The 576,716-nt window shown below is 42.6% G+C and overlaps 1 protein-coding gene and 1 non-coding gene across 2 annotated transcripts; one reads left to right on the forward strand and one right to left on the reverse strand.

The window, feature by feature from the left end:
* The first annotated feature begins 14,183 nt into the window (after positions 1-14,183).
* Trnaa-cgc (transfer RNA alanine (anticodon CGC)) lies at positions 14,184-14,256 on the forward strand. Its single transcript has one exon. It is a non-coding gene; the product is annotated as a tRNA-Ala (tRNA).
* A 28,864-nt stretch (positions 14,257-43,120) lies between these two features.
* Positions 43,121-455,787, reverse strand: LOC126235164 (G-protein coupled receptor GRL101-like). Its single transcript, XM_049943896.1, has 27 exons — positions 455,784-455,787; positions 454,754-454,858; positions 421,330-421,446; positions 408,940-409,062; positions 376,002-376,100; positions 360,661-360,819; positions 330,179-330,325; positions 293,323-293,445; positions 292,923-293,039; positions 288,818-288,937; positions 275,351-275,485; positions 260,695-260,814; positions 257,251-257,362; positions 257,018-257,092; positions 256,707-256,850; positions 256,540-256,611; positions 247,921-247,992; positions 245,307-245,378; positions 208,462-208,533; positions 169,336-169,534; positions 156,247-156,445; positions 134,444-134,591; positions 129,219-129,310; positions 108,275-108,495; positions 87,078-87,255; positions 60,601-60,772; positions 43,121-43,349 (listed from the first exon to the last, which is right to left on the reverse strand). The coding sequence occupies exons 1-27, from the start codon at positions 455,785-455,787 to the stop codon at positions 43,121-43,123; spliced, it is 3,426 nt and encodes a 1,141-aa protein (XP_049799853.1).
* Positions 455,788-576,716: the final 120,929 nt, after the last annotated feature.

Consider the following 576,716-nt stretch of genomic DNA (forward strand, 5'->3'; position numbering starts at 1 on the left):
GTACAAATCGTGGACGTATGGTTGATGACATCTTGATGTTTGGATCTGTCCTTGAGTCCTGCACCGATAGCCAAATGGTAAGGCGACCGCTCGCGATAAGTGGTAAATCAGGGTTCGAGTCCCGGTTCCGGCAGAAGTTTCCCTTGTTGCCATTCAGTTCTAAAGCTGACGGTTGTCCATATTCGCAACTGCGAATACATTTAATGTAGTAAGACGTTAAGAGACCACGTGCTTCTCAAGAAACGCATAGCTTAAATACACACAGAAACGGCGAGGCATGGTCTGGTGTGGCGAGACGCGGTAATGGTTGAGTAAGATTAAAGTGGAACTGAAGTCAGAGCCAGATGTTCATTCTCAGATCTCGTGCTATAAATGGGTGCCTATGTTCTGGTACATGTCGCTAGACTTGGCATAGTGGTATTTACAATATTTTCTAAACTTAGCTAACACGTTGTTTGGTTAGGCGACTAAGTACAGAATCAGATTGAGATTAGCGCATACGAGTACTAGGCCATTTGAATTCATCACATTCCTGCTTTATGAACTTCTTTCAGTATCTTCTGACCCGTACAGAATTCTTTCCTTTTAAATATTTCACCTGTGATTCACATCTTTACGGCCGAGTTTCACTTTGCAGCCGGCCTCAAGCTTTCTGAAGTAACGATGTGAATTTTCTGTCCTCAGCATAGATACCGGATTTTCTGAACTGTTATTACGATCAACATTCTCATTTCAATACCGTAATGACCTCATGGGCGACAGCAAAAAATGTATCCATGAGGGGATAAAATTCTATTACTGCCATTTCTCATAATATACTCCAAATACAACCATACTAAGAATTTCATTATTTTTAGAGGACATGCATCTTTCATACCGAACGTGTGTTTTAATTTCTTTGCAGGAGTATAATGTCCCAAAGCGTTTCCATATTTGATTCATTACTTGTACCAGTTTGACAAAGTAATTAATCAAAACGAACTTTATAATTTCGAATCCGTTCTGGGTTTTAGGTTCTGTGCTATTTCTGGGTGGCGTTTTGGAAGCACTTCCATCCAATGGCGTCCTACTTGGTTTGTATATCCATTGAGTTGGTTTGACGGTTGGGGTCTGGGATTTTGCTCTTTACACAGAAGGTGTGTACAGAACGTTTCGGAATATTGTTTGTGGCAGAAGTTCCTGCATCTCTCATACGAAACTTCTACGACTTCATTCCTTTCTTACTCTATACTTAAAGAGTACAATATTGCCTAATTTTATTTCAGCTATTTCGCAAATAATGTGGTTGCGAAGTGTCGGTCAGGGAATATGAACCGTTCTCGATGCTTCCATCACTGACGTAACATCTGATGCTTTGTTCACTGTTATATTCCATCAATTAAGTTCAATTTACATACTCCACGAAGATTACAATTTATCAAAAAAGCAGTGCTAAGGCTGTTTGGATTCAAACTATAGACAATTTAACCGGAAGCCAGCAATGGAGACTCGCTAAGTGATATCCTCTCCAGTCACTTTAATGCGATTACCTGTCAAAAGCCGGCTTAACCACCTGCTACGGGATGCGTAAGAACAGAGCCAGTAAGGTTCTGGAAGGTACTGATGGGGATGTGGAGCCTTCTCGACTCCAGTGCAATGAACAGCTAAGCTAGGTTTCTCGGTTGAGGATCCCTGGCATGAACAGCCCTGTCGACGTTGTCCCACAGATTCTGTAGTGGGTTTATATTCGAATAATTTCATGGTCAGGAGAGAACGGTTAATTCATTCTGGTCTCTTCAAACGAAGCACTGCTCGCTCTGTGACACGTTGTACTGTCCTGCTGTAACCTCCCCCTCACTTATCGACCTTAATGACAGTGAAAAATTAAACCGCGTGTACCTAATGGAAATTTGGGAAAAGTAATCGTCACCGAAGTTAATTTGTCGGTAAAGAGGGAGGAAAGGGTTACATCTAAATGAAAGGAAAAATGCAAATGAAATTGGTGGAAATTAATTTTGAAAAGGGTAAAGTTAATAAAGAAAGTAAATGTGCGGTCGTTACGTTAACAATTCATTGGCGTTAATTAGATATTTTAGATTTAGGGAAAATTACAGTTGCCAGTCCCATGGACAACTACTATAATAACTGAAAGTGAAAGATTAATGCACATATATTTAGCACTAAAAGCGTGGCAACTGAAGGTTGACACGTGTTGTGTGAAAACTGAGAGTTTGTCAGAAGTAATAAATTTCGCTACACTCTGCCTTAATTTCGAAAAAAATTAATAAAACCGGAAAACTTAAAGTTAATTTAGTGACTGAAATTAATAGCGAACTTTGTTTCTGAAGCACCACGAAATTCAGTAAAATAAGGTTAGTCTTGGGCTACCTCAACAATCATTTCAAAAGCTACTTGAATCTACGCAATTTAGAAATATGAGATTTAACTGTGAACTTGAATTAAACGATTCTGAACAATTAACAATAGTAAAATTTAGTACATACCAAGCTGAGCTGCAGTCACAGCTAAGCTAAAATGTGGTAACAAAACTTGCACTCTTAATTTGTGCTTGTGTAATCTAAATACTGTAGCCAGCTATGAATACCTTAACTGAATTTTGAAATTAAAGCAGTGAAATCGAATGATATTACTTTAATGCTGGCGTTTGGAATATCAACGACACTCGGATTCATTCCGGAAAAGGAAGGGACCCTGCTTGGTAATGCTATTGGCACAATGAGCAACAAAAGTTAATGCTACGTTGCTGTAATTTAGTGAGAAAAATTTAACAGTTTGAAAAGCTGAGGTCTGCCATACAGTTGTAAAGCTTTACGTGCTTCCAGTCTTCCTTGTTGGTTGATTGAAGATTTGAAGTCGTCGATCGAGGAGGTGGCGACAGTCACTCAATGTCGGCCGTCGCTGTTGCAGAAGCTGGATGTTGGCGCGCCTTCTTCTCGACACGGTCACCAGGCGAAACGGGCTCTTGATGTGCGCCAGCTAATGCTTCCTGTCCGTGACACCGTGTCAGAAACTATCATAGCAAGTCGAGCGCAACTACATGCTGCCAAACCCCGAAAGCGCGGCAACTCGAGGGAGCGTCACACAACACACCTGCTCCACCGCCCTACTCCAGCCATACTCCCCTCTGCCCGCGCTCCACGCGGCAGAGTTAACACTACCAAAGATCCTAAACACTTTGGTTCTCCACAAGACCTATCGATGTAATCGTTCGATAGCATAGTTTTCCCTAGGCAAGTCCCAGCGTAAAAATACAAATAATATTTACAAAACAATCCAATTATACATCGACATAAAGGCATAAATATATATATATATATATATATATATATATATATATATACAATTACAATATATAATGACACAGAAATGTCATATCTTAAGGTAACAAAATAAGGAAAAATGTATAGTGCAATAGATGGAAATAAGAGGATAGGCATTTCCAGCGTTACACGTGCCCCACATTGTCTGAGGATGTTCGTGTATCCTAAACAGACTCAGAAAATATCCCAAAAAAGGAGAAAACAACGGAAATGCATATGCTCAAAACATCAAGAAATTTTAGCATAAGGCTAATTAACTATAAACCAATTTTTAGACCATAATAATTGAGTGGAGACACTCCTAACGTTATTCCACTCTGTCATCTTACACAAAAGAAAACAGGCTGACAAAATATTTAAATTCACAGAAAACATAGAAAATGGTTTAGCTATTCTAAAATCAGCCAAATTCCTAACAGTATCAAGAAATGGAATACTATTTACAAAATTAATCAGAGTACATGGTCATGAAACCCAGGTACATCAAAATACGCAAATTAGTAGTTAATTACATAGAATACACATTGTTATATAACCTTTTCGTAATTAATATTCTCGTCATGAGAGTCCACTTAATGCTAAACAAGAAAATAATATACAGCAGATCGAAAAAAAACATAAATATTGACAGCAGAATTCTTTCACGTCAGCTGTCCGGGAATAAAAACAACTCCGCCTTCCGTACTCACAAGTACAAAGAATGCCGATAGTGGCACAAGAGCCGACAGCGGCTCCGCCTCGCCAGTATTGTTGCGCCCGCCTGTGCGGCACGCTTGATCCCACTCGCCTGTCTAACGGCATTTCCAGAACGCCCGTTTCTCTGAATTCTTTCGGAAAACCTCACTTCCGTGTAATCTGAAGGAGTCCATTAATACTAACACAGTGGATAACTCAACACTGTCCATCATCACACGCATGTACTAGCCTGAAACTTAAAACAGCGTCTAAGTACATCGGTAATGACTAGTAAAACACATGTTTATGAAATCTTACAGATAGTTACAAAATCATATTTACATTCCTTAATCTACTGTGACTCAGCTGAAAACTTAAACTAGCAGCTTGGATTTTTCAATTGATTAATAATCAGTTACTCTTAAATCATTTAATCAAAATTAATTCTTGTTAATTACAACTTCCTTAATGACATCTTGGTCAGGCAAATCCATGGCAACATGGCAAAACCTTAAATCTTACACTCTATATTTACATACTGTACAAATTACCCATTCTGTGGTATTAATCAATTATAGGTTGGTACAATTTCAAGTCTACAATGTTCCGTATACCTAATAGTTTTCCAGAGCTTGGATACTCTAAGCAACAAGCATTTGTGTGAGGTATACAAACGACTTTGTATGGTCCACTATAAACAAACTTAAATTTAGAGATTTCATTGTCTATCTCGCTCGATTTCTCATGAGCTTTTACAAGTACTAAGTCTCCGATTGCAAACTTAGCAAAACGCGCTTTAGCGTCATGACGGCGTATGCGAGTATCGGCTTTTAGCTTCAATATTTCTCGCAAACGATCTTTTTTCACACCAATACTAACGTCAATCCGAGGAGGGAATTTGATTATCTCTTCCACAAGTCCCAGTTTGTCTGAAAACACACTCTTATTCTTCATTATTGCTTCATGCAGGCCTCGTCTTTGTTCGTGTGTTACGTTTGACACCGTCTACAATACTTCCCAATTCACTTTCTACACTACTGCCAAGGCCGAGATTCCTCACGTTACAGTAGTTCAAACTCATGCCTACGTCAATGTCATCCAGCCAGTTAACAATGTGTATAGGTTGGTACTGCCTATGCACACCGTCTCCTGCCTCGTCAAAACTAACTACTATTGTTTTATCTTGTGTCGTACATGTCAAAGTTTTGCTTTCGCTATTGATCACTGCACGGTACTTTCAAAAATGGTTCAAATGGCTCTGAGCACTATGGGACTTAACATCTATGGTCATCAGTCCCCTAGAACTTAGAACTACTTAAACCTAACTAACCTAAGGACATCACACAACACCCAGACATCACGAGGCAGAGAAAATCCCTGACCCCGCCGGGAATCGAACCCGGGAACCCGGGCGCGGGAAGCGAGAAAGCTACCGCACGACCACGAGCTGCGGACGCACGGTACTTTAATACCCAATCTAGCCCGATAATTACTTCCATAGTTAAGTCTGGCACGACGACAAACTCTTGTTCAAATCGTGCCCCACATATCTCGAAGTTGACAAAAATCTGTTTTGTGACCGGTTTACTGGCCTTCCCAGTAGCACCGATTATTTTCACTCCTCTTACTGGCATAACTACGATACCAGGGCTGTCTTTCAGTAACTCAAATATTTTCCCAGATATAGCACTCAATTCTGCACCGGTGTCAATCAACACATTTAGTTGTAGGCCGTGCATATTAACAGACACTACTATCTGTCTACACTTATCCTCGACTGTTTCTTTATTTTCCCACAGTAAATCCTCGTCTATATCCAGGTCATTCCAGAAAAAACCATCCAGCTTTGATCGTAAATCCGGCTTATCTGGCGGCTTTTTCAGCCTCTGTTCACATACAGTTTTAATTTCAACACGGTTGTCCTGAGGCTTAGTCTACAGCTTCGCCTCCAATACCGAAACCTTTTCCTGTAACTCGTCAACTAGTAAGTGTTGTTTTGCTATCACTTCACTAATTGTCACCTTCGTTGATTCCCCTTTGGCCAGATTGATCTCATCTGCCAATATACTTGGAGGAATGTGCCCAGTAGTATCTGCAATTACTTCCTCTGGATCCGCGCAACCCACACTGCTATCGTCCGACAGTATAGCGTCACCTCTAACCTCATACACGCTATAATCTGCGTGATTTTCTACCAATCGTGTCCGGCTATCACTAAAATTCTCTTAATCTTTCTCCTTAATACTTTCGCAATGTTTAAACTTGAATTTTGCGTCGGATGGCTCGGCTACTTCTACCACTACAACTTTCGGTAAGGTCTGCCGGTTAGGGCCAGAGCTTTCCGTTACTACTTCAACATCCAACTTCTGCGAGACGAAATACGACGAATCTTGCTCGTTCGCCCCATTAACATCAACTATTTCTGGTAATGTCTGCCGGTTAGGGCCACAACTTTCTATCACTTCACAATTACTGTCCTCCTGCGGGACGAGACGCGGCAAATCCTGCCAGCGCTCCCCATAAACACTTCTCCCGTACAGGCCCCTATAATCTCTTAGTTCGTCGTATAAGCGACCGAACTGCCTTAACCAGACCTCATCCCTCTCTGCATCCCCTCGCTGGAGGACGGACGTGTTATCGGACTTCTGATCTTCTCTTAACAATGGCGAATCATTCTTAAACTCAATCTCCAGTTCCGCTGTGGGTGTTACAGCTGCCACTTTATAACCGATTTCAGGAACACTACTTAAATTGTTCTCACTGACAGTGAATGTATTTTCTACAGCCGTGTATACAGTTGATCTACTACTTGTGGGCGCACTCCTTTCTCTTAACACTGGCACACTCTCCCGCCGTTGATTATTCCATACGGAATTTTCATAACGACGACACCTAGGTTTTCTTCTGTTATTGGGCCGCCAAAATTTCTCCACGACCGGTCGGCCCTCACCGGCGCGGCTAATGGTTTCTCTGTCTCGTCACAGCAGATCTGCTCCCCGGATGCTGCTGAGACGGCTTATCACAACCTCTGGCTTTAATACTATTCTGTGAAGCCCGTATCACGTTATTATGATATTGGTTTCCGTCATTCCTGTTATTATTTGCATTGTACCGAATGTTATTACGGTCCGAACCGTTATTGTTATTGCTGCCATGGTTGCGGTATGCATTATTCCCGTGGTTATCGTTCTTGTGGTTGTTGTGGTACCAGTTGTTACCACGGCCTCTACCACTGTCGCGATTATTGCGCCAATTGTCCTCGTCCTCAACTTTTTCCAGGAAATCATTGATTGTCTTGTAATTGCTTCCTACGTAGCGTTTTGTATCATCTGGAAGCTTCTTGTAGAGTTCCCAAACTATTTCGGATTCCGTGCGGCGATCACGCAAACATTCCAACTTGTGGATCCAGCCCTCACAAAACTCCTTCATCGAGTCGCGCGAATTCGCATCGAAAGGCCTCGATACGACAAATTCGCGCCAGACACTTTGTTGTTTTTGCTCTGACCAGTATTCAGCCAGAAACAAATTTTTAAACTCGTCAAAAGTCCGGTCCGTGATGTTGAGGTTTAAGCCCCAACGCTTGGCATCACCAGCCAACACTTCAATAACCGCATTAATTTTTCTCTCATTAGTCCATGAGCTGGGTAAAACTCTTTCACAATTTTTAATGAAATCCGTCGCGTGTATACGGCCGTTTTTCAAGGGGTCGAACCGCTACTCTTTCGTCAACAATTCCGAACTATGTGCACAGATTGGCACATAGCTCTGTTTTTCGTCACGTTTCTTTTACAATTCCGACACTCTCGTAATTACTTGGTAAGTGGTTGTCGCAAGCGTTTCCACTTCCCTCTTCTTCTCTTCGCAGGTATTAGCCTGCTTCCTCGCTTTAGTATCTACTTCGGATAGTAAAGCCTTTAAAGTTTCCACCTTCTCTTGATCCTCTTTTTTCGGTAGTTGAATTTGTTCCGTCACCTTATTCTCGATTATCGGAGCAACTGCTTCTCCTACACTTATCTCGATTCTGCTAATTTTGGAATCAAAACGAGTATTTATGCTCGCAATTTCCGCCTGCACGCCTATCATTTCCTGTTTAAGATTACCGATTTTGGTATTAATTGTTGTGTCTAGACCATACAGCCCAGACACAATGCTGTAGCCGATAGGGCACGCAAGGCTAACGCAGACGGGCGTGAAGTCTGGAACATGAGACTTATAAATGCACTAAAGAAAAATACGTAGCTTTTTTAATACTTAACTTTATTCTCTTGTTGGAATACATCTCTCCTGCATACTCGTAAGCTATTGGCACTGATACAAATGGCGCCTTGCTAGGTGGTCGCCATTTAACTTAGCAGAGGGCTATTCTACTGTCTATCTCTCGGCAAATGAGAGCAAGGCTTAGCACGTCCAATCGCTAGCTATGTTGTCCGTACAACTGGGGACGAGGTCTCCTCAGTCTCTCGAGACCTGCCTTGTGGTGGCGCTAGGTTTGCGATCCCACAGTGGCGACACGCGGGTTCGACATGTACTACAGGACCGCGGCCGATTTAAGTTACCACCTAGCAAGTGTGGTGTCTAGCGGTGACACCACATTAATCACAACAATATCTTCTTTGATTTTATCAACTTTTGTGTTAACAACTCCAACATTGTTGTTAACAACATTAATAGTTTTTCTTTCTGACTGTCTAGCTTCCTGTCAATTTTTTCAGACAGAGCTTCTCGCTTGGCAGACTGAGCTTTAATTTCTGCCGATTGACTCTTGATTTCGTTAATCAAAACATTCAATAAATCAGTAAAATTCCCGGAATCTACCGGTTTTACTTCTGTAGCGGCTTCCACATTAATTGTCCTCCCGTATTCGTCATCAAGGGGTTCACATTTGATTTTCACTTCCGATTCCGAAACATTTTCTAAAGTTTGGAATTCCATTTCTGCTCTTTGTTGCGTTCAGCGGTCGCGTTTTTCATGCTAGCCGCCTGCCCCTGAACAATGGGTTCCGCGGTACGCGTTTCCCACCGTTCGACCTATTGTTCCGTACCCAAGTCTACCAAATTCTGGTAATTGTTGCCTTCACTCATTTTACAAATTTTCAATATAAATGACAAATCTCATCTCTAATTAGGATTCCTCCCACTACTTATTCTCGCTGACGTAACGACCTGTTCGTAACCAGTACTTTGTTACGAGATTTGCACAATGTAAAATTCGTGTCCAGAACAACCTCAGATCCGAAGATTGACCTGTCACCAGGTCGCCACATGTAACCTCCCCCTCACTTATCGACCTTAATGACAGTGAAAAATTAAACCGCGTGTACCTAATGAAAATTTGGGAAAAGCAATCGTCACCGAAGTTAATTTGTCGGTAAAGAGGGAGGAAAGGGTTACATCTAAATAAAAGGAAATATGCAAATGAAATTGGTGGAAATTAATTTTAATAAAGAAAGTAAATGTGCGGTCGTTACGTTAACAATTCATTGGCGTTAATTAGATATTTTAGATTTGGGGAAAATTACGGTTGCCAGTCCCATGGACAACTACTATAATAACTGAAAGTGAAAGATTAATGCACATATATTTAGGACTAAAAGCGTGGCAACTGAAGGTTGACTCGTGTTGTGTGAAAACTGAATGTTAGTCAGAAGTAATAAATTTCGCTACTCTCTGACTTAATTGAGCAAAAAAATTAATAAAACCGGAAAATTGAAAGTTAATTTAGTGACTGAAATTAATAGCGAACTTTGTTTCTGATTCACTACGAAATTCAATAAAATACGGTTAGTCTCGGGCTACCTCAACAATCATTTCAAAAGCTACTTGAATCTACGCAATTTAGAAACATGAGATTTAACTTTGAACTTGAATTAAATGATTCTGAATAATTAACAATAGTAAAATTTAGTATGTACCAAGCTGAGCTGGAGTCACAGGTAAGCTAAGATGTGGTAACAAAACTTGCACTCTTAATTTGTGCTTGTGTAATCTAAATATTGTAGCCAGCTATGAATACCTTAACTGAACTTTGAAATTGAAACAGTGAAATCGAATGATATTACTTTAATGCTGGCGTTTGAATATCAACGACACTCCGGTTCATTCCACAAAAGGAAGGGACCCTGCTTGGTAATGCAATTGGGACAATGAGCAACAAAGGTTAATGCTACGTTGCTGTAATTTAGTGAGAAAAATTTAACAGTTTGAAAATCTGAGGTCTGCCATACAGTTGTAAAGCTTTATGTGCTTCCAGTCTTCCTTGTTGGTTGATGGAAGGTTTGAAGTCGTCGATCGAGGAGGTGGCGACAGTCACTTATTGTCGGCCGTCGCTGTTGCAGAAGCTGGATGTTGGCGCGCCTTCTTCTCGACACGGTCACCAGGCGAAACGGGCTCTTGATTTGTGCCAGCTAATGCTTCCCGTCCGCGACACCCTATCAGAAACTATCATAGCAAGTCGAGCGCAACTACATGCTGCCAAACCCCGAAAGCGCGGCAACTCGCAGGAGCATCACACAACACACCTGCTCCACCGCCCTACTCCAGCCAGACTCCCCTCTGCCCGCGCTCCACGCGGCAGAGTTAACACTACCAAAGATCCTAAACACTTTGGTTCTCCACACGCCCTATCGATGTAATCGTTCGATAGCACAGTTTTCCCTAGGCAAGTCACAGCGTAAAAATGCAAATAATATTTACAAAACAATCCAATTATACATCGACATCAATGCATATATATATATATATATATATATATATATATATATATATATATATATATATATATGCATTGATTTCTCCATATCCAGGAATATATATATATATATATATATATATATATATATATATATATATATATATATATATATTCCTGGAAATGGAAAAAAGAACACATTGACACCGGTGTGTCAGACCCACCATACTTGCTCCGGACACTGCGAGAGGGCTGTACAAGCAATGATCACACGCACGGCACAGCGGACACACCAGGAACCGCGGTGTTCGCCGTCGAATGGCGCTAGCTGCGCAGCATTTGTGCACCGCCGCCGTCAGTGTCAGCCAGTTTGCCGTGGCATACGGAGCTCCATCGCAGTCTTTAACACTGGTAGCATGCCGCGACAGCGTGGACGTGAACCGTATGTGCAGTTGACGGACTTTGAACGAGGGCGTATAGTGGGCATGCGGGAGGCCGGGTGGACGTACCGCCGAATTGCTCAACACGTGGGGCGGGAGGTCTCCACAGTACATCGATGTTGTCGCCTGTGGTCGGCGGAAGGTGCACGTGCCCGTCGACCTGGGACCGGACCGCAGCGACGCACGGATGCACGCCAAGACCGTAGGATCCTACGCAGTGCCGTAGGGGACCGCACCGCCACTTCCCAGCAAATTAGGGACACTGTTGCTCCTGGGGTATCGGCGAGGACCATTCGCAACCGTCTCCATGAAGCTGGGCTACGGTCCCGCACACCGTTAGGCCGTCTTCCGCTCACGCCCCAACATCGTGCAGCCAGCCTCCAGTGGTGTCGCGACAGGCGTGAATTGAGGGACGAATGGAGACGTGTCGTCTTCAGCGATGAGAGTCGCTTCTGCCTTGGTGCCAATGATGGTCGTATGCGTGTTTGGCGCCGTGCAGGTGAGCGCCACAATCAGGACTGCATACGACCGAGGCACACAGGGCCAACACCCGGCATGATGGTGTGGGGAGCGATCTCCTACATTGGCCGTACACCACTGGTGATCGTCGAGGGGACACTGAATAGTGCACGGTACATCCAAACCGTCATCGAACCCATCGTTCTACCATTCCTAGACCGGCAAGGGAACTTGCTGTTCCAACAGGACAATGCACGTCCGCATGTATCCCGTGCCACCCAACGTGCTCTAGAAGGTGTAAGTCAACTACCCTGGTCAGCAAGATCTCCGGATCTGTCCCCCATTGAGCATGTTTGGGACTGGATGAAGCGTCGTCTCACGCGGTCTGCACGTCCAGCACGAACGCTGGTCCAACTGAGGCGGCAGGTGGAAATGGCATGGCAAGCCGTTCCACAGGACTACATCCAGCATCTCTACGATCGTCTCCATGGGAGAATAGCAGCCTGCATTGCTGCGAAAGGTGGATATACACTGTACTAGTGCCGACATTGTGCATGCTCTGTTGCCTGTGTCTATGTGCCTGTGATTCTGTCATTGTGATCATGTGATGTATCTGACCCCAGGAATGTGTCAATAAAGTTTCCCCTTCCTGGGACAATGAATTCACGGTGTTCTTATTTCAATTTCCAGGAGTGTGTGTGTATATATATATATATATATATATATATATATATATATATAGTAAAACAATTAAAATATATAAAGACACAGAAATGTCATATCTTCAGGCAACAAAATAAGGAAAAAATGTATAGTGCAATAGATGGAAATAGGAGGATAGGCATTTCCGGCGTTACACTGCTCGTAGATGTCATCGTGCCGAGGAAAAACAAACTTCATGTAAGTGTTGACCTGCTCCCCAAGGATAGATGCATACTTGAGAAGATCCACTGTGTCTTCCAGAATGGGGAGATGACTCAGGGAATGCCACGATAACATTCCCCAGAACATAAGGCTTCCTACTCACGCCTAGAACCTTTCTGAGATTGTTGCAGCTTGTTTTCTTTCTGTTCGCTGGAGCTTAAGACGCCTTTCATCTGAAAAGACTACCTTTAACCATTCGCTGAGCGTCCAGTTGCTGTATTGGTGAGCAAATATCAGCCTTCGTTACCAATGAACAGCATTCCGCATGGGTGCATGGACCAGGCCGCTGCTGCGAGGACCCATAGGCAGCAACGTTCGCTGAACGGGCATTAAGTAGACATTGTTGATAGCCCCTTGGTTCATCTGGGTGGTCAGTAGCTCAATAGTTGCACGTCTATTCACCCGTTCATATTACTGTCGCCATCGTTCATACGTATCATCTACGGACTGTGGTCCACCACAGTTACATCAGCACCAGTTTTCGATGGCGCCATTTTGCCATACGTGGTATACTTTAACCATGGCAGCACGCAGACAGTTTACAAACGTAACCGTTTTGGAAATATTTCCACCCCCGGCCCAATTGCCTGTCATCATACACTTTCGAGCGTAAGATAAATCAGTCTGTTTCCACATTACGACAACGACTGCACTGTTTTCCGCATACCCAGACACTCTCTATATACCCACCACTGCTAGTGCGTCTACCGGCAGTCTGTGGGTGGTTGTTGTACGATGGCGTCGAACAAAGACGTCCTATGCGTCAGAGAACAGTTGAAAAATTTTGAAATTGTATGCACATCAAAAAAGTTTTGCATCACCTTGGTTGCGAGAGTTCCGGAACCTATACAGAAAATTGGAATAGAGATCAACATAAACATCATTGCCGCCCTTTTCATTGCTCATGAAAACCACGCATTGCATGTTGTACCACCATAAATCGAGACCTTCAGATGTGGTGGTCCAGATTGCTGTACACACCGGTACCTCTAATAGCCAGTAGCACATCGTCTTGCATTTATGGACACCTGTATTTGTCGTGGCATTCTATGCATGAGTTCATCAAGGCAATGGTGGTCCAGATTGTCCCACTCCTCAATGGCGATTCGACGTTCATCCGTCGGAGTGGTTAGTGGGACACGTCGTCCATAAACATTCCTTTTCAATCTGTACCAGGCATCTTCGATAGGGTTCATCTCTGGATAACATGCTGGTTGCTCCAGTCGAGCAATGTCGTTATCCTGAAGGAAGTCATTCACAAGATGTACACTATGGGGGCGCAGATTGTCGCCCACAAAGACGAATACCTCGCCAATATGCTGTCGATATGTTTGCACTATCGGTCGGAGGATGGCATTCACGTATCATACAGCCTTTACGGCGCCTTTAATGACCACCAGTGCGTACGTCAGCCCCACATAACGCCACCCCAAAACAACAGTGAACCTCCACCTCTATGCACTCGCTCGATAGTGTGTCTAAGACGTTCAGCCTTACCGAATTGCCTCTAAACACGTCCCCAACGACCGTCTGGTTGAAGGCATATACAACACTCATCGGTGAAGAGAACGTGATGTCAATCCTGCGCAGTCCATTTGTCATGTTTTTGGGCCCATCTGTACCACGTTGCATGGTGTTATGGTTGCAAAGATGGATCTCGCTATGGTCATTGGGACCGAGCGAGGTGGTGCAGTGGTTAGCACACTTGACTCGCATTCGGGAGGACGATGGTTCAATCCCGTCTCCGGCCATCCTGATTTAGGTTTTCCATGATTTCCCTAAATCGCTTCAGGCAAATGCCGGGATGGTTCCTTTGAAAGGGCACGGCCGATTTCCTTCCCCATCCTTCCCTCACCCGAGCTTGCGATCCGTCTCTAATGACCTCGTTGTCGACGGGACGTTAAACACTACTATCCTCCTCCTCCTATGGTCATTGGGAGTGAAGTTGCGCATCATGCAACCTGTTACACACAGTTTGAGTCGTGACACGACGTCCTGTGGCAGCACGAAAAACATTATTCAACATGGTGCCTTTGCTGTCAGGGTTCCTCCGAGCACTAATCCGTAGGTAGCGATGATTCACTGCAGTAGTAGCCCTTGGGCGTCCTGAGCGTTACATGTCATCGACAATTCCTGCCTCTTTGTATCTCCTCCATGTCTGAACAACATCGCTTTCGTTCACTGCGAGACGTCTGGACACTTTCCTCATTAAGTGCCCTTCCTGGCACAAAGTAACAATGCCGACGCATTGACCGTCTAGGCATGGCTGAACAACAGACAACACGAGCTGTTTACCTCCTTCCTGGTGGAATGACTGGAACTGATCGACTGTCGGACCCCCTCCATCTAGTAGGCGCTGCTCATGCATGGTTGATCAACATCTTTGGGCGGGTTTAGTGACATCTAAATGGTTCAAATGGCTCTGAGCACTATGGGACTCAACTGCTGAGGTCATTAGTCCCCTAGAACTTAGAACTAGTTAAACCTAACTAACCTAAGGACATCACAAACATCCATGCCCGAGGCAGGATTCGAACCTGCGACCGTAGCGGTCTTGCGGTTCCAGACTGCAGTTAGTGACATCTCTGAACAGTCAAAGGGACTATGTCTGTGATACAATATCCTCAGTTAACGTCTATCGTCAGGAGTTCTGGGAACCGGGGTGATTCAAAACATTTTTTGATGTGTGTATAATTGCTACACATACAACCGCAATTAAATTGTGAAGAAGCTGAAATTGACACAAAAGTAATGCTTTAGACTACGTATCTAAATGCGTGAATAATAATGCATTACACTAAATACTAAACCAGCATCAATTAAGCTTTGAAATATTAGGTAAAAAATTTAAGGTAGACAACTATTACATGTGCTTGATTCAAAAAACTTTGCCATGCAAATTACAACGAACTGCATACCAAACTAGCGAGTCAACCTGTGGGTGCTAGAAGAAACAACCTCGTATCAGGTGAACAGGGTTAATTCATAATCACGCAGGTGATAAGATCTATAAGTTCTCTAGCGTATTTCTTCCACAGATGACCATTGGCCTTATTACGAGTGCGTGTTGAAAATTAATATCTTCTTTCTTTTATATGACAATTCTTAAAACTTTCTAAACAAAACAAACTTTATTAACATTCGACTTATTTATTGTTCATGCCTACATATCTGCAGGCAGCTGCCGCTAAAGGGTCTGAATAGCGCTTAATGTGACGGTGAGTAACGTGACAATGTCGACGCGTGAGGAACAGCGTGCTGTGATCGAGTTTCGAATCTGAAGATTTCTTCCATTGATGGAGCACCCTTTCCTTCTGCATGACCATGTGAAACCACACACGACCGCTGCCACATCTGTAGTAATCCTGGTTCACTGATATTGCTCATACTCCATACATTATCGACTTGGACCCATCCGATTTTCATCTGTTTCCAAAACTTAATGGACAGCTTCGAGGACTTTGCTTTAATAGGGATGAAGCGGTGAAGCAGAGATAAGTTTGTGTCTCTGTCAACAAAGACATTCATTTGACGGTGACAGTAACAACAAACAGGTCTCTCATTGGAAGAAATATGTTCGTCACCAGGGTAACTATGTTGAGAAATAAATATACAGACACGGAAGACACAGAGAATAAAGGAGTAGAATGTTGATAAGTATTGTTTCCTTTACTAATCTTTAAGAGATTTCATATAAAAATTTCGGAGGCATTACTTTTCAGCAAACTGTTGTATGTACTCTTGACAGCAAAAAAAAGTGGGTCACTGCCGAATACAACCAACATAATGTAGCTGTGTTGCAGGTCCTCTAAACACCAAAACTACGTGGGGCACAGTCGTTTGACTACACACGATGGGTACCGCAAGAGACTACTAGAGATGAAACGTCTTTATGGCAGTCAGTCTAAGCGTCAACTAAGATCGTCATACAAAACATATTACAGAACACGTTCTTAGCGATGAGACACCCCATAACATAAACTAACCTTAATTATAACAAGTGACATTCCAAAGGTTCTGAGAAAACAGATTATTTTACATATATCGTACAGTAATCCTTACTCAAAATTAAATACTTGAAACAATATATGAAGTTACAAAGCTGTACGGCGGAGGAGGAGATTAGTGTTTAACGTCCCGTCGACAACGAGGTCATTAGAGACGGAGCGCAAGCTCGGGTGAGGGAAGGATGGGGAAGGAAATCGGCCGTGCCCTTTCAAAGGAACCATCTCGGCATTTGCCTGAAGCGATTTAGGGAAATCACGGAAAACTTAAATCAGGATGGCCGGAGACGGGATTGAACCGTCGTCCTCCCGAATGCGAGTCCAGTGTGCGGCAATTGAAAAAAAGTTTTTCGCTCTCTCAAAGGTTTTCCATCCACGTGCTGAAGGTCGCTTAAAGGCGAGTGGCTCTGGAAACTGGATATTGGACGAACCAGTAGAAAAACGCGATTAACGGCAGCAAGCACTCTAAGGAAATCTCAACATTAACAGCGAATCACCAGTAATATCATTGTTCTCGTAACACATCAACAGCTATGTGTACATAAATTTGAACTTTAAATGACATGACCATCGTCGTAGTACTGGACCTGGATTCAAACCCAGCACCTATAGCCGTGGCTAACTAAGCTAAGCTTTGTTTGTGACTTATTGAGACCCGATCACTAGGCAAAAGAGACGTGAAGTATAGACGTTTGCTCCAGTATCAGTTATCAATTCAGATCCTGAAAATAAATGTCGAAAATGTTTGTACTGAACTGGGAATCCTGTCATAACAGTTATCTTCCTGGAAACTACCCCCAACGACGTTTAATATGGTGTCATTCACAAGGAAAAAGGTATGCTCATGTTTAAAATTGAAATGCCATCATATGAAGTTTGTGACAGGGATGCGAACCCAGCACCTAAGCGGATTGTTAAGGAAGTACAGTCATGATCAAAAGTATCCGTACGACCTGAATTGCATTTCGCCTGATTCCCATGCAACCCACATAACGCAGCTGTCTAGCAGGTCCTCTAATCGCTGCTTGGTATAGTCGTTTGACTATTGAAAACGGTTCCAACAAGCCACCACTAGAAAACACTGCTCTGTATCGCAATAATTCAAGATGTAAAGTAATACCACGATACTACAAATGTCAGGGAACACCTTATCACAGATAAGACTGTCCTTAAGGCTTGTAAGCTCACATTTATTACAATAAATGACATACCTGAAATGTTACCACTCTCATTATTACGTCAGATAGGTAATGCATGTAGTAAGTCCGTCGTATTCATGATTTCCTCTTCAAAGTAACATACCATACTTGTTATTTAACACAAAATGTCATTAAAAATTTACGTTATTCACGAACAGCTAGTTGAGAATATGTATGAACTTCAAATGACACAACGAAGCGCCTCGTTCTGCAAATGAATTCAAACCCAGGTCATGCAAACTAAGATTTCGTGACTGACGGAAATTAACAGTCATTCCTGACTAGGCATAAAGAAAGTGATATACCTCGATTTTAGACAGTATCAGTTACCAAATATCAACTTTAAATTAAATAACGTAAACATTTTTATCAGACGCGAATTCCTACCCAGCATGTATTGTTTCTGTTACCGAACTATGAGAGATGTTAAATACTGCATCTTCACGAGTAACTTACCTGAAATGCAGTGAGGTATAGCTTTGTGTTGGACAGGGATTCGAACCCAGAACCTAATCAGATTGTTATCGAAGCACAATCACCTTTGACATATCGGATTTTCTCGCCAGTAGCTAGATGTATTAACTGAACTGACGAGACGAAACATTAATTTTTTCCTTCCCAGGACTCCAACCCGGCACCCATCGCTGTTATATTCTAGAGAAATGGAACGTTATGTATGGGTTTGTTACAACAGCAGCGACATGTGAGCATGTTCAAACTAGAAATAATATGACGAAGAGTTCAGTGCTGACTGGGAATAGAGCCCCACACATATCGTTGTTGACTACACGCAAAGAGATGTCAGCTACCGAATTTTTCTCCACCAGCAGCTCGGAATAACATCCTTGAACTTACAGTGATCTCGCAAATAGTTCTGTGTCTCACTGGGAGTCAAAAACGTCAAATATCGTTAGTGTTGACAACGAATGAAAATACATTAAAATTCTAAATTATTATCCACCAGCTGATAGGTGTTATCATGCTAGATCTTGATAATACATAATGAAATCCTTAGTGCCGGACCAGGATTCGAACCCAGTCACGCGCAATATGTGGAGATGTTGAGTAATCTGCAGTTTTGAAGAAACAACAATTTGCAGTCGAGCTGTATTGTCACGAAGGGATCAAATTCCGCGTTAAGGGCGGTCTGAGTTGCATTCCCAGTTCAGAACCAATTTTATCGACATACAGAAGCTCAAATAAAAGATGGAATAAGTGTCCTGTGACCATACACAGGGTTTGTTTCGTCACTAGAAATAAATAACTAGTATAAGAAAGGTTACTGGTGATAGAGTTTCTACATGTCGCCACTCCTTACTTTATTGTGGTTCCACCTAACGTCTCCTTGGTCTTAAGGACACCCATGGTCTGTGAACCTTAGTGCATCGGGCGCACTGTAAATCCGATAAAGACAATTTGCAAGGAGAGCTAACATACCTCAAGAGCATTTTTAAAACGAATGGATATTCTCCGCAACAAATTCGTAGAGCATTCGATGAAAAACCTAAAAAGCTGGTATGTAATGGGGAAGAAGATAGTAATTTCTTCAGATCTAATGCGTTCTTGCCCTCTGTGGGTGCTCTTTCTTCAAAGATAGGCCGTATTCTTGAGAAACACTGTGTTAAGGTGATCTTCCGGCCCACCCACGAAGATTGCAGCTTTACTCGGCTCTGTGAAGGACGATTTACTGCTTCGTAAAGCGGGTGTGTACCAGATTCCTTGCAGAAATTGTGAGCGGTCATAAATAGATCAAACAACACGCACCGTTCATGAGAGGTGTGTGGAGCACCGAAGTTAGCTGTGGCCGAACATTGTATTGAAATGGGTCATTACATGAATTACAGTGATGTGAAGATTTCAACATCCACCTTATCTTTTTGGGAATCTGTATTCAAGGAATCTATAGAAATTCGATCAGCCAACAATTTAATAAACAAAGATAATGGTTTTAATTTAGACTAATCATGGAATCCGGCTGTTGGAGTAATTAAACTGCAGAGAAGTCGTCATCGTGTCACCGCCGCCGATCAGACATCGATAAGCGAATCTAATGTCTGTACGCCTTCGCCATAGGCGGTGCATGTGTAAGCGTATGTCTCTGCCGCCGACCAGCATCTGTGACCAGCATGCGCAGTACCGCCGCGGTGGAGCATATAAGGCCACGCTTGGCACCTTGTCGTCTTCTCCACCTCGTCTATCGCATCCGTCTCCCCTCCCCCACGCGGATCCTGTACGACCTAATTCCGTTCCCACACCTCCTCCTTTTCCTTGAACGGATATGGATCCTGTACGCCTCCCGAAAACTCTATCCTCCTCACCTGCTTGTCTCCACTATCCTCTCCCACCCCCATCCATTGCCACGCCCCACCTGGTCTCTATCTCTCCACCCTCCTTACCCTCTCCCAAGGTGGCTTCCACCAGCTCCCTCTCCCTGATGATGCCCTCCTCCCCTCCATCTACCCCTCCTACCAACTTTGATCCTCCCTCCCTCTTCCTGTGTTTGCTCCTTTGGACACCCTCCCTCCCTGCTCTCCCCCTTTCCTCCCTCCTCCATTTCTCCCCACTCCTCCCCCGGGCTTCCCATCCCCTGTCCCTCTACTCCTCCTCCCATCTCCTCAGCCATTGGCATCTTTGTTCTCCCCTCTCCCCCCCCTCACCCTTCTTCCCTCTTGGCAGGTCCCCGGTCTCGCACACGCTACGTGGACATTCGCGCGCCGGAGATCGTCGCCATCAGTGTCTCGTGTGTGCCATCGTGTTTAGTGTTCAGTGTTCCCCGTCGCACTCCATCGTTCACTTGTGACATCGACAACTTCAGTGTTTGTGCGTTGTGTCAACAGTTTGTGGTGTGGATTAGCGTCGAGTGTGAACGGCTCCGTGTTTGTCTTTATGTGTCTATTGTTTCATCACCAACCGTTTTGTAACTTATGTGTATTCTTTCTGTTGTTTATTTGTCTATTCTATGGCTGAAGAGCGGCGTAACATCCTGCTGACAGCCTGCCTGTTTGTACGGGTTTGAAAATAACCATAAAGAAAAAAGCCCTTGTCGTCAGTCTTGTGACTCACTCTGAAGATGGCTGGACGATACGCGGCCGAAATATCAGTAGAGGAAATTTTATTTGCACGGCTGCATGCCCAAAATTTAATGGATTAAGCAATATCATGTTTAATGTGATTTTCAGACCACAGTACCATTATACCTTCTTCACTTGGCGTAGCCAGAAGAGAATAGAATCTGCCTCTCCCCATCGAAAAACAGCGGCAAAAGTTGTAATCGAACCCAAACTATCATCAGTCCAACAGACCACCAAACCCTCATCTCTACGACTCATTTCTCTATCATAACACTGTTGCGGCACACAAGATGAGAATTCTGACACACACGCTCCCTGTAGTGGTATGCAGGATGTTCAGTAAATTCATTTACTTGGTTGACCGAATCGCCATGAACTAGCTGCCTTGGCTACCAGTGCATACATTCGACTCTATTTTGTAATCACCGAAATAAAATAACGTAACTGCCACCTACACGGAACTCCCAACAGTGAAGGATGCAGAAATTTAAATAGGTAGTTTTCCGTTCCATTTGAGCTACTCTATTGCGCTATCTGTTTGTTGAAACTGTCGTGCAGTGTAAAAGAAATGCTGTAACTGTCTGTCTCCCAGAAGTCTAGATCCGGCCACACGCATTATCTCACAGCACTGTGGAATGCGGAAGTTCTGAAGGAACTGTTGTTCACTTCCAGAGCTGCTGTAGCTACGTCACAGCTAGTAGCATAACGGTAAGCGTCGCGCAATGTTGATAAGACATCGCGTGTTCTATTACATTTGCTGCTACATTTTTTTTAAACGCAATTCTGCTGTCTGAGTCTGCTGAAGTTATCAATTTACTGGAACTTTGAACATAATTCTCTTCACTTCTCAACCCAAAACAGTCGCATGTGGAAAAAAGGCTAACTTCTGCGTCATTTTGTTGTTTTCAGCTTTAATAGACGGGCAGGCAGCAGATGCGTCTCGAAGCTTTTGTATTATGTATGGGGAGAGCGCATCGCGCCAAAATAGTCAGAAAAGTATTTTCTACATTAGCTCTCGTCTGGTAGTGGCATTTTATTCTTCTTCAAACCTTGTTTGACAGGTTAAACTCAGAACAAGTTTTCTACATGCATGTAATCAATAAACTGCATGTGCATTGTCAGACTGTTATAGATAACATCAGAGAATTCGCATGTATCGTTGATGATTAATTTCTCTCTCATGTTTAGTATTTTTTTAACAACACTGAAAAAACCTTACGAAAACTGTGCTCTGTATTATAAGAAACGAAATAAAATTACCCACGATAACCTTACGACGAATGCCTGTTTTAACAAAACTGAGTATCTGCACACAAGCGTGCCTCTACCTGCACGAATTAGTAAAATACTACTCACTTAGATTTCGAGTGGGTCTGTGTTTAAATGGTATGCTGTGTCATACTCAACAGGTATGCAAATGTGGCATTTCGTAAATAAAGTTACGTATTCCTAGAAACCCAAAATTTGCTAGTCAGCAGCGAAAAGAGGCGTTACTTGTTGTGCAGCATTGTAAGTTTTTCACCATTGCACTACGAGCTGAAAGTATTTTCTTACGATTTTCTTATCGATGTTTGATATGACTGCTTGCAGCTCTTACACAGAAGGGTTAAAAACGTTACATTCAGCGAGTCTGGAACCGCGAACCATAATAGTCGTTTTTCCACAGGTCAGCACGTCAACACAGAGCTAGGGGATGGATATGGTTTGCGCCTTCCTCTTACGAGGCGAATAGTGGCTAGAACTCGTAAACCGCTATTTACAGGACGACATTAGTTGCGATTGCCACGTTCAATGACTTTGCTGGGCTGAAAACCGTAAATTTACAATCTTCTGTTACACCTCAAGCGATAACAACTCAGATTATTCAATGGAAATGACAGGAGAAATCAAGTGAACTTCGAGGCTTAATTCCGTGCACACAAGGAAGTAACTCGTCGATCACAGAGTTGCCAAAAATACCTTGCGTTGTTGCCAAATCTCTGTTACATTACCAGCAGGAAGAAGACGAACCGATGTGATCCTGCAGCGGGCTGGGAAGTGGCCATAGCTGGCGCCTCAAAGACGCGGCTGCTACGGCCTGGAATACGTAATGCGTCTGATTCGCATTTCTGTAACTAGGTTTAGGGACTGGAGCTTAGTTACTAATAATACTCAGAACTGACTCTTACTAAGCATCATAAATCAGTAACTCTCAGCCGGCCGGAGTCGCCGAGTGGTTCTAGGCACTACAGTCTGTAACTGCGCGACCGCTACGGTCGCGGGTTCGTATCCTGCCTCGGGCATGGATGTGTGTGATGTCCTTAGGTTAGTTAAGTTTAAGTAGTTCTACATTCTAGGGGACTGATGACCTCAGCAGTTAAGTCCCATATTGCTCAGAGCCATTTGAATCATTTGAAGTAACTCTCATAGTTGTTTTTATATTTCTTTCGTAACTGTACTCAAAACTAAGAAACTCATTCACGGACGTTTTCGTGCCTCGCTGATAGTCGAGCATAACAAACAAATAAAAATAAAAAGAGAATGTGAGAGAGAGAGAGATAAACGACGACAGTTTTTGTAATAAACCGAGACTGCTATCAAGACCCTTTCATCCCTGTTAACTAACCACGAAAGATGTCAGATATACCTCCATTCAGAAGTAACAAAGTGTGTATGCATTTAAAGATGAAGCGCATGATGTGAAGTTCTGTGACGGAGATACGAATACAAGGCGTAATCGGATTGTTAACTAAGTAAAATCAAATGTTACGTATCGGTTTTTCTTGCCAGCTGCTAGGTGTTTGAATCTAAAATAAGGACACAAATTTCTGTGCCTGAGCGACAATCGAACCGCACTCCTATCGTTCTTCTTTATTGTCCACGCATATTGCTTAGGTATCAATTGCTTACTCACCAACAGTAAGATGTGTGCGTGTTTGTCCAGAAATTGTTGGCGACATTGAACAGACATTAAAAATGCACGTTAATTTTCACTAGCAGGCCGGTGTGCACGTGATAGGGCTTGAAATGAAATTATGAATATTTTTGTACTTGATCAGGTTCGGACCCACATATTTACCTTTGGAGGAGTTCAAATGGCTCTGAGCACTATGGGACTCAACATCTTAGGTCATAAGTCCCCTAGAACTTAGAACTACTTAAACCTAACTAACCTAAGGACATCACACACACCCATGCCCGAGGCAGGATCCGAACCTGCGACCGTAGCAGCCCCACGGTTCCGTACTGCAGCGCCAGAACCGCACGGCCACCGCGGCTGGCCTTTGGAGGAGACCTAGAGAAGACTGCAGTCTTGGGAAAAGGAACGAAATGATTGAACTATACTGTTCCGAGAGATTCAGATCCTCGAAAGAGGAGATACGAATGCGAATCACAGTCCAGCACCAAATTTTTCAACGTCTCTAGTTCAATCAAGTACAAGCAAAATAAGAGCCCTGTTCCTTTAGACGGCTATCAGTTCATCAAATATAATAAAATTTTCTATTGTATCAGTTTGGAATGAAGGGACGTGACGGTTAATGCGGATTCTAGATTATAATAGCTTTCTCTTGAGGTTACCAGAGGTAAAGGAAATCTGTTTGTGCCTCTTAAAAGTAAATGCCTGAACCCACGCATTGCACTTGTGATAGTTCGTTGCACCAGACCATTGTGGCCACATTTCCCAGACCCAGGAGTGTGCTGTAATGGATGATGTGCTTAGCTTACAAAGCTAGTCACAGTGGAAAAAAACGCAGGTCTATTAAATGGTTAAGTAGAAACAAGCTTCTGACGTGGAGATTATGCTATTCTCATGTCAGTAGGATGTAAATAATCTTCTAGGCGTCATAGCCTCGATTTGAAGCCATTTTGAAATTTTCACTAATTCAGGAAATTTCTTAGTTCGAGAAAATCCACTGTGAAGTGTGAAGTTACCGGATAATTCGATTATCACCGTCATTATTACTATCATTTTCTTCATACCGCTGCTGGAACACATGTGCTTGAAGATCATTAAAGGCCTTTTGGTCATTATAGAAGTAGTTGCCCAAGAACAAGTTCTTACCCTGTCTACGGAATCCTTTACGTGTTAATATCAAACATCAGCAATTACTCGTAGATCACATTAAAACTAAAGTAATTTATGAAGACGTTACTTGATAACGAAAACGCGCTGCCTTTCTTCATTTACTTGCGCCTAGAAATGGCTGTCGAATACTGGCAAACCAAAAGCCAAGGGATCTTACTGCCTTCCGATATACGTCGCTGTCGGTTCTTCCATATGATTTGGTCGACGTGACCTGTTTCAAGTTTTGTATGACACAGAATGTTTTAGAAAATCAATTGTTTTCCTTTGCAATATACAGAAAGATTTTAATTCTAAGCTATCCAAGTCCCAAATTTTCGCAATATTACTTCAAATTTAATATTCGCTTCCATAATGTAAGGAAAGTATTTCACAGTTGCAAACCCGCATCCGACTCACTATCCTTACACTTAGTCTCTGACCATAAATTCTAGCTCAGTGTGACGCCAGTTTAAGTAACCCAATGTAGCGAAGACTGTTTGCCAGTGCTCTTTCTCACCGGAAAATATGCAATTCACTCATTGGGCTCCATAAGTACACTGTAATAGTAATTTCTGTGTGTATGCAATGTATATGGATTGTAGAATTTAGTGGTGCTCTCTCTTCCACTTCTGTGTACAATATGCCTGACCTAAACGGGCCCTTTATCAGTACAGGCCCTGGCCGGTGCAACAGCATATTGACAACAGTAATGTGCTTATACTGACAACCTCATTTTTCGTTTTATCCGATTTTGTAATCATTTAAGTAAAACGACATGACCTTCGAGTGGGACACATTTCGTCCCCCTTTTCCTTCTGTGGAATTTGTCAGTAAGCTTTTTGCCTTAGAACCAGCGAAATGCGGAAGAGTACGGCTGGTAAACGATTTACAAACCACTATTTAGTGCCGTTAACACGATTTCTTTAAACATTGGCGTAGCTGAAGGAATTTAGTTTCTTCTTAAATCGTCTTATGCAGCAACGTTCACAGATATCTCAAATAGGAAAAGCTCTTTATCCAGGTACGAAGGTTGTAAACCAAACTTCCCACAATTTGTGTCAGGTTGATCTTTTTCGTCTGACAGCACTGCGTAAGTATTTTGTCTAAGAGGTATTAAAGTAGTGTTCCTGTAGCTGTGGGACTCATTGGTTGAAAACGAGTTTCACGCCAGTGGGTACAGTACTGATAAATATTCAAAATGATTATCAACCTAAGTCTGCGTTCATCCACAAACAGAGGCGTATTTGTAATATTGAAGCTAGACTATGTATCCTTGTCTTCCTTGAGTGGACATTGTGTTTAGACACACGTATACGAGGGTAAGCCCAAAGGTAAGGTCTCCTAAGGGACACGCAAGTGCCAACGTAGGCACGAACGAGAGACCCTTAATTTTACTGACAAGCAGGAACTACAGTGTTGGCTGCATGATGGCAAGGTGATAAAGAGCAAGAGTATGGATACGAAGGTGTCAGGTTCGATCCCTCACCAGTCACACGATTTTTATGTGCCGTTTTACACATATTTCCCCTCGGGCAGTGTTCGTTGACGTGAAAAATGCCGAGTTACACTGTGGTCCGAAAGCCACGTAAAACTGTAGGTTCCCCTATTAACTGGCTAGGTAAGTCAACTCAAAGGTCGGATAAAAGCAACAGCATACCACCTCCAACAAGACCGTGCCTATTAAAGCACTGTGGTGTTCAAACCACTCTTACGACTGATGACTGCTTTACTTTCTATGGGTTCCAAAACTAATGATCTTCGGGTTATTAACATTTTTGTGTTTTCATGCTGTAGCTTTGATACCAGTAAACGTAAGTAACCGGCCGAGCACTGTCACCGTTCGGGTTGTCAAGGTGGTAGACGACGATGCTGTCGACCCCAGTTACAATTTTGGTCATGGCTATGTTTCAGTCGAATACCTCTATGGGCCTTTCTGCGTATTTCAAGGTATACTTTTATACACTTGGTACGCTTCCAAATTGATATCTGATAGAGCTGTATTTAGCAACATGAATCAGATATGTTTTCCGTGCAATAAATCGGACAGCCGGCCGGGGTGGCCGTGCGGTTCTGGGCGCTACAGTCTGGAACCGAGCGACCGCTACGGTCGCAGGTTCGAATCCTGCCTCGGGCATGGATGTGTGTGATGTCCTTAGGTTAGTTAGGTTTAATTAGTTCTAAGTTCTAGGCGACTAATGACCTCAGAAGTTGAGTCGCATAGTGCTCAGAGCCATTTGCACCATTTGCAATAAATCGGACAACACGTCAGTGCAGCGAGATTTCGTTTATGTGTTGCGCATGGTGCAAGAAATATTTGTGTTTTTCTTGCTTCTGCGATAGGTTTCACCCCACTGAATGCGAGCAAGCTCACGAATAGACTGTCAATAACTGGAGTTACGCAATAACACACTTAAAAGCTGTATTTTTGCATTATGTATCCCGATGGAAATAACTGTAAACAGGTTATATGCCTACTTGCTTGTTGTCGCTCTTCTCGATGCTTTCCTCAAAAAATTAAAATAAAAATAAAAAAAGAGAGAGAGACAGAGAGAGAAAACAGAAATGTATTTCAAATATCAGCTCAGTGACGCCATGTTCGTCTCGTGATGTAAAGCAAGGATAGTTGATAGGTAATATCTCGTTGTACTAGCGATATGTATGGCTACGGGGTTCTTTGTTTTCTCTCTGCAAACAACTAGAACAGAATTCAGTAACAAAGTGCTAAGAATACCTACTCAGTGCGCCAATTAAACACTAGGGGACCGATGACCTCAGATGTTAAGTCCTACAGTGCTCAGAGCCATTTGAACCATTTTTTGACTCTACCTCGAATAGACCTATCCCAGCGAGCCATTATGGCAGACGGCCTGATGTGTATTTCTGCTTGCCGGTCTTATACTGATTCCAGGAGAGGAGGTAAACATATTTACGTCAAACGGAGCGGCAGAGGCAGAGGCATGCGGCGCAGCCGTGCTGGCTCGTCCCGGGCTGTTGGCCCACCAACGCCACCGTCAGCTCGCTCACTTCAGTCTCGCCTCGGCCAGCCTGGCTGGCCCGTAGCTCGCGAGCCGCGGCTACTACAGACTCGGGCCGCAAGGACACGATCACCCCTTGAAGGATCAAAAGTTACACCTAACCTACCCAAGCCTGTAGTATAAACTAACGCAGCTACAGCTATTATGCTATAAAATGTGCAGGCACACCTACAGTTGACGATTCATTCAAATATTTGACGAACAATACTTCCAAAAATACATTCATTTTAAACATAGCTACCACAAAAAATTTCACCTAGCTAGCAGCAGCATGACGCAGGAAACTGTACTTTCTTGTAAGCGCTGTGCATTAGATGTAGCCTTAAGAAAACCTGTATTCAACCACGACATCTAAGCGGAATGTAAAAGTAATCAGGTTTGGCGGCAGCTTCTCCAAATAATAGTATATACGTAGTATGTAATACACGTTTTGTGCACTTATAACATGTACTCAGTGTCTCTGAAACAATACATGCTGCACGACGGAAATTACTTTCTGCTGACGCACTTCATTTACATCTCAATGATACACGACTACTAGAGAACATTGCTCTTTACGGCAGTCAATCCACTTGTAATTAACATCATGATACCGCAGATATTAGGCAACACGTTACTAGGGATGAGGGAGGTCTTAACGTTTGCAACTAAACATGCTACTCCCAGCTACTACTGAATATGAAGCTGATTACTAACGTGTCTCCAGTCAGCATAGACGTTTTTGTCACCTTATTTGTAGTTAAACGGGTGCACATCTCGCTGATGGTGGACCAACATTGGACATTTGTCGTCTGTTCCTGGTTAGACAACGACGGCGGTAGGCGCCAGGTTCGAATCCCGATCACGCAATACAACTTCAGTCGTCATTTAAGGTTCCAACCTCACTACTGGTGACGTACTGTGATATCTACATTCTGATTTTACGTACTTATTCAACAATCCGATTAGGTGCTGGGTTCGCATCCTTGTTCCTAGAATTACATGATGGCATTTCAATTTTAAACATGTGCATCCTTTGTTCCTTAACAATGCAACACTATACAACGTCTTTCGAGGTTAGTTAGCAAGAAGGTAATTGTCATGTTAGGGTTCCTGCTTTCATACAAACATTATCGTCATTTACGTACAAGTTGAGAATTGATAACTGATACTGGTGCAAACGTCCATATTTGACGTCTCTTTCTGCCTAGTGATCGTGTCTCGATAAGGCACAAAGCTTTACTTGGTTAACAATGGCTTTACGTTCTGGGTTTGCATCCGGATCCAGAACGAAGACGTTGGTCATGTCATTTAAAGTACAACTTCGTGTACAAGTAACTGTTGATGAGTAATGTGAACAATGATATTAGTTGTGATCCGCTGTTAATGTTGGGATTTCCGTAGAGTGGTTGCCGCCGTTAATCACGTTTTCTTTTAACTGCTTAGTATTACATAAAGTTGATGCGAAACCACTCCCCGTTGAACGTTGAACGACGTTCAGCATGTGTTGGGTAATCCTTTCAAACAGCAAAGAACTTGTTTCCAATTGCCATACAACTTTATAAATCCATATACTGTCTCAAATATTTAATTGTGCCTAAGGATTACTGAACGATTTATGTGACAAAACTAGTTGTCCCATAACATTTGAAATGTCACTTATTGTAATTAAGTTTAGTTAACAAACGTTTAGGACTGTCTGATCTCTTCTCTACTATTGCGGTGTTACTTTACATCTGGACGGACTGTCATAAAGACCGGTGTTCTCTAGTAGTCTCTAGCGGTACCCATTGTGTATCTTACAACGACTGTACTGTGGAGGGTTGCGACGATGTGCAACACAGATATGCTAATATGCTATGTTGGTTGCATACATTCAGGTGCAGCCTACACGTTGGAATTCAGGCGTGATCACCTTTTTTTGCTGTCGAGTGTACGTGGCTTTATGTGGCCCACCTACCTTACAAGAGTCTCACTGAATTTTAAAGTGTGTGGTGTTGCTAGCACTAATTTTGACAGGAAGTGTGCTGGCGGCCAAGATGTAGCGCAAAGGCTGATAAGCACGGCTATCACGAGAGAGGACTGCGTCAGACTCGCAAACAACACGCCGCAAACGCCCTTTCGACCTCAAGTATTTAGGCCGCCGCAGTCGCTGCTGACCGGAGGGTCTCAGCCATTCAGTCACTGACCCACTAACTCGCACTCCAGTTTGGCGTCTGTCATTCATTGCAAGAGTGGGCTTAGGCTATGACAGTATATGGTGGGACCAGATTAGAGTAATAGTAAGATTATCGATATTGTCTGCAAGAGGACAATGATTGAAGAGCTTGTACCATAACACATGGGCTCTATTCTAGTCAAGTAAAAACTTCATGAAAACAAAGAACGTGTTAATCCACATGTGTGTTTGTGTTGTAGAAAGGGGATACCGGCCACGTGTTACAACATCCTCTCGCTTGATCCCTTGCTACAACACTCTACATGAAGCACACAAAACTAATTTATCTCAAACGATTTACAACTATCCCCATAGTTTTTAAGGTCGATTAATTTGCTACCTAAATGATATACATATATTATGATTGAAATTAAATGATGATTACGTCAAGCATTCCTAATGATGTATGAAGTATAAGCAGAAATTATCCACATAATTTTTTTTTTTACATTCCAGTGGTGTTGACACTGAAATTATAAAACCGGAAACAGAAAAATTCGGAAAACCTGAAAAAATCCTTTCGGATGTCAAGAAATGTAACCAACAAATAGTCCAAACTGATGTTCCATAAGTTGAAAAAACAGGGAATAATCCTTAAAAGACACTTATTCAACTGTGATGTTTATAACAAATTGTTTGCTTACGAAACGTCGCATCTGACCACCTTAATGGATTTATTACGTTAAATATTGGCTTCCTATTTTTGGTGTTGCTAACATTAGTTAAGTTGAATGAAATGTATTTTGAAAGTTACATTTCTTTATTGGTTGGTACAAGCATAGCCCAGAAGCTGTATTCGACTGGATGAATTTGGGAAATCTTCCAAAACCACCCTCAAATTGGCTAGTAGAACTTATTTTAACAGCTCCTCAATTTGACTCATTATTGTGCATTGAGATTCGCTGATAATCGTTGGTAGAAATCTGCGAGAATTACGTACCCAGCTTGCAAAAGGGGCAAGTACATAGACATGATGAGCCCTTCTATAAGTTCAGGCTAGGGACATATCACTGCCGACTGCGTGCTGTAGGAAACAATAATAGCCATATAGTCAGCAGTTGCTAACGCTGTTTCTGTGTGGGTAGACAACAGGGAAAATGCTGGCATTACTCCATTCTGACTGCAACGTGCCATCACGTGTCCAATGAAGGAACCATAACATCTACCTTACTTAAATGTGAGCAGAATAATGAAATTAGCTTCAGTACACGTTGAAGTCAATCAATAGTATCCAATGAACATGACAGCAATAGAAGTGAAAGTCAGCAGAGAGACTCGCCAGAAACCGAGGTATTGAACGAAGATGAATGAGTTCAAGCGGTAAAAGTACATCATAAATCGTAGCGCTACCCTTAATTCAAAATTCGAAATAGGCAGCCATTATAAATCGAAGAGAACAACTCATTTACAACAACCAGAGGTGCTCACCAAGACTAAGAAAAGCTCATTTGCCATCAGATCTGTCCATTAGAGCCAGACTCTTTGTGTTCCTTTGGCATTAATACCTGTTACATTCGACAAGGAGATGCTGTGACATCGAATAATCGTTGAAAAAGGTAGCTTCGTTTATGGTTCCCAGAAAACTGCATTTAATCGTGTCATTAGTTACTGCGTTGTGTCACGGTATGGCAAGAATATTATGAACTACAGCTGACAGACATGGTACAAGGAGATTTCCAGTCGCTACGTCATGAGATGAAGCGTCTTCTTCGCATTACTACACTCGTTATCGATACAGGAGCTTTGCAGTATGATGTACAGATATTCTGCCACGGTGCAAAAGATGATAGACTCCGAGGATTAGCTCTGCAAAGAGACGAAATGTCGTCAGCAAATAACCGAATACCATCTGTTTTAAATTACCCTGTAAAATAATGCCGCTGGTTTCCTGTGCGACACGTCTGTGATTTACCGTGACAGGACACCTGGAAATTACTAAGCAACGACCATTAATAAGCGTAGTGGAGCCCAGTCATTAGGAAACAACAACCAGGCGGTATCCATGTATCAACAACGGGGGAGAGTTTATTGTCCACTGACTGCCTGTGCTGATGAGCTATCCCTGGCCAGCCGATTAGTTTCTTATCACTGTTCATAAAGAGGCCCAGACAAAAGCAACGGTAGTCATATCTCAGCGCAGTGCGACAGCGACGCTGCTATTTGCGACATATATATATACTGAGGAGACAAAAGTAATGGGTTAGCGATATGCACATATACAGGTGGCGGTAGTACCGCGCTCACTAGGTGTTACAGGGCACTGCACTGGCGGAGTTGTCATTTCTACTCAAGTGATTCATTTGAATAGGTTTTCAATGTAATTGTGTCCGCACGATGCGAATTATCAGTCTTGGAACGTGGAACGATACTTGGAGATAGACGCATTAACTATTCCGGGATCCACAGTGTCAAGAGTTCGCCGAGAATAACAGATTTCGGACATTATCGCTCTCCATTGACAACTCAGTAGGCGACGGCATTCACTTAACTGCCGGGAAGAGACAAGCAGCAAAGCGTGAAATAACAGCAGAACTCATGGTGGGACGTACGACGAACATATCCGTTAATACGGTGCGGAGAAATGTGGCGTTAATGGGATGTGACAGCAGACGACCAAGGCGAGTGGCTTTGCTAACTCCATGACATCACCTGGATCCTAGAAAACTGGAAAACCATGGCCTGTCAGATGGGTCCCGAGCCGGCCAGAGTGGCGGAGCGGTTCTAGGCGCTACAGTCTGGAACCGCGCGACCGCTATGGTCGCAGGTCCGAATCCTGCCTCGGGTATGGATGTGTGTGGTGTCCTTAGGTTAGTTAGGTTTAAGTAGTTCTAAGTTCTAGGGGACTGATGACCTCAGATGTTAAGTCCCATAGTGCTCAGAGCCATTTGAAACATTTAGATGGGTCCCAAGTTCAGTTGGTAAGAGCTAATGATAGGGTTCAAGTGTGGCGCAGACACACAGAGCCATGGACCCAAGTTGTCAACGAGGCACTGTGCAAAGTGGTGGTGGCTTCATGATGATGTGGCCTGCGTTTACATGTATCACCGACTCCAAATTGTTATGTTCAGCTTCTTGGAGACCATTTGCAGGCAATCATGAACTTCATGCTTACAAGAAACGAAGGAATTTTACGGATGAAAGTGCGCCATAATATCGGGCCACTATAGTTCACGCTTGCTTTGAAGAAGAATCTCGACAATTCAAGCGAATGATCTGACCGCCTTAATTGCTCGACACGAATCCCTTCGAAAATTTATGAGATATAATCTAGAGATCAGTTAGTGCACCGGCACCGGCAACACTTTCGCAATTATGGACGGCTATAGAGGCAGCACGTCTTAAAATTTCTTCATTGGACTTCCAACGACTTTTTGAGCCCATGTCAAGTCAAGTTGTGCACTACGCCGGGAAAAATGACGCCTGACATGATACTAGAAGGTATCAATGTATGATCTTGGTTCTCACAAATATTTGACTATGTTTTCCCTGAAGATGTCACGATTTCCAAGTTAAACGCAGTCGGGCTGGGCCAGCACTTGGATGGGTGACCATCCGGTCTGCCGAGCGCTGTTGGCAAGCCGGGTGCACTCAGCCCTTGTGAGGCAAACTGAGGAGCCACTTGATTGAGAAGTAGCGGCTCCGGTCTCGGAAACTGACATACGGCCGGGAGAGCGGTCAGCTGTCCACATGACCCTCCATATCCGCATCCCGTGACGCCTGTGGGCTGATGATGACACGGCGGTCGATTGGTACCGTTGGGCCTTCGGCAAGAGTTTGTAATCGACAAGTAGATTTGCATTTTTGCAGTACGGGTCTGCAGTGCTTTTTTTCGGCATTTCTACTTTTATTGTGTTGCTGCCTGAACTACTGGGAACAATAACGAAGCAAGCATCAGCAAGCAAACTGATTTGCATAGGTCAGTTTCAGTTGTCGATTATGAAGTTTGTTGTTTATCAATTTTCTGCAGTAGTATAGACAGCAATACTCTATATGGAAATTCGAAAGGAATGCGCAGCATGCACCTACTGCAACAACTGTGGTACATAGAGCAACACCAAAAATAAAAATCCTGTAACAAAGAATAGTACACAAGTCCGGAGAGAAATAGCTAAAATAGAAATGCTACAGCAGCCAACTGCACACAGCTATTGCAAAAACGGTAAAAATGGTGAACTTTGGAAGCAACTACTGGAATTTATCTATATAGGTGATTCTGTTTACCAATTCCAAGATTTGATATTTTTCGATTTTTTTGTAGTAGAATTGCACCGTACATTCTTTCAGAAATTTCGCATGTGGTATCGTTCTAATTGTCGATTCCATGTTCCGTTGTTAGGTCAGTTTATGTAGGTGTCGTCAGCTAAACCGTTAAGGATTTAACTGTATTGTATCGCTCACCGTACTGCTGCAAAGAACCCGATAAATAACGAACGTTGGAGTCGACAAATGGTTACCGATTCCAAATTTGTTATTTATCGCAACAGTATTGAAAGCAATACCAAAAACAGAAACGCAAACATTCCAATAACTGAAGACAGTTACTTAAAAAACGCTGAAAAAAATGAAGCGAAGAATCGGTAACTGGAATTAATCCATAAAGCTGAATTCTAGTTATTACCTTCCATATGTGTTATTTTTTTTTAATTTTAATTACCTGTGTGGTGTCTATTCTGTTAGGATTTCTGTGAAGTTTCTCCCAACTTCCTGTTTGTCCCTTTTAAGTTTCCATATGTTACTCTTCATTTGTTTCAAATGGTTCAAATGGCTCTGAGCAATATGGGGCTTAACTTCTGATGTCATCAGTTCCCTAGAACTTACAACTACTTAAACCTAACTAACCTAAGGACATCACAGACATCCATGCCCTAAGCAGGATTCTCAATCAAGTGGCTCCTCAGTTTGCCTCACAAGGGCTGAGTGCACCCCGCTTGCCAACAGCGCTCGGCAGACCGGATGGTCACCCATCCAAGTGCTGGCCCAGCCCGACAGCGTTTAACTTGGAAATCGTGACATCTTCAGGGAAAACATAGTCAAATATTTGTGAGAACCAAGATCATACATTGAGGTGACACGGGATACCTTCTAGTATCATGTCGCACGGTTCCATTTTGAAGCGCCTAGAACCGCTCAGCCACTCCGGCCGGCTTTACTCTTCATTTCATTATGTGGTTGTTGTGTTATATTTTAGTTCGTCCCCGCCCAAACCCCCACTTTCCGTTTTATTCAAATATCCCTACTACGTAGAGTTGTTGGTCAAAAGCGACATTTGGAATCGGATACTAGAATTTATCCAAGGATCGAGTATGGCCTCCCTTGACAAAACATGAGATGGCCTTTAACATACAACATGACAGCTTTATTCAACGCCTACAGGGCTAAAAATTTCAACCATCGATTTGCCGGATGCTCATCGCTGATTAGATCGATTTCTACGTCGCAGCCGCAAGCTTAATCGCCACAGTAATACATCTACTATCCTCTCAAAGGCAAAACAGTAACTGCGCAAGGTGTTTGAACGATCCTATGTCATGGATGTGACAGACGGGAATCAAGATTCCTCTCGACATGTTCCACTATTGCCGATGAAAGTTACAACCATCGAGGATTCAAGCCACGAAATCCTGATACTTGTCCTGGCTGCGACCAGTGTCGCTCAAGAATGCTTCAAGCTGCCATGGGACGACCCACAAGGGAACGGGTCAGTGGAAGGATGTCCTAATCATCGTGTTAGCTAGAATTAATGTGAAGACCGTATCCGTTTGTTTTTGAATGCCTCATATGCTGGTAAAATATGTCATTGGCATGAGTACTAAGAACTTTCTAGCATATAAACTGTTCTATCTTACCGCTTTTATTTACTGCCTTTGAATTGAATCAACATCTAGCAAGAAATTACTCAAAATGACGCAGTTGTGGGTTAGCTTTTTTTTCTGCCAATGCTTTTCGTAGTAAGACGCGATGATGAACACCGCTTCGGTCACAAAAATTGGTTCAAGCTCCACAACGCTAGGAATCTAAAACACTGACTTATGTAGATAATTGTTTCAATGAGCAGTATTTTGGAAGTTAAAAGTGATGAAGCATGACATAACTCGGTGATGGAAACGATGTTCTTAAACAGTACTTCTCTAGGAATGGGAATAGAGGTAAGCAGTATAGTTCTTGATCACCGTATAGCGTTCCAAAGCGCCGAGTTACTTTTCACTATTTTACATACGAAAGACATGAGATACTTACTGATCTGTTGTTCTGACGAATCTTTAAGATAAGCAGCTCGTTTGATGGCACCGCAGAGGTTGTGTGCCGGCGCAGAATTGACTGTGACTGTTTAACGTCACACGACGCCGCGTAGCAGTATTTCCACACACCAGGCACAAGATAGGCCCTGCCGAACTCAACTGTGTGGGTCGTGTCGTAACATCGTGTCAGCCTACAGCGAGATGATGGTGAAGATGGTCTGACGAGCTGTTACTCAGGAACATGTCACACTCAACGAAACAAATGCACGCCGTGCGTTGCATGGCAACGTGACGCCGTCGTATCCGAGACAGCTTACCGCCGGTGTTTGTTGACTGAGGCGTGTCGCCTAGCAATGTGACGCCAACATAGCCGCTATAAGTTTGTATCTCTACAGACTACATCTTAAAATTGGCCGTGATAATGTAGTATATGGCGCCACATACCAGTCTATTATTTCCATCTGGTCAAGCGTCCTATCCGATTTCGCCATTCTGCTTGCATCCATGACGTCTGTGTGACGTCATGCGATTACGTTACGAAGGATGTAAGTGCTCTATTATTAAATATTATCAGCGTTTGTTTTGTTATTAGTGTAACCTTTGATGCTTGTGTACCATGGGAACATGTTGTTTATCCCAAATGTATCGGGGCGTACGATGGAGTGATTCGGGTGGACTCTGAAAGCACAGCCTAAATTGTCGGCAAAAAAGCTAATAGCGATTACATTTTTATTTTTCATTGTCACTAGTATTTGTTTCTTTCTTTCTATGTGGTTAGGCAGGAATTTAGTAGAGCAAGTAAAGTTGTCGGGAGTGAAACGATTAGTGAATATAATTATCATGTTGTTTCTTACAATTATTCGGTTGTTTTTGTAATGTGCAGATTTGTTGAGGATGAGGTTGGTCAAGAGCCTGAGTGCACATCTCAAATGATCGCGTGTGTAACGAATAGTAACGTTATTTTTAATTTCTGGTTTTAGAGATGTCTGGCTGTTTCTTCAAATGTGAGGTCGTTGAGGCACTGCGTATACATGAAATCGGTCTTTCTTATATGGGTCGAGTAGCTACCGGTGGCACACACTCTTGTCGGATGTTTCTTTTAGTGTTGTAGTTTGTAGTAATGGTTTACCTGAACGGTATTTGTTGGTTATTTATTCGCTTTCGATTTTGACCTGTTAAATTTCGTTTGTAGTGCGATTCTAATATTTAAATACACTTTTTTTCTTTTGGTTTATTGTGGAGGAATTTTTGTGTGTTATTTTTCGTTTAAGTCGTCGTTTTGTAGGGATGTGTCTGATATCGCTATCTTTGTTTGAGCTACACAGATAAAGCGTATGCTTGCAATCCCATGTGTGTTGTTTTGCATTTTTTGTTTGGCTTACTTTAAAGGAAATGGTGTGTGCTATTTCTCGATTATGTGGTTGTTTTTTCGAGGGGTGTCTTGTGTCTCAGACTTCTTTTGAGCTATACAGGTCCAACGTACACTGAGATGCCAGTTGAGATTTTTAGAGTTTATTACCGTTTATTCTGGAAGCATTTTGTGTGTTATTTTTCGATTTAGTCGTTGTTTTGTGCGGGAGTGTCTTGTTTAGCTGTTTTCATTTGAGCTATACAGGGCGAGTGAATTATTCGATTCCAATTTTGTGTTTTATGTTTATTTTCGTTCCGTTTATGCAATAGGAATTAGTAGTTTCTCGGTTCTTTGGTTGCTTTGGAATTATTTCAAATTTATTAAAATTTTTTAGTTTGGTTCTGCCCAGAACTCCCTCACTCCGGTGGTTATCCCGTTTATTTAATTTTATTAGCTTATTAAAATATTTCTCATATTTTTGTGTTTGTTTTTGACCGTATTGGTCTATCTTGTAGTCACCATCTTGAAGAATGTAAACGGCATTTTACTAAGCTTTGTCTGTGTTTGTCTTAATCACTTGTGTAAACTATGCTCTTTACTCGAAGTATGACGTCATGGGCCAAAACTGATGGTTTGAAGCGGACCTTTCTGTATTCCCTTTTTACCTTACACAGATACTATATTTAAACCTGAATTTTAACTTCTATGTTTACAAATACTGTCGTACAGGTATGTATGATCTTTGTAAGTATTTTCTTAATAGTGGTACATGTTGAAGAAAGTTATGGAGAGCATTAAAGCGCCATTACTCACCTATGTGAAACATAGCATGTAGATGAGCTGATGTGAACCATATAGAACGTGACTTTGTCTAACACTGGAAAAGAGGCTCCTACTTGAGCCGATACACATCAGTCGGTGCAGTCCTACAGTTTTACAGAATGCGACTACGTGGCAGTCGGCGATTATCTTTCCTGCCGAATCTCTTTCCAAAACCCTTAATGGACAATTTATTTTTACTGTTGTCTCATGTAAGTGATGCATAAGTATTTGTTTGGGTTGAACTATTAGCACCTTACGTTTGATAGTGCAGTAAAATATGACTGTTTAGAAGCACAAACCGGTCGTAGCCGCGCATATGTTGTGTGAGAGTTTCACTGTAACAAACGAAACATTAGTATACGTACCTTGCTGTTGTTGGTAGACTACTATGTCTAACGCGATCATGACCGTAAACATAGCAGAACGTGAAGCGGAAATGGTGTTCTGTCAGGCTGATAAGCAATTAGTTAGTTTTGTGTTGTACTTCCTATGATGTTGTCAGTAGGTATCAACGAAGAAACACACACAAATAATACCATCTTAAAGTGTAGTACTCTATCAATTTACCTTTTAGTGTTTCGTACATTAAACAGTAACTTTTACTTCGTTTTAAACAGTTGGTATAGCTTTTCACTTCTTAAATATTCAATTCACTGTACATGCGTATATCAAAGTTGATAAAGAGACGGTCACTGACAAACGAATGCCATTAACTAATTATACTGAAATTGTTAAACATATTGTAAAACAAAGTGGTGAGTGGATGGTGCTTCGTGTGTTAAACTGTAGGAAGGAAATCACTTCAACGTGAAATGAGCTCGATATGGCATTCGGAGGAGAACAGTGAAAGTTGAGACGGATCCGTCAGAAACATCTCACATAATCTACTGCTGTATTCGCTCCCTACCTGTAGGCGAAGACAATAAGCCTTTAGGAGAGAAGTGAATGGTTTTACTCTCAGCTTTTGCATTGATATTTGTGTACTTGAGTTCTTCCTACATCCTTTCCCTATAATTTAATACAGTATGCGTAACAGATGTGAGTGAATGTGAGTTTCATAAGGTTGACCGGAACTGTAGCCTGCCAGAGCATTTTTGTCAGCTATTAGTAGCATAGACGGAAAGCCATAGAGATTTAACTGATGAGCGGATGGTGGAAGTGGGGGGCGGGACGGGAGAGGAAGGTGCCTGGCCAGGTACTCACAGTTCACACTTAGATTGGCAGGGATGCCGTGGTACGCTTGGTGGCTAACTCCTCTTCTATTGAAAGGCGAGGGCAGTTATGGTACATCTGGTGTGGGACAGTCTGAAGTTGAGACCTGTAATACCAAATACCAGATTACGTATAGCGCCGCCACCATGGTAACTTCGTAAAACTATAGGGATGAAATAGGAATACTCGAAGATGTCTCATAATCCGCATTTTTCAACCGACGCTGCCCGCAAAAAAAAAAAAAAGATAAAATAGAAGTCACATTACTTGATGAACGCCTCGTGTATTATTAGGGCTGCCAAAGGATATCTGATCTAGTAAATTCAATAAGAACTTCAAGAAAAGTAGAGAAATTGCAATAGCAATTTTTATATGTCGACCCATCCTGGTTCAGACAATCCAGACAGAACCAGTTAAGAGAGAGAGCTGGAATATTGGATGTTTTATAGTAAAGTATAAATAAATTGAGAAATAAACCACGGTGTTAATGACATTTTATTTTGTTTGGATCCGTAACCGTCACGTATTTATAGCAGTCATCAGCGACTATCTAGTTTTATAAGGCGGCGACAGGGTGGAAGTTTTTTCGTTTATCTTGGTTGTTGAGCAATGACTACGTGCCTTGCTTTGCTGCTTTATAACATGGCTCTAAATACGAAACTTTTAAATATGCAAATAGAATAAAAAGTTACCAAGGTTTTGAGGTCTAAAATTATCTAAATTACTCGAAAATGTGAAGAAAAGTGTACTTCAGTCAGTGTGCACTGTTTGGTTAACGAATGTCACACAGATAGTTTCTCTGTGTTCCTGGTAATCAGTGTAAACATTAAAGCACCATTAACCATAATCGCAATCAAAGTCAACATTTTCCTTGAATATCGGAACGGTGATTAGTATTAGCTACAGAAATTTCAGACTTTTAAACTGGATGAAAGTCGACGACAGGCAGCAATTGCATATTTCAATAACAAATGTTACTCATAGCATTTTGCTCATAATCCGCTTCATTGTCAAAGATTACCTATATCTATTACTGTGTTTTCTGAGTTGTTGTTAGATGTGACCTTCTATTTCAACGCGAATTTTTATATTCAATGTTTACAAATTTGTGCCTGAGGCGTGTCAGGCAGGAAGAGTCCATAACATTAATCGCAGACGCTCATATCAATGTTATGGTTTATAGTTATGAGTTTTCTTTGTGTATTCCGTGTATCAATATCAATTTTATGATAGTATCTGATTTCTCCTCTGAATGATTTTGTCAATCAGTCTGTCTTATCCAACTAAAAATCACTGAAAAACCACAGGGAAAGTGCAGTGAGTACCATGATAAGAAAGAGGCTAGTGAGTAAGCTCTGTTGGTACTTAAATGAAAATGGCTAGTACAGCCTGTGCAAATCAGTATAACTGTCGCACTGAGATCTGCCGATAACAAGTTACCATATGTTTTACCGGGAGGCTGTAGTGGTGCAGTCTGTTAAGTCGTGCCATTTCGAAAAGGTGAAATAAAAATGTGATACCTGCAACATACTACAAGAAAGATAAAAACTCAATCTTAATATAAACCACATTTTATTTAAGAAACATTCAATATTTCAGTATCACAAAAGTCAGAGATTCCACGAAAATATCACGTAAATCGATTTTTCGTAAATGTAAATCACAGGTACTTTACTTCATTAAAATTAACTAAATCAAAAGGAATGTGTATTAAGAGAGAATAATTCATATCTCATAACAATAAAATAGGTATGTGCAAGACGGAATTCGGATGATCTTAATATCTAACGATTGAGCACCCAGACTCCCATTCAGATAGGTTTCGGGCGTCTGCTCCGGTTATACCACGCACTCTGATTGTTGTCATGTGTGAGTGTTCGCTTTACCACAAATGTTAAAAAATGTTCTTGGTCTAGCAGAGGTTATGCGTCTTTGAAAGTCAGTTAGCCTCAGATTATATTTACTCCAACAGACAGCATATTGTGGTATATGGATTACATAAATTCACTTAAATGGATTAGACATTAGCCAGCCCGCATGACACTGCATGACGCAACATTAACGCATATGTTATGTCAATTTGAACTTTTAAAGTAAATGATAGTGCGGGGATAGTATCACACCGATACACTGATTAGTGATAATGAGCACATCTTGTGCGCTCGGGAGATGTTTACTCAATTTCATTTACACAATTTGTATCTTTCTTCTGTAAAATTCATGTTTCCTCACCATGAACAATTCGTTTTCTAATCTTCATCATATCTCAAGAAATTAAATTTCTTCAAGAATGTGTCAAACTAGGTACTGTCTGCATTTCAGTTTTAGCAAATACTGTAGCTGTGTTGTACTTTATGCAGTCGGTGGTATGTGTAAACAGCTTTTCGATGGTGGCACCGAAGTTATTCCATCACCACTGACGAAGACGTATAAGAGCGCCGGTAAGAACTTCTGCTTGGGTATACAACGTGTTGCAATTTGCGTCCTTTATTAATACCGCCAGTTAATGGTCGAGAATGTTTTTAAATCAGATTTGGAGTCAATTGTCACTTAGGCAGCTGTTGCAGTAGCCCCAGTTTCCCCTCGACTGATATGGTGATAGACTGCAAGCTACGTCTCTGAAGCTGAATTTTGTCGAGAGTAGAAAAAAGTTTCATTTTCTTCTCTGTCGCTGGTTACGTGAGTGATGTTTATGTCTGATTGCAGGAGTCAGAACAAGCTTATGTCGTGGGTCCAACTGTGCTCTACCGTCGAATACTTTCCGCTGAGCCCTCTCATATGTTCGTTAATCTAGAGCGTTTTACGTTCCGTCAGTAATACCACCAACCATCCAGAACTGCAGTAAATGTACTTGTCACCCTAGTTTAGATGAAATGCAAGCAATCGACTGCAGTGGTGATCGACTTCATGATTCTAATTCCTGACAGTTATTACCCCCCGTAGTTTTTTTTAGGTTAGCACACACACGCCGCAGCACATTTTTCATTGAGAACTCAGTCTCTGCACGTCCAGAAGAAACACTTGCTAAGAATTCAAATAACCACTCCTTCAGTATTTGTCCGTTCGTATTCCTGAGTCTTATACCAATATCAACGTTAGCTTTTTGCTATTTATTGTCTCTGATACTTGTATTTTGGTCTTTTGTAAATCTAAGCGCCGAACTGAAACCTGTTTCATTCATTTATCATTACATTTTCGCTATCTCCACTTGCTCTGTAACCCTACACTACACGTAGGCTTTATTTGAACTTTTATAGAAACCGAACAAAACGTCGTAGTCTTCGAAATTATGACCTTCAGCTCCTCGGACGTAAAGAAACGAATCGTCACGAGTCTGCAGCCCTTATTGCAGCGTGAGCCTATCGCTGCCCGGGAACTTCCCCCGAACAACGCCTCCAGCATCGTTAGACAGTGGGCGGATGGTGCTCTAGAGGCGCGCCTCAGTCGTACAGCTCGCGGAGGCGGCGGCGGCGGGAGTCAGCAGCGGGGGCGGGCCCAGCCACCTGCCGCAGGGGGATGACCTCGCCGCGAGCAGAGACAGCTGTGTCGACCGACGCCAGCGCCTGCTGCTGGAGGCGCCCCCGCCATCGGCCGGAACGCCAGTCGCCGCTAGCGCGCTGCTGGGATGACCGAGAGCACCAGCGGTGATCGTGTGCCGCCTGCGGCTGGCTGCAAACCACACTGTGCATCTTATCGACGGGTTCTCGGAAAACAACCTGCATATACACTACTGGCCATTAAAATTGCTACGCCACGAAGATGACGTGCTACAGACGCGAAATTTATCCGGCAGGAAAAAGATGCTGTGATATGCAAATGATTAGCTTTTCAGAGCATTCACACAAGGTTGGCGCCGGTGGCGGCACCTACAACGTGCTGACATGAGGAAAGTTTCCAACCGATTTCTCAAACACAAACAGCAGTTGACCGGCGTTGCCTGGTGAAACGTTGTTGTGATGCCTCGTGTAAGGAGGAGAAATGCGTAGCATCACATAGCAGACTTTGATAAAAGTCGGATTGTATCCTATCGCGATTGCGGTTTATCGTATCGCGCCATTGCTGCTAGTGTTGGTCGAGATCCAATAACTGTTAACAGAATATGGAGTCGGTGGGTTCAGGAGGGTAATACGGAATGCCGTGCGGGATCCCAACGGCCCCATATCACTAGAAGTCGAGATGACAAGCATCTATCCGCATGGCTGTAACGGATCGTTCAGCCACGTCTCGATCCCTGAGTCAACAGATGGGGACGTTTGCAAGACAACAACCATCTGCACGAACATTTCGACGATGTTTGCAGCAGCATGGACTATCAGCTCGGAGACCATTGCTGCGCTTACCCTTGACGCTGCATCACAGACAGGAGCACCTGCAATGATTTACTCAACGACGAACCTGGGTGCACGAATGGCAAAACGTCATTTTTTCGAATGAATCCAGATTCTGTTTTCAGCATCATGATGGTCGCATCCGTGTTTGGCGACATCGCGGTGAACGCACATTGGAAGCGTGTATTTGTCATCGCCATACTGGCGTATCACCCGGCGTGATGGTATAGGGTGCCACTGATTACACGTCTCGGTCACCTCGTGTTCGCATTGACGGCACTTTGAACAGTGGACGTTACATATCAGATGCGTTACAACTCGTGACTCTACCCTTCATTCGAGCCCTGCAAAATCCTACATTTCAACAGGATAATGTACGACCGCATGTTGTAGGTCCTCTACGGGCCTTTCTGGATACAGAAAATGTTCGACTGCTGCCCTGGCCAGCACATTCTCCAGATCTCTCACCAATTTAAAACGTCTGGTCAATGGTGGCCGAGCAACTGGCTCGTCATAGTACGCCAGTTACTACTGTTGATGAACTGTGGTATCGTGTTGAAGCCGCATGGGCAGCTGTACCTGTACACGCCATCCAAGTTCTGTTTCACTCAATGCCCAGGCGTATCAAGGCCGTTATTACGGCCAGAGGTGGTTGTTCTGGGTACTGATTTCTCAGGATCTATGCACCCGAATTGCGTGAAAATATAATCACATGTCTGTTCTAGTATAATATATTTGTTCAATGAATACCCGTTAATCATCTGCATTTCTTCGTGGTGTAGGAATTTTAATGGCCTGTCGAGTAACTAGAAGAGTAATACCGTCACACTACATAACGAGTCCCTCGTTGATTGTTTACTATGGTGTGCAAAACATAAAATCGGGAACTAATTTTTGCATGATGTTGCACTACCAAGGTACATAGCCCTACGAAGCTTGGACTACACATAGAACGAAGTGCCATAGTACAGTACAGAACACAGCTGAAAGAAATTCGCAACAAGATGAACAGAAGTGACACTTTCATTCAAAGACAATAATTATACTAAAGGTACCGCGAATTATGATGGCGCTGGACACTGAAACGTATCACGTAAAAGAGGTTTTTGTTTTTGCCTTTTACTTTATGATGTAACAAATACTCTGCATGGAAACCATGTTGAGGAAAATGAATATTGTAGCACATGTGACAGAACTAATATTGCTTGGTACCCACAGACTGTGTTCACGAGAAATGTCAAGGGTAATTTTTAAATCCCTTTCAAAATTTTTTCTTAAACAAAAGTTGGCAAGTTTCTCTTCTTGTAGGCACTTCAGTTCTCTTTTGCAAACTGATATATGTGTATCAGGCTGTATGTGCTTGCGTTAAATGGTTAAATATGGGAGAGATGGAACATAACTTCAGAAGCGCATGTGTAAAGTCTCATGGTACATAACAGTAATTTTTTTGTATAACTGAACACATCAGCTGTCTATGCTATACAGTTTCTTTTATTGCTTTGATGTTGCACTACAACATACTATTTGTCGATGAAAACATCTTTACATCCATCCCGCATGGTAAAAAACCGCAAAATTACCCTCTTTATTAACTCACACTCTCTCTCTCTCTCACACACACACACACTATATATATATATATATATATATATATATATATATATATATATATATATATATATATATATATATATATATGGTGTTACAAGAAGGTACGGCCAAACTTTCAGGAAACATTCCTGACACACAAAGAAAAGAAAATATGTTATGTGGACATGTGTCTGGAAACGCTTACTTTCCATGTTAGAGCTCATTTTATTACTTCTCTTCAAATCACATTAATCATGGAATGGAAACACACAGCAACAGAACGTACCAGCGTGACTTCAAAACACTTTGTTACAGGAAATGTTCAAAATGTCCTCCGTTAGCGAGGATACATGCATCCACTCTCCGTCGCATGGAATCCCTGATGCGCTGATGTAGCCCTCGAGAATGGCGTATTGTATCACAGCCGTCCACAATACGAGCAAGAAGAGTCTCTACATTTGGTACTGGGGTTGCGTAGACAAGAGCTTTCAAATGCTCCCATAAATGAAAGTCAAGAGGGTTGAGGTCAGGAGAGTGTGGAGGCCATGAAATTGGTCCGGCTCTACCAATCCATCGGTCACCGAATCTGTTGTTGAGAAGCGTACGAACACTTCGACCGAAATGTGCAGGAGCTCCATCGTGCATAACCACATGTTGTGTCGTACTTGTCCCACTTACAAAGATTGTTTGAAGACAATGGGTACTCTCCACAACAAATACAGAGGGCACTGAAAAAGAAACCGAAAGAGGCCACAAAGAAAGCAGAAGAAGATGAAGAAACCTTTAAATCGATGGCCTTCCTGCCATATGTGGGTAGTCTCTCATCAAAAATAGGACGCATTCTCGACAGACACAAAATAAAAGTGATTTTTCGTCCTCCACCTAAGACAGCTGCACTCGTGGGCTCCGTCAAAGATGATTTGCTGCTCCGAAAATCTGGAGTTTACAAAATTCCATGTGAATGTGGCCTCTCTTACATCGGACAAACAACTCGTACTGTCCAAGAAAGATGTACAGAACACCAGAGGTACATACGACTTTTACAACCTAACAAGTCGGTCGTGGCAGAGCACTGTATTGATAATGGTCACAGTATGTTGTATGACAACGTCGAAATTTTGGCAACTACATCGTCATTTTGGGACTCGATAGAGGCAATTGAAATTCGCTTGACGACGAACTTAATTAATAGAGACAGTGGTTTCAATCTGGATAAATCCTGGAATCCGGCACTTGCTGTAATAAACTCGCAAAGACGTCGTCACAGAGCAGCTCACAATGATATATCGATATGCCAACAAAGGTCAACTGCGGAGTCATAGATACAACTCGCGCATTATGCACGTCTCTGCCGCCGACCAACGTCTCTGGCGCATTTGCATTTGCATATTAGAAGAAGAAGGAAATTTCTTGCGGCTGCACACCCGAAACTTAATGGAACAGTCTTTGCGCCGCCAAAACCTGAAGATTCACAAAACAGGAATGTTTTCACTTATTTAAGGCTGTCACTTGGTTTGTGTGGCAAGTATACCAAACGATAAAATAGGCAGCATATGTACAGGATTCTATCGCGGCATGTATCGCTATCTGTAAGGGACAAACGCCGTAACTTATGAATTCATGATCTTGATAGCCAAGACTGCCGCACTAGAATCAAAACACGCCCAACAGAACAGACTATTAATACAACTACTCAAACATCTGGAAATATATAACTGTTTAGTATACACTAAGAACTAATCGCGATCCTGTAAAAGGTTTTGAACGGACATTTACAGAGTTACCTCAGTTTTTCTCCCAGAGCTTATAGAAAACTTCCTGCGTCCAAACGTAAACACATTTATTATGGTCTGGCGTCCATTGAGCCACTGGAGAACCGGTATTTGCATACGGTGTCGGTGTTTTCCGAAACTAAGTGGAGTGCGCAGTATATGGCACGCGACGCCTCTCCCGGATTTACGCTCTTATTTATGGATTAACAACTATTACTTTCCTCCTAAATATGTCTGTAATCTTTGGTACAATTTCTTTGGCGTCAATACATTAATCGTGTTGTACGAGTGTTGCGTTTCTCAAAGATATATCAGGATTGTACACTCATTTTTTGAGAGCAGAATAACCTTTTGCTTATCACGTCGTGTCGTTTGAGTAATACGTACATATAATATCTAACTCTGTTTTTTTTCTACGAAGTTCGATTCAGTATTCATTACCACTTTGAATGTGGAAATGATAGTAGTATTTTCATGGCTAAGATGCTTCCCGACAATGGCGATGTGCAATAGTCACCACGACCTGAGACATCAAAAAGCAAAGGAAAAGAGCGTTGGCACACGATCGGTGATGAAGTTGATGAAATAAAATTTGATGATAATTCACATTTGATGGTTGTTTAAGCAGTAACAGGTTCGTGCCGTCGCATTTGTGACGCGTCCACCTCGGCGCAAAGCTTCCTGTATGCATTACATATTCTTACCATACTTAAATATCTCTTTCATTTTTTTATTCCGCCAGTAGGAAGGTTAGGTTACTCTACAACATTGCTAAAGACGAGACATGGGTCTTAGCACGGTGTATGGTCACTATTGGCTGCAATACATGCTCTGCGACGTGTTTCCATGTTGACCACAAAGTTGATAAGGGGTTCTTGTGGTAGGGTGTTCCATTCATTCACCAGCGGTAGTTGGCGATTGTGGTTGTGCTGCAGTACATCTCTCCAACGCATTCCCCACGTTCGCGATGGGGTTGCAGTCGGAGAAACAGGCAGCGCAGTCTATTCGCGGAATATTCTCCCGTTCGAGGATCTCCTCAACCTGTGCTGTTCGATTGCGGACACACATCTTCCTCCATGAAAATGACCTCAGGGTCGAATGCACTCCTAAAAAGCTGGACGTGGGAAGCACGTACAGTCAATAATGTTGACTGGTGAATAAACTGTGTTCAAACATTTCGAGGTCAGTATGTCCGTGCAACACGACGCCTCCTCACATCATAAGACCTGGACCACCAAAACCATCAAATCAGGCAATGTACGTGGGTGCATTACGTGTTCCCCCCTCTCACCATGTAAGGATATGTCCATAATAGCTACTCTATCGGAATATGATCTCACCTGCGAAGAGAAAATGACCACCACCGCTCGCTGGTCCAGCCCCTATGCTCTTGGCACCAACGCAAACAGTATAGACAATGTGCAGGTATCAACGCAACATTACGTACTGGTTGCGCCCAAACGTAGTTACGTAGCATTCATTCTCGCGTAGGCAGTGGTCATAATGTTTCTACCCATCAGTGTTCATGTAAGAACAAATATACTATGTGCTACGAACTAACTCACACTGAAGTGACAAAGGCAATGGAATAGCGGTATGCACGTAGGCAGATGGCGACAGTAGCACGTAACCGGAATATAAAAGGGAAGTGCTTTGGCGGAGCTGTCATTTGTTCTCCAGTGATTCATCTAAAACGACTGCCAACGTGATTATGGCAGCAAGATGGGAATTAACAAACTGTGAACGCGAAATGGTAGTTGGAGATTCTGCTTAAGGAATAGTTAGAGAATTCAGTATTCCGAGATCCACAGCGTCAAGAGTATGTTGAGAATACCATATTTCAGGTATTACGTATCACCATGGCCACAGCAGTGGCGGACGGATCCGTTAGCACAATGCAGCGAAATCTGGCGTTAAAAGGCTATGGCAGCTGGCGACCGACACGAGTGCCTTTGGTAACGGCCGACATCGACTGCAGTGCATCTCCTGGGCTCGTAACCATGGACCCTAGACGATTGGAAAGCTGTGGCCTGGTCAGATGAGTCACGATTTCTGTTGATGACAGCTGATGGTGGGGTTCGAGAGTGGTGCACAGTCCCCGAAGCCATGGACCCACGTTGTAAACAAACCACTGTGCAAGCTTGTGGTGGCTCCTTAACAGCGTTGGGTGTGCTTACATGGAATGGACTGGGTCCTCTGGTCTAACTGAACCGATCTCTGACTAATAATGGTTACATTCGGCTACTTGCAGACCATTTTTAGCCAATGTTAGACTTTATGTCCCCAAACAACGATGAATTTATTATGGATGACAATGCATCAAGTCACCGGGCCACAATTGTTTTTGACTGATTTGAAGAACATTCTGGACAGTTCGAACGAATGGTTTGGCCACCCAGATCTCCCGACGTGAATCCCATCGAACATTTATGAGACGTAATGGAGAGGTCAGTTCGTACACAACATCCGGTATCGCCAACAGTTTCGGAATTATGGACGTCTATAGAGGGAGCATGGCTCAAAATGTCAGCAGGAGACCCCTAACGACTTTTTGAGTCCTTGTCACGTGGAGTTACTGCACTGCGCAGAGAAAATGGGGTCCGACAATTTGTTGCAAGGTATCCCACGACCTTTGTCGTCTCCGTGAACTGATCCTCAAATACATTCAAGACGTTACCGAACGAAATCATTCTAGGGAACCTTTCATTTCTATTGTGCATCAGGAATATAAGAAACATGTTCTCGCCGAAAGTTTCAATTGTTTCCGGCACAGAATACTGGTGCATGTTATGCACCCAACAGGAATCTGAAATTTATAGCATAATTAGTAAATTAACATGTAGTAACTTTCATAGTTTGCTTGAATCTTGTTAGCAGATGACAAGTGTTTTATTAGGAGGACCAAAGCTGATAATTACTGAAACGATTTTTGAAATCTTCTCTAGTATTATAAAAAAAACATAAACTGCGTAAATTTCGCCAGACGAAAGTGGTGGAATACTGACTCTTACATTCCTTTCACTTTACACAAGACCACTGACCCATCAGTTATAGATTTTGTACGTGTTTCTTATATCACAATGCTCTCAGCCGTGGGCTGTCTTGGGGCGGTGAGATCTCGACAGACACAACACATGCCATTAGAAGTGTACATTATTTGATGGAAAGTAGCTGAGCACCGCTATGTGACGCGGAACTGACCACTAGACGTCACGGGAGGCAGACCCACCACTTGGAAAGGGAACGGAGTCTATTGTACTCACAGTATAGAAGCATTAACAACAGAATGGATCGGCCAGGAGAGTTCAGTGACTAGTCATTTGATGTTCCCTGAGTGAGAGATGCATCAGAAACATTTAAACTCATCAAAAGTCACCCACGTCGACTGTTACTAATGTGACTGTGAAATGGAAATGAGAACGAACAACTACAGCTCAACTCAGACGACGCATACCGCATATACTGACTAACAGGGATCGCGGAGCACTGAAGAGTTCTAGAAATCGCTTGAAACCAGCTGTAGAAATCACTCATGACTGCCAAAGTGTTACTAGCATTCAGCTAACACAAGTATTGTGCGTAGGGAGCTAAAAAGCATGGGGTACTCTCGACGAGCACCTCCTCATAAATCTTAAATTTTTGTAGTCAGTGCTAAGTGAAACTCGCAATAGTGTGTAAAGACCGACGCCATTTGACACCTGGACGACTGGAAACGAGTGATTTGGAGTGATGAATATCGCTGTAGCCTGTACCAACACAACAGAACGGACTGTGTGATTCTTTAGTTTCTCCGGGGGAATTTTTTGATTGAACAGTCCACGATTGTACTGCCGGTTCGTAGTGTCCGTTGGACAGTATATGCTTGGACTGTTCGATCAGAAAGGACTGTGTTAGACGAATGTCTAGGGAACTTTACCTGCTATTATGTGTAGTGAAACGGAGAAAGTATCGGGGTATTTTCCTTGATTAGCGTGGGGCCCACTTAATGCGCTTAAGAAAACTAAATGTGGAAGACTATGAACACATTACAACATTATGTCCTGCATATAGTACTGGAAAAGTTCGTAGACGATGATTGTTTATATCAACATGACAATTCTCCCTGTTACAACGTTACATTTTTGAGGCGATGGTTTGTGGACGATAACATTACTGAAATGGACTGGCCTGTCCGGATTCCCGATCTGAACCCAACGGAACATCTTTGGGATTAGTTGGAACACCCAGAGAACCGTACAGCATTACTACCTTTTCTGGTTTTCTCTTGAGGAAGATCTGCCATTCACCCACAGACATTCACACGCCTGATTAAAACTGCACCCCGCAGAGATGAAGCCGTTATAAAGAAGAGGGGACATACCACATACTAATGTCCACTAACAGGTGTCCAAATTCCGTTGATCAGATTGTCTATGAATAAACCACTGCATCTTCGTCGGTTTCGGATTGTAAATTTGTTTCAAGATCCAGTTCTTTTACGAGATACCAGGCAGGTAAAACAACATCTTTACGGAATCTTTGAGCTATATTTGTGTCTGCTGTACGCTCCACGCAAAATCTTAGCTGTTGCATTTAATCGGATTCTTACGGCCTTCTTGTTTCTGTGTAGCAGATCGGTAGGTTCGTAGTTCACTACTGAGTGTAAAGTGAGATAGCTTAGGCTATAACAATTCATGCACTGGTATCAGTTCATTTTTTTAATCATCAAGTTGAGATTGATCCCAAATATGTCAAGTATTGCAGATGGCTTCCGGCATATAAGGTCATCAGCATAATTTTATTGCCAAACGTAGATATCGTGAGTAAATCTATGTGTTATGAGAGTACTGCATGTGCACTACGGAAACGTCTCTGGGCTGTAACAGCCATACCCCTGTTTCATTGTATTTAAAGATATGATTTAGCACAATGAAGTACTGATAAATTGATAATGGAGTGACAGCAATTAATATGTCACAACGGGCAATATTCTGCTGCAATTCGATCTGGATCATAAACCCCTTTCGTTCAGTTTTTTAAGGTGAGAAGCGTGATCATAGCAATGGAATACGCTAGAACCGCGAATGCTTTCCTATATATGTAAAACGGTCGTCAATGATTTTACTCTCTATGACTATCATAAGAACGAGGTAGGAGATGTAGCTGAGATCTTTCATCCAACGAAACTTTCTCAAAAAGCATCTATCTTTGTTATTAGTAAAACCACAGATAAATTCGCCTTTCTGACCAGAGTTCCAATTCTTCTTTCTAAATGAAGTACTACGACCCGGAGAGCTAGCGTCGCACTGTGTGCAGGAGGCTAGGCACGGAGTTTGGGTGATTGGCCCTGTTTACTCTCGGAGACATCAGTTACTCACTGGTATCTGACATTTATTTCTTGTGCTGAGTTTAGAGAGTTATAAAGTGTCTTCATGGCGACGGGCAGCAGCGAGACAAAATGTCTATCCGCAGTTCAGTGACCCACCGTAGTGGCAGCATGGGAAGTAGTAGGCGTTGCCCCCCAGACGTTGTGCGGTACAGTGCGGCTCCCATCTCAGCACTCTCGAAGACCGCCCGTCGCGCGCTCAGGTCAGCACAGCTGACTGTGGTCCTTGTCGTTGGTTGTCGTTATGCACTGGTCATCCACTATGGATCGTCGAAGACTGCAGCAGATGTTTAAAGAGTTGGCAGGGGGCTGCGCGAACGTTCCAAGCATATTCGGTGTGGAGGTAACAAATTGCAGATTCCCTGCGAGGATCTGTAGTGGAGGAGTGGTGGCTACGCGCCAGTCTTCTTCTCGTCCACGATGTCCCATTTGAGAGAAGCAGCAGACCATTACTGTGATAGTACCAGGTTGGCTGTGTCTCGGTGTCGAAGTAAACAAACAGGTAGCAGGCAGATTATCATCGATCAATTTGTCTCAGTTTCACTGAAATTCGGTAGACTATCATTGTCTTTGGTTCTAGCAACACAGACAGAACGGAAGCACGGCAGAATGTATCTTTGAGCTCCGAAACCTTTATTATTTAAAGGGCGGAACCTGTGTCTCTAACGTGGTAGCTCGGGATGCATGAATAGATTAGCCGTCGTTTACCAGTGAGATCAGCATTCCCCGTTGTGGCACATCAGTAACTATTCTCGGTCACCGGACTCGTGTCTTTATGCCTACGTTTGACTCTGCGTTGACTCTCTAGCACTGAAGCTACGAGGTATTACTTTACACTACCGTGTTATGTACCGGTGCTGCGTTTACATCTCCTCTCTCCTGGCTCGGAGGTTGTGTGCTAATGCTCGCTTCATGCCCTGACGTCCGTTTCATCGGCGGTACATCTTTTTGATATTCGATTTGGCCTACAGGCCCATAGGTAGCCACATATTTTCTGAGCTCAGCTGGCAGAACTTTAAAAAAATTGATCTTGTACATATACCGCTGCACAACACTCCTCCCTTGCTTCAAAACATTCGTCCCGAATATTTCCTTTGGTTATCCTCTGTAACAGTCTCAAACTCTTACATACAGAATTGTAAATTGTGGCCATTGCACTAACTTATGAGCTCGCGAAAACTGACTCACGTAAATTTTTTCTATGTTTCCTAATACGGTACCTTATGTCTCCGTTTTCTGAACTCTTTTCAAGTAATGCTACATTATTCTTAATAATTTTACAGTTTTTCTAGTCAACGTTTCCTGGATTACGCCATTAACTGCTAGACAGGTATCTAATGCGTTGGTAGGTCTGGAGAACAGATAAACACCAAAGTACGCAAACAGCTCTCGGAAACATGGTAATCCTCACATACCATATTTCAGCGTCGGTTGTCTTGATATTGCTGAGTAAGTTGAAACATTTGCCGCAGGGAAAGTTTGCCTTGCTGAGATGCTATTAGTGTGTCTGAACAGTGTAGGATTTCAGGATTTAGGATTTTGTTAAACTAGGTTACATTTAGTGGAGACAGTGCTTCCACAGGTCTCTGGCCAAATCAGACCAGGATGTGTTGGTTGGATTACAGTTGTACCCATGAGGGTAGCTGGGAAGCGAAAGTTCACCCCAGCTATCTCACAAGTATTGTCATTTATCAAAATACTACTATCACGTAACTCTAACTTTACTATTCCCTTTGGTTTCCCAGTCTCGTGGGATTCATTATCACGGTTTCTGGTGCAATATCTGAGTGGATCCAATGTACTCCTACCTCCTAAAAATGAGGCTGCGGTGGAAACATTTGTTTCTCGCATTCCATTGCTTCTGCTTTCCGAAGAAACAGTTACACTTTGCATGGCTCTGCGTCATTCTGCATTTCTCTGCCTGAACAAATGGTGATACTTTCATTCAAACACTCTTGTAGCTCCCTTAGTGAACTTCTCCATGCTCAGAAATTATTTACATCTGTTGCTTCTTTACTTGTAGCCATTTACCCGTATTTAGCATATTACTGGATAAGACTGGACTGTATAAGATCAATACTGCACGTTCATTCCTACCACAAGCAGTCAGACCACTTCGTACAACTTCACTCTGTGGGCATACTCTTCCATGGTTGCTATATAGTGAACATAGATACGTTCTATTCAGATGCCTCTGTCACGTGTCATACCTGGGATGGAACTTTTTGTGCGTTGTAGTGATAGTAATACTGAACTCAACTGTCTGTTGACTGTATGGTAGTCTACAAAATTGTTAAGGCTTTCGTGGCCACTTGTTGACAAACTGCCTATTGGCTTCTGTCTCGGGTTCTTCGACCGACGTTCATCTAATAATTTTTCTGACGTTTCGCCAGCACGAGTGGCTGGCATTGTCAAAGCTTCACCCTCCATTGCCGGTGGTGAACTGGAGCCGAGCTCGCGGGCGCAGACTATATGTACCCGGCGCGCCAACGTCCGAGGGCTTCTCCGCGGTCATTTACGGTGCGGTTCTCCTCTTGCTACCTGCGACGGTCGTTCCCTGCAGTACGGGAAGCCAGGACCCGTTTACCTTAAGGCTTTCCTCTTTCTTGTTCAAACTGTTTGCGTGGTTTTGTATTTCTACAGCTTCTCTGAACAAGCGCGTGTGATAGTGCTTCTCTACAGCCAGAACTTCCGTGTCGGCGAATTTTATTACGTGGTCGGTCTCATGCAGTGCGTGTTCTGCCACGACCGATTTCTCCACCTGCCCCAACCTGCAATGTCGCTTATGCTCTTTGATCCTGGTGTTGATGGATCGTCCAGTCATTCTGACATAAACTTTTCCGCATGTGCATGGTATACGGTATATTCCCGACATTGCAAGTGGGTCTCTTTTCTCCTTCGCCGATCTAAGACACTCTTTGATCTTCCTTGTCGGTTTGAAAATCGTCTTTACGCCATGTTTGCGCAATATACGGCCGATTCTGTGCGTCACTCTGGGAATGTATGGCAGAAAGGCCGTACCCGACATTTCTTTTTCTGGTTCCTTACTTCGCCGAGTGTTTGGCTCTGTTACACTTCTAATATAATTTGTGGAGTACCCATTGCTCCTCAGGACAGTTTCCAGGTGTTGCATTTCTCGTTTGAGGTGTTGCGGCTCACGTATTCGTCCTGCTCTCGTTACGAGCGTACTAATCATGCCTCTTTTCTGGCTCGGGTGGTGGTTTGACAGTTTGTGCAGGTATCGGTCCGTGTGTGTCGGTTTTCGATACACGCTGTGTCCCAGGTTTTCGCCGTCCCTTGTGACCAGCACATCTAGAAATGGCAGTTTCTTGTCCTTTTTTACTTCCATGGTAAATGTTATGTTGGCATGGAGGCTGTTCAAGTGTCTTAGGAAGTCACCGAGCTGCTCTTCACCATGGCTCCACACCACGAAAGTATCATCGACGTACCTGTACCACACCTTAGGTTTGCAAGTCGCCGAGTCCAGTGCCCGTGCTTCGAATTGTTCCATGAAGAAGTTGGCCACCACTGGACTGAGAGGACTACCCATGGCGACGCCTTCCAGCTGTTCGTAGAAATCGCCATTCCACGTGAAATAGCTCGTGGTGAGACATGCATGGAAGAGCTTTCTGATGTCCTGCGGGAAAATGGAACCGATGTGCTCCAGAGCATCACTGAGTGTCACTTTCGTAAATAACGAAACAACATGAAAGCTGACCAAGATGTCGCTTGGTGCAAGTTTCAGTTTCTTCAGCTTCTCAATGAAATGTCCTGAGTCCTCAATGTATGTGTCGGTCTTCCCCACGTGTGGCTGGAGCAGAGAGGCCAAGTGTTTTGCCAGTTTATATGTCGGTGATCCAGGAGCGCTAACGATCGGTCTCAGTAAAAAGTTGTTCTTATGGATCTTGGGTAATCCATACAGCCGAGGTGGTAGGGCTTCTGTGTTGCGGAGGTTTCTCTGTATGTCCGCCGGCAGAGAAGACGCCTTGATCAATCGATTCGTATTCCGTGTGATACGCTGCGTCGGATCTGCGCTTAGTTTTCGGTACGTCGTCGGATCTAATAGGTCTCGGATCTTTTGCTCATAATCTTCGGTCTTCATTACGACGGTCGCATTCCCCTTATCGGCAGGCAGTACCAATATACTCTTGTCGGCGTTGAGATTCTTAATGGTTTGTACCTCTTCTTTCTTCAGGTTGCAAGCTGGTGGTTTTGCTCGGCGCAGTATCCTGGCTGTTTCCGTGCGTATTTCCTCTGCCCTTTCACAAGGAAGGGTCCGAATGGCTGCTTCGGTGTTGGCAACGATATCCTCCATAGGTATAGTTCTCGGGGTGATAGCGAAATTCCCTCCTTTTTGAAGAACAGACACTTCCTCTTCGGTCAATTGTCGTTCAGTGAGGTTGACCACTCTGTGTGACATGTCGGGAATCGCCTTGTCGGTCTGCTTCCGGCATCTTTCAAACTTTTTCTTCTGTCGCTCGGTACAGCGCTCGAGTTCGTTCTGCATGCTCCTGTGAGTGATGCTGTCGATCTTGTCCCAGTCGTCTCTATGCATTCTGCTACTTAGTTGATAGAAAATGTCCAGAAGCTCCTGATCCGTTCTTGCCAAGTCTCTCTGTGTTGTATGTATTCGCTCACGAAGAAAAGCTCGTTCCATTCTGTCGTAGATACGATGTGCTTTGGCGGTGGTGAATAGGCGCTTACATCTCAAGAACTTCGGTGTAGCACATTCATCTCGGCACCGTGACAGAAAGGCGAGAGACGACACCAGTCGCGCTTTCTTCTTCCGTCGTTGGTCAAGGCGTCGGTACAATCTGCAAATCTCCTCCCTGTAGAGGCGAAATACAAAATTGTTAAGGCTTTCGTGGCCATTTGTTGACAAACTGCCTATTGGCTTCTGTCTCGGGTTCTTCGGCCGACTTTCATCTAATGATTTTTCTGATGTTTCGCCAGCACGAGTGGCTGGCATTGTCAACACCACATTTCATTGTTCTCCAGGAGAACCTTTGCACTGTTCATCTTCCCATTGTTTGGTGTCCTTCATGACCTGACAACACATGCTCATCCACTTGTCTAACACTTCATCCTTTAATGCCACCAGAACCACTAAGCATCGTCTGCATTTCGTTGTTCTGCAGAGCAAGCCCTCATGTGTTAGTAACTGTGGTTGTGATTTAAATGCCTGACAGTCTTTGTCAACCATCTGTGCTCTCTGCCCTACTGTTAGACTTTTGCCTAGTGCATTCAGCACTGCAACCTTCCTGCTCAGAGTATATGCATTCGTGTGCTTCCTACCTGGTTTCTGGATCACATCCCTTGCTACCATATTCAATGAGCCTTTCAGCCCCAACATATATTTTAATGATGTGTGGTCATCCATGACTTCTAGATACGGTAGTGTTTACTTCAATGAAAATTGTATTTCCTTTTCTGTCCTAGGTCGTCAGCTTTTATATATGTATACATTAAAAGATTAAGACAAAACAGTTATCGCTTTTTACATATCAGCACTGTATTTCGCGTCCATGTTTAGAGTAACTTTTGATTAGTGTACAGTATATAACTTATTATCACCTCCCTTGATTGACTTCTTCACATTACTGACAATGATGATACAATGCCGTTGTGTGTATTGAAGATTGGAGATATTGCTTAGGCCGACAAAGTATTGTTTCGAGTTAATCACTGAACACCAGTTATCCAGTCAGTCAGTGGGAGCGGAGATACAACAATTATGTTCTGTTTGTACGAGTTAATAAGTTGAATTTTAGAAGTAAGATGTCTGAAGAAAGATTTGCTCAAACACTTACTTGTATTTAATAACAAGCACTAAATAAGCTTCTTAAGTGATTTTCTGCTGCTTAACATCAACTTTCATAAAAATGTTAAGAGGAAATCTCCTAACTATGGCAGAACAGTATTTGTTGAAAGAAATTACAATTAGGAACATATGTTGATATATGTTCTGCTATAAATTGCAACGTAATAGCATGCCAGACAGGGGATAATATGATTTCTACGATAGTTCACGTAGACTACAGAAATTACATATCTTAGTACATTTTATCACCAGCTTCTTACACATACATCACATTTTGATGATATTGAAACTGCGTCGAAGATCAATGTTTAGTCTATACCACTTGATTGTCGACATCATAGTTTGGCAAATTTGTAAAAGTGATACTTCTGTAGTCTAAGAAATAAAGTAACTTGAGTTCCAGTCAACAAAATAACTCATAAACGCCGTCATGAGAAATACATTCAGAGTCACTGGATATATGAATGGGAATAGTGGAGCAGTGATTTGAACATTATTTCTTCCCAGTAGGAGTAAAATGACGTTCGGTATACCAAGTGAAATGTTGACAAATTTCGCCTCTACAATCTATTTTAAAAACGATTATTGTTTACGGAGGAGCACAGACCGTGCAGCAGTTTCTTTTTGTGTGCAATTCATTCTAGAATCCCATACATGCATATTTTAAAACTCCATCAGTGTTTTGGTTGGTCTGAAGCCATTCCTCAACACTTCCTGGCTTTAGGCTTTTTTTCTACATAACGGCAATACTGCCCATACTCCATAATTTTGTTTTGGTTTTGTAGTCTTCGACACCTAAATTTGTGTTATACCTTATAGACAAGAATTGTCGAGGTACCATTTTAGCCATTTTAAAGGTTCGGTTGTTACAGGTGTCATATGCATTGTTATTTTTTATGCAATTAATTTACTTATCTCATGTAATTCATGACTTTAAATATCGTAAAAGACGTAAAAAATTCTTCGCTTTATCTCCTTCCTTATTATAGAGCAAAGGTAGCCTGCAAAACTGCCATTGTCTACGACCCAGCTTTAAATAAAAGGCATACTCTCCATTGTCTTACTACGAAGTACTTTGTTATCCCTTTATTAATCAGCACAGGTTGTTATTTCAACTCAGAAGCTGCTGATGTTAGGCTACTGAGACACCACTTAAATTTCTTCTTACTTGGCTAAAATCTCGACATATCTTTGTTATTAACGCAAAACCTAGTTTCAGAAATGAACAGATATATTAATTAGTACAATCAATAATTGTACCTTCTATCATTCAGCACTTAGTTGGTCAGTTTATTCAATAATTTCTTAAGACTTTTGAGACTAGACAGATATTATATGATATGAGCATTTGTGAAGAAGAGAAATGTGTAAGCATGGAATGTATCTTGAAGTATTCGGAAATCATTCGTGAAGCTATTTGTCTGAAGAGTAACCTTCCAAGCATGAAACGTCGATGATAAAATGATCAGGGAAGAATAGAATACACGCTTTAGAAATGTGGTTCTACAGAATGATGCTGAAGATTAGATCGTTGAGTGTGATGATTAATGAAGAGGTACTGAATGGAATTAGGGAGAAATTTATGCCATAACAGTACTAATTAAACGGAGAGGCAAACAGGACACATCCCGAGACATCAAGGAGTCACCCATTTCTTAATGATTGGAACTAGGTGAGGTTAAACTTGTAGTGAAGATCAAGGAGGTATGTTCCAAACAGATTTAGGCTGCTTTAACTTAGCAGTGATGTAGAGGCTTGCACTGGATTGTTTTGCATGGAGACGCACATCACACTTTTCTCCGGACTAAAGATCCCAGCAACTATACTGATGCTAACGGTTTCCATCACACAGTAAGTGAATGTCCCTCAAATTTTGGGTCATCCTTTTCGCGCTAATATGTAGTGTCTTCTGGTTCCATAAGTAGTTGTGGGTACATTAGCTACTACTCCGTCCTTAGCAAGCAGTACCCGGTGGCTGCCAGTTTAACTGCATATTTCAGCACGACAACTATCGGCAGATGTAGAAAATGCATTGGCAAGTTACCGTCTGGTGAGCGAGAAGAGGGCGAAGTGCTGCGAGTCGTTATTGTCGTCCCCGCCAGCGAGATCACTATGCTCCGGAGCGGTTGCAACGCCCCCGCCGTTCTCCATGAAGATGTTGACGTCAAGCGGGCAGTTTACGTCGCACAGGTTGCAGTTGTGGACGTGGGTCGAACCTGGGAATGAGGAACGTCGCCAAATATCAGCTGATCCCTGATAGAAGTAGCCTCACCTAGGGATAGTTGCAAACATGCTAAGATTCAGGAAGCTGCACGAGTAACTCCATAATTGTTTTAAAGGTTAGTAAATGCAAGAATTTTCCTCGATTCTCTCAAGATTTTTCAGTATGTGATTCAAATAACTCAACACGATAAAAGATAACAGAAGGAAGAATGAAATCCCTTCTGGTAATGCAAGGTAGTTCAAACAAGTGCTTGTTCATTATTGGTCATCATTTCTATTGTGTGGGTGAGGTATTATTCACGAGAATGGTAATAAGATCTGTTTTTCATCTAGAGTCCTGAACTGTTTTCATTTGCAGAAAAATACTACATAAAATTAGAAGTAAATGTACCAGAAAATAGGCAAGAAGGAATCGCTTGACTAAAGCCGATCTAAGACACCCAAGATATGTTAATTTTGTGTCGGAGAAGTAACTACAACCGGTAGTAAATCTTATCGACGGTATGCTTGCAGTGAAACTGTGTAAGGCGGAAAAAGCTGATGACGTTATCTTCATGTCGTAAGCTAAGTGGTCTACAAAAAAGAATATCAAATAACAAGATAGATCATCTTTTTTATGCAGCAGCGGTTGTTACATATGAACAAAAGGCAGAGAATTTCGATTTTTTTTGGAATACGAGACCACGATTCTCATAATGTATACAGGGAACCACAGGTAAGCTACGACATTATCCTGTCTCATACGAATACTGATGTCTCAAAACCTGAAGATTTTGAGGTCAGTTTTCTTGACATTATAATTTATTGCCATGATATTATTGAACATGGGAAGAAGCCTTTGAACTGTTATTTTCTGGTAGTATTACTAAATTTTGCTGTGTTGTACATTACCTTGTCTCCTTGACACCTGCTGCATTAATAAATACTGTGGATGGTTTTTAATTCTTCAAGTGCTTGTTTTGCTTCAAACTGAGCACACATTTCTCGATTTTCTAAGACGGTAGACAGCAACTGCCTATGAAAGATATGAAACTGTGCCTTAGCAGGTAACAGATACTCAGTTACTTCTCAGTTTTATACTCGTACTGAAATGAACTAGCAACATGTGTAGAATATTTGACGTATGCAACTACTCAATAAATTGCATTATTATGGTAATTCGCCAGTACAATGCATAACATTCATTCTTCTCGTATGCCCATACCATTAATTACTGTCTTTCGCTCTCCAGTACTATATTTCCCACTCTTCTCCGATTTTAGCCTCTAATTTCAAAATTGATACAAATAAAGGAATAGATGTTTTTAACAAATCCTTAGCAACTTTGCACTTATTTCCTTTGGTAATAAACCATTAGATACAAATTTTGTGAGTGCACAGTAATTCAGTTTACCCATATTTCTCCGCCGAAATGAAATACACAAGAAACCAATTACTTATGGTGGGGGTAAGGGAGATGGATACAAATAAAACTATTCTATGTTAGTACAACACGTACGATCGTCAAACAATGTAATTAATGTCAACGCCACCTCTCTAACGTTTTGAGGTATTCTACCGTGGCATCATACACGTGGTACTGTGATGTGTAGCATTCATGTTGATTAGAGTGGCTTTAACTATTTTCTCAATGAAAAAAGGTGAAATGTAGTGTTGAGGGAGTTTTTGCGCCCCGGAATGATAATTGGGCTGGATGTGAATTTTTTTAACTAAAAATTTTCCTGGCCTTCACAGCGTCTGAGCTGAAGCCAAGGCAGTCTCGTACTCAACGTCTTGATTAGAATGTTAGCTATAAACAACTTCCCTTATTGTATTCAGCATGGCCACAACGCCAATTAATTTCCACACACTGCCCGAGCTGGAGGACAAAGGTGCCGATGCAGCAGAGTGATGTATCGGAGAACGAGCATTACGTCATTCTGTCGACTACTCACAGTGATGTGACAAGGCGTAAGTAGTATGCACAAGTGACCTTAGAGCGTACAGACACTGAAGAAATAACAAAACTGAAATCCAGAAGAGAAGAGTTGTGACACCCCACCGTGGTGCAGAGAGCTGACAGGTTCAGAAAACTAGGACACACTCGGCAATACTTCCCACATGATAACGTCATTGGGATACATCGAACGGAAGAAATACTCTGACTTCTAAGGCCCAGCTCTCAGCTTGTGGCTGGCCAGTGCCGAGGTAGCGTCTGTGACGATCCATCGACAGTCCGTCTAGATGAGTTCGATGTAACAACCAGACTGGGCTGAAGGATTTGGCTGCCACGGGATGCTGCCGCTTCGTCTTAAGAGTTTGGTTACTTTGGTGCGTCCTACGATCAGGTCCCTGGAGACCTAACTGAATATATCTGATGAAATGCCAAACTACAATAATACCTGGGGAGTGCAACAGCTGCCGCCTCTCGACCTACATCTACAAGGAACACCAGCGTCGCTGGCCGTTCTCTCGCTGAGAGATATGACGCAGCTCTCCACGACTACAGCCACATTGTGCACAGCTGTTGGGTGCCTGTCCTAAGGAGTCGTCTACGATATCAGCGAGAGCGCCCTAACAACCTGGTCACCGGAACCATGCAGGCCCTGTTCAAAGCGCGTTCCGTCAGCAAATTCCTGTGAGTAGCTGCGCACAGTACAGCCGTCGCAACAGCCGACACTGCGAGGCTCTCAGGCGTCAGTGCATACCGGCCTTGTGTGAGCTTCACTTGCTTGCCCGACTGTCAGTAACCTCCGTGTCCATGTGCAGTAAATGTATATTCCGTTAGTAAGGAGTTTTAAAGGCGCCTTCGGGCATCCGACAAATCCTCGACTCTGCACTCCACATCACCATCACGCTATCCTGACAACCGTAGAGGCCACGGTTCCTGCCCTCTGTGGAATAGCGTTTTTGATTTTTATTTTTTATTTTCTTTTTTTTTATTTTTTATTAATATTATTTTTAGATTTCAATGTTCTGGCTGGGTTGATGCAACCTGTCAGATACTCTTCTCCTGTTCAAATCTCCTCTTCTCAAAGAAGCACTTGCAACCTACATGTTAAATTACTTACGGTACGTATTTCAATCTACACTCCTGGAAATGGAAAAAAGAACACATTGACACCGGTGTGTCAGACCCACCATACTTGCTCCGGACACTGCGAGAGGGCTGTACAAGCAATGATCACACGCACGGCACAGCGGACACACCAGGAACCGCGGTGTTGGCCGTCGAATGGCGCTAGCTGCGCAACATTTGTGCACCGCCGCCGTCAGTGTCAGCCAGTTTGCCGTGGCATACGGAGCTCCATCGCAGTCTTTAACACTGGTAGCATGCCGCGACAGCGTGGACGTGAACAGTATGTGCAGCTGACGGACTTTGAGCGAGGGCGTATAGTGGGCATGCGGGAGGCCGGGTGGACGTACCGCCGACTTGCTCAACACGTGGGGCGTGAGGTCTCCACAGTACATCGATGTTGTCGCCAGTGGTCGGCGGAAGGTGCACGTGCCCGTCGACCTGGGACCGGACCGCAGCGACGCACGGATGCGCGCCAAGACCGTAGGATCCTACGCAGTGCCGTAGGGGACCGCACCGCCACTTCCCAGCAAATTAGGGACACTGTTGCTCCTGGGGTATCGGCGAGGACCATTCGCAACCGTCTCCATGAAGCTGGGCTACGGTCCCGCACACCGTTAGGCCGTCTTCCGCTCACGCCCCAACATCGTGCAGCCCGCCTCCAGTGGTGTCGCGACAGGCGTGAATGGAGGGACGAATGGAGACGTGTCGTCTTCAGCGATGAGAGTCGCTTCTGCCTTGGTGCCAATGATGGTCGTATGCGTGTTTGGCGCCGTGCAGGTGAGCGCCACAATCAGGACTGCATACGACCGAGGCACACAGGGCCAACACCCGGCATCATGGTGTGGGGAGCGATCTCCTACACTGGCCGTACACCACTGGTGATCGTCGAGGGGACACTGAATAGTGCACGGTACATCCAAACCGTCATCGAACCCATCGTTCTACCATTCCTAGACCGGCAAGGGAACTTGCTGTTCCAACAGGACAATGCACGTCCGCATGTATCCCGTGCCACCCAACGTGCTCTAGAAGGTGCAAGTCAACTACCCTGGCCAGCAAGATCTCCGGATCTGTCCCCCATTGAGCATGTTTGGGACTGGATGAAGCGTCGTCTCACGCGGTCTGCACGTCCAGCACGAACGCTGGTCCAACTGAGGCGCCAGGTGGAAATGGCATGGCAAGCCGTTCCACAGGACTACATCCAGCATCTCTACGATCGTCTCCATGGGAGAATAGCAGCCTGCATTGCTGCGAAAGGTGGATATACACTGTACTAGTGCCGACATTGTGCATGCTCTGTTGCCTGTGTCTATGTGCCTGTGGTTCTGTCAGTGTGATCATGTGATGTATCTGACCCCAGGAATGTGTCAATAAAGTTTCCCCTTCCTGGGACAATGAATTCACGGTGTTCTTATTTCAATTTCCAGGAGTGTATGTCCTTTCTTCTTGTCAGAATTTTCCGTACATACCTTTCCTCGCCGATTCGGTGGAGAATCTCCTCAGTCCTAAGCTTATCAGTCCACCTATTTGCAACATTCTTTTGTAACACCACATCTCAGATGCTTCGTTTGACTACCACTAACGCTGTGCACCAAAGACACATTCTCAGGAATTTCTTCCTCAAAGTAAGGCCTATTTTGAGACTAGGAGACTTCTCATAGCCAGGAATACCCTTTCTGCCAGTGCTAGCCTGCTTTTGATGTCCTTCTTCCTCCGTCCGTCATTGGTTATTTTGCTGCCTAGGTAGCAGAATTCCTTAAATTCATCTGCTTTGTGATCACTGGCGCGTCGCAAAAGCCGTCAAGCGCCAATGCCACACGGCAACGCACCACAGTCGGGTTGGTTGCCAGCTCAGCCCCTGCGAGTACACGAAGTTTCGACTCCGCCATTTGCACCGCGACCTGCAGAGGGCCTTCACGTACACTGGACGACAGTACAGAGGGCATGTCAATCAGCAGGAGATATCGCTCATATAACGAACCTTCTGCTGCATCCGCCATTGTCGCGGGCAGCCAATCAGAAATAATTATATTTCCGCCGTGCGGATATTTAGGCCAGCGTCCGCGACAATCATGGTAGTTACGACGCAACCAGCCGAGAGAGGAGGCCTGCTCCGGATCCAACATGGCCGCCCGCACTCGCCGTCACCGCCAAGGGACCTCGCAACCGGCTGGCAAGCCTGTTCGTATTCTGTCAGACTCACTTGGCAAGACTATAGAAACTGTGAATTCATACAGACTGTAACTTAAGTGTTAATTTGTTCCAGTGTGCTCCGCTCAAGGAGACCGAGGACTTAAACTTCCTCGTTGTTCTCATTTTGTTACTTCTCATTACCTTCGTCTTCGATTTACTCTCAAGTATATGTTCTATGCTTATTACACTGATCATTCCATTCATCAGACCCTGCAATTGTTTTTCACTTTCACTGAGGATAGCAATGCCTTCAGCGAATCTTACCATTGGTGTCGTTCCACCTTGAATTTTAGTTCCACTCTTTGACCTTTCGTTTATTTCTGTAACTGCTTCTTCGATGAATAAACTGAACATGTGAGCGTGTCGCCAAAATTCTGGAATGCGCTCCGCATCACATAATCGTCGAAGACACATGAATTTAACACTGAACTGAAAGCCCCGACCATTTAGTCGTTCTGGGTGTTGGAACCTGTGGTCTCGTCGGTCGTAGCCCATGAATGATGTAACGTCAGACAGATTCTCTGCCGAAGTGGCCCCCTGACTGACCATAATGTTGAGCTGCTTTTGACATCGTGCAATATTAATGGCCGCCTGTGGAAAAGATTGAAAGCTGTGGCAATATACAGAGTGGTTCTTATTAACTTTCAAAAACACCCGAAGCGACGTAGATGACTCTGAGACAAGTAATTTAATACGCGAGACGTGGGTTTGTAAATACCCTGAGAGTGGGTGACAAATATTGAACATGTGACGCAACCAGATGACTACCTCGTCACACGTGCAGCGGTTGGGTTAGTCAGTACTACGCTCACCGGTACGGGGCAGTGCTACACATCGCTCCGCTAGGCTATTCTGTCTTCTTTCTTGCATTATCCGACGGGTTACGATAGTACTCGCGGTAGTGGCAATACAGGACTAAAAAGGTTTACATTTAAGGATCTTGTAGGCATGCATCTCTCTTATGGTGCTGCCATTTCCTTAGTTCTTGCAGCAAGACGTATTTACGCAAAACGTTTCCCACGGCGTGTTTCACCCTCTAACGCATCATTTGCGACTGTGGATCGTCGGATGCGTGAAAGAGGGAACCTGCGAGAAAGTATACATTGAAGGAAAAAAGGGCAATAAGGGAACGAGACACAGTAGTTTGGAAAGCTGTGTTTTGAAACCAAACGTCATTTACCAAAGAAAACAAAGGTCATTTACTGACAGCGACGCGTTTCCGTACGTTATACTCATTTAGTTGTGATGCAATATGTTACTGTACATTGGTAGAAACCAGCAGAGTTCACGAGACCGGTAAATAAAATAATAAAACTTACCTCAATGTAAACGCGTAAGGGTTCAACGAAATGCAACATAAAATAAAATAAAAATATAAAAAATTCTGCCTGTCAGATGCAAGAATCGAACCCTGAGCTCCACTCGCGCTAGTCGCGCACTTGCGCCCATAGCCGCACCGGCGTGACTTGCGTTGGGATGATGAGGTGTGACAGACCGACAGGCCGAACAGTTGCACCTGCGGAGAGGTATTTCCGACATTTGCGACCACATGTGTCCTATATTAAATCGCTTGTCTCAGCGTTATCTGTGTCGCTACGGGGGTATTTAAACGTCAACAAAAATTACACTGTATTACGCAGTATGTTGACAAATGTGCGGAAATTATATTTTTATTGCGCCTATTGGCTGTAATCAAAACTCTACGATTAACGGCTTATGTCTTTGTCAGTTGAGCCCGCGTGTCCAACAGTTTATTTTGCCCGATTTTCCTGTATCGTGGAAGCAGAACTGTGGAAATGTCATTGAAATTTTCGGAATGCACATTCATTTAAAAGTGTTCGAAGCCTATAGCGCTTTCCCATCCATATGGTTTGTGCCGGCCGGAGTGGCCGAGCGGTTCTAGGCGCTACAGTCTGGAACCGCGCGACCGCTACGGTCGCAGGTTCGAATCCTGCCTCGGGCATGGATGTGTGTGATGTCCTTAGGTTAGTTAGATTTAAGTAGTTCTAGGTTCTAGGGGAATTATGACCTCAGAAGTTAAGTCCCATAGTGCTCAGAGCCATTTGAACCATTTTTTTTACTGTGTGTAAAATCAAATGAGTAATGTAAGCACCAGAAGAAAACCGAGCAACACTATTGTTCAGGAAATAGAGGAAAATGTACTACGAAACAGATAACCTACAATTAGTAAAGGAATCAAGTTTATTGCTGACTGATTCTGGGAAGGGCAACGGAAATTGGAGCTGTAGCTAACGAACCACTGGAGCCAGTACTATAGCACATTTGATTCCATGAACTTTTCGCAACGAAAATAAATCGCTTGCAACTCAAATATAACCACATTCATATATATACATTCTCCTTCTCTTATATAATGGTTGAATCATTCTTAATAGCTATGCACGTTTCCACAAAATCGGGCTTATTGATTTTTGTGATATTGCATTATTGAATGTTAGGTCTTCAAACGAATTTCCTCTAAGTAAATAATGTAAGGCAATTGACAGGTGCTGTGCTGTATTAACAGAACGTTGCAAATGACTGTCCTTTTCCTTAACTATAGATGTAACCAAGTTGCAAAAGTACATTAAGTGAGCGACCAGCCACCCTGAGGAAGTTCCACTAATCATTGGGCTCACTTATCCTCAAATGACGTAGTAAATTTTTATTTGTCAGTCCGGCTCTCCTCTTATACCACTCCTTCTTCTATCTATGCTTCCTCTTTTCTTTGGTTCAGGTGGCTCTGAGCACTATGGGACTTAACTTCTGAGGTCATCAGTCCTCTAGAATTTAGAACTATTTAATCCTAATTAACCAAAGGACATAACACACATCCATGCCCGAGGCAGGATTCGAACCTGCGACCGTAGTGGTGGCGCGGTTCCAGACTGTAGTGCCTAGAACCGCTCGTCCACCCCGGCGGGCCGATCTTTTCTTTCCGCGAGCGTAAAGTAAGCTCAAGAGCCAAATAACTGCTGGCGACAGTATCCACCATGGTTACACCTCCTAGATTTGACATGAACTTCACGCAACATCATTTCACTGTTTGGATCCAAACGTTAATAACTGTGCAATATTACTGCCCAACATTATTGTCAGTCAGGTGGTCGCGAATAGCAGGAATATACACACATTTCTCTGCGCAAGACATATGGTATGTGACTAAAAGACTACGTACACAGCACTGAAAGCCCTTTCTACAGCATGATGAAATAGAAGTACCGACGTCAGCCGCAAGAGGATATTGAAACAGTTCAATGGCGACAAGTGAAGATTTGTATACGACAGAGTCTCGAACCGGATTTCCCACTTCATGCCCTACAGCTTCGGTGTTCTGAGCACGCTTCCCGCCAAACTCAAATTCCTAACGTGTGATACATTACTTGTGTAGCGCCCCCTGACCATTTTCACCATCTGTCGTAGTATCTCGCATGATTTCCACAAAAGGTCGGACCTAGGGTACATCCACACCGAATATATCATGAAATGTCGTCAGAGCGTAGATATTACTATTATATGTGTATGTCCGAAAAAACAGTCACTAATGATTTCCTGTAAAGACAGGCAACACATTAGAACTAAAGAACAGAAGCCACCATGTGTCGCCACTTTTGCATTATTGGAAGATCACAAGTTTAGTAATTCTTTCATAGAGATTTCATATGTATAACATATGCCCTGTCCACCGTTATTGATATTATTCTGAGATGGAAACGTTAGGGAAACAATAAATCTAAAAATTAGTTCATTTTGTATCAAGGCATAGCGCTGTTTTTCCTTCGTTCTCTCGGATCATGAAGGACAATAGCAATGAATACACATTATTACATGGCTTTTGTGGAACGAATAACAAGTGGTGTTAGGATATATTATAACAAAGAAAATTTATACTTAACTACGATTTCTATCAATTGTACAAATGTCATTAAGAGATAATGTACCCGCATGTAATTATCAAAAGGGCAGAGAGTCACGAAAGCGCTTTGCTGATTACCTTGTAACACATCTGAGGCTCGTTGCGGAACGGGTGCGGACTTATAAATTGTTTTCGGAGAAATGTTATTTTACTCTCGGTAAAATACCACACATATTTCAGCTATCGATATCAGCGAAGGAATTCTACCCAAGTTACTAACACTCACCGCTGAGCTTCAAAACTATGCAAGTGGGCTGACTAAGGCATGAGCTTGAATTGCTGTCTTTTAGTTAGTTAGTTTCGTGTTATATGGATAATCTGCACGAAATCGGAAGTAAGCACCAAATACAATATTATTCTTACACCACGTTTTGCCTCATTGAAGACTTTCTTTCTTAAAGATGATTTATCCCCGCACATTATTTCACATGACATTATTTCATGAAAATACGCAAAACATGTCAGCTTCCTAATTGGTCTCTCGCCAAGATTTGCTGTGATTCTAAGTACAAATGTGGCTGAACCAATCTATTTTAGGAGATCCTAAATTAGATTTTTCCAATTTCAATTCTCGTCAGTATGGACACCTAATATGTATTCCACTTATCATTGGTGTAGTACGCCTAGATATGCATAATTGAAAAATTCTGTCTCCTTTCAAAATTGAGTATGAGACCATTAGCAGAAAACCATTCAATAAACATTGTTTACTATTTGTTCTGTTCCTGTATGTATGCTTCGATTGATTACAATGCTAGTGTCACCTGCCAAAAGAACTAATTCTGCTTGTTGTATATCAGACAGAAGAACGTAAACGTATATGATGAACATTAGTGGTCCTAAGACCGAGTCTTGGCGAACCTTCTATTACATTTCTCTCCAGGAAGAATAATGTCCCCGTACTACATTGCTTAAATTTCTAGGTACAACTTCTGCACTGTTTTGATCAGATATGACATTATTCATTGTTTGTCTGTACCATCAATCTCATAAGCATTTTTTTGTAAAACATCAATTTCTCAAGGATAATACTGTGATTTACATTGTAAAATGTCTTAGACAGGTCGCAGGAAATACCAACCGGCGCTATTATTTAATGCTTGTAAAATTTGGGGGATGAACATGTAAAGGGCATTCTCTGTAAAAGCAACTCTTCTAAAATGCAAACTGTGATTTGCTGAGGATATTACTGTTGCTCAGGTGAGATACTGTTTTAGAGTACATCACCTTCTCAAAAATTTTGGAAAACAATTTCAACAATGAAACTGGTCGGTAGGTTTTGAGATTTATTCTATCACCTTCTTGGAAGACGATGTTTGTGGTAGAGAATGCTAGTTAGATGCTTATCGCCTAACACGTTCACACAATTGTTAGCCAAAATATTTCCTCCAGGATTAACAACTACTATGATGGAACAATGGTTTTCTGTGGTCCCTGCCGGTGGCAAGGTGAAGCTTCGAGTCGGTGTCTTATGAGTGCTTAATGATTAAACGGTAGCGCTCTGCTCGTCGAAGAAAAGTATGCACTTACCGGGGCAGTTATAGTTTCTCACATTCGGCCAGTACAGCGCACACTTCACAGAAAGTAGAAGTTTGCTATCTCACGAATACTGTAGGTGACAACGACGCGCAGAGGTCATTAGGTCGATTGAGTGCCTAGTGGAAGAAAGAAGTACCAACTACAGCACAAATGCCAGAACGTGGTTTTCAGACAAACAGGCAGTGATGTAATGCTCTGGCATTCAAAAACTGGCGTCATTTTTATTGATCTGTATAGGGTGAATGGAGATTAATTGGTAAGAGAATGGACTCACATTCGTGAGAGTAGCTTTACATATTCCCTTTCAGTGATGCAGGTTTAGGTTCCCGTAGTTTTCCTAAATCGCTAAAGGCAGCTACTGAAATGATTCCTTTGAGAAGGGGACAGTCAATTTCCTTCAACACACCTCCCCAAATCCGACCTTGTCTTCCAACTATAAATACCGCTTTGTGGACGGGTCGTTATAACCTAATCCTTCTTCCTTATGGGTAGTTATTGGCACAACGAAGTAACTGTGCTATTTCCCACGGGAATCTCGAGTTTGGTCCATGAAAATATGAAAAAATACTTTTTCTGGTAATTGTCGATTCCCTTTCCTTCATGCTTTTGCATCCTGTTACATCACTGTATTATCTACCATATTACGACCCATACAAAGGAAAACCAACCTGAAGATTCAATACTTGTCAGCGTTCTTTTGTGCCAAGTGCGGACCACCTGGGTACAACACGAAGTTGTCCTTCCTATTAGTCTCGAACGTGTAAGAGTCGTTTCAGTAAGATGACGATCAAATTTATTGAGATCTAGGCTGCCACATTCTGAGTGTGAACCTTAACTAAAACATCTACGTGTGTTATCGAGACAGCCGGAAGTTCACGTTTACCAATACTTAATCAATAGCACATATATTTTATGTGCCGGATTGTGTTGTGCCATCTAGTTTTGACCCCTCATCAAGATTATGCAGAATTTGTTGTTTCGCGCACTAATCGTAATGATGTTTGAAAGGGCACGGCCGATTTCCTTCCCAATCCTTCCCTAACCCGAGCTTGCGCTCCGTCTCTAATGACCTCGTTGTCGACGGGACGTTAAACACTAACCACCACCACCACCACCGTAATGGTGTTCTAACGATTGTATCCATTTCTCACGTAGTGGCTATACTATTCATTTCAGAATAATAGGAGCATTGCATACCACAGACCGTCTGCCTTAAATAGTAAAATCTGATATTCTGATAAACAGGTTGCACTGAAGGTGGACATACGAGAAGGCTCAATTTTAACTCTTCCAGAGGTGATGAATCTTGCTATGTTGGAAGCATGATATATGAAGGAAAAGACAAGAAAGGCATAGTAGCGTTAGAAGATTCTATAAAACGAAACAGCCACTAACATCCAAATGTATAAACCTCCATGCTAGAGAAACACTGAAGAAACCTTGTGGTAGGAGGAAATCTTTTTGTGGGTGGGAAACAGGAATAATGGTTAAGACAGCAGTGGAATGACGATGATCCTTTGGAACTTGGTGTTACTTGCAACTCTTAAAGAACCGATGTACTCATAGAATTAGGGATGAAGAATTCTCATAATTCGTTAAAGGGAAGAAATTTCGTCTATGGAACGTAATGAATCGAAAGGGAAGCATAGTTAAAGGGAAGAATTAAAATTGAGCCTTCTCATATGTCCACCTTCAGTCCAACCTGTTTATCAGAATATTAGATTTTACATTCAGAAAGCATGCCTTACTGCTTCAATAATGTATCAATCTGCGTATATTGTTTACTCTATTCTGCTTGCTTCGGATTATGAGGACAGATTATTCTTTTATCCCTGAACTCGAAACAATACTAGCAAATAATGGAACTCATTTTTATTAACCAACGTTGTTAAACTCCTTATTCACATCTGTGAATGCAATTTGAGGTTCCTTTATTTACCCAAATCTACCCTCTATTATTTACTGCTGTGCTAAAATTGATTCTCCAGTGCCCCTGCTTCTTCGATAAAGAACACTTCTGAGTATTTTTATGTATGAGACGGCAGACACTGAGCGGTAATTTTCACATCTATCCACTGTTTCTTTTCCAGAAAAGTAACAACTAGTTACGTAAATTTCAATCATAAACTTGCATAGTTCTTGCTCCCCCCATCGCTCTGATGCATGCACCGCGAAAATGTTCGCTGGTATTTTACCATTACCTGGGCATTCGTTCCATCCGAGTTCCTGCAAAGCATTCTGTTGAGCGACAAATTATGAAGGAAATGGAAGAATAAGGATTTCTAAAATCCGACATTACTGAATCACGTAGAAGTACGAGCAGCTGCCAGCCGGAAAGCGTAAATATTTCGACATCGATACCCGGTCAGGAAGACAGCAAACTCGGCACTCTTGGGTGCAACCGCAAGCGGGCTCAGACGTTGGACGAGCACAGATTAAACTGCCTTCATTACTCTCATAATATTACACTGATGCGCCGAAGAATCTGGTACAGGCGTGTGAATTCAAATACGGAGACATGTAAACAGGCAGAATACGGAGCTGCGGTCGGCAAAGCCTGTATAACACAACAAACGTCCGGTGCATTTGTTAGATCGGTTACTGCTGTAACAACGGCAGCTTATGAAGATTTAAGTAAGTTTGAACGTATGTTACAGTCGGCGCACGAGCGATGGGACGCAGCATCTCCGAGGTAACGATAAAATGGGGATTTTCCCGTACAACCATTTCACAAGTGTCCCGTGAATATCAGGAATCGGTTAAAACGTCCAATCTCCGACATCGCTATGGCCGGGAAAAGATCCTGCAAGAACGGACCCAACGACGACTGAAGAGAATCGTTCAGCGCGAGAGAAGTCAAACCCTTCCGCAAATTGCTGCAGATTTCAATACTGCGCCATCAACAAGTGTCAGCATGTGAGCCAGTCAACGAAAATCATCGATATAGGCTTTCGGAGCCGAAGGACCACTCGCATACCCTTGGATGACTGCACGACACAAAGCTTTACTCCACCCGTGGGCCCTTCAACATTGAACGTCTAATGACTGGAAACATGTTGCCTGCTCGGACGCATGTCTTTTCAAATTGTATCGAGCGGATGGACGTGTACGGGTAGGGAGACAACCTCATGAATCCATTGGCCCTACATGTCAGCAGTGGACTGTTCAAGCTGGTTGGGGCTCTGGAATGGTGTGGGGCGTGTGCAGTTGGAGTGATATGGGACCCCTGATATGTCTAGATACGACACGTACGTAAACATCCCGTCTGATCACCTGCATCCATTTATGTCCACTGCGCATTCCGACCGATTTGGGCAATTCCAGCAGTATAATGCGACGCCCCACACGTCTATAATTGCTACAGAGTGGCTCGAGAAACACTGTTCTCAATTTAAACACTTCCGATATTGTGGATATCTGGGATGGTCTGCAACGTGCTTTTCAGAAGAGATCTCCACCCCTCGTACTCTTACGGATTGATGGACAGCCCTGCAGGATTCACGGTATCAGTTCCCTAAAGCACTACTTCATACATTAGTCGAGTCCCTGCCACGTCGTGTTGTGGTACTTCTACATGCTCGCGAGGGCCCTACACGATATTAGGCCGCTGTACCAGTTTGTTTGACTCTTCAGTTTGTGTAAGAGGCACTAGGTAGCACGCTACATCTCCTAGCAGGAGGTTTGAATAAGCAGTAAAGACACTGTAGTAAATCCTTCAAGCAAATGTAGTGTAACTGAAAACCGTTGGCAACTAGAGAAGAGCAGAACTAATAGGTCGTTAAGAATGACGCCGTAGAGCGAAGCCTCTCCTCGACGACTTAAACGCTCCACTCCTGCTAGCTTAGGGCACTCGATCAGTAAAACTGATGGTGTTCACTGCGTTTGCACTCGTTCCCTGGTTATGGTGTGACCCACTCGCTTATCCTTGTATGAGATTGTTCTAGCGTTGGCCTCACACTTGCAGCCTCATAGGAAGGCCAGGGATCCGTAGCCTTGATAATGATGTCCAGCAACCAGCAATGAAGTTGGGCTGTTGATAATTCGAAACATTTCCAAAAGATATCGATATATACTGGCGATGCTATTGCTCGGTATATCGATACTTAAATAGCAATATCGAGTGCTGACATTTTCATTTTGCTTTTTTTTTTCGCAATCATCGGTAAATATTCGAAGTTGCTCTTTTGAAATTGTAGTAGAACATAATGTTACTTTCACTGTGTTTGAGCTGTCATCCCTGGGGGCTGGCAGTATGAATGAAACAACAAGTTGTCGCAAACGTGAATGTGCATCGTTTTCCTTTCAGTTCTTGCACTAAGGGGGATAGGCAGCCTGCTAGCTTTTTGATGTACAGAATGGCTAACGACAAATCAGTACTTAAATATACACCTCTAATAACGGTAGAATATTTTTCATGTGCCGCCGATAATTTTATAGGCCAGTACTTCGATAATTTTTCCGTCGATATATCGATACACTTTATCGATGTATCCGACGCTCGATGTTTTTAAAAATATCAACAGTCCTATACTGAAGTCAGCCTACCAACCAGCACTGCTGGGTAGTCCTAAGGCCCTACCACCATGGCTCCGACCCAGGGCAGAAGCTGCCCTAAAACTCCAGCGACACACAGGTGTGATTGCCTCTCATGCCGGATGGCCATGTTCAGCATTTAGTGTGACATCGCGGCACCAGACATCGCAGTCCACCTGATGGGCAACACGGACTGTGATCTGAGAGGAACTGGGTACTCCCCGAAACGACGTTTGAATAAAAGAATACGACATGGTCACCACCATCTCCTAGCTGGGCTACCGGCGGAGAGTGCCTACATCGCCAGCGGGGAGCAAACCGCAGCAACAGGGTGTCATCATCGACTTCCGCTCCGAAATGATTCAACGTCCTTGTTAGCTGTAAGTCCACTGGTGGGTTCAGCGGATTCCTCTACGGATTATTTAGTCACCAGCCATCGCAGAAGACACAACAACGACATACATTTGCAGAAATAAATGGAATAATAGCGAATACTGTTTTGTGGCCTCTAACGGTATCACACAGGTCCTCGTTCTGCACCCAGACAAAACAATAGGGGTTTCCATCCTGGCAGTGGGCAAGTCCTACAAATGTTTGGTCAGAAATGCTCCAGCTCAGCACCAGAAGTAGTTGGGGGCAACGATACGGCAGCAGTCACAGAGAGTGAGTGAAAGAAGAAATATTGTAATTTGTTTTCAGAAAAAAATTGTATTCTTTGCTATGTTCAGTTTAGGACTGAAAGACTTTGATGTTATCTTGTTTACACCCAGAAACTCAACAGGTTTATCGCTGTTCAGGGTTAACAGTCAGCAAGAGTATCTTGTTCAGACACTTTGTAATTTAACGGGACATAGTGTATCACGTGACTTTTGTGAGCATGTACTTCATGTAGAAAATACACTGAAGAGCCAAAGAAACTGGTACACCCGCCTAATATCGTGTAGGACCCCCGCGAGCACACATAAGTGCCGCAACATGAAATGGCATGGACTCGACTAATATCTGAAGTAATGCTGGAGGGAATTGACTCCTTGAATCTAGCAGGGCTGTCCATAAAACCGTAAGAGTACGAGAGGGTGGAGATCTCTTCTGAACAATACGTTGCAAGCCATCCCAGATATGCTCAGTAATGTTCATGTCTGGGGAGTTCGGTGGCCAGCGGTAGTGTTTAAAGTCAGAAGAGCGGTCGTGGAGCCACTCTGCAGGAATTATGGACGTGTGGGGTGTCGCATTGTCCCGCTGGAACTGTCCAAGTCCGTTGAATGCACAATGGACGTGAATGGATGCGAGTGATCAGAAAGGACGCTTACGTACGTGTCACGTATCGGAGTCGTATCTTGATGTTTCAGGGGGCCAATAAGACTGCAACTGCATACGCCTCATACCATTCCAGAGCCTCCACCAGCTTGAACAATCCCCAGCTGACATGCACGTCCATGGATTCACGAGATTGTCTCCATACCCGTATACGTCCATCCGCTCTATACAATTAGAAACGAGACTCGACCGACCAGGAAACATGTTTCCAGTTATCAACAGTCCAATGTCGGTGCTGAAGGGCCCAGGCGAGGCGTAAAGCTTTGTATCGTGCAGTCATCAAGAGTACACGAGTGAGCCTTCGGCTCCAAGAGCTCACATCGATGATGTTTCGTTGAATGGTTCGCATGCTAACACTTGTTGATGGTCCAGCATTGAAATCTGCACTTCTGTCACGGTAAACGATTCTCTTCAGTCGTCGTTGGCCCTGTTCTTGCAGGATTTCTTTTCGGCCGCTGCGATGTTGGAGATTTATGTTTTACCGGATTCCTGATATTCACGGTACACTCATGAGTTGGTAGTTTGGAGGAGGAGATCAGACAGTCAGGTCATCGGTCTCATCGGATTAGGGAAGAACGGGAAAGGAAGTCGGCCGTGCCCTTTCAAAGGAACTTTTCCGTCATTTGCCTGGAGCGACTATGGGAAATCACGGAAAACCTAAATCAGGATGGCCGGATGCGGAATTGAACCGTCGTCCTCCCGAATGCGAGTCCAGTGTGTTAGCCACTGCGCAACCTCTCTAGGTACACTCGTGAAATGGCCGTACGGGAAAATCCTCACTTCATCGCTACCTCGGAGATGCTGTGTCGCATCGCTCGTGCACCGACTATAATACGACGTTCAAACTCACGTAAATCTAGATAACCTGCCTTTGTAACAGCAGTAACCGATCTAACAACTGCGCCACACACTTTTTGTCTTATATAGGCGTTGCCGACCGCTGCGCCGCATTCTGCCTGTTTAGATATGTCTGTATCTGAATACGCATACCTACACCAGTTTCTCTTGGCGCTTCAGAGTATGGTCACAAGGCAGATGATTGCGCGGAATGTTGTTGGTAACCGATTAGACATAGGAATTAGATATAGTTGTTCTATTTCTGCAACTGTGGCTTTTAACTTATAGTCGGTTGTAGTAATAGTTTGATTCGTGTTTAAGAGAATTAGGTAAATTGTACGAAATTGCAGAGTCAGCCGTTCTAACGAGGCGATAGACACTCTTTTAGAGTAAGTTTCCAAATACCGAAAGAATAATGAACAACAGCTAAGACATCAGTTTCAAGTTCTGTTGGCTGAACAGGAGTGAAAACCAGGTTTTAATGAAGTTAAAAGTCCTTCAACCGCGAACCTCTTAACTCCCTTTTCCAGGAAAGCAACAGGGGTATTACAGTATTTATAGATAATGTATTTCCCACGGCCGCGTTAAGTAATTGGTCGGATGAAACAAGCTTGCGGATGGCCAAGTTAAGTGTAACATGCGAGGCTAAAACCTTTATCAAGTAACATGACATATTTAATAAAGTACCCACAGTCAGTGAGTCAGAGGAGTGTTTGCGTCGTAGAAAACAGAACAGTGCACTGTTACTTAGGGAAAACTCAGTAATTTAACACAGAAGACGAATGAAATAATGCAGCTATTTTCTTATAGAATACACAATATTAATGTACAGACTCGACGAGCTGACGTACAAGCCAGATGCGGATAGAGTCTTGCTCAAAGAATTGGAAAATAAAGAGCTGGACGTGTTTTTCAGAGGGAACCTCCCACATTTTTCATGACGGATGAATGGAAGTCCCTGAGTATTTAGCTGCAGAACTTTGTGTCGCTACGGATTTACAAGCAGCAGTTACTGCAACTGGAATGCGTAGTAAATGGATGATATTCAGCTCTGGTAAAGAACCGTGCCGTTGAGGTCAGGAGGGGCAGTTAAAAGCGCTGTAACTGCCAGTAGTTTGGACATAGGGCTCCGGGTTTGTGAATCTAGCAAGTAGGACAGGTACAATGCGAAAAAAGTAGTTAAACGTCGACAGTGATGTTACTCCCTTCGGGAAGTGCTCCCAGTCTTTGGCAGAACGGTAAAAACGTACGCAAAGATGGATAGTTGCTTTATAGCCTCGATATATAAGAAGAAGTATACGTTTTTAGTAGATACTGGAGCACACGTACTGGTTGTGACTCTGGACATCGCGGACAAGAGGAGATTGAAAACGCCCAGATACAGATTGCCCACAATAGGAAATAACAAAACAGATTCAGTGAGGACAACACAGCCCAAGTTCCGCATAGAAATCCATTAAATGCGTTCCCAGTTGTGAATACAGACAACCATCAGATGTACAGTGGAATGATGACACTGAAAATATGAGCCGGACCAGGAATCGAACCCGGACTTCCAGCTTATCAAATGGTTCAAATGGCTCTGAGCACTATGGGACTTAACATCTGTGGTCATCAGTCCCCTAGAACTTAAAACTACTTAAACCTAACTAACCTAAGAACATCACACACATCCATGCCCGAGGCAGGATTCGAACCTGCGACAGTAGCAGTCGCGCGGTTCCGGACTGCGCGCCTAGAACCGCTAGACCACCGCGGCCGGCTCCAGCTTATCGGGACCGGTCACCTTACCACTAGGCTATCAGAGCACGACTCACAGTCAAACACAGAATTCCATGTATTGTCAACAGTTTGCCTAAAACTTGAACTCCTACATTTATTACGTGTATTCCCGTACAGGGGATACATTTTAACTGAAAGTCGCTTGCACGGTGACGGCGTATAAATGCTACACTGGTGCGCCTGCGTTTTTCAGAAGAGCGATGCAGAGTTCGTTTAGACATGCATGCATGTTCGAATGAACATTGTGTCGTACTTCTGGAAAAAAAAAAAAAACAGGCACTGCAATGTCGTTCAAATTACATTTCTTCTGGAGTAAACGAAAATGTTGCCATCTCTGGGGCAAGGATTTTCTGTAATGCTCAGATATGACTTTCTGGTTGGTCATAATGCTAATATCGACCTTCGGCAACAGTTGAACGCAATGGAGATTCGTTTTCGATTGATGCAACAGTTACAAATTTTTCTGTGTAACACATTGCGCCCATTGATAAAGTAGTATCAACTAAACTATGTACAGTGACATTAAAAGTTGTTTCGTATGACCGAGTACCAGCAGCTGCAGAAAGTTAATTTGGGTTACGATAGACGTAGATGATTCACAACAAGCTTGATGTTTAATAGAACCTCTCTTGAGTAGTGACATTTTGCTGATTAGTGTTGCTTTAACGAAGAAGTACAGTACATGCTATGGCAATAAACAGCCAGCTTACAGTGCCAGTAGTCCTGGATGATTTCGGAATGAAAGAAGTAAGTCCTCTGAACTGGTTAATAGAAGCTACACTACAGGTACTCAGTGAAACAGATGTAGAGCATATTTCAAGAAAACTGTCAGCACGTAAGCGTTACAGTGCCAATTACATCCATAACACAGTATCCTATTCCTGTGGGTAGTCATGCACCAGTGCACTGCAAGCATTATAGGCAAGAAAAGCATATCCACCCATTAATGGAACAGTTCTTAGATCAACAACCTAAAGAAGGCAAAACCGAACTCAGAGACCGTCCTTCGTAAGCAAGTATAGCAATCGTGCCAAAAATGTCACCTGACAGAACAATAAAATATAAATTCTTTTGTGATTATAGGCTTTTAAAATGTGCAGTAACCAACGTACGTCCAATTCCAAATATAACTGAAAGTTTGAATAACCTGGGACAGTACAAACTATTTTCTACGATAGATTTAACGAGCGGGAATCACGAGATTGAAGTGTGTGCGGAAGATAGTCCGAAAACAGCTTTTGCAACATAATTCCGTCACTGTCACTATCGTAGAATGCTTTTCGGGTTAATAAAAGCGACTGCAATATGTCAACACTTGTTAAATGGAGTCCTTTGAGGGTTAAAATCGAAAAAATACATGGTCTATTTGTATGACATCATTTTTTCAAAACATCTGGATGAACACGCAGAGTGCCTAAGCCAAATATTTGACAGATCGAAAACAGCTCTCATATTAAGCATTGACAATTGCAATTTTATACAGACTCTAATTATTTCTGTTTTGAGTCATCAATTTTCTGAATCGTTTGATGCAGCCTCCCACTGTGGCAAACATTTTCATTTTAGAGTAGCACTTGAAACCTACAACCTCAGTTATGTGCTGAATGTATTCCTATCTCTGTCTTCCTCTACAAATCTTGCCGTATACAGCTCCCTCTAGTGCCATGTCTTGACAGGTGTCCTACCATCCCGTCCCTTCTTCTTGTCACTGTTTCCCATACATTCCTTTCCTCGCCGATTCTGTGGAGAATCTCCTCTTTGCGTACCTATCAATCCACCAAATTTTCAACAATCCTCTGTACCACCACATCTCAAATGATTCGATTCTCTTTTGTTCCGGTTCTCCCGCAGGCCATGTTTCACTGCTGTACAATGCTGTGTTCCAGACGTACATTCCTTGAAATTCCTTCTTCAATTTAAGACCTATTTTTGATAGTAGTAGATTTCTCTAGGCCAGGACTGTACTTCTTTCCAGTATTAGTCAACTTTGTGTGTCCTCCTTACTCTATCCATCGTCAGTTATTTTGCTGCTTAGCCCGCACATTTTCTTAACTTCATCTACTTCGTGATCACCAGTCCTGATGTTGAATTTCTCAATTCTGCTATTTATCACTACTCTCGTCTTTCTTTGATTTACTCTGTCATATTCTGAACTCATTACACCGTTTATTCCTTTCAGCATATCCTGCAGTTCTTGTTAACTGCAATTTCATCAGGCAATCTTATCACTGATATCTTTCCGCCTTGTAATTTAATTCCACTCTTGAACCTGTCCATTATTGACATCATGTTTTACCGAAATTGAGACTGAACAGTAACGATAAGGACTGCATCCCTGCCTTATACCCTTTTTAATCCTAGCACTTCTTGCTGGTCTTCCACTCTTATTGTTCCTTCTTGGCTCTTGTGAATATTGTATATTAGCTGTTTCCCTCAGATTTTCGACATTTCGTACCATTAGATACAGTCGAAAACTTTTTGCATGTCGACAGATCCTAAGTACGTGTCTTGATTTTTCCTTACTCTTGCTTCCATTATCAATCGCAACGCCACAATTGCCGTTCTGATGCCTTCAGCTTTCCTAAAGCCAAGCTGATCGTCGTCTGAAGCATCCACAGATTTATTTTCCGTTCTTCTGTGCATTATTCTTGTCAACATCTTGGATGAATGAGACATCTTTCCCAAAGTCAGATGGTATGTCGCCAGACGTAAACATTCTACACATCAACGCGAACAGTGTTTTCTTTTTTTTTTTTTTTTTGACCCATCGCCCACGATTTTAGAAATTCTGATGGAATGTTATCCATCCCTTCTGCCTTATTTAATCTGAAATCTTCCAAAGTTCTTTGAAAGTCTGATTCCAACACTAGATAGGCTATTCCTCTATATCGATTCCTGTCTCTACTTCTAACACATCACAGACAAGTCTTCTCCCCCATAGAGGCCTTCAATGTACTCTTTCCACCTATCCGCTGTCTTCTCTGCGTGTAACAGCGAAATTGCTATTGCACTCTTAATGTTACCACCCTTGTTTTTAATTTCAAAGGTTGTTTGGCTTTTCTGTAGGCTGAGCCAGTTCTTTCCTTTTGACGTTTTTCATGCAGCCATTTCGTCTTAGCTTCCCTGCGCTTCTGACATATTTCATTCCTAAGGGACTTTTATTTCTCTCCTCCCTCCGGAGGTTCGAGTCCTCCCTCGGGCATGGGTGTGTGTGTTGTTCTTAGCCTACGTTAGTTTAAGTAGTGTGTAGGACCAGGGACCGATGACCTCAGCAGTTTGGTATCTTAGAAATTCACACACATTTGAACTTTTTTTTTTTTTGTATTTCTGTATTCCAGAATTTCCCTGACCATTTTCGTAATTGCTTCTTTCATCGTTCAACTGAAATTGTTTTTGGAGTCGTATTACATGGCATCAAGCTTAGTAATGGGCTCAGTTCAAATCAAGTAAGTCAAGAGTTATACTTTGGGAATAAGATCGGGTGATTCAGAAGACAAATCGAAGTGCAAAAGGTTGCCTGAATATTTGTCAGAATAGGAAAGTTCGCGATCAGCCATCTGAATCCGGCTGTAGTCATGCTGGAAAACAGATATGCCCACAGCATAGTCATCTTGAAGAAGTAGAGGAAAGGTAATACTTGGTAACCGAGATTGTTGAAATGAAAGAGTGGATTCGAGTCGAGGTACAAAAAGCACTACCAAAACGTCACAGAATCATCCCCGGCCTCAACTGCACCTTACACGCACTTTTAAATGCAGCACTGGGCCGACAAACACTCGACTCCTATCGCCATTTCAAGAAGAGGCAAAACTGCGACTCCTCTGACCACGCCACACGCCTCGAGTCAGCAACTGAGCATTACCTACTTTATTTGGCCCATTTAAGACAGAGCGATTTGTGCTGCTGTTAGTAATGCCCTAAGCGAGGTATCCTGTCGTACTGCATGCACCTTCCTTCGTATTGTTTGTTCGGAAATCTGAGATGAACGTTCACCCCCTGGCAACAGCAATTCCTGTTTGGCGCGAAATCGATAGTCATTAACATGGCGTGACACTCATCTCTGGTCACTGTAGGTTAAGATCTTTTTATAGCCCCCGTCCTGACGCCTCGTTACCTACATGTGTACGAGTAGCACACCATTCCTTCGAGGCAAGATGGACAGCCTGTGCTGATGCAGAAACAGGTCAGAATGTACCATACTTACCCGATTATAATACGTACTTTTTTATCATATTCAGTATTCAAGATAGGGGTGCGCATAAGATTCGGCGATGCATTATATTCGAGTACAAACCTGAATCCGTCTTTAATCGGCAACATTACTGAAATGTAGGTATTGTTCTCTACGTCACATTGCTGTAATTCTCAACCTCGTTACATTATTGTTGCCCTATTACTGCGTAGTGTGTTTGAATTAGGTAATGGAGAAATGAAAGGCAAGTAGAGAAGATCATCCTATGATGCTACTTGCCTAAAGCAATTCTTTATGCTGAAAAATACGGTAACAAGACTGCGGTGCGAGTGTTCAGTGTAGCTGAAACTAACGTTCGCCTACGGTTCAAACAGAAATTGGCGTTATTTCGAACTAACCCTAGTAGAGAGAGAAAAAAAAATCCTGATGTTGAAGTAAAAGTTTTGGGCTTCTTCCGTGAAAAGAGGAAGAATGAGCAACCTCTGACAACTGACACCATAAGAAACAAAATAAAAGAGGTGGCGGCAGTTCTTAGAATACCGAGACACGAGCTTAAGGCTAGCTGTAGATGAGTTATTCGCTTTACGAGACGGGTGGGCTTATCTCTACGTCGCCGTACAAAACAATGTCAAAAGCTTCCACGCGACTTTGAGAAAAAACTTCAAGAGCATCAGCGATGTATCAACACACTTCGGAAACAGAAATTGTTCGATGCGCCAAGTAGGCAACGCTGATGAGATGCCAATTTCTATTGATCACGTAATTGCACGACTAATGAGAAGGTGAAAAAAGGAAGTTACCATCAAAACACCAGTGTATAAAAGACAGCGCGTAACTGGCAATTACAGCAATCGGGCGCAAACTTCCCTCTTTCTTAATCATAAAGCGGAGAGCAAGCCACAAAACCCCTAAAAATGAAAAAAAAATTATTCCCTGATTCCTGGTCCGAAATCAGAAGAAGGCATGGGCGACCAAGTTTAAGGTTTGACTGGCTCCGTCACGAATAGGAATTCCTTCCTGGTGGGCTTCCCAAACTACCATTAATGCTTTGTCTAGCTGTGTTTCATGATCATCTCTGTGACGATGAAGAAAGAAGATACGCAGCCTAGCCAGTGACCTTGTTATTATTTCTGGAGGAATGACTTCTGTTTTGCACCCTCTGGTCGTTAGTATAAATACATCTTTCATAGGTTGCGTTCAGGAACAGTAGGAAAAATGATTTTGCTAAGCAAATGTGAACTGACTCCGACAGGAAAAATTAACCGTCTGCATCACAAATTATTGCACACTGCGTTTAGGATGACTGCAAAAGCATCGAAACAATAATTATTTTAAAATCATTGATATATACGTTCATTGGTGTGTAAAATAAATTTAACCTATGACTATTCCCGGCCGGGTTGGGGATTCTCTCCGCAAGGGGACTCGGTGTTTGTGTTGTCCTCCTCATCTCATCATCATTCAGTAAAATGGCAGGACTGGGCAGTATAGAGATTGGGAATTTTTGCGGGCGCTAGTGATCACACCGCTGAGTGCCCCCCAAAAACCAAAACCATCATCAAACTACGGTGGTACGCTCACAAACTGTTTTATGGTTTTCATTTTTAAAATTGCTGTTCCCATTACGTTTGTTGGAACATTACATTCGAGTAAATTCGGTAAGGAGGCGTGAACAGTGTCGTATCTTGAGTAATCACTGCGTTGTAGCGTACCCACATGTGACAGCGTTATCAGCACCTGATAGAGTTTGAAAGAGGCCTCATTGTGGGTCCCGGTTTGTCCAGCTGAAGGAATCGTGGATAACCAGACTTGTGGAGCATGCCACTGCAACAATGGCCCGATGTCGGACTCAGCGGAACCTGAAGCCAGACATATTGGTCGTCTAGCTCTCGGTAGACCATGTCTGAGCAGCACAACGGAGGATGACCATATTGTGCACCCAGCACATGTTAACTCATTCAGATCTGCACCTGCCGTCCGAGAACACGAAATGGATTCTATGAAACATTCTGTGTTATCCCGCACCATTGGTCGCAGACTAGCAGCACCAGGATTAGGGCATTAGCGTCCTACCACTAGTAGGTGGCGACCTGTTTTCATCAATGAAAGATAATTGTGAACTATCACAAGTGACCATCATCGTCGAGTATGGCAGCGACCTGGGGAGAGTTCTCATTTTTCCGATGTTTCGGAGAGGCAAAGAGGTGTCACTCCCGGGATCATGGTGTGGGGAATATCGGGTATAATTTCAGGTCACGACTCGTAGCGATTAGGGAACTCTGACGCACAACGATAGACCACAAGCATGCTGCAGGCTCGTCAGTTTTCTACCTTCTATGCAACAATGCCGTAGTGCCTTTTTTATCACTACAGCGCTCTGAACAGGTGCACGCGTGTCTATAAACTTTCCGCGTGATGTTGAGATACTCCCGTGGCCAACAGGAACACAAATCTCTCCCCTATAGAACATGTCTGGTACCAGCTATGACGTCAGCTCCTTTCCAGTGTCAGTATGCGGAATGTGAAGGACAGTTTACAAGATTTGTGGACCATTTAGCCTCTGAACGGGATACAAGGACTTTATGGCACTCTTCTCAACTGCATCACTGCATGCATCCACGCCAGGGGCGGTGAAACGTCTTTATAAGTGGGCTCGTACTGCAATTTTCAATGTAAATCTGACTCAAGTTTTTGATCACTGAAATAAAGTCACGCAGCCTCTCAAGCCATGAAGCTTCATTTCGTTGCATCCTCCCCTCATGGGCGCTTCACCTTTTTTTTGAAGGCTGTGTATTTTATTCAGTAAGCTTATAATTTACCTTTTGATTTAGTTCTCTTTATTGGAAATGTTGCTTGTCACTGACTTGCTGCGTTTTTCATGGAGTTCCAGTCTGTTAGTCAAAAGAAGTGAGCAACAGTTTGGTGACTCACCCAGTGAAGAAGAGAAGGTCCTCCTCTGGTCTGCGGTGAGCGACAGCTTCCAGGAGCGCTTGAAGGCTCGCAGGCCGCGCCGGGCCGGCGTCAGGAAGGGCGCCGTCGAGATGGTGTACAGCACCGGGTTGACCGCCGCGTTCAGCGGCAGCACGAACACCGCCACCCAGGCGAACACCTGCCGCCCCCACCACACACCTCACTCAACCACGACCCAGCACTGGAAAACCTCAACATCCTGGTACACACTCCTCACCCCTAGAGCTTATTTTGTGTAATATATTCTTTGCGGGACATCCACAACTGTTTCTAATTTTTTTCTTGACGAATAAATCTACTCCGATTGTACTTGACAGATCCGTTATTTAGATAAAATCGAACACACGAACTGGATTTCCGGATGTAAATCCTGCCGTCAGGCGGTACAAAAAAACAAAGAAAACTAAGAGGGATCCTTCATAAAATCAGTTAACCATTAAAAGGACCCATACAGATGTGAACATCTGGTAAAATCCTGATTTCGTACGAGAAAGTAGTATCAGTCATGTGAAAAATCCAGGAAATTTATAGAGTAGCATGCGAGATCGCGTACGAGTGAGGCATGAAGAAGTTCTCTGAGTCAACAAGTATCTTATCGGGTGAACGGAGCCTAGCTGAAAAAAAACCATGTATGTAACATCAAATAGGCACTCTTACCAACCTAATGTAACATACGAACCAACTGTGAACAACTAGACATGCCGTATGGGCTTAAGAAATTAAAATTAATCCATAAAAGTCGTAGAATGCCAATTTGTCAAGCTCAAAAGTACATTGAAGCGCCCAAGAAACTGGTATAGGCATCCGTATTCAAATACCGAGATATGTAAACAGGCAGAATACGGCGTTGAGGTCGGGAATTCCTATATAAGACAAAAAGTGTCTGTCGCAGTTGTTAGATAGGTTACTCCTGCTACAGTGGAGGATTATCAACAGTTAACTGAGTTTGAACGTGGTGTTATATCCGGCGCACGAGCGATGGGACACAGCATCTCAGAGGTTGCGATCAAGTGGTGATTTTCCCGTACGACCATATCACGAGTGGCCGTGAATATCAGAAATCCGATAAAACATCAATATCTGACATCGATGCGGCCGGAAAATGGTCTTGCAAGAACAGGGCCAACGACGACCGAAGAGCATCGTTCAGCGTGACAGAAGGGCTACCCCTCCGCAGATTGCTGCACATTTCAATGCTGGACCATCAGCAAGTGTCAGCTTGCGAACCATTCATCGAAACGTCATCGATATGTGCTCTCGGAGCTGAAGGCCCAGTCGTGTACTCTTGATGACTGCTTTACGCGTCGCCTGGGTCCATCAAAACCGACGTCAGACTGTTGATGGGTCAAATGGCTCTGAGCACTATGCGACTTAACTTCTAAGGTCATCAGTCGCCTAGAACTTAGATCTAATTAAACCCAACTATCCTAAGGACATCACACACATCCATGCCTGAGGAAAGATTGGAACCTGCGACCGTAGCGGTCACTCGGGTCCAGAACCGCACGGAGCCTGTTGATGACTGGAAACATTTTGCCTGGTCGGACGAGCCTCGTTTCAAATTGTATCGAGCGGATGGACGTATCGGGTATGAAGACAACCTCATGGATCCATAGACCCTGCATGTCAGCAGCGGACTGTTCAAACTGGTGCCGAGGTTCTGTAATAGTGTGGGATGTGTATAGCTGGAGTGATATACGTCTAGATACGGCTCTGACAGGTGAGACATATGTAAGCATCCTGTCTGATCACATGCATCCGTCCATGTACATTGTGCAGTCAGACGACCTTGGACAATTCCAGCAGGACAATGTGACACCCAACACGTCCGGAATTGCTACAGAGTGGCTCCAGTAACACTGCTGGCCACCAAACTCCCCAGAAAGAATATTATTGACCACATCTGGGATGCCTTGCAACGTGCTGTTCAGAAGAGATCTCAAACCCTTCGTACTCTTACGGATTCATGGACAGCCCTACAGGTTCCTACACGATATTAGACAGTTGTAATACTTTCTTTGCCTCTTCAGTGCAGCTTCCCTTGTAAGTGCCCACCGTGCCGCATGTCGTGGAGGTCCAGCAAGACTAGTCAACAAAATGCCGAGGGAAGCGCAGTGAGACGCCTTGTTCACACATACGTCGAAGAGTGGGCGACATTGGAACTAATACCGAGGGTGGAAGGATCCACCGAATAAATCATAGCTAACAACACAGCCGCAATCCGACGTTTACTCCCAGACGCCAGCCACAGCTGATATCGCTAAAACCACATTACTTATGCATGGTACCAGACAATATAGGCGTAGTGCAGCGCGAACAACAATAGCAAGGCATGCGATGTATAACGCAAGAGTCAAGAAATAAAAATAATAAAAAGGGTTAAAGAAATCGTCAAGAAATAAAATTATTAAAACTGTATTACGAAATATAAAATTAATAAAACTACAGTACAGAATTAAAAGGGTCCAAATTATACATAATAGTGCAAGAAATGGCAATATACAGAGAACGTCAATTAAGACTGCAAGCTTAAGGAGTCATAATAGTGTTAAAGAAGGTAATAGGGTAACATTCACAATGAGGTCGAATAAAACATCCAATAACGGAGAAGAAAGCGTGATTAGTAAACTCCAAAAGATACTAAATGTACATATAGCTGCAGAGGTACTAAGCTGAGGAACAATATATTACCTAAAAAACATTAAAAGAACACTTGGTCCTACGTTTGAAAACACGTCAACTGTTTGGTTTGGTTTGGTGATCGTCTTTCATCTGTAATATCACCAACATTGAGGGACAAACGGAGGCCGTTTGGGGAAGGAGTAAAGTGAAGAGTGGGGGAGGTGGGCACATTGAGGAATTAACGCAATCTGTCTAGTTCTTTGTTAGTAATATCTTTGTACTTCATTTTACTGTTTCAGTGTATAAGGTAACTCTGCTGAGTTTCATTTCTGTACCCAACTCATAATTCCAATAACAAACCTATTCTCGCAATTCTACCTTTCAAGTGGGTTAATGGCTTCTAATTTTATGATTTGATGAAACATACGCTAATAGCAATTGAATGTTATCGTTCCCGTGCTACATTATTTAGTCACTGATTTATTTATTTTACATAACTGATGTTAAACAATAAGTCGACAGGCAAAATTTAGGAGATATTCGTTGCGTTCGTAAGAAGATGCATAAACATACAACTCCCACCGTCATGTCTTAACGGAAGGTCTTGTCGAGAACCCGAAAAAATTGTAGTCATACGCAAAGTCACTAAGCGGGTCGAAGGCTTCGAACCAGTCACTCGTTGCCCAGCCTGGTAAGCTAATAGAAGACAGAAAAAGAAAAAAAACACACAAGTTCTTATTTCCCGTTTAAGATATCATTCATACAAGAGGACCGTAAAAACATACCGTCGTTTGACTATCGCACAGACCTCGCGCGGAGGACACATAAGAAATAGGAACCTCTGGCGTAGAGAAGCATCACAAAGGGTTGAAAACAAATAAGTCTTAATGGAATCCCAATTCCGTTTTATATAGAGGGCAATATCGGCACTGGTCCCTTACTTAGGCTGCATTTATCGCGATTCTCTCATCCAGGGCAAAGTCTTAAGCAACTAGAAAAGAGCGCCGGTAGCTCCTGTATATAAGAAAGGTAAACGAACAGATCCGCCTAACTACAGACCAGTATGTTTAACAGCGGGTTGCTGCAGACTTCTTCAAAACATTCTGAGTTCAAACACAACAAATTCCCTTGAGCTCTGTCCACAAATCAGCACGGAATCAGAAAGCAGTGCTCATGTGAAACTCAGCTTGTTCTTTTCTCGCATGATGTCCTACATACCACGGTTAGAGGGCAAAAGATGGATTTCGTGTTTCTATATTTCCGGAAGCGCTTTACACGGTGTCTCACAGCAAACTGTTGAGCAAGGTCCGAGCATGCAGAACAGTTTCCCAAGTACATGATTGGGTCGAAGAATTTTCAAGTACAAGAACCCAGCACGTTGTCTTCGACGGCGAATGTTCACCAAAGACAAGGGTATCGTCAGGAATGTCCCATAAATGTGTGTCAGGATCGCTCTTGTTCCCTGTATACATAAAAGATCTGGCGGACTGCGTGAACACCAATTTACGGATGTTTTCTGACGAAGCCGTCGTTTACGGCAAGGTGTCGTGCTTGAGTGACTGTAGAGGGATACAAGACGACTTAAATGGAATTTCTAGTTGTGATGAATTGCACGCTGCTGTAAAGGTAGAAAAATGTAAGTTAATGCAAAAAAATGGTTCAAATGGCTCTGAGCACTATGGGACTCAACTGCTGTGGTCATAAGTCCCCTAGAACTTAGAACTAATTAAACCTAACTAACCTAAGGACATCACACACATCCATGCCCGAGGCAGGATTCGAACCTGCGACCGTAGCAGTCGCACGGTTCCGGACTGCGCGCCTAGAACCGCGAGACCACCGCGGCCGGCAAGTTAATGCAAATGAGTAGGAATAACTATACTGTAATGTTCGAACAGAGCATTAACAATGTGGAGCTTGAAGCAGTCTGGGGGTGACGCAAAGCGATGTTAAATGGAATGAGCATGTCAAGCTGATAGACTTGAAGGTGAATGCTCGACTTCGTTTTGTGGGGAGATTGAAGGGAATGTGTAGCTCATCTGTAAAGGAGACGGCGTATGCAACGCTAGTGCGACTCATTATTGAATGCTCCTTGACTGTTTGGGATTCCCACCAAGTTAGACTAAAGGAGAACATAGAAGCAATTCAGTGGCATGCTTCTAGATTTGTTACCAGAAGGTTTGATCAACACGCAAGTATTACGAAGACGCTGCGTGAGCTCATATGGGAATCTCTGGAGGTAAGACAACAGTCTTTTCGCGAGGAGCTATTGAGGAAGTTTGGAGAGCCATCAGTTGAGGCTGACTGCAGGTCTTCTGCGGCCAATGTACATTTCGCGTGGAGTCCGCAAAAGTAAAACCAGAGAAATTATGGCTCGTACGGAGTCTTACAGATAGTCGTTTTTTCATCGCTCTGTTCGCGTGTGGAATAGGAAGGGAAGTGTCTAGTAGCGGTACAGGGTCTCCCCGGTGTTCATCACACGGTGGCTTACGCAATATGTATGTAGGTGTAGATGTAGGTGTACATGGACTTCAATAACTGTTGACATGTCACATATGTATCTACCGCCACAAGCATTTTGATACTGTGAGCAACGCCGCATAGTGCCGAGATTGTTTACCTTACAACATGTAATACTGCCTGAGACAGTTTTGCCAATGAAGTTGCAATGGAATGACTGTAAATGACAAGATACTATGTATCGATGTTACAGGAATGTTAGTCTGCTTCACTGCTTCATTCTTATGCACGCTTTCCACATCGTCTTATAATGTGTCATTATGCCATAGGTCTGATGATGCGATAACACGAAAGGCGTCATAAAGAGTTAAATAAAAAGAAACAAAAATTTTGGTGTCTAAGACAAATGTAAAATCACTGATTACATTTATAACAGGAACTGTTTAAGTATCAAAGGAAACCGTGGATTTTACTCCCACTGAAAAAGGTAAAAGGTCTTCTTCGTTGCGGTAAACACGGTCTATGTGTCCAAAATTCCATGCGACAGTTTCATGTCTTATGCGGTGCAGACAAGTAGAATAATCGAGGAGAAGGGCGAGGGAAGTCAGTGACACATTCGACTAAAACAATAAAGCATTTAAACAGCCGCCCAGAATTGCCTCAGTTATAATCATGAAATTAAATGCGATGAAAGAAGTACTGAAGTCCAAAACGCGAAATTCGGAGAACAGCAGATGTATGCAGTACATGCAAATAAATATTGTATGTCGGAAAACCTAGAAAGATAGAAAGGAAGTTTCACATTAAACAAATTGCATTTCCTGAGGAACCGTTGTGTTCAGCTACTGTGAAACGTTTATAATCATGGATGAACATAGCAATCAGTCGCATGTAAATCTGTATTTTATTGCAGGTCAAGCTATATTTCAGCTGCAGTATAGCCGTCATCAATGCATTAAGTAGATAGTCATATAGACCCAGAAAGCTTGTATAAGAACATGTCGTTAAAACGGCTTTAAACTGTCCATAACTCAATTCACTCCGTAGATAGTTACAGGTTATTTTAACAAAATTTCCTGATACGTACTTTCTGGGTCTCTATGACTCGCTACTAAACGCACTGATGAGGACTGTACCGTAGAGCTGCAATAAAATAGGGACTGATACGCCATTGACTGCTGTGCTCATCCCTCATTACACACGTTGTAAGTAGGCTGTTTATGTTTTCTTATTGGCAACGTTACGTAGCGCTCTGTACGAAAATCACTGGCTGTGCTGTGTGCAGTCTGTTGCTAGTTTGCATTGTTGTCTGCCATTGTAGTGTTGGGCAGCGGCAGCTGGATGTTAACAGCGCGTAGCGTTGCGCAGTTGGAGGTGAGCAGCCAGCAGTGGTGGATGTGGGGAGAGAAATGGCGGAGTTTTGATATTTGTAAGAATGGATGTTATGAACTCCTATATATATTATGACTTTTGATGACTATTAAGGTAAATACATTGTTTGTTCTCTATCAAAATCTTTCATTTGCTAACTATGCCTATCAGTAGTTAGTGCCTTCCGTAGTTTGAATCTTTTATTTAGCTGGCAGTAGTGGCGCTCGCTGTATTGCAGTAGTTCGAGTAACGAAGATTTTTGTGAGGTAAGTGATTTGTGAAACGTATAGGTTAATGTTAGTCACGGCCATTCGTTTGTAGGAATTATTGAAAGTCAGATTGCTGTTCATCGCCAACAAAGGCTGGAATTTGCACTTCACTACCGCAACTGAAAGTCCAATGATGGGTGACAGATCGCCTTTTCAAATAAACCACTTTTTATATTTCATTGGACAGATGGCGGTTGGCGTGTACCGCCCTGCAACAACCTTTGGAAGGATGTAGGCCAGGTGAAGAAGCGTTGGGTTCTGTGGAATGTATTTGTGGCATTTCTTGGGTGATTTCGTCACTGAAGAAGGCACAACGGACCAACGAAAGTGTGCGTGTGTTCTCAGGGACCATCTGACCCGCTACATGCAGCTTGAATTTCCTCGGGACTATGGAATCTGCCAACAGGTCAGTTCAACATACCACGCAGGTCGCAGTGTACGCGCGTTGTTCAGAGGACACCAGGACGAGTTTACCGTACTCCCCTGTCCACCAGACTCCCCGGTTTTAATCCAATTGAGAATCTGTGGGACCACTCCGATGTGGCTGTTCTTCCCATGGATACTCTGCCGCGAAAGCTAGCGCAGTTGGCAACGGCACATGGAGTGGGCATCGCTTTGCATCCTCTTCGCTACGTTTCAGAACCTCCTGACTCTCTTTCTGCACGTCCACACTGTAAATGATGGATATTCAGGATTCTAACAGGTGATCACATTAATGTGACTGGACCGTGTGGTTCCATTTTAAGCAAAAGTTGTGAGCCTACACACAGTTTATTATTCTCACGGTGTATTTCGTTCACCAGAGCTGGAGACGTTAGGAGAATGTGCGTTTCACGGAATAATGAAGCGAGCTCCGCAAAAAATGAGAGCCATCTGAGCATGAAAGGGCGTAGCGGACGTGAAGGTCTACCTCAGCTATGAAAAGCGGCGCGATTCCATGGATACTTCAAGTGTGCTTGTATTACAGGCCGTGAGCAGACATAACAACAAAGCTCACAGCTTCTGAAAAAGACTGTTGTGTTGGGCGTCAAAGTATTGTGCACAAAAATGGAATCAACAGTTCGGGTGAGCACAATCACTGCACCATTCCGAGAAAACCTGAGAAAACACAGTTCTTAGACTTCCAAAGAGGAGAAACTGTCGTACGCCTGTCCTGAATGAATTTAAATTTTTAATCTCTAGAAAAAAAGAGCTTACAGCTCATTTTCAATGATGGTTTCAACCTTTCATGGGGTAATTAAATTCGGAGACGATCAGTCATAAGCACTAAGTAAAACTTTCACCTTCTTCACAAGTATAAACGTAAAGGATATACAAAATAGAAATGCGTCACATATTCTTACAGGAGATAGTACTGGTATAGTAAGAAGCCCTATAAAAATACGCTGATGAGCTAAAACCTTATGACCGCATCGCTAATAACGTGTTGGTTCGCCTTTGGAACCTAATACTCCAGCGATCGTGATTTACGTATCTTTGGTCTGTTTCTTACTTAAATGATAATTATTAATGGCCTGTTTTTCGAATTATTACTGAATGTGTAATGATACACTACTCTTCGTTTTAAACTGAAGCATTAAGCATTTTTTATGTAGAGAATCACTGATGCACGCTCTGTTACCAATGCAGCTGATGCCCGATGAAATGTCGTAAGCACTAATTACGAATAGTAAAAAGAATTTTACACAGTACTTTTCGGCTCTGAGGATAATTTCTCAACGACATTGATCACACTGCTCCTCAGTTTTCGACTTACAAAGCAAAGATGGACTGAATATGACAAAATTATGTTACATAGATCTGTTATACTACGAATACGCCTTTCTTGTTGATGGGTTTGCATTAGTACATCTGTGATGCTGAACTGTTGATATTCATCTGATCTACCGCTGTGTTCGCAACTTGCAGTTACAGCCAAACAAAACATGAACGATAAATAGTGTGGATAAGAAAAGAACATAAGCTTTTGAAATGTGGTGCCACAGAAGAATGCTGAAGTTTGGGTGAATAGATCAGGTAACTAAAGAGCAGGAGAGCAGGTAGTGAATAGAGCTGTGCAGAAAAGAAATTTGTGGCACAATATGACTAGAAGAAGGGATCGGGTAATGGAAATATTCTAAGACATCGAGATATCGCCGATTTAGTACTAGAGGGAAGTGTGTAGAGGGAGACCAAGTGATGAATACAGAAAGGACATTCAGAAGAATGTAAGTTGCAGTAGTTATTCGGATATGAAGACATATGGAGAGTTGCATCAAACTAGTCTTCAGAGAAAAGACCATTACAACTGGAGAAGCCGTAAATACAAACGTCAGATCCTCTAAAAACGACTGTGTCGCCTTGTTTCCTCTCGTTAGCTACTAACACGACCGTTAACACTGATTCCTTAGCTGTGGTGTTTAGGCGCACAAGGCTGCAGCAAGGGCTGTTACGACAGTATCACGATTCAGCAGAGACGCGATTCCGTGTCCACTGCAGTCTTAATTGACGAGGTTGTTGGGTCAGTCGCCGCGCGGAATGGCCGCGTGGTTTGAGGCTCCATTCACGAATTGCTTGACCCCTCCCGCCGGAGGTTCGAGTCCTCCCTCGGGCATGGGTATATGTGTGTGTGTTGTTCTCAACATAAGTTAGTTTGAGTAGTGTGTAAGTCCAGGGACCGATGACCTCAGCAGTTTGGTCCCCTAGGAATTCACACATTTTTTGTTGGGTCAGCACGGACACACGTAGGGGTTGTCTGCTGCGGGGCTGCATGTTCAACAACGTGCGCTGAAAGGTGTGCTACGGAACATCTGTGCTGCACCAGCACTGTACTCTGACGTTTAATCTGCCACAAACTACCGTTTATTCTGCTTTACAGAAATGGCATGCCTCCGACCTCCACTTTCTACGATCAGGAATGGATATCCAACACCTTGTGTCATTGTGGTTTGACCGTCTGTGACGGGTCAAAGGATATTTTAATTCTAGTGTCGTCCTGGTAGTCTTGTCGTCTTAACCTATTGGTATGGCACCGGAAATTTACGATGATATGCGTTCAATATTAGTCCTTATTTACTGTAGTGTTACTTATATGTATGTGTTCAATACGTTGTCAAACACCAGGCATAAAAATACTTGTACTGACGCTTGGAGCGTAATTACATGGGTAGCGCACGGCAGTAGTAGTTCCAGCGTCAAAGATAGAGGCAGCCGGCCGAGAGAAGAATAGTCAACAGCCATCTGAAACAATGACTTAATTGTTAAAAGAAATGTTATCGCTTTACGTTTTTTTTTGTGTGTGTGAATGGTTCCAAAAAATTTGACATGGATGTTATACTCGGTCCAGACAGGGAATTAACGTGGAGAAGTCGTGTTGAAAAGTCAACTTCACACTGGAACATTCGCTGACCTGAAGCAGTTTCCTTGTTTAGCTGTGCGAGTTCCGCCAGTGAAATACTACCTAGCGGGTCCCATGGATGAATCATGGAATTACTATTGACACAGATAAGGTTTATGTAATAGGGAGGGCTTGAAGATTTTATTGGCGGGAGTAATATTTTACTGTGGAGGCTGTCCGGAAATCAAGTATTTATTATGGAGTCGTAACTGAATTTGAGAACACATGCCGACCTAGGTTGTTGTGCAAATTCGAACTAGTAATCCAGTGCTGGAAAGCCAGAAGCCGGCCTCAGTGGCCAAGCGGTTCTAGGCGCTTCAGTCTGAAACCGCGCGACCGCTACGGTCGCAGGTTCGAATCCTGCCTCGGGCATGGATGTTTGTGATGTCCTTAGGTTAGTTAGGTTTAAGTAGTTCTAAGTTCTAGGGGACTGATGACCTCAGATGTTAAGTCCCATAGTGCTCAGAGCCATTGAAAGCCACAATTGAGTGTGGCAGTGATTGTTTTGGTTTATGTGGATTGTACACTGTAATAGAATCGAGTGCTCGTTGTGCTGATCTGTGGGATTTCCATACATTATGATGATATAGAAGTGCTTTGTTGGTATAAAGCAATGGAATGTTATTTCGCTTTGAGCCATAGTGACACAGTTTACGATATTTGATACTGAAGTGGCACTGGAGAAATTCGGAACGTGATCATTTATTGGTCGTACAGTGGTCATTGACCGTAAACTGTCTAGATCTTTCCCGTAACTAAAAATAGTAATCCCTTGGAGCCATTAACATTGAAACATTAATGCACTGTAATTACTTTCGTTTGCTTAAGTGGCAAGTAACCGTTCACTTCGGTACAGATAATGGGTCACGATTTGCCAACAATGAAGAGGTTTAAATTTTGCTTTGATTGTATAACTTCAGGTCTTAAAGTGGAGGTGGCACATGGGTTTTCTCTTTGTATTTTTTGTGAATGTTATATTGCTTCACTGGGGGATAGATTTTTACTGGCACTCGACCATTACCGTCAACTTATTATGTATGAACAATCTTAAATGAAGCTACCGTGCGTATAAAGAAAATGAAGAAGTTCCGACTTTTACTTACAGAAAAAGAAAGGTTGTTCCCAAACTAAACTACACTCCTGGAAATGGAAAAAAGAACACATTGACACCGGTGTGTCAGACCCACCATACTTGCTCCGGACACTGCGAGAGGGCTGTACAAGCAATGATCACACGCACGGCATAGCGGACACACCAGGAACCGCGGTGTTGGCCGTCGAATGGCGCTAGCTGCGCAGCATTTGTGCACCGCCGCCGTCAGTGTCAGCCAGTTTGCCGTGGCATACGGAGCTCCATCGCAGTCTTTAACACTGGTAGCATGCCGCGACAGCGTGGACGTGAACCGTATGTGCAGTTGACGGACTTTGAGCGAGGGCATATAGTGGGCATGCGGGAGGCCGGGTGGACGTACCGCCGAATTGCTCAACACGTGGGGCGTGAGGTCTCCACAGTACATCGATGTTGTCGCCAGTGGTCGGCGGAAGGTGCACGTGCCCGTCGACCTGGGACCGGACCGCAGCGACGCACGGATGCACGCCAAGACCGTAGGATCCTACGCAGTGCCGTAGGGGACCGCACCGCCACTTCCCAGCAAATTAGGGACACTGTTGCTCCTGGGGTATCGGCGAGGACCATTCGCAACCGTCTCCATGAAGCTGGGCTACGGTCCCGCACACCGTTAGGCCGTCTTCCGCTCACGCCCCAACATCGTGCAGCCCGCCTCCAGTGGTGTCGCGACAGGCGTGAATGGAGGGACGAATGGAGACGTGTCGTCTTCAGCGATGAGAGTCGCTTCTGCCTTGGTGCCAATGATGGTCGTATGCGTGTTTGGCGCCGTGCAGGTGAGCGCCACAATCAGGACTGCATACGACCGAGGCACACAGGGCCAACACCCGGCATCATGGTGTGGGGAGCGATCTCCTACACTGGCCGTACACCACTGGTGATCGTCGAGGGGACACTGAATAGTGCACGGTACATCCAAACCGTCATCGAACCCATCGTTCTACCATTCCTAGACCGGCAAGGGAACTTGCTGTTCCAACAGGACAATGCACGTCCGCATGTATCCCGTGCCACCCAACGTGCTCTAGAAGGTGTAAGTCAACTACCCTGGCCAGCAAGATCTCCGGATCTGTCCCCCATTGAGCATGTTTGGGACTGGATGAAGCGTCGTCTCACGCGGTCTGCACGTCCAACACGAACGCTGGTCCAACTGAGGCGCCAGGTGGAAATGGCATGGCAAGCCGTTCCACAGGACTACATCCAGCATCTCTACGATCGTCTCCATGGGAGAATAGCAGCCTGCATTGCTGCGAAAGGTGGATATACACTGTACTAGTGCCGACATTGTGCATGCTCTGTTGCCCGTGTCTATGTGCCTGTTGTTCTGTCAGTGTGATCATGTGATGTATCTGACCCCAGGAATGTGTCAATAAAGTTTCCCCTTCCTTGGACAATGAATTCATGGTGTTCTTATTTCAATTTCCAGGAGTGTATTTTAATGGCTAAGGAATGAAAAATAGAATTATACGAAATTAAATGAAAGTATATTAAAGTCTTAAAATAGTTTGCGAGGGAAACAATATTAAGACAAAGTTATTATTGGTCTACAAATAGTTAAGTGAACAGTGCCACAGTAAGTTTGAATTACTACTAGCTTGTGGTTTTACCTGGGCAGAATTTCAAATGAGAAGGATAAACAATATTTAAAAGAAAGGACGTTTAATCTAGTAGACGATTAATATCAAAATATATACTTCATGCTAAAATATTTTTGGAAAGAAAAATAAAATTTAATCCAAAATAAAACACTTATTTCATACCGAAATAAAACGGAGCGAAAAGTTGTCGAGAAAAATTGCATAGTTGACTAAGGGTTTAGTTATATTTTAGGTATGAAATGCCTGGAGTTTATTAATAATCTGAGGAGAACCTGCACCATTACGTGATACAATTTACTGTTAAGTGGACGAAATTGACTAAGCGGTTGTTCTGCTTTGAATCAATTAACTTTGAGTGATAGGCGATGTCGTGATAAAACCGTATAGACCTCATTCATTAAACATTTAGTTGAGTACAACTGGTAGATAATACGTAGTAACTAATCAGTGGACAGTTCAGATACTATAAGGCGCAGTTGCTAGGTTGAAATAATTTAAATTAAATAATAGTAGATTTGTGCAGGAACAAGGTAACATCAAATGCATACAGGGGGCATGTATACGTAGTTACATTTCGTCACATTCATAAGGACGATGTAAGAGTTGTTTACTTATTTAGTACAAGAAGTGTGGACCACTGATAACATCCCCTTATTGCAACATACAGCATGCAGTGGTAATCCTGAGCTGAGAGTGTGTACACAGTAGCGACTATTTGTTTACGTAAACACGAATGTGTCTTCTGTTAAGTGCAAAGGAGTGATTAGTCTGCCAAGTTATTGCTGCTTGTGAATGAAAGAAGGGCGACCTTGGGTTTTCAGAAAGTGGTAAGCAAATCATGAAGCTAGAATTATGTATTCGAAATAGAGAATATTTGGTGCAGTTCATAACTCAGTAACGAGATAACTTCTCTCCAGCACAATTTAAAGACTTTTATGTAAAATAAATACTGTGCAATGGATTGCTGGAACATCGCACGATTCTCAACAAAAGTACAGTGACCCCTAATTCGTCTAGTATTTTCATCTGCACATGCTCCTCCCATCTGCACAGGCTCCTTTTAGTTTTGTCCATTACGAATTCCTATAGGAGCATGGGAAACGTTCTATTCAGGAAACTGCATGTATCGTGGCGTTGCGAATCGTCATGGAACTACACGCCCAGCGTTGTCACGAAATATGATGAGTCTAGGCCGTATCGAGTGTGGCATATTCGACAGCCATCTGTCGGGAGAGCATGTCCCTCCCGGGAATTAATGCAATGCAGGATGTCTTCTGTAGCAACAAATTATTTGCACTTGAACAAAAAGCTGTTCATTTTCCCGTCGGAGTGCGTACAGGCACGGTATTATTTTGAAGCACTGAAATAGATCTCGCTGTTACATTCACTAACAGCAAATATAAGATTTACGGGGTGGTTATAATAAAGTGCAACTGTTTACAGAGGTGCTGTGTGAACTGCAGTTATCGTAGGGAGCAAACCTTGGTGGATATTCTAATGTGTTAACTCAGAATCGGTGTACTACGCAATTATTTTATGAGTACCAAACATGATAGATATTGTAATATGTTAAAGTACAACCGGTTTACGCTGGAGAAAATTAGTTTCAATTTTGGCCACCGGGTACAAATCAGGCGCTGTGAAAGTAAGAAAGACGTATAGAAATGTTTCCATATGTAATGGATTAGGAACGGGACGTTAGGAACGGGACGTGTGCAGAGAAGGTCAAACAACTGAGAAAGGCATAATGTTGTGGCTCCGTAAACCTTCCTGGTGCCGTAGTTGATGATTTTCATATCGGGTCTCCAGCCGGAACGTAACGTCATCTTGCCGAAATATTTCGGCGGTCCATCTGGCCGTAAGCCGTCGCACTAACTCGTCGGAACTGTAATCAAACCGCAGCGGCGGCTCCGTTATACACCGCCTGTGGGTACACCGCACGTGCGCGAACGTGAACTGAACCTCTAGCGCGAAGTACGACAGCGCTCCGGTAGCGAAAAATCGCAGAAACCAAAAATCGATGCCAAACACTGTTGACACCTTTTGATGACCGTAGCAAAGACCGTTGTTTTTATGTCAAACAAGACAGGGTTCCAGGTTCTACTTAAAGAATTCCCCTTTATCCCTGCTTATAATATTGTCAGAGAGCCTGATCTAGGTAACGATTCAGAGCATCTCTCCCATGTGGGCAAGCCATAAACTTAAGGTTTCAATTGTCTGCATCCCAATATGAAGTTCACGATGCAAAACTTCCATTTTTAGATGTCTTGGTCTACAGGAGGGATGATGGAACGTTAGGACATAATGCTTATCGTAATCTCGCCCATACGGACCGATATCTTCATGCATCAAGTTGTCATCCATCGTTGTCAAAGCAAAGGGGCTACGTAGATTGGTAAAAAGAGCTCATGCTGTCTCAGATGCAGATAGTTTGACACAAGAACTGGATCATCTAAAAGCAGTGTTCAAGCAGAATGCTTGTCGCGCCAATCAGATCCGCCGTGCTCTGCAGACGGGACCTTCGCGGGAAAAAAATATAGGACACAATCTAATCGGTAGCGCTCCTACCTTTCGCTGTAAGTAAATCTTCAAAAATAGGAAGAATTTTAAAGATATTTGACATTAAAAGTGTATTCCGTCCGCCAGCTAAGACTAGGGCGCTGCTTGGTTCGGTGAAGAATGATTTCGATTTGAGAAAGCCCGATGTCTACAGAATTCCCTGCCATTGCGGGAAAGCCTATAGTGAACAGACGATTCGTTCTGTCCAATAACGATGCGTGGGGCACCACGGTATGCGCGTTTATTACAGCCAGGAAAATCTGCAGTTGCGGAACCTTGTCTTACTGAAGGACATAAAATGTTGTATCATGAGACACAAGTGGTTGGCCCTGCGTCGCATTATTGGGACTGTGTAGTGAAAGGAGCCACTGAAACCTGGCTATCTGAAAATATTATAAACGGAGATAAGGAGTATCCTTTAAGTAAAAGTAATAACCCTCTTTTGTTTGACATTAAAAAACGACGGTCTTTGTTTCGGTCATCAAAAGGGGACGAAAAAATGTTTGATATCGATTTATAGTTTCCGCTAGTTTTCACCACCGGTGCGCTGCCATGCTTTGCGCTAGAGTGCAATTACAGTTGTATACACGCGCTGGACCTACAGACGGTGTATTAAAGAAGCGGCCGCCACGATTTGATTTCAATTACGAGTAGTTAGTGTGACGCCTTACGCACCTGAAGATGGCGGCCAGTTGAGCAGCCGAAATATTGTGTTAAGATGATGTTATGTTCCGTCTGAAGACCTGTTACGAATATCAAGGCATAATATTGATTTTATCATTAACCACAGTTTACACAATTGTTTCAGTATGAGCACCGGAGACGTGGAGCAGATGCTGCATCCATAAGATGACGTGATCAACAGTTGCTCACAGTAGTTGCTGTGGAATATGATCGACGTGTTCGTAGTCTTCAGATCAGGTAGAGGCTGAACGTGTCCTTGGTTAACGCGTTCTTTTAGATATTCGCAGAGCCAAAAGTCACATGGGTACAGATTAGGCATGGCATTAGACAGGTCTTCCATTGGGCGAACGACATGGGGTTTTGCCCTGTCTTGCATGAAAACAGTGGTTTACACACAGTTTCTCTAATTCACAGCAGCAATCACATGCTATATAGGAAAGTCTCGATAAAGTGCAGACGGCATGGTACACAAGACAGGCCCCCTGAGTGTATTCTCTTCTAAAAGAACGAACCGAGAATAAAGGTGATCGTGAATCCACAACACAGAGTCACATACGGTGTGTGCAATCACTCTGTAATGAAAATGAACCTCGTCACTCTACAGAATATTGCACGGCCACAAATTATCAATTTTGACCCATGACAGAAAAAAAAGAGCAAATTCAAAATGTTGCTGCGGATAAAGAGGTATCATTTACAGCGCCGTCAGGGTCTTGTATGGGTACCAGTATAATATAGACCGCAAAACGTTTCTTACTATTGACCATGAGATCGACAGTTCTCTTGGCACTCCGAGAGCACTAGTACTAGCAACAGCAACGTCGTTAAACAATTTACAACGAGATAGCATGCCTTCGTCTTCTGGGTGCCACACCAAGTTCACCCGTGTTTTAGAATTTCATTATTATCTTCCTTAATGAGAAGAGCCTCCCCTCAGATCTTCCAGTCGGCGATGCTCTCTCAGTGCAGCACCATAATTGCTGCCGTTCACAGAAAACAGTTTCACTAACAGCGCGAGGCCCCTCTTCTCGACATCCATACTGTTCACTCACATTATGGCTTGTCCAATGAAAGCGTGGATGAGATACCGTCACTGTACAGCGCCAGATTTGCGCCTGATGCCCAAAATGGGAATTAATTTGTTTCCAGCGTAAATAGGTTGCGCCTTAACGTATTATCATATCTACCAAGATTCACAGCCTTACGATAATTACAACACGCACTGCACCTGAGTGAATAGCTAGCATCCGATAATATCAGCATTAGTAAGCAAGAATAAAGCTGTCTCTGACTATTTTACATGAGCTTGAATTGTTCAAAGATGCCTAAGCTCTGATGTAATATTACACGAAATTTTACGAAGGACAAAAAGAGAGAAACGTTTTGCTGATTACACTGCCAGAAAAAAACATTAGTACACCGATTTAGTGGTTTTCAGTACATTCACGATTTATTATTGCAGCTGTCCACATGGAGTACATGTAATGATTTCACTCACAGACCAATAACACAAGCGGTTCTGCGGTACCAGGTAGCCTACCCAAGCCATCCTGAAACACCCATATTAGTCCGTGATGTAGCCTCCATGCGCAGTAGTGCATGCGCTGACCCTCGAATCCAGTCGACCGGACAGTTAGCGAATACTGTCCTGTGGTACGTAATACCACACATGTTCGACCTGTTCACGTAGTTCTGTAAGGGCTGCTGGTTGGCGAGTCAAACAAGTCAGTTACCGCCCATTATATCCCACACATGCTCAACTGGTGGCAAGTCCGGAGATCACCCTGGACAGAGAACTTGCTGCACGTCTCGCACAGCACGTTGACTTTCACACGCAGTGTGTGGGTGAGCATTATCCTGTTGGAGCAACACATCACGTCACTGTTGCAAGAACGGCAAAAGAATGGGTCTAACTACATCCTGCATTTAGCGAGCGCTGGTTAGCGACCGTTCGAGAAACACCAAAGGTGAACGAGAGTTATAGCTTATAGCACCCCAGACCATAAGGCCTGGGAAGGAGCCAGTGTATCTTGGACAAACGAACACTACGAGATAGCGCTCATCAGGCCTACGCCGTACGCGCAAGCGACCATCACTCGCGTGCAGGCAGAGTCTGCTTTCATTTCTGAAGACCAAGTCGAGCCATTCAGTCTTCCAAGTGATCCTCTGGCGGTACCCGCCGTGCACATCGATACTGTGGCTTGAGTGGAAGTCGGACTAGAGGTGTGCGTACTTTTAGTCTGACTGCTAAAAACCGGTTTGCAACAGTTCGAGTTTACCCGTCTGGGCTCACGCGACCTCTTATCTGTGCTGTGGTTGCTGTATGATCTGCCACTTCTGCCCTTACAATACAACGACCCTGGTGGGCGTTATCCACAGACTCTTCAACGGATACGAGAATGTTCAGTTGAGCACTGATACCAGCACTGCTGCACAACAGATGCAGCTCGTCGACTTTGTGTGGAATTTCTGAGAAAGGATAATTCCGCCACTCATAAGGTCACAATTTGGCCCCTTTCCAACTTGTCTCAGTTAGCTGTAGGAAGTTAAGGTGCATCTCCTTGGTATGGTCGCCTGCTTATTTCAGAATTTTGTATCACACCGAGCTTTCCCTATTAAAAGGTAGACACAGCTGGCGCTCTGGTAGCTATGTCACTATGCTATCTGTTAGCGGACGACGTTGAAACCATTATCATCACATCTACCATCGTCCATCTACATCTACATCTGCATGGTTACTCTGCCATTCACACTTAAGTGCCTGGCAGGGGGTTCATCGAACCATTTTCATACTACTTCTCTATCACTCCACTGTCGAATGGCGTGTGGGAAAAAGGAACACCTAAATCTTCCGGTTCGAGCTCTGATTTCCCTTATTTTATTATGATGATTATTTCTCCCTACGTAGGTGGGTGTCAACAAAATATTTTCTCATTCGGAAGAGATAGTTGGTGATTGAAATTTCGTAAATAGATTTCGCCGCAAAGAAAACCGCCTTTGTTTCAGTGAATGCCACCACAACTCGCGTATCATATCTGTGACTCTCTCACCCTTATTGCAGATAACACGAAACGACGTGCCCTTCTTTGCACTTTTTCGATGTCCTCTGTCAATCCTACCTGGTAAGTATCCCACACCGCTTAAGAATATTCCAGCAGAGGACGGACAAGTGTAATGTAGGCCGTCTCTTTAGTGGGTTTTTCGCAACTTCTAAGTCTTCTGCCAACAAAGCGCAGTCTTTGTTTCGCCTTCTCTACAATATTATCTATGTCGTCTTTCCAATTTCAGTTGCTCGTAATTGTAATTCCTGGGTATTTATTCGAATTGACAGACGTTAGGTTTGTGAGATTTATTATATACCCAAAACTTGTCGGATTTCTTTGAGTACCCATGTGGATGACCTCGCACTTTTCTTTGTTAAGCGCCAACTGCCACTTTTCGCATCATACAGAAAGTCCCTCTAGATCATTTTGTAATTGGAATTGATTGTCTGATGATTTAACTAGACACTAAATTACAGCGTCTCTCCAAACAATGTAAGGGAGTTGCTCAAATTACCACCTAGATCATTTATGCCTATCAGGAACAGCAGAGGGCCTATGACACTACCTTGAGAAACGCGAGATGTCACTTCTGTTCTACTCGATGATTTACCGTCTATCACTACGAACTATGACCTCTTTGAGAGGAGATGACGAATCCAGTCACACAACTCAGACGATACTCCATATGTATCAATTTGATTAATAGTCGCTTATGAGGAACGGTATCAAAAGCCTTCTGGAAATCTAGGAATATGGAATCGATCTCAGATGCCTTGTCGACAGCACTCAATACTTCCTAGGAATAAAGAGCTACCTGTGTAGCACAAGAACGATATTTTCCGAATCCGTGTTGGTTATGTATCAATGAGTCATTTTCTTCAAGGTGATTCATAATGTTCGAGTACAGTATATGCTCCAAAATCCCACTGAAAATTGAGGTTACTGATATTGGTCTGTAATTAAATGCACAGACTCCGTCTTCAGGCCAAAAGTGGCCCATCGGGACCCTCCGACCGCCGTGTCATCCTCAGCTAAGGATGCGGACAGAAGGGGCGTGTGGTCAGCACACCACTCTCCCAGTCGTTACGATGGTTTTCTTTGACCGGAGCCGCTACTATCCGGTCGAGTAGCACCTCAACTGGCATCACGAGGCTGAGTGCACCCCGAAAACTGGCAACAGCGGATGGCGGCCGAGATGGTCACCCATCTAAGTGCCGGCCGCGCCCGACATCGCCCAACTTTGGTGATCTGACGGGAACCGGTGTATCCACTGCGGCGAGGCTGTTGCTTTAATGAAATGGCTTACTCATATTTCCTTTCTTGAATATTGGTGTGACGTGTGCTACTTTCCAGTCATTAGGAACAGATCTTCGGTCAAGTGAGCGGTTGTATATGATTGCTAAGAAAGGCCGTATTGTGTCTGCATACTCTGAAAGGAATGTGGCTGGTATACCATCTGCACCGGAAGACTTAACTTTTTTAAGTGATTAGAGTTGTTTCGCAACACCCAAGATATATACTTTTATGTCACTCATGGTAACAGCTGTTCTGGTTTCCAATTCTGTAATAATTGCTTCGTCTTCTTTCGCGAAGGAATAACGGAAAACTGTATTTGGTAACGCCGCTTTAGTGACACCATCATCGGTAACATTTCCATCGCTATCGCGCAGTGATGGTATTGACTGTCTTTGCCACTGGTGTACTTTACATACGATCAGAATCTCTTTGGATTTTCTACTATATTTTGAGACGATGTTTTATTGTGGAAACTATTAAAAGCATGTGGCGTCATCGGATCAAAATCGACGTCGTCTTTCCTAGTATATTAACATTTTTCCAGGAAGTGTACAATTTCGGTCTTCATAAGACGTGAACTGGAAAAATAACCAAACTACAATAAGGTAATTCCACTAATAGATGAGAAAAAGATTTATTAAACGGTTGACTTGCGAAACCGAACTGCAAGTTCATGTGAGACCAGAAAATGTCAAGAGAGAGTGCAGTGAATGCAGTACATGGCAGAGAGACGAGAGAAGGGCAGAGACTCGCCTGCGGTGGGACGGTGATGCCCGCGAGCGAGAGCAGGCCCAGCAGGATGATGGGCATCCAGCAGACGGCGTCGGTGGCCACGATGAGCGTCATGCGGCGCGCCATGGTGGCCGAGTCTGGCCGCTTGTGCTGCTGCTGGACGGCGCGCTGCGTGGTGCGCGCCACCGCGTACATCCACACGTAGCCCAGCGCGATCACCGAGAACGACGCCAGGTTCAGGACTGCAACAGCGCCGACACGTCACGCTCTCCTCCAGCACTCCGTCCTCCACTGTGCGTCTGATACCTGCACATACACTGATCAGCCACAACATTACCACCACCGACCTATCAACGATACAAACCCGCACAGACGATAGCAACATCACCTGGAGACTAAAGACTGATAATCAGATACATGCAAGATGCGTGTACACTTATTCTCATACATTAAGGATAATGCAGATACCTGGTGAAACAACGCTCTGGTCGGCGGTTTGCGGGATTAAATCACCTCGGGGTATGACCATGCGGTGCATTTGACCTGCGATCGTCGCACGGTGGCGCTGGCAGCAGTCCACATACGCAGAGGTGTGTTGGTGCGTGTCAGAGTACGGTGCAGCGAGTAAGTGTGCAGACGTTTTCAGACGTGCTAATGGTGACTGTGTGTTGAAAATGGCTCAAAGAACACATATTGATGACGCTATGAGGGGTAGAATACTAGGGCGACTGGAGGCTGGACAAACACAGCAGGTCATAGCACGGGTCCTGCGTGTGCCACAAAGTGTGATGTCACGATTATGGCAACGATTCCAGCACACAGGAAACGTGCCCAGGTGCTACAGTACCTGACTCCCACAGTGTACAACACTACAACAAGACCGATATCTCACCATCAGTGCCCGCAGAAGGCCACGGAGTACTGCAGGTAGCCTTGCTCGGGACCTTACCGCAGCCACTGGAACAGCTGTCTCCAAACACACAGTCTACAGGCCAACTGAACAGACATGGTGTATTCGTCCGGAGACCTGCAAGGTGCATTCCACTGACCCCTTGTTACATTTGAGTCCGTAAAGCTTGGTGTCAAGAACACAGTACATGGTCATTGGAACAGTGGTCCCAGGTTATGTTCACAGACGAGTCCAGGTATAGTGTGAACAGTGATTCTCGCCGAGTTTTCATCTGGCGTGATCCAGGAACCAGAACAACCCCTTAATGTCCTTGAAAGGGACCTGTATGGAGGTCGTGGTTTGATGGTGAGGGGTGGAACTACGATTGGTGCACGTACACCCCTCCATGTCTTTGACAGAGTAACCGTAACAGGTCAAGTGTATCGGGACGTAATTTTGCACCAGTATGCCCGCCGTTTCAGGGGTGCAGTGGGTCCCACCTTCCTCCTAATGGATGATAACGCACGGCCCCAAAGACTTGCGATCGTGTAGGAGTACCTTGAAACAGAAGATGTCAGTGGAATGGAGTGGCTTGCCTGTTCTCCAGACCTAAATCCCATCGAGCACGTCTGGGATGCTCTCGGTCGACGTATCGCTGCACGTCTTCAAAAGCCCCGGGGACACTTCAGGAGCCCCGACCGGCACTGGTGCAAGATTGGGAGGCTATACCCCCGCAGCTGCTCGACCACCTGATCCAGAGTATGCCAACCCGTTGTGCAGCCTGTTTAGGTGTGCACGTTGATCATATCCCATATAATGGGCAGGAAACAGTGGAGTTCTGTTGCACATGTGTCGCGGGACGGTTTCCTCAACATATAACCAATACCGTAGACTGATCTGGGTCGTGTGTGTTCACTATGTGCCTATGCTATTAGCGTCGGTTTTGTATAGTGCCACGTTGTGTGGCACCACATTCTGCACTTACCCTTAATTTATGAGCATGAGTGTAGTATCAGTGAGCGTGCTGTCCTTGTGCAGAACGAGGAACGAGCGAGATCTATCTGAGTCTGACAGAGGGTGGGTTGTGATGGCCTGGAGATCTGAGACGAGCATTTCGGAAACTGCACGACTGGTCGGGTGTTTGTGGGGTGCTGTGGCAAGTATCAGCAACAAGCGGTGAAACCAAGGTGAAACCATGGGCAGACGTGGTATGGACGTCTATCCCTCATTACAGATGTCGGGCTTCGTAGGCTGAGCAGTCTCGTAGAACAGGATAGGCAGCGAATTGTGGTGGAGCAAACATCAGACTTTAATGCTGGGTATAGAACAAATGTGTCAGTACACACAGTGCCCCAAATACTCCTAATGATAGTCATCTGCAGCCGACGACCCATGCATGTGCCAATGTTACCACCACGACATCGGCAACTACGACTGAAATGGGTACGTGACCATCGGCACTGGACGTTGGCGCAGTGGCAGAGCGTTGCATGGTGTAATGAATCCCGATATCTTCTTCATCATTTCCATGGGAGAGCAGGAATCCGTCGTCTTCCAGGAGAACAGCTCCTTAACACACGTTCTGCGGGACGCAGACAAGCTGATAGTAGCTCCATATGCTCTGGGGAACATTCACGTGGCCATACACCAGTCCAGTAGACTTCATGCATTGAACCATGACGGCCAAGGAGTTGCAGACTTACGTACAGCCCTTCTGGCGATTATGTTTCCCGACGGCAGTGGCACTTTTCTCCAAGATAATGCGCAATGTCTCAAGGCCAGGAGTGTGATGGAGTGATTCGAGGAACACAATGGCGAGTTGTCGTCCTGCCCCCGCCAACTCGCCAGATCTGGACCCAATGGGACAGACCTGGGATGTGAATGAACGAGCATCATAGCAGCCTCCCTGGAATTTATGGGTATTAGGTGAATTGTTTGCATATATGTGGTGCCAGCTCCCTACAGCAACCTATCAAGACCTCATTTCTTCTATGCCAAGACGCATCCCGCTGTTATCCCTCCCTACATTGGACATAACGGCTAATAGGATGTTGGTCATAATGGTCTGGCTGATCATTGCACATTACCTCATCAAGACTATCAAGACACTCCTACGTAATGTGGTACTGACTACTAAACCTCACACAAGGTGGACTCGCCATTGCCGTGCGGTTAAAGGCGCTGCAGTCTGGAACCGCAAGACCGTTACGGTCACAGGTTCGAATCCTGCCTCGGGCATGGATGTTTGTGATGTCCTTAGGTTAGTTAGGTTTAACTAGTTCTAAGTTCTAGGGGACTAATGACCTCAGCAGTTGAGTCCCATAGTGCTCAGAGCCATTTGAACCATTTTTGACTCGCCATTATAAAAGGAAATGGCGAGTGTTGTGTTGTCAATTGAGATAAAACAACAGGAAAGTGGGTCACTCAGGAGAGATCAGTTACATTAAACGTGGCGTAGTCATATGATGTCACCTGAGTAACAGATCCCTCAGGCTCAATTCCATCCTTCCAAAGTTGCTGAAGGTGACTGTTGTTGATGTGATTGTGAAGTAGAAACTCGAACGAGCAACTACATCTAAACCAAAATCGGAGACAGTAGAGCATTCCGGACGGTGGTTGTAAAAAATTCATTTGAAATCAGCTACAAGAATCATTCATCAGTTCCAAAGTGTCACCAACATCCGTGCTAGCACAGTCACTATGCTTGGAGAGTTAAAAATAATGGGGTACTAAGGTCGACTAGCTCCTCATGGCTCATACATTTTAGGAGCTTACGCTAAACGTTGCTTGAGATGATCTAAAGAGCGACGCTGGTAGACCGGAAACAACTGATTTGGGGTGATGAAGGGTTTTTTGGCATTGCCCCATGAGGTTCAGAGAAATTGGTGTTTCCGGATATGGGTGTTTCTCGTAACTAGGATGTGGACCCTTATTCTACTTAAGAAAATATGAAATGATGAGACAACTGTACTCATATAGATTTTATACATTGTGTACTCTGTAGAACAGACGAACACTTCAGAGTCTATCACTGAATCCGTCAACATGAGAATGCACCCTGTAATATAGTAGCATCTGTGACGCAATGCTTTGCAGACAACAACATTTCTGAAATAGACTGACCTGCGCATATTCCTGACCTGAACCAATGGAACACTTTTGGGGTGAGTCAGTGCATCAACTTCATTCCAGGCCCCAGCATGCAACATTACTACCTCCTCTCATTTCGGTTCTTAAGGTCGAATGCTCTGCCATTCCTCCACAGACATTCAGTCACCGCATAGAAAGAGGACCCAGTAGCTTTCATTCCGTCATAAAGACGCGGATTGGAAACGTTCCATATTAATGTCTGGTAAATTGTGTCGGGATACTTTTGATCAGCTACGACGACTACTTTTACATGTATCTCATCTGGCTGTCCACTGCACCATCAAACATTTCCACTTTGCCTTGTAATCAAAACATTTATGCTCTCCAACGTGGGTCCTGTACACGAGCACCACATACATTGAAACGACCAATGAAGTGCCTACCACTTCATACCAACAATCCCTCCATCCATCCCTATCTCTGATTTTGATTGGAGTCATGAGGCTTACCATGAACTCCTCATCTGTCCTAAAATTTTCACCTCAGACTAGCACTTGCAACCTACGTCCAAATTATTTGCTGGATGTATTCCAAACTCTGTACTACTCTACAGTGTTTTCTTTCTGCAGGTCTCTCAACAAGTACCAGGAATGTTATTCGCAGATGTCTTAACAGAAGTCCTATTATACTGTACCTATTCTTGTCAGAGTTTTCTATACAATCCTTTACCCGCCGACTCTGCAGAAAACATTCAAATTCCTTACTTAAGTATCCACCTAATTTTCAACGTTCTTCTACAGCACCGCATCTCAAATGCTTCCTTTCTCTTCTGTTCCGGTTTTCCCGCAGTCCATGTTTCAGCACCATACAATGTTGTGCTCCAAATGTACATTCTCATAAATTTAAGGCTTATGTTAGGTATTCGTAGACTTCTCTTGAAAAGGAATACCCTCTTTGCTAGTACTAGTCTGTTTTTTATCTCCTCCTTGCTCTGTCCATCATGCGTTATTTTGCTGCCTACGTATCAAATGGTTCAAATGGCTCTGAGCACTATGGGACTTAATTGCTGAGGCCATCAATCCCCTAGAACTTAGAACTACTTAAAACTAACTAGCATAAGGACATCACACACATCCATGCCCGAGGCAGGATTCGAACCTGCGACCGTAGCGGTCGCGCGGCTTCAGACTGTAGCGCCTAGAACCGCTCGGCCACCCCGGCCGGCCCTAGGTAGCAGAATTCCTTAACATCGTCTACTTCGTGACTGTCAAATCCGCTATTAAGTTTCTCGCGTTTCTCATTTCTACTAATTCTCATTACTTCTTCTTCGATTTACTGTCAATCCATGTTCGCTACTCATTACATCGTTTCTTCCTATCAGCAGATTGTGTAGTTCTTCTTCACTTTCAATGATGATAGCAATGTCATCAACGAATCTCATAATTTATAGCCGTTTACCCTCAATTTTTGTCTCACTCTTAAACCGGTTCTTTATTTTCGTTTTTGCTTCTTCAGTTTGTACACTAAATAGCAGTGGCAAAAGACTATGTCCGTACCTTACACACTTTCTAATCTAAGCGCTTCGTTCTTGGTCTTCAAGCCCAATTGTTGCACCTTGTTTGTTATACATATTGTACATTAAACGTCTCTCGCTATAGCTTATCCTTTTTCTTTCAGAATTTAGAACATTTTACACCATTTTACATTGTCGAACGGTTTTCCAGGTCGACAGATGCTGTGAACGTATCTTCATTTTTATTTAGTCTTGCTTTCATTATCAACCGCCACGTCAGAACTGCCTCTCTGCTGCCTTTACCTTTTCTAAAGACACATTGATCATCATCTAAGGAATGCTCAGTTTTCTTTTCATTCTTTTGTATATTATTCTTGTATGCATGAGCTGTTAAGCTGATTGTCGGGAAGTTATCGCACTTGTCGACACTTCATATCTTCGGGACTGTGTGGATGATGTTTCTCCGAAAGTCAGATGGTATATCGCCAGTCTCATACATTCTACATACCGACGTGAACACTCGTTTTTTTGTCACTTCCCACAATGATTTCGATGGAATGTTATTTATCCCTTCTGCTCTTCTATCACATCATGAGACATGTACCCCCCCCCCCCCCTTACAGACGCTTTAAATGTATGCTTTCCACATATCCGCTCTCTCCTCTGCATTTAACAGTTCAATTTCAATTAAACGCTTAATGTTACCGCCCTTGCTTTTAGTTTCACGGAAGTTGTTTTGATTTTACTATATACTGAGTCAATCTTTCCGACATCATTCTTTCTATCTATTTCTTCACACATTTCCTGCAGCTATTTCGACTTAGCTTCCGTGCACTTTCTGTTTATTTCGTTACTAAGAGACTTTTATTTCTGCAATCTTGAATTTCCCTGCACATTTTTGAACTTTATTCTTTCGCCGGTCAGCTGAAGTACTACTTTTGTTACCCCTAGTATCTTCGCAGTTACCTTCCTTCTATCCAGTTACAGTGGCTGCCTTTTTTAGAGATGTCCATTCGCCTTCAACTGAATTTCCAACTGAAACTGTTGCGTCGGCTATTGTGGCAGTCAGCATTGACACAAACAGAGGAGAAGAGCAGCGATGTCCAATGGCGGGAATCCAAAATCATCTGTACAGCACACTTTTTAATTAGAACACTTTGTTTCTAATAAGAAAATAAACATAACTTATCTTTATGAAGTGCCTGCCTGTGCTTCCTGCTGGAAAATACTTTATCCTCTATTACCACTCGCAGAACGCAGGCCGTGTATCATCTTCCCGTTACTCAGTACTGATGCTCTCGAAGAAAGTCTGCGACAGAACTGGGCCGGCCAGCGATGGGCAGCTAGTTATATCATCGTTGACAGGGGGCACTGAATTCGGTCTTCCTGGAAGTGTGGCGCCGACCGCTCTTTCCACTGGCGCGAGGGTCATCTCCTTCTTGATGCCGTTTCGTGGAGCTGCGCTGATCGGTGTGCAGTCGACCATTAAGACTACTCAGAGGTATTTCTTATCGCAGTATCTACAGCCTTAAAGAACTTCAGGCTTAGTACTTCCGTAACTCAATTCTTGACGCATTTATTGTTATTGGCTTTTCTCTTAACTTGAGCCTACTATTTATGATTACTAAATTGTGATCTGCGTCTTTATTCGCCCATGGGTACGCCTTACAATCCAATATCTCGTTTCGGAATCCCAGCCTGACCATGATGTAATCTAACTAGAATATTGCTATATTTTCCTGCTTTTTTCGAGTGTATCTCCTCCTCTGGTTATTCTTGAACAGAGTGTTCTCTAGTAATGACTGATATTTATTGTAGAGCTCAGTCAGTCGTAATCTCCTCAAGTTCCTACTACCAACCCCTTTTCTCTCATAACTCTTTCTTATAATCTCTGCCCAATAATCTGAGAAATCTACCTGAGAAGCTACTCTGCACCAGTGTGTTGGTGGCTTAGCGGTAATGTTCTCCGCTTCGAGTACGCTGATGAATTTGCATATCGGTGTGGATCTCGATGGAAATACGTTGTGTTTTGTAAGTCCTTTTCTAGTTTTCTTTATTCGATCTGCCAAAGGCCAGAACGAAGTTCGGTAAAGAAATCTTAAGGAAAGCTCTTCATCCCGAGCCATATCACAGCCTTGATTCAATACAGTGAAGTAACCAGAAGTATCTGATTTGGAAATACTTCAAAAGCCAGGCTCTGGAAAGACTTAAAGTGACCATTAATGACAGTAATTTACGAGTTGTTCACCATTTAGGGAACTATCATCCAAAATAAAAGTTATGAAAGCAATGAACACACTCAGGTAAACTTGGAGATGAGAAACGTATGGAGTAGCAGAGTTATACGCTTGTTCATACCTTTATATTAGTATTTGCGTCAGAAGTGTTAAATTTTCCTTGTGGGTATGCATTTTGATTAGTGTGTAATACACTTCAATCATTTCACAACTGTAACTGTCAAAAACACTTTACAACAACAAACTTTCCTAGTAATACAGATGTGGTAAAGGTATAATTCAACTCCATTTTGTGATACTGTTGGCACAAAGATTCTCAGGCCGTACGCTGCACGAGACATTTCCACACGAGTAACTTTGTTATACCTATGTCGAAATTGTGTAACATTTGCGGTAACAGGCATTAAGTTCCCACACCCTCCGACACTCGGCATCTCCAAGCAGGTCTCATGGATTGTAGCAGAATACCAACTGTGTCACTTTCAATGAGATTATGTTCTTCATAGCTTCTGTCACAGAATTCAGAGTCAGAAGGCCCGTCTGTGTTTCCATCAAAGACATCTGTTTCACTTTGACTCGGTATATCATATTCTTTTTTCTACTATCAAAAGTGTTGTACTGACCAAAAGGAGGGAATCAGCATTGCCATCGCTCGCAGGCAGTCACTGCGACATGCAGCGGACACTTGCGTGCCTAGGCAGCTGTAGCTCTATTGGCAACGTACTCAGAAGCACGAAAGCTTTCAGAAGTTTGGCGCCTCTCTGTCACGAAAACATTTTGCAATATACTAGCATCAAAAACGTTCCGAAAAGGGGGAACTATGTTCTGCTTTCGTTAGACTTATAATTTCAGTATACAGCCGAAATGCAATATAATGAATTGACATCAACGCGCTTCTTAGCGCCGTTTACCACAAGACCTCTAGTAGACGCGGCATTGGATGGCTATAGCAGACGAAAAAATTTACTCTTCTAACTTCCCCATCTAGCAATGTGGTCAGTATTGCAGATTTCCAGACGTAGAATTCGGAGGGTGCCGCCTAATGAATAGGTTCTATCTTAGCCACTGAGGAGGCTGCAGACAGCCTTATTTTTTTCTTTTTTGTAAAGGACTGAGCTATTTCGAAAGCTTCAGAAGTCGCCTACTTCAGAGGTGAAATTTAGATTCACATAATGAATGATACGGATCATGTTGTTTCGCTGTCGTATGTTTTCAGTCAAATATTACACCAAACAAATATTTCTAAATTTTATTCTTTTGGGAGTACAGAGCATCATTGTATTTTGAGGATGAAAATATAGATGATCTTCGTAGGCTGTGGACGTATGGATGGTCTACGTAGGCTGTTATCAGTTTATTACATGAGCAGTGAGCCAATATAAACCACGGGTCATTTTCTAGCACATATTTTAAGCTTCACGCTTCATCTCACATTTTACTACTTGACTGCTACATGAGGACAGTTATACATCGTATTTCTGTGCGTATGTGGCATAAAAACAATACAGTAGTGTACATGATTACTTCTATTAGTGGACACATACAGAAAGCTGCCATATGGTAGAACACGCACAGCTGTTACGTTATAACTTCAGTTTAGGAGGTCTACGTCAGTTATAGCGTTTTATAAATACACCTTAGTTTGAAGACAAACTTAGCCTTCGGTTGATAGTTTCGTATTTTTAGATTCCGTAGGCATCGATATTTAACTCGTTTCAACACCTCTCGCCGTAGACGGAAAGTTATTTACATCCGAGAACAGTGCCGCTTGCCTCATTCTCTGTTAATCAGCAATGGAAGGTTACCATCGTTAATTAATTTCCATGTCAGAAGCTTGCTCGTAATTTACCAGTTAATAGACAGTCAGATTTTCTTCGTTGTGGCAAATTTTTAGGCGAAGTGCATCTTCCGTTACAGCGCAGTCATATGCTTTCCAACTGCGGGATGCAGTCGTTTGTCACATTGATCTTATTTTGCTGGCTACAACGTACAGATTCGATTCCTACTTCGCCGGCCGCGGTGGTCTCGCGGTTCTAGGCGCACAGTCCGGAACCGTGCGACTGCTACGGTCGCAGGTTCGAATCCTGCCTCGGGCATGGATGTGTGTGATGTCCTTAGGTTAGTTAGGTTTAAGTAGTTCTAAGTTCTAGGGGACTGATAACCACAGCAGTTGAGTCCCATAGTGCTCAGAGCCATTTGAACCATTTGATTCCTACTTCAGGCGGACATTTTCAACACACACGAACAGATCTTCACCTCTGGTAAAGACAAGGAAATAATATCGGGTTGCACAGTAATTCAGAATCCGAAATGTAAACATCATATCCCTTCGCCATCAATTGAGGCAGGGCTGGTTTAGGTTGGCCCATAACAAAGGAGGAAGTTGCAAAAAGCAGATACTGTCACCAGCAACCTTTCTTGCACTAGAAATTTTACTTGAACTTGAGATATTGAAAATTTTGGTGGTTCTGGAATGCGTTTACAATTCGAATCTCCCATTCCACAGTATTTTACCCTCTCTGAAATATATAGTTTGATCTTTTCGTTGTGTTCTCCAAGGCTAAAAACTCTTCTCTGTCTCTGGTCCGAATCCTGGTCAAGCACAAAGGTATTCACTATTTTATTTCAAGTCTTTGTATGTGCACTACGAACTACCAACGGAAAAGAATTTTCGTTTTCAATGTCTGTTCATGTGTTGTCAACAATAACGATGCTGGTGTTATTTCCACTCAGTCATTCAAATATATCACTACTCGCGAGCAAACAATTGATGCTTAACGTCTGTTCGTTGGTAGAAAACAACAGCGTTAGGTACAGGGTTCGACTCAAGATCAGGTAAAAAAGAATTGTATCCACATTTCAGATTGAAAGATTTCGACGATTTGAAGAAATTCTGTGTCTAACATCTGATTTTTCTTAGTTAACCATCCGAATACTTACTAGGTATGAACCCATGAAACATAATTTTCCATCAAGGCACTTCAATTTTAACCACGAGCAGACTAGTTACTCGTAAATGAAAGTTCTGTCTATTAAGAGTTTCGTGCTTAGCTATCAGTGAGATGAGGGTGTTGATAGAATTACTGATTCAGGACGAAAATTAGCGTCATTTAGTTTCCTTTCAGATTTTCTAACTTCTACTGGTGAAGATTTCGATATTTCACGTCTGTTTACGCCTACTTAACAATGACGATCGTTGCCGTGATCGAGTTCCGGTCAGGCACATAAAATTTTGTTAGTTAATAACAGCTATACTTGCTTGGTTTCAATCCAGATCCAGAACAAAAAGTTCCGTTTGTCACTTAAATTTGAAACTTATGCACAAATAATTGTTCATGATTCATGAGTACAATGACTTTAGTGATGATACTCTGTCAATGTTGAAGATTCCATAGACTTATTTCTGCTCTTACTAGCGTTATTTTAACTCGTTAGTTCACAAGCAGTTTATTAAAAATCAATGGTAAGAGGAACGACATTTAGTAGGCGTGGTAAAAACTTCTACAGGGCTGAAATAGTCCAATTGTCGTAGAACTTTAGGAGTCCAAATGTTGTTTCGATATCTCTTGTTCATAAAAATATTTAATGTTGCCTTAGAATTACTAAGTGATTTATGTGTCAGCGTTAGTTGTCTCCGATTGTAGTGAGTGTGGTAATACCTTTCAAACATCAGATATTGTCATAAAATTTAGCCGAAATATACATGAAAATGCCGTAAGACGAAGCGGCCTTTTGGATGCACTTTAATACGAATAACGTTCAAATGTCTGAAGCACACTTTTTATTATTTCCAAAATCGCCTTACGTGTTTCGATATTGCGCCATTTTCACAGGCTACAAAATGCAATACAAAACTAGTATTGAAATATGTGAAAATATGTTACATTTCTCCATTAATTAGAGACATACCGTAATGAGTGGAATATGGTTTTATAGCTTACCAATGTTATGTCAATCATATAAAATAGTTTCCTAGATACACTTTATCTCGTCAACACTCTCGTTCACGAGAGAAGTGCGAACAGCTACCAAAGAATAAAATTATATTGTTGACATAAAATTGGTAAACTAGAAAACCATCTTCTACTCATTAAACCATGCCTCTAATCAATTAAGAAATGTAACATATTCTCCTGTCTTTTGATACCAGTTTTGTGTTTATTTTGTAGCCTTTGAATATCATGGACTGTCGAAACGCGTAAGACGATTGTCAACTGTGCCCCAGACGGCTCTAAGTCATTAAAGTAATAGAGTTGAGTTTACAAGCGTTAAGGATTGTCTCATCTCTGATTATATGTTTCCTTGTATTTTCATGGTGTGGTGTTACTTTACATTTAGACTGATTACCATAAATAACAGTGTTCTCTAGTGGTCTCAAGTGGTACCCATTTGTATAGTCAAACGACTCTACCGCAGGGGGATTAGAGGATTTGCAGGGAGACTGTTATGTGGGCTGTATGCAAATCAAGCGGAACGGAATTCAGGTCGCTCGGACTCTTTTGAGCGCGATAGTAGATCGTTGCACGAGCGACATGAAAGTTCATTTTACGTTTTGCATTACATTATTGTGTGGAGCTCCTTTCACTGTAAGATCAATATAGAAGTTAATCCACAAATAAAAATGTTTTTGCTGTCATGCGTACACAATTACAGACTATTGGGATAATTCTCAAAACAAGACATATATTTTAGTTAGAAATGAAGTATCCTATACAAAGAAAAAAAGTTTATTAATGTAACTACATGAAAGCACTTACGATGTTCTCTCAGTTACAATTTCCTGTTCTATGCTGCTTCAAAGTATGATTTTTTTATCATCTGATACCAAAAAATGCCGTAATCTACAAGTTAAAGAACGTCGATGAGAATTATTAGAGGCCGCTACTGATATTAACATAAAAAAGATGTATAATTCTGTGAATACTATGTACCTGGAAATTTAATTACTTTTATAAATCTAGACACTAAATTTGTATCACAATGGGTTGCGTGTTTAAACTGGACCTCTCAGAAGGACTAAACGATTACAAAATTGTAGGGTTGTTAGATTGACTGACGAACAGGCGTATGTAAACTGCTGAAATGTGACAGAGATTGTAGTCATGACGCATAGTTACCTATAATACCACGACACAGACAACAGAGACTTGCATGTTGTCGAGACAAAGTCAACTGGGACACCGAGCGGCAACCGAGGTGTTCAGCGACGCGTCTCGTTTATGTTTGTGGAGATCGGATCGACGCTAAAGTGTCCGTAAACGACCCAGTTCAAGGTTCAAAGTAAGCAGAGCCTCGAGATCCAAATCTCTCCAGCGCCTATAATTATAGTGTAGGGAACTGCTGGTTGTGTCATCAAGACTGATTTGATAAGTCTTGAATGGATGTTGAATGATTATCAGTAGTTGATGAGAATAGTAAATGCTCTTGTGAGACGTTTCATGCTGCTTCTGTGTAGGTGTTAAAGGAGACCATTAGCGAAGATCATCAGTCTCCTATTCGACTCTTCTCCCCCTCCCTCGGGACGGAATAAGTGTACCCAGTCTGTATACGTATAGAGTAAATTCTGTGTGAAAATGTGAGAAAATGTTCTAAACGTGTGGATAGCGTGTATCTGAGGTATTCACCTGGTGCGATTTGGGAAACCGCCTAAAAGCCTCATTCAGGATGACCTGCACAAGGAGCGCTCGTCGTTAACTCGGCGGGCTGATTCGATCTGGGGCTGGCTAGTACCTCATCCCGTAACTTGTCGCGTTAACGCGCGCGGCTACGTGGGCATGTCTGCCTTTTATGACTAGGGCTCCAAATAACGTGGACCAGTAGGATGTGAAAGATCTCCACACTGCGATTCGCACCACAGATGTTTTGAGCAAGGAGTGGGTCCTTGACTGCCCTGCCCGGCTCCATGGAGCATACCTGAAAAGCGGTGGGAATGTGTACTCGCGTAGTAGCACTAGAGGCGTACAAATTCCCCTTGCAGCCTGCTTGCCCCTATCTCCTCTGCAACCATTCATACAGGTCGGCCTGCCGCGACGTAAACACAAGAGTGCGCGTGTACTGAGGCATAGCGGGTAATGCGGCCGACTTGGGCTCCCGCAAGCGCGGCCTACCTGGGTTCCCGCAGGCCTGCCAAGCTTCACGGGACCCGCTCAGCTTGCTGCGCCTGACAACAGGTTGCGCTATCAAGCTACCGTGACTACAGTAGCCAGGTAGTTAGGCCGCAGTTCATTTATCGCAACGGTGGGGGCAGCACAACGAACAGATCGAACTTACGTGAGATTGAAAAAAAATTGACAACTGGCAAATACATGCTGGTAACGAAACAGAGCACAAGTGCCGCATGGGAAACGTTTTCGTGTGTTTACGAAGCCGCTTCAAATAAATCGGTAGGTGTGTCTCAATGAAAACTATGTAAAAATCTCTTAAGTACTTATTCGGGAACCTCGAGTATGTTACGACATGTGCGCAAATTTGACAAGCAGTCCCCTCACTCCGTAAATATCTTGAAAGAGGACAAAGATTTAGTGGCCGAAAAGTGCGTCGAAATGTGTGCTAAGGACCTGAGACCATTTAGTAGTATAGAGGGAGAAGGATTTCTTAATTTAGGGCAGACACTGATCGACATATTTAAAAAATATGGCTCAGTTGATATTAAAAATATTATGCCTTCCCGAGTGACAGTGGCTAGGAAAGTTCAAACCTTAGCTGATAAAGTGCGCAGCAAAATGCTGCCAGATATAGTGCATGCGATTCGTTCTGGTATATGTGCCAGTACAATTGATCTATGGACAGACAGTTACAATGGGGTGCATTACATGTCCGTGACAATGCATTCCATAAATTCAGACTGGCGTTTGAATAAATATGTACTGATGTGCTCTGCGTTTCCTGACTGCCCAAAAACTGGCTCGAATATTCGAAACGAGTTGGAATATCGCTTAGAAACTATGGGTGTTTCTCGTGAAGACATTGCCAAAATTACGTTTGTCACAGACCAGGGCAGTAACATTGTCAAAGCTCTCGAATAATGTCAGCGTCTTCCATGCATGGCTCATAGTATAAACACAGTCTTGAAACATGTTCTAAACGAACAGTTTTTGAAAGAAAATGTTCCAAATATATTAGCCGTTCTTAATACATTGCGGGCTACGGTTTCCTACTTCAAGAGAAGAGGTCTCTGTGTGAGACTGAACTCATCTTTAAAGCAGTGGGTTTCAACTCGTTGGAATAGTTATTTTGGCATGCTTGTATCAGTCCATTCTCAGATTGATTCAGTGAAGGCTGTCTTACATAACGAAGGTGCCTCTGATAAGATGCTGGGTTATGACCACCATATAACTGGCCAGCTCATAGCATTTCTTGAACCGTTTAAAGAGGCCACAGTTGATCTAGAGGGTGACAAGGAGCCAACCCTACATTTAGTTCTACCGTGGTCTTATGCCTTAAAAGCTCACTGTACTGTACAGGATAACGATGAAGAAGTTTGTAATTTTATTCCATCTGAATATTATAGAACCACTTGTGAAATATGTATATTGATAGAATGTATTTTAAGGACATGAAACCTATGAAACAAGCCCCCGATGCCTTCCTAGAACAGAAAATGTGCGTTAGTATGTTGCATAAAATTGCAACGTTTATGGTGCCTAACTACCGCACATTAAGAAAGTTAACCGAGGATGAAAAAAATTGATGTTTACCAAGCAGCACAACAGATGTGTGCTGAAGGTAAGCTCCTAAGATAATGCATATATTATTAATCTACATGTACCTGGGTACTCTGCAAGTCACACGCAAGTGCTTGGTTGAGGGTTCATGGAACCACTTTCAACTTATTTGTCTCCTATTCTCGAATTTCGCGCGGGATAAAACACCTACATCTCTCCGTCTGAGCGCTGCTTTTTTGTATTTTATTCTGATGATCATTTCTTCCAATGTAGATGGGACTCAACAATATATCTTCAAATTCGGAGGTGTAAGTTGGTGATCGAAATTTCATATATAGATCGCGCCACGTCAAAAAACGCCATTGTTGTAATGATTCCTACCCCAACTCCTGTATAATTTCTGCGGCACTCTTTCCCCTGTTTCACGATAATACCAAACGAACTGCCCTTCTTTAGACTCTTTCGACCTCCTCCATCAATCGTACCAGGAAAGGTTCTCCAGCTGCGTAAGCAATGCTCCAAAAGAGTGTTTTGTGATTAAAACGCCTACAACATTTTCTGTGTGTCCATTCCTTTTTAAGTAGGTCGTAATTGTAATCAGAGGTATTAAGTAGAATCTACAGCCTTTAGATTTGACTGGTTGATCTTGTAAACGACGTTTAACGGACTTAGTTTAGTACACACACGGATAACCTCGCTCTTTTCATTATTTATTGCCAACTGCTAATTTTCACACCAAATATGTATATCTCATTTAAATCGTCCTGCTGTTAGTTTTGATCTTCTGGTGACGTTACTGGACGATAAATGATAGCATCATCTAAAAACAATTATAATTTCAACTATGTGTAGTAGGATCTTCACATTATTCCGGAAATATTAATTGGAACCTGTATAGTTTCAGTACAAGTGCCAATCACAGCACCCAAGAAACAAATCCAGGACTGTACAAAATGGCGAAATTTGAGGACTGGGCAGAAGAGTCTCCTCTCCTATATGATGATTAGCAGATACTTACAAGAACACTGTGTGAACGAGGGAGATATTCTACAGTGGTGGAAAAATAACTCCCAGCGTCTTCGTCGACTTGCGTGTGTGGTAAGAAAAATATTAAGTATACCAGCCACTAGTGCCTCTAGTGAGGGAATTTTTAGTTGGGGTGGAAACCCAATTAGCGAAAAACGATCACGTCTTAATGCAGACAGACTTAACGATCTCGTCATAATTAATTCAAACACTAATCAGCAGACACATTATGAATACAGTAGAACATAAAACAGGAAACTATGAGTTTGAGTGCAAATTTAGTAATTGAGAGTGCAGTTTTCTTTTTTGTGCTTTGTAATGCATACAGTTCATTTTTATTTTAGACTAAACTTTTTGATTTCAGTCCTCCCACGTGACATTTATTATTGTTTGTAAACCATTTTCTGTTACTTGTGTTTGCAAAAGTAGCCAAATATTTTTAGGAGTATCTGGTTTGGCCTAAATAATACTTTCAGGGGAACTGAAGAAAAATTTGTAAATATTTTATATTGAAAAGTGTTCTGCAAAATAAAATATTCATTTGTGGATTAAGGCAATACACATTATGAGTTTAAATTACAATTTATTCCTGTATTTCTATATTAAGGGGAATCCCACAAGAAGGGTCAAGATGCTGAAGACCTAGACACTACAAATGCTTTTAATATGAAGAGTTTCTTTTTCCACAAATGTATTGTAGTAGGAATATAATGGACACTCTGAGCCACTCTCCACAGCGTCTACGTCTGTGTCATGAGGGTTCAGACTCTTCGTTTAGGTCTGTGTTATGAGGGTCTACAGTCGTCGTTCAGGTTTGCATCATGCAAGTACGCACTCGTCGTCTAAGTCCGTATCATGAGGGTCCGAACTATGGTCCCTCATGACGCAGACCTAGACTACAAGTGTGGACTCTCATGACGCAAACGTAGATGCCGCGAAAAATGGCTCAGAGTCGCCATTGTATTCCCAGTACTACAGTTTTTAGACGAACTGGATACGAAACAAGTGCTTCGATTTAGTTAAAATGCATTTTGGCAATTTAGAATGATTTTGCCAACTTCGAATGAATTCACAGAACCAGTAAAATACATCCTGGAAAAGTAGTTAAATATTTCTATAACTAGTGTCATACTTGGCTGAAGCATACTAAAGTTAAAGAATTCAGACTTCCAAAATCTTAATTTGGTTCTCATTTCAGTACAGTTATTCTTCTGGGGAGGGGACCAATCTTCTTTTTGGGGGTTTGAGGTTCACTTCTTTAGTACAAATATCCATCCATTTCAGTGTTTAAAACTGCAACACAGACTGCATTGCGTTCCACTAAAACAAAAAAACACTATGTTCATATGCTCGGGGGTGGGGTGGGGTGGGGGCAACCCTGCCCCCCTCTCCCCCGTTATCTACGCCACTGGTAGTTATCTGTAGCTTTTACTGTACAAAGGAGCTCCATTTTCAGTGATTGTTCTGCTTGCTACACAAACCTGTTTGAGATGTGATCTGAATGTGGTTCGAATTGAGAATATTCAGTATTGAGATATTGTGAAGTCTGCCGGCCGAAGTGGCCGTGCGGTTAAAGGCGCTGCAGTCTGGAACCGCGAGACCGCTACGGTCGCAGGTTCGAATCCTGCCTCGGGCATGGATGTTTGTGATGTCCTTAGGTTAGTTAGGTTTAACTCGTTCTAAGTTCTAGGGGACTAATGACCTCAGCAGTTGAGTCCCATAGTGCTCAGAGCCATTTGAACCATTTTGTGAAGTCTCGAAGAAATCGTTTTATATTTGACAACTAGCTGAAAACCCGGCGTTGCCTGGGCATTTATTTATTCCATACTCTCGTAGTCCATCTTCCCTTCCCTATTTTCTCTCTATCCATTTATTCCTCTCCCACTATCTCTCTGTTCAGCGCCCCCCCTCCCCATCCCTTGGCCCATCTCCCCCCACCCTCTATCCTTCTCCTCGTCCTCTCTCTGTTGGACTCGGCCACCTCAGTGCATCTCCTCTTCACCTATCTATGAAAACTCATATATATATCTGTCAACTTTTGTGGTGATCAGTGAAGAAGTGTCAAAGTTTATTGCTAGGTAGCATTTATTGTAATAGTTTTTGATACGTAGCATTGATAGTTTTGTTTTCTGTTGCGTAAACAAATGATGTTGAAGGTGTCCCAACAGGGAAATATGCGACATACAATTGGCCATGTGAAAAACATGATTTTCAAGATTGATGTCACAAACATATAACGACTGCTCCTGCGATTTATCTATCGACATGGCAAATGCACGCTGCACTGGAAATTATCACCGTTTAAAGTCGAATGGCATGTCGGTCGGAATCATAGTGATACGTGGAATCAAACTGTCTTCACCTTGGTACCTTCCTTTTAAAATTGTTGCTTCGATTACGTCGATCTTTAATTTCTTCACCGCAAGCCGGGTTCCATTACAAAGACGTGGCTGGTTTACCTTTCGCAACGTAATGATTGCCGATCCGACTTAATTGCAGATTGGGAGGCGGTAATGCGGGCAAATCCAGCGAAATTCAAAATTACGTAGGATAGTTGACTACATAATCTTGGTTAGAAACGGAATAAACCGACTTGTACGTCATCAAGTCGCCAGGTATCATATTTTCAGTCTGAAAATTCATTTCCTTAACATCAAGGTTTTCTGCAGACAATATAACACGTTTGCTCAACCAAAAATGTTTTGCAACAGTTAAACGACATTTGCTGTGTTCAAATTGTCAAACACGATGACTTTGAATGTGTCAGACATCTCTCAAATTTCAAAAAGGTCATAGACATTTCGTTTAATATATACAAAGATGCACATGGAAATATTCAAATACCTTCTCCATGGAACCATGCGTACATGAGCCAACTTTCATGGTAACCTGGAAACGATGTCAAAATCTTTTGTAAGGTACTCTATTCCATGCACTGTCCGAAATATTATGTAGACAGTGATGTTCCTCTTGATGGTCAGGTGTGCAAAATTTGTTCAAGATCGGAATAAAACTGTAGGTTGGTGTAGAAGTGTGTAAGTAAAGTACCCTCCGCCATGCACCATTCAGAATTTTAAGCAGACAGCACCCTTCATCCTGCTTTGAATATCAAGTGCGCCAAATTACATCAAGATCGGAATTAAAACTTACAATTTGTCGAATTCAGTTAGATAAAGTAACCTCTGCCATGCACCCTACGAAATTTTATGTAGACTGTGACCTTCCTCTTGGATTCAAGGTATAGTGTGCAAAATTTCATCAAGATTGTATGCAATAGAAACACGCGGGCACAATGAAAACGCTCTTTCAGTTTTTCTCAAATTTCCAATTTTTCTGTCGATTTTCCAAAAATTTTATTTCATAAAAATCTTGTCCTGAGAATTACGAACACAGCAAAAATGAAAAATAAAAAAAATTGTCGAATTGGTCCAGCCGTTCTCGAGTTTTACGCTTGTCAACACATTTGGCAATTCATTTTTATTTATATAGACAATAAGCCCGAAATATACGCGTAAAGGAAGAATGTACAAATAAAACCCAATATTTTTTGACCCGAAAAAAAAATATATATATATATAATGTTCGGGTTTGTCTTTTGGTGCTCAGGTAAAATAAAACTTTTAACTAACGTTCATAATACGAGAATGACGAGCGCAGACTAAACGGCTGCGTAGCGCAGCTCAGCAGCAATATGGGCAGGCAAGCAAGTTTCCCGCAGCCTGCCCGGGTCTGGTTCTGCTTGGCTTGGCTGGGAGTGACGCAGCCTGTCCGTTCTGTTGACAACGCGCGGCGGCCTGCCCGCCTGGCCACCGGGCAGGCATGGGCGGGTTAAAAGCGGAACATGTACACCACTGAGTAGCACACAAGCCTCCAGCCAGCATGCTACTGGGTCGGAAATAGCATGTGTAACAGGCGTGACAAGATATTCCTCAAGTTGACGTTAAGAGACATTTTAGTTACGTGTCACATCAAAACCAAGAGTGAATTCGTGGCTATTCGGTAACAACTCATACTCATTTTGATGATGGGCATTTGTTCCGAATGAAATGAAGCCGTGATTATGTGACGAACATCTTGTCAAAATTTCATGTAATACTTTCCATTCCACTCATAATATCAGCTGTGGTATCTACAATGCCAAAAAAAAAAAAAAAGGAAAAAACTAACCTTCTAAGGAAGTGAAAAACGAAAGTGTTGCATATAAAGTGAAATGATTATTTATGGCGATCTGTCCAAGACTCCAATATTTTTTATATTCCTACAAATAACTCCTATTTTTCGATGCAGGTTTTCTACAGTACTGGGATTATACTTCTGTGTATCGAGGACGGTGCTGATTCTCAGTCACAGACAACATTACCAAAATTTGAGAAATTTTGCTTAACAGCCGGGGTAATGATCACCATTTGATTTCCTGCAAGTAAGAGCATTATTTCTTTACAATATTCTTTATAGTCGTAGAATATACGGTTGAAGAAACGTTTACTGGTTTCATGTTGTAAAACTAGTTAATCATAAATACATGAATTTTTAATTGTGTACTTACATAGGAATACAAATACGGAGTACTCCCATCCGCTTGGCTTGTCTGGAGTTATGTGCAGGGCTAGGCAAACACCGGATCTCCCGTAGAAATTTCTTGTATGAAGGAAAACAGAATCATTGTTAATATGATAGCAAAGTAAGTCACAGACTTTTCAGTGATTTAAACTATCATGAAATGGAAAGAAATGAACGCTGGAAACATGACTCGTTTAAAAATTAGTCGTATCGAGAGCAACGTGGATGCAATCTTTACCAGTTGCGTGGCTTTGACAAGGCAGTGCGGTTTTGACGATATCTGTCGCGGACAGCTTGTCTGTGTTAAAACCGGGCTGCCAACCTATCTGGCGGGATAATTTCGAGATTGCAACCGTCTGTTTCTATTTTCCGCACTGAAAATGATGTGTAGCAAGTAAAAATATGTAACTAAAAGCTCGGAATTTCATATATCATGTTAGAAGATATATCGGTAAATGTGTTACTACAGCTTTCTAGTTGAGATTTACAATGACTTCTTTTAGTTACCATAGTTCTTGACATGAGTAATTTCCTTTAAAAAAAATTAGTTATTTCTCATCGCTGGTCAAATATTGAATGTATCTCCATAAATCTTTGCAGATTTGAAACATTTTTTCGCATGAATCAAATTACAATGAAAAATTAAATAAGTTCCACAGATGAAAATCAATTGATTTTAACCTGAAGTATTACACGGTAAAGTAGTATACTGTAATTGGCGGACAGATGATGATACATCCACTGTTTGTTGGACACGGTGTAGCCACTCGAGCTTAAAGCAGACGCCTCAGAGAGACAAAAATCTATCTTGTCCTCCATACATCCATCAAAAGCAAGAATTATGGATTACAGGTTACGAGACATAATAAATAAATAACGAAACTTTAAAATAAGGTATAGCCATGCGATTAGTAACATCGTGAAACATCCAACGCTATCCTTGAGATCAGCATGTAGTTAAAGACATTTCGCTAAATATAATGTATTCTTACATCTAATAGAATTAGGTCACAAAATTTTAAGTTAGAATATAAGTGCACTTATATTTGCTTTCTATGCTAAACATTCTAGTAACAAAAGAAAGAAATTAAGTTGCATTGTACCTCTGAAGGTATTTTACAATGAAACACTTTTTCACTGATAGCATAAATTCTTGGTACAAAGAACAAAGTAAAGAAATGAGTTCTCCCTCTTACTGAAAGGTAAAGATTAACATATTATCTTGGAAGGAACTGCGTCTATCATACTAAAGCCTAGGAACCTAATTGCTGGACAATAATAGAATAAGTTCGTGGTGGCTTTCGCCTAATTTTCCCAGCTGCAACTACATAGCGATAACTGACAATCTTCAGACATTAAGAACCAATGTAAACTGTGCCCTGTTAGCCACTGCTTCTACAATTTATCGAAATATTTCAAGTCGAGGATTTAGATTCCAGTTAAGAATAACTGAACAGTAAACTGACACCTTGTAGTGTAGAAACAAAAAGTGACGCCAGATCAAGCCCAGAGAGCAATATGTAGTCGACCGGCCCCTGTGACATCCTCCAGCTGCTGTCGTTATTTTGGTACGGTACTGAGGGCTACGGGGTCAGCACACCACTCTCCCAACAGTGTCAGCTTTCCGAAGTTTAGGCCCGGCACTTCTCAGTTGGTGTAATGAGGATGAGAGTGCTCCCACCAAGGAAAAGCCCTGGCAGTACCAGTAACTGAATACGTTTCCACGATGTGGAAAGCAGACAAGCTGACATCCCAGTACCTTGTAATGGAGCTAGTGTTGCACACGGCGTTACGTAAATGGTTTCAAGTGTTGAATAAAAGCATCAAGTGAGTAGTGCCTTTTTTCAGATTGGGGGCCTATATGAGAGACAGTGTGAGTAAATTGACATTAGTGGGTATTGCCTGTGCATATTATCTACGTAAATAACTTGCAGCGATTTCTCTTACCTGTTGTCATACACTTTCACTCGTTCCGCGTCTCTAAATACTCTCCTGTTTTATGGGATTTATTGAATGCGACTTACGAACGAATGAATGGCTGTATGGCACGTTCATTCGTCATAAGTTTCAGTTGTCCCACTTTTTTATCATTAAGTTATTTTAGTTTGAATTTTCTCATTGTTTTCTAACTGTCATAGAATTCATTAATTATGGTGCAAAGTACGTCTTTTAATTCTGCGGTTGGGTACACTTCGTGCTGCTGTAATCGTCATTTACCTTTATGGAGGTAGAGTATACATTCCACCTGTCAGTACGTAAAGCACTCCGTCTTCAGGCCACAAGTGGTCCATCGGGACCATCCGACCTCCGTGTCATCCTCAGATGAGGATGCGGATAGGAGGGGCGTGTGCGGTCAGCGCACCTCTCTCCCGGTAGTTACATAAACAGTTTGTCTGTTTCTGTTTTACCGGTTAGTGCGTATTATTTTTGAGACCTAACCAAAGAATCAGCCCTACGTAAGCATAGACAGTTGTGGCAAACTACTTGAAGCATGTACTCACACTGGGATCTTTACCGAAATTTGGTGAGAATATTCTATTCACTTTATGGTTACCTCTCTATCTCGTGAATTAAGGCCTTACACGCTAACCTGTGCATACAGGTAGCTTGTCTCTCTCCTTAATTTTATCTTTCACGAGTGAATCTTCTTTCAAATTTTCTTCGTTGTGATGGTCTCTTGCCTAAGATCAATAACTTTTTAATAGAGTCCTCTCTGTATGAATTTAACTTCATCTGATGTTATAAATCACTTCAGTTTCTTCCATTTTGCTCACAAACAAGTATTGTAAACCTGCATGTTATTACTTTATTTGTAGACTGTTATTCCTAGTGTGATGGGCATACACGGATATCACAACTTTTAACAGTGGTTTTATTTAAACATGTTGGTTGAATATTTCCTTCGCTATTAACGTTTCCTTTTTGTGAGCCGACAATGTGATCTTTCGGAATTAGCAAGAACTTGTATTTCAACATACTGTATCATGAGGGATACGAGTATGTCTCACTTTTTAATTTGATGTTGTTTGGTATGTAACTCATGAAACTATAAGAACATTCCATTCTATTATTCTATTCATCCTACGGTAAAATTTTGTCTTTTGCTGTCGAGTATCGTTACGGCATTCTTGACTATTTTTTCCCTTCGCATAATAACCTTTCATAGAAATTAGCCGATTTGCCAAAGAGTTAACTGCTCTCCGTCCCAAATAATTAATTTTCGATGCCATGTATTCTAAGCAACATTTGAACATTGCTTAATATATTAAGTCGGCTTTATCTCTTTCAATTTATGCATTTATCACTCTACGTTGGTGAAAGTAGGGAATTGTATAAATTAACTACAATAAACATGTTTATGATACCGTTACAACATAAACAACCGCGAGGGAATTAATTACAAACCTTCAACTCTATAGCGTACTACCCATACCCACGGTTACTTTCACAGTGTGGTATCCCATGTCCTGTTACCAAAATACAATAATCGTGTGAGAAGGACGTGCATTCCCATTTTAATTCTTGGGCAGCTGAGAAAAACTGATAAGGATTAGAGCCACAAAACGTTGCGGAAGGAGGAAAGTCCTACGTATTCCGAGAACTAGAAACCGTTCTGGTCTTTAAAAGCGAGGTATCTATACTTCCAGTCTCGAATCACAAGAACTTTGGTACTGGATTGTTGATAATGCCATCCCGTCATTGACTAAAAGTGATCTCAGATATCACTTTAAATATCAAACAGCACGAAAGGAAGAATCATTAAACACGAGTGTACCAGAATTCGAACCCGACACTAGGTCTATCAAGATGCCCATTCCCAATAAACAGTTATGATGTATTTCTTTCCAATATCGTTTCGATGATGATCGAGTTTTAACAAAACCACCGTGTCAGAGTAAATGAAAAGTCAGAAATGCATCGGCATTGCTAAAGACTCAAAATATTTTTATCGTAACAACACCATTAGGCTTCCGGTGCCTCGGCGGGCTTGCACTTGGTGCTACGAGGACGCTGCCGGAGTGTGCAAACATAAACGCACACACAGTGCCACCTGTTCCTCGCCTCCAGCCATTACTATACCAGAAAACGCTTCCATCAATCACGTGAACCTCATACAATACCCACTGGTCAATATATGTGGCGATACGCGTGGGAAATACTGTCCTTCTATCCCCTCCCTTCTTCCCACCCACTTCCGGCAATACGCTCACGACTCTACATACGTACCTACTCACCACATCCTCCAGCTCTTCCAGGCTTCCCTCCAACGTCACATGAATCTCCCGGTCGAGTGGTGGTACCTATGAGAATTTCTAGCAAATCCACAGAAAAGCCTAGTCACCATATTCGGTTGAACCACTCGTCGTTTCCGCTGTCCAGATTTCCACCTCTCCATCTACAATCAACCCATATGTCTGTCTTGGGCGGTGAAGTATTTAGGACTAACACTCGACCTCCTTACAATCCAACACACAGCTCGAACGCTGCATTAATGGCAAAACCCACTCCAGGCACCAAATACTTCGGCCTCTGGAGACCAATTCAAGTATCCAGCTGCGCCACTATATCAATATCCGACCTACCACGCACCTTCACTCGTTGTCCATCCTCTCCTGCCGCATTTTAACCAACTACTTCATAAAACCATACTCAACATTCAGTGATGAAATCCGTCCTAACACACACCATTCTTTCCAGCTCTAGTTATGACGCTCCATCTCATACCATTTTTCCAATTTCCTTTCTCTCCCTCTCACCATCTAACTGACATCACTACCCGCGGCTCCGCGAGGCCCCATAGTCATACTTAGCTTTTTACATCCATTATGAAATTATTATCATCATTATCATTAAACCACAGCATCCTTCTCATTGTAATCAGTGATTATAATGTAACTGTAATATAAAACCGTTCAAAACGTTTTAAGGCCATAAATATTGTCACAGAAGTGCTTCTAAGAAAAGCATGCATTGGATTTTTACGTGTTCCATATTACTGTAACTTTTGGCTGAAGATCGGTTCTACCTGCCACCAGTCCAGCACTTCGATTGAAAGAGAAATAACAATTTTTTTCAAAAAGAGTGCACTTGAGTGTGTGGCCAGTTCTCAGAAGGAAACCGAAACTACACGAATGATGGCCAAGATCTTTTCACATCCCAGCTACACTACGCTTACCCACACGCGGTGCGCCGCCAACGCCGTGGACTCACCTGAAGTAGTCTATCCTGGAGAGCGGCAGCCCGGACAGGAACGCTGCAACCGCCCAGCCCGCCGCCATCAGCATGCGGGTCTTGGACATTTCCAGCCTCCGGATCCGGAACGGAAATATTATCACCAGAAAACGGTCCAGCGTAATCACTGTTCCATACAAATTTACGTTTTGTTACCGATTGTGATTCCACAAAACTACAAGCATAGGGCAGAATATACAAGGTTATTGAAGAACTTTTATTAAGTGAATTGTTATTTAGAATGAGTAATCTATATATAGACGGAGGCAGGAAGTTTTATAATATGAATATAGATTATGTATTTGCACTGTGGCCTCCTTATTCCGCACGTATAATATCTAAGGTCTACCAGATAGCCGAATAAGTCCCACTCATGAAGAGACCATTTTTGTGTTACCGTCGTTGTCACAACTGTCATATGCTTCCTCAATCGGCCAGATCTCTTGGTAGAGGTGGAAAATCAACTCTCTCTTTTATATAGACCGACAGTAAAATGTCACATGGCTGGAAATAAGGAAATGTAGGTCCTCTTGATCTAAAACCTACCCATCGTTGAGGAAACGTATGATTCAAAAATGATTTGTCATCGAAATAGAAAAATTAGCCAGGTGCGTGCAGGACTCACGCACTGAATCTTCTGTACAAACTTAATTATGTATAAAGACAGTTTATCCTTTCCAGGGAACAGGGATATTTATGATTTTTGCTTTTTCTCGACCGTGATACCGGTAAGATATCGGTCTCAGGGAGTCCAGGAGTTTGTAGTATATTTTAATTTCAAGGTCGAAGTCGGATAACGAAATGCAAAAAATACATTTTTCGTGTGATATAATTACAAAGTAGCAATTTCGGGGTTTTTCCTTCAGTTGTACTGTGAAACCTTGCTTCTTACCAACTTTCATGGTCGTAGGTTAACGGGAAGTACCCAAATTACCGTGACTTTTGATTGAATTGACTAATAAGCTTAAACATTTTACACCGACAACGACCATTTACCTTAGTATATGGCACAAGTTGCAACTGATGTGCTACACTGTCCGCGGTAAAAGGGTGTTCACAGACGGACAGATAGACAGACGGAGAAAAATGAAAAAAAAAAAAAAATTTTTTTTTCGTGTTGTATAATCACAAATTAACAATTATCGGATTTTTTCCAATTATCGGATTTTTTCCTTTCCTTTTAGTGTGAAGCCTTGCTTCTTCCCAAATTTCAACGGGAAGCATATTATAGAATAATCATCTTGTGGTGCAGCTCTTCTTGTTGTCTCCGCGCTTGCTAAGAAAATGGGATGAGAAGTTCCGCCTTATGCAAGACACCTTTTTCTTTTGTTTCACCCATACAGGTTTCAGCACTTTTGTGCTATCGTCAGTGGGTTCTATTTTTATTTTTAACTGTAAATTTGTTGTTAACATATTAACATTTGCGTCGTTTACAACATTATGTAAATGTTGCATTTATAACTTAATTGGCGAAAAGTAACATACCTTACTTTACGTTATTGTGTTCTTGTTTTGGTAGCTGTTATGTTACACAATATACAACTTGTCATCTGCAAACAGCAAAACGTAATTTATTTTCTGTTTGTTATGCATTTACGAACGGAAATAAGACTGTATCACGTTTTCTTTCTGTAACTTACAGTTTTTAAGTTGTATGTTTTCCTGTGTTGTTGGCGAAGTAAATAGGCTTACTTCTTTGCCTGTGTTCGCGTGGCAAGGCATTTTTTCGATTACTCAAAATATAGGCGGAGTTTTCGCTGCCATTACGTGTTGTTGTGGCTGTTTGGCGTTCATTTGTTTCGTAGCGTGTTCTGCTGGGTGAGGCGCGCGAGTTTGAATTCTATTTGGTGTTAGTGGTGTGTGGTTTATGTGGGTTTTTCGCTGCCCATTTTCTTAGCAAGCACGGAGACAACAAGAAGAACTGCACCACAATATGATTATTTCTACACCAAGCCAGGTATTTCCATCGCAGCTCTTCAACAAATATCAGAACACAACCATCAGACTTCATAAAACCATACTCAACATTAAGTTCAATAAACTATGTTTGGCTTATAAAATTGTACCTAACTATGTAACAATAACTGTAAAAACAGCAGACAAAACGTAAGGCAGAAGTCATGTGGATAAAGCAAGAAATCCGGTCTTTGTATTCCAAAAAACAGACTCTGAATATTGAATTATACAGATTGCATTTAGAATTAGCTAATCACATAACATACCCACCATTTTTTGATGAACTAATATACAGGGTTAGAACATACACTGAGACCATAATAGGCGGAAAACAGACAATCCAACATAAGAAACTCACAAAAATGTTAAATCACACAAACACCCACCAGTCCCACCAACAATACAACAAACACACCTTTCACAAAAGAGTGATTAATCTAACAGACATAAAATTTTCTGAACAAGAAAGCAGCCTACTTGAAAAGGGTCCCAAACATAACATTAACACAATGGTGTCACATAGGACAGTAGAAAATATCATAACAGAAACTGAAAACATCATAAAGCAACAAGAAAAACTAAACACACCTGAATTTAATGCAAACCTAACAAGAGAACAAGTCACTGAAGAAATAAGAAATATAATCAAAGAGAACAAAACCACCATAAAGGATACACTAGGACTCCTGAAGAAAAAACCTACAGAAAACTACAGAATAAATTAACACAAGAAAATGCCATCATCACAAAATCTGACAAAGGTAACTCAATAGTAGTCATAAACAAACAGGAATACATTCACAAAACATTAGAATTCATCCAAATCAACAACATCACAGAATTAACAAGTGACCCAACAAACCAATACCAAAGTAAGTTACAGATAACCCTGAGAAACATAGAAACAATTTTCACAGAAACACAGATTTAAAAAATGATACAGAAAAATCCCAAGGCCTCCACCCTAAAATCATTGCCTAAAGTTCACAAACCCAGAATACCCATACATCCATTAATTAACTTGACCAAAGCACCAACATACCACTTAGCCAAACACACAAACACTCTGCTACAGACAATATACAAATAAACTCACAACAGAAGTCTAAAGAACACAAGTGACTTAATAGAAAAGTAAAAAATGAAAGCATACCAAACACAGCAACATTGGTTTCATTTGATATAATTTCAATGTACACACACACCCCAACAGAAGAAACCATCAACATAATAGAAATAAACCTCCAACTGCAAGGAAACATACCCACAACAAACATACAAGAAATATTAGCCATACTCAGGCTCATCACAGAACAGAACTACCTCACATTCAACAACAGATTTTACTCTCAACAAGATGGACTACCAATGGGATCCCTAATCTTTGGCCTCCTAGCTGACATTTTCCTCAACCAGATAGAAAAACAAATGTTTGACAAAATAGTAAGACCAAAACAGTACAAAATAATATATTGGTACAGATACGTAGGTGACATAATTTGCTTAATAGATGAACCACTGTCCCACATAAAAGAACTTCATGATAAGATAAACTCCATCCACCCACAAATACAATTCACCATAGAAACACAAACAGATGAAAAACTTAATTTCTTGGATCTCACTATACAAAAGAGAAACAACAAACATGAATTCACAATCTACAGAAAACCCACACTCACCAGCACCATTATTCATAACCAATCCAATCACCCCATAACCCACAAAGAAGCCAGCTTCAGATATTTACTTCACAGGCTGAACAAAATACCCATGAATAAGCATGACTACACACAAGAACTGAACACAATAAAACAAATTGCACAGGAGAATGGATATGACGCAATGAGAGTAGACAAAATAAACCACAAAATACAAAAACAAACAGCACATGACCATGAAACACACACACATACAAACACAATTCATCACACAACAAATCAGCAGACAGTAAGCAACAAATGGCACATAATGACTTACAACAACAAAGTCACACACAGGGTGGGTAATATACTAAAGAAACAAGGACTCAACATAGCATACAGAACCAACAACACAATACAGAGCTGACCCGGAAGAATTACCACCAATGCTGACAAATACAGACAGTCTGGCATCTACCAACTTACTTGCAACTGCTTTCAATCTGTATATGTGGGCCAAACATGCAGGACCTTCAGAACCAGATATAATGAACACTTCAGAGCACTAAAAAGCAATAGCACACACTCAACATTTGCAGACCACCTGGTAGCACACAACCACCACCCAACAAACATTGAAACTGACCTTCACATCCTAAAAACTAGCAGCAGCCTATACCAAAAATTAACTATAGAAGAAAACTACCACATCCAAAAATCAATAGCCCAAGGAAAGAAAGTACTCAATGAATACACATCACTGTGCAAGAAAACTCTCTTCGCCACAATAGAAGAACTATACAAGTAACACACACACACACACACACACACACACACACACACACAAACAAATCCTCTCTCTCTCTCTCTCTCTCTCTTGTCTTTCTTTCTTTCAGTCTCTCTCTCTCTCTCTCTCTCTCTCTCTCTCTCACACACACACACACCCTCTCGCTGTCCCAGTACTCATCACACACACGCAAACCCACATAAACCACACACAACTAACACCAAATACAATTCAAACTCGCGCGCCTCACCCAGCAGAACACGCTACGAAGCAAATGACCGCCACACAGCCACAACAACACGTAATGACAGCGAAAACTCCGCCTATGTTTTGAGTAATCGAAAAACTGCCTTGCCACGCGAACACGGGCAAAGAAGTAAGCCTATTTCACGGGCAAAGAAGTAAGCCTATTTACTTCGCCAACAACACAGGGAAACATACCACAACTTAAAAACTGTAAGTTACAGAAAGAAAACGTGATACAGTCTTATTTCCGTTCGCAAATGCATAACAAACAGAAAATAAATTACGTTTTGCTGTTTGCAGATGACAAGTTGTATATTGTGTAACATAACAGCCACCAAAACAAGAACACAATAACATAAAGTAAGGTATGTTACTTTTCGCCAATTAAGTTATAAATGCAACTTTTACATAATGTTGTAAACGACGCAAATGTTAATATGTTAACAACAAATTTACAGTTAAAAATAAAAGTAGAACCCACTGACGATAGCACAAAAGTGCTGAAACATGTATGGGCAAAACAAAAGAAAAAAGGTGTCTTGCATAAGGCGGAACTTCTCATCCCACATATTATAGAATTTGATGAGTCAGTTTGCGAATGTCAGAAATGGCAGTGTCGTCATTGACTCAGAAGCTTGAAGTTTTTTCATAGACTTAATATTTGACATAAATTTGAACTTGGTATGTTTACTAGTTGACATGTTTACTCGTTAGTGAAAAAAGGATGCTTAATAGTCGGATGCTTAATAGTCTTAGAGAGACAGACAGACAACAAAGCGACCCTGTAACGGTTCCGTTTTTACAGAATGAGGAATGGAACCCTAAAAATTAAGTCCTGTGAGTCCCTACTAAGTTGAGGAAAAAGTCATTGCTCCTGCTCCTGCATGAGCAGGTACGTTATTCCACTGACTGTTCCCTCCATACTAAAGATGTGCATAAACCTTGTTTGGTGATAAAGCCCAATACACGTCTCACGGCTGTCAGTCTCTTTCATCTTACACCCGCCCAAATAGCCGTGCGTGTTAAAACACTACTACCAGGACGGGGAGCCATGCCGGTCCATCGTGTATCCACCAGGCAGATTAACGACGAGGGCCAAAAATTCCAAAAAATCAGAAATCAGTAGTTTTTGCTTATCGTGTGATGGTTCTCTTTCTGATTCTTAGCTACTTGCTACAAGAAAACTTAAAAAATAATGTTACAAGTAATTCACTAAAGGAATTTTTTTCGTATTTCATTCTGTGTACAAAGGTAAAAGAATAAACAGATGTGACCCCAAAATTTTTCATGGAACTTTTTCAGTCCATATTTATCGTGGAACCGTAAAGATATTTCAAGATAAAAAATAAAGTCCTGTGTTACGAAATTATTTTGGGTGTTACCGCAAAAGCTCTGCTCATGAATTTGTCTATCTTGCGGGAACTTCTTGCCAGATAGTCGTTAAGAAAATAATGAAATTAATTTTGGTAACCTCTGATGCAGGAGTATTCTGTATTTCCATAGATTCCACATGCAGTCGTGCTGAGTTGTACTCAGGTAATTATAGAACTATAGGATTTCCACTCAGAGTTTCATGCTACTTCGAACTATTGGAATTCGTTAAGGAACTTAGGTAGTAGTAAAGTGTGAAAGAACATTTCGTTCCATCATGTTGCAAACATAATAAAAGGAGGAGTTATCTGGTGATTGTGCTTGCCATAGCAGCTTACGACCATTTTGCAGATTTCGTTGGGTAATGCAAGGAATAAATGCATGGGCGTTGGCTTGAATCATCTTGGCGTAATAGGAAGTGGTTCAAAATAGGCTGGATGATGTTCTCAATGTATCCTGCACTATTCACTGTCCTCTCAACGAATTTCAGAGCTCTGGTAATAGTAGGTTAGGCTCGTCGCAATATGATACCTACAGCTGGTCGTCCATGCGCTACTCGTACACTCCGAAAGTTGGTACTGAACTCTGAAATGTTGATCACCGACTCCAAGGCAGAATCTACCCTATTCATTAAATACATCACTGTGCCATTGATCACTACAGCAGCGAACTGCTTCAGACCATCCAAGGCGGGTTGATAGTTTCTGGGGCACTGTAGGACTACAACAAAAGTTTGCGAAAAATCAGTACGTCGTCCGATTTGGGCTTATCGACACCACCTTCGCATATTAACAATGTTTCAGATTGCGTTCCGATGCTGGAACCGAGCACAGTGGAGTAGCTGTTAAAACACTGGTATCTCATTTTGGAGTCGTGACGTTCAATCCATACCCCTCACCTTTAAGTCACTTTGAAAATTCCTCAGGCCATGGAAGGACGCTGGAAGGTAAACACTACTTATTTAGTATAATACCACACAGATCTTATGTCCTCTACTGTTTCACTTTGTACATTGTTTACTGTTGGTTCACAAAACAGTGAATTTAATCACTTCCTTTAACTACATCTGTCTGTGTTCTACGAAAATATAACGTGTCGAATTTAAGCACTAGAAGACGCTATTTTTCCACCAAAGGATGATTAGTTAATTCACTCTTATTGCTGATAGAGGAGAAGAATAAAAATTAACTATATGCAATTTGAAGACCACACTACGATCATGAATGAATCGTTATAAAGGGAGACTAATCGAATCTACTAGTTCGAGAGACAGACGGCTAAAGCAGAACAAAAGATCTTAATCGATAAAACACTGCATGTGACAAACATCGAGACAGCTCCTACGTGGATTATGTCAGAAGGACGAAGAATTCAAAAGGGTTAGAAATTTAAGTATCTAGAAGAATTGTGTATCAACTGGTGTCCGAGAAAGAAATTTACCGAACACGAATCATAAGATGGATTATGCATGAAACGTAACTATGAACAACACGAACAACTATGAACAACACGAATAATCATTCAATTAATGTATAATCAAGACCTTAACAGGCACTGATCCCATATTAAAAATTCTACTCAGTCAGAAGTTTGGAAAAAGTACGATTACTTTGGAAGCGAGTACATTTGAAACGCAAGCCTCTCGGGTAGACATTGGGACCTTGGAGAACAGAAGATGATCCTTTCGAACGAGGTGCGAAACAAGAACTGTACTCTCGGATAGGAATGATCTACTCAGGATAAGGACTACGCCTTTCTGACACGTCCTTGGAATGAACTAGGAATAATGGACAAAACAGATACCGTCGTTTTTTGACAGCATGATCGCCAAAGTATTTATGATGCGAGTGGTACAAAGAGATTTGGAGAAAACGGGAAACAGGATCGAGAGATCTACAACAGATAATTCGAACAAAAAAATCGAGGTCAGAATTAGTTCCAGGAAAAAGCACCATGAGTAGAGGAGCTAGGAATGTAATAAAGCATTAGAATAAATTAATACTGGACCGAAAGAAAAGATGATTCGATGAACGTAAACTTAGGCTTCCATGGCCTTTCTCATCTTTAAAAATACTACATAGATATGTGTCCATGGCACTATGTTGTTGTACAGACCTACGTTTCGACCACAGTTGCAAGTGTCCTTCACAAGTGATATTCAGATACAGTGCACCGATGTGGAACACTGCCTGTACACCATAACAACGTGGACACATACCCGGTAAAAATTTATACTGAAGGTCCAGTGTGATCCATACTGGAGATTACTGAATTAATGTAGTCTACATAACGTCAAATTTACAATAAGAAAAAATGATATGAGTAGGTCTTTTTGAGTAGATGTTACGAGGGGTTTCAATATGTAATGCTACACTCTTTCTTTTCGCTCAATTTCGTTTGAAAAAAATGTGGAATTTCGTTGTTGTGGGACATCGTTTAATATTCTTGCTTCAGCCACTATAGTTTGATGAAGTTCCAACGGGCTGCGGCGCTATCCGTAGCCTTCAAAATGGCGTATGTAACGGTGATTTCCAAGTAGCCAACTGTGGCAGAGTTTCTTTTGGCTGAAAACCAGGGCAGTGTAGTTATTCGTAGACGGTTGCATATTGTGTGTGGAAACCTGGCAGAGAACAAAAGCACGCTGAGCCACGTCCCGAGGCGTCTGTCATCGTCACAACAAGATCGTGCAAACCTGTCCGGCCTCCCGTGTGCCGACCGGTTACACACACCTGTGACTCTTGCAACGTAGGATCTTGTGGATACTCTCTTTCGAAGTTACAAAAAAAAAATAATGTCTCTGGGCACTATGGGACTTAACTTCTGAGTTCATCAGTCCCCTAGAACTTAGAACTACTTAAACCTAACTAACCTAAGGACATCACACACATCCATGCCCGAGGCAGGATTCGAACCTGCGACCGTAGCGGTAGCGCGGTTCCAGACTGTAGCCGGCCGGTGTGGCCGTGCGGTTCTAGGCGCTTCAGTCTGGAACCGCGTGACCGCTACGGTCTCAGGTTCGAATCCTGTCTCGGGCATGGATGTGTGTGATGTCCTTAGGTTAGTTAGGTTTAAGTAGTTCTAGGGGACTGATGACCACAGATGTTAAGTCCCATAGTGCTCAGAGCCATTTGAACCATTTTTTGAACCAGACTGGAGCGCTTAGAACCTCTCGGCCACCCCGGCCGGCCTCATTCGAAGTGATCGACGGGTAAGACTCAAACATCTTACTGTTGAGCTGGGCATCTCTGTCGGTAGCGCTGATACACTGGTCCATCAGTAGGGGTACCCAAAGGTCTATCCCTGCTGGTTTCCTCGACACCTAAATGAAGACCATAGAGTACGACGAAGGACCGTATGTGTGCAGTAATTTGCGCTTTACGTTGCTGATCACGCCAGTTTTTTTCTAAACATTGCTGCACGCTATGAAACATGAGACCATCACTTCGAACCGAAACGAAACGGCAATCCATGGAGTGGCGCTATGCCAACTCTTCTCCAAAGAAAAAGTGCAAAGGCGCGCACTCAGCTGGTAAAGTCACGGTGACGGTCTTCTGCGACGCTGCAGGGGGAATTTTGTTTGATGGTTCGATGTCTTCCCTCACGGTGCAACAATCAACTCTGAAGTGTATTGTGCTACTCGAAAAGTGAAGAAACTAGTTCAACGTGTTCGTCGCCATAAAAATACAAACGAATTTCTCGTTCTCCGTGACAAAGAAAGGCCTCACACAAGACTGCGCACCCGAGAGAAGCTCGGATAACTTCATTGGACCGTTCTTCCTCATCTTCAATATAGCCCAGAACTCATACCTTCTGACTTATATCTGTTTGGCCCAGTGAAGGACGCACTCCACGGGAAGCAGTACGTGAATGATGGGGAGGTTATTGCAGCAAGACGATGGCTCCGACTTCGAACAGTGGAGCGCAGCACTGCGAGCACAGGGGTCCTCCAGTAAGATGGTGTAACGCCCTCCACTGAAAGTAGATTATATTATTCCCCACTCTCTGTAGCAGAAGGAGCGGAGAATAATATAATCTGTTGGAATCCTGAATAAAACCAACCTGATTTGAGAAAAAAGGTGTTGCATTACTTATTGAACCTGTCGTATTTTAATTCCAATATAGTTTACCATTGTTTAAATTTTATTTATTGAATTCCTGGACTCGTGATATTACATTGTCCATAGATAACCTTAGAGTGCCGTTTCTTATTTCCCCTGAAAATGTTGTTACTATTAACAGAATATGCTTGAATAAATAATTTCATCTGTGAGTGGAGTAGGGTGTGTGTTTGCATTCTCCTACACTTTTGACATTCATTGTCTATCCATAGTGGGGATAAGTGTAGCTTAGTATTTCGTAATATACTATGTGATCAAAAGTAACCAGACACTCCCAAATCATGCGTCTCTCATATTAGGTCCATTGTGCTGCCACCTACTGCCAGGTACTCCATTTCAGCGACCTCAGTAGTCATAAGACATCGTGAGAGAACAGAATGGGGCGCTCCGCGTAACTGACGGACTTCGAACGTGGTCAGGTCGTTGGGTATCACTTGTGTCATACTCTGTACGCGAGATCTACACACTCATAAACATCCTAGATCCACTGTTTCCGACGTGATAATGAAGTGGAAACGTGAAGGTACACGTACGGCACAAAAACGTACAGGCCGACCTCGTCTGTTGACTGACAGAGACCGCCGACAGTTGAAAAGGGTCGTACTGTGTAAAATAGGCAGACATCTATCCAGATCATCACACAGAAATTCCAAACTGCATCAGGATCCACTGCAAGTACTATGACAGTTTGTCTGGAGCTGAGAAAACTTGGATTTCACGGTCAACTGGCTGTTCCTCAGCCACAAATCACGCCCGTAAGTGCCAAACGACGCCTCGCTTGGTGTAAGTAGCATAAACGTTGGTCGATTGAACAGTGGAAAAACGTTAACGTTGTGTAGAGTGACGAATCACGGTACAAAAGCCGGCCGCGGTGGTCTCGCGGTTCTAGGCGCGCAGTCCGGAACCGTGCGACTGCTACGGTCGCAGGTTCGAATCCTGCCTCGGGCATGGATGTGTGTGATGTCCTTAGGTTAGTTAGGTTTAAGTAGTTCTAAGTTCTAGGGGACTAATGACCACAGCAGTTGAGTCCCATAGTGCTCAGAGCCATTTGAACCATTTTTTTGAACGGTACAAAATGTGGCGATCCGATGACAGGGTGTGGGTATGGCGAATGCCCGGTGAACGTCATCTTCCAACAGTAAAATTCGGAGGCGGTTGTGGTATGGTGTGGTCGTTTTTGTCATGGAGGGGTCTTGCATCTCTTGTTGTTTTGCGTGGCACTATCACAGCACAGGCCTACACTGATGTTTTAAGCACCTTCTAGCTTCCCATTGTAGAAGAACAATTCGGTGATGGCGACTGCATCTTTCAACACGTTCGAGCGCCTGTTCATATTGCACCGCCTTTGGCGGAGTGGTCACACGCAATAACATCCCTGTAAAGGACTGGCCTTCACAGAGTCTTGACCTGAATCCTTCAGAGCACCTTTGGGATGTTTTGGAACTTCGACTTTGTGCCAGGCCTCACCGACGGACATCGATACCTCTCCTCGGTGCAGCACTCTGGGAAGAATGGGCTGCGGTTCCCCAAGAAACCTTCCAGCACTCGACTGAAAGTATGCCTGCTAGAATGGAAGCTGTCATCACGGCTAGGGGTGGGCCAACAGCATATTGAACTCCAGCATTACCGATGGAGGCAGCCACGAACTTGTAAGTCCTTTTCAGCCAGGTGTCCGGATACTTTTGATCACATAGTGTATTTCTTACTCAAACACTGTTTTGTTCTCGGAAGAGTTTTCCACAACCATTTACCGTGTAATCTGAGTATAATGAACTTCTGTGATAAGTGCCCGAAGGGTGCTAGAGAATTTTCACGTCTTTTTTCGTTTTGTATTCATATTTTTCAATATTGATGTACGTACTTGCAGCCGTAGGCAGCGTTCCCAAAATGAGTGAACCCGTTCGAAACGAGTCACCATTAAGAATATGTATGCAACTGTTTCTGGAAAATAATTAAATAATAGAAATAGTTGCTGGTCCTTTATTCCAAAGCACAGTAGGAATTACAATTTTTTCCCATTTTCAAATAAATGAATTGCACAGAGTCCTTACCGTTTCGAAAACGATAGCGATCAGCTTATCTAACTTTTTTACTGTGCACTCAGCACCTGAAAGAATGAGAAATCAAATTCTTGTAGTGGTTCCCTCTGCTAAACTAAGTTAGGACGCCAAGACTTTCACCTTGTGTTATAGAGTTTTCTTTTTTGGACTTTATACGTCTATCAAATAGCGTTTTTTTTTGACATTTTTATAAATATTCTTGTTCTTGAAGTAACTTTATTAAAGGGAAGAACAGATCTGTGATAGAACTGTCTTTCTTCTCTAGGTGTTTCACCTGCTATAGTCCCATTCGCTCTAATGTACACAAAAGCACACTTACTCTTTCTCTTTTCTATACATCTATCAGACGCTTCATCAAACCAGTTTCAGTATTATATTTTGATCTGTAGCATTTTGCATAGCAGCTTCATTCTTTTTCTTTTTTCCAAACTTTCTCTCATGTGAAAAATTACTAAACATCCGTTCATCATATATCTGTATGGAGGACTTATTTATGTATTTCACTTTATCCTTAATACCAAGTTATCAAAGCAAAAGCTGCATCTCTCTCGTTTTTTTAATAATTACCACGAGACCAAAGAAAAAAATGAGTGTATTAGAAACAGAAGTCATACCGTTCATTCAAATGTATCACGCATAGCTACTTTCGAGTAACACTTATCAAAGTAAGCTACAAGATGGTAACTTCAGTTGCACAATTTGTGTACCTGTCTGTCAAGGGACTTCTCAAATAATTACTGATGTAGCAAAAGTATTTCATTCGACTTTTACAAGTAATATGGAAGAAACCATGTGCTAAGTAAAATCTTTCAATTTTTTTTAAAAACTCGCATCTACTTCATAAGTTTATTTGCATACCATGAGATTATTCATTTGACGTAGGATACATTTTTGCGCAACATAAAGGGAAGAAGTGAAACAAATATTGTAATAATATGCTCTGATGTGGTAAACGTGAAATGCTGCATGTATGATAATTATTATCTAAATGTTTTGGAGTAAAATTGCTAATCATTAATTAAATTTCAAGATTGTGACATATATTTCTGCTACAAAAATATGTATTTGCAATAAGTGTGACAGATCGATAGGTGTTGAGACAGAAAAGTGAATAAATAGTGTATCGCAGTTTGAAGGAAAAACGAAACATTAAATATTTCAGATTTTATCGCATCGTTAGAGACTCTTCATAGTTGACTGAGACAAAAACATGGGTGGGCTAATAAATGATAAACTGCTTCGAGTATCGAACTACTTTTAATGTCATCATACCTATGACTGATTTCATGCTGTAGTCCATATTTCCCTACCTTGTCGTAATCTTCTATTTTTACGATATTATACATTATTCGACAGCAAATATTTCGATGTAAAGTATTGTTTTCATGACTCCAAGATTTTAGCACGCTGCCATTGGGGTGGAAACGCAAATGTGTGGGAGGTTAGATCAAAATTTAAGACACTGATACGCAAAAATTATCTACATGTAAATTTTTACCGGGGAGTCCACCGTACGCTATCAGCGCATAGGGTACAAAACTGTTTACTCAAATCCCTGTTCTGGTCGTGGATGATCTTTTAGAAAAATGACTGTTGTTGAGACCATCTACATAAAGCTAAATTTGACAACATTGCTGTTGATGCACCAGAGAGATGTATTCTGAAAAGTATACTACATTGGCACATTTTGGAACATAGGCTATAGGGGATAGGTTAGGAAAATACTAACTGTTCACGAACGCGTGAATGGTGCTCTCCTTTCTTGTATGTGACATACCAGTGTCGCTTATTATTTACGACATGTCGACACATTACAAAAGGTTTATTTTGAAAGCATTATTGGTAAAATAATGAGAATGAAGTTACATTTAACATATAGAACCAATAAATGCAAGTATCTCTAAAACTACTACTAGTACACAAGTTGAGTTGTAGTCTTCAAAACACATTGAGGCTCATGCACAGTACTATGTACTTTGATTTTGTTCTCTTGGAAAAGAAGCAGTAGTAGAAATGTACATTACGAGCGTTGTTCCTTAACGAATGATCATAATTTATTGTTAACAGCATTCCTTTTCTGATTCTTATAATTATGATGGCCATTCTCTAAACAGTCTCCTTCGTATGCGATATGCTTAGCCCAGCACCTTCGTCACTCTGCGAAGACATGCCGAAATACATTTAATGTAACGTCCTACAGAATTACCTCTACAGCCTTCACTACTGCTTCTGATGATGGAAAATGCTTGACACGGAGATATTTATCATGTTATGGAATAGAAAAAAGTCACACGGGGCCAAATCCGGACTATAGGGAGAGAGAGGAGTGCACTTCACGTTGATTTTTACAAGATAGTCAGTTAAAACATTTACAATATGCGGCCATGTATTATCGTGGAGCAGCATCCTACCTGTTCTGCGGATATATGATCTTCTGTGGCTGACATGGGCTTGCAAAGTTTACAGGATATCCGTGTTCTTCGTCAGTTACTAGAGCGTATGTATGCAGATAAGGCTGATAAAGCATTCCATAAATGTACAAACTGAAACAGCCGTAAGTTTCCCGACAAGCAAACAGTTGTATTGTTTTGGGGCACTGGGCTTTGGTGTTTGCTCTAAGGATCAAAACAATGTTGCCGAGTTTCATCAGAAGTAATTGCCTTTGAAAGAATCTCTGGATCTTCCCCTAATATCAGCTGCCTGCGGACCTCCCCGTGAATGTCCTTTATTCTTCGTGAGGGTATTTTTGATCCGTCGTTGCAACTACAAAAATTTGTGATTTTTTCACCAGACGCGTTTCACTTTATTCAGGTAAAGCATCATCACAGGTCTGCAATTAAGTTTATTTACATTTTTATTTCCTTTTTAGATCGAAAAACAATTCGTTAGTTTGTACTTACGGTGATTTTTAGGCTGCTTTCTCGCTTACATCCGGAAATACCGTCTGCTAGCACATCGTTATTTTTCTGTGTTAGACACATAATTTTCGTCGACTTTCAGATGTCCTGCAGCACTATGCATTTCTCACAAGACAGTTTTATGCACACCACTGTATTCTGTTTGTTTTAGTACTTCAAGTATGTGCTGATGTTGGTGTTTTGTAGTGTTGCCAAAATAATATTTCCACCACTTTTTCTTTGACCTATAAATAGTCTTTTTTTAAGTTAGATTATTGTATGTGTGTAATTCTATTTAAGTATCTTTCTGCATATTTAGATACTGTGTGAGAGTAGAGAAGGAATAGAGATGAAGATTTATTTTTATTTATTTTTTTGGGCGAAGAAACGATGATGGGTGGTCATAAGTACATAGCAGTGTGCTGGAGTGTGGGTTAGAGGAGAAGGTGAGGAGTGAGAGGTGAAATGAAATGCGAGGGATGAGGGGGGTTTGAGGGGAGGATGAAGGATGGAAAAGGCTCTTTCCTTTTTCATGTGATTTCATCAATTATTCTCTATATTTTCCAATATTTAACTGGTCATTGAGCAACTGTTTATTTTAAGTTTATGCTTTTTGTATGTGGAAATTTTCTTGGAAAGGATGGAGGTGTCTGTCTTTAGTGATTTTTATTATATTCATATCGTTTTCAATATTGCTTGGTCTATGGTGTTCTTATTTTAGATGACCCACAAATTTTGAATGACTTGTGCCATATTTGAATGCTCTGATGTGTTCTTTATGTCTTGTGTCAAATGTCCTGCCAGTCATTCCAATGTATATCTTTTCACAATCTCTGCAACTGAGCTGATAGATGCCACATTGTTCGTATCTGTATAATTTTGATGTATGTTTTGGGATGTGCTTTTGTATGGAATTGTTTGTTTTGTAAGCAATGTTTATCCCTTGTTTTTTGAATATGTTTCTTATTTTATGAGTGTATTTGTTGTGGTAGGCCATTGTATGCCATTTTTTGTTGTAGTACAAGTTTTACGAGTTAGTGTGGTTTGATTAGTTTTCTCCCTTATTTGTCCCTTTATTTTTTTGTTTGGTTTGTCTGCCATTGTTTCTTTGTGTCCATTTTTAACGCTATTTGTTTTATAATGGCTAACTCTTGGAGGAATTCTGTGCAGCCTGTTTAAGATTTTTTTATCGGTGCTTGTTTGTGGTTCTGTGGGTGGTTTCAAGTTTAATTTAAGATAATGTCACTTGTTGTGAGTTTTCTGTACATGTCGAATGTGTGTTTATTATTGTCTTTTCTTATGGTTCTGTCTAAAAAGTTGAGAGTGTTTTCTTGTTCTTCTTCTACTGTGAACTTTATGTTTCGTGTACAGTACTTTTTGCTGGCCGGTGTGGCCGTGCGGTTAAAGGCGCTTCAGTCTGGAACCGCGTGACCGCTACGGTCGCAGGTTCGAATCCTGCCTCGGGCATGGATGTGTGTGATGTCCTTAGGTTAGTTAGGTTTAATTAGTTCTAAGTTCTAGGCGACTGATGACCTCAGAAGTTAAGTCGCATAGTGCTCAGAGCCATTTGTACAGTATTTATGTCTTTGTGTAGTTGCGGTATTCTGTTTTTACGTTCATCTACAATGCATATTATGTCATCCATGTATCTGTAACAGTAGATGACGTTGTACATTTTCTTTGTTATTATGTCTTCAAATATTAGTTTTTTTATGTGATTCATGAAAATGTTGGCTAATGTTCCTGAGATGGGTGAACCCATGGGTAAACCTTCTTCTTGTATGTAGTATTCTTGATTGATTTCAACTGATGCTATTTCTTCATCGCCCGTCTTAAACACTGGCTTAACTTTAGCATATTTCAACCATTCACGAAATATTCCACTGATAAACGACTGGTTACACAGATAGCTTAATATGTTACTTAACTCAGAATCACTTTCTTTAATTAACTTTGTTGATATATCATCATACCCACTAGATGTTTCTGATTTTAAACATTTTATGATGGATATTACTTCTGCTGGGGTAGTGAAGGTCAAATTCATATTATGGGTGTTACTTCAAACGCCTGGTCTGAGGTATTCCATAGCAGCAACCCCAACTTTTCTGTATGAGTTATAAAATGTTTGTTAAAAAGTTCTGCAACACTATGCACATCTGTCACCAATGTATCATCTACTCTTAATGCTATTTGTCCCTCTCCATGTCTGGTTCTATCAGTCTCCTCCTTCACTATATGCCATATTGCCTTTAATTTGTTATCTCATACGATTATCTTTTCCTTGTAATATATTTGCTTTGATGTCCGTGTTACAGTCTATAATATTTTGCAGCTTTTCCTGTAATGTGCTATAGTATCAACTTCAGAACTATTTCAGATTGGCAGATACATTTTTCGTTTTACAAGATACCTCTACCTTGGTTAGCTTGAGGATAAATAGTGTTCAAATAAGGTAAGCACTTTATTAACAAAAATGCTATATTTTTCATTCATGCCATGAGCACTGTAAACATCACTCCAGTTAATGTCTCTGAAGAGTGTCCTAAAATAAACAATTTTTGGCTTATTGATTACCCTCTTGAGCTCAGATTTAGCAGATTTTATATGCTCTTCAGTGTTAACATTTAACAGAAAGAACTGCATGGCATGGTCTAAGAGGCCATTGGTTATTGGTTTTCTAATATAATTTTGTTCATTGGAATTTTCTATAAAGATATTATCGATGGCTGTTTGTGAGCAGTTGGCTACTCTAGTGGGGAACTTTACAGTGGGAATTAAGTTCAGTGATAGTGTAACTAACTCATATAAGTTCTTATTGGGAGAGTCTTTAAGGAAATCCACATTGAAGTCACCAGCAACCACTATTTCTATGTTTTTGGTTGTTAAAAGGGCCAGTACAGCTTCAAGGTGATTTATGAACAGATTGAAGTTATCTGCAGATGCTCCATATACATTTAATATTATGAAGGATTTTTTGTGAAATTCTACTTTTGTTGCACATGCTTCCATATGCTGTTCTAGGCAAAATTTTTGAATGTCTATGTTCTTAAATTTATGACAGTTCCTGATGAATGTGGCAACTTCTGCTTTCTCCATTTCTGCCCTACAAAAGTGAGATGCTAAACTAAATCCTGTAACGCTTAAAAGTTCTATACCAGTGGTCACATGATGTTCAGAGAGGCAGATTATGTCAGCTGCGTTTGAGGACTCTAATTCATCTATGCAGATAATTAATTCATTAATTTTATTTGTCAGTCCTCGAATATTTTGATGCAATAAAGATAGCTGACATTTCACATTGACTGAGTTAAAATTGGGTAGAGCTGAAATTTCTGCTGATTGTTGAAAATTCTTAACCAATAGCTGTTTATGCTGATGTAATAAGCTAGAATTATGTTCTTTTTGTTTCTTTCTCAAACTGAAGGTTTGTCTCAATCCTAACCTATCTTAAAACTTGGTTTCCTTCTGTCCTCCCTACCCTAAAAAAGGGTCTTTACTGAACCGTATAACCACTAGTATTTTATCACTCTTGACAGTGCCTCCCCCCTTTACCTTTCCTGCTATTTTCTCTGCCAGTTGCCCTTCCCTTTCCTGTTGAGGCGAAGGCCATGCCTAGTATAATCCCACCTATTGAGAGAATCAACAGGAACCACACCAATGTGTGACCCTGCACACGACACAAGCAGCCGTTCCAACTCCCAATTAACTCTCTTGACACAAGAGTTCAAATTAGGTCGGTCATGGCGCCCAAGAACAGATACGAGGGCTGTCCAGAAAGTAAGTTACGATCGGTCGCGAAATGGAAACGACTGGGAAAATCCGGTAAAGCTTCGCACAGATGTGTTGGTCAGTGTCTCTAGTATGCCCGTCAATCGTGTCGCGACGCTCTTTTCAGTTTTGAGTGAACATTGAGATCGTAAAGATGCGTAGGGAATAGCGTCTCCCGCCAAGCATGAGGGCCCGGTTAGAGATTTCGCCTGTGTCATGCAGCCCACATAACACAACTGTCAAGCAGTTCCTTCTTCAAGCCAACTCTCGGCCGCACACCGCAGGGGCAATGAAGACGCTCCTGCAGCGTTTCCGATGAGAAGTGTTTGATCACCCACAATACAGTCCGTAATTGGCTCCCCCTGAGTCTCACTTCTGCTCACAAAAACCGCTGGCCATGAAGACAAAATTTTTCGACAGACAACGAGCTGCAGACCTGGCCGAAAGCACAGGCGGCTCCTTTCTATGACGAGGATACTGGAGTTGATACAACACTACGACATAACTCGAAGTTGGAGCCGCGACTATGTAGAGAAGTAGGTGGAAGGTGTACCTAACTGTTACAAATAAAATGTTTCTGGTTTTCACTGTGGTTTCCGTTTCGCGACCGATCGTAACTTACTTTCTGGACAGCCCTCATACAAACTCAACACAAGTATGCTTCGATGCTGATTCAATCTTTGGCAGGTCACACTCCATACTGTACCCAGGATCTCTGTCAATACTATAACTGACCCATCCACTATAACCACGATGTCTTCCTTAGTGAAATCTTTGCAAAGTGATCCTAAATCCTATGTCACCTGCTCCAGACCAGCACTAGGTTCAAAAAATTTGGTGACCTGGTATTCTGACCCTAGTACATCCTCCTAAAGTTGGCCAACACCTCATCCATAGGAACTACCTAACAACAACTCTTTCTTTCTCTTTACTTATTTCCCTACTTACTTCTCAATTTTCTACTGAAAGTTTGTTGTGCCCTGTCTGTACCTGCATCTGCTTGAGGCTCACCAGCTTCTGAAGCAACAGGTCAAATCTATTTTCCACATTCACCACGAAGCTGTCAGACAAAGTTCTAAGCCTGTTCCTCCTGTTTTCTGCTGCCCCTTACCATCTCTCTTTACCCTTCCCCCTCCTTAACCTGTCGAGATCTCCCCTGGCCTCGTCTAACTCAGCCTGAAGGGCGCTATTTTGCCCTCCTGTTCTAGTATCTTCCTATCTCTACTACATATCCTACAAAACCACTGATGAGTCTCATCTACTTCCCCTATTCCCAAGCCACTAGAGTCACCCACATGGAAAAACTACAGCACCCTTCCCACCAAAGACCCAACTTACCAATTCTATGTCAAGTCAAGCACTTTTCACTCATGATGAACGTAATAGTTTATTAAGAATAAGTCAGTTAAATTACAGATAAAAACGAAAATGGGATTCAAAAAATTTGGCCTATACGCAACTATGTAAACAAAAACAACAGTGGAAAGTTTCTGAAACCACAACTTAAACTTTAACTACTTTCGGGAAATGTGAGTTAAATAATGAAGAGGTACGCTACAGTTAAATTGCTGGAGAGAGCAAAGAACAATTAAATGAAGTTCTATAGATTTTCTGCGGCAAAACGTAAGCAGAAAATACGACTGTAACCCAATTGTATGATCTTTTCGCGTTTTCTACTGTATTACGTAAAGGAAAATGAAACCTTTAACGGGTCGCTAATAAAGCACACAAATACACCTATTTCCCATGTAATCAGTACTAAAATAAATGTTTTTGTAATTTAAAATGACTTATCTTTACGAGAACACCAAAACTCGCGCTAGCCGCCTGGCTGCTGGGCTGCAGGGCAATGGATGGACGCACCAAGCTGAAATTTAGGCTACGCTGAGGTCTACGGATCCTTAGCAGTGTAAAACATTGAACCTGCTAAGTCCAAGTAACGAAAAGATGCGGCCATTTGCGTCACATATTTTGATAGTTGCATTTCACACATCAAAACTTATAGGGACTTTCCGTTGATCTATAACGTTGATCTAAGACCAATAAATTCGGTACGAACCTAGGTTTCACTGTAGAAGTAAAGGAAACCCCCGAAAATAGTGAATTTGTAATTATAACATACGAAATTGTTTTTTTTCGTTTGTTATCTGACTTAGGTCTGTTCCTCCGTCTGTTGATACCCCTTCTTTCCCATAAACGGGTACATGTATCATTTTGAAATTCATGCCATATAATGAAGTGTGGTGTAAAGTGGTGGTGTACGGAGGTTAAGCTTCTACGTCAATGGAATGAAAAGGTAACGGTCATTTATTTCACATCTTTTGACACTCGAACCCTCACTCATTAAAACCTGTATGATAGTTGGCGTATAATCATGAAATTTAGCACGAAGTGAGCTTTACCAAGTAAAAAAAAAGTAAAAAAATCAGAAAAATATACACATAATCATTTTATATCCGGCTACAAACTCGAAACGAAAATATTCTCGCATGTCTTTTAGTCCATGGGACCGATATCTTGCGGGTATCATTGTCGATAAGAGGCAACGGAGTCTTGGGGATTCTCTATTCCTGAAAAAAATGGATGATCTCTCTATATACATAGTCAAATTTGTACGGAATCCTCAATGCGGGGGCCCTACTCGTACCTGGCCAGCTATTAAATTCAAATACATTTCTTGCCATCGTCTGGGATCGCAGTGATTGCCCATCAAGTGTAAATATAGTGCTCCAGGTGTAGCTGCACTTCTAAATGCAAACTGGCGAACGTTGGGTTTAACCTGTTTACACAGTTAATAACTTTGTGGACATGTTTTAAGAATACCAAAGACCAAATCCAAAGGGATGGAGCATAACAGAAAGCGCCTGCTAGGATTAGTGCTTCAGGAGCAGTAATTGATAGTCTGATAACTGTGCAAAGGGAGCGTGGCTGACCTGTGAGCGTGTAGACGGAAAACTCGCTGGAGAAGGTGGAGATGAAGCCGGCGAGGCTGCAGAGCGCGCTGGAGCGCCAGTCGCGGTCGTGCACCGAGTACACGCCCCGGTAGTGCGCGTCGGCCGCCGCGATGATCAGGAGGTACGACCCCATGAACAGGTCGCCGATCGCCAGGTTCGTGATCAGGAACGAGTGCACCTGTCGCACACACACATGTCGGGGACGCTGTGCTCATCAGCCTTTCGTGCTTGCAGCAGATGGTGAGTGAGAAAACATGGGGTAATAAATGGTAAGGATGTGGCGAACAGGGGAATATTAAACCTCGAATAACCAAGCCAGGGGGGAGGGGGCGTAACGACGAGATATTGAAGGGCTTAAGTGCGAAAGCAATGCAGAGACATTGTAGACAGTGTCCCATGAAGAATGGTCAATGTGGATGAATATGACAGAAACGATTATCCGAAGCAAAAGGTTTAGTAAACAAGTGCTCTAAAACCTTAAGAGCCATGAGCACATCTTCACCTTCGATACTGTGAAACAAATCCCTTTTGCTGAAAGCTTTGTCCATAATACCTCCCCATTAAATATCGAAAGTAAGAAGCGTATAGTAGAATTGTTTTTTTAAGGGTATAGAAGATATGCTAACTTTTAAAGTATGCTTTTTAGAACCCACGTTCACTGCACAGTTTTGCTTCGAATGATCGTCCCTGTCGTACCCCTGAATATTGACCATTCCTCCTGGGATACCTTGTATCAGCTGGTTCACAGCAGAACGAGTGCTAAGGCAGTCTGGAATGGTTTACGTACAAAGGAAGTCTCTTACGAGAACGTAGCATGTCTGCAAAACTGTACACACTCCCCAGCATCGGCTTCTTTACACAACGTGTTTAAATCCTTAAATTTAAGGATGAGTTTTTGTTCAGCAAGTAGATATAACCAATATGGGTAAGAAAGGTTAATAAAAATTTATTTTTAAGTTTTTGGGTCATCGTCTATTTCTTTGTTTTATTTATTTACTGTTTATTTAGCCTTGCCAGAAGAGGCCCTTAAAGTCTTCTCTTATATCTGAGTAGGAACAACACACACTAGTTACACGAATAATATTAATAAAATAGTGGAAGCATTAAGAAAGATATTGATTAGCTTACCGTTTTTGAAGCCTCGTTTGGTATTATAAGAAGTATAAGGTATACTGAAAGAGTAGATTTTGAGGTGAAAGTGACAGTGGCTGCTAGGAGAGAAGAGAATTTCAACACACAACTCTGTAGACAAGCGGAGGGAAAAGTGTTGGGTAATGGAATGTTGATGAGAATGAGCTGCAGGAATAGGTAGCTATTGCGATAAGAGGTGGGCCACTAGCTGTCTTTTGAAATCTGAAAGGATTTCAAATTCTCTAATATTTTGAGGAATGTTATTCCAGAGTCTGGTTCCTGATACAGAAAGTGATTTAGAGACCATGTCAGTGTTGTGTAGTGGCGCAGGCAGAATTTTACTTTGTTGAGAACGGGTAATTATACCATGTTATTCAGATGGAGATAAATTGGAAGGAGTGCAATGATTGAGAAGGCGATACAGAAAACAAAAGGTGCGATAATCTCTACGCTTTTCGGCCCACAGCCATGATAACTGTTAATAGACACGAATGGTATTGTCGAAATAGCGTACACAACAAATTTATCACAACCAAGCATTCATCGTCAGTTTCAGCCGACTTGAGCTCTCATATTAAAGTTCTTGGAGAACAGGATCGCTGTACTCAAGACTGTGGAGTGGTTGTGAGTCTACGGGTCTCTTTTTAAGACCGAGTGGTTATATTTTCTTTGTTTTGCTCTAATGACTGAAGTGTGCTGCCAGCTTTACTTAATAAATTATCTGATTGGCTAATGATGGTATGAAACATAATTTGCAACATCAGTAAGGTCTGTTTTCCTGCAGAATAGGTTGAACAAAAATGCTTATATGCAAAGGATTTTTGCCCATGTTGTACAAAACATTTCTGTTGCATCTCCGACCCCTGAAAATACCTGACCCAATACCTTACCGTCATTCAGAAGAGTTTCACACTCCCGAACGAAGCGCAAAGGACAAAATATTAGTCACCCCGAAGGAGACCTCTCTCTAATACTGGGTAACACCGCTCTCAACTTCACAACGGCTGCTAGTCACAGGGTAAGAGAGCCCACAATATTCTTCAAGCCACCCTTTGAAGATCTGATCAAACAGAGTTACCAAATTCCGGCAGTGTTGACTAATACGTTTCATCTCCTGTGCCAAAAAGTTTCAGACGTTTGCTGTGGAAATGAGATCTATCAATTTCGTTGGTCATTCGAGGCACGATAGTTCGTCTGCGTGTTCGCCAAAGCAAGAAATTTACATGTGTAGCACTGTGAACGCAGCTGCTGTTATTTCCGATTGCTCACAACATTTTCATAACGAATATGTAAAAGAAAGAGCAACACTTCGTCGTCCAGAATGATGTAACGAAGCATCGTGATCCCAGTTAACGGTAACCCAATTGAGTGGGCTCAAGTCATTTTGCGTAAAACAGCCCCAAAACTCCACCAACGGGCATACAACGTCACCCCATGATCATGGCTGCGTGATATTTCACATGCCCGCCTGGTAACAGTTCTGCACTACCTACAGCCCTCAAACAACTGCACTGTTATGCAAATTGACAAATATCTTGCTATATACATTCAATACACTACGTGAAATACACTGATGGAAAAAAGTCGCAGCACCAAGAAGGAGTTGTGCCACATAAACGAAAGACGGTAGGTTTGTTTCTACATGTTTTAAGGAACCATTTGTACTCGAGCACAGACAATATTTAATTTAGTTAGATTATATGTATCGATTTTTTAAGACAAGAGAATGCAAAATAAATGAATTAACACCGCTCTCTTGTCACAGCCAGTAGGCATCAACACACTCTTATGTCATTCGTTGTCCTAGAAGGGCTTAATATTTTGTGCGGCTCCACAGTTAGCCATATTGATATTTATTTGCAGAATAGAGGCGCAGAATTAATAAGTCGCTCTCATTTGTGAATTATCTGCAATTATTTAGATAGAATTTTACGTAAGTGTCAATTATATCGTAATGTATATGTTAAAATGAATATATGTTTTATTTAATCGTATGCTTTCCTTTGTTTTAGTAGTTTTAGTCACTCCATTTTCATGATTGATGCTGAGGTCAGATATCAGACTCTGTCTACAAAAAAAAAAAAAAAAAAAAAAAAAATACGTTCCGTACATCTTCGGACGTGCGAAGCTCGATAAATTCACGGCGTAAAATTTTAATCCCTCAATAACTTATCCAAACAAACTATTATTATTATTATAAATTATTATTATATTTTATTATTATTTTCTTTTATATTTTTTACTTGTTACAATGTGAAAGATGATGTATATTAAAATTTCACGGACGTCCTATAAAACTGGCGCTAGTAGCGCCACTATGAAGGTGCAAATCACATTTGCTTTAAATACACGCTTCAACGGGTCTGAGCGTTAGTTACCTTTGAGACTAGACGTGGTGAGTTGATGTTAGTCAAGATTGAGTTTAAGATGACAAAGACGCCGTTATCAACACCTTACTGAATTACGAGGAATGGACGTTAATTTTCCGATACTGCAGAATGACTTGGCAGCAATGTAGCCATCGTACATGATTGCTGGCAACGGTGGTCACAGGAATGTACGGTCGCAAGAAGACCGGTCTCCGAAAGACCTTGTGGCATTGCCGAGAGGGAAGACCATCGTGTTTGGCGTGTGGATCTGGAGCATCGTGCTGCATCTACACCATCAGTTTGAGCAGCAGCTGGCACCACAGTGAGACAACGAAATGTTACAAATATGGTACATCGAGGACAGCTCAGAGCCAGATGCGCTGTAGCCTGCATTCCACTGATCCTAAACCATCGCCATTTGCGACTTCCGTGATGTCGATCGAGAGCTTATTGGACGGCAGGGTCGAAGTCTGTTGTGTTTTCCGATGTAAGTTCGTTCTGGCTCAGTGCCAGTGATGGCCATGTGTTGGTCAGAAGGAAGCCAGTTGAGCGCCTGCAATAGGCTCTAGATACCGGCTCCCAGGTTGATGCCATATTTCTCGACTTTCGAAAGGCGTTCGACTCAGTTCCGCACTGTCGCTTGCTCCAAAAAGTGCGCGCTTACAGTCTATCCGATGACATATGCGGTTGGATAGAAAGTTTTATAACAGACAGGGAGCATTATGTCGTCCAGAACGGGGTAACGTCGACAGAAACAAGTGTAACTTCAGGTGTGCCCCAGGGCAGCGTAATAGGTCCGCTGCTTTTTACGATTTAGATAAACGATCTGGTTGATGGTGTTGACAGCGGCATTCGACTGTTTGCTGATGATGCTGTAGTCTACAGGAAAGTAGTATCATACGAAAGTTGTGAACAAATCAATGAGGCTTTGCAGAAAATAAATGCGTGGTGCAATGACTGGCAGTTATCTCTCAATATTTGTACGTGTAACCTACTGCGTATAACAAGGTGAAAATCCCCATTAATATACGAGTACAAAATAAATTCCCAGTCTTTGGAAGCGTTAACATCCGTCAAATATATGGGTGTGACTATTCGAAATGATCTCAAATGGAATAATCTGATTACACAAGTAACGGGTAAGGCGAACTCTAGATTGCGGTTTATCGTGAAGCGATGCAGTACTTCAACAAAAGAAATAGCTTATAACACGTTAGTTCGTCCAGTCGTAGAGTATCGTTCGTCTGAATGGGACCCTTACCACTTGGGACTGATTCAAGAGGTTGAGAAGGGCCAAAGAAGAGCGGAAATATTCGTGACTGGTACATTTAGCCATCGCGAGAGCGTTACAAATCTCATAGAAAGTTTGCAGATAGACGGCGCACTAAACGGAAGGGGCTGCTCACTAAATTCCGAAACCCGATCTTCACCGAGGATGTAGAGCATATATTGTTACCACCAACTTCCAAAGTGCTCAATGATCTCCTTTCAAAGATGAGAGAAATTCGAGCTCGTACTGAGGCGTTCAGACTCGTTTTTCCCTCGCGCGATCCGCGAGTGGAACAGAAGGGGGGAAATATGACTTTGGCGTGAATTGTGCCCTCCTCCACACACCGCTTTTTGGCTAGCGGAGTATATATGTAGATGTAGATATATAGATGTAGATGTAGATCTATCTGCCTGCTACACACTCTGGGCGTACACGTGGAGCTATGGTCTGTGATGCGGTTTCACATGACAACAGAAGCACTCTCCTGGTTATCCCACGCACCATAACTGCAAATTTTTACATCAGCCTGGTGATTCGACCCGTCGTGGTGCCATTCATGAAAAGCATTAAGGAGTGCATTCCCAAAGGATAACGGTCGCTTACATACCGCTGTTGTAACTCAACGTACTCACCAGTATGTCGACATGTTGCCTTGGCCTGTTCAGTCACCAGATCTGTCTCCAAACGAGCACATATGGGACATCGTCGGTCGACAACTACAGCGTCATCCACAAACAGCACTAAGCGTCCGTGTATTGATTGGCAAAGTGCAATAGGCTTGGAACTCGATTCCACAAACTGACATCCGGGGCCTGTACAACACAATTCATGCACGTTTGCATCCTTGGACTCAACTTTTTGGAGGTTACACCGGTGATTAATGTACCAGCATTAAATATTTAAAATAGCTCTTTTCGCTTTTACGTTAGCCTGTGATCTTGCAACATTAATCACTTAAATATGTTACCTAGACGAATGTGCTCACGAAGTTTCATTACACTACATTAATTATTTTTGGGTGCTGCGATTTTTTCCTTCAGTGTAGTTTCACAGTGATATGTGGCCTGCAGATTTATCAAATGTTTCCTAAGGTAGTTTCCCATAAATTTCTGTGAATGTTGCTTCACATTGGAATGTTTTGGACAGTGTCACCATTTGGGGCACCTGGTCGTTGGAACAGCTGCGGTTTGTCGCTAGGTTAACGCGAATACACTTAGCAGTGCAATAACACTTAATTTAATAAATCAACTGTCGGCTGCAAACTAAAACGAAATACTACATGCATGACATAATACGTGCATGACCCCCTACATTAAGTTCCCTAACACACTTCGAAAAGCATGTTTTCAGTCACCGGCAGTATAAACAGAAAAGGGTTAATATTCTTTTTATGCTCGGATCTGTAGCTTCTTTGAATTCCATGTACAAGATCATCTTTTTTTACATTACATGCTTTTATTCGCAACAAAATTTTTGTATCACGAGCGACTGAGTAATAACGACATTAGACTACATTACGCAAATGTATGGTAAAAGTGGCCGTAAGTCATGGTCAACACCGCATTGTGATATAAACCTGTAACAGCATTAATTCGCAGATCGTAGGTTCAGCGTCCACGGAGAATAAGCGCAACCGTAATTGCCGGTTAGGATCTGCTGTTTGAGAATGAGGGACAGAAATATGCGGTTGTTTCCTCCTGATACCATGGTGTGCGGTAAGGTGTCGAACTTGAGTGACTGTGACTTAGACAAAATGTCTGGTTTGTATGATGAATGGTAGCTAGCTCTAAATGTAGAACAATGTACATTAATGCGGATGACTCGGAGAAACAAACCCGCAATACGCGGATGCAGTATTAGTAGTGTTCTTCTCAACAAAGTCAGGTAGCATGTAATGGTTACATATTTTAACGTCCTTCTGTTTACGACCTCTGGATGTCACATATTTTAGCTCTTGCCGTCGTAAGAACTTTGCTAATAAACGTCGCGCAACTAGGGTCAGCAGTCGTTGTGTGACTACTACCGAGTTACACAGCAAGACACTTCAAACAAAGTCATACTCTTTAATTGAAGAAGTTTTGATGAGTTAAATAAGGTTTTAAAGCTTCTCGAGGCGGAAAAGCTGTTCTTCTGCAAAGCTCGTAGAAAATTTAGTGGCGGGTACGAAACTTGAAATATGCAAGTAAATAATATAGCTGAAAATCGTGTGGCTGAATACTTTTTATTGTTTTTTCTGAGAGCGGCTAGCTCTGTGAAACACGACTGGAGTCTCGGTAATGACAAATTATCAAGAGTTGACCCCCACGCTTAGAAGGAACACGAAATTGCAAATAAAGGTCATGGCAGCTATAATACGCAGCTGGCCTATTGGCAAGGACAATCCCCCCCTCCCCCCTGCCCCCTCCCAAGTACTCAGGGAGAGGAAAAGAAGTGTAGCGTAAGGAAGTGTTTTTCTTCCAAGAAAATGTCTTAAAAATTGATATTACGCAGGTTTTTAGCTGGGTGAGCACCGGAACTTTTTATGGCTACTTACAAGTCGCCGTTCGTCTACCAAAATATATTTAAAAATACTGCATACCACCAGGTCAAGACCGCCAATTCCCCCCCCCCCTCCCCTCCCTATAGAAACTATTGTATAGGCGCCCTTGCCTACGGTACCTCTACATAAAATGAAATAATCTTTGAAATGGACGAAGTACTAAACAATAGAGTGAAGTAATCAATAATTTTTGACAACATTTCTCTTGGGGAAAGACAGCGGTGTAGCCAAAATAATTTAAAACGGGTTAAAAACAGTCTTGACTGCAGTTAAATGTTTATTGGTGATGGTAACAGGTTTCGGTAACAGGTTTCGGTAACAGGCGACAGTAATTAGACCATCTATATTAAAAAAGGAATACATTAGGAATTTAGGCGGAAGTCTGACGATAGTAGTAAACTATAAACTACGAGTACGTGACTTATGACCAAAATTATACACATGATGGTGGGCGGTGGCGATTGACGGAGAAGGTGCTGTAGTTCCAGTATCATCAAGTGCTGAGGAGAACAACGGAATTGTTGCTTAAATGTAGCATGTTCAGTAACATTAGTCACCGTCACAGTTTTGAAATCGTCAACCGTTAAAACGTGCCTTTCGACAATACCCCGCCGCCTCCATGATAAGGGTTGGGTTGTTTGGAGGAGGGGACAAAACAGCGAGGTTATCGGTCTCATCGGATTAGGGAATGACATGGAAGGAAGTCGGCCGTGCCCTTTCAGATGAATCATCCCGGCATTTGCCTGAAGCGATTTAGGCAAATCACGGGAAACCTAAATCAGGATGCCCGGACGCGGGATTGAACCGTCGTCCTACCGAATGCGAGTCCAGTGTGCTAACCACTGCGCCACCACGCTCGGTCGTCCATGGTAAACGACGGCAGTATTTTCACTTGCACTACGAAGCAGGAGCAGTCTACAACATCTGACGTGCACTTCTATATGCCTGCCTGCGGGGCAGTACGTTTTTAACATCCAGTCGCTGTCGCAGTAGTGAAATTGTCTTCTGTTGGATGGCGCATATCGATATGTCGACGCCGTCTCCATGGGGACCATTTAGAGCTGTGGAAGAATTAAGAGCAAACAAGGCAGAAGGTATAGATAACATTCCATTACAATTTCTAAAGTCATCGAGAGAAGTGGCAACTAAACGATTATTCGAGTTGGTGTGTAGAATGAACGAGTCTGGCGATATACCAACCGACTTCCGGACAAAATATCGTCCACACGATTGCGAAGATAGCAAGAGCTAGCACGTGCGAAAATTATTGGACAATAGGCTTAGCAGCTCATGCACGCAAGCTGCTGACAAGAATAATGCACAGAATAATGGAAAAGAAATTGGAGTACCTGTTGGACGATGATCAGCTTGGCTTTAGGAAAGGTAATGAAAACAGAGGGGCGATTCTGACTGTGCGGTTGGTAATGGAAGGAAGACTAAATAAAAATCAATGCTTGATCATAGTATTTGTCTACCTGGAAAAAGCGTTGCAAAGTGTCAAATGGTGCAAGATGTTCGAAATTCTGAGGATAATAGGGGTAAGCAATAGAGAAAGACGGATAATAAGCAACATTTACATGAAACAAAAGGGAGTAATAAGAATTGAAGACCAAGAACGAAGTGCTCGGATTAAAAACGATGTAAGATAGATGTGTAGTATTTCGCCGCTACTATTCAATCTATACACGGAAGAAGCAACGACGGAAACAAAAGAAACGTTTGGTAGTGGAAATAAAATTCAAGGTAAAAGAATTTCCGTGATACAATTCGTTGATGACATTCCTATTATTACTGAAAGTGAATAAGAATTCTATGATCTGCTGAACGGAGTGAACAGTCTAAGTACATAACATGGGTTGAGACTACATCGAAGAAGGACGAAGTAATGAGAAATAACAGAAATGAGGACAGCAAGAATCTTAAAATTAGGATAGATGGTCACGAAGTAGATGAAGTAAAGGAATTCTATTACCTAGGCAGCAAAATAACCAATGACGGAAGGAGGAAGGAGGACATCAGAAGCAGACTAACACTGGCAAAAAGCAATCCTGGCCAAGATAAGTCTACTAATATGAAACATAGGACTAAATTTGAGGAAGTACTTCCTGAGAATGTACGTTTTGAATACAGCATTGAATGGTAGCGAAAGATGAGTTTTGGGAAAACTGGAACAGAAGAGTATCGAAGCAGTTGAGATGTGGTGCTACAGACGAATGTTCAAAATTAAGTGGACTGATAAGGTAAGGAATGACGTTGTCCTGCGCAGAATCAGCGAGGAAAGGAATATGTGGAAAACACTGACAAGGAGAAGGCACAGGATGATAGATCGTCTATTAAGACATCAGGAAATGACTTCCATGATACTAGAGGGAGCTGTAGAGGCAAAAACTGTAGAGGAAGACAGTGACTGGAATACATACAGCAAATAATTGAGAACGTAGGTTGCAAGTGCTACTCTGAGATGAAGAGGTTGGAAGGCCGCGTCAAACCAGTCAGAAGCCTGATGATTCAAAAATAAACAAGAAATCTAAGAGTTTCCGACAAATCCACACAGATGGCTACCAATGCTCTCACAGCCGATTATTACTGGTTACCCCGCCTATATATTGAGGTACACATGGGATCTGTATATGCACATTTACAGTATCGCGTACATAAGGTAGAAAAGGGCAGTGCATTGACGGGACTGTCATTTGTACTCATGTGAGTCATGTGAAAAAGTGTCCGACGTGATTATGGCGCACGACGGGATTTAACAGATTTTGATCGCGGAATGGTACTTGGCACAAGAGGCATAGGACATTCCGTTTCGGAAAACGTTAGGCAATTCAGCATCCGAAGACCCACAGTGACAAGAGGGTGCCGAGAATGCTAGATTTCAGACATTAAAATCTCACCCCGGATAACGCAGTGCACGGCAGCCTTCACTTACCGACCGAGAGCAACGGTGATTGCATGGAGTTGTCGGTGCTAACAGAATAGCTCCACTGCTTGAAATAACTGAAGATATCAATGAGGGGACTGCCAAGGGGGTGGTTACCCTGAGAAAAATCTTGAACAGTCAACGGAAGGATAACATCCTACGAGTCGGGGCGTGGAATGTCAGAAGTTTGAACGTGGTAGGGAAAGTAGAAAATCTGAAAACGGAAATGCAAAGGCTCTATCAAGATGTAGTAGGGGGTCAGTGAAGTGATGTGGAGAGAAGACAAGGATTTCTGGTCAGATGAGTATAGGGTAATATCAGCAGCAGCAGAAAATGATATAACGGGAGTAGGATTCGTTATGAATAGGAAGGTAAGACAGAGAGTGTGTTACTGTGAACAGTTCAGTGATAGGGTTTCTCTTATCAGAATCGACAGCAAACCAACACTGTCAACGATAGTTCAGGAGTACATGCCGACGTCGCAAGCTGAAGATAAAGAAACAGAGAAAGTGTATGAGGTTATTGAAAGGGTAATACAGTATGTAAAGGGATATGAAAATCTAATAGTCATGGGGGACTGAAATGCAGTTGTTGAGAAAGGAGTAGGAGGAAAGGTTACAGGAGAATATGGGTTTGGGACAAGGATTGAGAGAGGAGAAAGACTACTTGAGTTCTGTAACAAGTTCCAGCTAGTAATAGCGAATACTCTGTGCAAGAATCACAAGAGGAGGGGTTATACTTGGAAGAGGCCAGCAGATACGGGAAGATTTAAGTTAGATTACATCATGGTCAGACAGAGACTCCGAAATCAGATACTGGATTATAAGGCGTACCCAGGAGCAGACATAGACTAAGATCACAATATCAGTGATGAAGAGTAAGCTATAGTTTAAGACATTAGTCAGGAAGAATCAATACGCAAAGAAGTGGGATACAGAAGTACAAAGGAATGACTAGATACGGTTGAAGTTTTCTAAGGCTATAGATAGAGCAATAAGCCAGTAGGCAGTACAGTTAAAGAGGAATGGACATCTCTAAAAAGGGCCATCACAGAAGTTGGGAAGGAAACCATGCGTACAAAGAAGACAACTGCGAAGAAACCATGGGTAACAGAAGAAATACTACAACTGATCGATGAAAGGAGGAAGTACAAAAATGTTCCGGGAAACTCAGGAATACAGAAGTACTAGTAACTGAGGAATGAAATAAATAGGAAGTGCAGGGAAGCTAAGACGAAATGGCTGCAGGAAAAATGTGAAGACATCCAAAAACAAATTATTGTCTGAAGGACAGACTCAGCATACACGAAAGTCAAAACAACCCTCGGTGACATTAAAAGCAATGGTGATAACACAACATAAGAGTACAACGGGAATTTCACTGTTAAATGCAGAGGAGAGAACGGATGAGTGGAAAGAATACATTAAAAGCCTCTATTAGGGGAAAGATTTGTCTGATGTGATAGAAGAACAAACAGGAGTCGATTTAGAAGAGATAGAGGATCTAGTATTAGAATCAGAATTTAAAAGAGCTTTGGAGGACTTAAGATCAAATAAAGCCAAAGGGATGGATAGCATTATCTCAGAATTTCTAAAATCATTGGGGGAGGTGGCAACAAAACGACTATTCGCGTTGGTGTGTAGAATGAATGAATCTGGCGACATACCATCTGACTTTCGGAAAAGCATCATCCACACAATTACGAAGACTGCAAGAGCTGACAAGTGCGAGAATTATCGCACAATCATCTTAACAGCTCATGCTTCCAAGTTGCTTACAAGAATAATATACAGAAGAATGGAAATGAAAATTGAGGATGCGTTAGATGACAATCAGTTAGGCTTTAGGAAAGGTAGAGGAACTAGAGAGGCAATTCTGACGTTGCGGTTTATAATGGAAGCAAGGCTAAAGAAAAGTCAAGACACGTTCATAAGATTTCTTGACCTGGAAAAAGGATTCGACAATGTAAAATGGTACAAGATGTTCGAAATTCTGAGAAAAGTAGGGGTAAGTATATGGAGAGACGGGTCATATACAATGTGTACAACAGCCAAGGTGGAATAATACGAATGGACCACTAAGAACGAAGTGCTCGTATTAAAAAGGGTGTAAGACAAGGATATAGCATTTTACCTCTACTGTTCAATCTGCACATCGAGGAAGAAATGATGGCAGTAAAAGAAAGGTTCAGGAGTGGAATTAAAGGTCAAGGTGAAAGGATATCAGTGACATCATGAGTCATTAGTCTATTAAAATCCCTCCGGTATTCTTACGAAACTCTGAAAGCTGATATTGCAGGACTAGAGGGCTGGAAAAAGTTACCCACCACATTCAATTGCCCAGAAAGCACATGACAAAATACCTGTTCATTACATTTTACAGTCACAAACGGCAGACCTGACTCGAAAGGTTTAGTAGTTTCGAATAACAGAGAAGGAAAGACGATATGTATTTCGTCACAAAGGTTACAGGTAGAGGTTTGCAGATAGCGATAAGAAAACTACTTGAAAATATCGAACAAAGGTAATGTTTCCCGAGGCCGAACTCAAACAGAAGAATATGTCAGAAATGTGCCCATTTCTCTACTTAGCTCTTTATTTTTTAGCGTTCACAGCTCCACTCACTATCTCCAAATGACTAAATGACAATGTGTCAACTCAAATAAAAACAATGAACCACAAATAAAAATGACTGTTAATATGTAAAGCCGTAGCAACCAGAATACCAAACATACGAAACACCCTAATATAAAAGTGCTGTGTGGACTTACGTGTTGTCGTCTTTCGAATGGGTAACGCGTGCAAAGTTGCGGGACTGGGACTGTGTCGTGACGCACCTGGTTGGAGTGCTTGAAGCGCATGCGCCAGGCGATGACGAGCGCGTTGCCGGCGGTGGCGACGACGCCGAGCACCCAGACGCAGACGCGCAGCACCAGGTTGGACATGAGGTCCTCGCACGACGAGAACTCGTCGGGCGCCGGCAGGCAGCGCGCCGCGTGCCGCGCCACGCAGCAGAACCGGAACTCGTCCGTCACCCTGCGGGCACACACAGCGGCCGTCAGCGCCCCGGACCACCGCCTCCTGTGGGAAATCTGCTGCGGTCACGCCTGCAGGGAACCCTCTGTTGGGACGTATTGCAGGGACGAAATCTATCTGCAGCGCTTAACGGAAGTCGAGCAAATACCGAGCTCGGTTGTGCGGTGGTTAGACACAGCAGCCGCCTCCAGAAGAGCTGCGGTTCATCTTCCTATTCGGCCATCAAGCTTTACATGCTCTCCCTAATCCCTTAATGTAAGTTGCTGGAATGATTCCCTTCAAATGGACGTCCAGGATTTCCTTCACCATACTTCCTGCACCTTTCTTTGTGTTCCGTCTCTAATGAACTAAAGTGCGCGTCATTTACGACGGCGGCCGAGTTTAGGTTCGTTCTGCGCATCTGACGTCACAAAACACAGTTAGCCAATGAACAGAGAACGACGTTGCCAGAGCTCGACTGCAGTGCAAAGCACGGACGAGTGTCTTCAGCTTTAGAAACTTTCAGTCATAAATAAAGTAACTGAACAAAAGCAATGTCTTGATAGCAGACTTTATTTTATAGAAAGTTTAGAAAAAGCATTCTTTATAGCAATTGCTTCATATTCTATTAATTAATTAAACCAAACAAGTAATAATTCAGGCGATAGCAAGGAAAGGTGTTTGTATCATTCTCATTAACCGCTTTTTCGCAATAAAGAACAGCGATAGTTGTTTATTTCCTATTGTACTTCGACGAAACGTGAGCAATTCATAGTCATAAAACAGTGTTTGTCGGTATTTTGCGTGAGAGTTTGAAGTCCTCCGGAAGGTCCATTGTATGATGAGCTGCGTTAGCGTAATAGTTAAAGTGTCTGCCTACAAAGCGAAAGGTTGTGAGTTCACGCCTTGTACGATTCTTAATATTTCCTTTATTTAAAAACAATATCGAAGTGTCTTACTTCATGAATTTTATACGTTTGAATGTGATTTTTTGAAATTTCGAGTGGCAAATAAAATCGACCATACGGAAAGTATACGCTATACGCTATGGACTTATACCTCTGCAATCTCTTCAAAACTTCGTGCAATGGTTTACTACATCTAATGCTGCACAATAACTGCGTTCAACATCGAAACAAAATTAAGTCATTTATGGGGGGGAAGGTATTGGTCAAGAAGATGTGTACAAATCAAATTTTTGGGCCAAATAGTTTTTGTGAAATCAAATGATAAAGTGTGTCAAAGCAGTCGAAACACCATGTGTCTGCACAGGCGAGCAGTGCAGTGATGACAAAATCGCGCACAGCGCGGAATGCGCAGAGCACGTCTCTGCAGCAGCGAAAGGGTTAATGCGGCCGTGGTGGCTTTACTTCATAAACTGCGCGCTCCCCCTAAACGTAAGTTTGCGAACTATACTATGGCGCTGCTTCTCTTGGCGCGTACTACTGGCAACGCAGCAATCTCCCGCGTCTGGGCGGGCATACGCGAACCGCCAAGATAAAAGAATTGAACTATAGTTGTCGAAGAGAGTAAATCCTAGCCTTCTCTTCTTTTTCATTTAGACATTTTTACAAATTTGCATTTCTGGAAAGTAGCTGATTAGGAGATTCACAGCAAGAAACAGAAAACTATGAAATCTTTCCGCAGTTGCGAATATGGACAACCATCGGCCGTGTAATGGATCAACTACAGTGAAAATTTTTGCCAGGCCGGGAGTCGACCTCGTCAACCCTATGTCTACAACCTACACCCATACATCCATTACGTATATATTTCCGTGCTTGGGAGACATTTTAATTCTAAGTCGTTCGTTCGGTGTCGGCGAATAAATACGACACTGCATTGCCTATGTTGTTCTGAAGTATGAAGCAATGTTCCTGTCCGGCCCCAGTAGCTGAATGGTTAGCGTGACGGATTGTCAGTCCTCTGGCCCCGGGTTCGATTCTTGGGTAGGTCTGGGAATTTTCTCCGCCCAGGGATTTGGTGTTGTGCTGTCCTCATCATCATACTATCATCCACATCGACTGCACGTCGCCGAAGTGTTATCAAATTAAAGACCGGTACCCGGCGAACGGGCCCTAGCCACACGAATAAATAAATAAATAAATGCAACTTTCCTTTGAATATTGGATATGCATGAGTTCATGCAAGCCCGGAGGAACTTTGCATCCTACTTATGAACAACACAGGTACTATAATATCGTAAACAGAAATCTACCAGCGATGAGGAAAGCAACAGTGTCATTCCGCTGATTACCTCTGTCACGTGCGTGTTGAAGGATGGTTTGACTACTTGACGATTATTTTCGTGCAGTGATTGCCACTTATTGAGGTAAATTCATATGGCATAACTGCCTAACAATCTCTTAAGAGAAATGTTAAGCCACCTGTTAGCACGTTCTTACAATCGGACCTCACTTCGGCGACTTTTGCACACTAAAACTTCCCCAGTAATCGTACCAGGGAAATGAGAAATACAATTTAACGATAACGCGAATCAGTTACCTGTGAGCTGAAGCATAGACCAAAGGTTTTAGTGCCTGACCCGGTTTCGGTACACCGCCCTTACGGGCTAAAGGCTCGCATTTTAGCACTGCAGCACCAAGCCCGACATTTGATGTGACAGTTACTGGTGATAGTAAAGAAAGGGTGATAGTGCTATACCCGGAACAGCTACATAGCACTCCCCTGTTGACCCATTAGTCATTCAGTAGAGCATCAGAAGCAGCAAAGCAGCTTCCGAATGAAGTTTTTCCAGAGTTATCGGGTCGCAGGAGAGAGCAACGTAAGTGTATAGTGTGTATGTTGCGTGAGGAACAGAAATCAACTGAGAAAGAAAGGAACGTTAAAGTCTGACATCCAGAAAACACGAAAGGCTTGTCTATCTGTATAAACAAAGTAGCTAATTGAGACTGACATTCTACCTACACATCGGTGGTTCGGATAATGTAGCTCGAAAAAATTTTCCCACTGCGTATTTCGGCCAGCAATGAAAGAAATGTTGGTAATTACTGATTAGTAACTTGCACCTAAATTTCCTGCCAGAAATCCTGTTTATCTTTGAAGTTTAATGCCGTGACGATATGCGACAATTATTCATTTATTTCTTCTAGGCTGTTATACACATACAGTGTGAATGCATGTCGGATCTCATCCACGTCCCACGTGAGTAACGCCCGAAGGCAGTTTATAGATTGCTTACATGCTGGGCCGAATAGCATTGAACATATGGCGTCATCAAGTTATCGGTTGACCAAATATCTAAAAATCAAAGATGGCGGATAATGAGAACTTCAAAAGTCTAAGATACCAGATGTCGAGAAATTTAATAACGCAGGATTTCAGATGGTGGGAAATTGCAAGATGGTGGTAAATTAAAGAGAAAGAAAGGACAAGTCATAACTATCCCAGGAGTACTTTTTAACAACTCCGCCTCCTCTCCTGTGCCACCTCCAGTAAACAGATGCTAGAGCCTTCGAGACCATTACAGTGAAACATCCAACCATATTGCAGCCTCAGACCACACATCTTAGCGGTCCTCAAACGTATCCCACTGTTCGGAATGTTTTGTTTTTGCTCCGTATTCAAATGTATTTGTCCAAAAACTTACGTAAACGGGGTAACCGGCGGTATTTCTGTATCTAAAAGTACTTTACAGGCAACTGAAATAAAGTAGCCAATTATTAAGTAACCACAGTGCCGCCAACTTGGCTGTGGTAAAAGGTATCCATAGAATTTAAATATTCTGCACTGTGTTGAAAAGCATTTATCCAGAAAATTACGTAAAGCAGCACCTGCATTCATGCGAAGTTCGATTTCTGTTCCACATATGGTACGAGGCACAACCGAGCGTCAAATTAAATGTTTTCCACATCTGAATTGTTCCATGATGCTTGTCAAATGTCAATCTCACAAGGCAGGCAGGCAAGCTTCAACAAAACTGAACTCTCTGACTTAGTATTTTGCTTGTTCTGTGTTCTGATAAGTCTTTCCTTGCTGCCTTCCAATGCATTTGACTCTCGGCTCAGCAGAATTTGAAACACATGCTACATGTAAAACACACATGGGTACTATTTCCGATCTAACTTTTACCTTAAGTGCACTTGGTGAGGATAATTAACAAAGCAAAAAGTTTCATCCCCATTCCTAAATTCATCTAATACTCTTCTCTAAAACCGATGTCAGAATTAGCCAAAAGTTTTAGTAGCCACATGCTACTATGGATATGGCTGTTCGCATCGCTACTATTTCATTACCAATAACCTGTTACCTATTACCACTTATCGTTCAGCATTGCTTTTGCTAATTACCATTACCCGCGTACCATTTACGATTACCCATTACGCGCAAGAGAAAATGACAAACAGTTTGTACTGCAAGGTAATATTAATGTCCTGGAGTAGTGTCACTATCATGTTTGACTGACTTTGAATACACAGTCACACCCGTTTACCACCTCTATGAATGTGTGTTACTAATGTCCAATATGCTGTTCCATCAAAGTGTCATATAGCGTCCACTGTGTGGCAGCAGATTACAAACACTTCGAATTGTAAGATGAAGCTAATACGCCAGCATAGAGTCACTATCTTGTTTGGCTGGCTTTGAGATCGGTTTTATATACGAGTTTCTGATCAACTTGGATGTGGATATCAGATTGTTTACTTTGATAATTCTCGTCATCAAGTGTATCTGAAGCTGTGAGTTAGGCTTCCAGTGGCGTGCATCACTGGTTTTCCTTGCGGTATGTGTCCCATATTACTCCAATCCGAGATTCAAATGGCAACGGCCTTGTCGCAGTGGATACACCGGTTCCCGGGAGATCACCGAAGTTAAGCGCTGTTGGACGTGGGTGACCATCGAAGCCGCCATGCGCTGTTGCCATTTTTCGGAGTGTACTCAGCCTCTTGATGCCAATTGAGGAGCTACTCGACCGAACAGTAGCGGCTTCGGTCAATACCATCATAACGACCGGGAGAGTGATGTGCTGACCCCACGTCCCTCCTATCCGCATCCTCCACTGAGGATGACAAGGCGGTCGGATGGTCCCGGTAGGCCACTCGTAGCCTGACGACAGAGTGCTGCGAGACTCAAATGCACTAGAAGTCAATAAGAAAAGACTTGTCTGTCCGAGAAAAATGGTCAGTTAGTGAGTTCACTCTTGTCGGTGCCTGCGTGCCTGCCTCCTGACACTTGACAAGCATTTCAGAACAATTATGTTGTGGAAATTAATTAATTTGAGATTCCGTTGTACCTTACTGCATCTATGGTAAGGAAATCGAGTGTGCACATTGGGAACTTCCGTTTTATTTAATTATTTTCATAAGCACTGCTGAACGTTGTGCCAAAAGATGTAAATCACTTGGATACTTGTGAGCATGGTTGTTAAGATGGGTGTTCTGGGGTACATTATTATTGTCTGTTCCTTTTTAATTTCCTGTAATGTACTTATAGATGTGGTAATACCATAGCCTTTACGTAATTTTGGACTGTGGGGAAAAAAGCATTGGGATACTTTGGACAAGATAAGATATCTGCTCTGGGGCGACACTGAGATTGGCTGTTCCGTTTTAATGGTCTCTAAGGTGCTAGACTCTGACTAGAGGAGAGGGGCGATGAAGGTGGAGGAAGGTGTCACAAAGCGCATCTTGGCTAGTCCTTGGCTAGTCTTGGATTTAGGATTTTTCTTTTTTATATTTCTCACTAATTCGCGTTCTTTTGTTTCCCAACAGGGCCATCTTCAATTTTTAAATTTCTGATCATTTTATGGACGACGTGCCATCTTTTATTTTTAAATTTACGGCTATTCATCATTTTGATGACGTCATGTGCTCAAAGTAAATGATAACGTCATTGCCGCCTGCATGAAGATACCTGTGTTTCTCGTCTTTGACGCCAACTGCGTGTGGAAACGGTACAGACGGGCATAGGAATGGCTCTTGCTTGTTAGTACGTGCTCGAGTGTTCTGTGGACCTGGTAGACTACGTAGATGTTTGGGAGACAGATGTTACTTGTAAGGAAGCAGCTGACAAACAAATGGCCGTCATGTAACACTTATTTATTATTTTATTCATTTTAGACAGACTTTTGAGTGTACTCTGTTCCCTGGCACGGTGTTGGTTCCCTCATAATATTCCGGCGCTGCGGCCGCAGGTGGTGGCGCACAGTAATCGGTGTACACCGGCGGCTCAGGTGACAGCGCACTGAGCTGACAGTTCCGGTATGCTAGAAGTGTACCGATAGCGGTGGACAAGTATCTCTTGTGTCTTTCTGCGGCGCGAGACGGCAGGCAGTGGTCTTTTGCGGTGAGGATTTCAGCCTCCGTCGCGCTCCAGGGCCTGCTGTGTAGTGACCGTCTGCTGATACTCCGCCTTAGCAGGGATGGCTATACCCTCACGCTGCTCTCTCGGAGTGGTTGCAAAGAGCGGGTTTGCCGTGGACCCCAGATGCTTAGGCAACAGTTAGCGGTTCCGGTCCCAACAGTGGCAGATGCACCCGCATCGTCGACGCTGCGCTGATCAGTACTGCCTTGACATCACGTAACTGCCCAGTTGTCTGACAATGACGAACTTGTTCATCTGTATACAATTAATGGTTCTCCGCGTGGACTTCCAAGTAACAGCGGTGATAGTGGCTACGCCCATTGATCTGGAGAGGGTCATCGACTCAGCTGTTGTAATTGGACTGCAACGCTCGATGCCGACTGGTCTCGGGTCGACACCTCTTGCCTGCCGTCGCAGACACGGTTGCTAAGCTGCTAAGCACGCAGTCCACTCGCCAGAACCGGCGGATTTGGCTGTGGCCTAATTTCGTCCTGGCACTGAATAGCTGGTTCTAACAACGGGCGTCTCTCGGCTCAAACAGGAATTTGTATCTAAACAATTCTACACAGGCCCATCTCCCATTTCTAACGACGTCTACGGCGGCGTGTGACTGTGTTGCTCTTTGTCTGTACGCTTGGAGGAAGACGGGCTAAAGCGCCAATCTGTCACCTCAGTAACACGTACACGTGTTTGGTACACGTGTGTCAGTGCTGTCACACATAAGCAGCAGAAATGAATGTAACCACTAATATCTAGAGCGTTTTAAATATACGTTGTAAGTATTGTGGAATCCAAGTTAAGAACGTGTTATCCAACGGAAGACAGTGTTTATGTTAGTTTTGATTATTCATAAACATGAATATTCACTTGACAGCTCAACTTCAGTTGCATTGGAGAGCAAAAAATCGTCTCTGTAGGCAACAACGCGATTAGTAGTGTTCAAGATTGTACTGCTAGTGGCAGTGGCGGAAACAGCACCCATCAAACAGAAGCTAACAGTCCCAGTGACTATAAACCTTCACCAGAAAATAAATCCAGAACTGTTAGTATTTTAACGAAGTTTTCGGAGGAAAGTTTTGAACGTATTTGTGATGATTATCAGACACCTCCACGTAAAGCTGCGACCTACAGCTCATTATTGAGAAGACATACGTCTATAAAAAATATACCGAACATCAAAGTAATATTTGACTATGTGTAGAAAAAAAGGAAACAAGGTTATCAAAGAACTTGAGATAAGAACAACTAATTCCATCCCAATCTGACATAGCAAGCAATTCAGGAAAATGTCTCCGCTATTGGCACCTGAAATTCTGGGCAACGCGAAAAGAAAGAGGAATCGGGTGCACTACGTTTTAATATTCTGCAGCTTTCACAGCACGCCTCAAGAAGGAACACAGAATGGATTTCATTACAGCCAGAGAGGTACAGGAAGAGCAACGTATTCGCCAGGCTGGTGCCCGATCTGTTGAACCGGAAACCAAAAAACCTCCAAGTTTCTAGATACAGTCACGCTGTATCTGGAACACTGGTGAAAGTAAGATTTAATTAGGATCTAAGTCCTGGTGTGACATTAACCTAAATAAGGGAAATTCAAGTCAGCACATAATACAACTCATAAGTATATAGCTGGAATTTCAGTGACCGATCATCTAACAAGAAAGCTATATACACTCCTGGAAATTGAAATAAGAACACCGTGAATTCATTGTCCCAGGAAGGGGAAACTTTATTGACACATTCCTGGGGTCAGATACATCACATGATCACACTGACAGAACCACAGGCACATAGACACAGGCAACAGAGCATGCACAATGTCGGCACTAGTACAGTGTATATCCACCTTTCGCAGCAATGCAGGCTGCTATTCTCCCATGGAGACGATCGTAGAGATGCTGGATGTAGTCCTGTGGAACGGCTTGCCATGCCATTTCCACCTGGCGCCTCAGTTGGACCAGCGTTCGTGCTGGACGTGCAGACCGCGTGAGACGACGCTTCATCCAGTCCCAAACATGCTCAATGGGGGACAGATCCGGAGATCTTGCTGGTCAGGGTAGTTGACTTACACCTTCTAGGGCACGTTGGGTGGCACGGGATACATGCGGACGTGCATTGTCCTGTTGGAACAGCAAGTTCCCTTGCCGGTCTAGGAATGGTAGAACGATGGGTTCGATGACGGTTTGGATGTACCATGCACTATTCAGTGTCCCCTCGACGATCTCCAGTGGTGTACGGCCAGTGTAGGAGATCGCTCCCCACACCATGATGCCGGGTGTTGGCCCTGTGTGCCTCGGTCGTATGCAGTCCTGATTGTGGCGCTCACGTGCACGGCGCCAAACACGCATACGACCATCATTGGCACCAAGGCAGAAGCGACTCTCATCGGTGAAGACGACACGTCTCCATTCGTCCCTCCATTCACGCCTGTCGCGACACCACTGGAGGCGGGCTGCACGATGTTGGGGCGTGAGCGGAAGACGGCCTAACGGTGTGCGGGACCGCAGCCCACCTTCATGGAGACGGTTGCGAATGGTCCTCGCCGATACCCCAGGAGCAACAGTGTCCCTAATTTGCTGGGAAGTGGTGGTGCGGTCCCCTACGGGACTGCGTAGGATCCTACGGTCTTGGCGTGCATCCGTGCGTCGCTGCGGTCCGGTCCCAGGTCGACGGGCACGTGCACCTTCCGCCGACCACTGGCGACAACATCGATGTACTGTGGAGACCTCACGCCCCACGTGTTGAGCAATTCGGCGGTACGTCCACCCGGCCTCCCGCATGCCCACTATACGCCCTCGCTCAAAGTCCGTCAACCGCACATACGGTTCACGTCCACGCTGTCGCGGCATGCTACCAGTGTTAAAGACTGCGATGGAGCTCCGTATGCCACGGCAAACTGGCTGACACTGACGGCGGCGGTGCACAAATGCTGCGAAGCTAGCGCCATTCGACGGCCAACACCGCGGTTCCTGGTGTGTCCGCTGTGCCGTGCGTGTGATCATTGCTTGTACAGCCCTATCGCAGTGTCCGGAGCAAGTATGGTGGGTCTGACACACCGGTGTCAATGTGTTCTTTTTTCCATTTCCAGGAGTGTATTTGTCTGCGGGAAAAACTTTCGACCCGAAAGTTAGAAAGGCTATTGAAGAAAATCGTCCATAAAACATACATCTGGAGGCTAGCACAAGTGGGAAAATGCAAAAGGCCATTTAAAATAATTTTTTTGTGAGTGTTGTTACTGACATTGTCGCAGATAACCAGGAGTGTATACCACACTGAAATTCATGGAGAGCTACCAAGGATACAACAGTAACAACTGATTCATTTGCGATATTGAAAATGCATTCTATTAGTCATAACCAACTGTCTGCTCTAGTATATCAGTAGCGTATCAGCCTATGCTTCAGTATTCCTGGCAAGAGGCTGGGGACAATACTTCCGCAAATACTGTTGAATTCAAGAATGTGATTCAATCGACACTTGATTTTGCGGAATTATCCAGATATTGCTTTCGTCATATGCGCCTATTGTAATTCTGCATTTTGTTTCATGTCGCCGGCCGGAGTGGCCGTGCGGTTCTGGCCGCTACAGTCTGGAGCCGAGCGACCGCTCCGGTCGCAGGTTCGAATCCTGCCTCGGGCATGGAGGTGTGTGATGTCCTTAGGTTAGTTCGGTTTAATTAGTTCTAAGTTCTAGGCGACTGATGACCTCAGAAGTTAAGTCGCATAGTGCTCAGAGCCATTTGAGCCATTTTTTTGTTTCATGTATTTTGTTGACGAAACTCATTTGCATTTTTAAAATTCAATAGTGAGAAACTAAGAGTAATACGGTCGAATCCATTCATCCTCCTAATAATTGTGGTACTCAAATCTTCTAAATAGAACTGCAACACCGAATTTCTGTTTAAGCCGAGAAACTTCCCCTGTAAATCTCGTTTACAGTTTTACATTTTACACGTTGGAAGTGGGTTACCACTGGATTCTCAACCTGATCGTATACCTCGGTAGTCCAATGGAGCCGTCACGGTACCTTAGCATGTTTAACCAGGGGACTGGTCATCCATTGTGATAAAAATAATAATAATTAACTGAGTGAAAGTCTCATCGATTAAGCCTGAAAGATGTGATGCGACATCTGGAGAGAACAACTGACAAAGAAACAGCTCGGTAAAAAAAAGTTAGCGTCGTTGCCTTCGATATGGAAGGACCGGGGTTCGATTCCCGGTACCTCCTTAGTTTTTATGAGATGGGAAGGTCTGGAAAGTGGGCCACACAGCCCTTTTGAGACCAGATTAGGAACTGCTTGAATAAGAAAGCAGCAGCAACATTAAGATTCACATACCGACAATAAAGGCTGGAGGTATTGGCAACATGCTGATCACATTTCCCACCATCGTACATGCTCCTCATAGTACCTTGTAGGCAGCGGTCAGCCAATCGGAACATGCCTAAGGCTTAATCCGTGAGTGGTGTTTACTATGTCATACGTTGCGCATAAAATATTGTATATATGAAAAGAACATATTTTGTTAACATATAGTTTAAAATTTATTAGTATGTCGCAACTTTATGCTATTTAGCGGAGGTAAAAGATGAATATTTGGTAAGGAAGAGGAATCGGGGCTGAGAGAGAAAGGTAGAAGAAGAGTGAGGACATGTTAAGGGACAAGTTGAAAATTTGTGGCGGACCGGTACTCTAATACGGATTTTGTCGCTTATCACGAGCGTTCGCCTTACACTAGGCTGTCCCAGCACATTTCTGTTAAAATGCGTGCCCTTTACAGGAATGTACATAATGAATGTACGTGTGCAAGTTCTAGACACATGGTTGACAACATACTGAAGTTTGGGTCTGACCTTGAGGCGTGCTGGGATAGCGTAATGGTAAGGCGACCACTCGCGATAAGTGGGAAATTTGGGTTTGAGTCCCGATCCGGCACAAATTTTCACTGTCGTCAATCCTAGATGACGGTTGTCCATATTCGCAACTGAGAATACGTATATTCTTATTTCTGTATTTCTTGATCTGTAGTTTATATTAGGAAGGAACTAGCAGGTTCTTCTTCCATTAACTTCATTATCTGTCCTATAAGACAACGTAATATCGACTGACCGCCGGGCCATGCACTGTCATATGCCGCCATTTGGATATGACATGGAAGAACGTGAGATCAACGCACCGCTCTCCCGGCTGTTGTCAGCGTCCAAATCCTGAGACATTAAATTCTGGTTCAAGTAGCTTCTCAGCTGGCCTCAACTTTTTCTGTGGGCCACGATATCACTGGGGATTGAACCCAGGGCCTCCGGTGAGCACTTAGCTACAAAGGAGGACATCAGGACTTCGAATAGTAATGAACGTCGTTACGATCTTTTTGATACACTTCAAGAGCATTAGCCTTCCTGCCGGTTGCTGACCTTTCCGTCGATTCCCCTTTCATGTACAACAAGAACAGACAGAGGAATGGGTGGAAAGCAAGAAGGAAAGTAGAAGTAGCATAGGCACCAATATCGAATTACCAGCACAGCTGGACAGGAATGTAGAAGGTTGGAGTTGCGGTTTTACCTAAGATGACCGGATAATGTCCAGTCGCTAATACATTGTTCCATCGTCGATCATCCACAACACTAATATCACAAAACTACGCTGCACAACCATACAACACAGTCATCTGTGCGACACAGTTTACACATACCTAACTTGGGTAAGGAGGCACAGTGTACCTCACTATTTCATTATGTATCATGAACACCATGTGAACGTAGCACGACGCTTGGACCGGACTGGATGATTTGGCGGCTCACAAAGAAACCTTTGGGTAAGGTGCCTCCGGCTATAATTAATAAATAGTCATCGTTTGGGCAAAGAAAATGATAAAGATAGTGATATTGCACGCCTATTTGGTTGAGGAATGTAATGCGAAACGTAGGCGCAAAAAAAAAAAAAAAAAAAATCACACCGCCCTAAACTGAATAAAGTTGTTGATCGAACACGTTGACAATAATCATAAAATAATATTACTGGTATTAGTGTGTACAGAAATTTTGTTTAAATGTTTATAGTAGAAGCGTAAGAAACATTTTGTGAAGGAGAATAATTTAACAATTCATTACGCATATACATAAACACTAGCTTACACCAACAGTAGACAGGTTGAAAACAATATTACGGTGGACACCTGAAGTCAGATACCAAAAAACACACAACAAAGACCAGAGTTATTTATGAAGTAGTTGTTCGTGGCAAAACAACGTCTTACACCTTAGAAAATAACACCGACTCTCTAAAGGGAAAAGGTTCAACCAAACTGAAGTCTTCCAGCATATCTATAAATAAACTGCTGAAGGAAACCTAATTACAATGACAGTGAATAACGACCACTAGACTCAGAATACACTCATACTGTTCAGAATATGTTGGATGGAGATTTTAAAGGAGAGCTAAAACGCTGAATGCATACAGTTCGAATCAGCGGTGGCTTTTAAATAATGGAACTGGATGTGAAAATAACGCACTGTTACGCTGCTTGAATCTACGGAATAAAACTACAGCCAATCTATGGAATCTTTGTGCTACAAGAATCGCGGTACTGAGCGTGGCCTTCAAAAAACTACTGTTATTAACAATTTTGTTCCTCAGTATAGATTCCTTGGAAAAAATGATTTTTATCATCACATAACAGAATCAATCTCTAAAATTCTCAATTATAGACGCAATCATTTGTTCGACTCAATCAATTTTCTTTATTTCGCTTAATTTTCCCCATTGTGATTTCATGTTTGATTGCTGAAACGTTGTCCTGTAATATAATAATTTCTCTTGCGTTAATCCCCGAAGTTTTCCAGTTAAGTCATATTCCAAACTAGAAAACACAATTAGGACCAGATATTAGGTCATAGTTTTACTCGAGTGACTAATATTTTTCCAGTGATGAATTTAGTGCTCTCTTTTGTTGAGATGCCCACTATATTAGATACACCATGCACATTTGCCACATGATATTTCGCAATAATGTCAGTAAATTTTTCAGTGTTTTCCCACACGTTGGTATTAACTGTTAAGCTGGAGCGCCTTCCAGCCTCTCTCCTTATATGATCGCTTTTAATCCCGTGCAACCAGAAACAAATAGTCGTAAATACTGATGTAGATAGGAAATACGGCTTATTCTGTTAATGAATTATGGATAAAAACGTGGGATATAACAATAAAATATATTGTTCAAAGACAGTGAGAATCTGCTGACGATCAACAGACTTCGGTTAAAATTTTCAATGTCCCTTCCGTTTGATTTAGAGCCCTGTAGCGGGACTTTGAATTTCGCCGCGCTACATTCGTTCCCTCAGATATAAATATCCCGTCGCAGCAGTATGAGCGCTCGACGGCAGAGAGAAAATACCAAAATTGTAACCTTTTTTGTTTTTCTATCCGTTTTCAATTGTCTCTTGATAGCCGTAGCTTAAGGCAGACGTGAGCTGATTAAGACGAATAAACTTATTAATGTGTAGACATTGTGGAAGTTATTATGAAATTCGGAGGATGGAGAGAAGCAACTAAAATAAATTTTATTTAAGAGCAAGACGGTTTTATGCACATTATAAATTCCTGGACAATGAAACTTACTGCAAGATTTCGGAGCCGACTTTTCACCCAGAAATGAAGGAGACGCCGCAAGAAAGAAGACAAGTTAACCTGGTAAAGGATGATTTATCTACGCCACTTCCCCCTGTCAGTTACATTCTGTTATTCTCTGTTCCTTTTCAAAAATTTTGTAGTGGAAATTGGCTTAACTTTTGCTCAAAAACGCCACAAGGACCACCCCAACAATAGATTTTCTGTAATACGAAGTCCGATTAGCTTTTCATTCTTTCCCTTTTTCACGGTCTCTCTTCTTTCCATTTTTTTTTTTTTTTTTTTATTAAACCACTACAGCCCCGATGAACTTAAGAATGATGCCGAAGCGGGAAGAAACGACAAGAAACACGGTTTGCCGTGACGTATCGCACGACATGGTCTGCAGACTTTATTACGTAAACTAAGTATTCATTAAGCTGAAGAAGCTTTATGACATTTCGGGTGACAGGTTGCATAAAGGGAGAGACGTTTCATGATAATTCATGAGATACTTTTTCTTGGTTTACAACGATGCGTAGTAAAACACGCTTAAATAAAACGTTAATTATGTAAGCTTACCGGAAAAATATAGTCATCGAGGAGGCATTACAGTAATAACGTGTAACACAGCCTCTGGCCATGATGTTGAACTCACTTCGGCGAGAAAGAGTCCACGAGTTTCTTCAGGTACACCGTGTACTGCTGAAGCCGCTCACTGCCCAGTGATACCGTACTGGGGGAGGGGGGAGGGGGGTGGAATGTCGGGAATGTCGGTTGCTGTGTTTCACCCATTAATCCAATAAGTCCCAGACACTTTGCACGGAATTAAGGTAAATTGATTTGGCAGGCCACTAGAGTTGCGACCGTGTGTCTGGATGTTCGTCAACCTAGGAACGTTTGCGTGGAAGATGGGAGTGTTACGAAAATGCAGATAAAATGTCGACACTTGCTCACCGAAGATGTTCTACACATCCTGAATCATGTACACGGTTGTAATAGGTCCGAGAAGATGTAATTTCGATGTATTGCTCATGCGCTGCCTGCGATATGCAAGGTCTCTGGCCAGAGAGCAGTGTTGACTGCAGTAGGAACTGTGTAGCTGTAGCAGTAAGTTGTTGCTAGTCTGCAGTCTGGAATCTGCTCTGGTCTGATATGGTGTATCGTGTTGGGTGGCCCGGTCGCGGTGCAGCGATGCCGGAGCCTGAGTATTATCGTATAAGGTAAAAAGCAGCCTCGCGCATATGTAGTAATGTTATCTGATGTCCCATGTAAACGTTTTAAAAATGTCATAATAATAACCTTTCTCATACAAAGTAATTTTAACAACCATTCATTTCAATTTAAAGAATTTACTAATTTCCCGATTATTGCAAAAGAAAAATCAGTTGTTTCCCTTTCATAAATGACAAATCTATCGCCAGCATTGCACAGGGCATTGCCAAAATAATTTATTGTAAGAGGAGATATATATGCGTTATCCGGCGACTTCATTGAGGTAAGAATTTTTCTCTTTTTATTCAGAAGGATCTTTCAGGCCCATGACGCAGCACTGCTGACGTCCAAAATTTACCAGGTTAAATTCACAGTCAATAATTGAAAACTCATAAGTGAGCGACAATTTAATTGAGAGGTTAGTTACGTTGTATTATTACTAGGTTATTGAATTTATTTTTTGTTGGGACGTGACACTGAATGTGAACGACATAATTATAATTGTTACTGTTGAGAGGTTTAGGAATTTTTCTGTTTTGAGCTTAGATAAAACGTGAATGAATTTTGTGGAGCGGCGAAACAGAATGTTATTGCGTACAGTGTAATGGTTTCTGATGGTAACATTATTCCTATATTGCCAAAGGTGTTTAATTTCTTTCCATACGTTGTCTTTACTCTGCTCTTGTGCTATATCTCGTAATGACGCCGAAATGAAATTTTCAAATGCAATTTGTTGCATATACATGACGCTGAAATTTGCTTGGCAGTAGTTGGTTGCGATGTCTTGCTGATTGTTGCTGAGAGAACGGGATAGTGCGTCTGCTACAACATTTTGTGTACCGGGAATGTGAACAATTGTAAAATTAAATTCTTGTAAATTAAGTTTCCATCTGCTTAATCTGTCGTGTGTAAACTTTGCGGAAAGTAAAAACTGGATAGCTCTATGATCTGTGTAAACGGTCGTATGTCTTCCATAAAGAAAATGCCGAAATCTCGTAAATGCCCATACCACACATAATGTTTCAAGTTCTGTAACAGAATAAGTGTGTTCAGCAGGTGACAGAATGCGACTTGCAAAGGCGATGTTTTTAATTACTGTAGAACCATCTTCTTCAATTTCCTGAAAAATGTGTACGCCTAAAGCGGTGCTAGAACTGTGGGTGGCAATGGAAGAATTTCTAGTAAGACCTGGAAGTGATAAAAGTGGTGCATTCAACAAAGCTTGTTTCAGATTGACAAATTCAGACTGCGCTTGGCTATCCCAGGACCAAATAGTGTTTTTACCCGTCAATTGATATAATCTAGGGGTGTTAAAGCAGAGTAATGAATAAATTTACGAAAAAAGTTAATTAAACCCAAAAAGCTGAGTAGTTGTTTCTTCGTCGTAGGAACAGTAATGTCACGTAAAGCTTGAAGTTTTTCCGCGTCAGGCTCAATGCCTTCTGCTGCAATTACATGTCCAAGAAATTTTATAGAAGTTTTGCCAAAGTGCGATTTACTGAGATTAACTGTGAGTCCTTGTACACGAAAAGTTCGTAACAGTTGTTCAAGAATCAAATTGTGTTCAGACCAGTTAGCCTCTGCAATAAGAATGTCGTCTACATACGTTGTGATTCTGTCTTTTAATTCTGTCGGAAGTATAGTATTCAAACCGCGAATAAATGCTGCTGAAGAAATAGTTAAACCAAACGGTAATTTACAAAATTGATAACAGTCACCAAAACAGAGAAAAGCTGTGTACTTTCTGCAGTTCGGATGGAGCTGAATTTGCCAAAATCCCGATTTCAAATCTAATGTGGAATAAATAGCAGTACCATGAAATTTCTCTAGAAGTTCTTCTAGTGTTTGAGGGCGATCTGTTTCATTAATAATAATGTCATTGATGTGACGCGAATCAAGTACGAGGCGAAGTGAACCATCCTTTTTCTTAACAATATGGAGCGGGTTTATGTACGGACAAACTGCCGATGCAATAATTCCTTGGTCAAGCATAGCTTGCAATTCTTTCTTAACTTGTTCTCTGTGAGTATACGGAATGGGATAATGTTTGGCTTTAAATGTGTCGTGCTGTTTAACTTGAAATTCATACATAAAACCGGACATAGTACCAGGGATGTTGTCAAAAACTGGAGCTTGCTGTAAAAGAATTTTGCGTAGCTCTGAACGTTCGTCGTCTGTATTTGCACTACTCTGTTTTACTTTATCAGAAATCATTTGCATAACGTCATAGTCGGCTTCGTATGGAGTATTATAGTTGTGTACGTACGTATCTGTGAACAATGTGGAATGACAGTCTATGTTACATGATGCAGAAATGACCTCTGTCCGATTAATTGTTTGTTCTTCTGCAGATAAAGAGTGCTGAAATTCTAATGCCAGTTGTACACTTTCATCCTTTAACATTAAATAGGAATTTTGAAAGTCAATAATTGCGTCGTGTTGTACCAGAAATTTCTTACGTAAAATAACGTCTGTTGTCAATAAGGGAACAACCCAAAAATTTGAGTGAAACGTATGACCTGCAATACAAAATGATAAGTGTGTCTGTAATTTTACATCTACTCCTTTACTAGATACTGCTCCTTTTACTTTAGTTTTCCCTAATGGTAACGTAGGATAGGTGTTCTCTTTGTTACATTCGTTGAAAGTTTCTTCATTTATAGCTGACATAGGTGATCCAGAATCGATTACTGCTGAAAATTTGGATGACACAGTCTTTACTTCAATGACAGGGTGTGAAATGTTTTTTGAATAACTGGTTTTTCCTGCAAAAGAGTGTCTCGGAGAATTTTTCTCTTTTTATTCAGAATGATCTTTCAGGGCCATGACGCAGCGCTGCTGACGTCCAAAATTTACCAGGTTAAATTCACAGTCAATTATTGAAAACTCATAAGTGAGCGACAATTTAATTGAGAGGTTAGTTACATTGTATTATTACCAGGTTACTGAATTTATTTTTTGTTGTGACGTTACACTGAATGTGAACGACATAATTATAATTATTACTGTTGAGAGGTTTAGGAATTTTTCTGTTTTGAGGTTGTGGGGAGGTTACACTAAATTTGAATCATATTCATATTATTTATTTTATTTTCTGGGGAGGTTACACTTGGCGACAACCGGCCAGGATCGTATTTTTGTGAATTTCTGAGAAGTAGTCATATATCTGCTCTTATTTACTTAAATGTAGTTTGCATCTGGCGCAACGCATTTACTAATTTGTCAATCTTCCTTTCACAGATCATCGCCTATTTATTGCTCTTTGTTGTAATTGTATTTGTTCCATTTTTGCTTTCACTTTGTTTCATTTTGTGCTTAATTTTGATTTGTGAAAAATGCCGCGAAAAACTGTTAACAGTACATCGCGATGTGCAATGAGTGACATAGCCGACTCGAATAATTTGACCGATAATACTAGCGACACTGTGTGTAATAGTGATAATCCTCTAATTACAGATAATCAGTGCGTTCCGATCACTAGTAATGGTTTTATTCCAGGTGATGAGCAAACAAATTCATTTATGTCCACACTTAATTTAACGGCAAATGTTGACGAGGCACGTTCCGTTACAATGAACGCTGCCCAGCTTGACACATCCGATTTGCAAAATTTACGTAGCGAACAGATAATTGTTTCTAACGAAGGTGAACAATATACACAAAATATGTCAGATTTATTTGATTCCGGTGTAGTGATTAACGGTGCACATCCAATTGGCGAACCTTTTGAAGAATCAGAAAATGACCAAATGGTTACACAAAACGTGACAAATGTAGATATACCAACACACAGCATAGAAAATAGAGTCGCTAATTTTGTCTGGGATCAAGTTATGGCATTATTACTTCAATTCAATGAAAAACTAGACAACCATTTCAAACAACTTAATGAAAGTTTCAAACAGCGGAATGAAATACTAGATAACCATTTCAAACAACTTAATGAATCGAACAAACGACTTAATGAGAGTTTCAAACAGTCGAATGAAAAACACGACAACCTTAACGAACTGAACAAACAACTTGGTGAACAGATTACAGCCGTTACCGTGCATCGTCATGATACTAAAGAACAATTACGTGAGGATACTAAGACTTGTGCTAGGAACAGTAGTGAAGAAATGGGATCTGTTGCACAAGAATTAAGTAGTACACGTGTAGCCACAACGAAATTACTTAGAGATGAAATTAGTGCAGTCACTGAACAATGTTCAGAAAACGCAACACAGATACGCGACGAGTTTAAATTAATGTCAGCAGAAGTTTCACGCACTCTGGATACGGAAGTCGATAAGAAATTTGAACAACAGATCAGCCAAAATGACGAACATTTCCAAGTGACAGAAATGAAAAATATTTCAGCCTCTAACGCAACACAGTATACGCCACATTCCGAACATTTGTCACATTCAAATGGCTCTGAGCACTATGGGACTTAACTTTTAAGGTCATCATTCCCCTAGAACTTAGAACTACTTAAACCTAACTAACCTAAGGACATCACACACATACATGCCCGAGGCAGGATTCGAACCTGCGACCGTAGCGGTCGCGCGGTTCCAGACTGTAGCGCCTAGAACCGCTCGGCCACCTTGGCCGGCTCGTCACATTCACACAGCCAGTGTAACTTAGGTAATTTACAGAGACTACGTGACTTAGAATCCGAAGCGACACAGACAAACAGATTATCATACAATCCTGAACCTGTTCATGCATACAGAGACGATAATTTTGATTACAAGCACTTTCTATCCGTTAGGAAATTTAAAGTATTTAAAAATGACAGAACACAGAGTCACGCTTTGGACTGGATACGACAATTTGCTTTTGCATTTCCACCAGCTTGGCCTGTAATGCAGAAACTAGCATTGGACTGGATACAACAATTTGTTTTTTAATTTTCACCGCCATTGCCTGTAACGCAGAAACTAAAATTTATTTGCAGCGCGTAATAGACCTCAGGGGATTCATTACACTTCGATGAATATGTGCCGTAGCGTGCACAGGGCCCCGAGCCGTAGTGGTGCTATTTCATCTTTAGTTGTCTGCACTGCTGCCTTCTCTTTTACTATCCTTTATATCTATCAAACCAACTCTTCAACTATCGATCTATCTAGGATAAGAAACGTGTAAAGAAAACCTGGTATGACAAGTTTTACCGAAGGTGACAGTTTTCAATAGACACTCCTGAAATGACGAGAATTACCAGCATAATTTTAATGACAGTTAAGATTTTAATCAGCAGTATTCTCATAATTATCAACAACGGCAAACACAGTTTGGTAACAATAGAGGCTTTTGCCCACAACATAACAGCAACAAAACCAGCCGGTTAGCATACCTAACCAACAATGTAGTCTGCAAAGTTCAACAAAGCTTTAGTGTTTCGCCGCCTGCACGTATAGCGTCGGCCATACCAAATAGTAACGCACAGCAAAAAGGGAATAACTACGTACAGAAAACACATCATTTTAACTCGTATCGCAACGCGCCGTATAGAAATGACTATCATGACAGACGTAAAACTAATGAGCACAATTTTCAGCGTACGTTTAATAACAGTCGGTCTTACCAGTAGCAAAATCATCCGCAACAACAGATTATCATGAGTGAACCAGACGGTAGGTATCATCCCAAACCTAATGCGTCAGGACGAAATAAGAGAACAGTACAAACAGTCGAAATACCACAGCATACTCCCGCGAATAACCGCACGTCAGAAAGAATTTGACTAGATACAGTACAGGTTGCATCTTCCAGCAACGCAAGCAATACTTTTGACACACAGAATCTTGTTCACGAAAAAGTTATTACTTTTAACGACATCCGAGATACTCTTTTGCAGGAAAAACCAGTTATTCAAAAAACATTTCACACCCTGTCATTGAAGAAACGATTGGATCATCCAAATTTTCAGCAGTAATCGATTCTGGATCACCTATGTCAGTTATAAATGAAGAAACTTTCAACGAATGTAACAAAGAGAATACCTATCCTACGTTACCATTAGGCAAAACTAAAGTAAAAGGAGCAGTATCTGGTAAAGGAGTAGATGTAAAGTTACAGACACACTTATCATTTTGTATTGTAGGTCATACGTTTCACTCAAATATTTGGATTATTCCCTTATTGACAACAGAAGTTATTTTACGTACGAATTTTCTGGTACAACATGACGCAATTATTGACTTTCAAAATTCGTATTTAATGTTAACGGATGCAAATGTACAACTGGCATTGGAATTTCAGCACTCTTTATCTGTAGAAGAGCAAACAATTAATCGGACAGAGGTCATTTCTGCATCATGTAACATAGACTGTCATTCCACATTGTTCACAGATACGTACGTACACAACTATAATACTCCATACGAAGCCGACTATGACGTTATGCAAATGATTTCTGATAAAGTAAAACAGAGTAGTGCAAATACAGACGACGAACGTTCAGAGCTACGCAAAATTCTTTTACAGCAAGCTCCAGTTTTTGACAACATCCCTGGTACTATGTCCGGTTTTATGTATGAATTTCAAGTTAAACAGCACGACACATTTAAAGCCAAACATTATCCCATTCCGTATACTCACAGAGAACAAGTTAAGAAAGAATTGCAAGCTATGCTTGACCAAGGAATTATTGCATCGGCAGTTTGTCCGTACATAAACCCGCTCCATATTGTTAAGAAAAAGGATGGTTCACTTCGCCTCGTACTTGATTCGCGTCACATCAATGACATTATTATTAATGAAACAGATCGCCCTCAAACACTAGAAGAACTTCTAGAGAAATTTCATGGTACTGCTATTTATTCCACATTAGATTTGAAATCGGGATTTTGGCAAATTCAGCTCCATCCGAACTGCAGAAAGTACACAGCTTTTCTCTGTTTTGGTGACTGTTATCAATTTTGTAAATTACCGTTTGGTTTAACTATTTCTTCAGCAGCATTTATTCGCGGTTTGAATACTATACTTCCGACAGAATTAAAAGACAGAATCACAACGTATGTAGACGACATTCTTATTGCAGAAGCTAACTGGTCTGAACACAATTTGATTCTTGAACAACTGTTACGAACTTTTCGTGTACAAGGACTCACAGTTAATCTCAGTAAATCGCACTTTGGCAAAACTTCTATAAAATTTCTTGGACATGTAATTGCAGCAGAAGGCATTGAGCCTGACCCGAAAAAACTTCAAGCTTTACGTGACATTACTGTTCCTACGACGAAGAAACAACTACTCAGCTTTTTGGGTTTAATTAACTTTTTTCGTAAATTTATTCATTACTCTGCTTTAACACCCCTAGATTATATCAATTGACGGGTAAAAACACTATTTGGTCCTGGGATAGCCAAGCGCAGTCTGAATTTGTCAATCTGAAACAAGCTTTGTTGAATGCACCACTTTTATCACTTCCAGATCTTACTAGAAATTCTTCCATTGCCACCCACAGTTCTAGCACCGCTTTAGGCGTACACATTTTTCAGGAAATTGAAGAAGATGGTTCTACAGTAATTAAAAACATCGCCTTTGCAAGTCGCACTCTGTCACCTGCTGAACGCAATTATTCTGTTACAGAACTTGAAACATTATGTGCGTATGGGCATTTACCAGATTTCGGCATTTTCTTTACGGAAGACATACGACCGTTTACACAGATCATAGAGCTATCCAGTTTTTACTTTCCGCAAAGTTTACACACGACAGATTAAGCAGATGGAAACTTAATTTACAAGAATTTAATTTTACAATTGTTCACATTCCCGGTACACAAAATGTTGTAGCAGACGCACTATCCCGTTCTCTCAGCAACAATCAGCAAGACATCGCAACCAACTTCTGCCAAGCAAATTTTAGCGTCATGTATATTCAACAAGTTGCATTTGAAAATTTCATTTCTGCGTCATTACGAGATATAGCACAAGAGCAGAGTAAAGACAACGTATGGAAAGAAATTAAACACCTTTGGCAAGATAGGAATAATGTTACCATCAGAAACCATTACACTGTACGCAATAACATTCTGTTTCGCCGCTTTCACCCTGACAGCAACAACTGGTTACTATGCAGTCCTGACGAACTGGTTAACAAATTAATTTGGTATACTCATTTAAGTTACGCACATTACGGAGCCAGAAAATGTTTTCTTATACTGAGACAGAACTGTTATTTTGCCAACATGGAGAAAGGTATTCGACGAGTTTTAGCGTCATGTAAAATCTGCCAGAAAACAAAGTCAGACACGACTTTACATATTCCTCCGTTACATCCCATTGTACCTGTTAAATTGAGACACATGGCCGCTGTAGACATTTTTGGTCCGATTCCCAGAAATAATAGAGGTTTTTGTTACATCTTTGTCGCTGTTGAACTCACATCGAAATTTGTCACCTTCACACCGTTACGCAAAGCTACTGCTGAAACTATTTCGAATGCATTTGTAAAACATTTTCTATTTCATGTAGGGAATGTGTTGAAAGTAATTTCCGACAATGGACCACAATTTCGATCTGCTATATGGACACGTATGTTACGAACAAGAAACATTTCTCCGATTTATATATCCGAGTATCACGCTTCTTCGAACCCCTGTGAACGACTAATGAAAGAAATTGGTAAACTATGTAGAATATACTGACATAAAAAACATATTGATTGGGATAGACACATACTGTCATTCCAGGATGTAACTGACTCTTTACCAAATGAATCTACTATGTTATCTCCGACTGTTATACGGAAAAATGTTGAACCACCTAACAAAATTAAAGAATTAGTATCCTTTCCTACACCTCGGCCGGCCGCGGTGGTCTAGTGGTTCTAGGCGCTCAGTCCGGAGCCGCGCGACTGCTACGGTCGCAGGTTCGAATCCTGCCTCGGGCATGGATGTGTGTGATGTCCTTAGGTTAGTTAGGTTTAAGTAGTTCTGAGTTCTAGGGGACTGATGACCGCAGATGTTAAGTCCCATAGTGCTCAGAGCCTACATCTCGTCGACTACGACACCATGAAATAATTGACATTGCGCTGAACAACATCAAACGTGCAGCAGAGCGCCGGAGAAGACAGCAAAAACAGGTTTGTACACGCCGTGTCTTTCACATTGGACAGAAGATATTAGTACTTACACACTATTTATCCAACAGAGGAAAGAGTAGATGCAGTAAATTTGAGCTTCTATACACAGGTCCATATCGAATTCGCAGCAGTCATCACCCCAATGTAGTACACGTCGAAACTTTGAGAACCAGAAAAAGCAAAGGCAATCACCATGTCTCCAATATTATACCCTTTATTGAATGAACATACTTTATGATTTATTACACTGTAATGCCATTCCCTGATTTTTATATGACCACTTATGCAATTATATTTATATGACTACTTACTGATGATTATCATATTTTTTCTTGGCAAGTGCCCGGCAAGGTAAGGTTAGCAGGTCGCTTTTCTTGTCGTTATATATCAGACCGTGCCCATTTTCCATTTTTTGTGTATCTATGATTGTTTTCCTGTTTTGTTTGTATGCACTACGAAATCTTTAAGATATAACAAACACTAGTTGACTTTGACATTTTTCCTGATGATATCTCAATATCTTGACTGTTTTACATTTTGTTTGCTACTACATTATGATACTCTGTGTACATTTTTTGCACTTGAAAACTGTCTATGTTTTTGACATAATACGTTTTCTGTCATGATATGCTGTATGCTTAATTATATCACTAGAAACAAGTTCTTAATTAATGGGTATATGATTTAAATGCAAGATATTAATCCATTTTCATCATTTTCAGAAAGCAATAACGTGTAAAAGAAATAAATTAAGCAAACCACAGTGGATTACTATGAAGTGGAAATTTTACCATCGGAATGAACGAAAGAAAATGCAATACCTTGTCATCAAGAGAAAATGGATCAGAATTAACAAGCATTAACAAGAATATACTATACACATCGTATGATAGCAGTCTTAACTATTTTTTTTTTCAGAATACGAGGCGATTGATGCAGGCTGTCAGACAGAACTACACATCTTAGTTTTAGTGATGAAATATGCTAGAAATAAGAAACTCTATACTATGAATAGTTGTATGAAGTAAATTGTAATAAGAATAATGAATAATGAAGTGTCATTTTTGCAGATGATAATGAATGATGATGAATTGTTATATGATGAATATGATAATATGAATAATGAAGTTTTTCTTTGCAGCTGATGATAGTGATGAAGTTATGGTAATATGAATAATGAAGTTTTTCCTTGCAGATGAGATTAATGATGAAGCTTATATATTTACTATTAGTTAAGAGATGCTATGTAGTTATTTAAGTATTTGTTGCAGTTCGTTTTGACAGTATGTATTATGTCGCATGGTATAATGACTGAATGTTTTGGAAAGGACAGCTAGAGTACATACATATTGAGTACACGTTTCATTACCTGTTAATTCGAAGTTCACTACTTTTCAGCATAATATGCGTTTCTTCTTTCAGCTCAATAACCCATTTTGTACTTTTTTCCAGGAGAAGCTATTCATGAAATTAATGTGCTATAAGCAGTTAGTCATTAAACCTGTTCTAATACTTCCATTTTTTTACCCATTTGTGTTTGTCATTCATGAATGTGATCACATATACTCTACTTGTTCATAGCCTTGCTACAGCTGACTCATGACGAATGACGTTTTGCAGCAATAAGTCAAAAGCAAATATTTTCATGCCCCAGCAATTAATTACCGATCCCAACGCAATGCATTGCTAGCACAAAAAAAATTTATTACCAGTCCCAAATAATGCTACTAGTTTAAGAGATATTTCTAGTACTAAATATAATGCAGATTTCTCAGATGTATTGAATCCATTATACCTACGTATTATTGGACCACAGACCTTGAGTAATAGTTATAGTGTGCTACATTTTAAATATGTCCTATGTCACTTGAATGATGAGTTCTGAGTAATACTGAATGATGTTTTGTAATAATGCTTAAATGCTATGCCAATAATTTCTGTAAATAATATTTTTGTTCTACTCTATAAATGCTATGCCAAGAATTAACTCTCATTTTGAATGAGACTTCTGAATAATACTGAATAATGTTTTATAAAACTATAGGAATACTTTGTAACTGGCCAATGAATGCCACTGTTTCTTATATTTTAAATTTGTCTTATGTCACTTACATGCTATTATATATGAATACCAGTAGCTTGATGCTACTACACTCATTAACTCTTGTTTTGAATGATGACTTCTGAACAATGCATAAAAATGGTATCTAATTGGCCAATGAGTGCCAATGAATACTTGCTATATGTTTAGTAACTGGCCAATGAATTCCAATTATTACTATAACTAGATGAATTATGTAAATGCTATGCCATTAATTAACTCTTGTTTTGAATGATGACTTCTGAACAATCCATAAAAATGGTATCTAATTGGCCAATGAGTGCCAATGATTACTACAATTAGATGAATTATGTAAATACTATGCCATTAATTAAGTCTTGTTTTGAATGATGACTTCTGAACAAAGCATAAAAATGGTTTGTAAATGGCCAATGAGTGCCAATGATTACTATAATTAGATGAATTATGTAAATACTATGCCATTAATTAACTCTTGTTTTGAATGATGACTTCTGAACAATGCATAAAAATGGTTTGTAACTGGCCAATGAATGCCAATGATTATTATAATTAGATGAATTATGTAAATACTATGCCATTAATTAACTCTTGTTTTGAATGATGACTTCTGAACAATGCATAAAAATGGTTTGTAACTGGCCAATGAGTGCCAATATTTACTGTAATTAGATGACTTATGAATAATGTTCTGTAATACTCCATACATAGTACAGAAATGTTTCGTAACTAGGCAATGAGTGCCAACAATTACTCAAGTCGGTTGATAGACTAGTGTAATTCTCAATGATGACTAGCATAAGACTTAATGTCCTTCACCTTCTGACCTAATTACCAGAAATTACTGCAATATCCGTTTGTACTGTCCATCCTCATGATCGTGGAGCACTATATTTGGATTTTTCACTAATTCTACGTTGGTGAAAGAGTATGGATTCCACAAGAGTGTGGTGTTGACACATCATGCTGTCCACCTCCTTGAACGATGGCCACATGGTATGGATAAACTCCTTGACTTCCTTACACATCTAAACTCCATACACCCCAACATCAGATTCACTATGGAGACTCAAACGGAGGGTAAATTACCTTTCCTTGACGTCTTGGTCAAGAGAAGGGCTGACGGCACCCTAGGTCATGGGGTGTAACGGAAGACAACGCACACTGATCTGTATTTGCACGCAGACAGCTGCCACCACCCTTCGCAGAGGAATGGGGTACTTAAAACTCTAGTACATAGGGCGCGCACTATCTCTGACGCAGAGAGTCTACCCCAGGAATTGGAACATCTGAGAACTGTATTACGAAAAAATGGGTAATCAGAGTGGCAGATTCAACGTGCTCTCCGCCCAACCACTGCAGCACAACTTGCTGAGATGGATGAAGTCACGAGGGAGGAGGTAGGCACCGCATTTATTTCATACACAGGCGCACTCTCGGGGAAAATCGCCCGCATTCTGAAGAAACACTGGGTCGGAACTGTGTTTTGTCCTCCGAATAAAACCCGTGCACTGGTGGGGAGCGCCAAAGATGACCTCGGTTTGAGAAAGGCCGGCTTGTACCAGATTCCGTGTCAATGTGGCAAGTCGTATATTGGTCAGACGATGCGTACCGTCGAGGATCGATGCCGTGAACACCAGAGGCACACTCGACTGATGTATCCGAGCAAGTCGGCGGTCGCTGAACATTGTTTGTCGGAAAATCACGCTATGGAGTATGACCGCACGAGGATTCTGGTACAGACGTCGAGATACTGGGACAGCGTTGTTAGAGAGGCCATCGAAATTCGCACCAATGACGACCTCATAAACCGTGACTGTGGCTATAATCTTAGCAAGGCTTGGGAACCAACGATTGGGTTAATCAAGAGTAAATCGAGCAAACGTATAGTTGTGACGACCACGGCGGACCGAGCCATCACACCGACGTCATCTCAGACGCCGTCGCAATCTGTTCCACCGCGCGACCGTGGCGCGGGGCGCGGACGGTGGAGGGAGCGCGCCGCGGGCGGAGGGTATTTAAATCGTCCGCCCTCGCGACCGAACCCAGTTCCCTCTGAGCAGCCATAGCGTACGGATCTCCGAGCCGGCACGTTCACAGGAGCTCAGTCCGTCAGTTCACCTGATGATGGCGACATGTATGATCGCCGAAATATTGTGCCCGTTGGACACTATAGACCGGCAGCACACCCGTGGATATTTTGATTATCAAATACGCCGGGAGAAACTCAAGAATCACATGTTTTGTACTCATTGCGTATACATTTTGTCATTTCTTGATATGTTCTGTACTCAGTACATGTGCACTCTATTTCATTTCATGTTCTGCACTTATATATATGTATATACTCTATGTCTGTAAACTTAGTTAATTAAGTAGATTATAGAAAAATATATTGCTCATGGCAAGTTCAATCGACTCACCGTCGCTGCGAAATTTTTCCCCCCCTCCCCTTCTAGAAAAAGTAACAGTGGAGGGTTATGTAAGAGGTCCGAGCAGATGTAATTTCGATGTATTGCTCATGCGATGCCTGCGATATGCAAGGTCTCTGGCCAGAGAGCAGTGTTGACTGCAGTAGGAACTGTGTAGCTGTAGCAGTAAGTTGTTGCTAGTCTGCAGTCTGGAGTCTGCTCTGGTCTGGTATGGTGTATCGTGTTGGGTGGCCCGGTCGCGGTGCAGCGATGCCGGAGCCTGAGTATTATTGTATAAGGTAAAAAGCAGCCTCGCGCATATGTAGTAATGTTATCTGATGTCCCATGTAAACGTTTTAAAAATGTCATAATAATAATCTTTCTCATACAAAGTAATTTTAACAACCATTCATTTCAATTTAAAGAATTTACTAATTTCTCCAATTCATGATCATCCCGATTATTGCAAAAGAAAAATCAGTTGTTTCCCTTTCATAAATGACAAATCTATCGGCCAGCATTGCACAGGGCTGTGCCAGAAAAATTTATTGTAAGAGCAGATATATATGCGTTATCCGGCGACTTCATTGAGGTAAGAATTTTTCTCTTTTTATTCAGAAGGATCTTTCAGGGCCATGACGCAGCACTGCTGACGTCTAAAATTTACCAGGTTAAATTCACACTCAATTATTGAAAACTCATAAGTGAGCGACAATTTAATTGAGAGGTTAGTTACATTGTATTATTACCAGGTTACTGAATTATAATTGTTACTGTTGAGAGGTTTAGGAATTTTTCTGTTTTGAGGTTACATTAAATGAGAAAGAATTTTGTGGGGAGGTTACACGGTGACTTAAATAAGTTGTCCCTTTGTAGAACTACCTCTGTTCTAAACAATCCAAATACTGTTGCATAAACGAATCATTGGGCCATTATTACACTCAATGCAATCCATCATTTATGAAGAGGCAGACTGCGACTTGTCTCCAGTCAGTTACTGCTCATTCTCTATGTTTCTTGACCCATTGAATAAATGATGCTTTTCTTGCCTCTGTGAGAAATGACACTTTTCAATGAATCTGACTCCATTTCGTGCAGTTTCCGTCGCTATCGTCGCACCGAAATAGGTTGAAACGGACCTACATTCACTAGTAGCAGCCATTTCTGTGGAGTTTGAAACCGATTATCATTGACAAGGCTTGATGCGAAACCCCGGTCCCTCTAGTTTATGATCTCCTTAACGACCACGCTCCTTACTACCGCCCTCCTTGCGCTGTGTTACATGTCTGTGAATGGTACATCGTTCCTTATTGACAGTTTGGACAATCTGCACTCATGGACCTACAAATCGAGCAACTTAATTCACTGTGGAGTCACGGACATGTTCAACACCATTATTCCTTTCTGTCACGACTCTACTGCGGCCAATCGTATTGTGCTGATTCCATACAGCCTACAGGCGCAAATACACAATTTCCCTGCTATGACTTAAGTCAGTGATGGAGTGTCATATGACCACCTGGTACCCGTTCGACACGATCAACAGTGCTCCACATTGATCACTGTGCTCTTTTAAGAGGTGTCTAATTTCTTGACCCGCTAGCTCATTTTCTTTGTTCCTATAGTCCATCTGACAGAGCATCAGGTTTCTCTTCAGGACGATTTCATTAAATAAGTTTTTATATGCTTGTTTTAAATATGACCTAATTGTAGCTGCCATTATCAGGAGCGAGGTGTATAAGACTTGGACCATCTGTCCCGCACCCTCAAGTCCAAACGCACGTCGGTAGTGCTGACCATATTGGAAGATGTGTAAGACTCCTAGTTTCGTTGTTAAATGTCATTCTGCGTTTAATTTAGATTAATTTTGCGGGTTTCGCACTATCGGCCTGAAGTATGGGAGCTTTGCAATGAGAACACGCTTCATTACGAAATAAACCTGACCCTGTGCCTAATTGGAACATGTGCCTCTCTTACCTTACTATTTTTTTTTAAATTGCTCATTTAAAGAATGAGAAATGCCACTTTGAAATAATAACAATAAAAGTCAAATTACTCTCTTCTATTGTCCCTTTCCCTAACGAGTCTCGTTTAACAGTTATGTTTGTTTCGTATTGACACTGAAGGAGCCATAGCTACGTTGCATTTCCACATTAACTAAACAGGTGAGCACAGGTTCCTGAAAGCCTTTTCATTTGCATACTACTTTCCGGTATGACTTGACTGTCTCAGTGATACAGATAGCCGTACCGTAGGTGCAACCACAACGGAGGCGGAAGGGAATACAAACGTATAGAAAAACGAAACTGACAGAAAATGCAACATGGCTAAAAAGGAATGCTAAACAGAGATGCTTCCTGCACGAAAAATGAAGATACTTTTGGAGACAAGGGACGCAATGTATGAATAGCAAGAGCTTTGATGAAAAACCAGTACTAAGCAAAGAAGGGAAAGCTGGAAGGTGGAAAGAGTATACAAAGGGTCTATACAAGGAAGATGAATATGAAGGCATTATTACAGAAATGGAAGAGGACGTAGATGAAGACAGGATAGGAGGTATCGTACTGTGAGAAGAATTTGACAAAGCACTGAAGGGCCTAAGTCGAAACAAGGCCCTGGGAACAGACGACTTTCCGTCAGAACTGCTGACAGCCTTGGGAGAGCCAACAATGACTAAACTATTCCATATGGTGAGCAAGATGTATCAGGCAGGGGCAATACTCTCACACTTCAAGAAGAATGTAATAATTCCAATTCCAAGGAAACCAGTTGCTGACAGGCGTGAAAATTACCGCACTATTCAGTCATCATTGCAAATACTAACACGAATTCTTTATATAGGAATACAAAAACTGGCAAAAGACCAGTTTGGATTCGAAGAAATGTAGGAACACGTGAGACAATATTGACAAAATATAAGGAGCGCACGGGTATTCACAATTTTCATTGATACCAGATGGCATTTATGAGTCGAGGGACACGAAAAGGAAACAGTAGCTGAGAAGGGAGTGAGTCACGATTATAACCTATTTCATATGTTATTCAACCTGTACAATTTGTTGGTGACATTGCAGTTCTGTCAGAGACAGCAAAGGACTTGGAAGAGCTGCTGAATGGAATGCACATCGTCCTGAAAGGAGGATACACGACGCAGATAAACGATAGCAAAGCAAGGATAATGAAACGTAGTAGAATCATATCAGGTGACGCTAAGAGAATTGGTTACGAAACGATGATGGCTGAAATAGAGAGGATATAAAATGTGGACTGGCAACAGCAAGAAAAGCGTTTCTGAACATGATAAATTTGTTAACATCGTATGTTGCTGTTGTTGTTGTTGTTGAGATCTTCAGTCAGAGACTAGCTTGATGCAGCTCTCCATACTACTGTATCCAGTGCAAGCTTCTTCATCTCCGAGTACGGATATATGGTGCTACAGAAGAACGCTGAAGATTGTATGGTTAGGTCACGTAACTAGTGAGAAGGTAGTAAACAGAGTTGGAGGGAGAAGATATTTACGGCACAACTTGATTAAACGGAGTTATCAGTTGCTTGTACACCTTCTGAGACATCAGAGGATCACTAAGTTAGTTTTGAGGGAAGTATGCGAGGGAAGGGGGGGGGGGCAAAAATCGTAGATTGAAAACGAGAGTTGAATACAGCTAGCAGATTCAATAGGGTGTAGTTTGCAGTAGTTGTTCAGGGATGAAGAGGCTTGCACAGGTTAGAGTAACATGGAGAGCTGCATCAAACCAGTCTTCGGACTGACGACCACAACAATAACAACAACAATTGCTATCAATGTGCTTTGTCCCCGGCAATTTGCTGACTCACGAACATGAGACTGTTTTAACCACAAATCTCATAAATAGAGTTGCTGTTACGAAAAGCACTGTTTGGTAGTTTTGGTTTAGCACATAAATGATATAGTAAATAGTGGGATTACCGGTAGTATTGGTAGCGTCGGTAAGGAAAGAACATAAAGGAAAGTATGAGAGAGAAACTGGGAACCGATGACTTCCCCTCGTTTTTGATTTGTTTGTTTCTTCATTTTGTACATAATTAGATCATTGGGTATTTTACATCCTTGAAAAAAAAAGAGTTGCGTTTTATAACCAACAAAATTTAATTGATCGCATAACTTCTCCTCTTTCATGCAACCAAACCAATTACTTTAATTACTTTTGATGTAAGCACAGTTTACAAAAACAAGCATAAAAGACTATATAATTACTATTGTTATTTTGTAATCAATAGAACTTTCTTCATCATGAGCAAAGGCAAGACTATCTCCTAATTTTGATGAGCGCGAAAGTTGTTTATGAACAACAGAAACTTGTTATACACTCCTGGAAATTGAAATAAGAACACCGTGAATTCATTGTCCCAGGAAGGGGAAACTTTATTGACACATTCCTGGGGTCAGATACATCACATGATCACACTGACAGAACCACAGGCACATAGACACAGGCAACAGAGCATGCACAATGTCGGCACTAGTACAGTGTATATCCACCTTTCGCAGCAATGCAGGCTGCTATTCTCCCATGGAGACGATCGTAGAGATGCTGGATGTAGTCCTGTGGAACGGCTTGCCATGCCATTTCCACCTGGCGCCTCAGTTGGACCAGCGTTCGTGCTGGACGTGCAGACCGCGTGAGACGACGCTTCATCCAGTCCCAAACATGCTCAATGGAGGACAGATCCGGAGATCTTGCTGGCCAGGGTAGCTGACTTACACCTTCTAGAGCACGTTGGGTGGCACGGGATACATGCGGACGTGCATTGTCCTGTTGGAACAGCAAGCTCCCTTGCCGGTCTAGGAATGGTAGAACGATGGGTTCGATGACGGTTTGGATGTACCGTGCACTATTCAGTGTCCCCTCGACGATCACCAGTGGTGTACGGCCAGTGTAGGAGATCGCTCCCCACACCATGATGCCGGGTGTTGGCCCTGTGTGCCTCGGTCGTATGCAGTCCTGATTGTGGCGCTCACGTGCACGGCGCCAAACACGCATACGACCATCATTGGCACCAAGGCAGAAGCGACTCTCATCGGTGAAGACGACACGTCTCCATTCGTCCCTCCATTCACGCCTGTCGCGACACCACTGGAGGCGGGCTGCACGATGTTGGGGCGTGAGCGGAAGACGGCCTAACGGTGTGCGGGACCGTAGCCCAGCTTCATGGAGACGGTTGCGAATGGTCCTCGCCGATACTCCAGGAGCAACAGTGTCCCTAACTTGCTGGGAAGTGGCGGTGCGGTCCCCTACGGCACTGCGTAGGATCCTACGGTCTTGGCGTGCATCCGTGCGTCGCTGCGGTCCGGTCCCAGGTCGACGGGCACGTGCACCTTCCGCCGACCACTGGCGACAACATCGATGTACTGTGGAGACCTCACGCCCCACGTGTTGAGCAATTCGGCGGTACGTCCACCCGGCCTCCCGCATGCCCACTATACGCCCTCGCTCAAAGTCCGTCAACTGCACATACGGTTCACGTCCACGCTGTCGCGGCATGCTACCAGTGTTAAAGACTGCGATGGAGCTCCGTATGCCACGGCAAACTGGCTGACACTGACGGCGGCGGTGCACAAATGCTGCGCAGCTAGCGCCATTCGACGGCCAACACCGCGGTTCCTGGTGTGTCCGCTGTGCCGTGCGTGTGATCATTGCTTGTACAACCCTCTCGCAGTGTCCGGAGCAAGTATGGTGGGTCTGACACACCGGTGACAATGTGTTCTTTTTTCCATTTCCAGGAGTGTATATACAGTAAGTTCGAGGAAGTATTGAAGCGATGTTTGATATGTTTCTGTTTTTCAGTTTTTTATTTTAACTTTTTTTAGGATATTCTTTTCTCTTACGTTATAGGATAAATATATATTCTTTTTTATAATTTTTACCCCAACACACCTCTGTTTCACAGTACAAATCAACAATTTCCGAAGGAAACCACAATGAGACATTGAGAATATCAGTTTACTTATAAATCCAGTTTATTTTTACGTAACAGACTGGAGGATAATTATTTAAACAAAAACGTTCCACAGGTTACCTAGCCCTTTTATAAATCCTCACTTAGTTTTTAAACGGTTCATCGCTGCCAGTTTCTAGGGGAACCGAGTAAGAGGCTGACTGCATATAAGAACAAAGGGATCAAAATGAGATAACGCCGATAGGTATGAAACACACCTAACGGACAGGTAACGATCTTAACTGGCCAAAGCTACTAGAAAAAGTAACGTGTCTACACTGATTTACGGTAGACTACAATAGCCTACAGTAATTTTAGAACTTTACCCATAATAAATCCCGCTCGCCTTTCCACAAAATAGTTCAGTTACTGAAATACTTTTCTTCTACAAACCGATGTAAGAGTTTCAACTATTAATTTCACTTTCCACGAAATTTGTCATACTACTTATCCTCTAAGCGGCATCGCGCGATCGCTACATGCTGGATCGCAACACTGATTCTGGTCGCACGCCAAGACGAAGCATGATCACTATTACACTTGCATTGTTGTCATTATACAGCAAGTTAATGCACCCTCAAAGAAAAGGCATGCTCGGCTCCGAAAGCTCCAGAAGCGAGCGATAAGGAGAACAATATGGACACGTTACAACTCAAAAATAGCAGTTCTGTTAACAGCTGTTCACGGTATGATTACTCAATGGTAGCATAATTTCGGTGTAAGTGAGGCTTTAAATGATTTTGTACATCTCCCCCAACAAATGAAGAGCCACATGACTTTCTCATTCTGTAGTTGAAACTCGCGAATAAAACGAGAGAGCCTCCCGTCGAACCACCGATGTCACCTACCGCGGCGTGTGGTCCCTGACGGTCACCACTCGTTCTCCCATCGATTCTTGATTTTCCGCTTCAAAAGCGAGCTAATGGAGTGTAAGGGAAGGGCAGAGAGCGGTACGTCGAAGTTTTTTTCTTGCATACTTTCCTGCCTATAGAGTGCATTTCGTTCCTATCGCTGCAAAAACTCTTGTCCCTTCACTCTTGTCCCTGAGCAGTTTTAGTTTGAGTTGTCGGGAGGAAATTGTTTTACAGATTGTGGAGTATATCGTATATTGATTATTTATGTTATGTTAGAACTGCGCCTCTGTCCACGATATGCAGGCAGTTTTAGACTGTGCCAAACTTGAAAATCGGAGCTAATAGTATTACTTTCAGTCCATATTGTCACTGGACACAGAATGTCTGCTCGGAAGAAGAAGTTATGGGCTTGGAGCGCCACTGACCTCTTCAATGAGACATCTTTGCATTAAAACACACATCCCGTCGACGGCGAGATCGTTAGGGAAAGAGCACACAGGATCGTGTAGGGTAGGGATATGGTAGGAAATCAGCCGTCACCATTTCAAACGAACCGTCCCGCATTTTGTCATAACTTATAGAAAGCTTCGGAAAGCCAAAATTAATAGTAGTCTCTCGTTCACGAGTCCACTGCAACGACTGTAGCTCCTCAATCGGTCTAGTACGATAAAATCACAGAGTCAGAACGTCCTGACGGAAATTTGAATCCCAGTCCATCCTGATGAAATTTGAGTGCCATTAACACTGCAACACGCGCCTAAATATTATTAGGCCCACTGTCTTTGCGCACACAAACTGGACTGTTTGTAAAGTACTGAGCTCAAACTAGTCTGTAATTCCATGACGTACACAGTTCAGCCGAGATATTTTGAAGAAGATTTCCTAGAAAACTGATAAACAATAGATGTAAGCTAAATGGTGGCCTTTCAGAACAAGACAGAATGATGGAAATATGTGTTCGATATCATATGAGTATATACTGCGAGTATCAATTTGTGAATCCCTACGCTGTTGCTGTATTTCATTTTTAGTAACAGATGAAAGAGATTCGTAGTCGATTCGAGTAACATCCCCTGCTGTTTCATATTAGATGGAAAGATGTTGTCCCTTTCCATTACTCAGCCAGCTTTACGTGAGCTTTTGTGTGAGATCAGTTTCTGCCTTCCTGTCTATCTTTCATCAAACCACCACACCGTATAGAAGGGATGACAGTAATTTACGCTAGTGCCGTGGCAGTCTATTCAAAGGCTGCTGATTCTAAACCTTGTCATGGAGGCAGTTTTCTTCATCATCACTTTGTCGATAAAGGAAGACACGTATTTGATATAAAGTTGCTGACTGAACTTTGCATCTATGTCTTGTACTAACAAGGGGATCGCTCCTACTCGCTATCACCAATTTAGCCCTAATTTAAGGCGTAGGCAGGGCCTGGCCAGAAATGAAAGTGACATAACTCGGAGCTCCAGATGGCCAAGCGTGTATATAAAATAACATTTATGGTGACTGTAGGACGAGAAATGAGACTTTTTTGTAGTATTGTTACCCGCCACAGGTTGGTACAGCAGACAATTTGTAGAATGATAATCCGCGAGTCCTGAGCTCGAGTCTTTCTGCAGAACTTTTTTTATTTTAAATTTTTTAGATTACTTGCGCTACAAAGAAAACGAAATAACGCTGAATACAATGTATTTATTAATATTTTTATAAAGGGCATGATAAGGATAGGTTAACGAAAATTTAGAATTGCAAATAAATTTCCAGGGAGGGATCGTAAGGTTTTCGCGAGAACATTGTAAATAAAATTAGATACTTTCGTTATTTTACAGTTGTAACTTAGACGTGCTGAGGTGATAATCATAGTAAATACAGAGGAAGCTTCTTGCACGCGATATAAACGCTATACTTGTATAATTACATGGTTTAATTACTGTCTTCTTGAGATGTGACTTTTTTATCTCTAACAATTGAGATAAGCGCAGTTTTGAAACTTTTAGTCATATTCTTTACCTGAGAATAAAAATTGGCATCTCAGGGTTACACTGTTACTTGCATTTGGAGAGAGGGTATATCAATTTTATACTGCACGATAGCAATCCTCCTTCACCTTTAAAAATCTCGTCTTATAACTGTGATACGTTTTTCCTCCTCAAGACTCAATTAACAGAAGAAATTTTTTCTCTTGCAGGGTAGCCTTGATCACATCAGTCAAAAAGTGTTCTGTAGGGTTCTTGTTTCCCAGATTTTAACGAAGTAATGACGAAATTCCAGTATTTGATACGTATTCATCCATCAAATTTCCCTTTTTCTTTGTTTTTAATGCACTTTACGAAAAAAATGATAAATACAATACGTTAAGGATTATTTATGTTTATTTGGAGTAAAAGTAATGTAAAAATTGAGATGAAAAATAAAGACTCCGCACAGCGAGTCGATCCCACGATCCTTGAATTAGCTTCCTACACTATTTGTTTGTGGTGGTCTTTCTTTCGATCTACGTTGGTTTTACGTCAGTAGTTCTGTAGGGGTGTCACGTGACATCTTTCAAAATATGTCGAGAAGAAGTTCACTCATGTTTTTTTGTTATTATTATTATTATTATTATTATTATTATTACTGATGCTTGTCAGCCCGCGGTCCAAACGCGCTGAGCTTCAGTGCCAACCGCTGCCTGGAAACAATGCTAACACAAAGCGCTCATGTGTCGCCCGCCCCGCACCATAGCTTTTTTTTTTTAATGCTTGGTCAACTGGAGGTCCAGTTTCTGCACGTTAAGTTTTGGCCTAGCTCTGCATATACCACAAACTGGGACGAAATCGGTGACGACAGGGAGGTCAGGTTCCCTTCTAAGTCCGTGCCATGTGTAAGGGGAGACTTCCACGTTATTGACGATCCGTCCAAATGGTGGAGACACTGGTGTCGACGAGGACCTTCATATCGTTCTAGACTAGTGAATTCAAATGTGACTCCCTGGATTCCTGATGTCCGTCAGTCTTCCGTAACATACATGCACCGTACCACATGGTACAGGCACTAAGCGCTGTCCCTCACAAGGCACAGGCACACATTCTGCACTTTGTAACGAGATGATGGCACACTACGGTGATTCATGATGCCCGAATTGCTGCGAATGCTCGGTTTGTGGGTTGGTGTCTATCTTTGAGTTTGATCCATCTTCGATGCTTTATCTACCTACCTACCTTCTTTGATGCCGAAACATTAATCTCTATTTGTTCACACAAATACAATAAGGACTAAGTGATTCCTAGTTGAATACGTGAGCCGCTGATGTTTTCATTTATTTTGATTTCAAATACCCAGCGACTGGTGCAGAGTCGGTGCTAGTCAACTTAAATTTTTTTCGCTATCACTACTGTATCAAAATCTTCGCAAAGAAAGAGGTGTACTTACAGTGTTTTTAATGCAGTTACGCTTCTAAATACGTTGTTTCCAACGTTCTTGATGAAATTGTTACTGAGGTCTCTGAAACAAGAAAAGAAACGCAAATTAACGCCAATATTTACAATTAAATGTAATGATTTCAATTTATAGTGATCACAAGTTATTTGCAACGAGTAATTGATCTAGCGGGTCATTCCATAATATACAATTAATCTCCCATCGGGCGTGGCTGGTCAAACTGATACATGCTCGATGACATTTTCTGTCAGTAATTTGTCAACATTCGACAGCAGTGACGCCTTCTCGTTATCAGCTTCCCTTCTCGGAACCCTTTTCCTTTGCATATGCTCCGGTATTGGAGGGACTGCTCTGTTACGAGGGCATATGGGGATAACTCAATTATTTTTTTATTATCATATTCTACCAATTAGTGCAAAAATACTTCACAATGTAAAACGAATAATTTTCTGACACGGTAATTAAATCGTTTGTCAATATTAAGTATGAAACTAGTACTTTGCACCTGATTGCATCTTTTTATAGGAGCTTTATTCTTTTCGGTGGAGTACATTTTCTGATAGGTGAATACAGTGAGACGTATAATCTCTTCGACCCAAAATGTGTTGAATATATCTAATTTCAAAATGACCTTGAAGACGAAGTAGTTACAGACGTTGATGACGAAGTTGGAGGTCCACAGGCAGACTCAGAAACAGAGATAGACGACAGTGATGATGGTGAGGAAGTACTTGGATACAATTATTATTATTTTGGAAGGAACAAACCGACAAAATGGAACGAAGCAGTGAGGATACCTTTGGCATGCTCTAATTGCCTGAGAAATGACTTTTCCCTTATTGTAGTTCTGTATACAAATCAGTTTAGTTACTGAAAGCTGAATTGAGAAAATTCGTTTTCAGCTTATGTACAGATGAAGTGTAGAGGTTCATTGGCATCTCATATGGGCGGTAATTAAAAATTTCGCATCATAATGCGCTTAAAAGTTTTCCAATACATTATGCGGTGCCTTAAATTTTACAGTCGTGCGACTATCAATGAAATGAGACAGACCAGGCAATAGCGATCCGGAAGATACACTACTGGCCATTAAAATTGCTACACCAAGAAAGAAATGCAGATGATAAACGGGCGTTCATTGGACAAATATATACTGGAACTGAAATGTGATTACATTTTCACGCAGTTTGGGTGAATAGATACTGAGAAATCAGTACCCAGAACAACCACCTCTGGCCGTAATAACGGCCTTGATACGCCTAGGCATTGAGTCAAACAGAGCTTGGATGGCGTGTACAGGTACAGCTGCCTATGCAGCTTCAACACGATACCACAGTTCATCAAGAGTAGTGACTGGCGTATTGTGACGAGCCAGTTGCTCGGCCACCATTGACCAGACGTTTTCAATTGGTGAGAGATCTGGAGAATGTTCTGGCTAGGGCAGCAGTCGAACATTTTCTGTATCCAGAAAGGACCGTACAGCACCTGCAACATGCAGGCGTGCATTATCCTGCTGAAATTGTACAGGGATCGAATGAAGGGTAGAACCACAGGTCGTAACACATCTGAAATGTAACGTCCACTGTTCAAAGCGCCGTCAATGCGAACAAGAGGTGACCGAGACATGTAACCAATGGCACCCCATACCATCACGCCGGGTAATACGCCAGTATGGCGATGACGAACACACGCTTCCAATGTGCGTTCACCGCGATGTCGCCAAACACGGATGCGACCATCATGATGCTGTAAACAGAATCTGGATTTATCCGAGAAAATGACGTTTTTCCATTCGTGCACCCAGGTTCGTCGTTGAGTACACCATCGAGGGCGCTCGTGTCTGTGGTGCAGCGTCAAGGGTAACCGCAGCCATGGTCTCCGAGCTGATAGTCCATGCTGCTGCAAAGGTCGTCGAACTGTTCGTGCAGATGGTTGTTGTCTTGAAAACGTCCCCATCTGTTGACTCAGGGATCGAGACGTGGCTGCACGATCCGTTACAGCCATGCGTATCAGATGCCTGTCTTCTCGACTGCTAGTGATACTAGGCCGTTGGGATCCAGCACGGCGTTCCGTATTACCCTCCTGAGCCCACCGATTTCGTATTCTGCTAACAGTCATTGGATCTCGACCAACGCGAGCATCAAAGTCGCGATACGATAAACCGCAATCGCGATAGGCTACAATCCGACCTTTATCAAAGTCGGAAACGTGATGGTACACATTTCTCCTCCTTACACGAGGCATACAACAAAGTTTCACCAGGCAACGCCGGTTAACTGCTGTTTGTGTATGAGAAATCGGTTGGAAACTTTCCTCATGTCAGCACGTTGTAGGTGTCGCCACCGGCGCCAACCATGTGTGAATGCTCTGAAAAGCTAATCATTTGCATATCACAGCATCTTCTTCCTGTCGGTTAAATTTCGCGTCTGTAGCACGTCATCTTCGTAGTGTAGCAATTTTAATGGCCAGTAGTGTATATTTTATACTTGTACAGAACTGTCAGTCCTGCATTCTCGAAGGAAATGTACCTGTATATGAGAAGCCAGAAGGATTCCATGGAGGTAGTGTTTTCGCTTATACACGAGAGCTATTACTTTTGAAATTCCGATCAGTCGCGAAATAGAAACACAGTGAAAAGCAAAAATGTTTTATTTATAACATTTAGATACACCTTCCAGCAGCTTTTCTGTGTAGTTGCCAATCAAACTTACACATTTATCGTAGCGTTGTATGGACTTCCCCGTACACTCGCCACAAAAGGCAGCCGCCTTTGCTGACGGCCACTTCTCTACTCTGGTCTGCAGTTCGTTGTCTGTGCCAAAATAATGTCATCATAGGGGGTGGTTAATGTGACCAGAGAGATGAAAGTCAGAGGTAGACAAGTCCAGGCTGTACGGCGGGTGATCAAACACCTCCCATCGAGCACGCTGCGGGAGCATCTTTCTTGCACTGGAGCGTGCGCCCGGCTATTGGCATGAAGAAGGAAAGCAATGACCAGGGTTAGAGGTGCAAGTTTCAAATGAAAAAGGGAAGGGAAAAGGTGCTCATATAAGGTAAAGAAAGGGAAGAAAGATACTGGTATATTCAACTAATTCAACGATTTCTCTTTTTCTTTTCCAGTGTGTGGAATTACAAACATGTACCTCAAATTATCATTCATCAAAAGAAGGAAAAACCTAGAAGCTATTGTAGTTCCAGACAAATAGCTTCTCTACATTTTTAAAAGTAAACCTGTTTCTAGTAAGAAATAGAACGACATTAGAGATGCTAAAGCCTCTTTCGACACCCAAGAAACCAGTAGAGCAAACATTGTATTCACTCGGAGTAGCAGCTCTGCAGATGTGGCGAATTCTAATCGTCTAATGTCTGCAGTCAGGTATTTGTAGCTATAGACACAATATAGTTCTCTCTGCAACCTGTGTACACTATGTGATCAAAAGTATCCGGACAGCCCCAAAAACAAACGTTTTTCATATTCTAGGCATTGTGCTGCCACCTGCTGCCAGGTACTCCATATTAGCGACCTCAGTAGTCACTAGATATCGTAAGATAAAAGGGGCGCTTCGCGGAACTCACGTACTTCGAACGAGGTCAGGTGTTTGGGAATCACTTGTGTCATACGTCTGTACGCGAGATTTCCACACTCCTAAATATCCCTAGGTCCACTGTTTCCGATGTATTAGTGAAGTGGAAACGTGGAGGGACACTTACAGCACAAAAGCCTACAGGCAGATCTCGTCTGTTGACTGGCAGAGACCGCCGACAGTTGAAAAGTGTCGTACTGTGTAATAGGCAGACATATATCCAGACCATCACACAGGAATTGCAAACTGCATCAGGATCCATTGCAAGTACTATTACAGTTAGGCGGGAGATGAGAAGACTTGGAATTCATGGTCGAGCGGCTGCTCATAAGCCACACATCACGCCGGTAAATGCCAAACGACGTCTTGTTTGGTGTAAGGAGCGTAAACATTGCACGATTGAACAGTGGAAAAACGTTGGGCGGATTGACGAATCACGGTACACAATGTGGCGATCCGATGGCAGGGTGTGGGTATGGCGAATACTCGGTGAACGTCATCTGCCAGCGTGTTTAGTGCCAGCAGTAAAATTCGGAGGCGGTGGTGTTACGGTGTAGTCGTCTTTCACATTGAAGGGGCTTGCACCCCTTGTTGTTTTGCGTGGCACTATCACATCACAGGCCTACATTAATGTTTTAATCACCTTCAAGTCGATCGAGCATCTGTTCATAATGCACGACCTGTGGTGGAGTGGTTAAACGACAATAATATCCCTGTAACGGACTGGCCTGCACAGAGTCCTGACCTGAATCCTATAGAACATCTTTGGCATGTTTTGGAACGCCGACTCCGTGCCAGGCCTCACCGACCGACATCGATACCTCCCCTCGCTGCAGCACTTCGTGAAGAGTGGGCTGCCATTCCCCAAGAAAGCTTCCAGCATCTAATTGAACGTATGCCTGCGAGAGTGGAAGCTTTCATCAACGCTAAGTGTGGGCCAACACAACATTGAATTCCAGCATTACCGATGGAGATCACCCCGAACTTGTAAGTCATTTTCGGCCGGATGCTTTTGATCACATAGTGTATTTTCTCCGGTAACAGCGGTAACAGAAGTTGCTCTGACTTGGAAACTGCTAGGTGCGTCGGCTGGATCCAAAGAAGGCACAGATTCTCTAATTTTGTCAGAATTCTCACACAACATAGCAGCACACTCAAGCCAAGATCCCCAACGAGTAATGACCAAGAAATTCGGAAGGGGCAGGCCAGTGGTTTCCCTGTAGGCAACAACAACTCTCAGAGCTTTCAGTAGTATCTTCTTCAGGGCAGAGATGAAATGACCTGCGATGTCGTATGCGTTCCTCACGTATTCACAAACCAAACGTGGTACGTGCTTCAACTTAGGAAATAAAGTTTTAAATTGGTTAACAGCTGAAACCATGTATGGAGCCTGGTATAACCACAAGAAGAAGTTTTTCAATCTCGATAACTGCAGGCCACAGTTTTTTGGCAGAAGTCCATAATTGATTGCATTATTGTACTGGCATAAGTAGTTTGCAGCTCATACATTTTTAACGACATGGACTTAACTTTCTCCCCTGCAAAAGAAAAAACTATATTATTCAAAACATATCGTTCCATTGAGTCTATGGTTTCATCCACAATGACTACCACATCGCAATCAGACACTTTCTCCTTCATTCTTTGCTTGGTTTCTTGATAAAGAGATTCCATGCATTTTTTTCTTAAAGTGCTCTCATCTTCGTGAATTCCTGAAGACGTCCCTTGAAGGCTGGATGGTTCACCTTATTGAGTGGAATTCCTGTTTGTGTAAAGGCTGCCCACAAATCAATGTTTAATTCCTTCAAATTTCGGCTTTTTGAAGAACCCTTTTGAAACGCATTTCGTAATAGACGTTGTCGCTATTTGTTTGCTTGAAGAGTCTTATTCATTTGATGGTAAGAGCTAGAAATGTGTTGTCTGATACGATCTCACTGGGTGTTTTTCATCTAACAAAATTCCTGAATTGCAATTAGTACAGTGCGTAATATTTCCAGTAATGTCTGCGAAATCTTGTTTGAATTCCTGAGCCAGAGCAATAAATCGGGTACTGGACACCTTTGACATGACAAAAATCTAGTAGTACACTCTTTTAGCAATGTAACAAAGAGCTAACACCATTTCACTTGCTGACTATGCGACTCTCACACAACACTCTTGCGCCCATTCACTCACTTGCCGTCCAGAGTCTCCTTTATAGCACTGCAACAATTATCAGAATGTTCTCAGTAATGTTGGAAGTACTGTCTCAGCGATTTCTAGTACACACAGCAAAAAGGGTTTTTTATCACGTCGGTTCCGAGAGTTGCATGTTGTACCACCATACAGCGAGACCTTCAGAAGTGGTGGTCTAGACTACTGTACACACCGGTACCTCTAATACCCAGTACCACGTCCTCTTTCATTGGTGCATGCCTGTATCCGTCGTGGCATATTATCGACAAGTTCATCAAGGCACTGTTGGTCCAATATTGTCCTACTCCTTAATGGCGATTCGGCGTAGATCCCTCAGAGTGGTTGGTGAGTCACGTCGTCCAAAAACAACCCTTTACAATCTATCCCAGGCATATTCGACAGGGTTAATGTCTGCAGAACATGCAGGCCAATCTAGTCGAACGAAGTCGTTATCCTAAAGGAAATCATTCACAAGATGTGCACGATGGGAGCGCGTATTATCGCCCATGAAGAGGAATGCCTCGCCAATATGCTGTCAATATGGTTGCACTATCGGTCGTAGAATGGCATTCACGTATCGTACAGCCGTTACGGCTCCTTGCATGACCACCAGCGGCGTACGTCGGCCCCACATAATGCCACCCGAAAACAGGAGGGATCCTCCACCATGCTGCAATCGCTGGACAGTGTGTCTAAAGCGTTCAGCCTGACCGGGTTGCCCCCAAACAAGTCTCCGACGATTGTCTGGTTGAAGGTATATGCGACACTCATCGGTGAAGTGAACGTGATACCAATCCTGAGCGGTCCATTCGGCATGTTGCTGGGCCCATCTGTACCGCGCTGCATGGTGTCGTGGTTGCAAAGCTGGACGTCGCCATGGACGTCGGGAGTGAATTTGCGCATCATGCAGCCTATTGCCCACAGTTTGAGTAGTAACATGACGTCCTGTGGCTGCACGAAAAGCATTATTCAATATGGTGGCGTTGCTGTCAGGGTTCCTCCGAGCCATAATCCGTAGGTAGTGGTCATCCACTGCAGTAGTAGCCCTTTGGCTGCCTGAGCGAGGCATGTCATCGATAGTTCCTGTCTCTCTGTGTCTACTCCATATCCGAACAACATCGCTTTGGTTCTCTCCGAGACGCTTGGACACATGCCTTGTTGAGAGCCTTCCTGGCACATAGTAACAATACGGACGCGATCGAACCGCGGTATTGACCGTCCAGGCATGGTTGAACTATAGACAACACGAGCCGTGTACCTCCGTCCTGGTCGAATGACTGGAATTGATCGGCTGTCTGACCCCCTCCGTATAATAGATGCTGTTCATGGATGGTTGTTTACATCTTTGGGCGGGTTTAGTGACGTCTCTGAACAGTCAAAGGAACTGTCTCTGTGATGCAATATCCTTAGTTAATGTCTGTCTTCAGGAGTTCTGGGGACCGGGGCGATCCAAAACTTTTTTTTAATTGTAGTTTCGAACAGAATCCATTGTCAGTTCTCGGAGCTACACGGTTGCGATTACTGCCGTATCTGCGTGACCAGTCTCCGCCCCACGCAAACAGATGACGTCTCTCACAGGAAGAAGCCCACATTCACGAACAGCAGGCTACTGATTCTGTTGGGATAGAATCACTCACTGTCAGATGCTTTATTTCAAGCAACTTTATAGATATAAAGGGGTTTTGCCAGAAATACAATTATTTTTCATTGTTTCAGGTGTGCTTTCAACACTCGCGCGGCATTTGCTGTTCATACGTACACACCAAGCTGAGGAGACTTTAACTGAAAGTTAAATATTTTATGTTGATTAGAAATCTTGTATAATAAATTGGAGTGAAAGTTAAAAGAAGAAAGGGAATAATGGGATTATGACCACGGTTCCGGGAGAAAAGGGAATAAAAGCCACAAAAAATGAAAAAAGGTGCATGAAAAAATGCATATTTTCGCAGTTAGAAACAAAATAACTTTCCAAACAGCTTTAATTTACCCTAAGAAAACAGGGGCGCACGTAAAAATCCTAACCCTGCTGAAGACAGTACGTTATCTGGACTGCATGGCAGACCCCCTCAGCAGGCACTTCGTTCACACTTGGCGGGAGACTCTTGATTTTCTAATATTCTTTACATGCTCACTGTGCGCTCACAACTGAAAAATGTGATGAGACACGATCCATCAGCATTCTAGATACCCTGTGCAACACACCAACGAAAAGCTTCACAGGATTTTCACTGTGGTTTACATTTCGTAAACAATGCGAGCTTGAAAAAAAGAATTCCAAGCTTGTAAGTAGGCTGTTTAGGTTTTTTATTGGTAACGCCAGCTCTGTATAAAAATCACTGGCTGTGCTGTGTGCAGTCTGTGGCTGCTTTGCATTGTTGTAATACTCGCCATTGTAGTGTTAGGCAGCTGGCTGTGAACAGCGCGTAGCGTTGCGCAGTTGGAGGTGAGCCGCCAGCAGTGGTCGATGTGGGGAGAGATGGCGGAGTTTTGAAATTTGTCATGAACTGCTATATTTATATATGATGATATCAAGGTAAATCCCCCCCATGAACCATGGACCTTGCCGTTGGTGGGGAGGCTTGCGTGCCTCAGCGATACAGATGGCCGTACCGTAGGTGCAACCACAACGGAGGGGTATCTGTTGAGAGGCCAGACAAACATGTGGTTCCTGAAGAGGGGCAGCAGCCTTTTCAGTAGTTGCAGGGGCAACAGTCTGGATGATTGACTGATCTGGCCTTGTAACATTAACCAAAACGGCCTTGCTGTGCTGGTACTGCGAATGGCTGAAAGCAAGGGGAAACTACAGCCGTAATTTTTCCCGAGGACATGCAGCTTTACTGTATGATTAAATGATGATGGCGTCCTCTTGGGTAAAATATTCCGGAGGTAAAATAGTCCCCCATTCGGATCTCCGGGCGGGGACTAGTCAGGAGGACGTCGTTATCAGGAGAAAGAAAACTGGCGTTCTACGAATCGGAGGGTGGAATGTCAGATCCCTTAATCTGGCAGGTAGGTTAGAAAATTTAAAAAGGGAAATGTATAGGTTAAAGTTAGATATAGTGGGAATTAGTGAAGTTCGGTGGCAGGAGGAACAAGACTTTTGGTCTGGTGATTACAGGGTTATAAATACAAAATCAAATAGGGGTAATGCAGGAGTAGGTTTAATAATGAATAAAAAAATAGGAGTGCGGGTTAGCTACTACAAACAGCATAGTGAACGCATTATTGTGGCCAAGATAGACACAAAGCCCATGCCTACTACAGTAGTACAAGTTTATATGCCAACTAGCTCTGCAGATGATGAAGAAATAGATGAAATGTATGAGGAGATAAAAGAAATTATCAGGTAGTGAAGGGAGACGAAAATTTAATAGTCATGGGTGACTGGAATTCGTCAGTAGGAAAAGGGAGAGAAGGAAACATAGTAGGTGAATATGGATTGGGGGGAAGAAATGAAAGAGGAAGCCGCCTTGTAGAATTTTGCACAGAGCATAACTTAATCATTGCTAACACTTGGTTCAAGAATCATAAAAGAAGGTTGTATACGTGGAAGAATCCTGGAGATACTAAAAGGTATCAGATAGATTATATAATGGTAAGACAGAGATTTAGGAACCAGGTTTTAAATTGTAAGACATTTCCAGGGGCAGATATGGATTCTGACCTCTGATCTCTTGGTTATGAACTGCAGATTGAAACTGAAGAAACTGCAAAAAGGTGGGAATTTAAGGAGATGGGACCTGGATAAACTGAAAGAACGAGAGGTTGTAGAGAGTTTCAGGGAGAGCATAAGGGAACAATTGACAGGAATGGGGGAAAGAAATACAGTAGAAGAAGATTGGGTAGCTCTGAGGGATGAAGTAGTGAAAGCAGCAGACAATCAAGTAGGTAAAAAGACGAGGACTAATAGAAATCCTTGGGTAACAGAAGAAATATTGAATTTAATTGATGAAGGGAGAAAATATAAAAATGCAGTAAATGAAGCAGGCAAAAAGGAATACAAACGTCTCAAAAATGAGATCGACAGGAAGTGCAAAATGGCTAAGCAGGGATGGCTAGAGGACACATGTAAGGATGTAGAGGCTTGTCTCACTAGGGGTAAGATAGATACTGCCTACAGGAAAATTAAAGACACCTTTGGAGAGAAGAGAACCACTTGTATGAATATCAAGAGCTCAGATGGCAACCCCGTTCTAAGCAAAGAAGGGAAGGCAGAAAGGTGGAAGGAGTATATAGAGGGTTTATACAAGGGCGATGTACTTGAGGACAATATTATGGAAATGGAAGAGGATGTAGATGAAGATGAAATGGGAGATACGATACTGCGTGAAGAGTTTGACAGAGCACTGAAAGACCTGAGTCGAAACAAGGCCCCGGGAGTAGACAACATTCCATTAGAGCTACTGACGGCCTTGGGAGAGCCAGTCCTGACAAAACTCTACCATCTGGTGAGCAAGATGTATGAGACACGTGAAATACCCACAGACTTCAAGAAGAATATAATAATTCCAATACCAAAGAAAGCAGGTGTTGACAGATGTGAAAATTACCGAACTATCAGTTTAATAAGTCACAGCTGCAAAATACTAACACGAATTCTTTACAGACGAATGGAAAAACTGGTAGAAGCGGACCTCGGGGAAGATCAGTTTGGATTCCGTAGAAATGTTAGAACACGTGAGGCAATACTAACCTTACGACTTATCTTAGAAGAAAGATTAAGAAAAGGCAAACCTACGTTTCTAGCATTTGTAGACTTAGAGAAAGCTTTTGACAATGTTGACTGGAATACTCTCTTTCACATTCTGAAGGTGGCAGGGGTAAAATACAGGGAGCGAAAGGCTATTTACAATTTGTACAGAAACCAGATGGCAGTTATAAGAGTCGAGGGGCATGAAAGGGAAGCAGTGGTTGGGAAAGGAGTGAGACAGGGTTGTAGCCTCTCCCCGATGTTATTCAATCTGTATATTGAGCAAGCAGTAAAGGAAACAAAAGAAAAATTCGGAGTAGGTATTAAAATTCATGGAGAAGAAGTAAAAACTTTGAGGTTCGCCGATGACATTGTAATTCTGTCAGAGACAGCAAAGGACTTGGAAGAGCAGTTGAATGGAATGGACAGTGTCTTGAAAGAAGGATATAAGATGAACATCAACAAAAGCAAAACGAGGATAATGGAATGTAGTCATATTAAATCGGGTGATGCTGAGGGAATTAGATTAGGAAATGAGACACTTAAAGTAGTAAAGGAGTTTTGCTATTTAGGGAGTAAAATAACTGATGATGGTCGAAGTAGAGAGGATATAAAATGTAGATTGGCAATGGCAAGGAAATCGTTTCTGAAGAAGAGAAATTTGTTAACATCGAGTATAGATTTAAGTGTCAGGAAGTCGTTTCTGAAAGTATTTGTATGGAGTGTAGCCATGTATGGAAGTGAAACATGGACGATAACTAGTATGGACAAGAAGAGAATAGAAGCTTTCGAAATGTGGTGCTACAGAAGAATGCTGAAGATAAGGTGGGTAGATCACGTATCTAATGAGGAGGTATTGAATAGGATTGGGAAGAAGAGAAGTTTGTGGCACAACTTGACTAGAAGATGGGATCGGTTGGTAGGACATGTTTTGAGGCATCAAGGGATCACAAATTTAGCATTGGAGGGCAGCGTGGTGGGTACAAATCGTAGAGGGAGACCAAGAGATGAATACACTAAGCAGATTCAGAAGGATGTAGGTTGCAGTAGGTACTGGGAGATGAAGAAGCTTGCACAGGATAGAGTAGCATGGAGAGCTGCATCAAACCAGTCTCAGGACTGAAGACCACAACAACAACATCAAGGTAAATACATTGTTTGTTCTCTATTAACATCTTTCATTTGCTAACTATCCCTATCAGTAGTTAGTGCCTTCCATATTTTGAATCTTTTATTTAGCTGGCAGTGGTGGCGCTCACTGTATTGCAGTAGTGGGAGTAACCAAGATTTTTGTGAGGTAAGTGATTTGTGAAAAGTACAGGTTAATGTTAGTCAGGGCCATTCTTTTGTAGGGAATTTTGAAAGTCAGATTGCGTTGCGCTAAAAATATTGTGTGTCAGGATAAGCACAGTCTTGTAAAAATTGTTCTACAGGGGACGTTTCATATGTCGACCCTTAGCCGAGGATACCTCACTGGAATCTTCTGATTTTTTTCTTGTAGTTTGTGTAATTAGTGTAGATTTTGTTTCTTGCTAGCGCGTAATCATAGAGAAAATTTCCTTTGTAGTTGTAGTTTTTCATTGTTGTACAGTAAAACAGTTGTGGCATGCGTGTAGATTTGCACCAAGTATTTCGCAGCTGCAATTAACTACATATTATTTTCAGTGTTAAGTTAATGTGTTCTCTTATTTTTGCTCTTTAAATTGTGCTTTTCTGTGTTATCGTGAAATATTGTGACAATAATGGCGTGTGAAAAACGTAACACTAGGCTACAAAGTAAACTGAGAAATAATAGTGACGACGAGCGTAGCTTATCAGCACCACTGTGTAATGAAGTAACAGACATTCAAAGTAGTAATTTGGTAATTGTGCATAGGGAAATGGAGCGGGCGGCAAACACTGGCGTAGGCAGTGAAACAGTTACTGAACAGAGAAGCATTATCGATCGATCGCTCGGCAACAGCTCGCCTCAGGAATCCGAAATGACAGGACACAATTTTTCAAATACTGTAGATTCAGGTTTTGCGTCCTCACCGTTTTCTCAAATAAGTCAAGATACATTTTCTGCTTGTCAAAATGTGAATGTTGCCGGTGCAAATGCACTGCCGAAAAGCGTAGAGGAACAGATTCCAGACACTAATGCATTGTTATTACAGCTAATGCAACAAATGGAACAACACCAGAGACAAACACAGCAAAAGCTTCAAAAGTTAGACACAATGGAACAAAAGCTTCAAAAGTTAGACTCATTGGAACAAACTCTTGGACAAACACGTGAAGATTTAACTACTGAGCTACATAACATTGAATCGAAATGTCAAAAGGTCTGTAATGACGTAAAAACTCAAATTTGTGAGCATTTTCAACCTTTTTTTTCGCGGCATGAGAATGCATTACAGAATCACGAAGCAGCCATAAAAGAACTGCAAACTATTGTCCATGAAAATCATGAGACCTTGCAAGCTAAATTTGACTCAGTTGCATCTACCGATTCGGTTACGCAACTTGCAAAAACTCAGGAAAACTTAGAGGACACAGTAGATACTCTGAAACTTGGTTCAGAAAAAAACACTGAGCAAATAAGTACGCTATCGAAGAAAGTAGCCGAACTTTCGGATCAGTTCACTAATTTATCTACGAAGGTAGATGATAATCTGAATGACACAAAACCGGTAGTCTTTAATGACACAGAAGAGTGCGAACAAATTAGGAAATTCAATCAAAATCAAATCAATATACAGTACAAAAGAGAAATCCGGGAAGTACAAGATCAGTTGGCACAAGTAATACAAAAATTACAAATTTCAGAAGACACTCGCGCTCCAACACGGGAAGAGGGACTTAGAAATACAGAAAAGACGCAAAATAATAACACAGGGCATTTCGGAAGTTATGAAAGAAACTGGCAATGTGCACCGAATTTTGAGATGGAACGGCCGACACGACCTAACAATGACCGATATGCGACTCGCCGACATGATGATTTTGACTACAAGCTGTTCATTACTACATGTAAATTCAAAACGTTTAAGAATTCTGCCAACGACATTCATCCACAAGCGTGGCTCCATCAATTCTCTCATTGTTTTCCTCCCAACTGGTCGTTAGAACACAGATTAGAATTTATGTGTGGCTATTTAGAGAATGAACCAGCTGTAAGAATGCGATCGGTCATTCACGATTGCCACAGTGAAGGAGAGTTTTACCATGCCTTCCTCTCAGCATATTGGTCTCAAGCCACACAAGACCGAGTAAAACATGGCATCATAATGATGAAACATTTCGAACAATCTGAATTTTCCAGTCTTGTGAAATATTTTGAAGACATGTTGCACAAGAATCAGTACCTATCAAACCCATACAGCCCCTCAGAACTCGTCCGCATTTGCTTAATCAAATCACCTGAACATTTACGACATATTATTTTAGCAGGACGTTGCAAAGACGACATTGAAGCTTTTCAGGGGCTCTTACAAGAACTGGAAATTGACACTGACAATCGGGGAACGCGGAAACAGGAGCACAACAATTACAGGTCACATCCGTCACAATTCCGCGATGAAAGAAATAATAACTGGACGCGACAAGGCTATTTTCACAACATAAATCGTGACCAAAACAGACAACACCCGTATAACAACCGTTGGCAGAGTAGTAATAATTACAGAGAAAGATCGCATTTCCGTAGTATTGAATATGACAGAGATAACCATAGAAACAGACAATATGGGTACCAAAACAATTATTATCAAGGGAGACAGAATAACTTCAGACGCAACAGTTCAGCGCGCAGTTACGATTCAGGAAGAAATTCTCCACTACATGACCGACAAGAAAGAAACAACAGGAACTACCGACATGACGATAGACGATGTGATCGTAACGACAGACATGAATTGCATCAGAACTGGCGGGATTTAAACAGGGCAGGGCCTTCTCGTCAAAGTGAATTTGTAGAAGTTAGGTCTCCTAATCCCAATAACGGCGCGCGCCAACAAAGAGACAGACAATGACTCGCGCAAGCAGGCAGCCGCGTGCGCCCGCTGGCTCCGAGAAAAATAACATAGACGCTAACCTTGAGAAAAATTCCAGTATTCTTTACCGACGTATACCACTTGACAATTGCGTTAAAGTTGAAACTCTGCGTACTAGGAAGAGCAAAGGTTTACACCACATTTCACACGTATAACCGTTTATTGAGAGATAATGTGCTTTTTTAACTTGAGATTTTAATGCAAGATTTTGGTTTACTTGAAAATACATTCTGGAGTTTATGTGACAACTACACGGTTTTATCACGACGCTACTAATGAGTGACAATTTACAATGTTGCTTTTGCGGTGTTTCTGTTTTATATCTGCACAGTTTTTCTGTTTTATTCTGGAAAGTAAAACATGTTTTAGTAGTAACTTTTGTGGTATAGCTACAATGAGACAGCCTTTTCCGTAGCACAACAATACGTTACAGCATAGTACTTTCCTCATCATGGCAATAAGCGTAATAACTAAGATATCTATACGCAAAGCATTTCATTTTTGTTTATCATGAGGTAAGTACATTGACTTCTGCAGAACTTAGCTTTCGGAGGATGATAACTACGACACTTCCACAGAGATTATGTTGCAACAAGACGCACAGTTTAGCGCTACAGTACACGAATTTGAGTGATTAATTTTGTACTTAAAACACTTATCTTTAAAGATTTTTGAATTACAAAGAAAGTTTTCCGTGATACATTTCATTCCATTGCTGTAATTTGTAACACCTGAGAGTATAATGACATTAATCCTCAGGGGGGTACACGCTTACTTTGTGTACCATGTGTTTGGCAAGCACAAGGAGCCCTAGCTAATATGGTATTTGCTTATACAACTTTACACATCGGTACCATATTTCTCTAACACAGAATTACACAGCTATCTGATTATTTAGCTGAGAGAGACAAACATTTATTTTACTACCTCAGTGACAGATGTTTACGTAATTATACCGTTGGATAACTTCACACTTACGAAATTGTATTTTGTCTGTACTTAGTGAACTGTTCATATTTTTTCGGACCCATTGTGATATTATGAGAGCTTTGAATGATATATTTGGTATGAGATCATGATTTTTAAGGTACGTTTGAGGTAGATGACACTATTGAAATGAGCAGAGAATTTTTTTAGGTTTTGAAATTATTGGAGGAAGCTACGACGATTTTGATAATTGACTGAGATGTTATGATATTATTACGACGACGATGTGTACTATGCTGTTGAGATATGTTTATGATCAATAAGATGATGCTACTGTATATGAGGAATAAGAAGTATGTTGGAAACCAAGAATCGTACTTTAAGAGTTATGAAATGTGTGTAAATGCGTGACTGTATCACAATGCTGACGAATATTTTTTTTTGACACTTATATTTATAGGATTTTGTTTCTACACATTTGTAACCAAATTCTCGACCTGTGAATTTTTTATATGAGACTGTCACTGTAGCGAAAACTGCTGTCGTAAATATTTCGGTATGAAAGGTAAGTGACCGTGACGTAATTCGTTGTGAGCGGCCAGGTGTGCCAGCCACCTTGAGAATAAGCCATTAGGTGGTAGAAAAAAAAGAGGCCATTAACCTCGCTTGTGACATTCCTTTGTAGGAAGCATCGCAAAAACGACACGGTCGAACTTGAAAACATATGATTACACTGTGGAGCTCTTAATTTATGATATTTCCTAAAATGCCTAATGAAACGATGAGAAACATTTCACGGCTATTGTCTTGCTAATTGAGAGAAATGCCATATGGCTTGCTTTATGTATTTGTTTACTCATTTTGTTTAATATCTAGTTTCTAGCGGCACAGCAGCATTGGTTAAAATAAAATTTTATAGATGTACTAATATAAATATTTTCTGTCTACAGATCCAGTAAATAATAGTTTTGTGATCTACTTCCAAGAAAACGAGGGCACATAAATAGACATTTCCCTTCACAGGAATTGCATAAATAATTTCTTTACGATTTGGTAACTTATCTGCTAGTGTAAGTTCTCGTGATGCATCACTCTAGTGTTAAGATGTGACATAGGTATTAGACATGGCCATTTTTAGTGTAATATTTTTTCTGCTTGAATTTTGTCATGTTTAGGCATAAGTTATTTCATTTTTTTGCTGCTGTTTGCCAGGCATAGTGCTACTGAATTTTAATTTGTGTTATTCTGTTAAGCCAGTTTTACTACTGATTTATTTTTCTTGTTTGCTGCACAGTGCCTTATATTAGTTGTAATTTTGCATTTTATCTGTTAATTTAGAATTACTGCTGCTTGATTTGCACTCTGCATTTTTGATCATTGCTGTTTGTGTCAATTGTTTTGTGCTGCTGCATTGCCTCGTCCCTTAGTTTAGCATCTCAGCTCAGTAGATTTAAGTTAGCTTAAGAGGGGGTAGACTATAGAAGAGAATGAGTTGCGATGAATTGGAAGAAATGCATTGAGAAGTTATACGAAAAAAGTACAGAAAGCAGGTATAGGTAGGATTTTCTTGGAAATAAATAATGAGGTAAGAAATATGTGAAATAAATACAGAAAGCATGCTTGGATAGGATTTTTTTGGTGGAAGCAAAGGTTGAAATAAGACGAAAGATCTATGGAATGAAGTTTTGGGTTGGACTGCAGTACCAAATGTTACACTGAAAACAAACCCTGTCCTTTCCTTTTGGGCCGAAGTGGCCGCGCGGTTCTGGCGCTGCAGTCTGGAGCCGCGAGACCGCTACGGTCGCAGGTTCGAATCCTGCCTCGGGCATGGATGTGTGTGATGTCCTTAGGTTAGTTAGGTTTAACTAGTTCTAAGTTCTAGGGGACTAATGACCTCAGCAGTTGAGTCCCATAGTGCTCAGAGCCAATCCTTTCCTTTTGTGTTATCCCACTATGTGTTTGTGTACCCTTGTGTAATTGTTTTCTTCCTGTCTCTGTGTAGTTTCATAGAATTTTTTCTTCTTCTAATACTAAGCTATATTCACTATGATGAGGAATACTGTTATCCTCAAATATGATTGGCATTAATAATATGTTATTTACCTTGTAAATATGCTTTAGACATTATTTATTCTGTTTTGTTTTAATGCTCATATGTGAAGGTGATGTTTCAAAAGTATTCTGATCTTTATGTATGTACTTATGTCATTATTTTTGTAACACTGATGTATATGTTTATTTCTATTATTTTGTAAAGCCCCTATTACTACGAATGTTATCTGTACTATTATGTTTTAATGATGTTTTCTGTATCTTTGTAATTGTATTCTCATGTTATAATATTGTAATTGACACCAGTTCTTCAAATTAAGTATCATTTCACTGCACACGTTTCTGTTGGTCATAGAGTATGGACAATATGTGAGAAGTAGGGACTGTTAGTGTTTGTATGTGTGTTAATAATTCAGCAAGGGACTGGATAACAGCATTGCTGGTTCTAAGGACAATTCCAAAAACTTTGTGAGTGCACAAGTGGTGGTTATGGACTTGCTATATTATCCGCAAGACTCTTTAGTGGTGATTGTGCACCTGCACAGTCACAACGGATGGCTGCTGGCCATCTCTACAAGGACTACAGTGGGTCTGCCTCTTTGATGGCCCACCAATACCATTATTTCTACAAGGACTACAGTGGGTCTGCTCTGTGATGACCTACCCACCAATACTCTTCAAAACTTCGACTGACTCCGCTGTGGGTTTGGTCTGTTGTGGCCCATTACCTGTCAGCATGTCAAGAGTCAGCACTGTCTTTCCATTGGAAGGACAACGCTACTTCTTCAAGACTGCATGGAAATCCACTACTTCCGTGTGCATTTTCTTTTACTGCTCAGAGTTTGAGAAAAACAATGCAATGTGATGAATGATCAGGACTGTCTTTATGGACTGTGAGAAAATTTTAGCTTTTGACCAACATTGTATCAATAAGTGTGTGCATTTGATTTCTTTGTTATTGTAATTACGATTATGAAAAATTTTAACAAATATGTATTGCCCAGTGCCCAACACAATTTGTACAATTTTTTGTGGGGAGCATGGGGGCTATGTAAGTAGGCTGTTAAGGTTTTTTTATTGGTAACGCCACCTCTGTATAAAAATCACTGGCTGTGCTGTGTGCAGTCTGTGGCTGCTTTGCATTGTTGTAATACTCGCCATTGTAGTGTTAGGCAGCTGGCTGTGAACAGCGCGTAGCGTTGCGCAGTTGGAGGTGAGCCGCCAACAGTGGTGGATGTGGGGAGAGAGATGGCGGAGTTTTGAAATTTGTCATGAACTGCTATATTTATATATGATGATATCAAGGTAAATACATTGTTTGTTCTCTATTAATATCTTTCATTTGCTAACTATCCCTATCAGTAGTTAGTGCCTTCCATAGTTTGAATCTTTTATTTAGCTGGCAGTAGTGGCGCTCGCTGTATTGCAGTAGTGGGAGTAACCAAGATTTTTGTGAGGTAAGTGATTTGTGAAAAGTACAGGTTAATGTTAGTCAGGGCCATTCTTTTGTAGGGAATTTTGAAAGTCAGATTGCGTTGCGCTAAAAATATTGTGTGTCAGGATAAGCACAGTCTTGTAAAAATTGTTCTACAGGGGACGTTTCAAGCTAACCCAACAAATGTTGTATAGTATGGGTGCTGTCATGGATTCCCAGGTATCTTAATATTTAGACATATACGTTATGTTACAAACAGAAGGTTGGAGAACATAAGCGACGTATCTTCGAATGTTATCTGCGAATGTGTGTACCTACGCATATTTACAGTACAGGAGGAAATGCAACGGCAGACAACCGATTTAGCTGTATCAGCTTGTTAGAAGAGGAAGAAAAAACTCTTGTTTTCCATGACCATAAGAAACCTGTGTGAGAAGCCTCTGGAATTTATTTCCAGTAAAGAAAGGCCGGTGCACTGATCACTTTTGGCTTCAAGAAAGGCTTTACTCTTGTTGCGTACGTTTTACTCATTCACATATTATTCATTTACGTTGATGGTTACTGATGGTCCAACACATAGTTAATTATGTGGACCCTGTTTTGCATTAAAAATTTTGCGAGTTGTACGGAAAATATTTTTGTTATGTCCTAGTATGCACATATGATTTTATAACTGAATAAAATCTTTAATACAAAACGTTAATTTGAGAAGTTAGAAGCACTTAACCTAAGATTATTTGATTAAAAAGGGAGGAAAAAGAAGATAGGGTAGTACGCATAAGATCCCACTACCCATGCTATTGCTAATACGTGGATTTCGGTAGTACACATCGAGTCACTCTGCGTGGCACACTGATTTCTAATCCTCGTGATTGACTGACTGCATGGAAGCATCTCCAAATGTACACGTAGCCGCTGCCTTCAGCCTGCCTTTTGTGCCATTCTATTCTAATTATTATTCTATACTAATTTAATGTTAGTTCATGTATAATTTTATATGTATATGTATTGTATTTCATTTACACCTTGTAGATGTACTACTACTTCTAAAATATAGCTATTATTGTTGAAATTGTACCACTACACGGTGTAAATGAGATACACTAACCACACACGTAAAATGATACACGGAATTACATTAAATTAGAATGAAATATTAATTAGAATAGAATGACATGCATGTGATTTCATCTTTTTATAGGAGCTTTATTTATTTTTTTTTGATGGCATATGTTTGCTGATGGCTGGATACCCATAACATGTCGAAGATCCAAAAGAAGTTGACTGAATTGGCTTATATCTGTCGATAATCCTTCCCCCATGAACCATGGACCTTGCCGTTGGTGGGGAGGCTTGCGTGCCTCAGCGATACAGATGGCCGTACCGTAGGTGCAACCACAACGGAGGGGTATCTGCTGAGAGGCCAGACAAACATGTGGTTCCTGAAGAGGGGCAGCAGCCTTTTCAGTAGTTGCAGGGGCAACAGTCTGGATGATTGACTGATCTGGCCTTGTAACATTAACCAAAACGGCCTTGCTGTGCTGGTACTGCGAACGGCTGAAAGCAAGGGGAAACTACAGCCGTAATTTTTCCCGAGGACATGCAGCTTTACTGTATGATTAAATGATGATGGCGTCCTCTTGGGTAAAATATTCCGGAGGTAAAATAGTCCCCCATTCGGATCTCCGGGCGGGGACTACTCAAGAGGACGTCGTTATCAGGAGAAAGAAAACTGGCATTCTACGGATCGGAGCGTGGAATGTCAGATCCCTTAATCGGGCAGGTAGGTTAGAAAATTTAAAAAGGGAAATGGATAGGTTAAAGTTAGATATAGTGGGAATTAGTGAAGTTCGGTGGCAGGAGGAACAAGACTTTTGGTCAGGTGATTACAGGGTTATAAATACAAAATCAAATAGGGGTAATGCAGGAGTAGGTTTAATAATGAATAAAAAAATAGGAGTGCGGGTTAGCTACTACAAACAGCATAGTGAACGCATTATTGTGGCCAAGATAGACACAAAGCCCATGCCTACTACAGTAGTACAAGTTTATATGCCAACTAGCTCTGCAGATGATGAAGAAATTGATGAAATGTATGACGAGATAAAAGAAATTATTCAGGTAGTGAAGGGAGACGAAAATTTAATAGTCATGGGTGACTGGAATTCGTCAGTAGGAAAAGGGAGAGAAGGAAACATAGTAGGGGAATATGGATTGGGGGGAAGAAATGAAAGAGGAAGCCGCCTTGTAGAATTTTGCACAGAGCATAACTTAATCATAGCTAACACTTGGTTCAAGAATCATAACAGAAGGTTGTATACCTGGAAGAATCCTGGAGATACTAATAGGTATCAAATAGATTATATAATGGTAAGACAGAGATTTAGGAACCAGGTTTTAAATTGTAAGACATTTCCAGGGGCAGATGTGGATTCTGACCACAATCTATTGGTTATGAACTGCAGATTGAAACTGAAGAAATTGCAAAAAGGTGGGAATTTAAGGAGATGGGACCTGGATAAACTGAAAGAACCAGAGGTTGTAGAGAGTTTCAGGGAGAGCATAAGGGAACAATTGACAGGAATGGGGGAAAGAAATACAATAGAAGAAGATTGGGTAGCTCTGAGGGATGCAGTAGTGAAGGCAGCAGAGGATCAAGTAGGTAAAAAGACGAGGACTAATAGAAATCCTTGGGTAACAGAAGAAATATTGAATTTAATTGATGAAAGGAGAAAATATAAAAATGCAGTAAATGAAGCAGGCAAAAGGGAATACAAACGTCTCAAAAATGAGATCGACAGAAAGTGCAAAATGGCTAAGCAGGGATGGCTAGAGGACAAATGTAAGGATGTAGAGGCTTGTCTCACTAGGGGTAAGATAGATACTGCCTACAGGAAAATTAAAGAGACCTTTGGAGAGAAGAAAACCACTTGTATGAATATCAAGAGCTCAGATGGCAACCCAGTTCTAAGCAAAGAAGGGAAGGCAGAAAGGTGGAAGGAGTATATAGAGGGTTTATACAAGGGCGATGTACTTGAGGACAATATTATGGAAATGGAAGAGGATGTAAATGAAGATGAAATGGGAGATAAGATACTGCGTGAAGAGTTTGACAGAGCACTGAAAGACCTGAGTCGAAACAAGGCCCCGGGAGTAGACAACATTCCATTAGAACTACTGATGGCCTTGGGAGAGCCAGTCCTGACAAAACTCTACCATCTGGTGAGCAAAGTGTATGAGACAGGCGAAATACCCTCAGACTTCAAGAAGAATATAATAATTCCAATACCAAAGAAAGCAGGTGTTGACAGATGCGAAAATTACCGAACTATCAGTTTAATAAGTCACAGCTGCAAAATACTAACGCGAATTCTTTACAGACGAATGGAAAAACTGGTAGAAGCGGATCTCGGGGAAGATCAGTTTGGATTCCGTAGAAATGTTGGAACACGTGAGGCAATACTAACCTTACGACTTATCTTAGAAGAAAGATTAAGAAAAGGCAAACCTACGTTTCTAGCATTTGTAGACTTAGAGAAAGCTTTTGACAACGTTAACTGGAATACTCTCTATCAAATTCTGAAGGTGGCAGGGGTAAAATACAGGGAGCGAAAGGCTATTTACAATTTGTACAGAAACCAGATGGCAGTTATAAGAGTCGAGGGGCATGAAAGGGAAGCAGTGGTTGGGAAAGGAGTGAGACAGGGTTGTAGCCTCTCCCCGATGTTATTCAATCTGTATATTGAGCAAGCAGTAAAGGAAACAAAAGAAAAATTCGGAGTAGGTATTAAAATTCACGGAGAAGAAGTAAAAACTTTGAGGTTCGCCGATGACATCGTAATTCTGTCAGAGACAGCAAAGGACTTGGAAGAGCAGTTGAACGGAATGGACAGTGTCTTAAAAGGAGGATATAAGATGAACATTATCAAAAGCAAAACGAGGATAATGGAATGTAGTCAGATTAAATCGGGTGATGCTGAGGGGATTAGATTAGGAAATGAGACACTTAAAGTAGTAAAGGAGTTTTGCTATTTAGGGAGTAAAATAACTGATGATGGTCGAAGTAGAGAGGATATAAAATGTAGACTGGCAATGGCAAGGAAATCGTTTCTGAAGAAGAGAAATTTGTTAACATCGAGTATAGATTTAAGTGTCAGGAAGTCGTTTCTGAAAGTATTTGTATGGAGTGTAGCCATTTATGGAAGTGAAACATGGACGATAACCAGTTTGGACAAGAAGAGAATAGAAGCTTTCGAAATGTGGTGCTACAGAAGAATGCTGAAGATAAGGTGGGTAGATCACGTAACTAATGAGGAGGTATTGATTAGGGTTGGGGAGAAGAGAAATTTGTGGCACAACTTGACTAGAAGAAGGGATCGGTTGGTAGGACATGTTTTGAGGCATCAAGGGATCACAAATTTAGCATTGGAGGGCAGCGTGGAGGGTAAAAATCGTAGAGGGAGACCAAGAGATCAATACACTAAGCAGATTCAGAAGGATGTAGGTTGCAGTAGGTACTGTGAGATGAAGAAGCTTGCACAGGATAGAGTAGCATGGAGAGCTGCATCAAACCAGTCTCAGGACTGAAGACCACAACAACAACAACAACTGTCGATAATCAATCTGTACGCAAAAATATCTAGGTACGTGTTTTTTGGTAATATTTGCATTGTGCAGTCTTATGATCAGGTCTCCCTGCAGTTTCCCTTTCAGTATACATAGAGTGTCTTCTCCGAAGCTATAGCAAGCTTGTTTTTTAGGCTCCATCTGCTCATCCTGTGTAGAATGCCACTAGCTTTGGTTTCCAGTTCTCTTCTTGAGTTAGTACACAACAACCAACAGATCATTAGCATATGTGGCGATGCCGTCATTGTTTGTGTCCCCATCCATTTCTGTTAGGATGGGTTCGATGGAAAGATCCCAACCGAGGAGCAGACAAACATAAACGTGCTGGAACCCCTTTGTGATTACCTTGAACACTTTCAGTTAACCCATTCGCCGTTCAACCATTCTATTGTTATAGTAGTCTAGTAGATCATTGTATGGAGTTGCAGGTACCTGCGATTCCCACAGTTTAGTGAACATTGCAGGCCTCCAGAGGATACCGAATGCCTCAGCGATGTCCCCATGTATGGCCATTACGTACTGCCAGTTGATATTGTGTGCTAATTCGAGGGACCGGTTAATTGCATCATCAGTCGTCTTATTTTCGTAGGACTCATTTGGCGTGGGCTGAACCCCAGGGGCCGCCTGTGATCCTGGACCTTAGCCAAGGTGTTGATGAAGCAAATTAGCCTATACAATTTCACAATGGCTGGATCATTGTATTCCGTTACCTTGATCTTGATTATCATTGCATTTGCTAAGTTCCAGGCTGCAAGTCTTCCCAGTCTTAGAGCTGCATTTACTACCTCAGACAGAGATGGGAAAATCTGTGGAGTTGCTCGTTCAAGGGTCTCTGAGTGATTTCCACCTGGGCCTGGTGATTTCTAAAATATTTATTTTGATACAGCTAGCGCTACCTCTCACTGCACGAACGAGAAATTGACGGTCTCAATCATGTATTCTATTCGTATTAGAGGTCGATCTCCATTCCGCTTTATAGGGTGATTTGAATTAACTTTTCGCTACTTGAATACGCCCTCCATGAAAAACGATATATAACATGACAATGAAAGTTTGTGGAAACATGTGTAAGGACATGCGGCAAAAAACAGTGAATACGCCAGTGTGAGATACATACTAATTTTATTGTGAGAGACTAACATTTGTTAAATGCATGCACTGCTACAGTCCAAGTTACAACCACATCTCAGTTCTGCATCCACGACAGTCTGGAAGCGGAGCATAGATTGCAATGCTACTGCCCGAAGCGTCTCTGGTGAGATGTTGGCTACCTCCCTCGCTATGGTAATCTTGTACCTCCTACATGTGTTGGCGCCTCGTTAATAAACCCTATCCTTCAGATAACCCCACAACCAGAAAACACATGGGTTCAAACCTGGTGACCTCTGTGATAAACGCAATTTGGAACAATCGACCAGTGATTGCTAAACTGTCACTGAGGAGACATTGTTGGTAATCCCATTGTGCTTGGGGGCGGTCACTTACTCAGAAGTGCCTCATCTATCCGCAGCCGTCGTTGGGTCCTGACATTTATAGCCGATGGTGCACCATTGCTGCATCTGCGCCGGTTTTGGATACCGCCATTTTGCCATGCACATTGTACAGGGTGATTCAAAAAGAATACCACAACTTTAGGAATTTAAAACTCTGCAACGACAAAAGGCAGAGCTAAGCACTATCTGTCGGCGAATTAAGGGAGCTATAAAGTTTCATTTAGTTGTACATTTGTTCGCTTGAGGCGCTGTTGACTAGGCGTCAGCGTCAGTTGATGCTAAGATGGCGAAGGCTCAACAGAAAGATTTTTGTGTTATTGAGTACGGCAGAAGTGAATCGACGACAGTTGTTCAGCGTGCATTTCGAACGAAGTATGGTGTTAAACCTCCTGATAGGTGGTGTATTAAACGTTGGTATAAACAGTTTACAGAGAATGGGTGTTTGTGCAAAGGGAAAAGTTCTGGACGGCGGAGAACGAGTGATGATAATGTAGCACGCATGCAGCACGCATTTGTTCGAGGCCCAGGAAAATCGACTCGCAGAGCTAGCAGAGAGCTGCAAATTCCACAATCAACTCTATGGAGAGTCCTACGAAAAAGGTTAGTTATGAAACCTTATCGTCTGAAATTGGTTCAAGCACTGTCTGCAGCTGATAAGATTAAAAGAATCGATTTCTGTGATTTTATCCTTGCTCAAATGGAAACAGATGAATCTTTCGTTTCAAAGATTGTGTTTAGTGATGAAGCAACTTTCCACACTAATGGGAAAGTGAACCGTCACAATGTCTGTATATGGGGCACTGAGAATCCGCGGGAAACAACTCAGTATGAACGTGACTCGCCTAAGGTGAACGTTTTCTGTGCCATTTCAGCCAATAAAGTTTTGGTCCCTTTTTCTTCGAAGGTGCTACTGTAACTGGACTACAGTATCTGGAGATGTTAGAGAATTGGCTGTTCCCTCAGCTCGAACAAGGAGCACAACAATTCATATTCCAGCAGGATGGAGCGCCACCACATTGGCACTTATCTGTCCGTAACTACCTGAACGTCAACTACCCGAGGCGATGGATCGGCCGCCAGGCAGCCCGTGACAGAGCACTTCATCACTGGCCTCCAAGAAGCCCTGATCTTACCCCCTGCGATTTTTTCTTATGGCGGTATGTTAAGGATATGGTGTTTCGGCCACCTCTCCCAGCCACCATTGATGATTTGAAACGAGAAATAACAGCAGCTATCCAAACTGTTACGCCTCATATGCCACAGAGAGAGTGGAACGAGTTGGAGTATCGGGTTGATATTGCTCGTGTGTCTGGAGGGGGCCATATTGAACATCTCTGAACTTGAATGACATTTCCACTCTGCAGCGGAGTGTGCGCTGATATGAAACTTCCTGGCAGATTAAAACTGTGTGCCCGACCGAGACTCGAACTCGGGACCTTTGCCTTTCGCGGGCAAGTGCTCTACTAACTGAGCTACCGAAGCACGACTCACTCCCGGCACTCACAGCTTTACTTCTGCCAGTACCTCGTCTCCTACCTTCCAAACTTTACAGAAGCTCTCCTGCGAACCTTGCAGAACTAGCACTCCTGAAAGAAAGGATATTGCGGAGACATGGCTTAGCCACAGCCTGGGGGATGTTCCCAGAATGACATAAGGTTGGAAGGTAGGAGACGAGGTACTGGCAGAAGTAAAGCTGTGAGTGCCGGGCGTGAGTCGTGCTTCGGTAGTTCAGTTGGTAGAGCACTTGCCCGCGAAAGGCAAAGGTCCCGAGTTCGAGTCTCGGTTGGGCACACAGTTTTAATCTGCCAGGAAGTTTCATCTCTGAACTTGTTTTTGAGTGAAAAAAAAACCTTTTTAAATATTCTTTGTAATGATGTATAACAGAAGGTTATATTATGTTTCTTTCATTAAATACACATTTTTAAAGTTGTGGTATTCTTTTTGAATCACCCTGTACTTTCAACTCTGGGACGGAGAACAGTTTGAAAACCTAGCCGCTTAGGAAATGCTTCGACCCTTGTCCGAAAGTCAATGATTATGCCGTTTTTGACGTCAGCTAATTCCCTACGTTTCCGCATTACGACAACGACTGCACTTTTTCCGCGTCCCTCCGGCGGACCTTGGGTATCCACCGTTATTAGTGCTGCCACCCGCCGTGTGTGGGTGGATATTGCACGTTGACGTCGAACATACGCGGTTGTCACAGTAACGTGACTGGACAATGGATTTTTCCGTCGAGACTGGATCAAGTGGCGAAAGTTTAATTGTGCTTCATCCCTGTGTGAAAGCTCTGTCATTCCACCCGTGAGTGGCAACACTAACGATGTTTTTACTCTCTCGGTCGTCAGTGTGTACGCTGCTCCTCAAAAATTTTCGCTGAATTGTCTTTGAACATACTCGTCCCAGTGGCGTTTCTTGGTCTGCATCTGTAGGTCCTTGTATTGACGCTTTACCTCACTGAAGTGATCGTCGTGTATGGTCTTTCTACCGGTTACTGGTCTCTGGTAGTGGTTCTCGAAACCGTTTTGAGTTTGTTGAGTTCGTTCCACCACGATTATTCACTTTTACTGTTATCTGCTGCCTTCAGTTTGTGAAACACTGTGCATCGGTTCAAAGTACTGTATTATCTGTCCTGTTGCTACATGTGTGGCGTGGACCCCCTTTTTAACTATGTAAATGAATTTTTCACTCTGCAGCGGAGTGTGTGCTGATATGAAACATCCTGGCTGATTTCAAGTGTGTGCCGGCTAGCACACGAACTCGGGACCTTTTACTTTTCTTTCTCCTAGGTATAACATGACGTAATGGTGGAAGTAAGGCTGTAAGGACGGGTCGTGAGCCGTGCTTTGGTAGGTCAGTTGGTAGAACACTCGCTCGTGAAAGACAGAGGTCCCAATTTCGTGTCTCGGTGCAGCACACAGTTTACATATGCTAGGAAGGTTCATGTCAGCACAGACTTCTCTGCACAGTGAAAACTTAAATATGAAATCTTACTCTAGGAAGTGGCTAAGCCGTGTCTCCATAATATCCTTTCTCGCAGGAGTGCTAGTCCCACAAGTTTCACAGGAGAACTTCTGTGAAGATAGGAATGTAGGAAATGAGGCACTGGCGGAAGTGAAGAAGTGAGGACGAGTTGTGAGTCGTGTTTGGTTGGCCCAGTTGATATAGCAGGTGTCCACGAAAGGCAAAGGTCCCGAGTATTTACAGACTTTTTCTGTGTATCTTGTCATTAATATAATGTCTCTGTGTATCTGTTCGTGATGGTTGCCGTAGTATTGATACATGCTATGATGATTAACCTTTCATGTCTGGCATCTTCTACAGGTCTGTCTGTCCATTCCCTGTGCAGAAGGACCTCATCAGAGAACTGTACATAAGTTGATGCTATTCCCAATTATTCAATTTACGTACGTCCACCGTAACTACGCTGTCAGAGTAGGACTGGGACATCTTTGTCAGAGTCCACCGCCTGTTGACTAATATTAATGCAGCTTTTGGAGCGGTTCCTCCAGTCATCGCTGATGCGTTGTTTGCGAGACCAACCAGCCATCGGTTCGCTGTGTACGGCTCATGCAAGCACACCAAGTCCAGGCATTCCTCGCCGGCGATCTTTTCTAGCTCTGCATTCACAACAGTACTTATCTTAGCATTTAGTTTTGTTATACTGCAGACAGATGTACTAGGAGAATGTAAAAAGTTTTAAGTTTAGCCCAGCCAGAGCCAAGCCGCACTAAGATGGGCTCATGTGCAGTGTTGCAGCTGGATTGACAAACAGGCGGAAGAGCCGGTTCCGCAAATATCATGGCACAAAACTGAGGTCCTTGCCACACAGCGCTCGAGCGAGTTTCCTGAATCGCCAATTCAGCAGTATGACCTCGCTGTCAACAGATCATAACATAATAGTAATATGTAAGTCTTACACAAGATTGCCTTTCTGGCGGGTGGCATTGCAGAAACGCCAAGCTGAATAGCTGAAAGCCACAGCTGAGACAACAATGTTGCAGTGAAGAACACTGATAAACCCAGAAAACAAGGTTAAACTACATTCAATCAGCCTGCCAAAACATAATATCCATGCTTCTGACTGAGAGCTATAGATAGCTACTTGAATTCCGACCCCTCTACGTTGTAGCGAGCCGACTTCGAGGCAGGACCTGTGATGTGCTGACTGCCATTCGCAAGATGACTACTACCTTGCACCCGGGCTGGTCTGCTGGACTTAGCCTTTGCGAGCTGTCGATATGAATATGGAGCCTTCAACCACTAGCTTACTGGAGAAAAAACTGATAGTGCTTGAATCACTGTGAATCACTATCACGCTCTCACTGCTGCACCTTAATTTCTATCTGTGAGTGTACGGCCCTCCTCTGGTGGAGAAGCGATGACGTAACCCTGCCCCACCATCACCAACAGTGCAGAGTTGCTGGAAGCTTACTCGCACAGTCCCTTCGATGTCCAAGCGTGTGCCCTAGTCAAAAGCGTTGTCGCACTTTCGAGAAACACTGACAGACGAGTAATGACTACCATCAGCTGGGCCAGATTCCCTGGATGGCGACGCCCCTCCGGCGTTACTTGCTGTGGCCACGCCGACGGCGTCGAGGGACTGTTAAGCTGGGTTCATCTGCAAATTCCACTCCTGCATGCTGCGTCCTCCGCCCTTCTCGATGCTGTCACTAAGAAGACGATCCAATTATAAAACCGTAGCTAACGTATAATTCACTAACGCTGTCCCATTAGGACCCAGGGTTCCTGACGGACCCCAACCCCTGTGTTCCACGTTCCGGCATCCCACATCCGAATGCATCAAAGCCCACCGACCCTTACAGTCGGAATAGCTTCACATGTGCTTGGTGGAAACAAGACATTTCATACCCATCCTGATTGTTTCGAAGACTATGCGCCCTTGCTCCCTCACAAGGCTTCTACACACTTGTTCCCCTCTTGAAATCTGCCGAAGGGGTTCAAGCAGTAAGCGGGCATTAGTCGGGAGATTTTCAGCCTTTAAGATCATTCAGCCTGAAAGTATACTGTACCTTCTTTTGAGAGCAATTTGCGTGGTTTGAAACGCTGTACGGTTTAAAAGATGTCTCGTTGTTCCAGTCAGTTAATGTACTAGTTCTCCTCTAGGATCCCGTAATCACAGAAGTAATTTTGTTCGATTTTGTGTCTACTTGTTCGCCGGCCGATGTGGCCGAACGGTTCTAGGCGCTACAGTCTGGAACCGCGTGACCGCTACGGTCGCAGGTTCGAATCCTGCCTCGGGCATGAATGTGTATGATGTCCTTAGGTTAGTTAGGTTTAAGTAGTTCTAACTTCTAGGGGACAGATGACCTCAGAAGTTAAGTCCCATAGTGCTCAGAGCCATTTTTTGTCTACTTGTTCAGTTTCTTTCTTATTTGCATTTGGTCGATGTCTGGATTTGTGTATTGTGTCGTTCAAGGTCTGCTCTACCTGACTCTCTGCACCTGTTTGCTGCTGTTATCAGCCAATAGTAGCGAATAGTAAAAAAAAAAAAAAATTATTCGGTGCTGATACCTAACGTACATTTCCATTTGTTATCAGATGTTAAAGTTTAGTAGCTGCTGAAGGGGTACGTACGTGTAGTAAGGGAAATGAAACTAAATGAAGGCTCTTGTAATACAACGCAATGAGCAGAAGAATAATGACTTCCAAGACTTACAGGAAACATTCGTGATTGTGTCTCGCATTATACATTCAAATGAAAGGACAGTTACTGCTACACGCAGCAAGCGGCTACACGGGTAGCAGGGGTTGTGTGGCGTGGACTGGGCGGTTTTTTAGGTTAGATGGCCTCGGGCAAGTACAGAAAGGGCAACAGCCTCAAAGGGTGCGGAGCAAAGTCAGGACATGCGGGGACCAAGCAGCAATCGGTATTGTAATTGTAAACTGTCGAAGCTGCGTTGGTAAAGTACCGGAACTTCAAGCGCTGATAGAAAGCACCGAAGCTGAAATCGTTATAGGTACAGAGAGCTGGCTTAAGCCAGAGATAAATTCTGCCGAAATTTTTACAGAGGTACAGACGGTGTTTAGGAAGGATAGATTGCATGCAACCGGTGGTGGAGTGTTTGTCGCTGTTAGTAGTAGTTTATCCTGTAGTGAAGTAGAAGTGGATAGTTCCTGTGAATTATTATGGGTGGAGGTTACACTCAACAACCGAGCTGGGTTAATAATTGGCTCCTTTTACCGACCTCCCGACTCAGCAGCGATAGTGGCAGAACAACTGAGAGAAAATTTGGAATACATTTCGCATAAATTTCCTCAGCATGTTATAGTCTTAGGTGGAGATTTCAATTTACCAGATATAGACTGGGACACTCAGATGTTTAGGACGGGTGGTAGGGACAGAGCATCGAGTGACATTATACTGAGTGCACTATCCGAAAATTACCTCGAGCAATTAAACAGAGAACCGACTCGTGGAGATAACATCTTGGACCTACTGATAACAAACAGACCCGAACTTCTCGACTCTGTAAGTGCAGAACAGGGAATCAGTGATCATAAGGCCGTTGTAGCATCCCTGAATATGGAAGTTAATAGGAATATAAAAAAAGGGAGGAAGGTTTATCTGTTTAGCAAGAGTAATAGAAGGCAGATTTCAGACCACCTAACAGGTCAAAACGAAAATTTCTGTTCCGACACTGATAATGTTGAGTGTTTATGGAAAAAGTTCAAGGCAATCGTACAATGCGTTTTAGACAGGTACTTGCCGAGTAAAACTGTGAGGGACGGGAAAAACCCACCGTGGTACAACAACAAAGTTAGGAAACTACTGCGAAAGCAAAGAGAGCTTCACTCCAAGTTTAAACGCAGCCAAAACCTCTCAGACAAACAGAAGCTAAGCGATGTCAAAGTTAGCGTAAGGAGGGCTATGCGAGAAGCGTTCAGTGAATTCGAAAGTAAAATTCTATGTACAGACTTGACAGAAAATCCTAGGAAGTTCTGGTCTTACGTTAAATCAGTAAGTGGCTCGAAACAGCATATCCAGACACTCCGGGATGATGATGGCATTGAAACAGAGGATGACACGCGTAAAGCTGAAATACTAAACACCTTTTTCCAAAGCTGTTTCACAGAGGAAGACCGCACTGCAGTTCCTTCTCTAAATCCTCGCACAAACGAAAAAATGGCTGACATCGAAATAAGTGTCCAAGGAATAGAAAAGCAACTGGAATCACTCAACAGAGGAAAGTCCACTGGACCTGACGGGATACCAATTCGATTCTACACAGAGTACGCGAAAGAACTTGCCCCCCTTCTAACAGCCGTGTACCGCAAGTCTCTAGAGGAACGGAGGGTTCCAAATGATTGGAAAAGAGCACATGTAGTCCCAGTCTTCAAGAAGGGTCGTCGAGCAGATGCGCGAAACTATAGACCTATATCTCTGACGTCGATCTGTTGTAGAATTTTAGAACATGTTTTTTGCTCGAGTATCATGTCGTGTTTGGAAACCCAGAATCTACTATGTAGGAATCAACATGGATTCCGGAAACAGCGATCGTGTGAGACCCAACTCGCGTTATTTGTTCATGAGACCCAGAAAATATTAGATACAGGCTCCCAGGTAGATGCTATTTCTCTTGACTTCCGGAAGGCGTTCGATACAGTTCCGCACTGTCGCCTGATAAACAAAGTAAGAGCCTACGGAATATCAGACCAGCTGTGTGGCTGGATTGAAGATTTTTTAGCAAACAGAACACAGCATGTTGTTATCAATGGAGAGACGTCTACAGACGTTAAGGTAACCTCTGGCGTGCCACAGGGAAGTGTTATGGGACCATTGCTTTTCACAATATATATAAATGACCTAGTAGATAGTGTCGGAAGTTCCATGCGGCTTTTCGCGGATGATGCTGTAGTATACAGAGAAGTTGCAGCATTAGAAAATTGTAGCGAAATGCAGGAAGATCTGCAGCGGATAGGCACTTGGTGCAGGGAGTGGCAACTGTCCCTTAACATAGACAAATGTAATGTATTGCGAATTCATAGAAAGAAGGATCCTTTATTGTATGATTATATGATAGCGGAACAAACACTGGTAGCAGTTACTTCTGTAAAATATCTGGGAGTATGCGTGCGGAACGATTTGAAGTGGAATGATCATATAAAATTAATTGTTGGTAAGGCGGGTACCAGGTTGAGATTCATTGGGAGAGTGCTTAGAAAATGTAGTCCATCAACAAAGGAGGTGGCTTACAAAACACTCGTTCGACCTATACTTGAGTATTGCTCATCAGTGTGGGATCCGTACCAGATCGGGTTGACGGAGGAGATAGAGAAGATCCAAAGAAGAGCGGCGCGTTTCGTCACAGGGTTATTTGGTAACCGTGATAGCGTTACGGAGATGTTTAATAAACTCAAGTGGCAGACTCTGCAAGAGAGGCGCTCTGCATCGCGGTGTAGCTTGCTCGCCAGGTTTCGAGAGGGTGCGTTTCTGGATGAGGTATCGAGTATATTGCTTCCCCCTACTTATACCTCCCGTGGAGATCACGAATGTAAAATTAGAGAGATTAGAGCGCGCACGGAGGCTTTCCGACAGTCGTTCTTCCCGCGAACCATACGCGACTGGAACAGGAAAGGGAGGTAATGACAGTGGCACGTAAAGTGCCCTCCGCCACACACCGTTGGGTGGCTTGCGGAGTATGAATGTAGATGTAGATGTAATCAATTAATCATCTTCTCAGATTGACAACGAAACATTACTTCGCTGTACAGTTACAGGGTATGAAGTCTGGGGTCACTGAGGGTCGCAGCAACCTAGAAAACAAGAACTGAGACGAAGAGTTCGGAATGGGGTCGACTTTCAACGATCGGTACTTGGCGACCTGTGATCAACTTGTCGCACCCTTTTTATACATAGTACACTCCTGGAAATTGAAATAAGAACACCGTGAATTCATTGTCCCAGGAAGGGTAAACTTTATTGACACATTCCTGGGGTCAGATATATCACATGATCACACTGACAGAACCACAGGCACATAGACACAGGCAACAGAGCATGCACAATGTCGGCACTAGTACAGTGTATATCCACCTTTCGCAGCAATGCAGGCTGCTATTCTCCCATGGAGACGATCGTAGAGATGCTGGATGTAGTCCTGTGGAACGGCTTGCCATGCCATTTCCACCTGGCGCCTCAGTTGGACCAGCGTTCATGCTGGACGTGCAGACCGCGTGAGACGACGCTTCATCCAGTGGCGGTGCGGTCCCCTACGGCACTGCGTAGGATCCTACGGTCTTGGCGTGCATCCGTGCGTCGCTGCGGTCCGGTCCCAGGTCGACGGGCACGTGCACCTTCCGCCGACCACTGGCGACAACATCGATGTACTGTGGAGATCTCACGCCCCACGTGTTGAGCAATTCGGCGGTACGTCCACCCGGCCTCCCGCATGCCCACTATACGCCCCCGTTCAAAGTCCGTCAACTGCACATACGGTTCGCGTCCACGCTGTCGCGGCATGCTACCAGTGTTAAAGCCTGCGATGGAGCTCCGTATGCCACGGCAAACTGGCTGACACTGACGGCGGCGGTGCACAAATGGTGCGCAGCTAGCGCCTTTCGACGGCCAACACCGCGGTTCCTGGTGTGTCCGGTGTGCCGTGCGTGTGATCATTGCTTGTACAGCCCTCTCGCAGTGTCCGGAGCAAGTATGGTGGGTCTGACACACCGGTGTCAATGTGTTCTTTTTTCCATTTCCAGGAGTGTATATTGGGAGGCTCAGAACGTACTAGTTTTTGTAGGTACGTATGCGGCTCGAGGTGTCGCCCCACAATGTCAGTATAGGATTTTGAGCAAAGAAGTCTAACGACCACTGTTCTATGGTGTCTGTAGTTATTTTTGAAATCTACCTGCTTTCTCTGGTCAGCTGTCTTGTACTACGTTGTGTATTGATGGTTTGCATGTTCGTGTGTGTATCTGGTCCTAGTACTGGTCTGGCGATTTGAGCCTTATGTGTCTTAGACAGAAGTAGCTGGTTTCTTGAGTCTGTTGATGCTCTTCTGCAGCCGATATAGCGCAGGATGTGTTTGATGGTGCACGTCGTGTTCGTTGTCTCCTTAACGTACAGTCGCACACTTCCTTTTCACTTTTACATTCCGTATGGATGACCTTACACTCTACCTCCTCAAAACGTAAAGCCAACCCAATTTGAGTGTCTGTAAATTTATACAGTTCCTGCTTTATTTGCCTAAAGCATTGTAGTCCATTTGACCCTGTATAACAACATTGCCTACCGAGCGAGGTGGCGCAGTGGTTAGACACTGGACTCGCATTCGGGAGGACGACGGTTCAATCCCGCGTCCGGCCATCCTGATTTAGGTTTTCCGTGATTTTCCTAAATCACTCCAGGCAAATGCCGGGATGGTTCCTCTGAAAGGGCACGGCCGACTTCCTTCCCCGTCCTTCCCTAATCAGATGAGATGAGATGAGAACAACATTGCCTATGTAGTGTGTCGTACTAAAGTACCTGTAAGCACCTGTAAAACATTTCATTCAAAAGAGTAGGAGTCAGAGAGCATATTTACTTATCAACTTCGGCCATGAAGGCCATTTATCGTCGCCATGCAACCGCGTAGTGCCAGATACGTATTCTGGACCAGGGTGATTTGCACTTCTTATTCACTGTATGGGAATCGGACTTTACGACATGCTCGAAGCAGATACGTTCTCCTTCGGCACGTACGTCGTCACTGTCATGCTCATGTGCGATATCTGTGACGTTACGTGGTGAAATTCAGTGAGTGTGATCTGCCTGCAGTATAGATGTTCCGTATGCCAAACACTCCAGACGCCTCCCCTTGTAGCAGTTCCTTCTTCGTCTCATACACACACCCCCTACAATACTTGGCGTAACTTATTTCCCATTCCCTAAATTTCTTTGCTGTTTGACCTATGATACAGCAATTAAAGGACCTTTGAACGTCCACGAAATGTTTGATTCTCACTGCCTCGAAGTCCATGTATACTCACTCCATTTGGAGGAGAACGCAGCGAACTTTAGGTCTGGCTTTAATGGATGTATGTGAGCCTTTTGTCCCTTGGCCCTATTTTAAATGGTAACCAGACCTTTCTCGTGAACTCTTCATCTAGGTCGCCACTGAAGTTCATTTCGTACAATTCCTCGTGTGAGTCCTCATCAGAAAACGCTGTCGGAATTTGATATACCACTAGGCTAACACGTGGAGAAGAAAAGACGACATCAGAAATGTAGAAAATGGAACTTGTGTCAAGAAATAAGGGTTCAAGAAATAGGAGTTTAACACTCACACAGTAAAAATACTGACAATGTATTCTTGCTGACAATATATACTTACAAATACTCCATCTGTTTGATGCACAACCTTTTTGCCCTTTCAGTGGTAAAATTCCTCACTTTTTGCCATACTCCAGTAGTGACAATCAGACAATTCATTGATAAATATTTCTATATTCTATTTTTGTTTCGCTCTTATGTCATCTTGGTCTTTCTGTAAAGGAAACTGCCATTTATAATGTGTTTAATTACTGAAATTTTATTTAAAAAATGTGAATAAGTGATGATCAGCTTGATACACCGCACCCAACGTCGCTGCTGGGAACACCGCGCCAAATGGAGGGTTAAATCGGGACCTTTTCTTTACGGGCTAACGAGGCAAAATTGTTTTACATTAAAAACATATAAATTAAACTCTCTAAGATTTTTTTGCGTGTTTGATGAAGAGAGCGTGACACTTGGCGATAAATAGTTTTCAAAATGCACATGAGGCAAACATGAAATGTACTGAAACTATATTTATAATTTTAGGGCCAATTACTTACAATGTTTCCAGTTTAGGCATTCCATTCAAAGCTCCGTCTGCAAGGTAGAATATGTGGTTGAAAGACAGGTCACTGAAACAGTAATTTTCAGATTTATCAAACAACTGCGGTACTTATTTCCTCAGTAACAATCATTTTAAGAAACGATGTATTCAAGAAAGCTTATACAAAAATAAGGTATTTTATGTGCTGGTGTCACTTGAGATCTGTCTGTTCTGTAATCATGTGTTGTTTGTTGATGTTATTACTTACTTTTAATTCCTCTGTATCATTCAGTTTCAACACATAGCAATCGAAGACAATGTTCTTGATTTGACAATAAATAATACAGCACGACATGTATGTATGCAGTGGACTCGGGAGCGAGTACATCTCATAAACCGTTGACAGTTTTTGCCGTACATTATCGAGGATTATGCTATTTGTAAGAGACAAGTCTGCGGCGTCTATACTGAAAACTATACTGTCATACCGACAGAGACCAATTTCGGCTTGGAATGTTCTTCTAGAGCACTGACTTATTTCCTGCTTAAAATACGTTGAAAATTGTTTATCAACCAGAGTAGTGTGAAATTGTAATTCTGCCCTTTTTAAGATTCTCTAGTGCTATTGTAACTTTTCTCATGTGGCGGGTGAGGCTCCTATGTGATGCGTATATTAAGTGATTTACCCGCTTGTTACCCAGAATTAGCTGTTATTATACATGCGTCGTGCACTTACAACTTTACCAGACGTTATCAGAGAAGCGAGTTTTCCTGACTTTGCTTGAGTGCTCGAATTCAAGACGCGTTCAGCTTATTATAAATATGTCAATAGCGGGCGCCACCGGCACCCATCCCTGGAAGCAGCGGCAATATTTGTTTCTGGAATTGACCCCTACGTAACTTTGAAAGTCTTTTTATTTTGTTCCGAATAGGGGTGGCTATTTATTACAAAAGCTTTTGCACACAACAGGTTCATTAATTGCTTGAATTCTAAATTATACGCAAATTAACAAAAAGTGTATGTATACTTACAGAAGTTCCACTATATGTTTCACATTGCTTTGGCTATACAATACAAATCTCCTTTCACGAAACTTGCTGTGGTTGACACTGAAACAGCATGTCTGGTACGGAAATGATGCTTTCATCAAATTATTGATTCTACTAATGCCTTCTAATTCCACACTTTTAGTCTAATTCAGAAACTGACAATGGGTAGCATAAATCAAATTCCAGCGCTCCCTTACTCCTAGACCTCGGTTATACCTTTCGAACATGCTGTTCGCAGTTAAACTCGATGCCGTCCACCTCATGTCCGAATTCCATACAGCTAAGCCTTTTGATAACTTCTTGCCTACGACTGTAGAAAACACAGCATGACAATGATTGACTACTCCCTTCCCTTCCCAGCCTTGGTTTCCAGCAAAGTAGGGCGGATAACACATGTAGCAGAGTTCGATGTTATCTGTAATGGTACACCAGAATCTGTGTCCGTTCCATCATTCGCTTATTGTGATTCAAGCTCCGTGGTCCGTTAACATTGCTCCTGCCCTACACCTCGCGAGCTTAGCTTCGACGTGGAATGACGTTTGTACTTTCTAGAACATAAGAAGTTTTCTTACCATGATGGGTAGAAGCCGAATTGTTTTGCCAAGCACTGCTCCTGGCATTGCTTCCCGTAGAAAACAGTTTCATCAAACCAGATTTTGTAACTAGAAATTCCACACGTATCTCTTCTTTCAAGCCACCGTAATCATTATACCGTAGCAAATAAGCTTAAAGTACCCTTTCTCCTACAGTCTTCATTTGTAATTAATGTTCATCTTATGTTTACTCCAACTTGTTGCTCTCCCTTTAGGGGGTGTTGCACAATAAAAATGCCATAATATGTCAAAACGTTTAGATGTGACATTAAGCTAACGTTACACTGATACTTGCGAAGACAATGAAATTTTTATGGTAACAGTCCTTACAAAGAACGCAGCAAGATACATTTCTTAATTACCAGACTGTGTGCGAATATTTTGTGTTACGTGTTTCTCTATGGTATCTTAGAATGAAGTTAACATACGACAGGTTTTACTTTATGTTGCAGCTTGTAAATTGTTTTGTGATAGAATTAAGCATGATAAATTACCAGATGATGAACGATAGACTGATACTCGCAGTCCTGTGCTCTGATAAATAATAGAAACACTAATTAATAATATTGCATCAGTGGTTGCAGAACATAACCAGATAGCTACGTTTTCGTAACAGTCACGGAGAAACAGGAGTCAGTAGGGGTCGTGGCATTTCTCATTCAGTCTGTTTCAGTTTCCTATGCTAGTCTAGAAGTATACTTCAACGGAGACACTAAAATACAACGGAACTGATGGCCCATACGGGAAAAGGGTTGCTTGTTTCGGCAGTGAATTCCGCCAGTTTCGGGAGAGAAGAATGAGGAATTTTTCGTACCAGCTGTTATTTATGTGTATGGAATATGTTTTATTTCGAACGTATAAACAGAAATGGTACTCATAAGCAGTTTCTATGTTTCGTTTCCATTATATGTTTGTTCAGTTGGTAACTAAAACGTATCTGGCGTTTTAAGCCAGATTTTTATGTTACATTTAGGGAGAGATACTTACAGGGCGACGAGACTTCTGAGCCCAACGAAGGCGTTGCGAGATATGTTGCGTATCCTCTGGTGTTTCAGATCCCTGCGAAAAAGGAAGTTCAGGTACATAAAAGCGCGAAACTCAGTCTGTAGTTGTGCTACGTTCTAAGTTTTCGACGTGCAGTATGATTACACATCCGAACCTCAATCACTAATTTTTTCGCAAATTTCTCTTATTGTTTCCTGTTTTACGAGAAAAACGCATTAGTGTTGTCGTTACGTTGTCTCCGAGTCAGGGCGTCAGCAGAAGGGTAGAGGTACTTTCAGCATCATACTATTGTGCTCAGCTCCGTACTAATGTCAAAATTATTATCTTTTTCTGTACTTACGAAATGGTATTTTTATATCCCATTGTCTTCCACGTAGCAACTTTACTGACATTCAGGTCGTCCGGCTCCAATAATCAGTTACAATCTAGATTGACATCCCTTGTCTTAATAGACATCGTTGATAAGTTTTACTATTTCAGCACCTTAGTTCAGACGAAACAGTTGTACTCTAGAAGTCAGAAAAACAAATTGCAATAGCAAAACCTGTTTTAAACGAAATAAGACCACTATTGCCGGCCGGAGTGGCCGAGCACTTCTAGGCGCTACAGTCTGGATTCGCGCGACCGCTACGGTCGCAGGTTCGAATCCTGCCTCGGGCATGGATGTGTGTGATGTCCTTAGGTTAGTTAGGTTTAAGTAGTACTAAGTTGCAGGGAACTGATAACCTCAGAAGTTAGGTCCCATAGTGCTTAGAGCCATTTGAACGACTATTACTGAAGTTGTTTATAAGAGGAAATGAAAAGAAAATTATCGTATGGTTCATATACGTGACGTTTCAAAAATAGTTTTACAAACTTTGGGGACAGGTTTCTCACAATAAAACAAGAAAAAAAGATCACATAAATATATGTCCTAAAATTCTTCGTTTTCGAGTGATTATTGACAACTAACGTTTAATGATTTTCCAGATACACAGCAACAATTTCACTTATCTATGAACGCAATTGACTCCGTGTATCCCAGATCGCTTTGTGTTGCCAGGTAGATTTGTTTACATTCGTCATTTGTCTATTTTCAACGTGTTCACTGTGTACATGTACTACAGGCAGTTAGTTAACCGCAAGTGCTCCGTTCAGATATGACACAATGCTCATTTCGCTAGCAGGCAGACATGATTTTTATGTACGGTCGTGCGAATAGTAAGGGACACGAGGCTGTACAGCCGTATCAGCCAGAGTTTCCAGACCGAAGACGGCAGAGTGTATCGTTGCGTTAACTGGACGGGATCCGTAGCACCACAGACAATGGTCCGAGGAAGACAGCGTGTTGCTCGTACGCCTGAACAGGAGTAATATATTGTACGGGCTGTCGAAGAAGTGGCAAATAGCAGCGCAAGGTAAGTGACCCTGGCATGTGGTACATCTCTAAACTCAACACGGAGGATATTGCACGAGCACCTCATGTATACGTATAATTTTCATCGTTTGCAGAGCTTTTCGCCTGACCGTCGCCCTTCACGGTAGAATTTTGCCGATGGTTTGTTGCACAAACTGCCAGTTTGTTGTCTGTCTCTTGATTTTTGTTTACAGACGAGGCATCGTTTTGAAGAGCTGGAAAAACAAGCTTCTACAATCAACGCTTAGGGGCCGATCGCAATCTTCATTCTACAGTGCAGTCTAGACATCAGCATAAGATTAAAGTATGCGCTGGAGTTGTAGGTGACTGTTTGGTAGGGCTACAAGTTCTCCCGGCACGCTACACAGGTGCTGTCTACAGGTACTTCATTCAGATCAGCCTAGAAAATGAGCACCCTGCAAATAGGAACATGTGGTTTATGAATGATGGATCTGCAGCAAATTTCATTGTTCCATATGCACTGGCGGGTATCTATAATGGCAGATGGATAGGCACAGGAGGACTAGATCCATGGTCTTCACGTTCCCCCGATCTCAGTTCTTCAGATTATTGTTTGAGCGGGTATCTTATGCAACTGATCTGTGTAACAGATCGCACGGGTGCAGAAACTGTTCATCAGCTTTCCATGGAAACCGGCGGAAACATTCGAAAGCATCATTTGAAAGGTGCGACAGTCAGTGACTCGTCGACTGCACGAGTGTTTAGAAGCAAGCTCAGGACATTTCGACCATTTATTATGAATTTCTGTGTTGATGAACTCCAGTCAGTTAAACTGTAAACTTTCATTACCAGCTCGAAAACGAAGAATTTCCAGATATCTGTTTACATTAATTTTTTCCTCTATTGTTGTAAGGAATCTCTTGCAAAAGTTTGTGAAGGTATTTTTTTGTAGATTGTGCTCTTGTTTGGATATGAAAGCCAGAAACTGTTGAAGAAAGAAGGAAACCCCTTAGAAGCGACTTTGGGGGGACACAAAGAAAATTTAGTGAAGATGTTTTCCAAGAAATCAGAGAACTAAGGAACATCAAAGGAGCTATGTAAGAAAGGAAAGCTGAACGTGCTGGACATTTATTTGGACACTATAAATTTTTTACAAATGTATGGAAAGGAAAAAGTTATCCAAAAAAATGAAAATAGAAAGCCGAAGACGCAAAATACTGTAACATCTAACTAAAGATAGAGCTATGTCGACTAGTCATGTCTGGACATTCCGATCCGAACCGGACATCGCGACATCCCCAGCCAATGGCGTCATTTGGATTTGAGGTGGATTGACGCCGGTTCAGCGCAAAGCTCTCTCCACCGTTGCCCGCTTACCAGACCCCATTCCATCCCTCACTCGAAGGAAAATGCCTGGCAGTAGCGGGAACTGAAGCAGGGTGTGTTGCATAATCGCCACATACGGTGACCACTTAGCTACGGAGACGGACTAGTATAACATATATATTGGAGGTAAATACTTGCCGTAATGAAGAAACAAGAAAACAGAGAAGAATTTTTGTAGCTGCAAGGCATAGCGTCCAGAAGATAATGATGTTGAGTCGATGATTTTTGATGCTTGAATACTTCTTTACTTGTGGATTTCGAACACTTTCAGATACATTCACTTATATTTGGGACTGCTATAATATTTTTTCCCGTTTATTATCCTGTAGATAAACATAATAACCTCCAGTTCCATAAAAAAGTAAAATATTGTTTACAGATCTGACTGCAAACAGAAACTTTAAAATTGCTTTATACCTCATACATATTTTTCAGAAGAAACTCATAATCAGATAGTCGGCTCTCTCACAAAATTTATATTATGGACAACGTTTGCCTAACCGCTGGGGCAGTGCTGTTGAAGGCACTAACTGAAATTAGATTGAATCTACGGAACATATGCAAAGAACTATTGCAATTAGTTTTATTTTGGTTAGTTATCCATTATAGGAACCAAGAGATTGTGTTAAATATACTGTTACATTATTCATTTCAAATCAAATCAGAAAGATGGCGATTAGGTGCATGACGTATAAGTCACTCTTTACACATATGCAATTGAAACACATATGAGAAATAACAATCCACCAGACTGCTTTCTTTGAGGTGCATTTGTTTGACGAAATATGTCGAAAAAGAAAACCGACATGTGGAAGATTCGGCTCTAGCAATGAACTGTATCTCATATCTCGATACTCATAATCATTACGCTTGATATTTTTACATCTAGATCTACATGATTTAAGGTGCCTGGTAGAGAGTTCTAGAACTACCTTGAAGCTCTCGAACAGCTCCCTGGAAGAAACGAACCTTTACGTCTTTCATGCGAGCTCTGATTTCTCTTGTTTGATTGTGATGATCATTTTCTCTATGATGGTGGGCGCCAAAACGTATTTTCACATTTTTGGACAAAGATGGTGATTGATATTTCATGAGACGATTCTGCCGCAACAAAGAACGCCTTTGTTTTAATGATCGCCAGTCAAATCCGCATATCATATCCGTGGCACTCTCTGCCCTGTTTCACGATAATACAAAACTAGGTGACCTACTTTGAACGTTTTCGATGTTCTCCGTCATCCTATCAGATTCGGATACCACGCCGCGCAGCAGTATTCCAGCTGAATACAAACAAGCGTGATGTAGGCAGTCTCTTTAGTAGAATGGTTGCATTTTCTAAGTTTCTGCAAATAAATAGCAACCTTTGGTTCACGTTCTACACAATATTATTACATTATCGTTCTAATTTAAGTTATTTATTGCTGTAATTCCGAAGTATTTAATTGATTTCACAGCAATTAGGTTTGTGTGATATATTGTGTATCCTAAACTTAGCGGATTCTTTTACCACTCATGTGGAGGACTTTGCCCTTTTTCTTATTTACAGTCAATTTCCACTGTTTACAACATATAGATATTTGTTTAAATCTTTTTCAGTTGGTTTTGATCGTCTGATGACTTTAAATATCGGCAAATGATAGCATCACCTGCAAGCAATCAAGGAGGGCTGCTCAGTCCCTCTCCTAAATCGTTGCACTGATCAGAAACGACAGACAGCTTATGCTCGAACTGTGGCCTTCTGAAGGGAAATCACGAATCCTGTTGCACAACTGAGGCGATACTCAGTAGGCACGTAATTTGATTAGAGGTCAGTTGTCCCGTGAGAATAAAGAGCTAGTTGTGTTCCACAAGAACGACGTGTTCTGAATTCGAGTTAGCTACTAGTCGATAAATCATTTTCTTCGATGTAATCGGTACGCATACAACAGCATGCGTATCTAATATGTTCCAAATCACCGCGCATGAAAAAGGGATTTTTCAGGAGCTCATACCGCTCGATCTATTGGTGACACAGAGATAGGTTCATATGTTTAGCATAACCACTGCGCTAGTAACCATTTGTATTCCAACAGAATAATTGTCTTTGTGCTACTGCCCTACAGTACAGAGTCAAAGAAAGAGTGTTACACATTTCCTCGAGCTTAGACAAATAGAGCAAATCCATTGGTTTCTTTGCATTTGATGTGGTTTACAGTGGACCGTAGGGGGGTTTATGGAGGCACTGTTAACTCATGGGTGGTCCCTTAGAAGACCAGAAAAAACGTTCTTTTTTCATTTCTTCGTACCAAAACTGAGCCGTGGATTCCAAGACGCCGTAATACGTCTCCGTTATCATCAGAAAGGTTCTGGAAACCCCATTTGCTAGTACTGAAATAAAGGATAAAGCTTTCTTTACGTGAAATCCAGATCTTAGGTGTTATTTTGCGAGAGATTGTGATAGTGGCAGTGGAAGAAAGACAGAAAGTAATAAAGCCCGGAAGATAGTAAACACTGGTTGTGGTATGGAAAGAGCGAATGAGACAATGGCATTGTGAGAGAAACAGAGGGACACAGAGGCAGTGGAACATAGTAGACAGTGACAGAACAGTGCTAGGGGAAGATTGAAGGAGACAGTTAAAGCGGGAGAGGAGTAAAGAGAAGGAAAAGTGGATGTGGTTGAGAGCCAGTAATAATGAGGGACAGAGTCTATGACAGCGGCAAGGAAGAGGAGAGAGTTAACGAAAGCGGGAAGATACAACAGCAGTGGGAATGAATGAATGAGGTACTAGCACTAAATGAGAGCAAGAGGAACACAGTGACAATCAAAGGAGGCTGTAGTAGTAGTACCGAACGAGGGAGACTGTGGCTGTGAGACAACAGTCAATGTGAGAGAGACACAAAGGCATAATGACAATGAGCTAGGCTAGACGAGTGTTTGAAAATGGGCAAATCTAAGTGCATTGATATGAACGACTTTTAGCGATGGACTGATGGGTGTTAGCAAGTTGCAGTTACGAGAGGTTGCGAGAGTTTAATGTGAGTTGCGTGTTAAAAGCGTGCTAATACATTCGCTTGCCCAAATTTTTGGTAAACTTTTTGAACGTGCTGAGGATGGTAGAATGAGGCAGCTGGTACCCCATTTTTCACTCAGAGTCTTTTAAAGAAATAAGAAAATTTTTTCATTTTTTTTTTTTTTTTGTACTCCGATAGGAGCATTTTTCCTCTGGTTCATAATTTGTTCTTTAACCGTATTGCAAATCGGCTTTAGTGAAATAGGTCTATAATTTGGCGGATCTATTTCAATTCTTGAGTACTGGTGAGGCCTCAGCAGCTTCCCAGTCATTAAGTAGGTCCGTTTCGACGAACAAGAGGTTGTATATGATTGTTAGATTCTGCCAGGTACTTAAATGTGAATTGCAGAGTTGTCATGTAAGTATGGAGCTATTCTACAAGCATGCTTCAATAGGAACCTAAATGGTATGCAAAACTGGTATGACATTAAACTTCTTGCATCTGAATGTGGTATTTTCCTATAATTGTAAAATCGATACTAGAGTATTTTTCGTAATTTTGTCGATTGTATGATGTATAAGTAACCAAAATAACAACGATCGTCAACATTTGTGTGACCAATTAGGTAGACTCCATCTCCTCTTAGTAATTTTTAGCAGAATCACAGTCCCAGCCGTTAGCTACACGTGGTCTACAAAAGAAATAAAAGTTTCTGTGATTGCCTGCAATCTGATGGTTTGCCTGCAGGGGTCCTAAATCTTTCTGCTGGAGTAATAAATCATGTCTCAAGACTATAAAGTGAGTGGTCGCTATTTCTCCTTAAATCAATCAATACAGTTCGATAGTTGGATCATTTAGCGCTCTCTGCGCATAAGTTCGATTTAATAGAAGTTTACAGCCAATGTAACTAACTTTTTATGACGTTAAAAATTTCTCTTATTAGAAGTAAAAGGGATTTGGGGAATTTTAATGTGACGTAATACTTGCGCAAATTTCGTGATACAGCAATCTCGTATTCTAGCTGGCACAATATCCTCTATATGTTTCGCTGGAGACTAACCGATGCATTTTTTCTTCTCTAGAAAGGTTTGTTCCTAAACTAATTTGCGTATTTAACTCATAAAAGTGACCTTTTCGTTCCTTATAATAGAAGATTTTCACATTTTGGAGCGAAAATAAAACGAATTGCGCTTTAATGGAACTGAGTGCAATTTGTTTCCTTTTCATTCATAAAACAGTTACAGAATGATATACGAGGCCGTGTTGAAAAGTAATGCCGCAAAAATTTTATGTCAAAAGTCTTAAGTCTTTCTAAATAAAACAAATGTTATTAATGCCCTACATATTTATTGTTCACGTCTACATACTTGTAGCCCTCTTCCGTTAGACGGCTCGTAATTGTAGCCTATAAAGGGCGGAGTGTAACGTAACTACGAAGGCGTGTAAGAAGCACTGTGCTGTAATCGAGTTTCGAAATCTAAAAGTTCGTCCACACATGGAGCAGCCTCTCCATCAGCAGGACAATGCCAGATCACACACGAGCCCTGCGATATCTGCAGCAGTCCGACAGCTTGGGTTCACTGTCACCGACCATCCCTCCATACAATACCGATTCAGCCACAAGCGATTTTCATCAGTTTCCAAAACTTAAGGATCACCTTCGAGAAGTGCACTTTGATGACAATGAAGCGGGGACATCAGGAAGGAGGTTGTGGCTCCCACAACCATGTCAAAAATTCTACAGTGAAGGTATCACCAAATTAGAGTCCCGTTGGGAGAAATGTGTTCGTTGCCAGGATGACTATGTTGAGAAATAAATACGTAGACATGGAGGCTTAAGATGCAGAAAGTTAATAACCTTCAGAGTTAAAAAAAAGAAAAAAAACGATTCGGAGGTGTTACTTTTCAGCACGCCCTCATATTTTTAACAAGTTACCGTTTCATTGATATAGGAACTTGAAACAACACGACGAAAATCAATATTGGCAGAATTTTTTTTCCTAGTTTTTAAATATCTCTGTTTGTATCTTTTCTACTGCGTTATGTCATATGGAAGTCGAAACCCAAAACAGATATCGTTATATAAAGTGCTAGTGACCTACCAAACTTTATATTGCCTATGAAGGAGTAATTAACCGTCCTCTAAATAACATAATAAAACTATGCGGAAATGAACTTGTTTACTTCTGTGCCGTTCCGTCTCGAATGATATCGTTCTCGACAGCTCAGAAAATTTTAGACTTCCTTCTTTTTGTGTTCAACGACTGATTTTGTGGTGCAATATATCCCACCTAGTTCCGAGGCTGTATGTACAGCATCAGCGTAATGTCTTCTGCATGATAATGCGTTGTCTAAGGTAAATGTTATTTTTGAAACTTCGTTGTACGAAATAGTTGTACTGTTGAAAAATTTTACCTTCTTATTCAGCAAGTCTTGTAACTGTTTTAAGGTTACATAACCTGTATGGATTTATTTTATAGTTGTTAGTATGTTATTAGTATGTTACTATTTATGGACAGTCTCTAGTCATGCTTACTTCGTGGAAACAAGAAGACGACTGTCACGGAGAGTGTGTTCTATAAAGTAAATAAAGGACAGCATTTATAACATGTACCAGAAGTAGATAAGCGTATATTTAAGACTAGAGATATTATCTCACACAAATGTAGTAGGTCAGCGTGTTTTTTAAACGGAGATGTAGGATTAGCTATGCTTTTACCATGAGTCCGTATTGAATGCATAATCTGTACACTGAAATGGTAGTATGGCTGTAAGAAAACATTTCGTCTATATTGTTTGAATTGACGAGAGAGATGATGCCAAATACTACTGATAACAGAGAACAATATTAAATTTCCAATACTCACAACGTAGTAATCGACGAGAGTCCGTAAAAAGCCATTGGTTCTAAGACTTCTATTCCGTTACCTTGTAGATGGCTGTAAGGGGGAAGAAAATTCAATAAGTACGAGTAGCTATAATGGGAACATGGCAAACAAGTTGATGGAACGTTTTTGAAACGAATGTCACTCACAGTGTGCGCAAATCTGGCAACCCGAAGAAGCTACCGTTGTTTATGACGGAGATATGGTTATCCTGTAAGTTGAGAATGTGTAGTCGCCAGAGGTTGCGGAATATCATGGCGGGAAGTCTAGTTATACTATTGTTCCTCAGATCTCTAGAATAGAATGGTTCATCAAATTTCATATTCATATATGAAATCGTACTTATACGTTTACAGTCATTAAGTCTGTGAAATATAAAGTCCAAGAGCTAATGTAAGTCACTGCGTAAAATATGATGTTGTAACTCATTACCATTTAAAGTAGTTTTTCTGTTACTTACAGGTAAACAAGTCGGTCCAGTTTCGAAAATGAATCTTCATTAAGTGTTTCATTCAACAAATTATTTGCCATATAACTGTGAAAATAAGAATTACTCCATTACTTAAGCACAAACAAACAACTGGATATTAAGCGAGATAATAATGACGTGATGTAGGAAGATTTGCAAATTCTTCTCGAAATCGCTACACTAAATGTTCTTGAGGAACAAGTAATGATCTGAATAATACTTACAAGCGATTTATCTGAAATTCAATGACCGCCGGGAACTCCGTCAGACCAAGGCTGGTGCAGTTGATTTTTGTGTCGTGGCACACGCATCGAGGTTCCGTGGAGCACTGGAACGCTGAAATAAGTACCCATTTGTTTGGTGACCGGCAGAGTGGCAAAATAATATACCTTAAATTATTTGACTTGTAAACACACTAACTCACTTGTAGTTTGTTCTTGCGAGCCTTTCGTTTTGAAATCTGTGTCACGAATGATTATATTTCAGATTGTTTAAGGATGAACGTTTCTCAGTATTACTACAGAGTAAACAACTATTCTTTTATTTGGGCTGAAACCCTAGTCTTGGTTATCTCATTGTCGTACCTATTAGAGAAAAGATCTTTCGCTATGGAGCTGCAAGTGCGATGATACAAAGCTTTTGGCTCTGTACTGGACAGTAATCCAGTACCTTAAGCTACATGACAATGCTCTTAACTTTTGTGTTTAGGCGTGATTTACCATCTGTCCTGACAGCACGGTTTCGACTTTAGGTCCCTAATCGTCTTCTCTATTAGTTTGAGTAACATTAAAATTTGTTTTAGCTACAAATCACTTGGTATTACGGGCAATCACAACTGTAATTAACGTTTCAATTGATAAAACCGCAGTAGCATCATCAGAATTATTTATTAATCATGACTGGTTTTGTGTCGCTTTTGTCACATCTTCAGGTAACAAACAACTGACCTTTCAATACATAATGTCCTCAAAACTCTGTAACGCCAGTGCCACGTAGGATGACAGATGACTTTTTTTATTTGCCCTAATTGAGTTTTAAGCTCATTATGTATTGAAAGGTCAACAGTTTGCTATTTGTAGGTGTGACTAAAATGTGACGAAATTATCAATTATTCTTAAACCATTTTGACTCATCAATTGAAATATGTTTTAGCTATTACGATAAAGAACCGGATGAGCATCCCGACTCTGAAATGACTGTTCTCGTGTAGCAGGGTATCACTCGATTACTTTCGTTTATCAGATTTATATCAGGTGTGTAATACAATTCGGAAAATGGAGAATGTTCCAGAAGCATGAAAAGCAGCGCTGCGCTTCTGTTGCATGGTCTGAATGCAACTGAAAAGTTCCTGGGTAGAAACAAATAGAATATCTTAAGCATAACCTCACTACTATGTTGAACATTTTTGACAATATTTTTATGGCCTTTAATCTGAAGAGTGGTTTAATGCAGCCTCCACAGTCGTCTTTCCAGTGTGAGACTTTTCATCTCTGCATAGCTGTCCTGAAACTCAACATACATCTGAACCTGCTTGCTGTAGTCTAGAAGTCGATATTCTACTACAGAGTAGTGAAAATTGTGATTTTATCTATAGAATAAAAAAAAAAACTTTAGAGTCTGTGGCCAAACAGACTATGGACAGTATCGCCAAGGAATTTGGAACGAAAACCAAACTCGTAAATATAGTCAAACAGACCTTGGCAGACCTATTTCCTAACTTCGCAGTTAGGAAATAAATCCTTAGGATACTATGCCACTTTTTGTTAACGACCTTGCGGCACTATTAAAAAGTCCAGAAGAATCAACCGTAGAAATCAACTTTCTGAAACACATAGCTCGACAAATATGCCTCAGGTTCTCAGCACAAAACATCGAGCTCGTGAGAAACAACAGATCTGAATTAAAAATTTTCAGAACTTGATTTAGATGTGATTCAAAAATATAATCAGTCACTTACGTTGGTAGGAATGGACAAGAGACGTAATTAGAAGAAAATGTCGGCGAAAATCAAATCGTAGAAACCGAACATGGATAGACAAAAAACATCTACAAGAAGAACTGTATCACCTTGGACGAATGATTTTATGTCAGTGAATGCTTGCGGTGAACTACAGTGGAAATCTAAATATTTCCTAAGAAAAGTATACTACGAAGAATGATGGATATGGAACTAAATGAAGACGATTAATGGAATGACATCCGCTTAAGTAGTAACAATGATTTATTCACTCGAAGTCCTGTTTCAGAGTGTTGAAATCCCATCTTCAGAAGCATAAAAAACCAAACATACAAAAGAAGAGGAGGGGGCAATGTAACACCTCTGGAAGAACAATGTAGCATGTAGAAGGTAGGACGGAGCGAAAAAGAACCAAAACCCAACAGTGTACACATTATGTCCGCCATCGAGCAGCCGCTTACTATAGACGCCAGCAAAAACTGAACGGAAGGTCACGATGGAGGAGTCTGGAGGCGCGGAGCGGCGGCGCAAATTTGTGCGAGAGGGAGAAAACTGACGTCGTTTTTGAGGAAGATATTGTAAATTGGGACTGACTCGTCCAAGCGTTTCGCTAATTCAGTTACAAGGCTGTGGTAGGCCGTCAAGATGTATAACTCACAGTCATCTAAAAATACGTGAAGTATTAGGGAACAAGGAATAGAACATAGGCAAAATGAATGAACACGTGATACAGTGTGAGTACAGTGTTTGGTTTTTCTCTCATCCCACCATCCTGGACGTTAAATTTTTAGGTCTGTTTGGTTATTTGGATCTCTCCTCTTTTTTCTAGTCACATCCAAGATGCAGTGACTTGGAGCCGTGGAACTGATTGGCCCGACCGTTTGTAATGTATAACCAAGTAGAATTAGTGAGTATCCTTGTTTTCTTGTTTTCTTAGTTTGTTCTTCTGGTTATCCCAGATGCGTTGTGTTATATTTTCTCAGGTTTTACGTAGCTGAAAAAGGGGTTTTAACTTCCAGAACCTGTATTGGACACAACAAATCATTATTATAGCTGAAGCGGATGTCACTCTATTAATCATGCCTTTCAGTTCCGGATGTCCTATAAATCAAATTTTGTCTAAGTCAAGATGGATAGTTACTTCTGACAAACAGATAAGTACGGGAGGACGTCGAGAGATCATACTGAGTAGGAGCGAATGACGTTTCAGTGCTACTTGTACCAAATCACTGAAATAAACGAAATAAATATGTTACTACGGAAAGAAGAAGACCACCATGAAGATATAATTCTAGAAACACTAAAGCATCGGATCCGCAGACGTTAGAGTGAAGGTATATTTTTAGGGAAAAACACGTAATTTATTTGTTTATAAACTGAGAGGTGCTATAAAAAAATGTTCGTGCTTGGACAGAAAAACAAGGTAAGCGGGTCAGTGAGCGTATGAAAGTGTACTGCAGACAGAGGAATACCACAGACAAAGAAAATGAATGATTTGAAGGGTGTCTGAGTTTTAATTTAGAAAAAAATGTCTAAACAGAGAAAGAAAATAATTATTACATTATTCTGAAATTGCTGAGCCACAACCAGCAGTTCTGTGAGTTACTATTACTGCAGATGTGACAATGGATAATTACGCATCAATACCTAACCGACTTAGGGAATTGCTTGTTGTTAACTGGCTGTTGTGAGGCAGCCAGTGTTTACTTACTGCAGCCGTCTTCGTCAACCCAAGTGTCCTTGCAGTCCAGGAAGGCGTTGCAGCGCAGTGACATGTTGAGACACGGGCCGTTTCTGCATTTAAATGTGTCCTCTGGGCATGTCACATTCTCTGCAAAACGATTACAAAAAATAATATTTATTTCGTGAACGGGGTCTACAGAGAAGTTAGAACACCGTATCGTTCACGATTTTATTAACGTATATAACTAATCCTCAAGAGGAGGGTTTATCACATGAAATTCTACGTTGGATGGTATTTTTACGACTTTCGTATAAATGTGCAACTCTTAGCAATGTTTCGAATCGTTCGTTCACCTTTTGGTAAAAAGCCCCTTCGGAAAAGAAAGATTAAACACAGCACCAAGTACTCTCAACTTCACATCAACAATTAGCTGTGGAGGAGGACTCTTCTTGGTGGTTTCGCATAACTAGGCAGAAGCTCTAAAGTAGTCTCGTTTCCTTTGGTTTTATAAAAAAAATCGACTGATGAAATGAAAATACTATAACAGGAGAAGAAGACTGGATATATTCGTAAGAGCGGGATCGTAAGCAGCAATAAACAGTTTGGGTCGTCCAAGATGAACCGAAGCCAACCACAGTGGCTCGTTCGAGAATCCCTCTGCAGAATATAATTGCTTGCTTCTTTAGTTGTAACAAACATTACTGTATTTGATCAAGGGGTACTCTTATTTTTCACAAATCACCTACGAAATCTGGAAAAACGACGGAAAACCTACATCATTCAGTATGCAATGCCAGCTGTAACACATTTGGCCAAAAATGCATTATTTGACGACAAAAATTACGACTGCCCGTATTCGCTTGTTGTATCAACTGACAACTTCTTTCTTTTTCTTACGGTTCTAGGCGCACAGTCAGGATCCGCGCGACTGCTACGGTGGCAGGTTCGAATCCTGCCTCGGGCATGGATGTGTGTGATGTCCTTAGGTTAGTTAGATTTAAGTAGTTCTAAGTTCTAGGGGACTTATGACCACAGATGTTGAGTCCCTTAGTGCTCAGAACCATTTTTCCTTTTCTTATATGTAACAAATAATGTGTGACGGCAATTTTCATCAAGAAGACGTTTGTGGAATGGCAGGGAAGACCAGGTCTCTATGTGCCTCTGCTGAGTGATACATTACTGTTGCACCTGATGTGAGATACCTCCAAACCTGTCCCGTCATTCAAGGATTTGATTACAAAAATAAGTAGTGATAATCAGTCAGAAACATCGTTATTAAACTCTTGGTACGCTCTGATCAAGTCTCAGCCACAGGCCAGCAACACCTAATGTCTACATATGCTACTATGGCATATGTACAGCGTGAAAGCTACAGCTTGTGAAAGTTACAGGTCGTTCGTTGCCAACATACGGGCCTCTGTTCACTTGATAACATACTGCACTAATGTAGTCCAGTAGAAGTCCACCTTCCAATGTTACGTTTGTGTTAAAATAATAACCAACACCTTAGAAACAGACCCTGATATTACCAATAGATTCGGTGTTGTTCATGTATATCTAAGTAAGTGATGAAAACCCGTTAACTATTTGGGTTTAAACACTTCAGAGATAGTGATTTTGTAGAAGATGACTACTATTTATATAAAACTTATCCAAAGTCTTGTATCAAGATAGTTTTTGATGCACTTTAAGTATATTTTTAAGGCTAGTGCATTTAATCTGTTTGTTGAGTAGAAGTGTTGCAACCCGATGTATTGTTTACCATTAAGATATATAATTGAACTAAAGCGGCTTTTCTCATCGTATACAACGTAATAAACGCATGAATACCTACCCAGTATGGTGGTAGCAAGCGCTCACTAAAACTGCTTAAGGAGACATATTGCTTTTTTGTGTTGATGTAGTTCAGTTCATTAGTCAAAACTTTACACAAATTGAAAAGACAAAGAAGCACCTGTGGATTTTTATGCTTAATTCCATTAACAAGATTGTCGGTAATTTGAGATATTAGCGACGTGTTGCTTGAATAAGTAACTAGGTATGTACGAATGAAACCACAGAAGACATTGGGATCATCAGAGATGGTTTTCATTGTGGAGAAATATTACCTTATATGGTTCATTACTCCACTAAAAGCATTTATAGTGCTCCGAACAAAGCACACTGTCTAATGAATCAAAGACATGTTACGATGGGGTTGCTGTTGCGTTGTTAAAGAAGAAGCACAAACTCAGGTCGAACACGGTTTGGGCGGCAAATTAGACCTCCCGTTTTCCAGTCTATTCTCCTACCATTAGCCACATCAGTTTAGCTTAGAATTGGAAATTTTAAGATTATAGTAGACTGTGTATTAGAAGGTCGCTGCACACAAATTCATGTGCCTTAACGACGAGTCACTGCGGTCTGTAGTTTGAGTTATCTTGATACCGCGTGGCGAACAAGCAACATTCCTCGTCTTTCAGCTTCTGCTGTTGCTAAGTGTCTCCCTAATTGTTTGGCGCTGCCCTCACATTTGCAAACGTTAATTATCATAAGACGTTACCGATAGTTGCAGCAGCAAAAAGTATCCATTACGTCGCTATGTGCCGATAGAGCTTCATATGCCTGTAATATGGGATTCATTGTGAATACGGCAGGCCGTACAATTTCTGGGTACATCAGTCCATTTTTCAACGTTCCACGGCAGATATTCGCAAAGTAAGAGCCTGACAGGAGACAAATTTGCCTCTGATGAGCGTCCCTAACAGGGAACCAAATATTTCTTCCTTTTTTTAAAACTCAGTTACGTATTTGCCGCGTGTTTCCTGAAACAGTGTAATCAAGGAAGCGACTGCAATACGGATCAGCCGACTGTCATGGCAGCAACGACGAATTGCCGCCACGAAAGTGGGGCGGAGCAGACGTCAAATTCTTTTCCGTCGTTCGTTGCGGGATTAAAATCCCCACCATCGACGGTTACTATTTGTTTCTTTTCTCATCAGCGGAATTTTCTACTGTTTTTTTAACTCTTGTCCTTCTCCACGTTTGTGGTTATTTTCTTTTCCCTCTTTCCTCTACTTCTAATACGTGTGTCATGGACGTACGAGTGTGACGTACAACCATCACCGCAGTTTTGCATTCTCAGATTCTATCAGTAGCACTGATGCTTGGTCGTCTTAATAATGTCATTCCTGACAGTAAAAGATTAAAAAGCTTACCACATTTTCGTGGGAAAAGGTAAGGTAAGAGAAAGAGTGTATGTCGTGAAAGGTTGCGAGAAACCTACAATTTGACGTAGTTGGTATACTAAGAAGACTCTGTTGACGTTGACGTTTATGACAAACTTTATTTCTACAACGACCAACGTATTTCCCGCACGATCCAATGTCGAAACTATAACTCTGAAGAGTGTCAAGTCGAAGATTTTGCTATAATACAGCTGTAGTGTTAGATCCAAATAGTCACGAAAAAAAAAAAAAACAATTTCCAAGTACGACAATGCTTCCACATTACTGTCGACCTGTCCTTTGTCTGACCTCATTAAGCTTTCGTACAATGTAAGGTACCTCCTCTTCACAGAATGAAATGCCGATATGAGAGGTTAAAAAAAAAAGGGTTCAAATGGCTCTGAGCACTATGGGACTCAACTACTGAGGTCATTAGTCCCCTAGTACTTAGAACTAGTTAAACCTAACTAACCTAAGGACATCACACACATCCATGCCCGAGGCAGGATTCGAACCTGCGACCGTAGCGGTCTCGCGGTTCCAGACTGCAGCGCCTATAACCGCACGGCCACTTCGGCCGGCTGCCGATATGAGAGGCTGTGCGCCAGAAGTCGATTTCCACAAGAGCACTGTCCACAGTAACTGACAAAAATGGCTCCATTAGTCACCCAAACATTGTGCGGCAAACAGAATCGAACAAAAATATAAGTACTTCATCTCACAGAGTACAAATCACAATCAGGTTTCATTTTATTCCCCAGAAACTCCACAGTGCTATCTTGTACATCGTTTCCTATGTACACACTGTATAGAACTAAGGAAAATGCAATCCTTTATCATTCGCTTCTTACTTACTGCCGATGACATCACTATTAGACACAGAATGAATACGATATGAAAAGACGAGTGAAGTAACCACACAAAGTCTGCTACGATTATAGTCATAAAATAAAACGCACCTACGTAATTGCAGTCCAGTGGCAATGATATTCATGTACGGGACTCATACACTCCTGGAAATTGAAATAAGAACACCGTGAATTCATTGTCCCAGGAAGGGGAAACTTTATTGACACATTCCTGGGGTCAGATACATCACATGAACACACTGACAGAACCACAGGCACATAGACACAGGCAACAGAGCATGCACAATGTCGGCACTAGTACAGTGTATATCCACCTTTCGCAGCAATGCATGCTGCTATTCTCCCATGGAGACGATCGTAGAGATGCTGGATGTAGTCCTGTGGAACGGCTTGCCATGCCATTTCCACCTGGCGCCTCAGTTGGACCAGCGTTCGTGCTGGACGTGCAGACCACGTGAGACGACGCTTCATCCAGTCCCAAACATGCTCAATGGGGGACAGATCCGGAGATCTTGCTGGCCAGGGTGGTTGACTTACACCTTCTAGAGCACGTTGGGTGGCACGGGATACATGCGGACGTGCATTGTCCTGTTGGAACAGAAAGTTCCCTTGCCGGTCTAGGAATGGTAGAACGATGGGTTCGATGACGGTTTGGATGTACCGTGCACTATTCAGTGTCCCCTCGACGATCACCAGTGGTGTACAGCCAGTGTAGGAGATCGCTCCACACACCATGATGCCGGGTGTTGGCCCTGTGTGCCTCGGTCGTATGCAGTCCTGATTGTGGCGCTCACCTGCACGGCGCCAAACACGCAGACGACCATCATTGGCACCAAGGCAGAAGCGACTCTCATCGCTGAAGACGACACGTCTCCATTCGTCCCTCCATTCACGCCTGTCGCGACACCACTGGAGGCGGGCTGCACGATGTTGGGCCGTGAGCGGAAGACCGCCTAACGGTGTGCGGGACCGTAGCCCAGCTTCATGGAGACGGTTGCGAATGGTCCTCGCCGATACCCCAGGAGCAACAGTGTCCCTAATTTGCTGGGAAGTGGCGGTGCGGTCCCCTACAGCACTGCGTAGGATCCTACGGTCTTGGCGTGCATCCGTGCGTCGCTGCGGTCCGGTCCCAGGTCGACGGGCACGTGCACCTTCCGCCGACCACTGGCGACAACATCGATGTACTGTGGAGACCTCACGCCCCACGTGTTGAGCAATTCGGCGGTACGTCCACCCGGCCTCCCGCATGCCCACTATACGCCCTCGCTCAAAGTCCGTCAACTGCACATACGGTTCACGTCCACGCTGTCGCGGCATGCTACCAGTGTTAAAGACTGCGATGGAGCTCCGTATGCCACGGCAAACTGGCTGACACTGACGGCGGCGGTGCACAAATGCTGCGCAGCTAGCGCCATTCGACGGCCAACACCGCGGTTCCTGGTGTGTCCGCTGTGCCGTGCGTGTGATCATTGCCTGTACAGCCCTCTCGCAGTGTCCGGAGCAAGTATGGTGGGTCTGACACACCGGTGTCAATGTGTTCTTTTTTCCATTTCCAGGAGTGTACATTAAATAGGTCGCACACAATTTAACTGTGAATAGAGATGTCGACATCATGACAGAAACTAATTAGACTGATTTCTGGAAAAATGCAAGCGTCGTAAGAAGCAAGACAAGGTATGGAACGAGGATAAAACTGCTTCCCGCATCTTTTTTACGTAGTCAGTCCTGGGACACTTTTCCACATAAAGCATATGTGGTCTTGTTGTTAAGAGACGTCCTGGTGAATATAAAATAATGGTCGAAGATGTACGAATAAATTTGTAAATGTACGTAAATGTTATGGTGAAGTAAGTGAGTACAATAGAAGTTGTAGTGATCATCTCTGCAGTGCATCAGCGAGGTAGGTTCGGCTGAAAGTATGGGGTTATAGACCTGCGAGTAAGGGAGGTACCCAGACAAGCTGTTAAGCTAAACTCTTTAACGATGTTGATGATGATGATGTTGCGTACGCTATTCATACACTGACGGAATAAATGTAGAGAAATGACATTTAGGGAATGCATTTGTCTAGGTAACATATTTAAGTGCGTAACATCGCAAAACCACAGGTTGTAAAAAGCGCGAGATCATCCACTGCAAATGTAAAATGCAGCTACATTAATAACCGGTGTAGCCTGTAGAATTTAAAATGCGTGGATGCAAACACATGTGTTGTGTGCTCCAGCTGCCGGATGTCAGTTTGTGGGACGGAGTTCCATGCCAGTGGCACTTACAGGGACGGTTAATGCTGTTTATGGATAACGCTTGAATTGTTGTCCGATGATGTCCCATTTGCGCTCGATTGGTGACAGATCTGGTTATCGAGCAGACCAAGGCAACATGTTGAAATGTGTGTGAAATCTTATGGGACTTAACCGCTAAGGTCATCAGTCCCTAAGCTTACACACTACTTAAGCTAAATTTTCCTAAGGACAAACACACACACCCATGCCCGAGGGAGGACTCGAACCTCCACCGGGACCAGCCGCACAGTGTGTGACTGCAGCGCCTTAGACCGCTCGGCTAAACCCGCTCGGCCAAGGCAACATGTCGACATACTGTAGAGTATGTTGGGTTGCAACAGCTGTGTGTCGGCGAAGGTTATCCTGTTGGGAAACACACCCTGACGCTGTTCATGAAAGGCAGCACAACAGACTGACGTACAAATCTGCAGTCCGGGTGCGTGCATGGGATAACCACGAGAACGCTCCTGCTGTCATACAGAATCCCACTCCACACGCAGGCCCAGTGTGTCTAGCACCCAGACAGGTTGGCTGCATGCCCTCACCTGGCTTCCTTTTAGCCAATACAGAGCCATATAGGGCTATGAGAAAGGTACAGCTTTCATCAAGAAACGCAGCAAATATCCACCCTGCGCTGGCTATGAGGCAGGTACAGCTTTCATCAAGAAACGCAGCAAACATCCACCCTACGCTCAAATGAGCTCTCGTTTGAAACCAATAAAGTTGCAAGTGGCGGTGGTTTGTGGGCAGTGTAATGCACACGAAGGGCGTCTGGCTCGCATCTGTCCTTGAAGTAATCGACTTTTAAGAGTTCGAGTGTCACTGTGGTGCCAAATGTTGCTCAAATACCTGCTGCAAATCCACCACTATACGACATAACCATACGCCCAACACGATTATCTTCTCTCTCGGTGGCGCCACGTGGCCGTCTGGAGATCGATCATCTTTCAATCGAATATTCTCGTGACCACCGCTGCCACAAATCATGTAAAGTACACTACTGGCCATTAAAATTACTACACCAAGAAGAAATGCAGATGATAAACGGGTATTCATTGGACAAATATATTATACCAGAACTGACATGTGATTACATTTCACGCAATTTGGGTGCATAGATCCTGAGAAATCAGTACCCAGAACAACCACCTCTGGCCGTAATAACGGCCTTGATACGCCTGCGCATTGAGTCAAACAGAGCTTGGATGGCGTGTACAGGTATAGCTTCCAATGCAGCTTCATTACGATACCACGGTTCATCAAGTGTAGTGACTGGCGTATTGTGACGAGCCAGTTGCTCGGCCACCATTGACCAGACGTTTTCAATTGGTGAGAGATCTGGAGAATGTTCTGGCTAGGGCAGCAGTAGAACATTTTCTGTATCCAGAAATGCCCGTACAGGACCTGCAACATGCGGTCGTGCATTATCCTGCTGAAATGTAGGGTTTCGCAGGGATCGAATGAAGGGTAGAGCCACGGGTCGTAACACATCTGAAATGTAACGTCCACTGTTCAAAGTGCCGTCAATGCGAACTAGAGGTGACCTAGACATGTAACCAATGGCACGCCATATCATCACGCCGGCTGATACGCCAGTATGGCGATGACCATTACACGCTTCCAATGTGCGTTCACCGCGATGTCGCCAAACACGGATGCGACTATTATGATGCTGTAAACAGAAACTGGATTCATCCGAAAAAACGACGTTTTGCCATTCGTGCACCCAGGTTCGTCGTTGCGTACACCATCGCAGGTGCTCCTGTCTGTGAGGCAGCGTCAAGGGTAACCACAGCCATGGTCTCCGAGCTGATAGTCCATGCTGCTGCAAAGATCGTCGAACTGTTCGTGCAGATGGTTGTTGTCTTGCAAACGTCCCCATCTGTTGACTCAGGGATAGAGACGTGGCTGCACGATCCGTTACAGCCATGCGTATAAGATGCCTGTCATCTCGACTGCTAGTGATATGAGGCCGTTGGGATCCAGCACGGCGTTCCGTATTACCCTCCTGAACCCACCGATTCCATATTCTGATTGCAGTCATTGGATCTCGACCAACGCGAGCAGCAATGTCGCGATACGATAAACCGCAATCGCGATACGCTACAATCCGATCTTTATCAAATTCGGAAACGTGATGGTACGCATTTCTCCTCCTTACACGAGGCATCACAACAACGTTTCACCAAGCAACGCCGGTCAACTGCTGTTTTTGTATGAGAAATCGGTTGGAAACTTTCCTCATGTCAGCACGTTGTAGGTGTCGCCACCGGCGCCAACCTTGTGTGAATGCTCTGAAAAGCGAATGATTGGCATATCACATCATCTTCTTCCTGTCAGTTAAATTTCGCGTTTGTAGCATGTCATCTTCATTGTGTAGCAATTTAGATGGCCAGTAGTGTAGCTACATTCCTGCCATGTCTCTCTGTAGCAGCGCAGAAGGAACATCCAGCTCCTTGTAACAGTATTATACCACCTCGTTCAAACTCAGTGAGGTTTTGATAACTGCGTCTTTGTCGTCTGAAAGCCATTCTTGGCTAACATCACATCACCAAGTCCAATCATAAATTTAACTAACGTTCACCAACTTCACGGCGTATATTTAAAGAAAATTTTATTTGTGTCCTCATAATGGGGCTACTAACGCCACTCTAATGCGACTGGTGCAAATCCGTGTAGACATCATCTTTCAGTTTAGAAACACGCCTACCAACATTCGTTTATGTTACACAATTCGTTCTAGGTGTCGCAATTTCCTTCTGTCAGTCTATTTCAGCCTCCACAAAGTTTTTGGAAGCACAGAGAAAGTTCCTAAAATAGCACTGCAATATTCAGTGAGGGTTAGTGTTGTACCCGTGAGCAATTATCGTACCGTACTTTCATCTCTCCTTGTAATAAAAATGTAATAAACTTTTTTATTCCATTTGGAAATTGTAGCATTCACTTTAACTATATTGCAGTATTTTCTGATGTATAAAGACCATACTGGAAAATTATGGTTTTCTCAAATGTGAATAACTATTTAAAGTACATCAGGATCCAGTACCTAGGAAAAATTATTGTATTCTATTTTAAATGTGTTGCAGTCGAGAAAAATCTGGTTAATACTGTCTTTAATATTCTACGTGCTATACTATTATTCAACTGCACACCGATAGCCAGCAGATGGAAACAAATTATGAATAAGTATGATCAAAATCCAGTTACACGTTAAAAACATTTTGAAACAGTAGCTGTTAGCAGCTAACACAAATTATCATTTTAGAAACAGGGAGAGCCGGCCGAAGTGGCCGAGCGGTTCTAGGCGCTACAGTCTGGAACCGCGCGACCGCTTCGGTCGCAGGTTCGAATCCTGCCTTGGGCATGGATGTGTGTGATGTCCTTAGTTAGGATTAAGTAGTTCTAAGTTCTAGGGACTGATGACCTTGGCAGTTAAGTCCGATAGCGCTCAGAGCCATTTGAACCATTTTTGAAACAGGGAAAGACGGTGAGACATTAAAGAAACTCAGTTAATTTGCAAATATCAAGTGTTCTGCTTCAGGGTACAACGTGCTGCACGACTGACGAAGTGTGGGTTCACCGTCCACAGTTTTAAAGTAGTTTTAAAGTAACTAATTTTAATGTATACAGAATCTTGTTTGCCATAAATCTCTGTAACTGAATAATTGACAGTGTCCTGAAAATCGCATTAATATCTTACAGAGGACTTACATATGATGAAGGCGTTACACAGGACGTCTCAAAAGTAACGCTGCAACTACAAGGTCTTATAGCGGGCTTCGATACGCCTTCGATACGTACAGGAATTTTCCGCAGACAGGAGCGTGGAAGTGAAGCAACAAACTGGACGCCTGGAACAAGTGTAGCCAACACAGAACAGTTACCGTTGGCTTTACATCGTTCACCAGGAGCTGCAAATCAGTAGGGCGGCCATGCACCGTGTCCATTGGGAACGTGTACAGATGTATCCATACCAGTTGCAATTGTTGCACACACTGAAACCAAACGACCGGCCACAACGTATGAAATTCGCCGTGGACGTTCTCCACCGTTTAGAAGAGGATAGGAATTTTATAAACAATCTAGCATTGTCTAACGAAGCCACATAGCATGTGTATGGGGCACGCAATCCGAATACTGCGGCGTGGTGTTCTTTGATGGCAGATCGATTTGTGGGACTATTCCTTTTCTCAGAAGAATCATTTAAGTCTAACAGTTACCTTGACATCTTCTATCCGTCTGCATTACCGCAGCTGGCTGACTACCAATACAGAGTCGTTTTAAAAAATGATGGTGCACCCTCACACTGGGTTCAGACTGAGCGAAAAGCTCTAGACCAGGTGCTTCCAGATCACTGGGATGGCAGATGTGGTCCAATTCGCTGACCTAGGTCACGTGAAATTTTTCTTTCTAATGGGGATACGTCAAGGAAACAGTCTATCAAACGCCTGTTAGCCACATCAGTAATTTAAGGAACCAAATCGCAGCTGCCATCGCCACAGTTGCACATATGTTGTACCGAGAGTGGACACAGCTTTAAAACAGACTGGATGCTGTGCTTGCCACCAAAGGCTCGCGTATTGATATTGGTTGAATGGCTTAAAAACTTTGTGAGACAGTGTGTCACAAAAGCTAAACATGCTGTGAATATCATCATTAGTTCGAATACCGTCACAAATTAAAGTTTTATTGTACGAGAGGTAGTGCACAGTACTTACTTGCAATTTATTTTTGTAATCTCATAGAGGGTTTTTTGTAGATGCTTTTGGAGATATTACTTTAATTTTTCCTCTTCAGTCGTTTGATTGAAATATTCTTGTCTCGTTTATTCGTAATAAATATGAAATATAATTAATAGAAAAGTAAAGTTTTTAAATTATAATTAAATTCTGTTTAGTACGTTATTTCACCTCTGGACAAGAAAATTGTGAAATCCTTTTTTACGTGTATAAAGATTTCTGTTTCATCTAGGACGTTATATTATCGATAAACGAAACAGACTGAATACGACAATTACACACATTACCTAAATGACGGAAAACAATACGGACGAACAGATATATTTGACGAAAAACTATAAAGCTAGTATTGTATAGTACGCTGCCTCATCCACTACACTACGAGGAAATGCTAGAAAACAGCTAAAAGTTAAAGTAACAATTAATGTATCTTGCCACAGCATATACACTGATAAGCCGAAACATTATGCTCACCGCCCACCGAGGCGTTGGATGCCGATTGGTAACATTGCGGCAACGTGACGCGGAAACAAAAGCGGAGACGGGGATCACCATAGCGAAGATATGGACTGCAAACGGGGAAATCCAGTAAGGTAAGCGACTTTGACAAAGGGCCGATTATTCTTGTGCAGAACCTGTAAACATCTCGATAACAGCGAATCTGGTCGAATGTTCACGTATCACTATCGTGAGCATCAACGGAAAGAGGCAGAAGGACAGTGAAGCTACGATTAGGCACTAAATGGTTGGACTTCCACGATTCTTCACAAAATGTGGGTTTCGGAAGATTGTCTGCCCTATAAAGTAGGATAGATGGTGACCTGTGGCATCTCTGCTGGAAGAGCACAACGCTGGTGCACAAGTGTTTCGGAGCACACCGTTCATCGTACATTGTCGAACATTGAGCTCCACAGCAAACTACCCCAACGTGTTCACGGTTGCAGTGGGCGCAGGACCATCGGAATTCGAGCGTAGATAAATGGAAACGTGTCGGCTCCTCGGGTCAATCACATTTTTGCTACTCTAGCTAGATGGTCATGTCCACAAACGCCGTCATCGAGGTGAACGGCAGCTCGAAACTGGCAGCGCGCCACGGACACAGGCTGGTGCGAGCAGTATTACGCCACGGGAGACATTCTCCTGCGCTTGCATCGGGCCCGTTGTAGTAATCGAAGACCCGCTGACAACTGCGAACCACCTGCATCCCTTCATGCTTACCGAGCGAGGTGACGGAGAGGTTAGCGCTCTAGACTAGAATTCGGAAGGGCGAAGATTCACAACCGCGTTCGGCCATCCTGGCTTAGGTTTTTCGTAATTTTCCTAAAACGCTTCAGGCAACTGCCGGAATGGTTCCTTTGAAAGGACACGGCCGATTTCTTTCCCCTTCCTTCCCTAATACGACCTTGCGCTTAGTCTCTAATGGACTCGATGTCGACAGGACGTTAAACGCTAATCTCCTCCTCCTCCTCCCTCTGTGCTTCATGTCTTTCCCGATGGCGATGTCGTCTTTCAGCAGAATAATTGTCCGCGTCTCGGAGCCCGAAGCGTGTTCCAGTGGTTTGGGGAGCGTTATAGTGAACTCACGCTGGAGTCCTGGTGACCAGATTCACCTAACGTAAATCCTATGGAACAAATCTGGATCGTTGTCGGTCGCCGTCACCAAGTAGGCAAATCAGTGGCCCGTTATTTGCGCGAATGGCAGGACCTGTGCCTACACACCTAATGACACGTACCTCCACAAACTTACCAACAAACTGTCGGTTCTCTGATACGCAGAATCAGTGATGTGTTACGTTCCAAAGACAAACTAGCGATGAAGCAGGTGATCATAATGTTTTGGCCTACCTGTGTAGCATTATGTACTGTATTAATGTGTATCTTCTAGACGACCGCTTAAGATGGTAATGTAGTGCTACACTGGTCTAGTAGACACCACGAAGATGACGTGTTACAGACGCGAAGTTTAACCGACAGGAAGAAGATGCTGTGATATGCAAATCATTAGCTTTTCAGAGCATTCACACAAGTCTGGCGCCGGTGGCGACACTTACAACGTGCTGACATGAGGAAAGTTTCCAACCGATTTCTCATACACGAACAGCAGCTGACCGGTGTTGCCTGGTGAAACGTTGTGATACCTCGTGTAAGGAGGACAAATGCGTACCATCACGAATTCGACTTTGATAAAGGTCCGATTCTAGCCTATCGCGATTGCGGTTTATCGTATCGCGACATTGCTGATCGCGTTGGTCGAGATCCAATGACTGTTAGCAGAATATGGAATCGGTGGGTTCAGGAGGGTAATACGGAACGCCGTGCTGGGACCCAATGGCCTCGTATCACTAGCAGTCGAGATGACAGGCATCTTATCCGCATGGCTGTAACGGATCGTGCAGCCACGTCTCGATCCCTGAGCCAAGAGATGGGTACGTTTGCAAGAGAACAACCATCTGCACGAACAGTTCGACGACGTTTGCAGCAACATGGACTATCAGCTCGGAGACCATGGCTGCGGTTACCGTTGACGCTGCCTCACAGACAGGATCATCGGCGATGGTGTAGTTAACGACGAACCAGGGTGCACGAATGGCTAAACGTCGTGTTTTCGGATGAATCCAGGTTCTGTTTACAGCATCATGATGGTCGCCTCCGTGTTTGACGATATCGCAGTGAACGCACATTGGAAGCATGTAATGGTCATCGCCATACTGGCGTATTACCCGGCGTAATGGTATGGGGTGCCACTGGTTACACGTCACGGTCACCTCTTGTTCACACTGACGGCACTTTGAACAGCGGATGTTACATTTCAGATGTGTTACGATCCGTGGTTCTACCTCTCATTCGGCCCTTGCGAAACCCTAGATTACAGCAGGATACTGCACGACCGCATGTTGCAAGTCCTGTACGGGCCTTTCTGGATACAGAAAATGTTCGACTGCTGCCCTGACCAGCACATTCTCCAGATCTCTCACCAATTGAAAACGTCTGGTCAATGGTGGCCGAGTCACTACTCTTGATGAACTGTGATATCGTGTTGAAGCTGCATGGGCCGCTGTACCTGTACACGCCATCGAAGCTCTGTTTGACTCAATGCCCAGGCGTATCGAGGCCGTTATTACGGCCAGAGGTGGTTGTTCTGGGTACTGATTTCTCAGGATTTATGCACCCAAATTGCGTGAAATGAAATCACATGTCAGTTCTGGTATAATATATTTGTCCAATGAATACCCGTTTATCATCTGCATTTCTTCTTGGTGTAGCAATTTTAGTGGCCAGTAGTGCATATATTAATAAATTACAAACAGTTAAATATATATAACAGAGAAAAAGAAACCACCTAAAAAATTGTAGGGCATGTCCCATAAAAAGGGGGCTAAAGTCGATCCTTTACCAATGGTTGATATGAAACCGTATAAAATTGTCCAATAATATAGAACCGAAATAAACGACAGAGAACGAGTTAGCAGCCCGCAGCTTAGTGGAGAACTTCTGTCAGAGCATTTGAGCTGGGACGCAGGTGGAGAGCGCAGCAGAGTGGCTCGGTAGAGGAGCTGGACAGACAGAGAGACAGGCAGGCAGCTTACCGCAGTGCAGCAGGTGGGAGCCGTCGGCGCAGCCGCTGCGCTCGTGGCCGGACTTGAAGCAGACGTCGCTGCGGGCCACGCACTGGCCGCTCAGGCAGCGGAACTCGTCGCGGCCGCATTCCCGCCCGCGGCCCACTGTCGATCAAACCACACACACGTCAGCCACACTAGCGCCACAGGTAGCCGGGCACTACAACTGCTACGATTACCTCTACTTAGCTATACAGAGTGGTTCAATACATAGTGACAACGGCTTAGTGGCGTACTGTATGAAGCACAGAAAGGGATTAAGTAGTTTCCATTGGTATCCATGTTCGCAGAAGAGAGCTCAGTCTGATTATAATACGACAAAACTGAATAGGACGCGAACATAGAATTTTGTAGCCTGGACTAGAGTCACATTCGTGTGAGACAGATCGCGTACGAACTGATCATTGCCGTTGCCTAGTGACATCGCACACAACACAGTGGCCTCCAGGGAAGATAACCACGACAACTCACATCCCTCGTCGGACGCAACATGAAGACAGTATCATTCTCATCGAGCACTCCTCGTATCAACCATAACAATATCAAAACAATTACTTTCGCGAAGAACCACGACCGCAGTGTTTTGGAACACTCCGGGCGTGCTGTTGGTTGATTTACTCCCTCACGCGAGGACCGCGGATGCTGGAACGGCTGCAGAAAGCAGTAACATCAAATGAAAGGGATGGTTTCTGAAAGCAGCCGTGTTGTTTCACGATAACGTCCGACGATATATCGTAACAGTTACCTGAGTTCCGTAGCGGGCTTCCGATAGACTGCAATGGAACAACGTCCTTGCAGTTCGGAGCTCGCACCAAACAATTTTCATCTCTTCAGATCGTTAAAGAAGCGTCTGGCCTGGTACCCACTTCGGAATCGATGCTGACATGTCTAAGACAGTTTTTAAGTTGCTCCAAGATCTGTATCCTATACCTTAGTAACTTTGTGTATTTTGTTTATCTCTGACGTCCTGAATAAACGTTTCCTTTCAGAGGACTGGTTGCCTTATTTTTTTGAGCCCTATTAACATAGGTGGAGATACAAAAAATGTTGTGTGACCAACGAAAGTATGATTAATTCAAAGTTTTATTGCCTTCTTATTAAAAGGTCATAAGAATGTTGTAATAGATTACACAGTTCAACAATGAAATTTTTACACGAAGAAAAATACCCAGTCTTTGTACACGGTCCAGTCACATTAATGTAATCACCGTCCATAGACGTCAGTGTGCAATAACCACCCACAGACGGGAGGTGGCAGCACCAGCAGTGAAGGGCATACAAAGGGTATCGGGGTAAGGGAAATACAGCGTAGACATTGTCGTATTGCGGAAACAGTGCGATTACCTGATGTCCAGAAGGCCATGGTCATTTCCTTTCGTGCCAAGGTTGGAAGCATATCCGAAACTGCTACGTTTCTAAGCGACAGACTGCCGCCGTGGTTAAAGTATGCTGTGCATGGAAAAACGGCGCTATGCAAAACTGGCGCCGAGGTAATTGTGGTGCACGACGGTCCGTAGATGACAGTGGTAAATGACGACTGCAGAGATGTGTAAGGGCGAAAAGCTGTGCAACTGTTGAGTAACTGACGGCCCAGGTGAAAGGACTACCAAGTGTCTCCTTAAAGACCGTTCAGAAGACGTTGCTGCATTTCGGCCCCAACTGAAGGCGCCTGTTTCGTGCATCCGTTCTGACTGCTGCTAACCGGCTATGAAGGCTGGAGCTACGCGCTAACAACACAACTTGGCGTTCACTGAGTGACAACACGTGCCTTTTTCTGATGATCATGTTTTATGCTCCTTCAGACAGATGGCCATCTGGAAGCAAAAATCCGGCAATCTTAGTCGGAAGCGTCCAGGCCGGAAGAGGGAGCCTTATGGTCTGGAGAATGCTTTCGTGGGATTCCCTGGGTGATATCGTCGTTCTGGAACGCTCAGTTGATCGACTCAAGTATGCAGCTATCCTTTGGAACCAGGCCCACCCTTATATGTCTTTTGTTTTTCCTCAGCAAGATGGCGTCTACCAGTGGCACAAAGCAACGTTTCACACTGCTCGCAGCGTATGTGCATGATTCGAAAATAACCAGGAAGAGTTTTCTGTTCTCCCTTCGCCACCAATCTCCCCAGATTTAAACCAAGCAGAGACTCCGTGGGACCATCTTATTCGGGCTATTCGCGCCACGGATCCTCAACCGAGAAACTTAGCACAGCTGGGTACAGCAGTAGAGACGGCGTGGCTTCACATACCTGTCCAGAACCTCGTAGACTGACTTCCTGCACGTCTTCCGCTGCAAAATGTGGATTATTCAGGTTTGAGAGGTGGTCTTGTTAATGCGACTGGACAGCGTTGATTTTGCCACTGTAAGTTCGAGAATGACAAGAATTTTTCTGATCCCGTTTTCGTGTTATACGGAGTTTGTTACGTCCTTATTCCTGTTTTTCAGTTCTCGATTTCTTGTCATATCAGGAATGCCACTGAAATCGTACTTGAATGCTGTGTTTGACGCAGTTATTAGATAAACATAATCTAAAGTGAGTCGACGACCTGGACCTCTTCTTCAGATATATCGATCGGTGAACACGTGCTACACGTGATATTACACCACTCTTTTGTTTATAGCTAACAATGGGATTGACGGCCGTTCAGGAGCGCTCCATTGTGTGTCGTGAATTTTACGAAAGTTTCTGAGTTATAGCGTGAAATCAAAACTGTTGTTATTCCCTGGAGATGCATTTATAACCCCAAAAATAGATCATTCTTTGCCATTTTTCTTTGGTCATACATTTCAGTGTTAAATGCCATTAAATTTCTATATGACAAAAATAACGTTATACATGGAGTCAGAAACCCTTAAATTGTATAAATCCATTTACATATTCGTGACATTATTAAAAATTTTAAATAGAATACGAAAAATTTCTGTATCAATATTTCAGTGAAAATATAGACACCCTGTATCTAAAAGAACTAGAGCCATCCTAGAGAAATGGAGCAATATTTGTGATGAGTGCATCAAATTAACCCCAAAATACAGTCAAAACTTTGATAAGAATATGGGTGTTGCGCAGTTCTGAGCTTGTTAAACTATGGCCACACACCGTTGGGTGGCTTGCGGAGTATGAATGTAGATGTAGATGTAGATAATATGTGAAGAAGATGAAAGTTTCAATAACAAATCTATGTTTTCAAGTGTCATTTTCAGCTTCAACACACTCAAACACAAATAAATCGGCTTTTCTGGCTTTGTAAAAAACAAAAGTTTACAATTTGTTGTCTAATGTTGTGTGTAATGAAGGGTTACGCTTCTCCCGTCTATAAGATTCAGAATGCGGTAGGCAACAGCGGTGTAGCTGATGTTACAACTATCGATTAACGAAAGTTATTTAAGTATTATCGAAACTGGTGAATGCATGGTTTGGAGGCTTCCTACGACATAGAACTCAGCATTTACTTCTTGAAGTAAAGAAATTATCAGATGTGAAACGCCGAGAGAGTTTTATAGGGACCGTTATTCCAAGTGACATAAAGAGCTTATTTTGCATCACCTATACATCAACGAACACGCATCCGTTGCACTGTAGCACACTTTGGTTCTCCTTGGCTCATATTGCCGACATTGTGGTCGAGACATTACTGCTTGACACCCATCGACATTGGCCATCCTGAGGTGAGGAGGACACCCGCGGCATTGAGCAAAGCAAACATAAAATGGTCCCATGCACCCTCAGCCAGGTTCAACGTCAGCATAAGCAGTTGTTAATTGCAGTCGGTTGCTTCCCATCTACTGGAAGAAGGTGTTCACGAGATGTGCGGGTAGCTTTCGAACCTGAACTCATCGCCAAAACGATGACTGTGGAACTAGATACCAGGTTGAGGGACGCTACACAACCCCCAAATTGCTCCCCATAGTGATCAGAGGCGTCTGAGACCTATATGGGATACAGGCACAGATCAAACTGTATACATACACAACTCCCTGTTGAACCCGTCGCACTTAGTGGCTGCGGCGTGCATTGCTATATGGCCACCTTAGCAGCGTTAGACAACGATCATCAAGCGTCAAACGAATCCTGCACTCGTCAGCGAAGAGAAACCGGCTTTTTTGTCCCAGATGTCCCTTTGTGTCCGTCCTTTAGTGCCACAGTGTAGATGTTGTTTCTACCATTGCTCGTAATGGGCATCTAGAGTCAAACGTTTTGGTGTCTAGGAGCCACAGTTAGCAGACAGCAATCATGATCTGGTGTTACGGACCCAGAATGAGCACTACAAGACACATATTCAGTGTTTTTTCTGTGATGATAAGAGCTGAATGATCGAATGGAGTCGCTGTGATGTATGGCAGTTCAGCGGGCAACAACCCTTCTTGGCGTCAAGTGAATATATGTCTGCAATTTCAACTTGAAATGACTTCAAGGCACGTCAACAGACAGAAACGTGTACACAAATCGCATTGTCCCTTCCGCTATCAGAGAAATAGCAGTGATTCTCAGCAGTGAGAAGAATGCAGAGGAGAAAGGTTTCCACCCATAACTACAGGGTTATTACAAATGACTGAAGCGATTTCACAGCTCTACAATAACTTTATTATTTGAGATATTTTCACAATGCTTTGCACACACATACAAAAACTCAAAAAGTTTTTTTAGGCATTCACAAATGTTCGATATGTGCCCCTTTAGTGATCCGGCAGACATCAAGCCGATAATCAAGTTCCGCCAACACTCTGCGCAGCATGTCCCCATCAATGAGTTCGAAAGCATCGTTGATGCGAGCTCGCAGTTCTGACACGTTTCTTGGTAGAGGAGGTTTAAACACTGAATCTTTCACATAACCCCACAGCAAGAAATCGCGTGGAGCTAAGTCGGGAGAGCGTGGAGGCCATGACATGAATTGCTGATCATGATCTCCACCACGACCGATCCATCGGTTTTCCAATCTCCTGTTTAAGAAATGCCGAACATCATGATGGAAGTGCGGTGGAGCACCATCCTGTTGAAAGATGAAGTCGTCGCTGTCGGTCTCTAGTTGTGGCATGAGCCAATTTTCCAGCATCTCCAGATACAAGTGTCCTGTAACGTTTTTTTCGCAGAAGAAAAAGGGGCCGTAAACTTTAAACCGTGAGATTGCACAAAAGACATTAACTTTTGGTGAATTGCGAATTTGCTGCACGAATGCGTAAGGATTCTCTACCGCCCAGATTCGCACATTGTGTCTGTTCACTTCACCATTAAGAAAAAATGTTGCTTCATCACTGAAAACAAGTTTCGCACTGAACGCATCCTCTTCCATGAGCTGTTGCAACCGCGCCGAAAATTCAAAGCTTTTGACTTTGTCATCGGGTGTCAGGGCTTGCAGCAATTGTAAACGGTAAGGCTTCTGCTTTAGCATTTTCCGTAAGATTTTCCAAACCGTCGGCTGTGGTACGTTTAGCTCCCTGCTTGCTTTATTCGTCGAGTTCCGCGGGCTACGCGTGAAACTTGCCCGCACGCGTTCAACCGTTTCTTCGCTCACTGCAGGCCGACCCGTTGATTTCCCCTTACAGAGGCATCCACAAGCTTTACATTGCGCATACCATCGCCAAATGGAGTTAGCAGTTGGTGGATCTTTGTTGAACTTCGTCCTGAAGTGTCGTTGCACTGTTATGACTGACTGATGTGAGTGCATTTCAAGCACGACATACGCTTTCTGGGCTCCTGTCGCCATTTTGTCTCATTGCGCTCTCGAGCGCTCTGGGGGCAGAAACCTGAAGTGCGGCTTCAGCCGAACAAAACTTTATGAGTTTTTGTACGTATCTGTAGTGTGTCGTGACCATATGTCAATGAATGGAGCTACAGTGAATTTATGAAATCGCTTCAATCATTTGTAATAGCCCTATACATACCATACCCGGGGCCTTCGCCTGCGCCCGTCGTTACCCGCATCACAGACACGGCCGACACATTGCCTGGGCGCCAGGCTGCGGGTGAAACTACTGTGGCACACCTAGATGTCAACAGTACCGCAAGTGCGGAGTACACATCACAAAAAACTTGGTTGTGTTCAGAGCATGCCGGTCTATTTAGAAGCAGAAGTCTAACCGCCACCACGGAAATCTGTGCCACTAGTTTCGCTGGGAGAGGTGCCAACCTCAAGACCACAGGTGCGCGCATCTCGGACAACAGTCCCACAGATGGGAGCACTACTTTGTCTCCGCCAATCACCCGTTCTCCAGGCATCAAGCAGATCTCACTCTGTCATACGGGCATCAAGGGAAGCACCCAGCCCCATTCGCCCAGTTCATTTCGCTGAGCCCCAGTTCCAATGCAGAACGACCTCTTGCCTGCACACTACGTGTTTGCAGCAGCAGCCCAATCTCGATGATACCACACTGCAACCACTAGGAGCACCCAGACATCGGTCAATGAACTCTGCGTCTTCCGGCTAGGCCTCCAATGCGGGAGGTGCTCCGAGGTTGGTACTCCTGTGTGGAGCTTAGACTGTTAACTGTGCCCTGTGATCACCATCAGTATAGACCAAACGAACTTTGACTTCCCATGATTAAGGGCGTAATTGAGCTTAGGATTTATTATCTCGTTCATAATTAGTTCAATGACTCTGATCTCCTAGATCCCATCTGCGCAACGCACCAGCCTTCATGTGTTTGAGTACAGACATAGACTTGTTATTGGTATATCAATCATTTGTACATGACGTACTTCATCTGTACTGAATTAGCCAAGAAGGACAGTTTAGTTGTGTTTCGCTTATTTGTGTTGAACTGGCAGATAACTGTTAATTGTATACCACCTGGGACACTTAGGGTACATCGACTGAGATGAGATGCTTGTGTGTTACTCGAATTTCTTGATGAATATGCCCATAGTAACAGTACTCTTTTACATTAATTCCAGATTCTGAGTGAACTGACTTCTGCTTTCATTTCCAAATGTCTGACACTGGCCCAAAGGACAGAAACTTGCTCCAAGAAGGAGATTTTTCTTTATTTGTATTTTCTGTTACGGTTGTTTTGCTTTACTCGTCGGGACTGTGTTCTTCTTGTTCCTTCAGTGGCGTAATAAAAGTGTTGCTGGTTTCCAATGTTTTGTCCCATCTGAGTGGAGATAAGAATACAGATTTTCCAATTTCGTTCCACCAGCTGGCAACGAGTAGTATAACTGGTTTCCAAGTTAGCGGTGACAACATCAGCGGACGTATCGTTTACATCCCGTGGTGTCAGTGATTCCACACACGTTTTACGAACTATAGTGCCATTTCGGTACGTAATTTCAAGTGTACTAAACAACTTTTCTCGTTCCAGCATGACAATTCAGAAGTGAGACGAGTTGATTCAGTTGCTGCATGCGACTTGAGCAAGAACAGAAGACCCATCTGCAGACTGTGGCACGCCGGGACGCTGCCCTACTCAAGGCTTTCCAGCAGGACCTTCTGCTGCTGACGTGGACCTGGGCGATGACGATCCGCCGCGTCCGTTTCACGAATTCAAGAATTCTGCCTCAGTCACAAGATTGGAGCGACACTTCGTGGCCTTTGCAATTCAAGGCGATACATACCAACGGGCTTTTCTGTTAGCATGCTCTGGTGGTCACGCCTATCAACTTCTGCAACGTCTTAATTCTGGTGTAGACCTTCACACCTTACTATACATCATCACAAATTCATACATACCGTCTATTATGCATCACAAACACATTTCAGTGTTCAAGAGCCCGTTCACCTTATCAAGTCGCCTTCCATGATGCTCCTCTGCGCTCCACCGCACGATAGTATTCAAGCACAATAGTACTCCTGCGCACGCTCTCACTCCCAAGTCGTCTTCCACAGCACTTCTGTGTGCTTCAGCGTGAAATTCCAGTTTCTAGACGTCTTCGGTGACGCAATGGGACTCCCTGCCAGTTCCTCGGTCTCAAACGTACACCCACGATATCAAATCACCTTACGCAACACAGCTGGACTCCTGCCAGTCGTCAGTGCTCATCCGCACAATAACAATTGTGAGGCGTCTAACATGGCGCAACGGGACTCCCAGCTAGTCTTTCCGTCTTCCCATCCTCTTAGTTCTCCACTGCACCCTCCGCTTTCCGAGACATTGGCTGTATCGATCGTTATCCATTGTAAAGCCATTGAAAGTCAGTAGCGCTTCAGTCAGCACGGTCCACCACACGCTCTCCAAGTACGAAATGTTTACCACCATACATTGCAAGGTGCCTTCGCGTTACTAGACATCCTACAGGTGAAACAACTTTTCCAGCTCTCCTTATGAGGTGTTCTCGACATACTTCTTTTCCGAAAGGATTCTTTCATGCAACGATTGATTCTCTTTCTGTTTTGCTTCCCGTAGCCAATGCACGCGCATGTACCTACCCCTGATCCTCTGAATATCGACGTTTCCCCACAATCATCGGACGCCTCTGGTAGCCTATCAGCTCCTGCGTTAAGTGATGTTGCTACTACACATGCAGAAAGTGATGCTTCATTCGCGGTTCTAGTTCCTGCACGCCGTCAATCTGCAGCAGTACATACATTCTCGTCGGTTGCCGCCCACCGGAGGAGCCACATGTATCTTCTGTTTCGCAATTCTACTGACTTCCGTCTGCTGGCTTCATTTCTTCACCCTGCGATAGATCACCGAAAACATGACTGTGTTTAACAAACTGATTAGTAGTCCAAGAGTATGCATTTTAACGGGGAGCCACGGCGGACAATGAGAAGCGAAGGCGCCGCTTGGGACTTTCAGAACCTTTGAATGTACAAAGAAGGGCCTAGCTGGAGTTTGACGATTGGCATGGGCTGACATGGTGTGACACTGTCGTGGTTGAGTACGCTTTAAGTAGCACTGTGCTCAGGTGTGTTGTTTATTCTCGCATCTGTGCTACAACTATGTTTCGTGTTCGCACTGTAAGGCTTTACGTAGTGGTATTTACATTTTGAGAGAGTTAACAAATACTTATCCGTGTTGAACCGGTACATTTTCTGCTTGGTGAGATAGGCAGCTATTGAAGCGTGGTACAGAATCGGGTTTTCATTAGTCCATCCGAATATAAGGGCAATAGAATTCACCACATTTTTGTTTAATTAGCTTCTTATCGCACTTTCTGATGCACACAGAATTCGTTTTGGTTAAATATTTCTCTTGTAGTGATACACTGTACCACATATTTCATGCATTCGTGATGTGTGCGACACAGTGGTCATAATTATGTTTTAATGCAATTGCTGCAATTATGTAATTTATTATTAAAGTAATCTGTCGTTTATTCCCGTTTCCTTGCCAGTACCTTAAAATTCAAATATCATTACGACTCAATGTGCTCATTGTAATCAGTGTCGAGCTATCTCATGTAATGTTGTAGGCTTTCTGCCTTTAGCAGAGGTACCAATTTTCCTGAACCATTATTGCAGTCAGTACACATATTTCAAACCCGCAGGCAGTAAGCTTGCCGGCCAGAATGGCCGTGCGGTTCTAGGCGCTACAGTCTGGAGCCGAGTGACCGCTACGGTCGCAGGTTCGAATCCTGCCTCGGGCATGGATGTGTGTTATGTCCTTAGGTTAGTTAGGTTTAATTAATTCTAAGTTCTAGGCGACTGATGACCTCAGAAGTTAAGTCGCATAGTGCTCAGAACCATTTGAACCATTTTTTGAACAGTAAGCTTATTCTATTTTCTTTGAGTGTTTGTACAGGCCAGAAGGTATTTAAGCAGTTCGTGTTTCAGAGGGAGCTCGCAGTTCATCAGGTGATTGCCTTTTGTTTTTAAATTTCAGATTTCTAAACGGAAAATTTAGGCTGGCAGACTGACCCGAATTTGCCCACTGCACGTATCTTCGATTCAAATTAGGATACTTAAACGATATTAATGTTGGGCCAGTCAAACATTACAATCTAGCACTAGGATCATTATCATGACGCGAACTATTCCTGTTCTTCTCCAATTCTGTTCCTTTAAAGACGTGTAGACAGATACCATTAATATATGATTTCTTGGATGAGAACTTTGTACAGAAGAGTGTATTTTCTTCAGGGTATGTCCCAAGATACATAATTACATGTAATCCGGAACTGAAAAGAAGACAACCTTGTAAAACTAAGGATTGACGCAATTATTGAAATTTAAGGAACATAGATAATTATTAATGCAGCGTACATAATTAAGCTGGAGGGCTCATTGCTCCGCAAGACTGGCGATCAGTCACTGCAGAACGGACACCAAGGAAACTTATCTTGCAGCGTGTCTCCAGCGTGATTTAGCAACATGGAACAACGGATAAGAAAGAGTGATACGAAACTGGGATCAATTGAACGTATTGTACGGAAAGGTAATTCAGTCACGAAGGATGTGATTTGCAAAATCCGGGATTCATCTTAAGCAAGTTGGAGAAATAACTCAACTGTTGAGTATTGCTCGTTTCGATTTATTGCAAGCGACAGAGATGGTATGAGGAATAGCAGCTTGATTATTCACGGGTTCGTTTATTGGGATGGAGAGTGTCACAGTAATGTTCAGCAGACTCCAGTAACAGACGCTACGAGAGAGGTGTTGTGCATCACTGACAGCTCTGATATTACGATTCTCGGAGCCTGCATTCGAACAATTTACATATGCTTCAACGAATAGAGATTGTAAGCTATTATATTTAACTGTACCAATATGCTGTAGGAGGAATCGAGACGAAGTGTTTGATGCAATACAATTGTGGTCTATCAAACCTGGAAATGACATCAAATTGCCATAAGAAGTCGCCTAAGCTACAACGTAATCTCGCCGTGCAACATTTTCAAGATACTCTCGCTCTCTTACGCGACGTGCATAATCGGCCACTTCGTTAACGTATTAGTTTACCATGAGGGTAACGAAAAAAACAGAACAACCTTTTATGAAGGTTGAAAATTGGATCTGAGCTTAACTTTTACAATAATATTGATTTGTTAGAAACAATAACAGACAAACAAATAGGCTTATATGTTCATTATATGCCTAAAATTCGCTATACATAAAAGCCAGTTTTACATTATTTAAGTGCAAGAACAAGGAGGTTGTAACATTAGAGTGTCGGTTTTAGCCCAAATGTTCAGTGACTGTTGTAGGCCCATTTGAGGCTGTATCCTGTAATATTTCTGGCTTAGTCAGTCATCATATTAGGGTCCAAGAAGCTGTTCCCAGAGCAGTGGAGATGCAAGAAGTATATAGATGACGAAATGGGTGTGAGGTACCTGCGACAGATGTTACATTCGGTACCATTCCCATGAGAAAGACCGCCTGCATAATGCTACTGCTCTGTGATTGGCTGCTGTGTTCGGACCAAGGGCGCCAAAACGTTAAAGTATAGTTATTATTATTAGTTAAACTACTCATTGGAATGACTTCACTTTTTAATATAAATATCTCTCAACAGCTGACTATCAATCAGTCACTTTACATTTATTAAAAACAATTTGAATCAAAAACTAAAGACTGACGAAATTGCACATGAAGCAATTCGGAAGCGTTCGGGTCACACCTTTTCTCGTATGGCGCCCGAAGTGTTTCGGGCTGTTCGTCACTCTGGATTAGGCAGTCGAGAGGAACAGACATGTTGTCTGTCGCAGAATGTGTTTGCCAGTTTTCAGTATTAAAATATTCACTCCGGTAGTCATGAGGCACACACAGGTGCCACAAATAGTTTAAAGATAAATTTTCGTTAATATTGTGTTTGATCATGTACTTTGCTGTATCAGAAGGTGCTGTATTAAGATTATGTAGTCTTCTAGTGTGGCTATATTAAAATATGCCAGTGGCATCCCAAAGAAGTGATACATTATTTGAAAACAGAACCTCGCTAAAAGTCAGTTTCAGCCTCAAGATACAGAACCTACGACCTGCGTGCTGTTTTCTGCGCTGGGGACACCAACTTGAAGAGAGCAGGTTAGTGAACGATAACAGAACCTTCGTGTTCCACACAGTGCAGTGGAAACAGCTAGGCGCCTCACGTGTATTGCATGCACAGAACAAACGTGCTCAGTGACACGTCATCTGCAGTAATGCAGAGGAGGTAAAGGAGGATGATCGTTATTAACACCAATAAATTCATTCTTCCTTTCTTGCCGTAATCCGACCTGTGAGAATACAGATTTATTATATCAAATTGTTCGTCTCGACCTCTCCTACACCTTTGTTGTACGTTGTACACACTTATCGTTTGGACACTGCACGTCACTAAATGACAAGGTCGATTAAATAAGGGAAACGCAAAAGCTTACTGACACTTGTGCTTCGTGCTCTACATCCAATTTTCATATTTTTAAAATTGTACTTTTCTTTTAAATTACCTACTAGAGGGCCTTCTTATAACGTTACCAACTCATCTGTCACTATCATTTAACACCTTAAGCTGGATCATTGTGATTCTGTTAAGTTCCACTAAATGCCTTCATTAAACATTTAAACCGTAGATCAGTTTTTTATAAGGGAAGAATATAATTCATAATTTTAAAAGTTTTTCAAAACTACGTTTAATTAAAATAAAGCATATAATGAGCAGATGTCAGTGTATAATAGCTTTTGTGGTGTGGGGAGAGCGCAATAAAACAAGAGTGAAGAAATATAATGAGCAGTCAAATGAAAACGAGAAACATGAAAAAAAGTAAGTAAACTGTTTCTTATTTCAAGGGTAATCGCAATAACTGTTAATAAGTTTATACCACTGTGAGATAACGTGGTCAATGCCTTCATCGAATAGTGTTTGTGGTTGCCTATGAAACCATATTTGTATCGATGCGTCCACCTCTTCGTCCGAAGCAAACTGACGGACACGAATAACTTTGTTCCAAAAGTACGCATATCGCATTGGGTTGGATAGGAACCGTACGAATGAGGTGTAAGGGTTTCCCAGCGAAACTTTGCAGCGTACTCGAAACAATCTTGACAACATAAGGGAGGACGTACAATCTTGGCTGTCGATTTGCTTCAGATGAAGAGGTGCGTCCTAAGTTATAATCACTGTGCCATAGACAACAGCAAACATTTTTCCATAAACGCACTGACCGTCTTCTCTTACAGTCATAAAAGTGTATTAACTGTTATGAGGAATACCTTTAAAATAACCAACATTTTACTTACATTTTCCCACCCGTCTCCTTTTCATTGGACTGCCTCTCATAGTAACATTTAAAAAAATAAAGAAACACAACAAAGCAAATGCAACAGCTACATCTAGAAATGTAGTGTCAGTAAAACATTTATTACAGCACCGTTAATTTCTCCGTAGATTAAAAAATACCTTGTCCACAGACAGTTTTACGGAATCTTTGTTGTCACAGTTAAGCTCTGAAAACACAATGGTGACCGAAGAGTTACAGCTAGAAACCTGACTGTAGGTATGAGGAGGCCAGAGAACAGCATTACTATGGCGCGGGAGTAGGTGTCACTCAGCTGGTGCGGAGCAGGTCGGGTCGGGGGATCACGCACCGCAGCTGAGCTCGTCCGAGCCGTCCGGGCAGTCGAGGTAGAAGTCGCACCACCAGGCCCGCGGCACGCACTGCCCGCTGCCGGCGCACTTTAGCTGGCCCGGCGGGCACGGCGCCTCCTCTGCCAACACGGGAGAGCGCGCAAGGAGCCGGGCAGCCCATGCTAGCACACACTCTAAAACACAACAGCCACATTATGCGCCCTATAACACTAAGTAAGCGGCGAGATACGCACGAAAATTACTGCCTGATCAGAGGTATCAGGGCACATCTACACTCTGGAAATTGAAATAAGAACACCGTGAATTCATTGTCCCAGGAAGGGGAAACTTTATTGACACATTCCTGGGGTCAGATACATCACATGATCACACTGACAGAACCACAGGCACATAGACACAGGCAACAGAGCATGCACAATGTCGGCACTAGTACAGCGTATATCCACCTTTCGCAGCAATTCAGGCTGCTATTCCCCCATGGAGACGATCGTAGAGATGCTGGATGTAGTCCTGTGGAACGGCTTGCCATGCCATTTCCACCTGGCGCCTCAGTTGGACCAGCGTTCGTGCTGGACGTGCAGACCGCGTGAGACGACGCTTCATCCAGTCCCAAACATGCTCAATGGGGGACAGATCCGGAGATCTTGCTGGCCTGGGTAGTTGACTTACACCTTCTAGAGCACGTTGGGTGGCACGGGATACATGCTGACGTGCATTGTCCTGTTGGAACAGAAAGTTCCCTTGCCGGTCTAAGAATGGTAGAACGATGGGTTCGATGACGGTTTGGATGTACCGTGCACTATTCAGTGTCCCCTCGACGATCACCAGTGGTGTACGGCCAGTGTAGGAGATCGCTCCCCACACCATGATGCCGGGTGTTGGCCCTGTGTGCCTCGGTCGTATGCAGTCCTGATTGTGGCGCTCACCTGCACGGCGCCAAACACGCATACGACCATCATTGGCACCAAGGCAGAAGCGACTCTCATCGCTGAAGACGACACGTCTCCATTCGTCCCTCCATTCACGCCTGTCGCGACACCACTGGAGGCGGGCTGCACGATGTTGGGGCGTGAGCGGAAGACGGCCTAACGGTGTGCGGGACCGTAGCCCAGCTTCATGGAGACGGTTGCGAATGGTCCTCGCCGATACCCCAGGAGCAACAGTGTCCCTAATTTGCTGGGAAGTGGCGGTGCGGTCCCCTACGGCACTGCGTAGGATCCTACGGTCTTGGCGTGCATCCGTGCGTCGCTGCGGTCCGGTCCCAGGTCGACGGGCACGTGCACCTTCCGCCGACCACTGGCGACAACATCGATGTACTGTGGAGACCTCACGCCCCACGTGTTGAGCAATTCGGCGGTACGTCCACCCGGCCTCCCGCATGCCCACTATACGCCCTCGCTCAAAGTCCGTCAACTGCACATACGGTTCACGTCCACGCTGTCGCGGCATGCTACCAGTGTTAAAGACTGCGATGGAGCTCCGTATGCCACGGCAAACTGGCTGACACTGACGGCGGCGGTGCATAAATGCTGCGCAGCTAGCGCCATTCGACGGCCAACACCGCGGTTCCTGGTGTGTCCGCTGTGCCGTGCGTGTGATCATTGCTTGTACGGCCCTCTCGCAGTGTCCGGAGCAAGTATGGTGGGTCTGACACACCGGTGTCAGTGTGTTCTTTTTTCCATTTCCAGGAGTGTATGTAACGCAGAATTCACCACTAGACGTCACGTGTTCCGCGCGATAACTTCTGCTCACCCGCGACATCCTCCTTCGTTAAATACAATTATTTTATGGAGAAAAAATGGAAGGAACATTAAGGTTCAATGTTCTGTCGACATCGAGGTCATTAGAGACGGAGCCCTAACTCGGATTGTTTCAAAGAGTGGAACAAAGTCGGCCATATCTTTTCAAAGGAGCTATTCCGGCTGTGCTGGAGCGATTTAGGGAAATCAAGGAAAAGCTAAAGACAGAATGCTGGGCGCGGATTTGCACCGTCGTCCTTCCGAATGTGAGAGTCTAGCTTGCTAACTACTGCCCCATGTCGCTCGGTACACTTCTTTATGGAGAGTATATCTCCATATCAGATGAAATCTCCCGAATGTAGCAATACCATCTACGTTTGTGTCAAAGGGATGGAAACTGTTTCTGCGCAGTAACGACACATCAAAGATTTATAGTTTTTTTTACGTGTAATGCCATGACAGAAATTCATTTCTCTGCCACACCTGGAATCAAATTCTTCTCGGTATCCGTACTAGACAGGTTGTTTCAAAAATAATCATGCGAATCCACAAGAATTTTTATTTACCTGTCGTAGCTAAAAGTTTAACTCGTGCCATATGTAGGCTGCCTGTCATGTGGTGGCTGTTTGGGGTCTCTCTGGTGCAGCTAGTCTCTCGCTTGGTGGTACATTACCCAATGTTTATATGGTCTAGATGGCCGTAACACAGTAAAAAATGGCGTTTTGCTTCTGCATTTCAACACAGATATTATTCACTTGAAACTGTGAGGTGCTATTTTCGTCGAGAGTATGGCACTGGAGTTCCTCATGCGAAGGCGGCGTACAGATATAGACTTACGCCACTAGCAACATTCCTTGATCTCAGAGTAGGGTTTTTCTTAAACATCTGTACTTAGGTGGTTCCTTTTATTTCCTGCTTTACTGTGAGAAACGATTATCATCCTACCTACATCGTGACATCGGCGTATCACGCGCCGTACAATGTGCCTAAATTCTCAAATTTTTAGCACAAATTTAAATGATTGACTTTTCCTTTATTTCGAAGAATTGAGACAGGAAAAATAGTACTAGTAACATCGATTTTGACTCGCTGCAGCGATGCGATCCTAGGAATATATTTTTTATGAATAACTCGCTCCGTATACTGTATCGATTATACTCGTACGTTTTTGTTATGGGAGGAGAAGGGACTGAGAGAGGTACTGCTACATGACACAGTAGTCTTCTTTAGGAAAAAACCAACTTCACCTCGTGCGAGACACCATCGCGTGACACTGCGAAAAGCACAGCATGTGACCATTTGTTATTTCAGGATTGTTGTCATATTGTTGGTACACCGCCTAATGATTGGAAACTGCCGGTAACTGCCGGCCTTTGAAGCCGAGTGGTTCTAGGTGTTTCAGTCTGGAATCGCGCGACTTCTACGGTCGCAGGTTCGAATCCTGCCTCGGGCATGGATGTGTGTGTCGTCCTTAGGTTAGTTAGGTTTAAGTAGTTCTAAGTTCTAGGGGACTGATGACCTCAAATGTTAAGTCCCATTGTGCTCAGAGCCATTCGAACCATTTGCCGAGTAACTATTCTATTGTGCAGATGCATTACTTCGTCGAACATTTCCTATGGTAGACACTAAAATTTTAAGTTTTACTCCGTTTAGAGCTGACCGTCTCTAGGGACCTTGTAGTCGACGCGACGCTATATCCTAATGTCCCTTCTTTCCTTCAGTCTATAACTGAGGGCTCTATCAAGATGTAAACAACAATCACTCATTGTATTACATATGCAAAAATAAAGTTGTAGCTTTGAGATATGCGTAATCAGAAAATTGGAAAATATCTACAGCAGTACCAATAGCACTTATACGTTTGGACTGACGACTGTGGAACTGAGTGGGGTGTACAGTAATGAAGCGAATGGTTCACCTCAACGACGATTCTGTCCCGTTGAGCCTGTAGTTAATTACATAATGCATGAAACATTTGATTCTACTGAAGCACTTTACTGTAGATGAAATACTGACGGAAATTGCGTTGCCAAGGAACGTATACATGTCTGGAGTCTATACGAGCAGTAAATACTAGTTTCAGAATTTTACATTGTAAAAGAACACGCAGCATGATACTTAAAATGGTTTTCAATTATTTAACACTTCAAAGTTACTTAGTGTAAGTAAAACATGTAGCTAAAAGCTTGTTAAATATTTAAACTCTTATACCTATAATAATGGTAACTATAACCAATTAATGATGTAAAATCGATGGTAGTTAAACTACTTTTATTGACAGGTACTTGACATCTTTTGACGTCTGAAAAAAATCGGTATATCGGATTTATAATGTAGTAAAATTCATCTCTATGAGAGTACTTACTGCAGTTAAATTCGTCACTCTTGTCCCAGCAGTCAAATCTCAAATCACATTGGCTTTCAATAGGGATACATTGGCCATTGCTGCACGTGAATTCGTTTGTAGAACATGGAATCCGTTCTGTAAAAAAATTCATGTTGTATGTTAGTTTCAACTTTCACGAATTGTCTGCCTATGGATCAACTAAATACATTACCAAATAATTACAAGTAAGCATATCTGGGCATCGCACTCGTTATTTAAGCAGCTATAGCAAATTGAAAGCAATGATGGTTACCCTATGCAAACATTCAGTTTGGAAAACCGTTATTTAAGCTGTCATCATAGGAAAAGGTTAGGTCGTACTGTGCGAGTGTGTGTGCGTGCTGGTGGCAGCTTAGTCGACACACGCAGAGAGACTCACCGCAGCCTTCCTCGTCCTCGCCCAGCAGGCAGTCCCACTTGAAGTCGCAGCGCAGCTCCTGCGGGATCATCCGGCCCTCGGAGCACGTCAACCACTTCCCCGTCAGGACCACAGACGACGACGCTGTGGGCAATGGCACCGCCACATCAAGGAAGCGCACCAGGCTGTTCTCCACACCTGGCGACTATATAGTGATCTTAAAGATCGGTTTTATTGTATTGTATTGTATTGCTTACAGCAGCCTGTTCTTCATCACATTCTACACCTGTGCAGATTTCACTTACAGAAATCTAGCTGGACAGTCAGTGCTTCGGCTATCTTCCCCGTGTAATGGTACTTGAATTACGCAACCATTACGGCACCTCACCTGAACCTCTCGATACCAGCTATATTCTACTTTGTTTCTGTTAACTACTTAACATATTTCTGAGGCAACATTCAGATTTCATTTCATTTGTGATACATCGATATGTCTATATTGCAATGATATTATTCTTATTTGTATTCTTTCTTTTGTCGCTATGATCTTTGACGTACTTGTAACTCTGATTTTTGGGCGGGTAAGCGATAGTTAGTTAGTTGTTGAGTTGTTAGAGTCGGGCGTCTAGGAAGTAATGTAGGAAAGACGCATATTGTCGTCAGCTTATAAAATGTGAACTTTAACAGTGACTGTAAGGAAGATGTTTTCAAGTATGTTTGGTATTGTGAAGTGACGTTTGTGTGTCCTGTGATATTGCAATAAAAGCAAAAAGGAAGTGTAACTTAATTTCGGAGTGCTGATTATTTTCTTACATCACCATTGTCCAGCAAAAGTGTAATCTTGAAGGATGGTTTGTGAAGCGCATCTAACTTTTGAATATAGCAGAATAAAATCTAGGCCTTTTTGCATCCGAGCTTGGAATCCACCTAGATTTTCAATGATTGAGCCATGATTTTACGACGAGAGCAGCGTGGGAAACACAAAAAGATGAGTGCCTAGTTTTTTGATTATTACATGAAATGACTTTATTAACTGTGCTCTAATGACACCTGCCACATAATATGACTGTCGTTGCTCGAAAAAGCAGTATTTAGCAGCGTGGCCGGCCGCGGTGGTCTCGCGGTTCTAGGCGCTCAGTCCGGAGCCGCGCGACCGCTACGGTCGCAGGTTCGAATCCTGCCTCGGGCATGGATGTGTGTGATGTCCTTAGGTTAGTTAGGTTTAAGTAGTTCTAAGTTCTAGGGGACTGATGACAGCAGATGTTAAGTCCCATAGTGCTCAGAGCCATTTGAACCATTTTTTTAGCAGCGTGAGTAACACCACAACCTTATTAAATTCTGACCTTTGTTGTGGTAGGGTTGTTAGACCCGGCACGGTGTTCACCCGAAACGGTAGCTCCATGCGGACGAGCATTCCCCTCGATAAAGAGGACTGTTCTTCTGGACCCTGTCATATGTGTTTCCAGTTTGTCTCCGGGAGGTAGAATAATTTCTGGCTACCAATGAAGACGTGCGGGTTGAAATGTGGATTTGCCGAAAAACATAATGCCCTCCACACCACGGTTCCACTACCATTAACGTGCGCTCCCTGTTTCTACGAGATCGAGACAGGTGGCGCAGTTTATGACACTGGACTCGCAATTGGGAGGACCAGTGCTAAATTCAGAGTAGTGGACGTGAAGCTTAACTTCTTTTCCTCGTTCTGCGTTTTTCAAGTAATGTTTCACTAAACTCTCTCTCTCTCTCTCTCTCTCTCTCTCTCTCTCTCTCTCTCTTCCACAAACGTGTGATAGTAGGAATAACGAAGGAACATTAGTGGTTTTCCGTCCAGTCGACGAATATGACACCCGATGCATTATAAAAACTAAAACCGCACGAAACGGGTGAACTTCTGCGTAGTCGTGAGCTCGATGTGTGATACACAGACCAACTGCTCTGAGTCTCTGACGGCCAATAACTCGAGCAAGTGTAAGCATTTCTTTGTTGTTGGAATTCATCTTGCAGTTCAAGTCTCTCACCGGGACTGTGGCGTGTTTACCCTTGGCAGATTCTGCGTAGAGCCTATGTCGAACATTATCTGTACAGGATTATTCATAAGTACCTATGGGGTGTCAAAAGAACACAAACTACTACAAACACACAAATGCCACTCTGGCTTTATATTTTGAACAGGAATGATTGTTCATATTTGTGAGCTCATGTATGCTACTTATATGAAAGTAACATCTTTACATTAAATAGTAATTTATTATTTACAAAATAAAGGTTGCCCAATAATTGTATTTGGTTCTTCTCTTTTCTGTGGATCTGAAGATGGTGACCACTGACTGAAATCGATAATCTGACGACGACGCTGGTCATCGCTGGCTGCGAAGAGAGAAACAAATTATACGGAAAGTAGACACATATCATTGTCTGGCGCAGCTTTCCAAACTTTTCACTAAAACTACAAGTGCTAAGAGTGACACGATTTGTGTCGCAGAGCAGGTCCATATCTACGTCACTGACACAAGTTTATGAGAAAAGTACGACAGCGGTTCACTTTGGAAATCTGGTCATTGCATTGCAGGCGCGACCTAATAAATACCGTATGTCAAGATCTAGATGCTGAAACAACGTTTACAAAATGTTGTAGGCAATGGCCAAATGTTTTCCCGTCTGGTTAAAAATTTTACTGTAGAATTTACCGAGACACGTGAAAGTTCTTTAAATAAATAGATATGGTTCGTAATATTACTGACAAATGCACAACTGCAGGTTACCATAATATGGTGTTTTTTAATATTTCCTCATAAGCTTTTTCTCAAAGAAGCATAACACAAGACAAGACCAAGCCAGCTGACTCACCAGTGAGTCGCCTTGTCGTATTATATTCGCAGTTTAAGTGTAATTTCGTTGCCCCTGGGATTCTGTGCTTTGCCAACAGTTTTTTAATTTGTCCCCGCGTGTATTAGCAAGCAGCATATTACTGTAATTATCCCTTCTACAGTTCTTGCATGCATAACAGAGAACAACCTTTATATTCAAGTCAAAAAGCAAATTTGTCTTAATAAATCGGTATAAATTTTTTGTGTAAATCGCTAACAAAATAATTGCCCTCTGTTAATTACCATTTCTCGAAAAGCTGTTGACGATATTGTGAATGATTCGTGGTATGTTTGAGGTATCCACCCAAGAAACCAACCATCTACTGTTGTCCAGGCATGGAATAAACGCTCTCCGTCTTCTGGCCACCAGTGGCCCATCGGGACCATCCGACCAGTGTCATCCACAGCTGAGGATGCGGATAGGAGGGGCGAGTGGTCAGCACACTGCTCACAGGCATGGAATACCTGATGTTAATGCGTAGGGTTAGCAATACATTTTCTCTACTACTAAGTATAAACTATTCTGTTGTCACTGGCGATCAGAGGTTCGAAGAAACCATTCCGAGGTGTTTACCGTCTGTCACTATCAGTGAGGGCACAAAAAAAAATGTGACCTCTATCTTATCACCATTTTACATTCTTCTCAAAGGAACAAAATTTTATTTATTTTTCAGACTCAAATTACTGATATTTTTAAAAAAGTATTATTCCATGGCAGATGTCGCAGACAGAAAAAGAACACCACACACACAGAAAAGATGACAAACGAAAAGTGTTGTATAGACGATCTGTTTTAAAATATCGATTACTAGTTTCCTTAAACTTTCAGTGAATAAATAAATACCCACATTACGGAGTGCTCTACGTGTAAGACTTGTTTTCCCTGTAAATTCGCTATTTTAGCTACACCAATAGGTACTGCCTTAATTATTTGCAGGTTGTCATTTTCACTGCTAACCTCTCGCAGTGCTCATGCTTTCTGACCGAGCAGTTTTCGCCATACCTGGAAAAACCTTACTTACAAACTGCTTTCATAGCTAACTGATACGCTAAAACAGTTGCGCATGCCCGCGTCTCGTGGTCGTGCGGTAGCGTTCTCGCTTCCCACGCCCGGGTTCCCGGGTTCGATTCCCGGCGGGGTCAGGGATTTTCTCTGCCTCGTGATGGCTGGGTGTTGTGTGATGTCCTTAGGTTAGTTAGGTTTAAGTATTTCTAAGTTCTAGGGGACTACTGACCATAGATGTTAAGTCCCATAGTGCTCAGAGCCATTTAAACCATAGTTGCGCATGTCATTTGTGTAAGCTCTGCGAGTTTATATTACTTTAAATTGTATTTCTCGCAATGTAAACTGAGGTCTCGAACGTAATGTAAGTACAGTAATGTTAACGGCCGATAAACAGAGAGACAGAGATAGCGTCGGTGTGTGTTCGGTAACACTGTAACAGGAGCGATGTTAAGCGTATAACTTTTAGCAACAACATTAGACCTAACCGCCACTTTTTGCTCGTCGACACTTCCCCCACTATGCCACCAGCATTTATTAACAGTCAGATATGTATCTACGCACGTCTCCTACAAATAAACTACTACCGGATTACATTCTGATGAACCACTTATCCATAAATATCTTCGATGTGCAGTTTCTTTCCCCTTCATTGCACTTCCCTTCCCCCGCTCCCCTCCCCTCCCCAGAGGGGCGGGGGGGGGGGGATTGGCAGCGGCGTAATATGCTGCTCTACAGCCTACAGAAAAGTTGAAAATACATAACGAGAATATAAACAAAACACGAAAAAAGGCGATAAAACGGTGACATTATAAAAACTGTAAAATGGCGGAAAGTTGTGGAATTTAAAATATAAAAACACTACTGTGACGATGCGGATGAAGACACACAATAAGTAGACAGGTACAATTAAAAAAACAAGGTGACAGTCTGGTTTCTAATCGCACGGGATAAAAAACACAACTAGCGACAGTATGGTGTCTGTTCGCAACACTGACAGGGGACGCACAACACTGAACAATCACTTATGGCAGTACTGTACAGGTGGCACGGCGGCAGATGGGTTGAGGGGGAGGGGGGTGGCATCGATATGCAGCGTCTCCACAAGTATATGTTCTCGTTTTTTCTGACAACCCTTACAACTCAATCACCTAGACAGTCTGTTTATTCTAGGAATTTCTCTGTTGAACTGTACTCTTGTCAACAAGAATTGTTCAGAGTTAGTATCTCTGTTGCTCTTTATACACCATGTGAACAAAAGTATCCGGACACCCCCAAAAACATACTTATGTCATATTAAGTGTATTGTGCTGCCACCTACGGCCGGGTACCCCATATCAGCGACCTCAGTAGTCGTTCGACATCGTGAGAGAGCAGAATGGGGCGCTCCGCGAAACTCACGGACTTCGAACGTGGTCAGGTGACTGGGTGTCACTTGTGTCCTACGTCTGTACGGGAGATTTCCAAACTCCTAAACATCACTAGGTCCACTGTTTCCGATGTGATAGTGAAGTGGAAACGTGAAGGGAGATGTACAGCACAAAAGCTTACAGGCCGACTTCGTCTTTTGACTGACAGAGACCGTCGACAGTTGAAGAGGGTCGTAATGTGTAATAGGAAGATATGTATCCAGACCATCACACAGAAATTCCAAAGTGCATCAGGATCCACTGCAAGTACTATGACAGTTATGTGGGAGGTGAGAAATGTTGGATTTCATGGTCGAGCGGCTGCTCATAAACCACAAATCACGCCGGTAAATGCCGAACGACGCCTCGCTTGGTGTAAGGAGCGTAAACATAGAACGATTGAACAGTGCAAAAACGTTGTGTGGAGCGACGAATCACGGTACACAATGTGGCGATCCGATGGCAGGGTGTGCGTTTGACGAATGCCCGGTGAACATCTGCCAGCGTATGTAGTGCCAACAGTAAAATTCGGAGGCGGTGGTGTTATGGTGTGGTCGTGTTTTTCATGGAGGGGGCTTGCACCCCTTCTTGTTTTGCGTGGCACTATCATAGCACAGGCCTACATTGATGTTTTAAGCACCTTATTGCTTCCCACTGTTGGGGAGAAATTCTGGGATGCCGACTGCATCTTTCACCACGCTCGAGCATCTGTTCATAAAGTACGGCCTGTGGCGGAGTGGATACACGACAATATAATACCTGTAATGGACTGGCCAGCACAGTGTCCTGACCTGAATCCTATAGAACATCTTTGGGATGTTTTGGAACTCCGACTTCGTGCCAGGCCTCACCGACCGACGTCGATACCTCTCCTCAGTGCAGCACTTCGTGAAGAATGGGCTGTTATTCCCCAAGAAACCCTCCAGCACCTGATTGAACATATGCGTGCGAGAGTGAAAGCTGTCATCAAGGCTAAGGATGGGCCAACATCATATTGAATTCCAGCATTACCGATGGGGGGTACCACGAACTTGTAAGTCATTTTCAGCCACGTGGCCGGATACGTCTGATCGAGTAGTGTAGTTAGCAGAAATTGCTATCTAAGAGCACGCTTCATGATTTTTACGTCGCCGAAATCAGCATTGTTGTCCGTTTCTCCCTCCCATAAACAAATATAGTGTAGATAGCAGCAGTTCTTCTGACCTGTGCATCAACACATTTTCGATTAAATTCCGCTTGTTCTGCGAGGCATCAGTGCCCATAACACTGATTTATCTCGGAGTCTCCCCTCTTTCAGGAGCGGTGGCTGTCGATGTTAACCAACTATTTTAAGACGCGTAGTAGCTGGCTATTACAGCATTTCTCGTTCTAGGAACGCATTTAGTTAAAATAGTTCTCGCTAGATTTCATGAAACTGGATATCACACTTTTCGCTTTCGTATTGTTGGCACATTACCGTTCGTTTGCTGGCTTGCAGCAGTTTTGCCTGACTTATTTGGTGATGTTTTGAGTATCAGAGTTTTGTCATATAGTATTTTTATTTTCAAAAAAATATTACCATACGTAACTTTTTTTTCGTGCCAATAAACATCACTTCATTAGTTAAGTGAGACAAGTTTATTTATTTCATATTTTTGTTTCTTTAATCTTGGTTAGTGCTGGTAACCATTGCGCAACCAGGCTGCAACTAGGTTGAAATGATAATTAAATCGACACCCTAGCTGCAAACAGGCTTTGATATACATCACTGGGGACATGTTGAAAATGTGAGTGCCCCGACCGGGACTCGAACCCGGGATCTCCTGCTTACATGGCAGACTCTCTATCCATCTGAGCCACAGAGGGCACAGAGGATAATGCGCCTACAGGGACTTACCCCTTGCACGCTCCCCGTGAGACCCACAACCCAACATGTCCACACCACTACATTCGTAATCCGCCTAATAGATGTTTGCCCATCACACTCATTACTCGTGGCAGATTAATCTACCATGTCCCGTAAGAGTTGGGTCACAGCGTGTGCGTTCGCACAAGAAGGTGAATGGCCTGGTAGCCATATTTTAACTATATATATTTCTGTGCCAGTATGGGCTTGGTAATCACAAACTTCTGTTTTAAACATAAGAACATTCACCGGCATACTTGGGAAGGCAGGGGAACCAGATCTGCCATTGACTATATAATAACAGATCAGGAATTCAGGAAGGCTGTGAGGGACACACGTGTATTCAGGAGATTCTTTGATGACACTGATCACTATTTAATCTGCAGTGAAATTGGTATTGTGAGACCCAATGTGCAGGAGGTCAGGTCCATATGTAGGAGGATAAGAGTGGAGAAACTTCAGGATAAGGATATCACGCACAAGTATATAACAGTGATCTCAGAAAGGTACCAGTTAGTTGAATGTAGACAATTACAGTCATTGGAAAAGGAATCGATAAGATACAGGGACACAGTACTAGAAGTGGCTAAAGAATGTCTTGGAACAGTAGTGTGTAAAGGTTGGATGAAGCAAACAGCTTGGTGGAATGACACAGTCAAGGCAGTCTGTAAATGGAAAAAGAAGGCGGGTCAAAAATGGCTACATACTAGAACTCACGTAGACAGATAAAGTTATGTTGAAGAAATAAACAAAGCCAAAAATATAATTGCAGCATCCAAGAAGAAATCTTAGGAAGACTTTGGAAACAGGTAGGAGACTTTGGGTCAAGCTGCTGGAAAACCATTCTGCAGTGTAATTAGCAGTCCTCGAAAGGGAGGTAAGAAGGAAATGACAAGTATTTTGGACAGGTCAGGAAAACTGCTGGTGAATCCTGTTGATGCCCTCGGCAGATGGAGGCCATATTTTGAAGAATTGCTCAATATAGGTGAAAATACGATCAGTAATGATTCAGATTTCGATGTACAATGGGATAGGAATGATGATGGAAATAGGATCACATTTGAGGAAGTGGAGAAAATGGTCAATAGATTGCAGAGCAATAAAGCGGCTGGTGTGGATGAAATTAAGTCGGAACTCATCAAATATAGTGGAATGTCAGGATAATTGAAATGGCGTGGGAGTCGGGACAGGTTCCATCAGACTGGACGAAAGCAGTAATCACACCAATCTTTAAACATGGAAACAGAAAAGATTGTAACAACTACAGAGGTATCTCTTTAATCAGCGTTGTGGGTAAAATCTTCTCAGGTATTGTTGAAAGGAAAGTGCGAGTATTAGTTGAAGACAAATTGGATCAAAATCAGTGTGGCTTAAGGCCTCTTAGAGGTTGTCAGGACCAGATCTTCAGCTTACGGCAAATAATGGAGAAGTGTTACAAGTGGAACAGGGAATTGTATCTATGCTTTATTGTTGTTGTTGTCTTCAGTCCTGAGACTGGTTTGATGCAGCTCTCCATGCTACTCTATCCTGTGCAAGCTTCTTCATCTCCCAATACTTACTGCAACCTACATCGTTCTGAATCTGCTTAGTGTATTCATCTCTTGGTCTCCCTATACGATTTTTACCCTCCACGCTGCCCTCCAATGCTAAATTTGTGATCCCTTCGTGCCTCAGAACATGTCCTACCAACCGGTCCCTCCTTCTTGTCAATTTGTGCCAAAAACTCCTCTTCTCCCCAATTCCATTCAAAACCTCCTCATTAGTTATGTGATCTACCCATCTAATCTTCAGCATTCTTCTGTAGCACCACATTTCAAAAGCTTCTATTCTCTTCTTGTACAAACTACTTATCGTCCATGTTTCACTTCCATACATGGCTACACTTCATACAAATACTTTCAGAAACGACTTCCTGACACTTAAATCTATACTCGATGTTAACAAATTTCTCTTCTTCAGAAACGCTTTCCTTGCCATTGCCAGTCTACATTTTATATCCTCTCTACTTCGACCATGATCAGTTATTTTGCTCCCCAAATAGCAAAACTCCTTTACCACTTTAAGTGTCTCATTTCCTAATCTAATTCCCTCAGCATCACCCGACTTAATTCGACTACATTCCATTATCCTCGTTTTGCTTTTGTTGATGTTCATCTTATATCCTCCTTTCAAGACACTGTCCATTCCGTTCAACAGCTCTTCCAAGTCCTTTGCTGTCTCTGACAGAATTACAATGTCATCGGCGAACCTCAAAGTTTTTATTTCTTCTCCATGGATTTTAATACCTACTCCGAATTTTTCTTTTGTTTCCTTTACTGCTTGCTCAATGTACAGATTGAATAACATCGGGGACAGTGTACAGCTCTGTCTCACTCCCTTCCCAAACGCTGCCTCCCTTTCATGCCCCTCGACTCTTACAACTGCCATCTGCTTTCTGTACAAATTGTAAATATCCTTTCGCTCCCTGTATTTTACCCCTGCCACCTTTAGAATTTGTAGAGAGTATTTCAGTCAACATTGTAGAAAGCTTTCTCTAAGTCTACAAATGCTAGAAACGTAGGTTTGCCTTTCCTTAATCTTTCTTCTAAGATAAGTCGTAGGGTCAGTATTGCCTCACGTGTTCCAACATTTCTGCGGAATCCCCGAGGTCGGCTTCTACCAGTTTTTCCATTCGTCTGAAAAGAATTCACATTAGTATTTTGCAGCTGTGACTTATTAAACTGATAGTTCGGTAATTTTCGCATCTGTCAAAACCTGCTTTCGCTTTATACATCTAGAAAAGGCATATGACCGGGTTCCTAGGAGGACGTTATTGTCTATTCTACGAGATTATGGAATAGGAGGCAAACTTTTGCAAGCAGTTCAAGGTCTTTACATAGATAGTCAGGCAGCAGTTAGAGTTCATGGTAAATTGAGTTCATGGTTCAGAGTAGTTTCAGGGGTAAGACAAGGTTGCAACCTGTCTCCACTGTTGTTCATATTATTTATGGATCATATGTTGAAAACAATAGACTGGCTAGGTGCGATTAAGAAATGTGAACACAAAATAAGCAGTCTTGCATATGCGGATGACTTAGGTGTGATGGCAGATTCGATTGATAGTTTGCAAAGTAATATTTCAGAGCTAGATCAGAAATGTAAGGACTATGGTATGAAGATTAGCATCTCCGAAACGAAAGTAATGTCAGTGGGAAAGAGTTATAAACGGATTGAGTGCCAAATAGGAGCAACAAAGTTAGAACAGGTGCACGGCTTCAAGTACTTAGGATGCATATTCTCACAGGATGGCAACATAGTGAAAGAACTGGAAGCGAGGTGTAGCAAAGCTAATACAGTGAGCGCTCAGCTACGATCTACTCTCTTCTGCAAGAAGGAAGTCAGTACCAAGACTAAGTTATCTGTGCACCGTTCAATCTTTGGACCAACTTCGTTGTATGGGAGCGAAAGCTGGGTGGATTCAGGTTACCTTATCAATAAGGTTGAGGTTACAGATACGACAGTAGCTAGGATGGTTCCAGGTACTAGTAGATGGGAACAATGGCAGGAGGGTGTCCACAATAAGGAAATAAAAAAAAACTGGGAATGAACTCTATAGATGTAGCAGTCAGGGCGAACAGTCTTAGATGGTGGGGTCATGTTACACGCATGGGAGAAGCAAGGTTACCAAAGAGACTCATGGGTTCAGCAGTAGAGGGTAGGAGGAGTCGGGTTAGACCAAGGAGAAGATACCTGGATTCGGTTGAGAATGATTTTGAAGTAAAAGGCTTAACATCAGAAGAGGTACCAATGTTAGCACTGAATAGGGTATATGGAGGAATTTTATAAGGGGGACTCCAGACTGAACGCTGAAAGGCATAATCAGTCTTAAATGATGATGATACATACCTGAGTTGATGACTCTAAAGCGATTTAGTTTTCTCCTGAGTCACGTACATTCAAATGACAACTTGATGATGTCTAAAATAGGACAGACCGATTTTGACAAGCTCTATAGAATTAGTCCACTTGTTGAAATTTCGATAAAAGATTTAGAAAATGCTATCGATCTTATCAAAAAGCAGCAATTTCGAGAAAAGATTTGCAAAATGCTATCGATCTTATCAAAAAGCAGCATTAGCAGAAGCAGTGGAGATATTAAGAGCTAGAAGCTCAATGACGGAGTAAATGAGGGGAAGGGCTGTGAAAGACGGTATGAAATGTGGATGCTGTGTGGTGAATCTGCATATAATTTAAAGTTTCTAATTTATACAGGAAAATTAACGAAAGAAAAACTATAAATGTGAGTGGGAACACGATCAGTGAGAGATTGGTGTGTTCAACATATAATGTCTTTGTCTAACAAAAGGCAAAATTTGCTTTTAGACATTTCAGTCTCAATAATAATGTAGCTGTGAGCTGCTAGTGTATACAATTTCCTGAGAAATCTTTTTCATTCCACCACTCGCAGTCTGTCAACGAATAAATATTATGGGCTTCGGTTAACAAATGGTTCAAATGGCTCTGAGCACTAAGGGACTTAACGTCTAAGGTCATCAGTCCCCTAGAACTTAGAACTACTTAAACCTAACGAACCTAAGGACACCACACACATCCATGCCCGAGGCAGGATTCCAACTAGCGACTGTAGCGGTCGCGCTGTTCCACACTGTAGCGCCTAGATCCGCTCGGCCACATCGGCCGGTGGCGGTTAGAAGAGGTAACCACAATTTAACTGCTTGTAATTAAAGAAGTGGGCAAAATATTGTAAAACTACATTAAAATAAATTGTTCTGCTTGTTAAGAAGTTTCATAGTTTTGAAAAATCACATCTTCTCCTTTAAAAAAATATTCCTGTCCCTCAAAGAGATTAGGGTGCGCATTGGCCAACGGACGTCTGCGGCCAATTAAGCCCAGATAACGATGCTGCTGCCTGTTACGCTGTTGTGTGATGTTCTGTGTGCTGCCCATTAAGGTGCCAATTATCTGGCGACATGTAATGTCATACGACATTTTGATCTGTTCTACTTGCCAATTAAGTCGAATCTGCGTTCCAAAGGCACACAGTAACCATTCAGAACTATAGCTGTAACGAATGTTCGGTTCTGACTGCGAAATGTCTGAACCTCGGATTTTGGTTATTTTGGAAGATAGGTTTTACCGAAGGTGAACATTCAGAGTTTGAACTTCAAACTTCAAAAATCAAAACGTCTGATAGCAGCGATAACGGTGTCAGCTGTATGTTCAGTTACGATGCTTTCTCCCAATCTCCCTCAGCCGACGAAAAAGGACCGGCGCTGTTTGATAATCGCCTCATGTATGTGCGCTGCTGTGTGGATTAATAAAATTTTCTGTAAGCGCCTTATGTAGAAGAGAAGAATATTTTAGATGGGGGAAATATAAATAAACAACAAGCACCATTCACGTGACGACCAGAAGACCGAAAGGTCTTCATAGCTAGTCTTTTATTTCAGTCATTCGTGTACTGTTTAGTTATTCTATGTGTAAGGCATCGGCATCTATCTGCCGCTCCTGAGTCTTCCAGGTAATCATGACGATGCTTAAGAGAAGTGTTAAGAAAGTATAGTCGGATGTCAGTCTACCTTCGTACAAGTATACACCGACGGCGGGTATGTATGGTGTTAGAGTTGCAACCCTCTGTGGTCGGCAGCACGGCAACCAGACTGCATTAGTCTTGTTCGTGTTTAGTGCTATTACCAGCCGTGGTAGGGTATGAAAGAGACGTGACCAGCGTCAGATCTTGTGCGATCACTACGGAAGAAACAGAGATGCCGCGTACTCGTGTGAGGCAGCGTTCTCAGCACACGACAGTGCTTGAAAGGGGCCCCATTGCGGTTCTCCACTTGAGCAGCTGGTCCAACAGTGGGTATCCAGATTTGTGGGGCACTCGGATGTGACAGTGGTCCGACTTCAGACTGTAAGGGAAAGTGAGGGCCTACGTTCCCGTAGATCGCATCTGACAACTACAATGCAGAATCGCCTTATTGTGCACCAAGGGTTCACAGGTGGATGCCGTGTTTCTTGACTTCCGCAAGGCGTTCGATACAGTTCCCCACAGTCGTTTAATGAACAAAGTAAGAGCATATGGACTATCAGACCAATTGTGTGATTGGATTGAAGAGTTCCTAGATAACAGAACGCAGCATGTCATTCTCAATGGAGAGAAGTCTTCCGAAGTAAGAGTGATTTCAGGTGTGCCGCAGAGGAGAGTCATAGGACCGTTGCTATTCACAATATACATAAATGACCTTGTGATTGACATCGGAAGTTCACTGAGGCTTTTTGCAGATGATGCTGTGGTGTATCGAGAGGTTGTAACAATGGAAAATTGTACTGAAATGCAGGAGGATCTGCAGCGAATTGACGCATGGTGCAGGGAATGGCAATTGAATCTCAATGTAGACAAGTGTAATGTGCTGCGAATACATAGAAAGAAAGATCCCTTATCATTTAGCTACAAAATAGCACGTCAGCAACTGGAAGCAGTTAATTCCATAAATTATCTGGGAGTACGCATTAGGAGTGATTGAAAATGGAATGATCATATAAAGTTGATCGTCGGTAAAGCAGATGCCAGACAGATTCATTGGAAAAATCCTAAGGAAATGCAATCCGAAAACAAAGGAAGTAGGTTACAATACGCTTGTTCGCCCACTGCTTGAATTCTGCTCAGCAGTGTGGGATCCGTACCAGATAGGGTTGATAGAAGAGATAGAGAAGATCCAACGGAGAGCAGCGCGCTTCGTTACAGGATCATTTAGTAATCGCGAAAGCGTTACGGAGATGATAGATAAACTCCAGTGGAAGACTCTGCAGGAGAGACGCTCAGTAGCTCGGTACGGTCTTTTGTTAAAGTTTCGAGAACATACCTTCACCGAAGAGTCAAGCAGTATATTGCTCCCTCCTACGTATATCTCACGAAGAGACTATGAGGATAAAATCAGAGAGATTAGAGCCCACACCGAAGCATACCGACAGTCCTTCTTTCCACGAACAATACGGGACTGGAATAGAAGGGAGAACCGATAGACGTACTCACGATACCCTCCGCCACACACCGTCAGGTGGCTTGCGGAGTATGGATGTAGATGTAGATGTAGAAGGACATCGTAACCTCTTCGAATCTGTGCCACGACTCCCTGCAACATTCTGTTTCTATGACACTAGCAACAGTTCACTCAGAGAATTACGATCCCATGCGTAGCCTGCCGGTAGCACAACAACACAAAAGGACGAGGTGCCATTAGCATGAAGCATGGACTATTGATAAATGACGTCGTATTCGTATTTTCTATCCGGCGTACTGGGCGCTTCACTTTCTTTGGCAGGACACTTAAAATCCGTAAACACTGTTGAACAATAAGAACAAGATAGAAGTGTTACTACAGCATTCTCAATCTCTGTCATGCTACATGAACTGAGAAACCGGTAAATATGAAAAAACCTTTATCCAGAAGTACATCTTCATCTACATCTACGTGATTACTCTGCTATTCACAATAAAGTGCCTGGCACAGGATTCAATGAACTACCTTCCAGCTGTCTCTCTACCATTCGACTCTCGAACGGCACGCGGGAAAAACGAGCACTTAAAATTTTCTGTTCCAGCCCTGATTTCTCTTATTTTATTGTGATGATCATTTCTCCCTATGTAGGTGGGTTCCAACAGAATGTTTTCCCAATCGAGGAGAGAACTGGTGATTGAAATTTCATGAGAAGATCCCGTCGCAACGAAAATGCCTTTGTTTAATAGCTGCCACTCCAATTCACGTATCATGTCTGTCACACTATCTCCCCTATTTCGCGATAATACAAAACGAGCTGCCCTTCTTTGTACTTTTTCGATGTCATCCGTCAGTCCCACACCGCACAGCAGTACTCCAGAACAGGGCGGACAAGCGTGATGTAAGCAGTCTCTTTGGTAGACCTGTTGCACCTTCTAAATGTTCTACCAATGAATCGCAGCGTTTTGTTTGCTCTACTTACAATATTATCTATGTGATAGTTCCAATTTAGGTTATTTGTAATTGGAATCCCTAAGTATTTAGTTGAATTACAGCCTTCGGGTTTGTGTGACTTATCGTGTAATCTAAATTTAACGTGTTTCTTTTAGTACTCATGTGAATAACTTCACACTTTCCTTTACTCAGGGTCAATTGCCACTTTTTACACCATACAGATATCTTATCTGAATTATTTTGCAATTCGTTTTGGTCCTCTGATGACTTTACAAGACGGCAAATGACGGCATGATCTGCAAACAATCTAAGACGGCTACTCAGATTGTCTCCTATGTTGTTAATATAGATTAGGGACAATAGAGGGCCTATAACACTTCCCTGGGGAACGCCGCGTAGTACTTCTGTTTTACTGGATGACTTTCCGTCTATTACTACGAACTGTGACTTTCTGAGAGGAAATCACGAATCCAGTCGCACAACTGAGGTGATACTCCATAGGTACGCAGTTTGGCTAGAAGACGCTTGTGATGAACGGTGTCAAAAGCCTTCTGGAAATCTAGTAATGTGGAATCAATTTGACATCTCCTGTCGATAGCACTCATAACTTTATGAGTATAAAGAGTTAGTTGTGTTTCACAAGAACAATATTTTCTGAATCCGTGCTGACTATGTGTCAATAAATCGTTTTCTTCGATGTACTTCATAATGTTCGAATACAATATATGTTCCAAAACCTTACTGCAAATCGACGTTAGTGATATGGGCCTGTAATTGAGCGGAGTACTCTAACTTCCCTTTTCGGGTATTGGTGTCGCCTGAGCAATTTTCCAATCTTTAGGTATGGATCTTTCTGTGCTGCTAAATATGGAGCTATTGTATCAGCACTCTGAGAGGAACCTGATTGGTATACAATCTGTACCAGAGGCCTTGGCTTTATTAAGTGAATTAAGCTGCCTTGTTACACCGAGGATATGTACTTCTATGTTTCTCATCTTGGCAGTTATTCTTAATTGGAATTCAGGAATATTTACGTCGTGTTCTTTGGTGAAGGAGTTTCGGAGAACCGTATTTAATAACTCTGCTTTAGTGGCACTGTCATCAGTGACTTCATCATTGTTATCGCGCAGTGAAGGTATAGTTTGTCCCTTGTTACTGGTTTGCTTTTGTATGACCAGAATCTCTTTAAGTTTTCTGCCAGATTTCCAGACAGAGTTCTGTTGTGGGAATTATTAAAAGCAAGAACGCTTTATATTTCGAACTTCTGCAAAACTTTGTCAGTCTTGGGGATTTTGCATTCTTTTAAATTTGGCATGCTTTTTTTTGCTGCTTCTGCAACAACGATCTGACCCGTTTTGTGTACCATGGGGGATCAGTACCATCACTTATTAATTTATGTGGTATATATCTCTCAATTGCTGTCGATACTATCTCTCTGAAATCATTCCAAAACTTTTCTACGCTTACATGACCAGATCGGAAGGAGTGAAGACTGTCCCTTAAAACGGCATTAAGAGCATTTTTATCAGCTTTTTAAACAGATATACTTTGCGTTTCTTTTTTATGGTAGTAGGTGTTACGGCATTCAGCCTAGCAGCAACTACCTTGTGGTCGATAATCCCTGTATTCGTCACGGAACTCACTATTTGTCCACGAATATTTGATGCTAAGAAGTCAAGTATGCATTCGCAATCATTTACGATTCGTGTGGGCTCATGAACTAATTGTTCATAATAATTTTCTGGGAAATCATTCAGTACAATTTCGGATGACGTTTCATGCCTGCCGCCGGCTTTAAACTTATAATTTTTTCCAGCATATCGAGGTTAGATTGAAGTCACCACCGACTATAATTGTATGAGTGGGGTACCTATTTGAAATGAGACTCAAGTTTGAACCATTCACCAACTACATCTTCTGAATGGGGAAGGGGGGGGGGGTTGGTAAAGCGATCCATTTAATAGTTTAGGGCGATTGTCAGGTATAACTTCTAACTTTACTATTTCGCAGGGACTATCTACTTCAATTTCACTACAAGGCAAACTACTTCTGACAGCAGTAAATACTCCACCACCAGCTGTATTTAACCTATCCTTTCTGAACACTGTTAGATCGTTTGAAGATACGTGGAATCCTAAATCAAAGAAACGTCATTAATTTTTATTTTCAGTATAGGTACTTCTATTAGACAATGAAACCATTAATTAACGTAATTAGATTGTTTGACTACATAAAATGATAATTTTACGCAGAGTTCTTGAAATTGAGAAATCATAATTACGTAACTACTTATACAAGAAAAAACGATTTTCCAAATTCTGGTTCAGACTTCGGTTCCAATAAAACCACCTTTCTTGGATTCCTCGTCAGAATCATTGTGTCAGAAACATCTGCCAAAACGATCTTGTGCAGGTGTCCTTAGCTGCCTCATACTAACATGTGGCACGTATTTTTTTGTTTTCCCGACGCAGTTGAATTTTTACAGCGTCGCGGTGAGGCGGTACTTTTTGTAAATCCCAGTGATCCGTAAGTAATGGACAGTGGTGGATTTGTTTCGTTTCCTTTTTCCTCTATTCAACTCAATTCAGGCATGAGATTACAGAAGAAAACATGAAGAAGGACAGGTATTACTTTCCACAGGGATGCACGGATAGCGAGTGACAATGAACACGCCTTACGTAGGCTACGGTGCCGTCGCTCCGCTTTCTGCATCACGCGCCGTAGTTATAATTCCTGCGGCTGCTGGGCTGCGGTTCGCTAGGTAATGGCTCTATTGTCGCAGCTAATGCCTTGGATATCGATCGTGAGCCTGCAAGACCCCGAGGGATGAATTCCCGTCCTCGGGGAGCGTAATCTTACTACAAATATACCTTTCACCACCTACACGACACGTGCTATGTAAACTTTTCTCTCATGAACGTGGCATACATTAAAGATGAGTTGTTCAATTTCGCTTTCGCGTCCTTTATTTTCGAAACCATGAATTATCAAATGACAACGTTTAGTAGGTCGTGGGTGTAAAATAATGATACGAATTGTTTACAGACGAGTGTAAAGATGATCAATTTGAAATATCAAAACATGTAGGAACACGTGAGATAATATTGACCGTATTCTTGGAAGACAGGTTGAAGAAACGCTAACTTACGTTTATAGTATTTTGAAAAAGATGACTGCAGAGAAAGATTGTGACAGTTATGACTGCAACACTTTCCTGAAATTATGAAGATAGTAGAAATACAACCAAGGGTGCGAGCTTTCTACAATCTGTACAGAAAACAGACTGCTGTTATGGGTCAAAGGACACGAAAAGGAAGTGGTAGTTGACGAGGGACCGAGCCGTGGACCTAATGTCATTCAGTCTGTACATTAAGCAAGTAGCTGAGGAAATCAAGGATAAATCAGGATACGAATTAAGGTTCAGCGAAGGAGATTAAAGCTTTGAGGTTGAAATGAAACTATAATGCTTTCAAGACAGCAGATTACTTGGAAGATTAATTGAACGAAATTTTAGCGTCTTTAAAAGATTTTGAATGACAACAAACTTAAAACAACGATAATGGAATATAATCGAATTCATTTAGGTGCACTTCCGGAAACTACATTAGAAAATGAGACACTAAAAGCAGAAGGTATTAAGAAAACAGTTTCTGAAAATTAGAATTTAGTTAATATCAAATATAAACTTAATTGTTAATACAACATTACTAAAGGTAATCGTAGGGAGTGTAGCATTTTCTGGAAGTGGAATGTAGACGCGAAAAAAATAATACGAGGAGAAAACGGCTGTTTGAAACGTGGTAATGCAGAAGAATGCTGAAGATTTGATGGATATGTAGCGTATTCGGTCAAAAAATAAGCCAGAGCGGAAATGAGTTGCAACAGAGCCAGCCGCAGCAAGGTCAGAGTGTTACACGTTGCAGAGCGAAACACGACACATTGACGTTGCGACGTGGAGCCAGCTGGGCGCAGTATAGCAACAGCCGACGCTGCAATACGCTAGTGGAATGACCGAAGACCTTCCTTACTTGCAATCACGGAAATGTTTAGAGTACTTGCCTTAAGACCTAAACGAACACTGTTTGGAGCGTGCAAGTACTAATCATTCGCGTACTAAATGAAACCCGTCTCAGTGCCACAGCCTAAACCACGAGTCTTCCACACCCAACAGTCCACAGCTCGTGGTCTAGCGGCTAGCGTTGCTACCTCTATATCATGGGGTCCCGGAATTTCTTTGCCCGAGGACTGGGTGTTTGTGCCGTCCTCGTGATTCATCATCATTGGTGAAAGTGGTCAATTGGACTGTGTAGAAGATTGGCACTTTGTACGGGCCAGATTAGCTCGTAGTTGAGCTGCCCACAAACCAAACATCATCATCATCACCGTCATCATCATCATCATCATCATCATCTGACACACAGAATGACGTCCTGGAATGCAGTAACGTCTCCCCTGTTTGAAAAAGGGACAGGGCAGCCTGCCCCGAGTCACGAGGGTGCCGCCCGCTCGCTGGAGAAAGTTCACGGCCTTTGTCAGCTGCGCCACAGCGCTGTCGTGACAGTCGTAGCCGGAGATGTCGCCGACAGTGGCATTCGAGTGACGTCACGCTCAGCCCCACTCTTTGACCGGTCAGCAAAGCTATTGTTTTGGATTAGAGGCAGCTGCATGCGTCCACCAAGCTGTTCCTGATGTACTACGGCCAGGACTGGCATAAAGAAATTAACTGAACAATTCTACTATCGTCCTGACGTCTCATCTCAATCTGCACTGGTCACAGTTCAGGGGTCGTTTAACAGACAGGCTGGTTAACTAAAGAAAAGTCGAAATTTGGAGTAAGGAAATTTGAGGAGCAAATTGACAAGCTGATGGGGTCGGTAAATGGGACTCATCGCGAGGCATCGAGAAATCGTCCAGTTGATAATGCAGGTATTTGTGGAGAGTAAGAACTGTAGAGGGACGCTACTGATAGACTACGTCATCACCTTCAAATGAATGCAAGTTTCAGGGATTACGCAGGAAACACCAGCAAGGAGAGCTACATAAAACCAGTCATTGTACCGAACACTACAACAATAACGTTTCCTTGAACGCCAACGTTCTACCATTTTACAACAATGGAAAATAGAAATTGAAGGAAAAAGTACGTAAGATTGGGCCTTGAAGTCGCGTCGATGATGACGTCTTCAGAGATGGAGAGCAGGATAGAATTAGACAAATCTGGATGAGGAAATTAAACTCGGTATAGTGGTGGATGGGAAAGGAGATCTGACGAGACTTTCAAAGGCACCATAACGGAATCCACACTGAGCTATTTGTGGAAACAGGGTAAAATGTAAATCAGAAAGATCGGATGGCGATTTGACTCACTGTCCTCCAGAATTCGAGGGCAGCTTTGACCAAAGTGCCACCTCGCTTGGTGAATAAAAATGGTCACATCTAAAGGCAAGTAATAGAAACACACAGATAGAGGAAAGTAATAGCAATGACAGAAAGCACTATGTTGGCTGATTTGGTCGGACATTGTAAGTGTGTGGGACGCCAACGCTCTATAAATCGGTCCTCCAGGTCCTGATGGTATGAACAATGTTTGACATGCGACAACTGCTTGGGGTAAGGTAGACATCCGCCTTAGGCAAACCACACCCTCCTTTACAGATCCTTAAAAGGTCGCAGTACCGAATGGTAATAATGAAAACACATTTGACGCCGTGTGTCCGCAGAATACTACCAATCCTGTAAGCGGTGCTACTTGCGTAAGACAAAAAGACCACAGACAACTGCCACCTCGTTATTTTCATCATTAATCCCGTTCACCGTTGGTCGATAGCGCAACGCACACCTTTTCGGTTTTTCACCGTAACCATTATGTCGAATAGTCAGTTGAAAAGCTTTTAGGCTTTGAGATGATCCGGGCATTATTGATAAGGGTTGAAACACCCACCATGCTGAGCCAAATGATGATAATTGTCAGTCTGAAGATAGTCAATGTGAGTATAGGAAACTATAAATGAGACATCCAAACGTTCGTCAACCTTCCTCAGACCAACACCTCAAGGAGTGGATGACAATCACACTTTTCCACTTTCATAGTGAAGCGAACATTACGGTGGATTGATTTAAAATTTCCTAAAACTCTGTACAATTCTCATTTTCATGAGGCAAAATAACTTATGCATCGTCAATGTAACTAAAAAAAAAAAGAATCATGCAAGTTTCCGGGTGATTCCAGGACACTTGCCTCGGAATATTCCATGGAAAATTGCCAATTATAGATTTCAAAGGGTGCCCAAACGAAACTACATCTGTCTGCTCATAGAACAGTAAATGGAAGTCAGATCTCGTAAGCCAGTTAATTCTATACCAGCCTTAACTTCAATTACAGTAACGAATCCGAGAAGCGCGAGTGAGAAGAGGGACCATATTATAACTTACTAAAATATCAGAGTTATTCAAACACAGCCCCTCTACCTGAAGTAAGAAATCCACTTATTTGCTAAACACACATCAGTGCGTGCAACAGAATAGCCAGATATTCTGCTACACGATATGTTACTGACAGTAGGCATCAGAGGGACACCTTCATTATGGATATTCGAAATGCCAGAGGATCTAGGAGGGACAGTGCTGTAAGTGGTTGGATTCATGATAGTCTTTTGTGACAAGGAACTTCGCTTGACGGGGTTTTCTGTCGTTGTCTCAGCCCTTTTTGTTGGGTTTCGGTACGCTCGATCAAATAATAAACACCGTATCTTTTGAAATTAATCCTGACTGAACAATTGGTAGTGTCGAGAGACGTCACTCGGTTGCATTCCCGTACGTATTTTCAACAGATTCATATTCGATCTTGATGCTCTGAACATATCGGTGGTTTCAAACTTGTACGTGGGTGCACGAAATGAATTATACTCAAATGATATATTTTAGCACGTACTGGAGGTCGATTATTACATTTTGTACCACAATTTGAAGCTTTTTATTTTCGAAATCGATTGCAATTCATGTGAAAAGCAGCGGTGGTGTTGATGACGAAAACGACTGTTTCAAGGCTTTGATGTAAGTTTACGAAACTACTAATTCCGTAGTTTGGAACGCAGCAATATCTCACCATTTTCTGAGCAAATAATGTGCTTATGAACAAATGTTGTATGTGTACCTGGTAGTAGATCTGCGTGTGCTATTAAGTTACAGGTAATTTAGTTTATATTTAAACTGGTATATTCCAAAAGGAAATAGACGTCAAATTTTATCCTTCGGTGTATTGCAATTTCAGTAAAACAAAAGCAAACTATGCAAAACATTTTTCCTTAGTTTTAAAAGTAATAAAATTTCTTATAGTTACGTATATTATTTTTAAAACTAACTACCGGACTGGTTAGCGTAAAGAACAGCATGTAATAGTGCGTTATCGCTATCGTGATGCCTGGAGATGGAAGTATATTGTGCAGCCACTGCTCTGATGAGCAACTTACAGAGGGTTTGAAAATATGAGTAAACGTATCCTACACGTTTTACCCGATGGTTCGATACATGATGTTAGCAAGCGGTTTCTGCTCCATATTTGTTTTATTCTGACTCTCTGTCTTTCCTTCCATATTGTTCATTTGGGCATTCACTACACTTCTCTTCTCATAGGCGACTGACAACGAAATAAAATATATTATTAATTTATAACAATCTCCCGCTACTTATCCGCTTCGAATGACCCTGCGGAGAACGAGTTTTTGTTTTTACCGGTAGGCTTCAGACAGTATTTTGCTTAGATCATTTCGAAGCCTATACTGTCTTTCTGACTTCATTTTTCATCCTAGTTATGATACATATTATACCAATTATATAAATTCGTAGGCTTACTATCCAGTCTTAATTTGAAACGAATCTGTTTTGGTATTACGCCGAATCTTTATGAAACAATTAAAATAACTAAAATATCAATGATTCTACCGTCTTTGCAGATGTCTTTTCAGGTAAGAGGGTCTCTGCAAAGAGAGTTGTTTCATAACAATGTGGTCTAAAACCCAAAATGTTATAGCCAAATTATTTCAGTCCTTAACTTTAAAAAGGCTGTGAGAAGAGTATTGTGACAATGACGGAGGAAAGCTCATTCACGATGAATGTCAGCCGTATGGAACGAAATGTCACCACCGTCAAATGGTATTGCTTTCCCGTTAGACGGAATGTCGACACTATGGATTCTGGCTTAGTACAATACCGAACGCTGAAAGTGAGATTACAAGGTACATGGGGGCTTAATTATTATAGAATGCAAATAATTTTAATTTTTAGTATTTGAATGTTCGTTTACAAAGTCTCGTAAACGGTTTGCCCTGACTAGTATTATTACGCTATCTGACTGCATAGAACAATAACAAAGAATGAAATGGAAATTTTCATTAACACAATTAGTTAATTAAGTCCCCAGCAACTATAAAACCTACGAAACCAAAGCACAAGTATAACTGTTCTGTGTGTGGAAGTATGACTCAACGTACGCATCTGGCACGGTTCTTCTTCAACAACACAAGAAATTTTAAATATCATTTATACTGAATTAATTAAAGGAAATAAAAATACCATAATTACTCAAGAAAACCAGAATTACACTCTAATCCCAGAACACAAGCCAGATACTTTGTTGACTGAACCTGTAATGAAGCATTATTTACGACATTAAATAATGAAAAATAAATCAAGTTTCGTTATCTTCATATATTGACCAAAATCACTCTAATCATTACAATATATCTCCACACCGACTCGCTATTACCACATCTCAACAAGAACTTTTCAGTATCACATCTCAGCAAGCACTCTCTACTAGCACATCTCAACAAACACTCTCTGCTACGAGTTCTTAACAAGCACTGACTACCACGAGCTCTCCCCAAGCACTGCCCACTACGACATCTCAATAATCACTGCCAGTGGAGGCGGCGGAACAATACTCTCTAGCGCGATCTCTGGCGCTGTGGCTCAGTGTAGCCACCTTTCATATGCCCTTCCTCCACGGGCTAGAATTTGATGGTATTTTGGCCAGCATTGGTGGTGAAAATACCACCAAATTCGTCAAAAAAATACAGACAAAATAAAAGAATATTAATACGTAAATATCATATAACTAGATAAAATTTTGGCTTTGCACTGACCTTTCAATAACCTAATATATAAAATACAGTAAGCAATACAAATTCTTTCATACATGTGACTTTACATAACAGTTTACGCAAGTATTATGTGGTTAAACAGTTCAATCAATAGTGTCAGCAATGACGAATATGTGCAGGTAAGAGTCTCATAACTTTTCACAAACAGTAATACACAAAAAATCAGTTTATACAAATATTCACATAAACGCTTTTGATTTAAAAAAAAAAAAAACAAGTAGTTGATAGATCCAGCAATAGCACCCAGTAATGGTCAACAGGTGCAAATACCAACAAGTAACATTTTTTCAGTAGAAACAGTCCATCAGTGGCACCCAGTAATGTTGAATAGGTGCATACACCAACAAGTAACACCATTTCAGTATAAGCAGTTCCATTAGTGGCACCAGCAGTGTTAAGCAGGTGCACACAGCAACAGGTGACATCTTTTCAGTAGAAGCAGTCCATCAGTGGCACCCAGCAATGTTGAGCAGGTGCCGACACCAACAAGTGACATCATTTCGGTAGAAGCAGTCCATCAGTGGCACCCAGCAATGTTGAGCAGGTGCAGACACCAACAGGTGACATCTTTTCAGTAGAAGCAGTCCATCAGTGGCACCCAGCAATGTTGAGCAGGTGCAGACACCAACAAGTAACACCATTTCAGTAGAAGCAGTCCATCAGTGGCACCCAGCAATGTTGAGCAGGTGCAGACATCAACAAGTAACATCTTTTCAGTATAAGCAGTTCCATTAGTGGCACCAGCAATGTTGAACAGGTGCAGACCGCAGTCCATAATATTCACTCTCACTAATCACACTGTTCATCAGCAGAAATTAAACATGACTAAATGTCACACATCATGTTGAAAAGTGCAGCACCATCAGTAATCAGACAGTTCAGGCATGAACAATAGTTTGAATACACATACAATGCTTTTACACTAAACATACAAATCATAACAAACACACAAATGATATCAGATAATTGTCCTATTAACTATTACAATACACAAATACCAGTAAACCTATAATATTTATGGGTGTCAGTGCAAGCCACAACAAACAAGTAACATAATATTTAGGAGATAGGTTGGGATCACTTCTCTGGGATTATAAAGGGAAAACACACAAAACACACTCACTCATCTTTCATCCACATTTAGTGCTACTGTGTAGTTGAATAGTGTTAACTGTGTAAATGCAATTCTGTCAAAATTTTATGTTCATCATGTGTATCAAGTAGTAGTGGCAGCAATGTATAACAGTCAATAATAGTTAGTCAACGTCATAGTCATCATGTCAAGACCAATGTTTGCCAAGCCAGATCAAATTGTACGGTTGCTGAACAACTGTCAGTGAGCCAAGATATGCAATTACTTCCTCTCTCCAAAAAAAAAAGTATATACTGTTTAGTGATTTAACAAAGTGTGTGTGTAGACAATCTTCCTGCTACTTTAGTGTTCTAGTCTGCCATCTTTATCCTCCTTGTTCCATATAGACCAACGAAAAAAAAAATATGCTCCTCACTTACTTCACCTCTTATCCACCAAAACTCCAATAATCATCAGCATCACATAATCTCAATACTTCAATAATGCCTCTTCAATACGTCGATCATCAATATCATTTACCTTACCTCTTGTCCACGAAAACTCCAATAATCATCAACTTCACATAATCTCAATACCTCAATCATACCTCTTCAATACGTCGATATATATATAACCTCATTGCCAATATCATTTCACTTCCATAACAACTCTTTCCTCTAGTCAGTCTCCTCGAACAAGTGCAGACAAAATCCTAATGCAAACCTCAATTCATCATCTCATACAATCCGAAGACACAATGTCAACACACAACCTCTCGTGTAATCCATCTGATCCAAATCTGCTACTCATTATAAATTATAAGATACATTTTGTTTACCTTGTCCATCATTAAATAAAAGAAATGCATACATGACCTCTAACAGACTTAGTTCGAATAACTCTCAGTAATTAAGTACGATTACGGAGTGTGAATGATCATAATATTTCACAGTGTGTACACCACTTCAAAAATTATGGCAAACAGAAGCAAAGATGTGGAGTATTTCTTGTGTCAAGTGTCACTTCCTATTTCAATTACTCACGAAAAATGCAGTGTAATAACTGTCAATGGTCTAACCTAGTGTTGGTATGTCATGTCGTTAGCTTCCTTCCTATTAGCATAAATTTATACAGCTTCCATAAAACCTCCAGCTCATGTGACTTCTATGAAGTTTCTTGTACTAATGTCGTTCGTAGCATTATAGCAGTTCATTTTCTTATCTTAAAAATATAAGGCTTTGAGCGTAAGCAAAACATACAATAGCGAGTAAATATACCAGTAGAGAACAGAATGTCAACAAGTGGATGCAGCACAATTCCTACAACGAGGCTCTGCCAAGCAAACAATCTATAATTAACACCATAGTGTGGCCTAAACTCCATGTTCGTACACTGTACATCAGCATTTCTATGCACCAAATTAAAGAATAGTTATGACAACAAACAGAAATGTATAAATATGCAATCCATACGCACAGCAGCAATCATATATCTTACGTAATAAACAAGTCATTATCATCATATCAGCATAAGCAAATAAATGTTCATACGTAATCTTAATAAGTAAACATGAAGGCGCAAGCACATAAATCACAAAGTGTAACCTACATACATAACCACAGTCAGCACAATTAATCAGTTGACAGTTACAATTTAAATAAATAAGCACAGCAGGCACATAATTAAAAAATATGACATCAGTGAAAAAGCATAGCAGCCAAGCGATGCATAATATACACAAGTAATAACACTGTTCATTAATAAAACATTGTCAAAATCAATTAATGTACGCAAGCACGTCGCTTCACAAGTAAATTCATAGAACATGAAATTTAGCACAAAGTATGAGTCACGTAATCGCAAGCAGCAAATTACGTCTAAAGTACGTACCTAAGTGGAAATATGTTACCTGAAAAATAAACTCAATTAACAGTTACCTTTTTTAGTTTATTACTTTTTTTCTTCGAAATTACATTCTTCCTGAAATTTTCTCGATAGCAAGTCCTCTTAATGTCGGACACACACAGAATTTACCTGAAGGTCTTAAATATTTTATACAACCGTATCCTTAATTTATATTGATGAAAAGCACTCTAGACATTACAATCTCTCCACACCGACTCGCTACTATCACATCTCAACAAGAACTTTTCAGTATCACATCTCAGCAAGCACTCTCTACTAGCACATCTCAACAAACACTCTCTGCTATGAGTTCTTAACAAGCACTGACTACCACGAGCTCTCCCCAAGCACTGCCCACTACGACATCTCAATAATCACTGCCAGTGGAGGCGGCAGAACAATACTCTCTAGCGCGATCTCTGGCGCTGTGGCTCAGTGTAGCCACCTTTCAAAGGTACCATCCGCACCACTATAGTCGTAATACAGCATCAGAAGTAAGCCAATATCAGCTAGAAAGTTCGTTATGGGTCAGAGCAATATTCATGATTCATGCCGTGCCACAGCTTTCCACGCTGCCGAGAAGTGAAAGAATAAAAAACTGTCATACATTCAGTTTAAAATATGGACATGCTTTTGCTCAAGAAAATATATACATGTAAACACATCAAATACTGTTAAAATTCTCTCGAGCTTCCACCCGCGTCTAGTGGTTTCAAATCCACGAGTTTTGGGCCGGGTACTCCTCGGCTATTGTCTAGAGGTGACTATGTCTTTGGCTGCTGCTACTGCCCTTTTATAGCCACGCTGCCTTCTGTGACGTCACTGATGCTGTCTCCAGCGCCATATAAAGCGATGTTATCTTTGCGCGCCCTTCGCGCCCGCTCCAGCTTTTCGATGGCAGGGTCAGAAGCCGTGCTTAGCTGCAGGCCTCAGTCTTCATTGAGGGTGACGTCACAAATTTTTATCCCGAAGTTATTAGTCTCTGTAATAACACATGTCTCTTCGAAAGCAATACAATCACTGTTTTCTATAGCATGCTCTACTACCGCTGATTACTCAGGAAACGGAACATAAAAGCATCTCTCGTCTTCTACACAGTGCTGTTCATAAAACTGTCCACACTCACACATACTTCTGTCGTCGTTTTTCCCAGGCCTCATGAGCTGTCGAATGTTTTTTTTTTTATTTTTTGATTTTTTGAGGGTACTCTTCGTAGTCCATCTGCTTCCGTGTTCCTGGAAAGATGAGTTGCGAAATCTGACGGTTGTTGTAGCCGTTTTCCTTGGATATTTCCCTTCACTGTCTCAGTTCTTTCGGAGCGTTTTCAACCTCTGAGACGGCTTCCACTCGATGAACCAAGGTCCACAGAACAAACGTTTCTGCGTCGGTTGGTGATAGCTGGTGGCGTGCAGACATTGGTCCATGTGGGTTGATTTCCAGTAAACACTGTGACTCAGGCACCCATTTGCTTTACGATGGGCGAGGACGTTAAGGAACGGCGAGGTACTATGCGTCTCTACCTTCGTCATGAACTTGACATTGTCGTGGATACCGTTGATGTGGTATAGGGATTCTCCAAGACATACACGTCCATGTGACCAGATAACGAACGTGTCGTCGACGCAACGGTAAAAGCAACTAGGCTTTGCAGGAGCCGTGTTCAGGGCATGTTCTCGAAGTACTCCATAAAAAGGACGATTATAACCGAGGCTAAAGGTCATCTCAAGAGTTTCTCACTGGGGAGAATGACATCAATAATCTCTTCCCATGGGGACTTCGACCATCTACGAAGTATAGCTTTCCAAAGATTCACAAGGAGAACACTCTTCTACGTCACACTGAGAGCACCATTGGATCGCCGAGATATTATAGTCAGATATGACATGCCATTACTCACTCGCATCTCTATCAAGGGTTTCCCCAGTTATTTGATGACACCGTTGTAGCTTTATTTATGCACACTCGGACGTCATCGTATTTTTTGTATCTTGGCGAATATTTTAATCACACCGTTGGCGCTGCATTGGGAAGCCCATTGGCTCCAGTTATACCCAACCTGTTTATTGATGACTTTAAGGACATGCCCTGAACATGGCTCCTGCAAAGCCTAGTTGTTTTCACCGTTAAATCGATGACATATTCTTGATCTGGTCACATGGACGTGAAAAGTTGGGAGAATTCTTGTAGCAATCAGCAAAATCCATGATAACATCAAGTTCATGAGACCTTTCTGTTCTGAAATATTTAGCGAGGGTTGGAACGTGTATCGGAAAGGCAGATTAGACACCGTAGGAGGTGGTGTCTTCATAGCAGTTGACAATAATATTGTGAATACTGAGGTCGAAGTAAAGTGTGATTGAGAAGTTATCTGGACCCGTTTAACAGGTCTAGGGGAAATAAAGTTAATTGTGGGGTGTTATTACCGGCCACCAGGTTCCACCGTGACAGTTCTAGAATCATTCAAAGGGAGTCTACATTCTGTATCGCAGAAGTACCCGGATCATGCTATATTAGTTGGAGGCGACTTCAACCTACCTAGTATAGACTGGGATGTCTATGGATTCATTACAGGTGGTACAGACAAGCCGTCGTGTGAATTACTTTTGAACACATTATAATAAATCCGTCTTGAGCAGCTAAATCGACAGACAACGAGTAATGGAAATATCTTAGATCTGGTAGCCACGAAGAGACCAGACCTCATCGACGGTGTTACTGTTGAGACAGGGATTAGTGATCATGATGTTGTCATTACGACTATGGTTACGAAAGTTAAAAAGTCGGTCAAGAAGGCTAGGAAAGTATTCTTACTAGTAAGAGCAGATAAGCAGTTGTTAGCGTCCCCCTTAGTAAATGAATCGACTTCATTTGCTTCCGGTACGATGGACGTGGAAGAATTATGGGCAAATTTTAAACACATTGTAAACCACGCATTGTACAAGTATGTGCCGAAAAAGTAGCTCACGGACGGAAAAGACCCACCGTTCAAAAAATGGCTCTGAGGACTATGGGACTTGACATCTGTGGTCATCAGTCCCATAGAACTTTGAACTACTTAAACCTAATTAACCTAATGACATCACACACATCCACGCCCGAGGCAGAATTCGAACCTGCGGCTGTAGCGATCACGTGGTTGCAGACTGAAGCGCCTAGAACCGCACGGCCACACCGTCCGGCAGACCCACCGTGGTTTAACAGTGCAATTCGGAGATTGTTCAGGAAGCAAAGGCAGTTGCACTCGCGGTACAAGAAAGATCGGGAGAATGAGGACGGGCAAAAGTTAGTAGAGATTCGTGCTACTGTAAAAAGAGCGATGGGCGAAGCATTCAACCACTCGCACCGTCATACCTTAGCAAAAGATCTTGCTGAAAACCCAGGGAAATTCTGGTCTTACGTAAAATCGGTAAGCGGGTCGAAGGCTTCCATACAGTCACTCACTGATCAGTCTGGCCTGGCAACGGAAGACAGCAAAACGAAAGCTGAAATTTTAAATTTAGCATTTGAGAAATCTTTCACGCAGGAGGATCGTACAAACATACCGCCGTTTGACTTTCGTACAGATTCCCGTATGGAGGACATAGTGATAGACATCCCTGGGGTTGTGTAGCAGCTGAATGGGTTGAAAATAAATAAATCGCCAGGTCCTAATGGGATTCCAATTCGGTTTTACAGAGAGTACTCGACTGCATTGACTCCTTACTTAGCTTGCATTTATCGCGAATCTATTGCCCAACGTAAAGTCCCGAGCGACTGGTAAAAAGCGCAGGTGACGCCTGTATATAAGAAGGGTAGAAGGACGGATCCCTAAAATTACAGACCAATATCTTCAACATCGTTTTGTTGCAGGATTCTCGAACATATTCTCAGTTCGAAAATAATGAATTTCCTTGAGACAAAGAAGTTGCCCTCCAAGCATCAGCACGGCTTTAGAAAGCATCGCTCCTGCGAAACGCAACCCGCCCTTTTTTCACATGATATCTTGAGAACCATGGATGAAGGGTATCAGACGGATGCCATATTCCTTGACTTCCGGAAAGCGTTTGACTCGGTGCCCCACTGCAGACTCCTAACTAAGGTAGGAGCATATGGGATTGGTTCACAAGTATGTGAGTGGCTCGAAGACTTCTTAAGTAATAGAACCCAGTACGTTGTCCTCGATGGTGAGTGTTCATCGGAGGTGAGGGTATCATCTGATGTGCCCCAGGGAAGTGTGGTAGATCGGCTGTTGTTCTCTATCTACATAAATGATCTTTTGGATATGGTGGATAGCAATATGCGGCTGTTTGCTGATCATGCTGTGGTGTACGGGAAGGTGTTTTCGTTGAGTGACTGTAGGAGGATACAAGATGACTTGGACAGGATTTGTGATCGGTCTAAAGAATGGCAGCTAACTCTAAATATTAATAAATATAATTAATATTATAATATTATATATATATATAATTTATTATATATATATTATTATATTTATTATATTATATATTAATATATATAATTAATGCAGATGAATAGGAAAAAGAATCCTGTAATGTTTGAATACTCCATTAGTAGTGTAGCGCTTGACACAGTCTAGTCGCTTAAATATTTGGGCGTAACATTGCAGAGCGATATGAAGTGGGACAAGCATGTAATCGCAGTTGTGGGGAAGGCAGATAGTCATCTTCGATTCATTGGTAGAATTTTGGGAAGATGTGGTTCATCTGTAAAGGAGACCGCTTATAAAACACTAATACGACCTATTCTTGAGTACTGCTCGAGCGTTTGGGATCCCTATCAGGTCGGATTGAGGGAGGACATAGAAGCAATTCAGAGGCGGGCTGCTAGATTTGTTACTGGTAGGTTTGATCATCACGCGAGTGTTACGAAAATGCTTCAGGAACTCGGGTGGGAGTCTCTGGCGGAAAGGAGGCGTTCTTTTCATGAATCGGTACTGAGGAAATTTAGAGAACCAGCATTTGAGGATGACTGCAGTACAATTTTACTGACGCCAACTTACATTTCACGGAAAGACCACAAAGATAAGAGAGATTTGGGCTCGTACAGAGGCATATAGGCAGTCATTTTTCCCTCGTTCTGTTTGGGAGTGGAACATGGAGAGAAGATGCCAGTTGTGGTACGAGGTACCCTCCGCCACGCACCGTATGGTGTATTGCGGAGTATGTATGTAGATGTAGATTCTTAATTTCTTGGTATCCTCTTCCGCTGTAATACAATTGGGTATCTCAGCCACAGCGCTTACCAGAAACACACTCACACGGAACAATATGTGCACGCTAACATGTATCTCAGGGGCTCAGCATTCTTTTGCTGGGTACGGGCTGAGCGAGCTTGCGGTTCCTGAGCTGGAGACTGGTAAGCGCCGCTACTCCTCTGACGTCATAAGCTCTGGGTATGCTTCAGGGACCACTTTGCCGGGCGGCGGTGAAACGTTGAGTTGCACAGAGAACAGGGTTCTTGCCTTGACCGCCCGGATCGTGATGATGGAATAAACCTTATCTCAAGATGTTCTGTGAACTGGTGAGACGCTTGGCTATTGAGGTGGAACAGCCGTTAACGGACAACCTTTGGGGAAACTGCTGCACCTCAGTTGTGTAAGGCTTACCTAGGCACACAGGGATTTGTCTGAGTCGACTAGAATTTCCTTGCTGCTCGTGAGACCAAGATGGATCTCCCTCCCAGCGAAATGGGTGTGCCGCTGGAAGGTAACAACACTAAATCTAGCAAGAGGGCTCAGGTAGCATTTCACATGACTCAGTCACTTGTAACAGAAACTATGCTGTTTTTCAGAATGTGTTTCTAACAGTTAAAAGAAGAGAGGGCACTTGCGACAAAATTTCAATATTTGTTACAGAAAAATGATTGGATGGTATGGCTGGAACATTAAAATCTGTCAAGCGCTTGTTAAATGGAAGGCTGTTGGTCGGAACGCCAACTTATCAAAAATTGAAGAACCTCCATAAAGCTCAAGGGCAACTGAAACTGGACTGTACAACACTTTGAACTCCAGCAAAGGTGTCGTGACTTACAGAGATCTGGTTGACATTCCCCAAGAAGAACTGAAAGCTGAATGGTCCCAGGAAGGCACTTTCGATGTGCAAAACATTATCAAAGGGGTGAATGGCAATCTAATGAAATCAGACTCATTTATACTGACTTTCAGCAGCACGAAACCTTTAGAGCACATTAAGGGTCGCTTCCTTCACCCTAGCATGCGGCCTTATTTCCCGAATCGTATGCGCTTTTTTAAGTGCCAGAGCTTTGGGCACACTACTATCAGATGCAGCGGGGAAGCCACTTGTGGCAAATGTGGGAAGGCCGCCCATAAAGGAGCTGGTCGCTCATCTCCTGTGAAATGTGTCCACTGCTATGGGGATCACCCTGTCTGGGGTAGGGACTGCATTTGTCTTTCTTGAAGAAAGGAAGACACAGAAAATAAAATCAACCAAACGAATCTCATATGGAGAGGCCAAAAAGATCTGTAAGACTGTGCAGCTCCTTGACATTCGCTACTTCTTTCACGTCTGTTCTTAAACATCCAGTCTCTGAAACCAATGCCCTTGGGAGACTTTAATACCCACCATGTCTTGTGGGTCTTGACCTCCACTTGCCCTCAGAGTCGGATTTTGGAAAGCCTCAGGACATACCAAGTGCTGTGCGTCCTAAACACTGATACTCCCAGTCATTTCTGGGCTGCTAATGAGTCATTCTCAGCTACTCTCTCTGCTCTCCAGTTCTTACAGACTCTGTTCAATGGGAAGCCGTAGATTAACTCTATTCCAGTGACCACTTCCCACTCCACATTAATCTACTTGATGGAGGATTGCTTCAACAGAACCAACCAAAATGGATGATGAGCAGGGCTAACTTAACGCTGTTCAGCCAGGTGGATGTGGCTGAACATCACTACAGGATCCAGGAATGGATGGACCATATCAAATGAGTGATCCACCATTCCACTGAGTTATCCATTCAAATGAGTGATCCATCATGCCACTGAGTTATCCATCCCAAAGTCCTCATGTCACCTTAGGAGGCGACCTGTACCTTGGTAGACAGATGAGTGCCGTTCAGGAATCCCGGACAGGCAAGCAGCTCTTCGATGATTTAAATGCCACCCTGCGGGAGACAACCTCATAGCCTTTCGAGTCGTAAGAGCCAAGGATCGACGCGTAGTTAAGGAGCACATGAAAAGGTCAGGGCAAGCGCATCTGAACTCTATAAACCGTGCCACTTGTTCTACGAAAGTATGGAAAGCGATCTGGAGGATTTCCGTAAACACAGTCATTTACCAATTGCAGCAGTACAGGAACATGGGAGTCTCCAACCAACTGCTGGAGATATCTTTCGGACGCTGGAAGAGCATTTTGCAAAAATTACTGCCAATGGAAGCCAGAATTCAGCATTTCGCCGCTATCATGTGACTGTAGAGAGGGGCAAGGTAGACTTCAGATCTAACAATTCTGTGTCTTAAAACTCCACTTTTTCTATATGAGAGCTGGAATCGGCACTATCCGAGACTCGTGACACTGCTCCCAGCCACGACCAAATCTGGTACTGCAAGCTTCGACATTTGCCAGCGGCGTCAATGGAAATCCTCCTAGAATATTTTAATCGTATTTGGGAGACAGAGAACTTTCCACGTCGCGGAGGGAGGCAGTTCTGATACATCTCCTCAAACCAGATGAAGACCGCACGTCTCCCAGTTATAGGTGTAACGCCTTAAAGAGCTGGGTAGGAAAGACCCTGGAACAAATGATTAACCGTCGTCTTGTCTGGTTGTTAGAGACCAGGCAACTCCTCAGCCGCTTTCTATGAGGATTTCGGTGATATCGGTCCATTGTCGACAACCTGACCCTGCTAGAGGCGTCTATTGAGCACTCTTTCCTAAGAAAACATCACTATCCTCTTTTACATCAGTAACGCCTATGCCACTACTTTTAGATACAATATTCTCGGGCAACTACATCAGTGGGACTTTCGTGGCCACCTCCCCATCTTCTTACGGTCTTTCCTGTCTCAGTGGCTTTTTAGGACTCGAGTTGGTGACAGGGTGCCAGATCGATTCGAGCAGGAGAATGGTATCCCTGACGGCAGTGTTTTAAGTGTCCTCTTTGTCATAGCCATAAACAATATCACATCTACGGTAAGGTGTCCAGTACAGTGATCCTTATTTGCGAACAATTTTGACGTTGTTTGTTCCTCCTCCAGCGTTGCAACAGCTATCCGTCAGTTGCAACTTACTTTACGGAGGTTAGACGAGTGGGCTGCAAATAGGGGATTTCATTTGTCTGCGGGTAAGTGTGTCTGTGCATTTTAATCGTTTTCGTCGTATTTTTAATTTACCTGACTTGCATATGAGGGACACCATCCTACATTTTAGAGACTGAGTGAGGTTTCTGGGCCTCATTTTTTACTCCAAATTGTAGTGGTTCCCACACCTGAGAGACCTAAAAGAGAAATCTCTCAAGGCACTAGACATTATAAAGTATCTTAGCCACAGGTCTTGAGAAGTGGGCAGGATGCGTCTTCTCCAGTTTAATATGGCTTTCGTCGTTGGCGGCAGGGCTGTGGGCGTATGGTGAATGGATCGGCGAGGCCTTCTTGTTTCAAAATCATTGACACTGTCCAAAACGAGGGAATTCGGCTGTCGACAGGTCCTTATAGGACCAGTGCCACACCCAGTCGCTGAGGCCGGGGAGCCGACACTAACCATCCGGCGGCAGCTTCTCATGGTGCGTCAGGCATGTAAGTTACTCGTAGCTCCGACTTCATCCGCATACCATACCGTTGTTTGTCCGCCTCTAGAACGCAACTGGCCACGAGCCACAATATCGTTTGATCTCCGTGTGTGTCGGACGGGATAGCCAGGCGGTCTGAGGCGACTTGGCAAGGTTCGCGAAGCTTCCCCAGTCGGAGTTTCGAGTCCTCCCTCCGGCATGGGTATGTATGCGTTGTCTTTAGCATAAGTTAGTTTAAGTTAGGTTAAGTAGTATGTAGGCCTAGGGACCGACGACCTCAGCAGTTTGGTTTGATAGTACCTTACAACAAATTAAAGAAAAAAAATCCATGTGTAGTCACATGGAGTGGAGCAAGCACGACCCAAAGCCAGTGTTTTAACCATCTACCGCCCTTATTACGACATGGATCCAAAGTAATTATAGATTTGGTGCAGTACAGTAAAAGTTGCTCTACTGCTTCTATTTCCATACGTTATTTGCTAACATTTTATCTGAGCACCACGACTATGTAGCTGTATTTACGGATGGGTCGAAATAGGGGGACTCTGTTAGTTGCTGTGTTGTTTACGCGGATCGTATCCTCAAGGTCCGACTGCCTTAAGATTTTAATATGTTCGACACTGAATTATGTGCGATCTTTCCGGCACTGGAGCAGATGAGACGTTTCTGCGGTGCTGAATTTTTGTGTGTTCCAAAAACGTGAGCTATTTATGACATCAGTTAATGGGTATCCCGTGAGCTTTGTCGTGTCACTGCAAAAGAAAATGTGGTATACGGAAAGGGAAAATAAACACTCTCATGTTCTGAATCTTTTTGTCGGGAATTGGTACACACATTCTTTCGAGTGGGCGCGCGCTGCGTCCAGCTGAGGATACTCACGGCAGCCCAGCTCGTCCGAGACGTAGTTCCCGTTGTGGCAGTCGTTGTGCCCGTCGCAGATGTACTCGGGGGCGATGCAGCGATCCTCCCTGCTGCCGGGATGCGGGATGCAAAGCAAGGTCTTCCCCGGCGTGCACACGCTCATACCTGCAAAGAAGAGCAGGTCTCAATTGACTGTACCTCTCCCACACTTTGGTATCTTCCCCTCGTTGACAGGTGACTGTCAATATATCTTCCACTTGATTCTACACTGTATGCTATTAGCACATTCGAGACGGAACCCAAACAAGACTCGCGCAACGGCAGTTAGTCAGGTCGACTACGCTCGAGTCTTACCCATGGAATGTGTACAAATTCGTGCAAATTCGTAGCTGCGGTTACGCTTCCGTCTATCTATGGTTGACAATGTAGATCGCACAACGAAGAATGCCTTACATTGTGTTACTACTTGGTTATCGAATTCAGGCCGATTTGTACTCGAAAACAGCGCCCAGTAAGTTGCTGCTCTGGGCAGGGTTGATACATCAAACAAAAGTCCTCTCTCAGTTCCTTGGTGTGGTGTGCGTACTGTAAGACCTTCAGTACACACACCATCAGATTATTTGACTTGTCGCTCTAACGAAGTAGGTGAGTGTCAGCAATATGTCTCGTGGTCTTATCGTGGCGTGTTTATCTTCTGCCGTTAGGTCAGACGATATAAATACCACTTGTACGCTTAGAGTAGCAGATTGACGGTGACCAACTTTAAACAGAACTTGATTGATTTTCACACACATTTATTAAAATAATAACAAGCATAAAAATTACTTAACTTGCTTCTGGATGCTATTTACAATTGACAGTCTGAAGTTCCTACGGTATTGGTACGTTTATCTTATTCTCACATATATCTCTGATACTTGACAAAGTGTCTACACATTTATCTTCATGGCTATGTACAGGAATATGGCAATCTTATTAGTCGCAGACTGAAACTTGACTATAGACTAGTACAGACAAATGTAGAACTCGTACAGACTGTTACAGACTAATGCAGACTGGTACAGACTGGTGCAGACAAATGCAGGCTGACTAATCGGAGGTCTGTACGCTCGTTATAATACCTCGCGCGTTCATGTATCACTGCGCGAGTGTGATCCGCGAGGAGAAAAGGTTCTACGTTATCAGCAATCTCATTGGCTGCGTTACACATTAATACGCGGATCAGCGGAAGCAGAATTTGGTCCGTCTCTATGACAGCGCCATCTCGTAATGCGGAGACGGACGAGCGCTGCGCCTGCGCTGTTGTGCTTAGCGGGGCGCGCTCTAGTGGGAAAGTTGTGTACGCGGTGACTACGCGGAACTATGTACACAACACTTGGACAGTGTGGCACAACAAGAGATCCATTCTTGTCCAGCTCCTGGGGCGAGCAGACTTACTTGGTAACATTTTGTTGCAGTGTTTCATCTATTGAGAGAAAATCACACCCAACACGTGTGTGCGAAGTCTGCTCTGATGTCAGTAAGAGACAAAAGGGGAAAGAGCGTCATTTCATTCGATATCCATCAATGTATGTATATATATTTTAAGTAAATTACCGGAGTCTAGTGCCGAATTCTATGTTACTTATAAGGTAAATTGCCATTTTATTCATCAAACCACAATACAGAGTGGTCGGGATTTCATGTTACAGACTTCTAGGACTTGTAGAGGGGAGTGAGTACATCGTATTTTGAATAGGAACCCATGTCCGGAAACGTCATCCAGTGAGACTACAGAGCGTCAGAGTTATAGGCGCGGGCGTCTGTAAATGTACGTGTACACGGGGTGATTCCATAATTATGTTACAGACTTTCTAGGATGATAGAGAACGATACATGTATTATGGCTACGAAGTCTTTCGCGACGTATTTCTTGAATAAAAATCTCTCGGTGTACATGCCGCGTCAATTCTGGATAAAACTCCAAGCTTTCGACCACTACCTCCATGGTCGTCGTCAGGGCTAAAACTGACTGTCGTGAACTATTTTTTTTTTTCTTTATCGTGATTTTAAAACCTGTGGAACAGGTAGGCTGGCAGCAGCACAATACTTCAGCCGAAGAGAGTACAATGATATAAACAGAGAAGATACATTACTTGGAAAAACGGCGGGAAAAAACAGTAGACACATGAACAGAAAAAAAACATGAAGCCGTTCACACTCGATGACAATCCACTCTACGAACTGTTGACACGACGCACAAACACTGAAGAAGACGATGGCACTGGTGAACGATGGAGTGTGACGGTGAACACTGAACACTAAACAAGACGGCACACACGAAACACTGATGGCGGTGATCTCCGGCGCGCGATTGTCCACTTAGCATGTGCGAGTCCGGGGACCTGCCAAGAGGGGAACAGGGGTGAGGTGGGGGAGAGGGGAGAAAAATGATGCCAATGGCTGAGGATATGGGGGCAGGAGGAGAGGGACAGGGGAGGGGAAGCCCAGGGGAGGAGGGGGGAGAAATGGAGGAGGGAGGGAAAAGGGAGAGAAGGGAGGGAGGGTGCCCAGAGGAGCAAGCACAGGAGGAGGGCGGGAGGATCAAAGTTGGTAGGAGGGGTAGATGGAGGGGAGGAGGGCATCATCAGGGAGGGGGAGCTGGCGGAAGCCACTTTGGGAGAGGGTAAGGAGGGTGGAGAGATGGAGACTGGGTGGGACGTGCGAATACAGGCGCGGCAGCGGGCGGGGGTGGGAGAGGATCGGGGAGACGAGCGGGTGAGGAGGATCGAGTTTGCGGGAGGTGTACAGGATCCGTATCCTTTCAAGGAAAAGGAGGAGGTGGGGGAAGGGGATGAGATCGTATAGGATCCGCATGGGGGAGGGGAGACGGATGCGATAGGCGAGGCAGAGAGCATGACGTTCAAGGATTTGGAGGGATTTATAAAAGGTAGGGGGGGGGGCGGAGATCCAAGCCGGATGGGCATAACAAAGGATAGGGCAGATGAGGGATTTATAGGTGTGGAGGATGATGGAGGGGTCCAGATCCCACGTACGGCCGGAGAGGAGCTTGAGGAGACTGAGTCGGGAGCGTGCCTTGGCTTGGATTGTCCGGAGGTGGGGAGTCCAGGAGAGGCGGCGGTCGAGGGTGACGCCAAGGTACTTAAGGGTGGGAGTGAGGGCGATAGGACGGCCATGGATGGTGAGATAGAAATCAAGGAGGCAAAAGGAAGGGGTGGTTTTGCCTACAATGATCGCCTGGGTTTTGGAGGGATTGACCTTGAGCAACCACTGGTTGCACCAAGCGGTGAACCAGTCAAGATGGGATTGGAGAAGGTGTTGGGAGCGCTGTAGGGTGGGGGCAAGGGCAAGGAAGGCGGTGTCATCGGCAAACTGGAGAAGGTGGACAGGGGGTGACGGCGGCGCCATGTCCGCCGTGTACAAAAGGTACAGAAGGGGGGATAGGACGGAGCCTTGGGGCACATGGGCAGAGGGGAAAATGGTGTAGGAATCTGTGTTATGGATGGTGACATAGGAAGGACGGCGGGAGAGAAAGGAGCCGATCAGATGGACGTAGTTAATGGGAAGGACGAAGGTTTGGAGCTTGAAGAGGAGACCGGAATGCCATACACTGTCATAAGCACGTTCGAGGTCCAGGGAGAGGAAGATTGCGGAGCGACGGGAATTAAGCTGTTCGGAAAGGAGATGAGTGAGGTGAAGGAGAAGGTCGTCGGAAGAGAAGGACGGCCGAAAGCCACACTGGGTAACAGGAAGGAGGTGGTGCTGGCGGAGATGCTGGTGGATGCGTCGGGTGAGGATAGATTCCAGGACCTTGCTGAAGACCGAGGTAAGGCTGATGGGACGGTAGGAGGAGACGGCGGACGGCGGTTTGCCACGTTTAAGGAACATGAGGATACGGGAGGTTTTCCACAGGTCTGGGTAGTAACCGGTGGACAGGACTACATTGTAGAGCCTGGCTGGGGTGGTGAGGAAAGAGACAGGAGCTTCACGAAGGTGATGGTAGGTGACACGATCGTGACCAGGAGTGGTGTTGCGTTTTGTGCGGAGTGTAACAATGAGATCCTGTGTAGTGATAGGGGCATTGAGTTCCATGTGTGCAATGGTGTTCAAGTACTGGAAACCAGGAGCGAGGGGAGGGACAGAGGTGTCAGTGCGATCGCGGATATCTGGGAAGAGGGAGTAATCGAACTGGGGATCATCGGGGATGGAAAATACATCGGAGAGGTAGGGGGCAAAGTGATTGGCCTTAGTAAGGGTGTCAGGGAAAGGGTGATCGTCATGGAGAAGAGGATAATAGGGGGAGGGTTTAGTTCCGGTAAGGCGACGGAAGGCCGGCCAGAACTTGGACGAGTTGATTGGTAGGGTAGCATTTAAATGGGTGCATGTCTGTCGCCAGTCCCGGCATTTCTTAGCCGCGAGCAAATTACGAATGTGTCACTGGAGATGCCGGTGGCGTCGTAGTGTGTCCGGGTCACACGTGCGGAGGAAGGCACAGTAGAGACGACGGGATTCACGGAGGAGGAGGACGGCCTGTGGGGGTAAGGTAGGACGGTGGGGGTGGACGGCGACAGTAGTGACGTGGGCCTCCACAGCCTCAGACAAGGTCTGCTGGAGAAAGGAGGCGGCATGGGTGACATCGTCAGGGTGGTGGTAGGTGAAGGGGTGGCTATCGACCTGGGTGGAAAGGGTATCCCGGTAGGCATTCCAGTTGGCATGGGAATAGTCACTGACGTACTTGGAGGGAGGGTCATTACGAGGGTCGGGGCGGGGGCGACGACCGTCGGAAACGGTGAGGAGGACAGGGAGATGGTCGCTACCAATAGGCTCCAGGACATCCACCGTTATGCAGCCAAGGAGGTTGGGGGAGGCGAGGATAACATCAGGAGTGGTGTTGGATTCGGGACGGGTGTGCTGGGGGATGGGGATGAGGTCGCCTTGAAGGGAGGAGAGGAACCGATGCCACCGCCATAACTGGGCAGCGGAACGACTATGGATGTTGAGGTCGGCGGCGATCACGTAGGAGGAGAAGGTACGGTCGATGTGGGAGAGGAAGTCCAAAGGAATAGGGGCGTTGGGGCGGACATAGATGGTGGCTGGGGAAAAAGAGACTAAGGATCAGGTGTTCGGTGGGGTCGGGAAGGAGAGGTTGGAGCTGAACGGGGATCTGGCAGTGGTGACCAATGGCAACTCCGCCACGCGCAATTGGGAGGGGATTATCGGAGCGGTGGAGGAGATAGGGTGAGGTGTGGATGGAGTGGTGGGGTTGGAGGAAGGTTTCATTGAGGAGGAAGGCATCCACGCGGTGGGTGGCAAGGGTGTGCAGGAAGAGGTTCTTGTTGGCGGGAAGGGAGCGGATATTGTTGAAAAGGATATGTTGCTGTCACGCCATGACAGGGATTTAGACGAGGGTGTCAAGACGGGAGAAGGTGAAATGGGCCTGGTTGTTGGAGTAGGTGGCGTACATCTTGAGTTGGAAAATGGAACGGGCGGCGAGGGAGATCTGTTGGAGGGTGCGGGGGCGCTGAAAGGGATGAACATTCTAAAGGACGATGGTGAGGAACCTGATGATGTCCTCAACGGTGGGGGGGGGGGGAGTCGTGAACTAGCGAGGTTCCCACTTTTATATGCCAAGGACGGCTTCTGATTGGCTGGAATACGTCATAGCAACAGCGATATGGCGCGTAGTGAAGTGGTGCCCTCTACTTCCACAGATGTAGTTTCTATCCTACGTTGCTTGCAGCGCCATCCCTTGAATCAGGAGGTAAAGTGCGGGAAGTTTTTCTCTGCGGTTTTTCTTTATCCAGTGCACTCTTCCAAGTGTTGCTAAGTGCATAGCCGTTGTCTCTGTTAAAGTTAATATCGCTGAGTCTAATTTCGACTGCTTCCCGGATCACAGAATCCCAGTAATTCGATGAGTGGGCTATTACTCTGGTTTCTTCGAATAAAATCTTATGCTTGTTAAGGAGGCTAAGTTCAGCCGCCGCTGATTTTTCCAAATACCTGTATTTTAGGTGGCGCTGGTGCTCGATGCAGCGGTCGGCAACGTTTCTTACAGACTGGCCCACGTAATTCTTGCCGCATTCGCAAGGAATAGTATAAATTCCCGGCACTCTTAATCCGAGACTATCTTTGACTGATCTCAACATTTCCTTGATTTTCCTAGGTGGTCGGAAGACTGGTTTTATTCCTTGCCTCTTCAGGACTCTGGCTATCTTGCTCGTTGTAGCACCGCAAAAAGGAACCCGCGCTATGTGTTGGTCCTCTTCTTGTATATGGCTGACATCGTGTCTTACTTTCTTGGACAATACTGATTTAATTTCACCGGCAGAATAACCATTCCTCTTGAAAACAGTCGTCAAATGGTTAATCACGGGACCGAGGTGGTCCTTGTCGGAAATAGTCCTGGCTCTGTGTACTAAAGTATTCAGCATAGCTCTCTTCTGAGACGGATGATGGAAGCTATGGCTATGCAGATATAAGTCTGTATGGGTTGGCTTCCTGTACACAGAATGGCCCAGACGTCCATCCGGCTTTCGCTCTACCAACACATCTAAAAAAGGTAACTTCCCTTCCTTCTCTACCTCCAATGTAAATTTTATGTTTGGATGTACACCATTTAAATGTTCGACGAACTGCTGAAGCGTGTCGCTGCCGTGTGGCCAGATTAAAAAAGTATCGTCGACGTATCTGTAGAAGCATGATGGGCGGAGGTGAGCACTGCTCAACGCTCGTTCTTCAAAGTCCTCCATGAAAAAATTCGCTATAGCTGGTGAGAGCGGCGAACCCATAGCTGTTCCATCCGTCATTTCATAATAATTTCCACTGTATAAAAAGTAAGTGGTCGTCAAGGTATGCCGGAACAACTTCAAAATTTCGGAGAAAAAATGAGCAGCCAACAGTTGTAAGGTGTCATCCACAGGTACTTTGGTGAACAGAGAAACCAGGTCGAGGCTGACCATGATATCACTTGGGCCTATCTTCATCTGTTTTATGATATCAACAAACATTTTTGAATTCTTAATATGATGTGGGCAGTGACCAACTATAGGCGCCAATAATTTAGTTAAGAGTTTTGCAAGCCTGTACGTAGGAGAGCCAATAGCGCAAACAATCGGTCTCAACGGGACGTTCTCCTTATGAACCTTTGGCAAACCTGTAACACTCCCTTATAAATTGGTGTATCCGCTCGTTCGCGGATCTGAATAGCGGCCCACATAAGTATTATATAATATGACCGTGTACCTAATGGGGCTGGCAATCGGATTGGACTGCTTGGGAGTTGTTACATTCCATTCCGTCCTTCTCAAATGCTGTAATAATGAACTGTCTGTTGGCAAGAAGAACAACAAACGCAGCTTCACTAATCATGACCTATATTCTCATCAAAAACACAAAAATAAGGAGACAGCCACTGCCTTCGTCATACACTGTTAATAACGGCTAATCTCAGCACAGGTTTCTTCGTTATTCATAATCGTCACACGCAAAATACAATCACTGTAATCCAACACTGTAATCCGAATAATGCCGGCGCGGTAGACGCGGAATCTCAATAACAGCACATAAATATCACTGAATCACTCTGCTAATTAAACTTCTTCACTTTCCCGTATAATACTAACACAAAGGGGGTTAAACCGCGGCGATGGCCACTCCCTTTGTCGGTAATTTCTATCAATTGCTGGCTTCTGCACAGCTCTGCCCGCCTCGCGGGAACCTACCCGACACAGCACTGCCTACCGACTCACTCTCGCTCTCGCGACCTGACACACTAATCGATAGTTGCCCTGTCGACCTGTGTGAGCGCAAACTTAGTAGTAAGGGCCTGCGGACCCCTTACAAACCGTACAGTCTTGGTGGCCTAGGTGCTCTCGGCCGTAAGTTCTTCACCAGTTCGTCGGAGAGGCCAGAGTTTTTTAGTAGCTCCCTTGTCTTCCTGCTGAGCGCCGATGTGGGATCCCGTCTGAGAATCCGGTATGTGCTATCCTCCAGTAATAATCCAACTTTCTTGTGGTAATCTGTAGCATTGAGGATTACCGTGGCGTTCCCCTTGTCAGTAGGTAGAACAACTAGATCTTCATCTTTCTGCAACAGTTTCAGTCCTTGTCTCTCCTCCCTGCTGATGTTTGACTTAGGCGGCTTGGATGTCGCTAAAATCTGGCTAGTAGCAAGCCTTACGTCATCCGCTGCTTCTTGAGGAAGATGACGAATTGCTTGTTCCACTCCACTAATAATCTCAACCACCGGTAACTTACGTGGAGCTGGGGCAAAGTTCAATCCTTTACTGATAGCCGAGATGGTAGCTTCATCAAGTTCCTTGTCAGATAAGTTGATAACAGTGCGGTGAATGCCGTTGGACCCAGTAGTTCCTTGATCACGGTTAAGCCGCTCAAATTTATCGGCCTGTTTCGCCGTAGTCCTGCTTAAATTGGCTCGTTGGTGTGCCGCCAAAGTCATATCCACCCATTCCCAGCCCAGTGGTGAGAGGACTCCGGCCAGAAGTAAATGGCAACTAAATAACAGGCGAGCGTATTCCAGCCAATCAGAAGCCGTCCTTGGCATATAAAAGTGGGAACCTCGCTAGTTCACGACAGTCAGTTTTAGCCCTGACGACGACCATGGAGGTAGTGGTCGAAAGCTTGTAGTTTTATCCAGAACTGACGCGGCATGTACACCGAGAGCCCGCATCTCGTGGTCGTGCGGTAGCGTTCTCGCTTCCCACGCCCGGGTTCCCGGGTTCGATTCCCGGCGGGGTTAGGGATTTTCTCTGCCTCGTGATGGCTGGGTGTTGTGTGTTGTCCTTAGGTTAGTTAGGTTTAAGTAGTTCTAAGTTCTAGGGGACTGATGACCATAGATGTTACGTCCCATAGTGCTCAGAGCCATTTTAACCATTTTTTTACACCGAGAGATTTTTATTCGATACATGTATTAATTTGAAGTAAGGATCCCTGTACCGGAAACGAACGAGACGAAAGTTACAAACTAAAACCGTTCCGATACCTCTGGCAGTTAAATAATTGTACCGGTTCTTGTGTTGCGAAGAGTGTAGGATTGGTAACTCTCAGTGGACAAAAACGAGAACAAATGTCGAATAAACGTGGTCTCTAAAGTGCGTGTCTTAGCGGCTATGAACACTTGCCCAGTAGAGGAGATGTGTTTTACATTAGCGAAGATGAACGAATGGTCATAGCTCCTCAGGTATGCAACTTAGGGCCCACGTTTATTGAATATTTTTTCTCGTTTTTGTCCATACTACCACCATTGAAAGTTACTAATCCTACACTCTTCGCAACACAAGAACCGGTGCATATATTCAACTGTCAGAGAGATCAGAACGGTTTTCGTTTATAACTTTCGACTCGTTCGTTTCCGGTACAGGGATCCTTACATCAAATTAATACATGTATCGTTCTCCATCATCCTAGAAAGTCTATAGCATCATCACGGAATCACCCCGTGTACACGTACATTTACAGACGCCCGCGCCTATAACTCTGACGCTCTGTAGTCTCACTGGATGACGTCTCCGGACATGGGTTCCTGTTCAAAATACGATGTACTCACTCCCCTCTACAACTCCTAGAAGTCTGTAATGGGAACTTCCGACCATCCTGTATATATTGTTGCTATGTTGTTCAACCCGAGGGTACTGATAACCTCAGATGTTAAGTCCCATAGTTCTCAGAGCCATTTGTTCAGCGCGAAAACTGGTTTGAGGCATCTCTCCACACTACTCTGTGCCAGGCAAGACTCTTCATCTGCCAATAACTATTGTGACCTACGTCCATTTGACCCTGATTGCTGCATTGATCTTTGGTCTCTCTCTCTCTGCAATTTTAATCTTCACCCTTTCGCCCCCCCCCCTACCCCCGCGCCCCCACTGCACTTCATTCCACAACCAAAATTACGACTCTGACATTTATTTCATGCTTCATTTCCTATCAATCAATCCATCCATCTAGTCAAGTTCTGCCTTCAATTTCTATTTTTTTTTTAATTCGAGTCAGTGCCTCCTTATTAGTCACTGATCAACCCATGTAATCTTCAGCATTCTCCTACAGCACCACATTTCAAAAGCTTCTATTCCGTGGTTCAGACGAACGACTTCAAAAAGGCTTCCTAATACTTAAATTTATATTGTATGTTAACTATTTCCACTTTTTCAGAAATGATTTTTGCCCTGTAGATAAGACAGTGTGTCACTCTCTAATATAATTCCCTCACCATCGCTTGATTTAATTCAGCTACATTCGATTATACTTCTTTTACGCTCTATAGTAATGACACATTTATTAAGCAGCAATACAGGATTATCTTCCACTTCCGGGCGGCAGAGAAGCGGCCTCTTCAGCAGGAGAGGGCCAGTATGTGCACGACTTGCGGCTCTACCAGCGTAGCAAAGCGCTAGGTGGCAGCAGTTACGTCACGAAACGGCTGTGACCCGTGAACGCTAGCAACCACCAGCTCTATATACCGTTTTCCAAAGTGCTTCCGTTGACATTGAAGATTTGCGCTCCGCAGTCATGCGCCTAGATTCACCTGAAGTACTCGCTGGCTCACAGAGGTCGACCTTCAGCCCCTATTTAGGAAACAGGAACGACCATCACGGGTGTCGGCTTCAGGAACAGGATGAGCAGCAGCGGTGGTCCTTCCTCTCGAAGGCATCGTCCTGGTCACTAACACAATTATTTGTCTACTGATAGGTTCATCTATTAGTTTACACGTAATCCCCTTACTATGTCTGTGCTTAATTTGCAAAAAGATCAACGTGTATTTGGTGCACAGATGAATCTGAGACATGTATTGACTTTCGTTTAAAACAGAAGTAGATCGCAATCAGAATCACTACAGCGCCGGTCGATGTCACTCTTATAGTCGTGATACTATGCTGTTGTCCATCGCGATATTCCTGTATGTCTTGGAATATTTGGTCTGCTGTAATTCTTCCTTGCATTGCTACTATCTCGTCCAGTAACGGTGTAATGTCTGGATTCAGGATATTATGTAGTAAGGTTAAGATCTGTGTAGGTAGCAGAAGACTAAGAGAGAGAAAGCATATGAGGATATTGAAAGAGTAATGCAGTATGTAAAGGGAGATGAAAATGTAAGAATCATGGCGGACTGGAATGCAGTTGTGCGGGAAGGAATTGAAGAAACGGTTACAAGGGTAATATGGGCTTTGGACAAGGAATGAGAGAGGAGAAAGGCTAATTGTGTTCTGTCATAACTTTCAGCTATTAGTAGCAAATAATTTGTTCAAGAATCACAGCAGGGGGTGGTGTACTTGGAATACTCGGGGTGATACGGGAAGATTTCAGTTAGATTAGATCGTGGTCAGACACAGATTCTGAAATCAGATACAGGGTTGTAATGCGTACCAAGGAGCAAAAAACGTTCAAATGTGTGTGAAATCTTATGGGACTTAACTGCTAAGGTCATCAGTCCCTAAGCTTACACAATACTTAACCTAAATTATCCTAAGGACAAACACACACACCCATGCCCGAGGGAGGACTCGAACCTCCGCCGGGACACCCAAGGAGCAGATATACACTCAGATCAGAGTTTAGTAGCGATGAAGAGTAGGCTGAAGTTAAAGAGATTAGTCAGCAAGAATCAATAAGCAAAGAAGTGGGATACGGAAGCACTAGGATTGACGAGAGACCCTTGAAGTTCTCTGAGGCTATAGACACAGCAATAAGGGGTAGCTTAGTAGGCAGTAGAGCTGAAGAGGAACAGACGTCTCTAAAAAGGACAATCATAGAATTTCGATTGAAAATCATAGGTGCAAAGAAGGTAATTGTGAAGAAACCATGGCTAACAGAAGAAATACTTAAGCTAATCGATGCCAGAAGAAAGTACAAAAACGTTCAGAGAAATTCAGGAATACAGAAATACAAGTCGCTCAGGAGTGAGATAACTAGGAACTGTAGGGAAGCTAAAACGAAATGGCTGTAGGAGAAATGTGAAGAAATCGAAAATGACATGATTGTTGGAAGGACTGACTCAGCATATGGGAAAGTTAAAACAACATTCGGTGAAATTAAAAGCAAGGGTGGTAACATTAATAGTGCAACGGGAATTCCACTATTAAATGCAGAGGAGAGAGCGGATAGGTGGAAAGACTACGCTGAAGGCCTCTGTGAGGGGGACTATATGACTGATGTGATAGAAGAAGAAACAGGAATCGATTTAGAAGAGATAGGCGATCCAGTATTAGAATCACAATGTAAGAGACATTTGGAGGATTTAAGATCAAATACGGCAGAAGGGATAGATAAAATTCCATCAAAATTTCTAAAATCATTGGCGGAAGTGGCAACAAAACGACTATTCACGTCGGTATGTAGAATGTATGAGTCTGGCAACGTACCATCTGATTTTCGTCTACACAACTCCGAAGACTGTAAAGGCCAACAAGTGCGACAATTATCGCACAGTCAGCTTAACAGCTCATACATCCAAGTTACTACCATGAATAATATACAGACGAATGGAAAAGAAAATTGAGACTGTCATAGATAACGATCAGTTCAGCTTTAGGGAAAGTAAAGGCACAAGAGAGGAAATTCTGACGTTGCTGTTGATAACAGAGGAAGGACTAAAGAAAAATCTAAACATCTTCATAGCATTTGTCGACCTGTAAAAAGCGTTCGACAACGTAAAATGGTGCGAGATATTCGAAATTCTGAGAAAAATAAGGGTGAGCTGTAGAGAGAGAAAGGGGTTATAAAAAATATGTACAAGAGCAAAGAGGAAATAATAAGAGTGGAGGAGCAAGAACGAAGTACTCGGATTTAAAAGAGTATGAGACAGGGATGTAGTCTTTCGCCCCTACTGTTCAATCAGTACATCGAAGAAGCAGTGATAGAAATAAAGGAAAGGGTCACGAGTGGGATTAAAATCAAGGTGAAAGGATATCAGTGATACTTTTTGCTGATGACATTGCTGTCCTGAGTGAAAGTGCTAAGTAGTACTATGAAAGTGCTAGAATGAACTGCTGAAACAGAGCAGAATACACGAGATATGGAGCAGGCCTTAAACGGCGACTTGCAGACAGTGAAAGAAATCGACTGAACACATTGAATGGGAGAGTGGCCGTAAACAGGTTGCTACAAGCGCAGATAGTCTGAATGGTAGAAAGGTGGAAGCAGCTACGCTACAAGAAGCAGTGCATCACGTTATTCATGGGCAGCTAAGTTCTACATGACTGCCACTACAGCAATTCCTAATCAGGCTACGCAATAGGCAAAAAGAAATTAAAGCAGAATAACGGCACGTGTTGGAACCTTCAAAAGGAAATATGACACTAGCCTTTCACGCGCCCGTCGTTTAAATGATTTAAGATGGTGCAAGGTTACATGTGCTGAAATGGTTCCCGGTAGTAGGGGTAAATTTGCGGCAGCTGTGCTTTACCACACACGCCTGTTCCATGTTTGAAAAATGAGTGACATGAAGTTCCACTCTGGATCTAGTAACCTCCGCCACTTCAGGTATTCGCCGATCGTGTCGCTCTAATTCCGGATATCTTCGCTGTGGTCTGTGCCTAAAACTGTCTTGGTAGTTTCCCACCAGCGTCTCATCTACCCCCTCCAAGGTTCGTGGTACCTGGTCCACAACCTGCATAAGTTGTTCACTTAGTTTTTCATATGAGAGTTGTAAACGTTGGTATCCCCTTGTATTTCAGTCAAAATGCCCTCTTTCTGTGCTTCTTGATGCAGCTCCATAAACACGTCTCACAATGTATGCATTTCATTTCTAATCTCCCTTGCACTGAAAGTAAGTCGAAACACCCTCAGATGGCGGGCTCCAGAAGTCTTGTTTACCCTGTCGAAACTAAACCCCATGTACAACAACTACATTGCATCGATCCACCAATAATGAAAAATGAAAAAAGAATACGCCTTAAAACATACTATAAATGAAACAAAATAAAAGTGCATGATTTTTTAATAATCTGCACAAGAACAAAGTAACTGTAGTATCGTGAAACAATAATCTCAAATCTTATCTATCGACTTGGCCTAAGGGCGTAAGGTATTTTATACGTACTCTGGTCAACAGTCCTCTGTTTCTTTTTCGTTCCTCGAAGCTTTGCATTCTGTACTGCTGGTATCCGTGGCAATGCATCGAGAGCTCCTGTAAAAGGATTAATATGTCCGACATGAAAAATCAAAGTCTTCATTGGCATTCGTAATTTAACATTGACAGACGATGTCATTTCCACTACTTGGTATGTCCCATGCTATGGGCTAAAGAATGTCTTTGTTTTGCCTTTAGGTGTATATGGATTCATTACCATTGGCCACTGGCCAACCTTGTATTGTGGTAATTACCGTACGTGTTGTCCTATCTGCTCTTGTCTTCTATGTCTTTTGTATTTGCGCGTTTGCTTGTTGCCAAATGTCTCATAATTTCTTAGTAAACTTTTTTTCTGTTTCGACGCTGAATCCTAGCTCTGACTTAATCACTCCAAAAGGTGAAGGCTTTCTCCCACGTATTAACTTTTATGGCGAGAGACCGTAGCGAAATGGACTTCAGAATTTTACACAGCAGTTCTAAAATTTAAATGCACATCCTAATGGTCATTATTTCTACTAATGTAATAGCTCAACATCTTCGAAATCGTGCGGTGGACACTCTCTGTTCTCTCATTGGCTTGCAGGTGGAAGGGGCTTGTCCACAGCTTGCGAATTCGGAGCGGCGACACAACTGCTTCATAAGATCGGACATGAAATTGGTACCTTGATCTGTAAATAACATTTCTGGAATGTCAAATGTCATCAACCAATTAATTACTAATGCTTGAGCAACTGTACTCGGTTTTTGGTTAGGGATTGCAACCACTACACATAAGTGACAGACGGTCGCTTATAGTCAATATTTATATATTTACTGCAGGTATATTATTAAATGGACCTAAAGTATTCATCCCCAGCATTTCAAACGCTTCAATCCTTCTGGCAGATGGTTTAATGGAATCGATCGGTGGTTAACACCCAAATCTCAAGATGTCAGACTCTCATGTCGGTACCAAACATTGTTTGTGTATAGAGTATCAACCAAAACCCCGATATAGTGTGTGATGTGTATTGTCATCCAGTGGAAGATGTGGAAACGGTAATTAAAAGTAACAACAGAACTACGGAGTATTGAGAAACCGCATCAATGAACGGTAAATGTGAAGATTCCTAGTAGGTGAGATCGTTGTACTAAACGTTCCAAAGTTCGAAACTCACTGATGGTGATTTCTTTTTTAACAGTTTACGCGTGAAACAGTTACATGGGAGAACATTTTTCTGACATGTAAAAGGACGTTTCGTAGCTTGAAGCACTGTTATTTTGGCAATCTGCTTTCGCTATTTCTGGCGTTACTTTTAATTACCATTTACACATGTATTACTAAACGACAGCACACAACATGAACTAAATTCGTGTTTTGGTTGATACCCTCTCGACACACAACGCTCGGTATCAATCTGAGAGTCTGGCAACTGGAGGTTTGGGTGTAAGATCAGCCCGTTTAGCACAAGGCGGTCACATCCTGACATGTGGACTGGTCACGTGCTCTTGACAAGACTCCATTCCAGAAAGCTGCAGGTGCCACTACTCGCAATCCACTCTTTGTAGTTCTGCACAGCAAGCTATAGTGTGTCACAAACTGAGGTTTCAGTTTCAATTATAGACATTCAGCATCAACAGTTTGAGTATTTCACCATTCAGCAACGCTCCTGCCCAATGTTTGCTGAGCAGCAATTTTTCTACTCAAACTGCCTGCATTAGCATGCCCTATTCCTGGCCTCTTTATTACCTCATTATCAAATTCAATCAAACGGTGCGCCCACATTGTTAATCTGCTGCAAGTGTCCTTGTATTCCAATAATCATTTAAGAGCAGCGTGATCCTTCACTGCTTGAAAACCGAAAGTACATAATGCCATAAATTATTGCTAAAGACTCCTTCTCAGTCGTGGAAACTTTATTCTCTACTTTGTTCAACTGTCGGAATGCATACGCTTCAGGATGCTCTTTACCATTTATATTCTGCCCTAGGAAAGCCCCAAGAGCTGTATTAGTTGAATCACAAAACTGAATAAATTCTTTTCGAAAATCAGGGACTATTAAAACTGGGTTCGATATAAGTGCTCGCTTTGGAATGTAAACCACACTGACGTTCCGTACACTTCTCAAATTTTGCTACATTTTGTAACAAATGATTCAAAGGTCCAGCAGTTTCAACAAAATCCCTTACGAATCGATAATAATATTTACAGAGACTTATGAAACTCTGCAACTCTTTAATTGTTTCAGTGACGAGAAGTTTTGAACTGCTGAGACCAAGCATGGATCTGTTCTCACATATTTCTTGCTAATTTACTTGCCCAACATAATTTACTTCTCTTACTGCAAAACGCCATTTATCATTGCTGAGCGTTAGTCAACTCTTCCATGTCCGTTGAAAAACTGTAATGTCATCGAGATACGTCATACATTATTATAGTTTCGTTTGTCATACATTATTATAGTTTCGATTCCCTAAATACACCATCCAATAATCTCTGGAATGTGACAGGTGCATTCTTGAGTCAAAATAGCATTCGACGATATTGGAAGTGACCTCCCAGAATGGAATAAGCTGTCTTTTGTCGATCCTATGGCACTACTTCTAGTTGATGATATACTCTCTTTAAATCCATTGTGGGGGAAATAGTTGCACTTACCAAACTAGCCGCGCGTGATTAGCCGAGCGGTCTGAGGCGCTGCAGTCAAGGACTGTGCAGCTGGTTCCGGCGGAGGTTGGAGTCCTACCCTCGGGCATGGGTGTGTGTGTTTGTCCTTTGGATTATTTGGGTTAGGTAGTGTGTAAGCTTAGGGACTGATGACCTTAGCAATTAAGTCCCATAAGATTTCACACACATGTTTTTGACCAAACTCTGTTAAGTTTGGTATTGTATATGGATCAGTTATCATTTGTGCACTGAGGTATTAATCGCAGCAAAGTCTCTGTTTTGAGTGCCATCTGGCGACTTCTTCATGACTGAAATTACTGGTGCTTCCCAGATACTATCACTATATTCGTACTCAACAGTATCACCAAGCTGCTGGTCCATAAATTCTTCCATTTCCAGTTGCACACACTTCGGAACTCGATATGGGTTCTTGTACACTGGAGCAATATCCTCTATTAGTATCCTATGTTTTCTAGCGGCTTTGCTGCTAAATAGAACACTCGGATTAATCAAACTTATGAATTGCTTCTCTACCGTTTCGCTGTAAATGTTTCACTTTCTCATGTGCTGCAGCTGACAGTTTACTTGCGGCAGAGGTCCTACCTAGACCTATCCGTGTCATCTTTCTCCAAGATATCCAAATCAGGAGTCAGTAAACTCTTTGGTAGAGTCACTTCATCCCTGCCAAAATTATCAAGACTGACCGGAACAATAAAATCTCCATCCAAGTCAGTGACGCGCACTATACAGTATCTCTCCGTACAGAACAGTGTGACTTATCCAATTATTCGTTTTTTCCAGTGGCTCTACATAATGAAACACATACTTAGGTTGAATCATATCAACCCAGACCAAATTCTTTGTAACTTGCAGTACTATATCACTTAAATAGATTTTTAGTGTCTGTGTCCACAGTTTATTGGGTAACCCTTTCATAATCTGTGAATTTTGCGACAGTGTATTTCATGTGGCTGTTGCCCTTAGCGGAAACACTGTCTCATCAATTTCAATTGTACACTGCAAAAGATCAAGTGTGATGATTAGCAAGAAAGTCGAGTACCAGGACAACACAATACCCCTCATCAACACCCGGCAGTGCTTCTACATGCTCTCGAAAACACTTATTTCCTACGTTAAAACTGGACAGCATTGTCTTTAGTGGCTTCACGTCATGATAACCTACTCTGCGTAACCTATACAACGGAGACCAGAGGTTTTCTTTTTCCCCAAGAGATCCAGACTAACTACTGACACGTGAGCCCCTGTGTCCGCCAGAACTTTGTGTTCCCTACCATCTGCTTTGCCTAGCAAGCAGCAATCCGTGTCGGGATTTGTTTCTGCTGTCTTTTGTTCTACTGGGAAGGCCGTCCAACGGCTGAAGTGCCCCCATTCGTTTTTAATGACTGATTGTTAAGATGCTGCTTCTGACGATTAAGCGCTGTACGGTCCACTTCTCAGTATTCGTAACATTCGGGCGGCTGACGACACTGTCACACCTAAAACACTTCACTTACTAAAAAAAAAACACCGCGATCACTTTGTCTTCGTGTCGCAATGGCGATCTCCTCCAATTGCATGACAATCCTGATGGTAGCTGATAAGTCACTTGAGTTCCCCTTTCTGATCCTTCTCAAAATATCAGCAGAAATACTTCTTAGAAAAATATCCAGAGCCCAATTCTCTGCTTCATGCAGAATCACTTTATCAGCCTCTTCATTCTTCGTTACTTCATACATCTGCAAGTTCAGTTCCCTAATTATGTCAGAGAAGGAATGCACTCATTCACCTTCCTTCTGCGACAGTCCATTGAGTTTCTCCCCAAAAAAGGCGTGATGTTCTTCTTCTTATAGCGCTGTGTTAGACCGTTAGGACAGTTCGTCCGTTTCTCAAATGTTTGGTACTCACTGACGGTCCTGTGGTACGTAACATACATTTTCGCTTCATCCGTAAACGTTAATCTAGCCATATCCAAGGACGTTTCTTCAGAAAATTTTGGAAATTTGGTGGAAGATTCTGCGTCACTAACAAAAACAGATACATCCTCGGCTGCTTTCCACGAAAATGACGCTATAAGGCTAGTTGCTGCAGGATCAATAGAATAGCTGAGTACACTCAACACGGTTTTATTTTTATCTGAATAAAGGAGTTCATGCTCCTCCAACGGCTTCCCATTGCTCAGTTCTCCCACGCAGTACATAACTGTCTTGGCTGTGTTATGTTGTAGTTTCTAACAAAGCAACTGTCTGCCTCTTCAAAGCTAGCACCGCTTCATTCTGAGTTGCTGCCCTTGTGTCTGGCATTTGGGTAAACTCCATCTGCCGTTATAAACGGCACTTGATCATTATGCCTATCATAGCCCAACGAGATTCTCTGCGATGGTGCACTTCGTTATCACCCCCTTCTACAATTAATGTAGGCAGATGACACAGCTTGAACCCATTATACGTCATACTCAAATAAATTACAGAACGGACACTTCAATGACAGCAAGTAAGATCCCATGAAACACGGACAATCCTGCCGATTCCTGTAGTCTACCAAATGAGACTTTTAACGCAATGCAAACGTCTTTAGCGTTCAACAGCCCATGCAACACGGACAATCCTGCAGGTTCCTGTAATCTACCAAATGAGACTTTTAAGGCATTGCAAACGTCTCTAGCGTTCAACATGACAAAAAAAAAAAAAAGTAAATACAGAACGATAGAGCAAACAAGTATCTATCATTCACATCAAAGACATTGTAACAAACTCTAGCTCATAGCGTTCTCCTAAAAAAAATGGCTCTGAGCACTATGGGACTTCACATCTGAGGTCATCAGTCCCCTAGAACTTAGAACTACTTAAACCTAACTGACCTAAGGACATCACACACATCCATGCCCGAGGCAGGATTCGAACCTGCGACCGTAGCGGTCGCGCGGTTCCAGACTGAAGCGCCTTTAACCGCTTGGCCACACCGGCCGGCGCTGTTCTCCTAGATATGTGGGCGTGGTGGCAGGTGTATCTGTCTCTACCACTGTCAACCTCTTGATGATAACAGATAGAGGGGTCCTACAATCATCCGGAGAGGACCGGGTGGAATGCAATGATGAGAACCTAACTATGCTCGAGAGTGCAAAGAAAACATTATCGACAGTGACATATCTGTTAGACAGTAATACAGTATTGTTTCCAAAGCGCCGCACCACAGCTGGGTCAACAGACCAGCGGAACAGAAGAGAAGCGGTGTGTACTTAACTTGGAGTTCCACCAGTGAAGCAAAGCATCCAGTGGCGGCGGTTACATCAGGGAACAGCCGTCGACCAGTAGACGCCGGCAGCCTCTAGCCCTACATAACGTTCTTCAAAGTGGTCTCGTTTACTTCAAACATGTGCACTCAAGAGTCACGCCCCCATGTCACCTGAAACACACGCTGACTCGCAGGGAATAGTTCTCAGCTCAGGAGAAAGGAGCAAGTAGCGTGGGCGTCGCCCCTCAGGAATGGGTGAGCAGCTGCAGTAGCCCTCCAACCCTAATAGAGGTGACGGACAACGTCCTGGTCACGCAGATCAAGCCTCCAGCAGGCCTGCAGGGTGATGGCGTCCTGTGCGCCCATTAGTGTTGCCTCGGAAGTTGGCAGTCCAGCTGGAAGCGGCATCGTTCTCCCACTCTAGCACTGTCAACCTCTTGATGACACCAGATATATGGTTCCTACAATCATCGGGAGGGAGCCTGGCGAGATGCGGTGATGGAGACCTATATACGCTCGATAACGCCAAGAAAACGCCATTGACAATGACATATCTAGTAAGCAGTAATACAGTATTGCCTTCCAAAGCGCCCCACCACACCTGGGTCAACAGAGGCTCCATAGGGAATCGAAGACAGCTAGGCGTGCTGAGGGTCGACCCCCATAGCCTCCCCTCTCTGTGGATCCCTGCAACAAAGTACTGAGACTAAGCACTGGGCAGTCAGCCATTCGCACTCAGCACTCCAACATTTGTTAAGAATAGTGAAGTATTTGTGTCGGCGCTTCCCATGCGGCCTGTGGCAGTGGGGATAGCAATGACATCATGTATCCTCGTTTTCCCTCACTATTAACATGAGGTTTGACATAAATCTTTCGTAACTCCACATTTCAGAGGCACTTTTCTGCTGGTATAGCATTGGAATATTTACTGTTTCATTGTACCTAGGTGTCCTCATAGCCTTGCGCTTTGTCACTAGTATGAGGGTATCTCTCGGTCTGCATGCTTCACTTGCCGACTTGGATGCTCTCTCGTTCTCCCGTGATGTAATAGCTTCCAAGTTTGCAGGAAGTCGCTCGGTATTTTTCCCTAGCTGGCAGTGTACAGGTCATTGACACAGGCGGCGCGGCGTCCGGGAGATGCCAAGGTAGAACTTGGACGAAATTTTGGTGTCTTCTGAGGATTCTATCCTGGGGCATAACCGGCTATTATGAAATCAAGTTTGTCTTCCTGTGTCTTTTGTGATTACTCATAGAGTCAGCCCATCCACACGTGTTCCTGCATTTCTCCAGAACCAAAACTGATGTCACATAAGGTCGGCCCCTACCAGGTTTTCCATTCTTCCCTAAATGATTCGTTTCAGTATTTTACAGCCATTACTTGTTAAAGTGATAGTTGCGTAAAATTCACACATGGCAGCACCCGCCTTCCTTGTAAACTAGATTACTACATTCTTTCTCAAGTCTGGGCGTATTTAGCCACTCTCATTTATCTTGCGCACAAGGTGGTTCTGGGTTGTCCTGGCTGGCTCTGCCAAGGATCTCAATGTTTCTGAAAGAAGGTGTTGTTTCGACTTAAGATTTTCAGTGCTCTGTTGAATTCTATTTACATTATCACACTTCCATACACATCTTCATCTAGTTCCTCTTGTATTTCTGCAATATTCCCTTCAAATTCGTTTTTATTATGTTGTTCTTCTGCCTATTCCTTCCGCCTTTCAGCTTTTCTTCCTTTCCTTGGTACTGGCTATCCGTCTGAGATCTGGATATTCGAACTGCTGCTTGTTTTGTGACAACGTCAGATATCTCTACAGAATAATGATATACTTTTGCACTGTTTCGTGGTTAATTTTATTCACAGTGTACTGGAAAAATTTTCTGGGAGGAAAACTTCCTGTTTTTCCTACTGAGAAGATGTCGTCCCAGAGTGGTCTCTGGGTCCTCTTCGTCAGCCGAGGGAGAACGGTGAATCTCATTAGGCAGGGTGAAGATCCCCTGGGCACTGAGCAGTTTTCGCTGAAGTAAGGCTGTGGCCTGTGTAATGGGACATCCTCCTCTAGCACTACCTTTCCTCAACATTAGTTGTCGATACTAGTATTATTTTTCGAGCTTTCGATAGGTCAGTATTATCTCAGTTGCTTTTCTGAAAACTTTCACGTAATTTTACACACACTATGTTAAATTTCAAGCTAAAATTTATGAAAAGGAATTACTTCATAAAATATTTTGGTTTCGATGTTATACTCGATAAGTACAGTCAAAATTAATTTTTTTGAAATATTAGAAATTACGAATTACTTGCACACATAAAATTTCTGTTATTAATTACGTAATCCTGTACTGTTTAACATATTTGTTTCTGGATTCATTGATGAAATAATAATGTAATTTAATAGTGTAACGAAAACTAGTAGGAATTCATTTGTTAAGAAAAATTGTAAACCATTTGGAATGTTAATACTTCGGCAGAGCGTGAGAGTCGTAAGCGTGCCTCTGATGTGATCGGATCTATTTTTCTATAACAGGTGGGAACAATGCTGTTTCGGCTTTGTTAATGTGAAAAATCAAAATACTGTATGATATACTAAAATGTGAGATAGTCAGTGGAAAATATACTAACGTAAAATTCTGCAACAACAATTTTCCAATTTATTTAGTTCAAATCAATCCAGAGGACCTGACGTCAGATTTTCAGCTTCAAGACTCAGACACCTAGACAAGAAGATCTGGAGCCATCTCAACATGACGAGCTACGTAAACTTGGACTGGACATTGTTTAATGTGGACAATAGATGGAGGAGCTCCCCCCCCCAATGACCATGGACCTTGCCGTTGGTGGGGAGGCTTGCGTGCCTCAACGGTACAGATAGCCGTACCGTAGGTTCAACCACAACGGAGGGGTACCTGTTGAGAGGCCACACAAACGTGTGGTTCCTGAAGAGGGGCAGCAGACTTTTCAGTAGTTGCAGGGGCAACAGTCTGGATGACTGACTGATTTGGCATTGTAACACTAACCAAAACGGCCTTGCTGTTGTGGTACTGCGAACGGCTGAAAGCAAGGGGTAACTAAGGCCGTAATTTTTCCCGAGGAGATGCAGCTTTACTGTATGGTTAAATGATGATGGCGTCCTCTTGGGTAAAATATTCCGGAGGTTAAAATAGTCCGCCATTCGATCTCCGGGCGCGGACTACTCAGGAGGACGTCGTTATCAGGAAAAAGAAAACTGGCATTCTACGGAGCGTGGAATGTCAGATCCCTTAATCGGGCTAGTAGGTTAGAAAATTTAAAAAGGGAAATGGATAGGTTAAAGTTAGATATAGTGGGAATTAGTGAAGTTCGGTGGCAGGAGGAACATGGAAGAATCCTGGAGATACTAAAAGGTATCACATAGATTATATAATGGTAAGACAGAGATTTAGGAACCAGGTTTTAAATTGTAGGACATTTCCAGGGGCAGATGTGGATTCTGACCACAATCTATTGGTTATGAACTGCAGATTGAAACTGAAGAAACTGCAAAAAGGTGGGAATTTAAGGAGATGGGACCTGGATAAACTGAAAGAACCAGAGGTTGTACAGAGTTTCAGGGAGAGCATAAGGGAACGATTGACAGGAATGGGGGAAACAAATACAGTAGAAGACGAATGGGTAGCTCTGAGGAATGAAGTAGTGAAGGCAGCAGAGGATCAAGTAGGTAATAATACGAGGGCTAGTAGAAATCCTTGGGTAACGGAAGAAATATTGAATTTAATTGATGAAAGGAGAAAATATAAAAATGCAGTAAATCAAGCAGGCAAAAAGGAATACAAACGTCTCAAAAATGAGATCGACAGGAAGTGCAAAATGGCTAAGCAGGCATGGCTAGAGGACAAATGTAAGGATGTAGAGGCTTATCTCACTAGGGGTAAGATAGATACTGCCTACAGGAAAACTAAAGAGACCTCTGGAGATAAACCACTTGCATGAATATCAAGAGCTCAGATGGAAACCCAGTTCTAAGCAAAGAAGGGAAGGCAGAAAGGTGGAAGGAGTATATAGAGGGTTTATACAAGGGCGATGTACTTGAGGACAATATTATGGAAGTGGAAGAGGATGTAGATGAAGATGAAATGGGAGATAAGATACTGGGTGAAGAGTTTGACAGAGCACTGAAAGACCTGAGTCGAAACAAGGCCCCGGGAGTAGACAACATTCCATTAGAACTACTGACGGCCTTGGGAGAGCCAGTCATGACAAAACTCTACCATCTGGTGAGCAAGATGTATGAGACAGGCGAAATACCCACAGACTTCAAGAAGAATATAATAATTCCAATCCCAAAGAAAGCAGGTGTTGACAGATGTGAAAATTACCGAACTATCAGTTTAATAAGTCACAGCTGCAAAATACTAACGCGAATTATTTACAGACGAATGGAAAAACTGGTAGAAGCGGACCTCGGCGAAGATCAGTTTGGATTCCGTAGAAATGTTGGAACACGTGAGGCAATACTAACCTTACGACTTATCTTAGAAGAAAGATTAAGAAAAGGCAAACCTACGTTTCTAGCATTTGTAGACTTAGAGAAAGCTTTCGACAATGTTGACTGGAATTCTCTCTTTCAAATTCTAAAGGTGGCAGGGGTAAAATACAAGGAGCGAAAGGCTATTTACAATTTGTACAGGAAGCAGATGGCAGTTATAAGAGTCGAGGGGCATGAAAGGGAAGCAGTGGTTGGGAAGGGAGTGAGACAGGGTTGTAGGTCTCCCCGATGTTATTCAATCTGTATATTGAGCAAGCAGTAAAGGAAACAAAAGAAAAATTTGCAGTAGGTATTAAAATCCAGGGAGAAGAAATAAAAACCTTGAGGTTCGCCGATGACATTGTAATTCTGCCAGAGACAGCAAAGGACTTGGAAGAGCAGTTGAACGGAATGGTCATTGTCTTGAAAGGAGGATATAAGATGAACATCAACAAAAGCAAAACGAGGATAATGGAATGTAGTCGGGAATAAGATTAGGAAATGAGACACTTAAAGTAATAAAGGAGTTTTGCTATTTGGGGAGCAAAATAACTGATGATGGTCGAAGTAGAGAGGATATAAAATGTAGACTGGCAATGGCGAGGAAAGCGTTTCTGAAGAAGAGAAAATTGTTAACATCGAGTATAGATTTAAGTGTCAGGAAGTCGTTTCTGAAAGTATTTGTATGGAGTGTAGCCATGTATGGAAGTGAAACATTGACAATAAATAGCTTGGACAAGAAGAGAATAGAAGCAATCGAAATGTAGTGCTACAGAAGAATGTTGAAGATTAGATGGGTAGATCACGTAACTAATGATGAGGTATTGAATAGGATTGGGGAGAAGAGAAGTTTGTGGCACAACTTGACTAGAAGAAGTGATCGGTTGGTAGGACATGTCCTGAGGCATCAAGGAATCACAAATTTAGCATTGGAGGGCAGTGTGGAGGGTAAAAATCGTAGAGGGATACCAAGAGAGGAATACACTAAGCAGATTCAGAAGGATGTAGGTTGCAGTTGGTACTGGGAGATGAAGGAACTTGCACAGGATAGATTAGCATGGAGAGCTGCATCAAGCCAGTCTCAGGACTGAAGACCACAACAACAACAACAACAACATAGATGGAGGAAGAAAGGAGGGGAGATATTACACCTGCTTCGTACTGTTTTCGGCAGAGCCGGCTTCCGTGCTAGCTAGCCCTGATCGGAAAGCACCGTACCAACACTGCCGTCCTCAGATAATAATTAAGTACGATGTATTTGCCTGTTCTGTTCAGGCATCAATGAACGAGACACCGAGATGCTGCCCAATATTCTTGAGAAAGTACTTTGCTTTCGCTTCAGAAGTGGGTGTATCTAATCGAATTGAATCGCCCCATCATCGTGCTTGGAGGGTAGAATCCGATCAGCCAGTGAGACTCTCATCCATCCCGTTACCAACCTCTTATTTGTTAGGTGCGTTCTGTACGCCAAGAATGGGAAGTTTCTGTAGCATTCCCCCATTTTCTCGTGAAATAGTCGAATCTCTTGTCCACCATACTAGCAATAGCACTGACCCGTCCATTCCATACAGATTCTTTTTTTTAAGTAGGCAATTTTCGAGGGAGATCTATGGATCTATGTTTCGTGATCAGTGAATCGTCAGCCTTTCATCATGCGGGTCACTTGTCTTCCGGTCGCAGTTCGGTGGTGATCCGCTCACTTTTGGCTGGATTTGGGGAAATGAAAGTGTTATAATTGTGGCAGCACGATCCATATTCACAGCAGCTCATTTTTTGCTTACTTTGCAACGAAACTTGTGTAGTTACTTTGCATGGTTATCTTTGATTTCACGAGCTGCCCAGATGAGCAATCTTGTTGTGCTTTCCCCATTATGTTTTACAAACAAATTGGCACTTCCTCATAGTCTTAGCACAGTTTTGTAATTTAATTTGTGTTTTGGAGAACATTGTTTTCTGTTTATTGTTATTGTGGTTTTTGTCGGTCACTAGAGCAAATAAATATCTGTTAATCTCAGTCTTGAGTTATAGTGTAAAATCCTTTGCATTAACCTATAAGTTTCCCAGGGTTATTTTACCCACTAATAATAAACATAAGCTGGTGCACCCCTAACTGTGTTGATCTCACAGTGTAGGCATTATCGTTGTGCGCAGTGGTCACACTCACTGGTGTGTTATAACAAAAATTCCGAGAAAACAACGAGCATTACATTCGCTCGCCTTGTATGATCAAAAATTTCTTTTATAATGAACACTGCACTTACTCTCCTCGCCTCTGATCCAGAATATGGACTAAGCTTTCACTCTTTTATCTAAAATATCTTAATTTTCTTATGGACAGCATGTATCCTCTCCATAGTTTTGCATACTTCCACATCCTTGCGTTCCTCGTCTGGCCATTCCAGCTTTGACATTTCCCACTTCCTGTCAGTCTCATTGTTTAAACTAGGTATTCCCTTTTGTCTGCTTCATTTGCTGAATTTTTATTTCTCCTTTCGTTAATGAAATTAAATATCTTTTTACCTGCCTGATCCTCTATTATCTTCACTATTTCACCTCTCACAGCTACTCATTCGTCCTTATTGTATCCCTTATCCCCGTTCCGGTCAAACTTTGGCTACTGCTCCGTTTGAAAGTGTCAACGAACACTGGTTCTTTCAAATTATGAAGGCGTCAGCTCTAATTTCCTATCTTTCTGTAATATGTTCAGTTCAGATGAGAAGTTTATAAGCAATAAATTAAGGCCTCAGTAAAGATCCGATCCCGCTTCTAATTCATTCGGCATGATTTCATTTAATGTAGATCATATTTCATTACGCTCCACGCCTTAAGTACATTATCTATAAAACAGGACAGCACTCATCTTTATGATTAATTTCCCGTTTTGAGGTAATTAGCGGCAACCGCTGTATGTTTGTAAATCCCCTACGAACTCTATCGTGAGCAACGATTTCCGTGTTATTAGATAGCTGCCCTTCTTTCATCGATGCAAAAAGATACCTTTTTGCAGTTAATTGCACACACACGCAAATTTACATACAGGAAAACGTAATTTGACTTTTGTTGTAGTTTATGTTCAGACCAAATGTTTCAATAGACAAGCTAGCCAATGCTTCTTATCGAGTCAGACAATAGTAACATGTGATTAAAGTAAAAGAAAAATTGCATAAATACATCATTGCGATAAATGCAACATGAATGCATTACTGAATGAAATACGCGACTCAAATAACGAGGTGGCTACAAACGTTAATAACTCACGAAGAAAATGTAATAGTTTTCGAACTACGTCAGCATACATGAATTTTAAGACCTCAAGACGGGCGAACTCCTGAAACATGTTACGGCGAAATGCAATGCAAATAAATTTCTACTTGTATTCCTTGAATGGATTCAGAATTGAAAAGTTAAGGTAACTACGTATTCTGACACACACTAAGACCGACGTCGCTAACGTGAGTGTGTGCTGTGTTGCTTGACTTGGAAATAGACGATTTAAATCCTGGTTGCAAGGAACATGTCACCGCCAGGACCTGACCGACAATGGCAGAAGCTGTAGTGAGGTACTGTTCGTAACCTCCAATTTCTAGAGAAAACGTCGTGCGTACAGTTCCTAAATTGTGGGCAGTGTCTTTTTGAGGGAAGTTATGTTGATATGGTAATACGTCTTTCGAATGACCAATTTCGTATCCTCCTTATGATTTTAGTGATAAGTAGGCAACATGCGGCCATCAGCTTTCTTTGTTTAAGTCCCGTCATCATAATTATTATCGACAGCACGAAGCTACACACGCGTACATACACAAACACACACACACACACACACACACACACACACACACACACAGAAAGAGAGAGAGAGAGAGAGAAGAGAGAGAGAACAGATTACGGTCGCGGTACTTGATATGCAAGTTGTCTGGTTAGAGTCTGTTGAACATCATTTACACCAAACTTTCAAACTCTCTCTCTCTTCATCTTCCACTCTCCGATTATTTATGTCTTTAACTTTGTCTCCCTCTCTTTCTGACATACACAAACACACACACACACACACACACACACACACACACAGACACACACACACCCACACACACACACACTGTGTTCTAGGAGATTGCTACTAGTAATGAACCGTTTTTAGTTGATTAATTAAACTTCGGGCAAATCACATAAGATTAGTTATTAATCACAAGTGAAACAACACACTTCGAAGAGCATTGCTCACCCTCAGATTTAGTATATAAGAGACGTCGTATAAAAAAAATGTCATGAGGATGGGGAGGGAGAAGGGCGGTGGTCAATGGTAACTGGCAGTCTGTAAGAAGGCAGCTGGGAGGAGAAGATATTCAGACAGTTGCACTTTATCGTATCACCAATACATTTGATCAACTGTCAGAGCTTAGTGGAGAGAAGCCACTTGTAGTAGACATTCTTCATAAGGACGGGAAGTATGATGTAGGTATTGACGGGGAAAAGATAGCTACTCAAACTCGTGCCACAAATGTACACTTCGTGCAAATTTTTCACCGTCATGATCGGCCATTGCAGTGGTGCCAGATGAGTATGTCAATAGGGCGGGTTTCAATGGGGACGGCCTGCACTTCAGCAGGTATGGAAGAAGAGGTTGGCCAGGCTTATAGGTGATAGTGTAGTGGGCGGGGATGGAATCACCCATGGGAAAATTCCTGTAGTGGTTGGTGTTAGAGCTGCGGCTTCTTTAGACCGCAGTCAGCCTATAAGTATCCCTGCTTAAAGGAAGTCTCGCCAACCAAGGATGAAAGAAAGTCAGTTATCCAAGTAATGAAGGAATTAGCATATTTCATCAAAACATAAGAATTATTGAAGTTAGTGAACTGCTTATAGATGTGGACCCTGAGATTATTGGTATGTGTAAGCGCCACTTACATAATGTAACAATTAAGAGGCTTCCTTTACCTGGAAACAGATTAGCTGGCTATTTTTAAAATAGTCCTTTTCGGCGAGGGGGTGTGAGCATGTACGTAAAAAACAGTGTTCCATTTCAGTCCATACATGCATCAAAGCACTGCACTGAACAGGTTTGTTGTGCAGTGGCAGTTGAAGTTATTGAAACTAAACTTCTAATTGTTATTTATAGGCCCCTTAACTATGACTTCAGATCATTTCTCTTCAATCTCAAGAGAGTTCTTTGTTCACCTTTATACGAAATACCAAAAGATAGTTGTATATGGTGACTTCAGTATTAATTTTGTATGTCAATTATTCAAACTGACAGTCACAATCGCATTATTTATTTTGCCGCAAAACCGTTTCAACCCGCCATGGGGTCATCTTCAGGGCAATTTACAGCATTTGGTCGCTCGCTGGAGTCGTCACCCTGCCTGTGCACCGTTGGTAGTGATAGTTACCAACCGTGCAGAGACAGGGCGCATTGTAATCCATAAAAAATCCTTCGTTGTTTGGGAACAATAAGTCCATGAATGGCTGCAAATCGTATCCAGCTAGCCGAACACAACCGTTTCCGGTCCAGGCCATAATCGTTCGTGATTAGTTTGAAGAACACTTTGGAAAATAAGACAAATGACTGGGCTACCCATCGAACATTTATAGTATATAATCGAGAGGTCATTTCGTGTACAAAATCCTACACTGGCTATAGTTTCACAACTACGGATGGCTCAGAATTTCTTTAGGCACTTCCAGCAACTTGTTGAGTCCATGCCACGTCGAGCTGCTGCAGAAGGAGGTCCGACACGATATTGGGAGGTATTTCATGACTCAGTGTATAATGCTACAACGACAGATCTTCTAGCGAGCGGTCGCGGGCGCGTGGTGCGTTCATGCAGTTGGTTCAAATGGCTCTGAGCACTATGGGACTTAACATCTGAGGTCATCAGTCCCCTAGAACTTAGAACTACTTAAACCTAACTAACCTAAGGACATCACACACATCCATGCCCGAGGCGGTCACGCGGTTCCAGACTGAAGCACCTAGAACCGCTCGGCCACTCCGACCGGCGTTCATGCAGTGCTTGTGTAGGTAGACAGGTGTAGAGGGTACATACCGTGCTTCTGGAGGTAGCTGTGCTGGCAGCCCGCCTCGTCGGCGCACCCCTGGCCGCGTTCGGTCGGCGCGCAGTCGCAGTACGAGTCACACAGGTTGGCGCGACGGATGCAGCGACCGTTCGGACAGAGAAACATGTCGGTGCCGTCGCAGGCTGTACCTGCAATCACCGCCACAACCGTCTCACCGCACCGTCTCCTCTTCATTTAACGGCGATGTCACCAACATCGGCTAAGATAATTAGCCATTACCATAATATGATTTAGGCGCTTAGTGAATGGAGAACTACGAACATCATTCCAGTGTGTCTGTAAGACGCCAGTAGCGAATGAAGACATTAGTATAGTAAGCAAAGATTTGAAAAGCTGACTTTCCATTGTACGGACTGGAAGTCAATTCGCTGACTGATTTATTTCAGTTGTCGTTCGTAGTTTTACTATCAGTACATCACCTTGTGCCAGGTGCCCCTAACATTTCATAATCACACCGATGGAACCAGGTTTTAAATTGTAAGACATTTCCAGAGGCAGATGTGGATTCTGACCACAATCTATTGGTTATGAACTGCAGATTGAAACTGAAGAAACTGCAAAAAGGTGGGAATTTAAGGAGATGGGACCTGGATAAACTGAAAGAACCAGAGGTTGTACAGAGTTTCAGGGAGAGCATAAGGGAACGATTGACAGGAATGGGGGAAACAAATACAGTAGAAGACGAATGAGTAGCTCTGAGGGATGAAGTAGTGAAGGTAGCAGAGGATCAAGTAGGTAATAATACGAGGGCTAGTAGAAATCCTTGGGTAACAGAAGAAATATTGAATTTAATTGATGAAAGGAGAAAATATAAAAATGCAGTAAATCAAGCAGGCAAAAAGGAATACAAACGTCTCAAAAATGAGATCGACAGGAAGTGCAAAATGGCTAAGCAGGCATGGCTAGAGGACAAATGTAAGGATGTAGAGGCTTATCTCACTAGGGGTAAGATAGATACTGCCTACAGGAAAACTAAAGAGACCTCTGGAGATAAACCACTTGCATGAATATCAAGAGCTCAGATGGAAACCCAGTTCTAAGCAAAGAAGGGAAGGCAGAAAGGTGGAAGGAGTATATAGAGGGTTTATACAAGGGCGATGTACTTGAGGACAATATTATGGAAGTGGAAGAGGATGTAGATGAAGATGAAATGGGAGATAAGATACTGGGTGAAGAGTTTGACAGAGCACTGAAAGACCTGAGTCGAAACAAGGCCCCGGGAGTAGACAACATTCCATTAGAACTACTGACGGCCTTGGGAGAGCCAGTCATGACAAAACTCTACCATCTGGTGAGCAAGATGTATGAGACAGGCGAAATACCCACAGACTTCAAGAAGAATATAATAATTCCAATCCCAAAGAAAGCAGGTGTTGACAGATGTGAAAATTACCGAACTATCAGTTTAATAAGTCACAGCTGCAAAATACTAACGCGAATTATTTACAGACGAATGGAAAAACTGGTAGAAGCGGACCTCGGCGAAGATCAGTTTGGATTCCGTAGAAATGTTGGAACACGTGAGGCAATACTAACCTTACGACTTATCTTAGAAGAAAGATTAAGAAAAGGCAAACCTACGTTTCTAGCATTTGTAGACTTAGAGAAAGCTTTTGACAACGTTAACTGGAATACTCTCTTTCAAATTCTGAAGGTGGCAGGGGTAAAATACAAGGAGCGAAAGGCTATTTACAATTTGTACAGAAACCAGATGGCAGTTATAAGAGTCGAGGGGCATGAAAGGGAAGCAGTGGTTGGGGAAGGAGTGAGACAGGGTTGTAGCCTCTCCCCGATGTTATTCAATCTGTATATTGAGCAAGCAGTAAAGGAAACAAATTAAAAATTCGGAGTAGGTATTAAAATTCATGGAGAAGAAGTAAAAACTTTGAGGTTCGCCGATGACATTGTAATTCTGTCAGAGACAGCAAAGGACTTGGAAGAGCAGTTGAACGGAATGGACAGTGTCTTGAAAGGAGGATATAAGATGAACATCAACAAAAGCAAAACGAGGATAACGGAATGTAGTCAAATTAAATCGGGTGATGCTGAGGGGATTAGATTAGGAAATGAGACACTTAAAGTAGTAAAGGAGTTTTGCTATTTAGGGAGTAAAATAACTGATGATGGTCGAAGTAGAGAGGATATAAAATGTTGACTGGCAATGGCAAGGAAATCGTTTCTGAAGAAGAGAAAATTGTTAACATCGGGTATAGATTTAAGTGTCAGAAAGTCGTTTCTGAAAGTATTTGTATGGAGTGTAGCCATGTATGGAAGTGAAACATGGACGATAAACAGTTTGGACAAGAAGAGAATAGAAGCTTTCGAAATGTGGTGCTACAGAAGAATGCTGAAGATAAGATGGGTAGATCACGTAACTAATGAGGAGGTATTGAATAGGATTGGGGAGAAGAGAAGTTTGTGGCACAACTTGACTAGAAGAAGGGATCGGTTGGTAGGACATGTTTTGAGGCATCAAGGGATCACAAATTTAGCATTGGAGGGCAGCGTGGAGGGTAAAAATCGTAGAGGGAGACCAAGAGATGAATACACTAAGCGGATTCGGAAGGATGTAGGTTGCAGTAGGTACTGGGAGATGAAGACGCTTGCACAGGATAGAGTAGCATGGAGAGCTGCATCAAACTAGTCTCAGGACTGAAGACCACAACAACAACAACAACGATAAGTAATTTAACGGTTGTCTACATATTTACTACTCACTAGGCATTTCTTGTTTAACATTGACTGTCATCACAGTTGTGTCTTCAGTCTTCACATCAACTATTGTCCGTAAAACAGAACTACGATTCCTTCCAAAAACTGTGCAAGTCAAGAAATAATATGCACTGACAAAAACTTGCAACTGCCAAATATTTGAAACAGAATGTTCGTTAAAAAAAAGTGATGAAACGTCACATTCTGCACAGGTGTAAAGAAGGCAGTTAATATGTGACATCTCTATTAGGAAATGTCTAACACAGTACATGGTACATGGTGCACGACACACGGGGCAGGTCCGTTGCAGGTTACTATCTAACATTTTCCAGGCGCAAAAAAGTTTGATTTTTCTTTGTCATACAATTACTGATCGATTTTAAAAACTTAAATTGCTATCACAATCTAGTCGTTAGGATCCATAACGTAATGTCAAAACGTGCAGTACGGTAACTTTTATATGTCTTTAGGTAAAGTAACTCGTAATGCACAAATTACTCAAACTATAATGATCCTGTATTTGATAATGAGAGCACTAGCGACTTCCAACAGACTTTATATATAATTTCAAACCCTTACGAAAGTCTGTTGTGCTGACATCCCCATAAAATAATGATAAAAAAAATGTGTCGCTAAATGCACTCTTGCTTCCATGCGCTAAAACTGCAGCACCTGGCATGGCATTTTAATTCGTTACTTCTTTACTATTAACTCTAATCGTAAAACGTTTTGCAGCCAGTACCCACATATATTACTGAATGTATCTATAAAATTGTATGACTGTTCGGCACATAGTTCTGGAGACATGATGTTCTGTACATGGAAGTTCCGTTCTGGAAAGAATTTGGGATTGAGCTTTAATGAAATGAGCTTTAATGTTTTTTTTTTTTTTTCTAATAGATACAGTATCGTTCGGAAACGAGATGGTATTCTTCATAAGCCTTTTATAAGCAGCTTTTATTCTTTCTGAGTAACACTTGTGGTCAGTTTTTGTAAGTCCTCAGTACCGGGTGAAGAACTATATTCCCACCCTTTTCGTATAGAATTCATAATCAGAGATATGGTATATAGTCTATACAGTAGGGGTTTACCCAGCGTGAAAATCGACTTATCTCGAGAACCTAGTTAATTACAGCTGTGAAGTCCACGATTCCTCATTCTATCAACATCTGAAGAAGGTGTCGTAAAATCTGTAATAAACAGGCCAGTCTCTGCGCTGCCAACAGCAGCGTACATAAAATCGGCGTGCGTTTGATGACTCCGACATACAGTTTGCTGAGGAACTGCATATTGTAAAATAGCTGCATGCATTTTTTAATAATATGCACTCAGACTAAAAAAGAAGACACTCCACGAAGGAATTATTCTAATGAGTGGAAACCGGAAGATGGGATGTACAAGTACAGACGAACAAATCATTCCAGTTTCAGAGGAACTAGACGATTTATTCAAGAGAGAAAGCCTCACAAATTGACCAACTCAATAATGCGTTGCTCTACCTCAGGCCCTTAGTCGAGCAGTTATTCGACTTGGCATTGATTCATTGATTTGGTGGAAACATTGCTGAGGGGTACCGTGCCACATTCTGCCCAAGTGGCCTTGCTCGTAACGGTAAACGTTGGCAATCAATAAGCAGAAACTCTCGTCGCGTGCGGGAGGGTATTATCTTGCTGAAATTCAAGCCCAGGGAGGCTTATCATGAACGGCAAGAAAAAGGGGTGTAGCATACCGTCGACGAATTTTCTATCATAAAAAATGGCACGCCGCACCATCATTCTTGGTTCTCAGGCCATATGGCGAGCAAAAGTGAGGTTGGTATGCCACTGATGCTCCAGATACGTCTTCTCCGGTCATTGGGTCTCATTTTGAAGCGGGTCACAGCACAGGCGACAGTTCTAACCGAGTCAATGAGATTCCAGCCTGGCGACGTGTCTGGAGGCGCCCCGTATAGCTGGCTGTCGCCACCCGTACGGCCCGACATCCAGGAGTTCGTACTGCCTGTTTCCGTGCTGGCCAAAGCTGAAAGCGGCTAGCAAGGTTGCCGAACCCCCCCCCCCCCCCTTCATAACGTTTGAAGCAACAAAGCCAGGGACCTCAAAGCAACTGTCGATTTTGTCTATGTAACTTGCCAGTTAGACAGAACTTGGCAACGTGGCACAATACCCCTCAGGAGGACATAGAACAATTACGTCATTCAGTACCAAGCCGAACAACTGTCTGCATAAAGGCTAGATGTGCACAAACGCCTTACTGACTTGCTCGATTCTAGAAGCTCTTTGTCTTGAATAAATCATCTGGTTTTTCTGAAATTGTAATTATTTGTTTGTCTGTACATGAATATCTGATTTACCGATTTCCACCCCATTCGGACAATTCCTCCATGGTATGTCGTCTTTTCTTTTATTTTCCTTTCTTTTGTCTTAAACTGTATCATTACCATATCGCCTTACCAGCTCAGCATCAAACGATTTTAATCCGTTACTTGCGAACTCATCAAATGCTACCGTGTAACTCTGCAACGTAAACAGGTCACTTGATGACGAGCTGGTAACTTGAAACTGGTAATGATAACATTTTTCTAGCCTGAAGCTGAAATATTCAACAATAGATCTCTATTAGGTGGTCCCTGTGTCTCCCTAAGGCAATAAGTGTAGTCTGTTTAAAATTTTGTTACAGATATGTGGTTATACGTCCTCACAGAGACAGCCCCTAAGAAACTGTCGTAGGCTTTGTTGCTTGATCACCAGTAGGACTGTGCCGGATGCAGCGGAATGAGAAGACTTCTGGTTCACATAAAAGCAATCGACAGGAAGCACAACATCCGTGTTAACAAGTTCTGTGGTCTTCAGTAGAGGCACTCGAGTGACTGGTTAGAATCACTATCGTATTCCTGTAAGACGTGAAACATCATCACCAATATGCGCTACCGCGTGGAGAGGTTGTACACCATTGTATCTCATCATTGAACATCACAATCATCAACCATTCCACATCCAGTGCTGGGTACAGGCCCCCTTCCAGACTTCTGCGTGTCTCATTGCGTTCAGGTAGATGGATGCATTTTCTCCTGTATGCTTTTATCATATTCCTTCCTAGCACTGGGTTACCGCCTCAGTCTTTCCTTATCCTTAGATTTCAACTAATTCTTTATCCCATCCATCATACACTCGAAAGCTTTCATGTCCACCCGACCTCAGTTTAATTTCTATTATAGTAACCCTCTACAATCACTAATCTGAACAAATTCCGTTATTTCGTCTAGCCCATTAATTACCAACATAGATCTCCAATTTATAGCTAAATGAGCCCCTGATTTAGAAATTATTCTCACTGCTATAAATCAAAACTGGTAACACACACTGTTTCTAAATCTTCCGTTTCACACACAGTTATCTTTAGTTTTGAAAACTTCATGGAGGGAGAATCGGTAAGATAGTTGTATGTGAGAATGAGCGTAAATGTTGAAACGCGCTGAACGTAAAGAAATTACAAGAGCGTTTTATAGAAACACTTCTGAGTTGATAGGATAAATCAAATAAATAAAAATTACCTTCATTAGATAAATTACGCTACCGGCCATTAAAATTGCTACACCATGAAGATGACGTGCTACAAACGCGAAATTTAACCGACAGGAAGAAGATGTGATATGCAAATGATTAGCTTTTCAGAGCATTCACACAAGGTTGGCGCCGGTGGCGACACATACAACGTGCTGACATGAGGAAAGTTTCCAACCGATTTCTCATACACAGACAGCAGTTGACCGGCGTTGCCTGCTGAAACGTAGTTGTGATGCCTCGTGTAAGGAGGAGAAATGCGTACCATCACGTTTCCGACTTTGATAAAGGTCGGATTGTAGCCTATCGCGATTGCGGTTTATCGTATCGCGAAATTGCTGCTCGCGTTTGTCTAGATCCAATGACTGTTAGCAGAATATGGAATCGGTGGGTTCAGGAGGGTAATACGGAACGCCGTGCTGGATCTCAACGGCCTCGTGTCATTAGCAGTCGAGATGAGTGGCGTCTTATCCGCATGGCTGTAACGGATCGTGCGGCCACGTCTCGATCCCTGAGTCAACAGATGGAAACATCTGCAAGAGAACAACCACCTGCACGAACAGTTCGACGACGTTTGCAACAGCATGGACTATCAGCTCGGAGACCATGCCTGCGGTTACCCTTGACGCTGCATCACACACAGGAGCGCCTGAGATGGTGTACTCAACGACGAACCTGGGTGCAAGAATGGCGAAATGTCATTTTTTCGGTTGAATCCAGGTACTGTTTACAGCATCATGATGGTAGCATCCGTGTTTGGCGACATCGCGGTGAACGCACATTGGAAGCGTGTATTCTTCATCGCCATACTGGCGTATCACCCGGCGTGATGGTATGGTTACACGTCTCGGTCACCTCTTGTTCGCATTGACGGAACTTTGAACAGTGGACGTTACATTTCAAATGTGTTACGACCCGTGGCTGTACCCTTAATTCGATCACTGTGAAACCCCACATTTCAGCAGAATAATGCACTACCGCATGTTGCAGGTCCTGTACGGACCTTTCTGGATACAGAATATGTTAGACTGCTGCCCTGGCCAGCACATTCTCCAGATCTCTCACCAACTGAAAACGTCTGGTCAATGGTGGCCGAGCAACTGGCTCGTCACAATACGCCACTCACTACTCTTGATGAACTGTGCTATCGTGTTAAAACTGCATGGGCAGCTGTACCTGTACACGCCATCCAAGCTCTGTTTGACTCAATGCCCAGGCGTATCAAGCCCGTTATTACGGCCAGAGGTGGTTGTTCTGTAATTACATGTCAGTTCTAGTATAATATATTTGTCCAATGAGTACTCGTTTATCATCTGCATTTCTTCTTGGTGTGGCAATTTTAATGGCCAGTAGTGTACATAAGATACAATTAAACTACCTCCCTTAGTATCAAAAACTGACGTGAATTATCCACCTTTAAGATATTCCATGAGGCGAATGCTGTGAGAGGAAAACAAGGGGAAGGAAAATAGATTGAATGAGGTCAAGAGTGTTGATGAGGTAGAGAAAGACTATATGCTTCAAAACTAGGAATTTTCAGTTCTCGCGTTTATGTTATTTGGTATTTACGCTTTGGAAAATTGAAAGAGGCCTCCCCATGAGTGACCACGACTTTATAATCTAGGCAGCTGACTCTCACAGACATGAACTCAGAGATTTCGATACTCTAAACGCATTATAGACACGACACAACGTAACGGAAGCCGACTGCACCCGCCTGAGCAGTATTTTCCAATGCCCGGACCCGGCGGAAGTAGATGACAAAGACTGTACAATAGCTCAACAGCTCGTGACCGCAATAGAAGTGGTCATGAAAGGTACAATACCAGTCATAAGACAATTAAGCTGGAATTCGGGCTGGAATTCACAAGTACCATGGAACGAGTATCTCCAGAGTCTTAGAACAGAAGTCAGAAGAAGAAGAAGACTGTACCAGACAGGCAAGACTACGGGAGAAAGAGCCCGCCGTCTGGACAGATACAGAGAACTTGCAGCAATTTTATATACCGCCTGCGGCAAACAAGAACAAAGCGCTGAAACCGATTCGAGGCACAGAACCTACATCGTGACCCATCGGTTACGCCGTATAAAATCGTCTGCTGAAAGATAAAATCTCCAGCAATGATAGTAACTCTAAAGTGAGCAGATAAAAGCGTGACAGAAATCTGGCGATAATCTGCATAACTACTGCTTGACTGTCTCTTTCCAGACGATTCGGCAGAAGACGAATTTGATGAACACAGAAAACTGGGGAACGAAAGTGGGGAAATATATAGCAGAAATGAGAATTTTTCCCATTTTCGAGAAAGGAGGTGAGGGAATAATTCCTGAAACTGAAAAGGAATGAATCACCTGGTCTTGACGGTATACCTGCTGACGTTCTACAGACTATTCACATGGACGTAAGTTCATGTTTGTACAACTGAATAAAGCGTGTATGTTGCAGCAATAGCGGATTTGCTCGGCTGTTGTAAGCGTGTGTGACGCTTATGTTCAGTACACCGGTCTTCTACAGTCCTGATAGTCTGATCAATATATGAGACGCCACAACTGCAAGGAATACGATAGACCCCAGCCTTACGCAAACCAAGATCATCTTTTACGGACGCCAACAGGGCCTTAATCTTAGAAGGTGGTGGAAAAACACATTTCACATCATATTTCCGCAAAATGCGGCCAATCCTGTTGGAAATGCTTCCTGCGTAAGGCAAAAAGGCTGTAGACTTCGTTGCTATCGTCACTCACCCGTTGCACAGAAGGCTGATGGTGCAACGCACGTTTGATCTTTCTCTCACTATAACCATTCTGACGAAAGGTGACTTCGAGATGTGCTAGCTCAGCTGCCAAACTTTCAGGGTCTGAGATAACGTGGGCCCTGTGAACCAAGGTGCGAAGTACAACTTCACGCTGAGCTGGATGGTGACAACTATCAGCTCGCAGATACAAGTCAGTGTGGGTGGGCTTCCTATAAACAGAATGTCCCAACGTACCATCAGTCTTCCTTTTGACCAACACATCAAGGAAGGGAAGGCATCCATTCTTTTCCACCTCCATAGTGAACGGAATATTCGGCTGGATTGAATTCAGATGTTTCAAAAACCGGTTTAAATTCTCACTACCATGAGGCCACACAACAAAAGTATCATCTGCATATCTGAAAAAACACGCAGGTTTCAAGGTCACTGACTCCAATGCACGTTCCTCAAAGTCCTCCATAAACAAATTGGCCACAATAGGTGACAACGGGCTTCCCATTGCAACTCCATCAGTCTCTTCGTAGTACTGACCATTGACTAAAAAGTAGGTGGAAGTCAGCACATGTCGAAACAAATTTGTTAACTCGACACCAAACTTAACCTCAATTAGCTGCAACGAATCACAGAGAGGAAAGCGAGTGAAAAGAGAAACCACATCAAAACTTACTAAAATATCAGAGTCATTCAAACGCAATCCCTGCAATCGACGTAAGAAATCTGCAGAGTTCTTAATGTGATGTTCACACCTACCTAATAGTGGGCTCAACAAACTAGCAAGATGTTTAGCTACACGATATGTCGGAGCACGAATATTGGAAACAATAGGCCTCAACGGGACAGCCTCTTTATGGACCTTAGGGAGGCCATGTAATCTAGGTGATACAGCACAGTAAGAATTAAGACTCTTGATACTCTTCTGTGACAATGAACTTTTCTTCAGGAGGTTATTTGTCTTTCTCTCAACACTCTTAGTAGGGTCAGCACCGATTTTGCGATACGCCGAATCAGAAAGTAGACACAGTATCTTTTGAATGTAATCGTGCTTGTTCAACAAAACGGTGGCGTTACCCTTGTCCGCAGGTAAAATAACAATATCAGGATCCGTTATAAGTGAACGTAAAGCAACCGCCTCAGCTGCTGTAATGTTACACTTGGGTGTACGGGCCCCAGTCAACACACGACAAGCTTCCCTCCTAACCTCTTCCGCAGCCTCTGAAGGTAGTTTATAAACAGCCTGTTCGATAGAACTAATAAAATCAACGACTGGCAAACTCTTAGGCGTCGGTGTGAAGTTCAAACCTTTCCCAGCACAGACAAAGCTGCGTCGTGAAACGTTTTTTCCGTGAGATTGATCACAGAACGTCGAGAATTAGAATTAGACACTGAGCCAAGGAAACGTTCAAACTTCGCCGATTGACGAGCAGTTACAGATTGAAATTCCCAGTCAGACTGCGACCAAGAAGCACCGTCACACACGCTTACAACAGCCGAGATAATCCGTTATTGCAGAACATTGCCTTGACACCGGTCATCATATAGAACACAACAACACGTAGATTCTGGCTTGCACGTCCAGCTATTGGGATAGTGTCATTAAGGAAGCTGTTGAAATCAGACTATCAAGCAACCTTATGAACAGAAATGGTGGATTTTGTTTAAATGTTGCTTGGAATCCGGCTCTGTCTCTCATCAAAAGACAGAGGGACAGAATTAGTGCTACCTCACCTGTTGATTAATAGTAACTATCGATATTCTGATGTTGGTTTTCTTTGGTTGTGTTGACACTTGTTCTGTGTGTGGTGTCTTCCTTGTTTCTCCTCTGTGACCCGAGGTATTAAATTTGCTTGCACATTTTTCTTCCTTGCATTTGTGCCTTGAGAATGGCAGGGTGTGCTCCTTTCGAAATATCGGCGGTGTTTGACGACGTCACCCGGCAGCAAACCCGTAAGTTATTTGAACATTCGATTCGCCGGGAAAAGTTAAGATCTCACAAGAACTTACTATTGATAATTTATCGAAAAATAAATACAGCCTTTGCTCAAATTACAGACAACTGGCTACAGTTTAATAAATGGATACATAAAGAAATAAATATTTCGCTAACGAATAATTTTTTAACTTGGATTTGAGAACTGTATTTGAAGGCTAGCCTTTATGACACCATCGCTGGAAGGTGTCATGTGTTCGAATCCTTTCCCCGTATGGATGCGAATTTTATATACGTTTTTGTTGGTGAGAGTTCGTGTAGACAAGGAAGGAAAATTAACAGAAATGAGCACAGAGTCGGACGTTTGATACATGTTCAGGGTTTGAGTCCCACTTCGTCAGACAATTTCTAAATCGAGCACACCACGCTGCTAAGTGAAAGATATACAGCGGAAACAACTCTCTAGGATGCGGTCACACCATTCCTCTATGATATAATCCCTTCCAGGAATGTTAGTTCAGCGAGTGTTTGGAAACCAGGGGAGAATTTAAAACCTTGACGAATGGTCGTGAGTTGCGCCTAGATAGCTCAATCGGTAAGAGCACTGTCCGTAAAAGATTATGTTTGGCGTCCGTGTCCCGGTCAGATACACATTTTCTTTTCTTTCACGCAACTCCAGATGAGGTTCACAAGCTCTCCTTTCATAATCCTTCTTGCTCGAAGGTTATCTCATCTAGTCGTGTAATTAAATCCACTCCGCTTCTGCAATCGCATCGACATTTAACTGAATGGAAAGGCATAAGGCCACATAATTTTCTATATTCTGTCCTTCACATTCACACAGCAGAACAGCAGAAATCCTACTAAGAAGACTGTTTTAGCTTCATTACATAGTAGTCTCCTCTTTCAATCAAACCTGTATAATAGTGGTATTTTCTTAGTCCTGGGAACAATTAAATACTCATCCTTTAAATTACGCTACATACCCGCGAGACAGATTTATTCAAGAAAATAGACAATTTTATGTTTTTGTCACTGTACTCTTTCCCATAGTCGTCTTTATAACAATTCGGTAACACAGATTTATGGTAATAATGCATCCATTACTCCTTTTGTTTGTTGGAAAATGAACTGCTCAAATATAATTAAAATTATATTGTGACATCCGTTCCTCAAATGAGGCATGTAAATGAGAATGAGGGTGGAGCTTGAAATGGGGTTGTACGATAAGGGGCTATAAAATAATTAAATACACTGATGGGCCAAGATATTAAGACCAGACCGAATGCCAGGCACGTGACACGATAACGACAGTATAAACACGCGTATACGAATGGGGAATCATATTAGCGACGATACTGGCCGCTGGTAGAGAAGTCCATGGGCGCGGGTAACTTTGAGAAAGCGTTGATCATTATGGTACGGGGAGTGGGAACGAGCAGCTCGTTAACGGTGGAGCTGGTCGACTGCCCAGGTGACAGTGCCGTGAGCGTCCACGTAAAAGGCGGTTGAAGGACGGTGAAACTGCGAGTACCCGACAATGCGTTGGACATCCATATCTCATCACAGAACGTGCAGATTGGAGGCTTGCCGGATCTGTAAGGCAGGATAGGTGGCTATTTGTGGCAGATCTGAAGATGGAATACAGTGCTGGAGCGGGCACAAGTGTTTCGGTGCCAGTCGTTCATTGCACGTTCTTGAACCGGGGAACCGCAATAGACAACCCCTACGTGTTCCTACGTTGACCCGACTACATCATTAATTACGATTGCAGTTGGCACGCGATCATCTAAACTGAACGGTGGATCAATGGAAACATCAGGCAACATGAGTCACTTCTTGTTACAGAAGGTCGACGGTCGTGTCCGGAACCGGCATCAACCAGGCAAACGGTTGCTCGAAACATGAACCTCGTCACGGTCGCCGTACTGCGGGGGTGCTATAATACTATGTGTTCACTCATCTGGCCTTCCGCGTGATCTGTGGTAGTAATCGAAGGCACCATGACTACCACGGACTATGCGAAGATTATTGTTGATCAACTGCGTCTCTTCATGGTTGGTGTCTCCGATGACATATTCCAGCAGGGTAAATATACCTGTAATAGCACTACATTCTTGGTACAGTGGTACAGTGCTTTTCAGTAGCGTAAGAAACCAAATTCGCTAGGAGCCCAGGAGCCATTTGCCCGTAATTTACGGGAATTGTGTGACTCTGTGACCTGGGCTTAGACATAAGGTGCCAGATACATCCGGAAGCATATACTGAAGAGCCAAAGAAACCGATACACCTACTTAATATTGTGTAGGGCCCCGCGAGCACGCAGAAGTGCCACAACACTGCGTGGCATGGACTCCACTAATGTCTGAAGTAGTGCTGGAAGGAACTGACACCATCAATCCTGCAGGGCTGTCTATGCTTAATAATGTTCATGCCTGCGGAGTTTGGTGGCCAGCGGAAGTGTTTAAACTCAAAAGAGTGTTCCTGGAGCCACTCTGTAGCAATTTAGGACGTTAGGGGTGTCGCATTGTCCTGCTGCATTTGCCCAAGTCAGTCGGAATGCAGAATGGACATGAATGGATGATGGTGATCAGACGGGACGCTTACGTACGTGTCACCTGTCAGCGTCGTATCTAGACGTATCAGTGGACCCATATGACTCCAACTGCTCACGCCCCATACCATTATGGAGCCTCCCCCAGTTTGAACAGTTCCCAGCTTACATGCAGGGTGATTGGATTCATGAGGTTGTCTCCATACCCATACACGTCTATCCGTTCGATAGAATTGGAAACGAGACTCGTCGGACCAGGCAACATGTTTCCAGTCATCAACAGTCCAAAGCGGGTGTTGACGGGCCAAGGCGAGGCGTAAAGCTTTGTGTCGTGCAGTCATCTAGGGCACACGACTGTGCTCTCGGATCCGAAAGCCCATATCGATTATGTTTCGTGGAAAGATTTGCACACTGACACTTGCTGATGGCCCAGAATTGAAATCTGCAGAAAATTTTTGGAAGGGTTCCTCTAGTGTCACATTGAACGATTCTCTTCAGTCGTCGTTGGTCCCATTCCTGCAGGATCTTTCTCCGGCTGCAGCGATGTCGGAAATTTGATGTTTTACCATATTCCTGATATTAGCTGTATACTCGTGAAATGGTCTTACGGGAAAATCCCCATTTCATCGCTACCTCGGAGATTCTCTGTCCCATCGCTCGAGCGCCGACTGTGACAGCACGGTCAAACTCACTTAAATCTTGATAATCTGCCATTGCAGCAACAGTAACCCATCTAGCAACTGCCCCAGACACTTGTTGTCCTATGGAGGGGTTGCCGACGACAGCGCCGTATTCTACCAGTTCACGTTTCTCTGTATTTGAATATGCATGCCTATACGTTTCTTTGTCGCTTCAGTGTATATGCAAAAACTAGCCTTTGAAAACTTTGTTTGGTTTTCTTTATATAATATTGCTCATGAACAGGAGAAGGAGGCAATCTGGAAAGACATAAAGGAGAAATGGAAAAACAAATCGAATACTGCGATAAGACAGTTCTACCTCGCAGGTAACATTTTATTCGGACGTAGATGTCCTGACAGACCTATTTGGGTTTGATGAACTCGTCAACAAACTCATTTGGTACACACATCTCACTTACGTGCTAAGAATTGTTTTCAGAAATTACAGGATACCCATTACTTCTATAATATGGATAAGCGAATTCGCGCTGTCTTGCCAAAATACAAGCTGTGCCAAAAAGCAAAACCATCTACCGCTACGCACGGAACACCACTATTTCCGATCACTCCTGTGAAACTAAGAGAATTAGCAGAATCCATCCCACGCACAGTAGCTGCTGTATTACGTTCCAAACATGGACCAAAACGCTATTAAGCGATTAATATTAATGTTTTGCCTCATGAATGTATACGAGGAGAATGAATTGAAAGACAGAAAAGGGGAAGTATAAGAAGGGAGGAAAAGGAGAGTTAGTGAGGCAGACGAAAATTATGCATTTTCAAAAACAGAAATATAAATTTTTTGTGTGTTAGTGAAATTGTGCTATCGTAACATCTATGGCCAGATGTTTCAAAAGAGTGGGTAACACGTAAGTTAAAGTCGTTTGCTGAGGTACGCAACAGGATAAATGGAGAATATTGTTAACATAATTTAGACGAACGTTCTCTGTTTCTCACACGAGGGCCACGTATCAGGCTATTAATTATGCGGTATATTTGTTTTTGTTGACATAATCCATAGATAAACACATGCAAAATGAGTTATTTAATGACAGACAAAGTCTGGACGAGAACTGAATGCTGAGTGCCGACATTAGTGGTGACGTCAGACCGGTACTTACAGTTCAGCTCGTCGGCGTGGTTATCAGCGCAGTGGGTCCAGTCGTCACACCAGAAGAAGCGGTGAACGCGAGTCCCGTCGCCACATATCCGGAAGAAATCTGTGTAGGAAACATCCGTCTCAGCTGATGAAATCACTAAGAAACTGCACAAACGTGTATCTGATACTTCAACCTCATTTTATTTTTATTACAACTTTTTGAACAGAACTGAACTGATAAACAATTGCTCACTTCCAACAAAGTGGAGAATCTAGGAAGCTTGTCTAAACCTTAGTAGGACATTATAATCTCATGCAGGTCGGTATTGCTAAAAGCATAATTTTTTTAACTTCTTGAAATAATCGCAAAACGTATTTTAGCAATATCAAACTTTAATCATGGGATAGAAATAAAAGCGAAAATGAAAGTAAACGTCTGCGTAATTTCGTAAATGCGTATAATACTCCAGAATTCTCATAACAAAGTGCACATTAATTTCCTTAGTTTTGTCAAGTATTGTCACTAAAAGACGTTATTTTAAAACCAAGAGAATAAAACAGAGACATCCGTTAGAGGTTGTGATGTTATGAAAAAGTGTTAAAAATAATAAATATTGTAAACTGATAGAGCTCTGTATTCTTTTTCCTGTTCTATTTTCCATGTGAAAACGACTGTTCTGCACGTTGCAACCGGTAACGGAAAAATTTTAAATTTTCGCTGTTTCATAATCGTTAAAACAAATTGGGAATGTTTCTTTAAAGTCAGTACTGCCATTAGACTCTTGTTTATTTACAATATTACATTTACACATACACAATCATGATTTCGGCTTCAAAGTGTCATTATCAAGTGTTTTAAGTGTTTTACAGCGCCTAAGATGACATGCCGTCGTATTTAAAATACACTATTAGACACATTGTCTAAGAGTCGATATTTATGCAGAGGCTACTGCTTTGTTTCATCACTGAGTATACCATCTTGAGTCAAATAGCGTATTTTAAATACGACAGTATGCAATACTAGGCACTGTATAACACTTAAAACACTTTATAACGGCAATTTGAAGCCGGAATCATGATTTTGTAAGTGTAAATGTAACACTGTAAACAAACAACAGTCTAAGGACGGTACTGACTAAAGAAATATATTATGACTGTGGCTCCGCATTATGAAAAAATTATTAAATTGGGAATGATTGAATAATGGTTATATGACTTTAATATTTAGGTTATGACCAGACATGGCCGTAACAGTGTGTGGACTAGCTGACTGGAACGTCCAGCAGGCAATGTGTGTCTTCGAAGGTTCGTCTTCCAAGGTCGCTGGTACGTCGGTCCTCGATCCAGAAATACTTGGCACCCGAACAGATCTTCCTTATCTAGCAAGGGGATGGGAGATTGTGGTCTTCAGTCCTGATTATAAGGCGGTATGCTGATTTCCTGGGTCTGCACAAAGTCTCAAGCAGTTGCAGCTACATTTGGCGGTCCTTCTGGCGGCGCACCAAACGAATAAACTGTATGTACAGTATTATTATCCTCTCTTTTGCTTTCATTTCTACTGTTTTATACAGTAACTCAGTGACCATTGTAGACCATAAGTAACTATCGCAGGTATCCACTAGATATGCTGCACTAAGGGGCAGGTTTTCCACCTCAGTACACAAGTATATGCCTCTCATTACGACAGATGTCCGCCTCGATAGCTGAGTGGTCAGCGATACGGAATGCCATGCAGAGATGTCTGGGTTTGATTCCCGGTTGGGTCGGTGATTTTCTGCACTCAGGGACTGGGTGTTTGTGTCGTCTTCATTATCATATCAACCCCACCGACACGTAAGTTTCCGAAGTGGAGCCACTTAAAAAGGCTTGCACTTGGCGACCGGTCTACCCGACGGGAGGCCCTAGCCACACAACATTTCATTACGACAGATAAAATGTCTGCTTCATACAATGACTAGACTGGGAAAAGCTACTGGAAAAAGCACTTTCTATTCCACACATCTACTGCGAGTTTCCATTTCTTTCTAGTGTGACATGTATCGCGGAAATGGGATCAAACTGCAGCAACATATGGTCCGGAATTGACGTCAGTCCATAATTTTCCTACACAGGCAGGAAAAGTCAGTTAATAAGTTGAATTCAGGAACTTCTTTTGGTACCACAAACACGAACATGTCGACTCCCGATGCATTACTGTTAGCAAATTTTACAGCAACATGTTTCGTATAAATGAGCGAGATAGGATGGGCGGCAGTCTCACTGCTTCTCGAGGATGTACGGCACGGCAGAAGTTTGACGGAACTCTTCTCTATGAAGGCGGGGCAAAGGCTTGCGGCCCTGTTCTCTCTTTACCATTTGATAAAGTTCCACACATGCATCGCGAAAACTCTCTTAGTGGGCTCTTTTTAGTACCGCAGAAAAAGGATATACAGGGTGGGCCTTTCCACATTAATCAATATTTATTTTACAAAAACCATATGGTCAGTCGTAAAGGAAGTGGCTGGTCTGCAGAGACAGGTCGAGGATATAGAATCATTGCGTAGTGGAAATGTCCGTGTTACTGATAAGTCGCATATATGTACAGTAATTAATAATCACTTTCTGAATATAGCAGGTGAACTAAATAGAAATCTAGTCCCAACAGGGAATCATATAGCGCTCGTAGAAAAAAGTGTTCCGAGACTGTTACCTGAAACGCTCCTCCATGATACTGACAAGAGGGAGATTGAGTTAATAATTAAATCACTAAAGACCAAGAACTCTCAGGGATATGACGGGGTATCTAGCAGAATACTGAAGTATTGTTCCATGTATGTTAGCCCAGTACTCAGCCATATCTGTAACTTTTCCTTTAGGAGTGGTCGGTTTCCTGACCGATTAAAGTACTCGGTAGTGAAGCCACTTTATAAAAGCGGAGACAGGGATAATGTTGATAATTGTAGACCTATTTCTATGCCATCGGTGTTTGGTAAAGTTATCGAGAGGGTTGTATATACAAGGTTACTGGAGCATTTAAATTCACATAATTTGCTGTCAAAGGTACAGTTTGGTTTTAGAAATGGCTTAACAACTGAAAATGCTATAGTCTCTTTTCTCTGTGAGGTTTTGGACGGATTAAATAAAAGGTTGCGAACGTTAGGTGTTTTCTTTGATTTAACGAAGGCTTTTGACTATGTTGACCACAAAATATTACTGCAGAAGTTGGAACATTATGGAGTAAGGGGAGTAGCTTACAATTGGTTCGCCTCTTACTTTAAGAACAGAAAGCAGAAGGTAATTCTCCGCAATATTGAGAGTGGTAATGATGTTCAGTCCCAATGGGGCACTGTTAAATGGGGCGTTCCCCAAGGATCGGTGCTGGGGCCACTGGTGTTTCTTATTTATATAAATGATCTGCCTTCTAGTATTACAGGTGATTCAAAAATATTTCTGTTTGCTGATGACACCAGCTTGGTAGTGAAGGATCTTCTGTGTAATATTGAAACATTATCAAATACTGTAGTTCATGAAATAAGTTCGTGGCTTGTGGAAAATAATTTGATGCTAAATCACAGTAAGACTCAGTTTTTACAGATTCTAACTCACAATTCAACAAGAATTGATATTTTAATCAGACAGAATGGGCATGTTATAAGCGAGACGGAACAGTTCAAGTTCCTAGGCGTACGGATAGATAGTAAGCTGTTGTGGAAAGCCCATGTTCAGGATCTTGTTCAGAAACTAAATGCCGCTTTATTTACCATTAGAACAGTATCTGAAATAAGTGACATTTCAACACGAAAAGTAGTCTACTTCGCATATTTTCATACGCTTATGTCATATGGTACTACTTTTTGGGGTAATTCTTCTGATTCAAAAAGGGTATTTTTGGCTCAAAAACGGGCTGTTCGAGCTATGTGTGGTGTAAGTTCGAGAACCTCTTGTCGACCCCTATTCAATAGTCTGGGATTCCTGACATTGTCCTCACAGTATATATTTTCTTTAATGTCGTTTGCTGTTAGCAATATTAGCTTATTCCCAAGAGTTAGCAGCTTTCACTCAGTTAATACTAGGCAGAAATCAAATCTGCATGTGGAATGCACTTCCTTGACTCTTGTTCAGAAAGGAGTGCAGTATTCTACTGCATCCATTTTCAATAAGCTACCACAAGAACTCAAAAATCTTAGCAGTAGCCCAAACGCTTTTAAGTCCAAACTGAAGAGATTCCTCATGGCTCACTCCTTCTATTCTGTCGAGGAGCTCCTCGAAGAGCTAAAAAATAAAGCAAATTCCAGTGTTACATTCTTGATTTTCTTTACTTAAACTAACGACGTGTCACCTGAATACGTTTCTTATATTTCATTTTATCTGTTTCTACAATCGTGTTATAATTTCATGTATTGACTCGTTCCATGACCATGGAGACTTCTCCTTAATGTGGTCCCACGGAACAATAAATAAATAAATAAATAAATAAAAAACTGTAAATCATAAAAATTTTTACTTTATGACAAATGGATTTATAAACCATAAAATTTAATTGCATTTCAATTTTGCACGTAGAAGATGAGTTGAGAGCACTTCACTAGGTATCGTTGTAAAATAGCGTCACGCGAGAAGAAGTCGCACTGTGTTCTCTGGTATCACGAGACAAAATCTCCAGTTAACGTGCAGCGTAATTTTCGGAGGCAGTGAGAAAGAGAAGCACCGGACAGGAGTATTGCTGCGTGGTACATGAAGTTTAATCACACCGGCGGACTGTAGAACCTTTCGCGAACAAGGCGGCCCTCAGTCAGTGAACAAAGGGACGGAGTTACAACAGGCAACGAAACTTTTCCACATCTACTCTACACAAATCTGGTGAATCAGGGTTTCCTAGGGCCACAGGGTTTCCAGATTGCACCTGCTCGCATGCACTATGTGATGAAAAGTATCCGGACTCTCCCAGAGACATACGTTTTACAATTAGGTTGATTGTGCTGCCACCTACTGTCAGGTACTCCATATTAACGACTTCAGTAGTCATCAGACATCGTGAGAGAGTAGAATGGGGCGCTCCACGGAATTCACGGACTTCGAACGTGGTCAGGTGACTGGGTGTCACTTGTGTCATACGTCTGTACGCGAGATTTCCGCGTTTCTGAACGTCCCTAGGTCCACTGTTTCCGATATGATATTGAAGTGGAAACTTGAAGGGACACGTACAGCACAAAAGCGTACAGGCCGACCTCGACTGTTGACTGACAGAGACCGCCGACGATTGAAGAGGGTCATAATGTGTAGTAGACAGACATCTATCCAGACCATCACGCAGGAATTCCAAACTGCATCAGGATCAACTTCAAGTACTATGACAGTTAGTCGGGAGATGACAAAATTTGGATTTCATGGTCCAGCGGCTGCTCATAAGCCACACATCACACCCGTAAATGCCAAACGACGCCTCGCTTGGGGTAAGGAGCGTAAACATTGGACGATTGAACAGTGTAAAATCGTTGTGTGGAGTGAAGAATCACTGTACACAATGTGGCGATCCCATGGCAGGGTGTGGATATGGCGAATACGCGCTGAACGTTATCTGCCTGCATGTGTAGTGCCAAATGTAAAATTCGGAGGCAGTGGTGCTATAGTGTGGTCATGTTTTCAATGGAGGGCGCTTGCACGCCTTGTTGTTTTGCGTGGCACTATCACAGCACAGTCCTTCATTGATGTTTTAAGCACCTTTTTCTGTTGAAGAGCAATTTGGGGGTGGCGATTGCATTTTTCAACACGATCGAGCATCTGTTCATAATGCACGGCATGTGGCGGAGTGGTTACATGACAATAACATTCCTGTAATTGACTAGCCTACACAGAGTCCTGACGTGAATCCTATAGAACGCCTTTGGGATGTTTTGGAACGCCGACTTTGTGTCAGGCCTCACCGACCGACATTGATACCTCTCCTCAGTGCAACTCTCCATGAAGAATGGTAGTCGAAACCCTGGCGGAGAGGGTGATTAAGTTGCTCCTGTATTGGGTGGTATTGAGTCATGAGGCCTGAAGATGGGACTTTGGGAGGTGGTGGTTGACTGGGGTGATAAGGCACAGGAGATCCATTTGTGGACAAGGTTATGAGAGTAATTACGGTCTGTATATTCCTCAGTAAGACCCGTGGTGTATTTTGAGAGGGACTGCACGTCACTACAGTTCAAACAGCCGTCGGTGGCTACACTGTATGGAAGGAACTACTTGGTATGGAATGGGTGATAGCAGCTGAATTGGGGGTAATTCAGGCAGTTGGTAGGTTTCACAAGAACATAGATGTTGATGCGGCCAATTTTAAGGTGGAGGTCATTATAGAGGGAGCAGGCTTGTTGGGTTGAGTAGGACCAAGTGAAGCAAATGGGGGAGAATGTGTTGCGGTTCTCATGGTCTGTTGACTGGGTGTCGTCACCCTCGATCCAGATCAGTAAGATGTCATTAGTGAATCTGAACCAGGCAATGGGTTTGGGATTCTGGATGTTCAGGATGGATTCCTCTAGATGGCCCACGAATTTGTTGGTATATGATGTTGCTGAGCGAGTGCGCAAAGCCATAACTCAGATACATTTGTAGGTAATGATTTTGAAGGAGAAATAATTTTGGGTGCCGAAATAGTTGGTCATAGCGATTAGGAAGTATGTTGGGTCTTTATGTGGCGGATTGTTGGTCATTGGGTAGAATTTTTTGTGTATAAGGGTATGTTGTGGGCAATATTCTGAAGGTGTTGGGCTACTAGAGCAAAGATGCCCTCAGGAGATGCACAGAAAGAGACCACAATGGAGTGTCCTGGGAGGTTGGATTTATGGACTTTAGGAAGCATGTAGAAGGTAAGAGTATGGGGTGTGGTAGGTGTGAGAAGAGAGATAGACTCCAGAGAGGGCTCTAGGATGAACCTAAGAATTTGAGGAGAGTGGAGAACCTGTTGGATTTCTAGAATGGGATCACTGTGGCAGGATAGGTACGTGGCTGAAACTGACAGCTGGCAAAGTACTTCTGCCCATAATCCTTGCAATGCAAAACAACAATGTTGGAGCCTTTGTCAAGAGGTAGTATTCTAAGGTTGGGATCAGTTTTTTGTGGTTGATTGTAGCTCTTTCTGCGGATGTAAGGTTAGTTTGCATGTTGAGGGATTTGGGGAATGATGGTGAAGCAAGGATCATGGTTAAGATATTGCGAAAAGTTATCAGAGGGTGATTGATGGACATTGGTGGTAGATCACGGTCGAATGAAGAGTGAACTGAGTCAGACAAGGTTCAAGATTGGGCTTTGGTTGAGTCTGGGTGGTAGGGCTGGTGACGAAAAAGTGTTTCCATTGTAGGGACTGGGAGAACTTCTGTGAGGCTATGGCTTTTGAAGAAAAGATTCATTATTATGTTTCGGGTTTGTTTAGGATTTAGATTCTGTGCAGTGGAGGGAGGGAGCTTTTGAGGGTTTCTTAGCTGTGGGGACATGCTGGGGGAGGGGGGGGGGTTGGAAGTGGTTGTAGGGGTGGTGGGTCGTGGTAGTCCAAGGCAGGAGTAGAATATGAACAGGGTGAAGAGTCATTTGAAGTGGCTTTGTGCTTGCTGCCCTAGATCCTGGAGGGCAAGGGTTTCACTGTATGATATGGGAACCAGGAATTTGTAATTGAATAGCAGCAGAATTTAATGGATGGAGAGGAAGTATTGCATGGAGGTATAGGGCTGATTAATATGATTATGCTGGAGTATGTTGGTGATGGTTAAGTACCTGGGGAATCTGGACAGATCGACGTCATTGTGGAAGGAAGGGTGGGAGCTGGAGATGGGTAATTTGCTTGAAGGCCATTGCCTGAGCCAAGCAAGAAATGAGGAACAATATGTGATACTGGGTTCTGGCTAGGGATGAGGAAATTTTGTGTATTGACGCAGGTGGAAGCAGCAACGATCCAGGGTGACTGTAAGAAGAAGCATAAATGTACGTAAATAATGCAGAAATACTCGAGAAAAATGTTCGCAAAAATGCATCTAAAAACGTGGGAAACAACCATGAAAAGATGAAACGCATGGAGTAGGGGGAAACAAGATGAAATCTGAGGGAGTAGGCTGATAGTAAAAAACTTAGAAAACCAAATGATATCAGCGTCAAGACACAATGAAATCAAGAAAAAAATAAATAAAATGATAGTAATGAAGGGAGACGACAAATGTGAGTAGTTATGTGGAGTTAGTATGAACAAACTGGAATAGAGAGCAGAAGGAGTGGAGATTGGGAACAGTTGGTAGCATAAGACACAAGTTTGTTTGGCATAGGGAGTTATGGGAACTAACATGCGAGACTATGTGAGAGTGACATAGGAAGAGAAATCAGTTACACAGTACTGGATTAATGATATCGACGAGAGTAATGTGGGACATTAGATATTGAACCAACCATCAATGTGATCTAGTAGCACACTGTGTGCACAGCCAGTGTGATTCACACATTGCGACTTCCAAGCAGAGTGTACAGTGCGGTTTGTAAGACGACGGGAGAAACACAGGAAAGAGGAGAAAGAAGAATGGACACTGACCGTAGTAATACATTAGAAAATATTAACAAACGAAAAGCAGCACAGGGTTATGGGGTGGAAGAAAAGCTATCAACAATAGAAAATTCTGGATGGAATGTAAGAATGTTATGAAAAGGCTACTTGCCCTACAGTGGAGGTGCTAAGTCGCAGGTATTCACAACAAAAAGGGCATCAGAAAATGAACCTTTGTCCAACAAGGACTTGGTCAGAGATAGAACATACACTCACAAACTGTTAGAAATGCAACTCGCACACACACATGATTGCAAACAGCTGTGCATGATGGGAGACACAGCTGTGTGTGTGGATTGAGGGGGGAGGGGGGGAGGTTTAGGATGAGGCAGAGTTGGGAAGGGTAAGGATAGCTGCATAGGGTGGAGGACAGTGAAGTACTACTTGCAGGAGCATACAGGGACAAGGTGGAGGGAGGGTAGGGCAGCTAGGTGCACTCACGAGGTTATGCAGAGGGTCTGGGGGGGGGAGGAGGGTTTGCGGAAAATGAGTGATGTAAAAAGACTTTGGGTGAGTTGGTGGAATAGAGGACTGTACAGTGGGACTAGAGAGTAAGAACAAAGCTTAATGAAGGTTGAGGCCTGGAGTGTTACAGGAACTTAAGATATGTTGCTAGGAGAGTTCCCACCTGCGCAATTCAGAAAAGTTGTTGTTGGTAGGAAGGATGAAGGTGGCACAGGTTGTGAAGCAGACACTGAAATGAAGAACGTTGTGGTGGATGGATGGCTCGCCAATGGGGTGGTGCAGCTCTTTCTTCGCCTCAGTAAATGGTGAACATTCCTGTGGACAGACAGTTTCTTAGTTTTCATGCCCACACAGAATACAGGACAGTGGTTGCAACTTAGCTAGTATATCACATGACTGGTTTCAAAAGTAGCCCTGCCTTTGACTGGATAGGGGATGCATGTCACATGATTGGGGTAAGTGATGATGGGTGGGTATATGGGACAGGTCTTGCATCTAGGTCTATTACAGGGAGACGAGCAATGACACATGGGGTTGGAAACAGGAGTTGGGTGTGGTGTACTGCGGATATTGTGTAGGTTTGGTAGGCAGAGGAATGCCACTTTAAATTTTATTCAGTATGCATGCTTTATATAAATAAGAGGACGCTGAAGGATTAAGATGAGGTGACAGTGTTTGGTGCAGCAGCGGAGTCACGTGCGCAAACAGAGGAAGAACTTTTGGAGTAGTTCACAGAAAGATACACCAGGAGGCCTTCAGGTCACTGCCATGCAGTCCACCGGGCTGTGGTGTGTCATACACCTCTTGAGAGCCAAATGCACAGCAGAAAACTGTCATACGATCTCTCACTGCATAAGCCCCCAGGAGCGACCACTTCACAGCTGTGACAGAGGAAGAATGCTGTTTTCAGCAAGGTCAACTAAGACACCGTTGTGCAAAAAACGTAGAATTGGTTGGTTGGTGGGTTTTGGGGTTTAATGGGGGCTAAACATCGAGGTCATCAGTCCCCAGTTAAAAACAGACATACTTGTAAAAGGCCTATACAGTAAAAGCGTAACCTCTGCACCCAGAGGGAGGGAACACCAAGGGGTACAGAGCTAAAATGAACACCGCAGTAACACAAAATAGAGGACAATTAAAAGGAGCAGAGCAAATAGTTGACTGGAGTAAAACGGACTACAGTGGTTGGTGGATCAGGTAAAAGGTCAACCACTCAACTACAAACGAAGAACCTCCAGCTGGAAAGCGTTGATAGAGGTACCAACACAACTTGTTACCATAAAAGACACAATTTTGGTATCCACATCACAATTAAAAGTCGCTGGAGTGGGTGTACCCTGAGAAATCATGCGGGAGCGCCCACACTAGAGCGAGTGATAAAACCCAGCTGCACAGATAAAACGTAAAACTGAGTCAGCTATAGAGGCATTGTCACCTAGAATTAAAGGAAGTGCAGCTAGTAAATTAAAGGACTGCCGCAAGGGGTCTAAAAGGAGCAGTCCATCAGAAGATGCACCACTCTCAGCCCTGCATCACGGCGACACTTGGGCGGGTTCTCACGACGAAGGAGATAGGTGTGGGTCAACCGCGTATGTTCAATTCAAGGATGAGTTCCATACGGCCGTGGTCAACTAGACCATGCGGAGCTTATTTGGCGTGTTCAAGACAGACCATTCATAGCTCCAGACATCGCGGACCTTGCGATGTAGGGCTGACTGGAGGTCTCTTTCCACGAGACCTAGCTCCAGGGGTGGCAAAGTGGTGGCCTGCCTGGCCAACCGATCGACACTTTCGTTTCCTGGAATGCCGATGTGGCCCGAGGTCCACACAAACGTCGCTGAATGACCACACTTGGAGAGAGCAGAAACAGCATCTTGAATACTGCGCACCAAAGGGTCCCGAGAGAAACACTGGTCGAGTGCTTGCAATCCACTCAGGGAGTCACTGCATGTGACAAATGACTCCCCAGGGCAGGAGGAAAGGTGAGCGAGTGCACGATAAACAGCAACCAGCTCCACAGTGAAAACACTGCTCCCACAACGCAGGGAATGCTGCTCAACATAGTCGCCGTGGATGAAAGCAAACCCAGTGCGTCCATCGACCACAGAGCCATCGGTGTAGACTACATCTGCATAGCGAAACGAGGCAAGAAGAGCCAGGAATTGTTGACGAAGACTGGCACGTGGAACGAAGGACTTGGAGTCGCAGGACAAATCCAAGCAAAGCCGCAAGCGAGGGAGGGACCAAGGAGGGGTAGAAGAAGAGGGCCGGAAGGATGGAGGAAGGGAAAGGACTCTAGCGATGAGAGAAGGGAACGAACGCGGACCGCGATCGGGAGACCCGACCTAGGCCGCCGTCGTGGGGAGGGAAGTGCAGAAGATGGAAAAAGGAGCCTGCGGTTTGGGTGGTTGGGCGAGGCATGGACGCAGGCGATGTACGACGCAACCAACTGTTGTCGGTGGAATCGTAGGGAAGGGATTCCAGCTTCTACAAGAAGGCTAGTCACCAGACTAGTGCGTAAGGCACCTATCGCCAGTCTAACACCACAATGGAGAATCGGATCGAGGATCTGCAACGTTGAAGGTGCTGCTGAGTGGTACACCACGCTCCCGTAGTCGAGACGGGACTGGACTAAGGCCTTATAGAGCTGTAGGAGGGTTGTTCGTGCAGCCTCCCAAATGGTGTGGCTGAGGCAGCGAAGGACGTTGAGGTGCCGCCAGCACCATTGTTTAAGCTCGCGAAGATGAGGTGTCCAAGTGAGCTGAGCATCAAACAGCATGCCAAGGAAGCGATGCATCTCCTCAATATGAAGGAGTTCATTGGCAAGGTAGAACTCTGGATGGAGGTGGACCGTTCGACGACGACAGAAATGCATCACTCGGGTCTTAGAGGCTGAGAACTGAAAACCATGGTTGGATGCACAAGAGGAGCTGGAGGAGGCGGGCACTTCTCCAGCTCAGAGGTGGGGACTGAAGTCCCCAAAGAAGGAGGGGTTGTTACTCCTGATGTTGATAACAGGGGAGCAATGGAAGAGGGTGTTCCCCCAACTACCTGGGGGGCAGGAATAGATGGCCGGGCTGGAGGGCCCACAAAAAGCGGCTGAGCTTGGGGGCTCGTCGCCAGGGATGGCGACATTGAAGCTGATGCAGCAAACGTCGATGAAATCCGCACAGAGTGTAGTCAGTCGTACTTGCGTTTAGCCTCTGTGTAAGTGAGCCTGTCCAAGGTCTTATACTCCATAATCTTCCGTTCTTTTTGATAAACTGCGCAGTCTGACGAGCAAGGTGAATCTTTCTGTCCGCAGTTGACACAAACAGAGGCGGCGAACACGGGACGTTAGGGTGGGAGGCACGTCCTCAATCCCGACAGTTAGGGTTGGCGTCACATCTTGATGACATATGTCCAAACCTCAAGTACTTAAAGCAGCACATGGGAGGAGAGACGTAAGGCTTAACATCACATCGATATATCATCACCTTGACCTTTTTGGGCAGGGTGTCTCCCTCGACAGCCAAGATGAAGGCGCCGGTGGCGACCCTACTATCTTTAGGTCCCCTGAAGACACGTCGTACAAAGTGGACACCGCGGCATTCCAGATTTGCACGGAACTCGTCGTCAGACTGCAACAACAGATCACGATTAAAAATAAGTCCCTGAACCATATTGAGGCTCTTATGAGGCGTAATGGAGACTGCAACATCACCGAGCTTGTCACAAGCAAGCAATGCCCGTGACTGTGCTGGGGATGCTGGCTGTATGAGGACTGCTCCAGACCTCATTTTACACATGCCCTCAACTTCTCCAAACTTTTCCTCTACATTTTCCACAAAAAACTGAGGCTTTGTGGTCAGATATGAGTCCCCATCTGTTCGGCTGCAAACCAGAAATCGAGGAGAATACGTCTCACCAGGGAATTTAGACTGCCGTGCCTCCCCTGGTGTGGACAGGGAAGGGAACGATTGGGGGTCACACTGTAAAGCATTGAACTCTCCTTTCTTAGAGACTCGTGCTTGTGCACTATTCGTATTTCATTTCATGGTGGTCCCACGAGCAGCTAGGTGAAGGAATGTCCATCCAGACAGAGCCCTCCTTGCCTGCTTCAAAATGGTTCAAATGGCTCTGAGCACTATGGGACAACTGCTGAGGTCATCAATCCCCTAGAACTTAGAACTACTTAAACCTAACTAACCTAAGGACATCACACACATCCATGCCCGAGGCAGGATTGGAACCTGCGACCGTAGCGGTCGCGCGGTTCCGGACTGTAGCGCCCGCTTGCCTGGGTAAGCCTAATACAACCAGGGGGCGGCAAGTTCCCCAGAGGGCGCCCGCTAGCAACTGTTCTACCTCAACAGCCAAGCGTCTCCTTGGCGCGCAGCACACCTTGAGATTGAGGTTTTTTTTTACAGAGGTTTATACCCTCCTCGCAGTTAAGCCAAGATCCCCGTGTTCTGCACCGTACAACGTTCCACCGTCACGCCTTACGGTGGTCGTTGAAGAACGCTCAGAGCTCACGGTATTGAGGACTGGTGGCGCTTCCCAGTCCCCAGGTCAGGGACCCCGCGGTCGCCAAGCCCGTACCCAGCAACTAAATACTGAGCCCCCTGAGGGGAAACGTAGAATGCTGTATTTCTTTGCAAAGCACTGGAAACTGTATATAACACGTAGGAATTGTAGAGAGAACCCGCAGTTTGAGGCGCTTTTGAAAGTGTCGGATGCTGCCCATCACTGACTTCACATAAGGTAAATGTTTATGCATCATAAGAACTGCTAGTATTGGCTGAGGTAAATATACTGGAGGATGGAGACAGAAACTAGACTGTGCCTCGAGGACCCACCTCATTTGCCATAGAGAGAAAAAGCGAGATGCCTTTTTGCTTCACTAAACGATAAGAGGCGCGTTACTGGTTAATCATGAGAAGAAAAACTCAGGGAAAAGGACCAGCATTTTCTAGGGAATATTTTTAAAGGTCTGGCCTTGGAAAGTCCGTAGTCCAGCGAATCCGAACAGAGTGAAAAGCGCAAAATGCAGAAACACGAGTTTTTCTTTCCTCTTAAGCATTCAGTGCAAAATTACTTCTTCACTGGCAGGCTTCACGTCTTTATCATGAAGTGTTTTTACAGCGGAGAGCCATCGTTGCTTGGTCTCCGTGAGATTCCAACGCCGCCGTCCTGCGACGCAGTCAGAGCAAATGAGTGCGAGGACCTTATAAAGATTTCGACTTATTTGAATTCACTGCTGGCGAGTGTCGTTGGTGTCCAGTGGCTGATTCTGCAGTCGTTTCAGCGTCCAGCTATAGTCTGCTACGGTGAGATCGAACTACGAGAACGAGTTAATGCGCAGAGACAAGAAGGTCATTATTACACAATTACAGTTATTCCAAGTTTCACTTTGAAGACTTGCTTTCATATTCAAATGACCAATTTGCTTTGAACTCTGGCCACAGATGTAGTGCATTTCCTTCTGTAGTGCTTCCTTCCACGAAGAAAAATTTGGGGGGAAAATTCGTGTGGTAGTACATTTTTGCACAGCGATAGAAGGAATTGCCACGATTATACTACAAACTGACCAGTGAGGCGTGAGTGTAATGGTCGTCACGGGTTGTTCAAAGCCCACTTTTTATGTTTCTCTTTATTAACATGAAAACCGCTGCTTTTAGAGAAAATATTTCGCAGCACAAAATTAAACTACATTAAATTACCAACAAAAATGTCCTGTTCGTTTGTTCTCTGTCACTTAATAATTTCCTAGTTCCAGAGGATGGAAAAAATGTCAAATAACTAAAAATAGTGTTTCAATGGTATAAAGTTAATTTTTGTTGTTAAATAGAAAGGGTTAAGAGCAGTTGTTAAATGTGTGTGCCACGTATAATTGTAGTAGAACCTTTAGCAGTATAGGACAGTGTGCAGAGACTTACGTGGGATCTCTCAATATGCGATTCTTGCCTCAGAATTATTACTAGTCAAATTTATATTCCTTGTACTGCTAAGGTATTTTGTTGGAAAAAATACCCTTCTGGCGTGTCTGTGCATTGCGTCATCAGTAATTCATAAGGCATGCTGCGAAAGGACCCGTATAATTTTGTGAAACGTCATGTGACGTAGTAGCACAAAGAGTGATGGGACTTGCTGTTAGCTCATCAGTTTACAGACCTATGAAGGAGGAAAGTGCAGGATCGCAATCCAATCACTACATTCCTCCTCGCGTCTACCCTACAAAGCCAGAACGCAATTTATCCCTTAATACGCATCTGCTGCACTTAGAAATGGTACACAACTAATTAGTGCACAACTAACTAGTTATTCATGGCCCACTTCAGGTAACAATATACATTAAATGCATTAAAACACATTTCTTAGTAATGTGCATTTTTCTGTCCCTTGCAATTCGGGAAAACTATTAGTCCTACAAATAAAAATGAATAGGACATTTCTTGTAGGAAATTTTATGTAGTTCAATTTTGCATCAGGAAGTATTTTCTCTAAAAGCAGCGGTTTTTGAATTGAACGTGAAAAGACCTACCTCCACCTCACACCCCATAGGTCAGGATTTCTAGTATGTCGTTCATGGCACGCTTTCGTATCACTGCGAAAAGATTTGCGACTACACGAATTCCTTCAACCCCCCCCCCTCCCACGCGTGCAGTTTTATGTGCCGCCGTGTGGAGAAGCAATAATAGACTTCTCTACCTTAGTCTCCCATATTTACAAGGCGTTATGCATTTGTTTAGTGCCGCCTTTGGGTTCTGCTTACGAGATCAGGTGTTTCCTAATGCAGTTACCCCCTAGAGCAACTGCATGACGCGAAGAGAAATAACGTTTAACTAAATTTCTGGAAGTTGAAGTAAGGATGTTAGAAGTTATTCTTTGTTTTTATCTGTATTTTACAGCCAGCAGGATGATGAAACAGGAAGATCAAACTTGTTATGAACACGTAAACTGATAAAAAAGAACTTTCGGTTGGTTTACTATTCTCTGTAAACCATTTAAAAATTTTAATTTAGGAAATCAGTAAAAACTGTTCACACGCAGACTTCGGTAAAATCTATGTAAATTAATTACCTTTTGATTTAAACTCTCGATTTTGAAATTTTATACGTTGTACAGTCAAGAAATTAACGACACATTGTCGCTTTTAAACATAGACATTTACATATTTTAGCCACAATCCATATCTGACAGGATCTCTCAGAGCACGCCAGCTTTCGTGCCCCGTCTTTTAAACAATATCTTGTTTATCTGGTTAGATAGGGTGACACTTTCTCTGGAATTCACTCGGTAAATTATCCACTCTTCAGTAAAACATTATCTGATGACTGAAAACTCACAAATGGTAACTGAGCGTGTGCGAAAACTGCTCGGAGCCGTCGCCTCGTTTCTCGACACTCTGCCGCGGATTTGTGATACTTCGCAAAGTTTTTTGCATTTTTTTTGTGCGTAACTTCGAAATTTGAGCGATGAAGGAGCTCATATGTCTTTATTGGCTATCCTCTGTAATGTCGTCAGTGTTCTATAAAACGTGGCAAATGGAGTGTTTTACGTGTAATGAACTGAATTAGGCTAGTATAGTTGATTGGTGATCTCTACTTAGGCTAAGCAGTTTCATGGTTGAACTTTACCGACGACAGCTACCAATCAATTTACCCACTTTATATTGAAATATGCTTTGCAAGGGGTCAACGATCACTGTTAGGAAGGAACATTTCTATTATTTCACTTTAAACGAATTACAAAGTGTAGAGACTTTTGTAATATTGAATGTAAATTATTAATTCACCAATATAATAATATAGATACAAAGACGTGTTTTGAGGATATCAGTAAGCAGTAGTATTTCCCTTCCCACTATGAACTTGATTTACAGAAATGCTATGAAAGAGAATTTGAAGCTTTCAGGAAAGACACCTGAAAGTAGCGTAAATTAAGACGTCGTACTGGGACACTGTTTTTCAGGTCACTATTATTCAGGTGTCACAACAGTGTATGTTGACTATAAAGAGAGGGAAGCTAAATCAGTATCGTAGCTGGACACTTAAAAGTCTACGAACATCATTAAACAGGAGAACTGAACCAAAAACCAATTCCGTAAAGTAAAAGTACGTTTATCATACAGTCACAACATCTCACTGCATTCCTGCAGCAGCAATAGCCTTTTGCAAGACACCGAACGCTAAAACTCCATTCCATGTAGTTCCTCTCGCATTGCTCGCCCGAAAACTGGTATATATGGACCTTTATTTACTGGACAGAAACAATTTCTGCCGGGCTTGAAGCCGACTGCCTATGACAGGTCGTGACACTCGTCTCTAGTCGGTGTCAGTTAAGATACTTTTATCAGCACTGTTCTTAGGTCGTGTTAAGCGTCTGTGAATCACATACCTCTCCGCATAGACACGATGGACATTCAGAATTTACATCTATACTCCACCAACCTCTTTAATGTCCGTGGCAGATGGTACGTCTCGTACCACTGTAATTTTCTCCCATTCCTTGTTCCATTCTCTAATGGTGCATGAAAAGAATGATTCTCGGTAAATCTCCGTATGAAGTGAATTTTTCTGAGATTCTCCTTGCGATTAGTTGACAAGACACTGTATGGTGAAGGAAGTAATATAGTCCCCCACTCATCCCGGACGCACTATCTCACAATTCAATTACCATGGCTTGAGATACCTGTGAATATTTTCATGTAGTTTTTAAATAGTCTGTAAATATCATTTTCAAAGTTATGTCACCTTATGTTATATACAGACCTGTCGCACTAATGTGACTACCGCTCTGTTCGACGTCTACATGCAACAACCTTTCATGGATGCCAGGTGGCAGCACAATTAGTGGAGTGTACTCGTATATAAAACGTGTCGGAGGGAGGGGGGCGGAGGATATAAAGAAACAGTGCATTCGCTGTCGTAATATGAAAAAGGAGCAATTTATCTGACGAAGAAAAGAGCATGTCGTTGGCTTTCAGGCCAAGTGTGGAAACATTCCCGACGCGGCTAAGTCTATACATTCTTCGCGTGCCGCCGCGGTTAAAGTGTACTGTGCATAAGGGAATGGCGCTATGCAAAATCGCGGCCGAGGGAGCTGTGGTGCACCGCGGGCCGAAGGTGACAAGGGTGAATGGCAGCTGTGGTGCAACTGACTGCCCAGTTGAACCGAAGGGTTACCAACAATGGCACCACAACGACCATCCAGCGAATGTTGCTTCGTATGGCCGTCTACAGCAGGTACCTGGTTCGTGTACCCATGCTGATTGCTGTTCATTGGCGATGAGAACTAGAGTCTACACACTAATGCAACAACTGTAGGTCATCTGAGTGGCAACAAGTTGTTTTTCCAGATGAATCACATTTTTTGCTCCATCGTACAGATGGCCTTTGGCGTGTAGGGCCCCGCAAAAATCGTCGAAGTGTCCATTTTGGAGGATGTAGTGTTTTGTTCTGGGGAATGTTTCTATGGGATTCTCCGCATCCTCTCATCATTTTCGAAGGCACAATTGATCAACGTAAGTATGTATCACTTCAAAAAAACATGCAGTTTGTTTTCCCTCGGCACGATGGCATCTACTAGCGCAACAATACAACGTATCACACAGCACTCAGTGTACGGCTTGCGTGGTTCCAAGAGCGTCAGGATGAGACTATCGTACTCCCCTGGTCACCAAACATCCCCAATTTAGACTCAATCGAGGATCTGTGGGACCACTTCGATCGGGCTTTTGGCGACAGTGGATCCTCAACTTTGAAACGTAGTGCAGATAGGCACGACAATGGAGCCAGCATGACTCCACATAACTATTGGTATCTTTCAGAACCTCACTGACACCCTTCCCGCACGTCCGCGCTGCAAAAGGCGCGTTATTCAGGCTTCTGACAGATGGTCTAATTAATGTGACTAGACCGTGTATATGTACTAAACTGTAACATATGTAACTGTTTTAGAGAATATAGTAAAGTACATAATAAAAAAGATGGAGGGAATTGTCTCTACAACGGAAAGGTTTAGGCGGGAGAGTTGAAGGTGGATACGCGTAAGTTAAGGCGCCACGTTTTTGTGTGGTTAAGAGTCTGTCGCTAACTATCGATACGTAGACATCCCAAGAGCTCAGCGAGGTAAGGATTTCTGGAAAAGTGGATTAAATATGTCGCGGATGTGAATTTCTCCTAGTGCTGTAGGATGACATTTATTGGGCTGCTCTGGAATTCGCATTTCCGATGCCAAGATGAAATGTGGAGAATATTTTTGCATGAGTGCCATAATTCCATCACACGGAAATGTTCTTTCGCCATGGAAGGTCGCCTCCACTAACTTTGGGATAATGCGATACTTAGTTTCGCATATACGTGCATAGACCAGTGTCTGCTAAAGTTTTCAGATTGTAAGCACTCAATATTAACAGTGTGTCACAAACTCGATTTATCTTAATCACTCACCGTTTAGGCACTTATCTTAACATCAAGACTATTCCGAGTGTTGACACATGGTAAAAATGTCGAACTACGTAATTGAAAGTAGTGTGAAGTTGCTTGGAGCAATGGTATTTGATTTTGCATGTAGTCTTTTATGTGAAGTATTCCACGTGGTTTTTAAAATTCGTAATTTCTATTCATAGTGAAAGAACATCTACTTGAGAATCCTATACAGATAAATAACTTTAAACAAAGATTGAAATGATTTCACACAATGTAAAATTTACTAGTATGACCTATTAAAATTTACTAGTATAACCTTTTAGTACTCTACTGATCCTAGACCATAACAGATAGATGGCCTAAGGGACTTAAACGTGTTTAAAATTTTTGCAAAGAGTGGATATGTATATTTATGCTGATGTATTTTGGTTGCCATTAATTAACGTTGAAAGTGGTAGAGAGAAACGTAGTATGATATAGAACAGTTTCGTATAATATAGTCAGGGAATCATTAAATTAGCAGTGTAAGTTAACCAAATGTTTGTGTACTTAGCGTAGTTAAAAGTTTGCTTTAAAATACTTAAATTAATAAATAATAGATTCACACTCTTACATAACATTATCTGTGCAATGTAAAACTTCAGAAACAATCAATGAAAATAACTGGTGTCCACGTTACTTGAGGCGACGGCTCGGCAACTATTTCAGAAATTACTGTTTACCAAAAGTGAGTTCCAGGGATAACAAAAAAAATGGGTCTGAGCACTATGGGACTTAGCTTCTGAGGTCATCAGTCCCCTAGAACTTAGAACTACTTAAAGCTAAGTAACCTAAGGACATCACACTCATCCATGTCCGAGGCAGGATTCGAACCTGCGACCGTGGCGGTCGCGCGGTTCCAGACTGTAGCGCCTAGAACCACTGGGCCACCGCGGCCGGCCAGGGACAACACATTATCAGACTGATTAGTACTGTTGCCCCACTAAGTAACATAGTGCAAGCATCACTCTCTTTTTACTCCTTAAAGACATTAGTATACGTAAGAGTGATGTAGTTGCTTCCATAATTACTTAAACTGAAAACACATTAAGTCATTACTGTTTACATCGCTTGTACATGCTGTCGTCTTCGTGTCCAAATGCTAAACCAATTTTTAATTGAAGTAAACATTTTTTAATTCAGCAGTTGTTTTAATTCTCGTTATACACTTGGCTGAAATTACTTTGTGCCGGAGGCCGTCTATTTTTTTTTTTACCACACACGTTTTACGGCACAATTTTTACCGAACTTTTGTACTGCGTTGTAACAGATCGCTGGTTCGATTTCCACTAGAATAACATGTTTTGATTTCAGTGCTTATATCATGAGGGAACGATGCAAAGACCGACCAGCCTCCAATTAGCACACAATAATGGTTAATATAAATCCTGGTAACGGGGTAACATTACAGAGTGGAACTGCGAGTACAGTTCTCCTCTAGTATGTTATATGTGACGAAACGCGTCGGTATTCATTGAATCTTTTCTGTCTGTTCTATTAATCCCACATGGTAAGTGAGGCCGATGAGCAATACATACGAATCTGTGGGACTGCGATTCATAGGACACTTCTTTCATGGGTGAATTATATTTCCTTAATATTTCTTCAATGAATCTCAGAATGCTCTTCCTACAATTTGTGTTATGGGATCATTTCACTTCAAGCATCACCGGTTGACTAGCCCTACAAATTTTACAGTATTTACAATTCCTAGTGATATGTCACCATTAGTGTTCTCGCACAGTAGTGGATGTCTTCTCCTATTTAAGCGCAATACGTAACATTAAATTACGTTCTATTCCATCTGCCAGTTCCTGTACCAACCACTGAGCCCCTACAAGTCTTGTTGCTTTTCTTCTGTCACTGCTGCCTACTCTGACATACGCGCCATCTACGAACAACCTAATGGAGCTTCCGACGTAATCATTTACATAGAGTGTAAAAAAGCTACCTATAAGAAATTGTAGAGTCTTTAGAGGGGAGAAAAAGGAACTCTTTTCTGCGTGACACAAATGTCACAGGCGCACCATTTAGGGGTCCTTGAAAGGTTTGTTGCTGGACATCTCTTGGTTCAACGTTCACCGTTGTTCTGACTGTTTCGCATGTAACATGTTGACACCGGAATCTGATTTGCGACTAAGTTACGTCTTACTTCTAGGGAGCATATGTTTTCATCACTGCTAGCACTGTTTCGTCCCGGGGTAACCAATTATATTATTATTGTCAGTGGCTGAATACACTATAACCGATTTATCTAAAATTACCAGATATATGTGGAGGAACGATGCAACAGTTGAGTAGCATGGTTCTTGTATGCAGAACGATTTGCAGTGAGGACATTATCAAATCGTGTCACATTTCAAAGACTGGATGGCCATCTTCCTTAAAGAAGATCCCTTAAACCTGACGACGGGAAAACGGTACACGTCGTACTGTGCGAATTTTTCACTTTGAGGTAGCTGCATTACAGCGATCTGAGGACATCAGCAACACCAGTAAAGATACATACCCCAGGTACTAAATACCTCCAACCCCAATGTGTGGAGCTTCCTGCATAAGATAAGTATGTATCCATTCAACTGTCAGAAATTGCAACCTATCATCTGACGACGTTTGCCAGAATATGGAACTCTGCCATTGGTGTCTGCACCGAACAGTAGACATCCATGACTTCCAAACCGATGAAGCTGCGTTCACAAGGGAAGAAATATTTAATAGCCACTATAGCTATTTGAGGCAGTTGGAAAATCCTAAGGCAATTCGTGTATTCGAGAGTCACCAGAGATTTTCTTAAATTTGACGACTGGTATTGTTTGCTTTTTCCTATCAGGCTTGATGGAGGAATTTAGCATTTTTTTTCTCTGTGGCGTATTACAAGAAATGTTGGAGAGTTACGCAACGATTATGGTTCCAGCATGCAAGGGGCTTCATCACACTTTGCTGTTAATGTTAGAGGACATTCAGACAATATTGTTTCCAATCACAGAATTTAGAGGCGACTGTCAGTACGGTGTCCACCACTTTTTGCCGACCACGTACTATGGACTTCTTTCAGCGGACGACATGAAACGTTTGAAGCTCGAGACTCCGACTGACACACCACAAGAGCTGGTTGCCTGTTTGGTTGAAGCTGCAGCCAATATTCGTGAAACATCAGGTTGGCACGCAGATACCAGATGTGTACAAGTGGAAACGGATGATATTTCCAGCCACATCTCTACACCAATATCAAACACACTCCATCTCTGAACATGACTAGCGTCAAAATCTTCATGGGCCCCTAATGGGGAAACGAAGCACCTGCGACAGTCTCTCAAAAAATGTGTTTCTTTCGTCTCCTCTAAACACACTAAAATTTTATCTATGTAGTCATGTTACACCCGATATATGTTTGAAACATATCACAGTTCCTTGGGCTACTCCGGAAATTTGTCGATCTTGTTCCCTCAAGAGCGAGTGGTCATGGGCACGTCCGTACATGATAATTCATTAATGCTACCACCATGTTCCACGTCGACCCGTTTTACTGCACTGATACCGTGTAATAGAATGGAACATACGCGGATTACTTCTCTGCCACGCTTACGCCATATGACCGTCAGTTACCAACTCTAAACCATCCATCTTATGCCCGTTTTACGCCATCTACAGCGCTGCAAACTGACCAGTGTGGCGTTTCGAAAGTGTCTAATATTTTTTCCCTGTGAACTTATTTTTTTGGGACTTACAGCTGCCTCACAGAGCACAAACGTATTTGTGTGTATGAAACTTCCTGGCAGAGCAAAACTGTGTGTCAGACCGAGACTCGAACTCGGGACCTTTGCCTTTCGCGGGCAAGTGCTCTACCAACTGAGCTACCCAAGCTCGACTCACGACCCATCATAAAAGCTTTAATTTTGCCAGTAGCTCGTCTCCTACCTTGCTCGGGTAGCTCGTTAGTAGAGCACTTGCCCGCGAAGGCAAAGATGCCGAGTTCGAGTCTCGGTCCAACACACAGTTTTAATCTGCCAGGAAGTTTCAGATCAGCGCACACTCCGCTGCAGAGTGAAATTCTCGTTCTGGTATTAGTGAGTTTTCGTAGTAGATATTCAATGAGTGAGCCAGGCAGACCTGTTCCGGTGAGTTAGAAGGAAAGCTGGTGTCTGCAGGAAATCGCTGGTAGTGCGAAAGGAACGTTACGCAGGGTGAGTCAGGAGGAAAGATACATGCTTTGAATGATGAGAACATTGATTATTCCGAACAAAAAACTTCAAACAAATGCCCTTTTCTTATCCGTATCCGACGTATAGATCTTTGAAAATCACGGGCGTCAGTGGCATGTCCTTCTGCACCAACATTAACATTCGAATACAACCAAAGCCGCATTAGGCCCCGTAGTATTGTCTTTACCGTCCATTTCTATGCGCACTTCTCTTCAATCGTATTTTAAATGTGTGTGCTCCAGTAACGGACCTACGAACGAGCTGAGATCACCACTACAGCAGCTTCTACTAGAGCTGCAAAACGCTTTGCAATTGACGGTGGACTTCTTGAACTTCTTTATTGAGGAAATGTACACAATTAAACAAAATATTATATCAGAACGTTTCATTAGTACTCCTGCATTTGTCCTGTCTCCTTCGTTTTCATTAGTCTCTTCGGAAACTGTTAAGAACAGGACACATGTTAAGAGGATGTTTTTTTTATTCAAGAGTCATTATCATCCCACAAAGCACGTCCCTTTCTTCCTGTCTCACACTGTATACAGGCTGATTCCTGGATGATGTTACAAACTTTCAGAGGAAATGGAAAAGAGTAAATGTATCAATTTCAGGTAAGGAGTCTTGGTCCGGTAACGTCGGAGTGGAAACCTATAAGCGAGAACCGTTCCGGCACTTCTGACAGTGCAATATATACGGGCTATAGGTACTGTTGTTGCTATGATTGTAAGGCAGGCAACTTTCAGAGGTGGTAGTAAGGACGAAAACAAGGGAAAAGGTATGGGCACTAAAATACATGTCTTAAGAGCTATGGGCACTTCCTCAGCAGAAAGAAAGTGTTTCACAGTAGCGAAGAAAAACAAGTGTTCATAGCTCTTATGGTATGGATTTTACTGCTCATGTTCACTAATCTTTCTTTCTGGTTTTTGTTCACACTACCACCATTGAAAGTAATCTATCCTACAACCCTAGCATCAACAGCACCGATACATGTATTCCACGGTCAGAGGTATCAGAATGATTTTCGCTTGTAATTTTCGGCTCGTTTGTTTCCGACCAGGGTCCATTACTTGAAATTAACAGATTTACTCTTCTCCGACACCCCTGAAAGATTGTAACATCACCATGTAATCACCCTGAATCTGTCTACATAAATTGAATTTGAATTCCAGTGTTAAAACTTTGAAGGTTGTTCAAGGGTATTTTCTGAGTATATATCCGTGATCCGGTGGTTCGTTACAGACTAATTACATTTTCGCTGATTTCGTATCCGAATTTACATTTGTATTTTTGTTCAACTGGAAATAACTGCACAACAATGCGTATGAACACTTTGTCTCGTTTGGAAATAAAAAACGTATTCTGTTTACTCGCTGTACCTGCCGTTGACGACGGTAATTTCGAGTTCACTCTTTGCCCTCATGCTTGCATTCAGTACTGGTCGATTCTGCTTTGGGTTTATTTTTTTTTCAGCACTGTTAGTTGTCTTATAACAGATAGACATGGCAGATATGTTTAGTGATGAAGAATTGCGAAAGTTGCAGATATAAAGGAACGATGATGTGGACCCATCGTTGTGGTAACAGCTTCGTGTGTGTCGTGCCACTCTTCTGCTGCATTCAGTCAACATACGAGTAGCATACCACCCAACTCCCAACGCAGTGATTCCAAGACGATGGTACAAACTTTCAGAGTTGATGGAGAAGCGTAAGTGTATCAGTGTAGGGTAAGGGACCTCGGTCCAGAGACGACAGGGTCGCAAATCGCTCTGATACCTCTTCTACTGTAAATTCTTTGTTTTCTATATTTTTGGAGGAGGTAGTATTGGCCAAAACAAGCGAAAGTTGTCTATTATTCGAAAAAGTTATGTATTCCAGTGTAGTCTCACATTTAAGTGAAAATAATTTACTCAGCATGTCACAGTTCGGATTCTGGAAGGGTTACTCGACTGAGAATGCTATCTTCACATTTACCTATCAAATAGTACAAGCCCTAAATAACAAATTATCGCCAGTTGGTATTTTTGAGATCTCTGCAACGCATTTGACTCTGTGGATCATGTCACACTCTTAGAAAAACTCAGGTTTTATGGAATTGAAGGCTATACACACAGCTAGTTTGAATCATACTCAATGAACAGAAAGCAAAAAGTTGTGCTTAATAGCACAAATAATGTTGGGAGGGTGGTAAATTCTAGTGAATGGGGAGTTATCACAAAGGAAGTTCCACAGGGTTCAATTTTAGGACCTCTGCTGTTCCTTGTTCATGTGAATGAACTCCCACTTAACGTTCAGCAAGCGGAACTAGTACTTTTTGCAGATGACACGACTGTTATAATAAATCCTATTCCAGGAAAAGCAGCTGAAGATATTATTAAGGATGTCTTTCAAAGAATTATTAAATGTTTATCAGAATATGGTCTCTCCCTTAATTTTGAAAAAACTCACTACATCCAGTTCTGTACACCGAATAGAGTCATATCGACAATTGATGTAGCATATGAACAGGGCTCAGTTAACAGGGTATATTTCTCCAAATTTTTGGGTGTTCACATTGATGACAACTTGAACTGCAAGAAGCATATTACTGAGCTTCTCAAACAACTAAGTTCAGCTTCCTTCGCTCTTCATATAATCGCTAGTCTTGGTAATAAACAGATCAGCCTCCTAACGTACTTTGCATATTTCCACTCAATAATGTCTTATGGAATAGTTTTCTGGGGTAACTCACCACTTAGACATAAACTATTGATTGCACAAAAGAGAGCAGTGAGAATAATTAGCGGTGTTCACCCAAGGACGTCATGTAGGTACCTTTTCAAGGAGCTAGGTATTTTAACTGCACCATCGGAGCACATAAATTCGCTAATGAAATTCGTTACAAATAATCCATCTCAATTCGCGAAGAACTATGATGTTCATACGAACAACACTAGAGGTAAAAATGACCTTTCCTATCCGTTATTGAAGCTGTCAGTTGCTCAAAATGGAGTACATTATTCAGCAACAAAAGTCTTTGATCATTTGCCCAACAACATAAAATGCCTACCAGGTAGCAGATTGTTGTGTACATAGTTCCGCGTAGTCAGCGCGTACACAACTTTCCAAATAGAGCGCACCCCGCTAAGCACATTCACGCAGGTGCAGCGCTCGTCCGTCTCCGCACTACGAGATGGCGCTGTCTTGGAGACGGACCAAATTCTGCTTCCGCAGATCCACGTGTTAATATGTAATGCAGCCAATGAGATTGATGCTTTTCTCCTCGCGGATCACACTCGCGCAGTGATACCTGAACGCTCGAGGTATTATAACAGACCTCCGATCAGTCAGTCTGCATCAATCTGCCTTTGTCTGCATTAGTCTACAATAGTCTGTACCAGTCTATAGTCAAGTTTCAGTCTGCGCCTAGTAAGATTGTCATATTCCTGTACATAGCCATGAAGATAAATGTGTAGACACTTTGTCAAGTATCAGAGATATATGTGAGAATAAGATAAACGTACCAATACCGTAGGAACTTCAGACTGTCAATTGTAAATAGCATCCAGAAGCAAGTTAAGTAATTTTTATGTTTGTTATTATTTTAATAAATGTGTGTGAAAATTAATCAAGTTCTATTTAAAGTTGGTCACCGTCAATCTGCTACTCTAAGCGTGCAAGTGGCATTTCTATCGTCTGACCTAACGGCAGAAGATAAACACGCCACGATAAGACCACGAGACATATTGTTGACACTCGCCTACTTCGTTAGAGCGACAAGTCAAATAATCTTATGGTGTGTGTACCGAAGGTCTCACAGTACCCACACCACACAGATCAAGTTTTAAATCTAGCTTAAAATCATTTCTTTCGGACAACCTACTCCATGAACGAGTTTCTATTTCAGAAATCGTAAAAAAAAAAAATCTACCTCTAAATGTAGTTGCATGTGTAGAACTAAAAATATCAGTAATATATATATATATATATATATATATATATATATATATATATATATATATATATATATATATATATATATATTGTAATCTGACTTTTTCCACATTATCTCTGTAAAGTAATTGGGAAAATTATCTACGGAACATGACATAACTAAAACTAATAACATGGGTCCTAAAATGTATATATTAAGAGCTATGAGCACTTCACCTCTTCCCAAAATATGGAAAGCAAAGAGATTACAGTAGAACGGGTCCACTATCAGAGGCGTCAGAACGATTTTCGCTTATACACAAATGAGGCAAAACATTATGACGCCCTTTCTTAATAGCTTGTTTGTCGGTCTTTGGAGCGAAATGCATCACTGATTCTGCGTGTCAGGGATCAGACAGCTTATTCGTAGGTTTGTGGAGGTATATGGCATTAGACGTCTTTTCGTAGGTCATGTAATTCGCGTAAATAACAGGCCACTGATCTGCGTACTCGATGATGGCACTCGACAATGATTACATCAGGCGAACTTTGCGCAGAAACATCAACGTAAGTTCATTATAATGCTCCTCAAACTATTGTAGCGTGGTTCTGGCTACGAAACGTGTACAATTATGCTGATGAAAGATGACATCGCCATCAGGGAAGGCATCAAGCATGTAGGGGATGCAGGTGGTTCACAGCTGTCACTGAGTCTTCGATTACTGTCACATGTCCCTGAAAGCGCAGCGGAATGCTTCCCATAGCGTAAGCTGTTCCCGCCAGCCTACGTCCGTGACGTGCTGCACGTTTCGAGCCGCCGTTCACCTCGATAACTGCATTTGTGCAGACGACCATGGACCCAGTGTAGCACAAATGTGATTCAGCCGAAAAATCGACACGTTTCCTTGATCAGCGGTCTAATCCCTAAGATCCCGTGCCCACTGCAGTCATAACTCACGATGTCGAAGGGTCAAAATGTGAACGCGTAGGGGTGGGCTGCTGCAGAGCTCCATGGTCGACAATGTACGAAGAATGGTGTGGTCTGAAATACTTGTGCGTGCAGCAACATTGTGCTCTTTCTGCAGAGATGCCACAAATCACCATGTGTCATACTTTTCAGAGCACACAAGCCTCCGAACCTAACGTTCGGTGAAGAGTCGTGAAAGTCCAACCATTTAGCGCCTATTGGTGGTTTCCTTTTACCTCTTTCCATAAATGCTCGCCACAGTAACACGTGAAAATTCGACCAGCTTCGTCGTTTTAGAGATACTCCTTCACAAGCTCTGCGTAATAATAATCTGCACATTGTGAAAGTCGCTTATCTCAGTGGATCTCCCCATTTTCAGTGCATATCTTCGCTAGGGTGATACCCCGTAAATGTCTGCTCCGCTTACATAAGATTTTTTCCCACGTCACATGCCCGCATCGCCACCAGGCGGCATCCAGCGTCATAGAGGACAGTGGTTATAATAATCAAAATATCCACGGGTGTGCTGCCGGTCTATAGTGTCCAACGGGCACAATATTTCGGCGATCATACATGTCGCCATCATCAGGTGAACTGACGGACTGAGCTCCTGTGAACGTGCCCTCCGCCGTCCGCGCCCCGCGCCACGGTCACGCGGTGGAACAGATTGCGACGGCGTCTGAGATGACGTCGGTGTGATGGCTCTGTCCGCCGTGGTCGTCACAACTATACGTTTGTTCGATGTACTCTTGATTAACCCGATCGCTGGTTCCCAAGCCTTGCTAAGATTATAGCCACAGTCGCGGTTTATGAGGTCGTCATTGGTGCGAATTTCGATGGCCTCTCTAACAACGCTGTCCCAGTATCTCGACCTCTGTACCAGAATCCTCGTGCGGTCATACTCCATGGCGTGATTTTCCGACAAACAATGTTCAGCGACCGCCGACTTGCTCGGATACATCTGTCGAGTGTGCCTCTGGTGTTCACGGCATCGATCCTCGACGGTACGCATCGTCTGACCAATATACGACTTGCCACATTGACACGGAATCTGGTACACGCCGGCCTTCCTCAAACCGAGGTCATCCTTGGCGCTCCCCACCAGTGCACGAGTTTTATTTGGAGGACGGCGGAGGGAGCGCGCCGCGGGCGGAGGGTATTTAAATCGGCCGCCGCCGCGACCGAACCCAGTTCCCTCTGAGCAGCCTTAAGCCGTCGGCACACGGACCGTGCTGTCGAACGTTGACGTTGAGCGTGACAAGTTCAACGTGCTGCAGAACGCTCAGGAACGATGCGACTCGTGCACACGGTACGTGGGCCCCAACGTGGTATACGCGATCGCAACGCACTCCAGCGGCAGTTGAGGGGTGTTTCTAGTTCGTAAATCACACTGTTTACTCAACGGGCGCGCGTAAAATTCCCACATTAGCCCTGTTAAAACGCACATTTCCTCCATCGTCCACGAAAAGGAAAGTTCTATGTCCAATCAATAAGGACACAGGTTTATAAAAGTTCCATTACAAACAGTGCGGTACAAATTTGGAATACTTCTGCGCATAACATAAACATTATTTCATCATTCCCACATTTTAGTAAGACCCCAAGGTCAGTCTTACTTGATCAGTGTTCCTACCCAGTAGCAGAATCTTTGCAACACGTGAATTACGAAGCGAAAAAGAAAAAGGAGCAAAATATCTTTATACAAGTAGCGCAAGCTGTCCTGTAGATTAAGCCAATCGAACAAAGCCACCCCTCAAAAAAAGGTGAACTTATATTTACATAACATCAAATATTATAGTATATACTTATATTAAACTAATAATAAAGTATCAGAACCCAATAAAAAGGCGAATGTTAGGAAAAAAATTTGGAAGTGGCAAGACACGAACCACCGCCCCATCAGAATAACCTGCCAGGCAATGACGCTAGTCACTACGCTACAGCAATAACGTGCTACAAATGTCTAATCATAGTATCTTAGCACATGCAGAAAACCTTAATCGTAGATACGTTACTAATTGAAGTTTAATTATAACAAATTGTACCAAGAACAATGCCTTTTGGGTATATCTTGAGTGTGTCGCTGGCTTCAAATAGCCTACTCTCATAATACGCAAGTTACAACAAATCTTTTGCCACGAATATGATGTTTCTCATTATTTTATTGGAACGAATCACACAGTTAACAACGGGTTTTTTTAGTGATTCTCAATTTGCTGTTGCTCAGAAACGGCATATATACATACAGGTTTGAAATGGATGCCAATATGGCGCCTCACATCTCTGTACTGAAGGGAGACGGCGTATGTGTGACGTAGGTGGCGTTGTGCCATCTCATTGGTCAACGCTCAGACACACGTTCAGAATATCTGACATGCCAAATATTGCTCTGCACGTTCGGAAAGACTCCCGAACGTGCTAATCCACGCTATGACGTCAGAAACTCGGCACGCTCAACGCTCAACGTTCGGATGCACGGTCCGTGTGCCGACGGCTTTAGCGTACGGATCTCCGTGCCGGTACGTTCACAGGAGCTCAGTCCGTCAGTTCACCTGATGATGGCGACATGTATGATCGCCGAAATATTGTGCCCGTTGGACACTATAGACCGGCAGCACACCCGTGGATATTTTGATTATCAAATACGCCGGGAGAAACTCAAGAATCACAGTGGTTATAATGTTTTGGCTTATCAGTGTAACTTTCGTCTCACCAGGAGAACACAGCAAATTCCATAACCCAATTTCCCAGAAACTTCGGTTAGGAAAAGGGGTCAAAATAAGCGGACACGAGTCTCGGCTTATCCGTAGATACTCAATAGCCTTTGAAAAAATGATGGTCACAGTTTTACAAGTATTTTCCACTTATTGTCTGTACCTTTTACCCTGCACAATGGCGATTAGCGTCATGGCTGCTTAATTTTGCGCTCCCTGTTCGAAACCCCATTGTTAGATTTTTCATTTATATACCAACGTCTGTAGAAGCTTCCTACACGAATGTTTTTGTATTGTACATTGATATATAATTGTCCTGCCCCGATAGGCGAGTGGTCAGCGTGACGGATTGTCGTCCTACGGCCCCGGGTTCGATTCCCGGCTGGGTCGGGGATTTTCTCCGCTCAGGGACTGGGTGTTGTGTTGTCTTCATCATCATTTCATCCCCATCCCGGCGCGCAGGTCGCCCAATGTGGCGTGGATTGTAATAAGACCTGCACCAAGGCGGCCGGACATGCCCCGCAAGGGGCCTCCCGGGCATTTACGCCAAACGCTCATTTCCGCTTTCCATATAATTGTCCTTTTCTGTTTTCTAATAGTTTGTCGGATGAATGCGTTAAAAAAAAGAAAAGAATGTGTAATAGTCTTGTGTGAAGTTCCTGTGGTGTAGCTTGATTTACAATCAATTGCAAGCGCCAGTGTTTGGAAGAGTAATCCGTTATGCATGGTTTGCCGCGAAATTATTGACACTGCGCTAAGTCTTCAGCGACAACGTTTGCTTCCCGAGTGATATTCATACAAAAAATGTCACTGTGGCAAACCTGCCCTCGGACGTAGCTCGTAATGTCCGGAACAGATTTGTTTCGCATATTTCTACCATCAGTGTCATCCAGTGGTTTGCAACAAATCTTTCTACAAGAACACTTATGAATAAAGTATAGGAATTAATATAAGGATTGATATAAGAATGAAATATCAGAGTATGAGAATTTAAAAATATTGTAATCCCTCAACATACCATACATACATAAATTATCTAATAAATGTATGACACTCTGAAATCCAATTATAAGTTTACAGTTAAAACCACATCGTTGTATCCCCTAATGTGATAAGAAACTTTCGTGTAATAATTTCCTATGGAGAAGGGTAGATACATGAAAACAGAGGAAATAAAATAAATAAAAACAATAATCGTGTTTGGAAAAGGTGGTACGAAATGTTGAAGCCGTGATGCTAACCACTGTGCCACAATTCGCCCGCAGATATCGCCCGTCAGATAAAGGGCTTATAAAGTACCTAGAAAATTTCAAGGGTCGTTTTTTCGCAAACTGTTGAGTATGTACGGATAAGTCGAAACACTTGTTTGCTTGTTTAGACACCTCTTCCACTAGGGTGATGGCACTTGCCGTGCGTGTTCTCCTCGTTAGTTGTTTCGCGACCACGGTCCATCACCTCAGATAGATACAGCTACTTTCTCCGTCACCACGGAAAGTTTGTATTATCATCACGGAATCGCCCTGTACACTGATACCGTCTGTATTCTGTTTCTGTTCATTCGTGTTGTGACACTGGTCACTTTGTAGGGCTGTTGGATAAATTCTTTTTGTGTAAGGCAATAAACAAACGGATTGCGTGAGAGGAAGACATACAGGGAGGCAGGTGGAGCCAGCAGGCTAGCGGGAGTAGAGGGTTTGCCGGTACTGACCTGGCGTGCAGTGCGCCTCGTCGCTGGCGTCCTTGCAGTCGACGACGCCGTCGCAGACGTAGCCGGGCCGGATGCACTCCCCGTTGTCGCACCGGAACTCCGAGTTCCAGCACGTCCGGTGCGCTGGAACCACAACGGGTACACCACAGGTTAAGGCACACACGGCTGTAGGGTGTAAAACCCCCATTCCTAGTTTAGAGTGTTCTCCCTTATCGTAACATACGAGGGCATTTCGAAAAGTAAAGATACAATGGCTCACGTCAGTTACATCTTATTAACTGGATTATTTGATATTTTTCGACATAGTCACCCCCATTATCCAAACATTTGTTAAGTCGGTGCACAAGCTTTTGTATCCCACAGTCATAGAAGGTTGCCGCCTGTTGTCGGAACCACATTTCAACTTCATCTTTGATATCTTCATCGTCGTGGAATAACTTTCCACCAAGATGTGACTTCAGGGAACGGAAGACATGAAAGTCGCTGGGCGCAAGGTCCGGGCTCTATGGCGGATGGCCCAATACGTCCCATCTGAATTGTTTTTGAGTAGTGCTTTGGTTACGAGAGCTGTGTGAGGCCTACCGTTGTCATGAAGCAAGCGGACTCTACTTGTCAGCATTGCCCTGCGTTTGTTCCGAATTGCCCTTTGAAGACGTTTCAAAGTCTAGCAATATCCAGCAGCATTAATTGTTGTTCCAGGAGGCATAAATTCCAACAGAAGAATGCCTTGTCTGTCCCAAAAAACAGAAGCCATGATTTTCTTCGCCGAAATCAACGTTTTGCATTTCTTGGCTTTTGGTGAATTCGAATGGTGCCATTGCATTGATTGTTGCTTGGATTCAGGTGTATGGTGATAAACCCACGTCTCGTCACCTGTCACAATATGATCAAGGAACTCATCACCTGCTTCAGCATAGCGTGTGAGGAAGTCTAGTGCAAAGCCCATCCTTTTCTTTTTGTGTTCTTCCATTAACAGTTTTGGTTCAAAATGGCTCTGAGCACTATGCAACTTAACTTCTGAGGTCATCAGTCGCCTAGAACTTAGAACTAATTAAACCGAACTAAACTAAGGACATTACACACATCCATGCCCGAGGCAGGATTCGAACCTGCAACCGTAGCGGTCGCTCGGCTCCAGACTGTAGCAGCCAAACCGCACAGCCACTCCGGCCAGCAACAGTTTTGGAACCCAGCGCACACACAATTTCCTGTACCATAACTTGACAGTCACAAGGTAATAAAGAGTTGTCATTGACACGTCCGGTATGATCTGATGCAATTCTTTCAATGTGAGATCTGTATTCACACGAATTGCTTCCTCCATTCTCCGAAGAAAGGCATCAGAGATCACAAATGGCCGACCTGTTCTTTGATCGTCATGACCATCGGTCCTACCTTCAGAGAAATGACACCATTTCGTGGCATTTTGTCTATTCATAATGTTCCCATAAACAGAAACAATTGTGAATATCCGCTGGTCGCTGACTTTTGCACGAAGAGAACATATGACGGAGCGCACTTCGCATTTGGCGGGATTCTGAATCGGCGCAGCCATTTTAAACACGACCTACTCCTACCAGAAGCAATGTTTAACTGCCGAACGACCGTTAGGAGAAAGCAAACGGTTCAAGGTTAACACCACTGTTGCCAACTTGCTCGCCAAAACTCTTCTGTTCCTCTGGCGTACGGTGTATCTTTACTTTCCGAAATACCCTCGTATTTTAGACAGAAACAGTGGTAACGTCAGCTTCTCCAAAACGAAGCGCAAACAGTCTCTCTGCCATCGACATGTTGCGAAACAAGATGCGTAGACATTATTTTATTAAAAAATCTATGTATAGCGACAAACTGTCGCTGGGTGTTGTGTGGTGTTATCTGAAGTTTGCATTTTCTGATATTAAACATTCTATTGACGTGAAGTTGTGATACACTAAACATCCTTGTGCCACAATTCCACAATATGTAATTAGGGGATCAGTAAATCGTGAACGTTAACATACTTTAACGTAACCAAAATACTACAGTGTTCGGAACTTAATCTTTTAACATCAGCCTGGAACCCATCAGAAGCACATGTTATGAAAAAGACTGTGTAATAAATAACATCTGATAATTCCGATGCACAGAAACAATAAACCAATATGTTTTTTTTTTATCCTGGTCTCTTTATTTCTGGTTGGAGAAGTAAAATGTACTTCTTTCAGAACTTGTACAAAATTGAGTAATATGCAAAGATAGTTAACACGCATAGAGAAGACATTACTATGCCGTTTTTGCTGTATTTTCATCATTTCCTCTACTACATTCATGTGTAGCAGGACTCATACACAAAATCAGGAATAAAATTCCAACGTTTTAAATCATATGAGGGACAGTCAAATGAAATCTAGACAGATGGGAGAAAGTTATTAAAATGTTGGTTATTTCAAACACAATCGCCATAGCTGTTAATAAATCTACCCCGCGGTCAGACAAGATGTCAATTCCTTCGTGGAAAAATGTTTGCAGTTGTTTACGGAACTTTAATTTTCGTTCCTGTACTCTTTTTTCCTTCACAAATTCAAAAACAGTGACTTTTAATTGTTAATATCCGTGATGAAACCTTCAGCTGTCATTTATTTTGGACAGTTCGCTACTAGTTTCGGTCAGTAACCACTATTAAGCTTAGCCTAAAAGGAATAAATCAAACCATTAGAGATTACACAGCTTACAGGGAAATATGAGATTAAATACTATTTTACTTACTGGCATAAACGGCAGGAAAGTTATACTATAATTTGAATAAGCCCCCGAAGCGCACCATAGCACATAAAAAATTTCTCACAGTAATAACAATGTACGATAATTTTTGGCAAGAATCAAGTCCACATCGACAGCTAGTAACACACTAACAGATGTAACTACGCCAAACAGTCAAGGATACAGTCAAAGACAATGCGATGTCAGAGACAGACTATACTACATGTTAGCAATTTACTAAAGGGTATATTATAATCGTTGGTGCCAAATAAACTCTGTGCATTATTCAGCTAGATCGTGAAATTCCATATTAACAAATGTAATACAAATATGCCACACTGGCGAGTTTCTAATCTAAAATACATCGTAACTAAAATCAGTAAGCCAAACCACAAGTTCTTTTTGTGCATTTGAATAACTTGCAACACAATAAAACAAGTATTTTCGATAATATGACATTATTACGTAGGGTGGAAAAGGGCTATATTTTGAACGCTCTTGAAGAGATGGAGAATTTTTGTGGCTCAAGATTGCACCCTAATGTGATTCCTAACGAACAAAAAGATTTCAAAACCAAGGGATTCTACAAAAAGTTTGTAAATATCCGACGTAAGTTGTAACGTGATCCCAGTTTTAATCAAGTGGGTACTTGGCAAACTATATGTTAAAATAGATATGTGCCATCTCTGAGTATTAGGCTTTACTTTACTCTCTCCAGTGGGGTACATTTCGTACCCGGTGCAAGTACAATGTTATGAAATACATTCCAGTCATTAAGTGAACTGAAAGGTTGTTTTTTTACACTTCAATAATTGTCTGTTATTTATGGAAAATTATAGGTTGCTTTGTGTTTCTTATGACTCTTGTAAATTATTTTATATGAATTACTCTCTGGTTGTACACGATGTTCCTCCAGACCTCGCTCCTCCTTGGCACACTGGTATTAATGACAACGCAAATATAAATGATAGATATGTCATATTGTAGATTCCTTTACTAACTTTGTAATTTGAGTGCTAGTGTAAACTTTTGTGATACGAGTTGATAAGTTTCACTCAAAGTGAGTGTCCCTATGGAAAATGTATTGCAAATGTGGTTTTTTCGATTTTCTACTGTAATGATGGGAAGTTTGGAGGTTGGTTGGTTAGTTGGTTGATTTGCGGGAGGTGAGCAAACAGCGAGGTCTTCGGTCCCATTGGGTTAGGGAAGGATGAGGAAGGATGTCGGCCATGCCCTTTCAAAGGAACCATCCTGGCATTTGCCTGAAGCAATTTAGGGAAATCATGGAAAACCTAATTCAGGATGGTCAGAAGCGGGTTTGAACCGTAGTCCTCCTGAATGCGAGTGCCGTGTGCTAACCATTGCACCACTCCGCTCGGTTGGCGATCGGTGTTCTCCCTTTCTGGGGCACCTTAATGAATAAATTTTTTTATATATAGTTCAATGCCTGTCAGTCATTTATGGAAATGTCATGTACGCTTTACATTTCTAGGTTCTTATAATTATCATTCATTATCTTACATGTTTCAATCTCCAGATGTGCAATTATTTTCCTCACCCCCTTATATTCTTTGCAGATCTAATAGTAAAGACAACGCAAGTATGACGTTGTATGTGCTTTTCAGTTATTGTAGCTTGCTTTTTTTAGTGGACCAACTCAATTCTGATATGATTTTATATGGACTGCGAAAGATGAATTGCATTTTCTGTACGTGGTCTGTGTTTGTAAACATGTTTTCTTTGTTTTGTAAGGATGGAGTGTTTGGAGACTAATGGTCACTCGTTTTGGGCACCTTTACTGAACATATGTTTTTAAGTACCCACAAATACCTGATAGTTATTTCTGGGAATTATCATGCATATTTTATAATTTCTACGATCTTATAAATATTTTTCATTATCTTAAATGCATTTTTCTTTAGAGTTGAGCTGCCCCTCTCCTTTAGTATATCCAAAAGAGTGACAATGCAAATATAAAATTCATATATGTCATGCTGTACTTTCTCCTGTAATACTGTAATAGGGTCTCTAATGTACCAAACCATTTCTGATATGGTTTTATAATATTACTTATATATGAAGTCTGTTATGTCGGATTGTTTCCCTGTAATTATGGAGATGTTTGGAGATCAGGACCCTCTCTTATTGGACCGCACTATTGAACAAAAGTTTAAGAAAAGCCGTACATAGTGGCCGCGGGGTTTGAGGCGCCATCTCACGGATTGCGCCGCTGCTCCCGCCGGAGGTTCGAGTCCTGCCTCAGGTGTGGGTGTGTCTGTTGTTCTTAGCATAAGTTAGTTTACGTTACCTTAAGTAGCGTGTAAGTCAGGGGACCGATGATCTCAGAAGTTTGGTCCCTTAGGAATTCACAAACACCTAAAAAAACTATTTTCTCCTGCTTTCTCTGAAATGTGTTCCATACTCACATTCATCAAAAAATGTCTACTGTTTAGGGAGGTCCGTCGTTCCTCCCCCCCATAACCACCACCACCCCACCCAGATCTTCTGTTTGGTATGTCGAATTAATATTGTCATAAAGTTTTAATCTCTGTGCTCACATTCATGATCAAATAATTTCCACTGTTTAGAAACGTCCGCCCCACAACTGCCCCCCCCCCCCCTGCCACGCCCGTTTTCCATTGGGTACGTGGCATTAAAAGTGTAATAAAATGTTATCTCTATGTTCAAGAGGAATACGTGTTACTGTTATATTTTACTATAGGATACTTAGAAGAACAGTTGAACGGAATGGATAGTGTCTTGAAAGGAGGATATAAGATGAACATCAACAAAAGCAAAACGAGGATAATGGAATGTAGTCGAATTAAGTCGGGTGATGCTGAGGGAATTAGATTAGGAAATGAGACACTTAGAGTAGTAAAGGAGTTTTGCTATTTGGGGAGCAAAATAACTGATCATGGTCGAAGTAGAGAGGATATAAAATGTAGACTGGCAATGGCAAGGAAAGCGTTTCTGAAGAAGAGAAATTTGTTAACATCGAGTATAGATTTAACTGTCAGCAAGTCGTTTCTGAAAGTTTTTGTATGAAGTGTAGCCATGTATGGAAGTGAAACATGGACAATAACTAGCTTGGACAAGAAGAGAATAGAAGCTTTCGAAATGTGGTGCTACAGAAGAATGCTGAAGATTAGATGGGTAGATCATATAATTAATAAGGAGGTATTGAATAGGATTGGCGAGAAGAGAAGTTTGTGGCACAACTTGACTAGAAGAAGGGATCGGTTGGTAGGACATGTTCTGAGGCATCAAGGGATCACCAATTTAGTACTGGAGGGCAGCGTGGAGGGTAAAAATTGTAGAGGGAGACCAAGAGATGAATACACTAAGCAGATTCAGAAGGATGTAGGTTGCAGTAGGTACTGGGATATGAAGAAGCTTGCACAGGTTAGAGTACCATGGAGAGCTGCATCAAACCAGTCTCAGGACTGAAGACCACAACAACAACAACTGTGTGAAGCTGAGTTTCCTTTTTAAAATTGGTTCAAATGGCTCTGAGCACTATGGGACTTAACATCTGAGGTCATCAGTCCCCTAGAACTTAGAACTACTTAAACCTAACTAACCTAAGGACATCCAATACATCCATGCCCGAGGCAGGATTCGAACCTGCGACCGTAGCAGCCGCCTGATTCCGGACTGAAGCGCCTAGAACCGGTCGGCCTCAACGGCCGGCCCTGCAATAGGATATTCCCACTTCTGCGATACCAGTTTAACTCTCTGCGTTCCCTCTATTTAGTTTTAATCATCAACGATTCTGTTCATTTGATGAACATAATTAAAATACTTTGTTCAGTTTTTATTTGGAGATACCTTGTGCATTTCAAATGGTAGGTGCCTATGTTCACTAAGCGATGAGCTGACCTTCTTCAAAGGCTCACGCCTTGGTGTTTGTTACTCTTTACGCATGGCAGAAAGTATTTTTGGAGCAGTTTGTTACATCAGACATTTCTAATTGTTTCTGTATAATGCATGGTGACAAAATGTCCTCTTGATTCTTAAAGATGTCCACTTTTGCCTTAGTAATGTTATTTTATCCTACCTCTGAAGTGACTTTATGTTAACCACTGGCAAAATACCGGACTGAGCTCTGTATGAGCTTTCACCATGTGAATAATGCTATCATTTTTAAAATTTATGGTTTACTCACAAGGTTGACAGCGAGGTTACCTTCATTATTTTCGTTTAGGTTATGATGCAACAAGTACAAGTACATCTCTCATATCTTTCTGGAAGGCAATGACAACCACTCCTTCATCGTTCGTTACGCACGTCACCACCATGAGGATAACGCGGCAGGGCTTAGGTAAAGATATATTACTTGTGGTACGAGGAAAAGTGAGAGATATAAGGCTTCATGTATTTTTTTCCTCGCTTCTCCCGGGGCCATAAATTGGGCGGCAGAATGGGGAAATGCGCATTTACTGCAGGTGTAACGGGCGCTGAGGGCCGGGTGTCGGGTAAGAGATTGCCTCTCGCGGGTAGAGGGCGACGGCGGCGGCCATATGTGGAACTGTTCCCCTACATCAGCCGCGTGGCCACAGGAGCGCCCTGCCGACAGCCCCACTCTTCACCCACGTCCCAGGAGATGACCTGTTCCTTGTCTTTCTCATTACCATAATCTGTCCACTGGTTTGATGTGTCCTTACGTTGATTGTATCCTGCGGCAATTTTGCCCTCTTGTCTTATCAGCTACCACTAGCGTTCCTGCAATCTGAATTACCAGGGTTTTTCCTTCATCCGCGGTTATTAACTCCCGACTTACTTAATCCTGCTTATCATTTAAAGCATTCGACAAACGGGCACCCTCCTATGTTAAGGACTTACTGTGGACGTTTTTCGTCCACAATTTCATTTAAAATTTCGTCAGGTCTTACTTAATTTGCCACGTATATTCATGTTCTTAAAAATATATTTAGTGGGACATTTCAGATGCTGTGAGGTATTTGAGCCTCACAAGATCCTGAAACTGTAATTTAACGTAAGTTCGAAGCCTGCCACGACCAGTGACAATTTTAATAGAGTAATTGAGTCAATCGCCCTGAAGAGAATCGCTGCAAAGTCGGTCAAAATTTGGGCATATGAGCTGTTGTAGTGTTTCGTAATGACGCGGACTAATTCTCAAAATGATTTTATTGCAATTGAATGTTTAATTTCTTATTCACATAACAACCAAACATGTCTAAGCATCGCAGTAGTTGCTGTTGACCCCATTGCCTGACTTCGTGTACTCTCGCTTCCGACCCTGTGACGGCGAAAACCAGGCACTTTCGCTCCCTTAGAACATAATTTTAATTACGAGGGGTGTTCAATAAATAATCCAACACTTCTTTTCTGAAAATAGATTAGTTTTCTTCAGGATTCCAATACACCATATTACTCCCACTGCTTGGCTACAAAACCCTATTTTTCAACGTAGATTAGATGGGTAGATCACATAACTAATGAGGAGGTATTGAATAAAATTGGGGAGAAGAGGAGTTTGTGGCACAACTTGACTAGAAGAAGGGATCGGTTGTTAGGACATGTTCTGAGACATCGAGGGATCACCAGTTTAGTATTGGAGGGCAGCGTGGAGGGTAAAAATCGTAGAGGGAGGCCAAGAGATGAATACACTAAGCAGATTCAGAAGGACGTAGGCTGCAGTGGGTACTGGGAGATGAAGAAGCTTGCACAGGATAGAGTAGCATGGAGAGCTGCATCAAGCCAGTCTCAGGACTGAAGACCACAACAACAACATCTCCGTTCAATCCGAGGGCCTTACGCCACCTTACTGGGAGGGCCCATTTGCCCACTTGGTACCATTCTAATGGGAGACGTTACATCAATAACTTCCCCATCACCCACATACTGATTCCCACGGAGTGCATCTTTCATTGGGCCAAACAGATGGATAGCGAAATGTGCTGTAGCGTGGATGAGAAAGAACAGTACAATGAAGTTTTGCGAGCTCCTCTCGGGTGCGGTGAATTGAGCAGTGAGGTGTTTGATTGTGATCCGTCGATCAACTCGAATGAGAGAGTCCCCACGTTCCAACATTGCAAGAGGGATAGCTGTGTGCGGCCGGCCGGCAAGCGGAAGATCGGAATAGTTTGCAAGGGCTTGTTGCATTTATCAAAGTCGCCTCGGACAACGACTCACGGCGCTTTTGGTCACTGCCAGGTATCCGTAGACATTCTTCAAGCTCCTATGAATATCTACTATTCTCTAGTTTTCTGCCAAAGGGATCTCAATGACAGCTATCTGCTTGGAACGCACCTTCGTTACAGACGACATTTTGATGGCAACGTATAGCACTACCACCTAACGGAACTTCACAAAACCATAAGAGCTGAAGGGGGAATATTCGACGATATCCCACAAAAAATTCCGCATTTTTTAACTGAAATTGGCCGAGAAAAAAGTCAGTTGTATTACTTATTGAAAGCCACTCGTATATGAGAAATCTCAGGCGAAAGTGATATAGGCTAGGCGCCAAATATTTAATACAGGCTGCACATGTTGCCTTTCATTTGCTTAGGTTAACAGTATTTGTCAAAGTGTTTGACTGAATTTTACAATACGTTGGATTGCGAATTGTTGTCCAGTAATAGTTACAAGGTTAACACGGAAACATTACCAGACACTATAGTTAATATCGTACGTGCAACAGGACTATGTGTACGAAAATGATGGAATGGAAATGTCGTGTGACCAGGGCCTCCGTCGGGTAGACCGGTTGCCTGGTGCCAGTCTTTAGAGTTGACGACACTTCGGTGACTTGCTTGTCGATGGGGATGAAATGATGATGATAAGAACAACACAACACCCAGTCCCTGAGCGGAGAAAATAGACCCAGGATACAGCCGGGAATCGAACCTGGGCCGTTAGCTATGACATTCCATTCGCGCTGATCGGCCGAGTAGCTTCTCAGTTGGCCTTAAGAGGCTGAGTGCAACCCATACCAGTCCTACCACCAAGGGAAAAGCCCTGATAGTACCGGAAATCGAACCCGAGTCGTCCCCATGGCAGCCAGGCGTGCTGACGACCCAGCTACGGAGGCGGACGATGTCCAGAGCAGGCACAGATGAAACCGTCCACGAGTCAAGATTGGTGTCAGTCACAACACACAAAGAACTGTGGCTAATAGTGCTTGAGATCGTGAAGCGTTATGGTCATACTGGCGCTGTTCGAACTGAGACTAATGCCACTATTCACCGATATGATACTGGGCAAGCTGGTGTTGGTATTATCAACGAAATCCCTACCAATCAGTCTTGTCCTACTGTCATCGTCTACGGCAATTATCCGATATCCATCTCCTCTTGGAAAAGCTTGTCCTCCAAAATAGTTTATGTTTGAACATCTCGAGAAATGTAAAGACATTCATTACATAACCCCGCACAGAGTTTTTGCATCGCATTTACACTTTAATTCCGATACGTTGCAGAGGAAATGAGTTAACCGCCCGACTCCCATTGACTTCCACTGCGGCTCTATTCAGCTGAATTGTATCCGACTTCACCGTAACTCTAAATGATCGAGCAAAGCTGATACATAACGCCGACTACAACTCACAGGAACAATATGAAATTGATATGGACCAGAAAGGCGGGGGAAGTTATATCTGAAACAATATTTCAATTTTACTGTGAATTGCATGTTTCTGTTCCAGCTTTTGACTCGACTACCTAGATATTACATCAACAATTTTCCTGGGAGGGTAACTTGTGAAATAGTCCTATTTCAACTTGCAGGTAACCGGATCTGTTCTTCTTCCATAACGATCCCCTCGGTCCGACGAATGGGAATTGATCGGTACTCATCTCCAAGCCAAAGTGTCTCACCAGTAAGACTTAGAAGTTATTGAATATTTAAATAAATAAGAGTTTCATTTGTAACAAAAGCTAGAAACAATAAAACAAGTCACATAGTTTGTGAATGTGAAGACAGCTGTGCGACAAATATTTCACGTTGCATCATAGCTCAAACGAACGTCGGGAGAAAATAGCACTTTACTTTCAATGAAACAGGTATATGAGCGGTGCCGTTGAATAGAGGCACATCGCGACCAGTTCTCCAACTCAGTTCTTCTCAACTCGTTAGTACAACAGCACTGAAATACATTTAATTCGCTAGACACTTAATAATACCTTTCTTACGTATGGTAAGAAGACAGGAAAAACTAGCTCTCATAATTTCAATCTATAGTCATCATTCCGAAGTCTCATTCAAGACTGATTTGATCCATCTCTCCACGAATGTTTTCCCTTGCAACTAACTAGACACCAACATAGATCCTCCAGAAACTTCTTATTACAGTCTAGTCTTCGTCTCCTACAAGGTTTAGCCCCTTATCCTCCCCATAATTGCCGCCATTACCAAATCAACTATTACTTGATGTTCCACGGTCTCCTAAAGAACTACCTCTACTTTTAGTGACGTTATGCAGTACATTTCGTTTCTCCGCAGTTAGATTCGGTACCTCTTTATTAGTTACCCAAACCACCCAACTAATCTTCAGGATTCATATACAGCACCAGATTTCAAAATTTACTATTCACTTCCCGTCTTCTCTGATTATCTTCCGCGTTTTACTTTTGAACACTGCTACACTCAAGGCCAATACTTAACTAAATAATTCCTTGTATCAATATAAGCCACAAACATTTGTATCAAGTAGGATGAACAAGCAAAATCGGTAGTACGACGGACGTACTTACGACTAAGATTTATTTGGAGAATTCTAGAAAAGCTTAGATACTGCCAGCTCAGATTAAAGAAGCCTATGAAAACGCGCTAGTTGACTCGTAAACGGTCAATTCAGTCGGAATGAGAGCTTCATTCAGATGCTTAAGGTCTGTCCATGGGAATGGGATGAGGAAACACGGTGTTCATTTCGTCAAAACCATCAATATGTTTCAGAACAACAATGTATGGGACAAACTGTAAACGCTGCTATCGAGTCCACAGTCTATCTCACGAAAGTATCCTAGAAACAGGATTAGATAGATCACAGAGCATACTGAAGCGTGCAGATAATTATTTTTCTGTGCTGGATTTTTTGGTAAAACAGGAGCACTTTGAGAAATGAAAGTTTGTGCACTGCATAGTTAGCCTACTTCAAGAGCATTTATGTAGGTAGCACTACTAAATGTGTCGTCATAAACTGAAATATTCGTCTACACAGTCAAAAAGTTTCAGCGCAGATACCTTAAAATATTTTCTAACTCGTTTCTATATATCGTGCCCTTCGAAGCGGCGTACCAGCGGCCTGAATAAAATTAAATTTTGCTAGAGCTACGATCACAAAAATATCAATAATATTGTAACAGTTATCTACATAAAAAGGTTTATTAATCTGCATTAAATACCTTAATGACACCTGGCGTCTATCTACGGTATTTCTAAGAAAATCTACGAGAAGTAGGAAAATGAAATGTAAAGACTCTGAAGAGTCGAAATCTTGATTAAAATATATCTACACCGTCGAGATATGATATACGATTGATACAAGGAAGCAGTCTCAACGAGAAACACAGTGTTCTAAACAAAAAGGTAAGCAAAACCACCATAGTTCCATTCCTGCACAGGCAGCAGTTCTAATTCATTAACGGTCTCTTTCTTCACAAATGTAGGAAATACTGTACTCACAGCAATTTTGTTCGTCCGACCCATCGCCGCAATCGTCCTCAAAGTTGCACACGGCGTCCTCTGGGACGCAGTAGTGATTGGCACACTTGAAATGCGTCACAGGACACACGAAGGACTCTGAAATAAAAATGTTCGAAAAATTAAATAGTAACTTAACGTACATTAGAAACAAACTTCATGGGCATGCAATGTCACATTGAACCGATGACAATGGCACACTCTAAAAGCGTCACAAGATGTATGAAAACCCACAAAAGAGAAAACTGTTTTAACATTTATTATAATCAAAGTAAAATAGGAAAGATAAATGGACGTACAGAAGGATGAGAAAAACAGAAAGGAAAGATAAATAATATAAAGGATAAAGTTAGCATAAAGAAATAGAGAAAGAACGCAGAAACAAAAAGCAGAACCAAATTAAGACGGTATAAACGAGGAGGAACTGAAGACAACAAAAGGAAAGAGAAACAGAAGAAGGAAGAAAGAAGTGTAGAAGTAACAGGAGAAGATGGAAGAGAATAAGCCGGATACCAATGAAAGAGAGGAATCTAAGATAAAGAATTGTAACGTCGTGTGTTCGAGAAGTTGATTTTTCTGTGCGAGGTGTTGTTAGTTGTATTGACTGTTGTACACTCAGATCTTAGCGATGTTATCTGCCGGTTGGACCTAGGGAAAGAGTGGGACCGTTTGTCCAAATATGTCTGCATGTGCGTCATGATGACCCTACGATCGATTCAGCTAAAGTTGAACTACTTATTCGTATTTTCGGCTAGAGAACAGTTTCTTTTCGGAATGTGACCACTACACGATAAATCGACTAAAATACTGTACTGTTTGTGGAAACTGTGATGTCACAATCTAAGAAAGCAAACTAACATAAGTAACTAAATGTCGTGTTTTCGAAGAAGACCTGTATGAAATTGTCCTATATTGATGACCAACATAAGTACATAATAGGTCCCCTTAATTACTACAGCGGACAGTAGAGCTCTGTAACTTGGTTACTGCCCTTACTAAAGCTGCACCATACTTACAAAAGTACTGTGTTTAACATCAATTGGAAAGTGTCTGGGAGAAATCGAAAGATATCTATCAAGAAAAAGATAGCGCTCTACACCAAATAATATGTAAGCACGCAGAAGTATAGAGTGAAATAAATAATAATAACTTTGTCGTGCTAATAGAGCGTAAAATAATAAGATGTATATAGAGAGAAAGAGCAGTTAGTCAGATTATGTCAATATATCCATGGATTGATCAGAATACTCGAAAAATTCATCATTAACTAACAACTGACTCGTTAATCTCCACACACTTGTGCTAGCCGATAGATCGCTACTTGTCTAGTTACATCTTCAGGAGGACTCGAATGTGTACTATTCATACAGGTCAGAGTTTTCTATTGTAATAGATACGCCTACGATACAGTTACTACTAGAATTTTCTGTTGTCCACTACTTAGTGCCAATCAAACTACTAAAGCTTATAATAATCAGGATAAAAACACCGCTGAACTGATATTACAATTAAAGAGATGCGTACACTGGTAATAAACACATTTTGATCACTGCCCGTAGCGAGACTGAATGCCACCTTATGGCGTTGCGGCTACGTGGCACGGTAAGGAAACTATACAAGCGGAACTGAGACGAATGGTAAATCATTCTAACGACGGTACGGTCCCCAAGTGGGGGAACGTCACTGACAGGAGCGGCTTCAACAAAGTGTAGGTCATTATGTTTCCATGCCTCGGAGCAAATATCTCTGAAACTCCGAAGCTGGTCGGCTCTTCAACTGCTACTGTCGTGAGCATCTATGGAAGGTGCTTGAAGAGCGGTGAAACCACTAATAGGAGACAAAGTTTTGGACATCTTGTCACAGAACGCGGAGAGCAGAGGTTTCTCGGCTTTGTAAAACAGGGGATGCAGCGATCATTAGCCGATCTGAGAATTCCGGTGCGGGCACAAGCCTTTCGGACCACATTGGTCGGTGCACATTGTTGGACACGAGGCTCTGTCAGAGACGATCTGTAGGAGTTCCCGTGACGACCCAAGTAGACCATCAGTTACGACTGCAATGAGTACGGAATCATCGAGTTGGATCGTGGATCAACGGAAAACGGCCGTATCTACTGCGTTTCTAGCCACAGCAGTAGATGGACGTGTCCGGATATGCTGTCATCCAAGAGAACGGCTGCTGGAAACTTGTACTACTTCACGGACGCAAGCCGGTGATGCAGCAGCATAGGCAGTGAGGAAGACCTATCTGGTCTTCCTTGTCACACGTAGTACACTAGTGGGCATTGAAATTGCTACACCAAGATGAAATGCAGATGATAAACGCGTATTCATTGGACAAATATATTATACTACAACTGACATGTGACTACATTTTCACGCAATTTGAGTGCATAGATCATGAGAAATCAGTACCCAGTACAACCACCTCTGGCCGTAATAACGGCCTTGATACGCCTGGGCATTGAGTCAAACAGAGCTTGGATGGCGTGTACAGGTACAGCTACCTATGCAGCTTCAACACGACACCACAGTTCATCAAGAGTAGTGACTGGCGTATTGTGACGAGTCAGTTGTTCGGCCAGCATTGACCAGACGTTTTCAGTTGGCAAGAGATCTGGAGAATGTGGTGGCCAGGGCAGCAGTCGAAGATTTTCTGCATCCAGAAATGCCCGTACAGGACCTGCAACATGCGGTCGTGCATTATGTCGTAACACGTCTGAAATGTAACGTACACTGTTCAAAGTGCCGTCAATGCGAACAAGAGGTGAACAACGTGTAACCAATGGCACCCCATACCATCACGCTGGCTCATACGCCTGTATGGCGATGACGAATACACGCTTCCAATATGTGTTCACCACGATGTCGCCAAACACGGATGCGACCTTCATGATGCTGTAAACAGAACCTGGAAACGTCCGAAAAACTGACGTTTTGCCATTCGTGCACCCACGTTCGTCGCTGAGTACACCATCACAGGCGCTCCTGTCTGTGATGCAGCCTCAAGGCTAACTGCAGCCATGGTCTCCGAGCTGATAGTCCATGCTACTACAAACGTCGACGAACTGTTCGTGCAGATGGTTGTTGTCTTGCAAACGTCCCCATCTGTTGACTCAGGGATGGAGACGTGGCTGCACGATCCATTACAGCCATGCGGATAGATGCCTGTCATCTCGACTGCTAGTGAAACGACGCCGTTGGGATCCAGCACGGCGTTCCGGATTACCCTCCTGAACCCACCGATTCCATATTCTCCTAACAGTCATTGGATCTCGACCGACGCGAGCAGCAACGTAGCCATAGGATAAACCGGAATCGCCATAGGCTACAATCCGACCTTCATCAAAGTCGGAAACGTGATGGTACGCGTTTCTCCTGCTTACACGAGGCATCACAACAACGTTTCACCAGACAACGCCGGTCAACTGCTGTTTGTGTATGAGAAATCGGTTGGAAACTCTCCTCATGTCAGCACGTTGTAGGTGTCGCCACCGGTGCCAACATTGTGTGAAATCTCTGAAAAGCTAATTATTTGCATATCACAGCATCTTCTTCCTGTTGGATAAATTTCGCGTCTGTAGCACGTCATCTTCGTGATGTAGCAATTTTAATGGCCAGTAGTGTAGTAATCGAAAGCTCCATGTCTACGTGAGAATACTGCGAACGGCTTGCAACTTGATGTTGTACCCACTAACGATGTCATTTTCCAGCAGGATAAGTGTCGGTGCTACTGCTGTTTTAAGAGCATGATATTGAACCCACACTGATGTTTTGGCCAACAAACTCGCCTGATTTGGACCCGAGGGAGCACATCTGGGACACCACAGGGCACCAGCTCCATGTTCACAAACCACTGGCCCTCAATTTCCGGGTACTGTGCGCCTTGTGCGGAGACATCTGGTATAGATACCTCCTGAAACCTGTCAAAGACTTGCTGAATTCATACTATACCTGTTCATTTATAATTTTCTTCATACAGATCGCTCAATCAGGGGCCCATAAATGTTTGATCACATAGTGGTAGAAACCACACCTGAAAGAGAACTGGCTGTATGTACGTCATCAGGATCATCATCCTTGTCGTCGTCGTCGTCGTCGTCGTCGGTATCGTCCCTTCCCACATCGTCGTCGTGGTTCATTGATGGTACTGATATCACCAAACATTAGTGTTTTCGGCAGTACGCAACAGGCTCCTCCAACTGTTTGTGAATGTCATCCACCCAGCATATATTAGCTCATGCCTTGGATTTTCCTTATCTTGTAGAATCCAACAAACTACTTCCATGCACCATGTACAATATACATAGTGCAGTCACATGAATGAACGTCCGCCTATGTTGGACGGCAAGGTGCAGCAACCACTCACAGAAGGCAGGTGGCAGAACTAGCAGTGGATGGTATCTATATTGTGTCCAGGAAGGACATGTAAAGCAGCGCAGCAGTTGTGGGTAATGCAAAGTCGGAGTGATTTATCTGACGTCCAATAGAGCATGATTAATGGCTTTCGGGCAAATGGTGGAAGCATTTCTGAAATGTCTGAGTTTGTAAACAGTTCGTGTGCTGCCGTGTTTAAAGCACACCGTGCATGGAAAAACAGCGCTATCCAAAACTGATGCCGACGCAACTGTGGTACACCAAGGGCCTCATATGACAGCGGTCAACGGCGGCTGTGGATATGTGTACGGGCGAAAATATGTGCAGCTGTAGAGCCAATGGCGCCCATATGAATGAAACGGCTACAAAGAGCGTCTCCTCAACCACCGTTCAGGGAACGTTGCTTTGTATAGGCCTCCGTAGCAGACGCCTGGTTCATGCACCCATGCTGATTCCTGTTCATTAGTGACGAAGATGGAACTTGCACGCCAGCACCGTAAATGCAAGTCCACTGAATGGTTACATGTGCCCTTTTGAGATGAATCACTTGTTATGCTCCCTGGGACAGATGACCATTGGCGTGTACGGCGTGAAACGTCTGAAAGCAGACACACTGGTAGCAGGTGGGAGTATTTTGGTCTATACTCCCTTAACCTTCAAACTTCCCTGATTTAAACAAAGCTGAAAATCTACAGGACCCCCTCTATCGGGCTGTAAGCGCAATGGATCCTCTGGCGAGAAACCTGGCGCAGCTGGCCATAGCAGTGGAGTAGGCATGGCTTCAGATCCCTGTCAGTACCTTTCAGAGACTATTCACACTCTTCCTGCCGGCCTCACTTTGTAAACTGTGGTACTGAGGCTTTTGGCAGATAGTCACATTAATGTGACTGGACAGTGTGTTTTCGTGATTAATTTCGCACTCGCTTGCATTACATCTTCATTATCGTCATCTTTCACTCGAGTCTGTTCCTTGATAAATTTGCTTATATTCTTGTTCCTCTTAGAAAATGTTCATATATTTTGAAATGCATTCGTATTAAAACTCAGAATCTCACTGTCATAAGCCAGAACTGAAGGTAAATATAACGTCTGCAGTCACATCGAGACGTCATCGTTGAAAACCACTTTTAATTTAATAAAATAACTACGCCTTACTTTCAATTCGTTTGCTGTCATTGTCATCAACGGTGATAAACAGAAACAATCATAAATTCTACATGTAAGTACATTATTAATTAATACATTTCCTTCCTTATTTGGTAATTGTATATTACGAGGGCTAGTCGGAAAATAAGGTCCGATCTATAGCGAAATCAAAACGACACTCTTTTCAGTTTTGAGCACGCAGTTAGCACGTAAAGATGCCTAGAAAAGAGAGTCTCCGCCAAGTGTGAGGGTCTGATGAGAGATTTCGCCTGCAGCTATTCAGCCCACATAACGTGACTGTCATGCATTTCATTCTTCTTGACAATTCTCGTCCGCAGTCTGCAGGGGCAATGAAGACGCTCCTGCAACGTTTTCGATGAGAAATGTTTGATTACCAACGATACAGCCAGTAATTGGTTCCCACTGAGTTTCGCTTCTGCTCACATGAACCGCTAGCTATAAAGACAACACTTTGACACTGACTCGCGTAGAGATAGATGGAAATAACAGGCGGCTGCCTTCTATGCCGAGGGAATTGGAAAGTTGGTAGAACGCTACGACAAATGTTTAAGCCTGAGTGGGGGCTATGTTGAAAAATAGATGGAAGATCTAGGTAACTGTTTCAAATAAAACATTTTGAATTTCACAGTGGTTCCCATTTCCCGACCGATCGAACATTACTTACCGAATAGTCGTCGTATTTTAACCCTGCTATAAGGCCTACTATTCAACTTGCTATGTTAAGCATTTCCATCAACTGAAGTTTATTTTTACCATAGGAGGCAGTACCGTGTCGCCAAAAGGTCTTTACGAAACCAGAAACACTTTTGATTTATTCGTTTATCCATGTAAAAGATCTTAAAACAATTCTTAGCCCATCTAGAGAAAGAGGACTGTGTTAAACTATTACCTGAAGCAACTATGCTGGCACTGCCGGTAACAAGTGGTTCATGATCTACAAGCAATTGTTTTTTTTTTTTTTTTGTCTAGACCAATTAAATGTTTGTATGAAACGTAATCGCAGAGTCTTTATAGATGAACAAATACTAAAATAAGACGGTTTGCCTTTTAATTTGCACGATTTTTTCAGTAACTGCGACTGATTCGTGATGGATCTGTATAGAATGAATATTTTTGTTCTTTTATAACTTAATTAAACTCATGATGATATAGAAATCTGCTAATTGTCTATTTGTGTTGTGAATAGCATGTTCTCTCTCTCTCTCTCTCTCTCTCTCTCTCTCTCTCTCTCTCTCTCTCCCCACACACACATACCTTCTTAAAATATTTCTATCATGACACTTCACATTATGCAGCTCTCAGTCATATCTTCTCATGCAGTTAAGCAAAAGATGTGGCATCCAGTCTATACATAATAAACCCGTTAACAAACTCTATGTAGATGTCTTTATGGTTAGAGAGAGACCTTTGAAGAAAGTTGAAAAATTAAGGTATCTTAATCCTTCCTTACAATGAAAGAGGGAAATTATTGTTGATGTTCTCTGAATTTCTTCATTTCAGTAATATATTTCCATTATTATGAAAATAATGGCCCTACAAAGTATCAAGTAGACACACTTCTGTTAACGTAACCGAAATGAAAAGCTCAGGAGTGTCTGCGTTAATCAAACATAAGTTAATGGCCTCTCTTCATACGAATTGGCGTTTATTATTCACTGCTTAGGGCGTTAAACAGCACGGCTAATAGCGCATTGACAACTGACGGCCAGCAGAGAAAACTGGGATTAGAGTAGTAATTACATTCAAATCGTCATTCTCTAACAGGAACGGTGTATTGTCCAAACAGTTAGGGATTAGTTGGAAAAAACTGACAACGCAAATTAGTTTGCGGCTGTGCATCCAGTACTAATGAAAAGAAATCCTGGTCTGTAGTTGACCGCGGAATTACGTCAAACGGTGAACAAACAGAAGATTAAACGTTAGTCAGAAGCCTGAATTTTCGCTGATTGCCGGATATTGTGGAACAAGACAAAATAAAATGCGCGCTGTTTGTTAATACAAAATCACCCTTTTTCAGCCGGGGGAAGCGAAATCGGCCGCATTCCTCTTCAGAAATAATTGCTCAATTTGATAGTCGGAAAGGCACAGTGAACATCGCTTTTTAATTCGTCGCAGATTAATTCTATGGCCCTCTTACTGGTTCTATATACACGTGTATCGAGCGAGGCTGCGCAGCGGTTCATGCACACCGATTCCATGAGTGAAGGGTTGAAATCCTTTTCTGGCCGCTGCCATTTAGATTTTTCTTGATTTCTCTGTGCCTACCGAGGCAGATGACAAAGTTTCTTTGAAATGGAAGCGGGCAATTTACGGCCTCTTCCGTGATAGACCGCCTTCCTCGTCGGCAGGTTATTAAAACACATATTCCTTCCTTGAGAAGCTCGTGTTTGCTGATACTATCAGCAAAGCTGTTATGAAAACCTTCAAGCGATAACATTTAAGGTCCCGAAACTGTATCTCTGTTACTGACATGTTCTGCAGTTTTCATTTTATGAATATCACCGAAGGAAGTTTAATACATCGCTTTCCCAGCAAAAATTGTTCTCAATTGTAGGTATTGAAGGTCGTTCAGATTTCGTAGATGTCACTAAAGGCATGAGTTAATTTTTCATGTTTACGGAATTTACATATCTTTATTATTGTAGTGTGTTTAATGTAATGACATATTACTTGATTTTACAGCTTGGTATTACACTACCGGCCATTAAAATTGCTACACCACGAAGATGAAGTGATACAGACGCCAAATTTATCCTACAGAAGAAGATGCTGGATATGCAAATGATTAGCTTTTCAGAGCATTCACTCAACGTTGGCGCAGGTGATTTCTCATATACAAAAAGCAATTAACCGTCGTTGCCTGGTGAAACGTTGTTGTGATGCCTCGTGTAAGGAGGAGAAATGCGTACCATCACGTTTCCGACTTTGATGAAGGGCGGATTGTAGCCTATCGCAATTGCGGTTTATCGTATCGCGACATTGCTGCTCGCGTTGGTCAAGATCGAATCACTGTTAGCAGAATATGGAATCGGTGGGTTCCGGAGGGTAATACGGACCGCTGTGCTGAATCCCAACGGTCTCATATCACTAGCAGTCGAGATGACAGGCATCTTATCCACTTGGCTGTAACGGATCGTGCAGCCACGTCTCGATCCCTGAGTCAACAGATTGAAACATCTGCAAGAGAACAACCATCTGCACGAACAGTTCGTCGACGTTTGCAGCAGCATGGACTATCAGCTCGGAGACCATGGCTGCGGTTACCCTTGACGCTGCATCACAGACAGGAGCACCTGTGATGGTGTACTCAGCGACGAACGTGGGTGCACGAATGGCAAAACGTCATTTTTTCGGACGATTCCAGGTTCCGTTTACAGCATCATGAAGGTCGCATCCGTGTTTGGCGACATCGTGGTGAACGCATATTGGAAGCGTGTATTCGTCATCGCCATACTGGCGTATGAGCCAGCGTGATGGTATGGGGTGCCATTGGTTACACGTCTCGTTCACCTATTGTTCGCATTGACGGCACTTTGAACAGTGTACGTTACATTTCAGACGTGTTACGACACGTGGCTCTACCCTTCATTCGATCCCTGCGAAACCGTACATTTCAGCAGGATAATGCACGACCGCATGTTGCAGGTCCTGTACGGGCCTTTCTGGATGCAGAAAATCTTCGACTGCTGCCCTGGCCACCACATTCTCCAGATCTCTTGCCAACTGAAAACGTCTGGTCAATGCTGGCCGAACAACTGACTCGTCACAATATGCCAGTCACTACTCTTGATGAACTGTGCTATCGTGTTGAAGCTGCATGGGCAGCTGTATCTGTACACGCCATCCAAGCTCTGTTTGACTCAATGCTCAGGCGTATCAAGGCCGTTATTACGGCCAGAGGCGGTTGTACTGGGTACTGATTTCTCAGGATCTATGCACCCAAATTGCGTGAAAATGTAGTCACATGTCAGTTGTAGTGTAATATATTTGTTCAATGAATACCCGTTTATCATCTGCATTTCTTCTCGGTGTAGCAATTTTAATGGCTAGTAGTGTAAAAGGAATGTTTTACATATGCGTAAATATCAGCGTCTTATAGTAACTGCACGACTGAAGTGAGATGTCAGGTTAAATAATTGTTAATCAAACAATTATATTAGACAATGACAGCAGTACGTCGTACCTGAAAATATGTTGCGTCAGAATTTCACTGGGGTCGCTCATAGTTTCTTTACTGATATATTAATAACGTCTCGCACATTCCGCCTACCAACCAATAATATCTTTTCCTCTAACTCTGAGGTAAACTATGACCTGAACTGTGTGTCAAAGGGCTGAAACTTAATGCGAATAAATATCACATAAAGCGTATTTTGTGCTCCATCCGTAGTGTTGAATGTATAACTCAAAGGAACTGAGCAACGTAACCCTGACATTTTCAAGACCCAATCGAAACGAAAGGCTTTCGGTTTCCTTGTTGGTATTGCGCAAACTTAAAAAGTCATACACAGTGATCTCTCTTTACACCTGTTGCTTTGAAAGTACAAGGTTTTCATTTGTGGAAACATAAGGCTGTCGTCGTAGGCGTTGCCCGGCTTCGTACCTCATTTTAACGAATCAGATACAGTTCGACAGCATTGCTCCTGACAGTCTTGTGTAGGTAGTCGAAAAATTGAGGATTTTTTTGCTGAATATGTTCAAAAATGGTTCAAATGGCTCTGAGCACTATGCGACTCAACTTCTGAGGTCCTCAGTCGCCTATAACTTAGAACTAATTAAACCTAACTAACGTAAGGACATCACTCACATCCATGCACGATGCCGGATTCGAACCTGCGACCGTTGCGGTCGCTCGGCTCCAGACTGTAGCGCCTAGAACCGCACGGCCACACCGGCCGGCCGCTGAATATGTTAATTGCCTACCAGAACGAAGGAAAATTTAGATACAAAGAACGCAACATTAATTATGCTAACGCAGATTTCAGTTATACCTTAACTGACACGACCTTCGACTTACGGAAAAGTAAAAAGTAGAGGAGAAGATGAGAAAAGTGACAGTATTGCACGAGTAAAAAGGTATTTGACTGATCCACAGCAGATCTGTAAGCAAAATATTGCTTCTCTTTCTTTTGTTTCTACTCTTCGATTCTCTTATTTATTTCTACCAATGCCATCCTCAGTCATAAATGTACACAAGCTACAATTAAGGTGTGATTATGTGAAAGTGTATTACGGCATGGGCGACTGCTTCGAATGCAGAATATCACGGTATTATACATGTATGTACACAAGGAAGTTGCATCCATATCCTTCCATATACAGAGTTAAAAATCACAAAGTGTACCCAACTGTTGCATAGTATTTTAAATTATGCAAAATCGTGGCTTACAAAATAAATATCTTTTCAACAATAAAATTTATTACACATTTCTTTATTACAAGTCCGTTGACTGATTATATTTACGAGTCGTAAATTCATTATGATTTATATAATTCCTTGTTGCAGAAAGAAAATTATAGTCACCAATAGTAACCTTGTTTCTCCAGTGTCTCATGCCTACAGAGTATAACTACTTTACACCAACATATATGGCCACATAAAACGTTTGCTTTCAGTGTCTCCATAAGTCAGTTTGTTGACAGTGTGTGCGCAATGAAATCCAAACTATGTGGAGAAAATTCGCCATCGACAGCCAGTGAAGCAAATATGTGCAGTATTCAGATATTTTATAGTGCTGTAACTCGTTTTTTAATAGCTCTTAATGTTTCTCTGTTTATGTAAAACGTATCATCCATTAAGAGCAATGGACATGACGGAACGACTCAAGTAAATCTAGAATACCTTGACGATGGAGCTCCCTATCCGAAATACCCAATGAAAATAAAAATCTCAACCAACAAAATTCAGACATTCGAAGTATTTTCATCCACAAAATATATTACTTTACGACATCTTGTGTGTCGCATTTCGTTAAAAAATGTGAATATCACCTATTCAACGGACAGAGATTTTAAAAATCAAACTTGTTTCTAGTCGAAAATGCTTTGATGTACTACTTGTTCACATATTCTTTTGCGTCAAGTCACTCCCACAGATTGATGGAAATTTTGTAATATTATGAAACAAGTAATAAGTCAATAATTGAGTATAAATTGTAAGTATGTGTAAAACGTAGCACCGCACACAAAGAGTGCACGTTTTGAGAGTATTATCTTATCAATAATCTAAACTCATGTGTATGTCTTTTAACACGATTATCACCAAGCGGAAAACTGGTCAACGTTTGGACGCAAACCAATGATAAATAGAGAAGCAGGAGCAATTTCTTTAGGAAGTTGTAGGCACTTATTATTTATTTCCCCATGTCTGTCGCTATGAACGTTATTAAATTATTATTGCTACTGAAAACAAAATGGTAGTTGGAGGATGTTCTGTAAGTAATTTGATTCGAAACTTGTTGGAAGCTTTAAAATTGCTGATCTTACAAACAGTGAAGCAACGGTAGTGTAATTCCTTGAAGCTATCACGTCTCATAGCGCAGTCATGTTTCTGTAAGAATCCTGGCAACCGACCTCGGAACAGAATCATCCCTAGTAAAAAAAAGGTCAGAGTGTAAGAAACATTATTATACTAGAGATATTCAAGACACACACTGAGACAATAACCGCAGCAACTCTTGCTGATAAGGGATGCTACATATACCGAAGACAGCGCCTGTTACATCCACACAGACACGTTCATTGCACGGGAAAGAAGGTGAAAGGTATTATTTTGGTTGGATGGACTTAGATTTCACTTGCTAAAAACTGCCCGTATGATCAGACTGTGGTACAAATTATATCAAACTATGGACCTCAGTTGTCCAAAAGCTCTGTCGAATGTAATGTGCAACCAGTGACAGTATGGGTTTAAATTTCGTTACTGCGTCTAGTCTGTCACTGACTTAGGCTTATAAGTAACGATCTACAGTCCATTATTGGCTTTATTTATCGTGCCTGTGGTGGTATAATCACAGACAAAATGCGCCAAGTTACAGTGCCAAGGCTTTTGTTATAGTCCTGTCAGCAAAACTGAAGAGTTCAAATGGCTCTGAGCACTATGGGACCTAACATCTATCGTCATCAGTCTCCTAGAACTTAGAACTACTTAATCCTAACCAACCTAAGGACAGCACACAACACCCCGTCATCACGAGGCAGAGAAAATCCATGATCCTGCCGGGAATCGAACCCGGGAACCCGGGCGCGAGAAGCGAGAACGCTACCGCACGACCACGAGCTGCGGACAAAACTGAAGAGTTTCAGTAAGCAAGTTGACAGCGTAAATCACACCCTCCATTTTTTTTTCATCGATGAGTGGACGCGATATTCACTTTCAAAAGTCGCCAGCGGCAATAGTGATGGTGTTATGGGCAAGTGTGGACAGGCAGCATAGGACGGGTGGCGTGCCTGCGAACTACGAGCAGCACTGTCGCTTGACTCCAAGTTCGCGCGGTTTTGCTTTATCCGGTATTGTCTATGCCTATTTTGTGAGTGTATTTATGGTGTTGTGAGTGAACGTTGAAGAGTTGAAGTCTGTCGTAAATAAGTGGTGTTTAGGGGAATAGTTACTGGTATTTGAGGAAGGATAAAAAATGCGGGCTTCTTTCGTTCCAGCGTGCAGATCTGGCTACTGAGAAAGTAAAGGTAAACATTTTTTTAGACCTCCAAATTCGGAAGGAGTTGAAGTCGTCAAAAACTTTCAAGACTGTCCGGAAACTATCCAAACTAGCTAACAACTGATGTCTACAGAGGTAAGTTAATTAAATCCATCTACTTTACATACGATTACATAAATTTTATGAATGAATAAGTTCGTGTGCAGCGTTTAGCGTAATAACATGTATTTCCGTGGATCACAAGCGGAGCAACTGACATCTCGCGACGGTACCTGTGAACTAGCGGAGACGGCACACTTTTTCTTCTACTCGGTATGGTGGATGTTGAATCTAATAAGGAATTTTGTTGGACGTTTGCACCCATGGAACATCACTCTACTATGTAAGTCCTTCAATGATTGCTAGTATGTGTTCCAGAACTTATGACACTTCATTTTATTATAGCTCATTAAACTGTATCACAATAATTAGGAGTAAGATTAAATTTTTTTTGAGTGGCCATCAATTTGAATAATATTTGAATATGATTATCAAGTTCAAGCATGGATTATTTATTCAATATGTTGTTCTGTATACGAAGGAGGTTAACACTACCAAACTTCGTTCGTCATTTCTACGAGCTTAGTCGTCATATTACAACGAAATTAGGCACGTCAGATGTCAAATGAAAAGCAACTTGGAGTGCGATTCGAGAGACAGGCTTACGAGAGGCTTTCAGGAAGCAATGCAACACATTTTTTCTGGAGACAGGCTTGAGAGGGGCTTTCAAGAAGTAGCGCAACACATTTTTACTGAAAGCAGGTTGGTTATATTGAGGACACGAATACGCCATATTATTTCCCATCATTTTGGCTGCAAAAGCGAATTTTTCAATATAATCTCCATGCATTGCGACGGCCATGCGCCGTCTTACTTGGACGGCCTGTATTGTCGCATCACTCAACTGGTCAATGTCGGAGCCCCCGTCTTGCTGCTCACTAATCTTCCTGTCACCCATCTACTGCTTCCCACAGAGTGCATTCTTCATTGAGCCAAACAGATGGAAGTCGGAAGATGCGAAATTCGTGTTGCAGTTTTGATGAGGAACAGCAGTCCAGTGAAGTTTTGTGAGCTCCTCTCGGGTGCGTAGACTTGTGTGAAGCCTTGTGTTGTCATGGACAAAGAGACGTTCGTTTGCATTTTTGTGGAGACGAACACGCTGAAGTTGTTTCTTGAATTTGCACAGGGTATAACAATACACTTCCAAGCTGATTGTTGCTCAATGAGGGTGCACGTCAAACAGAATGAGCCCTTCAGAGTTCCACAAGACCGTCGCCATGACTTTATGGGCTGAGGGTGGGGCTTTCAACTTCTCCATCGGAGGAGAGGTGATATGATGTCACTCGAAGGATTGCCGTTTTGTTTCCCGTCCGGAAGTGATGAAGCGTTGCGCGTCCCTTGTGACGATGTTCGACAAAAATTGTCACGAACAGCCTGCTAAGACGCTAGCAGTTCCGCACAGATGGTCCTTCGTTGCTCGTTATGGTCCCAGCCGGCACACACGAGTACCCCCATCTGGTGGAAGAATGTGTTAGCCCTACCAACAGAGATGCCCAGTTATGCAGCGAGGTGTTTGTGATCCGGGGATCACCTCGAACGAGAATGTTTGCTCGTTCCAATGTTGCAGGAGTCACAGGTATATGCTGCCAGCCGACACGCGGGAGATCGGATAAGTTTGCGCGACTTTGTTGCGATGATAACAGACACCTCGCCCAACGATTCACAGCGCTCTTGTCCACTATGAGCTTTGCGATGCTCTGATTTTCCGGCAAAGGAAACTCAAGAGCAGCTCTCTGCTTTAAATACATCTCCGTTACAGATGCCATTTTTAAGGTTACTATAACACTGCTGGCCGAGCGGTTCTAGGTGCTTAGTCCGGAACCGCGCGACTGCTACGGTCGCAGGTTCCAATCCTGCCTCGGGCATGGATGTGTGTGCTGTCCTTAGGTTAGTTAGGTTTAAGTGGTTCTAGGTTCTAGGGGACTGATGACCTCAGATGTTAAGTCCCATAGTGCTCAGAGCCATTTGAACCATATTACACTGCCACCTATCGGATCTTCATGAAATTATAGGGGCCGAAGCGGGAATATTCCATGACGTCACACAGTAATCACCGCATTTTTTCAATCTAAATTGGCGGAGAAAAAATGTGTTGCATTACGTATTGAATTCCCCCTCGTAAATACATCCTGAAGAGGTTGCGGTTCGATCTGTCAGGTCTTAGGAGCCGGTGCCTAGAGCCAATTGCTACTGGTCGAATGTACCGCCCAGGAATTGCAGCTGTCAAGAGTGCAGCAGGTATTCTGAAGGATTACTGCCATTCGATTTTCTTCGGGGAATATCCATGTGGAAACAGATTAAAGGCGTTGGTCCGGAGAAGCGGGAGCCGGGACTGGTCGCAGCTGCTCTCGCAGCTTCGCAGTAGAGACACAGAAGAGTCAATGGTACCTTTCAAAACAGCAAAACAGGAAGAGAAGGCACATACAGACATTCTCAGTGAAATAATTTGTTAACTGGAGGCGTTGAAGGGTTAACTACTTTCCCTTCCAAGGTAAAATAATAATATGCAAAGGCAGTCTTATCTGAGTAAGGTTGAGCAATGCTAACGATGATATATATATATATATATATATATATTGAAGGGTTAACTTTCCCTTCCTAGGTAAAATAATAAATAATAATAATTTGCAAAGCCATACACCATACACCAATAAGGCAGTCTTATCTAAGCTTGATTTTTATATATATATATATATATATATATATATATATATATATATATATATATATATATATATATATAAGCCAGAGAATTGATACTGATGATTAGCAGCTAATTAAAGTGAACCAGAACCTGCATTTAACAATAACCGTTACCGCGGCAGCTTCTGGTAGGATAAGAGAATAGCAATCTTTAGGAGGTATACTATTTGCCTTACATTTAAGTAACTAATTAAGAGACTAAAGTTTTTTCTGATTGAACCCTTTAATAGGCCATTTACTCACAAATCAAATGCTTCAGCTGGAAACTAACAAGAATACTACAGAAAAGCTAGTAAATTTAAATGTGACACATATGGCGGAAACAATAGGCAGTATTTTATTTATTCATGAAAAATGGCGGATGCGACGGACTATAATTTCTGTCACGTAATTCACCGGCTATCTTAGTGGAAATTTTCAGATATCCTTTGAATCTGCCCGTGGGTGTGTGAGGATTGCAGATATCACATCCAAATTTCATTATGTGTAAATTTGGTTTAGTAGATCTGAGAACTTTATGTTTGAAACTGTCGAACAGTTGTGTGTCTTGTGCTCGCTGTCGATCTTCCACTGTAGAATGCAGCTAATTCATGAAAACTGTTTTATAAAGTGTGGTTACGGTTCACGTAATCTTCTCCAGAGCCGCATGGCCGATAGAACAGAATCTGCCAGATGCAGCATTCCCAGCACTCTTGAATATATGGCACAATTTAGTCTCTGTCTGGCCTCAAGCTCAATTTCCTACAACACTGAATTAAATGGACTCGATTTCTTTGCCTCTTCAGCTGCAGGCTGTATAAAAGTTTTCCGTGCTGTTTCCGGCTGGCGGGGACGGCAGGGAGATTAACGGCCTGCCCTGCTTCCCATGAAGGGCACCGCACGACAGTCTTTACACGGCCCACGCAATCGGCACAACAGATACGAGACTGCAGCTATGGCGGGGATGCCGCTCGATGGAGGAAACGTAACGCAGGAATAGCGGTCGTCCTGCATACAGTGGGAGCGAGCGCTAATTGTAGGAAGCACTTCATGGAAAGCAATGGTGTGTTACGGGATTTGTTACATTCATTTCCAACGTTTTACTTTTGAATACACACTAATGTTCTGTACAAAGGAACAGCTGCTGAGTAATGGGTGCAGGACTTCTGTCGTGCGGAACCTTATTGCACTGGTTCTCGTGGAAATAATGAAAGTATTTTCACCTCTTGATGTACTCCATCCCATTTGGTTTCTTTGCACTGAATGTAGTTACGCTGATTTCCAAATATAATAGAATAACAGCAGCTGATCGAGAAAAATGGCACCAAGAGAAAGTGAAGAATATATTATCTATGAGCATCAAAATATTTTGTGTAAATTTTTGTCATTTCAATTAATAATTTCTACATATAATTGTATAATAGCAGCTGAGAGAGAAAGATGGCAACCAAGATAAATTGAATTATATATTGTCTGTGAGTATGACAAGATTTTATGTATTTTGTGTTGACAAATAACGTTGAACAATATACAACTAGCACTCTTCTGGAGTGCCGGTGGCAAGTGTCACATTTTTAAAGCAAACAAAATCCAACATAAACTTTGCACATTCAACTATTAAACACAATGACATAAGATAAAAATATTAATAATAATTTCCGTACACTGGTTTTCTTCCAAGGAAGATTTATTTTGTTATATGACTATTGCCTAATCGTCGAAATTACTTGCGGAAAATAAACTAAAAGTACGAGGGTGGTTTGATAAGTATGGTAATTTCCATGAAAGAATGGAACATTTTTGTTGCGCCTTCATAGTTGGTAGCTTGTCCAAGGATTGTATAAGGATCTTCAACAATGTACAGTATACGGCTCACTGTTGACAGCCGACTGAATTGGTAAGTGTGTCGACCGCGACTGAAAATGGAGTAAACAGTGTTTCGTGCTGTTACTAAGCATTTTCATTTGAAAGATTGGACTGCCGCGAAAGTGAACAGATTTGGATGAAATTTGTGCGTACTCTGCACCACCATTCAAGAATATTTACTTTTGGAGTAATGCATTTAAAAGTGGTCGTGCAAGCACCGCAGATGAAACGCGCTCCAACCGCCCAGTTGAGGTCACCACAAGGGAAATCATTGGCAAGATCCATGGTATGGTACTGAAAAACTGCCGAATAAAAATTTGTGAGATTGATGAGACTGTAGGCATCTCAACTGAGCGAATGCCTAATATCCTGAGCGGAGAACTGCTTATGAAGAAGCCGTGTGCGAGGCTGCTCATGTGGCATAACATTTCAACACAATGTCTGGTGATGTTTAATAGCAATCCGCTACACCTTTTGAGTCGATTTTGACTGTTGATGAAACCTGGGTCCATGATTACACACCAAAGTGAAAACGGCAGTCAAAACAATGGACAAACGTTGGTGAAACAGCATCGAAGAAGGCAAATACCTTTTGTCATCTGGTAACGTGGTGGTCATTGTTTTTTGGGATTTATACCAAAAGCGGAAGCGCACTGACTGTGCTTTGAACTGATTCCTCGTCCACCTTATTTACTAGATTTACCTCTGACTGACTTCCTCTTGTCGCCTAACTTTTTGGCTTTGCTAGAGAGAAAATTTCATCAAGTGACGAAGTGATAGTTGCAATCAACTATTATTTTGCAGAGTTTGACAAAACCCATTTTTCCAATGGGATGGAAACGCTTGAGGATCGCTGCACCAATTGTATATTCCTCAAAGGACACTATGTCGAGCAGTAGGGTTAGTTGTTTACGAAATAAACATTTATTCTTCCTCTTATTTACCAAACTTGTCAAATCACCCTCGTACTGTGGAAAACAAAGATATTTTTTTAAGCTCAATATGCAAATCATTGTGATCGTTGTCCACAGTGGTAGCGGTCCGGACACCTCATGCAAAAAGGAGAAAGTACATAGGCGGAACAAATGCAAATAGGGAATAATTCTATCGTCGATACGTTACGAAAATGGGAAAAAACCAGTGACGTAAGAGACTTTGACAAAGGGCACATTGTCTCAGCTCAGCGCTTGGGAGCGAACGTCTCGAAAACAGCGAAGCTAGCCGGGTGTTCGCGTGCTGTTGTCGTGAGCAGGTATGGAAAGTGATTGAAGGGCTGTGAAACACGAGAAAGATCAGAAACCGTAACACGACGAATCACAGTAATTTCTAGAACATGAGGAACGTCTTAGAAAAAGTGGTATAATATAAAACACAACAGGAGAAATTCAGACACAAGGCATATAACCACTACCAGTTCAAATTACTTCGTTGTTCCTGTCGGTCGGTTCAGAGGCTTTCGACAGTGCGCATATTTGTGACCAGTGCGGAATTGAGTGTGATCATAGGTTGAAGTTCAATAAAACTGCAGGGACGTCTACCTGAAAAATAAATAACTTAAGTTCTATAAGAACATGAAGGTAACAATGAAATTATAGGGACTTTAGAAAATACGAATATTTATTTGCTGAACCTCCTTGATCAACGAACTGTTTGTGCTTTCCCACTTGTGCGGAATCTAAGATGTTCTTCTTCATTTTTTGTGCCTTTGTCCCACATGGGCACAGGATCGGCAAGTTCATTAACAGATTCGTCAGGGGTACTGAAGCCTTTCCTGTCGCCTGACACATACAATCCTGGACGGAGTACATGTACCGCAACTGCCGGTGCGCAGTGTTATTCATATTCGTTATTTAATCTTTCTCTCATTATTGTCTCCCCCTTGACAGTCCTCTCCCACAGATACGAATGGGGGACAAATGCGGGATCTTTTTTCAGTGGAGTGATAATAATGACACTTTTTCAGTTACAGACTGTATGTCATGTGCGTACCCTCTGTGTGCATTTCATGCTGTTGTTTCCAGTATCTTCTCTCTACTGGTGCCATTTAATCATTGCTGAATCTTTCTCCTTTTAGGGGCAGTTTCACGCTATCAGAGCATGATGTTGCCCTGAAGCCCCGTCCAATTCAAAGCTATTAACTTACCACAAGTTATTCTACTTTCGATGTTTCATTAATGCGGGGAATTTTTTTCATTTTATTGATGCCTTGCTTGACTAAGTAATATGCGAATAAAGTTCGTCTTCGTTCCCATGTGGGCGAGGATATCCGCTCACTCACTCATCGTCTCTCCGTGTACAATGCTTATGTAACGCCTCACAGTTGGAAGCAAATCAGTGAGTTATTCTACTAGCTAGGATCGTTAATGATTAATGTGTGAGTGCGTGTCTTTAGAGAGCACTATTTTTTGTGTATGTCCTGTGACAAACATCCGTGTGAAACTTACTTGGTGTCAAGAGGACAAAGTCAGGGAGAATTAAAATTTTGTCTCTGAACTTTCGAAGGTTATGAGAAAGCTATCTACATTCTTCTGTTTAACCTTGTTCAATCATGATCCATAGTCTTCCATTTATTCCTGTTCATTGGTTATCAGTAAGTAGTCTGGAGAGCTTTGGTATCTTTAGAAACTGCCTTTCGTGTAGTAATTATCATTGCTTTCTTCCAACTGGCGTACCTTAGGTAATTTCATTTCTTGTCATTTGCTGAAGGTGAAGATGTATTTCATTTCATTCCTGTGGGGTGATAACCTTTTCAGTTATGGAAGTGCACTACTAATTTCAATGATACATAATGTGTTTTTGTTTTTGTGACTTATCTTCCTTTTTCTCTTGAGGTTTTCTGTAACAGCATTGTATGGCGTATTTCAGTGGGGTTACTTATGTTTCTTCTGTGGGTCGGTGTGCACCCGATTTCCTTTTCGTGGTATGCAGTAGATCCTACAGTAAAGAGTCTAGGAGAGCTCTTTGTGTTTCCATTGCCTTGTAACATTGTGCCCATCCTCAAAGGTTCCCATTCTGTGGTTCTGTTTGAGAATTATACAGAAATGTTATCAGATTTGTCAGGAAGTGGAGCTGGAGTTGGAGCTGGAAACGGAAATTTTTCTTGGGGTTCAGACCACATCGCACCCGTCGTTCGTGTATGAGGAAGAGGAAATGAAGTATCAAAGGCTAACGTTTAATCCTGAAACGTGACTGCTATTTCGCTTTGTTTCACTACTACCGCCGCAGTTGTTAAATGAAATTTCCAAAGCTGCTTACAAGAGTCTGTCAGTGTAGATATCTTCAGACGACACACGGCATGCTGACAGTAATGTCACATGGAGTGCTGTGGAGTGGCGGCTAATCACTTCTTGTCCGATGAAATTTTGAAAGAACTGGATTTCATTTTAAGCAGTTGTGTGAAATACCTAAACGGGGCGGACGCAGATATAAAAGATGCATGCTGCTTTAATGGCTGGTCGCTCGATTCTCTTGCGTGTAGGGAACACATTACCGTTGTGGTTTTCTACATTAACTTGGAAGAAGTCATTGAACTTCCGGTGTTGCAGTAGTGGGTGATAAATTCATTCATTTTATAGAAAGTTTGCTCGACCGGTATATCAGTATTATGCGAATGGAGTTGAGCTTCGTACCCATGTGGGTGATGATTATACGTTCATTCATGATCTCTTTTTGTACAATACTTACGCAGCCTCTGTCAGCTGGACTCAAATCAGTTAAGTGACTGAATATCTCTCTATCGAGCACTATCATCGAGTGTTGCAAAAATTTGCAACTGGTTTGTTGTCCTTTGTGGAACATCAGGTGCTATGATTTCCTCACTCTTTGCACTAATGTTTCATGAATTAGATATGTTGTTACCTCTTAATATTTCCGTTGCTTGTGGTATTTCGTAATTTCTTTGTGGATTAATAATTTTGCTGTTACTCAGCTAGTGTACCTTATATGCCAATTTTGTTTTACAAATATAATCGATATAAGCCTATAGCCCGCACTGCTATGCGTATGACCCTGTTCAGCCGTAATTTCCGCTCCATGTATCTTGCGTTACTAGCCGCATGGCAATTTTTTTTCATCATCTGTATTTTTCAGAGTCACAAGTTAAGTGACAATGTGCAGTGAAATGAAAAGTACTGGTGCTTTTTCTTGTGCCTTTGTCTCGCGAAATTTGTATGTCGTAAAACTGAGACGAGTATTGGATAACAGTCCGGTATTCATCTAGTGTGATGTGGGAAACTGCCTAAAAACCACTTCCAGAGTGACCTACGCACCCACCCTTGTCGTTAATCCGCTGTACGTATTCGATTCGGGGCCTGCGCGCCTCTCCGTCTCGGAAGCGGCGCTGTAGCAAGCATGGCTATACAAGCCAGTTAGGTGATCGTCGGCAGCCCCTTTCTTTCAATTGGAATCAAGCTGCCTCTCATTAAATGCTGAATCAGAATGCTTATGTCTTGCAGTCATTGGCGTTTTCTATTTTGTGTACTTTTCAGTATATATTCATATAGGAAGAAGGAAGGAACATATACTGAGTTTAACGTCCTGTCGACATCGAGGGAGCACGAGCTTGGATGGTGTGAAGGATGGGGCAGTCAATCGGCTGTCCCCTTTCTAAGGAACCATCCCGGCCTTCGCCTATTATGATTTAGGGAAATCACGGCAAACTTAAATTTGGTTGGCCGGATGCTGGTTTGAACCGTCGTCCTCCCGTGAACGAGTCCGGTGTGATAACCGCTGCGCCACCTTGCTCGGTATGTTCATATAGGATATCTTATTATGTAGGTTGTACTTACAGGTGCTTTGTTCTGAAGATTTCTACTAGGGAGAATGTATGTAACAGATTGAGATTAGTTTTATGTTTCAAAAACAAGCAGAGGTAGATCAGTGAAGGAATGTTAAGTAAGTGCTGTGGACACGTGATTCGCCTTATTTAAAAGGGGACCACTGACTAGCTGGATTCGATAGGGTCGATAGCCCTAGCTCAAGCTGAACGTGATGGTCAGACACTACCACAGTACTGTGTAACGGTGAAGAAATATATTACAATGTTGAAAAATTTGGTTCCTTCACTGTTGTCTAATTAAATACAAAAAAGAAAGAAGACAAGACTCAGTCAGAGGTCCTGGGTGCTCAACAACTGTAACAATACTTAAATGACAGAAATTTTGTCTGCACTACTTCTAGGCCTTTTCTAAATATACCTCTCCAATTTGGGATTTTTGAACTGTGCATTCGCTATTATCAGCTGAATGTAATGTAGAGCTACGCTACTATTTGCCCCCTCTCACACCTACTATCAGGCCGATATTCTGCTTTAAGTTCATCTATAGGACTTTCCACTACCATAGCGTTTCAATCAGTCATGGTTGTTAGATTTTGATCTCCATTTACGGGAGACATTATGTTCAATATCCTTACACAGTTTTTCTATCTCCTCATCTTCTGCATGTGACGTCTACATCTACACCTGCGTGATTACTCTGCTATTCACAATGAAGTGCCTGGCAGAGGATTCAGTGAACCACCTTCAAGCTGACTCTCCACCGTTCCACTCTCGAACGGCACGCGGGAAAAACGAGCACTTAAATTTTTCGGTGCGAGCCGTGATTTCTCTTATTTGATCGTGATGATCATTTCTCCCTATGCAGGTGGGTGACAACAGAATGTTTTCGCAATCGGAAGAGAAAACAGGTGATTGATATGTCATGTGAAGATCCTATTTCGCGTTAATACAAAACTAGTCGCCCTTCTTTGTACTTTTTCGATGTCATCCGTCAGTCCCACCTGATGCGAACCCCACACCGCACAGCAATACTCCAGAACAGGGCGGACAAGCGTGGTGTAAGCAGTCTCTTTAGTAGACCTGTTGCACCTTCTCAGTGTTCTGCCAATGAATCGCAGTCTTTGGTTTGATCCACCCACAATATTATCTACGAGATCGTTCCAATTTAGGTTATTCGTGATTGTAATCCCAAAGTATTTAGTTGAATTTACAGCGTTCAGATTTGTGTGACTTATCGCGTAATCGAAATTTAGCTGATTTCTTTTAGTACTCATGTGAATAACTTCGCACTTTTTCTTATACAGGGTAACTGCCACTTTTCACACGATACAGATATCTTATCTAAATCATTTTGCAAGTCGTTTTGATCATCTGATCACTTAACAAGACAGTAAATGACAGCATCACCGGCAAACAATCTAAGATGGCTACTCAGATTCTCTCCTATATCGTTAATATAGATCAGGAACAATAGAGGGCCTATAACACTTCCTTGGGGAACGCCGGATATTACTTCTGTTTTACTCGATGACTTTCCGTCTATTACTACGAATTGTGACCTTTCTGACAGGAAATCACTAATCGAGTCGCACAACTGAGGCGATACTCCCAAGGCACGCAGTTTGGTTAGAAGACACTTGTGAGGATCGGTGTCGAAAGACGTAGACATGTATAAATGAAGAGCACCCCTGTAACTGAAATGTGAGTAGCTGCTCACTCTCATCCCTATCTTCCCAGTCATAACTAATGCTGCTCCCTTTATGTGGTTTTCTCGTGCTGTTGATATTGCTTTGTATTCGTCTCAGTAGAAATCGTTATTTTGTTTCCATTTCATTTCGCTAGCACTCACTATACCTGCAAGGGGCGTTGAAAAGTAAGGCAACACTTTCTTTCTCGACCAGTTTCCGTTGAAAAAATGCGGAATTCCTTGTCGGACATCGTGGAATATTTTCGCTGCAAGCCTTATTGTTTCATGTACCATAGATATCGGAACTATATTTACTCTTCAAAATGGCGTCTGTAACGGAGCTGCGTTCCAAGCAGAGAGCTGTTATTGACTTTCTTTTCACGAAAAACCAGAGCGTCACAGATATATTCGTTGGCGCTTGCAGAATGTCTGCGGAGAGCTGGTACTGAACAAAAGCATGGTGTGTCGCTGAGAGAGGCGTCTGTCGTCATCTATACTAGGTCGCGCAAACCTGCCCTATCTCCCGCGTACCGGCAGGCTGCACACAGTTGTGATTGCTGCAATGTTCGAACGTGGGGACACTCATTCGAGGTGATCGCTCGATCACAATCAAAAACCTCACTGAAGAAGTGGACGCCCCTGTTGGTAGTGCAGACACACTCGTGTAACAGTTGGGCTACTCAAAGGTGTGTGCCCACTGTGTTCCTCACTGCCTAACAGAAGACAATAAAGAGCAAAGGAGGACCATCTGTTTAACCTGATGAAGTATATATTCCTCGAGAAGCAGTTCGTGAATGATGACGATGACACTCATGCGGCAAGATCTTGATTCCGACGTCGACCAGTACTGTGGTATAATGCGGGCGGGCATACAGGCCCTTCCAGTAAGGTAGCGTAAGGCGGTCGCATTGAGCAGAGGTTTATGTTCGAAAACAGTGTTTTCTAGACAAAGGAGTACGTAATAGTATGGTGTATTGGAATCCTGATTAAAACCGACCTGCTTTCAAAAAAAAAAAAAAAAGTTTTGCATTACTTGTTGAATACCCCTCATATACTGATCCATCGCATTTCACTTATCAGTTTTGATGTTAGCTTACCTACCATAGATTTCTTATATCCCACACTTCATCTTGCCATGTCGTTGGTTATTCAATCCCTTGGGCAGTCCCCTCCCGGGGATCCGAATAGATATCTAATCCGGGATATTTTGTGAATCGAGGGATCATCATCAGAGCTTTCAGGTGTATTCTACATACATCAAAAAAAGTTTTGCATCACCTCGGCTCCGAGAGTTCCGGAACCTGTACAGAAAATTGGTTTAGAGATCAACATGAACATCATTCCCCCCCTTTTTATTGCTCACGAAAACCACACAATGCGTGTTGTACCACCACACAGGGAGAGCTTCAGAGGTGTCCAGATTGCTGTACACATCAGTACCTCTAACACCCAGTAGCACGTCATCTTGCACTGATGCATGCCTGTGTTTGTGGTGGCATACTATCCACTAGCTCATCAAGACACTTTTGGTCTAGATTTTCCCACTCCTCAACGGCGACCCGGCGTAGATCCCTCCATAAACAGCCCTTTTCAATCTATACCAGGCATGTTCGGTAGGGTTCATGTAAGGAGAACATGCTGACCACTATAGTCGAGCAATGTCGTTATCCTGCAGGAAGTCATTGACAAGGTTGGTCATTGACAAGATGGGGGCGCGATTTGTCGTCCATGAAGACGGATACCCCGCCAATATGCAGCCGATACGGTTGCACCATCGGTCGGAGGATGGCATTCACGGTATAGTTCAGCCATTACGGCGGCTTCCATGACCACCAGCGGCGTACGTCGGCCCCACATAATGCCACTCCAAAGCAGCAGGGAACCTCCACCATGCTGCACTCGCTGGACAGTGCATCTAAGGCGTTCAGCCTCACCGGGTTGCCTCCAAACACGTCTCCGGTGATTGTCTTGTTGAAGACATATGCGACTCTCATCGGTGAATAGAACGTGACACCAATCCCAAGCGGTCCATTCGACATGTTGTTGGGCCCATCTGTACCGCGCTGCATTGTGTCGAGGTTGCGAAGGTAGACCTCGCCATGGACGTCGGAAGTGAAGCTGCGCATCATGCAGCCTATTGCGCACAGTTTGACTCGTAACGTCCTGTGGCTGCAAGAAAAGCATTATTCAACATGGTGGCGTTGCTGCCAGGGTTCCTTCGAGCCATAATCCGTAGTTTCTCTTTGGCGTTCTGAGCGAGGCATGTCATCGACAGTTCTTGTCTCTCTGTATCTCCTCCATGTCAGAATAACATCGCTTTGGTTTACTCCGAGACACCTGGACACTTCCCTTAATACGAGTCCTTCCTACACAAAGTAACAATACAGGCGCGATCGAAACGCGGTAGTAACCGTCTAGGCATGGTTGAACTACAGACAACATGAGCGTGTACCTCCTTCCTGGTGGAATGACTAGAACTGATCGGTTGTCGGACCCCCTCCGTCTAATAGAAGCTGCTCATGCATGGTTTTTTACATCTTTGGGTGGGTTTAGTGACATGTCTGAACAGTCAAACGGTCTGTGTCTCTGATATAATATCCACAGTCAACGTCTATCTTCAGGAGTTCTGGGAAGCGGGGTGATGCAAAAGTTTATTGATGTGTACTTATGTAAGGAAAGATTTAGTGGCATATTTTAATGATTGTTGTGTGTGGGAAGATAGTATGACCCCGTCTGTAAGAAGCGAGAACGTCTAACCGCATGGGATAGCATAGTAGCTTGCCGTGATTGCAGTTGCTCACATTGATTGGGACTGTCATTTCAATATGGAATCGCTGGGTTCAAGATATCCATGAACAACACCATGCAGGGTCTTTATGGTCCCATGTGATTAGCATGCAAAAAGACCGACACCGTCACACTCATTCCCAAGCCACTAGCACGTGGAAGGACCGATATCACGTTCGCCCGTCCGTTCAGGATCACCCAGACACGTCATGTACATTGTATTAGGCAATGGTCTTGTGTGTAGCTAAACTAGTATCCACATGGAAGGCGATATGACGTCTGGTGCATCACATACAGTCAACATGGCGACGATTGTCACTGTAGTACAGACGGGGACGACGGGAGTGGTGCAGCCAATTATAGCACTACAACCTAGAGTGGTACTACACCGACTTTTCAGTCAAATTATGGTTTTTCGCACGGCATCGCCATTATCTTGCAAGGTATGCAGAGAACTTCTGTGAGGCTTGGAGGGTTGGAGTCAGGTATTGGCTGCAGTGAAGTTGTGAGAATGGGTCGTGAGTCAAGAGTGAATAGCTCAGCTGGTAAGAAACTTGCCAGTGATAGTGTTCTGGGTTCGGGTCCCGTTCCAACTTATAGATGAAATCTGCAAGGAAGTTTCATGACGGCGGGCACTCCGCCGGCAAGGGTAAAGATTCATTCTATAAACTGATGGTGATCAAACAATTCAACAGCAACGCGAGATCAGACGATAGAATTCAACTGTAAAACAAGTTGCGGTGGTGTAATGGTTAGCATTTTCACAGAGCAAGACCGCACTGCAGTTCCTTCTCTAAATCCTCGCACAAACGAAAAAATGGCTGACATCGAAATAAGTGTCCAAGGAATAGAAAAGCAACTGCAATCACTCAACAGAGCACTGGACCTGACGGGATACCAATTCGATTCTACACAGAGTACGTGAAAGAACTTGCCCCCCTTCTAACAGCCGTGTACCGCAAGTCTCTAGACGAACGGAAGGTTCCAAATGATTGGAAAAGAGCACAGGTAGTCCCAGTCTTCAAGAAGGGTCGTCGAGCAGATGCGCAAAAATATAGACCTATATGTCTGACGTCGATATGTTGTAGAATTTTAAAACATGTTTTTTGCTCGAGTATCATGTCGTTTTTGGAAACCCAGAATCGACTCTGTAGTAATCAACATGGATTCCGGAAACAGCGATCGTGTGAGACCCAACGCGCTTTATTTGTTCATGAGACCCAGAAAATATTAGATACAGGCTCCCAGGTAGATGCTATTTTCCTTGACTTCCGGAAGGCGTTCGATACTGTTCCGCACTGTCGCCTGATAAACAAAGTAAGAGCCTACGGAATATCAGACCAGCTGTGTGGCTGGATTGAAGTGTTTTTAGCAAACAGAACACAGCATGTTGTTATCAATGGAGAGACGTCTACAGACGTTAAAGTAACCTCTGGCGTGCCACAGGGGAGTGTTATGGGACCATTGCTTTTCACAATATATATAAATGACCTAGTAGATAGTGTCGGAAGTTCCGTGCGGCTTTTCGCGGATGATGCTGTAGTATACAGAGAAGTTGCAGCATTAGAAAATTGTAGCTAAATGCAGGAAGATCTGCAGCGGATAGGCACTCGGTGCAGGGAGTGGCAACTGACCCTTAACACAGGCAAATTTAATGTATTGCGAATACATAGAAAGAAGGATCCTTTATTGTATGATTATATGATAGCGGAACAAACGCTGGTAGCAGTTACTTCTGTAAAATATCTGGGAGTATGCGAGCGGAACGATTTGAAGTGGAATGATCATATAAAATTAATTGTTGGTAAAGCGGGTACCAGGCTGAGATTCATTGAAAGAGTCCTTAGAAAATGTAGTCCATCAACAAAGGAGGTAGCCAGCCGCGGTGGTCTAGCGGTTCTAGGCGCGCAGTCCGGAACCGCGCGACTGCTAGGGTCGCAGGTTCGAATCCTGCCTCGGGCATGGATGTGTGAGATGTCCTTAGGTTAGTTAGGTTTAAGTAGTTCTAAGTTCTAGGGGACTAATGACCACAGATGTTAAGTCCCATAGTGCTCAGAACCATTTGAACCATTTTTTTAACAAAGGAGGTGGCTTACAAAACACTCGTTCGACCTATACCTGAGTATTGCTCATCAGTGTGGGATCCGTACCAGATCGGGTTGACGGAGGAGATAGAGAACATCCAAAGAAGAGCGGCGCGTTTCGTCACAGGGTTATTTGGTAACCGTGATAGCGTTACGGACATGTTTAGCAAACTCAATTGGCAGACTCTACAAGAGAGGCGCTCTGCAACTCAGTGTAGCTTGGTTGGTTCAAATGGCTCTGAGCACTATGGGACTCAACTGCTGAGGTCATTAGTCCCCTAGAACTTAGAACTAGTTAAACCTAACTAACCTAAGGACATCACAAACATCCATGCCCGAGGCAGGATTCGAACCTGCGACCATAGCGGTCCTGCGGTTCCAGACTGCAGCGCCTTTAACCGCACGGCCACTTCGGCCGGCTGGTGTAGCTTGCTCGCCAGGTTTCGAGAGGGTGCGTTTCTGGATGAGGTATCGAATATATTGCTTCCCCCTCCTTATACCTCCCGAGGAGATCACGAATGTAAAATTAGAGGGTATCGAGCGCGCACGGAGGCTTTCAGACAGTCGTTCTTCCCGCATACCGTACGCGACTGGAACAGAAAAGGGAGGTAATGACAGTGGCACGTAAAGTGCCCTCCGCCACACACCGTTGAGTGGCTTGCGGAGTATAAATGTAGATGTAGATGTAGAAGTAAATGAATCTAGCTTCTATTGAGAACAGCAGTCAACTGTATTTTAAACGTGCAGTATAAGGCGTAACAGGCCTTAAGAAGTGAAACAAATTTCAATACTATGCAGCTATCGGATGGTATCCCCTGACGGAATAAATAAAATAGAGATTTAAAGGCAATAAATATGCGTATGTGGAGAAGAGCTACAAAAGGATTCAAAAAAAGTCGAGTGACTCAGAGTTAAAAAGGAACTGCTGAGAAAGTATCAGTGGTTTGATCTTCAGCAGTTAATATCGGAAGGTACAGACGACTGGAAATGTCATCGGTAAAAGATGACGATAATTTTTGTTAACATTATGAAGATCTGGCTATCCACTTGAAATCGTCAAATAAAAGACTTTATCAAAACGGAAAAATTACCGGGAGTCAGCCATCTGATCTACATTTGAATGAGTTTTGCCCAAATTCAAATATTCTGCCAACGATTCTGGGCAGTTAACAATCTATATGCCGGCTTTGTGGCCGAGCGGTTCTAGGCGCTTCAGTCTTCAACCGCGCGACTGCTACGGTCGCAGGTTCGAATCCTGCCTTGGGCATGGATGTGTGTGATGTCCTTAGGTTAGTTAGGTTTAAGTAGTTCTAAGTTCTAGGGGACTGATAACCTCACATTATCTACATGTTACAAACTTACATCGTTCCTTGAAAACAACGTAAATATCGGCCTTTCCCAAAGAAATATCCCTCGCCATAGGGTTGGGTGAACACAGCTCATTACATTAAAACATGATAAGTTAGAATCAGTGGTACACGATCTAATGAGTCGGAATATTATCGTTGTTCTGTTTTGTGGACTTGATTTAACAAGGACGTGAATATATTCCAATAACTTATCTAATTTTTGTTGTTTTTCTAGATAAATCGTTAACTGGACGGGAAAAAAAATTAAACCATCATTGCTCCCATGCTGTATGTTGTCATGGAGACCTTTCAGAGAAATCTAGCTATATTATTGATCATCTATGTCCAATACTCAAACGATCATTGTCTCAAGGCGACTGGAAGAATTCGTCCTTCGTAAGTCAGGCACCTAAAGAAGATGGAGGAAGGATAACGACCGCCGCTAGATTTACCAAGTCTCTGTTAGCTGTGGGGCACCACCTTTTGCGCCCCAGTGAGAAAACGGCCGCTCTGCTCCATACGTCACGTTAGAGATATCCTGAAGGCAGTTCTCTCTGCAATGGTTTGAAGAGCACGGGCATTGACATTTCCGGGGAGTTGAAACAGCAAGTTACAGCCGTAGCCATGACAAAAGCAAGCAGTTCGAGTCCGTAAATATCACGTTTGCAACGTTCATGGATCTGTGTAATTCACCGCGCTGGCTAATATTGGAATTACGGCTTCTTCCTCTACATGAAGACCCGCTGATCATACAGGTTGACTGATTCATTCGTTTCTACCAGTCAGTTGTACTTCGTTTGCCACCGTCCCATGTACACAAGACGCAAGTCGCATTGAACTAATAACGGCTGCTGAAAGATATAAGTAAGTTACGCTAAGCTTACACACACAGCTTCCTGTACGTAAAACCCTTCCTCATTCCAAACAGATTATGCACGATCTCATTAAGTCTATCAGTTGACGGAATCACACACAGTGGGACTGAATATTGAAATGCAATGAAAGACTCAATAGGGTGCAAAATGTACGTCACATCCATATATATTAAAAATGGATCTATACGTATAAGCGCGCATGTTCCACATCTCCTCCTATACCCCTGGGCCAATTTCAAGCAAACTGTGTATCGCTTATTGTCTGGAAACAGTTACTGTCGGGGTAAGAACCACCTACCTCTCATGACGTCATAAACAATCCGATGCATGAAAAACTGTCGCATCATTTATGACGCTTAAATTTATTACTTCTGTGCCACTAATTCTGTGAGAAATAAATTTCGCAGACAGTATCCTGATATTCATGGGACCTTTATGGTCTGAGGAACGTTTTCGTGGCGGTCTCTGGGTGATCTCATCAGTCTGGAAGGCTCAATGGATCAACATACGTATGCGTCTATTTTGGAGACCAAGTCCACCTCTACATGCAGTTTGTTTTTCCTCTGCACGGTGGCATCTGCCGGCTTGAAACGTGTCACACAGCTCCCTGGAGCGTTTACCGTACTCCTCTGACCACCAAACCCTTGGATTTAAACTTAATCGAGAATTTGAGTAGTACCTCGATTGGGCTGTTCGCTCCTTGGATCCTCAACCGTGAAACCTGGGGCAGCTGGCCACCGCATTGGACTCGGTAAGGCTCCACATACCTGTCGATGCCTTCCAGAACTTCATCGACGCTCTTCTTGCACCTATCGCAGCTGGCCGCGCTGCAATAGTTGGGTATTCAGGCTTTTGACCGGTGGGCAAATTAAAGAAAGTGGACTGTTAGTAGGAATCTAACTTTCGATAAACGGATAGGCTATTATGAACAAACCGTCCCTTGTCTTTTCAGTCACAATATGAGTTGACAAGTTTGTAAAAGTTTTGTAGCGAAAGTGTTGGAACTTAGGTATAGCGCAGCATAAGCTAAAGGAGAGTCCACAAGTCATCGAATAGAAGTCCACATTTCTACTAGGTTACCCGTTCAACTTTTAATTGGTATCTTCTCTTATCTTCAAACCAAATGGGGGTTCTTTGACTGTAAAACCGTATTACATTCGTTCCTAAAGAGGAGAAGACGACTGGAAGTACACCTGTAAATTCTCATTGTTAAACGAGTTACAGGGTGGGATAATTTGAATGGTAGCCCATAGTAAAGCTTTGCTATGTTTACGCCCTCAAATACGATTTAATCGAATAATATTGGACAGGATGTTCTCCAGCAATGTGGCAGCGTGACACAACGCTTATCTGAACCCATCAGGGATTTGGCACGATTCCGGCGATAATGCCGGCCGAAGTGGCCGAGCGTTTCTAGGCGCTACAGTCTGGGACCGCGCGACCGCTACGGTCGCAGGTTCGAATCCTGCCTCGGGCATGGATGTGTGTGATGTCCTTAGGTTAGTTAGGTTTAAGTAGTTCTACGTTCTAGGGGACTGATGACCTCAGAAGTTAAGTCCCATAGTGCTCAGAGCCATTTGAACCATTTGAACCGGCGATAATATGTGGACGTAATACGTAATCTCTATGACTGATTATGAACAAAGGTAGTGTATATATTTGCTGGAGTCAAAATATCAGTTAAACGAAGCTACTTTGCACATTTAATGAAGAGATACTATCGACACCATTATTACATAGGTTTAGTGTGAGTACAAATGATTTTGTTTCTTCGTTTACGTTATAAACTGGAGAGGAATGGTTAATAAAATATGACTGTGCTTTGTTGATACTTAATTAGTTAACAAAGAAACCAAGTCTATTCAGAGCAATAACGTCTCCTTTGAAATACCAAAAGTAAGGCAACAGGTAACTACATCACACTGTTGTTCCAGCAGGAGAGCGGCAATGAGCGTTTGACGGCCAGGTGCAGAATGTGTGTGAAGGTCTGGATACTCACCACAGCCGGTTTCGTCCTCCTGATCAGGGCAGTTGGGTTCGCGATCACAGCGTCGTACCAGGTCGATGCAAGAGTTACTGCACCGGAATTCATTTGGGAGGCAACCTGAAAGCAAAGAAGAAGAAACACTTGTTACGGTGCAGTATATTACATCAAACAAGTTACAACTGTTTCAACGAAAAACAACAATTAAACAATAAATGCAACAGAGACGGAAAAGGAGTCAAGTGTGAAATACAAACATAGTCATAAGAAAATGTGCGGAAAGACAGTAAAAGATTGCATTCTGGGTACTACATGGATCACCCTCTGGTTAACCATTTACCAAAACTCTACGATATTGAAGTGCCTGAGTTATTCCAATCACGATGCAAGGTTCCTTTGGACATGCACGCGTCTGCCGATACCGGGCAAGCGACTTCCAAGTACAACGTCTGACCAGTACGGGAATATACATAATGGATGTACGAGTACTGGTCGTAGACGCATGGCTGACGACGACGAATGGAAGTTTGGGCCTGCCCGCGAGTCGTGCACGGATAGCCAACTGGTAAGGCGACCGCTTGCGATAAATAGGAAATCCGGGTTCGAGTCCCGGTCCGCCACAAATTTTCTACAGCTGGCATCTTAGAAACATGTCTGTGTGTGTGGGATGGGAGTCGGGCAGTGAAGGGGAAACGGGGACTACATGTCATTAATTTTGAGCGGTGGCGTCCCTAAATGACGGGCAAAAAGTTCTCATTACTTTCATCTCGCCCATATTGCCGAAGATATTCTTCTTAGTATATGTGCTCATATGTAAGCCCATCAAAGTACAGTAAAGAGTGAAAAATGGTATCAAATCATTCGAAAGACAGTAAAAGATTGCATTAACAATGACGATATTCGCTTGCAGAAAAAGGAAAAACAAATTATGAAATTATCGAGAAAGGACCTCACAATATAAATATTATCTTCTTGTTTCACTATCTTCATTTCAAATCTTCTGCCGCAAGCGTTACCTGTGACCAGCTTTCCGAGAGAAACGAACTCATCCCGCTGTTATAGTTGTATATTTAATAAAAGTTTACGCTCGTATACAGGTCTACAAAATCAGTCTTATTTCTCCGTAGATACCTACCGAAATAAAAATTACTTTCTAGTCTTTATGGAAGCGTTTCTCTAAGAAAGCTATGAATAGTAGCGCAAAATACGAGGCACTTTTTCTTTAATTGTATGGCGAACTTGAGTCGTGTTGAATTCAAGGAACTACTTTGCATTACTTCTCCATGGTCATTCTCTGCACCTTGTTATCGTTACCGGGAAAGGAGGTTTATTTTCTCTGGGGGAAGTAAGTCTAAGTGCTTCTTTCCCAGAAGCGAAAAGCATCAAAGAGAGATATTGTCGTCTCGGTCGGAAGCCGTTAGAAGGATTCCGGAGACGCAAACACAAGTCTGGAGATCTGACAAGAAGTGAAGCACGATGAGAAGAGATCGCTTCTTAAATGATACTCGGAATAGCAAGTTCAGAGAAGCGACGAGACGTCTTACAATCTGTAGCCAATGTTGTTATCTCAACATCCACATACTTGGATCTCCAGAGACTGCAAACAGTGATAGAGGAAACTGGGTAATTTTCTGCAGTCGTTAAGTGTGCGTCCGTAAAATGTTTGTAATAGGTGTCAACTTGCCTGTTGCTGATGAAGAAACAAACTGTCAATGAGACATGTCAATGTAATACCGAGCGCAGCAGTTGCGACATATTAAGAATATTACCTCAAGTGGCTTGGGGACACTCTCTAAACTCAAACCAGTATTGGCTCTGAGCACTATGGGACTTAACATCTGAGGTCATCAGTCCCTTAGAACTTAGAACTACTTAAAACTAACTAACCTAAGGACATCTCACACATCCATGCCCGAGGCAGGATGCGAACTTGCGACCGTAGCGGTCGCGCGGTTCCAGACTGTAGCGCCTAGAACAGCTCGGCCACTCCGGTCGGCTTAAACCAGTATTATTAGGCTGGAATTTTAACCCTCTTTCTCACTAAAACAAGTTCATTAGCCCTCGTACCATATCTCCAGAGCAGGGAACAGCCCGTTGCGTGTCTGAGAAACGCTGCATGCTACGATACCGTCCTCCTTTCGGCACTCGGTCCAGGAACGGTATATCAGTCTCCTAACAATTTACCTTTTATTGGTACCTGTAGTTTGTTTTCCCATGTTTTTTTTCTCATTTATTAGGATATTTTGCCTAGCAGACCACAATCGGTGTTTTTTTACAGTGCTTGAGAGCAGTAACCGTATCATGTTTACAGACATTGCACGGAGTTTGATGTACCGGTATTGAAAAGCTAGAAAGTCGAAAAGGCCCGTCTGAAGGGGCATCTTATATAGGAGTCATTAGTGTGTAAGACATTTCATGAATTGATGGTTGAATGTCTACGATTCACTGCGCTGCATCACCGTATGTTTCAGAATGTTAGCTTACAACATCAGATGAACAACTTAAATATTTTCACTGACGTATAAGCAACTTGTGTTTGCTACAGAATCTTTGAACATATTCTCAGTTCGAATATAATAAACTGTCTTGAGACTAAGAAGCGTATGTGCACGGATCAGCATGGTCTTAGAAAGCATCGCTCGTACGAAATTCAGCTTGCCCTTCTCTCGCGATATACTTAGAACTACGGATGAAGGGCAACATGCTGATTCTATATTTCTAGATATGCGGAAAGCATTTGACACGGTGTCCCATTGCAGGCTGTTAACGAACGTACGAGTACGCGGAATAAGTTCAGACGTATGTGAGTGGCTCGAAGACTTCTTAAATAATAGAACCCAGTATGCTGCTCTCGACGGCGAGTGTTCATCGGAGACAATGGTATTTTTAGGAGTGTCCCATGGAAGTGTGATAGGACCGCTAGTGTTCTCTATATACATAAATGATTTGGCTCACAGAGTGAGTAGCAATCTGCTGTTTGCTGATGATGCCGTGGTGTACGGTAACGTGTCGAAGTTGAGTGAATGTAGGAGTATACAAGACGACTGAGACGAAAATTCCTGTTGGTTTGGTGAATGGCAGCTGGCCCCAAATGTGTAAAAATTTACGTTAATGCGGATAAGCAGGAAGAACAAACCTGTAACGTTCGGATGTGGTATTACTAGGGTCTTGTTTGACGCAGTCAGTTCTTTTAAATATATGTGCATAGCGTTGCAAAGCGATATGAGGTGGAACCAGCATGTGAAATCTGTGGTAGGGAAAGCGAATGTTCGACTTCTGTTTACTGGGAGAATTTTAGGAAAGAGTGGTTCACTTGCAAATGAGACTCAATATAGAACGCTGGTACGACCTACTCTTCAGTACTGCTTGAGGTTTGGGGAGCCGTGCAAGGGGGAAGGGATTGAAGGAAAACACCGAAGCAATTCAGAGGTGGGCTGCTAGATTTGTTACCGGCAGGTGCGAACAACAAGTAAGTGTTCCGGAGATGCTTCGGCAACTCAGATGGGAGGGAAAGCGACATTATTGTCAGAGAAACATTATTGATGAAATTTAGAGAACCGGCATTTGAAGCTGACTGCCAATCGATTCTACTGCCGCCAACATACATTGCGTGTAAGGACCATGAAGATAAGGTACGAGAAATTAGGGCTCATACGGAGTCAGACAGTCATCTTTCCCTCCCTCTATTTGAGAGTGGAATAGGGAAGGAAATGACTAGAAGTGGTTCAGGGTACCCTTCGCCACGGTGGCTGGCCCACTATCTATGTAGATGTAGATTTAGCTAACAAGGGACAATTTTTTGGAGCCTCGCTATGAAACGTAAGGTGAAGCATAGTGCGAGTAGGTCAGATTTTATTCTCTCAATGTGTCCAGAAAAATTTACCACACAAAATGTAGCAGTAAGCGAAAGAGACTACTGCAAGCGGCACATCATAACGTGGCGAGAAGAGCAAGGTACTTTGGCAGTTAATATTGGAGAACTTGTAGGTTATTTATATTGAGTTAATGAGTTATCCTGTATTATTCACTGACCTGTAGCAATCTGTTGCAGTACACACTTGCCGCAGAAGAAACAGGTAACTTGTTTCTGTTGTAAGCTATTTTATACCAGAATTAAAAGACTAACACTAAAAACGCATTCCTGTTTGTCATATAACCGTATGTGCACCCTGCAGGCTCCAAGCCACAAAATTATTCTAAGGTTCACCACGGTCTGAATAATTTACAAAGTAAAGAAATATTTCACTACATATGAAAGTTGTTCACAGCCACAGCTGAATCTGACACTTTATTGTAAGTAGGTCTTGAGTCAATTATCGTTTTATTTTGTAATCTCAGAATCACGCATTAAAAGCACAAGAAATCTTAGTCTTGGTGTACGGGGAATTTATGCATATCTCATACACATGTCGTCTGATCTTTTCATTAACGAAGTATCATTAGAGCTAGACGACTGTTCGTAATGAGAATGACTGGCTACTTTTTAATACTACACGTATCAAAATAATAATTTTGAAACGTGAATATTTGCTTGCTTCACTTCTGCTAAACGGCTTTACATACGTGGCTCTGAACCAATATCCAAATAAAATAGAATCACATAGATTTTAAGAAGATTGTATTAAGTATTATCTGCTACTGTGATCTCTAAATACCACAATTAATATCAGCTGAATAAAGTAATAAAACTGAAATAATTCTACTTCTCATACTAATAATACTCTGATAATTCTTCTTCTGCAAAGTTTGTTCATCTACATGTAATATTGTACACATGTTAATGATAGAGAAATACGTTGTTTTCTTCGCTTATGTTTTCGGTGTACATCTCTGGTTTAAGGCTGCAAACATCTTGTAGTACATTGCCCATAGTTCAACAGAAAGCTTCCAGTGATGTATTTATTTCCTGAACCACCACTCACAGTACGTTTTCACTTTCGGTGTACAGTTTCTCGTGCGCATTGCATTATCTGACCCAGCGAAATTAGAGATTGTGGAAAAGTTAAAGTTTGTAATTCATCTTTTAAAATCTAGAAAACAAATTAAATTTCAGTTGTGCCGTCCCTCAGAACCCGTGAATATCTCAGAATATGGTCTACCAATGCGCTCGAATGCAATGAGAATGCCTGCAACAACGTTCCTAGTGATATCAATAATAAATTTTTTGGTGTTGGGATTCAAATGTAGCGAACTCCGGTGGATGCAATAAACGTGGGATGAAGCATTACGTTGAAGATCGAAACAGAAGGCATAAAATGAAGATATCTGCAGTCTACGCGACACCAAGCAAGAGCAAGTAATTGAGCCTAGGCATATTCACATGGACTGTACTTCGTCTGCAACCATAGCGAAATGTTTGGAGTCCAACTATAGCGATTTAACACCTTACTGTCTCTGATTGTATTTCACAAGGTGTTTATTTTAATCCTCTTATAACACTACTGCTTCGCTTGTTATACCGGCATGAAGTTTAGCCTAGTGACGACAAGATTTATTTCTATCACAAGGCAGCCACGTATAACACTACTGCCGTAGTAAATTTGCCAAATATGGTCTAAACTTGCAGTAAATGTTAGTTTAGAAAATTGACCGAGATTACCTAACGGAAAGATTGGTATTGAACCTTAATTTCGTAATAATAGCTGTAGGTAGACAGAAGAAAGAAACAATTTTGCAAGAAGTAACAGCAACTGATTACTGTTAAATGAAATAGTTGTACGGTCGCCAGCCTAATTAGGCATATTAATGTAAAAACATTATTTACAAAGAACCTATTTTTACTAATTCAAAACGAACTTCCATTAAATACTGTTCTGTGAAGTGCCATGAACACGCCCAATTGGACAAATTACACAGTGAATAGCTTTAGCAGTAAAGCAGTCACGAGATTTGCAAATGAGCCCTTTCTCTTGTTTACTTTAATCACTGCTTTTGCCTTTAACTAATATAATCTAAACTTGCTCTTCACAACCCACACAAGACCAGATAGCACATGATAATAGTCAAGTACAATTAATACAAACATTTACTATACAAAAGCAATAAGGAGACACAGCATACAAACCTTCTACCTTTGCTTGTCAATAATCATTTCAAGATTCACTAGCTAGAAACCTACTAATCTGATTTATCCTACCTCTTGTGAAGCGAGTAGTTTTAAAAACAACTTTAAAGCAACAAACAATAGAACACTTTTGTTTTCCAAGTAATACTCTTTCCTAAACTGCTGTTTAAGTTCAGTCTCTAGTTAAGTTTCAAAATACTCTCTCTTATATGTATGAAAAACAAGTAAATTTTACACTGCACATTAAGAGTACTGGCATAACTTTGCCACACATCAAATAAAACGCACTGTAAAACTGTTAATGTTTTTTATGTAAAGGACACTCTCGGATTTCATCACTTAAAGGAGAGGGTACTACTTGGATAAGTGCATAGGACGGACACATGGTTCAAACACATTTTGATTATTAGGATTATATTTTCACAGAACCAAACACAACATGACTGGTTCATACAGTAATACATTTCTGACCTTTCGTATGTGTGACGAAATGGTTGCACAGACTTGGTGGCGAGCATGTGGCGGCTAGGTGGTCTATCCATTGGCAATAATTAGCTCTCTTTACCTCTTTTTGGCGTTGTTAATACCACTTTTAGAGCTTTTCCCAAATCGAGAGCACCCTTTTACAGCGGCGTATTAAAATACGAGGTCTTTCTATTCCAACTGCAATACGGTAAGGCTCACTCGGCAACTGCTGTGTTTACTCATTAGTTACTTACTACCGACTGACTACTCACTCACTTGCTGCCCAGACTGAGCGCCACATCCACCTTTTCCCAGCCTGCCAACTCACTTCCGTTGCAGAGGGGAACTACTTTGGGCTTCTCTTTATACAGTAGAGAGTCACTATGTATGAACCATTTATTACATAGGTGCCAGAAAACATATTTTTAAAAAACTCATTATTTAAACATAGTAAGACGTCAACACAAATATACATAATTAAATACCACATCCCTCCAAATAATACAAAGAACTTAACTTGCAAAGAGTAAACATGTCACACTACATTTCCACTTCTTTACAGTAGATCAAAGACATCACATAGTATACAATATACACTTGACATTATGCAGAATTAATCAGTACAAGTTATTAACAATATTGATTGTAGTGCTACACTGTCTGTCTCTTTCTATCTATATACACACACACACACAAACACACACACACAAACAGACACACACACACACACGCATTCCCCAAACCTTCATCCGTATATGCTTTTGACACGTGTATTGAACAAAGCTCTTCTTGCCTCTCTGTGCTTCTACCTCTTTCTCCCTCTGTCCATTCACCTATTCCTGACCCTTTCTTTGTCCATTTGTCCCCCCCCCCTCTCCAGCTATATCTTCCATCCCACTTCCTCTGGCTATATCCTCCATCTATGCATCCACCTCTTCCATTCACACCTGACTGACAGCTAACTCACTGCAACTTTCACCTTTCCGTATATTTTGAAGTCTAAGATGTCGACTGAGCAGAAGAAAAAAGTTTTTGGCCCCTATTTTCGGACAGGAATTTACGGCTGTGAGACACGACATTAAACGAAGTCATTGTTACAAAAGTAATAGTAATTGGGCTACACAAAGAAAGACAGAAAGAGAGCAGTTGATATCAGATACACAACAAAGGTCAGTGACATAATAGAACGAGTGAACCTCATGAAAATGGCAGAGGTCTAGTCATGACGTCCAGAGAAAAGACGACAGGTGGTCCAAACATGTACTAGGTAGGAGCCGAATTTTACCAAAAAGACCACGGGGAAAACCACCGTACTGATGGGACACAGACGTAAGAAAGACATCTGAATTCAACTGGCAAAAGGAAGCTGAAGATAGGCAGATTTCGAAAAATCTGCTGCGATCCAATAATGCACACCGACTCAAAGAGGCCATATAATCAAGTATCCAAACTGTCTCAAATATATATATATATATATATATATATATATATATATATATATATATATGTGTGTGTAGGGTGAGTCACTACCTATTACCACCTTTACCACCTAGAATAACTCCGAAAGCGTGAGCATGATAACTGCCGTTAAGTTTGTGGGACAAATGTTGCATGAGACAACGGGGGCCATAATATTCAGATATATGAAGATAACCTTTTTCTTTGATGGGAAACTATAGTTAGGTAATTATTTTCTGATAGCTGCTATAAAGACGCTTATGTCCTTTAGCGAATCTGTGACCATGTTTGCCACCAATAAATTACTCTTGTCTTAGTCATCACTGTTTCTTTTTACTTTTTACTCCTCATGATACATTCCGCTCTCAGTATCATCAGATCTGTGGCACAATACGTAACACGAGAAAAGAGGGAAAGGTTTTTTTTTTTGTACAGTGACGCAATATATAAAATATTACGTAAAACGAGATGGAGAAACAAGTGTCTGTACATGTCGCAATACGTTGAGTTACATACGTAAGTGGAGACATCTTACCTAGTGAACGAGAAACATTCTTCTTTAACATCGGTGACGGAACTGGCTCTTGCCATTCGGCACATTATAAAGTAAACGTCTTCTGCTACAAGATGGCGTTAGAGACACCGTGTAGACCAAATCATAAAATATCTTTGACATGTGAATGCTTAATTGCAATTCATGTGTAAGTCGCTATTAATTATTCTACAATGTTTAAATAGTGGATCACATTTTTCAGGATGTGAGTAGACGTGTACTTAGATCCTATGCAAATTGCGTAGCTAAGCTTGACATCAGATATTTAAAAATACAGTACTTTGTCAAGACGTCAAGCTACGCATGGATGGCTATTTTGAATACAAGAGGGAGAAGGAACCTTTGTTACAAAAACCTGCAATGTTAACTAAAGTGTAAGGGAACAGGAACCTTTGTTACGACTACCTACTGGAAAGATCTTCTGTGCTAACACGAGTAATGTGAAACATCTGGTATGGTGTTAGCAAATTAGATGAAATCTCAGGCAAATACACCCCATATTCAATGTCAAGTACTGAAAAATTTACACACTATAACAAAACAAGTTTTGGAGACTAGATACTGTGTAGTCAGTTCGTACTTAAAGGTGTAGTATTAGCTGATGTTTATTTCAGTTGATATTCTGATATAGGATGTGCTCTATGCCGTCGAATTGTAAACAGTATTTGTTACTTTATTGACACTAGTTTTGTAGTCAGTAGACTGAGCAGTGCTCATAGAGTAGTGGTGTGCTGCTCTGGCCTCACATGGCTCTGTGGAGCTCAATTACGGTGTGTAACTGTCCTTCAGAGCAGTAGTTTTTGTTGCTTAAAATATTTGGGTTTTTACCATTAGATGGTACTTTGGACGAGGATATTGCTTCGAATGCACTACACCGCTTGCTTAGTTAATGATTTCAGAAACGTACTCTCATGTGCCTTACTGTAAGAAACTTTCAAATGCGACGTATCGATTATTTGTGTGTTGATCGTCGTAGTCCCATATGAGATACACACAACAAACATTTGTTGTACAGTGAAGGCTTTCTCGAAAGGATATCATAGTTGATGTTGAGAATTCCAGCCTGTATGGCTGGATCGAAGAAATACTGCCGGCCGGTGTGGCCGAGCGGTTCTAGGCGCTTCAGTCTCGAACCGCGCGACCGCTACGGTCGCAGGTTCGAATCCTGCCTCAGGCATGGAAGTGTGTTATGTCCTTAGGTTAGTTAGATTTAAGTAATTCTACGCATAAGGGACTGATGACCTCAGCTGTTAGGTCCCATAGTGCTCAGAGCCATTTCGAAGAAGTACTTCAGTCCCTGACGTTTCGTCCAGAGCTGCGCTGGACATCTTCGGAGGTGTTTCTGGCGAGGCTCACTCTAGCCAGCTGACGAGTCAGGCGCCGGAGAGCGACATAAATATTAAAACATTTGTTAGTTTTTATTCTTTAATTGCACCATTGTCACTGTTTAACATAAATTAATAAATTATCACCTAGTCTCATGGTGACTTTTTTTATTCTTGAAGAGGCATATTTTCATAATATTCTATCCAGTTCATTTTGCTGATTAATCGTTATCTGCCATTCTTTAAAACGTTGCAGTGGCTGAAATTCTTCGGTATCAGTGAACGGAACCGTATGTGCGTCGTCTGACCTTTTGTCTGAGTCATTATTCGTTTGCGTCACTCTCTCGGATAATTCTTCGACACGTTTAGCAATAGTCATCATCAACTGATTTTGCGTCTTTGAAATTTCAGTGTTAGTCTGTAACTGTAATGCCTCGACATTCTGTGCTAATTCCTTGCAATTCTTGTTGTGCAGTCCGTCACCTCAACTGAACAATATCAACAGCCTGTACATGATTAAGTCTGGACTCAAGATTATTAATAGTAGACTTGAGTTCCTCGCATACCTGTGTTTGTAACCTTTGTGACATTTCCTCGAATTTACGATTCAGATTGTCGTTAATCTTTTCCTTAGCTTCTTTGATCTCTCTACGAAGTTCATTAATGGATCTTCTAATCTCACCAAGATGAGATGTTATTATTTGTGTAACATTATTATTGAAAGAGAGGAAGACAAAATTATTTTGCTCTTTAAAAGTGGAAGCGATACCTGAATCTCTCATAACAAAATCGGATTGCGGCACGGCATTTTGATCTCGTGATTTACAGGTATTTCCCTGCATTCATTGACCATGACAAGCAAATAATAGCCTGCACTCATATTATTCACAATGCTGTTCGAAAGTTCCCTGCCTTCATTATCCCAGGAAGAATGTTCTACTCCATGTCTCAAATTTTCCGAAACATCGTTTGAAGCTACCTCCACCGTCTTGTCCATTCCTGCCTATGCTCTAGTTTTCTTTGAAAATTACACAAAATGCAAATAACTATCTTAACACAATGTCGTTAACATCACTATTACAAGATAAATACTGAACTAGAACATTCCTGAAATAAAAAGTTTGAATTAATGCATAGCAGCGCGCAAGCAACACAAAATGCTATGCCGCAACCACTGATGAAGTGCTAATGCATAATATTTTGCAACTGCAATAGCAACACGAAGCATCTCTAACTGCGAAATCGTCCGACGACACGAACTCCTGGCAGAAAGATGCAACTTAATTTATTTTAAATTTCGGATTGCTTTCCACAAACCATTAAGAAATCAATTCTCAAGTATCTGACTGCGAGTTTTAAAATGATCTCTAACAACTCCTAATAACTGTTCCACAATTCTGCTATAAGCAACGGACTACTTACTTCGTCTTGCCGGTATAACTGCGTGATCAGCAACAAGCTAAAATTGTTTCAAAAGCAATCGATGCATAGTACAATGCATGGTCATATAATTGCAATAATATTGCCATATTTTTTAAATAAAGAAACTGGATCATTTGGAGGGGTTTGGTCAACTAGCCTTAAACGGTGTAAAAAAATGAAAGAAACCAATAATGACTTTAGTTTACTATATTCGCAAAACAGTTCGTTTAAACAGTGACAAAATTTACACATACTTTAATTATTCCATAATATCTACACTCAGTAAACACGGCTCTGGCCAAAACAAAGATACGAATATTACACTCAGTGTATGCTCAAGCAAATCTGACAAAATCCCTTCAGTGCGCAAGCAAGCAACAACTAACTGGAACAAAAAGGTAAATTGTCAAAATTTCTCAATTAATGCCAGGTCTCGTCCGCTGCTACTAGCACCAGCAGGGCAGGCTGCGACCTCTCAAGTCGCGTTGCTTCTCTCCTCCGTAGGCTGCGTCCAACGACTTCGACTCCTCTCAACAACTGTTCGCTGGCTACTACTCGCGATTGTAACATCTCAGACTCAGAGTTTGTGTATGCACTTCACAGCAGAGCCACTGGTCCACTGTGTAAAGATGTATTAAAGTCCAACTTTCATACTTCCAAATGTATCATAAAACTAGAAACTTTAGACATATCGCAAATAATCAACACAGAATGTCTCAAATCAGTGATACAAGCCTAAGCTCTTTACTGTGTCCAAACCAACGTGAAAACATTTGACAGTAATAGCTCATTTTACAGATGTAAATATTTTGTACCAAAACTTTCTTTGAAGGTTAACATGTAAAACTTTTGCAGAAGGGAAGCAAACAAACCCACTGCAGATGGCACAGAACGTGCTGAAACACATCTGGGTGAAGACAAAACTACGAAGGTGCCCTACATAAGGCGGAATTCCTCTTCAGTATTTGGCAAGCACGTAAATAAGAAGTAGAACTGCAACATTCACAAGATCATTATCGGTCGATATTTCTGTAGGGCACTTCGAGGACCATGTTGTGTCCATGCCATGTCAAGTAGTCTCTCTTTTTCTCGTTGTCCCTCTCCCCTGCTTCTATTCCGCCTTTGTTTCTCTATTTTTCTCTTCCACTCTGCCTCTTCACACTCTATTTCTCTCCCCCCCCCCTCCCTCTCTCTCTCCGTCTTCCTCCACCCCTCTCTCTCTCCCACTCCCTCCCCTCCCTCTCTGTCTCTCTCTCTCTCTCTCTCAAAGCCTGTCAACATGAAAAGCGTCGAAATGCACTGTGCTCTCTCTGCCGATATGGGGATAGTGATAAAGTGCACTCTATGAAGGAGGGCGCTGCAGATTACAGTCCTCTTTTATGTGGAGTCTTTTGGACGTCGTATTCAATGTAATCCCGGCTATTAACGTGTGTTGATCTGACGTTGAAAGGCCCTTGCAATTCTGCGCTACAACTGCCAAAATTTTAGGAATGTGGGACAGTTCGAATCACCATCGGGTTTCTCGCTATCGCCACATTCTGGGGACTTTAATGGTAAACAGAAACAGCAAGGAATCACCGTCATGCCGATATACGAAGTGTTAAAAAAACTCTCAGCTGTAGCATGTATCAAATAATCTATATAGAAATATCGGTGTCACCTATACGTCAGGTACATGTTCCGGCAATTGCTCGGAAAACGAAAAGTGCACATCCTGTTTTCTTTTATTAAGAGTTTAGAGGCTGTGGATCCATACAGAAACAAAATTTTAAGAATCCCATACGTCAGCGAGCATTAATCAGTCGTTCCACCTTGAGAAATTCTGTTCGTTGTCTTACGGACTTCTCAAAAGGCGATAAAAGTATTACATGTACTGAAACCTGTGTCTACATGTAAAAATGGCACTAAAGAGGTTCAAATGGCTCTGAGCACTATGGGACTTAACTTCGGAGGTCATCAGTCCCCTAGAATTCGAACTACTTAAACCTAACTAACCTCAGGACATCACACACATCCACGTCCGAGGCAGGATTCGAACCTGCGACCGTAGCGGTCGCGCGGATGCAGACTGTAGCGCCCAGAACCGCTCGGCCACACCGACAGGCGCACTAAGGAGGCACATGTTCACTGTTGTAATTTTTATTTGCTTTAAAGATATAACTGGCAACGGCCTTGCCGCAGTGGATACACCGGTTCCCGTGAGATCACGGAAGTTAAGCGCTGTCGGACGTGGTCGCACTTGAATGGGTGACCATCCAGGCCGCCATGCGCTGCTGCAATTCTTCGGGGTGCACTCAGCCTAGTGATGCCAATTGAGGAGCTACTCGACCGAACAGTAGCGGCATAGAATACCATCATAACGACCGGGAGAGCGGTGTGCTGACCCCACGCCCCTCCTATCAGCATCCTCTACGGAGGATGACATGGCGGTCGGATGGTCCCGGTAGGCCACTCGTGGCCTGAAGAGGGAGTGCTTTTTCTTTTTTTTTTTAAAGATATAACTCGCAACTACCTCCCACACTTACAGAATTTCCTGTAATTTATTTATAAATGTAGAAATACGAAGTATAAATTATGCAGGTGTTACTGAACGTAACGATGGCTATTGGCAGAAAAATATTAGTACCGATACACTAATTTAAAGGTTTCCAATTCACTCAAGTTTATTGTTGCAACAGTGGATATGGAGTACATAAAATGATTACATTTACAGATTAAGCAAAAGCGGATTTGAAGTACCCAACACAGATAGTAGTACGTGGTGTAGCCTCCACGGGCGCTTTGGCATCCAGTCTATCGTACAGATAGCGAATACTGTCCAGGGATACGTTATGCTCGACCTTTTCACGTAGTTGTATAATAGCAGTTGACTGTCGGGTCGCAGAACACACTTCTCGTCCCATCATTTCGCACACGTGCTCGATAGGAGACAAGTCCAGAGATAGTGCTAGACAGCGAAGTTGCTGCCCGTCTTGCGGAGGACTTGAGTTTCACAGGCAGCGTGTGGGCCTTTATCCTGGTGGAACAGCACATCACGTTCCTGTTGCAAGAACAGCAGAAATACGGGTCTAGCTTCACTGTGGTTAGCGTATCCTCTAGAAACACCGAAGGTGAATGAGATTTGTAGCTTATCGCACCCTAGACCGTAACGCTTGGGATGGAGCCATTATATCTTCGACGAAAGCATTCTGCGAAACAGCAATCACGAGGTCTATGTCGTGCTCACAAACGATCATCGTTTGCGTGCAGTCAGAATCTGGCTTCATCGCTGAAAACCACGGTGCGCCACTCCATCTTCCAAATGAGCTCTGGCGGCAGCAGTCGAGCTGTGCGCGTCGATGTTATGCGGTGAATGGAAGAGCGGCTACAGGTATACGTGTCTTTAGTCCCACTGCTAATAACCAGTTCCTTACAGTGGAAGAGCGGCTACAGGTTGGTTCAAATGGCTCTGAGCACTATGGAACTCAACATCTGTGGTCATGAGTCCCCTAGAACTTAGAACTACTTAAACCTAACTAACCTAAGGACATTACACACATCCATGCCCGAGGCATGATTCGAACCTGCGACCGTAGCGGTCACGCGGTTCCAGACTGACGCGCCTAGAACCGCACGGCCACACCGGCCGGCTGGCTACAGGTATACGTGGCATTAGTCCCACAGCTAATAACCAGTTCCTTACAGCTCATGTTGACGCGTCTGTACTAACAAGCCCTCCTATTTGTGCTATTAAACCTAACTAACCTAAGGACATTACACACATACATGCCCGAGGCAGGATTCGAACCTGCGACCGTAGCGGTCACGCGGTTCCAGACTGACGCGCCTAGAACCGCACGGCCACACCGGCCGGCTGGCTACAGGTATACGTGGCATTAGTCCCACAGCTAATACCCAGTTCCTTACAGCTCATGTTGACGCGTCTGTACTAACAAGCCCTCCTGTTTGTGCTATGGTAGCTGAACGATCTACCACTTCTGCCCTTACAGTACAATGACCTAGGTGGTCGTCTCTGCTGCGTGGTCGTCTAGAACCTCTACTAGGGGTGTGAGAATGTTCGTGTGACTACTGATACCGGTATCGTTGCACAGCTGACGCAGCACCTCCAATTTGTGTAGCACTCCTCCGCAAGGACCATCCCGCGTCCCGGAAGGTCACAACGTGACCCCTTTCAAACTCGCTCGGTTGGCTGTGGGAAGCACGAGTGCCTCTCCGTGGCGTGGTCACCTGCTTGCCTCACACGTCTGCATCAGACTGAGCCTTCTGGCTGTGAGCAATCTCTGTTAAAAAGTTCACACAGATGGCTCTCTAGTAGGGATGCCACTACGCTATATGTCGGCAGAAGCCGTTGAAACCGTTGTCAATAGATCTACTAGTCCCCAGGTGGTATATGCTGCCAGAGGATCAAAATCAACGTCGTCTATCCAGGTGTACTAAATTTTTCAGGCTGTGTATATTGCACACAGTAAGCTAACGATCTGCGTATGAAATTAAAGAGGAACAGTAAAATTGTACTGATATGCTATAAAATATAGTGTAGATATCCCGTTCGACAGTCAATGCCCCAGTAGCTTTCGTGACCGTAATAGTCAAGCGCGGGCTATGTCTGTGGTTTCGTCAGACATTTTCCTGGTCGACAAAGTGAAGTTCTCGCGCAGACATACCAGAAATCAGCGCATTTTAAACAACAGAGGCAGGCGCATGGATTGTTTTCTGAGTCGTTCAGGCATCAGTTAGCTTCCTGCGCATCGTTTCTAGGCCACACCAGTGGTACTGTATGTTCTTGCAACCGGCCCTGTTGGTGTCAGTTACAGTAGTACACAAAATGGCTACAAAGTTTCGGAATCAGATTTCTCTGACTGTGATCGCAGATATTCAGGTCATTCATTAGTACGTTACTAGATTGCAATGACATATGAACAGATACGGCATGCATGAACATCACCTCTTTGCGGAATAGATGCCGCTGTTGAGGTGCATCCGCTTTTAGTGCGCCGATAGGTTTCATAAGACGATCCAGATTAAGTTTCCATACTTGATAAAGACGGAAGAAATCTACATAAACGGAGAAATAAATAATATTGTGTGGACCTGAGTGCATGGTTTCTCATTCTTGATCCGTTATCACATTAGTAAACGTAATTAGGCCGAACTCTGAACTATCTTCGATAGTCCCACCAGTACGTTCAAAGTAACTGAGTAGTCTGTGTTTTATTCTGTATTTTTCACACATAGTCTTTGGGCGAACAAGTATTCAAGGTATTCATTCAGCCGATCAATAGAGACGACATAGGGGTCGTCTGCAGCGGAGCTCGATGCTCAGCAGTGTACGCAGACGGCGTACACCGAAACACGCCTGCAGCAACATCGCGCTCTGTCGTCATGTCTGCCACAGATGGCCTCTTACCCTGCTTCGCACAATGAGCAAGCTTCGAGCCTCCAAGTTCTCTGAGGAGGCACAGTCATCCGACACGTTGTCAACTGCTCGCCGTTTCACCGCCCTTCAACCAATTTCCATAGAAGCTGGCGACGTAGAACGCCAACACTTAAACAGTTTCGCCATTTCCCAAATTCTTATTGTCAGACTGCGATCCATAATAAGCTGTAGTTTTCATAGTCGCTACTGTCAACTAAATTCTCCATTTGCGGCTCGTATATTTATAAGACAGACTGACGTGAAATTGGCCCTTCCTAATAAACAGTCTAATTAACCATCAGCGAAAATGCCGTGAACCATATTTTCGGTACACCAAACGGTTGCTGACATATGTATGCCCATGCATATCTCCTGCATGTTCTGCCTCGATTACTTCACCATGTCATTACGTCTGAGCGAGAGGGAGGAGCAGCCATTCGTAACAAGTTGAATAAAACACCGAATGGCGCTCTCGATGATAAACGTCGTTTACATTTTCGAATGATATGGGAAGCACAACTAGCGGTAAACATTTGCAAACTTGTTTGTACAAGAACTGAAGACTGGAAGTGTTTTGACAAAACAACCAGCAAAGTCTGCAATGCAAACCTCACTGCCAGCATGGTGCTGAGCAGGCTCTGTATCGAATGGAAACCGTAACTACCCATAAGCTGTTGGAGCAAAACAAAATATTTCTCGAATACAGAAACGCTTGGAACAAACACCGCCGAAATTTCAGCGTCCTTACCTATACAATTTGGAACTAATAGATTGCCGTTTCTAAACACGATCAAAAACGAGTTCAATCGGTACTCTCAGAAATGTACTATTCAATCTGTACCCTCAGAAATGTACTATTTTTCAAGAGGTAAAGAGTTCACGAGAAATTTCGTGTTTTGAGTTCTGGTTGATTTCTGAGTAAAATGGAATCGGAACTTTCGGACCCTCAGTTTTTGATATCCTCGGATGGGGCTTTGTCCGACGTATCAGGGTGTATGAACTCACAGAGCATGCGCCTTATTATCCACCAGCAAATCACCATCAGTGCTTTGTAGAGCCGTTTCATAATCTCAAGGCCGGTGGTTGGTGCTCAGTGCCTCGTGCCCAAGTCTTAACATGATTCTTTCAATAAACAATGCAAATCGGAATATTTACTTAATCCATAAGTGGATCAACTCGCAGAAGATGAACAGCTCAACGGACATCTTCAGCAAGACGGAGAGACAGAACTCTCCTTCTTGACGACCTTGTCACGAGTACATGTGGTGTTTGCTGAGGAGAGGACAATCACCAGAGGCAGTGTAAGCTCCTGTCCAGCTCGACCGCCTGGTTTCCGTCCCTGTAATTTTTACATGTGGAGCATACTGGAGAGCCAAGTGTACTCTAATAATCCTGGTACAATGGAACTGCTACAGCTAAACAATGAAAGCGTAATTGCCACCAGCCTCCAGGCAGAGCTGCTACGCTTGTCTCACACTCCGATTAATCAAGCACAGCGCTGCATCGACGTCAACAGTGGTCATTTCTATCACCCTCTGCGATGTTCTTCAACAAGGGTCAATCCCGCGTCACTCTTGCTGTAAATAATTTCCAATTTCATTTCGATAACCCTATACTTTTCTTAACGCATAGATGTACACAACGTCATCTGATAGCATCCAGTGGTTGGTTCGTTGATTTGGGGGAGGGGACCAAACAGCGCGGTCATCGGTCCCATCGCATTAGGGAAGGATGGGGAAGGAAGTCGGCCGTGCCCTTTCAAAGGAACAATCCCGGTATTTGCCTGAAGCGATTTAGGAAAGTCACGGGAAAGACCGGACGCATGTTTGAACCGTCGTCCTCCCGTGTTAGCCCTTGCACCACCTCGCTCGATAGCATTCAGTGTCGCGGCAGGCAGTGATCACATTCTTTCATCTCATCGATGTAACAAGAACTACGTTTCACAAATCACATACCAATAGCTACAACTTATTCAGATTCATTATAACTTTGCATGGGAGATTGCAGAAAGAAGTGGAGTGTTAAAGTGAAACCATGAAGTAGTTGACTGTAATACCTAACCAGAAGAAAAAATTTAGTGTGGTAGCAGCTATGCAAACAGTTGACAAAAACATACAATTTGTTACGAATGGTGGTAATCGTAATGTTTCTTAACATCGGGAAACTACGAAAAATAAGCTGGTAACGCATCTGATGTTTGTTATTCGATCTAGTCAAGTAATGGAACTGAACAAATGATGATGTGGCGTTAAGCCAAATCACCAGTAAATTGACGAGGACCCTCAAAGCCTTACTTGCGAACAAATGAAAATCTGACGGTCAAAAATAAAAAAAAATTAAAAAAATGGAAAGCATTGATATCATCACAACACGCCCCATGCCTTCTTCAGAAACGTGCCAAACGAACCCGAAATATTAAGCTTTCGTTTGCTGTTCTTGAAACCCCTGTAAACTAAGAGCAAAGTGCTTTAATTTTTCAGATCGCATGGCTATCAGGCATAGTATTCTAATTATAAGGGACAGTCAAATACAAACGAGACAGATGGAAAAAGTAAGGAAACTATTTTTTATTTCAAAAGCAATCACCGAAATTGTTAATACGTTTGTCCCCTTGTGAGACAAGACGGTCAATACCTTTATGAAAAAAAGACGGTACCACGATTCTACCCAGGCGTGCACTTCTTCGTCGGAAGCAAATCGATGGCGACCAATGTCTTTCTCTAGGGCTCCAAAACTATGGAAATCGCATGGGTAGATATTGGGACTGTATGGAGGTTGTGTACGGGCTTCCCAGCGGAACTTCCGTAGCGTAGTCCAAACAAAAGGTGCGTCAGCTCCGGGAAAGTCATGATGACTTTTTCTTTTGGCTGCAAGGGCCCGTTGCTCATTGATTTTCCGCAACACGGTGCCACAATTAACGCGCAATAAGTGGACTCTTTGCAAACACTGAAGAGTGCCCTCAGGTCCAACGTCTAGGTATGTTAAAAGGCACCATCACTCTGCCGCAAGATTATGCCCGCCTACATGTTGTCAATGTTGTTTCGAGTACGCCCAGAAATTTCGTTACGAAGTCATTACACATCTTCTATTCAGTCCCGATCTTCCCCACGCAATTTCCATAGTTTTGAAACTATGAACAAAAACACTCATGGCCGTTCATTTGCTTCGGACGAAGAGGAGCACGCCAGAGTACAAACGTAGTTCCGCAGGAGACTGCAAACTTTTTCCATGAAGGTATCTGCCGCCTCATTTCAGAGTGGGATATACGTATTAACTGCTATGGCAATCACATTTAATATAATAAACACTCTACTTACTTTTTCCATCTGTCTCCTTTTTTCATTTGACTGCCCCTTGTACGGTATTTCTATTGGTCACCGAGGACGGTGCTGTAAACAACATTACATTAGTATTCACTTCATTTGCAGATTAATAATTATAGCTTTTAGGAGTAGTAAGAGTTTAGGTTTGTCAGTACCTCCAAGTACATATGGCTGGAGCAAGTCATTAATATTTGTTTTACCATGGCCAACAGGTCAGATGTTGAAATGTGAACAAGTGGATGCAAAACGGTTACTATATACTGACAGGTGTAGTCCACTTAGTGGTCCAGTTACTGCCACGCAGAACACATCAGTTCGTAAAGTTTGCAGCATATTTGCGGGAAGACTGTTCGATGCAGAGAGGAAACAACCAGCACACTGCTGTGTGTACATGTTAAGGTACCATATATAAAAATATCTACATAGTTATAACCATGTATATAATGAAAATGATTACTTTAGTTGAATTTATATACCAGAGTGACTCCTGTTAAGGCAATTAATCATGAATAGCTTAATAAAATAGGATACTGTCTTGTAAAACATCGATGGTACATCTTACGTGGAGTGTCTTGTGACAGCCAGAGCGAGAGCACCAGCAGCAGCGAGTACTGTTTGTATAAAGCGTTTATTTTGCATTTTGTTTACGACCTTCCACTAAGGAAGGGATTCTATTTGTGTTTATCTGCTCTGCATAGAAACTAACAGTTCTTGATCGTTAGGAGAGAAATTTATTTTGTACTTATTTGCTGCGCTTAGCTTTTAAATAGTTTTTCTGGGAAAACCTAGCGTAGTTTTCGCGTCTCGTATTTCAGTGAGTATTTCTTGATTATCAGAGTAGCTCATCAGAAGATTATCTTGGGAATTTGTCACCGTATAGAGTAGGGTAAACATAGTCATGTGTAGGGACTGTGGTTGTTGTGAGCGGACGCAAGGAGAATTGGCCACTCTTCGGGGGCAGGTGGAGGCTTTGTCTGTTAGGCTAATCGAGCTCGAGGCGCAGGCGTCGGCTCGTAGTGGCGTTGGGGCAACTGTGGTGAGACCTATGCCTACTTCGGTGGCCTTGGAATCACATGGAACCCCTGATGTCGCTGCGTCTTCCGGCAGTGAGCATCTTACTGGTCAGCCATCACTCCAGGGTGAATGGCGGACAGTGGTGGGCTCGCGCGTGCCTGGCCGAAAGGCGAAGGTGGGATCTGGCCGCGTGGCAGCTGCCTTACCCCTTTCCAACAGGTACGGGGTGCTTCCTAGTGGTGATGACATCGTTTCCGAGCCACCACAGGATGCCTCGCCGATTCTCCGGCAAGGTCCCGACAGTCACAGAGGGCGGGCCTATTAGTTATAGGGAGCTCCAACGTTAGGCGGGTTATGGAGCCCCTCAGGAAAATAGCGGGTAGGTCGGGAAAGAATGCCAGTGTGCACTCGGTGTGCTTGCCGGGGGGTCTCGTCCGTAATGTGGAGGAGGCCCTTCCGGCAGCTATTGAACGCACTGGGTGTGACCGGCTGCAGATAGTAGCACATGTCGGAACGAATGACGCCTGCCGCTTGGGTTCTGAGACCATCCTTGGTTCCTTCCGGTGGCTGGCTGATTTGGTGAAGACAACCAGCATCGCACGCGGAGTGCAAGCTGAGCTTAATATCTGCAGCATAGTGCCCAGAGTCGATCGCGGTCCTCTGGTTTGGAGCCGTGTGGAGGGTCTAAACCAGAGGCTCAGACGACTCTGCGACTATAATGGTTGCAAATTCATCGACCTCCGTTATTGGGTGGAGAACTGTAGGGCCCCCCTAGACAGGTCAGGCGTGCACTACACACCGGAAGCAGCTACTAGGGTAGCAGAGTACGTGTGGCGTGCACACGGGGGTTTTTTAGGTTAGAGGGACCCCCCCTTGGGCGAAACGATAAAATACCTGACGGCTTACCAGAGAGAACATCAGCATCGTTGATGAAGAACGTCTGTCCTCAGAGACCAAAAACAGGAAAAGTTAACGTAATATTGGTAAACTGCAGGAGTATCCAGGGCAAGGTTCCTGAATTAGTATCGCTTATTGAAGGAAATAGTGCGCATATAGTATTAGGAACGGAAAGTTGGTTAAAACCGGAAGTGAACAGTAACGAAATCCTAGACACAGAATGGAATATATACCGCAAGGATAGGATAAACGCCAATGGTGGAGGAGTATTTATAGCAGTAAAGAATTCAATAATATCCAGTGAAGTTATTAGCGAATGCGAATGTGAAATAATCTGGGTTAAGTATCAAAGGTGGGTCAGATATGATAGTCGGATGCTTCTATAGACCACCTGCATCAGCAACCGTAGTAGTTGAGCGCCTCAGAGAGAACCTGCAGAACGTCGTGAAGAAGTTTCGTGATCATACTATTGTAATAGGGGGAGACTTCAATCTACCAGGTATAGAATGGGATAGTCACACAATCAGAACTGGAGCCAGGGACAGAGACTCTTGTGACATTATCCTGACTGCCTTGTCCGAGAATTACTTCGAGCAGATAGTTAGAGAACCAACTCGTGAAGCTAACGTTTTAGACCTCATAGCAACAAATAGACCGGAACTTTTCGACTCCGTGAATGTAGAAGAGGGTATCAGTGATCATAAGTCAGTGGTTGCATCAATGACTACAAGTGTAATAAGAAATGCCAAGAAAGAAAGGAAAATATATTTGCTTAACAAGAGTGATAGGGCACAAATCGCAGAATATCTGAGTGACCACCATCAAACGTTCATTTCTGAGGAAGAGGATGTGGAACAAAAATGGAAAAAATTCAGAAACATCGTCCAGTACGCCTTAGATAAGTTCGTACCGACTAAGGTCCAAAGCGAGGGGAAAGATCCACCGTGGTATAACAATCATGTACGAAAGGTACTACGGAAACAAAGAAAGCTTCATCATAGGTTTAAGAGTAGTCGAATCATAGCTGATAAGGAAAAGCTGAACGAAGCGAAAAAGAGCGTAAAGAGAGCAATGAGAGAAGCATTCAACGAATTCCAACATAAAACATTGGCAAACAATCTAAACAAGAACCCTAAAAAGTTTTGGTCATATGTAAAATCGGTAAGCGGATCTAAATCCCCTATTCAGTCACTCGTTGACCACGATGGCACCGAAACAGAGGACGACCGAAGAAAGGCAGAAATACTGAATTCAGTGTTCCGAAACTGTTTCACTGCGGAAAATAGGTGGTAAATCATTGGAAGCGGTAACGACCGTAAAATACTTAGGAGTTACTATCCGGAGCGATCTGAAGTGGAATGATCACATAAAACAAATAGTGGGAAAAGCAGGCGCCAGGTTGAGATTCATAGGAAGAATTCTAAGAAAATGTGACTCATCGACGAAAGAAGTAGCTTACAAAACGCTTGTTCGTCCGATTCTTGAGTATTGCTCATCAGTATGGGACCCTTACCAGGTTGGATTAATAGAAGAGATAGACATGATCCAGCGAAAAGCAGCGCGATTCGTCATGGGGACATTTAGTCAGCGCGAGAGCGTTACGGAGATGCTGAACAAGCTCCAGTGGCGGACACTTCAAGAAAGGCGTTACGCAATACGGAGAGGTTTATTATCGAAATTACGAGAGAGCACATTCCGGGAAGAGATGGGCAACATATTACTACCGCCCACATATATCTCGCGTAATGATCACAACGAAAAGATCCGAGAAATTAGAGCAAATACGGAGACTTACAAGCAGTCGTTCTTCCCACGCACAATTCGTGAATGGAACAGGGAAGGGGGGATCAGATAGTGGTACAATAAGTACCCTCCGCCACACACCGTAAGGTGGCTCGCGGAGTACAGATGTAGATGTAGATGTAACTGTAACCAACAGAAAATTACTTAACTTGCCCACAAGAAAATATATTTTCCCCTCAGTTCTCATAAAATTGTTTCTCCGTACAGTATTTTGTAAGCATCCGGCTACCCTTACTGCCTTTGTCACTTGGTGTTTCACTTCCATTGTTATGTCTTTTTAGCTGGTGATTACAGTCCATAGTCACTTGTTCAGTTAACACACCATCTACTTCGAATTTACATCTTACCGTGTTTTTGTTGTTACCTTGCTCTTTGGGCTCTTAGATGAGTTTTCCAGGCTATAATACTTATCTGTTTCATTGAGTTGGTGCAGTAGCCTTTGTAGTTTATCCACGTCATTTCTTATCAGTTGATCATCATCTGCATAACATATAGTATTTACCATTTTATCTTCCATTTCGCTGGTTTCTTTCTCACGGCATCAGTGATAGACTCCATTATTAATTTGAAGAGGAGTGGGGTTAATGAATCTTCTTCTCTAATTCCGTTACGTATTATAATTTAATCCGTCAGTCCATCGTGTTTTTCCACTTCACTTTTATTACCAGTATTTATATCTTCTACGATTTGACTATACCCTTGGCACTCTCCTGTCGATAAGTTTTGAATTACATCATTTCTGTAATCCTGTCAAAGCCTTTTGATACGTCAACAAACCACAAGTAGGCTGGGTATTTAAACTCCATGTATTTCTTCACAACCTCTCGTAGCGCGAAAATACCATGCATTCTGCTGCTGTTTTTCCTGATCCTTGACGTTCTTCAACTATTTTTATATCAGTCTGTATTCTGTCTCTAATTACTGATATTAACGGTTTTAAGATGTTATAGGACAGGGTAATTTCCCGGTAGTCTCCTTGTTTGTACACTGGAACAGTAATACTTTCGTTCCATTCTCTTGGTCTCCTTCCTTCCTTGATAAAAACTAACTCCGTCTACAGGCCGCAAGCGACCCATCGGGACCATCCGACCGCCGTATCATCCTCAGGTGAGGATGCGGATAGGAGGGGCATGGGGTCAGCACACCGCTCTCCCGGTCGTTATGACGGTTTTCTTTGACCGGAGCCGCTACTATTCGGTCGAGTAGCTCCTCAATTGGCATCACGAGGCTGAGTGCACCCCTTCCTTGATAAGGCTGTTAAAAATAAAGTACTAAACTTTCGGTATAAGACTTGCCCTCCACATTTTATTACTTCTTTATACGAGGTTTGGAACTTAAATTGTGGCAACTATTTATTCACAACCGATACAAAAGAGTCATTTGTTGGCACTCGTTACTGTCCTTCAAAGTAGTCACCAGCGTTGTGTAGCACCCGTTGCCAGCGATGTGGAACGCGTAGTATACCGTTAGCAGAACCTGTTCTGTTGATGGTGCGAATGGAGCATTCTACTGCCTGTCGAATCTCTGGAAGGGTTCTGAAGCGAATGCCACGAAGTGGTTCCTTTATCTTCGGAATCAAATCAATGTCACAAGGACTTAAGTCCGGGGAGTATGGTGGATGGTGCAGTACTTCCCAGTCCCATCGATCGAACAGATCAGTCACACCTTGCGCTGTACGCGCCCGTGCATTGTCGTGCCACTGCTCTGTACGGCAATGCCGATTCCCCGTACGTCTCTTGAACACCTTGATGACACTGTCGTGCTGTACGACCTCTGGCACATTCAATCTTGATCCAACTCCGTTGTTCCAGTTTCGAAAACATAGTGACACCTTTACGTTAGACCGCTCGCTGACGAGTGACTGTTTTGCCCTCAATTATGCGCACGCCGGTGACGTGGGACGGGCGAGTCCATTTGCTCGGAGGTGAGGTAGGTATGTCAACAACGCGTGCTATCAGCGACAATAGTAGATTGCATTGCATAATGTCTCCACAGCAGTGTTGTCACTGTTTAAGTTCCAACCTACGTATGTACTATCTGGTCCTGGAAAATTTCTGTTTTTAATAATTTTTATTTCTGTGCATATTTATGCCACTATTAAGTTTATTTAGCTGTAATTTTCTGTGCTTTGGTGTCTAGTTTCGATTTCCACATTTGTTACGTCCTTATACTGTAATTTAAAATAATATTCACGCTGAATTTTGCTTATGTTATGTATCTGATGGCGTTCATTAACGTCTTTATTTTGTTCTTGGGGCCTATACCATACGTTCTTTTGTGTTCCATAAAGGTTTCGTTCCATATCTTTCGTATATCGTTGCAAGTAAGCCTTTTTTCATTTTTCTAATATCGAATTAACCTATTACAAATGGTCTTATATTCCGTGTAAGTGTCTTGACTTGGACTGGCTTCGTATTTGAGGAAAGCGTACAAAAAAGCGTACTTCTTCTTAATTGCTAATTCTTTAAGATATCGGCTGAGCCATGGTGATGCGTATGCAGTCCTGCCTCCTATCACATTTAGTCTTTTCGTACATAAAACTTCTCCTGCTGCCTCTTGAATGTTCGACCTAATAGTTGTCCATCAGGCTCCTACGTCTGGTTCGTCTAGACATAGGTTATTTGGTTTTTTTTTCCTTTAATCTATTTTGTCGCAACATCTTAGTACTTCGACTGTAATCGTTCCTTCTTCCTTTTTTTCGGTTCAAATTTCAGGTTAAATATACGGATCACCAACCCATGATCCGATCCTACATTGTTAGACGTTAACGTTCTCACGTGTAATATTAGACTTGGATGAACGTCTCTATTGACCTAGTCTCTTGTGTTACTCCAGGTGTATTTAGGGTGCTACTTATTGTCGAAATATGTGTTGTTAATACGTAGTTGGCTCAATGCGCAAAAATTAATTAGGTGTTCTCCACTTTCATTACTACTATTTCATTAAATCTTTGTTTAATGTAAGAACTAATCGAATCGCCGATGCGTCCATTGAGATCTCTCGTTCTAAGAATTCCTCTTTTCAGAGCAGTGTTGATTACAGCTTGAAGATTATTATAAAACATTTCTCTTTCTTGATTAGGTCTTCCCATATTAGGTATTTATATAGAAAGTATGTAAAGTATAGATTCATCTACCATTCATTATCACCTGGGTTATCCTTTCGTTCACATTGCTAACGTCAGTATTCTTAATATGAATTTTTTGAAAAACTAGGATCCCCACTCCAGCAAGTGCTCGTACAGGTTCGTCAGCAGCTCAGTACTATAACGTGCAACTTCATCTTACTACCGGACACATCCGTTTCTTTTTTTTATTACCTCAGTCACAACACATGTTTTACGCTCTTCTATGTCAATAATAATTTCTTGCAATTTATTATTCGATGATGCTGCCTTCGATGTGGCATTTCTTTATCAACATATTCTTTTCCGATTCTCTGCCTTTTCTGAGGTCTTATCGTTATGATTTTATTCTTCTGTTCCCATGCTTATTATTATTTCTATGAGAAGCCTTAGACCTTCTTCCCCCAGGCAGCATGCTAACCTCATCCGGGAACCCTCATCCTGGAAGATCATGCTTTTGTTCATGAGGTCTCCTTCCTCTAGGCGCGTTGTCTTTCATACGGTTCTCGAATCTCTGCCTTCTAGGAAAGCAGATAATGAGGAGGATAATGAAACATACCTAATGGAAGACACCCAGACGCCATTCTCCTGATATGTTTGGGGTCGAGAAAAAGAAGAGGTGGGTAAGTGAGGTCTATAGGTGAGACAACAGAAGACGCCTGGCGCAAGAACTGGAAATACGTTTAATATCATACTTAGTAGGGGCCCGTGTGACGGCCACCAACCTACTCCCAGGAAGGGATCTCACGGGCTGATCAATCTGGCATGGGTGATCCTAGAAGATGTACTGCTGCCGCAAGCCTAGCTCAGTGGATGATTCAGACATTCTCAGCGCTTTAAGCTGGTAGCCCATGGGGAAGCTGAACATTCTGATAAACCAAAATAAAACGAGAAAATAAAAATAGAGTAAGAGCACACATTACTTCCAAAACATGTAACATACATCCATCTATTAAACGAGAGAGTACTGATGTAGCGCAACGTGGAACCGAAATTAGGGTCATACGGAAGTGGGAAAAGGTTAGAGTTGAACGTCCCGTTGACGTTTTTCCGTCACCACATGCCATTTACTCAACACCGAATTTCACTTCCTTTAATGAAAGCGGCGAATCCTAATCTGGACAGGATGATTAAAATGGTAATGAGTAAAGCAGTAAAAGCGCCAACTGAGCTGTTTACTGTGTTGGTGCTATCTTCTGAGTTCATTGTGGAGATACGCCTGTGTGTGCCGAGTCATGCCGTCCAATCAATATGTCCTGCAGGAAAAGAGTAAGAGCGATATGCGAAACGTGCTCAGCGTTTGGACTAAAGAGCGAGAAGTGGTGTAATGATAAAACATAGGATAATTTATGAGAGCCATATAACAATCCTGTGATTTTTGTTTTCTCAGACAAGGTCATACAATGTTTCATCTTGCGTCCTATTCCAACCAGTCTTTTCGGAATCCCGTCAGTTGTTTAACGGTTTTCCTTCGGATCCACCTCTAATGTTTTCAACACGTATTGGGCGAAGCACTTATGCACATAAGTTATCTGCTTCTTAGAAAATTTGTCGTTTTTACGAGAAGCGATCCCGATGTTAAACACTGAAATATCGGACGACAACTGAACTCAAAAGTTCACGTTGAGATTATGCGCCAGTGTGACATATGACAGGTGGGTTAGAACAGAAAGCTTCAAAAAACTGAAATGTAATGTCTCAGTGACAACATTAGGACTGTATCGATTGAAAATATAAAAAGGAAAGAGGGAAGTAATAAAGGTTAAGGTTTTAATGCCCAGTAGGAAAAGAAATTGAAAGAGTTGCCCCTTGGGTGGGATGGACAACGAGGGGAGAGGAAATGAACTTGCCAGAGGAAACTTCCCAGAATTCGGCTGACGTGATTAACAGTTAGAATTATGAATTCAAATAGTTTCACCGTCCGTCCATAAGGTTCCAAGACGGGTTTTATTCATGACTTACAAGTGACGTCAGCGCACTAACAACGGTAGCAGCTTGAACTAACGACGTTACTGTAAACAACAAATGTGCATTCGACCAATTACTTCCAAGCTGACTGTGTTAAGCAGTGGATGAGTGACCGTAGCGTGTAAGCGTTGATGTGTGAGAAATCGCAGTGCAACAGCATCTCTAAATCAAGAGTTCAAAACATTCTAGAGAATCTTTTGAAGTAAAGTAAAGTGTGTGCAAAGTTTGTCCTTCAATCTCTCACTCCAGAACAAAAACAAGGAGATGTGAACGCCTTTCGCAACTTGATTGAAAAGCAAAACTTGGACGGTTCCCTTTAGGGTGACGACACTTGGAATTATCAATACGAAGCTGCCACAAAACGACAACGTGCAGAAGTTCATGTGAAAGATCAACGCTTTGACGACATAACCGACATTCAAGCAATAGACACGCGAACTGAGCAGTACCCCAGAGAAGGACGTTTCTGACGGTAAAAGTCTTGAATGTTTGGTGCTCTGCAGCTTTCAGGTATTCATTAAAGGACATCTTCTATACATCATGAGCTGCACTACATGTGTTCTGTTTCCAAAAATCGATTTTTAGGTTTATAACCCATCATCAATGGGATGTTATACAGAGAAACTAATGCCTCTGTCCAAGTCGATTTCTACGAAATGACAACTGTATATACAGTATCAGTAATGTAAGTGTACACACATTATTTAGGCCTACTTCTGTAGTAGTGACATGGGTGTCAGTTAACAGGCAGTGATAATTCTTGACAACCCTTGATATAACTGTCATATAGTGTAAACATTGAACATACGGGTCAAGCAGTATACGTTACCTGCATATATATATATATATATATATATATATATATATATATATATATATATTCTATCCGAAGAAAACACACATGATGAAATTTGACACACGAACAATCAAAGAAACCAATCTGAAGGAGGAGTGGGAAAAGGAACCAGCTGACTCTTGGGAAAAATTTCGAACAAAAATTACAAAGAAGGCAAAAGAACTGATCCCATTGAAAAAGAACACAAAACACCCCTGGTGGGACTCTGGATGTGAAAAAGCGCTGGAAGAAAGAAAGAAAGCCTTTCTGAAGTATAACAGTAAAAAATCCCCAGAAAATCTAGATCACTTCCACAACACCAGAAGACAAGTGGCAAAAACAATCAGACAAGTCAAGAGGAAGTACCTCAAGGAACAGTGTGAGTCTATTGAAGAAAATTTCCGTAACTATAATGTACGAGACTTCTATAAGACCTTTGCTGGGAGAATCAATGGATACGGCTCACGAAATCTATGTTTCAGAAAACCAGATGGAAGACTAGCGCTCACAAATCGGGAAAATTGTGAGGAGCTGGCAAGATACTTTTCCGGACTCCTCAATTGCCCTGAACCTTCTTCAAGATTCCCTCAAGAAACTGCTGTCTACACAAATCCAGAATCCCCACCACCTACACTAGAGGAGATCCAAAGACATATTCATAGACTGAAAAACAACAAGGCATCCGGAGAAGATAATATCACTGCAGAACTACTTAAAAATCTTGGACCAAATTCCCTCAAAGAACTCACTCAAATCATCACAGACATTTGGCAGACAGAAAAACTACCAGAAGATTGGAAATGCGCCCTAATTCATCCACTGCATAAAAAGGGAGACATGGCAGATATAAACAACTATCGAGGAATCTCCCTTCTCCAAGTCACTTATAAAATCCTCTCAGCTTGTCTTCTTCAACGAACACAAGAACAACTCGAACACAGTATTGGTGAATACCAAGCTGGCTTTCGCCCTCACCGATCCTGTGCAGAACAAATTTTCAATTTGAAGACAACACTAAAATACAAAGCAGTCAGAAACAGTCCGATCATTTGTTCCTTTGTTGATTTTGCAAAGGCTTATGATTCAATCGATAGGCAATCTCTCTTTATTATCCTTGAGGAGCTAGGACTCGATCCGAAAACCCTAAACCTTATCAAAGAAACGCTCACAAACACAACTTCTAAGATAAAATTCCTGGGTGAAATATCAGAGCCCTTCCTGATCAAAACCGGCGTCAGACAAGGTGACGGCTTGTCTCCACTCCTCTTCAACCTTGTCTTAGACAAAGTCATCCGAGAATGGGAAAAAGAACTGAAGAATCAAAATTACTGGAAGCCTATACAACTAGGAAGATCTAAAGATGGTAGTAAAATTTCATGCTTGGCATTTGCAGATGACGTGGCCATTCTAGCAGAAAACGAGACCACAGCAATTAAACAGATAGACATTCTCAAAGAATGCGCCGAAAAAGTTGGGCTACAAATTTCCTTCCAAAAAACCTAATTCATCTGCTCAAAATTTGAAACTCAAAAAATGACTACAAAATATGGACAAATTGAGAGAGTTCCATTCTTTAAATACTTAGGCGAGGTCCTAGAACCCACAGGGGGAGAGAAAACCGCACAAAAAGTTCGACTGCAAAAACTGAAAAGAGCATACTGGAAAACCCACAACATCTACAATAAAAAGTGTCTCTCCATTCACTCAAAAATACGACACTACAATACAGTAATCAAGCCCGAAGCACTATATGCCAGCGAAACACTCACACTCCATAGAAAAGGCGACCTGGAAGGCATCCTGAAAGAGGAACGCAAAATTATTAGAAAGATTCTTGGCCCAAAAAGAACTGAAGATGGATACAGGTTACAGTCTCGGAAAACTACAGAAAATTATCTAACCTCGCCGCAGACATCCGGAAAAGAAGACTAAAATTTTACGGTCATATCCACAGACTCCCAACACCCAGACTCTCCCACAAAATTTTAATATACATTGAAAAATTGAAAACCATACCCTGGATACAAGAAACCAAAACAGATCTAGCAAATGCACAAATAAATTCTTCAGAAGTTATAAACAGAAATGTATACAGGCAAAAAATCAATAGTTGGAAAGTACAACCCGAGAATGAAGTTTGCAAGAGACAGGGGACAAAATGGACAGAGGAAAGAAAGAGAATTCATGGGGAAAGAATGAGAGCAGTTTGGAGAATTTAAAAATTGAATCGGAAAAGCTTTGCGTGATCCGTATGGGTCCAATCGCACATAATAATAAATATGTGTGTGTGTGTGTGTGTGTGGCAACCATTGATATGTAATTTTTCAACAGTTACTTTATTACTTTATAGAAAATCCTAATGTTCCTGTTAAAGTTATCAGCTGAATGCTTGTATTCTCTTAAACGAGCACTGAATTTTGATTTGGAGTCTACCTTCTGCATGTAAAATTGTCTAATTTGATGTTACATGTTGGACTATTTTGCAATTTTACACCTTTCATATATTCTACCCTCATACACGAATTGTTGAAAAATTGAATTTTACATATAAGAATGCTTGTCACACATGTGAAAATATGATCTGAGAAATAAGAGAAGCTAGGTAATATAGAATCTTTGATCTGCCAGTTGCATGTTTACATTGCATGCCAATTACATCAAACATTTTCAAGAACTGTCACTATCTAAGGTTTGAAAGCAGTATTATACATGACAACCTGTATACTACATTATAGGACAGATTTTAGATCCTATCGAATTAAATTACAGGCATGTAACTGCTACGTACATAGGTGTACATAATGTGAGTAGTCTTATGTTACTGCTTCTATATATACAGTTGAATGTTTGTATAAACCGATGTACATACAGGTGTTTGTTCCTTTGTACCAGATGCCACTGATGATGGGTTATAAACCTGAAAACCAGTTTTGGCAAATAATCGTTTCTAGTTAATATCATAAATATAGATGTCCTTTAATAAATTCCTGATCGTTTCACACGACTGTGTGAACGCTCTGTGCGTGCAACCATGCAGAACACCTCACGAATTAAAACCACCATTTTAACGTTTCTTTATGTTTTACTACTACTGCCTCCAAACGGTTTACATGGCCGAAGTAGATTCACTGATAGGAAGCAAAGAAATTTTCTTTTAATTATACCCACCTTCCCCATTTACAACGTGGAACGAATCGAAACCCTTGTTTAGTGAGATATTCATATTTAAAATTATTTATTAGCTTTCTTGTGCAGCCCTAGTCTAACGCTGTGCCTCCCCGTTCAAATCCCTACGTTATCAGTTCATTCACTTTTGAAGCAGGTGCCAAATTTAAGTGTTTGCTAGTTCAGACTTTCCAGAATCTCAACGAAGCTCTCCCATAACCATACGTGCTGCCCTTACCTGTTAAAGTTCGATATCCCTTGACATGTCTATCTGGTATGGATCTCACACGTTTCAGTAATATTCTAGTATGGAGTTCTATCTAGATTTTCACAGTACCCAACGAAGGAACCGAAATCAGCCACTTACTTTACCTGTGATTGCGCACTTGATCATTCCATTTTATAGCTAACTCTAGTTGTGGCTTATTGATATTGAAGTCATAGGATGCAACTGTTTTTTTACTTGTGTCGTAGAAAATTTTTCATTTATGAACAATTAAGGTTCGTTTACGAATCATTGCCCCACTTCTAAATCATATCAAAATCTACTGAATGTTTGTGCCCCGTTTTCCAGACTGCAATTCATTACAAACAGCATCTTCAGAAAAAATATGACGTTACTATTAATATTGTTTACCAAGTTATTAATGTACAACATGATGAGGAAACATCCGAAAAGATCCGAATACACGTCCCTCGAGTACGCTGAAACTATTTCTACATCTATCGATGTCTCTCCGTCCCAGATAATGTGCCGTGTCCTCCCCACCATGAAATCCCTCAATCCTGTCAAAAATTTGGTTAGATACTTCGTATTATGGCAGCATTTGTGTGTATAGTATGAAAACATTTTCGGACATAACGAATTGCTACATGTACCTCACTGTTCTGATTCATGACTTTTAGGACATAGCGTGAGAAAAGAATGATTTCCAGGTACTTTTTATCATGATCGATAATTTACGGATCCAAGCGGATTGAAATGGACGGCGAAATTCTGTTCTAGATAACCCGTTCTGTTTGATTATGATTGTATTCTAAGATTCTACAACAGATGGATGTCAAAGATATTGGCTGAAACTTTTGTATCTCACTTCTGATGCTCATCTTGTGGATCAGGTCCTTCTGCCAACGGTTGGGCATAGTATTTTTCGAGGGATAAACCGGTTAAAAGAAAGGCTGACTCATCGCACATTCTGCATAAAATTTGATAGTGATTACATAGTACCTTCCACCTTAGACCAAGCTATTTCGATTCACATGTTTGTCAACACAGCTGACAGTAATATGAATATCACTAATCTTGGAAATAGTGCGAGAATTAAACTAGATCAGTTGTTCTGGAACATTTCAAAATGGAGTACATCATGTGTGTTTTGTCATTGCCACGCCTCATTTCAGGTCCTGTGTTATCCAAGAGTGTCTGGCCTTTACACATGATAAGAACTACTTTGGGTGTTACGAGAAGTATTTCAGTAAGATTCTGCTACGGTAGTGGTTGACAAGTTAACGCATCGCTTTTTTGGCAGCCAACGACGTTTCATTTAGCATTTCTCCATGTACAGGCCCATGCTTTGCTGAACGTTTGCTATAAAGTAGTTACCGTTTGTTTGGGAGTTTCTTCACACAAAATATGTAGGCTTACCGTAGAAAGCTCTTCCCATCATAAACTGTTCTACCAGGTACCTGTCTAGCCTGTGTCTGGCCAACTTGTTTTTTAAACTTGACTCACATTTCCTTTATATTCCCTTACTCAATGGTAAATGTTTCCTGGGCCTCACTGAAAAATAACACCATTACCTCATTATCTAGTCTGAAGAATAGTATATCTTTCTGCTTCTTTTGCTTGCCATTTATGCGTTGGTAATCCCTGTTCATCCAGTTGTCTTATGGTCACTGATACCAGTTACGACAAGGAAATCTTCGTAGACATTTGTTACTATCAGAACCCAAATAGTCGCATCGTAGGTGGGCTTCTGAACTACCTGTTCCAGGTAATTTTCAGGGAAGTTATGTGTTACGTCTACGGTGAGGTTTTTTATCAGCTCTCCAACAGGAAAACTGTAATTATTCCTCTAGATTGCTGGATGATGGTATTCGTTAAAACACACAAGTATTTGCAATAAATCTTATCTTCTGTGTTCACTAACTTATGTTATGGTCTCTAGAAGTGGAAGAGATTCCATATCAACAATTGCGAGCAAGGAATCTTTTCCTCTTCGTAACTTTGATCTCCTTCTACTTTGTTAAATGGAAATTCAAATTCCGTTATACTGATCTAGAGTGGGTTCTGATGTTCAAAGAGGCTTTATTTAGTTATTGGTACTTGCTCTTGCCACATCGTGGAAATCTTCAGGCTTCATGGAGAAAACGTTAAATACACTCCTGGAAATGGAAAAAAGAACACATTGACACCGGTGTGTCAGACCCACCATACTTGCTCCGGACACTGCGAGAGGGCTGTACAAGCAATGATCACACGCACGGCATAGCGGACACACCAGGAACCGCGGTGTTGGCCGTCGAATGGCGCTAGCTGCGCAGCATTTGTGCACCGCCGCCGTCAGTGTCAGCCAGTTTGCCGTGGCATACGGAGCTCCATCGCAGTCTTTAACACTGGTAGCATGCCGCGACAGCGTGGACGTGAACCGTATGTGCAGTTGCCGGACTTTGAGCGAGGGCGTATAGTGGGCATGCGGGAGGCCGGGTGGACGTACCGCCGAATTGCTCAACACGTGGGGCGTGAGGTCTCCACAGTACATCGATGTTGTCGCCAGTGGTCGGCGGAAGGTGCACGTGCCCGTCGACCTGGGACCGGACCGCAGCGATGCACGGATGCACGCCAAGACCGTAGGATCCTACGCAGTGCCGTAGGGGACCGCACCGCCACTTCCCAGCAAATTAGGGACACTGTTGCTCCTGGGGTATCGGCGAGGACCATTCGCAACCGTCTCCGTGAAGCTGGGCTACGGTCCCGCACACCGTTAGGCCGTCTTCCGCTCACGCCCCAACATCGTGCAGCCCGCCTCCAGTGGTGTCGCGACAGGCGTGAATGGAGGGACGAATGGAGACGTGTCGTCTTCAGCGATGAGAGTCGCTTCTGCCTTGGTGCCAATGATGGTCGTATGCGTGTTTGGCACCGTGCAGGTGAGCGCCACAATCAGGACTGCATACGACCGAGGCACACAGGGCTACACCCGGCATCATGGTGTGGGGAGCGATCTCCTACACTGGCCGTACACCACTGGTGATCGTCGAGGGGACACTGAATAGTGCACGGTACATCCAAACCGTCATCGAACCCATCGTTCTACCATTCCTAGACCGGCAAGGGAACTTGCTGTTCCAACAGGACAATGCACGTCCGCATGTATCCGGTGCCACCCAACGTGCTCCAGAAGGTGTAAGTCAACTACCCTGGCCAGCAAGGTCTCCGGATCTGTCCCCCATTGAGCATGTTTGGGACTGGATGAAGCGTCGTCTCACGCGGTCTGCACGTCCAGCACGAACGCTGGTCCAACTGAGGCGCCAGGTGGAAATGGCATGGCAAGCCGTTCCACAGGACTACATCCAGCATCTCTACGATCGTCTCCATGGGAGAATAGCAGCCTGCATTGCTGCGAAAGGTGGATATACACTGTACTAGTGCCGACATTGTGCATGCTCTGTTGCCTGTGTCTATGTGCCTGTGGCTCTGTCAGTGTGATCATGTGATGTATCTGACCCCAGGAATGTGTCAATAAAGTTTCCCCTTCCTGGGACAATGAATTCACGGTGTTCTTATTTCAATTTCCAGGAGTGTAAATATAACAGTCGGAGATCTAGTGACGTTAGTTCCTTGTTGGTAACATTTTGTGCGGTTACACTGAATTCGGTGACATCCGTACGCATGCCTATTCGATTATTATTAGAACTACTCATGTATTACCGATTACTCTAGTACGTTAGACCCTAACTGCCAATATTGTCATTACCTATAGCCTGTGAGGCGAATGATTGGTGAACGCAACTCATTGAGCAAGTGGCAATGTTACCGTATGTGATGTCAGTAGCACAGTCCTGCGATTTGCGTACGCTTGTGAAAAATGAAATACACAACATCATTAGAATCTTCGTATATATGTACGCAACTTAATTCTCAATTACTAATTCTCTAAAACAAACTCGCAAAACTGCGAAAGAACTATTCAGTATGCCAAAACATGTTAGATATTTGATGAACTTCTCAATGAAAACACATACCAAATTCATAATATTGTAAATTATTTACTGATTTTGCGTTCATTAGCAACTTGTCCAACAAAGAGCGACCAAAGAATCTGTCAGCATATTAAAATTTTACAAAGTGACAAAAGAGATCACAGAGCGATAATCCGTCGATGACACCCTCTCTTTCCACATTTCTGACTACCTTGCGTTTATAGTAATGGAAAACCTCCACTCACACCAACGTCACATGTAAATGTGACCGTTTTCTTTTGAACCGCTCAAATAATCACCGCTTCCTAACACATGTTTTCACGCAAGCTTTCATAGCTCCATCGATCTTGCCTTCCTAATTTCAAACTCATTGCAGTCCTCTTCACAATAAGTAGGGGCTCACTGTTCTTCTTTTGTTTGTTAATGTACTCCCTTATCAAACCTACTAATTTGAAGGTCTGGGTGTATAGTTCACTGAAGTTTATTTGTTCACGTGTGGGGCTTGTGCACTTGTCATGCTGGGTGTAGTGTGAGACGAAACAGACGTAATAACTAAAAACGCTAAGAACAAAATAAACCACCAATTACATTACGGTTGAAACAAAGGGAATCGGTAGCGTTAGTTACACAAACGAAGCTCACTTCCGCTTTACGTTTACTATACGGGCGCGTTAGTTCTGCAGGAAGGCAAATTGACTCATAGTACCTGCACAAGCGATCTCCATCACTGCCTGAGTTTCTATGGTTACTAGGCAACAAGACGATGCTACTTAGCTGTCATTACCAGAGACTAGTCTCTCAGACTTCAGCAGCCATAAACAGCGTGATAACTTTCTAATTGCCCAGAACATAGCCTTATAAAAAGACAGACCGAAAAGTTTCCACTCGAATATCCCGAAAACGTTCACAAGGCAAGTGTTAGTTAGACTTTTGTGCTGCGGCCACATAAGGAACAAACACAAAAATCGTTAAGAGATATGACGTAAAAATCAGGATTGATCTATTTGAAATCTATAATTAAAATATGTAATGAAACGATGTTTCAATACACTCCCAAAAGGCAAAACGTAGACTCTTATACAATAGGCGAAACGAAGATTCTTTTCATACCAAGGGCGAATTGTATCTGGAGTAAAAAATATTGACTTTGCAACACGACCGAGGTCTTGAATTTGTAAACGTACATTGAACACAATATTAAGTTTCCCTATAAATTAATATTTCATACGAATAAAAATTCTGTGAATCAATGGACGGCAACAGAATACGATATAGATACTTGGAAACTGAGAAAGTAAGCGAAAGAACGTTGCTGTCTCGAAAGTTAGGTTACCCATAACCGTTGGAAGAAATATAATAAAAGCGGTCACAAGCGGGGGAAGAGATTCGACAGAAGAAATCCGTCGGAGATAATATTAGATTACGCATCAGGAGAATTCGGTGGACGTATAAACGAATAAAGTGCGCACTCTCTTCCTTGTCGTTCGAGACATCGCCGTACGCCGTAGATTTCTTAGCTCAAACCTCGCCAAGCGAGAAATCTTACCATTGACAAGGTTAGGCTTAATTCAATAACGTATTCTATTGCAAAATTAATTTACTACATTTCTTGGTGTGTAGAGCGAAATCCATGCCAAAACTATGCGTTGTGACGCCACAAAAAGATCAAAATTTCTGTCTGTTGGGTTAATTAAGGCAAAGAAGAGAAAAATTCTGAAAAAGACATCGACATATAATTAAATAAGTACTATACGCAGCCTAATGAATCCGTCATTGATATTCGGGAATACGACGGTTCTAACCCGCGTCCAGCAATACAGGTTTATGATATTCGTGATTTCCCAGAATCGCTTGATGCAAATGCTAGGATGGTTCCTTGGAAAAAACATGGCCGATTTCCTTCCCCATCCTTCCCTAATCTTAGCTTTTGCTCCGTCTGTTACGACCTCGCTGTCGACGGGACGTTAAACAATAATCTCTTCCTCCTCCTCCTGCTCCGTCGTCGTCGACGATAGCTCTTCTCCAACGTTATTCGATGGTGCACCGAAGTTCGAGTCCTAGTGTTCTAGGAATCATTCCAACGCCGTATTTGTCCTGAAGGAGGATAGTTTCTGGTCACCATACTGTGTGGTAGTGCCTTTCGTAAAAAATCTCAAGCAGAGCTACATCAAGTGACACCATTAAGGGGATACGTTTTGAACTTTAAGCCTGTGGTCACTCCAGATCCACTGGAGAGAGTGTCATGTGACAGTGTAGGCTGTATCCCTTCTCTCATCCTCTGATTTTCAGTAACGCCACATGGCACGAGCACACACGACTTTTACTGATATTAGTGTCACCTAATTTTTGTAAAAGCCATCATTGTGGTATTTAGGCCAGTCAGCGAAGACCAAAACAGGTGGAACGTAGTTGAAACTTTTTGTGGTATGGTAGGAAATAGTGGCATTATCAACAAACTAAAAACTCTGACAAACTGTGGTGAAGGGGGGAGGGGCATTTAAAGGTAATTTTTCATGTTTTTCTGGAACTAATCGGAACGCCCGACTTTCAATATGCTACAAAACAGACAGTGATTTTTTTTGTCTAGGACTACGAATTAGGACGATGTGGGGAATTCAAAAATAGCAGATTGATAAAAATAGAATGTAAATGGTATAAAATTAATGTTTATTGTTAAATGAAGTGGGTTAGGACTGAATACAAACGGCTGTACCACATCTAAGTGCAGTATAACCGTATTAAGGAAGAAAGAATTATAACAGCAACAATAAAAACAGAAAACTTTACTCTGATAGCAGTTCATGCACATGCGGACGGTAAGACATTGGTATCTGTCACCAGTGACACCTTTTAAGAAAGTTATGGACCAGCACAACCAAAAATATCAAGTTGTTTTGTTTGGTGGACTAAATGTAATGTTAGGAAACAATTCAATAACTTATTTTGTTGATATGTGCGGAGAAATAACTTTTAATCAGAATAGATTGTTGATGAATGATTTTTCTACTTTTAATTAATAGCAACCAACATACTTTTTTAGGAAAAAAGATAGTCAGAAGTATGCGTAGACTGGTAGAGGACACAAGTGAGTTACAGGTTATGTAACCGTGCATACGAGAGTAAAAGGTGAAATGAAATGTAAAAGACTGTATGTAAGTTATGATATCGGAACGTATCACTATGTTGTGATATGTCAAATTGCCAGTTGTGGTAAACGGAAGTTAAAGAAGCGTTTTGCTACTCAGAATCAGGAAGAGGTCTGCAAAGTACGTTAGCGGGGCGGGGTCGGTCGTCTTCGTTCTCTCTCTGAATTATCGAAAGTCCACCTTTCCTCGATATTCCTTTCTTCCGACGTGCCTTCACTCTGTAGTAACAGATACGTGCTAGGCACTGTAAAGCAGCGTTGATGAAACCACTACCTAATACAAACCACACAGAGGCCGCATAACGCGCATTGAAAGTCAGTTCCTGAAAGTTCATTTAAAAAAAAAAAAAAAATCGGGCGTTCGGAGGATCCAGTCAACTTGCAGAAAGTATTTAAAATTAGATTGAATCTACTTTTTATTCATATGGAAACACATTAAATGGCTATCAAATCCGTATTTATTACGGTAATACTCTATCATTCAACGTTCACTGTCTGTACAACGTAGCTCCACTCAAAAAGAAGCCAGAATTTCTGCAAGTCCGACCCGACTAATTTTCACGTTCTGACAGTCACAGACCCACAACTATTCGCGAGTTAAGCATTCGGTCGTTTCAGAGGTCTTCTTAGTAAGAAGTGCTCGCCAAAGTAATCCGCACACAGCACAAAATACGCCACGCGGATTCGTTACTACGACCAGAAAGTTCACACGCTCATAAATCTCCAATTATTTAACTAAGAAACTCCAAACGTCATTAAAATGTTCGTACCTCGATTCGCTTCAGTAACGAGGTGTTTGAACCGCAATTAACATTCTGTTTCTTCATTTTACAGAGTATTTTTACGGAGCTATCTAACAGCGTGTTATCCGTAGGTCGATTAGCAAGGGACTATCTCGAGCTCTTCTACTCTCTACCCACCTCACTATATTAGTGTAGGAATAGCTTAATTCTGATTGGCTGTTTATCTAAACGACCAATCAGAATGTTCCTTCTAGTTCGCTCTCACGGCAAAACTTGCTTATCCAATGATAAACTGATAGTAATTAATGTCATTAAAACTTCAGTTTCTAGTATATTGTTTAATCAAAATAAGCGTAGTTCAAAATATTCTCCAAACTGATAAATAAACTTATTCCGCCTCTAACTTTCATTCTGGCTGCTTTTATACAAAAGCAAGCTCACACTGACATACGTCATCTGTATCGCGGTTTCACCATAACTTTCCCACGATTCGTTTGTACAAGGTCTTACATAAAATGTCATATTAAGTTTTAACGTATGTCCCACATACACTCTCTCAATCATTCTCTTGCACTCACACAGAAAAATTATAAGCAAATTATAATTTTGAGCGGCTTTTGTATTACATAATATAAAGTAACTAAAGTTTTGAAAAGAAAATTCTAATTAATTTACTTTATGCACTGATAACTTTGTTTTGGCCTCAAATGATAATGAATGTCAATTTGTTATTGTTCCTAACTGGGTTTTAAAACATAAGCATCTATTTAGGACTTTTAGGTAATTTTCATTGTCCGGATTTGCAATAAATAAAAAAATAACAAAAGGCTGTGTACCACATTTGAACAAAATCGAATAATATATAATACGGATTATTTAGATTCGTGGAGGGTATGAATTTTCGTACTGACTGAATGTTGCTCTATGCAGTTCTCATGGCAGGCAGCGTCAGCTGCGCTGTGAGCAAAGCGAAAAAAAAAAAAAAAAAAAAAAACTTAGCCATCCTGCTGCCACCGTAACAAACGGCTGCGTGCCTTACTGCAACGAATGTCATCTCGTAATAACTTGCTACGTTACAGTACATTTCTTTCAGTATGGATGTGTTGATTGCCTATATCAGCACGGAGTAAGAAATAAGCTACTTGGAACAGTATTGAAGGAGAACGAACAAATATTGAAAAGCTATAAAAAGTGAAAATGAGGCATTAGAAAAGAAACGGAAATACCACAGAAGACATGGACTATTTGGTTACAGAAACTGCCGATGCAGTACAATGCATACTTACAGAGTAAAAATATATATTTCAAAGCCTATCCTGAATAGTAAATAAAACTATTAACAGAACAGGAATTACATAAAAGTAATGGTGAAGAGAGCCCATGAGCAAGTCTAGGACGGATATATTCGTAATATACACTGGAGGAGAAGAAAATCGCAACCCCAAGAAGCGGTTGTGTGCGTTTCTACAACTGAAAGAAGATATATATTCACTTTCCGCTCCTGTCGCATTACGAGAGGCGCTAGTGGCGCCACTAAGAGAATGCAAATCAGGTTTGCTTCAAATACACACTGTAGCGGTCGTGAGCGTTAGTTAACTTTGAGATTGGATGCTTTGAGCTGATGGTACTCAAGGATGCTGTAAGGCGACGAAGAGCCATTAGCAACAGCTCACTGAGTTAATAGGTAGTGAAGGGAGACGAAAATTTAGTAGTCATGGGTGACTGGAATTCGAGAGTAGGAAAAGGGAGAGAAGGAAACATAGTGGGTTAATATGGATTGGGGGAGAGAAATGAAAGAGGAAGCCGCCTGGTAGAATTTGGCACAGAGCATAACTTAATCATAGCTAACACTTGGTTCAAGAATCATAAAAGAAGGTTGTATACATGCAAGAATCCTGGAGATACTAGAAGGTATCAGATAGATTATATAATGGTAAGACAGAGATTTAGGAACCAGGTTTTAAATTGTAAGACATTTCCAGGGGCAGATGTGGACTCTGACCACAATCTATTGCTTATGAACTGTAGATTAAAACTGAAGAAACTGCAAAAAGATGGGAATTTAAGGAGATCGGACCTGGATAAACTGACTAAACCAGTGGTTGTACATAGTTTCAGGGAGAGCATAAGGGAACAATTGACACGAATGGGGGAAAGAAATACAGTAGAAGAAGAATGGGTACCTCTGAGGGATGAAGTAGTGAAGGTAGCAGAGGATCAAGTAGGTAAAAAGACGAGGGCTATTAGAAATCCTTGGGTAACAGAAGAAATATTGAATTTAATTGATGAAAGGAGAAAATATAAAAACACAGTAAATGAAGCAGGCGAAAAGGAATACAAACGTCTCAAAAATGAGATCGACAGGAAGTGCAAAATAGCTAAGCAGGGATGGCTAGAGGACAAATGTAAGGATGTAGAGGCTTATTTCACTAGGGGTAACATAGATACTGCCCACAGGAAAATTAAAGAGACCTTTGGAGAAAAGAGAGCCACTTGTATGAAGAGCTCAGATAGAAACCCAATTCTAAGCAAAGAAGGGAAAGCAGAAAGGTGGAAGGAGTATATAGAGGGTCTATACAAGGGCGATTTACTTGAGGACAATATTATGGAAATGGAAGAGGATGAAGATGAAGATGAAATGGGAGATACGATACTGCGTGAAGAGTTTCACAGAGCACTGAAAGACCTGAGTCGAAACAAGGCCCCGGGAGTAGACAACATTCCATTAGAACTACTGAAAGCCTTGGGAGAGCCAGTCCTGACAAAACTCTACCATATGGTTAGCAAGATGTATGAGACAGGCGATACACCCTCAGACTTCAAGAAGAATATAATAATTCCAATCCCAAAGAAAGCAGGTGTTGACAGATGTGAAAATTACCGAAGTATCTGTTTAATAAGTCACAGCTGCAAAATACTAACGCGAATTCTTTACAGGCGAATGGAAAAACTGGTAGAAGCCGACCTCGGCGAAGATCAGTTTGGATTCCGCAGAAATGTTGGAACACGTGAGGCAATACTGACCTTACGACTTATCTTAGAAGAAAGATTAAGGAAAGGCAAACCTACATTTCTAGCATTTGCAGACTTAGAGAAAGCTTTTGACAATGTTGACTGGAATACTCTCTTTCAAATTCTAATGGTGGCAGGGGTAAAATACAGGGAGCGAAAGGCTATTTACAATTAGTACAGAAACCAGATGGCAGTTATAAGAGTCGAGGGGCACGAAAGGGAAGCAGCGGTTGGGAAGGGAGTGAGACAGGGTTGTAGCCTATCCCCGATGTTATTCAATCTGTATATTGAGCAAGCAGTAAAGGAAGCAAGAGAAAAATTCGGAGTAGGTATTAAAGTCCATGGAGAAGAAATAAAAAGGTAGAGGTTCGCCGATGACATTGTAATTCTGTCAGAGACAGCAAAGGACCTGGAAGAGCAGCTGAACGGAATGGACAGTGTCTTGAAAGGAGGATATAAGATGAACATCAACAAAAGCAAAACGAGGATAATGGAATGTAGTCGAATTAAGTTGGGTGATGCTGAGGGAATTAAATTAGGAAATGAGACACTTAAAGTAGCAAATGAGTTTTGCTATTTGGGGAGCAAAATAACTGATGATGGTCGAAGTAGAGAGGATATAAAATGTAGACTGGCAATGGGAAGGAAAGCATTTCTGAAGAAGAGAAATTTGTTAACATCGAGTATAGATTTAAGTGTCATGAAGTCGTTTCTGAAAGTATTTGTATGGAGTGTAGCCATGTATGGAAGTGAAACATGGACGATAAATATTTTGGACAAGAAGAGAATAGAAGCTTTCGAAATGTGGTGCTACAGAAGAATGCTGAAGATTAGATGGGTAGATCACATAACTAATGAGGAGGTATTGAATAGAATTGTGGAGAAGAGGAGTTTGTGGCACAACTTGGCAAGAAGAAGGTACCGGTTGGTAGGACATCTTCTGAGGCATCAAGGGATCACAAATTTAGCAAAAAAATGGTTCAAATGGCTCTGAGCACTATGGGACTCAACTGCTGAGGTCATTAGTCCCCTAGAACTTAGAACTAGTTAAACCTAACTAACCTAAGGACATCACAAACATCCATGCCCGAGGCAGGATTCGAACCTGCGACCGTAGCGGTCTTGCGGTTCCAGACTGCAGCGCCTTTAACCGCACGACCACTTCGGCCGCCACAAATTTAGCATTGGAGGGCAGTGTGGAGGGTAAAAATCGTAGAGGGAGACCAAGAGATGAATACACTAAGCAGATTCAGAAGAATGTAGGTTGCAGTAGGTACTGGGAGATGAAGAAGCTTGCACAGGATAGATTAGCATGGAGAGCTGCATCAAACCAGTCTCAGGACTGGAGACAACAACAGCAACAGTGTAATGGGACTACGAGTAGCTGTATTTTCCTTCTGCAACAATGCAGAATGAATAGGCAGTAATGTAACCACTGTACCTTGCTGCTGGCAGTGGTGTTCACGAGAACGTACGCTTGCAAGAAGACCGGGCTCAGGACGGCCATGTGGCACTGCCGAGAGGACCATTGTTAGCGGCGCATGGCTCTGGCGCATCGTATTGCATCTTCAGAAGCTATCAGACCAGCAATTGGCACCACAGTGATACAACGAACTGTTACAAATCGGTTACTTCAAGAACATCTCCGAGCCAGACGTCTTTTAGCGTGTAGGCCTACTCCACTAACCCCAAACAACCGCCATTTGCGTCTTCAGTCTTGCCAAGCGAAAGCTCATGCGAGGGCAGCATGGAGGTGTGTTGCCTTTTATGATGAAAGCACCTGAAGTCATGGTCCAATGTGTAATTTCGTATAACAGAAGGAGCACTATCGTGGTTCATCCCACGCACCCTGACTGCAAATTTTGTACGTCAGTCTGGCAGGTCGACCTGGTGTACTGTCATTTATCAACAATATTCTGTGGGGTGTTGGCAACAGGGTAACGCTTCAACCACATACCGCTGTTGTTACTCACCATGCTCTTTGAGAGTCGACATGTTGCCCTGGCCCGCACGATCACCAGATCTGTCTCCATCGGAGCAGATACGAGACATCATCGGATGACAAGTCCAGCGTCATTCACAAACAGCATTAACCGTGGCCCCATTCATCGACCAAGTACACAAGGCATTGAAATCCATCGCGCAAACTGACATCTGACACTTGTACAACACGATGCACGCACGTCTGCATGCTTGCGTTCAACATTTTGGCGGTTAGACTAGCTATTAGCGTCACAACATTACGCATTGGCAACGGCGTATCTCTCGCTTCCATTAACCTGTGATCTTGCAATGTTAATAATTCAAATATGCTACCTAGACAAATTTAATTACAGTACATTAATTATTTTTTGTTGTTGCGATTTTTCCCGGCCGTGTAGAACATGGTATTCATGACTCCCCGGCCGGTGTGGCCGAGCGGTTCTAGGCGCTTCAGTCTGGAACCGCGCGACCGCTACTGTCGCTGGTTCGAATCCTGCCTCGGGCATGGATGTGTATGATGTCCTTAGGTTAGTTAAGTTTAAGTAGTTCAAAGTTCTAGGGGACTGATGACATCAGAAGTTAAGTCCCATAGTGCTCAAAGCCATTTGAACCATTATTCATGACTCTTAGCAGGTAGTATATAAGGCTTTAAGAACATTAAATAAAACAGCAAGGACACAATTCGTTTCAATAATATTACGAAAGAAGAGTGGATTAAATACTGTAATAACCTATGGTATGAACCTAACATAAAAGGAAGAAAGAAAAAGGAAACTGAGAAATACAAATAGAAGGCCTGGAAGACAACCGCAAGAAAGAGACCGAAAATCAACTGATACTAAGTTACATTGACTTCCAGGTTAATTCCACACCAGGTTTTAAACTAAGTCTTTCCTATATCTACTGCTCTGGATAACTTTAGACCAGTAAAGAGGATATCAAGTGTTGATAAAAATAAAAACAAACTGTTAATTCAATATTGAAGCTTTACCTTGAAACAGCAAGGTAATTGTATCGACTTGGCATTGTTCAGTTCCAATCACCATCGTCAGATGCTCCTTCATATCCTATTAACTCGTACGATGGTTGAAAGACAATTAAAATCACAGAGGAAGTGAAAGTGTTACTTGTAGTAGAAAATAATGCAAGTAGGTGGAATAGCACCGACTTAAAACAAAAGCAGTAAGTTGCGCAGAAGTACCCTGACCAGTAAAAAGCTACTCGAATTGTGTGCAATATGATATGCGATCAAAAATTCTTACTGATTATTTTTCTTTTGCTCACTATATTGCAACAGCCTTAACTAATTTAATGTTCGTTGCTACAAAGAAGTACCCCGTTTGAAATGACAACCTCTCAAATGCATATTCATGAATCCGTATTAATTCCGTGTCAAAAGTTATACCACAGCAGGTAACTGGTAAGAGACGCGGACGGCCTGAGTCGACAGTACTTTTGAAGATAAGCAACATATACGCCTCATTTATTTTTTGTCAAGAAACGGCAGCAGAGTCGGTTCTATCCACGATCCGTTTACATCTCTATCAAATCCTCTATTCCCGCAATGATTCTTCTGCCCCAGTGGTAAGCGGCCAAGTTATGTTCCTCACCAACATCAATCCCAATGAAGCTCATCATAAAATATCACTATCTCTATAAGTCCTTTTGTTTGTTGCTGAGCTGGAAAGCCACACTCTTTAAGAATATCTCTACGATAGTTGACGTTCTTGGGTTCAGCTGTTAGCTGCTAGAGAACCGCGGACAGCACGAATACCGCGTGCCGCAGTTTGATGACCGCTGCTCTACACACTATCCAACAAGTGATTGTTTATTTCATCACAACAATACAATCACATATTTTTATGCATGTAACACAGGGACTGCTTTCGCCAACGAACTATAATTTCACATTCTATTGGCATGGTGATTGCCAACATCTGATTACACTCAGGGGTAATGTCTCAGAAATATTGGGAACCACTGACTTAGGTACTATTTGTCTCATCGTAATAGACCCTAACTGTTATTATGCATTCTTGGGTTCACCTAGAAGCTATAAACGGCAGAGACCCAACACATCATCACGCAAAACGATACACAGTAATTTTTTGAGCAAAGAAAGGAGCGAAGATAAAAATGTATGGCTTGTACCTTTTCCTAACTTAGAGCATCATTAAATGAACATGCTTGTTAGTGCATAAATTTGCTGCGTCAGTCTGAATGATTTTAGGCTACTCTCTCACTAACAATCTCATCGATGGTATTTCAAATCCTTTTGGGTACACGATAACTTCTATCTGAATGCAAAGCAAGTCTACTGTAAATTGCTCTTCCGCTGCTTCTAATTTGATAAAACAATTCGAACTATCAACAACTCGCAAACCGTTGGGTAACAGTCTGCAGTACGACAAATAGTTCTTTACTGATGAGTAAAGTCATTTATCAGGCGTGGTACATGTTTTAGCCTACTATAGATACTTAGGATACCCATTGGTCGTGAAGTTGACATGGGTAAGGTGAGCAAGGTTAGATACAAATTCGATGATGTCTGCCAGTGTCTGTTGACCATCCGGTTTAGTTCGTCCCAAGAAGGGCATATCAGTAGTGAGCGTATATTTCGTGAATGAGAAGTTTATGCTTGTGGTCAGTGCATTGTTGAGCGACAAATAAGACTAAGATACTAATTTTTAAAGAATTGTTGTGTTTCAGCAGAATTTTAGAACACTTTGAGTTATTTAAGTTAGAAAACGGATAAAATTTATGCAAGGCTCTGAAAGCTCAGTTAAACATATAAAAATCATTAAAACAGCCCCACTGGAATTTACAATTGTAGCTTAATGCCGAATGTAGACCCTGTAGTACAAGGAGAAAAATATATCGCTGTATTGTGTTATGAAATAGTCACTTACTCGATAGTATATTCGCGTATTATAACATACGCTGAACATATTCTACATAAATTTCACTAAGAACAAATAGGAGTTAGCATTATTTTTCGAGAATACGCTGACACTGAAATAAACATATTTTTGAAGCAGATACCTTCTGGGAACTTAAAGACGAAGACACGTGATGCACAGAACGATCTTTGTGTAAAGTATGTACTGCAATCAGGAAGAGAGAGCTCATTTTGTTCGCTGACGCAGGAAAAACAAAGTTGTATGTAGCACATAATCTGAACAAGGACTAAGGAGAAGATATACATTGATGCTCATAAATGAAGGATAATTTTAGAATGTGGTGCCACACAACGTGGCACTACACAAAACTGGCGCTAATAGCATGGGCACATAGGGAACACACACGACACATATCTCTAAGTCCACGGTATTGCTGATAAGTTGAGAAAACCGTCCCAAAACACATATGCTACAAAACGCCTCTGTTTCCTGTGCATATACCCCGACATCACTACGGTATATGATCACCATACACTCGTACACAGGCTGCAAAACGGGTTGGCCTACTCTGGATCAGGTGGTCGAGCAGCTGCTGGGGTACAGCCTTCCATCTTGAGCCAGTGCCTGTCGGAGCTCCTGAAGTGTCGTAGGGTTTGAAGACGTGCAGCGATACGTCGACCGTGGGCATCCCAGACGTGCTCGATGGGGTTTAGGTCTGGAGAACAGGCAGGCCACTCCATTCGCCTGATATCTTCTGTTTCAAGGTATTCCTCCACGATGGCATTTCGGTGGGGCCGTGCGTTATCATCCAACAGGAGGAAGGTGGGACCCACTGCACCCTTGAAAAGGCGGACATGTGCAAAATGACTTCCAGATACATCTGACGTATTACAGTTCCTCTGTTAAAAGACAAGCAGGGGTGTACGTGCACCAATGATAATCCCACCCCACACCATCAAACCACGAGCTCCATACACGTCCCTTTCAAGGACATTACGGGGTTGGTATCTGGTTCCTGGTTCACGCCAGATGAAAACCCGGCGAGAATCCCTGTTCAAACTATACCTGGACTCGTCCGTGAACATAACCTGGGACCACTGTTCTAATGACCATGTACTGTGTTCTTGACACGAGGCTTTACGGGCTATCCTGTGACCAGGGGTCAGTGGAATGCACCTTGCAGGTCTCCGGGGGAATAAACCATGTCTATTCAGTCGTCTATAGACTGTGTGTCTGGAGACAACTGTTTTAGTGGCTGCGTTAAGGTCCTGAGCAAGGCTACCTGCGGTACTCCCTGGCCGTCTATGGGCACTGATGGCGAGATATCGGTCTTCTCGTGGTATTGTACACTGTGGACGTCCCCTACTGTAGCCCCTGGACTTGTTTCCTGTCTGCTGGAATCCTTGCCATAATCTTGAGATCACACTTTGTGACACACGGAGGGCCCGTGCTACGACGTACTGTTTTTGACCAACCTCTAGTCGCCATAGTATTCTGCCCCTCATAACGTCATGAATATATGTTCCTTGAGCCATTTTCAACACACAGTCACCATTAGCACGTCTGAAAACGTCTGCACACTTACTCGCTGCACCGTACTCTGACATGCACCAACACACCTCTGCGTATGTGGACTGCTGCCAGTGCCACCGTGCGACGACCGCAGGTCAAATACACCGCATGGTCATACCCCGAGGTAGCGTGGTTTCATCACGTATCAGCATTATCCTTAATTTATATGAGTGTAGAATGCTTAGGAAAACTGTTCCCTGTTCTTCCAGAAGATACGATTGTTTAAAGGTAAACTGCTCAAAAGAATAACTGGAACACGACTTTGGGCGTCTGCCTTACTCTATTGAGCAACAACTGAGGACTGGGTACGTTACCAAATTATAACTTGATCTGCCACAAATTAAGTACACAACGAAACATCAGTATAACAGCCTCGCTCATTTACGTAACAAGAGTTGCAATGTCTGACAGGTATGGAAAACAAAGTGAATACAACCATTCATCCCGTCACCCTGGGTTCTTTTCATTCGACTTTGAGAGGTTCAATAACGTCATTGTCGTGAGCATTTATCACCACCTGACATCTGCGTAGCATGCTCTGTATGACTCTACAGTCACCCTGTGGTACCCCTTCCCGCTCTTCAGTGAGAGACCTTGAGAGTTCTTGGAGATTCTGTGACGGAACAACATGACGACGAACACTTGGGTCAAGCGTGTCCAACAGATGCTGGATAGGGTTTAGGTTGGGACTCATCACCGGCCATTCCATTGATGCTATGTCCAGGCTTCACAAGACATCCGAACTGACGCCTGTCACATAGGTGCTGGCATTATCGCGCATGAGAATGAATTCAGATCCACCACCGTCTGCAGCAGTCACCACATGGTCCAAGAGGATATGTTCGATGGGAGTGCCTGGCTGTAAAGCGTCCACGGACAACGGCAGGATCCGTACGGCTGTCAACACTGATGTCTTCACCGCCATCACAGAACCCGTAAATTTCCTGGACATCTGGCAGGTACCGCTCACCATGGAGTTTCCATACACAGTACTGCCATCACCTGGCATCAGTGTAAATATGGACTCGTTTATCAATGTCACGTTTGGCCGATGATGCAGTTGCCAGTTAAAATGAGAACGAAACAAGCAGCCAGATGTTGTCGTTTCACGCAGGGTACTAGAGCAGGATGTTTGGGTGTAAGGTATTGTCTCCTTATGTGTTCTGTAAAGTAACATCGGACACAGCGGCTCCAGTAACCGTTCTGTTATTGTCTTTCAGTGCTCTGGCGGCAGCCGTACGACGCTCCAACGCAGTGATGCTTCACATCGGGTTTTAATGCGTCGGCGACCTTTTCAACTCGTCTTTTATACTGACCTGTCTCCCTGTAGCGTGTCCCCAGTCTGTGGATAATAGATGGAGAGGTATTGGCATCTGCAGCAACATGACGGGAAGTTAGTCCTTCTTGGATCAAACAGAGTGCCCTTGCAACTTACACTGCATTAAGATGCAGCACTGCATGCGCTTGGTTGAAAACAACGTCCACAAACGACAGCTGCCGTATGTGTACCTCAGTGGACAACACTGGGACGTCGGTGCTTACTTACTTCCTTCTGAGTGGTCAGCTGATACTGTAATGCGTTACATAGGCAATAGAATGCGAGTCATTTAAGTTGTTGCGAATATTGAAAGCGAATGTCTCAGGCTACGCAAAAAGGACACAGGTACCGCCTGTATCCGAACTGGTTTTATAACAGCTGCCGTTGATACACGTTATTTCCAGAAGCGTAGAACAAACGAGATACAAACACATCTCCAGAAAAAATACTTCTTGCTTTTAAATGTGTCGAGAACTGTGAGGACTCAATGGTGTGGTTGAGACGGCAGGAAGCATAAGAATTCGGACGTGCAAGGTGCTAGTTGTTTTACTGGACAAATTTGACCTGATCATTTATTAACAGAAACCATAATCTGGATTTAATACAGCATAGATAGAGCGATTAAATCTGCTCTCAACAGCTTGATCTCGAATTATTTTTTGATCACATTTAGCTAAATACATTAATCTTTAGTCTTATAACTGGAAATATAGTGTAAGGCTGTAATATCTGATGAATGTTATATTAAAACAAGTAACACACTCAAGCAAACATTTACGGGGCGATTCAGCTGCCCCTACCTCATGGTTTTATTCAGCTATAACGCCTTCAAAGGCCAAACGCGATATTGTCATATTCTCGTGTTTCCTATTCTGAAACTGTTAGTCCTATAGAAAGAAAGAATAGGATCTTTTTGTAGGAAAATTACTGTAGTTAAATTTAGAGCTGGGATGCGTTTCCGATGGAAACCATGGTTTTCGAGTTATTTACGAACAAAACGTTTGAAAGTCATTTTTGTTGGTTTTTCTCAAATAATTCCAGACATATAACTACATTAAATTTCCTACAAAATTGTCCTGCACAATTTTTTCTGTAGGACTGACAGTATGCGTGTAACGAACAAAAGAATATGAAAACCTTGCACGTTTATTTGAAGGCTCTGCATGTTGCACGAAACCCATAGGTACAGGCGGATGAATCACCCTATGTGGTCAAAGCACATATTTCAGTAAATTCTTTAACATGAATATCAACGCAAAATTTTACCCAAGAACATGTATGGCGTATATGATAGTTCACTTGAAACACATCGTAATCCTTGCTTACGTTGTCTCAACCGGCTCACTAAAATTCATATACTCACAAAAACTTTAGACAAGAACATAAATGGCGTTTACAACAATTACCTTTACACACATGAAAATCTCTACCTCTCAAAAAAGCGATACTCCGTTGCAGCACATAAACACATTATTACAGACATAAATAAACAACAGCCAGCAATTAAAACTGATTTTAACAAATGTGAGTGAACGAGAACAATACTTGACACGGCATAATAGGCCCCTCACTAATATGAGAGACGTACGAACTGACACACACGGTTTAACCAGACAGAAAGTCATTTGTGGTAGGCAACTGCAACGGAAATAAATGAACAATACAAACATGACACAAGACAGCTAAAAAGCACAGAAAACAGAATGCCGTATGATCCATAATGACCGAAAGAACAGCGTCGCTCATACTTATGGCCGACCTGTAGCAGCGTCAGCTGAGCACCACGGCATGGGCCTCTGGCGTCATGTTCCAGACACACACAGTAGCGAGGAAATGACGAATCGACACGTTACACCCGTTGATAGTGGATCCACAGCACTCGTATGGGCGCGGTCTTCGATACACAGCACTGCCGTAATGACAAGCCGACAGCTTGTTCCCCAAGCCTCTTACTCCCCAACATCCATGCAGTCCTGCTCCTCCGTGCGTGACACCGAGAAGTAACAGACAAAAAATTGCCTGTACTGAGTGCGCACAGCTCAGGACTGCTCAGCGGTCGCGCCGACGACTTCAGTACAGAGGCCGGCCTCCACCTGGGACACTGTAGGGGACTATGTGCTTGCTTTCTTTTTCACAGGCAGGCTCATGATTGGGACCGTACTGCCAGCCCGTGCTGCCCTGACTTCTGCCTCGGCCACGGATTACCAGCGCCGCAGCTTATTCGCAGCAAACCTCTCTCATATCGATTGCCAGAGATGTGATGACATGGCTCAGTAGTGACTTTTATTGCTCATTTCTTATTGGTTGTGCTCTTCTCTATACTTACTCTGATTACTGCTTGTCTCTAAACAGATTATCCAGAGCTACGTGTTTGGCAGATATTTTTTTATTTTTACTTGTTGATACCTGCTCAGAAAAAAAAGTAGTTGGCAAGTAAATTTCCGCTGACAGGCTCTGCTCCGGGCAAACAATTTGCCATTTGCTCCGGCCGTCTTCCGACATACTGATCGTGTCCTATAATACACTCCTGGAAATGGAAAAAAGAACACATTGACACCGGTGTGTCAGACCCACCATACTTGCTCCGGACACTGCGAGAGGGCTGTACAAGCAATGATCACACGCACGACACAGCGGACACACCAGGAACCGCGGTGTTGGCCGTCGAATGGCGCTAGCTGCGCAGCATTTGTGCACCGCCGCCGTCAGTGTCAGCCAGTTTGCCGTGGCATACGGAGCTCCATCGCAGTCTTTAACACTGGTAGCATGCCGCGACAGCGTGGACGTGAACCGTATGTGCAGTTGCCGGACTTTGAGCGAGGGCGTATAGTGGGCATGCGGGAGGCCGGGTGGACGTACCGCCGAATTGCTCAACACGTGGGGCGTGAGGTCTCCACAGTACATCGATGTTGTCGCCAGTGGTCGGCGGAAGGTGCACGTGCCCGTCGACCTGGGACCGGACCGCAGCGACGCACGGATGCACGCCAAGACCGTAGGATCCTACGCAGTGCCGTAGGGGACCGCACCGCCACTTCCCAGCAAATTAGGGACACTGTTGCTCCTGGGGTATCGGCGAGGACCATTCGCAACCGTCTCCATGAAGCTGGGCTACGGTCCCGCACACCGTTAGGCCGTCTTCCGCTCACGCCCCAACATCGTGCAGCCCGCCTCCAGTGGTGTCGCGACAGGCGTGAATGGAGGGACGAATGGAGACGTGTCGTCTTCAGCGATGAGAGTCGCTTCTGCCTTGGTGCCAATGATGGTCGTATGCGTGTTTGGCACCGTGCAGGTGAGCGCCACAATCAGGACTGCATACGACCGAGGCACACAGGGCCAACACCCGGCATCATGGTGTGGGGAGCGATCTACTACACTGGCCGTACACCACTGGTGATCGTCGAGGGGACACTGAATAGTGCACGGTACATCCAAACCGTCATCGAACCCATCGTTCTACCATTCCTAGACCGGCAAGGGAACTTGCTGTTCCAACAGGACAATGCACGTCCGCATGTATCCCGTGCCACCCAACGTGCTCTAGAAGGTGTAAGTCAACTACCCTGGCCAGCAAGATCTCCGGATCTGTCCCCCATTGAGCATGTTTGGGACTGGATGAAGCGTCGTCTCACGCGGTCTGCACGTCCAGCACGAACGCTGGTCCAACTGAGGCGCCAGGTGGAAATGGCATGGCAAGCCGTTCCACAGGACTACATCCAGCATCTCTACGATCGTCTCCATGGGAGAATAGCAGCCTGCATTGCTGCGAAAGGTGGATATACACTGTACTAGTGCCGACATTGTGCATGCTCTGTTGCCTGTGTCTATGTGCCTGTGGTTCTGTCAGTGTGATCATGTGATGTATCTGACCCCAGGAATGTGCCAATAAATTTTCCCCTTCCTGGGACAATGAATTCACGGTGTTCTTATTTCAATTTCCAGGAGTGTAGTATCAGAGTCAGTCGTAGGGAGCGCACTGGTCGCAGAGTCCTGAAGTACCCGCCGGATAACTCGACCGCTACTATTCTTTTGACGTTATGTTGGTTTCAGTACAAGATTAGTAATTCAGTGGATGTAGACCCACGTAAACAATGAGGCAGTGCACGTGCTGTGGTTTGGCCAGTGGTGCTGATCGACAGATGAGTGTCGTGTATCAACTCCACAATCCGCTTAGGAAAAAGTGTTCAGGAGCGTCTTCCGACGAATTACAAACACGTTTGTAAGCTATAGGCACTGATACAAATGGCGCCTTGCTAGGTGGTCGCCAGTTAACTTAGCAGAGGGCTATTCTACTGTCTATCTCTCGGCAAATGAGAGCAAGGCTTAGCACGTCCAATCGCTAGCTATGTTGTCCGTACAACTGGGGACGAGGTCTCCTCAGTCTCTCGAGACCTGCCTTGTGGTGGCGCTAGGTTTGCGATCCCACAGTGGCGACACGCGGGTCCGACATGTACTACAGGACCGCGGCCGATTTAAGTTACCACCTAGCAAGTGTGGTGTCTAGCGGTGACACCACACTCAGAGCCATTTGAACCATAATCGGTTCAAACTTTCATGAAGACTGATAAATGGGTATAGTCAAAATGATATTTTTTCCATCCAGTAATCTTGACCCATTGTCGAGAAACGATAGTTTAAAGTCGACCTAAGTGTAGCACGTAAAATCTGTTCTTGCGTGAACTGAACGTACAGAAACTGTTTAAAGTGATGCATATAAATAAAAAATTCATTCTTTCAATAAAATTGAAAACTCGCTTTCGTAAACCTACTTTTATTCGTATTTTACATGCAAAAAAGCGTGTTGTTAGTGAGTTATTCACGCTTACCACTTCTGTATTTCAGAGTTGTATGAACCGGTCTAAATTTTGTAAGGATGTAGACTAATACATGTAATTAATGGTTGAGTTGTTGTTTCGTGAAAGATTTATTCGTTGACATGATATAAGTAAAACGATTCGACAGAAAATAACTAGCCTTTACAGGATTAGTCGGAGACAGTCAGCACAAAATTTAAGCTGTGGCGGTCTAATGTCACAATTATGCTAGAATAAAAGTCGGGTACCAGAGTGTAAAATGCTCCTATCGTAGCATAAAGAAAGGTGAATATGCCCTGAGCAAAGTCAGGGATGTAAAAACAAGGGAAATAGCTTTTCTCCGTATCTGGAAGCTTCAAATAATTTAAATCAAAACATTTGTCAAAATACTTGTCAGTATTAGTACCATGGTCTTGTAATACAATACATCGTTCAGAGTAAAATAACTTGGTACATGACGTCATGTTGCAACTTTGACACCTGCTATCACGTCATACAACGTCAAAAGACACAAAGTGTCATTAAAGTCTCGGATGTATGAATCCCCACTTGGGATTTTTCCTGTTATATATGCACCCCCACTGTCGTGAACTTCCTACTGCAGATGCATCCCACTCTCTGTAACCACTTAAATTTGTGTCTCTCTATTCTTACAGCCCTCATTATGCATATTATGGTAGAAGGTCTAAGACAGCTCACTGCGTTGGGCAAGTAGGGTGTTAACTCCTAAAAAAGCGCGAACATGTCAAAATGCTTTGATTCAAATATCTTTGAAGCTGCCAGGTAGTCAAACAGCTAGTTACCTTTTTTTACATGCGTAACACTGAGATGGCATATCCGCCCTTTTTGTGCTATGATAGGGGCATTTTTCATTCTGATAAATGCATGAGCAGGAATGGTGGCCGTTTATCCCCAGTTTTGGAGTGACAAATTATCCACGCTATTAGAGAACGTTACTCATGCAAAAGGTTGAAAGTTGTCTAGGATGACAGTAGCTAACAAACGTTTAATGAGTGATAGACTGGTCGAGAATGTCATCTAGCCTGCCCTCGCCTTCCTGATTTTAACCTTTCCTCTCCAGCGGCGAGTGGCATTCCACATTGAGAATTTCGTTTTCCACGACGATGTCGAGCCTCATTCAACAGGATTTTCGGAGCTCTCAGAGGTTCCATTCTTGAATCTGACCGTACTAGGCATCAATGATGCATAGCACTGAATCTGGGGAAGCCTGTGTTAGCCCGGTGCCGAAGTGTAGCAGCTGTGTTGAGAGAAACGTTGTAGCTCTTACGTTCAATTTAGAAGGCGCGATATGACTAGTCTTCACGCAGACTTCCTTCTGAGCAAGAGATTTAGACCTTTTAGGGGAATGCCTGAGAGAAAACAAGAGTGACAAGATTTTGATAATGACAGTGATTCATTTATAAACATTTCAAGTGAAGTGATAATGGAAACAATCCACCCTGAAGAGTTTCAAAAAACATCACAAAATGAAAAGTTTTGTATTGTAATGCTTATGTAAGTACGTCTGAATGAAAGCACACTTTTTGTCACTTTTTACTTTAAGGGACTCCGGAATGGTTCAAAATCATGAAATGTTCAATTTTTACCTTTTTGCATTTTAAAAATCTACAGTCTTTCCCCTTTCAATTGATACGTAATTTATTCAGTTCAGAAGACTACAACTATTTTTAAATTATTTTTGAAATATGTTCTGCTTCGGCGTGACCCGCTGTGGCGCTGTTAAACTGCCGTCAAATGTTGTACTCATGAACTACATGGTCATCATGTACATTTTAGTGATTGGAGAGAAAATAGGTGTTAGAAAATAAGCGTCGTGGCTAACCTGTGATAGTTCGATATAGATCGCTCGCTAGGCTGTGTTTCATGTTTATTAGTTCTTTTGTAATCTAGAAAAGATCCATTGAGAATTTTGTTCATTTAAATCTTTCTTTTATTGAAGAATAATCATGGGTAAACGTAAACTGACTAGAGATACTTTGAAGGCTCTTAAGAAAAGGATAAATGTTGGAAAGCCGGAGTTAGGGGCTATTGCCTTAACAATAAAGACGATAATCAAGTGTGTGAATCTAACCTTGCTGGTACACCTGCCCAGTCCAACGAAAGTGAGAAAGAAAGTACTTCTCATAGGAACCTTGTTGCAATTAGTGAAAAGTATGAATGTTTTTTGTCGAATCGGATGTGAATGAAATAATTTATATGTCAGTTCTCAACAGAATTTTTGCATTCAGTATAGTGACGTCGGTCTCGAGCTCCCTATAAAAACCGCGTAGGACTTGCCAGTGAAATGGAACTGAAGTGTGGTAAGTGTTCATATACGACCATCTTTTGGCTCAGTTTTTCAGTAACTCCAAATGAAGAAAACGGTAGCAAAATCTATGAACACTACGTTAGATTCGTTTATGCATTGAGTACAATTGGCAAGGATGATACTGCAGGAGCCGTTTTCTGTGACACGATGTATCTTCCAATATCCCCAACCAGGTTTACGAACCATAATAGATTTATAGTGCCTAAATTAGAAGATGTCTGTATAGAATCTTTGAAGAAATCTGTGGAAAATGCAGTAATAGAAAGCAGTGTTAATAGAGACTTGAACGCAGCATTCGGTGATACCTGGCATAAACGGGACACACATGTCTTTACAGTGTAGTATCTGCCACTAGTATGTATACTAGGAAAGCTTTGGATGTAGAAGTAATATCTAAAATTGTAGATGTCCACAAAAATATTAAAGCTACTCATGAAAATAACTGGACAGCAAACTACAATTGCTGTAGTGGAAGAATGGAAGTGGCTGATGTGGCTAGTACATTTCAACGTTCTGTTGCGAGTGATAAAGTGCGATATGTGAATTATCTTGGTGACGGTGTTCTGAAATTTTCAAACATATTCAAGAACTGAAGCGCTATGGTGATGATATAGTGCAGAAATTTGAGTGCACTGGGCACGTACAGAAACGAATGGGATCGAGACTTCAGCGACTGAAAGCTTCGTACAAAGAACAAAATCTGAGTGATGGTCGTAAGGGAAGGTTAACTGACAGTGTAATTGACAAAATACGCAACAATTATGGAATGGCTATTAGGCAAAACATACAGTGTCGATGAAATTAAGAAGGCTGTTTGGGATCTTTTTATCATACTTTTTCAACCGATGAAATTCCGCATCATTACTTGTGGCCCAAAGGAGATAGTACAACAACGGATTGCAAACTGGTGAGGTGTACAATCATAAACGTAGTCCGCTTGATGCGGTAATGGAGGTGGTAAAACCTATTTTCAGAGACTTAGCAAAAAGGGAATTGTTGAAAAAATGTGTGTTCATGAAAAAACTCAAAACCAAAATGAAAGTGTAAATAGTGTTACATGATCAAGAATCCCCAGAACTGTGTTGGTTGGAAAAGAAACACTCCACTTCGATGTGTATGATGCTGTTACTACTTTCAATTATGGCAACATTGTAGGGTGCAAGGTATTTCGAAATATGGGAATGAAAATAGGTTTTAACATGGTACAAACGATGCTTGCTTTAGACAAGGAACGTCTTCGGTATGGTGGCAGGGTTGTAAACAGCCTAGAAGTACAAGCCAGAGTAAAGAGGAGGAGGACAAAAGGAAGCTGGAGGAGGAGTTTGCAGAAGATGAAGATAATGCATCCTATCGATCTGGAATGTACTAAAAGGATAATCTAAACTTTGTCACTCGATTTCCAAAAGTTTCACTTTTTCATACAAATTACATATTTTTTCAGGATCTACCAAACCAATTTGCTTCAAATTTTCAGAAAATGTTACACACTCGCTTCTGCATAACTTAATACTGCTTTTTCCCAAAAACCTGCATATTGTTGAATTTATAAACAAAAAATGGTACAAAAAGTATTGAATGTTCCTTACAATAGAAAAATTTAGTGTCTAACAACTGAACTCAAATTTTTAAAATACCCTGTGTCAAGTTTTAGCCAATACTCCAATAAATAACCTGTAAAAATTTCAAGTAGCTCAAATAGTTTCTGAGAAAATGTGTAACTTATAAGCACTATTTTAAGAGCTGTCGGGAGCCCCTTAATGTGTTCTCTTATTGTTGGTCAGTGGCCTCGTTGTTACGACAAAGAGACTCACGCAGTTGTGTGTGTGCCACACTCGGCGCCAGGGGGGCGATTTGAACAAGAGTGCACGGAGGCTCTCTGTGTCTGCATTACAGAGTGCAAAGGATAATCTTTGAGAAGAAGGACTAAGAGACAGGTAAGAACGAATAGCAACCATTTTTTTCCACCGCATGTGCAGTCAATGTAGGGATGGTTGTCACAGAGCAAAATGGCTCATAAATCAAAATCTTAAATTTTAGTGACATTTTTCTCGTTTCGACCAACATTATCTTATATAAGAATGTAGAACAATGCTTTAAACCCCCAGTATAAACTCACTGCGGTATTCACAATTCCCAGAGAGATACCACTGCACAAGATAAAACTATTTACACGGAGGTACGGACGTCAGCAGAAATTGGGGACTGAAATAATCCAATGGCGAAAGATGAAAATATCTGCCGTACCGGTACTGAAACGCAGATTTCCTGATTTATGTAAGCGGTCGCCTGAGCCGCTTCGGCTATCCGTGCACCCTCTCCTTCCGACCCAGTTCCTGAACTTATAGCACACTGCGAAGTAGCGTCCGTGTCCATTACATCATTTTGCTCGCAGCATTTCCTGTATTCCAAGAGGTACGGATACTATAGCGCATCCGCAATGTTGATATCATAGCAGTCAAGGTGACAGATATAGTACATACTTGTTTGACGTACGTGTGCATATTTCCAGGGGGAAATCCGGGTTCGAATCCTGATCCGGTATAAATTTTTAACTTTTGCCTTTCATTTATTTCTGTGCTGCTGGCGTCTGTATCTCCCACGAATTTCTTATATCTTATTTAGGATACATATAGGATTCAGTTCAGTTACCTTGTAATATTCGTAACGACTTAGCAAATGAGGCTCAGCAGTGATATCTATAGATTGGCGATAGATTGCTGTTTCCTAGCAGGCGGACGAACAAGAAATTGTACGAACAGCGAGGAAAGAGTGTACGTAGTTCAGCAGGCTTTCGTGGCTGCTGCCACTGAAGTTAAAATCTGGATTGTTATGCCGCGTCATATTTCTTCAGCCAATAGACGTTTCGACCCATCTCATGCGATCTTCTTCAGGATCTTGTGGTGTCCACTGTAGATTGAGCGCTCAATCTGCAGTGGACACCACAAGATGCTGAAGAAGATCCCAGCTGAAGGGTCGAAACTTCGATTGTTTGACGAAATACGACGCGGCCTAACAACGCAGAGGATTTTAACTTCAGGAAAGAATCCGTTCCCCAGATTGTAAGGTATGCGCCGCTCGTTTACTGTGGACTGTTTACAACTCTTTATTTATAAAAGACGTATCTATACTCTCATAAGGGACGATAAAATGGATTCCGCCGTTTAAGATATTCAGTAAATTAGGTAAAAAGTGAAATGGCACTGAAAGCCACCATACCGGGTGCCAGTGAGTCTTGCCAAGTGCGATCCTGGTGATGCGTGCGAGGCCGGCGGTAGGCTACACTGGTCGCTGCCGCCGCCGCTGCCACAGTGGGACAGAGGGACCGCGCCGGATATTGGCGGCCTGTGCAGCGGTCGTTCACGAGGGTGGCCACATCACACTTTATAACTCCAGCCCAATCTACACATTCCCTCTCCACCGACTTCACACTCTATCTCCCCTCACGTTGTCTAATTTTCATGATGTGCAAATCATGGATTGTCTTTATTTATAGAAATAGCTGTTATTGTTTTCCTGTAGCCTGACACAATTTCTCCCGCCCCACGCAAGATATATCAGAAATAAGAGAAAAAGAAGCTATCAGCAATGATCAAAGGAATGAGAATAAAGAAAGAAGGGGAAACACTGAGAGACAAGACGTCTATTTACAGGAGATAAAGTCCTCTAACATGATCTCATGATGGCCAGTTCCTCTTTAAAAAATTACTGAGGTAAACTAGTTTCCTTTCCGAGTACCTGAGGGGACTACTCAAGACCGGGCTATCAAAAGGACGAATCGGAGCGTGCAATATTATACACCTAAATGTTCTAGGGAAACAGAAAGTACTAAGTGATAAGCTGACTGGGGTCGGTTGTTACTAAAGCCAAATGGAAAAAGGACAGAGAGCTCAGGTGTCATGTGTACAGGAGCATGACAGTAGCATTGGAAAACATTGTACCAAATAGGTAACAGTGGAAGTTACTATGAGCAATACGGTTACCGTATTATTCTTTTGAGTATTGAAACCAGGGCAAGACCAACCACCACAGTACACGTTTAACAACCCAGTCACCAACTAACAGCCGTTCGAGGCAGCCGCGCGGGGAAGCCTCGAGGTCTTAGGTGTCCTCACTCGGGCATAGGTGTTGTGTTGTGCTTAGGGTAAGTTAGTGTAACATTTTCTGAAAATTTGAAGCAAATTGGTTTGGTAGGTCCTGAAAAAATATGTAATTTGTATGAAAAAGTGTGTAAGCTTAGGGACCGATGACCTCAGCAGCCTTGGCCCCATAGGATCTTACCACAAATTTGCAAATTTTTTACCAACTAATAATGAGTAATAGAGGAACTACAGGACAAAAGAGATAATTTGATAAAAGAAATAAAGGCAGAAAATTTTTTCTAGTCCTTGGTCATTGGAACGCCGTTATAGGAAAGAAGCAACATTATGGAAGAATATGTACTGGTGGGACGGAATGAGAGAGGTCTCTTTTAGTTCAGCCAGAGCTTTCAACTCGCTGCAGCGAACACACTGTTCCAAAATCAGAACATCAGATGAGATACTTGAGGTAGATTACGAAGCGCAAGAAGGAGCCAAATGAACAACTTCATATTTTAGTAAAGATCAGGAAATGAATTTCTCGGCTGCAGAAATACCCTGGTGCAATTACATATTCAAGTCATAGCCCCATAATGGTGAATTGTACATTAAAATTCAATAGGATACAGGAAAAGGTGTATTTACTGAAATGGCTTACTGGAATTTTAGGATAGAATAAGACTGACTGGACATTTCCTGACACAGTGACAATTGGCGTAAGTAACAGCAAGGACAGTAGTTCAGCAAGATTCGAACATTATAAAGATGGAAATAATTAATGCAGAAGAAGAAACCATACGTATAGTGAATCAGGAAGCAAAGTAGCCGTGAATAACGCAGGAAATACCTGAGTTAATGCGCAGAAGAATAATCTATGGTAATATTGTGGTAGGAGAGCAGCATATTGGTTGCTCAGAAATGAAATTAATAGCAGTTGCAAGCAAGATAAATCAGATGACATAGTTTGTCAAGATATGCAGATAGAAACGTCTGTAGGAAAACTGTTCAAAGCTTTCAAGACAAGTAAGCGCAACTGCGGAGTAATGAAATGTAAAGATCTTAATAAACGAGATGTACATTTATAACCTCTATTAAATGTCGAAGAAACGGCATTCAGGCTGCAGGGGCACATAAATGGGCTATACTATGGAGAAGAACTGTCGCGGAGTGTGATGGAAAAAGTGGAGGGAACTAATATGGAAGAAACAGATGATCCAGCAATCAGGTTAGAGCTTAACGGAGCTCTAAACGAACTAAGCTTAACAATGGTAGCAGGAGTCGATGATTTGAAGCTACTGAAATGTATAGGCGCGTGAAGAAGCTAGAAATTACCCATAGTAATGGAAAGAAGACCGAGGAAAACTACTTCCGAGGATTGTAGAATCTAGAGGAAGTTTAGGATAATTTACGTTGTTAAGAATTCTAAGACGATTGGGGCTACAATGCATGGCGGAAAGAGTGAGCTTCTACAGCTACAGACCCAAGTGGACGAAATAAATATGGAAGGACAGAAGACAAACTCGTGTTGAAGCATTTGCTCAGCTTGTATGTCGAAGAAGCAGTGGAGGAAAAGAAAGACATTTCCGAAGGAGGAGTGGAAGCAAAGAGGAATTGATTCTAATGCGAAGTCCTGCAAAAGCGGTAACCTTTCGCCAAGGGTACGGAAGACTTCAAACAATAGCTGAAAACAATGGAGAGGCAGGACTAATGAAAGGTATATTTGGAACCGCTCTTCGGCAGCAAATGTTCATTTCTGAAAAATACTTAAGTAGCAGGCAAAATGAGAATCTACAGCCAAAAGTGACGTGAATGGTGCCCCAGACCTTTAGGCTCAAATTAATAGAGATGTTAGGAAACTCTAGACTGAGCACTTTGAGATAATATATTGTTGTAAACTTATATTTAGCTCTCTACTGACATTAGCAGGTTACACTTGAGAACAAACACTTAACAGATTTTCTAAGCGATAGCAGGCAGTCTCAATATATGTAACGGTATGTAAAATTTGGGATGCGCTCTGAAACATCCGTTCTGTCTGTTGCACAGTCAGACATACAGGTATAAACTTCTCAATAAGTTCTTATTAGTTTCTTCTGGATTATCATACACCAGTAATTTCATTGCAACTAAACATAAGATCAGGCGATCGAGCTAGCCGTGAGACAGGACGTCCACCTCTGTACCAATGATTAGGATATCTGTTGTTTATGTGCTCACAGACATTAATGTGGAAGATGCATGGCACACCTCCATGTTGCAATGACGCACAGTTAGAGACTGTTCTCTGCGAAAACGGCAGCACATCTCGACGGACATTGGGTAATGCGCAGCATTCAAGCGGAGCGGCAGCAAATAAGGTCCTGTTAGATGATCTACAATTACTTCCCTCAAACTGAGACATAATCTATTGAACCTGGAGGAACTTGGGAGACGAAATTTCATTCCAGGTGCATCTACTGCAGCATCTGAAAACACCGTTACAGTTAATACAAGCACATCCATAAAACAGTTGAATCTCTCTTGAAACTTAGGGACTGAACTTGATAAATGACTTTGCGAAATGAACTCTTGGGTCAAAATTATTTGTCTCCAGTATTTGCGGGTTTTTTGTGAAAAACGTGTCTCATCAGTAATCCGCACACTGTATTCTTGGATATGTGCGTTTCACACAATGGTTGCCGGCTGATAACGAACGAATCTACTCCCGCACAATTCTACACCATTGCCTTGAATTCTACTGTATTATGAAAATTTCATCCTTAACTAGCGGTAATCTCTGCCACGGACACATCGCAGGTGATTGTGTATTGTTTCTCAAAAAAATGTTCAAATGTGTGTGATATCTTATGGGACTTAACTGCAAAAGTCATTAGTCCCTAAGCTTACACTCTACTTAACCTCAATTATCCTAAAGACAAACACACACGCCCATGCCTGACGGAGGACTCGAACCTCCGCCGGGACCAGCCGCACAGTCCATGACTGCAGCGCCCAAGACCGCTCGGCTAATCCAGCGCGGCTATTGTTTCTCAAGCAAGCGCAGTGAACACGCTCCTGTTGTTTGTTATGAAACATAAGCAGTGTACAGACCTCCGCCTCACACGCACTACTCGTCCAAATACTCTTTGGTTATCTTAAAATATCCAGCGTCTGTGTTGTTTCGACCTAAAGGGTCCTGTGCAATTGTGAGACTAGTGGATGATTCAGGGGAACAAGAGACTCAGACGTTCGACCTACAGAACTTGAACGGCATGTTTAAACCGGTACCATTAGGTTATGCAAGATAGAAGCTTGTGGTTGACTACTTGGTAGCGACGTCCCTCTGTGGACAGCGCCTTCTTGCCGAGTAAAATGGTTCAAATGGCTCTAAGCACTATGGGACTTAACACCTGAGGTCATTAGTCCCCTAGACTTAGAACTACTTAAACCTAACTAACCTAAGGACATCACACACATCCATGCCCCAGGCAGGACTCGAACCTGCGACGATTCAGCTGCACGGTTCAGGACTGAAGCGCCTAGAATAGCTCGGCCACAGCAGCCGTCTCTTGCCGAGTATATCATGCCCACACCGACAGGTGAATGACTCCAGCATTCAAATGATACAGTATAATACCTTGATGCATTGTTGAAGAACAACACATAAACTGAATGGAGTAATTTGGGGCAACCATGGGGAAAAACTACATAGGTAAAATGTTTTGAAAATGAGCCCTGAAAACTATTTATTAAATCCAAATTACTGTTTCAATGGAATAAAAAGAGATAGAAAAAGAACAGTTGTTTTAGGCATAGCCCAAAAGATAACACTCATTTCGTTTTCCAAGTCAGATGTGCCCTGAGCTTTAAGTGATATAAATACACGGTGACAGTTTGCTGAGTATAGAGCATTCACAAAGCAGGTCGATGCGACACTAAATGAACCGACAAAAATAGAAAGCGGATATATATTTGATTTTTGACTCCGTTTCAATAGAGTCTCCAGATGATCAACTATCACATGTTTACAGCGTTCCACAAAGATTTTATACGACGTACAATCGATGGTAATAAAACTGAAAATACCTGATCTCATCACTTAATGACTATTCAACATACAGTGGCATGACGATCTGCTGTTAAACATCTAAAATGCCGTAACCAAATCTCTAGCTGAACAAGTTATAAAAACTGATACTATGTAATACTGCAACTTCATCAAAAACAGTACCATCTCGACAGTATTATAGAAAACAATCCCTGCAAGGGGCATGTGTAGAAGCATCTGGTCAATGACCTATTAATACACAAAACTTCATCAAATTACGAAAAAAATTTACGAAATTCCTATCAAATAAACTCTGAAACGATGAGAGGAATTTGAAAAGCACAGCTGACACCCATTCTCCAAGCACACGTCTTGAAACAGTAAAACAAGAGTTCAAAAAAAGCAAATATAAGTTAAAACAATAAACACACATGCAGCCGTACAACCCACAAACTTGGGGTCGTAAGTGGAATGAGTCACCCTTTAATTATGGTCATAAGCCCCTCGCATTAACAAATTATAGTCCAATCATGAAGTTAGAATGCGCTATTCCAGTGCATTGCAGATTGCAGTAAATGTATGTAGGTAAATAGTAACCGAATTTAAGTATATGCTGTTGAAATTATCAGGATAGTAAATAACGACCAGGAACAATCTGGAGCGAGTTCATGGAAAGAAGAAGAATTTTTAAGTTTCACACGTTTTTCTGATTCAGTTTACAAAGACAGTAAATTAAAAAATTAAAACTCATTTTGAATAAAACGTTATTAAAAAGCGGGCCTTAGACACATTGGACACAGAACTGGAGCATGACGAGTAGTCCGGGACAGTCGTCTGCATTACCGTAAGGTGGTAATTAGCACATCCTCCTTCTTCCATATCTAATTCGTATCAACGTTTGTTGCAGGTGCAGTTAGTAATAGCTGGCTCCGGACCACGGCAGGACTACTGTGACTCCACAGTTGTTTAAGAATAGCTGTCTCTGTATAATTCACTGCTGGGAACTACCTTACGATACACCTCACGCGCTTCGAAATACGAACTGTGAGCTGCAAGCGTGTGAACTATATAATAACGGTAGTTATATTCAGGTCATGTTCTCACATTGATACAATAAATTTTTTAGCATCCACACAGGGATTGTATTTAATATCGCTTATATCGGTATCTTACATGTTCATGTATTTTTGTTGGATAGCAGGTCATCAACGCTAAATTCCGGCCTAATGGGGCTGTCAACAAACAGAGCCAACCTCTGCACGATACGTTGTCTGCTTGGAGAACATGTGTTTTAAAATGACGGTCAGCGCTGGTCATTGTACACTACACTGCAGAAGATAGTATGAATTGTGTGGAAGATGGGATATATTTTTATGTGAGCGCTCCTATTGACATAATAGTGAACTTGCAGATAATAACATCAGATTTTACGTGTGGTAGTCGAAGAACATATAAGTATCAAAACATCAAATTCAGTACGGTATCATGAAGCTATTTGATATGTTCGAAATACTCTAAGCATAACTTCCACAATGACACTTAAGTGAAATACTTAATTACATCCTTGGTTTTGAGGAATAAGGAGTCGTATATCCAGATTCGAACGCATCGGAAATGACAGAATACGAGAAATAAGGCATTAATCTCCATACAATTGATAGCAAAATATCAACTTGGTATGGCCACTCTACGAATGGATGAGACTATGCCCGAAAGGAATTTATGAATGGACACCAGCTGAGTTAAGAAAACACCGAAGACCATCTAGAAGGTGGGAGCAAGATGGTAAAGATAGACAAATGAAGATGGGAGCAAGATGGTAAGGATATGATAAATTAAAGGGCACTTCAGGAAGAAGATTGAATGGATAGCTAGCTGTGGATGTTGAGAAACGGAAGACAACGACCACACTTCAAAAACGTGTTCTGCTGTCCAGGGAAAAATAAGCGTTAATGGCTCGCTCTTGCCACACGTACTTGGACTTACTAATAAATCTAAAAACTTACGACTTTTAATAGCTATAATTATTAGTCTTTAAATGACGAAAACACTGATGTTCAGTATACAGTCCTCAGTCACCGATAGAAATATCTGCACTTACAAAAAAATGACTCTGAACACTATGGGAGTTAACTTCTGAAGTCAACAGTCCCCTAGAACTTAGAACTACTCAAACCTAACTAACCTAAGGACATCACACACATCCATGCCCGAGGCAAGATTCGAACCTGCGACCGTAACAGTCGCGCGGTTCCGGACTGAAGGGCCTAGAACCGCTCGGCCACCGCGGCCGGCTCTGCACTTACAGCCGTTGCTCCCTGTATATACAGGTCGTGGTAGGTATAAGTGCAGGTATTGTGATCATTGGTACCTTAATATGTACCTACTTTAGAGTGTTAGTTGATGTCCGGGTTCGATTCCCGGCGGGGTCAGGGATTTTCTCTGCCTCGTGATGACTGGGTGTTGTGTGATGTCCTTAGGTTAGTTAGGTTTAAGTAGTTCTAAGTTCTAGGGGACTGATGACCATAGATGTTAAGTCCCATAGTGCTCAGAGCCATTTGAACCATTTTTGTTAGTTGATGTTCTCTTCAGTCTTCTCACAAACACGTCACAAAATTTAATACCTGATGTGTTCTGCACGGTCGCAACTCCACCACTAAGTGGACTACGACTGTCAGTATAGTCTAACCGTTTGTGCCCTCCTGTCGACACTGCAATATCTGGAGGTACTAACCAACCTAAAAACACACTACTCCTAATGGCAATAATTAATAGTCTGCAAATGAAGTAAATACTGCTGCAATGTTGTTCAGGACAATGTCCTCAATCGCGAAAAAATATCTCAACTATACGTCTAACATCCCGTATATACATTCACAGCACTAGTGTCCGCACATACTAGTCACAGTTGGTTTTGCCTAAGCTATTTTTTGTTACAAGGTTTTTCTTTTTGTCGACAGGGGATCCTGTTTCTCTGCGGGAGGAAAAGTACCTGGGAATTGTGGGAGAGGAAGCCATGAAATATAGAACTAATGATGGCCTGTTATCCCGGAAACAGGCTATCGGCTAATAGCTTGGCGGGCTCGGTAACGATCACAATAAGCTTTACCGCTTGCACGATCTGCCAAGAAGACATGAGGTAGGGCAGAGGCGGTACGGCAATAAGAGCTTACAAAACGCACTGAGACTCATGTGCGTCGTTTCTGCATAGCATTGCATGCCGCTGCACACGAGGTCATGGTACTGATGAGGCAGCGTTTCCCAATACTAGACACACTTGTAAATGACTGGCAGACTATTTGCTCGCAGTACAGTGACCTGTAAGAGTAATACTTCGTCCGATGTCTCCAACTTGCAGTTAACAATAACACTAACAGTTAGCTAATGTAGCTTATGAGTTGACGTATGGCAGGCTCTCTGTGTATCGTTGTCCAAGATATGTCATGTATGTGTCGAACGCCAACGTTCCATACAAACACGGTTTAATCCCCTCCGCCCCCCCCCCCCACACATAAAAAACTCTAAAAAGTTAAAATAATCTTATTTAGATGTATAGTACATCAGCTGTTATGAATATAAAGTCACGTTACAAACAATTGCGAGATTTGATTATTTAAGAAGCGATCTTCGTAAGAAAGAGAACTAATAATGCGTCAAAATTTTGGGTAGACAAATAATAGTAATAACACTGATTCGATTTTATCTAACGAATAGACGAGAAATCATCGAACTGAAGTTTATATGAAGCTGTATACTCCGATACGAGACACCAATATACTACTCGCTCATCCACTGGCTGGAACCAAAATCAATGATTATATAATTATTGAAGGAACTGGAGAGATTTTCAAGAATGAATTAAAATACATAATTAGGGATAAGATATAATATAAAGTATAGACATGTAGAAAATAATAATTGTCTCTTTATATTTGATGCAAAGTGCCTGGCAATACTTCAGTATCGTAGCAGAAAAAGAATTCGTTGTCACGCAGTACGAGGTGACAGCTAGTTGTGCCGAGTGGCTACAATAAATTAATGAGCCAGTTGTTAGGTGGCTACGTAACGTATCCCTTCAATAGTTTTAACCCCATTGTACTGTAGTTATTGTCGTAAATCTTCTCATAAAACAGGAAATAATAATAGTGAATCTAAGATAAAACTTCAATGATTACCTGAATATTCAATTCTACTTAAAAGAAATTTTTATATATTACGTAAGTGAGAAACACTTTTAGTGATGTAATATAATAATCCAGGCAGTTCATAAATGTTAGTAATTTGTTAGTCTAGATATTTGAAAATTCTTCCCAGTTCCTCGGAATGGCTTAATTTCAATATGTAGCTATGTAAATAATGTTATTCTAGTTAGTAAAAATCATTCGTAGAATCAACACAGTGAATGAGAAAGTGAATGGAAAGTTTAAGTAAAGTGTGCGTTTCAACAGTAGATATAGTTCAGTATGCGTTAATGAGTTTCTAACGTTTTGCTGTCGTATGAAATGAGTTATTGTACTGCATGGTACGAAAAGGGATTGTAATGCTGTCAGAATTCATATTATGTTAGGAATACCTTTACTTCTGCTCAGCAAAAATGTAAACATCGTAATTGTTAAACTTCCTTGGATTCTGAAAAGTTCGATTTCTGTGAAAATTTGATTTTATTTAAGCAAGCGTATTGGTTGCCGAAGGGAAGTCCCTCATTAAGAGTGAACAAGGACTTAAGGTTATTGATTGCAAATCCGTACTAGTCAATGAGAATCGAGCATAATCCCGCGCTATGTAGTGTCTAAAAGCAAACGCAGGGAGTTGCAGCAATGCAATGGTAACAGCAAGGCGTATTTCTTGCTGTTTCAACTAACTTTTCGAATCACAACCCCAGTAAGTGATACACGGAGAATCATTTTGTCTCGTCGGAATGTGAATTAACAGTGTCAAAGCTTTTATTTATAACTACTTTTTCAAACTAAATGTTTTAAGTAATTAGTATTGGTTCCATGTGGCGTGCTTCGTAGAGTTCGTGGCAGAGTAAAAAGCTTGCATCCATATCAGTTCTACATTATAGCTAAGTAAGTAATCTAAATTACGGGCAGCATGTGAACATTAATTTCAGAAATTAAAAATTATTTTTCGTAAATGTTAGAAATTTTGCCTAACCGATATAGATCCAGACTAATCGTTTGAGTGAATTTTGTATGTGACTGCACAAAACAACTGAATGATAAGATGGGATAAAGTACAATGAAAAAATGTTCGTCGTATTAGTTTATATAGTTTAAAAGTGTTTGAAGAAATAACACTTCACTCAGCAACAGAACCGTCAGAAAATATAAGAGATCATGATGTACCTGAAGGGTAGTGTACATAGGAACTCACGATGCTTCCCGGTCGGTGTTGTGGCCGCGCGCTAGAGACAGTGATAAGAAGTGCTTATTAAGCACTTGCCGGCATTTTGTACTGTTTTAACTTCTCTCACCATTAAACTGTAGTTAAATTGTTGTGGCTGAATAATATGTAGTTACATTACGGGAAACGTTTGGGCGAGAGAAGTTGCTTCCCCAATATTTTAACACAAATGTCTCCCACACTCCCAGGTATAAATTTAATTCCTCTTTGAATTCTCATGTCTATAAAACAAAATGAATAGAAAGTTACAGTTCATAATGATATTCTGTCTGCCTCTCGATGTTGAAGTCAGCAGATGGGACAAAATTTCTGTGGCTTTGCAGTATTCCGGCGATCGTCGACTCTGAAGATTCTTAAAATAGAAACGCAGTCGTACGCCTTGGGGAAACCGTCTTGTGACCTATGAAATACTCACTCTGCAGCATGGGAATCAGTGTCCATGTTGTGTACTCATTTCGATAAAACTCCAGAAATTAATCTCTCGAAATAGAGCATAAGCGACCGTGGTTCAGGGTTTACTAATTGCCAAGGATACAAAGTTCCCTACAGGTTACGACACACCAATTAATGTTCCGAGCGACAGACAAGGGAGAAGTTAAACTAACCAAAGAATTAAACGTACCTTTTCCTTTCATGAGATTTTTTTTTCCACAAATGATCTTCATAGCTTCATTTCAGGATAGATCACCTCTTGTATGAGACGAAATCATAATTAATCAAATTACATTCCATATTCAAAATGGCAGCTTCCAACAATGCCGCTAATTACACTCCCCATGTGTTCGTACTCTCCGCAGTTGCAGATTCAGAAGTAACTAAGTCCATAGTACACCTAATGTTTCACACCCTACCCACAGAGCTTTTATATCACTAGTCAGAGATAATATCTTTCTTTATCGCAGTTACGCGTAAACATTTGCCCTAGAAGAGAAAAAAGTGATTCAAAAAGGCTGATACTACACTGTTCTAGCTGTTGTGAGACATGAGGTATCCTGTGTAGCGTTTCTAAATATTACGAGTTCTATACCTTTTTGCTGTATAATATATTGAATATATGTTAAGAATATAATTACTTCCTCAATTTATATCGCCTGAACAGGCCTTGAAGGCCAACGGTATCGACCGACCGCCGTATCATCCTCAGCCATAGGCGTCACCGGATGCCGATATGGAGAGGCATGTGGTCAGCATACCACTCTCCAGTCGTTGTCAGCTTTCGAGACTGGTGCCACTGCTTCTCAATCAAGTAGTTCCTCCATTGGTCTCATGAGGGCTGAGTGCAGCCCGCTTGCCAACAGGACTCGGCAGACCCGGATGGTGACCCATCCAAGTGCTAGCCAAGACCGACAGATCCGAACTCCGGTGATCGGGCGGGAAAAACTGTTATCACTGCGGCAAGACCATTGGCACGTCTTCAGTTACAAAGTTTTAAGATAAATGAAATTCTATATATTTTTAAAAATAGTTACACAACGTGTGGTGGGTTAAACCATACTTCGTCAATCGTCCGCCATATTGTACCCTGAAATAGAAGGATTTTTACCATAGAAAACGTGACACTTGGAAATGAAGTGAGTTTGTTTAACGTTTCAACAATTATCCTGTACCGAAAATTAAAATTGGTATTAGTCGTCAGTAGCTTCTAATTCATAATATTTTCAACTTGTATTTCGTTTCTGATGATAATTCTCTATTTCATTTCGCTTACTGGTTGTTGGTGTGTAGTAGAATAATAATGTAATAGAGACTATTAAATATACCGAGGTATTAGCCGAGCGGTCTAACGCGCTGCAGTCGCGGACTGTGCGGCTCGTCCCGGCGGAGGTTCGAATCCTCTCTCGGGCATGGGTGTGTGTGTTTGTCCTTAGGATAATTTAGGTTAAGTAGTGTGTAAGCTTAGGGGCCTTAGCAGTTAAGTCCCGTAAGATTTCACACACATTTGAATATTTATACCGAGGTGACAAAAGTTTTGGGGTAACGATATGCACATATAGAGGTGGCGGTAGCATCGCGTACACAGGGTATCAAACGGCACCGCATTGGTGGAGCTGTCATTTGTAGTGATGTGATTCATGTGAAAATTTCCGACGTGGTTCAGGCCGCACAGAATTAATAGACTCTGGACGCGGAATGGTAGCTATAGCTAGAAGCATGGGACATTCCATTTCGGAAATCGGTAGGGAACTCAATATCCAGAGATCCACAGTGTCAATAGTGTATCGAGAATACCAAATTTCAGGCATTACCCCTCACGACGGATCACGCAGTAGCCTCCACCGAGAGTAGTGGTGTTTGCATAGAGCTTTCAGTGCCAACAGATAAGCAACACTGCTTCAAATAACAGCCGAAATCAGTGTGGGACGTACGACGAACGTCTCCGTTAGGACAGTGCAGCAAAATTTGGCATTAAAGCGTTGTGGCAGCAGAAGACATACGCGAGTGCCTTCACTAGCAGCACGACGCTGCCAGCGCCGCCTCTCCTGTGATCGTCATAATCTCGGTTGGACACTAGTCTCCTTATCAGCCGAGTCCTGATTTCGGTTGGTAAGGGCGGGTGGTAGAGTTCGAATGTGGCACAGACCTCACGAAGCCATGGACAAGCTTCCAATAAGGTCCTGTGCAAGCTGGTGATGGCTCCGTAATGGAGTGGACTGGGTATGAATGGTTCAACTAAACCAACCACTGACGGCTATCTGGTGACCATCAGCAGCCACTCACGTATGTCATGTTCCCAAACAACTATGGAATTATTATGAATACCAATTCTGACATGTTGAGTCAACGATGAGTTGCTGCACTTAGCTGGGTAAAAGGAAATCCGACATGATATTAGGAAGTATCCCGTGACGTCACATCAGCGTACATTAGCTGGAAATTACAAGAGAAGAGAAAGATATTCTGTCTGCTGAAGGCAGACTGTTTCGAGTAAGCTGTGGTCATATCCACTACTGACGTGGATAAACGATAAACGAGCACATGCATATCGAACATAGTTTCAGCAGGAAAATAATTAAGGGGAGACATGTGATTAATGTTAGTTATTACTCAATGTATAAGCAAAGAGGTTCACAATCAGTAGATACATCAATCCTCGAATGGAACACTTGGAAATTCCATACCATATATTTTTAAAAACAAATAACATTACTTCATATGGCTTCAAATTCAATACAAACCGTCCAGTATCTGCAGAGCAGAAGATTCCAAGCATCACTAAATCAAATAAAGACGTGTACCAGACAAATATCTAACCTTGCTTATAATGCTAAAAATGTGCACAGCTGGAAAATAATGTAGTATACGATTAAGGCATTCAACGCTAGTACGCGCGCTATCTACGAATCTGAATATTGCAATTTAGAAACGTCTATCTCTCCAATACACAAGACAACAACGTCTGAAATTAACAAGAATAATGACGTTAGCTGCTGCAGGTAGCATTGAAACTAACGATCAAGCCTATTAAAAGCAGTCAATGTACAACTTGCAGATTTGCTCCACCATGCAATCAATAATGTGAGTGCCCTAGCAGATAACAGCTAGGAACAGAGTGTCTTCGAAGCCCATGAGTGGTTTCAAATTCTTGTATCGATACACAACGTGAAAGACGTCCATGATATATGTTTTTTTTAGTATGTATGTACTGTAAACACATATTTGCATTTTTTCAGTTGTTTGAATGCTGTACTAAGAGATCGGTGTAACATGAGCGGAACAGAAAACTGAAAAGGACGATGGGAGGATCGGCACAATACTTACCGGACATTGAATGTATGAAAATGAGATCTTGCAAGACTCGAAGACTAACATTCAGTGAAAAATATGTGTAAAGGTGGAATATTTAAGTGGTTGAGATCCAACAAGCGAACTCTGAGCATAGGGGAATTTTTGTGTGCCCTATAAATGAATGAAGTAGTAATTATTTTGTTCTGTATTCGTATAAAATAAAGAATGGCGTCACGCCATCTTACAGAATAACTGGAGGCAGAAACTTCAGAATCAGCCGTCCTGAGGTAGGAGACGCTTCTTCGCGTTATGTCTTAGGAGATCGAAAAGTATTGACTGCAAAAGACAAGAAAATAATCAATCATGTCTATGTACAGTTTAATGACTTGCTTCTTTTCTGGAGCACAAGCATAATTATTTATTTAGTTGCCAAGTAATAGATTCTATTAATGGGACAATGAATACATTTGTTTGGTTGTTTCTGAGCGCAGGCGCTGAAAAAAAAAACATAGTTAATATTTTGCACGTAGCTAGTAATTATCAGCAAATAAAAAAAATGAAATATTTCAGAATAAATGATTAAGTGTATTAATACCAGTATTCTGTATATAGCATAGAGTAGCTAAGACAGGTCACCCCATAAGTAGTGAAGCTAGGCGGTTTCTTTCACAGTTTGCATTGCTGCCAAAGTTATCCGAGATGGGAGATCGAAGATGGTGGCAATAGATGTGGCTATGTCGCACTGATATCACAGCAGGAAGTTTAAATTTCGGTGGGAAATAGGGAAACTGGGTTACCTGTACTGACCTAACTCCCGCACCCCTCCCTCGACTCCTGTCACCCCCTCCCCCCACCCCACCCCTTTCTCACTGATCAGTCACGTAACACAAACAGGTGTGGGCTCACAGGATTGGTAGACAGCGACTATGCCGCGTCGAGCTGTTGTATCGATGTTCCTGTTCACCAGTATGTATCATTTAACCACAAACAGGTCTACGGGCGTTAATGTCAGCATACGGACAGACAATGACCTCAAAGTTATAGTGCAAAATGAGAATATGTAGAGAAGTACTAAGGTGAGGCTCATTCAGATAGAGTGGGAGACTCTTGCAGCAAGCTGACATATATCGAGGGGCAGTTGACAACTAAGTACAACACATTCTGTCAGGCATTCCCGTCTTCAACAGTTGGAGTGTTAGTGCAGTAATTACTAACTATGCTGAGTGGTGTTATGTTAAAATTAACAGCTCAAGAAGCATCACAGGACGTATTTCTAAAGCAACAAAATGCTGTTGTGGACTGAGAGTAGTTCTGTGGTATTGTTTATTGTAAGACAGGGGGAGCATTGAGACACAGATGTGCTGTTAATGATTTTGGTAACTCTATCATTCTAAGATCAAGGAAAGTTCATTGAAGGGTGGTGTACCTACTCCAACAGGTGTTGCAGCCAATAAATGTGGAATTAAAAGCTTACAAAAATAGTTACTAGTCGAATGCTGTTGGATAGTTTCCAAATGTCAGTCGTTATTTAAGTACAATGATGCTATGAGTGGTACTCCCTCCAACCATTAACAAATTTTCCATTAAAACTAGAGTCTTCCAAGCCTTATACATGCATATAAACTTCATCCTGATTTCCAAATGTAATCTGTGCATGATGAAAATATAGCCCATCCAGCGAAGCAATGGAATCAGATGCCTGTAACATAATTACCAAATACCATTCAGGACTATTGAAATAAAGTGATGATGTGTGTGGTACTTCCACCCACCATTAACAAATGTGCCATTAAACCTACAGTCTCCCATGCCTTATACATGCATACAAAATGTAATTTGCTTATGGAGAAAAAAAGAAATACCCAGTATCCCAGAGATGCAATGGAATGAAATGAGTGTAACTTAATCTCCAAATGTCTTGCATGACTATTTAAGCACAGTGTTGCTATTTGTGGTACTCCTTCCCACCAATAACAAATGTTCCATTAATACTAAATGTTTCCATGTCACATAAATTCATATAGACCCCATTCTAATTTCGAGATATAATAGCCCACGAAGAAAAAAATACACAGCAGTCCTGCATGTAACATAGTTTCCAAACGACTTTCAGGGCTACTTAAGTACATCGACACTGTGTAAAGTACTCCCTTCCATAATTAATAAATGTTCCATTAAAGCTACAGTGTTCTTCACCATGTAGACCACATGTTGATGTTTGAAATGTACTTCCGTAGCTCGAGCATTTAGAATGAATCAAACTTCAAACATTCCACTTCCCTATTTTTAAATCAGACCTTAAAAATCAGATTCTTTTTAACGGAGGGATCTTCCTTTCACATTCCTACAGAAGTGGGAGGAGTCTGAAACACATCAATGCCAGGAACGGAGATTTCCGATGAGGTGGTAACTAGATGCCTCAAAGTCTAAGAAAACAAGCTTAACTTACAGCAAAATAATTGTAAGAACTGATAGCAACTGCAATATTGCCCACAGCTGCTCCATCAGAATGCCAATATTAACATCAGCTGTTTCCAACAAGTATGGTTTAACCGCGATTCTTTAGATACTTTCCTCCTACCACATTTGACATGAGGTGGAATTTAACAGTTCAGCTGTTAGTTTGGCAGACAGAGTTACTACTTTTTCTATCGTGCTTTTACATGCGACATTCCAAACACTTAGATGAAGCATTTAGTGTCGGATATACATCCATCCCTATAACGCTCCCTGTCAAAGGTCTACCATCCGAGATATATTTCCTGGTATGATTTCTCGCAGTTTCTTCTAACATATGACCATTAACAGCTATCTTCCTATTGCAATCCTACAAAAATGGGAAGAATCTTTGACATATTCGCCGCTAGAAGGGCAGATTTCACATTTCCATTATCAAATTCATGTGAATTTGGCTACGCAACAATTCAGCGCCCCTGTCAGTTTTTTCGAAAGTGGTACTGTGAACATCTCTCACATGGCACTAAATTCCACAAACGATAGACTATAAAATTTTCTTGCTAATGTAGGTAATAAGGTTTCAAAACTGAGCAATGTCAAAGAGTAGCTGTGGCCAGTCGAACACTCTAGCTGAAGGGATGCAGGGGAATTGTTCTGGAAAAATTTAACACAAAATAACATTCACTTAATGCATAATACTGAATCTGAAGAATGGCGATATGCATGGGAAACCATAATTCAGTGCTAAAATTTACCGGCAGGTGTAGGTATGGGGAAGGAATAGAGGTATCAGAAGTGATACGCATCAACGAACAGCTTTGCCCAGCCTACTGTTTTTCCTACATGAGCCGGACTTTATTTAGTCATCCGTAACGAGTAGTCTGGTACTTCGCTATTGTTCCGGGCAGCCAATCTTTCCAAGAAATACATTCAACGCCTTGCAGGAAGCGTCCTGTTGTTGAATCTTTTGTCCGTCTGTGATAGATTTCTGCAGACAGGAAGGGGAAAACTCTTGTTCCACTGTGTGGTGGTGTGATCAGTGACGTCATACATGTTTCTTGGGGCTGTACTGAGGCAAGTCGTTACAAGTCTCTCTCTCTCTCCCCATCCAGGAGGTCGGAGAGTTCCAATAGCCTGTTATTTGACTGTGAGGTATACTGCCATTCTATACATTTCCTATCTTTATTTGTTGCGATAACATCTATTGTAAGAGTTCTTCACATCGAGATGGTGAAACACCGGTGGAAGAGATATTTGCTGGTTCTCTACACTTGAGAAACACGAACGTTTTATGAATATTAAACATTAGTTGACTCTGTAAATTACAAGCATGATCTGAAATCTGTTATGTCGTTGACATTGGTATTCGTTAAAAAAAAATGAGTGAAACTACCAGCTTCTTCTGTTTTCGAGGTCTCATATAAATATCTTCTCAGACGAAATAAGTCTCTAGTTATTCAGTTGTTTGCAGGACGCCTCACACAAAAGTTTCGGCTTTCTGAAGATATAGTTTCCACTCTTTATCTTCAAATTTTAATGTGCAGGTGATCGGTTGCATAGTATTATAGGACTGATATCGAGAATAGTCACGTAAATGGTATGACATTCCAGCAATCCATGTGAAAATACATGCTATTCGATGATTTCAGCATAAAAGCGTCGTAAATATCGTCGTTTCTTGGCGTGTAAAATCGGATATTGGAGCTGATATCGGTTTCGAGACGGGTAAATTAATTCGCGATTGACAAAGCATTCCTCGTCGATAGTAGTCAGAAAGGAAATATTCTTATAATCCCAGAGTCAGGAAATAGTCGCAAGACGTTGAAAAAACCACGGCAGGAAGCAGGTCCGGCTGTAAACAGTAAAGGGACGCCTTTGTACACCAGTGTGGAGATTTTCCACTGTCCGTGGAGGGCACCCCAATCACACATCAGGCCAGTGCATGTGGGGGCAGTGCCTCGTGACTGTTGGCCGCACTGGATGGCCGACGTACCTCACGGGCAATATCTAGCACTTGACTCGTACAGTACAAGTGCTTCTGTGTTATAAACCTGTGTGTCTTCACAGTATATCTAGCAGCGCCTCTTGGTCGATATCTATACGCAGTATGAGGATATGAAAGTGATGATTTTATGATGCTGTGTATGAATTGTGTTTACTACAGTGATGTAGTGATATGGCAGGGTGGTACAATCGCTTGTGGTGATATATAATGGTTGGAATTCGGTTTCACGCCGGAAGATTCAAGCTTTCCTCGATAGTTGCAGAGCAGTGTAATTGACTAAGTGTCCACAATAATTTCCATATTTCATGATCTGTAGACCACTTTTGCAGAGTTTCGCTGTTAGTGTAACATGGTTGATGTATTTTTTTCTTCGATCTGTACAAAAATAGCTTTCTGCAGAAATTCTAGTAATTTATCCATCAGTAGGAAGTGGCGGAAGGCACTCCCACGCCAGCAGCAGCATTTAGGTGGGTAATGTCAGTAAGAACCAGTAAGGAAGCTTCATTCATAAGCAGTTCCATGACGACTGTGAGTCACAAGACACGCTTTGTGGGGGGAAGAGGAGTCTCTACAGACTGGTTCAGACATGACAGTGACAGAAAAAGGCATCTATAGGAAGCTCCCTGCGGTCAGAGAGTCATGTGATATCTTCTTTGTTCGAATGTTCAGAGATCAGACCGACCAGCCTCCTCTAGTTCAGACAGGTGGGATGCTGTGCCGCAATTGTCATTGTGACTTTAGAGCATCTTCAGATCACCAGTTGTAGGACATCGAAAATTCACCGAAAATTCCCGCCATTTTTCGAGTTCTAATAGAATCTTCGAGATATGATCTGCTATACCTGTGTGTATTTTTTAAATTTTTTTTTCACGACCTTTTCTGAGTTTTGAAATATCTCATGAACTGTTGGATATGTAACTGTTCTGATTTTTGTGTCTCTGCTTAGACACCAGCGTGGGTTTCTCATTGTAGAACTTTGCTGCCAGAAGTGAGGAGAACAAAAAATAAGTGCCTTAACATCATTGACTACAGCAGCAAATATTAACTAATTCCATTCAGTATTTCGGAATAGTGATGAACAGCACAATAGCTTTAGGAGTCTGAAATTCTTTTGTCTCTGACAGTGCCTCCAAACAAGTAGCTGAAACTTGTGAAGGGGGATCGGGGGTGTACAAAAAGTGGTGGTGGCTGTAGGCTGTTTCGAGAGCCCCTTGGTGGCGATATTGTGGACTACGGCAGTCTGTCTTCAACCTTCAAACCAAACGTACACCTACATGATAAAAAAAAGCGGTGGTAGATGTTGGCAGAAACTGGTGGTGGTAGTGGGTTGGGGGGGAGGGGGGGAATGGGAAGTTTGGGGTGGAAGAATGGGGAGGACTTACCCCTCAGGATAACACCACCAAGCACACATTGAACACCAGAAATTAATGAAGTACTCTGACCTATCCTCCCTCTACAGCAGGAGGACAGAGACTGACCATTTTACATTGTTTCCAGGGGTGGTGTGGTGGCCGATAATAGGTGACGTCATCAGAGTTGGGGGAGGGGTGGGGAAGCTAGGTTAATGTAGATACTCCAATTGCCCTACGTCCCACCAAAATTTGAATTTCCCACAGTGACATCAGTAAGACTTTGACACATTTATGGCCACCATCCACCATCTTGGATAAATTTGGCAAAAATGCAAGCTGTACCAGAAACTGCCTAGCCCTACTACTACGAAATACATCAAGAACTATTAAACATATCGAGGTACACTTTTCGCAGTGTTATAGAGGACAATATAGCCAATTTCCAGACGTTCGCAAGTAAGTTTTATAGTTTACAGTCGCCGAATTACGAGACCGATTTTGTTGTTTACCTAATGAATCTATTTACTTTCTTGTATCGCAGTTGAAAGAAACTTCCAAGTGAACTTCTGTGACATAAGACTAATGGGACTTCACCATATACAAGAAGACAGCTCTGCAGACCACTGCCCTCAGACAAGAGAAGAGGTTTCACAAACGCCTGTCCTACTATATCAATTGTATGCAAACACATAACTCAGATACGATTTGTGTGTTTATTATCACGGCTGTTATACCAAGGGCTCAAAATGTTGACCTTGAGCATTGCTGTGCGCTATAAAGCGACTATTGAGAACCAATACTGCCCGTTGATTTAATCTGGAATTGACACCAGCATGGGTCCTTGTTATAAAGCATTTCATGTCTTCGGGAGTCGTTGGCGTTAATAGACCTTCGCTTATATATTTGTCAAGGACAAAAGTTTAAAAGTATTGGTGAGTGTGCAGGCCATTTTGCATTTCCTCAACGACCGTTCCAATCGTCTCCAACGGAAGATGAGGAATGTCCGTCATAGTACGTTCCGCACTGATAGCCTTATATCCAATAGGATGTCTTTCAATAACGGCGACAGCAACATACCTTAGGAACTCGAGATTCTTGAGTGTACTGAGATTCCCATCAACAAAACAAGGACCAATGAAGAGAATTTTGAAAAACACGCACCAAACATGTGTTGTTTTTATCCACTTCTTAAGTCATCGTGGATTTCCAACAGACGGTTATTACATATTGCGAAGACTGACTTGCTCATGGTTTATGAACAATGTTTCTTCTTTAAACAAAATATTGGGTAGATATGCCGCATCACTCTGCACTTTTCGTAGATAACATTAGGGGAACTGTAACCGATTTGGGAAATCGTTGCCATGAAGCTGTAGATGCAGTGAAATATGAAGAGGATGAAATGCGATAGAATGTAATTTCCACTTAACACTCATTTATTTGATCCCTCTCGTACCTCGGAGAAGCCTTTTACAAGGGAGTAGGCCAATCCGACATGTTGAAACCTATCCTGAAATTTTTCACACAGTAAGGGTGCAACGAAAGAAATGCATTCGTAAATTTTTGTCTTCTAAGGTGTATTACAAGTGTTCTTAAGAAGATATTAAAGTTATCAATTTTTTCTACACGAAAACCCGCTTATAACAGCGACTTGTACAGCCCTTCCTGCATAGCATGCGAATCGGCGAAAAAGCAGACGCAGCTGTGACGAGAACGTAGCGCTGCGAATTTTAAGCACTTAAACCATATCAAAAATGCCTTTAATGATAAATTTTTAAACCACCTACAGTTCATATCGACAGATGAAATGTGTGTAGATTTAATTGTGACACAAATCAGTAGTAGAAGAAAGAAAATCAAGGCAGTGTACGATGTTACATTACAGATGAGTTCCATGAATCGGCACTTTAATTTGTTAAGATGAAATATTTTATAAGAAGTGCTGAAGCATAGTCTTATTATGATTTTTCAGTTACGTATATGTTTCTAACGATTAAACAGTTCCTGTTTTATTCCCTGTCGTCACCACAAAAGCGCTAAGTGTCTATTGACTGACGAAAGATGTTGTTTCCGAGAATCCCTGTTGGATAACTTATCGAACCGATATTCCGAGAGTAGTTTTGGGTCATTCTGAAGCCACTGTGGTATATCTTGCGAAGGGATCACGATGAATAATTTAGGGCTCAGTCTAAGCCAACTGGTCAGTATGTTGGCGGTTGGCAGGCGACTGCAACAAGGCAGGAAATTGATAATAATACTAGTAGGCAATATTCTCTACCATGAACTGTAAAGTAACTTGCGGAGAAAATACGTGAATGTTGACGTAAAAATGCAAAACAGTAATATCTAAGGGCTGTTGCAACGTACATTTTACATTTAAGGGATATTAGTAATCACCGACGTTATGGCCACGGACGGGCGAAACACCTGACCACCTGACCGCCGAGTCATCCTCTGACACTGGCTTTATTTAGATGCGGTATGGAGGGGTGGCAGTCAGCAGACCGCACTAATGGCTGTTGTGCGTTTAGCAGACAGAGTATTGCTACTACTCGGGTAAGTAATTCTTCAGTGGAGACTAAGAGCGCTGGTTTACAACCCTCCCACCAAGGAAAACTCTTTGGCAAGAGGGTGCCCTTCGCGGCGGACAGCCACGCTCACCATTCAGCTACAGAGGCGGACTGTTTGAAGGATGCTGTTTACAATAATCACAACGCTTGAAGTAATCGGTATTTTCAAAAATGGTTCAAATGGCTCTGAGCACTATGGGACTTAACATCTGTGGTCATCAGTCCCCTAGAACTTAGAACTACTTAAACCTAATTAACCTAAGGACATCACACATATCCATGCCCGAGGCACGATTCGAACCTGCGACCGTAGCGGTCACGCGGTTCCAGACTGAAGAGCCTAGAACCGCACGGCCACACCGGTCGGCTCGGTATTTTCTTCTAGGACAGTTTGGAAGTAGGCCATTTAGGTTTTTATGTTGGTAACGCCACGTAGCGCTCTGTATTAACATCGCTGACTGCCCTGTGTGCAGTCTGTGGCTGGTTGGACTCGTTGTTGAAAGTTAATCGTGCAGTGTTGGGTAGTTGAACGTTAACTGTCAATAGTGTTGGGCTGTTGGCGGTGAGCCGCCGGCATTGGTAGATGTGGGGAGAGCGATGCCAGAGTTTTGAGAGGTTATTATGAGCGGACGATCTGGACGTGTATCCGTCAGGAAAAGGAAGTTTGTAAAACTGGATGTCAAATATATATATATATGACTTTTGAACACTATTAAGGTAAATACATTGTCCGTTCTCTATCAAAAGCTCTCATTTGCTAACTAAAAATGGTTCAAATGGCTCTGAGCACTATGCGACTTAACTTCTGAGGTCATCAGTCGCCTAGAACTTAGAACTAATTAAACATAACTAACATAAGGGCATCACACACATCCATGCCCGAGGCAGGATTGGAATCTGCGACCGTAGCGGTCGCTCGGTTCCAGACTAGCGCCTAGAACAGCACGGCCACTCCGGCCGGCCACAATTTGCTAACTATGCCTATCAGTAGTTGGTGCCTTCAGTAGTTAGCATCTTTTATTTACCTGTCAGTATTGGCGCTCGCTGTATTGCAGTAGTTCGAGTAATGAAGATTTTTGTGAGGTAAGTGATTCATGAAGGGTATAGATTATTGTTAGTCAGGGCCCTTCTTTTGTAGGGATTATTGAAAGTCAGATTGCGTTGCGCTACAATATTGTGTGTCAGTTTAGACATGATCAAAATAAGCAAAGATAAAAAAGTCTCAGTACGTTTAGTGTTGCTCAGCTGTATCAGAATCAAATAACGTAAGAGTTTTTCCAACACTGTAATTCTTAATTTCCTAAGGGGATGTTACAAGTTATGCAGTATTCCAACATATTTTCACATTTCTATCCTACACAAATGAGTTTGTTTTATTTGGGCAACAACATAACTAAACATGGTGGAGGTAGAAAGGATATAAACTGTAGCTGAAATGACAAAAAAAAGTTTTTGAAGAAGATCAATTTGTTAACATCGAATATAGATTTAAGAGCAAGGAAGTCTCTTCTTAAAGTATTTCTATGGAAGTGAGACATCGACGATAAATATTCTAGATAAGAAGATAGGGCACATGCTGAGATATTAAGGGATCACCAATTTAGTGCTGGAGGGAAGTGTGCGTATGTGTGTTTGTGTGTGGGAATCGTAGATATGAATATAGTAAGCAGATTCAGAAGGATTTAGGTTGCAGTAGTCAAGTTATATGGAGATGAAGAGGGCTGCACAGTATAAAGTAGAATGGAGAGCTGCATCAAACCAGTGTTCGAACTGAAGACCACAACAACAAAAACATCTTACACAGGGATATTTCACCTTCGTTTTCTATGTATTGGGCTAGAAATTCGTTTTTCGTTCTTGGAGTAGGAGCAGTATAGATCAAGGATGCCACTTAACATAAACAAAAAATAAAACAGTTACTAACAGGAAACGTTGTCCCTAAAGCCAGTGACACATGTATTGCTCCTCCGACTATATCTGATTCTCCCATTACATACCAGCCTCTTGCGCTACAGGGAGAACGCTCTGCGCTCAGTTTCACGTCAACATGCACCGACACAAGAAGGACACTTACTCGCTTCCTGTGGTATCCATTAACTGCAGAGCTTGCAGTCTGCCCTTTCCGTCCCACTTCCCACCACAAATTCCTCAGATTCCAGGCGCTCGCTATGCGCCACTGTGGGCCCTTACCTTTGTGAAGATGTCAACTGTAGCTGTATTACCACCTGACGTCGGCGAAAATCATCAACCACGTTCTAGTCCGAACCGAGCAGCCACATTGGAATACTAAGAATGAAGAGAACTCGACACTCATGGAAGCTAGTGAAGTGACAGCGTTGGCTTTGTTTTGCATGCAAACTGAGGGCGTCAGTAAACTTTCCGGCAATGCCAGACAATGGTTTCTACGCAATGTATTGGGTAGTGTACTGCGGAAGTGGCTCCACTGTTTAGCTGTTTAGCACCGCAGGACGGATGTTAAAACGACCGGAACGCACAAAGCAGTTGGTACCCTATTTGCATGGACAGAGTGTTATCTACGAGTACATGAAAGCAGGATGCAGTTTCCGTTAGCATTCTACCATTGCTTTAATATCAAAGCGAAACACCTTTGTACAGTCTTCACTAACAGTAATCATTATCTCTGAACGCCAACGGAACACGTTTCGATAACTGATCGTAATATAAAATAACAAACAGCAAGATTTTTGACACTTTAGGGCGATCGTATTTCAAAAGTATTAACTGTTCAAATGGCTCCAAGCACCATATGACTTAAAATCTGAGGTAATCAGCCCCTTAGACTTGGAACTACTTAAACCTAACTAACCTAAGGACATCACACACATCCATGCCCGAGGAAGGATTCGAACCTGCGACCATAGCAGCAGCGCGGTTCAGGACTGAAGCGCCTAGAACCGCTCAGTCAAATCGGCCGGCAGTATTAACTGTCCTCTGTATACAGCAAACCACAAAGCTAGTAGTTTACGAGTTCGACGTGAAGAAACACAGAAACATTAAGGGAGAGTTCTCAAGAGTTTCGTCAGAAAATCTCAGTTTGCTGTAATTTAGTTCTAGCTTGGCAATGCATGCAGTAACTTTTCTAAGTGGTCGCGTGCTTTGCATTATTATCAATAATAATTGAGCGTTGTATATAGGTAAAGTTCCCGAACAAGATTGAAGAAATTTTTCAATTCACGATTTAAATTTTATGTTTGACACAAAGATTCTTTGTGACCGTCGTCTCTGTTGTAAAGTCTAGATAAAAGAAGAATAAGCACTGTTATTGTAGTCGCCTTCTGAATCATCCCGATATACCATATCTTTTCGTTCCATTTTGCGTTTCAGTCAATGGTGATTACACCAGTCGTAACAGTCACCGCTCTACAATGTACTATCTCACATTTATTATTTCCTTTCCTTCATTCTATGATTTCGTGTAGTACTTATCCGATATCCAGACCAATTGCACAAGAAAAGCACGTGCCCACAACTATGCAGCTCCTTTGAAGTCCCTTTGATGGAAAATCCGAAGTTATAGGACACCAGAATCAAGTCTTACATGCAGTAATAATAACACTACCATCGGTATTTACTGGTTTTATTCATTGGCACCCGGTTTCGGTAAGACAATACACTTCCTTCAGGCCCCTCCCTGACTGTGGGACGTCACGCTGATGCCGTGTTCGGGCGCATGCATACCTCCTATACTCTCACTGCACCAGAAAACATGAGTGGACATGTCGTGTCTGTCATGCCGTTTTATAAAACACGTCGAGTACGATGCCCAGACACTATTTTCTTCAATAACCACCGCAATCTACAGACCTTGACTCTTTGGTTATCAGGCTAATGATAGTACGAGACAAAAGACCAGAAGAAGGAGTTGGCTGGACTTTTACGAGCAGTGGAAAATTAGTGGCTGAAAACAACATTAGTAAGAAGTAATTTTCTTACCTTTCACAAAGGCTTGTAGTGAACTTCGATCAATATTTGTAGTCCAGTCAACGGTGTGGTCTTTAGAAAAATTCGTGAAGGTCGGCCACATCACTTTGGCTCTCTCATTGCAGTGTTGTCCACAAGCAGACCTTATACAGCTGCGCTTATGTTCCTGAACAGCAGAGGAAAGAGCAATGTGTGCGGCCACAGTTGTAGCATGCGTCAGTGACTCCGTGTCCCAGCTTGCCATTAGCACACAACACTGGACTCGCTTTCGGGAGGACGACGGTTCAATCCCGCGTCTGGCCATCCTCATTTAGGTTTTCCGTGATTTCCCTAAATCGCTCCAGGCAAATGCCGGGATGGTTCCTTTGAAAGGGCGCGGCCGACTTCCTTTCAGATCCCTCCATAATCCGATGAGACCGATGACCTCGCTGTCTGATCTCCTCCCCCAAAACATCCCATTCCACTAGTGAACAGCATTGCTATAATGGAAAAATGTAGGCCTGATTAATGGTTCGGAGACAGTGCATAAATCACGCGGTATCTTTAGAATAGATCTGCATCGGGTCAGAGAGATGCATTACATGAACTATCTCACCAGATCTTTGGATTCCCAATTTCGACAAGTAATTGATTTCTGAATGCTGTTTTTGAGTTCAAAACATGAACTCTAGGTCTTTAGCACCTACATGTCCGCCCCCGGTAGCTGAGTGGTCAGCGCGACAGAATGTCAATCCTCAGGGCCCGGGTTCGATTCCCGGCTGGGTCGGAGATTTTCACCGCTCAGGGACTGGGTGTTGTGTTGTCCTGATCATCATCATTTCATCCTCATCGACGCCGAAGTGGCGTCAAATCAAAAGACTTGTACCCGGCGAACGGTCTACCCGACGGGAGGCCCTAGTCATACGACATTTACATTTTTAGCACCTACATCTGACGAAATACCGTCAAGCACAAGGGGTACAAGAAGGTAACTATTTGCAGTGCACGCCTTACTACAGATTTTCCACCAGCAGCAGTATGCTTACAGCAAGCAAATGTTAACATAAATATCTAGTGGTTCTGACCACATAAACTTACAACAATAAATCGAAAATTTCCACGAAACTCGAGACGTTCTCATCATTTTGTACCGTCATAAACGAAAAATACACGTTGTAACTCGAAATATCTTTATGTTAATGGTTTCTCTTCAAAGAATGTCCTTGCTGTCTGATCATGGAACTTATTCCATTGGAAATAAAGAGTACTGAACATGGTCAAGTACCTTATATGTTCAAAAGTATCCGAACTTGTGCGTAAAGCGTAATGGAGCACTAGATACCACCAGAGGCGGCCCCAACTGTATAAAAAGAGGTGGGAAGTATTGCACTGCGGAAAGAGAAGCAATAACATCATAACTAGTCGGTCAGGGGAGCTCAGTGACTTCGAGCATTGACTACACATTGGATGTCATTTAATTAACAAATCCATCAGGGATATCTCAACCGTCCTAAAGCTGCTCATGTCGACTGTTCTTGCTGTGACTGTGAAGTGGAGATGCGAAATGAACAATCGCAGCTAAACCGAGTCCAGGCACGCGTCATGCATGTACTCTCGGACAGGAACCGTCGAGGTCTGCGGAGATTGTAAAAAAATCGCATCAAACCAGCCGATGGAATCACTCGTCAGTTCCAAAGTGTCTCCAACAGTCCAGCTAGAACAATGGCTGTGTGTAGGTAATTAAAATACGAGGGTGAGTCAAATGAAAAAGTTAAATTTGTAATAAAAAATTGAAATTTCCTGCCGTTATTCTGTAAGTTGGTAAGTGTGCTACAAACAGCGTGCAGAATGGCCTGTAGGTGGCAGCGTAGTGCAGATGAACACATACCGTCGCAGTATCAGTATAAAGATGGCCGCCCCACTTCCGATTTGCACCAGGGAAGAACAGCGCTCTGTTATTCGGTCTTTGAGTTGTGAAGCTGCGAAACTTATTGAAATTCATCGATAAATGAAGGTTCAGTACGGTGATGCATGTTTGTCACATCAGCAAGTCTACAAATGGAGTAGGAAGTTCGCAAATGGTGTGACTTCAGTGGAAGATGCTCCTCGTCCAGATCAGGTACAACGAGTTGTGACTCCACAGAACATTGCAGCAGTTGAAGCCATAGTGGAGGAATACCGCCGAGTGACACTGAATGACATTGCAGCATGTTTACAGATTAGTCATGGGTCAGCTCACCACATTGTGCATGATGTGCTACAGTTTCAGAAAGTGTCTGCAAGATGGGTGCCACGGCAGCTGACTCCTGAAATGAGAGAACGACATGTTGATGCTTGTGAAGAACTTATTCGGCGCTTTGAACGAGAAGGTGATGGCTTTCTTGCAACAATCGTTACTGAAGACGAATCCTGGGTTCACAGCCACCAACCGTAAACGAGGAGAGCGAGCATCCACCATACTCACCAGACCTTGCCCCAATTGATTCCCATATGTTTGAACCACTCAAAGACGCAATGGGAGGAAAGAAGTTCCGTTCTGATGAAGAGGACGCCACGCAGTGCATGAGTGGTTGCGCGGACTACCACAAGAATTTTTTGCTAAAGGAATTTATGCTCTTTGTAAGCGCTGGAGGACTTGCATTGAGCATGGGGGAAATTATGTTGAAAAGTGATACAGCTTTGTACCACTTCTGCACAATAAATAATATTTAAAAAATATTTAAGGTTTTTATTTGACTCACCCTCGTAGTTAGAAAGATTGGGGCATCGTAGTCGAGCAACACCCTCAAAGCCACACATTCGTAGTTAATTCTAAGCGACACTTGAGGTGTGTAAAGAGCTCCACAGGACGGTGGATGACTAGGAACGTGCAGTTCGGAGCGATGAATCACGATGTTCCACGCCACAGTCCGATGGACCGATTTAGGTTGGACGAATGCCTGGAGATTGTTATCAGATGGTGTATATCATCCTGCAACCGTTTGTAAATATTGTTTTGTGACGGAGCTATATTATTGAATTCAAACCATAAAGCTGAAAGGAAGCACAATTATAAAACAGTGATATCTAAGTAAATGTCAGCATTTTCATGAGAACCAAGGTATGTAACGTTGTGGTTCATCGTTTGCGATACAAGGAAATGTTAAACTGGCGCCTTCCTTACTCTTGATAGATGAGTATGTAACGCTGAGCTTTGAGCGCAGCTCGTGGTCGTGCGGTAGCGTTCTCGCTTCCCACGCCCGGGTTCCCGGGTTCGATTCCCGGTGGGGTCAGGGATTTTCTCCGCCTCGTGATGGCTGGGTGTTGTGTGATGTCCTTAGGTTAGTTGGGTTTAAGTAGTTCTAAGTTCTAGGGGACTGATGACCATAGATGTTGAGTCCCATAGTGTTCAGAGCCATTTTTTTTGGGCGCACGATACTCATTAAAGCCTGTACTATGGTAAGTTGACGGGCTTCACCTCATGAGAGAGGATTTTTGTATAGAAATTGACCGCGTGTACCTGAATGGAGGCAAATCATACACCCACTCTGTAATAACAATGATACGTCAAGCAAGCCCGAAATGCAACTACACGTCAGGACGGACAGGAAACAACACAGAAGATGCTACCAATTTGTTAATAATACGGTCGCCAGCCTAATTAGGCATTAACTGAGTTTCTTCCCTGTACAAGTTGATGTACGTGCATGCAAAACAACACGTAATAACACTGCATAATATGGTAAATTTTAGAACCAGAAAATCTACTGAACTGATAATTTCACTTTCTGTACTAATATGGATAAACCACAAATACATAACAGTACACTACAATGTTTACTACAAAACTTCGTACTGTTTATTGATCTGATTAAAATCGGGCATAGGTTACCCTAGAAATAGCAATTTCGAGCCACAAACAAAATGTCAATTTTGATAAAGATAAAACACTGAAAAATTTTGGTTTTTATATTGACTTTAACTTTGCTGGTCAAATCAGTTTAGAATTCAAATGAATAAGAAAGAGGGGGGGGGGACCTTGAAACTGTTATGATCACTGTATTAAAACAATTAATTAGTGAAATCATTATGCACTCAAGATTACCAATATATGAGTTACTACTCTTTTTATCTTATTTCCTGCTCATTTAAATACCATTATATCTGCCTCAAAATAATTTAACTTCATTTCTAAATCGATATCAAGATTATCTTCCAACTTTGTCAGACCTTTGTTATTCTATTAGTTCATTAACAAAAAACGTTCTTTAAACATCATTCTAACATAGCTAGGTCCGCAGGTAATTATTATTAACACAAACTTTAATTTTTCATCTCGGGACACTCGGATTGCACAACATTTGGAAAGGACCCTGTCTAGGTTAGTTGTGAGGATAATTAAATGATAGGACAGTTGAGGTAAAATTTAAGTTGTTATTGAACAGTATGGAATAAAAGTAACACTGGTCCATACGAATACAGTACTAAAAAGTTCAACCTGTTCGTATCGATGTGGCGGTTGGCGGGCGGCGAGATGGCGAGGCACAGGGCACACGTACAACTACAGCAATGGCTCTTGATGTATCGGCACTTTACTTCTTCATAGCGTTGCAATACTTTTCCATTTAGTGCCTATGGAATTTTGCCATGCTGTATAGGCTTCGGAACGGCATATCCGAGGCTCAATGAAACTACGTCTTCCAGGAGAGCATCCTCGATCCAGAACGTGTTGCCCAGATCAGTGCCCAACTCCGACTACTACTTCTGAGCCCGTTATGCCGTACAGCGCCCGTGTGCATTTTCCCGCGCTCGCCTGCCATCCACCTTTTACCGCTCCCTACAGACAGGGTATTCACCTGAGGTTTGACATTCTACATATCCTAATACATTGCCTACGTATGGACCAGACGCACAATTACAACTTTGACATCTTACAATAGTTTCTACGTTTCTTACATTTCAATTGTGTTATAATATTGCTTGAAATTTTACATAAACATTAATATTCACATCGAAATTTGTTTACAGTTTTCTTAACATAATGGCATGAAACAAAAAAGAAATGAAATCAGAACATCGATTACACTAATTTATCAAAAATCAGAAGAAAAAGTTATTTATATGTACAATAGTATAACGTCGTTGTTGTTACAAGTAGAGAGGAAAACTGTGTACTGAAATTTTGAAAAATATTTAAGATCCAAAATCCATAGCAACATTATTTTTCAGACAGAAACATAGTCGATCATTAACGAGCGCTAAGGAGAGACAGGAAATTCATAAACGGTTATGTCAACATCATATTCCATTCAGATTTCTTATTTTAGGTATACTTATCCTCCTTAAATATGTTGGGAGAAATCAGTGTATGCTATTTACTCTCATCGGTGTTAAATTTAGCTTGTTTCCAGCGACACTGTTCTACTTTTAGATGAACAGTAATTTATGTGCATTAAGAAGAAAGAAATTAAAAGGAGATACATCACACTGATGGACATTCCCTTGCAGTACAATCTGAAAAGTTGAAACATTTTAGACTACCGACGGTGATCACAGCGAAGAGTTTTAATGACACTGACACCAACCGCGGAAGCCTAAAAATTTTTACTGTCTCTAGCTACTTCGTTAAGTTACATACGTAATTTCCCTTGCCAGACAGCACAACGGTGTAGTGGTTTCCAGTCTGAAGACTGATTTGATGCAGCTCTACACGCTAATCTAGATCTCCAAGCTAATTTGTGATAGCCTGTTTCCGTAACTACTACAGCCCACATCCCTTTGAACCTGCTTACTGTATTTGAGACTTGGTCACTCTATAATATGTTACTCCCAACACCCGTCCACGAAACTGACGATACCTTTATGCCATCTACATCTATATCTACATCTACATCTACATAGATACTGCTCAAGTCACTGCACGATGCATCGCGGAGGGTACCCCGTACCACTACTTGTCATTTCTCCTTCATTTTCACAAGCAAATAGAACGAGGGTAAAACTACTGACTGCACGCCCCCGTATGAACGCTAATTTCTCGTATCTTCCCTTCGTGGTCCTCACGCGCTATGTATGTTGGCGGCAGTAGAATCGTTCGGCAGTCATCTTCAAATGCCGGTTCTCTAAATATTCTCAATAGCGTTTCTCGAAAAGAACGTTGCCTTCCCTCCACGTATTCCCATTTGAGGTTCTGAAGCATCTCCGTAACACTTACGTGTTCTTCGAACCTACCAGTAACAAATCTAGCGGCCCCCCTCTGAATTGCTACGATGTCTTCCTTCATTCCGAACTGGTACGCATCCCAAACGCTGGAGCAGTACTCAAGAATAGGTCGCACCAGCGTCCAGTATGCGGTCTCCTTTACAGCTGAGTCCCTCTTCCCTAAAATTCTCCCAATGAACCGCGCTCGACCACTCGCCTTCCCTGCCACACAGTCTTCACATGCTCTTTCCGCCTCATATCGTTTTGCAACGTTATACCCAGATGTTTAAACGAATTGACTGGGTCAACTACGGTACTAGTAATACTGTATCCGAACATTACAGGTTTGTTCTTTCTACTTGTATGCATTAACTTACGTTTCTCCACATTTAGGACTAGCTGCCACTCATCGCATCAACTGGAAATTTTGTCTAAGTCTTCGTGTATTTTTCTACAGTCATTCAACTTCGACATCTTACCGTAAATCACGGCATCATCAGCAAACAACTGCAAATTGCTGCCCACCCTGTCCGCCAAATTACTTTTATATAGAGAGAACGACAGTTGTCCTGTCACACTTTCCCGTGGAACTCCTGACGATACCCTTGTCTCTGATGAACACTCGCCGCGAGGACAACATGGGGGGTCCTGTTATTTAAGAAGCCTTCGAGCCACTCAAATATCTGTCACCTTATTTCATACGCCCGTACGTTCATTAACAGCCTGCAGTGGGGCACTGTGACAAATTCTTTGCCAAAATCTAGAAATATGGGATTTGCCTGTTGCCCTTCATCCATAGTTTTCATTATATCGTGTGAGAAAAGGGCATGCTGAGTTTCGCACGAGTGATAATACTTTCTAAAACCATGCTGTTTCGTGGACATAAGCTTCTTAGTCTCAAGAAAGTTTATTGTATTCGAACTGAGTATATGTTCAAAGATTTTGCAGCGAAAAGATGTTGGCGTGTAATTTTGCGGGTCCGTTCTTTTACCTTCCTTATATACTGGACCCACCTGCGCTTTTTTTCCAGTCGCTCGGGATTTCGTGCTGGGCAAGAGATTCACGATAAATGCAAACTAGGTAAGGGAACAATGCTGTAGAGTACTCTCTATAAAATCAAACTGGGATTCCATCCAGACCCAGTGAAAATTGTAACTGATATCCCTCAACTTTTCAGTTCCGGTGCCACCCAGTGACGACGTTTTTCATACGTCTCTCCTCATTCAGCTTACGATAAACAACTATGAAAAGCAACACTTCCAGTTCTCAGTTTCACCTTCCATTTCTCGTCTAGCGAAACATGTAAGCATTTGTGGGCCTGAACGCGTGAATTACTTTATATTTCGTTTTCCGTCGTTCTTTAGCAGCTTCAAAATTCATGGAGATATGGAACATATCGAAACTAAATGAAAGGCTGTTTGCAATCTGCAATACTCGTTTAGATTCTTTTATTTAGGACGCATCTTCAGTGGCCTGCAATGCACGTTTGTTTATATACATATTCATTGTGTACTAGTTACAAGTAATCACTACGTTACGTTTCCTCTTGTTGCCGGCCGGAGTGGCCGGACGGTTCTAGGCGCTGCAGTCTTTAGCAGCGCGACCGCTGCGGTCGCAGGTTCGAATCCTGCCTCGTGCATGGATGTGTGTAATGTTCTTAGTTAGTTTAAGTAGTTCTAAGTTCTAGGGGAGTGATGACCTCAGAAGTTAAGTCCCACAGTGCTTAGGGCCAATTTGAACCATTTTTGCATTCACAGTTTAAGCAAATAAATTTCTTGAAGTTTCTTTGGTATACAACGAGTGCTTAGGATACCATCTGATATCATTATCATCATAAGTTGTTGTGCTCACTGCTGAGCGTCGTGACCCCATGAACCAAGCGTCTCCATCCCAGACGGTGGCGAGCTTCTCTTAGCGCCTGCTGAAGCGGTAGACAGGAGATCTTCTTGATTTGATCTATCCATCTGCTCGCTGCTCTTCCCCTTGGTCTCGTGCCCTCGATCTTTCGTTGCAATATTATATTCTGTCACTTTTCTCCATCTCTTCTCACAATATGGCCAAAGAACTGGAGAAATTTTTCGGTGACTCCAGAAGAAAGGCGTCTGGAGATATCGCGTTGTTCAATAATTGACTCATTTGTTCTTTTTTCGGTCAATTTTATGCGTAGCATCCCACGCCATCACCAAAGCTCAAGCGCATCAATGCTCTGTTTGTCTCTGGCCTTGAGTGTCCATGTTTCACAACCATAAAAGAAGACAGAAAACACGAGTGATTCAACTAGCCGCATCTTTGTGCTATTTGCTATTGGTCTGCTCTGCCAGAACTTGGTGAGCTTCTCCATAGCCACTCGCCCTACCGTGATTCATCTTCATATCTTATCTACACAACTGCCCGTGCTGCAGATGGTTGACCCAAGACAGATGAAGGAATACACGACTTCCAGTACCTTTAATCGACCTGTGAGCTGGATCTGTTCTTCTCGATCAAATATCATGATTTTCGACTTGCTGATGTCTAATCCATATGCTAGACTAATGTCCTTTATTCTTGTTAGTAGCTCAGCAAGTTGATCTTCGCTCATGGCTAAAAGTTCAGTGTCATTAGCAAAATAGAGGTTGTTAATATTTCTCCCACCAATTGAGATGCCTTTGGTCCAACCATCAAGAGCTTTCCTAATGAGATGTTCTGCATAGATGTTGTACAGTTGCCGGCCGCTGGTGGCCGAGCGGTTCTGGCGCTACAGTCTGGAACCGCGCGACCGCTACGGTCGCAGGTTCGAATCCTGCCTCGGGCATGGATGTGTGTGTTGTCCTTAGGTTAGGTAGGTTTAAGTAGTTCTAAGTTCTAGGGGACTTATGACCTCAGCAGTTGAGTCCCATAGTGCTCAGAGCCATTTGAACCATTTTGTTGTACAGTTGTGGGGACAGGAAACAACCCTGTCTCACACCTTTTGATACCCTGAAGGAATCAGACGTGCCATCACTTGTCTTTACAACTGCGAAATGATAACTGTATAGAATTTTGATCAACTCTATCAAGTGGGGTGAGACACCGAACTCCGCAAGCACCTGCCACAACTTTTCCCAGACAACACCGCCAAAGCTTTTCCTAGAGTCAAGGAAGCAGATGAAAACAGGAACTCAGAACTCTCGCGATTTTTCTATTATTTGTCTTGAGAGTCTGTTCACGAGTTCCTTCCCTTTCAACAAAACCTGCTTGTTCTATGGATTTGTGAGGTTGAATGTACGGCTTCAAACGTTGGTTCAGGATGTAGAACAAAATTTTACTATCGTGAGATATGAGGGCAATAGTTCGGTAGTTGGAGCAGTTCCTCATAGATACTTACTTGAGTAAGAGGATGAAGAGAGTCTTTGACCAGTCATCCGGCCCCTCCCCAGTTTCCGTATTCTTTTACGCAAAGAATGAACCACATCAATATCTTCGTGTCCCATTTCTTTGATCATTTCTCCAGACATACATTCTACACCAGGGGCTTTATAGTTCTTGAGATGTTGAATCGCATTCTCTATTTCACTGGGTTTAATTGTAGGTTCCAACGTAAGTTGCTCAACTGCTTGATTGTTCGTACTGCTGTTAATTCCAGAGTACAGCTTTTCACAGTACTGTTTTCACCTTGCAACAACGTCTTCCTTGCCTCCGATAGGGTTACCCTTCTCGTCATCTAACACCCACCTACGAGGATTAAATTCACAAGTGAAGGCTTTTACCGGATGTGCAATTATGATGTTCTATTTCAGTACAGATACAATTAATAAAATGTGCTTTGTTCTTTCTACAATTCCGTGGTATTACTCTGCACAGGTTCTTGTTTCTGTCTTGGTCCTGGGTAGTGTGGATATCAGTTTTCATCAGATGCCATTAAACATAGACACAAGAAAAAAAGTTTTGCATCACCTCGGATCAAAAAAATTGTTCAAATGGCTCTGAGCACTATGGGACTCAACTGCTGAGGTCATTAGTCCCCTAGAACTTAGAACTAGTTAAACCTAACTAACCTAAGGACATCAAAAACATCCATGCCCGAGGCAGGATTCGAACCTGCGACCGTAGCGGTCTTGCGGTTCCAGACTGCAGCGCCTTTAACCGCACGGCCACTTCGGCCGGCCCACATCGGATCCGAGACTTCCGGAACCTGTACAGAAAATCGGAACAGAGATCGACATAAACATCATTTCAGCCCATTTTATTGCTCATGAAAACCACACATTGCATCTTGTACTACCATACAGAGAGACCTTCACAGGTGGCGGTCTAGATTGGTGTACACACCGGTACCTATAATACCCAGTAGCACATCCTCTTGCCTTGATGCACACCTGTATTCGTCGTGGCATACTATCCACATGTTCATCAAGGCACTGTTGGTCCAGATTGTTCCACTCCTCAATGGCGATTCGCCATAGATCCTTAAGAGTTGTTGGTGGTCACGTTATCCATAAACAGAACTTCTCAATCTATCCCAGACATTTTCGGTAGGTTTCATGTTTGGATAACATGCTGGCCACTCTAGTGCAGCGATGTCGTTATCCTGAAGGAAGTCATTCACAAGACGTGCACGATGGCGGCTCGAATTGTGGTCCATGAAGACGAATGCCTCGCCACTATGCTGCCGATATGGTTGCACAACTGGTCGGAGGATGGCATTTACGTATCGTATAGCCGTTACGGCGCCTTCCATGACCACCAGCGGCGTAGGTCGGCCTGCACTCGCTGAACAGTGTGTCTAAGGCGTTCAGCTTGACTGAGTTGCCTCCAAACACGTCTCCGACGACTGTCTGGTCGAAGGCATATGCGACACTCATCGATGAAGAGAACCTGATGCCAATCCTGAGCGGCCCATTCGGCATGTTGTTGGGCCCATCTGTGCCGCGCTGCATGGTGTCGTGGTTGCAAGATGGAGTTCCGCATGGACGTCGGGAGTGAAGCTACGCATCATGCAGTCTATTGCGCACAGTTTGAGTCGCAACACGACGTCCTGTGGGTGCACGAAAAGCATTATTCAACATGGTGGTGATGCTGTCATGGTCCCTCAGAGCCATAATGCGTACGTAGCGGTCACCCACTGCAGTAGTAGAACTTGGGCGGCCTTAGCGAGGCATGCCGTCGACATGGTTGTTTACGTCTTTGGGCGGGTTTAGTGACATCGCTCAACAGTCAAAGGAACTGTCTCTGTGATACAATATCCACAGTCAGCGTCTATCTTCACGAGTTCTGCGAACCTAAGTGACGCAAAACTTTTTTTGATGTGTGTATGTACACTCATCAAAAATAGCAAAATAGACTAATATGAACTGAATTAATGTAAGGTAATGTTCTGCTGGAAATATTAGTACACGGTATTATTTTTATAGTAGTATTAATTACACAGCAATCAATTTTTTAACCTCCGATAGACGCCAATATACACGCAAAAATCCTCCATCTACCGTGTGCCGAAAATCAACTTTTGCAAGTCTTATCATCGTGGAAAAATTGCAAGTCCCTGAAGGCGATACGTAACGAAGTTGTGTAAGTCAAAAAATTTAGGTGTCCCACGGTACAACGGAAATAATCCTCCAGCCGGACTGAGACTTTAGAAACTAGAGAATTCTGAATCTGTCAGTTTCTCTTCATGCATCTGCTGGTTTTGTACGCTTTCACTATACTGTACGGATTCAGAATGCTGACTTTACCTTACTGCACTCTTTCAGTCATGCACAGCGATGATGCTTCTGCCGCCTAATGACCGACTAATCTATGGTATTCGTTCTCTCTTATTAATTTAACGTGATTCCGGCCGTGGGAGCCTGCACACACACACACAGACACACACACACACACACACACACACACACACACATGCACGCACATATTCCGGAAAGTCGTTATCTCTGTGTGATCCAGTGTACTGTACCAACTGTCATTGGCTGTTAGTACTTATTAGCAGACAACATTGTTACAGTCATATGTATTCAACACTCCACGACCTCACGTTGTTGTGGCAGTCGACTGACACATCTGCATAATTAGAGAAATCAAATAGATCTTGGGGATAGTAAAAGAAATAAATTTCCTTTACTAGCGACTTTATGGTTACTACAACGAAAGGTTGGTCGAAATTTTTAGTTGGGTAGACTCGCAGAAAACGTCGACGAACTTCTTAACTGAGGCGCTGTCATAAGTGCAGTTTATTGGAAGATAAGATGTGATGTCAGTTTCAGAAATTTGCAGCCATTCAGTCGTACTGTTAACAATCACAAAATGATGAATACGCTTCAAAATAACAAGGCCGCCTTCAGAATTCTGTGACGGAATTCTGAAGTTCTAATACGCCCAGGAGCGCAAATGATGGTGGGGGTACCTTTAAACTGCTTGTCTCTTCTGCTTTTCTAGATCGTGCGCCCTGTCCACACCACGTACCTGGTAATCCCGCGGCGGCAGTACTGTTCTGCTCCACACTGTTGCTGGCTTCCCTGAAATTATTTATTGATATTTGCAAGCGAAAAAGGGGAGCCACTCAACGTTAAGCACAACACTGTTCTACGTCTGGTATGAACATCTATTTTCTGAGACGATATGGAAATCACAGGTTGCACTGTTTACACTATAAGTCGTAAATGTTTATCCTAACTGACAGTCTTGATGATTATCTGTCCACTTGGACGAGCGTACGCGTACCGAACACGGCGCGGATGATTGTTGATGATGCGGAAGCCGAATGGTCGCACGAAAGTTCTTACGCTCGCCACGCATACACAGATATTTGGTACCAGTCCTCCTAGACACTAGTAATAAATTTTATCACAGTTCACAAGGTTAAATTTACTGTTACCAGTTCTTCAGTTGCACGAGCTTGCGCGTAACCGTCGCGGCACGGCTGATGGTTGATAATGCGGAACGCGATGATCGAACGCAAGTCCTCACGCTCGCTACAAGACACTGGCACTTAAATGCTCTCTTTTGTGGTAAATAGTATTACCGATTCACATTAGTTCATTCTTGGAGGCCGAACACGGCGCGGATGATTGATACTGTACGGTACGACACGCAACGAGAGGATACACAAATACGTTATCAGCAGCACTGCTCATTTTAAAATTACTTCTTGACGCACTTTCCTCTTAATCATTTCCATATTTCATCACTTTACTGTAATAGCACTCGTAGCAACATTTCAACTTCCATACTAACAATGCCTCTCACATGCAGAGCTACACACTACACAACGTAACAGTTCCGTGTCCCGCGCTCGACTCTCTACAGATGCGGCTGCCCGCAAAGATCCTCCACAGCTAAGCCAGCGATATGACAATACGCTTACAAAGTGCAGAGAAAAATTTATCAGTTGAGCTATCTGACCTAACATTGCGGCATCTCGATAACTCACTGGACCCGTGTGGAGGCAATTTACGTCTCCTTCCAGCCATCCCGATTTGGGTTTTACGTGGTTTCCCTAAAACGTCGAGGCAAATTCCGTGACTGTTCTTTCGAAAGGCCATCGACTATTTCATGCCTTGTTCTTCTCTATTACGAGGTTGTGCTGCGCTTCTAATGGTAACCACATGCAACTAACTCTACATAGCTTCCGATGTCTCCATAGACAGAGGATGACACGGCGGTCGGTAGGAACCGATTCGCCCGTCCAGGGTCAGAACGCGGAACTTTACTTTTAATTTCTAGGAACTCGGACACTCTCTATTTGCTGGGAATTCTTTCTGTCATTTGGGTTACATTGTCTTTCTGTCGCAGAGTGCAGAATCGGAGAGTCATGGATGGCACCAGCTGTAAACACCCAGATTAGCTAACGACAACAATTCCTGGTGTACGCATTAGCAAACGTTCTTTTTTCGTGTATACCACCGTTCATTAACAATGAGGACCGATAAAGTAGCTATTATCGAAAGAATAGTAAGGTAAAGTGTCCATATTACGTGTAGTTACCTAATTCCGGGTAGCCGATTACCTCCCTTACTTGGTGCTGCACTCCGTAGGTCCCTCCGTCAACAAGCAGCGAAGGCTATGTTGATACGCCATGGTGAGTTTGGTGTCGGTGCTGTTAACTTTTCGTTCTCCACAGATATTTTTGCACTGTGTTCAAGATAAACATTTTCTACAGAGTTGAGTTGGAGGTCCTTCCGCGAGCCTGGTAAGACGTACTTTAAAAATATTTAATATGAGGGAATAGTGCGAAGCAAGCACTTTCCTCCCTACAAACAATCCTGTTAAAAAAACGTGTTGACCACAGTTCACTTGGCGGTTAGATCGTGCCTGAACACATACAAGGGATGGTCCTAATAGTGGTTAGTAATAGGTTGCACTATTCCTAGTACCGTAAATTTGTAGTCAGTTTATACAAACAGATATGCCGAATGCTATTCCAGATGCCAAGTTTCCAATGTCTGAGACACGAAGATGTTGGGCCATTGATGGATTAGGCATACTGCAGAGACACAACAAATGAAGTGGGCAAATTGTTTAACAAATTGTGACATCTATCCTTGTGATCCGCTGGTTTCTTCATCTACGGACATTCCTCCTCAGTAATCTGCAGCAAACATGGATAAGGTCTTAGGCGCCATAGAAAGGACATTGTCAACAACAGTTAATGCAATGCAAGAAACAGCGATTTATGCTTTTGAAATCAGCCCATCTCCTGTACTTCCACCATCAAACCTAACACCAACATCAAGTAAAGCAGTAGTGTTGACGTTATCTCCATGTTGACCCATCATCTGAATATGAAGAGGACGAGGTGTATTTTTAAAGCGATCAACTGTCATCGTCTGCTGCCTCTAAATAGACCTGGATTAAATGCATCGGTTACTTTCGCTGTTAGGAGCTTTGTGCTGGTGTCAACGATGATACTTGGTACGTTTTTAGTTGTGACTTCTGTTTCAAGAAGCACATAGACTGAGTTTTATTCTTATTATGGCTGAAATACCTGAAGAGTAACGGGCAGCAATGCTGCACTCTTTACTTTTGAAACAATCATTTGGTGCTCTGTTAGTAATTCAATAAATTTAAGCGTTTATTTACACCAGGAAACCTCAAATTAGCAACCATTTACCCGAGAGGAAAGAATTACTCCTATTAATTCTTATTTCTGCCAGTACAGAACGAGACAATATACGGAAGATTTTTGGCAAGGATAGTATTTCAACATTACTTGCTAAGAGTGAAACACATTTTCCATTATTCTAAGACTGATAATTTACTACTGATTTCATATTTAGAAACAGTACCTGATAATTTGGCACTCTCTCCTAACTGCCATTATAAGAGCATTCAAAACATGTTGGACTTCAGAATTATACACTACTGGCCATTAAAATTGCTACACCACGAACATGACGTGCTACAGACGCGAAATTTAATCGACAGGTAGAAGATGCTGTGACATGCAAATGATTAGCTTTTCAGGGCATTTACATAAGGCTGGCGCCGGTGGCGACACCTACAACGTGCTGACATGAGGAAAGTTTCCAACCGATTTGTCATACACAAAAAGCAGTTGACCGGCGTTGCCCAGTGAAAAGTTGTTTGTTGTGATGCCTCGTGTAAGGAGGAGAAATGCGTACTATCACGTTTACGAATTTGATAAAGGTCAGACTGTAGCCTATCGCGATTGCGGTTTATCGTATCGCGACATTGCTGCCCGCATTGGTCGAGATCCAATGACTGATAGCAGAATATGGAATCGGTGGGTTCAGGGGGGGAATACTGAACGCCGTGCTGGATCCCAACGGCGTTGTATCACTAGCAGTCGAGATGACAGACATCTTATCTGCATGGCTGTAAGGGATTGTGCAGCCACGTCCCGATCCCTGAGTCAACAGATGGGGACGTTTGCAAGACAGCAACCATCTGCACGAACAGTTCGACGACGTTTTAAGCAGCATGGAATATCAGCTCGGAGACCATGTCTACGGTTACCCTTGACGCTGCATCAAAGACAGGAGCGCCTGCGATGGTGTACTCAACGACGAACCTGGGTGCACGAATGGCAAAACGTCATTTTTTCTGATGAATCCAGGTTCTGTTTACAGCATCCGTGTTTGGCGACATCGCGGTGAACGCACATTGGAAGCGTGTATTCGTCATGCTGGCGCATCACCCGGCGTGATGATGTGGGGAGCCATTGGTTACACGTCTCGGTCACCTCTTGTTCGCATTGACGGCACTTTGAACAGTGGACGTTACATTTCAGATGTGTTACGACCCGTGGCTCTACCCTTCATTCGATCCCTGCGAAACCCTACATTTCAGGAGGATAATGCACGACCGCATGTTGCCGGACCTGTACGGGCCTTTCTGGATACAGAAAATGTTCGACTGTTGCCATGGCCAGCACATTCTCCAGATATCTCACCAACTGAAAACGTCTGGTCAATGGTGGCCGAGCAACTGGCTCGTCACAATACGCCAGTCACTAATCTTGGTGGACTGTGGTATCGTGTTGAAGCTGCATGGGCAGCTGTACCTGTACACGCCATCCAAGCTCTGTTTGATTCTATGCCCAGGCGTATCAAGGCCGTTATTACGGCCAGAGGTGGTTGTTCTGGGTATTGATTTCTCAGGATCTATGCTCCCAAAATGCGTGAAAATGTAATCACATGTCAGCTCTAGTATATTTGTCCAATGAATACCCGTTTATCATCTGCATTTCATCTTGGTGTAGCAATTTTAATGGCCAGTAGTGTATTCCCTTCATTCGTTAGAGGCCTCATGTTATGAGCAGAACTCCTTCCGTTCTCCTAAGACGTTTAATTGGAGTCGCGTGCCTCCTGCCCACGCTGGTTCCGCCTCATTTCACAATTTGTACCTGTGTTAGATGCCAACTTAGAAAGAAACGAAATGAAACATTAGACGAGGGCTCTCAACCATTGGTTCGGGGTGGCGCTGGTATTAGGAGGGCAGTATTTCCTCGTGGCAAATGTCCACCGGCGCAGAGATACGGCGCAGAGCAGAGAGGCGAACCTCGGCTCACGCTTGCAGCTTTAAGACCAGATAAGAGGGCGGGGGTTGGGGGCGGCGCGTCGTGGGTCTCGGGATGCGGCACACCCTCGCGCCAGCCATAATTTTCTTTCGGCTGTGGGTAACGGTCGTCTGGCGTGGTCGTTAACCAGCATCAGGTAGCGAATCGGGACCGGACGGGGCCGCAGGCTGTTCCGCTAGCGCAAGTGCAGCTTGGAACCGCAGCGAAGGATATCACGTTCCTTTTCCGAAGTGAGATCGTAAGATTGTCTTTCAACAAAGCTAAACTGCAAAGTAGCACCAGTTATATTGTCAGTTGCAACTGATAACGTCGGATGCTAATAATTTATTACATATTTCCGATTGTTATGCATCAGTGAAGTGATATGATTCTCCGATAAACCGTTTTCTTTCCAGACGCTCGCCTACAATTAACGGAGATCATGCTACCTTCACTAAGCCTTTGCCTAGCGGTATGGCCGCTTGGTTTGAGGCTCCACGTCAGAGATGGTGCGGCCACTCCCGCCGGAGGTTCGAGTCCTCCCTCGTGCATGGGTCCGTGTGTTGTTCTTATCATAAATTAGTTTAAGTAGTGTGGAAGTTTAGGGACCGAAGACCTCAGCAGTTTGGTACCTTAGGAATTCACACACATTTGAACATTTTGAACTAAACGTTTTGCCGCAGTACCGAATGACGTGGTCCTTCCATTGGCTACAGTAACTGTGTTGACGGTCGCCTGGACATGTTATGTCTCTTCAGCGTCTATGCCCAGGAACTCGGAATGATAAATCTGCCATCCAAATAAATATATTCTTTTTTTGCATTTGTTGCTCTGAATAACGACTCATTCGAAAAGAACACTCCAGGCAATTGCAAAGAAAGCATGTGCTTACCGGTGTAAAAATTACGAAACTATCAGTTTAATAAGTTATGGCTGCAAAATACTAACACGAATTCTTTACAGAAGAATCGAAAAATTGATAGAGACCTACCTCAGGGAGATCGGCTTCGATTCCGGAAAAATGTAGGAACAGGTGAGGTAATACTGACCCTACGAATTATTACAGAAGACAGGTTAAAGAAAGGCAACCCTACTTTTATAGCATTTGTAGACTTAGAGAAAGCTTTTGATAATGTGGATTGGAATACTCGCTTTCAAATTCTGGCGTATCAGGGGCAATGTACAGGGAGAGAAAGGCTAATTACAACCTGTACAGAGACCAGAGGGCAGTTATAACAAGTGGAGACCGTGAAAGGGAAGCAGTGGTTGCGAAAGAAGTGAAACAGAGCTGTACGCGATCCCCAATGTTATTCAGTCTGTACACTGAGCAAGCAGTAAAGGAAACCAAAGAAAATGTTAGAGTAGATATTAAAGTTCAGGGAGAAGAAATAAAAACTTTAAGCTTTGCCGATGACATTGTAATACTATCATACTGCAAACGACTTGAAAGAGCCGTTGAACGGAATGGACAGTGTCTTGAAAGGAAGCTATCAGATGAACATCAACAAGCTACAGTAGCTGTGGTGACGGTCGCCATGACGTGTTATGTGCCCGCATCTCGTGGTCGTGCGGTAGCGTTCTCGCATCCCACGTCCGGGTTCGATTCCCGGCGGGGTCAGGGATTTTCTCTGCCTCGTGATGGCTGGGTGTTGTTTGATGTCCTTAGGTTGGTTAGGTTTAAGTAGTTCTAAGTTCTAGGGGACTGATGACCATAGATGTTAAGTCCCATAGTGCTCAGAGCCATTTGAACCATTTTTTTTTGACGTGTTATGTCTCATATGTTTCTGTGTCCCTGCCGTCGAAGCAAATATACCCTTATATCGCATTCGTTGTTCTGGATAACGACTCATTCGAAAAGAACATTTCATATAAACAACTTTACTTGCATTAATCGCTGTGGTTTCTGTAAATCTACTTAGGTAAAGGCCAAGAGTATCCCTTCGAAACGGAGATGCTGACTTCTTCCTTATCTTTCTTCAGTGCTTGTGCTTCGTCTCTGACGTCAATGACAAACAGGCGTTTAGTCCTAGTCGTTGTTCCTGTCTTTCTTAATCACTGTACAGAATGGTGTTCACCTCCATGAAGGTTACAATTTCGGTAGGTCTCCAGTGAAAATGAAAAATTCGATCATCCTCGGAGTTTAAAGGCTTTCATCCGGCAAACTCCTAGTTTCCACTACCAGAGTTTTTTGTAGTTTAACGCAATTTCATGTAATGTTTACTTGTGTTTATTATAGGCAGTCATTTGCTTTCAAGTTTATTTTCTATTGTTTAAACTCTTCAAATTTAATTTAGCATTCTGTGAATTGTACTATGAATCGTTTTGTGATTAATAGCTTAAACGTTCATGGTCTCACGGAAACAAAGAAAAATAAATTGTAGTACATTATGAAACAGCGAAAGTTGAATTTATGAATGCTGTGCTATACACAGGGAATTGGTGAAAAACAAATAGCTCAGACAAAAAGGAGAATATTATTGCCAAAATGATTGTAAACCTCTTTGTGGTCTTTGGATGGCTGACTAAGGAAATAATAATCAAAAATATCTCATATAACATAGAAAAATCAATCATCGAGTGACCTGTGATTTGGGGCTAAAAAAAATCCATCTGGTAAGTGATGCATTTGACTAAGCTCTCTATATAAATATAATAACTCTGTATCTCTTCTCGCACCTTAAGACTGCCCATCGTGACTCTCAGACACCGATTGGTCTGTTGTGCGAACATCGCCGCTGGTCTCCACGCTGCAGTTATCTTTAGAGCTCCTATTATGACAGTATAACATTAGTGTCAATAACTCTATGTTTTGTCGAGTAATTCCTATTCTGCTAGGCTTTCCTTAATCTATATTATCATTAACTAATATTTAATTCTTCCGTATAAGCAACAAGACTTTCATAGAGAAGAAGAAACAATGGGTACTTCGTATTTAAATTTTCAGCTGATTTCCTGTAGAGCTCAATAAAAAAAAATTCTGACCTTTTCATAATGCTCGTAACATTTCCAAACAATTCACAGTTTTTGACCAGTCGCATTAACATTAGCAGCTTCCTTTTTGTGGTGACAACGACGAATGTAGTTATTTGATTATTCAAAAATTAGTTCTTATTTATTTTATGAGTGTGAAGAAGGGAACAAAGCTAAGAGGTTAACGTCTCATGGACGCCGAGTCTGTCAGGGTCGAAGAACGAGCACAGTTGGACGACAGTGGGTTAAGGAAATCAACCACGAAAATATCCTTAAACCAGCTGCGCTTTGTGGGAAAACTAAGTGGGGGCTTATAACCGTTGCGCCACTTGGCACAGTTTTCAATACGTTTTTATTAGGTCGCTATCTAGTCTCTGTCTTCAGTACAAACTGTACAGTTGACTTTAAACTGAGTTCCTGATGAGGTAGAGAGTTTAAATTCTAACCACAGCTCATAACTGTATGACAATGCAATATTAACATTCTCGTCGGTCTGTTCGCTGGTGGCGACAGGTGGGGAGGGGGGGCTAAAAAGACTGGTAAAGCTTGAAGTTACAGCCGCCCCGCAGGAAAGACGTGTTTCGCGAGTAGTATATGAATATTTTGCAGGTGGGTTGCGAGCTGAGGCTCACTTCTGAGCAAAGAGAGGGGGAATAAAGGAGGTAAACTGAAAGAAGGAGGATACGTGTGAAACACCTGTGACACAGACGTACGTAAGCGAAGTAAAATCTCATCAAAATATTTATAAGCCGTCTGCAAGATTGAAAAGCGGAAAATAAGTAACTTGTGGTGCCGCAGAGAGCTACAACACTAAGAAGAATCGCTTCTCGGCTTTTGGCAAGATCAATGTGTATTATTCTTTATTAACTTATTTAAACACTTACCCTAAGACCTAAAAATGATTATTCTGCAACAAGTTCCTAGTAAATCTAGGTCCCTTGTTGCTGCAGAAGACCAGTTTGATATTCACTTGATTTTCTAACCGACTTCCTTATCACCTCTCTTATCTCCATAAGAATAACATAGGCGGAAGTTGCGTAAGTTTGATTTTTGTGAAACAAGGGACAGTAAAAATATATAGGCGCGCAGAGAACTCCAAGTCCGTCGTAACGGAAAATGCACTCCGCGTTTTTCGTTGTAAACCTTACAAATATTGTCGTAAATATTAAAAATTCTCAACTGCAAATGTTCAGAACTGAGGACGGTTAGGAATCTGTATGGGTCTAGGAGAGAATATCTTATACCTTTTAATCTGATTTAAGAAGCTGTGAAGCTGTTATGTAGAAAATTTATTTTTACGAGCGGTCTAAGTCTCTGCAGTCATGGACTGTGCGGCTGGTCCCGGCTGAGGTTCGAGTCCTCCCTCGGGCATGGTTGTGTGTGTGTGTTTGTCCTTAGGATAATTTAGGTTAAGTAATGTGTAAGCTTAGGGACTTATGACCTTAGCAGTTAAGTCCCATAAGATTCCACACAATCATTTATTTTTATTTATGTAATAATTTTATTACTAAGGTTGCAGTACCATTCAGTAACTATCCAGTTATTGACTGCCTGTCTGTGTCTGCTGGTATGAGAGTGTATTATCATTAAAGTTTCAAGATAGATAGAGAACTGCCCATTAATAATCGTCTTTAGCATCAGTTGGATCATTAAAGCCGAATTTCTTCAAAAAGGCTCCGATTGAGCTCCTCATGTAAGACATTCAGAAGTGAACTACTACTCCTTCATTTAATGAACTACCTTCGTAAAGGTATAAGTGTGCGATAATGGTGCGAACAGCAGGCGTCAATTGAAAGTATTGACCCGCCTTAGGATTACGAGCCGATGAAACATTGACATCCAGAGCAAGGCGTAGACCGCATTCGCGGTAGCCTGCTACAACGACGATCTGTCATCAGTGACAAAATGGAGTCTAGCAAACATTGCTAAGAAAGAGCGGTCGTATTGAAGTGATTTCCAGTCCGTTTGTACTTCTCACAATAGACGTCCAGCGTGGAACTGAGCAGTCGGGAGAAGGGGCAAACATCTATGTATCATTCTCGCGCAACGGGTTGCATAGGTTAAGGCTTCGTAAACAGATCTCCTAAACATACGAGACTATCAATTCGCTATCTGTTTGGAGAAAATATAATTGATGCTGACTAAAATTAATTGTACCGTTAGCTATTTGTAGTGAAACCTGACCAGTATTTAACCATTCACCATGAAATTAACACACCTCAACTCCATCACCATCACCGCAGAATGGGTCCTGGGATGATTCACGTAGACCACCTCTACTCGCTGTTACAACCACCATTCCCACAGCCACTGTTCAAAAACATGGTTGAGTACTCTGGCGAAACGCGGACGATACAAAAAAAGATCGCTAACAGTGTGTGGGAGACAGGGGTCGCAAACTCGCATTGCGCCGACCTCGGTGTTTACGGAAGGCGGATCTCCATCAGCCAGCGAGAACAGAATACCTGACGTACAGAAAACGATTACTTAATCGGCCAGTGATCTCTAAGGGAACTGTAGAACATCACACTACCGACAAATTCGTTACCTGATTAGCACTGTGGAGCACTAAAAGGCCACTAGATGCCTACAAATGCTGGCCGAACAACTTTTTTTCTTTTTAAATTAGATCGAAATAAAGTCTCTGAATGAGAATAAACCTGACGTTAGCAGTTCTAGGTACAGATGTTATACAACTTGCTCGTGACATACGAAAATTTGTGCCGGACTGAGACTTGAAACAGGATTTTCCGCTTATCGCGAGCTTTCGCCTTACCATCTGGCTATCAGCACATGCCTCCCAGACCACGGCAAAGGTCCATATATGGGTGTGGATGGCGTGACATATGCAAGTTTAGGACAGTCCGGCAGGCATGCACGGATAGCCTAAATGTTATGTCGACCGTTCGCCACAAGCGGGAAATCTGGGTTCTACTCCAAATAGGGCACAGATTTTTACACGTCACCAACAAGTAGTATAACATCTGCACCCAATACAGATGACGCCAATTTATTCGCATTTAGCGAATTCATGCCGATATAAAAATTTTCTTTCTCTAACACTAACGAAATATTCTTTTGTGTGTTTCAAACCTATACCAGGAAGATCGTCTGAAAGAAACACTAATATTGGATCAACGTGAATGTTGCCGTTAGTAGGCAGCCAGGCGGAAGAGAGAGAGTAGTTGGGCAGATAGTTGGAGGTTGATGGTACCGTTGGCAAACGGTGCCAGCCTCTGCCAAGCGAATGGCACACCCAGTGGCCACAAAAGCTGACTCACATGTATGAGGTACCCTCAAAACTGAAATGGTGAAACCTAGTCTCCATTTTAAAACATGTGGTGTATTTGTAACTGAAGGATTGCTTTAGTCCAGTGCAGCTAGGCAAAGAGAGTATTCCTTCATCTCTGTCATCTGCAGACGTTGTTCCACACAAAAAGCCGACACATAAAACTGCACAAGATCGTCAATAGAATGGGTTGGTGCCGTCCTTGATTGGCTAGCACGAGGTCGTTGTGCGAGTATGTCGGTAGGTGACTCTGCTTTTATACTAAGATATTTGTACTCGTCTGCTGGACTCTGTACAGGTTCATTTCTGATTCAAAAACGTATGTTCAATGCAATTCTTGGAAAACTGATGTGAATATTGAACGTTACTCTTGTCTTGTTGGTCTTACTACTCTGTAAATAATTCATCATCTAATAGGTCAGTATGTGGCTTTATATTCAGTAGCTCTTAGAGTTTAATTAACAGCATAAAAGTCAGAATTAAATTTGCTTTTAACTCTGCTTTCTTTATTTTAGGTTGGGAGGTCGGCCATCCTGGCAGTTTCCATACACTATGTGATCAAAAGTATCCGGACACCTGGCTGAAAATTACTTACAAGTTCGTAGCGTCCTCTTCGGTAATGCTGGATTTGAATTTGGTGTTGCCCCCCCCCCCCCCCTTAGCCTTGATGAAAGCTTCCACTCTCGCAGGCATACGTTCAATCAGGTGCTCGAAGGTTTCTTGGGGAATTCTTCTCGGAGTGCTGCACTGAGGAGAGGTATCGATGTCCGTCGGTGAGGCCTATCAAGAGGCCTGGCACGAGGTCGGCGTTCCAAAACATCCCAAAGGCCAGTTCATTACGGTGTTGCTGTTGTCGTGTAAACACTCCTCCATAGGCCGTGCATTATGAACAGGTGCTCGATCGTGTTGAAAAATACAATCACCGTGCCCGAATTGCTCCTCAACAGTGGGAAGCAAGAAGGTGCTTCAAACATCAATTTAGTCCTGCGCTGCGATAGTGCCACGCAAAACAACAAGGGGTGCAAGCCCCCTCCATGGAAACCACGACCACACCATAACACCACCACCTCCGAATTTTACTGTTGGCACTACACCCGCTGGCAAATTACGTTCACCGGGCATTCGCCATACCCACAGCCTGCCATCGTATCGCCACGTTGTTTACCGTGATTCGTCGCTCCACACAACGTTTTTCCACTGTTCAATCGTCCAATCTTCACGCTCCTTACACCAACGGAGGCGTCGTTTGGCATTTACCGGCGTGATGTGTGGTTATGAGCAGCCGTTCGACAATGAAATCCACGTTTTTTTACCTCCTGCCTGTCATAGTACTTGCGGTGGATCCTGATGATCTGGGTAGATGTCTGCCTATTACACATTACGACCCTCTTTAACTGTCGGCGGTCTCTGTCAGTCAACAGACGAGATCGGCCTGTACGCTTTTGTGCTGTACGTGTCCCTTCACGTTTCCACTTCACTATCACATCGGAAAAAGTAGACCTAGGGATGCTTAGAAGTGTGGAAATCTCGCGTACAGTCATATGACACAAGTGACACCCAATCACCTGAGCATGTTCGAAGTCCGTGTGTTCCGCGGAGCGCCACAGTCTGTTCTCTCACAATGTCTGATTACTGATATGGAGTACCAGGCAGTAGGTGGCAGCACAATACACGTAATATGAAAAACGTATGTTTTTGGGGGTGTCCGGGTACTTTTGATGACATAGTGTATAAGATTACGCTGCTTCTCATGTTTCATATTCCGTTGTTTGATGCAGCAGAGAGATGAAGGCAGTGGTGGGCGTTGTTTCCTCAGTACAATGTAAAGCCAGATGATGCATATTGTGAAGCATGCTGAGATAAGAGTCAACATATGCCACGCAGTACACCATTTATCAGCACACCTGTTCGTAGAATCGATTACCAAGCCAACGTACTATTGCTTTTTATACGCTGCGTAAGTTAACCTGATCTTGGTTAATGGATGTGGTTAATACGTGAATAATTACTCCTGTTACGTACGTGGTGTTGTGAGTAATACGAGATCCCATGTTTGATTTGGTACCTCACGACGGAGCTACAAGCTGAGAACAGTCGCTCCCAGAGGCAGCCACGAATGGGAGACTTCGGAGAAGACATGCCCTCAATTCGTTCCGTACGCCGCCGCTGCTTGAAACCTTCTTAGCTTGCGCACAAAAAGAAAGCGGGTTACCTACGTACCTCCACACAACGGGAGACGGTTTCAACCATCTCTGATAATATCCCCTTGGTATCTAATGAGGCAGTACACAATGGCCGCCGGTTGGCAGCGTCCAGCCTGCTTGAACAAGACCTTCTTTGTTCGTTTTCGGCGTGCCGGTTAACGATGCTCTGCGCTGACAAAATAGAGACGCGCGTTGTGGAGCCTGTCTCAAACGATTCAACATAAACTATTTGATAAAGGAAGTTAATTTGTATCAGCTTCATGGTGAAAGAGCCCATCATTTCGTTAATGGTCGGAGTTATTGTGATATTTCATCTCTATGTAACGTACTAGCCAAGATTCGAAAATGTTACTATGAAAAGTAGTGGTACATCTTAGACCATATATCGCTGTATATGAAATGTGGCTAGCATTTTGAATTTTTGTTTAACCTCTACCTCGAATGTCGTGAAAATGGATTTTATGTAGCGCATTCACGCGAGAGTTAAATATCCGTAACATTCCACATATCTCCTACAACTTTCAAGATCTCGGAACGAGATTTTGGCAACTGATAGCACACAAAGAGGAGATTATTTCGCTATATGGTTAACATACAGAACTTTCTTATGTATGGCGATATCGCAGACGCTATGGGTCTTTTTCTTTTTCAATCCAATACAATAATTTCCTGGGTCCTCGACTGCTAGTGGAAAGTGAATACGCTAACACGAAAATAAGCAGCCAGTATCTTCTCTTATATTACTGCAAACCGACACAATGAGGTTTTCCTAACCTATTGACCTCTATGGTCGCCTACTGCTTGTTTAATAAGAAACACTATTTCAGGATTCTGTTGCAATAGCTACTGCGAGATAAATTTTACAAATTTATACTGTGTTTCAGCAAAAGAAGCAAACTGAAAGGTGTCAGCAAGAGGAATGTATCCGTTATTCATAACTGATGATGCTTCTTCAAACGAGAAAGATTAACGGTTCAGAAAAAAATTAAATCACTAGTTCTGCTGCAGTTTTTCACGGAGTCCCATAACCCAACACGTTTTTAATAGTGAACGATTAGATAACTTGACAAAAGATTTTCTTCCTGTTCTTCATCTGAGAAATTCGAAAATGATTTGCAGCGAATAGTGCACCATCTTTTCGTTCCTGTCCCTATTCAGGATGAAGTGGTGTACTTCTTCACCTTAATTATGTTTTGACGTGTTAAGGATAGCTATACATATTTATAATCTATTTTAATCTTAATGAGTACTCTCAACTGGTTCGTGGACTAATGACTGTCATGTCTTCGTAAGCTTTTTATCCATGGATAAACAGGAATCAAATTTGTTATTTCTAATACAAAAGAGCTGCATTTTTGCTACGGGGTAGAACTCACCCAATAAAACTCTTTCATAGTTGTGAAGCTGAGAAGACAGTGAGGACTTGCAGAGCTTGCCAGCTATTCTTTAAAATTAGTAACACTGATGAATGACGGGATATTTGCAGTAATAAGGTTCATTCCCTCACTCTGTACCGTGATAGGAACGGAAAGATGGCATTCTATACTCAAATGTGGAAAGATAATACTTCCTTTCAGTTCCAGCTGTTCATTAATAAAGATACACTGGCCTACAGGATTTCCCTAATATTAAGACAGATTTGGCGATTTATTTTCATCTGAATTGTTAAACATTTTTTCTTCAGAGAGTCTCATCAACGACGAGCTTTGACAAACACATACATTTATCTAGTTGTAAATTTTGCTTCTTTTCCCAAAACACAACAGAAACTGAAAAGAAAGCTTAGTAACTAGAGGCACGAATGGAAAGATAGTGCTTCATATTGATGGTGGAAATATTTATTACTAAAATATTTCTTTAAATCACTAGAACAAGGTAGTCCAGTGGTCTTTTAGTCAAAATCATCATAGATGACCCTTTTCTGAGAAAAGTTGAAAAGTTATGCGAAAGTAAACAGTAGTTGAGTGGCGTTGCCTGGTGAAACGTTGTTGTGATGCCTCGTGTAAGGAGGAAAAATGCGTACCATCACGTTTCCGACTTTGATAAAGGTCGGATTGTAGCCTATCGCGATTGCAGTTTATCGTATCGAGACATTGCTGCTCGCGTTGGTCGAGATCCAACGACTGTTGGCAGAATAAGGAATCGGTGGATTCACGAGGGTAATACGAATCCCAACGGCCTCGTATCACTAGCAGTCGAGATGACAGGCATCTTATTCGCATGGCTGTAACGGATCGTGCAGCCTCATCTCGATCCCTGAGTCAACAGAGGGGACGTTTTCAGGATAACAACCATCTGCACGAACAGTTCGACGACGTTTGCAGCAGCATGGACTATCAGTTCGGAGACCATGGCTACGGTTACCCTTCACGTTGCATCAGAGACAGGAGCGCCTTCGATGGTGTACTCAACGACGAACCTGGGTGCACGAATGGCAAAACGTCTTTTCGGATGAATCCAGGTTACGTTTACAGCATCATGATGGTCGCATCCGCGTTTTGGTGACATCGCGGCGAACGCATATTGGAAGCATGTATCCATCATCGCCATGCTGGCGCATCACCCGGCGTGATGGTATGGGGTGCCATTGGTTACACGTCTCGGTCACCTCTTGTTCGCATTGACGGCACTTTGAACCGTGGACGTTACATTTCAGATGTGTTACGACCCGTGGCTCTACCCTTCACTCGATCCCTGCGAAACCCTACATTTCAGCAGGATAATGCACGACCGCATGTTGCAGGTCCTGCACGGGCCTTTCTGGATACAGAAATTGTTCGACTGCTGCCCTGGCCAGCACATTCTCCAGATCTCTCACCAATTGAAAACGTCTGGTCAATGGTGGCCGAGCAACTGGCTCGTCACAATACGCCAGTCACTACTCTTGATGAACTGTGGCATCGTGTTGAAGCTGCATGGACAGCTGTACCTGTACACGCCATCCAAGCTCTGTTTGACTCAATCAATGCCCAGCTGTACTAAGGCCGTTGTCACGGCCAGAGGTGGTTGTTCTGCGTACTGATTTCTCAGGGTCTATGCACCAAAATTGCGTGAATATGCAATCACATGTCAGTTCTAGTATAATATATTTGTCCAATGAATATCCGTTTATCATCTGCATTTATTCTTGGTGTAGCAATTTTAATGGCCAGTAGTGTAATTTATTGAGTGAGGACAAGTCAGTTTGATAACTTATGAAAAAAACATTTCTTTGCTGTCATAATAAAAGTGTATTTTCTTCACTTGCGTTGCTGCAGAGCCACAGTAATACTCATTGCAGCAGCTATTGATGATCCTGGAAAATTACATTATTCCACAGAGGAAGTCTAGTTACTCGTTTACTGCTACAGATTAGAAAGTTCTGCACGTTAACCTTTGGCTAAATTCTCTCCTTTTGTGTCCTTCTTTCACGACGAACTAGAATATTTAAGAGCTGTTTAAACGCATAAGCTATCATCCTACTCATTCATAATTGTCTGTGATTAAAGATTTGTCAGCATCCCATAACATCAACGAATTAAGACTGTACATGGAATTTAGTATATTGCATTAAGTTTATTGCAAACTTTGCACAAACTGCTTTTCCACTGCATCGGCTGCGCCAAAAAGGCGTTAGCTTTGTGTGGTCCGAAGAATATCAGGACGCATTTCAGCAGTTAGAGAACGCATTGTTAAGTCGTCGTTGTCTAATTCATTTTGATCCAGCTGACTATGTTGGGTTATTGTGGATGCATCTTCTTATGGGACTGGACTTGTGCTGTCCCATAGATTGGGTTCGTCTGACATTCCTATTGAATTTGCCTCAAATACTCTCAACAAAGGGCAGTGCAATGACACTGCGCTTGAAAAAGAGGACCTGCCATTGTCTGTGATGTTTCAAAGCTCGTCGAATATTTGAACAGCCGAAAGGTACATTTCATTACAGATCATCTAACTGTATTGGCCTTATTCAGTCCTTCCAAGTCTTTACCACCATAGAAAGAGCAAACGCTAGGCTCTGTTACTGTCTAATAATCAATTGTTGTACAGGGCCACTGCTTAACATTCGACACCGATTTGTCACCCTTACCAGTCGGTAGCAACCGAGCGTTTAATATGACTAACGAATCATTTTATCAACTTGAATCTCAAGGTTTAGGAATTCTTAAAAAATTTTCCCTCGATTTTCGGCGTAATGCTGAAGCAACGAGGTCTTTAGGTAGTTTTGCAATACATGGGGGCACGAGTGGCCATGTATTTTTGAAGAAATTTCCCACCTAGTGACACGTCACTACTCTTCTCGTCTTAATGCGCTATGCACGCCGTCAGGTGATCTGCTGTTATGTATAGAGAATGAGGATGCACGGTTTGTGATTCGCACTGCGGTGGCGTTTGCACAAAGCAACTCGCCTCGCATGATTGTACTTGGTAGGGCATAGACACCCAAAATAAACAAATGAACTTTCATTGGACAATTTGTGCGGAGCATCTCTCTGCTCTGCCTCAACAATTTTCCAGTGGCCACGACCGGTCAAAACTGTGGCAACATATACACATCGATTTCGTGTGCTCATTGTAGAACACGTGATGGTTGTTGGCGGCGGATGCGTACAGCACATTTTCGTTTGTCGTTCCTACGGCGTCCACCAGTACTGCTAGTACTACTACGGGCTTTGTCCTCATTTTTGGTCTTGAAGGTCGTCCTGAAGTCCTTTTCTCGGACAATGAACAACATTTATCAGCTCACTTGCAATTGTTTTGTGTGGACAACGTCAAACACTGCTCCTTTTCGCCCTCAATCTAATAGTGTTGACGAATGGTTCGTTCGAACGTTCAAAAGTCACATGAAGAAACTCTGTACCACGCGCACACAGGAGCAAGCCTTGCAGACTTTTTTGCGCCCTCCTACCGCTCCTTGCCACGTGGCGGAAACTCGCTGGCAGAATTACTGCATGGCCGTCGTCACTGTGCCGTGTTGCATCTTCTGTGGCCGCAACGGAAACAATTCGTTCCGCCGCGTCAATCAAACTTTAACTGTAGGACGAAGTTTTCTTCAGGATTTATGGCAAGAAACAGCGTTAGGGCATCATGCAAGAATTTGGTTGTTCGCCTTACGTCGTTGGAGGGTACTCTGGGCTGCACCGGTGTCGACAGAACAAACTGTGTTGCTCTTACGTCAGTGACCCCACAGACCCAGTACGCCACTGGGGTCTGCAGCAGAAGTCATCTCCACCTCTCCGCCCGTCGCGGTCGGTACCGTACAGAGTGGTGCGGTGGAGACGGACGTCGCACCGCCGCCACCGCTCCCGCTGCCGCCAACGACGACGTCACCGCCGGCGAGAACCGGTGTCCATGTAGGCGCCGCCAGCGAACAATCTCAACGACGCCCCTGGAGTTCTGCCTGCTGTGCTCCCGACCACAGCTTCAGTGCCCCTGGAAGCGGGCGTGCACACTGTGGCCAGTTTTTCGGCTGGTGTTCCCGATCACTCTGTGTGGATACCGGGTTGTGAACAGGGAACTGCCATCGGCTGTCGCTACATTCCCTGTCTCCTTGTCTACGTCAGCATTCAGGCCTCACGCCCTCCCACCCTCTCCATCGTCTCGTGACTTACCACCACACGGCAGCAGTGTGGAGATTCGGTGGGGACGGAGGGGAAATTGGGAGCGGAGCGGGGGGGGGGGGGGGGAATGTGGTGTCTTTCAAAGAGTGATGTCCGATGTTAAAGCTGGCACCTGACGACTGAACTACATGCTAACGGCACAAATGAGAGACGTCGACGAAGACCGGCCCTCAAGAGGTTCCGTACGCCGCCTCTGCTGGAAGTCTACTTACATCACAGCGCGGGAAGCTCGGACCATTCCGTTATAGCCGACTACGATAACAGCGTCATCGTAGCTCAGATCTGGCGGAATTGTGTACCAGAGCTATTGTCAATTGAATGTGATCTTTGACTGTCTATCTGTATCCTTCAAAGTCATATTTGTTGTATTCTGCGACCGTAACTTAAAATTATACTGTCGTTCATATGGACATGGATAGCATTCAGCCGGCTGAGGTGGCCGAGCGGTTCTAGGCGCAACACTCAGGAACCGCGCGACCGCTACGCTCGCAGGTTCGAATCCTGCCTCGGACATGGATGTGTGTGATGTCTTAGGTTAATTAGGTTTAATTAGTTCTAAGTTCTAGGGGACTGATGACCGCAGAATTTAAGTCCCATAGTGCTCAGAGCCATTTTTTTGATAGCATTCAGGTTGACTATTTGACATTGGAAACCTGATTGGTAGGTAACCAGAGAGCGCACAGGGTAAGGTTAAGGTTGTGGATGGAACCATAAACAGTTACTGTGAATTGTACAATCAAACACACAACTTTATTTTTCTAAGAACCACTTATTTACACATTGGCTTAAAACATCACAACTAAACAATACAGCTGAAGGGCTAATTAAAGAAAACTTGAGATGCTTTCTGGCCTGAAGGCCCAAAACCACACAGCAAACGCAAGAAAGGCTGAAGGCCTGGCTTCGAAATCAAAAGCAATTAAAATTAGAAAGTAAAAAAAATTAAAAAATGCAATGAAAACGGCTGAAGGCCTACACTACATGTCTGAAGGACAACTATAATTATGACTCATTATAAAAATTTTTCAAGCAAGAAAATTTCTTTTTAAAATTACAACAGAACGGCCAAAACCTGATTAACTTATTGCACGGCTGAAGGCCACAAACAAATTTGAAACTGTGCCTGAAGGCCTTATTAAGGAGTTCACGCAAATCCTCGACTGAAGGCCACACATAACACATGGAACAACTAACAGCTTAGGTCCTCGATTACAAACAATTTCAGATAGAACAATTTGTAAGAATAAAAAGATTTTTCCTAAAACAATCAATGCTCAAATTTTCATTTTAACATGGCTGAAGGCCTTTATGTAAAATTTAAAAAAAAACTAAATCAATACATGGCCAAACGCCTCACACATTACTTCAGCTAAAATGAAAATCACAATTTAATACAATCAGAACAAGTGATACTCAGAAGTGTTCCAAGGGTCTGTCTGGGAAGGTAGCTGAAACGTAAGGTGAGGTGACACAGGCAGCCAAGAGTTAAAGTTAGGTTATCGGAGGGCAACCCGAACTAAGGACAGCCCAAGGACCGACCAACAATTTAACCAATCCCCTTCCGACCGACCAACGGCGCGACGACGGAGAATATCGGCCGAGGACGAGAATAAGGACAGCACTACACCTCCAGAAATTGGCGTCCAAAAACAGCCAAGGGGACAATAACCACTCAAGCAAATATGAATTAAAGAACTTGAAAGGCTGTCGAACTACACGCCTTGCTGGACAGCAAGAACACGACGAGGAAAAGGCACACTGCCTACAAACTACACTACCGACCAGGGCAGGTGACTGGAGCATTAACGGCCACAGGGCAGAAAATACCGCTGGTGCACTTCACTGATAAGTAACAGTCAATTTAATACTTAATCACAACATTGGAAGACGGCTGCAAGATTTCGCCGACTCCACATATCATAAGATGCTGCTAGCCCAAACGGCCAAGGGGGCAACAACCCAGAAATGAATGAAGAGACGTCACAATAGTTGAGATTTCATAACAGATTAACGGATCACTGAACTTCAGCGTCCAGGTTCAGTGGGCCACGAACTTGTCGCTCTCGCAGCTAGCGCCTCACGATCTGACAGTTCGTGCACACCACCAGCGGCCCCGGCCTGACCTCACGCTGCGGAGACTTGTTTGCTGCTCCATCCCAAGCGACTCACTCCATCCAGCATGCAGACAGCATTAAAATAACTGCTCAAAACCACACAAGCTACACACGGTTCCACAAAACACTTCCACAAACAACTCAAACAATACTAAAACCAGCCACTGTGGAACAACAAGGACGAAATAGAAGTCCACACACACAGAGAACGCAGAAGCGGTCGGCGACCAAATACATGTCGTCCGACGAGACGACCGACCA

This window comes from Schistocerca nitens, chromosome 2 (assembly GCF_023898315.1).
Source record: "Schistocerca nitens isolate TAMUIC-IGC-003100 chromosome 2, iqSchNite1.1, whole genome shotgun sequence".
Lineage (NCBI taxonomy): Eukaryota > Metazoa > Arthropoda > Insecta > Orthoptera > Acrididae > Schistocerca > Schistocerca nitens.

Coding starts and splice junctions, on each gene's coding strand:
- LOC126235164 (XM_049943896.1), bottom strand. Junction 421,447..454,753: donor GGAGGACGAAACCGGCTGTG/GTGAGTATCCAG, acceptor TTTTTATTTCAG/AGTCCTTCGTGTGTCCTGTG. Junction 260,815..275,350: donor CTCCCACCTGCTGCACTGCG/GTAAGCTGCCTG, acceptor ATCGTTTTGCAG/AGAATGTGACATGCCCAGAG.